Genomic DNA, 458,665 nt, shown 5'->3' with positions numbered 1-458,665 from the left:
CATGGTATAGGCCCCAGGCCTAAATGTCTGAATTGCGTGCTGTTAAAGGGAATGACTTTCTAACAGTTAATTTGACTATAATGTAAATCTGTTATTTTCTGTTTTATCATTAACAGCAATAATTGGAATAAGATTAGTTTTTTTGATTCTGTTCAAGTAAAAACGTTTATAGCCTACATAAGTGCATTTTTGGCACATATATACAGTTAAAGAATCAAACCTCTGGGAATCCCCAGCTGAGTTTTGTCTGGGCATGGCAAATCAGATCATACAAGTCTTTTTTTTTTCTCTTAACTCCTTTTCAGATCAGACTTGCCCTGCTTTTTAACTATCTCATTCAGTATCACATGCCTATAAACTGAAATACACCAAATACCTTTTTAAAAGCAGCACTTTAGTAAGGAACTGTTAAATGAATGAAGTGATTTCTTTTTCAAGGCTTAAAGGAATTTCACTGTTTGTTTCAAACAGGAACAAAGAAAAAATGTCTCAGAACAAAAACTTTGCACTATTTTCGTTTGCTTTCAAACACAATTGCATGTGAACATTTTTGTTTATGATTCAAATGGTAATTAGAAATATTATGATTAACACATGGCTGTTGATTTGTTAGCTTTAATTCTGCTTGACTAAATTCTTTCATATCACCCCAAAATGAACACTTGTCTTATTCATCTGCATTTTTATTTATTTATTTATTTTGCTCCTGCAAGAAAATAGGTATAGGTAAGTCATTAATTTGTGATTTTGAGTCCCTTCAATATGACACTCAATATGACACAGCTCAAAAAAAAAATCTGCTCAAACCTGGGCTTCTACTTTACTTTTTTACTATTACTATTTCACTATTTTACATTCAAAAGGCTGTTCTGCAGATGAAGTATTGCACTCTTCAACTACAGGAGTCTATAGAAACAATGGACTCACAGGCATTCTCGGGCCCAGGTGGTTTTGATTTGGGAGGCGCTTATGTGCCTTTAGGTCATTTATTATTTCAAGGGAAGTGAAATTAACCATGAAGACAATGTTGCATTTTAAGACTGCTGGACACCCAAAGATTGACCACTGGTCCTGCCAAGTTAAGGACAGACATTTCAGCATGTGAGTGATACATTTGAACAGGCAATGTATTTACAGAGTGCTAACCCCTTGATTTTATTTCTGCATTTTGTTAAACCTCTAAATTTAGCATGTTGAAGAAACAATAAGATAAACACAAAGGAATCACCCACTATAAATTCATTCTGTGCATAATATTCCTCGGGTAGCCACTAGATGACTTGTCTTAGTTATGTCAGCATGAGCTTTCCACATCTCAATTCTTCAACACAAATTCACCCCATGTCAAATTAGAAAGTGTTGGCTTGCAGCAATGTTCAGGTCATACCTAAAAATATTCAATTGGATTAATGTCTCAGCTCAGTCAGAACCATTCCAGAACTATACTTTTTTGTGATTTATCGTCGTACTGGAACAGGAATCTTTAATCAAATCCAGAATATGTTGCTGCCACCATCAAGTCTGATTTTTACCAGGTTGTTTTTGGTAAAATCTATTGATCAGACCGTTTTCAGTTTGCAGTTTTCTTAGCAAACTTTTTTTCCCTTCAGGATTTTATGGTTGCATCCTTTCTTGTAACGGTTACCTAGATTTTACCAAGTAAGACATGGTCCTGGATCAACATATTTTGTTGATCCTGGATCAACATTCCTGTCCTAAAATGAAGTCCTTAACCAATGCCTACCCCTAAATCTAACCCTACCCATGACTTCTTCCTAAAATCAGAGGGTAATGATAGGTGAATAACATAGGTGTTTAAGTACTTCACTCTGGTTCTAAGCCTAAAGTTGACATAAACTGTAAAATTGTCCCTCAAATCTGATTGGTTGATTTATTGTAAAGTTGATCCAGGATCAACAAAGATGTTGATCCAGGATTGGAACATGTGGTACTTGGTGAAATCACGTTCACCTTCTAGTAACTTCTACGCATGATTAAAGGTTTGCTGTTCTACACACACTTTAACAAAGATGCCCAAATTTTGAAGTGCTAAAAAAGATATATGGTCATCTTTGCCCATTCTGTCACTTGATATTTAAAAAAAAAAAAACTTCATCACCAAGTTTTTTGTTTGTTTATTTATTCCATTAATGATTGTAAATAATGTTCAGTGTCTTTGTAACAACATGCCGTGCACCCAAAGTGCCCCATTTTAGATTTTTGAAAATGACCTTTCATGTAGTGTGTAACATAGGTCTAAGTGAATGAAAAGATCCTGCAAAGTTTTAAATCTGAAAGTGGACCGTATATAAAGTTATTGTCTTTCAAAAGTGAGTCGACTCTGAGTCAATTAAATGTTTTAAATGAAATGAACTGTTTGTCAATGAACTGTTTTATAAATGAGTCATAAGCCGTTCCGTTGTGATGTCAAGACGAAACATTAGCAAATTGCCCGCCCACGTATTGCGCGTACAGCAGCACTGGCACAATGGTGGGGCATTCGAGGGCCGTGCCCCCCTACCGTTGCTAATATAATAGTTTTGGCAGAAGGCTACGTGAAGTTTCATATCTTTAAGCGCTGAATTTGTATATTTGACTGACTGAATTGTTTCTTGATGTTATTTAAGCTTTACTGTATATATTTTTGTACCTTCTACTTATACTTTTATAATGTACTAATATACTTTTATCCATTATTGATAAAACTGAAATTCAACAAAAAGAGATAGTTTTCTTTTTTTACAAGATCTGTAATGTTGTTTATTGCAACATTTGTTGCGATATGCAATACATTACATATTTCCTGGAATATGTTTATTAAATTTAAACGAAAAGAGGCAGCTGGGTTGTGTTTTAGTTGTTATTTATAACGTTTATGCATGCAGTGAATATAGGCAGCGTTGCCTGAACGTGCTTTAGAATGTTTAAAATGTATTGAAATGAAATCGAAAAGAAGCAAAATGGTGTTTTATAACATATTTCGTTTTATTGTTGCCTGAAATGAACATACAGAGATAACCGGAGTCGCAGAGCCAGAGCGAACTGAGTGCCGCGTTCAAGAACGCGCTGTTCCATTAGCAGAATAGACTCGCGTCCTCGAGATCTTTCTCTTGAGTCGCACTTTGCGTCGGTCGGCTACTTGGTATTGAGAAACGCCTAATGCCAGCGCTTGTTTCTAGTGACAAACATGCGGAGAAGCAAGAACAATATATGCTGTCTGTCATCCGTTGTTGTTTACTATGTCGCTTTCTTCGCGCGAAAATGACGTCGATCGCTTCTTTCCAGCAAACACCACGCCTATCAAGTAAGGGTACTGTTGGCGGTGGAAACGCAAGCCGGATCCTGGTGTACCCGACCCGACCCGTACTGTACCGTACCGTACCGTACCCCTCAGTGGAAACGAGGCATTACTCTCACATGATCCTGAGACCCCGGCCTGGATATGTGCCCAAGGTTCCTACCACTCCCTTCCGGGACCAGGTGATGAACCTGGCTCTTCCCGGAGTGTGGCATCCTCTTGGGCTCTAGTGCATGGTGCCTCACTAATAGACATCTGCAGAGCTGCAAGCTGGGCGACACCCAACACATTCCCCAGATTCTACAATCTCCAAGTGGAGCCAGTGTCCTCCTGTGTACTCGCTTCAACCAGCCGGTACTAGGACCCGCTCAGGTGTCTTCGCTTGTTCTCCATTCCACTCCACGGACTGGATACGTGCGATATTCTCCTCAGGTGAGCCTCACAAGCCCTGAGTTCCTCCAGCACTGCTGACGTCGACGCCAGTATCTATGTGCCTCCAATGTGCATGGTCCCTCCTCTGAGCGACCCCCCAGTTGTGTGTTTCCACCGTAAGGCTCAATTCCAATTCACCCTAAATATTCCCCTACGAAATGGAACAACCATTCATGAACCCGATATGTCATCAGTCTTCGGAGTTTGTACAGCATTTCTCCATGACAACGACTGACAATCAGCGCAGCTGCTCTTAACTTTGAAGAAACATGATGATTATAACATTCCTTCCTCGAAATGTATGTTTTTTCTGATTCGGAAAGGTAATTTACTATATAATTTCTTAATTTAAACGACTATAGTATTATTATAAGAGTAAATAAAGTGCATGGTGGTGTCATCTGGCGCTAAATTGTTTGCGAAGCCATCTCGCCGGTGATTTGCGATGCATTCTGTGAACTTTCTTGTAGCCCTCCGTTTGGAGTGTGCCTCTGAAAAATCTCTGTTTCGAGGGCTATGTAGCCCTACCCCTTCACCCCACCCCTCAATCTCAAAAAGAATTGGGAGCACCCCTAGATGTGAACGCGCAAAAACAGAGGGGTAGGGCCAAGGGGTAGGGGCAAGAGGTGAATTAGGATTGATCCTAAGCCTCTCTGAGCCTGTGTCTTTCCCTTGCCAAGCCACCTTTCCACCCCGGGGGTTGAAATATTCCACCTGCGGCTGGACACCCAAGTGTTTTCCATATGCTTCCTTCGGGTCATACGTGTATTCTCTAAGCCCCCCTTTGGGTTGGCATTAATTGCATACTTCTCTGTCTTGAGATATGCTCCCCAGTGTACCTTGGTATTCCTATGCCAAGTAGGAGTCCTTCGTCCATGCTAGTCTCATGACAGGGATCTCAGATTTATGCAGGGCACTGGAAGACAGCTGTGAAGGTGGCGTGATTAGACTGGTACCCCCATTCGTCGTCATCCGACGGAACTAGGAGTGACAATGAAAGGGAACGTCTCGGTTACGTATATAACCCTTGTTCCGTCTTCCTGCCACTTCCACTGTACCACTGGAACAGTCGAGTTCAGTCTTGGCTCCTCAGCAAAGAAACATATCTGCATGTTGCCGGTGTTCTCCTTTTACACCCATGAGGTGGGGTGGAGTTGCGCCATGCAAATTCAACAGACCCATGGCATTTCTTTGCCATTGGCTAGTTTTGTAATACTCAAAGTCGATAGGCTTTCTAAGCGAAACCCCATTCGTAGTCATCCGACGAAACGTCTCCGTTCCATTCTCAGGGAACGAGGGTTACATACGTAACCGAGGCGGTCTATTAAATATAAAGGAAGGCTTTATAAATCCTACATGAAAAATCATTTTAGCTTAAATAAAGAGAAATATATTTCTTACAAAAATAAATTAACGCAGATCATAAGAAAAAGCAAAAGAAGTCATTACACGAAACTGGTAAAAGTTTCGCAGGGGGACTGCAGGAGGTCATGGAATGTGTTAAATGAAGTTCTCAACAGGAAACATGAATCGACTGCTCTGACATACATTGGGGATGCCAAGCACAGAGTTTTAATAATCATTTCACCTCAGTAGGTATAAATCTGTCTAAAAAAGATAAGCCAACCCCAGGGTGTCACCTTCAACCATTTTCTTTCTGGTAGCTACATTCATTCATTTTTCATGATACCAACAGACAGTACTAAACTCCTCAAGATAATTTTAGACCTGAGGACGAGCTTATGCTTTAACTAATCTGGTGCATCAAAAGCAGCACTTGCCTTTTCACAAAATAAATAACAGATGATGTTTGAGGCACTTTCAAGACCATAGTTTATTTCATTGTAATAAAGTATATACATTGGGGTCCCTTTATAATGAGTCCTAAAGCTACACACATGATCTTAATTGTCTTTTACTCTGAGACACTTTTTAGACAAGTGAAAATCCCGACTCTTCCAAACAATCGGTGGATTTCTCAGACCATCGCTACATACAATTAACTATTGAAAAGCAAGTATTTTGCATCATGAAGAAAACAAAGAACAAAACAAAAGCATGTTGATTTAATTATTGCTATAAAACTAAATAAAAATCAGCATAATGACAAAAAAACAACAACATTAAAATATTGTGATTGAATGAAGGCTTTCTCAAAAGATTTTCATAGCGTAAAAACAAAATTAAGACGTGCTTGTGTTAGCTTTTACATGCCAGTCAAAATAAATGAACATGTTTGATACAGAGTTACGGTAAGCAGCATGATTACATTAGAAACTATATACAGAGTTAACTAGATTGTGACAGAATGCATTGTCAATCAGCAAATGATAAAATACTATCAAAAATATACTGACTCGAGAAAATGGTGGAATCTGCTCTTACATATAAAAGTCACATTATAAAGTCTATATATATGTATGTATATATATATTTTATTCCTATGTTTAGAAGTGTGATTACATGAATGAAACCTTTTGACATTCATAAAACCTTGAGGACTTGCCCTTACCTCTACATAAATCAATAGAAAAATATTTGAAAGAAAATTAAGCTGTATGCCATTCAGATGTGTTTTTATTTGCAGGGAGAACACAGATTACTTTAAAAAAAAAGCTCTTGTGGTCCTCATATTAGTTTCTGGTAGGCATATACAAAAGGTATGAAGACTACTGAGCAACCGAGGAACAAACGCTTTCTGAATCTACCTCCAATTAATGTCACGTCACAAAGAGCAACAGTACATCCTGCATCTTGAGAGCTATGCATCCTGTAACCAATCTCAGGCACATAAAAGTATTTGAAATTAATAAGAAGCACAAGAAAGCTAATGAGTCACAACAATAAATGTGTGAAGAGGTAGAGTATTGAAGCATTGAAGGTTGAAGCATTCATGGGGTGTTTATGGACCATACGGAAGGAATCGCAATGGTTTAGCTGTCATAAAAGATTGCTGATAAACCACCCAGTAAATATACTTGACAGGTCCTCTAACAACCTGAACTTCGTTTCTCCTCTCTAAAAACATTTTTTTCTTCTTTTTTTCGTTTCAGTAGTGTGAAGCTGCTTTGTGGCACACTTGCCACAAACCATTAAAATGTTATCACATCAGGATTTAGTCCTTGATTACCTTTTTGGTTTCTTTTCAGGCCCCATTATTAGTATGAAAACAAATTTTGACAACAAATTAAAATTAAAAATATGATACACAGCAGTGTACTTTATTTTCTTAATGATCTGTTGTGCCTTACCCTACACAGATACTGCTTTGGCGTACACAGCTTGAATCAATTCCAATGAAATGTATGAAACTGATGACAAAACATTGTAAGAAGAACTGTTAGATACCCAACACAGATATCCAGGCAAGAAAACAATGAAAAACAGGCCGTTTTGTGCAGCAATGCAAAATGTAAATGTTCCAACAGTCTATGGTGAGAAAGTACCCAATTGCATTCAAATGAACAAACAATTAAAGGAGGACAAAATACACCGGTCAAACAAAAAAGAAACCCAAGGACGGATCTTGCAGAAAGAGTAGGGAGGAAGGGAGCTATCTACAAGGAGAAAAAACAAGACTCCATTTTGATGCACCAGGTCAACCACTTCTCAAACCTGATTTAACCAGTCCAACCGTTTTATTTTCCATTGCTTCATTTGGTGAAGGCAGCCACCACAGCCCACAGCAGCTCATTGGTGTTGTTCTTCATGCTCTCTCCCTCAGGCTCCAGGTCTAGCAGCTGCCGTACTCTCTTCATGGCCAGATCGTACTGGTCATCCAGAAGCGGGGCAAACGCATTCTCTAGTACATCAGAGGAATGGGCTAGGAATATAAGGGCCAGAATGCGCTTGTCCATTCGATGAGGGTCGTTCACCCACTTGTCCAGCACGGCCTCCTGCACCTTCTTAATAAGGCGCTGCTTAATATTATTATTGGTAAGGGGGTGTGTAGTCATGTCGAACAAAAGGAAGTTTTGTTTCTCCGTTGTCAGGACGCCCTTCTCTACGAGATTCTTGGCCAGGCGCTCTCGGACGTTACGCAACTGATAGTGAAGCTTCAGCGGGTTCCATGTCTCGCCTGCAAAAGACAAGCACTTTCAGCACCAGACATCAACTAACATTCACTTTATTTGACAAGGACAGAGATCGAACCAATCTATCGGATTCAATCTACTGAAATATTGACAATTTGTGACCGGAGTAAAATAGTAGAGGTTTTCTTTTTCAGAATTGAGATGGATGTTGATTTTTTTTTATTATTGCTATGGCTACAGCTTACAATACCAAAAGGTAAACGGAAATAAAAAACTGACAGAAAATGCACTGCGGCAGCCGTTAAAAAGTCTGGCGTATGAGGTACACCTCCCATGAGGCCTGTATATTTAAGCCATTTCACTGTGAAGGACAGAGATGGAACAAATCAGGCCTGTTTGCACCTTGTGCAGTTGCTGCCAATATGTATTACATTTATTATGGGAATTAGGAGTTTTTAGGAATGTATTGAACCAGAAATGTAAATAAAGACTTCATCACTCATTTGACAACAGCAGCACAAAAAAAAATACATATATATTTTTCTATTATGTTTAATGGCACAGCTGTTAGATCCAAGTCTATAGTTAACATTTATTTATTATTATAAATGAAATGTTGCACCATAACTCTAATTCTAGTCAATATCAGTAAGCTGTTATTTATTTTATTAGGGCCAATAACCAATACGGGTTAATATAACAATTCTACATTATGCCTAATTATATAAAATAAACCACTAAGAAAAAAAGTATTTGCAAAAGTAAATGCAAGTGTATTTAGGCATAAAAAAGGATATTCATTTTAGAGAATGATTAAATTTAACAGTGTGTTAGAGTTTGGTGTATTTGGCCGAGCAGTGGTTTGGGTGACTCGCCGTCACCGATATACTACATTACTCCAATACATAAAATAAGTAAGCTTGAGCAGTTTTTGTGGGGAGAACAATTTATTGAAGGTTTGTAGTGTAGCAGTTCTTCAGCAGCGATGTTAGCATATCGCCCTTCAACAATCTTAACCCAAAGTTGTGTCTGTGAGACACAACTGTTTACATGATGGGCTACAAACAATAGAAAACTGTTAGGGCCTCTCCCACAGGAGATAGATCTACCCTGAAATCTACTGTGCAATGTTGTTTCTTTTGTCATTCACACCAATCAGTTTCTGTGGGCCATACACCTTTACAGACACAGATAGATATGATTCCATCTAAAGCATAGTTGATTAAATCTAAGGCAGAGTCACAATGTAAATGAATCTGATGACTGAAAATACAATCCATCAAGTGTCATTAAATTTATTAGTGCTTTTATTGATTAGCTTAACTTTAATTGAGCATTAGATGGCAGCAAAGGTAATCTAAATGTAAAAACAGAAGATATTTTGAAGAATTTTGGTAACCAGACAGTTGATGGTAGCCATAGAATTGAAAAGGAAAAAAAAAGAAAGGAAAAAACTTTGAAATGTTGGGAACAACTTGAGGGTAGGTAAATGACAGAATTTTAAATCTCTAATATCGACCAATGCCTATATAAAAAACTACTACCACTAAAGAAACAAAGGAAAAAAAAAACTTATATATTGTGCATCCCTATTTTAGTTTTCGGGTAAACACTTTTTCAGGAGTATAATCCCATTTATTGATAGCTGCTCCAACAGGCTCATTACATTATTAATAGTTTTAATATGTTTTTGTCTAGATTTGCGTCTAGATTTGGACTTTTCCAAGTTTCAGACAGGAATTTTGAAGACATTGGTCAGCTCCTGTGCTGAAAGCAGACAGCACAGGATCAAAGCAGGCTGTGCTCAAGCATTTGCTAGTCATCAGCCTGCAGTAATTTATAGCTCTGATCTAATTCTGAGCACATTTTTATACACTCTCTAAACGAGAACGTCAGCTCCTTCTCTCAGACGCTTTGATCTCACCCTTTGACCCTTCGGCTCTCCATACCGAGACATTTCCAACTGAGCTCATAGCCACAGTAGGTACCAGAAATCTCTCTCGATCACTGGACCAAAGCAAGTCTGGATCCAGATGTTTTATGCGCACCAGGCAAGCACAGTATATGTAGCAGGTAGCAATGGTTGAAATTGTTCAATTTAATACAATTACACTATTCAAAAGATTTGTAAAACTTTTATTCAGAAAGCATGCATTCAATTATTCTAAGGTGACAGAAAATACTTTTATCATGTTACAAAAGGCATCTTTTGTAAATAAATGCTGTTCTTTTGAACTTTCTATTCATCAACATAATAGAATAAGAAGATAATAATTAGAAATGTTTCTTGATCAGTATATTAGAATGATTTCTGAAGGATCATGGGACACTGACGACTAATAATGGCTGCTGAAAATTCAGCTTTGCCATCACAGGAATAAACTGTATTTTTAGAATATATTTAAATAGCAATTAGTTATTTTAAATTGTAATGGTGGTTCACAATATAACCGTTTTTACTGTATTTTGATCAAACAATTGCAGCCATAGTAAGCTTTAGACTTCTTTCAAAAACATTTTACAAACCCTACAACCCTGAAATATGATGTGATCAATAATAATCAAATAAGAGTTCAAGTTTTTAGAGTGTAAGCATTTACATAGTAATATTTATGCTGTTCTCTAAAGCCAAGGTTTGGTATTACTGAAGTAATTAGGGGAAAAAAAATTCAGATCTCAAATGATCTGTGGTTACTCACCACTGAGCAACTCTACCCAGCTCTGCACGGTTTCGGGCGGTTGAGTGTCTTTTATGTGTTTTAGAGCCTCGTCCAACAGCACGTCCCCAGTTGGAGCGTCAGACTTGCATATAATCTAAGAAAAAGGAGAAGAGAAATGTCACCTTATCCATTAAAACATTATACTGCCATCAAGGCAGAGAAATCATGGGGGTGAAATCATGCGAAGGAGATGAACTACTTCAACTGAAGACCAAAGAGTTTTAATTCAAGAATTACATCTAATGCATTTTCCAGGGATACATCTTCCAACAGCCAACACCAACCGCAAAAAGTGGCCTCCTGACACACAATTAATATCAAACTGCTCCCTCTTGTGGTAGAAAATGTCACGAGCATGCTGAATTCTACAAGCACATAAAGAATATATCATCTGAATTTGTTCAGTCCAGCTGTGTTTGTAGAAACCCGTTCAACTGAACCTGTACCATCAGTATAGCCAAATATAACTGAAATGTTTAAATGATGTTCTGGGAGGATATTTTTAAAAACATGTCTCTGTATTTTCTTTTTAGTCCATATAATGAAAGTCAATAGGATCCAGACATTCTTCAAAATATCTTCTTGTAAAACCAAGTTTGGAACAACATGAGGGTGAAGAAAAGATGACAGCATATTTGTTTTCGGGTGAACTGACCCTTTAAATGTGTGTTAGTAAGTGAACAGAGCTAAAGGAAGCATCCAAAACAGGAAGCCTCTCCCTATCGTATGATCATTTCCAGCATGCTGAACAGTTTGTTTTACCTTCCGGGTAAGCAGGCTTTTCCTCCTCATGCCACAGGCCTCCAGCTGCAGTCTTCCTCGTAAGGCCAGCTCAATGAGCATGCAGCCCCGCAGGCCTGATGAAATGCAGTCATTCCAGAAGGAGGTGTAGCCCTGCACATAAACAAAACCCAAGTCAGTACAAATGCCCCATCAAAGTTCAGAGCTTCAGTGCAGCTATACAACTTCCATCCAAATGGTTTGTGAACAAAGAAAAATATTCTAAACAGTTTACAGATTACTCAAAATGATAAAAACTGCTAATATGGGCTCCAGTTCTTTTGTGTGAAGTACCACAAATACGACACAAATCACAAAAATAAAAAGAATTCTGAAAAAAAGAAAGAACTGCAATTCAAATGTAAATTTAACAAAGAATTGCAGTAAAAACATGCATTCCCATAAGAATTTTATCACACAAAATATGGGGAAGATTGATAAAGTTGTATATTATAACCATTTATTTTTAGGGTGACGTTGTCAAAATGATATTCGTTCACACAGATCAGCGAATACGACTAAAAACACTGTTATGCTGCCAGTAGTTGGCGATGTTACAGCTAATAACTTAAAACTACAGCTAATAATAGACTCGTAATATGCATGCATACACATGTCACAATTTCAAAAATTCACATTTTTTGTAGTTTACACAGGAGAAAATAATAGTATCCTTTTCAAAAGTTTGCATTTCAGGCTCCGTTGTTGACGTATAAATGAATGGCCAAAAAGCATAAACTATTTTACTTTTTTAGTTAAAAGTGGTGTCGTGTAAACAGCTCCTTAGAGTTATCTAAAAATATTTTGTGGTACTGCATGGTAAAACGGAAGAGGTGATAACAATGCCTGTTATTTTAACTTTGTCTAATCAGCTGAAATGAAAATGTATACTACAGACCGTACCAGAAAAGAGTCAAAATGGTAATACCGGTAATATATTTGATCACACAACCTGTTGGAGTAATACATTTGTTTAACTATTGCATTTCTTTGAATTCCAATTCAGTCAATTTCTCCTGCTGTCATAGTTTAACTTTCTGTGGGGTGTGGACAATGAAATTTAAATTTCATTGCTTGAACTAAATTAATGAAATAAAATGGGGAATTTTCCCTAACACTGATGGATAATTATGATGTTAGTTTTCATCTGCCGGAGTGTCATGTTCAGCAGTGGATGAAGTGAGCGATGGATCCTTCCAGCACTAACAAGGCCTGCTTTGTGAAGGTCCAGCCTCTCTATCCCAGAGGCCACAACCGGGAAACAACAGGCCTCTTTTAAGGCACTGGCAACACAGGCAAGTTTGCTCAGCACAAGCTAAACCCCAGAATAATGCACAATGAGTAGGCTAAATAATTAAGTAAATCATTTTGAATACGTCAACAGGAATTATAACGTGAAATGTTAGTTTCCATAGACAATTTGCTTTAAACTGGAAATTAAGGATGCACCGAAAATTATCATCAACTATTTTCTGTCCGAAAGAGAAAAAAGGCTGAAAATATGGCGCCCTGCCCCTCCTCTCCGTGTTCAGCGATCCGGTTGCACTCTCTTTCAGCATGTTTTGTAACTTTGCGAGTGGCTCCGCTTCCAGAGATGCACAGCTTTGAAACAACAACTCAGTGTTCCGCTGTGTGAGTACATGTGGTCTGCTCTCTACGTTCCGTGTGTGCGCTGCGCACTCTGCTCAATGTAGCGCTCAGTGCGTACATGCTCTTAAAGGACCGCTGAAATCTAAATTTAAGTTTGTTAGCTTTTAGTATGACTATGTTAGCCTTGAGGTCAGAGGTGGAAAATAACGAATAACACTCGAGTTTACTCGAGTTACTAAAGTAATTTTTGTGTACTTCTACTCCAAGTAGTTTTTAAAATCTGTAATTTTACTTTTACTTAGGTACGTTTTGATTGAAGTACTGTACTTTGCTACATTTGAAATCATGTCTGTTACGGAGTAAAAATTAATAATACAAGGGAGAAAACAAATCACACTTCGAAAACTACTGTATTGATTGGAGGGTGGGAGAACAGATGCGCAAAAATAGTGACGCAGACCCCAGCTGAAGCTGAAAGTGAAGCGCCCTTGAATTCTTATGAAGTGAATTGCCAGTACGGAAATACTTTGGATGTAGAAAAAAGTGTGGTTGTCCTCGAGATATCCAATTTGCAAAAAAAATGTGGACGCAAAGTGGCTGCAAAAGGAGGATACATAGGACACCATGTGTCAAAATGATGAATGGATGAATACATGGAAAGTAGAACTGTGCAATTAATCCAATCACGACATGGTCTGAATATTTAAGTGCAAAAAACTGCTATGTACATATATGGATATAGTATTGTAGTAATAGTATTGAATGCTAACAGTAGGTGATGGTCTGCTACAATAGCAGCCCCCAAGGGAGGCTGATGAATTACCCCCTTGCATCCACATGTCTCCAATTTTTTGTGATCACTCATACTTCACTAGGCTACAAAAGCACCAATTGCACATGCGCTGGAGAAACAGCATTTACGTTGAATTTGAAGAGAGGATGTGTGAAGAAGTCCGTCGCTACCCACACCTCTACAATCCGTCATTACAACAATATAAAGACAGCCAGATGTTCAATCATTTGTGGAGGGAAATTGTGTAAGTGAACAAGCCGATCTTTTTTGAAACACGCCCACCGAGCGGAGCCCAGCGTACATTTTGCGTAGCAAATACAAGTAGTCTGCATCCAAGCACTCAACTCATACAATCACGATCAAATAACATGTCGACATTACATTTCTCTGGACTTGTTTCTGTTTGCAATAGCCCTCCTGTGCTGTAACATGGTTCACTGATCCATTCCCTGCTGTGCTCAAATGCTCTGATAATAATAGAGCAATATCTTTCTAAGACTTTACTTTATTTTGATAATTGGTCAAAAAATAAAAGTTTTTTTTTAAATTTTTCTCAAAATAGCCCCACACTAACACCGTAACATAATGAGGGTCCCTGCATGCAAAACAAAGCATTGAGAACTTTGTACAGACCGTTTAATAAGAAGATACTTTATAAAGACAGTTCACTTCGTGTATACAGACAGGAGCCATCTTAGAAAATAGTCTCGATTAGTCGATCCCCGAACGCTGTTCATACAGTTCAGAAGTTTGCCAAACTTCATACAGTTCAGCTCACTCAGCACGTCGTTCGTGGTTTGACTAGTCGTGACTGTTTTCCAAAGACGGCGCCGCCTGTATACACGAAGCGAACTGTCTTTATAAAGTATCTTCTTATTAAACGGTCTGTACACTTACAAAGTTCTCAATGCTTCGTTTTGCATGTAGGGATCCTCATTATGTTACTGTGTTAGTGTGCGGCTATTTTGAACCATGTTGGTGCTATAAACTAGCGATTTCTTTTTACTTAGTAAATCCCCCCAGTACTAGCATTATAAACTAAACAGTTTTTAGAGATAAAACTCTTTACATTCGATTATCATGAAAACAAATCTCAGGGAATGGTTGACTAGGTACCAATGTTTTATTAGACCAAAGGTTCATTTTGCACCGGAGTTCTCTTTTAATCAAAGTTGTCTTAAGACAAGAATGGTTATTGTTCAAAATATATGCATAACTTTGATGAAAAGGTTTTGATTATTCCCTTTAAAAGTCTAATAAAAAAAAACTAATTTAAAATAGGACATAATTATTTATTACATAATTATTCGGTTTTCGGCCAAGTGCATCCAAAATTTTCGGTCCAGAATGTTCATTTCAGTGCATCCCTACTGAAATTGTTCAGAACAATAAAAAAAAAGAAAAAAAAGAGGAGAGAGAAAAAAACAAACAAACATGAGATTCAAGCATCTGTGTGTGTAGTGATGACATACTACACACGAACATGGCTTGAATTGCATGTTGTTGTTTTTTTCTAGTGTAACTTAAAAAGAATCATCAAATGTCAAAGCTGCTTTATCATACAACAACAGTGCATGAGGAACAAGTTCAGCAGAAACTGTGCTTGGTTTATTAAAAAAGAGCTCATATTAAGAACAACTTTATACTTTAAAGACCTACTCTACTGTTCAAAGGTTTGGAGACAGTACAATTTTTTTTTAAAGAAATTAATACTTTCATTCAGCAAGGATGCATTAAATAAATGAAGTGACAGTAAAGAAGAATAACATTCAGACTGTCTTTTCTTCCCAATTGTTATGTATATCTGAGGAGTGAAACTAGAACTAGCAAACAACAACATATAGGACAGTACTTGATTTTGTCTATTGGGAATTGATTGGATCATTGTTGTTTGCTTTTGCTGTGGCAGGTTAGACAACATTTCTTCTTTAAACAACACAGCACTCAAACTCAGGAAAAGTTGGTCATGGTTTTCTCGTTGACATTGTGCGCAAGTCCTCTGTCCTGTGATTTGTGCTCTGTCACATCCGATGGATTTCGCAGAAAATCCGAGAAATAGGAATACTGGCCTTCTGAGGTAATAGTAAAACCCGACAAGTGGATCATTTTAATGTATGATTACAACCTCTTCACAAACAAACAGGCAATAAAAAGGATTCATTTTAGAAGAAGCCATGCCAGCTACCCCTGCAGTTAGCTGCACAGCTAACTTCATTTTTTTTAATCATAAGACTAAAATGAAATTTAATAATTCTTACAGAGCTGTGTGATAACGGATTATAAAGTTCTACATAATTTTATGGAGTGTGTCCTTTGCTTTTCAAACAGATCCTCCATGTTGGTGACCTCCAACCCAATGAATGGTTATGATACTAGCTTACAAGTCAACTTGCTAGGCTAAATACTTAACAGTACAGACTGTATATTTGTTTAACTCTGCGAGAGAGGCTAAGTTATTGCTTTAAAACAACGTTTTAACCATAAATATTTTCTCTAATTTAGAGTCCAAACAAATTATTTGATGGGGCTTAAAACAACGGCTATCAAACCATTTTGGATGTTTTCCTTACTGTAGATTTGATTTATGTCAACTCAGTAGTAGTAGAGGTTTCAAGTTTCATATCTGTATCAAAAGGCAAACTTTAGAAATACAAACGTAAAATAAACCTAGGATTTGTCCAAAACAGTTTGGATTTACATGCTTTGTTAGAATGTGTACAACATGTGGGTGACTTAGTAACAATAATTTAAGTGGGTAATAAAGACATTTCGACTATTAATTCGTCCTGCAACTATAAATCTTAACAATAAACAAATGCTTCACATTTTAGTTTCTTAAAGCAGCACTGTATAAAACCATCATGCTGAGCTTCATGTGGATATGACAAGATAATGTCATAGCATCTTAACGTCACAATGGTTATCATTTGCTGTAAGAAACGGTCTAGAATTTAAGTATTAGACAGTTAAAGGCATAACTTGGGATTTTAAACTGTTCTTTACGCAATGTCGATTTGTTTGTCTGATGGTACAACGAGAGAACTTCTAACTTAACTGCAGTTCAAGGCAAGCTAAAAGCTACATTGCACCACAGCAATATTGTTGTTTGCTTTTGATTCAAAACGTCACCATTTTAGAAAAGAAAATGAGTTTTAATAAACCCAGACTGTTTCCAGCAGCATCTTTCTTTAAAGAGCTCAAATGTAACGTAAACTATGAAGCACACGATCGTGGAGAGTGATGATGTGACAACTAAGCTAACGTTACTAAAAAAAAGCAAAACAACAACAACCTCGCGGTCTTTCAAGCCCAGCAGCAGTACTTCCTCCATCAGGGTCAGTCTGGTTTCCTTGGCATCGCTGCTGTCGTCGTCGTCCTGCTCGTCTCCTCGGCGGGGCTCGTAGTCCTCGTCGCCGGATCCGCGCTCTCTGTCTGCGGCTGCAGCGCTACGCGAAGCCTCGGTGCGCCTTTGCACCAGGCCGGAGCTCCGCTGGGTCAAGTTACTCATCTCTCAAACAGACTAAAACAAACCTCCTTCCCAGACTCCTGTCTGAGAACAGACTGGATTATTCAGTCCTATGCATAAATGATCCCCGGGGTGAATACGGGGAATAAAGGTGTGTTTAGGGATTTGTTTTGGAGAGGGGCCCCTCGCGATCCCAGCCGCGGACCGTCGCTGTTTCCGTCAGGTTTAATATGGCGACCTGCCGTGAGTGACGACTAGCTACAACAGTAGATGTGGCATCTCAACACTCAGTTTGTATCTGAGGAGGTAGGCTACACAACGAGACAGCATTTTCAGTGAGGTGACACCACTAGAGTTATTATAGCTAAAGCCATTAAAAACATTTTAGTTACGTAATCCTCTATGGGGCATCGTTTATAACTGATGCGAAGAAAATAGCTTTTTTTTATAATGTAATAATAATAGTCAACAAAAAAATAAAAATACAGTTTAGAAATATATGACATCAAAATATATGAAGAGTGAATTTTTTTGGCAAAAAGAAACTAGAGATAATACACTCTATTATTATTAGGAACTTTATTAGGATTATTAGGAACACATGTTCAATTTCTGATTAATGCAATTATCTAATCAACCAATTACAAGGCAGTTGCTTTAATGCATTTAGAGGTGTGGTCCTAACTCCAAACTGAATGTCAGAAAGGTAAAGTAATGTGATTTAAGCAATTTTGAGCGTGGCAAGGTTGTTGGTGCCAGACGGGCCAGTCTGAGTATTTCACAATCTGCTCAATTACTGGGATTTTCACGCACAACCACAACCATATCTATGGTTTTCAAAGAATGGTCAAAAAACATCCAGTATGCGGCATTCCTGTGGGCGAAAATGCCTTGTTGATGATAGAGGTCAGAGGAGAATGGGCCGACTGATTCAAGCTGATAGAAGAGCAACTTTGACTGAAATAACCAATCGTTCGATTTCTGTTGAGACATTCAGATAGTAGAGTCAAAATTTGGAGAAAACAGAATGAGAACATGGATCCATTATGCCTTATCACTGTGCAGGCTGGTGGTGTAATCGTGTGTGGGGATGTTTTCTCTGCACACTTTACAGTAGCACTTAATGCAGTACATGAGATTCATGGGGAGGAGTCGGATCAAGATCCAAGGGGTGGATCAGGGGGCAGAATTGGGTAGGTTTAGGTGTATATAAGGTGGGAGGAGTTGGATCTGGATCCAACTCCTCCCCGTGGATTTCATGTTCTGCAGTGAGAACCATCACACACTTTAGGCCCCTTATTGCCAATTGGACATCGTTTAAATACCAGATCATAGTTTCTGACCATGTCCATTGCTTTATGGCCACCATGTACCCATCCTCTGATGACTACTTCCAGCAGGATAATGCATGTCACAAAGCTTGAATCATTTCAAATTGGTTTCTTAAACATAACAATGAGTTCACTGTACTAAAATGACCCCCACAATGACCAGATCTCAACCCAATAGAGTATCATTTGGGATGTGGTGGAATGGGAGCTTCGTGCCCTGGAATCTCCATCAACTGCAAGATGCTATCCTATCAATATGGGCCAACATTTCTAAAGAATGCTTTCAGCACCTTGTTGAATCAATGCCACGTAAGACAGTTCTGAAGGTGAAAGAGGGTCAAACACAGTATGGTGTTATATGTATATATATATATATATATATATATATATCATTGCACATCCAATCCAAATGTGTTTTGGTTCTTTTTAATGTACATTTTGTAAGAACAAAAACTCAAAAGACCAAAAAAACAAAATCTGTACTTCATAAATGACAAAGTCCTTTTAGAGGAGACATATTTTCTGTGTAGCAGGCACTATTGTTAAGTACTGGCAGGCAGTATAATATCCTCTCAGCCTGTTAGGTTGATATTAGTACGTTTTATAGAAGACAGAGAGGAAAAGCTGTACCTTTGGCTTTTCCAGAAATAGATGGAAATCAAATAAATAAATAAAAAAACATTTGTCAGAAGCATTTGCATTAAAAGATACTTTTCTAGAAGTACAAGAACTGATAATCATTGATCTAATCTTTTATTTCAATCATATTTTGTGGACAAAAAGAGCAAGTTACATACTCCCATGTGCATATATAAAAGTATTTAATGCTACTTTTACGTGAAAATTATCACTTTTAAGTAAATAGTCCAAAATAAAGCAATCTGACATTTTTCATATATTCCACAGCCAAACTCTTGACAATAAGAACTCTAAAGTTGGTTACAGAAAACTACAAAACAATTATACAGTAATCCATTTCTTATCCAGCACACCATCACATGTCCTAGACGAGAGCAGTGCTGAACTGAAGTGAACAGAATCAGATTAACAGCTGACTGACTGTTCAAGTAACAGTGAATGACTGGCAAAGGAGCAGTAGTGCAAAATAAGGGTGAAAGGGTTGTAGGAAACTGCTTTCTCCACATCTTTGCTAACAAATAATGCTTACATCAGTTTCATTACATTACAATTATTGTGGGGTGGAGGGGAAGGGCAACAGACATCGAACAACACAATTTAGTGCCTGTTGATTTGTGGCAGTAGTTCTGCAGGCACCAGTGAAAAGAAAATAAGAAGAATGTGCACAAATGCAGATACAGTATGAAAATAGCTTATATTCATTATATTTGCACAAGCTTTCAGTCTACTATGAGGACTTACTCTTAAATTTGTCAATTGAATCTTGCTGCGTAAGTGCTGATTAAAACTTTCTTTCACATCCTGTGGTAATGTCTATTTGCATCATGGATTTGCCATCATAAGAAAAAAACAGTTACAAATTAATTATTCAGCTTTGTGTCCTTTAAAAATGTCCCATACTACCAATTACAGCATCTAAGGTTCAATAAAATGAGTCATTCGGTCATCGGACGGATAAGAGTCACACAGTGTATATCAGTGTACTATAAAGCACTGAATCTCTGAGACAGCTGATATCATATATTGTTCTCTACTTCCTGTTTTCTTACAAAACAAAAGCCCCCATGTCCACATTAAACATTTATAAACCCCAAAGGTTGACATGGTATCTGAAAAAAAGAGAAGAAATCACATTGGTCCATATAGCAGTCTAATCTTCAATAGATTTTAAATGCAATAGAAACAATAATATACGTGTAGATGGCTTCACGCTATTGTCACTGCCTATAACCTTTTTAGACACATCACACTCCCATAGATAGCTAGAGTGAATACTGCCCACTTTTAACCCCTGCGGCAGCATGTAGAGACGGACCACTGAGTGCATGGATGTATCAGAAGTTATAATATGTGAGGGGTCAGAGAAGTCAAATGTATTTATAACTCTTATATTTGCGATCATTCGTTCATCCATAGATCATTGGAGTGGAATACTATATGTTACTTGGTAAAGATTTTATGTAACACTGTGCACTGGAAAGGCTGGAAGTTCAAGACTATATCCTGTTCCTGTTTTGTGACGAGCAAGAGGTAAATGCTAGGTGTCGTTCCTTTAAGAACATCAAAAACACTAAAATAAAAGAGCTTTAATCCTGTTTGAAGGCTCACATTATGTTTTCAGTATAATAGGGCACAATTGGTTTGGCAAAGGCGTATTTTCCTTTCCAAAAGGAAACGCTTTAGCACCAAAGGCACTTTTAAGCACAATCATCTGGATTTGAATCTGGATCTGACGAGGTCAATATAATCCCGATTATATTATAATTATAATTTAATAATATATGGACAAATATTTAACATATGGGTGAAAAACAGATTCCCTGTTAAATCAGACTCACAACCTAACTGGCCTCATCCTCCTGACTAGCTAGGTTGTCTGTTACCATAAGGCTTTGCATTAGGCCTGTAGGAATGATGGGCTTGAAAGATCGGTTGCGGCTGTAAGCAAAGGGGAATGAAGATGACAATCGTCCCGAGGAGCCGAACGAGAGCAGCCGGTGCTGAAGGTGTGGGCGATGATCGAATTTAGCAGCTTGTGATGCGTCTCTCTGCTCAAGCACACGCTTCAGATCCTGCACCTGACTTACAAGTTCCATAAGCTTGGTCATGAGGGCCATGGAGCCTCCGCCCTGGATGTGCACCTCAGGTATCCAGCGCACGTAGCGCTGCATCCAGACGCGGACAGCCGGTCCATCTAGACTGGGGAGCAGGATGCCGTGATAATCCAGAGGGCGCTGTTGCCAGGACTCGTAGAACTCACGGGTGGCGGCCACAGGGGAGTCAGGAGAGCCCATCCAGCGACTGATACGCTTCACTCGTAGCATCTTTTTAAGGCTGTCGGTCTCCTCCTTAAAGAAACCTTTCTTGGGTGGGGTTTTGAAGGCTGTACTGGGTAAGGATAACTGTCTTTGGTGCTGTACGTTTTAAAATAAAAATAAAAAAAACTATTTAAATATTAGTCTGCAAACAATTTATGCACAGAACGAACTCAATTTAGATATTATTCAATATGAAGAGCAAAGTCAGACACAAAATAAGCCAAAGACAAATAAGTAGGGCAAAATTGGGTAAGATGCCCACCTCACCTTTCATTTTCCTGTTGACAACGGGTGTCACTAAACTTAATCAGCATTTGTGAGATTTATTTTATCTGACATAAATTTGTATGGTAACAAATAGTTTTCTTATTTTGAAGCAAAAGGTAAAAAAAGTGCAAAAAATGGGGAAATAAAACAAATTGTGAGTTGTCTTCTCAGTTGTATAGAAGAAGTATATCTGAGTGAAATGGAAATAATAATAAAAAATGAAAATGAAGATTGCTTTATCTGTTAACATGCTTTTTCTTTTTTTTATAAATGAAAATATTAATTTCATGGACAAATAATTTATAATAAACATGGCAACAATCCATAAACAATACAAATTGTGATTTTTGATTCAATTGTGACTAATAATTATAATAATTCATTGACAATTAATAACTCAATGGCATCTTTATTATTCATCATAAAGTGTAGGCTAACTCAGTGGCATCACTTAATCGAAATTCATAGTTTCTTGCTATTCTTATCTATCACTTTTAAAGATTTAAAAATATAACACTTAAACATTTTCAGTATTTTAGAATTATGTAAGGACCTGTTTACACCCGGTCAGGTGGCGATCCGATTGTGAAAACACCAGGTGTAAATGCCCTCTAAAACTGATTTAAATCCGAACGCTCAAACCACTTCAGCAGATGATTAGAGATGCATTCCAGATGAAACTGGACAAGTGAAAATGCATCTGGTTGTTGAAACCACATTTGTAAATTTGACTCCTCCCAAAAAGGAAAAAAAATAAACGTGCGAGCACGTTATAGGCTATGACATCTAGCCAGATATGACAGGGCTTCTGCAACACGCATCCTTTCAGCAAGCCGACGTGCATACTGCTGCAAATTAAACTGAAAGCAAGTCGCAGACGTTCAACACACAATCATCTTCATTAAAAGTAGTGAGACTTCTTACCAGTCCTGACGACCCTCTCTCTCCTATTGTGGTCTTTGATCTTGAAATTAGCTGATGATAAATAAAATGCAGCTCATATCTGTTCATTTCGTTGACGTGATTTCAGTTAAATTTGCATATAGCACGGGAGTTTGTAGATCGGATTTATATTCGTTTCGCGGAGACACATTTATGTGGCTAAGCGTAAATGGAACCGTTTCAAAAAATCAGATTTCAATCAACAAAAACACAAGAAGTGACCAGATGTAAACAGGCCCTGAAAGGTCAAGAGATAGTACATCATTTCATCCTCTCACCTTGGGCTTGTGAGGTTTGCGTACAGTCTTCTCATGTTTCACCTTCTCTGAATACAGTGGATTAAAGAAGAAATTCTGGGCCTTGCTGTCAAACTGCACAGACCAGTCCCACACTGTAGGGCAGCTCAATGTGCCGCTTTGTGCAAGTGGTGACTCGGCCTGCCAAGACAATCAAGCACAGGCAGTCAGCAGGAGGCGTGTCGACTGCGTCAGGGAGGCAACGGCCACTAACTTCTGAGAAAACGTAGACTAACGACAGCATTACAGAGGGCTGACTGTTTTCTTTTGAGCCACTGTACTTCTATAGACGCCTCTAATACTGTTCATCTGGCAGAATGGTGAATGCGGTACTCAAAATACAAAATAGTGTAGCGAACTGACTCTAAACAGCAATCACAAAATCAAAATATATATTTTTTAAAACATAAAATACAAAAGTTCTACCTTCATAACACTTTCTCTGTGATAGGCAGAGTTGAACAAAAAGGTGCTGAAGACTGGCACGTGAATACTGTCAGACAACACAGTCAGGTAAGTCTCTGAGAACTGGAAAGCCGGGCTGTGCTGGTGAACAAGCTGCCACACACACTCCAGGAACAGGAGGAAGACTGGAGAATGACACTGCGCATTGAGAAACAAGAATTGAATTAAAAAGACAACGAGGATGAGAAAACATCATCCATCATTTATCATTAAATGAACAATTGATGATCTCTAAATAAATCCTAGTAGGGAGATCAAGATAGTCTCATTCTGAAGGGATTTATCGCAATTCATATTTTTCATTTACGGCACATCCTTATCCACCTTCTTTTGCAACACGGACATGTGCAAATTTCTTGAATGTGTGAGACTTCCAATTCATTAGAGACCATAGGCTAATAACTACAAGAATTACAAAGTGCTGAATGTAAACTGTAAAACTATTTCCGCTATAAACTTATGCGTTTACAATTATGATAATGCAATTAAAACAATATATAAAAGTTATCATACATAACAAGTTATATAAAAGCAATATAAAGCAGTTTAATGGGCTGTTTTTGTGCAGGCAAAATAACTGGAACCGTATGACACCAGAAACAAGATGAAATTAAATAGCTGTGCCCACTCTTACGTAAGAAATAAGGGGGATAGGAATGCCCATCTGGAGGGCAAAACAGGGCTTTCCTCCATTGCACGCTAGTTATTTTTACCAGATTTGTACTAATGTAGTAAGAGAGTGATATTATGATGTATGTCAGGCAAGCAGGTCAAACCAGAATATAAACAATGTGCAGTTTTCTTTAGGTGTTTTCTCAAAAAAAAAAAAACCTTTATAAAGAAAACGCTTAACCATCTTTTTTTTTTTTTTTTTTTGAGAGGTGATCTAAATATTCGTTGCTTGAAACAGATGTAAAATGTACAGGCCTGTGCTGCAGTTTGGATGTTTTTCTCTCAAGGTCTCCTCACTAGTAGCTTGACTGAAAACTATGAGTAGTGACCGGCTGACTGTATATTATGTATATCACATGGTTACTTAGCAAACAGGTAAATAAATGGACACAGATTTTAGGCTATTTATTTTTTTACATGACAAGAAAGTGTCTCAAGTGGAACAAAAAAAAAACATGATACTACTGCAGGAAATCGGTTGAACAGCCAAATGTTAAATGCTAATATTTGAGGATTTGTTTAGTAATTTTCCGATAATTGTCATTAGACATGACATGATTTTACAACCTCATAAAAGACATGTTTGCAGGTGAAAAAGCCTTTAAAATCTAAGAGGTTAAGAATAATACAAATAGGAAAATATACAGTAGAACAGTAACATTTCCACTAAGCCTCTGAAGAAACAACAGGCAAGAACGAACATGCAATAATTACCTCCTTGTCTTTCTGATGGAGGTGATTACATCGATCCAGGAAGGCATGGCAACCAGCCACCCACTCCTTCTGCACCAGACTTTGGAAACCCATCAGTGTTCTGTAATAAGGGTCCAGCATTATCTGAGCCAGCGAGGAGATCACACAGCACAGATCTGTTCCCTCTTCCTCTGCAATCAATCAATAACAACAACAGAAAACATCAGGGGATACAATCTCAAAGTCATAAAGATCGATTCATTGAGGTTTAAAAGTAATTTATTTTTTGAAGGTGAGGAACTGTACTTCTTTCAGACACTTTAACCACCACCACCAAAAAAAAAAAAAAAAAAAAAAGGTGGTCCCATCCCAAACTCCACTATTGGCTCACATGTCAGATTGTTCAAACTATCAAAATAATGTATTGAAATCACAATATAAGCCACATAGTTGTAACATGCTTGACTTACCTGTTACAAGGACATTTGTGTTGTCTTTATCAATACATTCAACCACCTCTACTGCTTTGTGGAGACATTGCCTGTTGAGGACATTACATACAGTCTGTTAAAAGTGTCAAATTCTAATACTAGTAAATCACACAATGAATCTAATATGTTCTCAATGTAAGCTGACCTAATAATGTCTAGCCATCCTGAGCTTTCAAGGGAAGAGAACCATTTCACATCTGACAACCAAAAATCGGTTGAATTATCTAAGAGACAAAAAATAACATTGAGTCATTATAAAGTGACTGCAAACAAAATACCCATCCTTTCATTTTATATTTGAGGATTTGTTCACATTTCCTTATAAAAGAGACTTCAGTGTATTCTGTGACTCACCGATAAGAAAGAATTGTTTGAACTTGTTATATGACTGCTGGATGTCTAGGATCGTAGGAAGGGATTCTGAGAGGTCCTCTGTTTTTACGGAGTAGAGGTAATTATGTGCGACTGCATTTATCATTCTGCAAAAGAAGTAAAAAAGAAAAAAACAGAATTTGTCAATGTGAAGGTACCAGTGACAGTCAAAATAAGACAATACTTAATTTGTATTTTTTTATTTGCTGTGAACACCATGTTACACAACTATTTTATTTGCTGCGGACACAATGTTACATCACCAAAAACACGAAAAGTTTATATTGGTTCATGCTGATGGTGTCTAGAGCACTACTAGATAACATACTGGCATGTTGTTCTTTGATAAAGAACAGTGCCCTTGAGTTTCAGCACCTAAACACACAGAAACTCAGGGCACAAATAACCCATTTCACAGCAGTTTGGCTGATTCCAGAGGATAAATAAATATGAGTCAAAAACTGTAATCCATTACGTGTCCAAGTGCTTTTGGAAATCCCCTTCTTCCTGCGTCATAGGTGGGAAAGATCCTTTGAAGAGAGCACAACCGCTGTGATGAGACCAACACCAGATCTGAAAAGGAAAATAACAGGCAACTGACCTCAGTTGCATTCAGCTATACAAATGACAACTTGTATACAAAGGCCAACATTACAATTATAATAACATTACAAAATTATTTAAAATGTTTATATTCTCTAAAGATAAAATCCTTAACTCACTGGCAATCCCTTTCCTTGATAGCTGAATACATCCTCTAGTGCTAATGGGATGACAAAGTACTTCGGTAACCTAAAGAAAATGTCAGAGCAGTGTCTTTGTTGAATACATTTATTTCACATTAACATTTTCAATGTGTGACACGATCACTAAAAACATTTTTGCTAATTCTTTTATAATTAATATAGATCCATGCATTTTATCCTATATTAATTGAGAGAATACATTGGATTTATTTTGAAAATTCACATTTATTCAATGCAGGACTTTTTAACTGCTAAAAATGGATTAAATAAGTTACATCACCTAAAACTACTGACAGTAGTTTTGAACTACCCAAATATAAACAATGTAGGATTGATAAAAAAAATAATAATCTAGGTCAGTAGCACATAAAGACTATGATAGATTAGAGATTAGAGATGTCGTTACAGAAAATGCACCTTCTAATAAAAACAGTAGCAAGACTTTATCAGACACTTTATAGCCATCAACAACAACAGTAAGTACCTTTGAGAGAGCTCAAAGTTCTCATTTTCTGTCACTAATCTGCATTTCGATTTGGTCCGTTTCATTTCCTGTGTCCAGTCCTCTGGTGACTCAAACATAATTGTCTCCCGTTTCCTTTGCATTTCTGCAAACAGAAATAGCATATTGTGTTGTTCCAAAGTTGACAAATGAGAGTTACGCTATCTAATATATATATATATATATATATATATTTATCCTTCATTCTAAAACTAGTCTGATAGTCAAGGGGGCAAGTGTGAGAGTTTCAAATCAGTTGTTAGAACTCTCAGGGCTCTATCTTGCACCCGGCACAAATGACTTTATACACTGACGCATTTATCATTCCTATTTTGCACCGGCGCAAAGTCAGTCTAAAGTCAGTGGCGCGTTGCGCATACATTCAGATGCTATTTTAAGCACGCATGCTTGGCCATAATACAGAGTGTGAACAACGCGCATACACTGTAGATGATTCTCTCAGCTACACAGACAGATGCATTTTACTTTTTGAAAATGATACATTATTATGAGAAAAAATATATATACATGAGGGAAATCATTGTTGTGTCCATGATGATGGGAAAAATAGGCATAAAACTTACACATTTACCCAACTTATTATATGCATGTTTGTCCCTTCTCTTTCTTTTACGGCCCTGACGAGAACATCGATCTCCTCGGCTGTGAACCAATGCTGAAGTACATCTGGTAAATGTCATTAAAATAGAATTGCGGCATGGAACAAGCGCACCTCGTTCATCACGCTCTTAAAGGGAATGTGATATGACGCTCTTATTGGTTTATTTCCGTTTCGCCCAAACCACACATGAATAGTGAAGCTCGACCAACCCCTTTTAGATTTGCGCCAGGCGCAAGAGGCATTTATCCCGACGGGAAAATAGCAACAGCCCCGGGATCCGCCCACACATTTTTATCTTTAGCTATAACCTCATAAATTTCATAGGTAACACTTTGAAAGTCCCATTTGTTAACAAGGATGTAATCAATAGCTTTAAATATGCAACTTCACCAGCTAATGGATGCATACCAGTGACCAGCCGGATATAAACTAATGGAAATAGATGGTAACAATTGTGACATAAAACATTTGGGTCATGTCTGTGTGTGTTTTTGTCACATTGCTTTAATCGCTTGAGGTAGCCGTTAATGTTATTCCTCTCAGACTCGACAGCAAACACACTGTTTTTATTTCTCTGCTAATGCAGCATCTAGTCAATAAATTAATTACTTTATAATGATATGGCAATATGTACTTTAGTGTTCAATATTCATACCGTTTAACACTTCAAGTGTCAGCGCACTCACTTGTTAAGCCTAATTTAAACTTCTGCGTCGAACTCACACCGTAGCTACGCCGTAGGCTGTGTGTAGCGTGCGTACCCTTCTGTACCTGGACATGCACCTCTACAAAAATGTAACGACGTGTCAATTCTACGCGTACCGCAAGCGCTGTAATTGGTCTGCTAGAACCGCTCCCCAGGTTTCACATGATCCCTCTGTCAATCCCGCCCATCAATGCGGACAACGTAAAGTATAAGGCCCCGTTTACACGAAGGGAAAACGCAGATATTTCCCTGCAGTTTGGCCTCTCATTTACACGAAAACCCAGTTTTTATCACAGAAAACGATTATTTCTAAAAACTCCGGCCAAAAAAGATTTCTGGAAATGCCAGTTATGTGTTGTCGTGTCAACTGGGAGAAACAGGGTTTTAGGTTCTCTCTTGTCGATTCTGAGGATTCTGATTGGCTTGCATCCATCTCCCTACACTGCCGCCCATAGGTTTGGCATAGTTATGATGGCGCTCGACGGCATATTTATGCGGGTGTGTGCACGATGTTATTATTGAAAACAGAGGTGGGTGAAATACCAGTTTCTCTAAATACCTGGCTTTGTGTAAACATGGCCAAAATGAAAACCAATAGCGCGGTCTATAGCGTAGAGGCTCCGCCGTAGGTCCAACGCATAAATATAAACAAGCCTTTAATGTAAACAACTCAGCCAGTGGTAGTTTGTTATTTGTCCTCTAGAGGCCGCTCTCACTCTGTATACTGCCAGCAGTCTTTTCCGAACGCGCTCCAGTGCGGTGCACACTTTTCAGCCGCTCCAGCAATGGACGCAACCCGGAAAAACTATCGGTGTGGATTTTGCCGATAAAGATAGTTCCACCAATCAACTATCAGTACCGATATATCGGCAAAACTGATGAATCGGTCGAAATCTACCCGATACCAGCTGTGCTTTCAAGCACTCACATCTCTCCGACAGCAAGTTAACACACAAACCCGCCTACCCTCACTAACTCGTTTAATTTTCTCCAGTTGGATATTGTTGGTCTTACAGGGCTTGTACTTCAGTGTGGGATTGCACATAATTTTACTAATTCGGGCAGATTTTGTGCTCACACCCTAAGTGCACATGCATAAACCTGCCTCTCAGTACAATAACAAGTTATTGTTCCCTAGCAATTGCGCTTCAACAGTCAAATAGACACAAAATAATGTCAAAATGCCAGTCTTGGTGAGTATTCAAATTCAAATTCAAAAACTATCTATCAACCAGTGATATTAATTTGTCTTTGGTTAAAAAGGCTCACACATATACAGTACAAATCACACACACACACACACACATCACAAAACACAATTAATACAAAGAAAAAAGTAGGACTACCTTATAAATGTGTAAATAAGCCTCACGTAAACACAGTCAGTTGTTGAGAAAGAAAACAAATGTGTAACAGTATAATGGATCTATTGCGTTAGGTGCTCTTTCATCATCTTGTGTTCGAGATCCACCTATGGGAAGGGCATCCGTGCCTGACCTCTGCAGAAGCATCCAATTCTACCAAGTCTGGCTAGACAGACAGAAGCGCAGCCAATGCCAGGTAAGGCCCCGCCCCCTACCTGAGGCCATATAACGCCTGCAAGCGCTGCTATTCTCCAGTTGACATTCGCTTCTCGCGATTTCTGCATGTACGCAGTTCGATTGGATTACACTGTTTACTTGTGTGTCTTCAGGAGGACATATTGACTGATCAGCATCCGCCAGACGTGACAGTCGTTTTTCAACCTATCAGCTGTGTTCTGCATCTGGAGCCGCCCACGCTTTCACCATTCTCCCCACCTCCTCCTCCCTCTTTCTTTGCTGATATATGTCGCTGTCTAAACCTTCCGCTTCTCCATGGAACAGCCTATCACAGGCCTGCCCGGCAACGTGTGGTGCTTTCATTGCCGCTAAGGACCTGCCCTCGTTCTGCGTGGTCAGCTTGGGCCTCAAACACGCTCAAGACACCTTGGAGAACCCGGAGAATTGCAGTCATTGTCTTATGCTGCCCAAGAAGCTTTTACGACGCCGTCTCAAATTTGCCGCGACCCAGTGTGCCGAGCTCTGCCTATCTGACTCGGATGGGGGACACAGTGACGACAGCGCTATCTGGGGACTCCCGGGCACCACCTCACTTATTTGGACTGACCAGCACAATCCTGCTTTCCCCCAAGAGGACAACTTCACTGGCAATCTCACGCTCGTTGACGAACCGGCCAGCTCCGGTGACGAGGATGACACGGCCCTTCTAGGGGTCTCAGAGGACGAGGACGCCATCCTGCCCAGGAGGTTTGTGAGCAAGCGGCTGCTCGCCTGAACACTGAGTGGCCAGCTCAACTGAGCACCACTGACCAGGGGAGAGACATTTACGACGGGAAAGTTCTAGGACCCCTCACGGCCCCTCACTTTCAGCGTGTGTGTAGCACATGAAGAACAACAAGAGCGACCCACTCGACTTCAAACACATTCTCACGGGCCTTGAGGTTAAGGATATGGTGGACCTTGTCATGGGTGACCTTGTACTGGAGAATAGCAGCGCTTGCAGGCGTTATGTGCCCTCAGGTAGGGGGCGGGGCCTTACCTGGCATTGGCTGCGCGCTTCTGTCTGTCTAGCAAGACTTGTTGCTTTTGGATGCTTCTGCAGAGGTCATGCACGGATGCCCTTCTCATAGGTGGATCTCTCCACTCGATGTTTCTGAGAAATGGGGTTACGATAGTAACCTATTGTTTTAAAGTGACAGCACCCTAATATACATACTGCCAACTTATGAGATACGATTAAAAATATCTATATGATTTATAGTTTTCCCCCATAGTATCGATGTCAAAATTGTGGCCAGTAAAAATGCTGAGTGGCTAGTAACTTTGGAAAAAGGCTGGTGGGCACAAAAGTTAATATCAAGCCCTGATCACATACATATGTTTTTCAACAAAGTTTGTAATTAACTTTGCTAGCTAGCTGACAATGAAGACTTGGTAGATTTTAAAAAGCATCAGTTACAAATTAATAATGCCTTGTTATTCTTGGCTACAGAAAAAAATATATTTTCCTGATACATAAAAAGCCTTGTTGAGCCACTAAAATCCAGAAAGATGATCTCGAATATATAATGTCTATAAAGAGACACTGACTGTTGTTCTAGCAACCATCTGTTGAATTCCAGGTCCATAGACTATGATCAGAATTTAGCAGCTGGTGCAAGAAGTCCAGTGCTGGATACATGTCTGCATTTCAGATGTGTGCAAAGTTCATGTTCTGCATTAGTGTGACTTCATGAACTTATCATGGTGATGTTTTCCCTAATATTGCATAAGTGGGTACACATGCTTTAGTGGATTATCAGATAATTGATACTCAGAACCCAGCTGTATTTAACCATTTAACCAACAAGTGAATCTATGGAAAGTAACAATAGAAACAAAATGAAAGCTTCTAACATGAGCTCAAATCTGTACCTTGGGTTGGTGTCCCAGCATAGGAAAAAGCAAAGATGCACTTTAGAGATTTCTCCTCCAAACAATGGTGAGCAATACCCTGAAAGATCTGACAAAAAAAAAAGAAAAAAAATGCACAAGGAAATGTGTAACTCATTTTTTTAAACGTGCATCCATTTCAGTCCTCGTGTTAAACAAATTACCTTTTTGGTATCTTCCTCCTTGGTGAATGTTAGGCAGAACTGAAAGACGCGTAGATCTTTACAGTGAATTATTATTTTGGATGGGTATTTGTTCTTCACAAAGCTTCCCGTTATCAGTTTCCTTTTTTCATCATAAACTTTAAAAGAAATGAAATGTTTTTCAGAACTCAAACATTCAAATAAAAATTTTCCCTTCAAAACATGAACAGCTCTATAATTATTAATGATAAATGTAAAAACGATTATTACCACCATAGATGTGATCCACACACGTTAATGGAATGTCATTTTCTCCATAGAGTTTGTTCTGAAAGGTCTTGGACTGGAACAAAGGAGAGTGACATGACAGCCTCTTATTGAACTTACACAATGCAGACAATACCAAAGTAAATAATGCTTGCAAAAGACAGTGCTTAACTAATGCTCAGTCAGCTGTGAAAGCTGCATTTTTATACAGAACACAGTAACTAACAGGAATGCGGTTGCCTTGTTAAGTGTGCTGCATCAAACTTTCACACAATATTTAATCATTTCCTGCTTAGCCACCTCCAAATAGAAATCTACAGCAGCCAATGAAACCTCTTGATACCAACCAACACTAACATCTGGCCAATAGCTTTCAGCAGCATTGTTTTGCAGCTTTTTTGATTACTGATTAGATTAGTTATGTCTGCATATCGATGTTGGTCAACATGCAAAAAAAAAAAAAAAAAACGAACTGAAAACAAAAATACCTGGCACAACATGAATATCTGACCATTTGAACCTGCTGTAAGGCACTGGTTTCCCACCAGAATTTCACTGCCAGTGAGTCAGACACTCAAGTTCCTGAAATGGCAGCTAAAGTGAGAGCACTCACAGCACAGTTCCTCATGCAAGGTCACCAAGCATGCTCTTAAGACACCCAATGTTTCACACTTTTTCTGTTTACTTGTTTAGCAGCTGCTTTTATCAAAACCTGACTTATAAATGAGGAAAAAGTATTTATCATACAGGTGCCAACAATATAAGCCAGTCCGCAGTGATTATTCTATTTTGGCTATAAAGCTTTTGAAGCAACAGAATCTTCCTGTACACTGAACCTAAATAGTAGATTTGTAGAGAGATTGGGTAAATGACAATCTTTCGGATGCACTTGAAATTGTTTTGGAATAGTATGGTATGGCAGTCAATTTAATTAATTTAGAGTCAATTTAACACAATTATTAAAAAACACTTTTATTAACAGATTTAGCCATGCCTTCTGACCTGTCTGCTACTCCTCACCTAACCTTATCTGCATAGACTTTTCATAAAAATATTGAATTGATAAACACCTCTAAAAAATAGCATCCATTTCATAAAGATTACCATTTTATAAACATCTAGATCACGTGTTCTATTCTCTTCAAACCACACTATGTACAAGAATGCTACAGTACATACAGGAAGTACATGATATTTTTTTTTAAAAGCACTGTGGTTATATGTTCGGTAAGCCTGAATTAGAAATGTAACATTGTTGCTTATGTGATAGCATTTTGCTATTTACTTAGTAGATGTGAATTAGCATTGCATTAGGCCTCTTTTTTTCTAAATATACATGTTGAATATTTTGGTAACACTTTAGAATAAGGGTAATTAGATAACATTAAGGTTAACTAATGTTAAGTACTAACATTTACTAAGAATGAACAATACTTCTACAGCATTTATTAATCTAAGTTAAAGCTGCAGTCCATAGCTTTTTTGAGGTTAAAAATTATCCAAAATACAGTACATATTGTAAAATGCAGAGTGAGACTTCGTTCAGACTTCGGAATGGCTACAGAAAAAAAGAGACTGCATGGGCCCATGCGAAAACAAGGATACATATCGGAAGGATATTACATGTAGTCAAGCAATGCTTACGTTGTTCACATTAACAATTCTGAATGACAGTATCCACACCGGCATGGCGACTGACAGCCTCACACTCTCCTCAAACATTGTGTTCATCTGCGCTGTGCCGTGTCGAGGGTGTTGAAGTACAACTCAAAAAAGTAAAGTTGATAATTCCGCAAATGACTGCAATTGCAGATTTTGAACAGAGATGGCGACAAAAAGGAAAAACGCCGGACTGCAGCTTTAATATTATACCGTCAACATTTACAAATGCATTATTAAAATCAAAGGTTGTATTTGTTAACATTAGTTAATGCACTGTGAGCTAACATGAACAAACAATGAACAGCTGTATATGAATTAACTAATATTAACAAAGATTAATAAATACTGTAACACTTGCATTGATCATTATTAGTTTGTGTTAGTTAATATATTAACTAATGTTAATTAATGAACCTTATTGTAAAGTGTTACCAATGTTTTTATATACTATGAACAGGAAAACTCACGTCAATTCGTAACTATTTTACTTTGTGCTGAATTCACTCATTGATCTCATTCGTATATTTTTAATATGATTTGTTAATAACCCACATAGGGTTATGTTTAAGGGTGGGCATACATGCTTTTTTTTTCTAAAAATCTACAAATAAAATTTTAAATGAAATTGCCATCCGTGAAACAGTAAAACTTTGTCATGAAATCAGGTCTTGTTTTTACAGCCCTGACACGTGTTCTTACCGTCTCTTCCTGTGTCAGTTCATCACTTAAGAACGTAACACGAAAATTGGTGCAAAACAACGTGCCAAAGACGCCACGCTGGGAGAGGTCATCTTGAGTGTATTTGAGAATAGGGTTGGCGCTACAGAACACCACTTCACCTAAGATGCAACAGATCAGCAAAGTCATGTCACATAAGCCCTGTTCAGACTGTCAGTCCAAATCCAATTAATAAATAAATAAATAAATAAATAAATAAAAATCAATATAGATAAAACGTTTTTAAAAAGATACAATTAGTATGGTAAAACAACAACAACAACAGACTGTTTAAAGTGAACAAATATAATTTATAGATGTAAACCATTTAGGAAGTATTTAATAGTAGTAGTAAGTAGTCTTGTGGTACGAGAGTAAATTGTCCTGTATCTCCTACCCGGAGGTAGGTAGTGTGTCTATGCAGGGTGATCGGATCTGACCATTTTTTGAAGTTCTGCTCTGACATCTGGACAAATAAATGTCATTTTGGTCAAATAGTTGCAGAGCCCCTTGTTCCTCTCTTATCCACCTTTTTCTGACTGGACGGTTTTCTACTTCCTGCTGTCCTTTTTTCACTAATTGTATCTTAATTTCAATCAATGTTTCATCAACCAATTTGCCTGGTTTTAATAAATAAGAAGTAGCTATACAGTGGTATGAATAGGTTTTGGCACACATTCTAAAGTTGCCTAAAAAGAGGAATAAAAAATAATCTTTTGGATATTAATTTAATTTTATTGGCATGGGGTACTTTCCATAAGATCATCTTTCAATGCAAATCAAACCAGCTATTAGGCTAACTGAAGTAAAACCATGCCAATCTCTAGGTGTGGTGGAAGGTGTGTGATGATGTGGGGATATTTTAATTCCAAAAGCCAAGGGAACTTTATCAGGATGCATATTATCCTGGATCCATTAAATAACTGGCTTTTAAAAATAAAAATCTGCCTGACTCTATGGGAATTTAACATAGGGGTGCCCAGACTTATGCACCCTGTATTTTAAGGAAAAACATTTATTTATTTATGATACATTATTCATTCACAAAGAAAATTTGTGTCCTTAAAGGTTTGAGTTTTCCTCATTTTTCTAATTAAGGCATTAAGATCAATATCCAAAAGATGATTTTTTTATTCCTCTTTATAGGCAACTTTAGCATGGGTGCCAAAACTTATTCATACCACTGTATAATAAACAGATGATCATAACGGAGGCGACAGCGCGCAAACTGGACTTTGGTCTCATGAATGAAACTCGGCGTAACGTTATTATGCCTAACCTCACAGGCCTGAGTGAGAAATATAGAGTCTATACATCTTTGAAAGTAGAGGTAGCAGGAGTCAAGGGATAACCAGCCTAACATTTTAGAACTGTTATTCTGCAGCAGTAGGGGTGATAGAGACTGTCGGATGTTTGCTGGAGATCGTGCAGTCATTCATCAGCAAAGAAAAACGTTCATTTTGTTTTTATCTGTGATTTAATAAAAAATAACGTGATCAGATCACATTTGATGAATGTTTTTTTTTTCAATTTAGTTTAGCGATGTGGGGATGACACAATCTAAAACACATGGCATAGACCAGACTCGAACCGGAAGTTGACTACCGGCATCGTCGTCATGGCAGCGCACATTGTTTAGAGCAGAAAAAGGTGGATACAACTACCGTACCAAGATGTGATGCAATATGTTAGTACACTCTCCACTGCACATCGATAAAAGTTCAAAAGAAGTTTCTAAGGCAATCTGCTCAGAAAATAAAGATGTTGTTGTGCTTTTCAAATGACAGTGGAGGTGTGTGTAGTCCAAGAAAAATCATCTGTAATGTTGAACCCCAATAATTTAAAACAGGGTACTCTCTCCACAACCACTCCATTTATGAACACAGGACAAGTAGTCCAGCGCTGCAGCTACACATTGTCATATTCTAAATCTAAAACACATAATTGTTGTTTTTAGGCATAGTCCTTCTAAAGCAATCATCATTGTGATGAAAGACACAAATCAGATCTGAACAGTTCCGATGCACAGTGTCGACAGTCAATCATTTAGATCTGATTTTAGTCGTGTACACAAATAGGCCTAGTCGGATTTGGACAGACAGTGTGAATAAACAAGGCTTTAAACACAATAATACATTGTCAGACATAAACACAATGCAAATTATAGTCTTTTTTTGTGGTGTGCAGAGCTTTGAAGAAATGCTTAAAACATTGTTTTAAAACATTACCTATATTTTCTGTATCTGCAAAGCTTACACTAAATGAGATCTCTGGAAGTTACAGTCTGGATTAAAGAACAATTATAAATCTGAAATGAAAATTACACCCAGTGTATCAACTATGTACCAATTTTTCTTTAGATTAACTGACAATAATACAAAGAAAAGCTTGAGATAGCAGAACATTGTGTGAGGGATTACATTTTTTTTTTTTTACCTGGAAGCAAATCAGGATGCTTCTCCTTCTTTGGCAAGTATTTCTCCAATTTTATTTCCTAAAGAAAACAGGAGCAGTACAATTATATAACTGTAAACTTGATTGACTAAACATCTTAATAAATTAAATTTTCACAGGTACCATATTGCAATATGATGCCAAACAAATCAAGTCACATTTCACACAGTGCCAGATGCTAAGTAAGTGAATAAATCGACAGGACATCTGCTCTGTAAAAACTAAAACTGCTGCAAGCATAATATAGTATACGAATATAAGTAGGTATGAGAAACATGCACTGTCATACATTACATTAAATGGATAGTTTACAAAATAAATAAATAAATAAATACATTCTCTCATCATTTGCATGGCCTTTCATTGTTTCAAACCTGTATGTTGAATAATGTTGTAACCAAACTGTTTTGGTGACCACTGACTTCCACTGCATGACAAACTAAATAAATAAATATATAAACACAGTGACATTTCTCAAAATATCTTCTTTTATAAAATTTCCACTGTAACTCATGTTTACATATGAAATGAGGTCTGGCTATATAATGTAATGCAACTAGAGATTTTTCAGGGCTTCAGGGCTTTTGTTGTATCTCAAATCAGCCCATGAATGCAGAGTTGCCGAGACTCAGCGTTCATGTAGTTCATAAAGGATTTTCCTCTTTCTTCTAGAACATTTGATGTTTTTTTTTTAACCTAAAGTACGGACTACTTATATATGCCTGCAGCCAGCTTTAAAATTTAAATGAGGTAAAATCCCTTGGTTAGAAGATATAAAAGTGGCTGAAGATAACTGCAAAATCAAAAAACTAATGCCAGACTGCCAGTGTGCGAATAATAAATTGTACAAGTTCAGTCAAAACAAAAAGGATAAATAAAGGAAAGGAAGCCATCAAACATCCTGCTACCATGAAGCCAGCTGAAAACCTCAATGGGTAAAACTTCACAAACAGTCCCAAGCATCTGGGTCACTCCTTTTCCTAATGACTTCCTCAGGGTGAAAATATTACCCTAAAATTTGCTTTTAAAACCTGAGATGGTAAATACACACGGTCTTTCCATTTCAAATGTTGCATGACAAAAATAGTGGGTCTTCATTAATATCCAGCCAGTATCCAGCCAATAAGTCCCAATTTCTGATCATCAGAAAGAGAATTAGTTGAACCTCACATAGGTCAGGGGGGTCAATAAATCCACTCAGAGCTAAATTTTAAGGGAATCAAAATGGTGTAATTTTAGTCTTATTCCTAAACTTAAGAAAAAATGTGTTTAGAGCAGCGAGGAGAGAGGAGGAGCCAACACACTTTATGAAAAAGATATAATGTATTGAAGTTAGGCTATATTCAGGAAGTTGATAAAACGATACAAGCTTGATAGTCAAGATATTCACTTTGTAACAGACCTAGTAAGAAATTGAAGAACTTCTCAATTCAATGCTCTAACTGCAGAAATCAAAGTATTAATGACATCTTTTGGTAACTGGACAAATGCAGCATTGCACCAGTGATGACTTGGGCTCATCGGTCCACACAGTAAGCAGAAAATAGCACTATTTGTGGCACTAACCATACCAAACATTCAGTAGTGGCCAAAAGTGATGTCTGGAGGGGATATTTCTTTTTAATGACCCTACAAGTTCAATTAATCAATCAAAATGTTAGTAAAAATTTGTTTTTTTTTTATCATTAAGGAAGAACAAAACACTATACTTGGTCAAGGTATTTATCTGACTATGTAAAAAATAAAAAATATAAATGGAATTTAACAGTGGCTGAAACTGTCGTTCTGGCTAAAGCGACAACATTTACATATGGCAGATGCTTTTTATCCAAAGTGACTTCCATTGCCTTCAAGGTACACATTTAATCAGTTCAGGTATTCCCTTACATTTGAACCCATGACCTTGGCGTTGCAAGCACCACACTGTAGTTTGAGCTACACAAAATCTTATCATATTGTGCTCTAAAGAACAGAGAAAGACATACAGGGTCCGGACCACATAAATAAATAATGACTTTAATGAAATAATTAACGAGCTTTTATTTTTGAGTAAACTATCCTAATCCACTAACTTACACCTTTACTGAATTGTTTTATAGTAATGTTTTCATTTACTAATCTCTCTTACAATGGGATGAAAAACATTGATAAACTAAGGGGTTTAGGCTACCTTATTTCTATAAGGAGTACAACAATTCTTACCATCATGCTTTCACTAATGAACAACAAGAACTAAGTTATTGTTCCTCAAGACAAAGCTCATGACATCGGTTATAAAAAGACGTTATGCTCTTTCTCTCTCGAGTGCGCGCACACACACACACACACACACATAACGTTATCATCGCACTGCAATTTTATGAAACCATAACCAAGAAAGGACTTCAAACACAATCACATGTCAAAAAGGCAAGTGAAGACACTCGGGAGTCGTGTCAATAAACATCGTTTATTGCATTACTATCTCTAAACAGACTGAAATGTAAAGTTGAGGACTTTTTTGGTAAACTTTTTAAAAAGTCAACAAAACTCAATTTTAGGCGTCAGTGCGAAGGGAGTCAACTTAGAAATGTAATTTAACTGAATGAAAATTTGTTGTTGATCGTTTAAGTTAATGCATTTCTCCAAATGAACAAAAACGTACACAAAAAATAGATTTCCGTTAGTGTAGCTAAACTAGAACAAGTCAGCATTGTCAATTTCTAGTTTTAGACAAATTCAGTATCTCCGGCTTGTTTTGAAATCAACGTAACGTTAGCCTAAGTGTATTACTACTTTGAAAGCTTACCTCGGGTGTAACATAAGACACAAACGACGGTTTAGAAGACTTCGCACCTCCGCTCCCCAAACTCAACATTGTGCCACAGTATCCCGCTTCCCGAGCAGTCAGGTGGAAATCCGGGAGAATGCGAACACAACTTTCCTCCCTCTCTCTTTGCACAAGCAAGCCGCGGATTTCCTTTGGTTGGAGTGGAAAACAAACCTGCTCTGACAGCTAACCGCGCCCATTCGACGGCATTGGCTCTTTATGGACAAACGGTCCATTTTTTACTCCGGTCAAGAACAAGTCGCTTTTTGCTCATTGGATGAAAAGGCTGTCAATCTTATGGGCTTCCTCGTTGCTGAACAAATACGCAGTCTTATTCAAAATAGCCTACGCCCTGAAGTTAGAGGTTTATGATTCCACATCTTTCATGTTTTTTTTGGCTTCGTGTTTGCATATCTAGTGTTTTTTTTTTCTCATTTTCACTCAATTCATCAGAACACAGACTAAAGTAGTTCCTCATTAGCATAAATAACAGGAGAAGATAACAAAGCACCTGTGAGGCAATCAAGAATACAAAAAAAATCTAGATTTGAATCCTTTAATTTGTGAGTTACACATCGAAGCAAATTAAACTAAGGACATACCAAACTAAAACTTCAGGTTGAAGACGACTCTACATGTATTTTGGTTATATTTAGTTTCAGAAATGTCTTTATTATAAGCATTTAAGTAGTACCTTGACAGTGAATGACAAGCATCAAAGGTTAAGTCTACAACAATCTGCAGTTACAACACAGATATTTCACTTTTGTTCCTCCCATCAAACGCAAACCAGAAATTAAAATTAACAGCAAGCAACTACACATCTATAAACCAATAAAACAAAATTAATAAAAAACAAAAACAACATTCCTGTGCTTTAAAACCATACAGGCTTTTGTTTTGAAGATCTACTGCAAGATTAGATACAGGCTTCTTAAATGATCATATATTAGAGATCATACAGTTATATGATCACATTTACAGATACATTTAGGGTTAACAATATGAACACAACACAGGCAGACCTGGGTCAATTACGAGATCCATAGGAAAACAAACAAAAACAACTTTGACCTTAAAACCACTACAAATGATCAGCGTTTGAATACTTTGAGAATAACTCCTCTGAAATGAGCTTGCAACTCAAGTTTCCTTAAATTTACAGTTGGTAGATACTTCTGGTATTTGGCCCAGGTCTGATTTCAACGGTTGGTGTCTTGAGAAATGTGAGAGCTACACCACAGAGGCACAGCTACCATCAAACCTACAGCCTAACTTTGGGACAAGTGCAGCTTTACATCACTTGCAAGCATATAGAAGGAATGAAGTCCTAGATAGGGTTCAAGGATATTGGTTAGCCAATGACAAATTTACAAATGGTTAAAAGCCAACCCATCCTTCAGAATGCACTAGCAATGGAAAATACATGCTTGTATAAATCCACGTCCAGTCAAAGTTATCACATTCATCACAACAGGACGAACCAGTTGCATAATCAACCATCTTATCTTTGATCTTGCATTTTGAAGAGGAATGTCTCTAAACAAAATAAATTATGAAAACACCTAAACAATTTATTGCAATGCCAAGGAAGCCATTGTCAAAGTTACTTTACATGTGTAACTGGAAGGATAAGATGGACTTTAAAGAATCAGCTCCACAGGGACACAAGTGCGCAGCTCAAACTTCTAGAAATATAGGGGAAAGACTACATCCAATTTGCTAAAATTATCATGAACTTAGGCTCAACTTCTCTAGATTGTACGCATCTCCAATCTTTAAACCAAGACACCAGACTAAACAACAGAGATGGGCTAGAGTCTGTGTAAAGGAAATAAAGGCCAAAATCAGGTCTTTACTAGTTCTTAAAAATATATAATCAGCATGCACAGAGATCAACAGAAATGGCATTTTGTATACCAGGAATAAACTATTTGAAACAGGGGCAGGGTGAACAGGGCTAGTTGTACTGTAGTGCACTTCAGAACCCCTCGTGGTCCTTCTTGTCCTTCTTTCCTTCTGCTTCAAATCCATCAGTGCCATCACTGTTATCGCGACGCCTCTTGCGGTTATTTCGTACGTTGAAGCGCGAGTTCATCTGAGGCAGGGGGTCCATACCCAGAACCTTGTGAATCTGACGGAACGCCAGCAGCCTTAAGGCAAACTGTGGAGAAAGGGCTCGGGTCAATAAATTCAATGTACCTCGATTAATTCGAGACCATAACCGCATGCAAAATTATACAATAATTGTCAAAATACATTTAAATATTTTTAATGGAGTCAATGCATGACAAAAAAAATATATATTCTACAAAGCAGTTACTGTGTACTCCACCTGAGCGCTTGACGTGATGTCCTCTCTCTGCTGCTCTTCCATGCTAGCCAGTGTATCCGTTGGATTTTTCTCACAGGGGTCCATCAATCCTGGAGCACCTACATCACAAGGAAAAGGATAAGATAAAGAGCATGTTAAATTAAGCAACTAATTTCTCAAGTTGAACTTATGCAACAATGACTAAGTTGCCAATAAATTAATGCTTCCAACATTTTCATTTTATGCTCTAGAAAAAAAAAAACTGGTTGCATAATTACTGCAAATTACTTGCATTTTCTGACTTGTCAACAAAAGCTACAGATATTACCAGAGGGCCTTCTTACCAGACAGCAGAATGCCTGAGGAAATACATTCAAAGACTCGTCGCAGAGAATCTCCAGGGCTCATTGGTCCAGAGGCACTGCTGATGGCCTTCTCCACCAGCAACTCCATAGCCTTGGAAAAGTCAACAGTCACTTAATAGAATCCACAATATCAAACACTTTCTCTTAAAAAAAAAAGGCACATTAAGCATCAGTTTACTCAATTTTATTATCCTGCAATCTTCCTCTTACAAGTAGGACTAAAAAAAAAGCAGCATTATGCTTTTACAACCTCTATTAGCAGGGGTGGCGAACATCAGTCCTGGAGAGCCAGTCCCGCAGAGTTTTGCTCCAACCCTGATAAAAGCTCACCTGCCTGTAGTATTCTAGCAACCCTTCAGACCTTGATTAGCTTGTTCAGGTGTGTTTGATTAGGGATGAATCAAACTCAGCAGGACTGTGGCTCTAGAGACCATTTTGCAAGATGTAAACACTTTTCCAGAAACACTTCCTGTTACAGTTTGTAAAAGGTTTCTTTATTTCAAATGTAAAGAAAATATCTTAAAGATGTTCAACTTCTTGATTCAGTTGTACATGTTCTGTTGGTTTTATACCAACGTTTATGTGGTGATAAACTGACATAGGAAGTGCTTCTAGACCAGTGTTTACATCTCGTAAAATGGTCTATAGGAACAGTCTTAGGGATGCTAAATTACGCAACAAAGCTACACCGAGGACAGTATGAAGGAAGGAATGAAATGGGGGAGAAACAAACTTCAGGGTTCTGGGTTGATATTAGAAAAATCCTGAGCCTGTAATTTTTTTTCCTGGGACAGATGCGCAAGGGCCAGTTTATCCTCTGCTAATTTCTGACAAAATGACGAGTGGATGAACGATGGTTCTTCTAGTCTTATATTATTGTCTTATTTTTTTGAGAATGCAAGACACACACACACACAAACACATGAACTGTAAAGCCCGGAACACACCAAGCCGACGCCGACGAACTAGCGCTGATGAAATCCGACTGTGTTGTCGCCTCTCGTCGGGGTAAAAAGCTGCACTTGAACACACCGAGAGAACTGCAGGTGACTGTCAGCTATAATGTGCGTTCTGCGCCTGCACGTAATGAGCCAACTGTCTATTTCTGCACATATATTAGTCTATATTCTTCATTCAAAAAGGAAAACCGACGCTGCCGGCTGCAGATACACATAACGTAAACAAAGCAGCCAGTGCTTACCTTTTTGAATATCAATCCTGCTAAACATTTTCTTTATTCCACTCTGCTCATGTTAATATTGAAATATTCGCCAAGGAACACTCGGGTAAGATGATGTAAGATAAGAACAACCTTCTAACTTTACCGTTTTGACTTCTTTGCTTGCTGTTTTGCTTTTATTATTGTGCACTGACTGTTTCACTAAGCTGAACAGCCAATCAGAGTTCTCGCTTTCCCCGACACCGATTCAACATGTCAAATCGGGCGAAACAAAGCCGACAAGGACCATTTTCAGCCGACGGCACGGAATCGTGCTGTGCGGAACACACCAAAGAAACTTTGTCGGCTGACGCACAAACACCGCCCAACCGTCTGCTAGGGGTGTTCCGGGCTTAATATATTTTTTTCATGATATTCTGAGATCAAAATACGTACAGGTTGGCAGGTCTGCGATTGGCTGAAGTAAAGTAACTGGTGTGGTTTAGTGAAAGTGCCTCTGCGAACGCGAATCTGATTTTTTTTTTCCCGCAGACATGTCTGTAAGCCGGAAACCCAGCATGGCACTGGAGCATGTTGGTTGTAGGAAAGGCCCCATACTACATAAGATACATTAGCTTTTCAGTAATGCATCATGAGTAATGTAGACAGGAACCATCCTTGCATCTTCTCAAGTCAACTGCAGATCTATGCATTGTGTTAATGTCAACAGCAACTTAGTATTGGGATATGCTATGCCAATTACTGGAAAAACTACACAATTTTAAAAGCAGTTTTAAAGTGTGGCCACATTTGATATTAAAAAGGTCTCCTGACATGAATTTTCACTTTCTGAGGTTTAACATTAATAGTTAAGCTCCCCTAGCCTGAACATGGTCCCCCAGTGGCTAGAAATTTAAATTGTAAACCAAGCTTTTGCTATCTTTCTCTGGCATTGAGTAAATGAAAGCTCAGACAGGCTGATCTTGAATCTCTCCTGTATGACATCATACAGAAGAAAGATAAACTCCTCTTTCTCTGCCCAGAGATTTTGGCTCAATCGCCCATGAGAAAATGAGCTAGGAAGTACGAACGCAAGTTTTTCCTCGAGACATCATGGCTTGCAAACGAGCAAAGCATGGCAGTTGATCGGTGCTTGGATGAGGTGAGCGTTCTGGCGCACTATGGCAGCCGTCGCATCATCCAGGTGGATGCTGCACACTGGTGGTGGTTGAGGAGACTCCCCTCTCTATGTAAAGTGCTTTGAGTGCAGAGAAAAGCACTATATAAATGTAATGAGTTATTATTTGTGTCTTTACTCACCCAGCTAGGAAAGGCAGACCAGGTGGGTACTCGCTGACACAGGTCACGCAGTATTCGAATGACAATGACACACGACTGGAGCCCATTAGCCCTAGCCTTCAGTGCAGTGAAGTGAACTTAAGATTAGTTAATGCACAAGAGTAAAGACATACAACATGTCAGAGTTCAGAGAGAGGTGCAACACTACTGTTCACAATGGAAGCTTTTAACTGGTTTAAAAACAGCTGGACCAATTGACTTTTTTTTTTTTAAAGCTTCCATTCCCAGCAGTATTTTACCTCACCATTAGTACAAGAGTTCAAAGTTTGCAAGATTCACTTGGAATGACTCCTTGGTAATCTTGTAAACCTTGACCTCAATTGTCAAATACTTCACAAACATATACTTTCATTTTACAAAAGATCAGTTTGCAAGAGTGGTTGCATAGGAACTGAAGCAGACAAGGAAATCTGCTTTACTTTGCCTGTGTATTTGCGGAGATGGCAACAACACAGTAAACTAATCAGATATTCCTTTTCTCTCAATCCCTATTCCCAAGAAAGAAAAAAAAAGAAAAAAAAAAAGAAAATAAAATGAAATCACAAAAAAACAAAAGCTCTTATCGATGACACTTTATGCAAAGGTATTCTGCAGCCTTATGGAATCATTTCACATGCCAAGTAGTATTTAATATAAGACTAATGAATAAAATGACATGTATGCAAGGATGCAATTTGTTAGGATCAAATCAGCTCATTTACAAAAACAAAAATGGAAAAGATAGTATAATCACCCAATTTTATACTGCATCCTTGCATCACTCCCCCTCCACCCCCCACAAAAATCAGCTTTGAGGTTTAAAATTTAAAAACAAAAGACTAACCAACTTAAATGAACAAATAAAAAAGGAATACATCTCATAAGGCTACAAGAAGAAAGTAAAATGATGTTCCGAACCTGGAACCACTTAGCGTGGCGTAGGGCAGCCAGAGCGTCAAGGCATTTTTGCCTGTCCAAGACGTCCGCTGGGTCTTTCACCATACTCGAGGTTACATCTAAAAATGGATCGAATTGTCAAATGGTGGTGAGGAATGGGTGTTTGACCAGGTCAGAGAGACTGCCAAGAACACATTGCCACACATACCAGTCTGTTCCTGATCACATATTTTTCAAAATGTAAAAACCTGTTTATGTATTACACAGTTCACCCCATATGCAAAATCTTTCAGATCTTTTCAACAACATTATGGATCAGCTACACTTGCCATTGGGTGCACTTCTATTTAGTCTGATGTGGTGCTGAAAGAAACAGGATAGGGACAGATTAATCCTGAATTCACAAGTTGTTGTTTTTTCCTTTTTCACGGGGGGGCACTAGAGAATGTGGCATAGTGATATTGGATTTCACAATTAGAATAGGAAATGCGCTCATGATTTTTTGGTACTTTGCATATAGTGAGCTTGACGCCTATAATTAATGGCAATATAAACATCTCTTGATAAAGACCATATCAGTTATGGCTTGTCAAATCAATGCTCTGCAAACCTCCATTTGAAACTAATGGGAATGACAATGCATGAGTTTCAAATGCTAAAATATAGTGAACTAGTCTAACAGAAGTAATACTGATACAATCTGTAATTGCTAAAAACAGCAGAGTCACGCATAGCATTCGTCTTATGCAATTATACATTAGATCACATAGGTTTACAAACATTAATTTGAAAAACTCTTGAAATTGTGCCATATTGCCAACCAAGTACTATCCTGTTTATTCCTTACAGTAGAAGAATTAAAATTTTACATAAATTTGTTGTTTTTAAAAATCTAAAAAATTGTTGCTCTAGTTTTCTAGTATCAGATAGTGAAGTCAAATTTGAATATATTCAGGAAGTGTACAACTCCCTCATCTCTTGCCATCTTTAACCAGCTGACTTAACAGTTGAGGCAAAAGTTATCTTTTGCTATAGGCAACAAATTGTGGATTCCAATGTCCAAATAAAGTTTGAGGTGTTAAACAGGAAAAATACTTTGCCGATTCCGTTGAAAAACAAAGTCACTGTACTGATCCAGAAACATTGGAAAGATAACGGGCGACAAATGATACCCGATGTGTAAATCATGAGGATGTAAAACAGGGTTATCAAGGGAGATGTCTAATGTTAACAGCTGATGAGTTTTTGTAGCAACCCACTACAGCAACCTGGCAAATGGTAGGTGTGGCAAAGTGTTTGAAGGTATTCAGGAGTAGGACCTTGGTCAAAAATCCTTCCGGAGCTGGTAGACGTAGCCTCAGATGGGAGACAATTTGCTGAAAATGCAAGGAGGCTTTGGGCTGGACTTGAAAAGCTTTGTATACATGAAGGCAGCAATGCGTGCTGGCAAGAATATATGAAGCTCCCAGCAAGAGGATTAGGACATCACTGCATGCATACCAGTCATGATTGGGCTTGGAGAACCCCAATTCTCAATTTATACTGAAGGCTGTAAAACCCCAGGTCCAACCAAAGATTCCTCTAGTCAAAGCCTTCTTCCCAAAAGCTGACTGATACTCCCCTAAGGAGCCAAACAGGAATGGTGGCATGGCCACAAAGCCTGCATTTAAGAATTTCAGTGACTTCTTACCACATTTCCCCAAGTAGTAGAGTAACCAGCACTAACCCGTTTGTCTTTTTATATCCTTACAACGAAGAGTATTGGTGTTTTGTTGTTTAAAAAAATCATACGTTTCCCCATGTAAAGGAGGAATTAAAGTAACAGCTGTTTGAAAGCCAAATTTTGCCATTTATCAAGCTCTATATTGGATTGCTTCTCTCAGGGGAGCACTTTCATTTTGGAACAGGGGACCATACAATGGTGAACAATTTCACCACTAGACGAAAATAAGATTTGTTTCCTGTGGGGACATGGTAGACATTCCATTTCTATTCAGGAACTAAATCAGAAATTAAGTTGTTTGCACAGAATACTACCCCTGAACAAACTATGACCCCCTGAGAAAGAAAAGGATTTTGCATAGGACACAATCCCCTTGAACACAGGAAACAAAAATGAATCTTACCCGGGACTAATTAGACTTACACAATGCAAACACTTATCATGCTTGTTTTGGGTAGAGCTTCAAGAGCACCGGAAAAGGTGTTACAAAGAGAGGAGCCGGAGCACCCACTGCCGGCATCGGAGATGGTTGGGTAGAACCTGGCAGCGTTGAACTCGGCTCTAAAACAACTTGAAGCCACTTGAACGGGCTTCAATCCTGTTATAGCGTGAACATTACATGCTTCAAATGAAATGAAGTATAAATGAGAGAAGAGGCACTTTACCTCAATGGCTTAACTTTTAAAGAAAAACTAGGTCACTTATGTACGGCCAAGCTCAAGCGCATACCAGGTTTAATGTTTACTACTTACAATATATATATTTATATTTTTTTTTTATTTTATTAAATGCTCCCAAGTCCAAAAGGTGCAAACTTAAGTGTGCCAGTATTAACATCTACTTCCATCTCCACAGTGCCAACAGATGGGCTCTTTAGGTTGTCAAAATCAGAATAAAAGTATTAATCTGATAGATAGTCGGTTAATGGGAGCAACGTCTTTTCCAACCTCCATCCCGGGGGTTCTCCTCTCGGATGACGGGTGAGGTGAGGGTGATGGTCACTTGCATCTTGGACTCAGTGCAGGAGGTAAGGATAATGGCAGCCTCTTGAATGGAACCTTTAACCTCATATTTCTCCGGCGTTACGATCTGACAAACACATGGGTTAGCAGTGTTGGGAAAAAAGCTCATAAACATCAATTTAAGATTGGACAAAGCTTGACCCACAGTAACAGGTGGTGTTACTCTACATCCTTAAAGGGTTAGTTATCTTCATCTTAATTTGTGTTCCGAAGATTAACAAATGGCTCGTGGCTTTGGAAAGCCATGAGGATGAGAAATTAAAGTGACAAATTTAATTTTGGGGTGACTTTAAATCATTTAAAAAAAAAAAAAACCAAATTTTGCAGTTTACATTGCATTGAGTCAGTACCGTGAGCTGTTTGGGGAGATGTTCCACAATGCGCGTAAGCAGATTCATGGTTGGCTTCTCAGAACATAGGAGGACTAGATTGACGTGCGTGTCTCCTCGCAGAAGGAGCCCCTTGGCAAGAACACCTACTCGCATCACTCCTTTCAGCACCCTGCAATGCAAAATAGGTCATGTTTAGCTTGGACCTTTTTCCTCCTTTCTGCTTTGAGAAAGATTAGAGCATTCTTCTCCCACCTGTCTTTGGGAGGCTCTTTCTTTTCTTTGTCTTCTTCGTTGCCCTTTACAGTTGTATCTTGGTCAGTAATGATGTCAGAGACAAGCTTAAGTGCTCGCTCTGTGATTGATACAATCTTCTGGATGGCCTGGAGCTCATCCTCAGATGGGTAAATAGCTGCATGTTTGGTCATCACATAACGATCATCCGAAGAATCAGGGCGACGTGGAGGCTGCAAAAAAAAAATATGTTAGAAACCAAATAAGTTGATGACATTTCACTAATAGATATGCAAGCAAAATATGATGATTCGCTCTTAAAAACCTACAAAACTAAATTTCACTTCAAAACTGATATGCTAGTATAAATGAAGCTGTTTAACGCCATTGGGCCATTTGACCATATGGATTGTTTTTAACCAACCATCTGTTGGTAATACTAGTAGACTAGAAATTTTACTCGGGGGCAGCCCTAAACTTGATAAATTTGATGCCTCCATGCTGATTCAAATTTAATTCCGCATCTCAAACACAAGCCACATGTTTTGGCAAATCCAGCATGTTTTATCTCCATAGCAGTGTTCAGGTCTTACCACTGGTCCTTGTGGTAGAGGAATGGGCATCCCAGGTCGCACTCCAAGAAGACCAGGAGGTCCAGGTGGACCCTGTGGATAACCTCCATCAGGCATTCTGCGCCTTTCATCCCAGTGGTGCTCTTCCTCCATACGCCTCCAATACATGTCTTCTTCGTAGCGCCTGAGGACAAACACTATATTTAGGACTAGGGATGCTCATTTTGACCGTTTAACCGTTAGTAAAAATTTTGACCGATTAATACTGTCAGTTAAACGGTTTAAAAGTTTTTTTTTTGTTTTTTTTTTGCTGCATGGTTTAAAAACAAAACTAGGCCTATATAGGTTTTACTATATATTTAAAACTATGCATCAACTCACGGGGCGCATCGACACGCGCAACTACCCACGTGCCTGGCCTGCAGACATTTTTTACCGAGCAAGCAAAATGAAGCGATCGAAAAGAAGCACTGTGTGGGACCATTTCAACAAAAAGGGCGACGACGAGGTTACCTGTAAAATATGCTGCGCTGTTTTAAAATACAGCAGTAGTACAAGTACGATGCAGTACCATTTAAGAAGCAAACATCCGCAAGCATCGTGTGATGAAGGGCAACAAACTCTCCCCGCCATGTTATCAGGGAGAAGATGCGATGCACGGCGATCTGAGGAGATAACGCAGAGAATCTGTTCTATGGTTGTAAAAGACACTTTGCCCATAAGTGTCGTCTGTGGTGAAGGTTTTCGAGAGCTACTGGGCTATATTGAGCCCAATTACGAAATCCCATCAAGATCCACTGTCACCCGTAGAATTGAAGGCCGCTATGAGGAGAGAAAAAAATTGCTTAAATCGCAACTCGAAAGCACAAAGTGCGTGGCCCTTACGACTGACTGCTGGACAGCACTCACAACGGAGAGCTATATAACAATAACGTGTCACTACATCGATGAAGACTGGCAAGTTAATTCAGCTGTCCTTCTAACACAGAGTATGCCTAGCAGACACACAGCTGAGAACCTTGCAGCTAAGCTAATTGATGCGGTGGAGACATGGGGACTTAATGGAAAAGTATCTGCATGTGTTCATGATAATGCACGCAACATCGTGGCTGCAAACTCTCCAGAACGGGTGAACTGGGAGTCGGTTCCCTGTTTTGCTCATACATTACAGCTCGCTGTAAATGATGGATTTAATGTGTTCGTGCATCGGGTCATCGTTGCAGCTGGACGCCTGGTTAGGCATTTTAACCACAGCACCCCTGCCTGCAAGGCACTGGAAGATAAACAATCACAAATGAAACTTCCAAAACACCAGCTCATTCAGTCTTGTAAAACAAGATGGAACTCGGTGTGTGACATGTTCGGAAGACTTCTCGAACAAAGGTGGGCTGTTACAGCCGTTCTGTCTGACCGAACGGTTACAAGGCTGCAAGATGCCAGAACCCTGGAGATCCGAGACGAACACTGGCAAATAATGGAGGAGATTACACCCATGTTGGAAACTTTAAAATGTGCAACCACCATAATGTCATCAGAAAAGAACGTTTCAATTTCCAACATTTACCCCATCACCTTTAGCCTGCTGAACACACACCTGATGAGAGCCGAGGATGACGGCCACAGAGTGACGGAGTTCAAGGCGAAAGTTAGGCAATCCTTAAGTGACCGCATGCAGGTAGTTATTGTTATTAGGCTATTATTTTTATTATTATTATTATTATTGTCGTTGTTTTGCATTAATTAGGGGGTTATATGTTCGTCACAGGTTGACAAGGATGATCTGGTGGCCAAACCTGCGCTGATCGCCTCTGTCCTGGACCCCCGCCATAAACATCTCCCTTTTTTTTCACAAATGGAGAAAGAAGCCGCAAAAGCAAAACTTATTGAAATGTGTGCTGCTTTGGAAATGGCCAATGCGGAAGATGAGGCAGCGGTGTCTGCTACCCAAGCTGGAGATAAAGACCGCAGCCAAAGTAACGCCATGATGATGCTCTTGGGAGATGACTACAGCACCCCTCGTCAAGCCACTGATTATCCAAAAGAGGTTGACATCTACATGAGAGACAATCCTCCATCTCTGGATATTAATCCTCTTGACTGGTGGAAAGCAAATGAAACGCGCTTCCCGAAGCTGGCCACTCTAGCGAGACGTTACCTGTGTATTCCCGGGACATCTGTACCATCGGAGAGGGTGTTTTCTGCCGCGGGTCTAACCGTCAACAGGCTACGCTCCAGACTAACCCCAAATCACGTTGACATGTTGCTTTTTTTAAATAAAAATTAGACACGTTGTGGATTGAGGTATGCCTGCTATTTTCATTTAACGAAAAATCTTAGTCTAACAGAAAATAGACACGTTGTGGATTGAAGTATGCCTGCTATTTTTATTTAACGAAACATCTTAGTCCATCCTTTTAAACGGATTTATTGTTTTCTTTTTGTCATGTTAATTTGTTAATTATCTAAGTTTAAATATATATATTAAGTGTAGGCATATTTCATGGTTTTTTTTTCGATTTTTTTTCCTCTGTTGACACAAAATTTGATCTGAATCCAGGTTCTGTTGTTGATCTGTTCTTTTTGCTGCTGATTGCACTTTACACATTAAAATAAACCCTTTGATAAATAAATAAAATTGTTTTTATTTTTAAAATTTATTTTTAATTTATTTTAATACACAGATACACGTCAATTTTATTTTTCAACGCCAATTCAATATAATCTTAGTTAACGGTTAATAATCGATTAACGAGCGCCGGTTGTCGGTCGGGAAAAATAACCGAAATGAGCATCCCTATTTAGGACCTCTTAAAAATCTCAAATGTAGATAGTGACATATTAGAGGGGGGAAAAGCATCACACCTCATCTCCATCCTCCAGCGCTCCTCTTCTTCACGTCTTCTCCAATACTCTTCCTTTTGCATCTGCTTCCTCATCTTTTCCTCTTGGATCTTCCTGGCTCGGATGCTAGGTTTCACTTCCACCTGGAGATCTGGGTTCACCTTTTTCTAAAAAAAAAAAAAAAAAGCTAAAATGAAATATCAAAACCATTTAGATTTTTCTGCATTAATCAAAAGAATCACTACAAACTAATCCCACTATAAAAATAAAAATAAAAAAATCACTCACTAACCTTGTACTGCAGTCGATGTCTCCTTCCTTTCAAATGCATTTCCTTGGCATTTGGGTCATTAAAACTGCATTCACACAGTTTGCAGTGGAACCGGATAACCTTTCCTTCATCATTCCTCACCTTAAAATTAGATTAAGATTAAAAAAAAAAAAGATTGTTCACACGTGGCTACATGACATAAATTACTTTCAGTAACTTTTCCTTTTAATAATTCTTCTGATACCTCCTCTACATAGTCATGTCCGACGGGCTGAACATCACTCTGCAGGGCTGCAAGTGCTGACTGGGGTGACATAGGGTCAAGTATTTCATTCTTTCCATCCAGTGGTGGTGTAGACTGTGCAGTTTTAGCAGCCTCAATCTTTGATTCATCATTTTTAACAGCAGTGGTCTGTAATTTGTTTCCACCTGTTTTGGTCATGCAAATAAAATAAAATAAATAAAAGTCCCATAGGACCAATCAAAGAACAAATATCATTTGTTTAAGACATACCAACAAAGTTGATCTTGGGCGTGTTGACCTTCTTGACGGAGGTGCTATTGACCGAGACACTGTTGGCCACTGCGCTCTTGCCCTGTGCAGCTGAAGCCATGTTGTTGGCCATGCTGCCAGATTTTAAGTAAGAGGCAGAAACCGAGGAAGCAGAGAGGTTGGACGATGTGCTTGTGGAGCTGTTGCTGTTGGAGCTGGCAGTCTTATTGGGAGCTGCGGTACTGGAGGTAGAGGACTGGGAAACAACACTGGGCTCGGTGGATGGTATTGGCTTTCCTAGTTTGGTATGCAATTTCACAACCTATAGAAACGGAATGCAATTAGATATTAGGTAGATTTAATAAACTATTATGTGCAGACTATTTATGTGATGAAATCAGAAAATGAGTCATGTACCTTCTGGTGTTTGGCTCCTCTGATGTGTGCGGCGTAGGCGTCGGCCCCAGTACAGGACACATCACAGAGCTCACAGCGTAGCTGATTCTGTGTGCCGCGGGCGGAGCTCCCGCCTCCACTGCTGCTACTGCTGCTCTGCGATACCTTCAATGCGGCTTCTTTCTTTTTGTGCTTCTGACCTTCCAGATGCTCCTTATAGGTCTGAAAAAGAAGCAATAAGACAAATACACTAGGAGTAGGTGCCACAATTCATGCAAGTTTATCTGAACGTTTGCTATGAGTGGTGCGGTTTATCTACCTACTACAAACACTACACAAGACAGATTGTTTCAAAGCGCTAAATATAATTAAAGGGGGACATGACTTGATCACATAAAAGATGCTCATTGTGTTTTCAGTGCACTATATGAGGACATGACCACGTGAACATTACCTCCAGATCACCTCGGAGATCACTCCATGAGCATTTCATTTAAAAACTATCGTCATATACACATACTCTTCTGAATAATCTTTACGACAACACTTGAATAATGAGGCTGTTCAGGAATAAATTATTCCTCCATGTTTCCTTTTAAAAGTACATCTCTGTTGTGCAGTTTGAAAAAAAAATTCTAATTATTAAAAGGTGTGCAAGTTAATTGTTAAACGCAATTAATTTAAAAGCCAATGCAATAAACTAGAAAAATTTAATTTTCCGTCATCAACAGCATAAACCGTTTATCAAACCATTTTCAAATTTATGGAAAAACAGAATTTAGGACAAAATAAAACCAATTTAAGGCACTCAAACAGCAATAAATTCATTATAGTAAAATACCTGAGGTCCCGCACAACTGATCTTGCAGACGTCACAGTAGTGTATCTGTGGTGGTTTAGGGGGCTGTTTCGGCTTTAGTGTTTTGTTCTGGAAGGGAGTTTTCTTTGTAAATGTGCTGCCGGTCCATGCGGCAGTGGCAGCTGCAGCGACGGCTGCTTGTTTCTGCTGCTGTTGCTGCTGTTGATAGTAGGAGGAAGCAGCCGAATACACTGCAGCTTCATAGCCAGAGTATGATGTTGCTGAATATACAAAGAGTAACAATTATTGGCCACAGCACAACTGGAGATTGATAGGAATGCAAGTTTTAAATTGTAAATCTAGAAAACTAGATACGGTGGCTGAACTGGTAGCGCATGACCATGTTCATGGGTTTGGGGTTGATGCAGTATTAAAACGTACGGGGTGTGGAGAGGGAAGCCTTGTCAATGATCGCTACTCAAATTCAGGTTGGAAACAAATTTCAGAGTTTAATTGGAGAAATTACTTAATTCAGTTGGATTTTAATAAAGCATTTGGCTAAACCACTCAACCTTTAAAGGGGTCCTATTATGTCATTTTATGAAGTCTTGATTTTGTTTTTGGGGTGTACTAGAATGCTTTCATGCTTGATTGTTAAAAAAAAAAAAATAATAATAATAATATATATATATATAAATATATATATTTTTTTACACATATTTTACAGTAAAGCTCCTCTATCTCCAGTCTGGATGAACGAGTCATTTCGAGCCTTCAAAATACGAAACGTGCTGTGACTGGTTAACTTGCCCAGAGTGATGTGATTGGTAGCGATTAAAGAGTTAGACTGATAATTAAAAAAATAAATAAATAGATCTGCAAGGTAAAGTTTACAAAGCTCAGACACAATAACTAAAGTTGAAAAAGTATAACAGGACTTCTTTAAATGAGTAGGGCTGTCACAATTCCTCAATTTAAAGGGTTAGTTCACCCAAAAATGAAAATTAAGTCATTAATTACTCACCCCCATGCTGTACCAACCCCGTAAGACCTTCGTTCATCTTCGGAACACAAATAAAGATATTTTTGATTGAATCTGAGAGCTAGATCAGTCCTCCATAGACAGCCTGAGGGACTGCCTCTTGACGGCCCAGAAAGTCATTAAAAGAAAAGGTTTAAATATTCCATGTGCCTACAGCGGCTCAACTATAACTTTATCAAGCGACGAGACTACTTTTTGTGCGAAAAAAAAACGTAAATAACGACTTTATTCGACTTTCCATTACTTCCTTATGGGCGCATGCGCGAGAACTGAGACGAGACCGTTCTTCTTCGACTACTTTTTGTTACCGGCTGCTCACCGCTTAGGAGTTTTACCGCCCCCTACCGTATAAGATGACGTACTGATATAGCCGGAGGCGCAAAACGTTCTGTTTACAAGCAGTACGTCATCTTATACGGTAGGGGGCGGTAAAACTCCTAAGCGGTGAGCAGCCGGTAACAAAAAGTAGTCGAAGAAGAACGGTCTCGTCTCAGTTCTCGCGCATGCGCCCATAAGGAAGTAATGGAAAGTCGAATAAAGTCGTTATTTACGTTTTTTTTTCGCACAAAAAGTAGTCTCGTCGCTTGATAAAGTTATAGTCGAGCCACTGTAGGCACATGGAATATTTAAACCTTTTCTTTTAATGACTTTCTGGGCCGTCAAGAGGCAGTCCCTCAGGCTGTCTATGGAAGAGTGATCCAGCCCTCAGATTCAATCAAAAATATCTTTATTTGTGTTCCGAAGATGAACGAAGGTCTTACGGGGTTGGTACAGCATGGGGGTGAGTAATTAATGACTTAATTTTCATTTTTGGGTGAACTAACCCTTTAAGTCGAGTAATCGTTTAAAAAAATAAAATAATTCTTTGATTGCAATTCAGCCTACCTGTGTTGATTATCTGACAAAATATACCGGAAGTTGCGCATTCTATGGACAAGAATCGCATTAGACTGTTTTACAAGGCTGCACTATATATTAAAATGGTGCATAAGTGCTGTATTGTGAACTCCTGGGCTATTGAACCCTATTGAGTCTTAAACGTCAGCGATTGGTCAAGGCAGATCCAGAGTGACTCTGGGCAGATACAATAGTTTTAAACTTCAGAGTACCCGCCTACACAAATTGTTCTTTTCAATCTTTTTTTAAACTTGCCATTGTGTAGTTTTGTTTTTGGATTTGTTAGTGTGTTTTCATTATTGTGATTTGTTTTGCACCTCTCAGCAACTATATAGTGTGGTTTGCAATGCGTACCAAACGGTTCAATACAAATACGTGTATCGTTACACCCCTACCTTATGTGTCTTTTTAATTAAAGGTGGAGTATGTGATTTTATTTGACCATTTTTTTCAAAATCACTTGAAATCCTATTAGGAACCCACTTACTGGCTGTAAATTAGAAGCACTGAAATGAAAATTAAGCAATTTAATCATCTGTGGAATGGGCAGGACTCGAAAAACTCCAGCCAAACATTTTCAAGAAAAAACTAGAATCATTGGACAGAAAACTACCATTCTACTACCAACAGATGCGGCTGTGGCATTTTTTTTTTCTGCTTGACAGGTGAGAAGCCGATTGACCGGTGAGAAGCCGATTGACCAGTAGTATTTACTAGTGCATGAGAATTGTAGCTGTTCTAACGTTATAGCCCAGCCATATGTAGAACTAGCTAGGCCAAACAACCTGCTTGGGGAGAAAGCTGATGTGAGCGATTGTATTGATGCACCTGATTACTCAAAATAATCAACCGATTACTTACGAAAATAGTTGGTGACAATCCTAAATGAGAACTTGGTGTCTCCAGGGCTCAGTGTACATTTCATAATATCAGATAAACAATCTGAGAACCAAGAAAATCCACAAATGCCTTTGAATAGAAGCATGATATTCTTACCAGAGTATGTGACTGCATTGGTGCTGTAGGTGGGACTCTGAGAGTATGATGGGAGTACAGAGGCAGCTGCAGCTGGCTGTACAGCAGAGGACACTGGGTAAATGGAGAAGGTTGAGGTGGCAGGGCTGGGGTTGGCTGGCTTTATGGTTGTAACCTGACGCGTTTGCTGGGTCTGGGTGTAAGGAGTGGCGCCTTGGCTGTATCCAGTTTTAGGTGCTAGAGGGAGGAGTAAAACACAGTTGTAAAGGTTATTTTGCAATACAGATCATTTAAATGGTGACCTGAAGAAGATTGATTTCATTCTGTACCCTCATTGAAAAAATACATTTAATTTATTTTTGCATTATTATTTAAATGTTAAAGCTTTTATGGAACACCAAGGTGTTTCACATTTGCAAATAAACGAATACGTGAGAATTTTAAAAAGAACTAATAAAATATTGCTTTCCATTTAAATGCCAAGATGTGTCCAGCGTACCAGTCTGATAGTAGGATTCGGCCACAGTCTGTTGTGGCTGGGCTGCTGCAGCAGCCACAGCCGGTGTAGCCACAGGTTGCTGGTAGTATTGTTTACTGTCATATGCTACAGCCGAAGCTGTGGAACGCACATATGAATAGGAGTCCTGCAACAGTAAGGGAACATGGACAAGTGTTTTTAAAAAGTTAAGCGCCCCAAGGCTGCATTTATTTGATTAAAAAAAATACAGTAACAATATTACAATTTAAAACAACTTTTCTATTTTAATACATTTTAAATTGTATTTTATTCCCGTTATGACACAGCTGAATTTGCAGCAGCCATTACTCCAGTCTTCAGGGTCAACAGTTGTGCTGCTTCATGTTTTTGTAAACCGTGACACTTTCAAGATTCTTTGATGAATAGAATGTTCAAAAGAACACCTTTTTCAAAAAATAAATCTTTTGTAAAATTGTAAGTGTCTTTACTGTCAATTTCGATCAATTTAATGCATTCTTTCAGGATAAAACCAATAATAGATTTTTTTTTAAATCTTGCTGACAATCTTTTGAACAGAAATGTACAAAAGTAGAACTAAAAGTAAAAATAAAATGTGCTCTTTTACCTGGTAGTTTTGTGAGGTGACTGGAGGTGGTGGTGGGGGTACCTCCTGTTGTCTCTGTGCATACCCGTAATCTGTGGCAGCGTGGGCTGGCTGGTATCCTGCATAAGCAGCAGCAGTAGCCGCAGCTGCTACACCGACTGGTGCAGGCCTAGCAACAGCAACCGTGGCAGCTGTAGGGGCGTATGCTGCCGCTACAGTGTGCGCCGCCACCGGTGCTTGATGCACAGTATAGCTGGCCACTGTAGTGGGGTGGGTGTATGCTACCCCAGCGCCCGGCTGCTGACTGCAGAAGAGAGGACCAGAGTCTTAGATGACAACACTGACAACTTGGGCTACCAATATCTGTGCTGAACTAAAGCATGTGTAATATAAATTTAACACTTGCAATTAATATCTCTCTAAAACATAAGGGTAGCTGACAAAATACGTTCGGGAAGTTGATGAGATCTAAAAATGCAAGGATTAATTATATATGCATGTGAAAAAAGAATTCATAAATTCCACAATATAAACTTTTATAAAATGACACTAAAAACGTTAAAATTCTGCAGATGACATTTTGAGATGTTCATGTTAACATCCAACTCACTCCATGACATTTCCCCCCAGTTTCACAGAAGCCCAAGACTAGTCCTAGAGTAAAAAGCATATCATATGTCTGTGCCATTGTTTTTTCTAAGATGCACACCAGTAATATTTTTTCTAAAACATTTATAAAAGCTACTTAAAGGGGCTAAAAAGGGGGCATGATGATGCACTGGAGCCACTGAGCTCCTGAACTAGGGATGTAAATTTTTTTTTTTTACAAATTCCCATGATCAATCGTCGTTTAAATTAATCAATTATTAATAGTCAGCATTAATGGCAAACAGCATTACAGGTTCTGCAAATGCTGCTCAAAAAGCTATGTTCCTCAACTGGGGCCTCATTTATAAAACTTTGCGTAGGATTTGCGTCAGAAGTGACGGATGAAACACAGGACGTGCGTACGCACAGAAATATTCGCATTTATAAAACCGTGCGCACGCACATCCTACGCATTTTTCCCTTAATAAATCACAATCAATTCTAAATGTAGCACAGCTTTTGCGGCTTCACGTCACGCCCATAGTTGCCCATAAATAGTCCGTGAAATGCCCACAAGTTAATGTTCATCGATTGTGAAATCATGTTAAACACAGAGAGGAAATTAAAAAAAACGTAACTTCACTCAATGTGAAGTAGAAGTTATCGTTGGCAAGGTGGAAAAGAGGAGAAAAATGTTGTTTGGAGGGCACAGTGTGGGCATTACTAATGCCAAAAAGGCACTGGCGTGGCAAAAGGTTGCAGACGGCAGACGCCGTAAATGCTGTAGCCTCACAACCTCGGACTGGGGCCGAAATAAAAAAGAAATGGTCGGACATCAAAGTCGAGGCAAAAAAGTGTCTTGTCATTAATTCAATTAGAGAGGTGGCCAAGGAGTTGGGCGAAATCAAGACTGTCCTAACTGAAATAAACTGCACAATGAGGGAATTCTTGAATAAATAATATATATTTATTCCACACCTTTTGTTGTGAAGATGATGCGTTCACTCCGAATGTTTATAAATGAGGCCCTCAGTGAGTAAGAATGGTTATTAATCTAAATAAGGGTTAGTATGATTGTAAAATGTTTAGATGTGATTGATAAATTAAATGTAATATACAAATATAACAACAAACACAATGCATCATCACCAAAGCCGCCTCAGACGCGTGCTTGTCAGAACGTGAGACTGTTGTGGACGTGCACTGAAAACGTTAACTAGGCTTAACCCAATTAATTCACAACCATTTAATAAAATAGTGTTCTCATGTTATACAATATGACAGTCCCAAATTAACCACTGTTATTATTAGTCGTGCATTCGTCTTGAGCAGCGCGCGCTGAATAAATAACCGTTGACGATGAATAAGGGTCTTATCTAGCGAAACGATTGTCCATTTAAAAATAAATAAAAAAGTTAGTTTTATGAGCTCAAATGCTCATCTTGCTCTGTTCTGTGAGGAGTGTTCACAGACTCTCCTGTTCAAAACGTTCATCAAAATGAACAAATCTTTTTTTCGAGTCGTGACTCGAAGGGTCCTAGATAAGACCCTTATTCATCGTCTGGTATGGTTTAAAGCTGCACTGAAACTGTCATTTGGATCTTGACTTGAACCGTTTGGTTCCCAATGAAGTCCATTATATGGAGAAAATCCTGGAAAGTTTATCAAAAACCGTAATTTCTTTTCGACTGAAGAAGATAGATGTGGACATCTTGGATGACATGGGGGTGAGTAAATTATGAGCAAAAGCTTTTTTTTAAGTGAACTACTCCTTTAATTTTGACTTTAAAATGCCCTACTTGAACTACGGCCTAATCCTGGCTTGGACTAAGCCCCGTCTGTGAAACCGGGCCATTATCTTGGAGATTAATTCATAATAACCTTTTCTGATGGCTGGAATTAATGCAACAAATCCATTGACTTGACAGAAGATTCATGTAGAAAATCAAATCAGTTATGGATTAAATTAGTTAAATCATTTTATTGATAAAAAGGCAGAGAAAATGTCATCCGAATACTAATTCTCTTACTCTAATCGGTCTAAAAGCTGAAATAACATTGAGTTGTAACACACCATTCACCAAAGGCATCTCAAATCTAGAAGAGCTAAATTAATCAATAGTCTGTGGCAGAGTCTAACCACCATCCATGTATAAACTGCAAACATTTTCAACATGTAAAGTCATCAGAAAACTTCAGAAATAAGATCTAGCTTATGATAAATAATCAACATATGGAACAGTGACAAAACACCCAAACAGGAATAGTAGAACTACAAAAAAGGGCCTACTAAACCCTTTAAAAAGTGGATCAGGAGTGACATTCAAAGAGTCCTTGAGGGGCAAGACATCGCCCTTCCAAAGCACAACCACACAATGTATAATTTATTCGGCTAGATTTAACATCTTTGTTCAACGACAATAAAATGTCAACAGTTATAGTAATAGCGTGGCGCGAGCACGTAAATTTGCCTTTTGCGCTTCCGTCTTACACACTTGTTTAAAGAAGAGCGTCGAGCTGGACGCGCATGCGCAGGGCTGCTCTAGTGCAGAGCTGGAGGAGAGATGACTGACAGCTGCAGTCTACTTCATTTTTGGCAGCTCGGACTAAACTCATTTATCCAAACAAGTGAATATCAGAATTATTTCACATCACAATTGAAACGTCGGTCCAAACCAGTCTGAAGTTAATGTTGACAACTTAGTATTTACTAAACCTCGACTCGGCCATTAGTTTCAAAACAAAAATGTTTACATTCATAACTAAAGCGTCCAGATATTAAACCACCTGTTTATTTTTAACTATGATCACAGAATTAAATTGTGCACACTGCGGGTCACTAGTTACACCAAACGTTAATATTAATATAAAAAAACAGCTTTAAATTATATAGCGGTAATATAACCTCCTATTTGTAGTTTGTCCAGTAATTATATTTTTCACGTGATGGTCCCCGGAAAACGCCTCTCGACTCTCCCATATATATATATATATATATATATATATATATATATATAAAAGACAAAGTCACACTATATTTAAACATGTGTATGTAAAATACATGCGAGAATGCATCGTTTTCTCTCCAGCCGTTTATCTCGAGGCATAAAACTATAGCCAATCGCCTCCCTCCACTACCCCCACCCAAATCCAGCAACAAAGGCAGCGGGGCCAAATCCCACCATTACTGTACGTCCACCACCATCAGCGCAATCACCATTAAACATCGCGGCCCTTACCTGTACTGGGCCGCCGCACCGTGGGTAAAACCAAAGTAGTTGCCGGTGGCCATTTTGGCATCTTCACCAAGCCGGCTGGGCACTGAAAAATAGACAGATTCATGGGGGTTAAGCGACTGTGCGAAATGGCAACCATGATGAAGAGCCGTATCATGCGGAGGAAGAAAGCACGTAGGAAGCTACGACGACAGAAAGCCGACGATCCACGCACCACCGTAGCATGATCCCAAAAACATCCTCTCCCTTTTGAAACGCGCACTGATATCTCAATGTGCTTTTAAAAACTCAATTTTACTCACCATAGGTGAAGGAGACTACTGGACATATGGGAATCATTGGTTTCCTATTCTCTAACGAACTCTGACTCGTAACCCTGCCTTTTTATATGAGAAGGTCGTACCAGGATATGGCGCTTACCGCTCATGCGTGATGGGCCTTGCGCGAGATGGGAAGTGTAGTTTTTCTTAAATCCAGTTTCAAGGTCATTGACTACAACTTGTTATTCTTTCTTTCTGCCTTCACATACAATCGGAAGTTTCCTACTTTCCTTTTCTGAAGTCCTGATTACAATTTTTGATTTTAGAGGGCGCAAACTAGTATTTACAATAAATCCGAGTTGCATTAAACAAAACATCTATGATTAGTGATAGGAAGCAAATGAAACAAAATGGGCCATTCTTCAGAATTGGTGCAAACTGCTGTCCCACAACCAAAAACAGATTTAAAACCATTTAAGTATTCAAATTTTAGATGTTTACTAAGATCATTTTATTATCTATTGAATCACAGAATAATATAAGTAAGCTAAATATAGCCTACATACACGGACCATAATGTATTGGTTACAGTGCTGTCCCGAACCTAAACTTGTGAAAATGATACTGAAATGTTTTTTTTTCATTGTTGTTTTTAAAAAAAGCTTTTTGATTTCTGATATTTGATATTTTATTTTTAAATCATAAAACTTTAAGCAAAAAAAAAAAATTTCCCGCATTTTCATGTCACAACTGAAACAGTGTTTGTTTTAGTACATTGGTGGAGACTGGTTTTAACCATAGATATCTATATAAAGGCTAGATATGTCATCCACGCTTCTGGCCAATGGAGGTCGACGTCTGCACCTGTCGGCCATCTTATCACAGGCAGCTCGCTCACTCGTAACATTGTGTTAATGGTACATGTACTATTTAAATGACCATAACTTGCTCAGTTTTCTACCAATTTTCAATTTTTAAACGGTTTGTTTTGTTATAAACGTCATAGATGTAGTTATGACACTACATACTTATGAATAAAAAGTGTATAAATAAATAATCATCCAGAATGATAATTATAACCACGTTAATAACGTTTGTAAGAAACCAAACCGTTTGTAAATCCGTCAAGATTTCAACGAGATAAGAGTATTTGTGTTCGTGCTGACCACTCATCTTACATCAGCTTACCTGTGACAAGATGGCCGCCGGTGATGACGATGGAAACTCCGCCATAACACATCTAGCCTTTATATACATATCTATGGTTTTAACCACAACCCTACATTTTTGATCAGGAAATAGTCTCTCATAGCCTCTCTTTCAATGTAGATAAGTACCATCATTTTGAGGGAAATGTGTTTGAATGTCTGAAAATCTGTGACTGTAACTTACATCATTGTTTATGTTGTTACAGCTGAAAGCGTCTATAAATACAGTCCATTTTGCGTATACTGTCAGGAGCCATCTTTGGAAAAGAGTCTCGACCAGTCGAACCACGAATCGCGTTTGTGAAATCTAATTACATGGAAAAACATGAATTATATTTGTTTAAGTCTGCCCTGTCTGGGGAAAGAAAGGGCAAGAGTTTTTTTTTTTTTTCCGGTCATTCATGCAGATCACTGAGCAAGACTTCAGCTGGCGATGCAAACTAAAATCACGCAATAATTGTTCTAACTTATATATCGAAAAGGCAGTGTCGGATTCTGCAGTCACGCACAGTTGCTCTCCATCGACTGCGCTGATCAGAAGCATGATTGCAGATACAGAGCATTACAGTAACCAAGACACGAAGAAATAATAAGCATAAATTACTTTCTCCAGGTCACTGAATGAATAGATTTAAATTTAGAGATATTTCGCAATTGAAAGAAACTATTCTTCACCACCAAATTGATCTGTCTATCAAATTTCAATTCAAAGATAAAACCCAGATTCTTAACCTGCATGTGTCTTCAGATTGACGTAATATTATTATTAGTACCTGATTACAATTCCTGCTATTTCATGTTAGGCTATGAGTTTGAAATGCGTTAATGACCTGTCTTTTAAATTACATGGTATAGAATAACAGAAGCAATAGGTTGTGAAATCTAAGCATTTCTCATTCTACTGTTTTTTAGTTAGCTTATGTACTAGTCTAGCATGACATAGCTACCCGATTAGCCTGCTAAGCCTATAAGCTTAGCTTATATTGGGTATGGTTTTTTGCTTCCAATTTAGTTCTCAGTATACATTTCAAATTAATGATGTTTGTTTGAAAAAGCATTATAATTGTTGTGTAAAATTACATAGCATGTTGCAACAATCCTTATAATGAAAAAGTAATAATTGTTAGGCATGGTTGTTTTTCAGTTTGTTTTAATGGACATCTCCACACTTAATGGACATCATCCAATAGTTAAAAAGGTAATGACTGTAATGATTAGTCAAGACACAACATGACAACAACTTTTTATCAGGCTTTACCGCTTGGGTCCTTAAGGAAACCCAATTGGGGAGGGGGACCATGAGGGGGACTCGATTTTTAATGAAACGGCTGAAGCATTTTTTTTTTTTTTTTTTTTTACAGTGAACCTGAACCTGAATGCTGAAGGATCAATGCGAACTACATTTCCCACAATGCCATCTAAGACGTTATTAGCCTTTTGGTTGGTTGTCGATTCCTCGACTTCCCGCCGCTAAACGTGACTGACTGTTACCCACTGCACAGCGTAAACGTAAGTCCTATTCAATTAATATAAAAGCGAACAGTAAACCGTCAATTTTAGACATGCACTTGTTAAATGAGCGCACAGACATGAAGAATTATAAAGACCAATCATACAAAAACGGCATGTGTCATTCAGGGCCTATTTGCCCACCTTAGATTTGGGATGAAGAGGCCCTTGATAAGCCCCGCTATTATATTACGTTACTTGCCCGGTGTTTGAACTAACGTTACATCAGCTAGTCTTGGTTGAACAACCAAACCAATTAAGCAATGTAATGTCCGTTCCCATATGTGAAAGCAAATTGCTGAAGCGAAGCCATTATTGATCTGGGAATCCTCAACTCAACCCTTGCTTTATGGATATTTTCGACCAAGATGACAATCCTCTCGTAATTACTCTGCGATCGTTGGAAGGGAAGGGATGCGCAGCTAACTTGGTTCTGATCGTTTTTAAAAATCTATGCAAAATTCAAGTTGGATAGATTAAGAAACGTGTCTTTTTGCAGCATGTTAGAGCTAGGAAATGTGTTTTGCATGTGGTTTTAGAACGTTTACTTTAGTACTTTTTAAGAACCAATGTTGGTCGACTTCAAATAAACCTCATATTGCCATAGTTATAATGGAAACCCTGGGAATATCCGTGAATCTTATAATTGAATTTCAGGTCAGGGAAAGTCTAGCTAGAAATTCATTAAATCTTTAAAAAATGCATTAAATCTTTAAAGTTTTTCTGCCTACCCTCAGATTTAATCCATTACAATATGATTTAATTGTTAGTAGTTGAACCATTAAACCTGTTAATAAGTAAAGCTTTTAAATAATTTGGTGTCTGATAACTTATTAGTTTGTTCTGAGTAATCTGAGTAATTTTTTTTTGCATATAAGCAACGTTGTGTAACACTTGTGCAATGATGACTAAATATATTTACATATATGGCATTTGTTGTTATTTTATTTTGTATTACTAATTAATTAACCTATTTTCTAGCTTTTATTTACTTCAATGAATTAATTTCCACAGAACTTATATTCACAACAGAAATGTCCATAGTTTTTTTTTAGATTATTGTTAGGTTCTTTAAGTGGCCACATGGGGGCAGTGTTGAATAATAGTTTACATAAAAATGATTCTTGTTTGTGTTCAGCAGCATGCCTAAGACTAAAGAAGTGCCATCTTCCTCTTCTGGCAGTGATTCAGACAGTGATACAGAAAAAAAGGTATGAACATGGATTTACACAAATGTATCAAAATGAATGTAGCCTTTGCCATTGGAAACTAAAGTAATTTTTAGTCCTTAAATGTGTGTCCTCATTTTCACCAAAGGCCAAAAGAAAGAAGGCCAGCGCTCCTGACAAGCCTGCAAAAAAGCAAAAAAGCGGAGAGACCTCCAAACCAAGCGGCTCTGCTAAGAGTGACATGAACAGTGATGATAACATGTTCCAGGTTGAGTTTTTTATTATTATTTTTTTATTACCAAACTTTATCTCACTTATTACAAAACTACTTTGCAAGTATGGGAGTGAATCATCACTGGTCTCTTGATTGAATTTGATTATAAGGATCATGTCAATGATTTAATATCACGTTGTGTTGCGATATTTAAGGTTATAATAATGCTCACACCCACACACGCAGACCCTTGCACACACTGACGTCAGAGAAACGTCAGTAGGCTATAACGGCTATAATCGATTATGGTGCTGCTATTATTATGCTATTATTGCATCGATGCAGAATTGGCCTCGTCTGCATTGTAGAAACGATTCATTTCAACACCCCTGTTTAAAAGTAATTAAATACATGGGCATGTAGATCTGATGTGACTTAAATCATCTTACTCCCAGTTAGCAATTAGTGTAATACAAAATAGAATCTGTGTTAGCAAAAATAGAAAAACAATTTATCTATTATTGATCTTTAATGGAGACTTACTTTTTCTATGGACTAGTCAGCTAATTTATTGCTAGCCAGCTAATATATTAACATACAGTTAACTGTAGCATATCGTCTATTTTTAATTTCTTTGTGTCTTTTATCAATTCCTAGTTCCGGTTTATTTAAGGCAGGGGTTCTCAAACTCTCGGTCCTGGAGGGCCACTGTCCTGCAGAGTTCAGCTCCAACCCTGATCAAACACACCTACCTTTGAGTTTCTAGTGATCCTGAAGACCTTGATTAGCTTGCTCAGGTGTGTTTGATCAGGGTTGGAGCTAAACTCTGCAGGACAGTGGCCCTCCAGGACCGAGTTTGAGAACCCCTGATTTAAGGGCAAAAATTCCTACAGAATACACATAAAGGCTGAATAGAGTATGCATAAAGGTTCTGAAGTAATTTTGCATTGGAACCAGCATTTAATACTGTTTTTATGTTCTTTAAATTCTTAAATGCTATTGATAAGTGATAAATATTTACTGTCCTTTAAATTAATTATAATTTGTGGCTCATTCATGTTTTGATATGTGACAGATTGGGAAGCTGAGATACGTCAGCGTTAGGGATTTCAAAGGCAAGGTATTGATTGACGTTCGAGAGTACTGGATGGACCGAGCTGGTGAAATGAAGCCTGGGAAAAAAGGTGACTATGCAGCCATTTTTTCATATATATATATATATATATATACATACACACACACACACACAGTGTTTCCTCTAAGATTTTTTCCTGCTGTGTTTCCTTTGGGCCACGACCCCCTTGCCCCAGGTGTTTAAACTTCCCCTAAAGTATTATAATATGAACAGCTCCAAGAACGGTTTGGCCTAAAAATATCAAAATTGAAAATACTGTGGAAACAAAGACACCTACATCTTGGATGCCCTTGAGGTAAGCTAAAACATGTCAAAAATTAATTTCAAAGTGAACTATACCTTTAACAATAACACAATAGTATGCACAATATGCTGCAGCCGTGGCAGGATGATTTTTGGTGCGGTGGACCACCACGGCAGAATAAATGTAGCGGAAACACTGTTTATATATATAAAGTATATATATATATATATATATAATATATAAATATTATTCCTGTCAAATCGATTAATCGAATATACCATGGTTTGAGTTTTATTTCATTTTAGGTTTTATTAGTTTTAGTCAAGTTCATACTCTTTTTAGTCTAGTCTAGTTTTAGTCGATGAAAACTGAACGACATTTGATTCTAGTTTTAGTCAATGAAAATTGTATTTTAGTATAATTTTAGTAATGTAATTATAATTAACCCAGTCAAAATAGTACAAGTAGCCTACCTAGTTGTAAAGACAACCAAAATTTACTTTTAGCCAAACCCATTTCAAACAATGTTATCTTATTATAGTATTGTTACCTTATAGACTCAAGAATACATCCATTCCAGACACAGAAGATGTTCTGATTTGAATTTACAACATATTTATTTTACCAACCAAATATGTTAGTAGTAGCCTACACACATGATGAAATGAAAGTTTTTCCAAAAGTAATTTCTTCTGTTTCTCCCAAAGACGAATCCCTTTCACTGTGTCAGACTTAACTTGTTTGTTGTCATTTATGCTAATGGCTGTTTCACACATACTCCGTTTGCAGTGCGAATGTAGTGCACATTGTTCCCGCACCCATGTTAATAGGTTATGGTTCGAGCGCTCACACCACACGCGGATGCGGTCCGGCAATGCGCTGCAGGAGTGGTGCGTGCATAACAGCAGAGCAGAGATCTACACAGTACCTCAACAACGCAACATAATGGATGTAGGCTAAAAATATTGATTTGAAATAAAAATATATAATACTGAATAGTAATACTGAATTGTACTGAAAGAATAAATACTGTGATTGGTGTACAGCCGGAGATCTGCGCACTGCAAACGCAGCATTGAAAGCACAATAGAGCGCGCTGCTCCTGCATGCACACCGCAACACGCACCGCATACGCTCTACACATGGAGTAGCCTATGTGTGAAACAGCTGTAACTCGCGCAGCTGCATCTTCTAAATAATGCCGCGAGTGGGGCTCAAGGATGTGAAGTCGCCCGTGTCTGCGCAGTGCGATCTGATGCAGCCCCTGAAGTGATGAGCCCGATCTCATGAAAGTTCGTATCTATAGCACGAATGTCATTTCTCGTGACATTTATACGCCAAAAACAGTTTTTGAATGCGTATAATACCAGTCAATATCAGTACCTCGTCAGTATTTCTTACACCCTTTTATTGATGGACAGTGTTACATTATGTGAGAGATTATTTGCTCCAAGTGAGAATGTTAGTGTGAAACTGAATACAGTATAGGCCAATGTTGTTTTTCAATAAAAAAAAACAATTGCACAAAGCAAGCCGATCCATGTTGATGTTGATGATGTTGATAAGAGCATTAAAAAGAGAAAAAAATAATGTGGCAAAAAGATGAAAATGTGTGATCAATCGCGCATTAAATAATATTAATGCGATTAATCGTGATTCAATATTTTTATCGTTTAACAGCACTAATATATATATATATATATATATATATATATATATATACCGTATAGGGAGACGCAATTTCACAAACAGTCCAAGTGATTCAGCAGTGCTGTGTCTTCTCTCTTGCATCTATCAAAATGCTGCAGGCGTCGATACTACGCTCGCTTTTAGGAGTCGGAACATGACCGAATATTCAATTGCATAATCGGGCCAGCATTGCATCGTGACTAAAGTTTACCATTTGCACGTCTTTTCAATCCTTACCAGATTAAACATTTAAGCAATTTTAAAGGGTTAGTTTGGTATTTTACACTTAAAGCCCTGTTTGACATCGTTTCTGATTAAATAGAACGGTTAAGATTGAAATTTGGACAAATGCTGCTGTCCCGAGAAATTTAGGTTTCTGTGTTTGCATTAGAACCTTTGCATCTGTAATTACATTAAATCTAATGGTACTTTGAACTAATTTCAACAAAGAACAATTTAGTGTGTCGGCGTCCTCGTGAAGGTTAACAGGTTAAGTGCAGGTAAAATATTTCTTTAATTTGATTTACTGTCTTATAGTTGTTTTTGTTCCATCAATTGTATTGAATCACCCTCAGGCATCTCGTTGAATCCTGAGCAGTGGAATCAGCTGAAGGAACAAATGTCGGACATCGATGATGCAATTAAAAAACTGTAAGATCACATGGTTGGTTGGTTCTTTTTAGAGTTCCATACTTTGGTACATGGGGACTTAACTAAATGTTTCCTGTTTCAACTTGTACTATATGTATGCTTTTGTTATGTTATTGTTAATTTCCAACAGTCTGCTGTTAAATTTTGATGTGTGTACATAAGTCTCGACTGGGTGATTGTTATTTTAATAGTCTAATAGCTGCATTCTTCTCTTACTCTGCCTACACAATAAAGGCTTTTTTGGTTTGCAGTTTTCAGTGTTTCATTTTTAGTATGACTTAAATACAGTGTGCTTATTATCTATAGAAATTTAACCCATGTTTTGATGTTTTCTTCCCTAAACCATGTTAAAATTCAGATTTTTAAACTTGTGATCCTGACAATAAACAGAGCACTAATGGATGACCGAAAAATGAAGGCGTTTTGCACTTTATGATACTTCTTGTGTCCAGTCCTAAATGCTTGTGTGTTATTTGCTCGCCTTCGCGTGGGAGCAGGAATTATAATGGTCCATACACCCACTCAAATATAGACCAGACTCCAGAATAAAAACAGCCCTTTCTCTTGACTGTCCAGAAGAGCCATCTTGCATCAATTGCATTTGCTGTCTAAATTAAATCAATCTTAAATAATGGTAGCCACTGTATTGCCAGCATGTATTTGAGACGATATGGTTTATGGTGTTGCGTGCAAAGGAAGCATTATTCAGACGGTGTCTGTAAGAGGAAACCACAGTTTGAGCACATTTTCAGATATTTGTCAGTCCTCTCGGTAAAAAGTGGCCTACATTATTTAAAAAATTTCAAGTCAGTGACAGTTCAAGCCTAATTTGTTTAAAATAATTCTGTATTTTCAGCTTCAGAATCATGAATATTTTTATTCTGGTGTCACCATTGTCCTGTGCATTGGGTTATCAGCACCAAGTCCAAGCCTTTTCATTTACACCCTCAATGTAATATCAAATTTAGCATTATAATCGACTGTACATTTTTTTTAACAGGCTTTTACTTTGTCTTGGGAGTAGCACAATAATATCGTATCATGAGTTCAGTATCTTGATGTATTTTGAAATTGTGACATGAGGGTGTATATATATTTAAACAGCGGGGAGATCAAGTATTTGATACACTGCTGATTTTGCAGGTTTTCCCTCTTACAAAGCATGTTGAAGTCTGTAATTTTAATCATAGGTACTCTTCAACTGTGACTGACAGAATCTAAAACAAAAATCCAGAAAATAACATCGTATGATTTTTAAGTAATTCATTTACATTTTAATGCATGACATTTGTTCAGTAGTATTTGTTCACCTACCAACTGGTACGAATTCCAGCTCTCACAGACCTGTTAGTTTCTATTTAAGAAGCCTACCTGTTCTCCACTCATTACCTGTATTAACTGCACCTGAACACGTTACCTGTATAGACCATTTCACAAGATGTAAACAACACTGGTCCAGAAGCACTTCCTGTTACAGTTTTTTAACATTACATAAAAGCTGGGATAAAATACAACCAACAGAACATTTAAAACTGAATCAAAAAGTTAAACAAACATCTTTAAGATGTTTTCTTTACATCTGAAATAAAGAAAACAGTTACAAACTGAAACAGGAAGTGCTTCTGGACCAGTGTTGTTTACATCTTGTGAAATGGTCTATAAAAGACACCTGTCCACACACTCAATCAAACAGACTCCAGTCTCTCTACAATGGTCAAGACCAGAGAGCTGTGTATGGACATCAGGGATAAAATTGTAGATCTGTTCAAGACTGGGATGGGTTACAGGACAATAGGCAATCAGCTTTGTGAGAAGTTCAAGATGATGGTCAATCTCCCTTGGTCTGGGGCCCATGCAAGATCTCACCTTGTGGGGCATCAATGATCATGAAGAAGATGAGGGATCCGCCCAGAACTACATGGCAGAGCCTTGACCACAGAGAGCTTGGACCACAGTCTCAAAGAAAACCATTAGTAAAACACTATGCTGTCAAGGATTAAAATCCTGCAGCGCACGCAAGGTCCCCCTGCTCAAGCCAGCGCATGTCCAAGTCTGAAGTTTGCCAATGACTATCTTGATGATCCAGAGGAGGAATGGGAGATGGTCATTTGGTCTAATGAGAAAAAATAGAAGTTTTTGGTCTAAACTCCATGCCCCGTGTTTGGAGGAAGACGGATGAGTAACCCCAAGAACCCCATCCCAACCGTGAAGCATGGAGGTGGAAACATCATTCTTTAGGGATGCTTTTCTGCAAAGGGGACAGGACGACTGCACCGTATTGAGGGGAGGATGGATGGGGCCATGTATTGCGAGATTTTGGCCAACAACCTCTTTTCCTCTGTAAGAGCATTGATGATGGGTCGTGGCTGGGCCATCCAGCATGACAATGACCTGAAACACAGAGCCAGGGCAAGTATGGAGGGGCTCCATTAGAAGCATATCAAGGTCCTGGAGTGGCCTAGCCAGTCTCCAGACCTGAACCCAATAGAAAATCTTTGGAGGGAGCTGAAAGTCCGTATTGCAGTCTGTGCAAACCTGGTCAATAACTACAGGAAACGTATGAATTCTTTTTGCAAACAAAGGTTTCTGTACTAAATATTAAGGTCTGCTTTTCTGATGTATCAACTACTTATGTCATGGGATAAAATGAAAATGAATTAGTCATACAATGTGACTTTCTCAATTTTGTTTTAGATTCTGCAGTGTATCAAGTACTTTTTCTCCCCACTGTATATGCACGCACTACGTCATAAGTATCAAATGCATCTTAAGGTTTGACCATCAAGCTTTTTCATTTCATTGCACTTCAGGTGGTGGTTACTATGGAGATCCAACCATGGAGGTTGGTTTTAAGTTCCTGAGAGGTAATCATTTCATGTTTTGATTTGTGATTGCATTTCACTCTTTTACCTTTATTTCTTTGACCAAATGCTGGCACAATGCTAAACTATTAAATATCAAGCTCTATTGCACAGTCAATAATGAACTAATGTTTGTGTGCAAAATTCCCACGATAAAAAGAAACATTTTATTGGTGGACACACTAAGTCTGAGTTTGGCATAGTGTCCAATGATTTGAAAATCGAAACTTCAGTTAATTGCCATATTGCTCAAATGTTCTGTGTTTAATACAAAAATGCCTTAGATTAAAATGAACCCTGCACATTCATGTCAATTTGAAAATGTATAATGTCATACAAAATAAAGACACATCACTAGGTGGCACCAATGCTCTATTGAAATGAAAACTTCTGCTAGTTTTTAGTCACACTAAAACCATACTCAACCTGTCAAAGTTTTGAATAATGTAACAAAGTTTTTTTTTTAATGACTAATAATTGTACAGTACGCATTTCCATTTATAAATTGGAGGTCTTTAGTTCTAGTTCATAATTATCAATATAACAATTCTAATAACAGTGAGTCAGTGTGTTTTTGACTTTCTGATGCAAATTTCTTTCCATCACATGTTAGTTGTTGATAGGAAAGGAATTTGTTTCACAACTCTTGGCAGTGCATCAAACACTGTTAATGCATGAGAATTTCCTTTTCCACCAGTGTGTGATAGATATTTCTTATGAACACATTAAACTGAGCGATGTGGATGTCAAGAGGAGTCACATTCAATTGTTCCATTAGAACGTGTTACAAGTTGTGCTTTGGTCTGCAATTTTTTTAATGAAAGCACAAACACAGCGCAAGATCTCTACCATCTGTCCACTAAACAGGAATCGGTGGAATGTCCCTGATAGCTGGAAGCGGTTTTAATCGCCCATGCAACCTGAATTTTCTTTGATTTCTTGTACTTCATTTTGATGGTTTTATGATGGATTGAGGAATATGAAGAACATCCAAGCCAAGCGGGTGTGTTGCACTAGTTACCAGTGGAGCACTTTAGGTCACTCATGCCTCAAAAGTCCAACATCTGCTTCCATTTGAAGGGTCTGCTGTGAGCCTGCCGATTGAACATTGGTGTCTGTGGTTCTTGGACTGGTTCATGTGTCATTGAGTATTGCATCGCATATTTCAGTGCTCTAGTTTCAGGTTATGATTACATCTGGACATGGGAATATGCTGGGGCGTGTAGCTCATCTTTGGGCTAATATCAAACTGCCGTGGATTTTACAGAAGAGAATAACGCATGAGGAAACCCTTTCAGCCCAGTTTTGATGGATGTCTCAGCCTCTGTTGTTTTACTCCATGGTGGCTAATATAACGGATACTGTTTCATGGAAGGAATTTGTTCTTCCATTGAGATGTGAAATGCATATTGATTACCGGGCGCCTTGAGTTTCCTGTCCGTGACAGGGATGGTATTGGCTGGAACCCTCTCTGGCTGTGAACTACAGTCCGTTATTGCCAATTTGTCTACAGTTGAATTATCTTTACAATGGACAAATTATATTAAGAAGTTTATAGGCCAGAATCCCTCCTCTTGACCCCCTGGTAAGGATAAAATCATTCATCTCAAGTGGGTCAGATGAAAAACAAGTCCACTTAGACTTCACCCTGGCGCATAGTTCTGGCTCTCGTGCATTTCAGCAAAATGTACTGTCATTCTGTGTATAGCACTATTCATACAATTAAAAAGCAGAGAATGTGTTGGTGTTCTGGCTGGATTCATGGAATGTCCAGAGTGTGTCAGTTAGATAATGGCTGCAGTTGACTTTGGCATGGATACGTTCTGCCTACATGTGAGGTCAGTTTTGGTGAAGCTGCCACAGAAACGAAGATGATTCATCAGTATAACCCTAAAGGTGGTCAAGGAATCAACCGAGGGTGAGATGAAATACTGCTTTGCTGACCGTAATGATAAAACAGACATCTAGATGTTCCAGCTGGAATAATCTGTTTGATTTCGCTTTGATCTTCAGCTTTATGGATTCAAATCAAAGAAAAATTGTTATACACAAAGAAGACGGAGACGTTCCGTCGGATGATGACGAATGGGGTTTTCGCTTATGGATGACCATATGACACATAAGGACCCGAATCACTGGGGCGTCCAGCCGCAGGTGGAATATTTCAACCCCAGGGGTGGCAAGGTGGCTTGTCAAGGGAAAGACACATGCTCAGAGAGGCTGAGAAATACACATGTCGGGTCACTCAGGGGAGGGACCATGCACACGGGAGGCACCTAGCCGATGCGCAGACAATAGAAACTGGCGCCAATGTCAGGAGTGCCGGAGGAACTCAGGGCTTACACCTGAGGAGAATATCGCACGTATCCAGTCCGTAGAGTGGAATGGCGAGCAAGCGAAGACACCTGAGCGGGTCCAGTACTAGCTGGTTGAAAGCTAGCCTGCAGCTCTGCAGCCCAGTCTGCAGCTCTGCAGTTGTCTGTTAGTGAGGCGCTATGCACTAGAGCCCAAGAGGACTCCGGGTGGAGTGGGCAGTCACACCAAGGGGGCACGGTCGACCTTGCTGCTGGTATGCCAAAGCAATCGCATCCAATATCTATTGAGACAGCCTTTGCTTGGAGAGAGCCTTTCCCAGCTTCCCACGATAACAGACAAAAAGCTGGTCTTAGGTCCTGAAACATTGTGTTCTGTCTACATGGATGCGGAGAGCACGTACTGGACAGAGCAGTGCCATGGCTGGGTCTGCCTCCTCCAAGGGCAGTTCTTGCAAGTTCACCACCTGGTCCCGGAAGGGAGTGGTAGGAACTTTGGGTACATACACTTCGTGAACAAAGAATGCTTGCAGGTCCCCTACCCTCTTGATGGAGGCCAATGCAATCAGAAGCGCTGTCTTCATTGACAGGAAGTTAAGCTTGACTTATTGAAAAGGCTCAAAGTGTGCAGTCTCCTCGCGCAGGTCCAGGTTCAGTCTCCTCGCTCCTCTCAGGAACCTGACGATCAGGTCGTGCTTCCCTACCGACATACCTTCGATAAGGTTGTGGTGTGTGGCAAGAGCGGCGACATAGACCTTAAGGGCTCCAACCCATCAGGAAGGAAGGAAAGCATGATACTGATCGAACATCTCCGGGGGTCTTCTCGGTGAGAGGAGCACCAGTTGATGTTGGTTCCATTTCAACGCGTAGATGTGTCTCGTGGATGACACTCTAGCGGAAGTGATGGTAGCCACTACCGCTGGTGGTAGGGTACTCAAACCTGCCTCGTCCCGTCCAGGAGCCACATATGGAGGTTCCAAATATCGGGACGAGGGTGCCACAGGGTGCCCCGTCTCTGAGAAAGGAGGTCCTTTCTCAGAGGAATGGGCCAAGGAGGTGCTGTTGCGAGGAGAATGAGTTCGGAAAACCAGGTCCGGGTAGCCAGCTGTGCGCCAGTGCATCCGTGCCGAGCGTGCCCTCGGTCAGGGAATAATACTGGCCGCAATGGGTCAAGTCGTGAGAGGCAAACAGATCTATTGTGCGTCCCTGAACTGGTCCCAAATCAGCTGAACCGACTGGGGATGCTCGTCAGCTGCACATTTCAGGTTGATCGCTGCAAACCAATCCTGGTGCCGCATACATTCGAAAATGTGTTTGGTGATGAGCATCTTGAACGGCAGCCTGTGGAGGGAGCGGTTCAGAACGCACAGGTCCAGGACTGGCCGTAACCCACCGGATTTCTTCAGGACAATGAAGTAGGGTCTGTAGAAGCAGGACCTCATTTTGTCTGGAGGGACAGTCTCGATCGCACCCTTCGCCAGCAGGGTAGCAATCTCCACTCTCATAATAGGGGCGTTGCTACCAACCATAGTGGAGCGGACACCCCTGAAGCTGGGAGGCAACCGCGCAAACAGAATCGCGTAGCCGAGCCTGATCGTCCAAGCAACCCAGCTGAACAGGTTGGGAAGCTCTAGCCAAGCTCCCAACGACTGTGCCAGTGGGGTCATACGAACCACAGACTTCTCATCGGTGGTGCAGCGAGGCGGAATGACTGGCCCAGACCCTGGCCCGGTTGAAGGCTGCGGCTCGGGCCGGGTGGGAGAGGTGGGAGCCCTCGGCGGTGAAGAGTCTGAGGCGCCTGCCCTGCCGACTGGGTGGCAGGAGTAGGTCGAACGGGCAGGATGTGTTCTATGGCTGTTACTGAGCAGTCGAGAACTGTTGGGCGAAGTTCTGGACTGCATCACAGAAGAGGCCGGCTGTGGACATCACCAAACCCAGGGAGCGTGCGGTCAACTTTGTCGCCCGGAAGACAAGGTCGCAGCTCATTAATAAGCCCTGGGTCTGTCCTGCCCTTGTGCATGTCTCTGGGCCTGATAGACCAGCAGAATGGCCAAAGCATGCAGCGAGGCAGCTGCCTGTCCCGCCGCACTGTAAGATTTCAACCGGGGGGAGCCCAGTGTATCCATGGGCAGCGGCTCCCTCGAGGAGAGGAAAGGTGGTTGAAATCAGCAAGTAGTCATGGGAAGACTTGGGAGACTTTCAGGACTTCGAGATCTCATAATGCACGTCCAGGAAGAAAGGAATTTTGGTTGGCTGCGTATGTGAATCGGCAGCCACACCCAAAAACTAATCATCTAGTCACAAGTGCTCGGGACGAGGTGGAGGGGTCCACTCCAACACTCGATGCTCGTGGCCGCCGGGAAAGCATGGCAGTCATCACGGGATCCGACTCGACGAACGACTGCACACCCGAAGGAGGCAGCGCTGTCGAGTCAACACTCGATGGATCCTGCCCACCTTGAGATGCAGCGACAGACATGGTGTCATCATCTGCAGCGCCAAAGGAAACTCGCGGGGCACCCAAAGATGGATCCGCGGGAATCCTCAGGACACTAATGGGCACCGTCACGGGAGGAGTAGGTGCAGGGCACTGACTGGTAGTCAGGGCTATGTTCCACGCCGTCACCCTGGCCACCAGCCGAAGTACTAGCTCTATTTCTTGAGTCAGAAAATCGGGGTGTGGACGAGGGGACTATCAATCTTGCGAGAGATCACTGAGTGTTGATCGTAGTGAAGCGATGGTCATGTTCCCACAGAGAGAACATGAGTCATCCAGGAGCTCAGCTCTAGCGTGATCAAAGCCCAAACACACTAGACAGCACTCGTGCCCATCAGAATCAGACAATATTTTTGTAAAGTATTCATCTGAAAATACTTACAGATCTGTTACTACTCAGACTTTTGAATGGCAAATTCCATCTAAGAAATAAAAAAACACCTGCAGTTAAAGAAAAATAAGCTTATATTAACTAAAATTCAAAAAACAAAAAGTGTCTTTTATTGTGTCCTGCTCAAAGTTCTGTTGGCAGTGTTTTGCTTAGGCTCTGACTGGAGTGGAACACATGCTGAAGTGTATTTCATATTTTCACAAGTTTCATTCTTAGCACAGAGCTTAAATGCAGACATGGCTGCTCATGTTGGCTGGAGAACAGTGAGGAATGTAGTGGGCTCGTTGATAACTTCTATCCTCTCAGCTGGGGCTTATACAGCCCCTCATGGTGGCTGCGGGACCCCACTGAGCAGAACGTCTCTTAGGTTAACTGGAGGTGCCCTCGATCTGACTGTCCACTCCGCCTCGTAAATCTGCCTGTCTTGGATCAACACTTTTTGTTCAGAAGAAAGGTTATTTGCCATGATTAAGTTTCACCCTTAGACAAGTTGTTTGGGTAGTCAGTAGTGTTTAAAAGGGTATTGGAATGTGTCAGCCATTATTTCACAGCTCTCTGGAATACTTGATTCTGATTTGTCAATCCATGGCAACAAAGTGGTGCATGTCCACAGCAGTGAGTGAATTCCACTTAGCGTCGCTCCAAACACTAGAATGCCTCTACTTTACGATGTGTGTGTAGCGATTGTGTTTAAACTATAGTTGTTTTCTGTACATAGCCAGCATAATCATCATGTATATAAACAATTATAGTTGGAATGGTACACAAAAATTCAGCAGAAACTTCAGATTTTCAAACGCCAATGATGTCTATCTACATCTCAGAGCGATTGGCTGCCGCCTCACATTTTTTGGCCTGATATTTACATAAAGTCAGAATGAAATCAAAATGGTCGTAAAATTGTATTATTATAAATTATTTATCCGTGCACATCATTATTATTTTTTTAATTCATGTGCCCTCATAATCTTTAAAGGTGCAGTAAACAATTTCTGAAAAACGCTATTGAAAGTGGATTGGACCAAGCACCACGACACTTGTAGCTAGTCAGCAGTAGGGGTGTCAATTCATGATTGGAGAGGAGAGAGAGGGAGATTTGAAGAAAGACTTTAGAAAAAGAGATGGCTTAGAGACATTGCAGAGAAAAGGTCATAGGAAAAAATTACTGGAAAAGGGAGGGTTATGGTCAGACAAAAGCTTCAGGACCCGCATTAATTTTAGAAAAGCTTTCCAGAGCTGGATAAACGTAAGCAGGAAGGCGTGAAAACGGACACCAAGTTTGCATTTTTTCCTCTCCATACGCAAGTAACGTGGGTTAGTTTTATGTGTGTGCTGCTGGCCACTAACAAAAAGACTTTTGCTTGTACAGTATATACTAATTTACTGTATGTTTATCTTTTTGTTTGTTCATCGTCTTCGCTTTATTTTTCGCAAAGCATTATTTTTCTTCGCTTCTGTTATGATAAAGAGACATCCACTCTTGCATTACGTTTCGTGCATTTTTGGGATGGAGCAAAAGGGAGGTTTGTTTTCATTGATTTCAAATATCAACAGTGTTCAACAATAATTCTCAGAAATGTCCTACTGCATCTTTAATCAATGTAGCTTTCTCTTCCTGTTTAAAAAATAAATTTCTTCTTTTCTTTATGTTAACTGGCGTGAGGGCGGCACAGCCTGTCACTCACATGAGATTGCAAACGACAACGATCCAACCATCCAAACAATTCCCTGATGGACCCGCACCGCATATACAGCACTAAAGGGAAGAAAAGACTATCACTCTGTTTCATCCAACTTTAACTTTATGGTGCGCTTACACTGAAATGGAGCGAGCGAAACGGAGTGGTCTCATTTTTTAACATGTTTGAGCAGTGGCTTGTGGAAGTGGTGGAAGCATTGAGAGCGCCCGAGTTCATCCAAAAGTTTATGCAAACAAGGAGATATTTGCGGTTGTTATATACATGCTAAATAACACAGTGGACATTGTGAATTGTATTATTGTGAAAAGACTAGCTTAAAAAAGATTATTAAATTGACAACGTATCTTTATTTTGGGAATTCAGATACAAAGCTTAAATGTTCAACTGTTGTTGTGTTTATATATGATAATTACTGTATATTGGCCACATGCAGAAAAAAACATACATTAAACACACTAGCTAGTACAGACCCCAAAGAGGAGGCGTTGTGGCAATGTATTGTTCACGTACTGTCAATCCCACAATACCCCTTTGCTTGTATAAGAATTAGTGGATATCTGCTCTACTTGGCTCACTCTGTGCCAGTGGACAGATAGTTTGGTTTTGCTCTGTTTTTCCTGTTCTGTTTATGTTTGTGCTTCTAGGTTAGCTCTCTGGTTTGTTCATTAGTTCTGTTCTCCTCTATTCCCTGCCTGTTTGTTGTCAGTTTGTTCATGGTTGCGTTTTCTCCGTGCCATTCTGTTTTGATTATTGGATTAAAAGACCTTTTTGAGTATCTCATTCGTCCTGCGCTTATTTACAGCCACCGACTAGAGACAGCTGAGAATAGCCAGAGTAAGCCAAGTTTCTGTACCACAGTCCATTATAAACCACATCATGTATAAAGTTTACAAAGCTATAGTCAGTTGAGGATCAAGGGTCTTAATATATAATATAATAATAGTAATCAGCTGATTGTCTCACAAACGTAACCAGCACACTTCTCCTCACACAGCAAACCCATAATACAGCGAGGGAGAAGAACCACATGAAATTATCCAACTACATATTTTTTCTAATATAGTCAAAAGTTTAGCTGGCTAATATGAGTTGTTATGCTCTAGGGCTGTGGCTGAGCTGGTTTAAATTGGTTACAATTTAGGTCACATAATTGGTATGTGGCCTAAGAACGATCTTACATTAAAGGTACATAAAGGTGCTGAGGTCTGACTTTGTGGTGCTCTGAAATTAAGTTATTTTAATGTCTATCGATTACGTTACACTGACACAACTTAAGTTAAAGCTCTGAATTCACAGCTACTTTTTGATCAAGTTAAAATTTCCAGGTCAACCACAAATAATCCCACTACCTTTTAGTATCATCCGATAACTAATTCAATGCCGATTTGTTGCTTTGCCCACTTACCACTTCAAGACCATCTGTAAAACATTGCCAGCTCAACGTGCGAGACGAGTGAGTTGCTTGAACATACACAGCAAAGATTCTAGAGCACTATGAACGTAGCGCTTTAGATTTGATATACACAGACATCATATTAGGAAAAAGGGGCGGGCTGATGCTGACCGATTTATTACACATCCAGAAGAATACATTTGAGTCATTATTGGCTCTGGTAATAATGGAGCATAATATGAATAAAGTTGTGACAAAAAAATATCAGGGAGGAAAAATCTCAGGGTGCACGTGCCCCCTCACTTTGAATGGGCATGACGCATGCCCACCTATTTATTTATTTGGTAATTGTTTTGTATAATAAACAGTACATTATGCCTTACATAAGCCAGATTTCCCTCACCTGCATGCTACACAGCAGGACAGGATGTTACATCGCGGGAGGACTGATTCCGCCTGGGCGCCAATATGCTCCCTCTGTGTGCTGCAGCAAATAGCTGTGTGGCGAAGCATTATGCAATGCCATAACTTGAGCCATAGTTTAATTCCTGTGATTCCCCACGGACACAATTAAGATAGTCATGGTTGTAATTTTGACGCAGCGGCCCAAATGCGCTCACAGGCGGAGAAATTTCTTGCCAAAGGGGGGAAATATAGGGAGTCATGTCTCCTTTATCTAGTGTACACAACACTGTCTCTGTAGCAAATCGTCTTGTTATTTGCCTGGGTGTATCCACAGTGGAATTTCTTATCGAGGATCAATCCAGATTCTGTTATTAATAAACAAACTTTGCAGACTTCAGATAATGAAATCACACATCTCTCACTTAGTTTGCATTAATAGTGGAAAATACAATCAACTGAAAGTCCCAGGTAACACTGAAAAAATTTACTGTGATTAATGGGGGGGGAAAAGTTTTTGGAATTGTGCAGTCATTAAATATTCATGATTGTGCTTCACGTGTTTACACTGGGTTATGTTAAATCACTTCGGGGAGGAGGGTTTTCCACTTGACCTGTTCATATCCTGTTTCCCCCCTTTTTTCCAGCTTAAAGACTCTAAGGACGCTAAAAATTCCATATTACACTAGGTGCCCCCCAGCTGTATTGTTTAATTACGTAGCAGACTATATATATTCACATAGTCTGCTATGTAATTAAACAATTGATTTTTATATTATGCCATGCTTAATTTGATCATGTTATAGTACTGAATCTGTCAGGTATGGGTGTGATGAAAGTAGCGAGGACTACTTTCATCAAAGGTGCAGAGTTGATGGGCTTTTAATGATAATAAAATAAAACAAAACAAAACAGACAACAAAAACTACCCCGAGGGGGATGACATGACTTAGACTTAGACTTAGACCACACAGCAGGGAAACCAGCCCGATCTCATGAAAGTTCGTATCTATGGCACGAATGTCATTTCTCGTGGCATTTATACGCCAAAAACAGTTTTTGCGTGTATATGGCACGCGATTTTCGCGTACATATGATACGCACTTTTTTGCGTATAATACGCACGAACTCCCCACCCCCCTCCCCCCTAAACCTAACCCAGGGTTTTTTAGTGCGTACCATATACACAAAAAAAAAAACACTTTTGGCGTATAAATGCCACGAGAAATGACACTCGTGGTATAGATACGCATCTTCATGAGACTGTGTTGGGGAAACACACGGTGTACAGACGACAACAAACCAGCACAGGATTGAAAACACAAGTAGAATAAATAGGAAGATTAAACAAAGCAGGTAATGAGGGAGAACAGGTGGGGCAAATTAATTAATAATAATCTGGTAACAGATGGGCGGGGCAAGACAAATTGACAGGAGAGCACATGGCACAAGTACAAGCCATGTGCTCACACCAAACATGACAAAAACGCAAGCACATGGCCAGTAAAACAAATCACAAGCCATGTACTAACACAAAACGAGACACGAACACGCAGCCAATAAGCTTATACGCACTCATAAGCCACGTGTTCACACAAAACATGACAACATGAAAGCACACAGCTAGCATGCTGCACAGTACAAGACAAAAAAATGACATGAGGGGGACATAAAACAAGGCACACAGATAAGACAAAACAGGAGGGCACTGTCACAAGAAATAGACTAGATAGAAGTGACAGAACCCTGAGAGAATCAGTACAACTGTGATTCGACTGTAGGCCTGAGGCAGAGACTAGCACTATTGGAAGTATGATATTGCTTTTATATGCAAAAGGTCAATATTGAGTCACAAAAAATTTGACTTATTAGTTTGTGTTTTTCTCAAAAATTGTTCTTTGGCATTTTCCATAATGTCCAATTCCATGCTTATTAATGAGAAACCTGCTTTTGAGGACAGCTGAATGTGGCCTAAATCTATTTTTTTTGGTCAAATCTATTTTTTTATTTTTTTTTGGTGAGGATGTTCACATGGGTTGATGACAAATGCAACAGTCTATTGATTAAAACACACACACACACACACACACACATTTGTGGCAATTCATAAAAAATGTTGAGTATCTTACTTATTTCCACTTTTGAAAGAGCTGAGGGTCAGTTTTTAAAAAAGAAAATTAAATGCGTTTCAGTGGTGTTCAGACCGTTATCCAATTAACAGATCTGTGTCAGATGGGTCTGCAATTCCATTTACAGATATACAACTTAGGACATGAGATACTTATTGATATGTAAATACCACAATTGAGTAAATTACATCAGATTTTTTTTTCAGTTCTTTTTTTTTATCAGACCTCACAATACTCCCTCCACCCACTGTCTCTTTTCTAGCACGGACAGAATGTAGACAGGACCAGACAATGGGAAGCAGTGATACACCATTCAAATAAACAAAGATTTGCAGAAGAGGCAAAAAAAGAACCAGAGAAACTCTTGACGTAAAAGCATACCGCACACGCAGTGTCAACATATAGTGTTTCTCTTCGACCGTGGGACATCAGAGCATACCATTTGGAGGATGTTTAAACAGAGATCTGCTCGTCTCTTTACTCTTTACTCTAGCCTATCTGCTGCTCAGACCACAGGAATTCCAGGACAAGCCCTGCTTGGACCGGTCTCCTCATTATACTGGGAAACCGTAACTCTGAATCCTTGCTTTTGGATGGGTTTATTCTCTAAAGTATCATTAGAAACATGGAATAAGGCTACATATACGTAGTGTTGCATTACTGCTCCAAAATATAGCTGTACAATGAACTCAATGAAATCAAGCCGCAGTTTGCATTGATGGAGAGAAAACAAGCAAAACAACACCCCAACCAACAATTTTATATTCAAAGATGGTAACACGTCAGTTTATTAACTGTAGTTGCTTATTAGCATCCATATTACTCCTACCCAATACCTAAACTTAACAACTACCACCTTACTAACTATTAATAAACAGTAGTTGGGAGTTTTAGGCAAAAGTCATAGTTACTGAGAATTAGACCCTACTCTAAAGTGTGACCATAATCTTTCTATATAGAACATAGGCCTAACTTTGAAAGAATATTCTGGGAAAGTTCCTTGTTAGCTTGGACCAACTTCATGTGAGATTGCCTAATCCACTAACACTAATCACTGACTAATTCAGTTAGCAGTGGGAAGAAATGTAGGCAGTCAGTTACACTCTCATGCCGGGCCATAAAGTCATTCACTGCCCACAGGCAAGCCTCACTACACTTAATTAAGTCACAAGCCCCATTTATAACATTATTCTACACTTCACATTTCCATCTCTTTTAAAAGCTTTAATAAATGGAATATTTTGGATTTCAACAAACCCCTAACGACTTGGAGGGATTTTTAATGTGTCCTCCAGGGGAAAGGAGACTGTGTCTGCTCTTCGGAGGTGAAAGGAAGTGTAGTGGAATGTCTGCAGCACAATTTGAAGTAATGGACTTGAGTTGTGTTATTATTTTGTTCCGAAAATCATTACTTTTACGATGTCACATTCTTTATTTTATTTGGACTCAAGTGGACTTATATTTCTCTTTACTCCTGGTTGGGGCCTATTCGGTTACTGATTTGCACATAGTTGACAGATACAAATGCTGAAGGGAAACAATTTTGTTTGCTTTGTATAAAAATCACCATGTGTTTTACACGTCTATTATGATTGAATTTTATAGTCTCGTTCAGTTGCTTTAAAAACATCTCTTACGCTTACTAGGTGTCCGTATCTTGGGTTTTGTTACTAAAGTCAAATGCCTGTCTGTATGAGCCATAATTGAATGCTGGACTGTGGACAACTTGACTTCCAGACTTGAGGGCACAGTGCCTCTTCTAATCCCTATGAGGACTGTGGGTCATATTAACCTGTCCCTGAGAGTTTGTTTTTACATGCATATGTGTTCACTGCCATGGCCTCTTTTAAAAGGAAACAGGAATTTTGCCAAATGTGTTACCCCACACTGTAGATTGCTCTGAGAGGAAGAGGAACGAAACAACAGGGGGTGTCTGCTCTACAACAAGGCCAAACATCGAGCGCTGTCAGGGGCCGGATTGAAGAATGCACTCTGTATGCATTAAATATTTTCAAAACATGAAACTCAACTCTTTAAAACATTGCTCACGCCATCTCCCGGGTACCTGTCTTTGAATATTTGCATTCCAGGCACATCAGGGAATGAGTGTGAAAGTGAAATGTTGCTACGTATGTGTTCACATATTTTGATGACACTTTGCACCTCTTGTGTGCTGTGCACCAAGTTACATTGCTTGTTATTCTCAGGACCTTAATTCAACATGTAGCTGATGCTGAATTCATTTTTGAAAGTTTACAAATAGACAAATCTGCAATACATTTTTTATGGCAAAAACAACTCTTAGAGAGTTTTTGTTTAAATTGTAAATTTTCATATTGATGGCAGTTGAGGAGAACCCCCCATATGTAAAAGTGCTTTGAGTACCCCCCCCCCCCCCCAAAAAAAAACGCTAAATGTAACGAATTATTATTATTATATTACTCTGTTCAATCCCTGTTTCCGTCCGTAAGGTTTAATATAAAGATTTTATGAAATTGTTTTTTAAAATCTGCTATAAAAAAAACAAAAACATATATCAAAAACGATATATCATGAACTAACTAGGGTCATTCATTCAGCTGGATGTCTCGTGGGCATCAAAGTATTTTAAGGCTCAGTCATAGATAGTAAAGTGGACTTTTATCATTTTCTGACAAAATGTCTTAGAATCAGAATCCCTCACACCAGGAATAAACATCATGTTAAACTTTATAGTCCTTTCAGTTCCTGTTACAGTGGATCTTTAGCTGTGTATGTTATGTGATAAAGGGACGAATTTCCCTCTTAATGTGGCATAAGACATTTGGTTGAACTCAGATAGCACAAGCTAAAAAGAGCAGCGGATCAAATCAGAACAGGTGCCTCTCCCTCTCTTATTCTGCATGTCATGCTGATCTAAAACTCCTAAGTAATTCTGTCACATTCATTTTTTTCTACAGAATCAGGGTACTTTGATAATCACCAAGTGTTTGCTGTTGTCTCAAGCAGTCTGAGCATGCACTTTGAATTATTGAAGCTATATGCGTCCATAACATCATGCAGTGAGACCGAAGCAATCACAGTCTCATAATTTACAAATTCACAGTTACATAAAGTTTTTCTTATATGTCAAGTACAACCCCAAGTACAAGTTGGGACATTTTGTGAAATGCAATAAAATGAAGAATCTGTGATTTGTTCATTCTGAGACAAAAACATCATGGTTGACTGTGTAAAAAAAACTATTGACGTGGAGCTGCGGGTTGATTGAGACATATACAGCCATCAAGATGACATCTTTCCTGGGAAGCAATATAATGCCAGGCTTCATTCTGCATGAGCTACAACAGAGGGGTTTCTAGATACTCTACAGTAGAAACGATGTGCTTGATTGTCCTGCCAGCAGTTCAGATCTGTCTCTTATTGAAAATGTTTGGCCTATCAGGAGAATCAGACAACGACAACCATCGACTGTCTTGTATCAGACGAGATTCAATTTACTGACACTTTTGACCATGCTGCAACATCCAACGCATTAGGCACCCTTTAGCGTCAGTTAGATGACGCTATCCTAGGGCGTCATCTAACTGACGCTTTACCTTTAGTGTCAGTTAGATGACGCGGGTAGGTTTAGATCTGGGGTAGGGTTAGACCACTAGGATAGCGTCATCTAACTGACGCTAAAGGGTGCCTAATGCGTTGGATGTTGAAGCATGGTCAACCTAACAGTAGCCTAAATGTAATAGATTAAGTAGAAAAATACTTTTAGTAAATACGAAAGTGAAGTAAATCTCTTTCTGTATTTGTCAGAGCGTAGAAGAAGAGGTGCAGCACATTTGCTAGGCAGAAGTGTATTTTGCATTTTATACAATTTTGTGTATTAATGAGAAAAAAAATCTAAAATTAATGCCAGTAAATTATAGCCTGGTTAAAACTAGACCATTCTCAGTTGTAACCGAGTTATGGTCAAGGTTATGGTCTGGCAAAGCGTCAAAGACAAATCATTTCCAGAGGGGCGTCACCAACGGACGCTGCGGGTAGACCTAAAACCAATCAGAGCGATGAAGGAGATGACCTATGGAGAGCAGCGGCCAGCGGGGAAACATCTCCGAATGTTCTTTGCTCGTTTTTTTAACTAAAAAGACACGTTCAAATCGCTTAAAACAGATGCAATAGCTGATTAGAACGAATGATGTTTGACGGCGGCATCCATCTTTGTAATGTAGGCTACAAAATCTGCTTCAAAATCCCTGCGCTGTCGTCATCATGTAAAGCCCGCCCCAACGTTTCTGATGGGTTCGTCGATTTCGACGGATTGGAAATGGGCTTGAATGAGCTCTTTGCCAGACTAACTTACTGAGCAAATCTAAATTTGCCGGAAGTTGCCAGGGTTTTCCCAGGCTAAGTAAATTATGGAGTTCGCAAAGGGGCTGTAAATATATATATATATTGAAAATAACAGAGGGCCTAACACAGATCCTTTGCAAACTCCAAAATTTCCAGGCGTTATATATATATATATATATATATATATATATATATATATATATATATATATATATATATATATATTCCTGATAATGTCCGGGGCTCAGATTTACTCTCCCAGTTTAAATGAAGATTAAAGACGCATCCCTTTAGCCTAGCATTCATTAGCATTATTTGCTTCTCTGTTTTATCTTTGGATGCTCATCCTGAGGTAACTAGAGGAGTATGTCAGCTCCATTTTGGATCCAGCCAATTATGAAGACTTCAGATGCCCAACACCTATGAAGAGGCTATGAAATCTACGAAGATTTCAGATGATGCGAACACTGCATCAACATGCACCAATATTTTCTAAATGTCATAATCATTTGTTAACAAACAAGTTTTCATTACTTCAATGAGCTCATTGTTTCTGCATTAAATTATTACATTGTTTAAATTACTATTTTTTTTTTTTAGCTAACTGTGACTTTGTATATATATATACATTTATGAAATACTTAAAGGGATACTTCACCTCTGGAAAGATGAATGTGTATATAAAATGGGTCATTTATGTAGAAGAAATATGAAATTATTTTTTATTAAATTAAAAATATATCAACCGATCACTTGTTTAGCATTTATTTAAACACTACATTCAAATTCACTAATCGGAATGAATTCAGTTAGATTGAAACAAAAGGTGTGTAAACAATGAATGGTGACTGTAAAGCTGAATCCCGGACATCGACGGCCGGACATTTTTTTCCGGGAAAAAGAGGATGGTAACCCCTACTACTCAGCTTTCTCCACAGAACAAGTGCCTGCTAGCTTAGCTTTCAAAAAAAGATGGATGACACTATTGTGTTCATTCTGTGAGTGAGATCCCACCCTCTGTGGGTTGAAAACATGCGGAACAGCCACTACTACTGACCGTAGTCTTTAGCCTCTGCATGGCGGATTTTTTTTTCCAGACAAAAACTGCATAAATCTCTCCTCTCAGGAGAATATGAGGGTGGAAAGCATGGTAATTCGAAAATACTACAGGTTTTCTACTAATACAAAGCCTAATGCTAAATCCTGAAGTATCCCGGGCGTACACCAAAGGATTTTCACAGTCCCAGACTAAAGGCCGGCAGTCTTTAGGAATCTTACTGGAGTCTCGGTGCGCTCCCGTTGTCTAGATCGTTAAATGTGAGGTGATAATCTGCAGTCGGCGACCCGATTTATGCCAGTCTTTCTCTAGTCTTTCATATCAAACATGTTTGACATTATCGCAAGTCCTAGCGTAGTCATAGTGACGTAAAACAATCAACAAACAATAAAATCATTCTCAGAAAACCTGAAACAGGAAGCCAAGGCCTCTGCATAGCATTAGCATAGTTAGCAGTACATGATTGCAATAGGCTATAGCAGTATTTACACAACTCACCTCCAGTTCCCTTCCCCATCCATGCAGCCAAGGCCGTGCCCATATCCTCTGACGCTTTCTTTTCTTCTTTCTTTTACTGCAAATGACTGCAATGGCAAAAGCCACAGTAGCTAACTGTAGCTGCTTCTCCTCCATTTTTGTTAAATCACTGCTGAGCATGATGGGAGGAATTTGGTGGGAATAAAAAGCTAAAATAATCTATTTATAGTCTTGCAAATAGTGTCACTTCAATTGTCAAGATTCAGTGTTTGTAAAATATTTAGTCTAAGACTAAAAACTGTGAACCCAATTCTTTAGATGTGAGCTGATAATCTTATAAAGTCTTTTCTAAATCTTTTCAAAGTCTTTAGGTGTACAGAAAGCATTAGGCAGTTACCTCTGCTAATAGAACACTCTAAATTGTAATATGGACTTGTGCACTTTCTGTAAAGCTGCTTTGAAATGATGTGTATTGTGCGCTATACAAATAAACGTGAATTGAATGTGTCTTCTCTGATTTGTGACCCTTCATGAGGAGTGTAAATGAACCAGAGAAAGCAGCTCCAGTCAACTCAATCCAGCTCAAATAAACTCTAATGATGAGGGCAGTCTGGAAGTGTGGAGTGGGGTTTGTCCAGACACATAAAATACACTTATAAAGATATTTTACAGGGACACTGACACACATTTTGACCAAGAGAACAATCACTGTTACTTTCTGTCCTGAACACCAGCTAAGAAATGTGGTTCAATCCAGTAAAGCACAGATTACTTTGGTACGAGAAATCACAAGTATTCGTTTCCATGGTGTTTTAAATGTAATTTAAGTTCATTTAGGCTAGTACAGGGAGAAAATTAAACATCTTTAAATTATGTGAAAGTGTGGTTCGAAAATGAATGATTTTATGTATATTACTGACCTTTTTTTTGTTTTGTTCTCAGCAAATGTTTCATTGTGCTCGTTCATGACACAATGACTGGGTGTGAAAATGAATAATGCTTCCAAATGATGTTAAATGTCATCATGAACACTTGGCTTCAAGCAAAGATGTCAAGATATCATGGCAACCCATTGTTTGTTTGACCCATATGTGTAAATGATCCTACCAGCTTTGGCTGAAACATTTTTAAGTTGATCCTCATTGCAGTTAACCAAGCAAACAAATCAAATTCTTGTTTCACATGCAATGTCATTTGATCTTACGTTGCCAAAGTATTCAAGATATTAAATGTGAGAGAGGGGTGCTGTTTGCTGTCATGACCTCTGGATTTCCCGTAATTCTGTTGAAACGCACATCTGCACATTATTCTCCATTATTCAAATGAATAAAATAAACCGTAAGCTTCAACAAAATCTTAACAAGCATCACAACAGACTTTTGCTTGAGGTCAGGACTTCAACCAGAACAACTTCAACCAGAACAACTGTAATGGAATTTATGACTTTCAGAAAAGTGGTTGTCTCTCGTTGTGAAAAGGTCCTGCATTTCAAATGAAAGGCACTGAAAGTGTGACACTGGCATTTTCAATAAAAATGCTTGGAAACATCACTGTAGTGGTGGCCTTTCCAGTAACTATTGAGAGGTCTAGCGTTTGTTGACATTTCCCACACTTTCGCTTTGTGGTGAATGTCTGTATACAGTATGTGCTCACCAATGTGTGTCCAACAAAATTCCTGAAAACAAGACAAAACACTTAACCTTCACTACATCTCATCTTATTACAGGCTTACTTGGTTTACTCTTAAATAGCAGAAAAACAAAGGTGTTTTTAATGTGGTAAACTTGAATTTCCAAAATACAAAAAGGGAAATTTATTGCACAGAGCAATACAGCTGAACATCATATTCCCAGATGTATAATTTGGTTCGTTATCAACATAACTCTGGCTCAGAAATGAACAAGGGGCACAAACTAGATGCCATAATCGTGAACAAAGTCACGCTTGAATGATTTGTTAAAGGGGTATTTCACTGCTGGCAAAAGTGTCTTTCAGTAAAACTACCTATATAAAGGCAAAAACAAAAAACAAATTGAAATCTACCTGTCCTGGCTAGAGAAAACAGAGAAAAAAGGCTGGTGTCTTCCCTTTTGACAACTTCAACACCCAAAATGCACTGGGCATGTTGTCTTCCAAGGCCACTCCCACCAGTCTGCTATGGATACACTTCACAAGTGTCAAATGCTTGCTTTGGGAGGAAAAAAATCTTAGCAAACATTTATTTGTAATGGTGTCGACTTGTGTTTTTCCAGCTAAATTTTAAAGAGTAAACATTTAGCGTGAGCGAGTTAATTTTCTTTTCTATTCAGTTGAACTGTATATGGGCACTGTTGAAACGCTTCTCGACCAAGGACTAACAGTTGTATAATGCACAATTTATTTCTTTACTCACATCAAAAAAACATAATATACTGCAGTTATGGTGAGTATTCTTAATAATTATTACATAGGTCCTTCTAATGACATTATTGCCAAAGACAACTCTATCAACCCATCTCAGCAAAACAAATTGGATGATTGTGTTCTGGAGAGGTCAAATTTAAAAAAAAAAAAAAAGACAAACAAACAGAAACAGCAATTAAAGGCTTCTGTGATTTACTATATTCCCAAACTTTCTCAAGGAAAACAAACATACTGAACCCATGGGCAGTGTCTGCTGGAAATGTGTCTGATAAGCGTTCTCTCTCTGTCTCTCACCGACAAACTCAAGGCCCTCAGCCCCTGTGGAGTACCAGCATCCCCCGCACAGAAGAGTCTGAACATGTCGAGTGATTGAAAGCATGTACCTCTATTTAAACAGGCCAGAGAAAAGAGTGGCTTTGGCTTTTAACCCTCAATATCAGCGTGAGTTAGAGACAAATTCTATCAAATCTAAATCTATCAAATCAAAAACTTACTTCAAAATAATATACAGCCTGTATATTCATTTCCAGTAGACTGGAAAAATCAAGCCAACCCAAATCAAAATTAATGTGCTTTTAGTCCTATTATTTCAATGTAATAGAGCTCTTTCTGAAAAGGATGTTGCATCTAATAATGCTTCCCTTGAGAATATGTGTTCATAGTAGCTCATGCCAAGACTGGGACACTACAGCTTTATTGCTTGTATTAAATAGTTCCTTGTTAACAAAGCCACAGAAAAATGTTGATGTGGACTCTTAATATTTATGTAAAAAAAAAAAAAACACACATCACAGACATAATAAAAAAACAAACCGTCATGGAGTATTAATTTGATTGCAAACCAATGCTGCGAATAGCCTCAATCTCAAGAATTTTGCACAGAGCAGATTGTCTTGCTTAGCTTTTAGTGTGAGTGATGCAACCTAGGGCAGCGAACATCTTGCCCTGATTATGAATATTGTTATTATTTCCTCTTAAAGTGCTTTTAATAAAAGTCAGATGCGCCCCTCAAAACAGGTACTGCCATTATTTAGGCATTTTCATTGTATTTCCTTTATTTCCCGTTATGACCTCACAAACTGCTGGCACTCAATAGATGTGCTCAGACTGGCCAAACCATTTAGCACCTGTATTGTTATTCGAATGCCATGCAATGCCAAATGAGTATGGGGTGTAACTGACTAGGCTATTTAGCCCTCTACATGTTGTTAAATACATTGAATTTCCACTACACAGTACCAGCTCGACTCGACTCAGCTCGGCTCGCCTTTGTTTGGTTTTCCCACTGTGTAAAAGTTACACCTGTACCTGCTTTCGGGTACTTTTTTTTGTATCACCTCCAGCAAGTGAGCGAGCTAAGGCGAGCTGAGCCGATACTAAAATGTGATTTGAAAACAATGCTGACTGCTGATTGGTCAGAGAGAATCGTCACCATTCACTGTGTCATCATTGTATGCGCCAGATGGAGTATCCAGAATAACTAATTTTTAAATAGTTTGGCCAGAGATAGTTACTAAACTTACTACTATTATTATGGCAACTCAGAAGAATACGCCATGGTCAAACAAGGAGGTGCAGACTTTCCTTTATTTGGTTTTGGTTATTTGGTTAAGAGAGGATCCAGCGAGAGTTTGATGGGACAATGAGGAACAAAAGGTACTATTTTTGGCAGTACTGTCTGCAATGGAAAACTGCAGCTGGTACTGGTAATGGAAAAGCGCCAAATATTTACTGGGTTCAAATGCAACTTAGACACTTCGTTTTAAATATAAAGATATTATGAATATCACTGCATTTAAAGGTTCATGAAACCCCAAAACACATTTTTTGAACAGATATGTAACAGGCTGCACATCACTGAAAACACTAAGCACTCAACAAGTGGAAATTGGTTATATATATATATATATATATATATATATTATTATTATTTTTTTTGGAGGTATTTTGTTCGTCCGAATTGAAAAGTTGAAGCATCACAGAATCTGATGTAGAAGCGTGCATCAGGAGTGTGTGCTTGGCTGCCAAGGCTGGAGAGCATGATTCTATGATTCGTGCTTCTCTGCATTTATTCATGAGAATTAATTCGTTTAACCGAATCACTCTGCTGTTTTTTATACATGAGATCGCATTACAGTGGAGAACATGTGACAACATCCGGAGACTAACTGGTCTCAAGGTGATTCAATGGTTGTGTGAATTCTGTTTCCCTAAGTGTCCTAACCACAGGTGTAGGTCATAAACTAGGAATATGTTCAACCATGTTTAACAACCTGGGCACCAAAATGCCAAAGCTTTTTGTGAAGCTTGTTTGATATAGGCCTGTATAATATATATACACTCACCCAAAGGATTATTAGGAACACCATACTAATAAAGTGTTTGACCCCCTTTCGCTTTCAGAATTAATTCTACGAGGCATTGATTCAACAAGTTGCTGAAAGCATTCTTTAGAAATGTTGGCACATATTGATTGGACAGCATCTTGCAGTTGATGGAGATTTGTGGGATGCACATCCAGGGCATGAAGCTCCCGTTCCACCACATCCCAAATATGCTCTATTGGGTTGAGATCTACTGACTGTGGGGGCCATTTTAGTACAGTGAACTCATTGTCATGTTCAAGAAACCAATTTGAAATGATTCAAGCTTTGTGACATGGTGGTGCATTATCCTGCTGGAAGAAGCCATCAGAGGTGTCCATAAAGGGATAGACTGGTCAGAAACAATGCTTAGGTAGGCTGTGGCATTTAAACGATGCCCAATTGGCACTAAGGGGCCTAAAGTGTGCCAAGAAAACATCCCCCACACTATTACACCACCACCAGCCTGCACAGTGGTAACAAGGCATGATCCATGTTCTCTTTCTGTTTACACCAAATTCTGACTCTACGATCTGAATGTCTCAACAGAAATCGAGACTCATCAGACCAGGCAACATATTTCCAGTCTTCAACTGTCCAATTTTGGTGAGCTCTTGCAAATTGTAGCCTCTTTTTCCTATTTGTAGTGGAGATGAGTGGTACCCAGTGGGGTCTTCTGCTGTTGTAGCCCATCCGCCTCAAGGTTATGCATGTTGTGGCTTCACAAATGATTTGCTGCATACTTCGGTTGTAATGAGTGGTTATTTCAGTCAAAGTTGCTCTTCTATCAGCTTGAATCAGTCGGCCCATTCTCCTCTAACCTCTAGCATCAACAAGGCATTTTCGCCCACAGGACTGCCGCATACTGGATGTTTTTCTCTTTTCACAACATTCTTTGTAAATCCTAGAAATGGTTGTGCATCCCAGTAAATCCCAGTAACTGAGCAGATTGTGAAATACTCAGAACGGCCCATCTGGCACCAACAACCCTGCCATGCTCAAAATTGCTTAAATCACCCTTCTTTCCCATTCTGACATTCAGTTTGGAGTCCACACTCCTAAATGCATTGAAGCAACTGCCATTTTATTGGTTGATTAGATAATTGCATTAATGAGAAATTGAACAGGTATTTCTAATAATGCTTTAGGTGAGCGTGTATATGTGGGAGAGCGGGGCACAACCTAATGATTTTTGACTTTTTCAGATAGTGTTAATCTACTTAGGGCTCAGAGTATTTTTCCTGCATTGATTTCACACATGTCTTTTACAATTATCTGGCTTTGTCTCATTAATACAGTGTATACTTTTTTCTTGATTTACCCTGAAAGGATGGAAGTGAAATGTCACAACGTGCCTCATAGGTGGGGGCCGGGCATGTTGTAAAATGTGAGGGGCACATTGTAACATGACAGCTTAAAATGCTATCTGATATTATAAAATAAAATAAAACACAAGACAAACTAAAATATTTTCTCAGTAAAATACATTGTATACATTGTGAAAACAAAAATACAAGTTTTACATAAAAAAATATTAATAATTAAAAATAAACAAATCTTTAAAAAAACATATCTACTTCAAAACATAATAATAATAATAATAATAATAATAATAATAATAATAATAATAATAATAATAATTAATGGTTTCACTTTATTTTGATGGTCACTTTTTTATGACTCAACCTCATGATCAGCCCTTAAGACCTCTATTCATCTTCAGAACACATTTTAAGATATTTTAGATTTAGTCCGATAGTTTTCTGTCCCTGCATTGAAAATGTATGTACAATATACTGTCCTTGTCCTGAAAGGAAATAAAGACATCAAAGTAGTTAAAATAAAATGTTACCTAATTAATAATTTCTGAACATTGACTCTCAGTCTTTATTCACCTTCTTCTCATGGTTTCTCAATAAAATTTATAAAAGCCTGGAACAAAATATCTAATCGGGTTAGTAGTTCTAATAGGGGCATTGTAACACATACAACATGCCCCACCTGCACAACTGGGATTTAAACCGTGCTAGAGTTGCAAAGCATTAAATAATTATCTTAACTGTTTGGAGATTAAAATAATATCAGATTTTTCTAATTAAGTAAGAAATTTACTTTTGCTATGGTTAATTAAAGTGATATCTGATTTGGCGCAATTTTTTCTCTATATAGCTTGTTTTCACGTGACGTCACGCCACTGCGTTGCAAAGGTGGTTGCAAATAGAGGGCAGGAAGTGTTTTGTGTTGTTTATCGTTACTTAAAAGGGGGGGGGGGGGTTGACTGCTTTTTTTCTTTGCATGATTGTGTTTATGGGGTGCAATATAACATGTATTCGTGTTTTTTTTTCATAAACTTCACCTTTATAGTCAGCCGCGCTCTCCTTTGTCCTCGAACGAGCGGTCGACTTCCTGAGTCTATGAAAACACTCCCTCAGAAACACGTAGTGGGCTCAGATTGGTTAGTTTGACCCGGTGTGTTGTGATTGGCTAAACCGTCGCTCACGTTGTCCGGAAGGTTAACGCCCATTACCTTTACGGGCGAAATGTTACGTGCATGTCATGAGCTCCGGTCCAGATGTAAGGGGAGCCAGGGGAGCAGCTTGATAAGCCATCAGGGCAAGATAGGGGTCGCTGGATTTCTTGAGAAGACTTTTGATTGTCCTCACAGCATGCTCCGCCTCCCCATTGCTCTGTGGGAAATGGGGACTGGATGTCACATGACTGAAACCCCAATCCTGTGTGTATCCGCAGTGCTCTGCTAGACAGTGCAGCGCTGTGTGAAAGCTGTCAGCTGACTCGCCCATTCCTTGCTGCCTCTGGTTAAACTTTGCCCTCTCGAAGATCACATTTCTGCATGTTACGAAATGAGCATCCAGCTTTCTCTTAACTGTGTCGTACTCACTCACTTGATCCGGCTCTTAGAAAACTCACACTTGTCGTTGAGCGTCACTCCCGCCTCCTGCAGTCGTGACAGTACTCTCCACAATCTCTCATCATGCTCCGTCTGTGTGGCTCCCCAAATGAGTACGTCATCCATCTGACACAGAACACCCACTAGGCCCTCCAAGATGCATGACATGTGCTTTTGGAAATGTTCTGGTGCTGACGAGATCCCAAAGCACAGGCGATTGTAACAATACCACCCAAACGGAGTTATGAAAGTGGTTAACAGAGTTGACTCCTTGGACAGCGGAATCTGCCAAAAGCCTGCATTGGTGTCTAGCTTTGATAACACTTTGGCCCCAGTGAGCTGTCCTAAAGTGTGTTAAACTGAGGGGAGGGGGTGCTTCTCTCTCATAACTGATTTGTTCAGCTGTGTGAGATCGGTGCATATTCTCACCTTGCCCGTGCGTTTCGGCACCACCACCATAGGCGCACAGCCATTCAGTGGGCCCCTCCACCTTTGAGATAACTCCCTGCTGCTCCATACGGTCCAGCTCCTCTCTTACCTTTGGCAGGAGTGGAAGGGAGATGCGCCTGGGAGTTGAGAGGGAGAAAGGCTGAGCGCCTGGTTTCAGTACTGTGTTGTACTCGCCCTCCATTTTACCAAGTCCACAGAAAAGCTTTGGGAACTCCTTTTTACTGTCTTTTGAGTCCAGGCTGACGTTATTTATTCTGGTGACCAACTGCAGTGCCACTGCAGCAAGCCCGCCTAGCAGTGGTGTGCACAGCCCCTCCACAACGTAAATTTCCTCTTTAGTATTTTTACTGTTTTTTCTGAGAGTGTCGGTGAACTTGCCCTTCACATCCAGACGAGTCCCTCTTGGCCCCAGCAGAACCCTTGTTGACTTCTCCAACTTGCTGAACTGGCCCTGGTTATACAGCGTTTCAGATATAGCGGTGACGTCTGCGCCAGTATCAATTTTAAAACGTGCATTGAGATTCTCCACCTGTATGTCTGTCATCCATGAGCTGTCATTTGCTTCTGCTGACAGTGAACCCAGAAATGCAACTTCCTCATCAGTGTCCTCAATCACTGTAGCTACATGCATTTCACACATTCTTTTGGTTTTGCACATTCTGGCGTAATGTCCTTTTTTCTGCAGTATATTACCTCTTTAGCTGGACATTGTTTTTGGCTATGGCATCTTGAATCACCGCATCTGCTGCATTGTGCTTGTCTTTTCTTCTGTTTTGTTTGTATTGTGGCTTGGGTTGTTTTGGTATGGTTTGTTTTGTCGCGCGTGCACGCTGTCAAGCTGAGCGTTAGATATCTCTGTTTTGAAGTTCATTTTTAGCATTTCTTGTTGCTTCTTCACTTGCCCGCTTTGTCTAGCTCTGTTAATTGCTTTCTCTAAAGTCAGTTCGGGGTCGAGTTGAAGCTGTTCTGACAAGCGTTTATCTCTCAGACCCACAACAAGTCTATCCCTCACCATTTCGTCATGCAGAGCCCCGTATCCACAGTGCTCTGCTAGACAGTGCAGCGCTGTGTGAAAGCTGTCAGCTGACTCGCCCATTTCTTGCTGCCTCTGGTTAAACTTTGCCCTCTCGAAGATCACATTTCTGCATGTTACGAAATGAGCATCCAGCTTTCTCTTAACTGTGTCGTATTCACTCGCTTCCTCTGGGCTGAGGTGCAGGGAAACCAGTATATCCTTCGCCTCCTCCCCCATTGTGTATATCAGTGCATTCACTTGATTTTCGTCCGCTTGTGTCTCCAATCCAGATGCGATGCGGAATCTGTCGAAGCGTTTAATCCATTTAGTCCAGTCTTCGGCTTTAAATGTGAACTTCTCTGGTGGGGAAACTGATTCATTTTGCCGTCCGTGAGCTCGCTAGCATTAGCATTAGCCATAAGCTTCCGGTAATCGGCAGAGAGAAAGCAAATAAACAACTATCCTGTGTCCTGTGTTATCTCTTACTTGTTCGACGTCCGTTAATATTACGTTTTTGCTTCTGACACCATGTTATGTGGTTTATATGTACACTATAAGGAGGCTCGACACAAGGATAACAACAGTATCTGAACCCACAGCTTTTTTGTTCCCCCCTTCAACAACCACCTACACAAGGTTCCTACCCCAGTAGTTAACCTGATACTACATTTCCTTCCAGCAACCAGTACAGTCTGTACAATGAACACTGATGACTCTATGCTATATGTGCCACATGTGCCATTACATCTTATCATCTTACTACTGTAGCTGCCAGTTTGCCACGTTTGAAATGATTATTAACAGCAAGCAGTACTCTGCAAAAGCAGCCACCCTTCCAGTGTCCAAATTTCACTCACTCAAGTGAATTATATAGAGGACGAATGTAGGGAAAAGTGAATGAGTGTCTAGGTGGCGATTTTGGTTCACAGCCATTGGCCATGTACCAACCGGCACCCTAAGCACTCGCTGCCTTCCCTACGTGTCCACATTTTCGTGATTTAATGCTACTTTGACTATCAAGGGCGCATTTCGACCGTAAAGGTGGCGCTCACGAACACCCTTTTGAAACCTAAAATGAGACACCCAAGGACTTAACCAACATGCGCACGTGACAGGCATTGTAAGTTCACAAGACCATTATTGCATGTGAAGTGTGCCATTTGGGACAAGGCCATTGTTTGATCCTCAGGTAGCCTGTCTTTGCTTTCACAGTATTAAAAAAACAGCCACAGTCACAGTTAATGATATAACCTGAAAGTCTCTGAGAAAAATTCCCCACTTTACATGTTCACTGGTTTTCAATTAAGGGCATTACAAATGTGAATATTTCTTAAATATTTAGCTATAGATTCACTTTTTAAATGTATGCTATATATAAGATTTAGATGAACCATTTAGATTGATATGGAAAATGTAAATGTAGATTTCATATTTATCTTTTTGTAATGTGACTTTCAAAATCTAGTCTCTCTTGACATTTGTTTAAAATAAATCTGGAAAATTGAGTAGTGATATGCAATACTTTTGCAACTCCATACAACACCCCAAGGAATGTTCAGAATAAAGCAAGCAAGAATGATGTGATTTCATGTCAAGCAGTGTCAACTGGTTTATAGAGTAAGAATATGAGTTGCTCTGGATCCCATTCAAACACATGTGGGCCTGTGCAGTAACTACAGAGCTCAGTGCTGGAACATGATGAAACTAGAACAATCGTCCCTCAAATAAAGTGTATTGTCAACAGAAACATTAGCCTGCACTACCACAACCCATGTTGCTGTAAACACAGGTCGTTTCTAGCTAATCATTGCGGAAACAAATTTATCCCACGTGGAGGTAATCGGTTTAATAAAGAGCATTCGTCTGGAGGCCATTTATAAATGCAAACTGTGCACATCTGGAACTGATCCAGAGTTGAGATAATCCTAGTCTGATGCTTCTCTAGTCCACCTGTAGAGCGGCACGGCAGGTTGTGGACGAACCGTCTATGGATGTGTTTGGATGCAAGCCCTACACGCATTATGTCGCTGACTTCAGTGAGTCCTTTCCAAACTATTTGCCTTTTTCATGACAATAGAGCTCTTTATGACTCCCAATAGATGTTTCGTAGCCCAGCACTGAGTCCCCCTGTGGTTTTATGGAAACAAAGTTTACAAAACAGGGGCATATGTTTCGACTCTAAAGCTGCATTACACATGGGCGAATGCAATTCTGATGATAGACAAGGGGTATAGAAATGCTCCCTTTAGTATTAGTTAAATATTGACTAGATATTCAGCAATAAGAAATGCCTAACTATTGCTTCTTTTGTCTCCTCAGCTAATAAAACACCTTTTAAAATGATTTCTTGAAGGTTTCAAAGTTTTACAAACCTGACAAGTATTGTAAGGTCTTTTAATGAAGAGGAAATATGATACATCTCTTACTGAGACCTTGTCATTCAGGAACACTAGTTTTATGTGGCGGTGCACATACCATATGTCAGGATTATAATGAAATGCTGCCTGGAAACAAGGTTATTGCAGGTGTCAGACAAGACAAACTAATTAAACAAGAACGGGAAGGGAGCTGTTTGATTTGCGATGGCAACATCATGTAGCACATTCTTGCAGTTGAACATTACTGGAACTAAGCAGTGAAAACCTCTCACTGGGTACTTCATGTTAGTTCACAGCTAATTGCCATTCTTGTTGTCTAAGTTACCGGTCAATAACACAGTATGTGTGTTTTAACATAATACACAGTATCCTTAGAAGCAGATTAGAATGAGATCTGAGGAGGATCTGTAAAAAAGCACCAGTGATCGAATGAAACTATTTTAAGCAGTGTTTATTTATAGATATACAGTATATGTTGATGTAGCCCTATGGGAAATTTGGATATTTCCTAAAATCATTATTCTTATTTTTGTTATTTTCTTTAAAATGTACATTTCATGTTGTTAAAAATGTTTAAATAATGCATGTGTGTTGCAAATCAAGTTAGATAAAATTCACTTACCTAGAAGAAAGATCCAATCAGGAGGTGGGGTGAGAGGACGCGAGGAAGGAGGAAGACGAACTTGGGGAGAACAAAGAAAGAAGAGAGAGAGAGAGGGTCATGAGGGACTGCGCTGTACTGTCACATTAAAATTTGGTAAAACACCAAGTTAATGCGTGTGAGGAAAAATTTTCTTGTAGACTGCACGAAGAGTGAGTTACAGACATTTAAATAAGTTTACAGTGTAATGGTTAACTCGGTTAGAGTTTTCCGCAAGGAGAAAGAGTGGACGCCTAGTCAGTACGATTTAGCTACAAGGACTGCAGTAGTAGCCTGCTCGGTTGTCCGTTTGAGTATCATCTGAAAAAACACTTATTTCCAGAGCCATTCCCTGCTTAGCTGTCGGATGACGTCTTCCACCACCAGCATCGCCAGTACCACTTTGCTGCAGCGTGGGCTACACCAACGACCAACACAACTACAACAGTGAGTTGGGTTGTATTTTTGCACCACTGCGCGAAGCAACCTTTGTGCTCAAAGTCTCTCAGATCCCAAGCCACGCTACAGGTCTGCCACCTGTTCTCTTCTGACTTTCTGGGTATTCATTTTATTAATGCAGATGTTCAACTCACTTCCACGACTGTCGGGCACTGCTGGATTCAGGGGCGGAAGGTAATTTCATGGACCATAATTTTGCACGTAAATTTCAAGTCCTCCTCAGTCCTCCTCAGACCTCATTATCCAAATCGCAGTACACAACCTCAGTGGTCAAGAACTCCCCACCATTTCACTGACTACCGAAGACATCACCCTCATCACATCAGGCAATCATACATTTACATTCGGGACACTGCTCTTGCACCCATTGTCCTTGGTCACCCCTGGCTCTCTCGTCACAAACCCACTGGCAGCTCAAATCGGTGTAGGCGTGGAGCGTTTATTGTCATTATTCTTGTCTGGTGTCTGCCTATTCGTCTGTTTCTGTTCCTGTTCCTGTGTTGCAGGAGGAGGCAATGAATTTATCTAACGTGCCCAAGGAGTACCTGGACCTGAAGGATGTGTTCAGTAAGTATCGGCCAGTCATGCACAGTCTGTTCCTTTTTTAGGTTACATCATCTCGGATGAGGGAATGCGGATGGATCCTGAGAAAGTCAAGGCTGTGGTGGATTGGCCAAGTCCAGATTCCCGTGAGACCCTACTGAGGTTTCTGAGGTTCGCCAATTTCTACCTGCGGTTCATTCACAACTTCAGCCAACTAGCTGTGCCTCTGACCGCCTTGACCTCCCCCAGAACGACGTTCAACCAAACTGAAGGTTGCTTCGTTTCAGCCCCCATCCTGATAACCCTTGATTTTTCACATCAGTTCGTCGTGGAGGTCGATGCGTCAGAGGTCAGGAACAAAGTCTGTTAAACAAATTTATATGGGTCGGCGTAAAAATGGCTTTTGGGTACAGGTGAGCGGGTTGTGCAAATGGCTCGTTGGTTGTAGAATACACATCTCCAGTCACCACAGCTGTGGGAGCTGTGAGAGCGACACGTGCTGATTTCAAAGGCGGTCCAGCCGCAGTGGGACTCGACCTTTGCCGTCTTCCTAGAGTCACGAAGATTTTGGTGGCACAGGATCCAGCGTGATCTTGGGCCTGGGTGCCCGAGGAGGGGGCGGCCTGCGATGGCCAGCTAAGCTTGAGCGTCGGGGTTCTCTTGGTTGCTGACGCTGAGAAGCTGGCGGCGGTGGGAAGGTTGTTTTCCGGGAAGGCGGCTTTTTCTTAGAGTGTCCTGGCGCGAAACTCAAGCGTCGAGGGATGAAGAGCTGTATAGCCAGCGACGTGTTCTGGACCTCTGAAAAATGAAAAATAACCGCATTTCTAAATGGATACCTGGATGAGGAGATCTATATGGAGCAACCAGAGGGATACATCAGACCAGGGGAGTAAAATTTGGTGTGCAAGCTGAAGAAGTCAATATATGGACTGAAGCAGTCCCCTCGCTGCTGGAACAAAACTTTCACAGAGTTCATGAAGAACATTGGTTTCAAACAGAGTACATCAGACCCGTGTGTGTTTATGAGATCTCGGGGAAGCCAGCCACATGCTTGTATATGATATCTATTATGCAAGCTTATCAGGCTGATCTGCTTAAGGAAGCTAGATACAGGGCGTAGAGAGATTCGGCTATTGATTTCCCGAGAGACGCTCACCCCCTTTGAGGACCCTGCCGGTGCACCGCTACAGGGCGCTGTGTCTGTCACTCGGGATATTCAACCAGAGGGCCAGCCTCGAGAGGCTGGTTCCCTTAGTAGAGTTTCTGGCGGAGTGAGAAATTCTTCCCAATGTTTCTCAGTGGGTCCTGAATACTATAAAAAACGGGAACACTATTCAGTTCAGAACGCATCCACCTCGGTTCAGAGAGGTTCTGCCCACAGTGGTGGGGCCCGAGCAGGCTCTGGTATTAGAACAGGAGGTAAAAACTCTGCTGCTAAAAGGAACTATAGAGCGGGTTCCTCCCCCCAGCAGGGAGCTAGGATACTACAGCCGGTGCTTCATCGTTCCAAAGAAAGATGGAAGGTTGCATCCCATTTTAGATCTGCATCTCTTAAATCGCACTGTAGCAAAGCTCAAATTCAAGATGCTCACTCTCAAGCAGATCGTGTCACAAATCAGATCCGAGAACTGGTTTGTCACGATAGATCTAAAAGACGTTACATGTATCTATCCTCCCTCAACACAGGAAGTTCCTGAAGTTCGCTTTCAGGGGCAAAGCGTACCAATATCGGGTTCTTCCGTTCGGCCTAGCATTGTCACCCTGAACATTCACAAAGTGTATGGATGCAGCTGTAGCCCCACTAAGGCAGTACAGTGTGGGATTCGACGACGATGCAGGCACAATTGTCACCTGCTCGTATTGCTTCGATTCTCGCAGCAGTAGATCAGATCAAGATAGGCCAGTCATCCACTGTAAAACAGTTCCAGAGACTGTTAGGTCTCATGGCAGCTGCGTCCAACGTACCTTTTGGCCTCTTGCACATGAGACCGTTACAGTGGAGGCTCAGAACCAAGGGATTCTCCTTGATGGGAAAACAACACATCGGTGGTCTCTTATTTCAACCATCGGGGGGTCTGCGTTCTCGCCCACTTTACAAACTGGCACGTCAGATCCTTCAGTGGTCCCAGTGGAAAATTCTTTCTCTGAGAGCTATTTATCTCCTGGGGTATTTAAATCATGGGGCAGACATCCTGTCGAGACAGGGGCAGAGGCCTGGGGAATAGAGTCTTCACCCCGAGGTGGTGGAACTCCTATGGGAACATTTTGGTTGTGCCGACGCATACCTATTTGCTTCCCGAGAAACATCACACTGTCCACTGTGGTTCTCTCTCAGCCATCCAGCCCCACTGGGGCTCACAGTATAAAAGATTGGTACTTACACTTGTCTGAGTTCGCAGATGCTATCGCTGCCAATTACCTACAGTACATCCCCCCCAACCACCACCAAGATGGTACTTATCTTGTTATAAAAACTGTTATAAATCAATTAGGAAATTTTTTCATATTAACAACATTGGACATTACTTTTTCGTGTCTGTAGGTTAACTCTGTAGAGCACTAAAATACATTTGACATACTTCAAAAAATGAGTTTGAGTTTGAAAAAATGAGTCTAACATAGTTAAAGAAAGTTGTATCATCAGGAAAGAGAATGAAAAGAAGTCACTTGACTGGCTGGTCAGCCTGCCTTAGAGTCATCTGAACCAGAGGCCACAGGCCTTCAGGCAGATGGACTGGGTTATTGCATGGTCCAATTGCTTCAACGCCGATGATGTGTGACCACATAATACTCTACAGCTGCCTGAATGTGTTTATATCAAAGATGTCACATTTCTTTGTTGCTGAGTGCTAAGACCATAACTCTGCTGCTTAGAAGAAAACAGTCCCGAGCATCAAACACTGCCATTGTTTTCAGCTAAACAATCTGTCAGCTTTTCAAGTGGGTGACAGGCTCTCATTAAATCATATGCTTTCCTACTTGATGTGTCAGATATTTATTCATGCAGCTAACAAACCACTTAGTGCTAAGAGACTGTATGATTTATCTCCCTCTCATGGATGTTAAGGGGATCTGGCATCATTCATCCTTGCACATGGTCCATCTCTAGATGATTTTCTTTATCATTTTGGAACACACGCTAAAAGCTCCCTATTTACGATTAAGATTTAAATCAGTGTGGCTGTGAGGGAGATGTTGACAGTTACAGAACGTGTATAGTCAAACCTGTGGGCTAAATATGAAGCACGACAGCTGCCTGTGGAAAGATGGTTGTCTAATTTTTGCTTTCCATGTACAAGTATGCATACAAGTTACAACAGCTCTATGTAAAGTATGTTTTATTGTTCGAAATGCATGAAAGGGAATACAGACCACTTTTACCTATTAAATTAAACATGTAATACACAAAAGCTTTTTCCAATAATACACCCACATACAGTACACTTGGCTACAGTCATTTTAGCACTTTAATTAAAAGCAATAGGATGTTCCCTCTGGAGAAACTCTGGGGTTAAGCACCTTGTTGAAAAGCATAATAGCGAGGTGCCCTGTAATTTCAGTACCTCTCCAGGGCTCAGCTCACCCCTAATGTGATTGAACCTGCAATCACAATTTATTTAATTAACAGAATTGATTTACAGAAAGACTTACTATTTAAGAACTATTTTATTTAACACTTTAATTATGTAAAATAAAAAGCATTGATAAATATATTTTATTCTCTCTTTCTAAATTTAAAACTTATAATTAGGGCCTAAGCCTTGAAAAGGTGAAGGCCCTATTGTTTTCGTTAGGATTATTTTTTTCTATTATTATTATTATTATTATTATTATTTTCTTATGAATATTCGGGCACTTTTGGGGCCTTTAACATGCTCAAAAACTCTTGAAACTTTGCACACGGGTCAGAAGCCATGGCCATCAGAGCCGGGCTGAAGATGGTAGCTGGGCGTGGCAGGGGGGCTCAACAGCGCCCCCTTGAATGGGGTCCAAAAACTTGGTCCATAAATCAAACACGCTTGCATGTGAAAACTCGGTACACATGTAGATCTCATCGGTTCATATATACTTTTACTTTTTACCCCAGCCCAACAGGAAGTCGGCTATTTAGGGTTCTTTGTAAAACACACGCAATGGAATTTAAAGTACTCCTCCTAGAGCACTGATCCGGTCAGCGTGAAGTCAAGACATTGAGGATGAAAGCTTGAGTGGGGATTTTTGATATCTCGAACGGTTTGGCCGTGGCGAGAAACATGAAACAGGAAGTGTGTTATAACTTCTTGATACATTAACTGATCTTGATAAAACTTCAGCAGTGTATTCGTTGTAAGAGGCCGATCACATGGATGTGACTATATTGTATAGTCAAAGTTATAGCGCCGCAGGAAGAACTGGCAGCAGGAAGTGTGTCACTTTCAAAATGCTTTGAAATCACCCTCTTATTTTTAACTGATTTGCTTCAAACTTCATCTGTATAATGTATACACGGCAGATGTAGACCTGTGAATGGATTCTTGATATCTTTGATACTGTTGCCGTGGCAACGCATCAAACTTTACCTTTCTTTTAGGATGCTTTTGAGACTCTTAGCATGCTTGAAATTGCATGAAACTCGACAGATACATCACATTTATTAGCCAGTAGACGTGCAACTATGGCAAAAGATTAAAGCAATGTCAAAAAAGTAAATACTAAAAGCCTCATATCTTCTAAAAATGTAATCATACATCATTTGTTTCTAAATGAAATTATACAAATATCATAACTAAACCAATTTTTCTTTTTTTTCCATTTAAGAATTATGTTTACGTTCAAAAACATCCAGAATGGTTGTAAAATTCAGAAAAAAAATACTTAGTGCTATAATAATAGGTCATACATAGTGCTAAACTGCCCTCTTGTGTTCAATATCAGGTAGGCCTATTGTGTATATTCCTACCGGTTAATCAACGTGTGACTCCGCTGGTAGGGAGCTTTAAATCGCTTACTTAGATTCAAAAGTCAAAATGCGGATGTCCGCACAAGACATTAATGGTGTGGAGTAGAGCAAGCATTTTAAATAAATTCCTATTAATTAGGATTGAACTAAACAGAATGAACATTCACTCTGTTCTGCTGGTTCCTCGCTGGTGGATCATAGCATTTTTGTCATAGATTATGACAAAATAATCATAATCTATTATAAACTATATTAGTGGATAATACACATTGCTCTTTATATTGTTGAAAAATGCATTCTTGAAAAACAAGATAACAAAAATCAAAAAGATCACTTATTTTAGATATAGCCATGGCTACTATAAAATTAAGACAACATGTTTTAAATGTATAGCACAGATGTTTAACGAGGCAGCAACATATAATAGATTGGACAGAACAAGAAAGGCAATTAATAATCTGTCATTGCGTCACTGCATTATGATATGAAAGGCTCCAAGACAGTGCGGCACAAATCGCTTATGCGCATCCTGAGTGGAGAATGATGTGCTTGAAGCCACATGGAGTTACAGCATGCAGCGTGTCAAGTCCGCATTGAAAAGTTCAAAGGACAAAGGAAATACATATCAATGGACAGTGTATTATACATTATCTATCTATGCAATAGTTTATTAAACCTTTTCTTTTAATGTTTTTTTTTCAGTTACTGTGCGTGTGAAGAACAATTATAGTGCTCTGACTCTAATGTTGAGATCTAACCGACAGCATCCGACACCCGGTAGAAAGTAACACGATTAAGTTACAGCAATAAAGTTCAGCAAGATAAAGTTTTTTCATTCGAAACCATAGACCTTTAGACCTTTATCTTAAAGATCAAGTATAATAGGATTAACATTGAATCATCTTGAAGATCGTTTCATCATTGACTGTAACCGAATGTGACGCGCTATTCGAACGCTGAATGAAGAATGACTGACAGCCGCAGAGAGGGAAAAGTTTGCGTGTTCTTGAATTTACTGACTTGAATATTAATTTCTATCTCACATAATGGCTTTAGAACACTTATAATGCACACGAAAACTTTATGGTACTTTAGAAAGTTTTTGTGCCTTTTGTGGGGCTTAACCATAACATAGAATAGTATACACAATATAGGATGTGAATCAGCCTCGTCTGATCAATACCCGATCCGGCAAAAATGGCATTATCAGAGCCGATACCGATACCAAAAGCCGGCGGTACTGCCACCCTGGTGCCTTTAGGTAACTAAAGGCACCGAGGTTGCGGTGCCACTATATTTATATATATTTAATTTTCTTTTTCGCAGAATATAGTGTGCATATATTAGAGGTTCACAAACTGTCTTGATGGCTGTAATGATGAGAACAACAAAGGAGTATAGAAACAAAAACGGTCTGGAGAAACAGTAAATACAACCACGTTTAACATAGACAATATTAAACAACACAGGAAACGTCTCAGGTTACGTATGTAACCCTGATTCCCTGAGAGGGAACGAGACGCTGTGTTTGAGGTGCGGTGGGAACGCTCTGCGTGATTACGTAATGAAGCACATGTAAAATCAGTCCAATGGAAGCCCGAAACATCATGGGTGACGTCATAGACCAGGAAACTATAAAGCACCCCTGAATTCAGACCATGCCAGCTTCTGAAAAAACCTGAAGCAAGTCAATCAGGGCATGCAGGAAGTATGGCAGACGAACGCAGCGTCTTGTTCCCTCTCAGAGAACCAGGGTTATATACGTAACCTGAGACATTCCCTTTCAAGAGAACGTTTGAGATGGGGTGGGAACCCCATACCCACTACGCCATAGTGACAAAAGCTTGTGTGAAAGTCCTTGTGCACACTAAGAATCAAGCAACCTCGCCCCTGGAGTGGAGAGGTCAAGGTCATAAAATCTGACAAATGTGAGGAGAGGACCATCCTGCCGCATTACAGATATCAATAAGGGAAGCACCCAAAATTAAGGTCAAAGAGGCCGCCATACTCCTTGTAGAATGAGCCCGTACAGCCATAGGTGAAGGCTGACCCGCCCCTTCATAAGCCAATGATATAGCCTCGACTATCCATTTGGTCATCACCTGTTTAGATGCAGGGCACCCTCTCTTGAGTGACCCAAAGCAGACAAATAACTGCTCAGACTTACGCCACAGGGCAGCTCTGTGAATGTAAGCATCTAATTCCCGAACTGGACATAACAGGTTCAGTCATTCTTGATCTAGGGTATTAAAGGTAGGGTTACACTTTATTTCGATAGTCACTTTAGACATTCTACTAACTATAAGTAACTTTTCAACTACATGTCAACTAAGTGTCATTAGAGTATTAGTAGGCTGTAGTAGACTGTCAGTAGACTGTTAGGTTAGGGTTAAGTGTTAGGGTTCAGGTTAGGAGAACAAGTTGACTTGTAGTTGCTAAGTTACTTACAGTCAGTTGTCTCTCAACATTTACATTTTTCATTTTTATTTTTAGTAGATGTTTTTAAACCAAAACAGCATACAAGCGTGTGCATTAATTATGGTGTTATGTTGGAGGACACACAATTTAAAGCAGAGACAGAAAGAAAGATCCCATTAAATGCTGTTAACATATAGCCTATGTCAGCAATCTTTAACACCTGTACCCCCTGTTTGTACCATCTGTCACCATTTGAATTATTATTATTTTTTTATTTTTTTGCTTTGCTTTACAAAATGTAATTGGGAGGATTCAGAGGGCTGTGACACTTTCTGTAAGCAAGCAAGAGAGGTGAAAGCAGATTTATTAAGCACCCTATGCAATTACCACCTTTTCCTGGAAGAGCTTATGGCTCTAAAGGTTGGAGAGCTCTCAGAGACGCATTAATTCTGGAGGTGAGTTTAGGTTCTTGAGTCTGGCTGTCTGTTTTAAAAGCTGCTAGAGGCGGTAAATTAAACACAAGCGCTGCTAGTCTTGCTTCAGTCAATAAACGCAGGACACAAGAACACTCCTCATGTCCCACGCAATGTCCTATGGCTAAATTACTGCTGAGTTCTTTTGAAATCCTGAAATCTCAGTTGACTGATGACATTTTCAAAGAAATTTTATTGTAAGTTTGCATATTACACCGAGGCAGATACATTTTTTCACTGAAGTCAGGTCCAGTAATTGTTAATCACAATTGTGGATAGACTATTATGCTTTCTATGGTACCATCACAGTTTTACAGAAGTGAATATGGCTTGATAACGTGTGGTCACATCAACCTTTAGGCCTATTCATCAAATTTGTCAAAAAATCTAGTAATCTAAATGGGAATAAATGTGAATAGGAATTTTGTGTGAGGTTTTGCAACTAGTTGGTCACACTTATTCACCACGTTAACTAACAGATTGATGCTTAGCTTGTGACTTCTGTTTGAGCTTCGCCACAGTATTGACAATTGACAATGTTTTTTTTTTGTTTTTGTTTTTTGTGTGCAAATTTTTGCAGAAAAGATGCATTTTTCAACTATGTGACTTTGAGAAGGAAGAGAGTTTGAGATAGAGTTGATGGATTGTTGGCTTGTTAAACAGGAATACAGAGGAAACATGCTGTTTCAGGCCTGCAAGTCCTTGGTGTTTTGGCAGTTTACAGCACTTCCTATTTAAACAGCAACAACCTGATTCTCCAGCAATACACTGATTGGTCCTTTAACCTGTTCTCAGGAAGCAATCGAGATAAGACATTTCCTCGTCCCTACACTTTGCCCCTAAGTGCAAGGAAATGAACAGCCCTGTGCATGTGTTGACATTATAAATGTGAGAACATCATGTGGGAAAATTCCCTGTCCAAATAAACAAATGTCCTAAAACATTACCTTTTTCCAACAAATCAAGGTGACACATGCTGTTAAACTTGAACTTCTTACACATCTGTTTTTTTTTCTTTCTGTTAACTACAATCATTTGCATTTTAGTGGACATTTATGCTTGGTTGCATCACACACACACCATAATGGCTATTTACCCAGAGGAAGAAAAAAGACAAACCCCCGTGTTCACAGAAAATGCTTAAGGCTAGTCTCATACTAAAATGGATGTTTGAGCTGTTTTAAATGAAAGCAACTTGTCTCTTTAAATATGTGTCATTGTTTTGTTTTAAGATGCAAATCATAAATTATTTTTTTAAAGGGGTGATGAACTAAGAAATCAAATTTTCCTTGAGCTTTTGACATCTAAGAGGTCATTATAAAAATATCCTGTAAGTTTCAGAACTGAAAACGTCCTTAGTCCAATAAAAGCTTTTATTGACACCAGCCCCAGCACATAGCTGTCAACATTGAACATTGAAAATAAGGGAGATTTCCCGGAATCCATCGGAAATTTTTTTTTTTTTTTACATTATTAAGAGCATAAGAAACAAATGAAAAAAAAAAATATATTTTATTCCTATGTTATGCTATGACCTCTGTAGTGGACACCAGGACTCGATTGTTTAAAAAAATGACATGAAAATATATATAGGCAAAATAATGGAAATTTTTGACATCTAAACATCGGTTTTTTTTGTATGTTTGTTTTTTGCCATAGACATATACACTCTAAAAAACGATTCGTTGGCTGAACAACCATTACTTATAAAAGTAATTGGATCAAACATAAAAAAATAAGTATTCATAACTTTTCAACGTTTACTTAACATATATAGTGTGTGTAACACAAAAATATAAGTTACTAGGTGCACTTAAATGTATGTATAAATAAAATGAAAAATACATAAGGCATGTTAACTTGCGTCAAAATTAAGTAAATCTAGCATATCATTTTAAGTACTATATGAGCCACGTGATATGCAATTTCCCGTGATGCCTATCCAGACAAAAATTTTAAGCCATTTTATTTCACAGCACATGTGAAGACGTTGAGAAGAGGTAAGCTTATTTTTTGTACTTAGGCCTACACATGATCATTTATTGCATTTTTGGTCAAGAAATTTACTTTTAACTGAATTTCAGAATTGCTACAAATTTTGCATCAACAATTAGAAACGTGTTACTTACGAATGTAAACGTTTGTAGTCTACATGTTAATGAATGAAAGAAGTGTTTTGCACGCGAGTATTTGAAGAGTATATTGTGTTTTTTCAAAAGATATGACCATGATGTTGGCTTATGCATTAATGGTGTGTTCACACAGAATGTGAATTTAATTATTTGCGATAGCAGATTACATTCATAGTCAATGCAAAGACGCGAAGACGCATCATTCGCGCCGGGCGTCGCGAATTGGGTGACTCGTTTGCCGCGAACGTCTTCCTCGGTAGAAGAATTTGAACTTGAGCGGGCTGCGGAAGATTCAAGCATCTAACTAGACGCGACGTGTTTGACGCGTTCGGTTACCAATTCGGACGGCGCTTTCTCCCCCACGGATAGCCATAGGCCTACTTTGTTAGCGAGTTGTTTTTGGATAAAACAAATGTACCTTGCATATTTACAAATTCCCATATTCTCTATCTATGGATCACGGGGAAGGGGGCTTTGGGCGCGGGTTAGCCTACTTTTGGTAACGTTAACATAAATATTACATTCAAAAACACATTGCCTACAGCTCCGTGTGCACAATTTATCATTAAATAATGGCAATCTTGATTCTAGCACAATATTATTCCTAAATGACAGCGACAATTCAGTAAATCAAATTAAAAATTATTATCAAAATAAGTAAATACCCTTTAAATAAAAGTTTAGCTTCAAATAAAGATTGTAGATCTTTACTGTTTTCCAGTAGAAAATGTTTTTGAAGAGATTCGTTCAAAACCTCTGGACAAAAGTCATTAATTAACTTCTATTTTGTTTAAATTAATAGATATTAATAGACTAATTTTTATATTTATAGGCATTTAATAATTGACTAATTTGTTGCATTTAATTGTTTTTTATTGATTTTTGAAAAAAATAAATATATAGGCCTATATATCTTCTGCCCACCAAGCCTTCATTTCTTTGATCCAAGAAAAAACTGTAATATTGTGACTATTATTATTATTTTTTAACAACTATTTTCTATTTTAATATATTTTAAGATGCAATTTAAAAGTTTTGGGTAAAAAATAAATAATAAAGTGAAATGCTTTATTGTGTGTGATTTGCATGTTTAATTTATTTTAAGACATGTAAGCTAAAGATCTAAAATAAGTTAAAATGGTTGGTTCAACTGATTTAATTGTCTTATTTTTATATATAAATGAGCTTAAATGTTAAGTAAACAGAACTAAGATTTGTTTTGATCTCACATGGCCTGCACTGTGTTGGATTTACTTAAAAGATATATGCACCATTTTTGCGTCATACTTTATAAGTAATCCGTAATCATTTAATTAAGTAAATTTTTAACTTGGAATAATTTTACATAAAATAAACTTAAATATTTTAGTTCACGTGACATTCTTTACTTAAAAATATATGTAACGTGATGCATACATTTTTAAGTAAAGAATGTTGCGTGAACTCAAATAATTAAGTACATATAACAAAGATTTTCTTGTTAATTTTAAGTAAAATTATTCCAAGTTGGGATTACTTAAAAAGTATGATGCAAAAATGGTGCATATATATTTTAAGTAAATCCAACACATCATTTTTTAGAGTGTACACTAGACCTCACCTGGGGGTTCTAAGCATGCATCCGCCGCCATCTTGGAACAGGGGTCTTGTCATAAGAAGTAGCTAGGTAACACTGCTATCTCTGCCTTTACTTCGAATTCACTGATGGTGGCGGACTTTTGTGCAGCGTTTGAAGTTCACGGATGAAATCTGATTAGGAAGAATGTTTAAAAAAAAAAAAAAACAATCAATATTTTTTCTTTCTGGAATCAATGATAAATACAAGAACAAGAAAAAAAGCATTCATGATGATTTATGGTGATTTTATTTGCGTTAGACCTGTGTCTACTACATTGACGCTGATGCATTAAAGTGGAGGGGCTCCCCTGTTTCAAGATGGCGGCTCTATTGACGCATTCGTTCCATTGAACTGCCGTATCCAAGGTGAGGTCTAGTGTATATGTCTATGGTTTTTTGCCTGGAAACGCTTTCAACACGCTTGCGTGTCGCGTGAAAAATAGGCATCTCTGGTTCTATTTCTAGCATGCACGCGTTTGCGCGTGTCACGCAGGTAGTGTGCAAGGCAAGCTTTAATCTGTTAACATGGGAGCCGAAATAAAAACCAACGGTCACGCCGTCTATATGGATCTGATAGGAATGGTGCAACACACGGACTCTGAATCGAACATGTATGGGCGAATCATTCCGGTTGCCATTTTATAACATTGGACGTTTTAAAATTTTCCCCACACAAGGTAAGTTGAAAAACTCATTATAATATGCAAAACTGTTATCCACTCACAGCAGTGGGCGTTTACTTCCAAGTCTTCAGTGAGTAACGCCCATAAAACACGTGCGTTTCTGAGCTGGTCTCAAAGCCAGGGTAGAAAATTACTTATTAGTTCTTTATTTTGATGTTTTTGAATGCAAAAACCAAGCAAACGTCATAAGTTCACCTCAGAAAACAATATAATAAAATTTAAAAAGCCAGTTCATGACCCCTTTAATGTTTTAATTAAGGTGTTCATCCATGAAGTCATGAATGAAAAATGTTGAACTTGTGTTAGTTCCTGATGATTCATGAGATATTAATGCATGAATGCATAATTCATGTATGAATTTATACATGAATTCATGATAATTCATGTAGCCTACACTTAAAGTGTTACCGAAAATAACATAGCCATTACCTCATCCTACAACTCAACATGACATCATGACTTTTGCGTAAACATATACGCCACTTTCGAGTCAGGTGGCGTGTTATCTCCACGCATTTTGTGCTATCCGCGTGTATGCGTATATGTCTACGCCATTAACGTCCGCGTCCCACGTGTCCGAACACGCAGTCAAATCTCCAGTCATAAATGCCATTAACCCCAGTGACGGTTAAGTTTAGAGATGGGGTTGAGGTAAGTCATATCTTTTTTTTACCTAGGATGGCAAGGGAACAGTCATAAATGCCATTAACCCCAGTGACGGTTAGGTTTAGGGACGGGGTTGAGGTAAGTCATATATTTAACGTTAAGTCAACAGCGTTCATAAACACGCTGAAAGGCGATTATGCGTCTTGATAGCACGCCAAAAATGGAAATACGAATTGGCGTGTCATACAGACGCTACTTCATGAGATCAGTCTGTACAACTAATAAATTGCCATTGTGAACATTATTGTCACAGTTCTCGTCTGCACCATTCTGTCTTCGTCATCTTCACTACACTTCCCAGCATCCTCTTGTCTCCACACCTGAACTCACTCCCTCAATCATCCACCTGTTCATCGTGATTATCATCTGTGTCACCTGTCTTCACCTCATTAGTGTTCATTTGTTTGTGTAGTTCTCTCTGTTGGTTCAGTCCGTGTCAGTCAATGTTGATTCTACGTAGTTGTGTATCCAGTGTTTCTGTTCATGTTTATATCTGTACCCCTTTGTGAGAATTATTAGTAAAGTGTTTGCATTGGAGCATTTGCATCGTCTACCTTCTTTTGCCAGCATCACACATCCGTGAAAATTATGACCCCCCCACCAGGACAATGTATAGCGAGGCGGTTGATTATGTGTCCAACGCGAAGCAAAGGGGTCTTGAATCAGCTTGAACGGTTTGTATTCACCATAAAAACCACCTTGCTGTACATTATCCCGCTTATTACTTGGCTACTTACCAAATAAAAAAATAATTTGACTCAAAATATTGATTTAAAAACGATTGTATTGCTTCCGCTAAAAATAAATAGTCTGTTCCGTCTCTGTCTCCTTTAGAATCCATGGCAACAGTGTGTTAACAGCGGCCTCCCTTGAGAATGTGCAATGGAAGATGACCGTTGGCTCTCGTTCCAGGGTTAGAACAGTCAAACAAATTAAGCTGGTCAAAACTGTAAATGGAAAGATGTTCTGCATGTGCTTGTTTTTCATTTGACAATTAAGTTGTTCTGAAATAGTTACATTGTCAGAGTCATTCATTGCAAGAGCAATTCTCTATAAATAGGTTTCCTAGCTGCAAAGGCATAAACATTTTTGTCTCATTTACAAAGCAAAGAACAGTATGTTAATTACATGCCAACCTATGGATAGAAACCTTTCTCAGGACATCAAATGGGTAGTGCTTTCAATAACTCTCTAGTTTCTCTTGTTCTTGTTTTTAGGCCCCAGTGCAAGAAATGATGAGGGCCAGGATACCGATGTTTATTTTTTCCTTTCCTTTTGCTTTCACATCTGTACAAATTCCACAGCTGTGGGAGGAATATGTCTGGCCACTACAGGTGCTTTTCAAAGAGATTCAGTGTGTACAGTCTCCTTTGTTTTCCCAGCATGAAAAGTTTCCCGTCACAAAGACGCTTCAGCAGCAGGAACTGCTTGTAAAAGACTCGCTTCTGTTCAGCCTCCTCCGTCAAGATCACTACCTGAAAGATCTTGAAAGATCTCCATGTTACAGTATATTTTGTTCAGTAATACGTACACTATTTCAGATGATCTAGATTTTGTCAGCTTTGACAATAAAGAATAGATATCGATAGATATATAACATCTTTTTCTAGTGCTAAGCCAGAGCGCTTCAACATCTTTATGTAATATGTCAATCAAACAACCCACGCAAATACAATGGAAAAAGACTTAGGCACATTGCATGCAAAAATATACTGAGCTATGTTCACAATGTTCACACAAGAACTTGGTATAGCCTACTGTTTGCAATTGGTTCAGCTAAAACCAGATGTGGAAATGTTTGTTCGAAGATTATTTGTCATCAACTTGGGAACATCTGTGAAGCAATTACATTTGCTGCTTCTGTAGCTTCATTTTTTTAACATTTCAGAGGTCTAAGTCATCTTGATTTGTTATGCTGTGAATGGGACATAGCAGATGGTAATACATCTTGAAGGACTGTTATTAAGAATGTTTTATTGCATTTTCAAGAGATTAATTAGATGTGATGAACAGAATCAGTACACAAAATGAAAGGAACTAAATGCTCAGTTCAAAGTGGTTTAAAGAGGTCCAGAGACCCGTTATGGCTAGAAATCTCCAAAATAAAGTAGGCAAAGCAGACGACAGACCTTCTACCTTCTAGGTGATCTACTTACAGCCCTTCTATACATACATCATACTAGAAAAGGTCATTTGAAAGCACCCAACCATAAGAAATGCATCCCTTCTTTAAACCACAACAAATAGAGGTAAACGAGACAGAGGGATGCTATATGCCACCCATAATTCTTTTCACCTTGCATTAACCCTAAGGAGATACCTGTCTATACAAAAGCGCTTAGCCCTACTTAAATCTACAACTGACTGATCTAGGCAGCAAAAGAGACAATCTACCTACTGATAAATGCCTCTCTGCAGGACGTCCTTAGACATAACATAATAAAGCAGTGCACAAGATTATTAAGCAGCCTTCTTCTTCAATAAAGAAACATGTGACAGTGTTTTTTCTTAATTTTTCAAAAACAATAGCCTGCTCTATCTCCAAGCCTAAATATCACGAGTCAACAAGGCAGTGTAATAAGTTCAACACCTCCCTCAGGAGGGGGCCACGCCCACGAATTGTATCCCCACATTCTATCGATCTGCCCATCCTCATGCCATAACCTCTCAGTCGATATGCTATAGGGGAACTGATTTGAAATGGTAACTTCACCAATCCCTAGACTTGCAGTCAGCTCCTTAATGAAGGGAGTTCCAAACAGACTTGATCATTCTTTAATTCCTTTTTCAGTATTATTTTTACTAGCCAGCTATGATGGAGGAATAATAAACAAAGATTTTTTTTAAAAAATTCACCACGACTGCTCTTCAGCAAAAAGTTTGCCAGGTACCCCCATGAACTGATTCTGAAGTGGGGTTTGTTTCCAATTACGCCCCAAACCACACCTATGAATAATGAAGCTACTTCAGACCAACCCCTTTTAAACTTGTGTCGGGTGCAAGAGTCATTTCTCCCGCAGCTAAAATAGCAACAGTGCCCAAGACCCGTCCACAAAGATACTTGCGCTTCACGATTGATACTTGCATTTCAGATCGTTAAAATAGGGCCCTGAGGTATCTTGTGGTGTACTCCAAGGATCAGTCTTGGGTCCAATTTTATTTTCAATCTATATTAATAACTTAGGTGATACCATTTCACAGGCTCATTTCCATTTTTATGCTGACAATACCGTTATTTAATGTATGGCTGCTTCTTTACACCAAGCTTTTTTATTTACAATCTGCTTTTACAGCTCTATCAGCTTAAACTAATTTTGCATGTTGAGAAAACTAAGATTATGCTTTTTTTCACAATCTAAGAAGTCTTTGGACAGTCTTTGAAGTATTTTTACTATACATGGTGAGCAGATCGAACAAGTTCATTGTACAAATATTTGGGTATATTAATCGATGATCAGCTCACTTTTAAGTTGCTAATTATATTGATAAACTGGTACAGAAGCTCAAATTAAAAATAGGATTTTATTTTAGAAACAAAGCCTGTTTTTCTTGGAAAACCAGGAGGAGATTGGTTGCTGCAACCTTTCTCACTGCAATCGATTACGGTGATTTGCTCTATATAAATGCGCCTGATTGATGTTTGTCTTTGTTGGATACAATCTACCATAATGCATTCAGATTTGTGACTGGATGCAACACATCATTGTACCTTGTACAAAATGACAAACTGGCCCTTCATTGTCAATGAGGAGGCATATACATTGGCTTACTTTTATTTATATGTCTATGCTGGAAATGCTTCCCTCTTACCTTTGCTCCAATATGTCACTGTGGCAAGGGGGGCAGGGTTTAGCGAAATCTGTAGAGAGAGAGAGAGAGAGAGGCGAGAGGTAAGTAAGTAGGTCAAGTGCAGATGACGAAACACCTTTCTCTGATTGCAGTGATTGGCGTGGATAGACCGCATATAAGCCGGCGGGAACGAGAGAGAGTTGACCGGGACCTCATGTGGTTACCTCCATTATTGAACCTCATCACAGTCACGTAACATCAGTTCTCATAAATTACGCTCCGGTATACCTACTGTTTGTACAGAGCTGTAAGAAGCCTTTTAGTTATGCAGCCCCAACCACCTGGAACACATTACAGACTGATCTGCAATTGCGAATTCTGATTTATTTTAGTGAATTTAAACAACACATGAAAATAACTAAATAGTTTAAACCTATGGTAGGTATTTTACTTTTAAGAAGTCTCATGTTGTATGTTTATGTGTCTTGTTCCTTGTTGCGCGTGTGATTGCTGTTCGTATTTGTAACTGTGCACTGTTAATCTGCTGCCTTTTTGGTCAGGTTTCTCTTGAAAAAGAGGTTTTAAATCTCAATTCAGCAACAATGCTGGTGGTGGCTGGTCATTTTTCTGTAATTTTTTTATCATAGGTAGGCTACTCTTCACACTCCCTTGTAGTTCTGGGCTGATCCCTCACCTTCCTCATGATCATTGATGCCCCACAAGAAGAGATCTTGCATGGATCCCCAGACCGAGGGAGATTGACCTTCATCTTGAACTTCTTCTATTTTCTAATGATTGCACCAACTGTTGTTGCCTTCTCACCAAGCTGATTGCCTATTGTCCTGTAGCCCACCCCAGCCTTGTGCAGGTCTACAATTTTATCCCTTACGTCCTTGCACAGCTCTTGACCATTGTAAAGAGGTTGTTGTCTGTTTGATTGAGTGTGTGGACAGGTGCAATTAATAGGTTCTTTTATGCAAGTAACAGGTTCAAACAGGTGCAGTTAATACAGGTAATGAGTGGAGAGCAGGAGGGCTTCTTAAATAGTAACTAAACCCTAAACCAACTTTTTTTAGTTAATGATCTTAAGAATGGGGCTTTTTTTAATGTGGATCATTGATTTGAGTAACTTTTTTGACATTTGTGTATGAAGTGTTTTATTTCTACAATATATAGTGTAAAAATGTCTTAGTGCTGCCCTCTTCAGGTTGAACGGTGGCTACATGCAGTTGAATTTTCCTTTTGGATGTTAGCGGTTCTTCGTGACGTACGCACGTTTCAGCTCACCACGCTCTTGGCACAAGCTACGCCCTTGGCAGCATAAATACCAGCTTGTTTAGTTAAAACCACTGTAGCGAGTCATGAGTTGGAATTGTGAGTATTGAAAACAATCAGGATAGAGTGTTTTAGCATCTATTTCGCCCCCTCTATCTCCGCTGGGGTCTGCCCACTTTTTCAGCATTTTTCAAATATTGCCAGTGGGTGGAGTCAGGCTCTGACCAGGGGTTTAGTTACCCTTTAAAGAGAAACTGTCTGTGAGAGCAGGAATTCTTACTGGTTGGTAGGTGATCAAATACTTATGTCATGCAAAAAAATGCAAATGAATTACCTATAATAAAAATTACAGACCTTACGTACTTTGTAAGTGGGAAAACCTGCAAAATCGGCAGTGTATCAAATACTTGTGCTCACCGTTGTATATAATGTACATAAAATTAAAAAAAAATAAAAAAAACGCTAACAGGGAAACGCTAACAAAAGTTAATATCACATACAGACCATGAACAAAGAACTGTATGAAGAGGATTTTAGTTGCCAGCTGAAGCTCCCCAACACTTGTCCCTCACAATTATGGAACTACTCAATGACAGTACAAAAAAAATATATATATATAAACAACTAAATAAAACTGTGACTTTGAGATGGCAAAATGCCAATTAGTACTTTCCTCTGATGTACATACATTTAAGGTGGACTGTGTCTCACCCTTGGGGGTTTCCTTTATGAGGAATTTGTACAAATATTGAACTAATACTCTGAGGTCAATGTGGTATATAGACAGGCAGACATGTGAGTCTACTTACGCAGTTTGTGGTCACTCTCAGATGGCTGGCAGAAGAAACATTTTTTTCCCTGTCTGGAATTTCTGATCAGCTTTAAGTGGTGCAATTATATCTCATTAATCCATACAATTAATCCCCTTATATTGCTCATTTCCCTGCTCATGGCTTAAATGATTAACTGGATGGAAGATTGTTTATTCAGGTTTTAGCCATGCTTGGCTAAGCACGTCAAGAGAAAAGCGCTTGTAAGGGAGATCAAGTGAGAAACCTGGCTGTGTTTTAGCAGACTTAGACAAACATTTAGAACCTTAGCCAGACTTCTCAATTAACGAAACGCTTGAACTGAACTGAAGTAAACTGCATTGTGATTTATGACAGAAAATAAACAGTCTCTAGATGGTCTTTGACGTTAATATGCGCTGATGGTATTCTTAATTACGCGTTTCCTATACACGGTTGACAAACAATAACATTGAAATGTCGGTTAAAACTCTCAACCTGCTTGGGTGTCCTCAAAACACACCTCATGCTGATAATTTTACAATTAGCGTTCACCATGTTCATTGTTCATATTTCAGAAGTCAAAGGAAGTAGGGACATGTCGTACCCAAGTTTTTATTGATTGCACTAGGCTTGATGGTTTTAAGGGGCACCGAGGGATTGTTTGTTGCAACCGTGCAGCGAGCTAACAACAAATGCTTTGATCCTCTGGTTCTGATTGTGTTAAAGCAGGATGGTTCCCAGGCCAGAGACTCTGGCACCTGTACGCAATCAAAAGGGAATTTGAGGATTGGCATTGTTTAGCTTCAGGGCAGAAAGTAGTGCCTATTTTTGTCAATTGAATAAAGATTTGCATTCCTTCCAATTGAAAGGTCAAATGGAAAAAAAAGCTCACAAGTGTTGTGACAATAACGTTTGGTCAACTAATAGACAATAAAATAATTTATTTTACAATGTTTTAAAATCAAAGTTGTCGAATTTCAAAGAAAAACCTCTGATTTGTTTTATTAAAACGGCAAATAAATGTCTTTCCAAGTAGCCCTTGGAAAAAATACTGCAGTATGCTTTAAAAGTGAAGATTAAAATGCTGTCAAAAGGAAAAACTGAAATCCGAACTGACATATTTGGCCTAAAGGGATCCATGTGCCAGTTAATGGGCGGCTAATATTGGGAACCAATGGACAGACTCTCAGATATCAGGCTGGGTGTCTGAACTCTCATTTTACTACTCTAGAGATCCTTTTCGATATAAGAGGATTTGACTTTTGCGTGCGGACCATGATGGAGAGGCTGGAAAAATCTGGGCCACACATCTCTGTGGAAATAAGATGATAGTCAGATTTGCTTATACAAATACACCTGTTATGGTTTTTCTGGACTTCTCTGTTTGAATTCTCTGACTGAACTGTCTAGCTATACTGAAAATGGAAACATATTGGCCAGCATGTTCTAACGTGCACCTCCATGAACAAATACTTTAGGCTTAAATGTTTTAATTACTATACAACTTCAGCAAATTAAAACGCTAAAAAGATTGCGGTTAAACTTTGAGGAAGCCCTGTCATATTTAGGTGTCTATTCAGCATTGAAGGTTAGAATTAGGCCTCTTCAGAGAGAGAATGAAGATGGTTTAAATTTGTCTTGCAATTTGTGCAAATTAACCTCAAACCTCTGAAAAAAAAAACCAGTATGTAAGATGTGGATTGACATAACATGACACTAAATTGTTGTCTTAAATGGTAAATGGTAAATGGACTGCATTTATATAGCGCTTTCACAGACCCAATGGCCACCAAAGCGCTTTACATTAGCTTCACATTCACCCATTCACACACTCATTCATACACCGACGGCCAAGTCAGCCTTATTTAATATTTAAAACAGTAAATGTCTCATTTAATATTTAACAGCAAATTCCCACTCAGCTTAGACAGATCAACAAACAAACAAACTTGTTTACAGGTTTAGATACCTGTTGGCATTTTTTTTTCTTGTTGAAATGAGATCATGAATAAATGCATCAAAGCATTATTATTATTCAACATAAAACTATTTTGAGTATGGCACAAAGAAGGAAGTATAATCCCGTTTTAACTCATCCGTTTAAATTATATTAAGCCTTCTACATAAGGATCAATGTGGATTGTCACTGCTGTCACAACTAGCTGTTTGTCTGCTGTTAGCCATTATGTCACATCAGCTAGTTCCAGTCACTGAACTTGGCATCTCTGAAAAACAAACAAAAAAACCCCTCTCATTTTCCGAGATTTTTTATACAATTATCAAATGATATGGCTTGCATAATCTTTGAGGTGGACCCCATATACCTGCATTTTATGACTGACAGATAAGAACAGTTTGACCTAAAAATACTGTGGAAACAAAGACACCTACAGTACATCTTGAATGCCCTTGAGGTAAGCTAAAACATATCAAAAATTTATTTCAAAGTGAACTATCCCTTTACAAAGTGGACGGAATGGTTATGTGGGACTAGTCAAGCACATTAGTTGTAAAGTGAAATAGTTCAAGGTAGAAATGTGAGAACCATATTGTTTTGCTTTCATCCACAAAGAACTAGAACAGGTCTGAAGAGGTTGTGTGCAAATCTTTTTAAAGTCCATCTATTGAGATTGCTGATAAAATCAGTCGAGAGAGTCAATACAGGGTTAAACTGTAACATAGTTGATTAAAGGTATTAAAATTACCCACAGTCCTCCGAGAAATTGTTGGACCACATTTGGAAGGGCATGTCTGGCATGCAAAGGCTTTGAATACTGTGTGTGATAAAGGCCATTCTCAGACATGACTAAACCCAGGCTGTGTGAATTAGAACCACATTGCATCTGAAACCATCTTTCAATCGGCTCTTGTGAGTCCAATTCAAATGCTGAAAATGACAGGCGGTCCCTGACTGCAACTTACTTCTGAGCAGTACCAGTTGTCTTAAATTTTGAAACATCCAGGGATCTCACGGAATAGCACCTCCCTTTAGCATTGATATATTTGTGGAAAAACAAGCCTTTTGATAGTTCACACAATAACATTTGTACAAAGGCTCACGCAAGCAGTGACTTATGTGTCTTTTAAAAGCCAGTGAAATGCTTAGAGACTCTCTTCTGTGCTTTGTAAAACACAACTCTGTCTTTATGGCACATCTGCCTGTGATGATGATAATTGGATCTGAGGGGAGAAATTAATCATTTAAGTAAACTAGTCTAAGGAAATATAAAATAAACAATTTCATACAAACTCAAACCTTATAGGACTTCTTGGCATGTGAAATGGATTATAGGCTATATGATTGCAAAATCCAAACAGACTGTTAGTCTGTGCATTAGTTGTGGACTCTTTTTGCACATAAGATTGTTATGCCAGTAGGTTTCAGCAGGTGTCTGTGTTTATAAATGAATCCATAAGACATTTTTCAATTGAAACACAATTTAATCGGTTCTTTCAAAATGCAAATTTTACTGATGGGTTGATCATAAACGATTTGTTCATTTTTAGCAAATCTTTAATATGACTCTGGAACAACAAGTTCTGTCACAGAGTGATTCATTCATTTTCAGTTATCCAAGCATGCATGCGCATTTCGCAACATCCCAAAGATTCGGTACAAGAAATGTCTTGGCTGCTGATGTAACCCTCCTTCCCTGGTGAAGGGAAGGTAGACATTATGTCAACTGACAAATGGGGTCTCAAATGGGAGCCCCAATCCCCTCTGAGTTTTAGAAACACATACACATATGGACTAACAGTGCTACACATGGTAGGTCCTGCCCAGACAGGGATGGAACACCTACAGATACAGAGATGGGGCAGAGCAGAATCTGCCCAGGGAAAGACACAGGTTTATTGACAGGGAAACCGTACGGTGGAAGATTACACATAAATAAACAAGGGGGAATCACAACAAATTGGGCATCTAAAGTGCATCTAAAGTTCGCCTAGTGGGGAACTGACGTGGAGAGCAAAGAAGAAGCTTGTATGCCCACCTTAGAGGGGAATGGTGCAGCAAGCAAGACACAGAGCCAGCCTTGCTACACATTACCAGTTTGTACCCAACATACAGGAAGAAACCGTCTCCACCCGTAGATTGTAAAATCTTGCAAAGGTATTAGGTGTCGCCCAGCCAGCAGCTCTGTAGATGTCTGTCAAAGAGGCTCCATGTAACAGCGCCCAGGAAGAGTCAACATCAGAGTGGAGTGAGCCCTCACTCCAAGTGGGCATGGCTTGACTTTGGACTGGCATCAAACATCTGTTTGGAGACAGCCTTTCCCTTCTGTCGATCTCCAAAGCAGACAAATAGCTGCTCCAAGCTTCTGAAGCTCTGCGTGCAGTCCATGTAAGCAAGTAGGGTGCAAACGGAGTCACAGTAATGCAAGGGCTGGTTCTGCCTCCTCCTGGGGCAGTGCCTGCAAGTTCACCACCTGGTCCCGGAAAGGAGTGGTAGGAACTGGGTATGCATCCGGGCCGTATCCAAACTCAAAGTACGATTCGCTGACCGAAAATGCCTGGAGGTCCCCCAAAATATTCTTGTTTTCTGTGACAATGAAGCTACAGTGAACATTATTAAAAAAGGTCGCTTCTCAGTGCCATCATTAACCATTTTATTAGGCGACTAACCTGGATCTCAATTATGAACAGTTTTACAGTCAAAGCTACTCACATACCTGGGGTGAAAAATAAAATAGCTAACTCTCACAATTCCTTGTTGCGTATAAGACCAATGAAATCTATGTTGTTAGGAATATTCCACATGCAAAGACCAATAGAAAATTTGCCACTGGGAGGAATATTTTTCTTACCCAATCAGAGGAAGGTTACTATGACGTATTCTAGCTAATCAGTGGACTCTGTAGCCGTGCAAGGGGTGGGATTATAGTAAGTGTAGCTGCTGTAACGACAACAATGTCTCGTAAACAATACTGATGTTCTGTCGTTGGATGTAAGAGTGAACATTCAAGTCCTAATTTTCTCCCAAAATCTGAACCACTGAGGATGCAGTGGATTAGTTTTATTTTTGAAGGTAATGTGCCCCAAAATATGCCTAAATTTGAATGTCTGCACAAACCATTTCACTCCAGACTGCTTTGTGAATGAGGGGAAATACAAGGCAGGCTCTGCTAAAAAGTTGTTACTCAAGGATGGATCAGTACCAACTGTTTGTGATCCAGCTTACAGTCTCTGGAGCGATACTGTTCACAACAGTAAGGAGAGCGCACATTACAGTTCAAAGGAGTTTTTTTTAGGGGTATAAAGTTTACCAGTTTATTAAGCACCCCCTGAAAAGGCATAAAGTCTGTATATATTTGTCTACTGTTAGTTGTAACTGGTGGTTTTGTGTAATTCACTGTGTATGTTGATGATAATGAATGATGACGCTCCATCTTTTGTTGTGTGATGTACAATAAACAATACATTTATTTGTAGTTTTGGCCATTGTTCAGATGGGGGTCTACTCTGCTACAACAAGCTTGTAGTGGAAAAGCAAGGTGACAACATAAGTTACAAAACATCTTAGGTTATGTAAGTAACCTTGGTTCCCTGAGAGGGAACGAGACGCTGCATTCACCTGCCATACTTCCTGCATGCCCTGATCGACTATAGCTTTAGGCTTTTTCAAAAGCTGTCGCGGTCTGTTTCTGGGGGTGCTCTTCCATTGGACTGTTTATACTTGTGCTTCGATGCAAACACACAGAACGTTCCCACTTCGTCTCAAACGCAGCTTGAAGTCACAGATCTCTACGCAGCATATATTCTCTGGCTCTGTAGGCATCATTGTCCAACTCTGGTTTGATGTCTGACATCAGAGATTATCCTGTTTTGTTTTTTTGCTGGTATGCCGGAGAATGAGCTCTTGAAGCTCTGGACTGTTCTTGAGAGGAAGCCAGGAGCGGCATTTCATTCCTACTCGACCCGCTCCGAGCGGGCCTCGAACCCGAGTGTCAGGAGTCAGTGTCGGGCACTCTAACAAGTAGGCTAAAGACTGCAGCCGCTAGCGAGAGACCTATTGAGATCAGAGGAGTGAGGTTTACTTGCACAGCAACTACCAGCTGGCCTCCATTACATTTGCATTTAAAGGGACACACAAAAACGGCACACTTTTGGTCACCCACAAAAAGTGTCAATTTTAAATTGATATAAAAATTATCTGTGATGTATTTTGAGATAAAACTTCACATACACACTCTGGGGACATCAGAGACGTAAAAGGTAGCATAATAGGTTCCCTTTAAGGTATATTTAACTTTGTCAAATTTTTAATGAAATTAACATGTTTATGTAACACGTTTATGTCGTGTTGGGACTTTTAGGTTGTGTTCCGGTTTGCTGTGTAAACTTTTTTTGTACTTTTGTAGTTTTTAATGTTAATTAGTTCCCTGATGGTTTAAAGGTGTGTCTTGTTTGCCTTGTTACCCCGTGTATAGCCCTTGTGCTTGTTCCTTTGTCCGTTGTTGTTTTCATGTGGATACCTGTTCTCCGTGCTCCCCATGTTACAATACGTGGTATACCAGGAATCATGAGAAGACCTGGAGGAACAGAAAACTGGATTTTTAATAATGAGGAACTCAGGAACATTAACACACACTTGACATAAATGAGAACGGACAAGGAGTGAGGGAGAACACAGGGTTTAAACAGATTAGGGAAACAAGGCAAATCGGCATTAACTAAACACAGGTGAATGAACTGAACGCTAACAAAAAGCGAGAAAACTGACAGGACCAAACAAAAAACACTAATCAGGGGGAAACACAGGACATACATGTAACACCCCATGATCCTGGTTGGTCTTTTGTTTGTATTTCTAATAAACTTCTTACTCGTATATCCTCATCTTCACCTCCATTACTTGCTCCTTGTGTTACATTTTGGGTACTACAAAATCTAAAATATTACACTCACAATCTCAAATTAAAAACTATACTTGCTACTCTCTGTGTTTGTTTCTAAACTCTTTTATTGCTCTTTTATCATATATGCATATTTAGGTGGCTATTCCTGCAGCTTCCATGTCAAATTATTACATTTTACTCTGAACTTCAGGTTGTGAAAACTCATTTGCTTATGTTTCATGCAATAACAATGTGGCCATTATGATCATTTTAATTTCTCTGGTTATCCTAATCTCCTATTGGCTGATTGTACAGCCACGGACATCACATTCTAGAAGAAACATTTGTTTGTGTCAGTGCAGATTTCTGACACTGTCTGGGTGGACGTATTACTTGCAGCCCAGAAAAATAAACAACATACCTGTTATCACTTCAGTTACATGTTATTCATCAGATAATTTGTATCTAAAGCAATTTACTGTACATTTACTGAAGGGCCAGTTCCCACCAGAGTAAATTAATATTTTCTTTTTAATTCGTTTTAGAATGGAAAGTCAATGTAAAGAGGGCATTGATTTTATACATTTCCCAGTTGTTGTCTCTCCTTTCCTGTGTAGACTGGCTGCTGGGTGATAGTTGTCGACCCAGTGGAGTTGCAAATGTCTTTGTTTACAAATATTATGATTTGTCTGACTGGGGGGTCCCAGATCACAAGTAATTTTTTAAGCAGGCTGTACACATTTTCTGTAGATTTGATGATTTGTTTCTGCAGATTTTATCAGCATATAAACAAAAATGACTCTTGACCTGCTGTTCTAAATATTGCTTATATTAATAGGTTGCTATTTCAGCACCAATCATCTGCTCATTATGAAATTACAACATGTATGTGTGAACAACAGTAGGCCTATGTGAAAACTACAACAAAAAGGTTCAGACAGGATTTTGTATCACATGATAGTTACAGATGTTTCCCCCAATTATTATTATTATGAAAAACATGTAGCAACACAAAAACAGCTTTTATGTTATTAGAATGGACATTGGGGATGGGACAAACCCACCCAAATTAGCTTCGGTTAAACATGCATATAATAATTTGGTTAAAGGGGGGGTTGACTGCGATTTCACTTTTTTCATTTTAAATAGTGTGTAATGTTGCTGGTGGTGCATGAACAGTATCTTCAAAGTTGCAGCGCTGAAAGTTTAGTGTAAGCAGATATCGTCTTTTAAAAATCAGGAAGTATATTGCCTAGAAAAACGACTCGATTGGGACTACAGCTGGGTTTTAGACATCACTAACCCATACATTTGCATCAACCCCTCCCTCCGGAATATGCAAAAAAGGGCATGATCATATTTCTGCGGCTCGTCGAGTGTGTTGTGTTCACCCAGCTGTCAGGTCTTCTGTGTTCGAGCTTCCCACGGACGCTGTACTTCGGCAACAATGGATACAATTTATTTCTGATTATGTTCCTGAAAATGACGATCGTAATCTAGCTCTCTGTACTTCGCATTTTACAGAAGACAGCTTCCAGAATCTCTACGAGTTCAATGCCGGATTCAACTACAAACTGTTACTGAAACATGAAGCAGTTCCAACTTTAAAACCAGAGGCAGCAGTTGTTGGGCCGCAACCTGTAAGTAGGCTAAGACTTCATCATTTTAAATGTATTTGCATGTTTAATTCCAGACGTAGCCTTATGTTTTATTTTTTTTCAAATGGCAGCACTGGGTTTATAGCCACTAGGCTACTAGTTATGCTATTTTTTGTCTACGACAAATGGGTACAAACATGAATTTTGTATAAGTACTAATGTTGTAAATGTATTTTTCATGTATATATGTTTTATGACGTTATTTTCGATTTGATCAAGAACGTAAACTTGCCGATGCTGTTTGTGTTTATTAGTAGCCAGTCAGTTTCTATTGTTGCCAGTCAGATGCTTTTGTGTAAAACAAACGTGTATAAAGTAAAAAAATGTAGCAAATTATCATTCAGAAACGTTTAGTAAGAGCCGTGTGTGGTGAGTTTCTGTGTACTCTCTTCATCGCGGCTTTCTCGGTCTGATTCTGCCTCAAACTGATACTGCAGTTCGACACATATTTAAATCTGGACCGGAGCTCATGACATGCATGTTTCGCCCACAAAGGCAATGGGCGTTAACCTTCCGGACAACGTGAGTGACAGTTTAGCCAATCACAACACACCGTGCCAAACTAACCAATCTGAGCCCACTGCCTGTTTCTGAGGGAGTGGTTTCATAGAATCAGGAAGTCAACCGCTCGTGCGGGGGACAGATGAGAGCGCGGCTGACAATAAAGGTGAAGTTTATGAAAAATAAGACTTTTAAAAAAAGAAAAAACACGAATACATGTTATATTACACCCCATAAATACAATCATGCAAAGAAAATGAGCAGTCAACCCCCCCTTTAAATGTGTAAGCTTTATGCCTATTTTTCCCATCGTTATGGACACAACAATGATTTCCCTCATTTTTATATATTTTTCCTTATAATAATGTATCATTTGCAAAAAGTAAAATGCATCTGTGTAGCTGAGAGAATCATCTACAGTGTATGCGCGTTGTTCACACTCTGTATTATGGCCAAGCATGCGCGCTTAAAATAGCATCTGAATGTACGTGCAACGCGCCACTGACTTTAGACCAGGTTTTTTGTGGTCATTGGCGCAATTTTTTCTGGAACTGCAAAATAGCACCAGGGATTGTTTGCGCCGACACACGCCTCCTTTTTGTGCCAACCCGCCCAGGGAGCGCAAGTTCATTTCCTAGTTTACAGACGTCTGTGGAGGAAAATAGCCTGCTTTGTGCCGGTGCAAAATAGGAATGATAAATGCGTCAGTGTATAAAGTCATTGTGTATAAAGCCATAATTTAATCAGGGGTGGACTGGCCATCTGGAGCACGTGACTTTTCACGGTGGGCCGCTGATATACAAATATATGAATTTTTTCAAATCAAAAATCCTAATATTACATCTCTTTTCTATGCAAATGGTAGAGAGAGTCGAGTATTTTGTGTGCATGTATGTTGCCCTCACTCCCTGTTAATAGTTTGGTCTACTCCATTGCGTGTCTTGAAACAACGCCCCCTTTTACGTCTAATTTACAGAGAGAGAGATTGATCCGTTACAACAATTTCTCTGAGCAGATAATTACAAATAATTGTCCATGGATAAAATAGAGAAGAAAAGGTGGAGCTGAAAAGTTTTTAAAGTTGTTAAAAAAAACAATCCATTATTGTTTTCTTCCAAAAACGAGTTCCTTGTTTTATGTTTTAAAACTTTCATTTAATAATTGCTTAATTTAAGATTTTGATTATCCTCTAATGTTTAAAATTGGATACTTTGCATGTGATAGTGTTTGAGAGAAATTTAAATTAGCAATCAAACACTATCACATGTCTAACCTTTAGATTTTGTAGCGTTCAATGCAGATAGGACCAATTGCACAATTTTTGTCCATGTGACTTTCTGGGCAGGTTTTATGAGTATTAATATTATTTGTCTTTAGCTATTTGCTTTGTACTTTACATTAACAGATATTTATTACAGATAATGCTGAATAATCCCTAATCTGTTGTGTCTCCTTCAAAGGAATCATTCTCTCATCATCTCTTATACACACAAACTCTGTTTCTCATACATACACAAGCTCATTCAAATGTATCGTAACCGCTCGTTTCGTGTCTTAGGCCATCAGTGTGTGCTTACATTCACGAGTCATTAAATCATGTTTAATTTTGACTTCTCTGTGCATGCTCTTTGAGGTGGACCCCCTGAACCTGAATTATATGACTGACAGACAACAACGGTTTGACCAAAAAATGTCAAAATTGAAATTGCTGTGGAAACAAAGACACCTACATCTTGGATGCCCTTGAGGTAAGCTAAAACATATCAACAATTATTTTTAAAGTGAACTATCCCTTTAAAGAGGCCATATTTTTACAAAGTCTTGATTTTGTTTCTGGGATGTACTAGAACGTTTTGAAGCTTTAATGTCTTTGAAAATTAAAAAAACACATTATTTTTCACAAATTTCTGTAATAAATGCTCTGTTTAGTTCCTGTCTCTATGAAGCCCCTCCTTATGAAAAGTGCAATGTGCCCTGACTGGTTGGCTGGACCAGTGTGATTGATCAACTGCTTTGATTTTGGAAATGTCACAAAAAGTTAAAAAAAACAACAACAACCCTGCTTTAGAGCACAAACACAAATACGTTTTGGATAGTTTGACAAATATGTCATGCCACTATATGTGATTATCACTAGTTAGAAGGCATTGTGTTTCTGTATTCTAATTCCTCATTAAAAGTGCGACGTTTTTGAAGATATTCTCAGAGAGGAGTCTGGGAAATTGCATGTAGTCTTAAATGTCGTATAAACAAAGATTTGAGTTAAAGTGCACAGAACTGATCTGAAAAGAAATAAATCAGAAACTTCTAAGCAAGATCATGCCCAAAAGTATCAGTGGCACTTTTTTTCATTACCATGGGATTGTGATTAAGGCTGGGCCAGTGTTGTGCTTCCACCCTACCACTGCTATAAATATTAATAATTGGGGACAAAGAAGGGTATGGATGTAATTTAATTGAAACATCTTGACTACTCCCAGGCGGTTCCCATGCACTTTTAATAAAATCCAAACCACGGCCATCGTGGGAATGTGTCAGGTAAACCTTCCAGAACTTCATTCTACAAAAAAAGAACAGCCTGGCTATAAAACAGGGTGGATCAGACACATTCTTAAAGTCTGAGTACTTTGTGGATTTTCATCCCATAATGCAGTTTTAAAGTCAGATGTTATTTGCTTTAAATGTTAAAGCTTGGTCTTTTCCCCCAGGCTTCACTCTCAAGTATTTTAGGAGACCATGTGAGCACTCCTCAATGAAATTCTCAAATGATCTGAAGCAAATGGAGTTTGACATCGGAGTTGCTGTACCCACGAGATGTCTGATGGTGTGGCGTGCTGGTTGCTCTGAATTAAGATCATGTTTTAAAAGAACATTTCAAAGCTTGAAAACAGCCCCAGCTGAGTACCGAGACACGAATAGCATGACTCTCAATGGAACATTTGTGAATAAATCGAATTACATAGCTATGAATATAATTCCCGTGTTTTCTTTTCCTCGTCTGAAGTCCTTTCCATAAGAAAATAAGCCATCTGAATTTTGGGGTTTTACAAATGAAAACATGCAGTTTGCTGAATGAGTTGTGCCATATTCTTCAGTCTGTCACCTTCAGATCAAGAGCTATTTCTTTATGTGTGTGCTTGAAATGAATAGATATTGTTGATATTGCTTCTTATGTTTAGGCAAACTGAGAGAACCGAGACTGAATGTATGCTGATTTTAAACAGGGCTTATTGGTTTGAGACATAACACAAAAGCCTGTCCAACAGAAACTGATAACACACACAGTACTTCTCAAATTAGTTGCCCTTTGTCTAAATTTGTTGCCCTTTGTCTAAAATTCGTTGCCCAGCAACTGGTCCACAGAACTGAGCTACATTTCCCACCAATGTTTTCTACAATCTTCTCACAATGCTTTTGGGAAACGCAATCCTGTTCATCACCTGAAGATTTGGGCTTAGGTGTTGGTGTAGGTTTATTATGAATATTTCTTATCCACAAATGCCACACGTCCACAACATTAACAGAGGACATGTACGAAGATCAGTAGTTGGAAGTGTTACAAATAAATAATGTCATCAGGACAGGACATGCCACCTGACTCTTAGGGAATCAATATCAGACTGTTGATTTAGCATGTTGATCTCATTATAAATTATAGTTATTCACAATCACAAGTAAAGTTTGATTCTTCTAGTACACAAGCATTTTTGTATAATAGCATTGACATTGAAACAGCTATTAACCTTCTGAGAGCATTATAACTTTATTATGTAGCTAGATGTAGAAATGTTTACGAATTTTGGTCATTACATTTTAAAATTCATGGAATGAATAAGTTCATTTTATTGAGTTTCAGTGCCAATTCAGCACATTTACTTTAACATAACGGTTTCATACATTCTTACAAAATAGGCTATATTAGTAAAATGTAACTTAATCATATACATATATAATAGTAATGATTCATAAAGATTTTAATATTTTTAGGCTATCCACACTTTAGATGCTGTCAATCCATATTCATTGGTGTATGTCACAAGAAATGTAGGCTTAATGTAAAGGTAAAGGACACATTTCACACGAAAATCTACTATATGGACTTAGGATCTTTTTTTTGAGCCTGATGACAATATGCTCCTGTTTCTTGCCCTTAAACTTACAGGGCTAATTCTTAAAACTACAAACACGTCTCGTGTGGCCTGTATTTCTCAAAGTCTATCCAGTTACTGAAATCTGTGCTGGGAGTACCTAAAGGGAATGAAAGACGGAAACACAGCTGAGAACCATCGTGGTTTGACGCGCATCCAGATCTTTTGGAAGCAGGCCAAATTCAAGTAAAAACGTTCCCTTTGCTTGTGTAATAGGAGCTTCAGTTTTTATAATTTCATTCCTTGTCAAGTGAGGTCTAGGCTGGAATTTTTTTAAACAAACTGTGAATTAACCGGTTAATAAAGTAAACTATCACACTGCCATCTGCTCATTTTTACAAAACCATACGTTCAGGCACAGACTGGCGCATTGGTGGCACACTGTTGTCTGTTTCTTATCCTTAAAATAATCTTTTAAGAAACTTTTATGCTGCTGTTCAATAACAAAGAAATAAGTATTAAGTAATTTTCATTTTAGACATCATATTGCAAGTTACTGTTTTTTTTTCTCTGCCAAGGAAAATTGTTTCAAACAAAGCCACAACAGAATCAACCATCTTCGAGAAACACACATTACTATCTGGTGTTATTGAATGGATCAGTGTTTTTTTAACAAATTGTTTGAATGAATGATTTTATGACTTACTCCTAAAACCATGCAGTTACTTGTTTCATTCCTGACTGAATAAATGTTGGTCTACGAATCAGTGTGAAAGTGAATGATTAAATGACCCGCTCTTAAAGAAAGTCACTTGTCACCACGTTTTAGCTTACTTATAACATCATAATGTCAAATTTAAAGTCACCATAAAAATTGAAAATTCTTGTTTCTTAATAGAATTTTCTTATAAATGTAAAACACATTTTTTTAATTCATGTGCCCTCGTAATCTTCAATCTAAATAAATTCCCCTCCCTCTTGCAACATTTCTTCTGTAATGATGTGTTCAATTGTGAGGGCATGAGATCACAGCAATAGCAAACAGTGTTGTGCAAGTTACTTCCAAACTGTAATACATTACATATTACTTGTTACTGTTATTTAAAAGTAATTCATTACCTTACAATACTGTCTCAGAATTGTAATGCGTTACAATACTCATGTATTACTAATGAGCTACTTTCACCAAAAGAACTATACAGAAGTATAGTAGTCTAAGCAATGTCACACGTTTTTTAGGCCAAAACATTAACCAGGCTCCACAAATGGCAACAAAAACAAACTGCAGCAACCCACTCCACGAAACATAATAAACTGTTCCAGCCAATAACTGACAAGAAGACTCTGGGGGTGGGGTTTGGGGGGGTCAGTGCGCAGATGAGGAGGAGGGAGGGTCTATCTAGCCTCCGTTTTGTTTGAAAATACTTTAACAAGAAGTGCCAACAAGAAGTCACGTCACCCGACATCGCTTAGAGCACCTTTAACATTGGGGCTGTAACGATACGATATGAAACCAAAATCCCGAATAGCAACACTCAGATCCATGAACCTGCAGAATCGCGACACACCCCTTCCAACTCCCAGCGTTATTCTCCTTACCGTCCAGGGGTGCGTTTCCTGAAAGCATCGTTAGCCAACTATGGTCGGAAGTTCCATCATTATCAGCATAGTTCAACGAGTCAGTGCTTCCCGAAACAATCATTCCAACTAACATTGGCAAACAGCATCGCAAAATTGTGTGGTTTGAATGACAGCTCTCGACCTGTGGTTAGAGGCATAGTTTCTATATTGCATCACATTTGGATGTAATAGATCCTTATCTTGAGCAAAATAAGCAAGCTGACATTCAGTACAACCGGTGCCTTTTATTTAGAATACATACAAATGTAATTTACATCTTTTAGTTTTTAAAAAGATTTAAAAGTACCGATTTTGAAGAGTGCGCATGTGCGAACGTGCTCTACTATGTAAGAACGAGCCAAATTTTGAGTCTGGTAATAAAACAAAATAACTGAGAACTGAGACATAGTCCTCAGATGACACGTCTGTAATTTATATATAAAAAATCTAGCGTTAATTGGATCTCAAACAGTTTCTTTAAAAGTAGTTATTACTTCACCACGTGCGAAACCAACGTGGTTGAATGATACTTTGCGACAATAGGTTTCGGGAAACAGTCGTGACTAGCTAGTTAATTTCTTGCATCAATGCATTGATTTCTTGAACGATGCATTGTACCACCTTGATGGTTGATTTACGCTACTCTCGCGGTATTGTCTGAACGGACTAGTACGTGTTGAACCTTGAGCAACGTGCGGACACGATGCAGGGAAAGGCGTACTGCCAGCAACTCGAGGCAATGGGCTCTATGCACGGTGGTATTTCCGGTGAAGCATTAGGGATGCTCGATAACTTCCGCCGATCGTAGAGTCCAATGCAATACCGAGAATTTATATTGAATTTTATACTCCATGGCAGTGTTGTAGTACTCGAGACTCGGACTCGTGACCATATTTTAATGGTCTTGGTCTTGTCATGGACTCGTGTCCATTTGGACTCGGAATTGACTCGTACTCGAACATTTTTTTTTTTAGGACTCGGAATTATTCCAGAGTCCACTCGAGTTCAATTAAAAATATTTTTCATGATTATTAATGTATATTAATAAAATATTTCTTGAAATTGATTGACATGCCCAGTGATTGGTGATTTTCTAGTGCGCAACTGCGCATGATAAATTGTAATAAAATTACTTTTAACACCACCTACTATGTGGCCTTTTTACCCTAAACTGATCATATTTTTTAAACTCCAAGTAAATTCAGTAAAAAAAATAATTAAAAAAAAGGATTTCTCTAAGTGAATAAAAGTAAATTAGGTAATCAACCCTCACTGGTCTCGGTCTCGACTCGGACTCGACCGTCTCTGGTCTCGGACTCGACTCGGACTCGACTCTCTATGGACTCGGTCTTGACTCGGACTCGACTCTCTCTGGTCTCGGTGTCGACTCGGACTCGAGTGAGGTGGTCTCGACTACAACACTGCTCCAAGGTTTTACTAACGAAACGTTAGTCACAAAAACAGATAAAACAGACACCCCTCGTTGTGCTAATGCTTCTTTTTAAAATTATATTAAATAAATATAACTATATATAAAATTACATCTAAACGTATGTACGTTTAATTTCAAAGACTGGAGGACAGTAAATTTTGAAGACTCTGCCATAATCCCGTTTTCCTCGGTTTTCCTCCGCTTTAATTTTCACAGCCGGAAATGGACGAGCATCCTTGCGTCAAATGCGGAATTTATGCGTGCATATGACATGCAGGCGATGCTGGGGTCCTGTCCAAGAGCCCGTGGCAGCATGTCCATTGCACATGGCACACCAGCCCGTGGCAGAGGCATCTGTGGAGACAACAACATGCCAGGAAACTCATTCTAGGGGAACTCCGGCCCGTAGAAAGTTGAGGTTCCGCCACGGGGCGAAGATCTGACGGGAGGTCTGAGTCACTGGGACTCTGAGCGTGCCATGATGCCATGCCCACCTCGGGACTCGATCGTGAACCCACAGCTAAAGCGGTGTCATATAAAGCAATCCGAGTGGCATTGCCGCGGATGCCATGTGCTTCAGGAGCCTCTGAAATTATTTCAGTGGGACCGCGCTCTTACCCTCGAACTGTCGAAGACAAGTTAGCAGTGAGTGTACGCGCTCGCTCGTAAGCTGCACGGACATGGCGACCGAGTCGATCTCCATACCGAGAAAAGAGATCCTCTGCACGGGGCAAAGTTTTTTCTTCTCCCAGTTGACCCGAAGGCCCAGACCGGCACAGGTTTCTGTGTTCGCAAACCTCATCCCGAGAGTGAGCTAGTATTAGCCAGTCGTCGAGATAATTCAGGATGCAAACCCCTTTTTCGCATAGGGGAACAAGGATGCAATGAGACAGAGCCAGTCCGAATGGGAGAACCACGTACTGATATGCCTGCCCCTCGAAAGCAAACCGAAGAGACATGAAAGTAGGCGTCTTTCAGTTCTATCACTGCAAACCAATCCTGAGGCCGAACACTTTCGAAAATGTATTTTGCTGTGAGTATCTTGAATGGCAGCCTGTGACGTGCAGGTCCAGGATCGGCCGTAACCCACCGGTTTTCTTGGGGACAATGAAGTAGGGCCTGTAAAATCCTGACTTCATCTCGACTGGAGGGACAGTCTCGATTGCACCCTTCACCAGCAGGGTGGAAATCCCCGCTCTCATGATCGGGGCATTGCCACCGACCATCGTAAAGCGGACTCCCCTGAAGCGGGGAGGAGATTTTGTGAACTGAATCGCATAGCCGAGCCTGATAGTTCGGGTGACGCAGCGGGACAGGTTGGGGAGCTCTAACCAAGCACCCAAAAACTGATCCAGCGGAATCATCCGAACCACAGACGTTCCCCCGGAGGGGCAGCGAAGCGGAGTATCCGGGCCAGGCAAGGATGGCATAGCGGCCCTGTGCGTGTTCGTAGTCATGCTCCGCATCCTGACAGAGGAGACCAGAGAAGGACCAGCGTTCCACAGGGGGGTCTGCTCTGCCAGGGGTCTGGGCGAGAGAGGGTGGCAACCTCCGCTCTCATGATCGGGGCATTGCCACCGACCATCGTAAAGCGGACTCCCCTGAAGCGGGGAGGAGACCATGTGAACTGAATCGCAAAGCTGAGCCTGATATTTCGGTTGACCCAGCGGGACAGGTTGGAGAGCTCTAACCAAGCACCCAAAATCTGATCCAGCGGAATTACGTGAGCTTAGAATTATAAGGTTCTATCTCCACTTTTGGTCGAAATTGAGTTTTTGACATATTCTGATCCATTAGGTGTTTATTAATGCCTGTGTGGTGTTATTTTTGTAAAAAAAAGATTAATAGATAAAGCTATAATAGAAGATTATACTACATAACAGTTTTGCCAGCTGGGATGTAAAAACTTTGATGCTCAATATCTCAGAACTACCCTAAACGGAGATAGAACCTTATAATTCTAAGCTCACGATTATTCGAACCACAGACGGGGCAGCGAAGCGGAGTGACCGGAGAAATGCCGTCGGGGCCTCAGACTGCTTCTGGGCGGCCGAGAACTGCTGGGCAAAGTGCTCAACCGCCAAAGAGGCTGGCCTGGGATCTGGGGGCGTCGAGCAGACGAGTCCACTCATCGTCCTCGCAAACTCTCTGGCTACTGCCGTCACACCAACAGCGGAGAGTTTGCTCGTCTCGAAGTGATGTCACTGAATGAAACTCAGATCTTTTGGCTTGTGGAGTGAAGAGATGCTCTTGGCTCCAAAGCGAAAACATACTGCCTTTGAGTCCGCGGTCTCCTTAAATACCCACACGATGGGGCAGAGATACGCTATGCAAATTCTGCAGACCCACGGCATTTCATTGCCATTGGCTCATTTTATAATACTCAAAGATGATTGGTTCTCTAAGAGAAACCCCATTCTCATCATCCGACGTAACTCGGAGTGACTAGGAAAGGGAACTAACAGATCTCCCCCTATATTAATATTGCGTTAAACACATTAAATAACAGTCAGAAGCAAAGCATGCTGGGAACTGGAAATCTGATGTAACTCATTCCTGTGTGTGATAAAGTATATGTGAGTCAACATACATTCACATTTATATGGGAACATGTATGTGCAATATATGAAGAGTTCAGATGCAAAAGAAATGCCATTTGAAATGTTCTTCTGTAATGATGATTTTTATCAAACTTGTATATTTAAGTTCAGGAATTTCACTTAAATAACAATTAATAGGTAATTATCATTGCCATTTAAGTGAAATCACTGAACTTAAATATACAAGCTTGATAAAAAATATCATTCTAGAAGAAAATTTCAAATGGCACTTAGAGGCTTTTGCATCTGAACTCTTCATATGTACACAATAAAGGATACAACTTTGTAAATACTTCATGTAATGCTATTTTTGTCTTCATTTATAAATATTTTATATTCTTTAATATACTGTATAGGTATACATGGTCAATGCATATATTGCAGTATGTTGAAAAATATAAGCACTAGTTTCCCATATATGAAGATGTATAATGTATTATGTCGTATCATATTTTGCAGTATATTCCCATATATTTTTGTTTCGTAAGGGGTCCTCATATCATCAGAGCTGTTTTTTAGTCACCGTAAGGTTTGAAGTACTGACTCAGTTTTTTTTTTGCACTGAGATTGCATTTCTCTTTTTAACTCCACTCCACTCCATCAACTCATTCTGATAAAAATAAATAAATAAAAAAAAGTCTGAGACAGATTGCTGGACTATTCAAATGTCTCTATTGCTATGGAAACAGGATAGCAAGCAGTATTTTAATGCTTGCATTACATAATACTTCGTGCTTTGCTGCCAAGTGTGACTTATAACCAAATCTAATGTTAAGAAATGTTAATATTTTCCTTTTGATGTTGAACAAAGAGCATATTTAGATTTGCATTGTCATGCATAAAGCCAGATTATTTTGCAGATGATTAATAGATTAACACCGAAGTTTTGATTGCAAACAGTTTTTAACATCAAGTCAAAACATTCAAGAAGACTGTGACCGACCTTAGAAGGTCATTGTGAGAAGCCCCAGTGGCTTGTTCCTCAGCCTGAACATCAACAGGGCTGCACGGCTGAGTAGCAGGAAAGTGAAATTGATCAGAGTTGAACAAGACTGATGAAAAGGAAACCCTGCATCAAGGAGGAAGGAAGACTGAAATTGCTTCAAGACTTAAATGTGTATGAAATTCAAACAGGGGGCTCTGGGACAAAGAATCACAACTGATAAGGAAACTCTGACGTCTCTGTGAGGACATACTAAGGCCACAGAGGTCATAAGCAGTCTGAGAAGACTGGAAGAGCAATGGGCAGTGTTGATACTGAGGCTGTTTCAGAGAGCTGTATTGTTTGTAACAACACAGATGTTAATCTGGCCACTGAGTAAATTTAATGAAAGCATCCTTCACAACATCCCGCCTGGATAATAATATTTATCCAACATCACATGCAATTGTGCAATAAGGGAGAGCATTCCGTTGAGTGCTGAAGTTTGATACTCTGATAAAAAAAATGTTATGTAAATGGTTTTATAAAGCATTTCTTCACAATTAAGCCCCTGCATTGAGGCTTAGTTCAAGACTGTTATGATTTCAAGAATATAACTGATATAGATTTAATTTAATGGAGTTAAAACCCTTAATTACAGAGTTCTTCTTATACCTGTTTGTGGGCATGTTTACCTGCAAATCGTGCATTACAATCTTTATGATGATCAAATATTAAGCTAAAGACAATTGATTGACCACTAATCTGAACTTTGGAGGTGATATCTATGGATGTCGGAGCTCGTAGACAACTTATTTATTTATTAGTTTATTTATTGAATCTGCTTTAAAGATGTTTAAACATCTTTAAGAGGTATGATGCAAAATAACTTTTAAAAAATATTCTAGAATTCAGTATGCAACAACATGTTCTGAAAGAGATTGTTTATATGCATTTTAACTTATAAATGAACCTTTTTCCCTGTTTTTACTTATCAGAACTTAAGAATCTAAAAGGCACTTTAAACACTTTTGTGGTTGTATTTTTCCTGCAAGTTTCTAATGATTTATCTTAGTGTGCATCTTTATAGTTTAAACTAATTAAAATGAATAGGCTTCTTTTTTTTTTTTTTACAGTAAAGGCATTCGAGAAATTTTTAGTTGCATTCATTTATTGACACTTTTGCTCAAGCATCAGTGGTATTTCACAAAGGACTGATAAGATTCCACAAGAGAAAACAACACATTTGAGTATGAGTATCACTTCAGATCATAAACTATTATAACAGCCACTTACAAGTATGTCAGGTTGTACACACTAAAAGTAATAATATATGATTTGTATTTAACTAAAGTCATGTCTTCATATGTCAAAAATAACTAGATTTCTCAGAGGGGTCAAGGTTTGGCTGGTTAGCACAGTCCAGTTAGCCTCTCCTGGCAAATAACTGTAACTACTCCATCTGTCTGCAAAAGGCATCTTTCTCCTTCATTCAAAAGTAGACAAGTTTTGTGACAAAAATATTTAAGTTTTTATTTTAAATATTATTAAAAATATAAAAGTTTACAAGTGGCTAATGTTGTTGCTCAAGTGATTGGATCAAAAAAAAAAAAATCATAAGGAAAAACCAGTACCAATATCCTTTACCAGACAAGCAACGTGAAATTTAGCATTGTGATAAATGGTAATGGTAACAGCTTTTATCTCCCTAGATTTTACAAGATGCCTTTCACAAATCACTACAAATGGTCATTGATCATTTTCCTGCACAGACACACACTGTACTAATATTTAAGAATCACTCCAGCAACTACAACATGTGTTATGGCAGAGGCACTGAATAATGGATTCCTCTTGAAAACACTTGAACACCATGATTACAGGAAACCTTTGCATTTCTGGAAAAAAAAATGCATTCCATCAAAGTGTGCTGGAAATAGATCTGCTTCCCTTGTTAAGACTAAGACAATGTAACAAGATGTGAAGAAAAAGGAAAAAACATTACAATAGCAGTTTGTTAAGATTTTGAGCTGTTGTGTGTTTTCTTCTCTGTTTAAGGGTATTTGCTTAGTCAATAGGTTCAGCCTCGTAGTCTGTGGTCTTCTGATTAAGAAGCATTCAAGGAATTTTTCCATGTGGTTTTCCATTGCCAGATGTGAGGTCAAAGAATGACTTTGTATCAGCTGGGATTTCATGGTTCTTTGAAGTGTGTTTGAACTCATACTGTACTACTCCAATAGACATTAAAGGGTTAGTTCACCCAAAAATGAAAATTAAGTCATTAATTACTCACCCCCATGCTGTACCAACCCCGTAAGACCTTCGTTCGTCTTCGGAACACAAATGAAGATATTTTTGATTAAATTTGAGAGCTGTATAACTACCACATTGGCTCCTAAGGGACTGCCTCTTGACGGCCCAGAAAGTCAATGAAGAAAATGTTTAAATATCCCAAGTGACTACCGTGGCTCAACTATATGTTTATCAAGCGACGCGAATACTTTTTGTGCGAAAAAACAAACAAAAATAACGAGTTTATTCGACTATTTCTTTTCTTCCTTGTAGGCCAGAACGAGACTTCCTTATAGATTTCCACGACGCATGCGCGAGAATTGCAATCTGAAGTAGTGTAAGCTGTTGTACGCAGATCGCAAATCTCGCGCATGCGTCGTGGAAATCTATAATGAAGTCTCGTTCTGGCCTACAAGGAAGAAAAGAAATAGTCGAATAAACTCGTTATTTTTGTTTGTTTTTTCGCACAAAAAGTATTCGCGTCGCTTGATAAACATATAGTTGAGCCACGGTAGTCACTTGGGATATTTAAACATTTTCTTCATTGACTTTCTGGGCCGTCAAGAGGCAGTCCCTTAGGAGCCAATGTGGTAGTTATACAGCTCTCAAATTTAATCAAAAATATCTTCATTTGTGTTCCGAAGACGAACGAAGGTCTTACGGGGTTGGTACAGCATGGGGGTGAGTAATTAATGACTTAATTTTCATTTTTGGGTGAACTAACCCTTTAAGAGTCATGACTTCAGACTACTGGTTCATAATTTTGATGGTAATTTGAAGAGTGTCTGGTGAGATAAACATTTAGGAGAATCTTAAAGGAACAGTTCAGCCAAAAAAGAAATCTATCAATTGTGTTTCACATTCATGACAGAAATCAATACAGGTTCGATTTTTCATTTTTGAGTAAACAATCCCTTAGAATTAAAATTTGTTCTGGAGGAGTTGTATAGATGGACTATCAATGGAAAAATGTTGTGTGTGAGACACCTGTTGTGATGAGCAGCAAAGGAAGTGAGTTGTGTTTGCTTTGGCTACATGACCTTGGTTCACATAGTGTCTCTGCAGTTTGGAATCATTTGCACACACTCTTGGAGATCTATGAGGAATTTCAGACCACAGCTATGATAGTCCATTGGTCCACTGAGTGGACACAAGCTCACGGAAAACATATCCACACTGTTGGTTATGAATTTCAGACACTAAATTACAAGAGCAAAAGACGTGCGGCGACTAAAGTCGGCCTAGTTGTATGAAAGGCACTAGTGGTAAACACAGAGAGACTATTTCATTTCATAAATTTTCTTTTTAATTGGTCAATATGTATCAATCTAAATAAGTTACAATTCTTCTGAGTGTTTTCAAAGCCTTGTAAATATACTTATCAGATAAAATTTGCTCTGACAAGGCAGATATACTGTTTACAAAAATGATTCTGTATATTTCACACAAGACACAATGTTAAAATCAACACTAAGAAAAATGAAACCTCTACAAAAATATCAATAAATAACATCACATCTTATGTTGATACATTTACTTACATCAGTATACAATTGCCAATTGCGGTTTTAAATGTGACATTTCACATTTACATCTCATCCTCATTACTGAATAATCACAAAAGTTAAAAATATTATTTATAATATGCTATTAAACTGATAGATTATTGATAACCACCTCCTGATGAAGACAATCTAAAGACATAAAGTTAAAAAAAAATGTACATGTGCAATAAAAACTGAACATAGCTTTTCAAAATCTTTCTTTGATAGGTAGACCGGCTTCTGTTGTGTATGAAATCATGTTGTGACATATCTACAGTATATACCTATTACATAACTTTCTCACAACCTAATTTTTATCTTTTTAAACCAAACAAATTGCTTGCCTCTGTAGTTCACCTTAACAGATGGAAAAAAGTGCAGGACCATGAAAAATCAGGCATGATTTGAGCAGAATCATCTCTTCTTTGAAACTCTTTCTAGCGTTCAAAAAGTGTGATGTTTAACAACAAAAAGTGGGCTGTAAAAACAACTGACATATAGTAGACTTTTTGCTGCTATTAAAGCATGACAAGTTTCAAAAGCAGAAATTATTCCTATTTTAAACACCTTGACATGGATGGATATAGTTTAGGTTTACAACAGTCAGTTTTTATCAATTTAATCAAACAACATTTGGTTATGAGGCACCCAGCAGCATGTATGAAACTGTACATGGCAGTGTAAATCAAGATATGACAGAGAGTTGAAATTATATTCAATTATTATAATTAGTGGGACTAAAACCTATTGTAGAAAATCAGAATTTATAATCATAAATAAAAACAGTTCAGTGTTTCAGTTTCAGCATGCAGCCAAATTTGATATATCAAAGCTTGCTGAGATAGGTGTTGACAGAGAGGAACAAAAGTTCACATCGGTTTTTTATTAATCAGTGCCTCCTAACCAAGTCTACAAAGAAGAAAGAATGGATGTTTATCAGTGTGTTCTACAGGACATTCTCTAATCGAAGAAAAGGAAGGTCAAGTGATGCCGAGATCACTGGGGAGAATGTTAGGTTTTAAGTAAGCTTAAGTTCTGAGTTTCACACTAACAGTCCTCAATATCTCATAACCGCTTCGCGCCACCGACCCAGCAGCTGACAGGACTCAAGTCAGCCCACTCTTTTCTACAAAACTGACAGGCTTCAACAGGGAAAAAGTTTTTTTTCAGGGAAAAAAGGTCTGTAGCTTAAAAAAAAAAAAAACGACCCTTTTTCTTTACAGAGACAAGAAGCCTTGCGAGCACTTCTCCTCCAAAAATTCAACTTTCCTGAGTTTACGAATTAAAGAGCAAGAACAATTTACAAGGAAAAAAACACTACAGCATGTCTATAAATATTTCTGGGTTCCTGGGATGGTGTTTGTTAAGCCAACAGACCCATTTGAGATGCACCTTCCCAGAATTCGAACAACCCAGCAGTCGACTTACGACTGCAGACTACGCTGCAGAGAAGTTCGATCTGATGGAGTCCTCCCGCAACTGACGGTGTTTTCCAATGTCACACTCTTCTCGAGGTGTTCTCCGTTCAATGGTTATCCTGTAATTCCTCCTGAGGAGCGATGAAGAACAATATCATGAATGTAGATGTCAAGTATCAGCATACTAATAACATTTGGGCACTTAGTTCCCCATTGATACGTATTACTGCACGTACTCACTCGTATTACGTTGCTAGACACTTTGCGGAAAATCATTTTTCTCTGAATACTGAAGCCTTAGTGAATGCATCAGGGAATCTGTGCAAACCTATGGCTCTGCATCCCGGGCGGGGCTACCCATCTATATAAGTGGGAAATTTGATATAGGATCTTAGAATAATTCTCCTTTAGCAACAAACATCTTCTCCTCGCTGGATGCCGAGACAAAAGAAGAAGCCTTCTCACTGTCGAATGAGCCTTGCCGCAGATCAAGCTAACTTGTTGCAAATGCCACGCCACAAATGCTTCTGACAAGCAAAGTGAGAGTGGTGCCTGTTTTTTTTTCTTGGGTACTAGCTGGCGGCATTTTGACTGGCGGCCACAAAACTTGTCTACTTTTGAATGAAGGAGAAAGATGCCTTTTGCAGACAGATGGAGTAGTTACAGCATTTGTCAGCAGAGGCTAATTGGACTGTGCTAACCAGCCAAACCTCTAACACAGAGGATTGGTCAGGCTCAGAGGAATTGAGCGCAGTTTTGAACGCAGTTTTTATAATCGCCGGTGTTCCTTATGTCACAAACTACCTTGTAACCAATCACATCAACGTGTGGGCGGGCTTTAGCATATCATTAAAGGTCCCCTGAGGTCCCCATGGGGTTATTTTATTATTTTATAATGTTTCCTGGGTTACCCTTATAGTGTTAGTATGTTTTTAGATTAAAAATGGTCATAATTTAGTAATAAAAGGCATTTTTCCAAGCCCTGTTTGACGCTCTGTTTGAAGGGGCAAGTCTGCTGTGGGATTCAGTGTAACCACCCACTGCTGTGATTGGCTGACATGCTTGCATATGAAATAGCTACATATTACATGTGAAACTCTCTCGAATACTTTTACTACAGCTATTATACATTTTTACTAATGCAGCTATCAAGATTACCGAATCATGAGAAGTTTTTGAAGTATTTAGATCTATTTCCATTACATAAAATGTTGGCGTGATGAGCACCATAGGTGAAGGCTGCCTGGCCCCTTCATAAGCCAATGAGATAGCCTCAACTATCCAATTGCTCACTACCTGTTTAGATGCAGGGCACCCTCTCTTGAGTGACCCAAAGCGTGACAAATAACTGCTCAGACTTACGCCACAGAGCAGCTCTGTGTGAACGTAGGCATAAAGGAGCAACCCGGCATGCAAATCTCCAATTCTCTTGATAGATGAAATAGCAAGGAGAAATAACGTTTCCAAAATGAGGAATTTTTTCTGAAACCTCTTCAATAGGCTCGAAAGGAGCGAAAGCCAGACCCTCAAGTACAATGGCCAAATCCCAAGCCGGTGCTCTAAATGCAGTGCAGGTCTCAACCTCAATGTACCACGGAGAAAAACGAGTAATTAGAGGATCTCTCCTGATAGAGGTACCCTCCAGAGGGGTGTGGTAGGCCGAAATAGCCACCACGTAAACGTTTAAGATAGAAGGAGATAGGAGATAATCCAGCAGAGAAGCGGTCTTGCAAGAAATCAAGACTACCAACAGGGCAGTTAACAGGATCTCAGTGATGTTAACCACACCAGGTGGAGAATAATTTCCATTTCAATGCATATAGTTTTCTCGTGGAAGGGGCTCTGGATTGGACAATGGTCTCAACAACCTCAGTTGAGAGAGACCGGATTATATGAGCCGGGCCCCCTCAGAGGCCGAGCCCACAGTATCCAAAACTCCACATGAGGGTAAACTCCCGGGAGCAAAGATATCGGGAAATGCGTACCGGTGTGGCTTTAACCACACCTAATACATCACATCCAGTCCAAGCAGAGCTGGATGTGTGAGGGAGAACCAAATAGAGCAATGCATTGTACAAACGATGTGAAAGGTGGACTTGACTTTAGTTTGACCAAAGTTCTCCCTACGAAGCTCCACCACCTCGGGAGGAAGTCTCCATTCCCTGGGCTTCAATACAAAATACAATACAAAAGTGTTTTACAATACAACCTGAACAAAATAAGTACAATGTACTTATTTTTCGATGTAAGTACATAGTACTTAAAGCCACTTAATATAAAGTGGGACCGGGACGTTAAGAAACAGCCTCTGGTGGAACGGCAACGGCATTTTGGCGTTCTAATGTGCGACATGAACTGCTACTTCGCAACGTTCTACTGTAACCGTCTACTACGGGAGAACAGCTGATTTGCTGTAGTCATTACTACGTGACAGATTAAGACAGTTAATGTTATGTTTTAGGTTATGTGGCATTGTAATCGTTTCTGTATATCATTAAGTGCCAAAACCAACCCTTGTATTACTTTTTAAAATCACGTTCTTTTTGTATTTTGTCTGATGATTAAATAGTGATTTTTGCGCTCTTTAGCTACTGCAGTTAACTGTTTACTTCCGGCTGCCGTCGCCGTTCTATCAGCAGCTGTTTCTTAAAGTCCCTATTTTAGGGTTACCCGTTTTAGAACATTTGTTTTCAGAGGAAATTTTTTTAAAGTGTCATTTTGGTGAACAAAGATGAATTTTAAGGTATACAATTATTGACTACAGGGGGACTTTAATACATTGACCTATTTTAGGGGGAAAAATATTTTTGGTGTTTACCTAAAGAAGTAGAATGCCATGAGTAGAGCTGTTCCTAGAATCCCCCCTACTATTAGGCCAGTCACTGCCGATACACCTAGTCCACCTGCTTAGAAAAGAAATTGAAACCATTTATAAGGAAAGCTGCACACATATATTATAATAATAAATATTTGACACATGTGAATATCATGCTGTTACAAAAAAGTGATAGTCTTTAAGAAGTAGAGGTAATTTACATGATTGATCAATGTGTTTTGGGGGTGAAGGCCCTGGTGCTGTTCGCAAGGAGAACCATTCCTTCTTAAAGCCTGGCATGGTTATGAAATTTCCATTGCTGCCAAAGTTCATGATAGTCTAAAGGCATAAGAAGAAGAAGACATCTCTTTTCTTACTTCAGACATAATTCCGACACAAAGTAAACCAAATGCTGAAAATTAGTTTGAAATGACTGAATTTCCCTTACTGTCCTGACTTTTTTGGTCAAATAAAGCAGAAACGATTACATGCGCATACCTCGTGCGTTCCTGCCTCTGGGTCTGTCATCCTAACGACAGAGAAATCCCCATTTCGGTCACCATTGGCATCTAGAGACACCTGGCCAGCAATGCCTGTATAACGGAATGCGAGGAATGAGAAAATTAATTAGTTTGAAAAGTCAAACATTCCAAGGAAAACACCAGCAAGAATCGGCAAATTCCGGGTGGGCAATACAACAGGAAATCTCATCCGCCTCCTGCCATTTTTGTTGGCTTTAACTGCAGAAATGGTAATTTCATCTGTACATCTGTGTTCGTGAATTCTTGAGATGTTTAAAATATTATTTAATTTAACAGGAAAACATGACCCTGTTCCTGATGATTCTGGCAGAGCAAAACATTGTTTTTTCACGTTTAGTTGTCTTGCTGTGGTCATTGAGACAGGTCTGGGCCGCAGACATGTCTGAGCACCTATTTTGTGAGGGAAGTTTAATGAATTACAGTGGTAAGAATACTGGCGAACCCTCTGTTCGCAACTACAATAATGGGAATCAAATGTGGTGAATAATAATAATGGGAATAAAATGGGACTTGGTCAGTGTTCAGATTCCAGTGTTTTTGCACAAAATATGCATTACTGTTTTCTTAATAATAAGCTAAGAGTGTAAAATATAATTTAATCGGATGTTGATTTGTTAAAGGACAAAAGTGTTTCCAACCCACCAACCAATTTATGTGGTTTCTTGAAAATTGCTATATACACACTACCGTTAAAAAATTTGGGTTCGATTTTTTTTTTTTTTTGTAAAAAGTCTCTTATGCTCAGCAAGACTGCATGAATTTGAATTACTATGAAAAACAATCATTTTGTGAAATATGATAACAATTTAAAATAACAGTTTTCTATTTTATTACATTTTGAAATTTAATTTATTACTGTGATGGATGAAGCTGAATTTTCAGCAGCCATTAAGGCCCATTCACACCAAAGATGATAACTACTGTATAACAATAACAAAAAAGATATAGTTCTAAATATCATTATAAATGTAAAAGAATAGCAGACACCACGGCAAAACTATAATGATAATGGTAAATATTAATAATATCGCTAGAATCACTTTCAGAACAGTTTTTTTCACCTAATGAACAATAAAAACATTGACAACCAATCACGCATTAAAGTGGAAGACGACAAAACTGCATTGCTTAGAATAAACAGAACAATATCATGCGTTGGTGTGGACGCCAATTTATAGTTACCATTCTTGGTGTGAACGGTGCTTTACTCCAACTTCATTGTCACATGATCCTTCAGAAATTATTTTTAATATGCTGTTTTGGTGCTTAAAGAAAGAACCATTTCTTTGTGGAAACCATGAAAAATTGTTTTCAGGATTCTTTGATGAACAGAAAGTTTAAAAGAAAAGCATTCACTGTCAATACTGACCAATTTAATGCATCCTTTCTGAATAAAAGTACGGTATTAATTTCTTAAAAAAATAAAAAAATAAAAACTTACTGACTCCAATCTTTTAAATGAAAGTGTATACAGTGTATTGGTGATTGTAAATAGGTTAAAATGGTCAAAATATGTCTATTATGACTATTGATAGAGTACTTATTCAATTAACATAATTTGTATAATTTAAATAAACAAGTAACTGATCATACTACAGACTGAGTGTGGATACTGTTATCATGTTACATTGCTTCAAATCCCTTCCTTGCAAGTAATGTTATATTTTGTGGGTACTCCCAAATTCTCATGTATAAAATTATTGCAATTCATAGAACGTGCTCTATTATGCGTGTAATGTGTAATGTTTATTTTGTCTGCCAAAGTCCAGTATCCATAGAACGCTTGCAGGAAAAAGCACATCATTTCTTCCCCCTAATTACCTTCAAATGTTCTGTTCCACATGCGGTGTGTGATTTCCAGTCCATCCTTTTTCGTCAGACCGTTACTCATCACCTCACGCAAAGCAATTGCATACAGAATCAAAGCATCATGGAACCCCTCCATAAACATATTGACCTGCAATGCAATAAAAGAGCAAGGTGAAAAGGTGAAAGTGAGCAGTTATCTTTTATTAAGGTAAAAGAACACTAGGTGAAGACTATTTCAATTTCTACATCAATTGCTTAATCAAAATGATGTTTGCTTCCGAGAGAGACACCTCTATTCATCAACAAAAAAGGCCAATATCTAGGCTTTAACCCTTCATTAGCATATCAGAAATAGAGCATAAGAAATAGAGAAGTGATAAAACATTTTCTATCCATCCCCAAACCCCTAAGTCCTCTGCAGAGTTGCGGGGATGCAGGGTACCTATCCTAGCGTTACAGGCCACAGGTGGGGGACACCCTGGACGGATGGCCAGTCCATCACGGGGCTCACACATTTACACTCTCTTTGATATGGATTGTATTTTGTATTTTAATATCTTATTATTATTAAGATGTATTTTTGACAAATTGTCTTTATTAAAATAGGGTAGACAGAGAGGGGGACGTGATCAAGAGAGGACAACTCGAGGGTGTTGGAGTGTTGCCCACGAGGCTATTGGCTACAACAATATTAATTAATATTCAAATAGAACATAGTATTTTTCATAAAATAAATGAGTAAATCTAAATCAAAATACATAATAAAAATGTTTTGAAATGGTTTTATAATGGTTTTTATGGTTTTAGTAAGTTAAGATTTGATGATTAAATTTATAAAAAAAATTGAATACATTGCCTCTGTGGATTATTACAGTATAAATGCATTTATTTTTCACATTTCATCAGTCTTTTATTTAATATTCGGCCCTCTATAATCTCTTGCTTTCTGAAGAAACCTTGCCCAAATTTTATTTACATAGAATTATAAGACATTAGTGGACAAATATGTTCAAGCAAAGGTTATCATGAGGGAATCCAAGAGTAACTCATTTATCAATTTCATATTTTAGTAAAACTGCAAAGGAATGAACAACTGCATACAGTGTCTTCTAACATCAAGAGTGAAAAAGATGGAAAGGATCCATAAACAGCACTGTCTTGTTCAATGAAATGTTAACCAATTAAAAAATAATAAGGGCTACCCAGCCGCCATGAATACTGAAAAGCACGTACTAGATGCTCATGTTTTGATATGGATTAATGGTCGGTTCCTGCCACAGAGCCGCATGCTGCATGTGTGCAGCCCAAGGCAAACAATAGTAAAACCTGGGGCTTAGTCAGTCTGCAGCCTGGGGGAGATTCGATATCGGGCTGCCAAGATTACTGTATATTTACATTCACCCTCAACTGCCTAGTAAGAGTGAAACAGCAGGAAAAGCTGATATAGTCATAAGACTGCTTATATACATATTCATTTTTGGAAGCGTGAACGGAGGTGAAATCTCCAAGCATTCAGAGCATAACAAACCCTGCCGTGTTTTCATACAGAGCACAGCTTGTGATTTAGCAACAAAATGTATCGGACAAAACATTCCTCATGCAAAAAATGTCATGTTTTCTCATTGCGAAATAAACCCTGCTGATGTTTAAGATCAGGCACTATTGCTAACAGTTTGTCTAAAACTGATGCCAGTTCAAGAATGTGATATGAAAGAGATATAGAAGAGATTTTGATTAAATTTCTATTATTCTAACTAAGATGTAAAAGGAGAGGTCTCAAGGTCTGTCACCCTTGTTGAGATTTGTGGTTTTCCATCACAGTTTGCAGCATCTTTAAATGATGAAGTGATTTCTTACAAAAAAAAAAAAATTGTTTTATTTATACAAAAATAAATCAACCCACTGTAAGGTTTTTTCTAACCTTTTTACCCCTTTTCTATTGCCTATTTAGCCTGGTTATTTTTGACTTTAAGTTTCACAATAAAACTTTTAAATTGACTAAAATCAGTTCCTTATTTATAAAGCATAAATCAGTTTCTTATTTATAAGTATACATTATTTACAGTATAAACACACACACACATATATATACTGTATATATATATATATATATATACAGTATATAATTTTAATACATAATTGTATGTGTTATATTGCTCCATATTGGGTGAGGAGAGAAAACTCCATAAAGGGACTAATTCATAATTGGCTCTGCATCATTAGAATGAAAGTAACTCATCCTCAGGGCTCACTGGACTCACTGTTTTTACCCATAAGCCTGTTTCTGTTTATTTTGGGCTGATTAACTTCAGGCTCAGCCATGAAAAGGTGCAACCGCATGTCAGTTTCCTCACCCTGGTGAAAAAATGTCCCAGTTAGGTCTCACTGTCCCTACTAGGTGTGCTGATATGACAGAAAGACCAGAACAGATCTTCTAAGACATCATATATGGAGTAACAAATATGAAACACACACACACACACATATATATATATATATATATATATATATATAGTGAGGAAAATAAGTATTTGAACACCATGCTATTTTGCAAGTTCTCCCACTTAGAAATCTGAAATTGTCATTGTAGGTGTATGTCCACTGTGAGAGATATAATCTAAAAATATAGCTGCGAGCAGCGATGGCGGGCCCAAGCCGGTGGCACCGCAACCCCGGTTCCTTTAGTTACCTAAAGGCACCCGGGTAGCGGTGCCGAAGGCTTTGGCCCTTTTATGATTAAATGTTAAAACGGCTTGCCATACTCTGTCATTTCGACTAGTCACAATTATGTTACAGATGTCTTAAATGATAATACAAACTATCCAAAATGTAATTACGAATAGACAGAAAGACGTTGTTGATATCTACAATGTTAATTCCGGACAGGCAAACTTAGCTTTTAAATGTTAAAAGGGCTTGCCATACAGGGACGTAGGCTCAGAGAGAGGCTCACCATATTCAAACCAAAATATCTGACTTCCTCTTGGTCCGAGCTAATGACTATGTATTAGAAAGTTGTCCGGCTTGAGGAGTACAATGTATATACCGATTTTTGTAACTGTAGATAAAACTAACAACCCCACTTTTGTCAAAAGGTGGCGCTATTTAGTCCTTGCACATTGCCCGTTTCTGAAACTTTGCACGTCTACTGGCTAATAAATGTGATGTATCTGTTGAGTTTCAAGCAATTTCAATTTCAATTTGACTGTTGAAAAGAAGTGCGCCGATTAGATACTCAGGATCGGTATCGGCTCTGACACTGCCATCTTTGACGAGGCTGATTCAAATTCTATATTGTGCATATACTATTCTGTTAGGCACAAAGGCACAAAAACTTTCTAAAGTACCATAAAGTTTTTGTGTACTGTATTATTAATGTTCTGAAGCTATTATGTGATATAGAAATTAATATTTAAGTCATTAAATTCAAGAACACAAACTTTTCCCTCTCTGCGCCTGTCAGTCATTCTCCATTCAGCATTCAAACAGCACGTCACATTCGGTTACAGTCAATGATGAAACGATCTTCAATGATTCAATGTTAATCCTATTATACTGGATCTTTAAGATAAAGGTCTAAAGGTCTATATTTTCGAATGAAGAAACTTTTTCTTGCTGGACTTTATTGCTGTAACTTAATCGTGTTACTTTCTACCGGGTGTCGGACGCTGTCGGTTAGATCACAACACTAGAGTCAGAGCACTATAATTGTTCTTCACGCACACAGTAACTGAAATTTAAAACCTTTAAAAGAAAAGGCTCAATAAACTATTGCATAGATAGATAATGTATAATACACTGTTCATAAATATGTATTTCCTTTGTGCTTTGAACTTTTCAATACGGACTCAATGCGCTGTAACTTCATGTGGCTTCAAGCACATCATTCTCCGCTCGGGATGCACATAAGTGCTTTGTGCTGCACCGTATTGGAGCCGTAATATCATAATGCAGTGACGTAATGACAGATTATTAATTGCCTTTCAATTATATGTTGCTTTATAGCAGCCATGGCTATATTTTTTTTTAATGATTTTTGTTATCTTGTTTTTCATGAATGTATTTTTCAAAAATAAGAGCAATGTGTATTATCTATTATTAATATGGTTTATAATAGCATTTTTGTCATAGATTATGACAAAGTAATCATATGATCCACCAGCGAGGAACCAGTAGAACAGAGTGAACATTCTTTCTGTTTAGTTCAATCCTACTTAATAGGAATTTATTTAAAATGCTCGCTCTACTCCACACCATTAATGTCTTGTGCGGACATCCGTATTTTGACTTTCGGTTTTAAGTAAGCGATTTAAAAGCTCCCAAGTCCCAGCGGAGTCACACGTTGATTAACCGGTGGGAATATACACAATAGGCCTACCTGATATTGAACACAAGAGGGCAGTATAGCACTACGTATGACTCAGATTATTATTTTTTTATGAATTTTACAACAATTCTGGCTGTTTTTGAACGTAAACACAATTCTTAAATGAAAAAAAAGGAAAAATTGGGGAAGTTATAATATTTGTATAATTTAATTTAGAAACAAATGATGTATAATTACATTTTTAGAAGATATGAGGCTTTTAGTGTTTACTTTTTTGACATTACTTTAATCTTTTGCCATAGTTGCACATGTCTATTGGCTAATAAATGTGATGTATCTGTTGAGTTTCAAGCAATTTCAAGCAAGCTAAGAGTCCCAAAAGCATCAAAAAATAATGTTAAAGTTTGTTTCGTTGCCACGGCATTTTGAAAGTGACACACTTCCTGCTGCCAGTTGGTGGCGCTATAACTTTGACTCACAATAGTCACATCCATGTGATCGGTCTCTTACAGCGAAAACACTGCTGAAGTTTCATCAAGATCAGTTAATGTATGCTGAAGTTATAACACACATCCTGTTCCATGTTTCTCGCCATAATTTCGTTTCCTCGCCACGGCCAAACCGTTCGAGATATCAAAAATCCCGTGGCACTTTTTCATCCTTAATGTCTTGACTTCACGCTGATCGAGTTTCGTCGAATTTGGTTCAGTGCTCTAGGAGCAATAATTTAAATTACATTGCATGTGTTTTAAACACAACCCTAAATAGCCAACTTCCTGTTGGGCTGGGGTAAAAAGTAAGAGTGTGAAGTATATATGAAACGATGAGATCTATATGTGTACCAAGTTTCATATTATTACATGCAAGTGTGTTTGATTTATGGACCAAATTTTCAGACCAAGTTTATTGACCAAGTTAATCTGATTAATAAACTAATTATATAAAACTATTGTCAATTCACTACAATTAAACTAGTTATATGCCTTTACTTATAAAAAATAAAAATAAAAACTTATTTAAAAAATACCAGGCTTGAGAAATGTATTTTCTTTATGCAGGTCATACACACAGCAGTGAAATGGTTAAGCCCCCTCCCCCTGCACACACACACACACACACACACACACACAGACAGCCAGCCAGCCAGCCAAAGGCTCAGAGTGGCCATATTCAAACAAAAATATCTGAGTTTCTGTGGGTCCTAGCTAATAAGTGTCAATTAGAAAGTTGTCCGGCTCGAGGAGTACAATATACATACCAATTTTTGTAACTCTAGTTAAAACTAACCACCCCACTTTTGTCAAAAGGTGGCGCTACTGAGCCCTCACCACGCCCGTTTCTGCAACTTTGCACATGTCTACTGGCTAATAAATGTGATGTGTCTGTCGAGTTTCATGCAATTTGAAGCATGCTAAGGGTCTCAAAAGCATCCTAAAAGCATCCTAAAAGAAGGGTAAAGTTTGATGCGTCGCCACGGCAACAGTTTCAAAGATATCAAGAATCCATTCACAGGTCTACATCTGCCGTATGTTTACATTATACATATGAAGTTTGAAGCAAATCGGGTAAAAATAAAAGGGTGATATCTAAGCATTTTGAAAGTGACACACTTCCTGCTGCCAGTTGGTGGCGCTATAACTTTGACTCACAATAGTCACATCCATGTGATCGTCCTCTTACAGCGAACACACTGCTGAAGTTTCATCAAGATCAGTTAATGTATGCTGAAGTTATAACACACTTCCTGTTTCACGTTTCTCGCCATGATTTCGTTTCCTCGCCACGGACAAACCGTTCGAGATATAAAAAATCCCCTCGCAAACTTTCATCCTCAATGTCTTGACTTCACGCTGACCGAGTTTCGTCGAATGTGGATCAAAGCTCTAGGAGGAGTATTTGACATTCCATTGCGAGCGTTTTACAAACAAACCTCAATAGCCAAATTCCTGTTGGGCTGGGGTAAAAAGTAAGAGCGCGAGGTATAGATGAAACGATGAGATCAACGTGTGTACCGAGTTTCATATTATTACATACAAGCGTGTTTGAGTTATGGACCAAGTGTTCAGACCCCGTTCCAGGGGGCGCTGACGAGCTGCCCTGCCACGCCCGGGTACCATCTTCAGCCCGGCTCTGATGGCCGCGGGTTCTGACCCGTGTGCAAAGTTTCAAGAGTTTTCGAGCACGTTAAGGGCCCCAAAAGTGCCCAAAAGGTAGTAAAATAATAATTATTATAATAAATATAGCTGCGAGCAGCGATGGCGGGCCCAAGCCGGTGGCACCGCAACCCCGGTTCCTTTAGTTACCTAAAGGCACCCGGGTGGCGGTGCCGAAGGCTTTGGCCCTTTCAAGATTAAATGTTAAAACGGCTTGCCATACTCTGTCATTTCGACTAGTCAAAATTATGTTACAGATATCTTAAATGATAATACAAACTATCCAAAATGTAATTACGACTAGACAGAAAGACGTTGTTGATATCTACAATGTTAATTCCGGATAGGCAAACTTAGCTTTTAAATGTTAAAAGGGCTTGCCATACAGGGACGTAGGCTCAGAGAGAGGCTCACCATATTCAAACCAAAATATCTGACTTCCTCTTGGTCCGAGCTAATGACTATGTAATAGAAAGTTGTCCGGCTTGAGGAGTACAATGTATATACCGATTTTTGTAACTGTAGATAAAACTAACAACCCCACTTTTGTCAAAAGGTGGCTCTATTTAGTCCTTGCACCATGCCCGTTTCTGAAACTTTGCACGTCTACTGGCTAATAAATGTGATGTATCTGTTGAGTTTCAAGCAATTTCAATTTCAATTTGACTGTTGAAAAGAAGTGCGCCGATTAGATACTCAGGATCGGTATCGGCTCTGACACTGCCATCTTTGACGAGGCTGATTCATATTGTGCATATACTATTCTATGTAAGGCACAAAGGCACAAAAACTTTCTAAAGTACCATAAAGTTTTTGTGTACTGTATTATAAGTGTTCTGAAGCTATTATGTGATATAGAAATTAATATTTAAGTCATTAAATTCAAGAACACGTAAACTTTTCCCTCTCTGCGCCTGTCAGTCATTCTCCATTCAGCATTCAAACAGCACGTCGCATTCGGTTACAGTCAATGATGAAACGATCTTCAAGATGATTCAATGTTAATCCTATTATACTGGGTCTTTAAGATAAAGGTCTAAAGGTCTATATTTTCGAATGAAGAAACTTTTTCTTGCTGGACTTTATTGCTGTAACTTAATCGTGTTACTTTCTACCGGGTGTCAGACGCTGTCGGTTAGATCACAACACTAGAGTCAGAGCACTATAATTGTTCTTCACGCACACAGTAACTGAAATTTAAAACCTTTAAAAGAAAAGGCTCAATAAACTATTGCATAGATAGATAATGTATAATACACTGTTCATAAATATGTATTTCCTTTGTGCTTTGAACTTTTCAATACGGACTCAATGCGCTGTAACTTCATGTGGCTTCAAGCACATCATTCTCCGCTCGGGATGCACATAAGTGCTTTGTGCTGCACCGTATTAGAGCCGTAATATCATAATGCAGTGACGTAATGACAGATTATTAATTGCCTTTCAATTATATGTTGCTGCGTCATTAAACATCTGTCCTATGCATTTCAAACATTTATAGCAGCCATGGCTTTATCTTTTTATGATTTTTGTTATCTTGTTTTTCATGAATGTATTTTTTAAAAATAAGAGCAATGTGTATTATCTATTATTAATATAGTTTATAATAGCATTTTTGTCATAGATTATGACAAAGTAATCATATGATCCACCAGCGAGGAACCAGCAGAACAGAGTGAACATTCTTTCTGTTTAGTTCAATCCTACTTAATAGGAATTTATTTAAAATGCTCGCTCTACTCCACACCATTAATGTCTTGTGCGGACATCCGTATTTTGACTTTCGGTTTTAAGTAAGCGATTTAAAAGCTCCCAAGTCCCAGCAGAGTCACACGTTGATTAACCGGTGGGAATATACACAATAGGCCTACCTGATATTGAACACAAGAGGGCAGTATAGCACTACGTATGACTCAGATTATTATTTTTTTCTGAATTTTACAACAATTCTGGCTGTTTTTGAACGTAAACATAATTCTTAAATGAAAAAAAGGAAAAATTGGGGACGTTATAATATTTGTATAATTTAATTTAGAAACAAATGATGTATAATTACATTTTTAGAAGATATGAGGCTTTTAGTGTTTACTTTTTTGACATTACTTTAATCTTTTGCCATAGTTGCACATGTCTACTGGCTAATAAATGTGATGTATCTGTTGAGTTTCAAGCAATTTCAAGCATGCTAAGAGTCCCAAAAGCATCAAAAAAGAATGTTAAAGTTTGTTTCGTTGCCACGGCAACAGTATCAAAGATATCAAAAATTCATTCACAGGTCTACATCTGCCGTGTATTTACATTATACAGATGAAGTTTGAAGCAAATCGGTTAAAAATAAGAGAGTGATTTCAAAGCATTTTGAAAGTGACACACTTCCTGCTGCCAGTTGGTGGCGCTATAACTTTGACTCACAATAGTCACATCCATGTGATCGGTCTCTTACAGCGAAAACACTGCTGAAGTTTCATCAAGATCAGTTAATGTATGCTGAAGTTATAACAGACATCCTGTTTCATGTTTCTCGCCATAATTTCGTTTCCTCGCCACGGCCAAACCGTTCGAGATATCAAAAATCCCGTGGCACTTTTTCATCCTTAATGTCTTGACTTCACGCTGATCGAGTTTCGTCGAATTTGGTTCAGTGCTCTAGGAGCAATAATTTAAATTCCATTGCATGTGTTTTAAACACAACCCTAAATAGCCGTCTTCCTGTTGGGCTGGGGTAAAAAGTAAGAGTGTGAAGTAGGCTATATATGAAACGATGAGATCTATATGTGTACCAAGTTTCATATTATTACATGCAAGTGTGTTTGATTTATGGACCAAATTTTCAGACCAAGTTTATTGACCAAGTTAATCTGATTAATAAACTAATTATATAAAACTATTGTCAATTCACTACAATTAAACTAGTTATATGCCTTTACTTATAAAAAATAAAAATAAAAACTTATTTAAAAAATACCAGGCTTGAGAAATGTATTTTCTTTATGCAGGTCATACACACAGCAGTGAAATGGTTAAGCCCCCTCCCCCTGCACACACACACAGACAGCCAGCCAGCCAGCCAGCCAAAGACACATGTAGGCTCAGAGTGGCCATATTCAAACAAAAATATCTGACTTTCCGTGGGTCCTAGCTAATAAGTGTCAATTAGAAAGTTGTCCGGCTCGAGGAGTACAATATACATACCAATTTTTGTAACTCTAGTTAAAACTAACCACCCCACTTTTGTCAAAAGGTGGCGCTACTGAGCCCTCACCACGCCCGTTTCTGCAACTTTGCACATGTCTACTGGCTAATAAATGTGATGTGTCTGTCGAGTTTCATGCAATTTGAAGCATGCTAAGGGTCTCAAAAGCATCCTAAAAGCATCCTAAAAGAAGGGTAAAGTTTGATGCGTCGCCACGGCAACAGTTTCAAAGATATCAAGAATCCATTCACAGGTCTTCATCTGCCGTATGTTTCCATTATACATATGAAGTTTGAAGCAAATCGGGTAAAAATAAAAGGGTGATATCTAAGCATTTTGAAAGTGACACACTTCCTGCTGCCAGTTGGTGGCGCTATAACTTTGACTCACAATAGTCACATCCATGTGATCGTCCTCTTACAGCGAACACACTGCTGAAGTTTCATCAAGATCAGTTAATGTATGCTGAAGTTATAACACACTTCCTGTTTCACGTTTCTCGCCATGATTTCGTTTCCCCGCCACGGACAAACCGTTCGAGATATAAAAAATCCCCTCGCAAACTTTCATCCTCAATGTCTTGACTTCATGCTGACCGAGTTTCGTCGAATTTGGATCAAAGCTCTAGGAGGAGTATTTGACATTCCATTGCGATCGTTTTACAAACAAACCTCAATAGCCGACTTCCTGTTGGGCTGGGGTAAAAAGTAAGAGCGCGAGGTATAGATGAAACGATGAGATCAACATGTGTACCGAGTTTCATATTATTACATACAAGCGTGTTTGAGTTATGGACCAAGTGTTCGGACCCCGTTCCAGGGGGCGCTGACGAGCCGCCCTGCCACGCCCGGGTACCAGCTTCAGCCCGGCTCTGATGGCCGCTGGTTCTGACCCGTGTGCAAAGTTTCAAGAGTTTTCGAGCACGTTAAGGGCCCCAAAAGTGCCCAAAAGGTAGTAAAATAATAATAATTATAATAATAATAGTAAAGAAAAATAATCCTTAGGAAAACAATAGGGCCTTCGCCCTTTCAGGGCTTGGGCCCTAAAAAATCCAGACATCACAACATATAATTAACTATTTATTTGTATGATACAGCTGCAAATAAGTAACAAATAAACACCTGTCTATCAGCTGGAATTCTGACCCTCAAAGACCTGTTAGTCTGCCTTTAAAATGTCCACCTCCACTCCATTTATTATCCTAAATTAGATGCCCCTGTTTGAGGTCGTTAGCTGCATAAAGACACCTGTCCACCCCATACAACCAGTAAGAATCCAACTACTAACATGGCCAAGACCAAAGAGCTGTCCAAAGACACTAGAGACAAAATTGTACACCTCCACAAGGCTGGAAAGGCTATGGGGAAATTGCCAAGGAGCTTGGTGAAAAAAGGTCCACTGTTGGAGCAATCATTAGAAAATGGAAGAAGTTAAACATGACTGTCAATCTCCCTCGGACTGGGGCTCCATGCAAGATCTTACCTCGTAGGGTCTCAATGATCCTAAGAAAGGTGAGAAATCATCCTAGAACTACACGGGAGGAGCTGGTCAATGACCTGAAAAGAGCTGGGACACCGTTTCCAAGGTTACTGTTGGAAATACACTAAAGACGTCGTCGTTTGAAATCATGCATGGTACGGAAGGTTCCCCTGCTTTTAAACCAGCACAATGTCAAAGTCCGTCTTAAGTTTGCCAATGACCCTTTGGATGATCCAGAGGAGTCATGGGAGAAAGTCATGTGGTCAGATGAGACCAAAATAGAACTTTTTGGTCATAATTCCACTAACCGTGTTTGGAGGAAGAAGAATGATGAGTACCATCCCAAGAACACCATCCCTACTGTGAAGCATGGGGGTGGTAGCATCATGCTTTGGGGGTGTTTTTCTGCACATGGGACAGGGCGACTGCACTGTATTATAGAGAGGATGACCGGGGCCATGTATATTGCGAGATTTTGGGGAACAACCCCGTTCCCTCAGTTAGAGCATTGAAGATGGGTCGAGGCTGGGTCTTTCCAACAATGACCCAAAACACACAGCCAGGATAACCAAGCAGTGGCTCTGTAAGAAGCATATCAAGGTTCTGGCGTGGCCTAGCCAGTCTCCAGACCTAAACCCAATAGAGAATCTTTGGAGGGAGCTCAAACTCCATGTTTCTAAGTGACAGCACAGAAACCTGACTGATCTAGAGAAGATCTGTGTGGAGGAGTGTGCCAAAATCCCTCCTGCAGTGTGTGCAAACCTGGTGAAAAACTACAGGAAACAGTTGACCTCTGTAACTGCAAACAAAGGCTACTGTACCAAATATTAACACTGTTTTTCTCAGGTGTTCAAGTACTTATTTGCAGCTGTATCATACAAATAAATAGTAAAAAAAATATATATATATATATATATTTTAGATTATCTCTCATAGTGGACATGCACCTTACAGTACCCCTCCATGATTTCTAAGTGGGAGAACTTGAAAAATAGCAGGGTGATCAAATACTTATTTTCCTCACTGTATATATATGTTGTGCACACAATATATAGACGTTACTCGTAATACAGGCGATTTACCATAGTATAAGAAATATATGGTTTTCAAAGCTTTTTAACAGTTACAGTGCCACCTATGGTCCGATCTACATAAAAATTGGCATATATATAAAAGGCCAGTGGTAAAGTTTATTATGATATTAATTTAATTTTAGTTTGCTTGATTTAATAATTTCCGCAAATAATCTGTTAAACGTATTAATTCTTTCCATTATTTATATCTATATGTAATATTTGATTTTACTTATTTTTTATATTTTTATTTCTTAATAATGGAATGCAATGAGAGAATGAAAGACAATCAACTGTTCAGACATCATCTATGATGTGACGAGTTTGTAGTCATTTAGAATTCATTCGTTGCAGAATAACTTTTTCTCATTGATTGAAGACCACTTGAAACCTTAAATGATGAAGACTTTCATAAAATTGGTGAAACCTCTTCAAATGATAAGAATCAGAGTCCAATTGCAAGGACTGAGTCGTATAGATTCTGTGATGACCTGTTGTGAAAACCTTCACAGAAATATAAATATCTTATTCTTTATCCATGTACCACAATTAAAATATAATTCACTGCTTAAAGCAACAGGTGAGGCAGCAAAATGTGTTTAGTTCTCTTATTATACTGAAGGAAGAAAATCCAGAAACAATATAAAATATAGCTGCAAGCAGCAATTAACGGGGTTAAAGCATTTAAGGCCTTCATGCCCACTATGCTGTTGGGCTCTAGGTCGAACCGAAAGGTAAGTCTGAAACCATAAAATATCCAACCTGCTTATAATAAGTCTTCCTTTGTTTGTCTCAGTTTAACCAATCGGCCACAGTGTGTTCAGATCCTGTGATGTGGTTTTAGGGACCCTTAATGGTCAGCAGGGTTGTTAAGAAGGAAAGGAAAGAAGCAATCATGGGTGACCTTAAATTCATATGCAGTCGTGTATTGAGTTGGATCATCACTAATGAATGTGCCTAGTTGCTTCACTGATCCTGAGGCAGTTCTACTCAAGTGCAAATGTGAATATACATCTTAGAGTCAGTTGCCAAGCATTAAAACCTCATTACTGGAATTTGACCTTAAATTGCTCAACTTTAACACAAATCACCTGATTTAAGAAGCTGAGGTTGGATTATACACACCAGAGAAGATAGGTATTTTATAAATGCTAAATCTGTGCAAAAAGAATTTCAAGGGATTTGTTGAGCCTCAATGGTTTTGTCATGCTGGAACTTGATAATCTGCAGTGACGCACAACAACGGGCGAGCCGAAATTAGAAGAAAATAAGTAACAGATAAACCTGAGGGCCAACAGATGACAAATATTACTAAGCAAGATCAAATACATGTCAGTCTGACCAAATTCACAGTTTCCTTCTTTTGAAGAGTTTCTCAACTAGAAAAAGTTAATGCTTCTGAAGAATGTTGTCTGTTTTTAAGATCATTTTAAAACCTTTTCTTCTGAAAGTATTTTGCAAGGGGAAAACATGGAAGAAACTTTGGAGAAATCCAATCAAACACATAAAACATAAAATACATTATACTGAACACATAAAACATGTTCCTAATGACTGTGGTAATCCAACACACCCACCTACTGGTCATCAGAGCATAAAATACTTTGCATTTTTCACAGACTAAGTAATTTTAGTCACTAAGAACATATGATTGACACCACCTTTGGATCTATATATATATTTAAAAAGTGCTGTTTTATATATATTTCACAAAAAAGTGCTGAAATATATGTACATATATTGTTTCACAAATCTTTTAAAGGTCTTACTTTGTAGATGGGTTATACAGGCGAGCTTCTAGAATGTTAACAGTGGAAACTGTCACTTGTCCAGAAGATTTACGTTATGCATATGGGGGGCTCTTTTGCAAATGAGTATGGCTGCATTTCCTGGCAGCTAGTATGAATTGCTTAAATCTGTGCAGATGCTCATAAGAACACCACTCACTGTAAGCCAATTCCAAAAAATGTATCACCTTCCTTAATGAATAAAGTGAGCATTCTTCATCCAGCTCATTAATTCAGCATGTCAGAAATATAAAAACTGAGCAGATACAAGCAGTAGCTACAAGCAAAGGGCCAAGTTTGTGAAACATCACATTAGCCTGTGCTTCTGTCAGGTAAGGCTTCTCTGGGAAGTGTACTCATACAGTGAAATAATTGTGCTTGGCACACTGAAGTCTTGACATTCATATTTGGAACGAGAATGGGCTTTGTCTGAATACATTTCTAAAAGGTCATTTTTTGTGGTCCCCCACAAAGGTCTAGCTCAAATCTTTTTTGGCTCCAGTTGATACAGCAATTGAGCCAGTCAGAAGTGTCAGGGCCCCCACTGAGGTTATTAACCTGTCCTTGCCACTTAACCTTATTTCAAAAAGACAGTTTCTACTGTCTTTCTTAGAAGACTCTGATGGCTTTTCAAAGGAAGCTGACATGATGGGGACAAAGAGCCAGACCAAAATATGGTGCCTATATGGATGCCATGTCACTCATTCAAAAGCAGTTAGAGTGTGAATGCACTGTATTCTGACTTTGAACTGTTTGAATAAAATAATCAGCAGCTCTCTGAATATTGCAGGCCACAAAATGGATGGAATTGCAGAAAAGAGAAAAATTACTGACTCGTTTGCCTGTATATTGTTAACAAAAGATGGTGTGTTGTAAAATAGCCAAGAAGATTCAGCATATATAAATTAAATATAGGTAACAATAAAAAGTTACAATAAAAACATGAATAAAATATCCAATATGAACAGATAAAAAAGAAACAAAGATCTTTAGATCTTATATTTGGCTTTTGAACACGAAAATATTCAATATAATTATAACATTATTTTTGTTTCAAAGACTCACGTACAGCACTGCAGTCTTCACAAACAGGGATGCCCGACTGCTGCAGTGACTTTTTCATTTCCATGGAGAAGTCTTCAAACTCTGGCTTAGTGGACCTAAGCAATGTTACAGTGTTGAGAAAGCTATAGGCAGCCTTGGCCTCATTGTCAAATTTGTCTCCTCTCCTCCAGGATCCATCCCCTGTGAAATAATGTTGTGCTTTTATTGTAATAAATTCATGTTCACATGAACATTTTGCAAGATTTGCTATAGAAAAGTATGTCTCTTGGGATAAGGGCATTATACAAGCAGGTTTTGCCTGCGTCTACTGATAAAACCTCATTGACAATGGGTAAAATGCACACCCGGTTACCTTTTCTGCAACAATGGGGCTTTTTAGATATAAACAGGAACATCGATAGAACATCCTGGACCTGCACACCAGACAATATCCAGGCGCTTTTGTGTTGAGCTAAATATCTATTGAATGTAATCTCTGTGAAGCAGAAGACCTGCAGATAGCTTCAATGTGCTACAGGCCAGGGTCATATGACCATCTTGTCTGACTTTGGCTCATCTTGGGAATAGAGATAAGCTCTGTAATCAGTGCACAACAACCATGAATACAGCTTTACCATAGGAAGAGGAGTTGAAGAGCTCAATGTTGAAGAAGATGTGGCTGTCGCTGGTTAATTTTCGTCTATGAAATGCCAGCATGAGTTCTCGTATTTTGTCCGCCTTGGCACACATGATCACCGCTGCAAAACAAAAAGGAACAGAGTGTTATTTGCCATTCAAAACAACAACTTTAAGCTACCATCGACACCTGGGTAATGTGTGTACAGTAATGTCAAAAGGGATTTATGTCTAGGTTGGGGAGTTTATTAAGAAAATAATAAACAAAATAAAGTAACGCGACAATGATTTTTATGGCGTTCGGTTCTCACACGTCTTCCAATGATAACGACGGTACACAGACCAAAAACACTCTAAAAGTGTTCCCTGCCTAATTCAGCATGAAACATTCACAACAAACGACTCTTCTGAGCATGTTCTTTTTGCTAATTATAAAACAGAGCACGACAGATGAAGTCCGATTCCAGAGCAAAAGACTGGTTCTTTTTAATGAATCACAATTTATGACTCAGTTGGAGCTGTTTCTCAATGAATCTGACTCACATACTGAACCACAAGTCATTGATATTGTCATTTACAACTCCAAAAACTGATACAATGTTAAGGCTTGTGAGACCTAAATCAGTTACTGACTGGTTGTTAATATGATAATACTGTATGCACCAGAACTGGAATCATTATTTTCTTTTACCATTTTTATTTATGGCCGAGAAAATAAAGCACTGTGTCCTCATAAGAGTTTTACAGACCATGAATCCGATATGTACTGTATTATCGTCGTGATCCCGAGAACACATTCAGTGTTGTTCATTTAAGATGAATTATGACCTTTTTGCTACTTGCCAGGTTTACAAGAACATGTGAAATTGATTCAATTATGTAAGCACAAGCCTTTAAGTATCATAGAATAGCTTATTTTTGACCTGGTCTTACAGAAACACAGCCTCCTCGGGTATGAAATATATTCCCATGAAGCAAGGAGGTCAAAAATAAATAAACAAACAAGCAAGCAAGCAAACAGAGTTTAAAAAAAAATAATAATAATAATATTCGCAAAGTGTCCCATAAAAAGGAAGATTCAGAGGATTGGAACTTTCCCTACAGCTCAGTCAGTGTAATGCGCTGCTTGAAATATCCTCAGCTGAGTGGGACAAACTTCACCTCAGTATTCCTGCACTATAGCACCCTTTAATTACAGAGCGCACAGCACACTACAGGCCCTGTGTTGGCTTTCCAGCGATTCCATGGGGTACAGCTCCAGCCAGCAATATTTCAAAAATCTGGATTTTTCCCACTGACACTAGTTACAAATGAGCTGAGGAATGCAAAGGGGCAACACATGGCACACTTACCGTTGGTTGTGCCACATTTAATGCACCTGGGGGTCTATATAGACGCATGGAGTGAACATGCACATGGAAATAATATCGCTTTCCAAACTTATGCTATATCGCAACATAGTATAAGGGTTTACTGTCTCGCCCCTCTGTCCAACTTTGGCAGCATGGCACATAATACAAAATCAGCAGGGCTAAAATGACATATGTCTGGCTTAGTAAATTCCCTTCCTGTGGATCACTCAGCCAGTTTGTGCTTCTGTGCTCGAGTCATTCACTGTCAAAACACCGGATTTCATCCTCATTGAAATGTTATCTTCTGACATTTAGCATCGGTGAGGAGATCTGACAAAATATATGTTCATTTATATATATAATTATCTATATAAGAATACTTGCAGCCAGACAAATTTAGTATACTTCAAGTGTGTTAATGATTAGTTAACTAGAAGTGTGCTATTTTGAAACAACCAATTTTGTAAAAGTATATTTTAGTTGTAATTAAAATATACTTTTTTTATTATTGTAATTTTGTGTGCTAAATTGGAACAACTTCAAGTGTACTTTAAGTATATACCTGTGTAGGGGCTAATTATGCTTCATTAGAGATATTAAAGTGGTATTACTTTTATGCCTGTGTATGGACTAATTATGCTTGAATAGTGATATTAAAGTGTACTTTAGTCATTGTAAGGTGGAAGGAATACTTTGAGGATCTCTCAATCCCGCCATCATGTCTTCCATTGAGGAAGCAGAGGCTGAGGGCTCAGAGGTGGACTCGTCCATCGCCCTAACTGAAGTCACAGAAGTAGTCAAGAAACTCATCGGTGTCAAGGCACCGGGGGTGGATGAGATCCGCCCAGAGTACCTCAAGTCTCTGGATGTTGTGGGGCTGTCTTGGCTGACACGTCTCTGCAGCATCGCACATGTGCTTTGTGGATCTGGAAAAGGCATTCGATGAATGTCGTGTCCCTCACAGTGGCCTGTGGAGGGTGCTCCGGGAGTATGGGGTCCAGGGTCATTTGCTAAGGGCTGTCCGGTCCCTGTAAGACCGAAGCAGGAGCTTGGTTTGCATTGCTGGCAGTAAGTCAGACTTCTTCCCGGTGCATGTTGGATTCCGGCAGGGTTGCCCTTTGTCATTGGTAATTTGCCCTTTGTCTGTTAATAATTTTTATGGACATAATTTCTAGCCTAAGCCAGGGGCCGGAGGGTGTCAGGTTTGGGGACCACACGATTTCGTCTCTGCTCTTTGTGGATGATGTTGTCGTGTTGGCCCCTTCAGACCAGGACCTTCAGCGTGCACTGGGACGATTTGCAACCGAGTGTGAAGCGGCTGAGATGAAAATCAGCACCTCAAAATCCGAGGCCGTGGTTCTCAGTCGGAAAAGGGTGGGATCTTGGGATTTTGTTCACGAAAGGAGAACATCCCGGATACAGGCGGCCGAATTGAGCTTTCTCCGCAGGGTGGCTGGACGATCCCTTAAAAATAGGGTAAGAGCTCAGTGTAGAGCGGCTGCTCCTCCACATCGAGAGGGGTCAGCTGAGGTGGCTCAGGTATCTGTTCCCAACATGACATCATGACTTTTGCATAAACATACACGCCACTTTCAAGTCAAATGGCATGTTCTCTATATGCATTTTGAGATATCCGCATGTATGCGTGTGTGTACACGCCGTTAAATGTCCGAGCGAAACGAAGCAAAATGTAGATCTACATCTGGGGAGTGATATTTTTTTCCTAGGATGTAGGGGAAGACTCATAAATGCTATTAACCCCAGCGACGGGTAGGTTTAGGGACGGGGTTGAGGTAGGTCATATATTTATATATACAGTAATGTAACGTTAAGTCAACGGCGTTCATAAACACGCTGAAAACTGATTATGCGTGTTGATAACACGCCAAAAATGGAAATACGAATTGGCGTGTCATATGCCATTTCATGAGATCAGTTTGCTGTTCCAGATGTCTCCTGGACGCCTTCCCGGTACATTGATTATTATCAAAGCTACTAGTTCTCAGTCAAGAGCAGTGAGTGATTTCCTCTGTGTTTTGTTGTTTAGTTAACATTAAATAGATAGTTCTCCCAAAAATTTTAATTGTCATCATTTACTCTCTCAAGTTGTTTTAAACCTGAATAAGTTTCTTTCTTCTGTTTAAGTTATTTGGAAGAATGTGGGTAAACAAACAGTTGATGTACCCCAGTGATTTCCATAGTAAATTTTTCCCTATGGAAGTCAATGGGGACCAGCAACTGTCTGGTTACCCACATTCTTCAAAATATCTTGTTTTTTGTTCAGCACAAGAAATAAATTAATACAGGTTTGGAACAACATTACAGTGAATAAATAATGACAGAATTTTTATTTTGGGGTCAACTATCCCTTTAAGAACAAGCGGCTGCATTTTTATTTTTAGGGCTACTGTCACTTTAAGACCTGTACGCGACATGTCTAATATACACGGAGCATTTGACAAGCAGATTTCTCGCAATTTTCTCGGTTTGCATTGAGTTTAGACATAACCAAATGTTCTTATGTAAACCTTGTGTGTATTTGAGAGTATTAGCGAAATAATACTCGAAAGATAACTTAGTCCAGCAACCAGGCGCTGTTAGACAAGCTTTTAGTTCATCATGTGCGCGTCGGTAGCCTGGTTCTACCAGACTCTCGTACATAAGGAAAATGAAATTGAGCGGAAGTGCGTAGGCGGGCGCAGCCAGGCTAGCGCTTCGGGTGTTCGCGCTCAGAACAGCGTATCAGCAGTGAATGACATGTTTAACCGGCAAGGCTTTTAAAGCACATGCAAATTAACTTTTGTGAACTCGCTGAACTGATGTAGCCGTTCCTCTGTGTTAATATTGCGAGTATTTGTCGCGTTGTACACTAATGCTGTTGAGACGGAGGTGTCAGGACTGCAACTGACTGAATGCACGATATACATATTTCTACAAAAGCAGTCAGCAGCTTGCTTGGAGCAAGGATCATCGCCCAGCCCTGGTGACCTAACTGTGATGATGTTCTTGTCAACTGACAACGATACCAGCGCGAGAGCGACTGAGATACGAAATTGAGCAGGTGAACAAGCTGAACCAATCAGACATTCTCTGGCTGAACGCAAATACGTCCTTGTTGATACTTTGAAAGGAACTTTCTGTACGCACGTCAGCCAGTTATGGGTTATGTCCTCATATTCTCCCCTTTTCACTCCGGCTGCCGACACCCGTCCCCCTCTTTTTTTTTTTTTTTTACAGATCTGCATGATTCACGTAGGTCACATTTTCAGGTCGGAAAATCCGGAATTCCGGATTAATCCGGAAAAATCACATCCCTGATATATTGTTTTATTTTTGCCATTTTGGCCTTTCATTAAGGATAGGACAGGAAGTGAGGTGAGTAAAAAATATATGCTCAGTAATACTTTTGGCTTATTCCTACAAATTGCTCTTTGTCTTCAATAACAAATGTACATGAAGGGGTTAGTTCCCTCAAAAATGAAAATTATGTCATTAAAAACTACGACTTTATTAAACATTGTATTCTCTTCCGGTTCTGTTGTCAATCCGCTTCTGTGACGCTGATGACGTAAGATGCTGCTGACGTGTAATCCGGTGTGTCAGGCTGTGAATGTGAAGACAGTCTTACGGGTTTGGGACGACATGAAGGTGAGTCATTAATGACATTATTTTCATTTTTGGGTGAACTAAATCTTTAATAACAAATAATACTTAGCTATACTTTGTAAAAAATGCTATTGTTGTATACTATAATGTATTTAGAAAGTATACTTTCGATGCATTGTTATAATGATAATTTCCAGCACATAGTTAAAATATGCCTAAAATATATTTTAATAAAGTGCAAATATTGACACTTTTAAAAAACAAACTGAATTTTCACTTCAAGAATATTTTTCTAAAATATATGGTACTTCAAAGTGTCTTAAAAGTTGTATTGTGAAAATAGGTAAAAGTATGATGCTAAAATACTTTAAATATATTTAAAGATAAATGTTAGTATATTTGCAATGCACTATTGAAAAAAGTGAATATATTTCAAATACAATACAGTATTTTTTTATTTTAACTAGGGATACGTTATTTATAATAGGGATTACATCTACTACATCTTTTATATGTTAGAGTCTAGACATTCAACAGCTAGGTGTCGTTTCTGTGTCCAAACACTCTATCAGATCCCAAGAGCAAACCGCAAAATGTGCTAATATAAACTCATGGTGTGCTGTGATAGCACCAAAAAAAAAAAATCATAATCCTAACCTTAATCTCCATACCGAAATCTCATATGGCCAGCGATTCATCTTTATGAATCATTAAAATATTGGTGTTCAGGACACTGTGAGCCCAGAGACTGTATTGTACACCTAGTGTTTTTAAAAGCTTAGCTGAAACCAGTAGAGACTTGGACCCGAAAACTGTATTTCTTATGTCATGACTTAACAAGTCATGACATAAGAATTGTTACCAATGTTGACACAATCTTTCAATTATACCCGATTTGTACCTGATATTGAGCACAAAACACTCCCACTCCACAGTTTAGCACCACAGGTGCTATTTTTTTTTATTTTTATTTTTTAATCAGCGCTCATGTGCAGGCTGGGCCGTATGTGATTAAAGTTATCTGTATTTTATTACATTTGCCTCAGCTGTGCCAACAGACACACCACAACCTCGTGCAACAGGTTCAAAACTGCATATCGAAGACTGACAGCAACAAAAACAAGGGCATTGCAATGGCCAATGAATCAAATCAGGCGTCACTGGCGCTGGATAATATCCCAATGACGCCCTTTAAAGATGACTGCAGGCAAACAAACAAAAATTTTGGCAACATGTACTAGATTGTTATTATGAGAAACTGTGTGAAAGAGTAGATACTGATGAATGCTGTGCCACATAAATCAACTTGCTTACATGCTTGTGTCACTGACCACTGAAGTCTGCATTTTGTCTGCACACAGTTGCAGTCTGCATTTTGAAGTTAAAATGATATTTAACAAAAAGGAAAAGAAAAGCAAGCCATCAGTAGTGACAAGTAGTTAAAATATGTACAAACTCATAATGTAATTTATTATTTTGACACCCAGATCCATTTAAGCATATTTGTCATCTTTGCTGTATCAGTACTTGCTACTACAGTACTTACACCACTGCAGCCTTTCATGAGCAAACAATGAAGCATCTACCATGCCTGGAATACTAATTTCAATGCCAGCAATCAACCTCATGGAACAGGCTGCATCATTTAGCATTCAAATATATGCTAAATTATACAGTGGCTCAGAAATTGATGGTAATATAAACACAAACGTTTATGCTTAAAGGGTTATAGCCAACTATATAAATACATTTTAAAAAAAAATGATGTGATGTTCCCTTCTTGAAACAGACCAATTCTGGTACATTTTATTCTGGAAAATATTTATATATCTTTATATATCCATATCCTGCCATGCTGCTTGTTTAAGGTAAATTTAATGTACAAAATGGCAGCATTTCTCATAAAATACTCGTACTTTTGCAGAGAAACGACACCTTGGAGTGCATTCTGCGACTATATTTTGTGCAGTTCAATTTTATCCTTCAGGAGATACTTGAAACAGATGTCAAATTTTGCCCTGAGTATTTGGGTGGTGGCCTGAAAAATGCATCCCATCACTGAGATTCCACATTGAAATCTCTGCATGGCCTGTGATGGACAGATCAAAGCAAGTATATGTCATTATACGTGGAGCATTCCATAGCTGCTGTGAGGGATTGCAACATGTTGAGGACCTCTGCACTGCAGTGAACTGGTAGAAAAAGGAAAGAATTATAAAAGGCCTCAAGAGCTGTTACCCTGTCCTTGTTAGTGTCAAAACAGCCCCAAGACAGCATTAACCTCTTACCCCGTTTCAGTCATTCCATACTGACATTTTCGGAATTGGTGGAACATTCCTTTAAATACAAGCGTTCGCGCAATATGCAATATTAGTTTAAGAAATGTAAGATGTTCATTTCAACGCACAGGACTGTCTTGGGAAAGAAAGTGAGACAGGGCCCTTGTATTGAGGACGTATATGTGTATATTTTCTAAAATCGACAACATCCTTGCTAGGAATGTGAGAAATGCACTGTTTATGAAACAGGATCAGTAAGGAGGTGCACAGTCAGACTTTCTGTGAAACGCCTCAGAATTGGGGCAGACGGATAGGATGTTTGAAAGAAGGATAACTGCATGCAGTTCATAGTATTCACAGCAGGCATGTCTTTTAGTGCCACAATGTATCCAACACGAATAGTAGCAGAGTGAGCTCTAGGGAGGGTGTATCCTCTCTGGTTATTGAGAAACAGTCAGGCAGACAGCGCATGACGTTACCCGCCATGAGAAAAGCTGTTAAAAAAATGCTTGAGGATGTCTAGGGGAGTGCTAAAGCCTACAATTGCTCCCCAAAATTCCTAGAGCTCTTGCTCAGTGTTGACCGCCTGTCAAAATTCTGATCATTTTTTCCACAGGCTTTCTTATGGACCGCAACTGACCTCTTACCTATCTTTATAGATGGGGAGCTTGAGGAGATCAGGAATGGATCAAAACAGCCCTAGTTAGGAAAATATCTGCATTTGACACGTTTGTATATGTTTCTATATTATTCTATATGTTCTATACTGGTCTGTTGTGACGTGCTCCAGTTTGAGATTGCTGTTGATGTATTATCATTTGGTATTATACAACACTTTCGGAAAAACTATGTTCCAGTTTAAACTAAAAGAGACTTAATATCATATGGAAATGTGTTGACCAAGCTCGATACTTTGCAAATTCACCCTTTTGACCTGTGAATAGAAGTGAGTCACAACTTACTGCAGAGAACAGCCACTGGTGAAAAAAAAAAAATGGCTGCACAGAATTTTCATAATTTTTTTCAAGCTAATATTATCCATGGTATCTAAACATTTTCTAAGTTACGTTTCGTACCTCTGCAGTACAAACCATTTAAGAACCCCTTTAATGTCACCAAATCTGAAATGTCTCCCATTTACATCATACTGAAATTCCTTTATTTGGAAATATGCAGTCTTTTCTAGGCTATTTAGTATCAATGTGGATTATACCACTAGTGGAGTAGTCTGATAGTTAAGATCTAGTCTAGTGATTGAAAGTTGTCTCTGCTGCAAGTCTCTTCTGAGACCTTCACCTGTTTAGAGTAATTAAAAAGTGTCAGGCTCAAAACAAGTTGCCACCCATCCCACTTCTAGCAAGAAACTTCTCCAGGGGATTGTACTTTTAACAAATGTATGTAAGACACTTTTGGCATCTATGGCAAGCCATTTTATTCCTTAAAACTATCAATCAGTAGTACTTTTAAAGGCGGAGTACACTATTGGTAGGCTATAGAAGAAAACAAAACTAGCACTTAATGAATAAAAGAGAAATAGGTAGGAGCACCAATTGTAATAGGCTACATAGTCTGAAGTGAACACTATCACTTAATTTCAGAACCTCATGCAATTCAATGCCAAAAACGTGCAACTTGTTACATGGTTATTGCATAATGAGTAAGTAGGCTAGTGACTAATTAAATAAATACTACTAGTATCAGTAAGCGTTAAGATAAAAAAAAAAAAATACTTGTAGCTAATGAAAAAGTGTAGGCTAGATATTCATTATTCTTGAGGAATAAATGTTAAGACGGCTTGCGTACAGCATTTAGTTAGAAGTGAACGAGTACCTTCGCTCCCGTAGATGGACGTGATGATCCCGTCGGTGTCTACTCTCTCCTCGTCCGAGTTCAACACAGCGAGATCTGTGACAATGTTGTACTCTGAAAGCACTGTAAAAACACCCTCCATCGTAAAGTAACAGTTTCTCTCCTCTTTATCATCTTCGTAAATCAAATGTACCGTTCTCCAAGTGAACTTGTTGGATATCGCCTGAAACGTCTCAGCCATTTTCAGGTAATTTGGTGCGATTCGTGTGAGATGCGAGAACTCCCTGCTTTTCTCCCTGAAGCCGGTAGCCAGAGCACCTGCTGAGATCACCGGGATGTTCCAGTGGCCTGCAACTCTCGTCACCGGCGCGGCGGCGTAGTCGCACACCGGACCGAGGACCAAGTCGGGACGCTCTTCTCTCTGCTTGTCCACGAGCGCGAAGAGAGCCTCCTCCCCGCACCCGGAGTTCTCATAGCGCACATTGAATTTCAAGCCTGCAAACATTTCTGATCTCTCGAGGGTTTTTCTCGCGTACTCAATAGCAGGAGAGACTCTCTGGGTAGAGAACAAGTATGTGTTGTTGCGAGGCAACACGACCATCACGTCGATGTTGTCATTCAGTGCACTTGTCCTGCCAAGCATCATGAGTACTACCCAAATGGACAGACATAGTGATATTAAACATGACATCTTTGACACCAATGAACGAATAACTTTTTTTTTTTTTTTTTTTTTGCAAAGAGCCTACGCTTTTTAAGTTTTTTTTTTTTGCCAAGTAGATTGCTATATAAATTAAGATCTATCCTTAATTGAACTTAAGTATGGCAAAGTCCCACTCTCTCTGTTTATAAGTGAGTTATGTCTCTTCTGCAAGTCTTTCCAGAGCCCCTCTTTCTTCCCCTGTTTGGAGTCTTCTTGGAGTCTCTGTCTAACTCTCCGCTTGCCTGTGTAATTACTCTTGTTAGGATGTGTGAAGTGTGCGGCTCGGCTGGTCACCACACATGCTGCAGTCTAGCAGGAATTTTCAAGCATCCCTTCATTATTATTCCTGCGTCATCGCTGTGCAGCCCGCCCTCTCCGTCTTAAAGCTACAGTGCCGCAATTCATGACAGCCCACAACTTCCGTCTGGATTAAATGATCAAGGTATGCAGTGTTCGTACATTACAATTTCTTTATAGGCCTATATATGAGTTCAGACGCAAAAGCCTCTAAGTGCCATTTGAAATTTTCTTCTAGAATGATAATTTTTATGTGATTTCATAATTTTCAGTGATTTCACTTAAATGGCAATGATAATCAGCTATTAATTGTTATTTAAGTGAAATTACTGAACTTAAATATACAAGTTTGATAAAAATCATCATTAAAGAAGAAAATTTCAAATGGCATTTAGAGGCAATTGCATCTGAACTCTTATATATATATATAATATACATTTATATAAATATATATATATATATATATATATATATATATATATATATATATATATATATATATATTATACATTTATATTATATATAAAGATATGTCAGTGCAAGTTGTTTTCAGTTAAAACTCTTCAATACGGCATTTTATTAGGCTTATACCTGGTCTGTGAAGCAGGGGAATAAGTTTTAATAATAATTGATGGACTCCCCTTTTTAGTCCCAGTTAGAACTCTAACAGTAGCAGTGTGCACCAGTTATAATCAATCAAGTGCTTATTGCGGTAGCCTGCATAAAGTAATCTAGTAATTACTGTTGTATTATAGTGCAATGACATAAATCCAAAATCATACTTCATTAAGGATGCAACATGTCTGAGCTGAAGCGGTAGTCAGCAAACTTCTGACCAAAAGAGATTTACAAACTAATTTAAAGAATTTAAATCATTAAGTCATTAAATAAACATTAAATCCTCAATCAATAATATTCTTATCTCATGTTTTATATGACATGTCAGATTTTTGATAGCCTCTATGTCTGGACTGGTTAAGCACTATTATAGTGACATCTAGTGGTAGAATTAGAGCAACACATCACAAATTTAACTAAATAATACGCAGGTTTTTGAAAATGGATGGGTTAGGAATGAAATATCAGGCTATATATAGCATAATGTATACTTATATTATACTATGTATAATATTTCTCTGTATAACCTTATTTGTTTAATACTTGGTGTAATGCAACAAAAGTATAAATGTAATGGTAATACAGTACTCAGAGAAAGAGCAAACGTATTTCAGAATAAGAAGGCCTTATAGTAGGACAGATTTAGCGGCAGCTTAAACATGACTCAGCCAAACTATCCAGATGAAATAATTCTTATTCACGTCACTGCTAAATTGTGCGCTAAGTCTGTGGCTTCAGTCAACGAGACTGTTCTGAATCCCAGCTCCTATGATTGCCCCCATAGGTATTACATTTTGGCTGAATAGACCAAATGGATATAAAGATAAGAGCAACTAAAAGATCCATTCAGAGAACTGCAGTGAAGTACGTCCCTGTAATTAGCTAATGGCCAAAGTACAACGACAGTCTTGGCAGACCTAGTACTCTTACATAAATAAGACTCCGTTTCCTGAGATGCAATATGCTGAGAGTGTCTTTTATTCTGTGGTCCTGGGTGTAGTTCTCCCATGGGATTGCTATGGTTACTGAATCACAAAATTGTTCCAAAAATGCTCCATAGCCATTAAAACTTTTATGTTTGTTCTATATTTTTGCAATGACATGCTGCTTGTGCAAGTCAGGTTGTCATTCTAAAGTCTTATTTTTATCTCTTTTGTCCCTAAGAAAATGTATTAATTTTTCTGTAATTCTTGGAAAAGACCCATGCTTGTTTTGAGTTTTGATAATCTAATCGGTGAGTTTATGACTCTCTTAAATGTATTAAAGTGCTCACGTAATTGAAGCCATCTGTCAGTGCGAGTAAAAGGACTGTGTTCTGCATTAATCCTGATTATGCTAGATTAATGTGTCCAGCTCAAGGCCAGCAAAGTCATGGTTTCCAACAGCCAACGTATGTCATGCATGAAGTGCCACCTCATTCCTCGCTTTCTAGAGGTAACTGTAAACTTTGAGTGGATAGGTTGCTGTTTTTCTCACACTTCCTTTTAATTTGTTAATGTTTTTGAACCATGTGGCAACAGCAAACTTCATTTGCTTCCTTAATTTGCAGTGGTGTAAAAACTTGTTAGTGACTTGCTTTCTATATAAAGCATCTTATTGAACGTTGAAAGTCTTCAACTGCTAGGCTACTTTATTTTAGACAAAAAGAACCTGAATAAATAAAACATTATTGAAAAGTATTTCAACGTAAAAAAATAATTTACTTTGACTCTCACCATTAGTTAATTTGAAAGCAAACACTCAGAAAGTTCATTATGACACTATCAAAGAAAAAAACAAAACATTTAAAACGTCTAAAGAAAATGTAAAGTCATAACTACAAATCCATAATCAAGATGATAACTAAAGATGTGTTTTTGAGACACCTACTGGCTGTTTCGCTCAAAGGCATCCAAAGAAACATCTCGGTTACGTATGTAACACCTCGTTCCCTGAGTAGGGAACGGAGATGTTATGTCGAAATGATGACGAAATGGGGGTTTCGCTTAGAAGCCAATCACCTTCGAGTGTTAAAAAACGAGCCAATGGCAAAGAAATGCCATGGGTCTATGGAATTTGCATAGTGTACCTCTGCCCAACCCCATATAAGGAAGAACGCTGGCAGAATGCAGACATGTTTCCCTGCTGAGGAGCCAAGACTGAGTTCTAGTGGAACAGCGGAAGTGGCAGGTGGACGGAACGTCTCCGTTCCCTGCTCAGGGAACGAGGGTTACATAACCGAGACATTCCCTTTCGTAGTCAGTTCAAGTTACATCTAAATGACGATGAAATGGGGGTACCAGTCTAAACACGCCACCTCTCGGCTGTCTTCGAGTGGCCTGCATAAGTGAGTCGTGAGACTGGCATGGACGAAGGACTCCCACTTAAAAGAGTGATGAAATGAGAAATCAAATTTTCCTTGAGCTTTTGACATCTAAGAGGTCATCATATTATAAGAATATCCTGTAAGTTTCAGAACTGAAAACGTCCTTGTTAGTCCAATAAAAGCTTTTATTGACACCAGGCTCAGCAAACGACTTGTTTTTCAAAGTGGGGAACTATGACGACAAAGAGGACAAAACACCACCCCCGCAAAAGAAGAAGATCAACGCGGTCAGTTTAGCCTCGCCCACCAATTCGTGCATTCACGCATAGCTAAATAACATAGATCCCTACCTTGTGACGACAAACCGGATCGAGCTACCGAGCAATACAGAATATTGTGCAGTGCCTGGTTGTGGAAGAAGTCAGTCGCTGCATATGCTTCCTCTGGATTCCAATAGACCCTTTTACTGTTTGTACACAATGATGACGTGGCTATGTAGGCGCGCATATTGGCAACGGAAGTATGGCAAGAATCTAGCCTGGATGCCAGCCCGAACTCCGACCACAACATTTTTTGGTCGGGAAGTTCGGTCTGGACTCGATCCATTTAGGAGTAATTATGATCAGACAAGAAACGTTCGGGCCAATCAAATTGCCAGGGCGGGATTTATGATGATGGACAGGTGATCTGCACGGACGTTATCATCACGTTATCATGGGCGCTTAACTGGTTTCCCTGGAGAGATGACTGCAGCTGGAGAATTGAGATGTACAGATTCCGCTGTCGCGTCTGTTGTGAAATAAATCGACAGCGCATTCATTTTAATAGACAAACAGAGAACTGCAATCAAGGCATTTGTCGATCAGAAAGATATTTTTGCCGTCCTTCCCACATGATTTGGCAAAAGTGTAACTTATCAGCTGGCTCTGACGGTCGCTAAGATGGGAGCGTAATGAATTTAATAATTTATCCTTGTCCTTACATTTTATGTTGTTATTGATTGCTGTGTTGATGCACTTTTAAAGTTATATTTGTAATTCTATATGCCTTATTCACGGCAGCGCCATCTTTGATTGTTAATGAGAATGAAAGCGAGGCTGTGAGGGATAGACTTGCATCTCTACAATGGGCTGTACTGTTATTTAATGTGTTTTCGGATTGTTCTGTTCATGAAACACTGGAAAAATATCTTTCCAAGAAATAGTTGACAAAAAACTCCCGACAATGTAAGCTGTGGAAAATTGTAAGTAATCGCCGCTTTATTCAGCTTTTTACAGCGGATGCCATTGGAAACACAATAAGTCTATTCCTCACAACTTCACTTTCATACCTGTCATGGAGCTGCTCTGAATAAGGTCTATAGTACTTTAATAGTAATTACTATGTTGCTTGCATACATTGAAATTAAACTACTAATAACAATTACAAATGAAGTTGAAAAGCACTGTGAATGTAGAAGCGAGCATTTTTTTATTATGTCCTCGCTCCAATCAACACGTTTAATCACCTGCAGACACAGGCGCCGCCGGTTGTTCTGAAACGTCCGTGATCCTGTCGGAATCATCAGCCCATTCTCACTCCCAAGGCGTCACCTAACTGACGCCTTGGGAAGCATTTGGACATGCTTCAATATCTGACGCTTTAGGCGCCCTTTAGCGTCAGTTAGATGACGCCCTAGGATCGCGTGTACCCCACCCCCACCCCACACCTAAACCTAACCGCGTCCTCTAACTGACGCTTTCCTTTAGCGTCAGTTAGATGACGCCGTAGGATCGCGTCATGTAAGTGACGCTAAAGGGCGCCTAAAACGTCAAATATTGAAGCATGGTCAAAGGTGACGCCTTGGGGTGAGAATGCGTTGGAATCCTATAGACCATTTTGCAAGATGTAAACAGTGCTTCTGGACCAGTTTTGTTTACATCTTGCAAAATGGTCTATAACAATATCGATTAGTGCAACCATAAATGCAACAACCAGACATTTTGATGCTGCAACCACTTTGATAAACTTTCAGAGTTGCTAACATGACAGAGCCAGCGGGAAACAATACCACTTCCGTTGCCAAAATGCGCAACTATTTGATCACGTGGGCTGTAAAAGGGTCTATAGGACTGCATGGATACACTTTATTTTTAATGAGGTTTCAGCTGATAAGGTAAAACATTGTCCATCTGTTCGCTTCATTTCACTGTGGATTGTTTTGTAAACAAGACTGGATTTGCAGACCGATTAAGAGTAAAGAACGGTGCTGTGCCGTCTATATTGGATCTGACAGGAATGGTGCAACACACAGACTCTGGGTCGAACATGTATGGGCGAATCATTCCGGTTGCCATTTTAAAACAGTGGACTTTTTCAAAACAATTTCCCCCAAGTGCACTGACGGGTGAGTTGAAACTCATTATAGTCAGCCCATTCTCACTCCCAAGGCGTCACCTAACTGACGCCTTGGGAAGCATTTGGACATGCTTCAATATCTGACGCTTTAGGCTCCCTTTAGCGGCAGTTAGATGACGCCCTAGGATCGCGTGTACCCCACCCCCACCCCACACCTAAACCTAACCGCGTCCTCTAACAGACGCTTTCCTTTAGCGTCAGTTAGATGACGCCCTAGGATCGCGTGTACCCTACCCCCACCCCACACCTAAACCTAACCGCGTCCTCTAACAGACGCTTTCCTTTAGCGTCAGTTAGATGACGCCGTAGGATCGCGTCATGTAAGTGACGCTAAAGGGCGCCTAAAACGTCAAATATTGAAGCATGGTCACAGGTGACGCCTTGGGGTGAGAATGCATTGTTATAGTATACAAAATTGTTATCCACTCACAGCAGTGGGCGTTTACTTCCAAGTCTTCAGTGCGAGACGCCCATAAAAACCTAGCGTTTTTCAGCTAGGCTCAAAACTAGGGTAGAAAATATCCTATTACTTATTCATTTTGATGTTTTTGAATTTTGTTGTTTCATTTGGTTCATTTGCTGCTATAGGAGAGGAAGAATTTTGCAAACTCGTTAATTCATCTAAATCAACAACTTATATGTTAGACCCTATAACGACTAAACTACTGAAAGAGATGCTTCCAGAGGTCATGGATCCTCTTCTTAACATCATTAATTCATCTTTGCCGCAAGGATACGTACTAAAAACCTTTAAGCTAGCTATGATAAAACCGCTTGTTAAAAAACACAACTTGATCCTAGAGAATTAGTTAATTACAGGCCAATCTCGAATCTGCCTTTTCTGTCAAAGATACTGGAAAAAGCAGTATCCTCACAACTGTGTTCCTTTCTTGAAAGAAATGATATCTGCGAGGATTTTCAGTCAGGATTTAGACCACATCATAGTACCGAGACAGCTCTCATTAGAGTCACAAATGATCTGCTCTTATCATCCGATCATGGTTTTATCTCCCTATCTGACCGTTATCAGTTTGGAGCAGTAAATGAAGAGATGTCTTATCGATCACAAGTTCAGTATGGCGTACCACAAGGCTCAGTAGGAGGACCGCTGCTATTCACTCTGCACATGCTACCATTAGGAGATATCATTAGGAAACATGGAATTAGCTTTCACTGTTATGCTGATGATACCCAGCTGTATATTTCTTCAAAACCTATCGAAACTTACCAACTCACAAAATTAACAGAATGCACATAGCTGATATAAAAAATTGGATGACTAGTAATTTCCTACTAAATTCTGAAAAAACAGAGATTCTAATTATTGGGCAAAAAACTTCCACATGTAACAGTCTAGAATATTCTCTAACATTTTGAAAGTCATGTGCCTAGTAGATTTGAAATTTGAAAGTTTTGAAAGATTTCCAGATTAAAGTGGTTCGTGGTTCGACTTGTCGTGACTGTTTTCCCAAGATGGCTCCTGTCTGTACACACAAAGTGCACTGTCTTTATAAAGTATCTTCTTATTAAACTGTCTGTACACTTACAAAGTTCTCAATGCTTCGTTTTGCTTCGTTTTCCCTCATTATGTTACTGTGTTAGTGTGGGGCTATTTTGAGCCTTGTTAGTGGTATAAACTAGGGATTTCTTTTTACTTAGTAAATACCCCCATTACTAGTGTTATACACTAAACAGTTTTTAGAGAGTTGCAGTAAAGTAAAATATTTTAATAAGTTGAAGAAACAATTTATGATTTGTGCCACGTCACGCACATACACACGAACAGACACACAAACCAACGTGAACAGACTCACACTCTCTCTCTCTCTCTCTCTCTCTCTCACACACACACACACACACACACACACACACACACACACTGTCTCTCTCTGTCTCCAAATATAGGCTGTCCCATTATTATAATATAATAATTCTATTATAATTATAATAATTCTATATAAACCACTATATATTAATGCATAATTTAATACCCTTTTCACGTGAGAAAAAGAATGAATAGGCTATGTGTACAGTATGAATGGGATATATTTGGGTCTTTTTCCAAACTTTCCCCTAATGGGATTCTTTGGGGCTTTACTTACTTAGGACATATTGATGATACAAAATCAGTTGAGTTTGCTTCTGTTGCAATTTGTTCAACCTTTTTTCATAAAATGACTATACTAATACCCCCTTTCTCTCTCTCACACACACACACACACACACAGAACCCAGCCACCAAATAAACCGAACGCAGCCACCTGTAAAAACAATTGCAAAGAAGCTTTTCAACGTGTTTGCATCAGTAATTTCCAAAAATTAAATTCAGACAACATTAAGTCTTTACCTTTTTATTGTATGTGGATGTGGGAGGGGGAAAATGTCGAGACTAAAGAAATGTAGCCTACTTAACAGTTATGCTTGATTTTCTTTAACAAAATTAGATTTTCACAAAAGTCAAACCAAGATCAGATAGTGTAGAATTTGTTCAGATAAAAATATGTTGTACCTTTATTATGTTCGTCTTTTGAGAATTTCTGAACCTGCTTTACATTTTTTGACATTTTGAGCCATAGACAAAATGCATGAAAATGATTCCTTTGCATGCACATTCATGACATAACTTGTGAATATATTCATGATTTTGTTGTCATGATGAATGTAATAAGTGATTCAGCTACACTGCTGTAATTTTGCTTCTATTTTTTCCTCTCAATCACACCATTGTGCTGTTAAGCCAGCCAATGTATTAGTGTTATTGAATTCAGTTGCAACAGTATCTTAGAGCTGATGCAAAGCACACACACTTTCATTTTTTCATTAGCTAAAGTGTTTCCGAGGTTGTGAGTGCCATGAAAAATAATCTGACATCAAGTTTTATGCAAGTCATTTTATAGCTGGAATTGGATCATGAAAAATGTCATGATAATAAATAGTATTAATGGCATTGTGGAGCACTACATTCATCCTTTTTTTTAAGTTTAGCATTCGTTTCTTACTAAAGTATAAGGAACTCAGTAATGGCTCTTATAGTAAATGATAGTTTTATTTTGATGTATTTACCGATAATGAACAGCAGATGGCGATGTTAAACAATTTTTTCACAACATTAACGGGCATCATTTATGTTCATTTTATGAATTTTAATCAACTTAGAAGTTTATCTCACATTGTTGGAACAGAGCTTATGTTTACATAAACTTGGTAAACCTCAGTTTGATAGTCTAGGTTTTGCATTAGAGAAAGTTAAGTAAAATTAATTGCATTAGATATTTGGCATGTGTCCCAAATACTGTATCTTCTTTTTATTAGTTATAATAGAAACGTCTCACTTTTGTTCTAAGATATGCACACATTATAATTGATTGATTCTGTAAAGTGTGTGATTTCAATCCTGTCATTAAGAAATTTCTCTGAGCACAGTTCACTGTGTCAAACATATTAACCATCATTCTAGCCTAATCAGTCAGTTCAAGACCTTATTCTTGCATTAACTTGAATGGATTGTAACCGTAAATGATTATCAATTTTGCTCAACATTTCGAGGGCATAAAGCAACACATGATTCTTGCAGTCATCATTGCAGAGTTATTGGGGTCAAAAGATAATAGGATATTTCATCATAATCAGAGAGCAGTGGGGTCATGGGAGAAATTACCTGCTGTTCAGTGCTATCTGGACTTACTCAGACATCAAATGTATGACAGTCAAACATTGTTAATCTCTCTCTCTCTCTCTCTCTCTCTCTCTCTCTCTCTCTCTCTCTCTCTCTCTCTCTCTCTCTCTCTCTCTCTCTCTCTCTTACAGCCATGATTCAGAGGATGCTGCAAAGGCTTTGGTTTCATTACCACAAAATTGTTTAAACCTCAAAAGTGTGGTAATGACTAATGTAGGCCTACTTTTCTGAAATTATATGGAATTCAATTGTAAGTCTGTTTATCGGTTCATATAATTACAAATCTTGGATAATTGCAGGGCGAATGGCAATTATATGTTCTGCAGTCAGAAGGGTGCATTTACAGAAGACTAACACTCGATATTTATCAGCACCATTGAAGTCTGTCTAGATGCTGGTGTAATGCAACCGATTGACTTTTATTCTGTATGATGAATACACTTTGGCTGCATTTTACATTAATGATAAAACAGTTGCATCTAATTCACTGCCTGAAGTGCACATTTTTAAAATCTGGGATTTTAGTATATTCAGTGACCTCTTATGTCATTGCCTTGTTAATAATAGGCTAGATGTAGCATATGTGTGTGTAAAATACGTTTAACAAAGGCAGCTACATATCATACAAATAAACATTTTCAACAAACTTGAAGTGTTTGACCAATTTCCAACAACAGTCTTCCGCTACTCTTGTCCACAAACACATAGCCTAAATAGTAGTGTAGAAATGTATGCGCGCATATGTTTTGAAGAACATCTTGTGAGTGAGATCATGCTATAATTATGCTATACTTTATCGTTTGCGTTTCAAAGCTAAAACCATCTTCGACCTTTGATTAGCTCTTTCTACTTATTCTACACTTTCAGCTCTCGAAGTCGGAGCATTCGTGTTAATTATAAACTGTTATAGCGTTCAATTAGTTGCAAATGAAGTTGAAAGTGTGGTATTTGAAGAGAAGCGCGCGCAGGAAGCTGCTCAGCTGTATTTCAGTTGGCTGAGTGCAGACCCTGCCCTGATTGCCTTATATCCATGTCTATTGACGTGTAGAGAGCAGATGGAGGCATAGGGACTGATCTGATCTCTAGTCCTCAGAGGTCATTCTCGCTACAGTTACAGCCACTTGTTGCCAAATCGCTGAGACCGCGAGCGCGTCGCGAAACCGCTTTCATAGAGAGCCATTTCTTTGCTTTCACGACACGGATCTAGATGTTGAGACGGGAATACAACCACTTCTGACTTTGTTTGGGGGGAAAAGGTCACTTTTGAGCAAATTCGTCGCATTTGACGGGAGAAGCATGGTTGACAACACAAGCATAGCAACTAAATCGGCACTGGTAAGCACGCGCTTTTGCTCATCGGGTAGAATGTAGAGTTGTTTACTCGGTACATTAATTTAAATATTGTATTTCGATCTTTAGTGCCCTTATAAACTGTTTATAGATTACAGCATGTTCTGTTACATTACACAGACCTTCGACCTAAGTTAACGTTACTGTACCGTCAATAGCAATAGGCTATACATTGTCATATTTCTGTCATTGAATAGGTCGAGGTTGTTTTTTTGCACATCGCATCAGAAATGTGACATTGATTCATTAATGCTGGCCGTCTAGTTTTATAGTTGATCTTGTTAGTGGAATATTTCCGTTGGAAACCACGTTTCTTCCCTAACCCAGTACGCAAAATTATTTTATACTGATCTGTTGCACTGATTTGATCGATAATGTCATCTGAACAAAAAAAATAAATAAATAAAAATCCCACGAAATTGAAAAGTTGAATTGCTGCATTAAATTAAGTTAAAGCGGTGCCTAACTGTGAGCATTCAGTTTTTCAACTAGCCTACTTTAATTGCTAATGAAGAAAAACTAGTAAAAAAAAGAATATGGGGACAAGTTAAATGGATGGAAACATGGGACATTGATGATAAGACTTTTACAATGTGTATATATATTTTTTTACATAAAAAATAGACCTACAGCGTTTTGCCTTTTTAGGCTATAGCAGGCTAGTACAGCTGTTTAGTAAATAACTATTTCAACCAGTATTATAGGCCTATGCAAATGACTTTCAACTAAAGTTTCCACATACTTTTAAATCAATTTTGACATATATTTTCTTTACATTGTAAAGAACGTCTGCTAAAACTATAACATGGAAATGTAATTTTCGTGATCATCTGCACATTGTAATTTGGCGCTTCAGGATCTCTAGCTAAACAATTTAAAATACTTTGAGTAAATAAAGTAAAAACAATTTTTTGTAGATTATAGTTTTTGTAACTTTAGTTCTTATATGAAAAACTACAAGAAAATTATACATAATGTTTTTCCATTTTATTTTACCACCTTAAACTGATTGACAGTGTGTGAACTAGCTTACTTAGTTGTTAGGCTATCTGGTCGTTAGGTCTTTTTTGATGATACACGTGAAAATACGTGCTCCAACAAACCTAAAATGTTACTTTTATACTTACTAAAAATGCCAACTAGCCTGCAATTGTATGAAAAATATGTAGCCAACTTAACTCCCCCTCCCCCACCCCCAACAAAATATTTTGGAATCTTTTTGCAGGGGGCTCAAGTCTTAATTAATGGGGGTCTGACTCCACTAAATCCCCACAATTCACGCCACACTTTCAGCTAAATTTTAACATTTGCATTGTATTGCCCACAGCAAGCCGCTTTCTCGTCGGCGAGCACTCTTCCTCTGCTGGTCAGCTCCTCCAGCGCTCACAGTCAGTCGAGTGGCGGCGGCGGCGGGATGAAGCTGGAGGCGGTCATGGAGAACCTGCAGCGACAGCAGGCGGCTCGACTTGCCCTGGAGGAGAAGATCCGCCAAGCCGAAAAAGAAAAAGACATCAGGTCTATGGTGGAGTCGCAGATTCATCAACAAGCTCTGGCTTTCCGCCACTATCAAGCAGCTGTCAGGGGAGCGTTCGCTGCGGGAGCTCCGAACTCGAGCTCTGGCCACCCAAATGAGCGCACAGCCAACTCCGACATCAATGATGATGATGATGAAGATGATGATGATGCTGACCTAGACTTGGACCGCGGCATGGATGACGAAGAGCGCGACTTGGATGAAGATGACAGTATGAACGAGGGTGGAGGGGATGAAGATTTGGAAGGACCCCTAGTTCACTACCCATCGCGCCATGCTGTTTATCCCGGTGCGGGGCAGTCTCCAAAAAGTACTCCGATACATCTATCCAGAATCCAGCCTCCCTATCCAGGTCCAGGACAGGCTGAATCACCGAGTGGTTTGGCACCACAATCACAGCAGCACGAATGGACTTACGAGGAGCAGTTCAAACAGGTATGTCCATTAGTGAGATTCTAGATGCACTTTAATAACCATTGAATGTGCACTCCGGTGAACCGAATGGGGATTACTAACGTGCAAAGTTTAAAAGCATGAAGTGAAATTGGGATTAGTCCTGTGTGAAACCACTTGCTGAAGTCCCAGCATATTTCATAACAGCTAGTCTGCATGCATGTACACACACACACACAAAAAAAAAGATTTTTCCAGAGGAAACGACATGGCAGTTCTTGAACTTTAATGCTTGATCTTGATGCAAACTATACGGCCCAGACTCTTGATCCATGCATTGACATTGACGTGCATTTTGCTTTAGCATAATTACCAGAGACAAAGAGCCTGCACTCTACATTTTTCCCACTTATGAAGATTAATCACTGCATTACATTTTTAAGTAAAATCAAACTTACTGCGGTAATAGGTTTAGTACATTATACTTTTTGGACTACTTTGGATTTGGAAAGATGAATTGCCTAAATACTTGCTTGAAATATTTAAATAATTACCATTTCATAATTTAGGTTTTTGCAGAGTACATAAAAGAACAAATGTGTTATTGTTGTTGTTGTTAGAGTCTTTGCTCTTGATGTGTATGAGTACAAAATACTAGTGTGGCTTCAATTAGTTTTGATTGTTTTAAAACAGATTTTTGAATTGCAGCTGGATGTTTTAGTTATTCAAAGTCAGCTAGAACCACTGTAAATTCAGGATTGTGTGAGAATGTTTGAGTTATGCTGCAGCAGTTTAGTTCCACTGTATTCTCAGGGGATAATTTAGAGTGATACACTGAGAGTGAGGCTCTTAAGCAAACACAGATCTATACGGAACGAGCCTGGATGGACTTGTCATTCCTTATTTATGATAGATCATTCAGAGACCTGGCCAAATGAGACATGCACATTAGCGGCTGCATTAGTGTAAGCACTGGTTTAACGTAGGGGATAGAATGCAGTTTGGATAAAGACATCTGCTTTGATTGACATTGATGAAATTGAGGAAAATTGTCCATCAAAAGTATCTTACACAAATTCAACAGAGGAAATTTAAACTGCAGTTGTCATTATACTGTAAATAGATAGTTTGGTTTTAATTCATATTAATTTATATTATAGTAATTAATTTATCATGTAAGATTAGTACCAACCAACCATAATCTTTTCTTTAAGAAAAGAATCTACTGAGGACAGTGTTACATAACAATTAATGTTGTTTTGCAGAAGTCGCAGAACATGCATTTTGTAATCGCTATTTGGACAAATCAAGTGAAATGCAGAAACAATGAAAGGATGCCGATGGCATTTGGCAGACTGACTGGAGCCAGTGTACTGCCTGTTTTCAACACTTAAAAAAATGTCGAAATGCTATAAATGCCTTCTTGAAATAAGAATGGCTGTTTTGAGGAATGTAAAAATAGACTGAGACATTAAACATGTGTGACCAAATTCCTGGTGTCTGTATTTACGAAAGTAATGCAAACGATAAATATAGACCATGCTTATAGCTCTGAAAGAACTTTCAAAGTCAGCTCAAATTGTTCTGTACAATATTTCTTTGTTAAAACTAAACCCAAAGATCTAAAAAAAACTCAATTATGAAAATTAAATATAAGGTCTTAAAAAAGCTATATGCGTAACATTGTTTGCACTTTGTCATTAATTAATTTCTCTTTCAGTTAACTATAAGATGGATGTGTGTTGCAGTTCTATTTTCACTGATATTAAAAATGAGTCATTCAACAAAGGAACACAGAATAGATGGACCAGACAGGGAAGGATCGGAAGAGACCAAGTTAGACCGGTTGCTATTTTATTGGCCGTTTATTGTCAAAAAACAGTGGGGGAGTGGGGTGGATGGCAAGTAGTTGCATAGAGTTTTGGCAGGAATGCAGGAAACTAGACCTGATGGCATTCCAACCTGGCTCCCTCCCAATAACGCTGGGATATCCCTCTCAGGCTGCGTATGGGTCGGCTTGAAGCCAAGCCATTACGAAATAGGAACAAACTGCATACATCATCACAGTCTAGCCAGACAAACATTTGTGTGTGTGTGTGTCCACAAAGTGAATCACATTCTGTTGTACACGTAAATATTTATTGCATTTAATTTGATTAATTTAGTGTTTGTTAGATGCATGCACATGCATTTTCTTTGCTTTGCACAAATGGTATTACTTTCTGTAGCACTGTGTTTTCTGAAACGGATTTTTTTTAACCTAAAATCGTTAATAATATTCCAAAAATCTTTACTGTCACTTCCTCGCTGCATAAAAGTATTAATTTCTTTGAAAAAACCACACAGCCATCAGACTTCCAAACGATAGTATATGTCTTATCAGACTGGCTCCACTTCAGAGTAAATATGCTTTATCAGCAGGTTCTATATCTCAACCTATTTGAAGCACATATCAAATGCTCACTAAAGGTACAGAGTGTACTTTTTCCCCTCTGCAAATATCACTCTTTTGATTACTCAGTCCGACCTCCACTTTGGTTTCGGGGCGTATGTTTGATCCCCTCTCACCCTACCCCCTGTCTCTCTGCCATGTTTTGCAAACATGAGAAAAACTCACATAATGGCTTTTTCCCATAACAAGGATTTTACAGGACCATAGAGGGGGCTGGGCAGGGCTGAACGGGGTGGAGGAAACCCAGCAGTGGTGTTTGATTTCACTATCTGCTTGTGGAAAAGGAGCTTTCTCTTTCCTTCTTCAGTCTGCTTGAGTTAAATTAGTCTAATGGATTTTTTGTCATATATATATATATTTGACTCAGAGGATATTAGCACTCTCTAGTCTAAACTCTGAAATCTGTTTGTTCTAAGGCTCAGAAGAGACACATCAACTGTAATGGTTTGAAACCTGTGTAAATTCAAAATAATCTGTTAGCATTTTATAATTGCAGTTCCAAGCAGATTATCGAGTATCGCGGCAGCCAGCTGTGACCTAATTTACTCAAACACTCACAATTAAGCAAAACATCTCTTGGAGAAAATAGGAAATGAGGCAATTGTGAAATCATTGAAAGGAAGACAACGTTCCCCCCTAGCCAGGAAGCCGAAATAGTCTTTGTGGTTAAACAAACTTTGTCGGTGGGCAGGGGTTTTAAAGATATGCACCTCTTTGTTTTGCTGGATACTTTTGGGAAGAGGAAAAAAATACTTGCTTGTGGAAGTGAGAGACAGAGGCTATACAGTATGTGCCCAAAACAGCCTTAACCCATGAGTCTCGGTGGATAGTCTGCTGATATATTTAAATGGCCAGTCCTAAAGTCTTCTCAAGTTACACACTTCAATTCAAGCCCATTAATACCATCATAAAAATGTTTGGAGCCCTTCTTTGAAATCGACACATGCACACACACGCACACACATTAACTCCGGTGTCAACACACACAGTAACTACGGTGTCAACACACGACATTCCTTGACTTTACAGGTCTGCTCCACCCCTACGGTATCCCCTTCTGTTTGATTGCTCTGCTTTGCTCATATGTTTTGGGGTCCTGAGAGCCATTAAGTGCCCCAGCATGAAGTCTCAAGCTAAAACACATGCATGGAGCTAATTCTCCATATGGCACAGAGGTTGGGATTTTTACCTAGCAGCACTATCGTTAGCCTTCTGTGGTATGAGCTAACCCAGGCCAATTCCGACAGCTGTGGCAGGTTCGTTTTGGACGTGTGCTGTCAGTGGAAATATTGAATACAATTCCAGTTGTTTCAGTTTTAGATCGCCTTATAAATAAGAGCTTCCTTTAGCTGTGTCCAATTGCTGGGTTATCATAAAATCCCTGTTGACATGTCATCAGCTGCCAGAATTGGCCGGAGCTGATAAGCCTGCTCTGAACATGACCCATTCTGAACATTCAGAACTGGACACAGGCCCGCAGCTAGAGCTATATCATCTTGCTCCAAGTGAGAGCGCTCCACTTTAATGCTGTGTTTGTCACTGTCTCAAGAGGCTGATAAATATGCAAATTGTCTTTTTTAATTTAAAAAAAGTGTAAGATATTGTATTTAGTAGAAATGCACAATATATTAGTATCATACCAGTTATAATATCGAATTTTTAGCTCTGATATAGATGAATTTACTTAACCCAAGCCATTGTAGACCACATGGTTTCATTTAGACATGAATTGTGTATATTTTCTTTTCTTTTTTTTTTTTTTTTTTACATTTAGATTACCCTATGTAATCTTTACTGTATGTAAATGTAATCTTCAGCAAATCTCAAAATAAATACTGTAGAATTAACTTATGGCCTAATGTTTTTATGGCTAAATTCACTTTTAAAACTATTAATTTACTACTAGTATGTTTTAATGTTATTTTAATATAATATATTATATAATTTTTTATTGAATAGAAATCATATGAATGTGAAAATAAAGCGTAACTGGTGCCTGTTGCATTCCCAATTGCACACTAAACTCACAGCACATACAGAGATGGAGTTTACTGCATTCATTCACTGTAAACTGAGCCGTTCGGTGAGTGGTGGTCAAATGATAAGGGTTTTTTGATGGCCGATATATATACATACATATATATATATATATATATATATGTGTATGTATCGTTTACATGGATATATCGTTTACATATATATATATATATATTGATTTATATATTTTTTATTTGATTTAGGGTTGCACGATTAATCGCAATTTCCATGTAAACGCATTTAAATCGAGATGGCTTATTGTGATTTTGAAATCACAAAAGCTGCGATTTTTTTTTTTGTGCAGCTCGTCATTGATATACGGCTCTGTAAATGCTGCTCCATCTTAAAGTTCTGTGAGTTTGAATCACTTATAAAGTGCATTTGAAAAAGTAATGTGCGTCAAACAACTTTCCAAACATGAGAAGCATTCAATATCCTCTTGTCCACCAAAAGACAGCATTTAATAACATACTCCAAACTCACTTCATAACGACCATTAAGCATCCTTCTGTAAGATGATGTGGCTTCGTACACAGAATAAGGCAGTTGTGTGTTTATTGGTCATGTTTAAAAAATTGAAGCATTTCAGTCTCCTGTTTAATCAGCTACAGCCATTGATATCCACAATAAAGGCTAGATATCTCGTCCACGCTGCTGGCCAATGTAGGTCGACATCTGCACCTGGCGGCCATCTTGTCACAGGCAGCTCGCTCACTCGTAACATTGTGTTTTATTGGTGCATGTACTTTATAAATAACCATAACTTGCTAAATTTTCTTCCAATTTTCAAACGGTTTGGTTTGTTATAAACATCAGAGATGTAGTTATGACACTGCATACTTATGAATAGTAAGTTTATAAATAAATAATCATCCAGAATTATAGCCACGTTAATAACGTTTGTAAGAAACCAAACCGTTTGTAAATCTGTCAAGATTTCAACGAGATAAGAGTATTTGTGTTTGTGCTGACCACTCATCTTACATCAGCTTACCTGTGACAAGATGGTCACTGGTGATGACGATAGAAACTCTGCCGTAAGACATCTAGCCTTTATAGTGGATATCTACAGCAATAGGGATTTCCTGGAATGACGGGTGTTATCTGCTTCTGTGGCAGGGCATATTTATCATGTCTGCGTGAGAGCGCTCCCTAGTGTTCTGATGAAGTAGCATTTACTACCGATCAGCCGTGCTGCACTGACAAGCTGCACATAAAGTAATTGCAGCCTTTTCCAAATCGTGTGCGGTTTCAGTGCGAATAATTGTGCAGCCCTAATCTGAATTAATATTTAATAAATTAGAACTAAATTATATGAAAATTAATACAAAATATAAATCTCTAAATTAAAAACTTTTGATGGAAACTCCTTGTCCACGTTCACTTCACACAGACCGTGCATATATTTGTTGAATGTTGACGGTATGAGAAAGTATAATAGTGTTTAACTTTCTGTTACTAATAAAGAAAAGCATATGTTATAATACTTTTTTTTCGTATACTGTTATACGAAATCTATCTAGTAACATATTAGACGGAACTGTTAAACAATGGGAGCGCTGTGTGCTCAGGTGCTGCCATTCTCAGAAGTCCCATTTCCAACACATTGGCCAATCAGAAAAACGCATCGACTGATGCTGATATAAAAAAATGGCAAAAATCGACCGATATTTCGACATTGGCAATATAGCGTTTGACCAATAGTTCTAAGATGTGGAAAACACAGGGTCACAAGCTGAACAAAGTGAGCGCATTGCTTTGAAACATGCAGCACAAACAGACTTGGTTAAGTTGTAGGGTTTTACAATTTGATAAGGGGATTAAGCCATTTTTTGCTTCCAATTTTATATAGTTTGACATACTTCGCCAAAAAAATGCTACAAAACACAGCGTTAAAGACCTTTTATGTAATAAAGATTAGTTTAAATATATTTTTGGATCAATATGAAACTGGCAGGACAGATTAGACTGATGGGCCGCCACAATCTAGTTAATGAATGGTAAAAACAGCATTACATTAAAATTATCAGTTTATCTGTATGTGTATTTGCACAGGGAGATGGGTTTGTTTAACTTGCCTTTTTAATGTACAGTAGGTGTCACTTTTTAATTACAGGAAACTTGGCCTTTTTTGTGTAGCGTGCAAAAGTCTTATAGGGCAATGAACAAACTCAGCGAATACTAATATGGTTAAGTGACACCTTCTCTGAGCAAGTGTATACTCTGTTTTGTGTGGCACTGTAATACATAACATTACCCTAATGGTCTCTCCATAGCTCTTCAACACTAGCTTTTACCCTTAAAGGGTTAGTTCACCCAAAAATGAAAATTCTGTCAGTATTTACTCACCCTCATGTTGTTCCAACCCCGTAAGACCTTCGTTCATCTTCGGAAAACGAATTAAGATATTTAAGATATTAAAATCGCTCCTGCATACAGTCCATAGGCTTCTTGAGGGACTGGCTCTTGCCGTCCCCGAACAGTCATAAAAGACATCGTTAAAATAGTCCAAGTGACTACAGGGGCTCAATCTTAAGTTTATCAAACGACGAGAACACTTTTGTGCGCAAAAAAACAACAAAAATAACGACTTTATTTCAACTATTCGTTTATTTCTCCCTCTGCGCGAGTCAGCTAACTAGTTAAATAGCGTAAGCTTCTGTTATTGTACGTCACACGCATCACACACACATGACCAGCGTCGACCAATAGTGAGCCTACGTGTGACGTAGCTCTACGCAATCACACTACGTTAACGGACTATAGGCTTATGGAGAAGGAAGTGAATAGTTGAAATAAAGTCGTTATTTTTGTTGTTTTTTTGCGCACAAAAGTGTTCTCGTCGTTTGATAAACTAAAGATTGAGCCCCTGTAGTCACTTGGACTATTTTAACGATGTCTTCAATTACTTTTCGAGGACAGCAAGAGCCAGTCCCTCAAGAAGCCTATGGACTGTATGCAGGAGCGATCATAATATCTTAAATATCTTAATTTGTGTTCCGAAGATGAACGAAGGTCTTACGGGGTTGGAACAACATGAGGGTGAGTAAATACTGACAGAATTTTCATTTTTGGGTGAACTAACCCTTTAATCTGAAGAATTAGGTGTGATTTCAAGCAGTTTTAGAACACATGGCATCGTTTGGACACGCAATTTTGAGTGTATGTGCCCTGCGTGGTTTCCTGTATGCTGGAGTCAAGTGATCAAGTAGCCCATGTGAATTGTGAATTTTGCAATGAAATATTCTAGTAATAATTTGTTTTTGGTATCTTTTTTTATCAGTTCTAGATTAGAAAAATACTGATAAGGACACCAAGCTGTTGTCTAAAACATGGGAATATCATTTCTCATTTATTAGTAGTACTGGTGAGTCATTGTGGATTGATTTCGCAATAGACTTTGTGATCATGGTTGCCAGGCATAGTCTATGCAAACATTATGTCCAGGATATAAACAAAACATTATGTTCACTTCAAATACATAATCTATATACAGGACCTGATCCAGTAGAAACAATCACAGATTGTACAGTTTGACATGCTTGAACATGGTGCAGTAATTGAGCAGGGTTTTTCTTTTTCTTTTTTTTTTTTGAGTGCAGCAATGTCATATGATCATTAGACATACATGTGATATATTAAAAGGTCATTTACTGCACACTCTGTGCCAAGGTTCATTATACATTTCTCTTGGTACTTGAAGTAAATGAACTATTAATGGACATACAGAGCCGTTTTACCTTCAGTTCAAGAGTAATGGTCAGTAAAGGAATGGCTAATCTTTTGCAGTGTGTTTAGGCTAAGCTGGAGCTCAGCAGTAAAACACTTTTAGATCATATTGCTTTTGGCTTTGCATTTTTGGTGCTAATTTCGAGTGTTTTAATTTCTCCTTGTGTCAGTATCAGAAAGACACATCCAGTCCAATGAGTATTAGATGGCAGCAGCTGAGGTCTCATGTCATCAGTCTCGGCCCATATGGCCTCACGTGTCAGCGTTCATTAAGGTGAAGAGTTGTAATGAAAGATAGGGAGGAATCAAGCATTGAGTGTCTTAGGCTTACGGTCAGAATCAGATACTCTCTTTACAGGATTAGCTTTTTAGCACATCCCCCCACCCTAATGATCCCTCACAAAACACACACGCACACATTTGTGTGTGCGTGTGTGTTTATATGAGTTTATTACTGCTTGATTGCCTTGGTAAAGCATTTAGACATGTTCATACAGAACACATTGTGTTCTAATTAGGTGTGATGCAACAAGTGTCCAGTGACAAGCAATTTGTCTGACCACACTGTGCACAAAACGGCTGCATGATGTAACATAGTCACATCAAGAAGATGTGTTTAATGCTAGGGATGTGCAAAACGGACTATTTAGTGGCTTGCCTGAAGGTCTATTTGTGTAATCGGGCTTAAGGGAATTCTGTGTAATTTTGCCATCTTCCCATACTTGCTATGAGAAGCCGTTATCCACCTTTTCCTGATGAGCTTATTGTGTTTTGAATTATAGGAGTCCGGAGGCACTAAAGACTGAAACAAATCATTGCAAATAATAAGGTTGCGCTGCAATTAAAGCAACTTTATCAGCCAGTTTGACTGAATGAGGTGTACAATTTCCGTTTTATTTTCAGACATCAGAAGAATAACGTAACGCTTGGTATTTTAATGTGAAGAATATCTGTGGCAAGAGCTCTTAGTCTTTTCAGTCGTTGCATTTTTTTTTCTTTTTTTCCCTTTGTATTTTTCTTTAATAGTATGACAAAAGATAACATATACTGCACATTGGTGGTCTGCTCTTCCGATTTAATTTACGATATATCACATGAATTATTAACTGTAATTTTCTAAGAATCCCTTATTTTTCTCTCCAAATCCTCACGTCTCATTACAGGTTTGTTTTCACACGGATGCTTTAAAAATGTAATTTTCCCTTTTCTCTTCTAATTCCTATTAGCAGTGTTTACTGGAAAGTTTCTAGAGCAGGTAAATATAATATTTGTAATGTCAAAATGATTTATTTGTAATAATGAATTATTATTCAAGTCAATTCTACAGTGAATAAATATTGTTGATCAAGACACTTTACATAATATTGACAAATATTACTAATACGTATTTGTTAATGCTTTTACACAAGTTTCCTTTTAATGTTCAATGGTTGAAGGGTATGTAGAAGAATGTCCCTCATTGTACCCAGTTTTATAAAAAAAAAAGAGCGTATTATATTGCGCTCATAGATCGAACCTTTTGTTTGTTTACAGTTTAAGTTACTCCCATAATGGGGTGTATGAAAAAATTGGAATAACCATATGTAGTCAACAAAAGAAAAGTTTTAAGGGTTCCTGCCAAATAAAAGTTTAGTTTAATGTTTTAAAATGAATAAATTAAGATTAATTATGTTATATATTTTATTTAGTAAGGCAAGGTAAGGCAAGGCAAGGCAAGTTTATTTATATAGCACATTTCATACACAATGGCAATTCAAAGTGCTTTACATAGAAGAAATTAAAATAATCAAAAGAAATCGGAATAATTAAAACAGTTTAGAATAAGAAATAATGAAAAATAAAAATTATGATTAAAATAAAATACAGTAAATTAAAACCATTTAGAATAAAATGAAGTGCAGTAACAGTCGGACGAACAGTGGCACAGTGCTCATTCAGTAAATGCACAGCTAAACAGATGTGTTTTGAGTCTGGATTTGAATGTGACTACTGTAGGAGCACACCTGATCTCTTCTGGAATTTGGTTCCAGCTGCGGCTGGCATAATTGTTAAAAGCAGACTCTCCATGCTTAGAGTGAACCCTTGGTATTTCTAGCTGATGTGATCCTAATGATCTGAGTGATCTGTTGGGTTTATATTCAGTGAGCATATCTGCAATATACTGCAATATACTGTAGTAGTAATAATAATCATTTTATAATCATCATTATTATGATATATAATCACAACATTTTTGGCCAAATTGTGCAGAATTAGTGTTTTCAAAAATATTTATATTTCAATATGTATCGATACTGAAATATCTGAAATGGTTTCAAAACCCCTTTTCAGCCTTATTGATACACTGACACCAGCTGCGTGTTCTCACACTCTTTTTTCTCCGACGGTGAATTAAAACGCCCCTGCCTCCTGTCACTTACTTTCGCGTTCACACCAAAATCACTTGCACCACTGATCTATACAAGTGGCGCTCTTATAAAGCCTCCTCTCATACAGCCAGTGAGTACCAATTTTACTTATTTTCCGTGGCTTATTACGCTTAAACAGTCAAATACTCACAACATGATGTCAGTTTTGGAACGTAAATAGTTGAGAGAAAATTCATGTTGTGTTAAAGTAAATTGGATCTGTGCACAAACTCTTAAAGTCACAGCAGCCTAATATTCCTGCTGCTATCTTACTTTAACACTAGAACGGCCACAACGGTCATTTTGACCGTTTTGAATTTTATATCTACAATAACTTTGTTGAAAAAAATAATAGAATCCTGCTGGTACCTGACTTTTCCTAAAATTGTCTGTATTTTCATTTAAAATGATTTTCATATAAATTAAGTTACGTAAACGTAAGGCAAAACAAAACAAATGAACATATTTACCTATTTCGGCCATATGGTCATATTGACCGCACTGAATTTCGCGATATTTTTTTTTGTTAAATATCCCGCGGTTGATCGTGGTCTCTCTCTCAACTGTCAACAGAAAGGTCCGTCCGGTCACCTCTGTAGTGGTGTTTGCTTTATAATAATTTCTACATTAGTTGTTGATCAGAAATAAGCAAACAAAACCAGACTACAGTTATCAATACTTGCGTTATAGGCTATATATCATCAGAGAGTGATTCAGAGTCAGAGTTCACATCAAGGAAAAAGAGACGGCTGCTATCATCAGACACGGTGGATCCAGATGTTCAATTCATATCGGATGATCCTGGTGAGCTCTGCTGCCCTGTCCTGCGCTGTTTGTTTTGCTGCATGGGCTGTTCACTAGTTCTGCTAGTCCTATTATTATTATTAGCCTATTGACCGCTTCGCATATCATCACTATCTAACATTTTCGTCATAGTTTTTGTCATTCAAACCTAGTTTTTATTTAGTTATCGTCTCGTTTCCGTCTTTGAAAAAATGTGGTTGACGAAAATAATTACGAAAATTATTCGTCAAAGAAATAAACACTGTTTTGAATCTAACGGTCAAAATGACCGTTTGTGGCCGTTCTAGTAGTTTTGGAATTCTGGCACTTCTAGTGTTAATCAAAGAACAAAATGCAAAAAGAAAATCAATCCATGTAACTAATTGTAAGCATTAATCTGTATTTCTTTTTTTACAATAACGAATCTATCTAGTGTAATTTTTACATTTAATTAGTATATTTAATTTCTGTAGTGTTTCTTACCTTGAATACTAGCCTACAGTTACACAAACATGAAAAACTTAAAGCATCGTTTATTTAATTTGTCTCTTTATTCTAATCTCTTTATTTGTTTGCAATTTGTTTATTTGTTCTTATTGTACTTACTGACTGTTTACTTGTCTTTTTTTTTTTTTTTGGTAAATTTAGTTATAAAGCCTCCCTGTGCTGTGTGTAAGCTGTTGTAACAAAATGACCAAAATTATCAAAAACTAAATGAATTCTACTCAACTTTGTTTTTTACTTACTATTCTGCATCACACCTGATTAGGACCTGGTGTCAGATGTTTCGTGTTTAAATTTGCTGGGAACATCATTGAATATTTACAGTTCTAACTGATGATTGTGCTCTCTAAGATGAATAGCATTTTGAAACCAAATTGATCAAGTCTATTTGACATCTTTGTATTAGTTTTGTCTGTTTATACAAACTGTTAGTGTAATGCTAGTAGTAACACCCTTTTCCTCAGCAGTTGAATCATTTATAAGATGGAGGGTAATCTCTGGCCTGACCCATTCAGTCTAATTCAAAGACACACATTAGGGCCAAAGATCACATGTAACATTAGTAAATTAGCTTGTTGCTTAATCCCACAGGAGATTTTTGGATAATGAAGCACAGGCAGCAGGTTTTGGGGCTGAAGAAAAAAATGGAGGAAAAACTTAAAGTGAATAGACGGCGAGAAGTATGTAAGGGTAAAATGGGGGTGGAAAGAAAAATGAAAGGGCTGTTGTCTGAGAATATGATGCAAATATAAAATGTTATGGCTAATCCAACTCACTTGCCTGTTAGTACAATGTCTGGTACTAAAGCAACTAACACCAGAATGTTTTGTGTTGTGACCTTTACTTTGATTAAAACAAATGCCGTCTTTCATTGCTGGCTTCATTAGCATGAGTCAAATGTAGTTCTTTGTACGTCTCAGCCCGTGATTTCAGTTTTGCCCTTGACATGTGTTCAGTCAGGCCAAGGCAGCGGGCCAGGAAGGAAGCTGAAAGATTCGAGTGTTGCTTTCGGTGGCGGTGGCTCTTCTTCTCTGATTCAGGAGGTCAGTAATCACCCCCACCCCTCATTCCTCATCTCTTCATTCAAACTGCACGCACACCCCCTTTTACTGGCCTCAGCCCTCTCTGTTACAAACCCTCCAACCAAATAGTAGTGACAATCTGGAGAACTTGCGTCTGTTTCAATGATAGTGTTAAAGACAAAGACCATTTTTCTGTCTGATGAAACGATAGTGTGGAATCTTTGTACAAACTCTCCCAAGTCATTTAAAGGGACAGTTCACTCGAATAAAAATTATTATATATATTTTTTTATGGGTTTTCACCCCATTGGATTTCATTGTTTGGACCAAAAAAAGCAGACATTTTTCAAGATATCTTTTTTTTAGGTTTCACAGAATAAATAAAGTCATATAGATAAGGAACGCTTTTGGTGAGTAAGGGTGAGTAAATTATTAATGAATGTTCATATTTGGGTGAACTTTCCCTTTAAAGGGGTCATATAATGCTATTTCATACAAGTTAATTTGATTCTTTAGGGTCTAAATGAAAAGTTTGTAATATACTTTTATTTAAAAATTATCGATAGTATTATAAGAAAACACTCATTTTACCTGGTCAAAAACAACTGTTTTCTGAATAAAAAAATGAGCTTGGCTCATCCCGCCCTTCTGTTCTGCGAGCTTTTTGACACAACGCACATGGAGTGTTGCCTTGACAACAGTTGAGGGTATATTTTGGAGAAAGAATGGCAGCATCAGTTTCTAAGGACACATCTGTGCAACCGAATCAATTTGAACCGGAGTCGGACCCGGAACAAGATGACGGCCGCAAAGAGGTTCGCCAATTAAGGCTCAAACAGGATGTTTCTGAATGGTTGGTTGAAGTAAAGTCACTTTGATCTATTTTTGTGGACTGGCAGGGTAGAGTAACTTAGTGAGCTGGACGAACGCTATGTTAACTGATTTATACGTACTTAGTTTGTAATAACACAATAATCATTATAATCGTGGGATTATGAATTATATTGAGAATGTTGTACTTTGAAAACGTGTCGTAATGTACCCTGAGTGTAAACCTTAGCAGCATTCATCGTGAAGCGTGCAAGCGATTTGCAAAGATGAATATAAAGGTTAATACAATTTTTACTCACTTCTTCTGGAGGTGCAGCGGGGACACGAATAGTTGGTACCGATTCTTTTTTTCAGGGGCAGCTTCTTAGCAAAACCAGCTTTATACTGATCCTCGTTTATAAAGCCGTCTGGTGAGAAATGATTTGTGCAAACATGAAAGCATTGACATTGCTCGTGGGGAATATGCCCTTCGAAAAAAAACTCACCCACTTCAGCGGTTTGGATTTAGGAACATCAAAATGACTGATGTGTTCATTATTACACCCAAAAACAGAACACCACAATCGCTTAGACGCCGTTCTGCTCCAGTGTATCAACAATGACGGCTCACTCAGGGCGCGGATGTGTTGAAACGCTTCTGTCAATCAACAATCGTGGGAGGGCCGTCTGATTTAGTGATGTCACAAAATCGAACGGCTCAATTTTCTCCTTATATGTATATAAAACATATAAGGAGATTAAAACAAAAACACTGGACAGATTGTTATTATTATATCATGGTTGTGTACAGGCACTGCCAACACACATTTCGGTACAATCAACTTGAAAAAGTGCATGTACCATTATATGACCCCTTTAAATGTTTTAAGAGGTAGATGTAGATGTAAACCTTTTACTTAAACCCTATGAAACCACTCAATGTATCCTGATTCATTTATTTGATGGAAGAATTAATTCAGCAGCAAAGCATCAACAAGCCACTTGTGAGACAAAGTAATGTCTGTCCTAACTACAAAGTGTGATACTATCAAGGTCCAATTTAATCTAGTGCTGAATTCATGAATAAGTGCTACTCAACTGACCAGCCAGTGCCCTACATAGTTTACAACCCACATGCAGCATAGAAGGCCTGCTTTGTTTTTAATGGCCAGCAATGAATTCAAGGGTCAATTAGAGCCTGAATTCCACAGGCATGTGATACAACATTCCACCTTCATGAAAGAAACCTCAATTACAGCAGACGCTTTAATGCAGAAGACAGCTCTGTTTTAAAGCCGTTGATCATTTCACTCATTTAACAAGAGCCATTTCAGTACTATTGCCATGGATGTCATTGACTTCCAACTGACTTCCACACCTCCGTGCTAAAAGATTTGCAGGCCAGTAAAAGAAACCTCTGCTTGCTGGTGCCATGGCAGTGAAAAAACAGAGAACAATTAATAGTTGAAACAGCATCAGATGCCTCTGGATCCTAGGGATTGTTTGTTTTACAGAATTTGCCCTGCACCCAATTCCTTTCCTGTTGCTGTAAAGATGATTTATCATGCCTGAAGGGAACTATGAAATATTTGAAATGAAAACAAGCTTGTGTTGCGTTTTGCTCATAAGGTTTGTGTTTTTTTTTTCCATCTGGTTCTGTTGTTAAAATGCGTTTACATTTTAAAATAAAAAGTAACAGTAAACACTAACATGTTTGTCACACATTTATTATGTTTTGATGAGGTTTAAGAAGTCCAGTAAATTACATTTTTAATTTTTAGTAGTTTTTGAGATGTACTTGTTATTAGAGGTGTAACGATACCCTCATGTCACGATTCGATTAGATTAAAATACTGATTGGAGCATTCATAGAAATAATGCTAAAAAGAAGGCTTCAAAAAGACTCCATGGTTGTTATCAGTGACCTCTATCAGTCAATACTGCTTCCTGCGATCGGTGATTGTTTACAGTATGTAGGATTTATAAAAAAAAAGAATATGAAGGTATTTTTTTCTTAAAATTTCTTTAGTGTTTGTTAGCTTACACTTTTTTTCTCTCTCTCTATTTGATACACAGGTGAGAATTGTTTTCTTAAAATAGCCAGTCCAGCTAGTATCTAATTGATATACACATGAGCACAATTGGATTGATAGAGCTTAAAGTCATATCCGTGTAATACTCTAGATCATTTCTGGTCCCTTCCTCCCTCAAAGTGGTACGGGGAAGCAATCAGTCAATTCTGATTGAAGTCCTCACTAAATCAATAGAACCCAGATATATCTCATAATGCCATAGATCCACAGATGACCTAGACAGCTGTACATCCTCACTTTGGTTTGTCCGGCCTATCTCTTACCTAATAGCACATTCAATTGGGCAACAGAGCAAGTGTCAAAGCTGTAAAAAAAAAAAAAAAAAAAGCAGTAAAAGCTGTGCTGATGATTTTTTGTATACTAATAAATGTGCAGCCATGCATAATTTTTGTGTATTCATGAAGCTGTTGGGGTCGAAACTTGTCCAGTCGTGATTGGCTGCTTTTTAACAGTGTGGTCAATGTTATCAACCAAGGACATTATCCACTTCTCCGAGGATGAGGCCTAATGAAGTTAAATAGAATTTTGACAAGATAATGGATTTGTTTTCCTTCCTTGATTCCATTCTCCCCCTCAGTGCTCATGATAAACTGTGTAGAAAAGTAAGAGGGAAACGGATTATGCAAGGCTGCTCACAAGGGGGATGAAAGATCAATAACAAACCCTTTTGAGAAAAAAAAAGAAACATCCAGTGAAGACCTCTATAATTTGGGTTTTAGCCACTGGAAGTGAATTCTTCTTAGCTTGTGCACTAGATCTGGCCCGTCCTCAGGAGGTGATCGCTGACCAATAAAAATGTACAGCACAAGCAGAGAGGAAGTAGCTTGTACACATTTACGTGGCGAGGCACACTAGCTTTCAAAAGTTTGGGGCTGGTAAGATTTTTTTAGGATTTTAAAAGAAGTCTCTTATGTTCACCAAGGCTGCATTCATTTGATTTAAAATATAGTAAAAACAGCAATATTGTAAATGATCTATATTGTCAGAGTATGTTTTATTATTAATATCGAGTCAGAATTGCAACACTTCCAAATCAAGAAAAAAAAATGTTACTGTCACTTTAAGATGGCTCCCAGAGAAACATGATCCTCTCTAATCAGCATTTGCCTCTGTGAAATCTAGCATAAGCTTGCTGACTCTTCGTTTCTGTTTAGCATAAGCAGAATCTGATGACCTTTGACCTATTTGTAGACCTCACCCCCCTCTCATCGCCATAAAACTAGGCTTGCTGTGCATAGATTCCTCACTTGGTCATTGATCATTAAGGAGATCAAAGGGTTAGTGAAATCAGCCGTGGCACACACTATCCCGTAAGGCGATTGGTAGAACAATCCTCTCATTCTTAAAACCTGTACGATAGTGTGGCATTTGTCAGTTGAAATGAAATATATGGAGTAAATTGATATGGATTTGCATTTCTTTGGAAGGTGTGATGTCTTTCGTTGGTGTGTTGTGTGTGTAGATGTGTGTATATATAGTGCTCACCTTTCACCCCTCATCACTCACCGCTCAACTGTGTCTCCACATAGCTTCAGTGTGTATTTCTGACAAGCTCATGTTTGTTCCACTTCTTTGTCGATTGCAGGAGAAATGTGCCGGATTCCTCAGAGCTGACCACGACTCATATTCCCTCTCTTCAATAATTCAGAGCTAGTGCCGTAAAGTTGTTACTTAAAGGCCTCTTCTGTCAGTGTCATTTTGTTGGCTTATACGTCGTGGTCCTGCTGTGTATCATCTGCTTAGACAAATGTTTTATGATAAACAGTAAATTTGACAGGCCATTGCTGTTCACCAGATCATTTCCAGATGGTCTTTACAAGGAGAATTGAGCGTGACAAGGTTTCTAAAGACATAGTTAAGATTATAACAAGTAAATGCATAACATTTCAGCTACTATAGTGCTTTAAACTACTACCACTGTATATACGCTAACGTTCAAAAGTTTGAGGTCAGTAGGATTTTTTTGTGTTAACTGTTAATGCATTTATTTAGTAAACATGCATTAAAGTATTTAAAAGGACAAAAAATGCTTTTGTTACAAAATGATTTCTACTTTTTTTATTGTTCTTTTTAACATTCTATTCATCAAAAAAAAAAAAAAATCGTACCGACCCCAAACATTTAAATGGTGTATATGTGATCTAAGCATGATGGGTGCAATGTCTTCAAATAAGAACTATGGTTAATTACACTTCTTCTTTTTGCCTGAATAAGAAATGCTAAAGAAGTTGTCATAATATTGGTTTTAACACTAAATATTTCAGTTAGTCTGTGGTATCATGATTCCACTGATATCAGCAATAAGAGAAATGTTTTTGGTTAGCTTTACATTTTGAACATTCCGACCCATTAGAGGAACAAAACAGATAGGATAGATTTTTTTTTTTTTACCAAAACACTAAACAAGAAAACGTGAGAGTTGTGTTTGAAGGTATAATTTGTGGTGATATCTTCACCATCTGCTTTTGCCATTCCAGTTTGACCCCCTCCTCTGGCAGGAAATGGCATCCCCCACTGATGATGTGGCACTTTGAGTCATAAATTTAATAGGTTGACCCCCCCACTCCCCCACTCCATTCCCCACTCCTGCTTCTCCATCCCTTCATAGTCCCCTTCCTCTCTCTTTCTCTCTCAGGACTGACCTTTTTTCCTTTAATTATTTATCCATCTTAGTTGTGTGGTTTAGGCCCCGCCCCCTCGGCCGTATGCTGTGATGTGACTGTGCGATGCTTCCTTTGTGATCGGTGACAGGTGAAGGGAATTGATGAGATGAAGCTAGTGATTTCCTTCCATTTAAAGACTTGCTCCATATGTCCATTGATTTATGGTGTGCTTCGTGATCATCTGTTATATAAATTGGGTTATTATAATGAAGTTAAACTATTGCAGATGCAGGTTAAGTACAGATTTAGAAACTAGATGGCAATTAGATGAGTTGTGTGCCTTTCTGACAGAGCTTTTAGAATGATGGAATACACCTGAAGGGATAGTTCACCCAAAAATGAAAATCATGTCATCAATGTCATTCTAAACCTGTATGACCTCTTTCTTCTATAGAAAATAAAAGAACATATTTTAAACATGCACAATTTTTTTATTTGTTTGTTTTTTTGTTCACACGCTGGAATTCAGTGGGATCCAATGTTGTTTGTACGACATTCTTTTGAATATCTTCTTTTGTCTTCCACATAAAAAAAGAAATGGTTCAGGTTTGGAATGACATGAGAGTGAATCAATGATGATAGAATTTTCATTTTCAGGTGAACTATCACTTAAAAATCAATAAAGGAAAAAAAAACACTTCACAAAATGAGGATGGAGTATTCATTTTTAGACTAGACATGTAGACACAGTCATGTGCCTCATCGTCTTTTACTCTACTGGCATTGTGTTAACATCAGCATTATTATATGAATTGCAGAGCTTGCGATAAACACACACATATACACACACACACTGCCACCAGTCTGCTAAATCAAACAAGACATGACTGAGGGATATTCACTGTATCCTACATGAAAAATGTGTCTGCCAGAGCTGACAATACAAGCAATAAGGACAGAAATGAAACTCCAAATCCTTTAAACCAAACAAACAGGTTATTAGAAGTTTAGATGGCTCATATTGTAGAACTGGCTTAGGTTTGTTACCTCTCTGTGTAGTATCTACATGTAATGCTAATACCGCTAATGTCAGTGATGTTGGATTGGTTGTTTGGCTAATGTAATGTGGTCTGCTTTAGCTTGTGGTCAATAAAGATGGCTCTGTGTGGTATGGTAGCCATCTTGAGCCTGGCTGTCAAAGACCATAAAAGGTTAGCTCACACAGGAGCTGCAATGTTGATATGACAGAGACCCTTGCCTTCTGTACGCACAAGCTGTGGGAAACACCAGCCCCTTCCTGACACACTCATACATACACCAAACACACACACTTTCTCTCTCCCTCTACTACACACACACACACACACACACACACACACAAACACACCAAATCTTATAACACAGTGCAGTCAACACAAGCTCATCCATCACAGATCTATTCAGGGCTCAGGCTCCCTCTTTGTTCGCTAGTGTTGGCCGCAGCCCAATTTTACTTAGGTTAAAGTGATATGAACTTAGTGCTGGTGGTCTTGGGTAATAAATTCTACAGATGCAGTGATGATACTGCTCGTTGGTACTTGTAAGCACGCAATATCACTGCACTGGCTATCAACATCATTCAGTTTCCCAGAATACGAGGGCAAATGAAAGTTGACGTATGGTTGGCATATGACGTAACCAAAATAAAAGATTGACATAGTCCTGCCCCTCTGTTGTAAATTCAGCTTTGCCATACAGAAATAAATTCGGCCTTGGTGAGCTTCTCACAAAAACATTAGAAAATCTTGACCCCCAAATTTGATTTAAAGGGCACCTATTATGCCCCTTTTTACAAGATGTAATATTGGTCTCGGGTGTCCCCAGAATGTATTCGTAAGGTTTCAGCACAAAATACCCCACAGTTAATTCATTATAACCATTTTAAAATGTAATTTTTGGGGCCCATTTTAAAATGAGCTGTTTTGGTGTGTACGACCTTAAATGCAAATGAGCTGCATATCCCCGCCCTGCCTTTGGATGAGGGCGTCACTTGCATACCTATGGCAGTCGGTAAGCAGAAGGGCTGAGATAGTGAGAGACCCGCTGTTTTCAATGTCATTCAGCCATACATGTTTGAATCGGAATATATAAATAGTCTCTGATCAGACCCAGATGACGAAGAGACTTCGGAAGAATAAACACAAATGAGAATGGACCAGTACGTCTCGGTATGGTTATTTGATACATTTATGTACTTATAGAGTTGTAATCACGTCCCCTTTGAAATTATGGATGTGCAACACACACACACACACACACACACACACACACACACAGACACACACAAACACTAACGTTGGCACAACTTTTTGAAATTACATACTCATACTGTGATAAAATTTGCTACGTACAAGCGAAATTACATTTTATGCCAGGGACCTGTTGCGTCATGTTTACTTGTCATACAGGTGCGTCTGTGGCAAATGTGAGATGGCTAACTTACAGAACAAGAAAATATATGCAGTTTTTAATACATATCTTTAAAAATATATGGTAACACTTTACAATAAGGTTCATTAGTTAACATTAGTTAATGTATTTACTAACATGCACTAACCATGAGCAATACATTTGTTACTGCATTTGTTCATCTTTGTTAATGTTAGTTCATGAAAATACAGCTGTTCATTGTTTGTTTATGTTACTTCACGGTGCATTAACTAATGTTAACAAGATTTTAACCAAGTATTAGTAAATGTTGAAAATAACATTAACAAAGATTAACAAATGCTGTATATGTGCTATTCATTATTAGTTCATATTAACTAATGTAGTTAACTAATGTTAACTAACAAACCTTATTGTAAAGTGTTACCAAATATATATATATTTATAAACGTGTACTTACAGACTATACTTACAGTCTCATCCGTCCTTCGGATGAGACGTTAAACCGAGGTCCTGACTCTCTGTGGTCATAAAAAAATCCCAGGATGTCTTTCGAAAGAGTAGGGGTGTAACCCCGGCATCCTGGCCAAATTTGCCCAGTGGCCTCTGTCCATCATGGCCTCCTAATCATCCCCATATACACCAATTGGCTTCATCACTGTCTCCTCTCCACCAGTAAGCTGGTGTGTGGTGAGCGTTCTGGCGCAATATGGCTGCCGTCGCATCATCCAGGTGGATGCTGCACATTGGTGGTGGTTGAGGAGATCCCCCCCTCTATGTGAAGCGCTTTGAGTTTCCAGAAAAGCGCTATATAAATGTAATGAATTATTACAAACAAGGTTTAAATTATATACACAGACATCCTACGACGATGACGACAACAACTTTTGTTGTTGAACGTTTGTTGTTGAATTGACTGACATCGACTGAAATTACTATTTGCTCAAAAATCATAAAATGCACTTTCTGGAGATGACGTTGGATCACAAACAGTAACGTTAGACAACGATCCACACTTGAGGATTAACTTTGAAGCAAGACCTGCTTTCAATTGACCCTCGTTCACAAAACAGTCAGTCAGAAAATGATTCACTCAAACATAAACTTATTTACGAAGGAAGGGCGCCACTTAAACTTTCAAAATACAATACACCCACTGTGGTTTTTTAAATGGCTCTGATGTCGGAAATAAGTGAAAACTACTATGCATGTCTTATGATTCTAGGAGACATTACCGGCTGTCGTTAAACCAATGGAGGATGTAGTGTACAGATCACCGAGGCCAGGTCGTCTATGCCACAACCATACTGTCAGTCAAACCCCTTGCTCAATTCTACGTCACAAAGAGCCGAATCTTAGAACAGCTCGTTCTGAGACAGTGCTTATGCTTTATTGAGATTGTAAAAAAAAAACACTGGGTGGATTTTTATCATTCTAGGGTGGTTTTGCTCACACACTGCCAACACACATTTATGTTCAAATACCATGTAAAAGTGAATTTTGCATAATAGGTGCCCTTTAAATGGCATAATTTTGAATGTGTAATATACTGTAGATATTGCACTTATTAGTACTTTTCTAATAATAAATTAATACAACTAGTGATATCAACTATTCCTGTCATAAAATAATTACCGTTTTATAGTAAACATAAACATCACATACAGCACAGTTAGTTTTGATAATTAATGTTAGCTGCAATTGATGTCTCATGCAGGGCCATTTTGATCTTTTGAACATGTATCCATGAGTCTGGATTTCTTAGTTTTACTGCTTGATCATATTGTTTTGCATTATTTATTTGTACAGAGAGAACATTTTCCAACTGCCTCACTTTGGTTACCTATGATTTATTCACGTAGCGTTATATTGGTTTAAAGGCGGATATGTGCATTTCCATCTGCAAGGTCTGAGTTATACTACCATTTTGATTAACTGTTCATGGACCCAAGTGTATTAGAGCCATATGGCACCCATGAAGAGCACATTTAATGACTAATCCACTCTGAGTGCTGAATTCTACAAATCAGTTCCTGCTAATAATCTACAGATCTCAGAGAGATATTGTTTCATTAATGGGTTTTAACGACCACAGCGATAAAATATCAAGTATTCATGGGGTTTTTACATTTTTATGAATTAAAATGCCTATTTATGAAGCCCGAAATAAACAAAGTTTATTTTAGATTTTTTATTTATTAAGTTTATTTTAGATTTTTGGATTCCCTGTAATTAACAGTGCTTCCAAAATTTCTACTATCAGAATTTGAATCTTTATTTAGGGGGTTTCTCAGCAAATATGTGTGTGTGTGTTTATATGTGTATATACTGTATATCAGTGGCGTAGCCACGAGGGGGCCTGGGTGGGCCTAGGCCCCCTCATTTACATGTCTGGTCCCCTCAGATTTCTGATTGCTTAAAAAAAAAAAAAAAGTTGTTTTATTAGGATTGATAGATTGACCAATCAAAATGCTGTGTGGTAAAATGCAGCTTATTTTCAGACTTGATTTGTTTATATAACGTGTTGCGCGTAACGTACGCCGTCATCTTCATCTTTGCGTGAGAGTTAATATGCCGTGACAATGGCAGGCGCTCAAACTCAAAGTACAATATTACACTTTTTTAAAAAAGCACGGAAAGATCAACTTGATATACAGTATATTTAAATAATGTTGCCCCCTCATTTAAAGACGGGACCCCCCCAAAAAAAAATTCTGGCTACGCCCCTGCTGTATATATATATATATATATATATATATATATATATATGTGTGTGTGTGTGTGTGTGTGTGTGTATATATATGCCATATATATATATATATATATATATATATATGACATGGACATATCAACTAGTGAACATTTATGTACTCTTGTCCTACACCTCCATATCGATCTCTGGCCTTAAATAGTGCCCAACAGAGTGGTGACATAACTGTAATTCCATGCTCCTGTTTTTTTTTTTTTTCTGGCTGTTATCTCAGTTAGTCCTCTTCAATAGTGTCATGTTTGCTCAGCTTCTCCAAAAGCAGCTGCAGCTGCCGTCGAATCAAGAAGCCATCCGTCATAATGGGGGAAATAAAGCAGGCTCATGTGCCGAGAGTCTCTGTCATCCCCCCTCCCACCCTTCAATCCCCCTCTTTTTCCAAGGTCTGCGTCACACAACACTTTCTCTGACCTCTTTCCATACTGTTTGTTCACACGCGTGGCCTGCTGACTTTTCTGGCAGCGTTTACTTGGCCTGGCTCCAGCTGGCTGACGGTGCTGCAGCAGCATGCAGACAATCTCTTACAGATGTCTGGAGACATGGAGTAGGATTCATGCTTTAAAAACGAAGAACGCAAGAATGGAGAGAAAGCAAACAAAGCACTGTGAGCAAGGCACACCGCTTTGTTCGAGTGGCCAATGAGCAGATTCTCCACTTGATTGTGTGTGTTTTTCCATTCCTCTTATGCACAACTCTATATATAAAGTTATATAATCAGCAAAAAAAAAAAAAAAGAAACATCCTCCCACTTTCAACTGCTTTTTTTTCCAGCTAATTTATTTTTGTGTATAAATATTTGTATTAACATAATAAGATTTGAACAACACTGAGACATAAACTAATCAAGTTTCACCAACATTTGGGGGAGGTGCTATCAAAAGTAGCAGTCGGTGTCTTGTATGTCAAGTGCTACAGTGCATCTCATCCTCATGGACTGAGCCAGATTCCCCCATTAATGTAACTCCATTATTCCACCAAGGCACTTGCTAGTTTAGTTTTCAAACACATCTGAGGGGACACAAGGAAAGTCAGCTGTCCTTCCTGTCTCCCTGTAGCACCGTCTTAGGCGCCTTGCATTACAGACATTGCAGTTTATTGCTCTGTCCAGTGTCCACATCTGCAGTCCTCATGTCACGCTGCAGCAGGACTAGGCCATGTTCACGGAGGTGATCGGGGAGCCTGGGCATCTTTCTTCTGAGTCCGTAGAAAGGTCTCTTGGTGTCCTAATGCCGAGTTCAGACTGCATGATTTTCAAAGTAGTCGGGTCGCTGTTCTTTTCACACTGCATCACTATCTTGGCCAGAATTCAGTCACTGCTGTGTTCACACTGGACGATTGATCGGTGACAGAAGGTTTCACACTGCATGACTTTACAATAGGAAAAATCGCCGACAGACTCTGTTTAACACGCTGCGCGTAAACTACGTTTCACAACAAACACACGTGAAATGTGAAAAGGAAACAACGCGACACCACACGTGCAAGACCGGAGTTCTCACGTGAGACTTTTTTTTCGACCCGGTTGTGGTACAGCTGGTGAAACGTCAAAGAGACACGAGTGCTCCTGCCAAATTTCGACTAATTTTTCTTCCATTTATTGTGTCCAAATAGACCGAGAAGAAGCTTTTTTCTGAAACAATGCCATATCATGTTGATATGTGATCTATAACTCCTCCCCGAACTCCCTGCTGCTCTGTATCTTGCTCTCTCACTGGCTGCCGGTGATCGGCGATGTAGTTTTCAGTCAAAACACTTTTCACACAGCAGGATTTTGAATCGCCGACAGGTCCAGACTCGTCGGTGATTCTCTCAGTTCGCGTCTTTGCTCATTCACACTGCGTGATTGTCACTCGCGTGAACGAGCGCCGATTTGCCTGTGATTTCGGGCATTTGTCGGCGATTTCTCAAAACCTGTCGGCGAGCCAAAATCGTGGCTAAAATCATGCAGTCTGAACTCGCCATTAGTTATTGGAACTGTGACTTTAATTGTCTACCGCCTGTAAACTGTTAGTGTCTTTTAACAGACAGGCTAGACTTTTCCACAGGTGCATGTGCAATATTGTTTATAGTTCATTGAAAAAGCATGGAAGCGATTGTTTAAATCCTTTCCAATAAAGATCTATACAACTTATATGGATTTTACAAAAGTTTCTTTAAAATACAGTATCCTGAAATCGTCTTTGTTCTATTTTTTATATTTAACTTAATATGCATAGACTATTATTCATAACTATAATTCACAATATGCACTGCAAAACAAATATCTACTGCCTGATTTTTTTACATTTTGTTCCAAAGTGGATATGTACTTTATCCGTTTAAATACATTATACTTGTGCATATGGTCAAATATATAGCATATCTCAAATGCTTGATTTCTTGTAATGTCCCAAAATGCAAGCAATATTATTATAGCTCAGCTCTAATCTGCTAAATTCTACTATGAAGAAAAAAATGAAGATATTATAAACATTAACTTTGTGAAAAGAGCTGCTTTTAAATAATGTGTATTGTTAAAAGCACTATACAAATAAATTTGACTTGACTTGCCTTGATATTTGACTGAGTAAACATAGACGAAAAGTCATAGTATGGGGACAAGATTTCTCTTTTCTTATTCAGAACAGTAGTTTGTTTAAGTAGATTATGCTGCAAAGTTACACTAGTGTTCAGATGTTTAGGGTCCGTAAGTTATTTATTTATTGTTTATTCTTTTGAAAGAAATTGATTTCTTGATCAAATTGGACAGTATTTTTTAATGCTACAAAAGATTTTTATTTCAAATAAATGCTGTTGTACTTTCTATTTATAACAAAAATCTTGGTTTTCACAAAAAAATATTTTGTTGAGCACTAAAGGAGATTATCTTTTAATCATGTGGTTAAAACTAATGAGATATGTCTATCTATAAAATGTCTAAGTACCTTAAAAGTGATCCACATGCTCTTTATTCAAATTCTTCTGAATCATTTGATGATAAACAGGCTAAAAGTTGATTCGTTACTGAAAATCTTCCCCTCGACCGCTTCGACAGATTATTGAGTCAATGAGTTCAGTTGGATTTGTGATAGTGAGTCATTCAGGTAACAACATGAGGGTGAATAATGATTTTTGGTGAACTTAAGTTAAACTCTAGTATACACTCTAAAAAATGCTGGGTTGTTTCAACCCAAATTTGGGTCAAATATGGACAAACCCAAATTTTGGGTTAAACATTTATTTCAACTTTCACTTTCAACTGTAATTTTTTTAGTTTCATTTTAACCCAACATTTGGGTTTGTCCATATTTGACCCAAATTTGGGTTGAAACAACCCAGCATTTTTACTTGTACTTTCATTCATTTTCTTTTTCTCCCTCCCTTTTTTCTTTTTCTGCTTGCTTTTTCCATTTCCAGGCTTCTATTTCTATTTCTTACCTCTGCCTTTCTCTGTTCCTGTCCCCGTATTGCTGCTTAGCACGAGAGGGAAGGGTCTGGCTGACAGATTGAAGGGACGAACGGGGTCAGGGGGGTTAAATTGAACAAATCTGCCCATTGACGTCCTGTCTCCTCCACCCTCCACTAATATCATTATTCCCGGGTGTCAGGGGGCGAGCGGACATGTCGCTAAGGCTGACAGCACAGAGGCGAGGGCAGCCACTTACCACAGTAGACCTCCCACTATGGCAGGCTCCTTTTGTCGAAGGACCTGTCAGCAGAGGCAGAAAAAGAAAAACATTGAGTCCTCTGTGTTCATCTGAGTAAATACATGCAGAGACACACGGGCTTGGAGGGTTATGGATTGCTGGTCTTTGTCTTTACTAGAAGCAAGTGAAGAGGGGCGCTATGAAGGCGTGGCTTAGGAATGTTTATCATTTCAAAGTTCAGTTTTTTTGTGTGAAATATTTGGACTTTCCCTCTGCCTTTTTTGGTCTAGTATAGTATTCAATGTAGTTGAAGCATGCAAACAAATCAAAGATCACACAAAGATCCAAATAGATTATAACAAAGCAGCTTTGTGCAACTAAAAAACAACAACCAGTAAGTAAAGTAAAACTAAAAAATCACTAATATCTGATTTAAACATCATTTTAAGAAAAATGTATCAGAAATCAAATTTCAAATGCTACGCTGAATAAAATAAAGTTGTTTTATCACGCAACTTGAACCAACCATTTTGTGTCCTAACAAGTCAAGTTGTTTGTTTTTGGATTTGCTTTTGGTGTTTTGTGATTTGTTTGCATGCCTGTCAGTTTGCATTCCTGCTTCACTGATTTGTTTGTCTGCTTTTGGATTTGGTTGAGTTTTCTGATATGTTTGCATGCATTGAACATCTTAGGTACTATACTAGTAAAAACCGGATCACTGGTCAGGATTACGGCGTAGAAAAGCCCTGCACATTTTCTTAATTACGACTCTGACATTTATTGGCTTTACACACAAATTTTAAGGCCCCAACAGCACAGGTCTTAAAGTCACTCTTGAGGCCCTTAAATGGGATGCCGTTTTATAATCTAATTCTACACAGGACTAGCAGGATTTATTTGGGGGTTTTGCTTCATGTTTTTTGCAACCTATTGAATCGTTATTAAAAATGTTTCTAAAAATACCTGTTACCTCGGATCTCATTTTGATGAACCGATATCGATTCTTTAATCCCAAGAATCAATCTTTAAGCCTATGCTGTTTTGAGTTGATGATTGAACAAAACTATGTAGCATGCCTACAAGTCTAAGCTTTCAAATTCTGTCGATTTTATTATCAAAAACAAGCAATAAATAAATTTAGCTAAATTGACTTAACCTGTTCCTCCATATTTATTGTTTGAATAAAAATTAAAATGTTTATATTTCAAAAACTTCATGTGTTGTTAAAATGTACATCCTATCCAAAGCAGTTCATTTGAACTTTTAATATTATAGTAAACGACATTGTAATAAAACACATTAATACAGTGAACAATCCACTCTCGATCATATTTTGTTTTCTAGCAAAGAGCAGTTGCCTGTGAATTGTGCTCTATCTTTGTACTTCTGAAGAAATGATCTGCACACAATGTTTGGTTGGTGGTAGCAGAAGTTAAGGGCTTATGACACCATCTAAACCACAGGGTAACACAGAAGAAAAGTGGACTTCTTTCTTTAGCCTTTACATTCCAGAAGTTTCAGTGTCAGGCCCTCAATGGGATGCAGTTAAATGACCGTTCAATTTGTTGTTCTTCCCTCGCTTTACTCCAACCTGCATTGCTCTGCCAACTTTTGTGTTACAAATGAGCCGGTAACTCACCTTTTGCCATGGTGGAGCATCAAAGACCAAGACCTAATTATCTGGTCTCCATCTCCAGGGCTTTGAGTGCTCTTTTGGGAGAGGGGAGGCCTCCCATTCCATTCCTGTCTTTTATTGTGTTCTAATAAGGAGCAGTGAGAGCGTGTTCAAACAAGCAGGCTGAAGAGCCAGACAGGGAGGAAGACCTGAGTGCTTCTGTGTTTCGAGTGGAACCTTCCGAGGTGTTTGGGTATCGTTTAAAACTTCAGAAAGCTTTTTACAATGTGAGATGTAACTTTCATTTTTCATAGGGACTATGAATTTTAAAGCCGCCATCTTACAATCTGCCGTCAACATACGTATTGTACAGAGGATAGTTTTACTAGATCCAGACATAGTTTTTGAGGGAGGTGGGTCAGAGTGCCTGACATTTTGCAGCCAACATCATAAGTCTTCATTAAAGAAGGGAATTACAGTAGAGTTTTACCAAACAAGAAAAAGAAAAAAGAGTCCAACCATAAACATCAAAGGCATGAAATAAAAACCACTGGTAGCCATCAGTCTGATTGGATTCCTTCTTCCTCCAAACCAACATACACACACACAGAAACATCCCCCGTTTGCACCTCCAGACTAGACACCTCCATTATCACTGCTAAGTTAAGTATTCACTGAGAAGCAATCAAGCATGTGGGACATGTTTATGGTTGTAGCAGGCAGCATTTGACTCGCCTGTGTGTGTCTGTGGTTCCTGGAGAATTGGGAAAACTGACCAAATCTCTGGTCTGGATTGTTGTTTTGGGCTTTTATAGCAGTGCAATTAGCCACCGTCTCATCCTGTAGCCTCAGTTTACATCCTCCATTTGCGGTTGTTCCCATTCATGTGAATGACGCTTAGATTTCATTTGAGAAATGAAACTCTCTCCAAATCTGCTGAAAGATACACATGAGGGTCGAAGAAAAGTCTGTTGTGCTTTCCTGAACTTAAGTCTTTAATGCAATGGGCATTTCTCACAGATGTATATTAAATATGTATATATTATTACAGTATTTTCTCTTTAGATGGCTGATTGTCTTCTCCATCTGGCTAACTTCCACACTAAACTTCTATATTATGTACACACAGAGCGAGAAGCCCATAAAAGTATGTGTATTGTGATGACATTATTATAGAGGCAAGCACAGTGTGTTGGTGCTTTGGTTTTGGAACTGCGTACTTGCAGCTTTTTGCAATCTAACATAGCCGATGTGGTACTAGACTGAAGTAATTTACTGTTTCTCACATTCCAACGCTGACCAAAGGGTTTCCATCCTCTGCACAGCCACAGAAGACATTATCTAGGCTGCTGATAAGGAATTTGTATGTCCAGTTTTTCCTGTGTAGACATGAATGGTAAATAGTTTAAGAGCACAGAGCGTTGATCATAAAGTTAAAGCATTCCATAGTAATGAATCCAATCCTTTACCAGCTGATTTGTGATTGTGTTGAATGGATTCTTTTTTTCCACAATAAATGCAAAAATAAACTTGAATGCACAAGAAACAAATCATTGTTTGTCAGTTAGCCTCTGTTGAATTGCACCTTGTTTGGAATAAGGTAAACATCTTAGTTGTATGAGTATAGGGCCATGTGAAATCTGATTTCTTCTATTTTATTTTATATTTCCCAAAATTCCATGTTGTCCATTTTCCAAGACAATTTTGATCAAATGTACAGCCCTTCTGATTCATTCATATTTTTTCAATTTAATTAGAGACACATTACTTTTTTGGGGGGGGGGGGGTTAAAGTGGTGTTTTTGGGGTTAAGGGTGAAGGCGTACTTGCAGCTGTTCATTCATTTAAATTCATTTGTAATTTCAGTTTGTTTTTTACTCTGAAATCAGCTCCTGACACAGAAAATGAACATTAATATGTATGTTAAGGTCATGCAGAGTGCCCGTTTGATAAATATGTTCGGTGACAGGCTAGGAAAAAAATACCTGTTTCTTATCAGGGAATGATGTAAGCCTTTCCAGAGAAACAGTATGTATCGTTAGAACCAATTGTGATGAAGTGAGGCATGCTTTATAAGGATGTGATTCGTTATAAAGTCGTTATGAAGCTCAAACCTCTGTCACAGAAATGCACAAAACAACATGGAGCTTTATTGTCTTTGCTGCTCTGCTGCATTTTTCACGTATGAAATGTGCTTTCATTGTGATGGTGTATTGCTGTTCTTATTATTACTAATGGCATTTTGAAGATGGAGATTACTCAATCCATCTGATGCAAGACAATGTTCCGGATATTTTTGGTTATATTTTTGGCCTGATATTTTTGGTTAAAGTGACTTTCTATTTGTTATTCAAAGGCCTGATTCACAAAGCAGGAGGACCTAATTGTTGTGTTAGACCAGTAGTATCAAACGAAAGCCATTCTGCTTGTCTCTGCATACATTTACATGTATTCAGTGCATAATATGATGAAAGTCCACTCATTTATGGTCAGCTAGGTTAATATGTGAGTATAAATTGTTGGTGTTATTAAGTGAAGCAGAGGTCAGTGTGTACTTCAGATAAAGACATACAGTTTTTTTTTTCTTTCTTTTTTTTAGGTTTAATGGTCTGTATGAAGCACAGAAATGAATATTTCATCACAGCACATTAAACCACCCTCTGAATTTAGGAGTTAAACCATTAGACAATTTAAAGCTGCCTGCTAAAGCAATGGCCCCACTCATACTCAATGGGCTTTTGACTTTTATGCTGGGCTGGAGGGGATAAAATAAATTTGTAATGTAAGTGTGTAAACTTTAAAAGCATTGAATTCTATTTTTCTGAAAATGTATTTAAAAATAATAATGCATTTCAAAATAGACGTTATATTCCAATCCGAGTTGCATGATTCCTGACAGGGCTACGCTGCATGTGAACCCTTAAAAAAAGATAAAGGTAAGCGACAGGCTGAATGAATGCTTTAGCTGTGCTGTCATGTTACTGGCCTCAAAAACACATGTATGTACAGAAAGCGGAAGGCTTTGATGTCACTAATAATGCCTAGAGTCACTGGGTTTAAACAGCAGCAAATGATCTTTGAAGGCCTATAGGCTCTCATTAGTAAAAACTTAATTAAAACATTAGTGGAGCAGAACATATTTGCTTTGGGAACATGTTTTAATAGAGTGTGTACAATTCAGAGCGATTCAGTGCTTTACAAGTTGTTTTTGTGATTGTAAATACAATATTGCATATACGGAACAGCTGTATCCAGCAGTATAAATGATGATAGGCATGATACAAAAACAAGAGTGACTGACTATGGAATCAGAGTGTAGGGTTGCCATCACACAATTCGGATATGCACTATTCCAGTTATTCTTTTCGACAAGGGCAATGTTTCTCTTAGACATATTATAGAGGGTATTTTCCTCATTAAACATAGAAACTACACTCCGTAGTTTTGTGAACAGGGGCCCAATGCAGGGATTTGCAGGCCATTGAACATTGGTGCTCTGCCCCACAAGTATTTATATTATATGAAAGGGGCCCAGTGGAAAGTGTTTCAGAGTTAAAACCTCATACGTCTGCATTGCTGGTTGTATCATATAGACATATGACGTGTTGAAGAATGGGTGGTTTTTCAGGCTCCTGGGTTGTATATGGTAAAAACAAGCTCACTGTCATTTTGTTAACCTCTTCATTTTTATTAGAACTGTGGAATTAAGGTGTTTGAATATTATCAACATTTCTAATTGAGTTGAGAGCATAGAAATTTTTAGGATTAAACATGAAAAATAAATAATAAAGTAATGATCTGTTACACAAACTTGTAATTAAATTAAAAGGCAGACATACCAAATACAGAGACACTGGAATTCATGTTCAGTTAAAAAAACACAATATATGTTTTTATGTTTAAAATATAGAGGTATATCAATTATTATATAAATTAAAGTTGTACATGCGGGTCTTTGTACGTTGTGCAAAAGGCACAAAATGTTCCTACAGCTTAAGGACAGAAAGTCAAGTGTTAATGAATAAAACCTGTCATTGATCATGTTATCGTTCATGTGATAACAGCAATCAAAAATTGTCAAGCCGTTAACACCTATTGAAAGAAAAATGCCAATTTGGTCATAACTGCTGCTCCTTTATCAACTGAACCATGTGATGAAGCCATAGCTGCAATGACACTTTCCTACCCACTTCTTCATTTTACAACTGTTATTTATAATTACCGTTATCATGGTTTCACATGACTGTAATGCTCGTCAACATAAATGTTGAAAAAAAAAATATCACAGCGGTTTCTCACTTTATCCTCTCAGTTACTATATACTGTAAGGAGACTGAGTAATCAAACAGGATGACCACACACAGACTAAAGTGTTTCTCTCAACGCATGCATCTTTTTTTTTTTTTTCATTTGCAACGAAAACAATGCAGTTTAACAAAAAACAACTTAATTTGTGTTCCGAAGATGAACGAAAGTCTTACGGGGTGGGAACAACATGAGGGAGAGTAATTACTGAGTAATGAAACTGAATTTTCATTTTGGGGGCGAACTATCCCTTTAAGAAGCGCAGTACCTGCCCAGAAAATACTAAAAGACGAATGATCTTTAATGCGAGGTCAAAAACGTGTTTTAACATCCTAGTGTTCTTGGAAAGCAATTACTACTAACTATGCATTTTCCACACTTGTGCAGACATCACATGCTTTTCATTTAGTGTTAACCTTTTTCTTTTGTCCCAACACATTCATTCAGGACAGGAAGCATTTCGGGGGGAAACAGAATTAGCTGAGGGCATTAAGCACAGCCTGCATTCTTTACAGGCAGCTTAGCGTGAAACAACATCACAATATCAAATGCTTAATTGTTGATTCTCGAACACTTATTAACATTTTAATTTGGTCTGGGTGTTCTTTGTGCCTGCTCAGGTTAGTCATTCAGAGGAACTGGCTATAATTTAGCATGTGGTTTAGGTTCTTGTTTGTCATGTCTTTTGTATGTTTATGAAAAGATATGTTGACATGGTCTCCTTAAAGTCTTATTATAATTGAAAATAATGATGAACGTTCACAAATGTCCCTTTGTTTTAGATTCTTCGGTAAATCTAATGAACTGGAATTGGAGTGAAAGGTAGTCATTTATAATGTTTAACTGCATTGCACTGTCCAAAATTGATGCAGTACAATTGTATTAGTGATTTTTGTGTCACTTTACATTAACGATATTTAATTGTGTGTTCTCATTTTCTATATTAAACATTTAGATTGCTTCAGCTGCTGCCTAACGCTCACTTAGCCCTAAATTAAAATATATGTTTTATATTCTGTGGTTTAATAATTTTAGATAAATTATTATAAAAATGTAGTAAGCCATTTATCAGGCCATACGATGAAAATACGTTTGGCCAAATCGTTTCGATTTATTAATCACTGTATGTTTTAAATTCAGAATGACTTTAATCAAACTGCAATTTTTTGCATCTGGGCCCGTGACAGAGCACAGAACCCATAACCCATACAGTGAAGGGGAAGGGGAGGGGGCTCATTTGAATCAGACCTGACCCCTGTGCATCAGCAAAACTGAAATATGGAGTAGCTTCCATGCAGCCGAGGAACGAAAGCCCTCATTGTTTGGGCCATTGAGTGCTTCTGCTGAGGTTGCATTTGCACTATTCTGTGGATGTGGCCTCGTTCTGCCATTTGTGTTGTATGCAATGATTAAACATTTGCCTGCTTCGTTAGTCCTGCGTTCGGCATGCATTATTGGCATGAGCTAGAAGGTGCTCTCTCCTGCCGTACAGTGAAACTGATTAGCTAGCATGTTAGCATCACAAACTTTCAAAAGTTAGTTAATAAGAAGGGAATTAGAATGGTTTTACTTGACCAACAATAAAGTGTGAAGTGAAATAGGAGAGGATTCGGGGTTTGGTTATAACGATCACACCTGTTTTTTTGCTGCTAGTGGGGCTCTGGGTATTAGCTCTATTTTTAATGACAGTGCTGGACATTCCAGTTTTCATGTGGGGATAATTAGAGACATGGCCTTGGGCTTGGAGGGTAAACATCACACAATTACAACAGGATGGAGGAGGGGCCCCAGTCACTGGACGAAAGAAATGATGAGGGACAGAAAATTTTAATGACGGTATGGTGTGGGAAACGGCCAGAGAGATTCAAGATCCTATGAGCTACCACCACTGCTAACTGCCAAACTCTGAAATGAAAGCTCATGTATATGTCCACTTGTCCAGACAAACAGACACTGTTACTCAGAACAAAACTGAATGTTCTGTTAAGTTCCCTATAGCGGTAGCAATGTTCTTATCAGTTGTGGGATCGGATTCTAAATGCGCTCCGTGGCAAAATTACACGCAGGAATTCTCAACATTGTTTTCTGAGGCTGTCACTAGACTGAGATCAGGGCGTGGCCTGTTCGTGTCAGCCGATCATACTGTGCCTCTTCCCTTCCATTGATTCTCATGTAGGTCATCAAACAAACTTTGTTTTCTTCTCTCTCTTTTTTTGGTTTAGTTGTCGTCAGTATTAATTGTATCATGTAAATGGTGGAAGTCAGTGTTTGAATTACTGGGTCAAGAAGGGTCTGCCCAACTCACATCTCATTATTATTAAAATATATTCCCTCTAGATATGATGAATTATATTCATTTGTCATTTATCCGCTGTATTTATTTTTTTATCAAGAATGTTATGATTATGTTGTATTAATGTACATTGATTTGTTTTGTGTGAACTGGGAGGGGAATCAGTTTAGTAGTCAAGTGGTTTCACAAGTGAAAGGTGGTAACATTAATACTCTTCCATGCTAAAATATGTAATTGTTTTCAATTACAAAGGATAAATTAAAACCAAAAATTACGTTAATTAAAAATTGTAAAATAAATACGTTTAATAAATCGAATGAATCCGAATGTATTTTTCAATATTTTGTGCTTGACTAGACCCATATTTTGGCTTGAAATTTATGTGACATCTTTACTTGCGCAGATTCAGATAGCAGAAAGACTCCTTGCATCCTCATTATTGCATAAATCATGCCTGACCCTTGTCTTTGCTCAAACACAGGTGAAGGCCAGAGATGTAGCTTTTCTTCCTCTCCTGTCATGTCTGCATTAAAGATCACGATGCTCCCCCATCACATGCACACACACACAAACCACTAGCCCTTTATTTCCCATGAAGACCATGATGGCAGGCAGATGACGTTATTATCACTATACAGAGCCCTATCACTTCCCCTCAGCTCCAGAATAAAACAAAGCCCTCATCTCTCACAAGACTGTGCTGAGTCTATTTTTCCATAAATTAATGATTGGGGGAGGCGATCAATGGTACAGTCTTTATGTCAGCAGCCTCTCCTTGTGTTTATGCTGTGTGGGTCATCGCTACAGCATAATGATGCAATTATTGATTAGCATTTAAAGGCAAATCCATATGATATATTTTCTCATGGCCAGTTTTCTTTCTATTTTCCCAACTAGTACTGGACACGTCACATACTATAAATTTAGTTGAAAAATGGTTTGTGTTTCAGCCATTTGGTACATTTATACCACAAAAACTCCTATGACAACTGCTATAATTAGAGATGACTATACATTATTATAACTATAACTATATATATATATATATATATATATATATATATATATATATGAAGAGTTCAGATGCAAAAGCCTCTAAGTGCCATTTGAATTTTTCTTCTAGAATGATCATTTTTATCAAGCTTGTATATTTAAGTTCAGTAATTTAACTTAAATGACAATTAATAGGTCGTCTTCATTGCCATTTAAGTGAAATCACTGAACTTAAATATACAAGCTTGATAAAAATGATCATTCTAAAAGAAATATTATAATTATATTTAGACACCTATAATTATAAACCCATAATGGCATGTTTTAGTGGTCATATTGTTTTAATTATCTGCATTTAATTTTGGTATCTCTGAAATTTTCATTCATGAGTCATCCACTTAATGTTTTTTTTTTTTTGCCAGGTGGTGTAGTTTTGTTTGTCATTGTATTATCTTTCTAGTGTAGTCCCAACCCGTGATTGCTAATTTATCATCAGATTTCCTGATGCGTTATGAGCCATTTCATCTGAAAACATGACTCCTATACACATTTCTTTTTCATGTAAAGAAACTATTTGGGTGTGGGTGCCATCCATCAAACCCACGCCCAACACATTTGTCACATTAATTGTACTCAAAGGGCACTCTTTTGAGCCCATTTATGGGGACACATTGAATATTTGAATTAACCCAGTGTTGGATTAAATGCCTAGAAGCTTGCTTATCTATCAAGATTAGATGTCCCATAGGTAATGGGAGACAGGCGGAATGTTATGTTGTAAAACCTGGTTTTATAAGAGCTTATGATATGTTAGCGTGGGTCGTCATTAATTATGAGGGAGCAGTGAGAAATGACATGAAGAGGTCTGTTTTGTTGTTAATTACATCAATAGATGTAATTATACAGTATGATAAAAGTTTGACAGTGATACTAAGATGATTTGGCCGAATGATTTTGTGTGTGACTAAATCTGTATTATACAGGACCAGAGGGCATGTGGCTTTGAAGAAGCAAAGATGAAGGGAATGCTGGTAATAATAGGGTTGAGTCATTGTATAACAACTGTAGGCGACACTAGAAAAAAAGAACGAATGAGTAGGAGAGGTTGATAGACTTCTCTAACCTTCAACCTTTCCAGACACAGCTCACACACTTGCAAGGTTTTTCCTTCAATAATTTGGCAGCTGCCAAAATGAATCTTTGTCCCGTCAATGGCCGTTCTGCAGTACGAAATAGCTACAGTAATATCAAAGATGGCAGCACCCATAAAACTGAAATGTTTTTACATGGCAAAAGTCCAATTGAGCCGCAAGTTCAAATTTTCATTAACCGAAAGCAACTTTTACATCTGGGTGGGGAGCGTAGCATGAACACAAAACTGACGGGAGCAGCTCTGATGGAGAGCAGTGACTGGATCTGAACCTTCAGATGGCACTCATATCTCTGTTCATAAACCTGTGAAACATGGTGCATGTGTTTGTGCAGTGTAGACCCTCTCTCTCGCACTGTGTGACACGACAGACAGACAACAATTTGTCTAGTCCGGTTCAGTTCACAAAGAGCAAGTTTTCTGAGAAATAGAGAAATTAACTTGAGTGAGTTTGATTATACAGTCGTCACTCCCGTAAATAACTGAACTGTGTATGAATGTAACCGCATGAAGGACTCAAATACAGGACTGACAACCAAATTCTGTTGCTGTGTGAACATGGCCAGAGGCTACGCCTTCTTCTCAAGTCTGTTTCTTTTGTTCTGTCTGTCGAGATCAGACTCGAGTAAAAACATGAACACACTGGGTCTCTCTGTGATGTACTGTATAAAAGCTCAATCTTACTGAACTACATTAGAGAAACATAAAGTCATGATGGGGTGAGCGAGAGGAGAAACAGGGGAAAGGAAGGAGAAACCCCCGAGAAACCATTGACAGATAGCATGATGGGATGAGAAGAGAAGAGAAATCTGGAATGACCTCCTCTCATGTAGCCTTATTCTAATATGCCTGTGTTTCTCTCTGTCTGACACGTGATACATTATATAAATCGGTCCCACTTTATATTAAGTGGCTTTAAAGGACAAGTTCGGTATTTTACAATGAAAGCCCTGTTTTAAGATCGTCCCTGATGAAATTAGGATTAAGTTAAGATTGTTTTTTAGACAGATGCTCCTGTCACAAGAATTCTTGGATTCTGTGTTAGCACCCCCCCCACCTTTATAATGAAAGCATAGGTGCACTCGAACAATCATTCATTAAAACGCATAAAACTTCAGTTTACAAAGACGTGAAACTCACCGAGTCGTCTGGGGTGTTCGCTGATATGCTCACACAAAAATCGCTGCAAAAATATGCTTTTCAACAGGTTTTATCGTAGTTTTTGTCCAAGTCCATTTTCCTCCTGTTTTTGGTCCGACTTCATTTTCTTCCTGTTTTCGAAAATGAAGTCGGACAAAAACTACGATAAAACCTCTTGGAAAGCATATTTTTGCAGCGATTTTTGTGTGAGCATATCAGTGAAAACCCCAGACCACTCGGTGAGTTTCACGTCTTTGTAAACTAAAGTTTTATGCGTTTTTATGAATGATTGTTCGAGTGCACCTATGCTACCATTGTAAAGGTGTGGGGGGTGCTAATACCGAATCCAAAAATTCTTGTGACAGGAGCATCTGTCTAAAAAACAATCTTAACTATTCTATTTCATCAGGGACGATCTTAAAACAGGGCTTTAATTGTAAAATACCGAACTTGTCCTTTAAGTACCATGTACTTACATCGAACAATAAGTACAATGTATTATTGTGTTCCTGTTGTATTGTAAAACACTTTTGCTGCTATTGAGGTGTGATACGGGTATGGTTAGGGACAGGTGTGGTGGTATGGGTAGGATTAAGGTGTAAGGGATGGGTCAGCTGTGTAATTACAGATGTAATTACATAAATTAGTTGCAGCTGTAATTACATGCTGGTATTTTAAAAATATAGGTACAATGTAAAAACATGTATGTACACAATAAATCCAATGTATCAAATTATTAGTTTCAATGAAAGTACATAGTACTTAAAGCCACTTAATATAATGTGGGACCTATAAATCTCTTGGCAAAAGTAACTGGTGTAGCTTCTGTGATTCAACAATAATAGTGGAAGCAGGATTTTTCAAATCTACACAGAGTTTTTTATTGAGAGGAAAGCACACAGCACATATTATCTAAATGTCACTCTCAGCAGCACGGATGGCATTGGTGATATTCGCTAACAGTATATCACTGCAAAGGTATTTCAAATATATAATAGAAATACATTCAAGTAAATATTAAACAAAGAAATAAAAGGGGCTCAGTAGTCCTCAGTTGTTGTTGCTGTTACGTGACGTAGCGGTGTCTGACTAGAGATGACACGTGGGGTGATGACATCATTGCTAAATATATGCAAAATATATGCACTGGCTGTACACACAAAAATGCAAGGGTGTCATTATCAGATTCATCCACTCTGGGACCCGGTTTAAAAAAATAGTGGTTTCATGGTTCCCAAAATGCAGACGAAACGCCAATACGAAAATTTTTTATGTGTACAGCTAAACACGTCAAGACCTAAGAAATACCTCTAACTGACATGTAATCACAGTTCATTTTGTTTTTACTAATAATTGTAAGACGCATTCAATTAATGGTGCGATGCAATTACTGGAAGGTACTGATAGTACTACTGATATTGAGTTAAAGCTTCAGGTTAAGGCATCGTAACACTTGCAAGTTTGCTCTGTCAAACTGCACGTTTAGGTTTTAAGAATGTAGTTTTAGAATGCTTTGTTTCCAATAACTGGTTAATTTTAACACCATTGTGTAAAAGGGGCATGTGCACTCTGATGTAAACAATCCCAGCAAGGAGGCACTTACAGAAAGACATAAATAACACAGTTACCCCTTTAAAGAATAAAGGCTATGTATGCTGTGATAAAAGCTTTAGCAATTTTCGTAATGGGAAAATCTGATAGCGTCACATGCCACAAGTGACAGACACATAGAGCTAATAAGTTGATAAATACTTTCATGTGATAGATAGATAGATAGATAGATAGATAGATAGATAGATAGATAGATAGATAGATAGATAGATAGATAGATAGATAGATAGATAGATAGATGGATGGATGGATGGACGGGCGGACGGGGACGGACGGACGGACGGACGGACGGACGGACGGACGGACGGACGGACGGACGGACGGACGGACGGACGGACGGACGGACAGACAGACAGACAGACAGACAGACAGACAGACAGACAGATAGATAGATAGATAGATAGATAGATAGATAGATCATTTAATTGTACTGTAAAACAACTTGGTTGTGTAAACTTGATGTGTCATCAGAATTTCGAGATGTCTCTTGTCTGATAAACTTTGGCAAATCCAGTGATTAGTTCTTCCTCAGATTATCAGTCCAGTTCCTTGTAAATGCGTCTTGGTTTCCAGAGGAACTGATAAAATATCTTTGTATAAAGACAGTCAATCAGATTAGAGTTTGCCAGATCATGCAAGCTTTCAAGTTTTGTGTGTGATATTCATTAGATGCTCATTGAACTGCCTGCAGCTGAGACTAGTATAGATATGCCTCTCCCGCAACAGCATATCGAAACATATTTATATTTCCCTTATTCGCAACATCAGACAGAGAGCATTTTTTATTGCTTTATATAGTTAATCAGTAATCAAGAATGCAATGTACAGTTTGGGTACATTCAGATTTTATTCTGTATAATAAATCTTTATCAGTTGCTCCTCAGTCATTACTATAGTGTTTATGACTTTCACTTTTTATAGTTTTAAGAAAAAGGCAACAATCACCCCTGTATGATAATGTATGTGTAAGCTGATAAATCCATTATTTAGCGCCTGCTAGTTCAGGCCGTTACGTTCACTATCCTCTCAAAGGTCAGGTTTGAAAATAGAAATGAAGCCACTGTCTGTAATCTAGGACCAGCGTACTGTCATAAGGAAATACAAACCTTTGAAAGATGGCTACATGCTTTTACATTAAATTATTGATGGAAAACACACATACAGAAAATGTCCTGCTCAGATTATGTATAATTCATGGGGCTCTGCTTGAGTGACTATGAAGATTTGCTGTGTTTTTCACTTGTAATTAAAGAGCGAAATGTGAGTGCTGAGCACTTTTCAGCCTAATCCTTTAATTGCACTATGGGGATTTGCCATTAAAGCGTCTTAAAATCTGTCAGACACCCGACATTCTCTTTCTCTTTCTTTTTTTTTTTTTTTTTGTCTTATCCCTACATGAGGTCAATCTCTGAATTCTCTCATTATTGTCAAAGGTAAAAGTATCAGAAGCTGGTGTGAGGAAATAACAGATGCAAAGACTGAAAAGGGGTCTTATTCAGATTCAGATCTTAATCTCTGGAATCTCTGAAGAGTAGCTTCAGACATCTTTTGCAATCTCATGGACAAAGCGTTAGTCGGCAAATCACACAGTAAAACAAAATGGTAAAAGACAGTTAATGGACCGTCCCCACATTCTCTTGATGAAAGCAGAAGTGATGGTTGAGTTCTGAGCCAGGTTTGCATTATATGACGACTATTGACCAATCCAAACATGTGAAAATGTAAACAAAAGAAACTGAATGAATAGGTAACTTTAGATTATTTAAAAATTAGACATATATATATATATATATATATATATATATACAGTATGTATACAGTATATATATATATATATATATATACAGTATGTATACAGTATATATATATATATATATATATATATATAGAGAGAGAGAGAGAGAGAGAGAGAGAGAGAGAGAGAGAGAGAGAGAGAGAGAGAGAGAGAGGGAGAGAGAGAGATAGAGAGGGAGAGGGAGAGAGAGAGAACTGTAAGCCATTTATCAGTCCAAATGGGGGTCTCCAATAATACGGGCAGGGCTATCGCTAGTGGGGTGAAAGGTGGTGACAATTATAGGGGCCCTCCCTGCCCAGGGGGCACCACAAAATACAGCAGTTATACTATATAGGCATCTGTTGTATGAATAATTCTAATATTTACACTAGTTGTATGCCAGAGATTTACATGAAAACCACAAACACATGCAATTTGGTTAAATATTTTTTTTCCAAATATCTGCTTCTCTTATCTATCGATCTAAAGTATTTTTTAATTATTCAGTCAGTGACAAACATCAGATGGACCCAATGAAATTGTAAGTCCCACCCAACCCAGCTCGTGAACAGAACCCATCAGAGTTGATGCGGCGGCTGCCTGAAGTTAACCACGAACTTGGTGGAAGAGCAGGAGACTGACTGACTGAAAAATGTCAGGGAAAAGAAAACATGGATCAGGGTACTAGAAACGCCATGAAAAGAAGGCATGGGAGGCCATGAGAGTTGTTGTTTCCCAGTCGATTAAGACGTTCTTAATTACAGTTTAATGTATTGTTATTTTGCTGGGAATAAGAAAACTACAGTCTACAGCCTCACAGGTACTGTCACGTTTCATTATCGGTGCGCACCACAACCGACAGAATGATTATGTATTTAAAATCCCTGTCTTTTTACACTATTGTAAATAGATTTAAAAAATTGACATGAGTCACGACGCATTGCATTATGCTCCTGATCTGCCAGCTTGATGATGTATTTATTACATCAAGACAACATGGATACAACAGACTGCAGTTGGATGAATACATTTATTAGCTTTATTTAATAATATTGCCAGTTCCCTTTCAGTCGATAACGTCGGACGTCCTCCTTCAGGGTACGGTGGGTTGCATACGCAACCAGGACGTTCCATATCTTTATTAAAAAATAAGACAATAAATTATTTTAGTTTTTAAATTTGACTACATTCTTGTCAATTTCAAATTTTTTGAAATGTGGTGGGTGGTGGGGGGCCCACATCAATATTTTTTCAGGGGGCCCCAAATCCTCTAGCCACGGCCCTGAATATGGGTGAAGGTTTCTGGGCGTTACTGTCTTTCCTTTAATGCAACACAACAAGATTAAATGAAATACATTTTCTCATATGTATTATCTCGTTATTTCATCTGACTCCATAATTGAAAAAGGTTTTAATGATACCTGAGCGTCATTAAGAGAATGTTTGATGTTCGAATGTTGGACTCCCAATTGTATTGCACACAAATATATCCTTGGCAGAAACCATAGACTGTAAGGTAGAAACCCAAAATTCAAAAAAAAAAAACACACATTGGACAGGCAAATCACATGGTCTCGCACATCCAGTCGTTTTGCTTCTGAAATGCTCCTGGTGTGAGTTGGCACCACGTGGAGGATGGAATAAAATCTTGTCAGAGTCGTAATGCGCTGCAGACCTGTGCAGTGTAAAAAAGGGGTAAAGTCGAGAACAGTTCAGACGGTTCTCGTTTCTTGTTATCTTGTTCTTAAGTGTTTAGAAAAACCCCGCACGAATGCTCAGTCACATAATAATCATTCAGATCACCGCTAGGGGGGCTTGAGATCATCATTGACGCCAGGCCTGACTACGCTACTTCCGACATCGTAAGTTGCGTTTTATACACAAGTAGACAGTATATGACCATTTGGCCGGTAGCTAGAATTTTACTTTGTAGCGTGAATATTTTTCTTACACAATCTCATGGCGTTGCTCCAGAAGCCCTTTATTAATCCCCTGGAGCCGTGTGGAGTTCTTTTATAATGGATGAATGCACTTTTTTGAGCTTCAGTCTGATGGTTGCAATGCACTGCCATTATAAAGCTCAGAAGCATCAGGTTATTTATAGGGGATTATCACGCTTCCGGATTTCATGGGCGGGATTTGTCAACTTTGTGCATGTCCACTTCCGAAGGCTATATATGTCACTGCTCTGTTCCATTTTGTAAATCTAACCAACAACGCCAACCCTACTTAAGTTTTCATGGATTCCCGACTGAATTGAGTATAAGGAAGAAGTGGATTAAAACTTTAAAATAAAACAAGGTAGCACGTTTGTTTGCTGCCGGCACTTTAGTGAATCAGACTAATTTACCAGGGATGCCGTATAAATAAACTTAGTGTAGTCCTTCATCAGTTCGCAAGCGAGATCGGTGATTCAACGGAAGTGGCAGTGCACAAAGATCACTGAATCCGGAAGTACTACGTATCAGTGTGATAATCCCCTATTAATATAACTCTCTGATTGTATTCGTCTGAAAGAAGAAAGTAAATCGTGGGCTAATTTTCATTTTAAAATGAACTATTCCTTTAAGAATTTAAAAACATAGTGATTAACAGCATCATTTATACTAAATGACTGTCACTGTTTCACAACTTTGTATATGTAAAATTACATGAACATTATCAAAATGAATTCTGTTCTTTGGCATTTAATCACATGCTTTTTAATTACATCATAATAATAACTATTGTTGTTATTGTAATTACCTATATTTTTATTATAATTATTACATGTTTTAATATATTAATGATATTTTACTATATTTAATATAATAGAATAATAATCTACAGTAATGTTCAGGTAAGGTTTATTTGATATTCATTTTACTCTATGAGGAGCAGTAAGTGACCTGGATAATTAATAGGCGGCCCAAAAAGTAACCACTGTTTCATACAGTGTGACAAAAAAGTGATTTCGCTCTTGCATTCATTGAAACTGTAGCTTGTTACTTGAAAAGCTACACTTTTGAAACTTGTAATGAAATATTGTCATGATACTCAAATGAGTGGTTTTATTTCAGCCAGTAATACAACCTTGTAAAATATTTAATACAGTATGTGATGACATTATACATTTTAAAATCAAGTGTGACATGGCTTTTTGAAATCATTTTCGTACACAATTACACCATGACAATCTGATTTAGTCTGGGCAAAGGTCCATGCTCATCACAGAAGGGCCTTTCTCACACCTCCCACATGGGAGTTAAAGAGGCATCCTCCTCTGGCCCTGTAAAATAACACTTAGCTCTGCCAGTACATGCTCAACTCACTGCCACTTAATCCAGTCCGTCAGCTCAAGTACCCGATCAAATGCCATTAGGAGGAACTCCATCAAGGAAAGACAAAGATCAGCTCTTCATATTAGCTTACACATCTCATTATGTCAGCTGATCGTGTGTGTGTGTGTGTGTGTGTGTGTGCGTGTGTGTGTGCGTGCGTGCATGTGTGCGTGTGTAATGGAATGAAAGCAGCACTGGTAGTCTGGCAGTCGGCCAGTTTGGACCAGTGCCAGCGTGACCAGTTGTGTTCTCTAATTAACTCCTGCTCCCTTGCGCCTGTGATTCTCACACACTCACATTCAAAAACACAGAGCCACATTAAGCCCAGCAGTTTCCCAGGAGCTCCAGCTGCACACGCACACACACATACACGTGTTCACACACACTATCAGTGCCACACACAACGAGGGAGCTTCTTGTGATCGATTCTGTTGTCATGGGATTTTTTTCCCAGTATTGATGCTTTTTAATTAGTGGTTTGTTGTTAGCACAGATGGTGATTGTTGCCTTCAAAATTATATATTCCACTAACTTTTTGTTCTTAATCTCCAGTTATGGACAGTGGTCTGTAATATATAATATAGTATATATATAAATGAATATGAGTGATGAATAATCATATATATTTCAGTGTTGTAGTTGAGACCACCTCACTCGAGTCCGAGTCGACACCGAGACCAGAGAGAGTCGAGTCCGAGTCAAGACCGAGTCCATAGAGAGTCGAGTCCGAGTCGAGTCCGAGACCAGAGACGGTCGAGTCCGAGTCGAGACCGAGACCAGTGAGGGTTGATTACCTAATTTACTTTTATTTACTTAGAGAAATCTTTTTTTTTTTTTTTTTACTGAATTTACTTAGACTTTAAAAAATATGATCAGTTTAGGGTAAAAAGGCCACATAGTAGGTGGTGTTAAAAGTAATTTTATTACAATTTGTCATGCGCAGTTGCGCACTAGAAAATCACCAATCACTGGGCGTGCATGTCAATCAATTTAAAGAAATATTTTATTAACATACATTAATAATCATGAAAAATATTTTTAATTGAACTCGAGTGGACTCGGGAATAATTCAGAGTCCTAAAAAAAAAAAATGTTCGAGTACGAGTCAATTCCGAGTCCAAATGGACACGAGTCCATGACAAGACCAAGACCATTAAAATATGGTCTCGAGACCGAGTCCGAGACGAGTCCGAGTCTCGAGTACTACAACTCTGATATAATTATATATATATGTACTTCTACACTTTTTTAACCTTACATTAGGCATAATGTAAGTCATTACCGCAAAATATACCCTCACAGGGTGATAAGATCATCTTGAAGAAGTGTTTATTTTGCGATAATCGCCAATTAACTGTATGTTATCAAATGTTTTATTAAGCTGTTTACCAAATGAATAAATAAATGAACATGAAATATTGATTTTATTTTGTATTTTAGTGAGGATAAAGAGACTGCAGAGAGCCATGGCTTTGAGAGCCATGTTTTTTTGCCAGCATGTTATTGGTTTTCTGCCAGGGGCCACAAGATGACTCAAAATGATTCAAAATAAAGAGGAAGCAAAGTGTTAAAATAAGCTACAACTGAAAATCAAGATAGTTCTTATTGTAATTCACCCCTCCCCTCAACAAGAATTGTTTTAAAAATTTAATTTCTATAACTGGCAAAGTCATAGAAATTGATCAAATTTTGTAACTATTTAACCATTTTATACATTTTTGGATATACATTTTTAAAGTTATGCCAAGTTTTAAAAATATGTTTAAAAGGGCACTAATATTTACACCGTAAGTTATTTTACTTTGCCTTTATTTTTCCCTCACATCTGCTACCCAAACTTTTGAATGAGCACGCCCATGAGTATAACACCGAGTGTGTATTATTTGCAGTGTCACAGAGGTCACAAGGTATAGAAGTAAAAACATTTCCAAACTTTTAGGTCAACAGTCAGTTTCTCTGTTAAGCTTCCAGGTTTTAGTATGACTTGTAACAGCTCTAGACTGCCTGAAGCTTCATTTTAACTGGGTTCAAAGTCATATCCCAGCTCTGCCTTCATTGCTTTTGTCAAAGTGTGTGTGTGTGTGTGTTTTCAGTCACAAAGAATGTCACCCTGTCACCAGCCCACGTACCTGGTTTGAGGATTGTGAAACATGTCTCTCTTGGACATTAATTGTACAACACAAAAAAAGTGTTTTTTTCTTACATGTTTCTTATGGGAGTCAGTGATTTGCTGGACCCTCAATGTCAGTCGGGGGAGGTCTGGTTTTGTCCTGAAAGCCCTGGTAAAAACCCTGTCTTGGTAGAAACTGAACATTTCAGCTTCAGTGTGTGATAATTTATTGTGTTGTCAAGAGCTCCCTCTACTGAAATCCCGGCGAGATACTTCTGTCAGCATTAACACTTAAAGAGGAGTGACATACTAAGATTAAGATTAATAGCATATTTTACTTTGTATTTCCTGCTTTTGATGAGTTTTGCAAATAAATTAGATTATAAAACACGTACGTATGTCAATGGCATATTTTGTTTGTAATTCATACATTTTTTTTGTTTATATCCACACATGTTGAACCGGTAGTTGCTGAAGGTTGAGTCAGGGTGTGATCAGCAGCCTTGGGGGCTTGACACTATAAGCATCTTGTGTGTCATTCAAAACTATATTGAGACGTTTTATAATGATCACACACTTGCTCAGCAACTGAGTACATCACTAAGGAATGACAGAATGATTGTTAATGACAGACAAGTGACTTGTGAGAGAGGTTTAAATCAATAAGCAGTTGTTTACTCTAGTGAATTAGTTGTTTTTAACATTTTTATAATTTAATACACAGTTTGCATCACACATTATATCATTAGCGCAATAAATGCAAGTGAATATTTTGGATTGTCTCCCTTTGTTCCTTTGCACATGTTTGTTTAAAACCTGTCTATTATATTCTCCAGTATGGTTTGAGAATATCTGTTATTTAAATAGTGACCTAGAGATAGTGGAGAATCTTTAATATTTCTGATTCATTTTATAATTTACTAAATCTCGCTGTCCCTTTTCGGGTTTCAATTCGATTTTGAATCTCAGCTCAGGCAGTGAGTGCAGTCACAGGCTTTTGTACAACACTGAATGTAATTTAATAAAATAGATTATGCCATATAATCAGTGACTTCTAATTCATATAAATCATGTCAGTCAGTCACACCAAGATTTAGATTTAAGTGAGTCTTGAGAGACTACATGCATCAGTGCTCTGCATTCCTGCAGTCATGATGCTGGGAAATAGACCTAATATGACCGTAATGGTCCACTCAAAGGTGAAGCAGTGCTCTAATGTATTTTCCATCTGTTAATATTTAATACAACATAGTAGACGTCATTAATTACCCCTTTACTGGTCACTCTAGCTTAGTGATGGCCTCTGAAAGTGACAGTGGCACAATTACATCATCTGTATGAATCTCTAATTCACTGTTAAAGCTCCTGGCACCTCAAGCGAAGAGGGCAGAGTGGTGAATAGATGAGCAATGTATTTAAGATGTGGAAAAATTCACCTGGTATTGTTTAAAAATGAGAAATTCGCAAATGTTTCTCGGGTTTTGGAATGTATATTTTCCCTCTTGTCTTCCTTGCGGCAACATCTGCATTCAAATACTGTTAGAGAAGCCGAATTCTCACGTTTCTGTTTTGTTAGGCTTTACATTATGTCGCTCTACAACTTGCCACACAGTTGATCTGCACAAACAGATTAAACCCACACATGGACAACCACTTACTTAGCAAGGGTAGATTTATTTAAATGAACAGACTGGTTCAAATGTCAACTTTGTTGCCATACCCTGTACATCTTGAAAATATGAAACACAGATTTTGACACGTCAGGTGCAGGTAACTTGACAGGCTTTACTGCATTTTACTTTGTTTGCTTGTCGTATTTGGAACAGAGCATGTTTTATTCGTGCCGCAGGCTTGGAAATGTCACATATGAGTAAAAGCCCGTTGTGTTGTATTCACACTGTACCTTTTTCCGAGGCATTGATTGCATTGGTCCTTTAATATTGGTGACAGCTAATACACTCCTAAATGATCGGTTATTATCTCCGGGGCCTTGTTCCATGTGCCCCGCTGTTTCCAAAGGTCATCCCTCTGTCTTCCTGTATCGACCTGCCCGCCTGTTAACGTGGCCCAAGACTTATTGAAAGTGAAGGTTGAGGAACATATTTCCATCAGGTTGCAGTCTTCTCCTTCACGAGATGGCTTTTAAAAGGCTCTTTTGAGCATGTCCATTCAGAGAGCGGGGACAGGATGAGAAAACATAATGGATATGCCGATAAATTGAAAAGCGCCTTTAAAATGCATGTGGTTTCCCACTGGTGTAGATGTATTAGCATCCAGCCTTAATATGATGCATTTAACGATAGAAGGGATTTCTTGCGCATTTTATAACTTCATAACTGCAATAACTTAAAGCAAAATGATCTTCTAGTATCTTCTAGTAAAGTATCTTCTTTTTTTTCTTTTCACAGCTATACGAACTGGACGATGATGAGAAAAGGAAGGAGTTTCTTGACGATCTCTTCAGTTTCATGCAAAAAAGAGGTGAGTCTTGTTATGTACAGCTATTCAGATCTCGAAGGGCCGAAGCACACACCCCTTAACACCCACATTGCAAAACCACATGTTGCCTTTAGATGATAAGGCTCACATATGGTAATTATAGGACTTGCTGGTGATCTTTTAGCCACATGTCCAGGTAAAGTTATATTCACTGATCTTCATAGCAAAGCAAATAACAAAGCAAGCTTCTTCTCTCTTTTTTTTTTTTTTGAAATATATATAAAAAAATAAATAAATATAAGGTTTTCAGGATTTTTTAACGAAGTAATATAACAAGGATCTCATTTCATAAGAGCAATTGGAATAAGTTGGTTTGATATAATTGTGTGCCACCTGTGTTTGGAAACAAAGCATCATAAATCTCTAAGCACCCATCTGCAGTCTTGCCAACAATAGAAATGCAGGGTTAATTGTTTTGGTAAAGGCTGAGAATGTGTGGATACTATTGTGATAGGCTTTTTCAGGTTTCCTGCTTGAACCGTCCATTTCTCTGAAGTGTTGCTGCCACTGTGGCGTGTTTCTGCCCCTGATGCTATCTGAAACAACGGCTTCTGCTGTTTGTTTTATAATTACTCTCAGATTATGTGAAAACATCCCTGAGGGGATGACCTTGCCACAGTAGGGAAGGCAGCATCCTGGTATTATGTTAGCCGCCATAGCATAATACATTTTTTTTTTTTTTGCTTTATTGAGGAGGGAGGTACATCATCGGATCGTTTTTTTCCCACAAGGTGCTTTAGCCGACATCAGTCTCCGATATTTTATAGAGGAAATAGAGGAACGTTAATGGCCTTGCATAATATGAGATAGTTTGCAGCCTTTCCAAGACAAGACAGAGCTATTTTAAGTACGCAGGACTGTTTTTTGTTGTAATATGTTACAAAACCTCTGTTTTGGTAATATGGTGTATTTTCACTGTAATTTCGGTTTACGTCCAAGTTTTTCATAAACTTGTTACACTTTTGTATCTATGTGAGCAAACAATGTATTTGATTATTTCCATAATACAATCAAATTTAAAGATGGTATATTTCTAAATAAAATAAAATATGATATAATAATAAAGATATAATTATGCTACTAGTTTTTACTGTATTTGTGATCAGATAAATGCAGCCTGGAGAGCATGAGAGGTTTCTTTCAAAAACAGTAAAAAATAAGTGCCCCAAAAATTTGAATGGTAGTGTATGTAAACAAAGTACATCAGCTTACAAACAGAATAGAATATGTAATATATAATTCTGTTCTTCAGAGGAGTTTTTACTTTGATTTATTGTACATTAAAAGCCAAAGCTGTAATATACAGCCAATATCTCAGCACTTTTGTTTGAAATGTACTGAAAAGTTTTATTATGAACTTGTCAGGCGCAGTGCTCTGCAAGACAAACTTGTTTTCTGAGGAAGAAGAATTGAGCGTGTTTCTTTTCTTTTCCTCTCTTAATCCATGAACAATGACGGATGTGCTTTTCTAACAGTTGTGACTGCCTTCCTTACACATTACACTAAAGGTACTTGGCAGGATCTCAATAAAATCCTTGCAGATTTTCATTAATATAATATATTATAACTGAATAGTTTAAACCATTGTGACAGCTGGCTAATAATTCAGAGCTCACTTCATGCTTTTGTCCATATATACACTACATATTAGTGCTATGATGTTGAGATATTCAGCAGTCTGTGTTTTTGAAAATGTACAGTATTGGATTACTTAAATTTCTTATAATAAACTGGTATATTATATATTTATTAATCATTAAATTAATTAATTTGATGTTGTTTCTCTTTTCAAAAAGATGCCACATTAAAATGAATAGAGGAAAATTGAAAGTAAAGTCATAAAATAATCTTATAATAAGCCTTTTACAAGAACAAGGTTTTGAAAAAGTCAAAATTACAGAACTAATAAAATGGAAATGCAATCGTAGCATTACTAATTATAATCTATTTTGTTGTAATCTGTTACTTATGTGTCTTTTATAATCCGTCAGACATACTGTGTTTGAGAGCAAAAATAATTGTATTGTCTTTAAATATTGCAAATAAAGTCTTCTTAAAGCTGTTTTAATTACAAAAATAAAGTAATTAATATCAAACCTCTTTGCAGTGTGAGACGAGTACATTTGTGTTTGTCTTTGTGCAGTTTTCATCACACACACACACAGAGATTTGCTCTCTGCTCTGCTGTCATTGTCTGTGACTCTAAAACCTTTGCTTACAGGTTGAAATGTTTTAAATGAAAGTGCATTTCAGTGGGTGGTATTTAAGCACCCAGAATGAAAGACCGGTTTCTATTGGTCGCTCTCCCTTGGCATAATAATTTGTTGGCCATTTTGACAATTTTGTGTGTATTTGACTTTTTAAGCGCAGTAAGCCACTCATTTTGACTTGCAAAGGTTTTTGAAAGCCGACTTATGTGGTTGCCACTTATATAGATCAGAGGTGTGAGTGTAAAACCTGTGGGAATTAGTAAAATTGTGCACAATACAAGCACTATTTAACTGGAGTGATTGGGACGAGTAATGGTGTGTGTCCACTGGTGCAGAGTGAGTGGAGCTTCCATATGAATGAACTGAAAACTCTCGCTCTGCTTTGCTCGTTCACACACCGAGAGTGAGAGGAGGTGTGTGTGCATGTCGCCGTCGGAGAGAAGAGAGCGAGAATGCGCGGCTGACGTTATTGCCTGTGCCGCTGGCAAAAATCGGAATCGGAAAGACGTTTTCTTGGCATTGTCTCCTTGATCCATATCTCTTATATAAACATCCTTTATTTTTTTTAATATCTCAAATCACATGAAAAAGACAAAGAAATATATTGTTCTAATTGTCTATTTATTAGCTTAATATTTCATCTTTACAAACGTTTCTATCTGTTAGTTTAATTACGAGGACGGAATGCAGAGATACCAGATTTTCGTCATATATGGTGGGAGTCATGACACGTTATATGAGTGACAGATCGGGCGGATCTCATAATTTACTATATAATTATTTTATAAAATAAAAATAAAGAAAATAAATTCATTACTTTAGAAAGAAATATTAAGGGAATCCATAAATGTTTCCCCAAATGTGCACACTTTTGGACTTAAATCCCTAATGGATGTTTATTTAATATATATTATGATCACAAATAAAAATTTCATTTGAAATACCAATAACTGGTATGGTTTTGCGTGTTTGATGTGTATTTCTGACAGAAATTACTATCACTGTTAACTGTTTTTATCATAAACAGTGGTGAAATATTGAAGCTATAGCCCCAAGTTCTTCTAATGATATATACATTTCAAGCTTAAATAAGACTGTCATTGTAATATACTCCCTGAACTCGGTTACTAAGCATTTAAAGTCCTTTAAATTGTTTAAAATACCTGAGGAATGAACCAAACTGTGTCAATTGTGATAAAACCTCCAGATGTTATGGACATCACCATTTTTGATACTGTCACACAGCGGTTGTGACTTCAGATATGTATTCAGTTTACATTCTGAATGAACGAAACATTTCAAGACTCACTCCTTGCTGTCAATCCCAAACAGCGACTATGAATGCAGCCATCATCGACAAGCATTACAGATAGATGCCTTTTAATTCTTTGCACTTCGTTTTTTTTTATCTTGTTTGTTTTTTGTTTGTTTTTTTTAGAAAATGTTGAAATATTAATGGCAGAAGTTACGGTTATTATTTCTTGTTATGAGAAGTAAAGGATTAATCGACTGATCAAAAATGAATTTGATTAATCTAGTTAGTTAGTTAGTATTATACCCAGTAAATCTTTTCTGAAGCTTTCCATACAGTTACAGTTTCCATACCATTTTTTTTTTTTTTTGGCCATTTTTGACTAGTCAAACTTTGCAACAGATTTTCTTGTTTTAACTCCACCTTGGTGGTTTGGTTTAATGTTTGAGTCAGTTCCAGGTCACAGGATATCTGATGTATTTTTCCTGAGAGGCAACAGATGACAGAGAGTACTGAGTTGTCAGTTAACTCTCATCTGTTTTGTGAATTTGTGATGACAGGAATGCAGACCAGGTTTTATCGCGGTTCATGCTGTTGTTATTGCGCCATGGGCTAATCCATCAGAGACAGCCAACGAGGAGTCACCCAGTCTAGTGATGCCATCACATAAAAATGCCTGAATGCAGCGAAGTGAAGCTCTTCCCGTCAGCTCAGGCATGAGATCAAATATACTGTAATTAAATCTGCCTCTGCTGCCTCTGTTCTTATGCTTGATGGATAAATCTGTATTGATCATATAGAACACCGAATGCACTCATCAAGGGTTTACTTACTTTTATACACATTAGATCAAACATGTAAATGTTTCTACAATTTTGAATGCACCTGGGGTATTTTAAACAAATCCTTCCCTATCTTTTTAGAATAAAGCTTTTTTTAATGTCATCGATCTGCATGAATCTCTCATCTAAATGAATCTCTCAGCACACAATCCAGGTGACCTGCTGTACTTGTTTTACTGTTGTGTTCTCAAACATGTCTCTATGGTGTTAAAAGACCGAGTGGCCTTCATAGCTGTTTTATCACACTGACAGCATGAATAGAATGGGAACTCCCATTTAACACTCTCCATATTAAGTATTGTCACTCATTATGGTGATTTGTGAATGACAGTTGGAGCTGTTTGTTAACTGAGATTAGACCATTGTGACAGAGATTCAAGATACATGTTCACTCAGTAGATGCTAATAGACCGGGGCAGTTCTAGGGTCACTGGTTATCTGAGGCTTATGAGGCTGATGTATAGAAACAGATTGTGCTTCTGCAAGTTCCGTCTAAACATGATGTTGCATGTGGATGAGTGTTATTTTTGGCAATCAAAAAGTCAAAGTATTTTGTCAGTTACTGTGGTTAAATTCCTCCGATCTAATTGTACACATTGTTGTCCATTTTCCTTCGCTCAGGAGCTTCAAATTTCTGTGCGTACTTCTACAGTGACAGGTGATAATTTCATCATCATGAGTGTACTTTTTTGTACCAGATTAAAATCGCTTTCTCCTGTGAAAATGTCAAATATGCGCTGCCCCCACTGCCATGGGTGTTCATAGCAGCACATCGTTAGTGGTTTTTCTGGTTTGAAATTTGGTAGGGATCATATTACAAGCGACATACTGCATATTATAAATGACATTTCAAGGCGTATTTGGAATGAATAAGATTAATGGCATGTTGTAATTTCAGACGAAAACACAAACAGCTAATATCATATTACAGCTCTTATTAAAAGCTGCACTTGCTGATTGTTTTTCTGACTTTCCTGAACTTTATTATCACAGCTCTTTGGCACATGGACAACAGGTTTCCCTGGCAAATACTATCTGTATTACTGACATTCTGTAATCTGGCTGGTTTTGTTCTGATTAAGATTTTGCTTTTTTACTTTAGGTGTTTTTGTTCCAGCTGGGGATTCACAAATCCCTAGGGCTTGGTATTATTATTGCAGGAAGTTGATTAGATGGTGATAGAAATGTTTTCATTTAAAAACATAAATATATACAATATATGTTATATGTAAAAAAATATATATATATAAAAATGGTCACTTATTATTATTTTTACACTTAAACCTTTTTTTTAAATAGTAACATTTGTGGACATATATGTCTAAAATTCATTATATTTAATGATAGATTAGAATAACTAAAATAAATCAGGGGTTTAATGCTTTTGCCAACATTTAGTTATGCATTTTGGCTTCATGACCAATTAATTCAGATATTTGGTCAAATAATGTATGGTAACATTTAAATGTACTTATTATTATTTATTGTAAAAATGCTTTATTAATTTTATTACCTTTTTAAATTTATCACTAAGGGTTTTCTCAACTTGAGTTTTTTTGGGGGTTTCTTTGCCACTTGCTAGATCTTCTTAAGGGAACATCTGCATAGATTTATTTTGTTGTCGTCAGTTCTCTCTTAAATTTACATATTAACTGAATGTCTGGAAAGCGATCAATAGCCTGATTTTTTTGTGTGTGTGTGTTTGACATGAGGAAGATAAATGGCAGGATGCAAACGATCCACCTGCTGTTACTTTGGTAAATTTTAGCAGTACAGTATAATAGAGGAAAGGTCAATGATCATATTTAGATCTTTGACAAGTATTGGTTACTGTGAAATCTGAGCTTGAACCTAGCAAAGATTTCAGAATGCAAGTAGGACAAGCATCTTAAATGTATTTTGATGTGCAGTGTGAATAATATCGTGATATCATATCAAAATGAAAAATCATCATTTACCCTCATGTTGTTGTTTTACTATGGAACAAAGAGATTTTTTTACCAATTATAAAGAAAGGGAAGAATTAGAGCTATCGTGTTTAAGAAAATGTAATTTAAGTAGTTCAAAAAACCCTGAAAAGTAATCCAAATTAGTCCATATTTTTAGGAAAATTAATACGTCTGAAAAAATAAAAATTAATAAGTCTGAAATTAATACTTATATACACCAAGGATGCATTCAATTGATTAAAAGTGATAGGAAAGTTATTTATAATTTTACAAAATGTTTTTATTTTAAATAAATGCTTTTCTTTTTAACTTCAAATTTTTTTTATAAGAATCCTGAAAAAAGTCACAGTTTTCTTCAAAAAAAAAAATTACGCACCACAACATTGATAATAAAAATAAAAAAGACTTCTGAAGAATAATGTGAGATGTAAGATGGCAATAACGACTATACTGAAAATCCAGCTTTGCCATCATAAGTTTAAATTACATTCTGAAATATATTTAAATACAATTGAAATTGTAATAAAACTTCACAATATTACTGTTTTTCCTATTAGAAAGAATTTTGGATAATTGCAAAAGCAAAAGATTTCCCTCCCAGAAAGAAGTTCCACATCAGTTTAGTCACAGGATCAAGTAACAGCTTGACGATAGTAAGAAAATGAAAGCTTTGGTTGAAATCTTCTCAGCTTCACTATGTGTCCGGAACACATTAAAAACCTATACACGAAAGGTTCTCCCCCGCTGTGAGTGAATTCGTGCCAGGACTGTTGTCCCCTGTAGGCCTGGCCTGAGACCAGAGGTCATTGGCCTTCCCAGTGTCCCCCGGACCTTGCGATCATCAATCATAACCTGTCAAATACGAATCGTTTGTCGCCAGCCCCTGTGTGTACTGAGATGGCCGTATCTTTTTTCACATCAAAATGGCTGCCTCTATTTCACAGCTCAACACAAACAGTCCTGTGTTTGCGTCCGCTCATGGAAGAATGTAGATGATATTCCCTGCTCCCCCAGAGAGCTTTATATAGAGAAGAAGTATTTATGACCAGCTGTTTAAGACCTGAATACTGCAAATTATACCTCTGTCAAAATGGAGATATCATGTGATTCCAGAAGTTTTCAGAAACACACTGTTGTTTTATAGTGCTGCTATGAAAACCCTCTTTGTTTGACTCTAGCTCTACTATGGGTGTCTCATTATATGAAGAGAAATGAGATTTAAACAACTGATGTAAATCACTTAATTGTATCCTTTTCTTTTAAGTTGCCTTGATGGCTTCTAAAGAATAAATACATCCATCGTGGAAGAGATGGGCTCATTTACGACCCCTGATCTTTAAGCAATAGGAACAATGCGAGTGTTATTGCCCATTGTAAACTGATAAATTCCCACTTTGATTCATGATTCCCACAGGGAGGCAACAATAAATTAATCACATCTTAGGGCAGCATCAGCAGTTTCTTTTGAATAAATCAATATTTGACACTTTCATAATTACCTGAAATACTAATGAAGAGAATGGAAGGCCATGAGCGGCCTCGAAGAACAAGTCTTTTAGGGCCAATGGTTCTCGGCGCCCCCCTTAGTGTTAGTCTGGTTTTACACTTGACTCAACTTGATTCTATTGAACCCTGGTGCATTTGCGTTCATCTTACGTCATTACAATCATGTACGCCGCATAATAGAAAACAAAACATGGTCAATATATTTTGTTATTAATTTGGTGTTATTATATGCAGCAGAGTAAATGACACTTTATTTTACTGTATGTGCATTGCAAACTGAATCTTACTGCCAGACACCGGATTGCCATTTATTTGCCCTAATTGCCCTCTATATACGCGAATACACTGCAGGCTCACTTTTGCTCATATATCCAAGGTAAATTATCAACACCATCCTCCCTTATACAGTATGTGTTTTATTGAACTAAATACATCGTCATTGACTAAAGGTTGATTTATACTTTTGTGTTGGACCTACACCTGAGCCTCTACGCTGTAGACTACGCGTTGGTTTTAATTTATACTTCTGCGTTGTTGTCCGCGTTGACTGTATTGTTCACTCAACTGCGCATAATAGCAGCGAATGAATAAAAAACACAATGTTGACCCGTGTTCGGTTTTCTATCATGCGTCGTGCACGTTTGCGATGACGTAATTTGCACGCAAACGCACCAGGGTTCGATAGAATCAAGTTGAGTGTGAAAGACCAATGCTGCGCCGCTGGGCCGCAGCAAACGAGCCCAGCGTAAAAGCCCCGTAAAACGCAAGTGCAGGTTACTCGTGCAAACCCGAGTCCATGTTGCTTTCACATTCACGCAAATCGCGGCACAGTTCAAGAGCAACCGAACACAGACCACCTCCTTCAGGTAGCCTCAGGTTCGTTACCCTGGTGCGCACCCGGGTCCGCATGACAGCTTTCACACTTGCAATTTTTCATGCAAACCATGCACACTTAAACTACTAGAATACAGGCAAACCTTTAATTGCCCCCTTAGGCCCCTTTTCCTTTGTAGACAGTGACGGTGACATGACTTGACGTGAAGTATGGTAACTCATACTCATAATTTGTCCTCTGCATTTAACCCATCACACATTAGGAGCAGTGATTAGTGAACCCATACACTGCAAACCTTTGAAGTGTTTCTTAAATGTCACTTTGGAGAAAAGCATCTGCCAAATGAATAAATGTAATGTAAAGCTACCTACTGTTCAGAGAGGACTTACTTAAGCTTGTTGGTCAGTGCAATTTGCCTGTTTTATACAGATGGATAAAGATTTTTTCTAGCATTGTTTACAAATTAGCCCTTCATTTCATGCTTCGGAAGAGCATGCAATCGCAGACACGTTGTCCTTCCATTATCTGGCTGAAGTGAATGATGAAAAAACACAGACTGCTGATGAAGGCAGCCACATAGATGATTGGCCCCAACACTGGCTTATTCCCTTCAGCACATTTTCAATTAAACCTTTTTAGCCAGTGAGCAATTAACAGTAGGCAGCTATGTGAGCTCGGCAAAACGTGTTGCTCTGCACTCCATAATCACTCATTGTCATAATGATGCATGAGCTGATCAAATTGTTAGGGATGACAAAAGCTTGTACTGGCCTTTATTCACTGCATCTTATTCAGGGGACCAGAGGAGCTGAATACATCACCTCGGAAATCGAGCGCTCGTAAATCTTCTTTTAAAGACGCTTATCCAGGTTTAGATTCAGCCCAAAGGTGGCTTTTGTATAGTGAGGTTTTATTTATTGTTCCAGCCTCATTTCGTTTGGCCTTTTGTGCATGGGAATAAATAATTATTTGTGCATTATTGTGTTTTAACTTCAGCCAAAAGTGATGACCGAAAGGGATACTTGTACAATATTTGCCTTTACCCTACTATAGTTCAATTAGACCATCAAAATATAAGGCGTATGTTAAATTGGTATGAAGAACACACTAAACTACAGCTTATCATGAGATCTGGGTTTTACTCTACTATGCAAAAAATGCATACTGTAGAATAAAAATGGGTCATACTTTAGTTTAGCGTCCATTTTTCACTATTAATTACGACTTTTGCCTCAAACTCCTAATTACTGCTTATTAATAGTTATAAAAGATAGTTGTTAAGTTTAGGTATTGGTAGGATTAAGGGATAAAGAATATGGTCATGCAAGATAAGGCATTAATATGTGCTTTGTAAGTACTAATAAACAGACAATATCCTCGTCATATGCAAGCTTAGCTAATAAGCAACTAGTTAATAGTGAGAATTGGGCATTGGACCCTAAATTAAAGGGTTTCAGTGTTTCTTTCATGAAATAAAGCATGTGTGTGTGAACTTGAGATGCACTGCTTTATCGTCTAATAATCAGTATCGGCCGTTAAAGGATCATGAAACCCTGCATAAAAGTATCAGCAGATATCATTGTGAAAATTTGGCTATCAGTATCAGTGGAGAAATTTTCTATTGGCACATCTATAATATATAAATCAGTTGTTAATCTAAGTCCCTTATACGCAAGCTTTTTCCATGTCTACCTACATTCATTCCAAATCCAAGAATCATTCGTCGACTTCGATTCAAGTATAGAAGGAATGCCTTCGCTGCCCACCATTACTGTGTGTGTGTGTGTGGGGGGGGGGGGGGGGGGTTATTGTGTTAAAAATCACATGTTCAATCTCCAAACAGATCCTCCATACTCGCCTTGCAGTTTTTTTCATAATTCTGCATGTTTCATTGTGTTATCCCAAATGAAACAATTGAAAACAGAGAGTGTACATTTTACACCCTTAGCACAACTACACAATAAGCTTAAAATACATTTTAATATGTTTGAATAAAGGCAAATGACATAAATTTTAGCCACTACTGTATATATACATTCGCTCAAAGTGTCACTTGCAACAGATAAAGGGATATAGTGGATATAGATAAAGTGTTATGTGTCAAGAATAATATTATTTCAATGAATTATTATTTTATGTCATATTCTATTAATATCATTTTTTTCTGTACAATAAAAATGTTGGTATTGTGTTGGATCATCATTAGAGGGATACTTCTCTGAACAATTATTTATTAATTCATTTCAAATCGAGACCCTTGATACTTACTTTTACTTCAGTGACTTGTGTGGTCAGTTTGAGGAGAAGTTAGAAACATCAATCGATTGTTTTAGACATTTGTGCTACTTTAGATCTAATGCCAGTATTGTCTCAGAGAGAAAGCAGATAAATCTTTAGTTTTAATAGTGTCTCTTAGTTCACATGCCAGAGAGGCAAAATGAAGCCGTAATTACAAGTCTTAATTGATGTGTTTTTACCTTGATAGACCATAGCTCTGCTCTCCTTGGTCTTTTCAGACTGTGGCTTGGCTTGCTGTTGTTTGCTCTATATTTCTTTGCGTATTGATTGCTATTATGGCAAATCCAATGGGCACAATAGAACTCTATCAGCAAAATACAGGTTAATTATCTGGAGGTCAGGTGGTCTCAGATGCACACAAAGGGCTTATCCTCTTCACACATTACAACCTAACATTAAATCGTGAGCGCAAATTATCACCAAGGTTTTTTTTTTTTTCATTCAGCAAATGAACTGGCAATTGGAAGGAGAGCAGTGTTTAAGCATCGACATCTGAGAGTTTAGATGTTTGGCAACTTTTGTTCTTTTTTTTTAAAGCCATTTGCTCTTTATTGTCAAAATGATTATCTCCAAGGGCTGTAGGGTACTTATTAGATCATGGTAAATGATTTTTCTACTGATTATACGGCGTGAAATCATTTTTACTAATTGAGATTTTACTCTTATTATAAACACACACGTTCTACAAATAAAAAGCCATGGAAGCCAGAATCTTTCTTTTCACTGGTGGTGAAACAGTGCAGACCTTTGACTGAAGGCAAAAAGTGATATTTTTGCTAAGTGGAGGGGGAAGCTGTCGGACGTTTTACTTATGCCTGACTGATTGGCCTTATAAGCGGCCGAGAGGCTCGTCAATGAGCTTGAGTTAATGGCATTGATTGTGGATATTGTGCTTTTTTCCCCGGCTCCTGCAGGGACTCCAGTGAATCGGATTCCTATCATGGCCAAGCAGGTGTTGGATCTCTACACTCTCTACAAGCTTGTCACCGAAAAAGGCGGCTTAGTGGAAGTCATCAATAAGAAAATATGGCGCGAGATTACCAAAGGCCTAAACCTTCCTACCTCCATCACCAGCGCGGCTTTCACCCTCCGAACACAGTGAGTGAGATAACTTCAGACAAGAACAACTTGTTGATAACTGCCAGTTGATTCTTGTCTATCTTATCCAATTTAATTATCTGCTTTTAAAATAGAGAGAGTGAAGTCTGTATTTTACAGTGTTTGGTAAAAGTAAGAAAGAGGTTTTTACAAATATAGACTACATTTGTTCAGCAAAATTGAGATCCATCAAGCAAACTATAATGCTGTGTAAGAATTGCTTTAATACAGACTAGGGCTCGCTATTTCACTTCAAATACGGCATTCATGGTGGAAGAATCTAAAAACACAAAACACTGTGGCCAAAGACATTTTCCATGTTTAAAAATGTGTCATAGTCCGAAGTCAAGAGTGTGTCCTGTGTGAAAAATCCACACCCCTGTGTGAAGAAGACACATTGACACACTTGATTGCAAATGGATTCCTGTAGACAATATATTGACTTCCAAAGTTGCTTTTTGTTTATCCAATGGTTTCCACACAATATATACTAACACAAATGTATTTAAATTATATTCATTTTGGGAGTTTCTTGATATATTGATACACACTACTAAATGTAACTTAAAAATGTAAGATTTATTAATGCTTCTGAAAGAAGCATTTATTTGAATATAGTAAAGTTATTATGCGGCTTAATATTTTTGTAAGAAAACATTACACTTTTTTCTGATTTAAAAAAAGAACAGCATCACACATCCTTGTTAAATAAAAGTAGTCATTTTAGAGAATTCAACTTTTCCCAAAGTTTACATTTGAATTAATTTTACTTTTGACTCAATTTAAGCCCCTTTCACACTATAAGCGACTTTGTCACTGCAGGTCGCCAGTGGCTGCGCTGGTCAGGGCCTTCCCACTACTGGTTGCCTAGTAATGTTTGTGAGTGACATTAACAGATGTTACTCTATGTTAGACAACAAATACGTTTTCTTGCCGCTACAAACAAACATTGTGGAAGGAAAAGTCTAAATATACATGGAATCAGTACATAAAACGCATAATATTAAAGATGAACAAGAAACTTGGATTGCAAATACCGGTCTATCTATGTTCAATACAGTGAATACAGTTGATCATGAGCCTATTTTTAAAGACAAAAGTTGGTAACCCTTTACTTGAAGGGGTGTGCATAAGACTGACATGACCCCTTCATAATCATGACATAACATATGTTATGAATATGAAGGAAGTTTTATGCATATTTGTGACAACTGTCATTAAGTGTAATTCGCTCCGTTAAGACATTTTTAATGCAAATATGACATTGTTTGAGATGTCTTTCTGACACCTTGACAGAAACCAATACATCATAACCTGTCAGTGTCTTTGTCATGACAACTTGACATTACTAAGACAACACAACCTGTCATAAACATGACATAGCAGATTAATTATCAAACTTAAGAACCCACCTAGCTTTATTGGTTAACATTACATTAAACTATCAGGTGGTTGGTTTTGACATTGGCTGTCATGACATTTTAATGACAAATTCAATTAGTACCGTAGGTCACGAAAAATATTCATGACAGTTATAATGGCCTCATGACAGCCAATGTCAAAGCCAACCACAATTTTATGTCAAGTTGTCATGACAAAGATACTGACAGGTTATGATGTTATGGTTTATGTCAAGATGTCATAACAAAGACATCTTCAATAATGTCATATTTGCATTCAAAATGTCATTATTGAGTGAAAGACACTTAATGACAGTTGTCATAAACATGCATAAACCCTGCTTCATATTCAAGACTTATGTCATGTCATGGTTTAGTGTCATATCACTGTCAGTCTTATGCACACCCCTTCAAGTAAAGAGTTACCCAAAAGTTTTCTGTTTCTTCCAGCTGTTAGTGGAACATAACGTTATTGTGATGAACTACATTTTTGGTTACTCTGCTATTACACCTGTGTGTAACACTTACAGATGAACATACAAATAAATGAGGACAGAGTTAAATGAGATTAAATAAATGTTAAAAACACTGTATATTTCACTACTCAGCGGCAGCATAAAAACCTGCATCTTACCTTTTGATACTCAAATGTTGTTTGGTGCTTAGGACTAATGCAGATTAATTATTTAATAAAGACCTCTGTATTAAGTTTTTCAATGATATCTGGGTGAACATGCATACGTGTAAGATGGGTTCTGTTCCATAACTATAACCTTCCAAGACCGATTTTTGCAGATTCCGATTTTCACAGACAGACAGCAGCAGGAATATTAAGCTGCTGTCACTTTTTGTCCGAGTTTTTGCACGGATCCAATTTACCGTTACACAACATGCGTTATCTTTCTCAACTAATTATGTTTCAAAACTGACCGTGTTTAACTGAATACTTCCAAAAATGGGCATTTTGACATCATTTTGTGTGTATTTTTGACCATTAAATCGCAGTAGGCCACTCATTGGTTGTGACTAACAAACTGCTTGAGACTGAGATACTTGTATAGATTAGAGTGCGAAACTTGCAGGTATTTATAAAATTATGCGTAATACATGCACTTTTTAATCGGAGCAAGTGAGTAAGAAGAGGTGTGTGTCTATGTCACTTCGCCGTCGGAGAGAAGAGAGCGAGAATGCGCTGCTGACAAATGCGCTGTTTCGCTGGCAACAAAATGGACCAAAATGACTCAGAATCGTAAAGACGTGAGACTGACTGGCCGGTCACTGGTCCAGGCCAATCGTGGAAAAACGTTTGATTCCAGTCCCTGATCAGAATCTGTGCCATCTGCGGTTAAATTCTCTGAATCGATTAAGAGAAAATCGCAATGCATGGCAGAATACATTTTTTTGTTTCTCCCACCCCTACAGTTTATTAGCTGTAATGTCATTGTGATTAGGTTGTACATCACAGAATGCATTTAATGTTCCGTCTTTTGTTCTCTACAGGTATATGAAGTACCTCTATCCTTATGAATGTGAAAAGCGGGGACTGAGCTCTCCCGGGGAGCTTCAGGCAGCTATCGACAGCAATCGTCGGGAAGGGCGTAGACAGAGTTATGGCTCAACCCTCTTCAATTACTCCCCTGTGGGCACCCCCACATTACTGTCTTCCCCAAAACTCCAGATGCCCCACATCAGCATGCCCAGCATGCCCAATGGCGGGCACATGACTCAGACCTCTGTTATCAAGAATGGTATGTGTTTGTGATAGTATTTCCGTTACTACTTAAAAAAAAATTCTGTTAAAATACTTGAAAAATACTTGAATCGATAAAATTTAATGTAATTTTAACTATACAGCTGAACATACATTATTTTCCTCCTTTACACAATAATTATTTGCTGTGTCAATAAAATAATATAGACCATGCAGAAAGAAATTAAAATACGAGTAAGTAATACAAATTAAAATTACAATATGTATAATCTAACCATTATAAAGCAACTAAAAGTAATAGAATTATATTAATTGTTGATTTTTGAAGAAAAAGTGGTATTCCTCATCAGGAAATTGAATGTTATTGCAGACCATCTAAATTACAACCTAGAGATCCTCCAAAGGAGATGTCATCTCTCTTACACAATAACAGTGCCACTTCTTACTCACACTGTGGCCTGAATGGTCATCAGAGCAGACAGGAAACAGCTTGCAGGACTTCCTCTTGCCAAATCTGCCAGTTTCCTCATCACACCAGCAGGAGCAATGAAACACAAAGAGACATGGGCTACTTCGTGATTCAGTAATGTGCCCATATGGAAAAGGACAAGTCACGCAACTCTTTAGAGATCAAAGACCTTTACAAATCTGATATTTATAGTGTTTACAAAGCAGCTTTAAATAGATCTCAGTGCTTATTGCATGACTTGAGTCATACTCATACTTCCCTATATACTTCCCTAATTATTATAGAATCAGTTTTAAAGTATTAGGTTTATAGTATCAAAATGAATGTCAGATTTAAGCTATAAAATAGGTCCTTTTCATCGTGTGGTGAGTTTGAAAATATAATTTGAATAGACAAAAAAACAAAAAAAACAATGCATATTTAATTTACTGATTTTTATTTATAAAATCACAAACAAAAGAAACTAACACTTTAAAGTTGAAAAATGAACTATAATACATATATACAAGTCTTTTTGTGACATACATATGCACACGCCACATGCTAAGATGCGTGAAAGAGGAACGGCCATCTGCCTCCCAAGTTTCATCTAAAATCATCCCAATCACCTCTTCTGCTGTCTACCACTTCATTCACCATGTTTTTGTTCATTTCTTTTATTATTTTATGCAATCCACAACACTCTAACCTACCGCGCTTCGTATCTCTCTGTTCAAATCCTTCCTTCCCGCTCTGCCAGAAAGCTGCTGTCATTTGCGCTGAAAAACACGTTATCTACTGTCAGGGGCAATTTGAATTGTTTTGATAGGGCAAACAGTTTAAGAGTTATGGTAAAATGAACACAGCTTGCTGGTATGTGTCGGCAACGACAAAGCCAGTTTAAAAGGGTTAAAAAAAATTAAAAATAATAAAACACTCTACCATACAAAATAAAAAAGTCAGTAAGATTCGGGAGTGTAGTGGGGGAAATAATTATTTGATCCCCTGCTGAATTTTTAAGTTCGCCCACTTTCAAAAAAAAAAAAAAAAAAAATTAAGGATAACATATCAACCAAAAAGAAATCCAGAAAAACACATTATATAAAGGTTGTAAATTGATTAGCATTTGATCGAGTGAAATAAGTATTTGATCCCCAAGCAAAACATACCTTAGTACTTGGTGGAAAAACCTTTGTTGGCAAGCACAGAGGTAAGATGTTTCTTATAATTGGTCACCAGGTTTGCACAGATCTCAGGAGGGATTTTGGTCCACTCCTCTTTACAGATACTCTCAAAATCCTTCAGGTTTCTTGGTTGCTTGGCAACTCAATGTTTCAGCTCCCTCCACAGATTTCCTATAGGATTACAGTCTGGAGACTGGTTAGGCCACTCCAAGACCTTAATGTGCTTCTTCTTGAGCCACTCCTTTGTTGCCTTGGCGGTATGTTGTGGGTCATTGTTGAAAGACCCATCCACGACCATCTTCAGTGTTCTGGCTGAAGGAAGGAGGTTCTCGTCCAAGATTTGATGGTAAATTGGCCCGTCCATCTGCCCCTCAATACAGTAAAGTTGTCCTATACCCTTAGCAGAGAAACAGCCCCTGAACATAATGTTTCCACCTCGGTGCTTGACTGATGGTTTTCTTGGGGTCATTGGTAGCATTTATCTTCCTCTAATCAAATGAGTTGATGCCAAAGAGCGCAACTTTTGTCTCATCTGACCACAGCACTTCCTTCCAAGCCTTCTCTGAATCATTAGATGTTTATTGGCAAACTTCATACGGGCTTCTACATGTGCCTTCTGGAGCAGGAGGACCTTGCGAGTGCTGCAGGATTTCAATCCATTGCGGTATAGTGTGTTACCAATGATTTGCTTGGTGACTGTGGTCGCAACTGCCTTGAGATCATTAACAAGCTCCTCCTGTGTAGTTGTGTGCTGATCCCTCACCTTTCTCATGATCATCTTAACCCCACGATGCACGATCTTGCATGGAGCTACAAACTGAGGGCGATTGCCTTTTCATTGGTATCTCTTCTTTTTCTGAATAATCACACCAACAAAAGTCTCCTTCTCACCGAGTTTCTTGCTGATGGTCTTGTAGCCCATTACAGCCTTGTGCAGGTCTACAATCTGGTCCCTGACATTTGACAGCTCTTTGATATTGCCATTGGTGGTGGAGAGGTTGGAATGGAAGATACAGATTCTGTGGACAGGTGACCACTGAGATTAGGACATCAGGAGTATTTTCCTAAATTGACAGGACTAATTTGTGTTCCACATGGGCATATAACCAATCTGTGGGAGGTAGAATTCTCTCTGGTTGGTAGGGGATCAAGTACTTATTTCACTCGATCAAATGCTAATCAATTTACAACCTTTATATAATGTGTTTTTCTGGATTTTTTGTTTGATATTCTGTCTATTCTCGCATTGATCAGTACTTCTTACAAAGTCAGTCAAGTCAGTCGAATGAAATCCAGGACGCAATCCACAGCTCGTAGGATATCAGCACCCCTTTCATAGAGGAGAGGAGGGTTTGTACACTTAGTGATGAACATATTGATACTTTTGAACCCGGTCAGACTAACCAGCATAAGAGAGAAAAGAACCTCAACAGGCATAGGCCTGGAGTTAGATGGCCAAGAGCTTGTGAGAAAACAGCATGGGACTGAGTAAACACCGATCGATGCTTTGCATTGGAAAGATTAACTGGTACAGTTGAAAAGAACCTGGATAAATTTGGGGACATCATTTACGCATATGCAAGTGAGAAGTTTGGTGTAATGTCTAGATGGCAGCAGAAAATTGAAGGGTTAGTTTCATAATTTTAAAAGCATCTGGGGTTGAGTTAAAGAGATTTGGAGGAAACGCATACAGATGCAAAGAGGCATGAGCCTAAATCAAATCCATCAGACATCCGACCTATCAATCCACCAGAATACCAAATGGAGGTCTGTGCACCTAAGTGGAAAGAGGCAGAGCAGGCTGTGAGAAAGGCAAGGGCTTTATCATCTCCAGGGCCTACTGGAGTTCCATACAGTGTGTACAGGACAGGACAGGTTGTACCAAGAGCATGGCACAGAGCTGGTGGAGTCTTTGTACCTAAAGAAAAAGATGCTACAAGCATCAGTTTTCAGTTTCATATAAGGTGGCTCTTAGCCAAGGCCAGTTTACTTGGCGCCATGACCAATTACTGCGATGTTTGGCTTAAGCATTGAAAGGCAAGCATAACCTGACCAATAAGTTGCCACCTGTTCTAGCAAAAAATTACACACAGAAGACAATATTCCTCCGCCCAGGCAACCACCAAGAAAAGCTCTTAAAACCAATTCTCGCCCAGGACAACTGGAAGCTGCTAGGGACTGGAAAGACTGGCTGATCTTGATCAAAGGCTGTTTTTTCCACCTGAGATTTTGATAAACTTGAAGAGTCTGTTGGTTTATTTGTATAGTTTGCATAGTAATTACAGTTATTACATTCATGTGTATATTGCGTGAATGAGGGTTGGTGTTTGGGCAGATATTGTGTTTTGCGTAGGTAGTATGCCATACTGAACCGTTGCCACTGAACCTACTTTCATAGGTTCAGTAGGTTTGAGAGTTCACGAGATTTACACGACGCATGCGCGAGAATTCTTGTTCAGTTCTCGCACATGTGTCGTGGAAATCTCTTGAACTCTGGCCCCAGAAGGAAGAAAAGGAATAGTCGAATAAAGTCGTTATTTTTGTTTTATTTCCGCACAAAAAGTATTCTCACCGCTTGATAAACTTACTGTATAGTTGAGCCATAGTCACATGGAATATTTAAAAATTTTCTTCAATGACTTTCTGGGCCGTCAAGTTTCAATCCCCTAGGAGCCTATGTAGCAGTGATCTACCTCTCAGATTTAATAAAAATATCTTCATTTGTTTTCCGAAGATGAATGAAGGTCTTACGGGGTTGGTACAGCATGGGGGTGAGTAATTAATGACTTAATTTTAATTTTTGGGTGAACTATCCCTTTAACGAAGACAGTGGGGCTCTACAGCCTTAGTCAAACGGGTTGCCGCGTATGGTTGGGTTGTGGAGATATTGTGGTTTGGTCACATATGAACTACGAGGAAGGAGCAACCTCAGCAGCAGGAGTGATGTAGAGGTCAGTAAGCTGGGCTGAGTTGAGTGGGTGACGGAGGGGAGTGACTCTGGGACGCCTGTCGAGCCCTCTTGAGGTGTCGTGTGCTTGTCGACGAAACACTGAGGACAGAAGGTGCCCACTTGAAGACCCTAGAGATGTCCCCTACTCGGTGTAAATGGATAGAGAAGCATAGGAAAGCCGAGTACAAATCAGCATGAAGTTTTAACATCTACTCTCGTGTAATGGTAATGAATCTCTATTCATTAAAATACACCTACCATAAAAATAATAGACCCTTAATTTCTTTGTAAGTGGGCAAACTTACACAAACAGCAGGGGATCAAATACTTATTTCCCCCACTGGGTGGTCCACTATTTTTGGTTTACTGTTAAAGTGTTCTGCCACCTGAAAATATTTTAGAAGTATATATTCTTATAGTCACATATACAATCACTTCATTATGCTATCTTGCTCCACAGAGGACTCAATGCTGTCGAGCTGCCTGACTAACAGGGTGGGCATCCCTGTGTCTTTGGCCAGCCACCACAGTGCGGCCCAGGCTGCAGCGGCTCAGGCTGCAGCTGCAGCAGCTGTACAGGCGGCCACGTTGGAGCAGCTACGGGAGAAGCTGGAGTCCGGAGAGCCACCGGAGAAGAAAGTGATGCTCATGGCAGAGGAGCAGCAGAGGATAATGCAGCATGCTTTGCAGCAAAATCTGTTCGCCATGGCAACCCAGCTACCCATGAACATCAAACTGAACAACAGAGGTGGGGGCAAGGAATGCAAAAATGGTTCTCACATATTTTTGCCCTGTATGTGTTTTTACAAAAAATCTCTTTATTTTTATTTAGCGTCAAAAAAAAGTAATACTCAAACTTGTGTGCAAATATAATATAAATGGCAGTAAGCTGAAGTATTTTCCTAGAGTGACCCATAAAATACTGTGGACTGAGTCAATAGTGAGACGAGAGAGAACATTGTGGGTCAAATAATGTAGATTAGGGCAGAGGAGTTTATTTACTCTAGGCTGAGTAAGGATCACAAATAACCTGCACAAAACATTAACCTTCCAATTTTCCCTCACCAAACTGAAGTAATTAATGAATAACACTTTATATAATAATAATGACACATTTTTATTTGATTTTTTTGAGACGTTCTCAAAACAATACTGAAGGAATTTATGAAAAACATTTTATTCATGAATAACTGTTTATGAATGACTCATTTTATTTTGTTTTATGACACTATGATAAGGTGTCCCCCCCTGTCAAAAAGAATGATAAGAGTTTGAGACATTCTCAAAAAATAAACATCTATTTAATTAGGTGTGAATAAATGGTGAACTTTTACTGATGAAGAAAAGTGATTTCTGTCGGGCCTTTTGTCTGATGTTAATGTATTCAGTGCACCTTCATCACTTAATGACAGTGTGTCATGATTGCAGGCTGGTCATGAGTAATGTTGTGTTGTCTTCTACGTGACTGTTACTCTTATACCACCCACAAAATCAAAAGCCTCGTTTTATGGTGGGACAATGTAGCACAGTTCAGTTCTGCTGAGCAGGACTTTCATACAGAATTACTCTGCAATTTAAAGATTATATTAAATGTTATTTTGTGTAACCTTCACACAAGTATTCAAAGTAATGACAGAGTAAAAACTGAAAGTCCTGACAGATGCTAACTTTTTGGAAATAGGAATGTGATTTAACCCCTTTTTTTACTCCAAAAATGTATCTAATGGTCTTCTACTTTAAGGGGATGGTTAACATGAACATGAAAATTCTGTCATTTGCTCAACCTCATGTTGTTTCAAACCCATAAGACTTTTGTTCATCATCAGGACACAGATGAAGATATTTTTCTGTCTCTCCATTGATAGTCTATTTACTTAAAACTCTTATGCTTCAAAACGTTTGTAAAGAGATTGTAAAATCAATCATAGAGCATTAAAATTTGCTAAACTGAAGCTCAATGATTCTTGCTTGATGTGCAAGAACCAATGAGGGTTCATTGTCATGTTACGCAGCACGTTTGAGCTTCTGCAAGAACCATCGAGGTTCATTCTCGTGTGTCAAACAAGTAAGGTTTAGCTTCTGTTTATGTTTGCTGATCAATCTTTTTATGTGAATAAAATAATAAATTAAATCTATTCATCATGTAAAATGTTCATGTCTCTTCAGAAGACTTGGAAGAAACCACTTGATTCAAATGGATCTCTTTATGAATGTTTGAAGCAGAGTTTTAGGTGAATAGACTTTCGATGGAGGGATGGAAATCTCAGATTTCATTAAATATCTTCATTTGTGTTTTGATGGTGAACAAAAGTCTTGTGAGTTGGGAACGAGGGTGAGAAAATGTTGAGAAGAACGTTCATTTTAGGGAGAATTATCCTTTTAATTTATTTCTTTTGAATACTTTGTGTAATGTTTGATCGCAGTGAAGAAATGTTCATGGCTCAGACATTTTGTGCAGTTCCCTATCTAGAGAAGTGAAAGCCTCACCTTTTTGACAGTTATCACCTCCCTCCCCTCCTTAAACTCTTTTAATAAACCCCTCCTTATCCTGTCACTCATGAGTTATCACCGATAGTTGGTGGCACGCTTCTCTTGCTTCTTGTGTTCCTTTTATAAATGCTCATATTGAGTTTTTCTCTTCCTCGCTCTCTGGCTCCTCTCTTGACAGATGATAGACAAGAGACTGCATTGAACCTGTCTACCAACGGCATTAGCAGCATCAACATGTCAATAGAAATAAATGGGGTTGTCTACACAGGTAAATAGAGCGCCGTTTGCTGATGTAATTGCAGGCAGGAAATTCAATAAGTTATAGCAGCACCCCCTCGCTCAGTCCTCCACACAATTTGATGTCTTTGCTATAAAATCCATCGTAATGAAGTGGCAAGTCCAATAGAGTTAAAAAAGTTAAATATCTTAAAATTGGGCCTGGGCGCCAGGAGGTCGATGGAGCTTATTGTCTTTCGTGCCCGAGAGAAAGGCCCTCCGCCTTAGCTAGATACAGTGCTTGTGCCTGATGTGTGAGAGACAGTAATTACCACAAGATGGCTCATAAGCTTGCAGGGAACAGTTCGGGAGATCAAGTTGAAGTGGCGTCCGTTTTTTTACTGAAGGTTTGTTCTCTGTAATGATGTACAGCGCTTGAACATACAGCTAAAAGATTTTTCTAGGGCTAAAAATGTAACCAATTTACAAGTAAAAATTATATTATATATTTTTTTTAAATCTTGCTGTCGTGGTGCATAACACTGAACAAAGATGTGACGTTTACATAGGCCTGTGTTAACAGAACGGTAGTTTACTTCTGACAGATTGACAAACTCAGTTAAAAACGCGGAATGCCAGTGACAAGTTTATGTTCAGAGGCATAAAATTAAAATATTAAAGCCGCTTTTTGTAATGTCTATTCCATAATTTACTTGCCTGCCATAATAATATCTGAAATTATCTTAGTTTGGGCACATATTCTCAGAACATGTTGATTTATGCAATTAAGTGATTAATTCAGATAGCATCAATTCATGTACCATGTCATGTAATTAAATAAAATGTTAAATTAATTGTCCTCATCTCTTTTCAATATCTTATCTTTTCTTTAGTGAGCATCTGTAGATTTTTTCATATAGATTTAAGCCAAAAATGAGATACTTCAATGTACATAGATAATATAGAAACAGATTGAGCAAGGGGGTGTTGTCGTTGTTGTTGTTTTTTTGTTTTTTTTGTAAGAATGATGGACCACATACAAATCAAATGTTTTAAATGAACGTTTTTTGACTTATACATGTAGTTTCTATTATTGCATGAAAATATTAGTAATAAAAAAATTATATATATATATATATATATATATATATATGATGCATTTTAAAAACAACAACACGTTGCTCCAGTAAGTGAACTTCTGTACAAGTGTTATGATGTGTTATGTGATGTGTTGTGTTATGTTATGTAAGGGTGGTGTTGGTGTTTATATTCCTTGACTCTAACTTGAACTAAATATTTGTCTGCTGACTCCAGGGGTCTTGTTTGCCCGTAAGCCAGCCATTGGTTTCATGCCAGGCAGCCAGCGAGTCCATCACCAACACAGCTCTCAGGGAAAGAGCAGCAGCCCAGGGCTCAGCACCCAGATGCAGCCGTCCTCCTCCTCGTCCTCCACCGCCTCCTCACACGGACCAGCCACCTCCCCTTGAGCCCACAACACCTCTCTCGCTCAACTCTCCCCCGACATCAGATAAGGCAGGGTCTTTAGGTCATACTGTTGGACCAGTTTTTTTGTCTCCTTCAATGTACAATGTACACTTTTTACTGTTTTTCTAACCCTCCCCCTGCAATCAGGACAAGGAGTGTCCATCACCGAAAAAACTTCCATTCAAATCAAAGGCTGAGCACCTATAGCTGATAGCCGCACATTTGAAATGTGTTACATTTACATATGCAGCAAGTTGCAGCTTGTAATTTTATTCTTCTGAGGACGTGTTATTCATTGTGGAGTGACTAAAACGTATTGCGTGACAATGCCATGAACACAAGGAGCGGTGTGACGCTCGAGGGGATGGGATGTTCCTCAGACTGAGCGCTGGCCTGCTTGAATGTTGCATCAAAGCAAGATTCTTCCCTCTTCTACACAGATCCTTCATTTTTGGCACAGGAGTCCTTCCTCTTCATCTTTACTCATCGCAGTCTTGAATTAAACAGCAAGAGCTATTATCAGCTATTACCAAAGAGAATAAGAGCAACCTATTAGATGAATGCCGTTTTATCACAACCATCACACATATCAAATGCCATTGCAAACTATCAGAAAAAAGCAATGGAAAGTCACCATAATGATTTTAAGCTAAGCACATCCCATTTAACTTGAATAGAAATTGTCAGGGAGAAAAGTTATTTACTGTATCAATGCTTAAGTTTATGTTAGGAAAGAAAAAACAATCTTTAAATGGCCGTATGTGGAAGATCAGCCATGTATAGCTTGATATTGAAGAAAGCCGACAGGATTAAGTCTACTTTATTCTCTCATGACTGGTTTTGGCCTGTGGCCGTGGCGAAATATATTCTATTGATCAGTGAGTTATTTGGGGAACACTTGTCGACAATGTTTAATGATTTTCCACCACCTCAGCTTGGGTTTTATAGCAAAGTGTTTTAAGTGTTTATTAAATGGTTTAGTAGATGGAAAAACGGGTCACACTGGTTAAATGCAGGTTTTAGGCATGTGACTATGAGCTGAACGTTGATCATAAAAAAATGTTTGAGTACTTAAACCAGAAAACAGAGGCTCTTTAGAAGCAGATTATGTGCCGTGAACAGGCTGGATGTTGCTCATCTTAGGCATCAGTTGAGGTGGGATCTCTGTTGTGAATAGAATCCAATTTTCATCAAGTTTTCAACAATGCACTTGCATTTGAGAGTTCACCTCTCGTCCTTTATTCCGTTCTCCTTTTGTTTTTTGCTCACTTTTTTATTTCTTTTTCTTCTCTTTTCTGTTGATAAGGAAATGGGAGGATTTTATTGTGTCATTTTATTTAGAATTCAGTAGAAAACTTCGAGTTGTATTTATTACTTCCTTTCATGTTTCATCTTGGGCTGTTTCAGTGCTTTTGGCAACATGACATTTATTTAAAGAAAAAAAAAGTCATATTACAGCCTAATACCTCACAAATCCTGCAAACCTGTACACAGATAATAGATTATGAAAACAAGATATACCTCATTTATTTCATTTCTATTATTTTTATTGTGAAGCCACTTGAAAATTGATGGGGTTTTTTTCTCTCAACAAATCACTGGATTCTTTTTTTTTTCTATTTTGTATTGTTTTACCAAAGAAGGGAAATATATAATGAACACACATCTACCTCATTTGTTATAGACTGTGCCAACAACATATTCACAGCAGCCAGTTTTTACTCATAGCCTTTCTGGTCCAAATTCGCTTTTGCCTGTGTGGATTGTGCTGCAAAACCAGAGGCTGGACCACACTGGGCTCAACACAGCGTCATTTGCTTTGCTTGTTCGTTCATGTCAGTGGCATTTTTTATGCACGGAGGGAAATAAAAAAAAAAAACAGAAGGATTCTATTTTATGTACAACTGCTCAAATCAATTCAAACATTGATCTGACCGAGGTTCTTCTTTATAGTATGAATTTGAATAAGCTGCAACCTTTAGCATTTAACTAAGTGTTTTAGTTCACGGTTTGCAGCATTTCCATTGATGCCAGTGTTTTTGTCATCATTTCTGTTCACAACATAATGTGGCTTTCAAAAAATATATAACCTAATCTAAACCAAAACTAACTAAAAAAAAAAAAAAAATCCATTATTTTCTTTCACACTCTCTTTATTTGAATGTGGAGACATGCTTAAAACATGACTTATTTTTACAAAATACCAAAGATGTGACAATGTTGTTGGGTTGACAATTTTCAACCAATACTGTCATTCCCAACTTTGAATCTCAAACAGCAGAAAATGGTTTCATTTGATCCTGCTGTAGCAAAACTTGATTTTATCCTCTTGGATCAAAATGTTCTCAAACAAAAAAACAAAAAAGCCAAGCTGTATATTCAATTAGTCTCAGTGCACAAATGGCAATCTAAGAATGTAATAGCAGTTTCCAGAGTTTAGCACAACTATCGATTAATGAAAACACCTGACCATCATTTTGTTGTTGGATAGGTGCAAAGGATTAATGGAAATATATAGTTTATATTTATGTGGAATTACAGAGGGCACAATCAATGCACAATTGTCTGATTCCTGTTGTTCAATGTAATTTACCTCTTGATCAGCATATGAAGAGACTGCTCTTATTTCTAGAGCAAATCCTGGACGAACTCTGGAGTGCTTGCTGACTGTGATGCAAAAACATGAATCAGAGTGATTCCATAACCAAAGCTTTTACGAAACCACGCTCACGGGCTTACTGATGACGAACATTTCTTCATAAAAAGACTATCATTTTAATAAAGGTTAAGAAAAAATGATTCACTCATGTGCTTAAAGAATAACATGTTGTTTACCTTGTTTAGCTATGTCAACGATGCTATGCTGGTAGATTTTAGATCCTATTATACGCTGTGTATGAAGCTTATTTTCCTTTTATTCACTTTGGATAAATCCAGTGCATTATGGGAAAGCTGGATTGTGGTGCTCAGGGGTTAAAAAAAGAAGAAAAAAAACTGGTGAAAGATTTTTTTTGTTTTGTTTGTTTGTTTTGCCATTGACTTGTAGCATAATTAGAAATAAAGTACTGCTTTCCACTTGAATGTCCTGTTGAGTTTTTCTTATAATTGCTGTAATTATTAGTCTTGTTGGAAAAAAAAAAGTCTAATACTGGTTTAAAATTTAATATTGGTCTTAATTTTTGTAGAGGGAAACAAAGCTGAACAAAAAAAAACGGAGGTGCCTATTTACACTTTGGGGTCAGAAAATCTTGTCTTTTTAAATCTCTTATGTTCATGAAGGCTGCATTTATTTTATCAAAAATACAGTAAAATCAGTAATATTGGGAAATATTATAATTAAAATTTCAAAATAATGGCGGTTTGAAATATTTGTGTAACATTATGAATGTCTTTACTGAATGTCTTTTGAATTTAATCTGTCCTCGCTGAATAAAAATATTAATTTTGGTGTCACTTTATTTGGTAACATTTTATTTTACAGTGTCATTGTTTCACGTTACAAGTACTTACCATAGTAATAACAGTAAATTTTGCATAATTACATGCAACTAACTTTAAACCAAATCCTAATCCTACCCTAACCCTATAGTAAAAACATGTAGTTAATTATTATTACTCAGTACTTAAATATATAATTACACTGTAATGACACCTTAAAATAAAGGTGTCTGTTACAGTGTAGTAGTAACATTAAGCAACTACATGTATTTACTATAGGGTTAGGGTGGGATTAGGATTTGGTTGAGGGTTAGTTGCATGTAATTATGCAAAATGTACTGTTATTACTATGGTAAGTACATGTAACATATGTAACAAGGACACTAAAATAAAGTGTGTGTGACCCCAAACTTTTGAACAGTACTGCATATGTTGGCAGAAGCTTTTATCTAAAGCTTTAAACATGAATGATTTCAACATGAACTTGACAAAATCCACACTTTATTTATTTTAGCTTGGCCTACTAACGATAGCATATTGTTGATCAGCCCATGTTTACTGACAAATGATTGTGTTAAAAAGTTGTCCACTCAAAAGACGAAATGAGCAACAAGTGTTCATTAATCGACGAGATGTTTAAAGCGCAAGACGGCCTTCAATCTCATTATGTTCATATTAAAACATAATGAGATTGAGTGGAAACAGCAGATGGTCCTGAATTTAAAAGAACAGCTGGTCTGCATTATAGAGCGAATATCAGCAATTCGTTTCCACAGTAACCACAAAGACCAAATGGAAAAAGACCGGGGCAGAAAAAAGTTGACTCGGCTGGACAAAGGTCAAAATCCCGCACTGCAAACGCAGGCAATTAAACTAATGATGCCAGGGGTGTGTGCAGCATTAAGCAGCTAAAATGGAGTAAAGATCGCTTCATTAAGACCCAAGAACCTGATGTAATTAGGAGTCGGGCCAAGATTAGTGTCTGTCAATGGTTTTTCCTGGGATTTGCAGGTAATAGAGTTATCATTGAGGCTCAAGGAGTGTTACATTACACTTCGGAATAAACAAAAACAAATTAGCAGCGTCGTCCAATAATGGGTTATCTTGTCAGGGCCTGACAGAAATCCATGCCCTATAACACAGTGTTAATTTTATGCATCACTGACAAGCACCTTCACAATCAATGTAGGTACTATAAAGTCAGGGAGACCATCAATTCAAGTTCAGGACAGGTAGACAAAGAGTTTTGTGAGGCCAATGTGTAATGGAGCCAAAAGTATTGTTTGTTAAATTCCATTTTTTACTTTAAAAACAATCAAATGCATTAAAGTCTCAATCCATATAACAATTACAGCAGTTCCATTGTAATATATGTCAGTGTTTCTAAGGCACGTTGATGTTTAATTTTACTTTTACTTTTTCCTGAAAGGACTTTTCCTGCCATAATCTACGTCCTGTCTGTGAAACCAGGCCATGTAATTTCTCTTGTTAAACTTTAAGTTGCACTACTGTAAAAAGTGATTGGTTGATTTAAAGGAGTTCACTTTAAAAAAAACTTTTGCTGATAATTTACCAACCCAGTGTTGAATTTACTCACCCCCATGCCATCCAAGATGTCCACGTCTTTCTTTCTTCAGTCGAAAAGAAATTAAGGTTTTTGATGAAAACATTCCAGGATTTTTCCCCATATATACTGGTAACCAAATGGTTCAAGGTCCAAAAGACACTTTCAGTTCAAACTGTTCAAAGGGCTTTAAACGATTCCAGATGATGAATAAGGGTCTTATCAAGCAAAACGATTGCTCATTTAAAAAAAAAATAAAACAGTTTAAGTTTTATAAGCTCAAATGGGAAAAAGATTCGTTCATTTTGATCAACGAGTTTGAACAGGAGAGTCACGAACGCTTATCACAGAGCATAGTGACCATTTGAGCTTATAAAAAGTGCATTATATGGAGAAAATCCTGGAATGTTTTCATCAAAAACCTTATTTTCTTTTCGACTAAAGAAAGAATGAAATGGATATCTTGGATGACATTGGGGGTGAGTAAATTATCAGCAAGAGTTTTTAAAAAAGGTGAAGAAACCCATTGCCTTAAAATTGTTAAGTAAATAAACGTCATGCGTAATTGAAAAAAAAAATTATTTTGAATTGTCAAGTTCACATAACTTCATTTTGTCAATTACACATGAGGTTTATTACTTAATAATTTTAAGGCAACTGATTTCCTCACTATTAAGTCAACTGATCACTTTCTACTCTGTAGGAAAATTCCACTTAAAAGCAGTAGAGACGGATCGATATGATATTTATCCTTTATTTTTTAAAAGGCCAGTCATGTCTTAGACTGTTTGCAGAGTTTATGTTTGCATAAATTTAGAACAGTATTACTGACAGGCATTAAACTGGTCATGTGTCCAAGAGGTTAGCTTACCCTGCTCATCTGAGAACATCTAATCCGACTGCAGTTGTCTAATTTCATTTCAGTGCCTGAACTTCTGTTCCAGCAAGAGAATAATGTCAATCAATAAGATTAATTATGAATATGCAGCCCATTCTCACCCCAAGGCGTCACTTAACTGACGCCTTGGGAAGCATTTGGACATGCTTCAATATCTGACGCTTTAGGCGCCCTTTAGCGTCAGTAAGATGACGCCCTAGGATCGCGTGTACCCTACCCCCACCCCACACCTAAACCTAACCGCGTCCTCTAACAGACGCTTTTCTTTAGCGTCAGTTAGATGACGCCGTAGGATCGCGTCATGTAACTGACGCTTAAGGGTGCCTAAAACGTCAAATATTGAAGCATGGTCAAAGGTGACGCCTTGGGGTGAGAATGCGTTGGAATATGATGATTTGTCATTCATGGACAGCACAGCGCTGTTTATAATCAGCTGTAATTCATCACTCTCTTCTTCGAGGCTTCCTGATTAAGGAAAGGGAAAACTCACCACCTAAATCAAATGAAGCCACATCATTATGTTGTGGGTTATTTTCACTCATCTTACACACTGATGAGCCATAGATAAGAGAAACAACAACAAAGATGCTGTTTTTATCCACTGCTGTGCTGGTGACCATTGATTCAGCGGTGAACTTTGACCTCAGGAGCAGGATTCCTCACAGAATCACCTCATGGCTGTCAGAGATGATTAGCTCAGCTGATCTAAGAGCACAGGCTTTGGGCTGCCAATACCAATTAGCAACCACAGCATATACCAGCGATGGTATCATGTTCTGAATGCTGATTAATTAGCTTTCAAACTTTATTCACAACTTTCTTTCTTTGAGGGAAGACTCGGACAATAGTGACTACATATCTGTCATCATTCGTTATTATGAGAGGTATAATTGGCTTCTGTATTTTTATCTGCATGTTTGAACCAACCCGGTCTCATCCCAAGATGTCATATAACTGACGTTTTGGGACGTCTTTTGACCATACGTCAATATTCGCCTTTTTAGGGCCCCCTTAAACGTCGGTAGATGAGGTTATGGGATCCTAACTCTACCCCATACCTGAACCTAACCCTAAACCTAACCCGTCACCTAACTGACGTTAAAGGTAAAGCGTCAGTTGTATGAAGGCTTGGGATCGTCATCTACCGACGTTTAAGGGGGCCCTAAAAAGGCGTATATTGACGTATGGTCAAAATATGTCCCAAAACGTCAGTTATATGACTTTTTGGGATGAGACTGTGTTATTTGAACGGGTAATAGTAAATATGAATTACTTGTATATCATTAGAAACATTGACCAATGATCTTGATTCTCGACATTTGAAAGATTTGTTTTGAAAGTTCATTAAGTTACAGTATGAGATCATGTCTACTTCCATAAAGAACATTTAACATCAATGGAAACTTTCCATTGCACAAAAGGTTCTATATGGTGGAAAAGTGGTTCTTTAGATTATTATAATATTCTTCACACTAAGGAGAAATTGTTCTTTAAAAACTGTTCAGTCAGTTATTTGGGGAACCATCTTAAAGGGATCATTCATACTAAAATGAAAATTAATAAGTCACCATTCACTCACCCTGTTGTTGTTCTAATTCTATATACCCTTCTTTCTATTATAGACCACAGAAGGAGATTTAAAAAAAAAAAATGTTATGTCCTGCTCGCACTCGTTCATACAATGGAAGTGAATGGTGAGCAGGGTCAAGCTTTTTCAAAAAGTATGCATTTAACAGAAATCCTGACATTGGTTTTTCGTTTTCATTGCACGGCTTTGTAAAGTGCCCGTTCGTGTAACATTAGCCATACACTAACGACCAATGACCAAGGTCACTCGGGATATTCGTTAAATACTACAGGTACATTAAATTTCATATAATATACCCCCAGAAAACTTGGAATATACAACATGTGTCAAATGGGATCATTCTGTCATACTTTTCCATCTTTTTTAAAAAGCTTGATGCTGGTTGCCCTTCACTGCCATTATATGGATGAGTGTGAGCAGGACTTTTTTTTTTTTTGGTACATAAAAGAAGAAAGGACATACACAAAAAAGCCATTAGAACAACACCAGGGTGAGTAATTTATGACTTAATTTTCTTTTTAGGTGATCCCATCAAGAGTGTAAAACGGGATTGTTGTCCTTTATGTGCACCAGACCAGTTTTATCATGGATTTCTGAGAATCGTATTCATTTCTTTTTACATATCAATGGCATTGTACCTTAAAGACAAAAACTTTCAGGCAAAGTGAGATTTTGTATCACTATTTTTGCTGATCCTGGATCAGATGACTTGTATCTTTTGTCAGGTTTTCCTAAGGGTGTGGTGAGATGAAAGATGTAGATGAAATTTATTGGGCTACTCAAAGGCTCATAGGGAGTGTCACTTCAAAAGCAACCTGAGAGGAACTATTCATTATGTGTGATATACTAAAAACCTGAGAGGTGGGATGGAAATTAGCATATTAATATAACTTATTTATAAATACACATCTAAAATGAATTAAAAATAAATAAATAAAAATATCACCTATTTGTCCATTTTACAATTAACTTCCAGTTCCATTTCTGTAGTGTTAGGTTTTTAATCTCTTTGTAAAACAGCCCAGTTTGCATTTGATGATTTCTTTTTAAAGTGGAAATTGTAAATGGTGAACAACAAACATCAGATTTCACATTAGACTTGCTATTTCCATGTGCGTAAAACATTCAGATGATTTTCCACATCCGATTTTTAAACTAGGAAGAACATATTGGATGTACATCTCTTTGTTCATTGACATGGTGAGAATGAAAGATAATGGGGGACTTGTCAGACACTCGCATTGTGATGGGATTATTTTCCTCAGTTATCTAGGTCACGGTCCATGACCTGCCTTATAAAATTGACCATGTGATGGTCAGGGAGGTACTTAAAAAGCCATCAGAAATATTCTCATATGAAAGGAAATGGTAGTTTTGCCACAAAACCACTAGTTGCCATAGGGATAAAAGCTATGGAAACTGGATATGTAGTCAATACACAAATCATCTATTGATTACCATAGTGCCACTGACAATAGTCTATAGTGGATTTTACTAACCAAACATCAGTAACCAAATGCTTTCTGACAGTAAAAATTCGCCAGGTTTATTTTTCTGTATCAAATGATATATGACAATTTCCTTGTTCTGCATTTTCTGGTTTATTTATGTGCATAGGTGTGAATGGTGAGCAGTGTCAAGCTTTTTCCAAAAAGTATGCATTTAACAAAAATCCTGACATTGGATGTTGGTTTTCATTGCACGGCTTTGCAATGTGCCCGTTCGCGTGACATTAGCCATACACTAAAGACCAATGACCAAGGTCACTCGGGATATTCGAAAATCCACTATAGACATAGGTACAAAAAAAAATAAAAAATAAATAAGCAGTGTAAAATGGCAGCACTGATATTTTCAGTTAATCATTGGCATGTTTGGCACAATTTATCAGGGCACAGATCAAGCAAAATCAGCAAAATAATAAAAGACTTGTCATGGCTTATTGAGAAAGTCAGTGGCTGTTTAGAGTAGCCCAAACATTATCTTGAAACAAAGAGAAAAATCTGTTGATGTTGTCAATGTGGATATTTGTATGTATTGTTCTGCTTTCCATTTTGTGTCATCAGGATTGTCACGCTTCACATCAGAAGCCAATGACTATCACGCTGTTTCTGGATGCCAAATCAACAGAGATAAATCACTGAATAGCCTTCTAGGTAACGTCTTTTTTTGTATGTCTGCTTGTTGTAAAACTAGGTGTTCGAATCCTACCAAGCCAGCACTGCACCTGCCTTTGTGAAGATAATATGAAACATTTAGAATGCAAATTCACCAAAACACACAAAGCAGAGCTAAAGCTATGTCGCACAATGATGAATGTGCTGCCACTAACATGCTGACATCCCAACAAACACAGCTGGCCCACGCTAGTAGCTACTTCGCTTATTTTTCTGTTTTGCCTTACAAATGCAGTGTGCTGTGCAATATTACTACCCCATTACTGTATAACAAAAGAGCCATTTTAGTGGTTCTTAAAATGGTTTTATTAGACACCAGTGACAGAATACTAATCATGCACACCTGTACTTCGTCTGCACTATCAAGCCAGCCATAAATGCACACACCTTATCTCAGCCGATTGTCTGGTCTCGTTTCAATGAAGTGGACTACTTACCTGATCTCCTCCAGCAATATTCTCCTTTGGTAATCTCCAATAATTTTCCAGCATCTTCCTCTCCCTTGAGTCTTCTGTGTACACCTGCAAGTCACCACACCAGCAAACTGACCCATCCAGTCGAGGTGTGTGTGTTCCATCAGTTACCAGTTTTCCAAGTTTATTTGAAAAATTGAACAAAACAAGACTATTGTTGACTATTTTAGTTATAGCCTATTATGGGTTGTTGTTTAGGTCTGTATCAGATCATTAAAAAAAGTGTCCAACTCATGTCAACAGATGATGTAAATTAATTTAAGAGTGCTCTGTCTGATCAGTGTACAATTAGATCAACTTAAGTTTTTCTTAAGTTTTTTATAATTAACATGTGATGATTCCACACTGTCCAAGATTATGGGGCAAACATACAAATGGTGTTATGTCTGAACTTGAGTCTAAATTACAATTTACTGTTAACCATTGCCCACAGCATGGTGTGTACTTGACAGAATGACCAGAGCAACATGGGCTGTTCGATTTTCCGTTTGAATAACAATGCTCTGAGAGACAGGTATTTGAAACGGAGAGTCCCAATGGACGAGCACTAAGCGGACTAACAAGCCACTTCAGCACTCTGAACCTCCACACGCTTCCACCGCAGTCCTAACGGTAGCAACTTTGATTTCAACAGTAATTGGGGTCTTGTCTCTGTCTAGTACTGCCAATAACATGAGCTAAGGTTAATAAAGGCTAAGGTGTTTGTGTGCCTCTGTGCTTTTTTCTATGGCAGGTCTTTATGTGTCTGTATGTGTGAGTGTTTTCTCATGGCAGGTTGTTCAAGTGGGAAAGGCTGGGTAATTAGACGCCATGGGCGCTTTACCTAGGTCATGGACTTCAACACACTTCAACCTCTTCAATCACAAATATAGGCTAACCTTGTATTGTGAAACAACACAAACCAGAGTCATACACAGTTTTCATAAATCGCAAATTAGATATTAAATATTTACTTCTATTGTATTCGAATTGCATTAGAGTGTCTCAAAACAATTTCTCTGGGAAACTGTCCCGACGTACAGTTTTTAATGATGTGGCAGTTGTAGTTGTGTGCAGTTATACTGAGGTTAGCCCACTGGAACTGTTGAAAGTTAAAACTCTGAAGCCACCATACTAATCTAAGCATTCTGAAAAATAATTTTGAAACTGTTAAAGTCATTCCAAATTAAAAACCCATTTTAGGCATGCAGTTTTACCTATATCCTCTTTAATACCTATACCTTTACCTTTCTGTCAGAAAATTGACAAAGAGAAAGTACTACTCGGTTACTATCGTAACCTCGGTTCACTGAGAGAGGGAACGAGCATTGCGTAGCTATACGCAGTGGGGAAACTCCTTTTCCTAGATTTACTGAAGCTTATATGTTAAACGCATTTGAAGCTGTACAGCTAGCACATTTAGCATCCGACTCGCTTAGGCTGTGCTGTGGCAACTGCACATCCAATGGTAAGGGCGCCTCTGACGTGCAACCAATGAGCTAGCTTTACGTCAACATGCGTCAGAGCCTGTCAAGTGCGCATGGTCTTAGCCTATATTATTCTCCCGAATTTGCCATTATACCAGGTTTCAACGACTTAAGCGACAACTCGCCAAGTTACTATAGTGCAGCGGGCTGCACAATACTTGTTCCCTCTCTCAGGGAACTGAGTAGTTCCTTTTCCTTTTCGAACGGTCACTTTAAAGTGATGATGTTATGCAAAACACTGCACCCAAAGTAACTGACAACAAACCCCTGAGCTCATAGAACAAGCCAGAAACCCAAGTATATACGGACACCGTCTGGTCTAGAACAATATCTGTTAGTAGCAAAACCAACATAATAAAACCAGACACGGTTGGGATTATTAGTAAAGGAATTATAAACAACCAAAGCGGGTTTTATATAATATATATGTGCACAGTAACATACACTCACCGGCCACTTTATTAGGTACCCCATGCTAGTAACGGGTTGGACCCCCTTTTGCCTTCAGAACTGCCTCAATTCTTCGTGGCATAGATTCAACAAGGTGCTGGAAGCATTCCTCAGGGAGTTTGGTCCATATTGACATGATGGCATCACACAGTTGCCGCAGATTTGTCGGCTGCACATCCATGATGCGAATCTCCCGTTCCACCACATCCCAAAGATGCTCTATTGGATTGAGATCTGGTGACTGTGGAGGCCATTTGATTTCAGCGAACTCATTGTCATGTTCAAGAAACCAGTCTGAGATGATTCCAGCTTTATGACATGGCGCATTATCCTGCTGAAAGTAGCCATCAGAAGTTGGGTACATTGTGGTCATAAAGGGATGGACATGGTAAGCAACAATACTCAGGTAGGCTGTGGCGTTGCAACGATGCTCAATTGGTACCAAGGGGTCCAAAGTGTGCCAAGAAAATATTCCCCACACCATGACACCACCACCACCAGCCTGAACCGTTGATACAAGGCAGGATGGATCCATGCTTTCATGTTGTAGACGCCAAATTCTGACCCTACCATCCGAATGTCGCAGCAGAAATCGAGACTCATCAGACCAGGCAACGTTTTTCCAATCTTCTATTGTCCAATTTCGATGAGCTTGTGCAAATTGTAGCCTCAGTTTCCTGTTCTTAGCTGAAAGGAGTGGCACCCGGTGTGGTCTTCTGCTGCTGTAGCCCATCTGCCTCAAAGTTCGACGTACTGTGCGTTCAGAGATGCTCTTCTGCCCACCTTGGTTGTAACGGGTGGTTATTTGAGTCACTGTTGCCCTTCTATCAGCTCGAACCAGTCTGGCCATTCTCCTCTGACCTCTGGCATCAACAAGGCATTTCCGCCCACAGAACTGCCGCTCACTGGATGTTTTTTCTTTTTCGGACCATTCTCTGTAAACCCTAGAGATGGTTGTGCGTGAAAATCCCAGTAGATTAGCAGTTTCTGAAATACTCAGACCAGCCCTTCTGGCACCAACAATCATGCCACGTTCAAAGTCACTCAAATCACCTTTCTTCCCCATACTGATGCTCGGTTTGAACTGCAGGAGATTGTCTTGACCATGTCTACATGCCTAAATGCACTGAGTTGCCGCCATGTGATTGGCTGCTTAGAAATTAAGTGTTAACGAGCAGTTGGACAGGTATACCTAATAAAGTGGCCGGTGAGTGTATTTAGACATGACCAGACACCGTCGGGCCTTGTCATACAGAAAGTACCTTCGCCAGCAGGGAAGGCACCTCCATCTTATAAAACTTCATAAATGTGGAAGGAGAGGACCAGCCGGCCGCATCACAAATATCCTGGATGGGATAACCAGATGATCATGACCATGCCCATGACGAAGCCATGCCCCTGGTCAAATGGGCTTTGACACCCATGGGGCAAACCTGACCCACCGAGGAATAAGCCTTCGAAATGGTATCCACTATCTTCCACAGTCTTTGCTTAGTGACTGGATCACCCTTTGATCGGCCACCGAAACAGACAAAAAGCTGTTCTGATTGTCTAAAAGATGCAGAAAGCTCCAGATAGATCATCAGTGTTTTGACAGGGCAGAGAAGGTTAACCTCCCCATCCTCTGCAGAAGGGGTAAAGGCTAATAACATAATAATCTGTGCTCTGAGCGACGTTGAGAGCACTTAGGGTATATAACCCTGATCGCTTGATAGATGCCAGTGCCAACAGGAGAGTCTTTAGTGAGAGAGGTTTAAGATCAACCAACTTGAGCGGCTCAAAAGGCGGAGCCCTTAGAGCCCCAAGGACCGTGGAGAGGTCACAAATAGATACAGAACCTACTCCCCAACCCAGGTTGGATGCATCTGTGAACCAGTTTCCTCCTGGTAACTACTCCCATGGTCACACCCTCGTGGTACGATCCCTAAGCCTGCCAGGGAATCAGGGTTCTTAAACAAACTTGATTTACCCTGATGCACAGACTACCTGACTGCCATGCATGGGCATGTCCAGCGAGGGCTGAAATGTTTCGGCATGGCTTGTTGGGGCGTGCAGCTCTAACTCGCTAGCTAGCACCTGTGGTCGGGCAGAGAAGAGTGGCCGCAGCCTCTTCGAGGGGTGGGAACTATACTCACAGCCCTTTTCCGCCGCACCGTCGCGGAGGAGAGCGTTGTGGAAATTTTGGTCCCACATGAGCTGAATAAGGAGCACGCCAAGCCTTGGTCAGCTCCTCGTGCACCTCAGGCAGAAAAGGTTCAGGCCTGTGACAAGGAGCCTGCTGGCGACCCGCCAGAAAACAGCTATCCAGCCGACTTTGCGTAGGCTCTGCGGGGGAGGCTCACTAAAGCTCGAGGTCCGAGACAGCCTTCGTCAGGATCCGAAGCATCTCCGTTTCAGAGTTAGTCCTAACTGCTAAAACGCTGGCGGCATGCTGGGAAGCGATGGTGGGGTCGAGAGAGGCCGGCCATCGCCAGATGCGACGATGAAGAGGCCGTCGTCGTGTCCCTTGATGGATCCGCCGAAGGAGACAAGGCCCGCCATGTGAGTGGGGAGGTGCTGATCTCCTGCGAACAATACCGGACAGGGCGTTTGAAGGGGGGGGGGAACGAGGCACATGGGGATGTGGCCGCCATGCGCTCGCTAACCTCCATACTCTCGGGAGAGAGCTAGACGCATTCGCAACACAGACATGGGCATGCTCTCGCAGACCATGCAGCCACTGGAAGCGAGTGCAGTCTCCACTTGGACGATCCCTAGGCATGAGATGCATCTTGTGTGCTCGTTGCCCTCATGCAGGCACAAGTGGCACAAGTATCTGTAAAATGAAATGAAAGCATATAGGGTCGTCGCTGGTTAGCAACAGTTAAGATGGAGTCGGGAGAAACTGGCTGATGAAGGCATAGTGTGCTGAGATGAGGCACGCTCAGGCTGAAGGGCTTGTTCTATGGCGAAAGCTCAGTAAAAAGTTAGAGACGCGAAGTTGTCACTTAAAGAGTAAAATCTGCTATAATGGGCATAATTTGGGACTAATAGAGGGCCTAAGTCCCCCCCTTCAGGTCGACCACCATGAGACCTTATTTTTGAAAAATATTGTGTTGGCGAGAGACAACATTTTGGTCTCGTTTGAATTGTGCCCTGAATTACACACTCGTCCTTTGAGCACCCTCATATGGAAACAGAGTAGAACTGCAACCAGTGCAATCAGTCTCTGATATAAGCTTCAGTAAATCGAGGAAGGGAGTTGTGTAGCTACGCAATACGGAGTAACCGTTCGAAAGGGAGGAGGTTTTCAAATGGGTTCTTATAAATCTAATCATGAACAGAATATGGAACATTGATCAAAATAAATTTAGGTTATTACACTTAATTTTAAGGAGTCCTTGTTATAGTATACAATTAAATACTGAGTAATATTAATATCATCTACTTACTATGTACTAATATGTAGGCTACTTATAGGGTTGCATGCAATTATGCGTTAGTTACTATAATAAGTACATGTAATTTGCCAAACATTGTAAAAAATAAAGTGTTACCAAAAAATTACAGTGGTTCAGGCATAACCAAGTGGATTACAACAATTATGATTTAAAAGTATTAAAGGACATGAATACAAACTAACTCATATCATAAATATCACCAGTATCATGTCATACATTTCACAATTCAGCCTACAACATCTCTCACTTTAAAGGCAAGCTTTCTGCAGCGCACTAACGCGCATTAGCTTACTCGAGGATTAAGGTAGGCTACATTCTTATGCTGGTCCAGGACCAGCTCTAACACAAGAATCCTGGTTTAAGCATTAGAAATAAAACTGACCAGGAACGAAAACATAAATAAACAGAACTTGGTAGATTTGCTCTGAGCCCCATCTGCTGGACAACAGGCTGCAACTGTCATCCAGAAAATAGTTCGATCAGTAACTACAGATGTGAAATACAGATCCTTTACCATTCATTACCTTTAAATAGCCTACTAGTTATACATAATGGTACGGTATAAATGTGTTCTCACATTTCTGAACAAGATGGTTGGGGAAAAAAAACTTCAGCCAATTGTGAAAATTGAATTGTATCAGAATCTTTTAATTTAAATAATTGTTATAATCATTTGCTTTCTTTTGTGTTCATTGGTCTTTAAGCCTATTATTATATCCTATATATAAAAATGTCCAATGTTGAAAAATTGTAACACTGACATCTATAAGATGAAATAAACCAAACTGTACATGTTCAAGAATGTGTGTCCCTTTTTAGTTAGGATACTGTTCTTTGTCTTTTAAGATTTTGATGGAGAATAGCAATGAAGCTTGTTAGAAAACACTTCTAATTTAGACTGTATAAGACAGAGTTGTTGTAAGACCAATTTTGTAAATGATAAAATACACAAATTACTGTCCACAACATTATTCGAAAGTCCCATCATTTTTCCTGTTGTTTGTGATTTAGTGAATAGGGCTTAAGGATTTAAAAAAAAAATGACAATAAGATACCTTGTTTTGTTTTTGTTGTTTTTATTTTAATTTCTTGCTTTGTCTTATTTAAAAACATTTTAAGTCATCGTGAGCCCCCCTTAGAAATGCTGAGGCCCTGAGTGAGCATGGACCCCTGGTTGAGAACCACTGGCATAAACTACTGCTGCTAATGCGCAGCCTTTACACTTAATTTTTGTTTGCCTTGTTTCTAAAATGCTTCTTGACAAGTAAACAGCACGCTCGAAATCAATGAAAGTCACATGAACTTCTTCCCAGGAGAACTTAAAAACATAGCAGCCCAAATAAAAGGTCAAAGAGAGAGAGGGAATTGGTCAAAATTTATCGAAGAAAAAAGTTAAGATTATAACTAACATTATAGGTGGACTAATATAATAAACCCACTTATTTAAAAAAAAAATGTGAATGACCCCTCTAACCCACACTGTGTCACGTGACTCGAAATTCTCCGGTCCAGCCAGGATCCTTATGGCCAGGATGAGCGAAGCCAGAAAATGGCGGATTTTGAGGAGTTACGGGTAGGCGAAAGTGCAATGATAGCTGGCTACTTTGCGTTTTTCATATTCTGAAGATATTTTGCAGTTACCGTTTTGATACGCTATCGAATCGGTCGGTTTGCTGCCCATAGGTTAGTTTCTTTAATAGAGAGACGTCACATCATTCTGTTAGCTGCTACGGATTGTGTTTAGCTGCTAGCTTGTTAGCCACCAACCAGCTAACGTACTATCTTAGCTCTCGAGATGGTACACAAAAATTGAAGAACAGCCTCAAAATGTCACTGCTTTCATTGCCATCTTTCACTGCATGAACACGCTTTATTATAATGCCTAACTGAACTTGACGACTGTTCGCTGCAGGTAAAAAGTTTTTTACGTTACAATTTCTCGAATTGTTTTGGTTGGTCTTTTGTTAGCTAGCTTCCGAGCAATTGAAAATGTCTACATGTAAGTTACTCACAGGTGTAGTTTGATGTATAACCTGTATTTGCTTGGGTAAATGATGTGTAGACCAGTGTGTCCTAATATGTGTGTGTGTGTGTGTGTGTGTGTAAATGTAATTGGACGCACATTTTACATTAAATTGTGTAACGTTAGTATAAACATTAAAGAGGGACACATTGACAATGTTGTTTACAAGCCTGAAGCAAAACTTGATTTTTATCACTGTGACCGTTTCATCACCATATTTGTCTCAAGATAATTATTTTTTACTGGCATTGTACCTAAACCATCATTCTAAAGTTTCATTTATGCGTTGTACTTCAGCATGAGCACCAACACAACCCTTAGACTGTGTGTTGGATACAGGAAAGTTAAGACACCTACTTCTGTGTACTAATTATATTGCTATTATTTGATTGATTCATGTTGTTTTGTAATTAGTTCAGAAACATCCCATATAACTTTAAACACAGCTTTTTTTTCAGCAGTTCAGTTAATTTCTTTCTGGATCAAAGTGAACATCTGTTTTGTCCTTTGTTATGCTTTTGGTGTTCATCTAATGGGTCTTGGAATTATTCTCAACATTTTAGATGCATTTCGGTCATTTGTTAAGGATTTTTAAAGAAAAAAGGATTAACACATAAGAACAATCAAGCATGGACCGTGTAATGAAGGGTCAGTTGAGATTTTCTTATTTCTCTGGGGTTTCTGGAATGGGTGTATTTGGGTGGGTTGCCACCTCACTTTACATATAATTCTGATATTAATTAATCTGCTGTACAAATTACATATTTTGGCTCATTAATATTTTATATTATTATTATAAATGAAAAACATGGCAAACTTGTGGCACAGATGGTGTTTTTTCTTACTAACTTGTGCGGCAAAAAAGAATTAGCTTGATCATGCTTTTCCATGTTTGCTATCTCAAAGTCTTTTATTTCTTGTCTGGATTTGTTTTGCAGAATATGGTATCAAGTTTCCGTGTCTCAGAGCTCCAGGTACTGTTAGGTTTTGCTGGAAGGAATAAGAGCGGTCGCAAGCATGAACTATTGCTGAGGGCTTTGCATCTACTAAGGAGTGGTTGTGGACCTGCCGTGCAGATCAAAATAAAGGAACTGTATTGTCGGAGATACCCAAGGACTTTTGATGGTCTGCAAGATTTGGCGGCTCTAAAGTCAAGCATTAAATCCTACTTTCACATAGACAGTGGCGCCACAATTGTGAGCTCAGACCTTCCTCCGCAAACCGGCCATTTGGACCTCCTGCAGCAGCAGCAGATGAGCTGTGATTCACCTGTTTTACATGAATTAAAGCCCATGATGAATATGCAGCAGCCCACGTCGCTTATGGCTCCTGTCCACCCGGACGTGCAGATGAAGGCCCTACCGTTTTACGATGTGCTGGATGTCTTGATCAAACCATCAAGTTTAGGTAATTTTATACAAAATGGGTTTTACCAAGCGTGGATAAAGTAAATAAATAAACTTTTGATTAGAGTGTGGAAATGCATTGCACATTTAATATATTTATAGCCTTAAACTTAAAAATAGTGTTATAGTTTGTGTAATTGTGTGTGTAATGTTTTTGTTGTTGTTGTTTTTTAGTAATTATCTTAATTAGCAAGAATGCATTCAATTGATCAAAAGTGACCGTAAAGACATTTAGCCTGCTACAAAGAATTTTTATTTTAAATAAGAGAACTTTCTATTCATCAAAGAATCCTGAAAAATGTATCACAGTTTCCATAGAAATATTAAGCTGTTTTCAACATTGATAATTATAAGCAATGTTTCTTGAGAAGCAAATTAGCATATTATTTATGATTGATCATGTGACACTGAAGACTGGAGGAATGATGCTGAAAATTCAGCTTTGTCATCGCAGGAATAAATTGCATTTGAAATATATATAAAATGGTGTAATATTTGACAAAATTGCTGTTTTACTGTATTTTTGATCAGCAGAAAATACCTCTTCAAAAACATTGAATCTTACCGAACCCTACCTTTTGAACGGTAGTGTATTTTGAACGGTAATTGCTATCCCATCAGCTGGGTTGTGCATGATTTCCTCATTGCCTGTGTCTTAGGTTTAAAACTATACCCCCTATGACTTGTGTTTTAAAGGGACCCATGCCGTTCAGAGGTTTCATCATGAGAAGTACTTCATATTTGCATTGACTCCACAACAAGTGAGAGAAGTTTGCATTTCTCGGTAAGAACTAAATGACTTAAATGCGACTTAATGTGACTTTTGTTTTACTCCTTTTCTGAAATTTATTGGTTCTTTTTTGTTCTTAAACTTTTGCATAGGGACTTTCTTCCAGGTGGAAGAAGGGACTACATGGTTCAAATTCAGCTGAGGTAAGAACAAACTTAATATGCTTTTCCTATTACCTGTCATTTGTATATCATATTCTGGAGCATATACAAAGATGTTTGTCACCATAATCTCAATTAGGGATGCACGTTATTTTCGGCTCGGCATCGGCCAATATGAATTAAGTATGCCAATATGTCCTGCCAGTGTGATTCTTGAAGTGAACTTTTGCATGTATGGTGATTTATAAAACTCACTGTTTTCGATTGCTGCCTTGATTTTGTGAATACAAAAACAGAAGGACGCGATACTCAACAGATGCATGTGCAGAAGCCTCCCCTGGTAGAATGTTATATTTATTTAGTAGGGGTCCTGTTGTTATACTAATAAAGTGAAAAGTAGAATACACAAATAAATTACTTCTGTTTTTGGATAAATAAAGAAGTAAATGATGTCATAAATCACAAGCATGACACTTGTAAATTAAATCATAACGTTATAACATTTATCTTTAACAAGTAACATTTTGGTAAGGAGACCTCAGTACTCAAAAAAACAGAATTAAAAATGAAAAAATAATCGCATTGCATATCGTATCGGCTATCATCCAAAATCCAATTTTTTCATCCCAAATCTCAATTTTAAACACCTGATGTTCTGTTTTGATTCTAGGTTTTGTCTAGCAGAGACCAGTTGTCCACAAGAGGACAATTATCCAAACAGCCTGTGCATCAAAGTCAATGGAAAGCTCTTTCCCCTCCCTGTATGTAGACCTGTTTAATGTGTTTTCCAAAACCAGTTCCTAAAAATGTATGTGAATTATAGTCACTGTGAAATCAAAAAGGACAAATCTTATTTTGGTATGAAATATTGCAGTGTTTATTATGATTTATCCATGCACATAATTTTTTTATGTTCCCTTGTAATCTTTAATCAAAATAACTTAGCAAACCACAACCATTCAATCAATTCCTTATAGACAAAATCAAGTCCTGCCATACATTTTTTCTTTTTCGAGGAGCTGTTTCACTTTGATATGCATCATATTAGAGAAGAAAAGACTATCTGAACTTCTGTTTTGTGCCAACTTTAAGTTAATGAAATAACTAGGTTAATGCAAGCTTAATCCAAGAACGTGGTGCAATTTAATGTGGTAACTGAGATATTTAACAAATAAAATATTGAAAACAATTGTCGTAGTCCACCACCAAAAACAAAAAAATAGAAATTAGCTGATGCAATGCATAATTTGTTATTTAAACAGGAACATTGCTCATAGAAAATTTAAAAGATGACCGTAATACTGTACATCTTATTTAAACAATGTTTTAATGGCTGTTTAAGTGACATGACCTTAAGGCCAAGTATGTTAACCCATACTCAGAATTTGTCCTCTGCATATAACCCATCCAAGTTACTGTACACATATTAGGAACAGTGGGTTGTGAACACGCACACACTCTGCAAACATTCAATGGACACACCCAGAGCAGCCATTTTGCTGTCTGTGCGTTACATAAACTAAAAGAACTTTTACATATAATATTTTCTGGCTAGATTACTTGACTTTTTATTTCATATAATACACAACTTTTTCCCAAACTGAATAATTAAAAACAAGTTTTTACTGGGTAGCCTAAATCTTCTATAAAAATTTGATTCTTTTTTTTTTTTTTTTTTTTTTCCTTTTCCAGTTCTTGTTAAAACTCACTAGTATTTTGGGCACTATTTGTGTGAAATAGTTATTGCTATCTATGGTGAAAACGGATGCGCTGCTTAATATTTTTCGAAAACCATGATTTTTTTTTTCTTTGAATAATAGAAAGGGTTTTTTGCATTGTAAAAATCTTTTGTAAGAATTTCTTACTTCTTATTTCTTACTGTCATCCTTACTGAATAAGTGTTTATTTCTTTTTCTTTTTTTTTTTAATCTTGCTGGACTCATACTGTACATTATTATTATTGCTGATATTATGTGGTTATCACACAGGGATATGCACCACCTCCTAAGAATGGTGTAGAGCAGAAAAGACCCGGCAGACCGCTGAACATCACATCGCTGGTCAGGTTGTCATCTGCTGTACCCAATCAGATAGTAGTCACATGGGCACCTGAAATAGGGAAGGTATGTAAAGTGCCAGTGTACATTGCCACAGCACTGCTTTAGCCATTAATTTATTCTAAGCGTTGTATGTACTTCCATCTTGTTTTCTGCAGACATACTCCATGTCTGTTTATTTGGTGCGGCAGCTGACCTCCCCACTGTTACTACAGAGATTAAGAATGAAGGGGATCAGAAACCCTGACCACTCCAGAGCATTAAGTAAGGCAACATTTCCCTCTTTGAGAAAAAAGATACCCATGTAATCTATATTATAAATATTATCACACTTGCCAAATTTGTGTTCATTGTCTTTCTTTGTCAATCCTTATATATAATTCATTGACTAAATTATTGAAATCATGTACTAATCCACCTTCTTTACTCTTGTAACAGTTAAAGAAAAACTCACTGCAGACCCTGACAGTGAAATCGCCACAACTAGTTTACGAGTCTCACTCATGTGCCCAGTAAGTTACTGCATCTACAAGATCTTAAAGGAAACCCTTTTTTAACATTAATATGAGTTCCCCTAGCCTGTTTATGGTCCCCCAGTGGCTAGAAATTTCAATCGGTGTAAACCAAGCTTTGGCTATCTTTCTCTGCCTTTGGTTAAATGAAAGTTTAGACAGGCTGATCTTGAATCTCCCGTATGACGTCATATGGGGGAAAGGTATCATTCAATCATCAGTATTGAAAATCATTAAACTGTTTATGCATAAGTCAAGCGAGTTACTAAAATATCAACTTCACATTGTTTCTTTTAGTAGGATAAAAATAATTTTATTTAAATTGTTAACAAATTATACAGAAAGCCATAAAAGACCAATCTTTCCCCACACGTCAATTTATCTGGACAACTCGTTATGAAATCAATGATGCATGTTACACTGCACAACGAAGCTCTCACTGTATGTACATCATCGTGTCTGGATTGGTGAAAGCATTGGAGAGTGCAGAAACTGCGTTGCAATAACATCTTCATTCTCACGAACAACAGGCTGTCATCTGCTTGTTCAATGCTCATCACGGCAACATTTTAAGTGATGGTAATAGATCTAAATACTTTAAAAACTTCTCACGACTCGTTAATCTCGATAGCTGTAATTGTAAAAAAAACGTATACTAGCTGTAGTAAAAGTATTCAAGAGAGTTTCACATGTAATATGTAGCTATTTCATATGCAAGCATGTCAGCCAATCACAGCAGTGGGTGGGTTACACTAAATCCCACTGCAGACACGCCCCTTTAAACAGAGCGTTCAATTTAGAGGCTAAAATCAAGCTAGGAAAAGTGCCTTTTATTTCTAAATTATGACTATTTTTGATCTAAAACAGGGTTTCTCAAACTCAGTCCTGGAGGGCCACTGTCCTGCAGAGTTTAGCTCCAATACTGATCAAACACACCGGAGCAAGCTAATCAAAGTCTTTAGGATCACTAGAAACTCACAGGTATGTGTGTTTGATCAGGGTTGGAGCTGAACTCTGCAGGACAGTGGCCCTCCAGGACCGAGTTTGAGAAACACTGATCTGAAAAAACATGCATTATAACAGCAACCCAGGAAACATTATAAAATAATAAAATAACCCCATGTCAGGGGACCTTTAACTGACTTTTGTATGTCATTTTAAGCAACAGGTTTAAGCTCTTGTTTGGTCTTTGATTTAGTTTGGCAAAAAAAAAAAATTGTCTGACCAAATAAGTTGTCTTTTTATACAGCTTGGCAAGATGCGCCTTACGGTACCCTGTCGAGCTGTCACCTGTTCCCACCTGCAGTGCTTTGATGCTGCTCTATACCTGCAAATGAATGAGAAGAAGCCCACCTGGATCTGTCCCGTTTGTGACAAAAAAGCCACATATGAGAGTCTGATTATAGATGGGTGAGATTACATTCACTGTAGCTGAGGTGCCATTTTAAACCACAATCCCTGAATATTTTTGCCTTTATTGAGATAGTAAATATGCATGGTGTAAACTGGGCACTCTCTACTTGTCAGGCTCTTCATGGAAATACTCAATGACTGCACAGATGTTGATGAAATCAAGTTTCAGGAGGATGGGACTTGGTGTCCAATGAGACCAAAGAAGGAGACATTAAAAGTGTCATCTCCGTGTATCCCAAAAATTGATTGTAAGGTTCTACCGTTAATAAGTGTGTGAGCTTTATCTTTGTGTGCCAGATTTCACTTAATTGTAAATGTGATTTCCTTTTTTTTATGCATTTTGAATGTATTTCATGGCCCCTTAGGTGCTGTCACAGTGAGACAAAGTGCAGTGGTGCCACCTCCAGAAAACAGCAGTACAAAAAAGGCAGACGTAATTGACCTTACGCTAGAAAGCTCGTCTGATGATGAGGATGATGATGATGATGAGGACAGCGATCCTCCTCTGAAAAAGCGCTGTGTTTACATGTCAAAGGCAGAGGATATGCACAGCAAAGGGTTTGTGTTCATTCATTTAATTAAACCAGGCATTTTCTAGACCTGGGTACATGTAAGTTGATAATCTTAAAAAAAAAGAATGGAAAGTTATTTTATTTTATTTATTTTGCACTCAAAAATGTTTATTAGCCAGAAATTGTATTAATATTATTATGGTAACACTTTACAATAAGGTCTTATTTGTTAACATTAGTGTATTAACTATTATGAACTAACAATGAGCAATACATTTGTTACTGTATTTATTAATCTGTGTTAATGTTAGTTAATAGAAATCCTGTTAGTTCACAGTGCATTAAATAACATTAACAAATACTAACGTTTCTCAATGATAATGTTGCTTTGTGTTTATTGGTTTTCATATGAACCTATTTTCATGCGTTAGGGTCTTGACTTATCAGCCTTCAACTGTCCGGGTGCCAAATGTCCAGGCTCTGGACACCTCATACCTGACCTCCTCAATAGCAGACTACTCGGTTCCATTCCACCATTCAACCTTATCCACTATTCCCACAGATATGCAAAGTATGCACTTATCCAGTCTGCCATCCAATCAAATATGCTTTAATTTATGCTCAAGCTTTTACAGGAATACTAACATGTCAAACTACACACATCTTTCCCATAGGTCTTGATTTATTTTCTCTGATTCAAGGGGATCCCCAGGTATGGAAACATTCTTACAAAGACATATTAAGATTGCACGCATGCATACATATGTGTATAGTCTGCAGTGCTGTTTACCTCTAGTTTCCTTTATTGTTCTTTCAGCAACATTACAGAGGCCCCATATTTTTAGACAATCTCTCCAGCAGCCTTCAGAGTGCCACCACCAGCGCCAGCCTGGTCTCCTCTTCTTCGCAGTACGAGACTGCAACCCATGGCAGCAGCTCAAGTCATGAGACGGGTGTGATCACGGGAGGATCTTCAAGCCTATCAGACATTATCTCTCTAGACTGACTCCCAGTGCATCTTTATTGGCCAGTCACCAAAACAACTACACTCAAGTCAGTAAAAACTATTTTGACATTTGACTAAGGACCTCAAGAATCTTGTTCGACAAGGACCCAGAAGGACTGCTATGAAAGTGGGTCAACAACAATACCGTTTTAAAATGCAAACCTGAAAAGCCGTTTTCCCTGGAATTGGGGAAACTATTGGTTGCACAATGACTCTTTCATTAGCTATTTAATTGAAGGAGCAGAGCAAAACAAACTGCGTAAATGAGTGGACTGGAAAGCTCAGACACTTCCAATAACTGCACTCTTGTCTCCATTTTGTGTTGCTTCAGCAGTTCTGCAGTTGAAACGAAAGCAGGTTTTCAGCGGCAGCTCACTTTTTATGTCTCTTCTATTTCAGCAGTGTAATTATGTTTTGTTACAAGATTTCAGTTGCAGCAATAAAAAAACGGTTTGTTCGTTGTATATTTCGACATTTAGTGGTCTTATATCAAGGTAGAATGAGTCAACAGGGTTTATTAAAAATTATTATTTAAATTTGTGGTTATTTGCTCAAGGGCCGTCAGATTCCCTGTTGCTGATGCAGTGTAAACCTATTTTTGATCTGTAATTTTATATTGAAGTATTTTTTCTTATGTTAACACATCTAACATATTCACCTCAGAAACTATAATATGATTGTTGATAACTAAGGGAGTAATTTGTCTAATTGCATGGTTCTTGGTCATTATAATACCAGCAACTGCATGAAATGAAAAAGAGGCCATTCATTGTTCTCAAGATTATGGATCAAAGTTTTGATATAATACAATAACAATCATGAAATACAAAAATTGGTCTTTTAGAAATTGGCATTTATAAAGCTTACTTAATGGATGAGCAGTTTTCAGTCATTTTATATGGGCTGACTTATGATTATGAGACATACAACATGCATTCATTTTGACAAAGTCTGAAGGTGTTTTTTGTTTGTTTTTGTTTTATAGAAGGTCCTCTGTGTTACTTGTGTACTATTTTGATTCGAAAATGCCTTTATATTTTGATGTAAAAAACAAACAAACAAACAAAAAAACAGTGATGCGTTGATGATCGTAAATGTTGATGGAGTGCTTTTATTGTCCCTCTCGATCAGGGCTGAGGTTTTTAATCGACATAGCTCTCCATTGATGATGGCAAAAGTAAAGCTGTTGAGAATCTTTAATTCTTAGCACAAAGGGGGGTACAGTTTAAGATGATACATATACATCCTAAGACATGTAATTCAATACACAGTGATTAAAGCAATATTTCATGTTTCATCTGAAAAAATATATTTTTCAAGTCGAAATATTATGTCCAGATTGCTGTTGTATTTGCTGTCATTCATGTATGGACGCATCCACACAAGTTTAACTTGCTCAGATTTTATTTTCTGCAAGATTGAGCAGCTTTGAATATTTAAATTAAGCTCTTTAGATTTTATTTCAATTAAAGTCTATTTATTTGTGTAAACATTATGCCATACACTTCAGAGTCATCACATTAATATGGTAAGGTTAATAGCTTTAATCACTATATAGAATCCAGAGGTGTTTATAGTTTGTCCAGGAAGTTGTCCAGCGGTGGGATGCCCTCCTTCAGACCTTTCCGCTTACGGGTCTCCGCCACAACTTGGCAAGGCTTGCTGTTTACGTCATAGGGGTCACCTGGCAAAATCTGCCAGTGGTCAAACACACATTGAGGGAAGGCCTGTCCACCAGTGTTAGACCTCAGGTCTGCTGTAAAACCTGTTCAGAAAAAAATGCAAGCGAATTATAGGCACTAAGGTACTGAGTGAAGACTTGTGTTAATGGCCGCAATATAATAATTCAGAAATGTATACCATTTGGCAGTTGGCACCATTCAAAACTGTTTAACTGCTATAAATCATGTGTTTATTGTTGAATATAAAAAAATGCATCAATGTCCTAATGCTGTCATTTTGAACAAGCTGTCAAATCTGAAGTGTTAACTCACCAAATGATTCATTTACAGGTAGGTATGCCTTCACCACAAAAATAGGTGTCCCAGCCACTTGGGACTCCTCAAATACATGGCCTCTTTTTCTGTTCAGCACACCATAGATGCCACCAACAACCTGTTCTGGGCACTGGAGGGGAAAAGAAAATACAATTAATGGCATCAAGATTGCACTCTCGTTTTTCTGTTCCAGGAATCCACCATGTATACCTGAATCTCGACCAGGTAAATGGGCTCCATGAGTCTCGGCTGTGCAGTAAGCACGGAGGCATACAGAACTCTTCGGGCTGTGGGAATGATCTGACCGCCACCTCTATGGATGGCATCAGCGTGAAGAGTGACGTCATGAATGTCAAACCGGACTGCCCGCATGTTCTCTTCACAGAGTGCACCCTGGTAAGGTAACACAAAATTGTTTCTGTTGAAGTATCTCATTATGATAATGTAAACGGTATGAATGTCCAAGCATGAACTCACTTCTTTTGTTGCCCACTGGAAACCAGCCACTACACTATCCTTTATCTCATTTAGATACTGAACTCCCTTTGTGACATCCACAAGGACGTTGGGCCCTGTGCCATCTGGTCCAAAGCACCAAATCTTACGGGCCTCGCCCACTTCCCACTCATATTTCTCAGACAGGTAGCGAGCTCTCTGTTTGAGCTCCTGCCGAGAGGTCACGTCACCCTTATCGATGTCCTCGGCCAAGCCATCTGGGAAGGGCTTGGATTTCATGTACAGACGATTGTGCTTGTTGGGAGACTTGGACAAGCAAACTTGGTCTGATTCTTCACTGACTGTTTCACGATAAGACACAACTGGATCTGATTTCTGCAACAAAAATTACTAGTGGATTAGAATAGAAAGTATTAGAGGAGAAGAATAGAATAAAACATATCTGTTGTATACTCTTTAGTATTCTCATCCAAGCGCTACCTTCAGAGGGATGCCGGCATGATCTTCCTCAAGATCTTTTAGACAAATCTCCAGATGAAGCTCTCCAGCACCTGCCACGATGTGCTCACCAGACTCTTCAATGATACACTAGCAAAAGGTGGAACACAACTTGTATTTATTATTGGAACGACTGAACTACCCCACCGTTTATCACTTATTACGTTCAGATATTCACCTGAACCATGGGATCAGACTTGGCGAGACGTTTGAGACCTTCCACCAACTTTGGCAGATCTGCTGGGTTCTTGGCCTCCACAGCAACTCTCACCACAGGACTAACGCTGAACTTCATAACACGCATGTTGTGGGCATGTTCAAAAGTGCTAATGGTGCCAGTTTTGACCAGGAACTGATCAACCCCAACCAAACCAGCAATGTTCCCGCATGGCACATCTTCAATGGGCTCTACATAGCGGCCCATCATTAGGATAGTTCTGGGGAGACCATTGAGTAATGATCATGAAATCAAATCAAGTAAAGATGAATTATACTGTAAATGCAGTTGACAGCAGCAAACCTTTGGATTGGCTTTATGTACAAGTCCTCCTTCTTTCCTGGTGTGAAGTTCGGGCCCATGATGCGCACCTTCTGCCCTGTAGAAACAACACCAGAGAAGACCCGACCAAAGGCATAGAATCTACCCTTGTCAGTGGTTGGCACCATCTTGGAGATGTACATCATGAGAGGAGCTTTAGGATCGCAGTTCTTCACACCTTGAAAGTCAAAGGAGGAAAATGTAAAAGTTGTAGAAAAAAAGCACATCTCTCTAGCCTGGGAAAACCCAGACAACTTACGGCAAATGTAGATTTGCAAAGAGCCCATTTCTAAATTGCGGCACTAATCCGAAACGTTGGGGCGGGCTTTACACGATGACAACAGCACAGCGATGGTGAAGCAGATTTTTTACATTTACAAAAATGGATGCCGCCGTGGAACTAGGGGTGTGATGGTATGTCATTAGAACTCTATCACCGCCAAAACCATGTTATAAAAACTATTTATTTTTATCATAGAGAATGTTTAAATACTAATATCAGGTTACGAGGGAAACGGAGGCGGAGTTTGTGGTGCTTCGGAGGCTGCTACAGCTAGAGATGATTGAGGAGAGGTCTGTGACCGCAAGACCGGCAAGACCCCATTTCACTTGGCTGTGTGCACGGCTTTTTTGTAACAGCGTGCGTCACGTCCGAGGATGAACGACTTAAGCTAAATCTGCCCAAGCATGTACGTCTCACCGCACCGGCACCCAATTTACACGTCTAAATTGCTAAGTTTTTTTTTTGTTAAGGTTTTATTTGCTGTGTGTGATTTATTTAATGGAAAGCACATTCACTTCTAGTTGTCTTGCTGTTAATTTTAAATAAATGTTTAGCAAGTAGCGTTAGCTAATCAGCATCTGCTCTATAACAGACCAACGTCATTCTGCATGTGTCATTTCCTTCATCGCTCTGATTGGTTTTAGGTCTATCCAATTGCGCACAGAGGCATTTGAGCTACGTCCGTTGGTGACGCCCCTTTCGAAATGATTTGTCTATGAAGCTTTGCTAGACCATAACACCGTGTCCTAACTACACGCGACGCGATCAAATTCCAGCGACAGCAAGTGTGTCTGTCCACACTAGACGCGATTGTGAGACGCCACACATTATTAATCAAAAATCACAGCCATTCAGAACAGCGTGTGGGCGTAGTCTCTCTGTGAAAGCACACTGCTGGCCCACACTCGCATTGGAAATGGGTAAGGACATAATCAAATCAAGAAATAACATAATTAAAAATCAAAACCCTAACAAAATATACTCATTGACTAATTTTGTTATGAAGTACAGTTGTATGTTTGCATAGAATTCATTTTCAACGCTATATTACATGCTTTCAAAATCTGAGGTAAATGATCCGTTATCGCTTGTGGCACAGTGACCTATTTTTAACTAAAAATAAATAATATGTACTCATAACCAGTGTAATTTCTTCATTCTGTCAGCCGCGACGTCGCAGAAATAGGAACCATTTCTAAATTAGAAACTTTGTGTCGCCGTCGCGTCTGGTTAGGACAAAAACTATGATTAACATGGAAAAGATGCCTTTTATCGCGTGTCGTGGCGTCGCGTGTAGTTAGGACACGGTGTAACTCAGAACTCACCACTGAGAATGGTCTGGTTTTAACCAGGTTAACATCTCTCTTAAGTGTAGAACACCTTGTAATGTGGTGACTTACCCATAGCGGCCTCGTCATCTCCAGGACCCTCGTAAAGCAGTTCACAGCGGTACTTCTGGGCAGTGACCGGAGAAGGAAGATGAATGGTAATCATCTGGAGCAAAGCATCACCTGCAGGCAACCAGCGGCGCATCACAGCCTGGAAGCATTCGAAAAACCATCTCAACACCAATACCAGTTTAATTAGGGTGCAGGTTTTTAAAAGTCATTATTTCTAGTTGTACCTTAAGTAGAGGTTTCCCTTCTTTTTCTTTGTCCTCTGCATCAAGCTTTACTTCAAGTTTCTCAACCAGTTTCTGGGTCTCTTCTTTGTTGAAATTCATAATGGCATCAAATACCTGTGGAAAGAGTTCAAATCAGAGTGGTAGTAGCAAGAGACGAGTGTCAAGAAGAACTGATTCAAACCAACCTTAAAGATGGGATCCAAGACCAGTTGGCAGAAAGTACGTGGAAGCTTCTTGCCATCTGCATTGGTTGCCGATTTGCTAAATTTTCCACAAGCGGGATCAAAATACCTGGAAAGGATGGCTTTGAATTAAAGAGATTTCGTATATATTTACATTGTACTTGTAACTTTGTGGTCAAATGTCGTCTTTATAACACAAGACACTTACTTATCTCCCCAAAGCTTTTTCATCATCTCTTCCACTTTCTTAGCTCGTTCTGCTGGAGAGAGGTCTGTTTTTTTCTTATCTCCTTTGGCAGCAAACTTGGCCACGTACATTTCAGCAAACTGCTTTAGAGTAAAAGCCCAGCCATGGAGACCTGACCCAAATCCCACAGTCCCAACCACAGGATCCACCTAAGGTACCCCAGAAACCAAGTTAAGTCGCCTTCATTTATATTATATAGAGCTTTTAACAATATAGATGGTTTCAAAGCAGCTTTACATTGATTATAAGAAATTAAAGTAACAGTGATTGTTTTGGCTTTACAGCAGCTCTAGAATAAAGTTATCGTCCAGCTAAAGTTAGTTTTGATTGATTCACTTCCGTTGCAAAGATCATTAGTTATTAACTTAGGGGCCGCTAACACGACACCGTTCTAACAGAAAACCCTCAACAACAGTGCCTGGTGGCTCGAGAACTCAAAACTTGAAAAAGGTTCCAAGGTGCAAGCCTTAAAACGTTCTAGGGGGAAAAAGTGATCTCCGCGCAAACTTCAAAAATGTGAACCTATGAGAACTCTGACGGCATGCACATTGCGTATTACGTGTTTAGTCTATTGGTATGCGGATTTGAATATATATGTGCGCAGTAGGAAACAGATTAATAAAAGCAAATAATTTACTCAAAGTTGACTTTTCAGTCTAAACTGTTACCATAATGTTTCCCATTGGTCCACTCTCTCCTTCACCATAGGTTGAGATGATGACATTAACGTTCTCCACAATCCGCTGGAAGGTTAGGAAAAGATCATTGGGTTCCAGCTGCAACTCCAGGAGGGCACGGTCCATCTTGTTCATCATCAACACAGGCTTGATGCGTTCTGCTATGGCTTGTCTCAAGACTGTTTCAGTCTGCACACACACACCTGTGGAACAAGTCCGCTTTTACCTTTTTTTACATCACTTTTTGGTCCGGGTCATCCGGCACATAAATCGTGTTCCTCAAGGTTTCATGATGAAACTATTTATTGTTAAATGTTCTTGTTAACATTTAGGGGATTGCATTTATAAAACTCATTTATAAAACTGTGCATTGGATCCTTACTAAAAGTGTACAAGCACCTGAAAGCCAAAAATGGTGTACGCCAAAAAATATTTAGATTTATAAAACCGTTCGTACGCCAGAACCCACGCAGAATTCACTTTATAAATCCCAGTCAGCCGAAGATTGAGAGCATGCGCGTCTCCTCCCCGAAATAACCATATATGGAGCTTACAACGCTTGTTTAAATATGCATATCCTCATCTGCATATCATTTGCATATGATTATTCATCCACGTGATACCATGTTAAGGTACAAGACGTTAGGAAAATATGAAATACAGATGTGCCGTGTCACAATAATTATTTTTTTTTTTTAGTACCCAATATCCTTGCCTTGTTTTTGAATGAATAAATCAAATAGTGTAAAATACATTTCAGAGAAAGATTTTCTCAATCTTTTCCACTGGCCAAATAGTATCTTTAATTAATTTATATTTTTAATGGAAACAGATAGACGTGGTTGTGCATTATTTGCATGGAACTATTTTCTTAGACAATCTGCAATTATCATGATTAGCAATTATCTCTAGTTAAAACATTGAACCACTGCATGCCAGAGGGAAAGTGTTCAAAAGCATTGCATCCACAACAAATATATATTTCTATTTATTGAATATACTGTAGTTTTTTTGTAACTTCTCAGTAATGATTTCATGTAGTTTAAGTGTTTAACTCCATTAATGAAAATTGCATATTTAATCTAAATGTTAGTATCAGAAGTAAAACAGTTGAAATCATTCTATTAGAACTCATGAAGATTTACGGTTTTACTTCGTCTGCCGTTAGATTATAGGCTATGTGCGTCGGTACAACGTGCCCAACACGCTTGCTGACGCGGACATTTAAAAAGGGATGGATACTGGCTTCAAGTAATAGGCTTGGTGGGTGAAATTATATTTGTACTATATTATCATTCTGTAGCCTATAGACTGTAATTTTGTTTAGATTTTCGGTCTAAAAGTGATCAAAAAGACATTTAACTCCAGTTCACCATCAGTGTCGCCAATTCCCCCTCAAAGTATGCTTAAAGATACGCACATTCTCCCGTCAAGTTTGTTTTTTATAGATTGTGGAAACTGGCGTATGTATGTTTCCAGCCCTGTTTTGTGCGTACACAAGCTTTATAAATGAGACCCCTGATGCATGTCTGTGAAACTATACTGCCTTATTTATAGAACAGAAGTGTGAATTTGATATCCTGAAATTAGTTTGCCTTACCTGATACACAGTCTACCACTACAAGGGCACCATCTGTAACCCTAAGAGCTGCCGTCACCTCAGACGAGAAGTCAACATGTCCTGGTGAGTCGATCAGGTTGATGAGGAAGCCAGAACCATCCTTACACTGCTTAATGAAAGCGGAGTCATACTCGTTCAGCTCATAATACAGAGAGATAGCCCTGTAAGGGAAACATACATGTAAAGGGTTTCAGTGATAGTGAAAAGTCATTTTGGTGTTTCATTTGATGCATAGCTTCCAAGAGACATATCTTTATAAAGACTTTTACATTGTTAAAATAAACTTCCTATTCATTAAAAATCCTGAAAAAATTGCTATATTACTGTTTTCACAAAAAAATTAACACGCACAACAAAATGAAAACAGCACAACTGTTTTCAACACTGGTAATAATACATTTTATTAATATTTTTTGAGCAGCAAATCATCACATTATAATGATTTCAGAAGGATCATGTGACATTGAAGACTGGACTACTCGATGCTGAAAAATCAGCTTTGCAATCACAGGAATAAAATACATTTTAAAATATATTTAAGTGTAATAATATTTGTAAAATGCAGACTTGTTTTTAAACTTTAAAAAAAAATCGTACTGAGTCAAAATTTTGAATGGTGGAGCAATTTTAGTGGTCAAAAGTGGTGAAAAAGATCTCATCCATGTAATATTAAAATTCATCCTACTGACAAATACTTTCTGTAGAATGGCTCTTGTGACATCAATATGATTAATAATAAAAATAGTCACTTTTAAATAGGAATACCTACGTTGACTTTATGGTGATACATCTCTCTTGTTCATCTTTTCTGGTGTCAGTAAATCTGGTCTCTCCTGCGCGTGCATTAGCAATAATACCAGCTTTGCACACCAAGGAATCTGTGAGAGTAGATTTGCCATGGTCCACATGGGCGATCACAGACATGTTCCTGATGTTGGACTTTTTGTCCATAATCCCCCGAATCTGGTCTACTGTAAAGTTCACCTGAGGAACAGAGACAAGTTTTTCAAGTGTTGATTGTGGAGTAAATACAAGTGTTTGTGGGTGAGGGACAATATGTGATGTCAAAACAAATGAATGCCTCTGGCTCATTAGAGGATGGCAATCTACAAAAAGGAAACGTGACAGTGTAACTAAGCTCATGCATTTAATTTATTAATAAAGGCTAAATAAATGTCTGTTTGTTTGTTTATTTAGATTCAATTTACAGTAAAAAATAAATTCTGTAAATTGAATCTAAATTGAAAAAAAAAAACTGCATATGCCATTGAATTATGGGTCAGTGACATGATGTGCAGATTTTTATTTTTGAGTCCAAGTGCATTATCTCCTTTCAAATTTAAGTTGATAAATCCATGATTATACCACTTTATTCTATTAACTATTTAGTTTGAATTCATTTGTAGTACATTTTAATAAGACATGTTATTTTGTTTTATCTTTAACCCCAAAAAAATGGTAGGTGGAGCAACTGTCCGAACAAATTAGAGATTAAGGTTTTTGATTAAAACATTCCAGCATTTTTCTCCATATAATGCACTTCAGTGAGAACCAAACGGTTCAAGGTCCAATAGACACTTTCAGTGCAAACTGTTCAAAGGGCTTTAAACAATTCCGATTAATAAGGGTCTTATCAAGCAAAACGATCACTCATTTAAAAAAAAATAATAATAAAGTTTTTTGCTCAAATGCTCGCCTTGCTCTGTTCTGTGATGCGCATTCGTGACTCTCCTGTTCGAACTTGTTCATCAAAATTAACAAATCTTTTTCTGAGTCATTTGGTTCATTCAACAAACGGACTGACTCGGAAAAAGATTTGTTCATTTTGATGAACGAGTTAGAACAGGAGAGTCACGAACGTGCGTCACAGAACTGAGCAAGGCGAGCATTTGAGCTTATAAAACTTAAACATTGTTATTTATTTATTAAATGAGCGATCGTTTCGCTTGATAAGACCCTTTGTCTGGAATCATTTAAAGCCCTTTGAACAGTTTGCAGTTTGTACTGAAAGTGTCTTTTGGACCTTGAACTGTTTGGTTCCCATTGAAGTCCATTATATGGAGAAAAATGCTGGAATGTTTTCATCAAAAACCTTAATTTCTTTTCGACTGCAGAAAGAAAGACATGGACATCTTGGATGACATGGGGGTGAGTAAATTATCAGCAAAAGTTTTTTTGAAAAGTGAACTACTCCTTTAATAAGAAAAGTGAAAAATACTATGGCATCATTTTAGGTTTACCTTTCATTTTTCTTTTTAAATATCAATAGTTTTAAAGCTGTTGAGATAATTGAAAACCTTTTGTATATTCTAAAAAAATAATTTTAACAGCAAAATTGACGTGACTAAAATAATGCTGCTAACATGCATAACAATGCCATGTAAAATACAATGAATTAAAATATGAAAAATAATTAACATTTACACAATAATATTACAATTGAACAAAAATTCTAATGTGATGGTGATGTGATGATATTTGAATATCACAGTCTTATAGCCTAAGCTAATATAGCCCGTTCCAATAGAAACCTAGCCTCTTATAAATGCCAATTTTTACCTGTATATGCTAAAGTGACTTGAAATGTCTAATATTTACTAGTATTTATATGTATTATGCTTTTAACCCTAATTAAGGATACAATTAGCCTACCGTAATTATTTCAATAACGCTTTTTAAATGTATCATAATTCACAAGAGTGCAGGGAAGCACAGCATGCACCATGAGTGCGCAGTTTCTGGGTGTCCTCTCTGTTGTGCTGCTGCTGTCTCCGAAGCGCTGTCAGACTACGTTTTCCAGTCAAAGTTGCGAATTTAACTTGTGCGCAAAATTGAAATAGCCAATCGTATAAACATTTGCGAATACAGCACCGTTTCCAACCAGTGAGTCGAAGATAACAAAATCGTTACTTCCTGATAAACTGTCTGGCTCTAAATAAAAGTGGGAGATAATGTACAAGTTACTTGCGTCTAGGAGCGCGCAGACGCTTTCTGGTGAGGATGTTGGTGTTTTGGGAACGCAGTCATGTAAGAAAGTTCATCTGGAAGGTAATTAGGCCTGTAACGAACCACTTTAACGACACTCAGGCATTCATAACCACCAAAACACCTTTTCAGATGCTGAGCAAAAAGACCGTTCCGCTGGTTATTCCAGTTATGTCGTACTTACCATCGCGCAAAGTCACGTCTTTTTTGATGCGCATCTAGGACTTTATTCGGTAGATGTGTTTCCATTGTAGAATACGCATGTCTCGATAAAAAATGTATCCGATCCATGCGTGCGCATACGGTTTTTATGCACATTTTTAGAATTTATGCGCATCTTGGCGCCTCCATCCAGCAGTTTTTGATGATAGGATATCCCAAAATGCGCATTAAAAATGGGTGGGTGGAAATATAGCAAGCTGTTTAGATACGAATGTTGGGTTGTTGGGTTTTTCGCCCCTCAAAAACAACAACATAGCGGCCCCGTCACTATAATAATACGATTTCCACTCAGCGGCCCTAGCTCCTTGCTCGGTCTCTGCGCATGAAACTTTAATACACGCATTGAAAAGAACAGTGGGGGCGTGAACGCGCTATTTATATCGCGGTAACGTTATTCTAGTGCGCGCGCGTGCACTGTGTTGGGCCATATTCCAAAAGTACAAGGCTTAACTTTCAGTTAAAAACAAAGATCCAACAAACCGCATGCGGTTGTGATTTACAATTATGCGAAGTATAACTGTTACATGACGAACCTTATGATCTCCCGTCGAATACCAATATGTACATTTCAATGCGTCATTCTATTTCCTGACTATTTTAAAATAAAGACATCAATTAAATGTTCCGCTTATAATTCATGTTCAAGGTTGCTATAAACGCTAGAATCTTATAGCAGGTTGTCATTACGTCATTGACATTTGAATAAAAAAAGACTGCATAGCCTAAATGACCGAATAAATCCGTCCTAAATGTACAAAAATGTTTTAATATAGAGCTAACGTTAGTCATATTTCATTATGCTCTGGTGAGTGACGGGGTGAAATATCATACCATTTTTGCGAATGGCTCCCAAATCTAGGACGGCCTCTCGCTGCGATCGCTGCTCCTCTCCGCTTGAGGACCTGGGGGAAAGAGAGAAAATGTGACGTAGAATCTTAGTTTATGCTGCGACACATAAGGTGTGCTCGACTTCAGTTGCGAAGGGATGTAACCGATCAGGGAGACTTGCCGCTTGCAGACGGACTCAGGGAGGAGCTGAAAACGGAGTTGGGCACTTTTTGCTTCCCGTAGTGACGCCCGTGCAGTGTCAGCTGAATTAAATGCAATATTTGTCAAATACACCGACGATTCAGAGACGTTTTCGTCAAATACTTTATGTAGACTACTGCTTAATACAGCGTCAGTTTGTACAATATTAAAGTTGAACATAAGCCATTCTAGTGGGGTCTATGTTTTATTTTTTATTTTTTATTTTTTTTTATTATAAGAATGACACAATATAACATTGCGACTACATGAAAAGAGCTTTGTGAGAATTAGTGGAACTGAAGGTGTCAGAATGAACACAAAACACACGTGATCGTTATCACTGGTGAATCCGGCCAATCGTAGAACAGCTGTGTCGTCATCTCAGCTCGCTCAGCCACTCTGGAGAAAGTAAACTGCGACACACGTTATCGTCAAAGTTCATCATCATATACAACACGGATGCTAAAATGTTATTAATATTTTATGATGATATGTAATTCTTTGGAGCATTATATGTGAAAAAGTTGTGTTTTTGAAAATGTTACATGTACATTTTTGGAAGAAACGTAAAAAATAGGGGAAAAAATAACTGCGCCACACCGGTGTTGTGAAATATTATCGGGGTCTAGGTGCGTCTCAATCAGATTCAGCTCCCTACTAGTTCAGTAGTCAGCACTGATCAGGGAGTCAGCCATTAGGTGACTGACCGGCGCGAAAAGTTTCCTGTACTGTGTCACTGTTAAAACGACTGAAAATATTAACTCGCGCTCCTCGGTTAGCGTTTGCTAGATGTTAGGATACGCTTAACAAGCCAATATACCCTAGCTTTTAAGTAGCTTCTTTTTGTTATGTTTCTATTTTACCTAACGTTAGAGAGTCAGTAAAGCTTATCGTTTTTAAAAATTACTGAAAAGTATGGTATCATAATATTATTATACACTCCTAAAATTCAATAAATACATGTTTTTTTTTTTAAAAAAATTATAAACTCCTGTGGTGAAGGCAGCAGTACTTTCCTAGTTTATAGAATCACTTCTATTCTTGAATTTCTTGTGTCATATGTTAAATATTTACAAAATTGCAATATGTGTGTTTAAATGAAAGTGTCATATGTCATGACTTCTCATTTGTGAATGGAACTTTAACACAGAATCAATAGGGCATTTCAGAATGTTTGTAAACAATAGGCACCGCGATACTTCCGGGTGGCAGAACGCGAGCGGCTTCCATTGACTAACTGAAGAGATCCAGCCGGCAACTGAACAGTTACACAGTTAAAATCATTGTTGTTGATCAAAGTTGAATCTATGGCGAAAATATGTTGTGTTTGGGGTTGCGCCACCAGATATACAGCAAAAGGTGTAGGTTTTTTTTTTATCGATTTCCTTCAGAAAAAAGTAAATCTATCCAGCAGAACCTGTGGGTGAGGAGGTTAAAGCGAGTGGACGTCGTCAAAAGTGCATGTCGTCTTCTAATTATGAGCCTGAGCCCGATTTAAATCCAACCATTTTAATACGTGGGTCGTTATATAACTGACGTTCTCAACTAACTTAGTTATTTCTATTACTTTCCATGTTATTTTCTTTTGAGCGGTGAGTAAATGCTTCTTCATCGTAAATGCTTCTGATTGGCCAATGCGTTCAATAAATCAACACATATGTCTGTAATTGGCTACATCGCTCATCGCTGCAGTCACGTTATAAAATTAAACTCTGCCATGTAACTGTTAAGTCATTTCTATTTTGTTTTAGTTCTTGTTGCTTTTCTGCAACAGATGAATACAAATGTATTAGTTTTTATTTGTTTTATTCATAGATATTTCTAGTTTGCGGGAGTCCCGCGAATCGTTTTATTCTCCTGCAATCCGCACACACAGAGTGCATTACCGCCCGCACTCGGCCATCAGATCTAGTCCCGCGACGCGGTCTAGTGCGTTGGGAGTGCACGTCGCTAGATCAAAAAAATCTAAGCTTTAATGATCATGTTAACTATGTCTGAATTTCCACCACGTCTGTTCTTGAATCAACTGTTGAAATGTAGATTAGGCTTCTGCCGGCGGTGTGTCTCCCTCCATGCAATTTACTAGTGTTGCCATAGGGACGCTTCGGCTTTTGCCACCCGGAAGAACGTCTTTTATTGTTGTGACGTCATGGTGAATTGTCGTATATTTTGAAGAGCACCCATTATAGTAAGACCTGCTTAAAGTAAGAGAGGGCTAAATTTGGTTTGTGAAAGATTTCTAATAAATATCTATCAGTAGTCTTTAAGTAGTCTTACTTTTTGACTATTTCTACTTCTTGTGCTTCATAAGCTACACTTAGCCTATATATTAATTGATGCTCTTCAAAATATGTGAATAGCGCAGAACTCAGCAATATTTCAGTCCCCCAAACCTTTTAAAGTGGTGGTTCACTAAAATGAAATGTTAGGGTATGAAATGTTTTAGGGTCAATTTCTGAGAAGGTATTGGGGATACCTAGTGTGCCTACAGTTCATGATTAAAGCCTTGAAGGTTTGTTTTTTATGGGGGAAAGAAGGTGTTTCTTTTATTTTTATTATTAAATAACTGCGATTTCTTTTACAGTTTTGTGCATCCCAAACAGCAGGTAGCGCTGTATCACTAATCATTTGTTCAGACCAGTCTATGCTTTGTTTTAGGGGGAGGAGGGAAAGTTCGAATCATGAGGAAGGGGATTATTCCGAATCCGAAATATGCATGAGCTTTCTTTGATTTAATAAAGTACACATGAAACGTTAGGCAGTCTGTTGACTGCCTATATTTCGAGTCTTTGACATGTCTACTATTCCCTGTTTAGTTGATATATGGAGTGAGGAGAATAACAACACAATATTGACTTGGAAGGTAACGTTACTGTAGCAAAATAACTTTTTTTATCGTTTACAGTAAATTTAACGTTAACTGTTGCCTTGCGGATAAATACACGTACCGTTTACCGTTTCAGCAAAACGAAGTAAACCTTGAGCCAAATCAAGATGTTCGGAAGCGATGCTGTTCAGAAAGCCTTAAACTGCTTCAGAAAATTCAAGGTAACTTACTGTCATGTGTTACTTTTGTTTGCTTACACAGCATGTTTATATTGACAGAAGTTCATAACCATATTGTGTTTACACAGGAATACCAGCAGCTACTGAACGACTCAAACTTGAAATGACAGTTTCATATAATACGTTTTTATTCTCGTTGGGTTTCTCCAACCCCAGTGAGGTTGAGGAGAGTCTCATCCACACATTATTAAGAGGTAATTGAAGCGTTGTTTTTTTGTATTATTAATGATTTAAATGCTGTATGTTTTATGTTCCCAGTTCCCTCCATCTTTCTGTTTTTTTCTGTAGCTTTAGAGGCTGCAGGATCTCAGGTGTCCAGAACTGATCCAGTGAAGTTGTGGGAGGCTGTTCTTCAGACTTTTGGCATCTCAGGCATCGTGCCGCATGTCTACAAGCTTCTGCTGATTCAGTGGATGCTGTGGCTCATGCACTGTCAGTTAGAGAGAATTCTTACTCTTCTGACACAGACTAACCACAAGGTATTGTTTTTATAAATATAATGCTAAGACCCTTGGAAGTTTAGTGAAGTGTGAGGTTGAGAACCACAGTTTTGCAATACTAATAGTAAGATGACACTAAAAAAACATGTAAAAAGAATAATAAGATGAAAACTATTCATTAAGATTGTATATTTGACTGCTATACTGCTGTTATTCTCATCTCCTCAGAGAGAGCATTCAGCGCCTTTGAATCTACTGACAGAAACACGAAACCTTGCTTTGAGCTTGGAAGAAGACTCCTCACTAATGGTTGCCATGCCAGCAAAGGACCTCAAGGATCTTTTGCACATCTGCACTGTGATATGTCAAGGTATGAAACGTCTGAACTTATTATCATGTAGGTCATTATATTAATGTCAGAAGAAATATACAGTACTTGTAAGTGCTGTTTTATGATAAAAGATTGTATATTGGTTAGACACAATGTTGATATAATTGTAAATTTCTTTGCAATTTAAAATAATAAATAATAGTACTGCCATTAGTCCTAAAATGCGTTTTTTGGTTTAGGGGTGGAACAGATGAAGATGGAGAAATATTCAGAGGCTCTTGAGGCTTTTCAGGAGGCTAAAGGCCTCCCAAGTCCCAGAAGTCTCTTGGCACAGATCCACACTCTTACAGGCCAGTGTTTTACTAAGCTGGTAAGAAGCTCTGTTCTACAATCCTCCATCCAGTGAACTCTGGCCTGGAACTTAATGAACCTAAATAGACCGAATCTTGAACCATCAGTTCCTGTTTATATTTGATTTACTGATTCATTTGTGGTAGGTCATAATTAGTCTCTTGAGGCTCTGTTTCTTATGTCCATGCAGGGTCAGCCCCATTGTGCTCTCCACTTTTATCGGAAGGCTGTGGAGGTGGATTATGCTTGCCATAGTGCACTTTATCAAAGTGCTCTGGTGTTCAGGCATCTTGGTAATTCAAAGGCAGAAATTGAGGCCCGGCATCTTCTTTACTCAGTAAGTCATTCTGCAAATAACTTTCTTGGCTTATTATTTTTAATATATTATTTACAATATTTTGTATTAATTTATGCAATGTACCTTGTGCTTTATATCATGTATGAGAGGTGCATTTACACAAAATCATTAACAGGTTGTGATATCAGTGATAAAAAAATATTAATTGATGTCCTTACTTTACACTGACATATAACAACTCACTACTAATACTATATTAAAAATAATAAATAAGTACTAGCCTTCTAGCGTCAACAAAGTAGACCTAAAATAAATACATTTAAGTAGCAACAAGGTTCAGCTGACATTTGCTGCTTTCGCTTCAAACAGTAAAGGATGTTTCAGATTGTTTCATAATAATCCAATGAATGTATTTCCTGCATGTTATGTAGTGCCATTTTAAAATGTGTTTGTTGAATAATACTTTTCTCTTTCTTTGTTTACAGGCAGTCCAGCTGCAGGCTGATAAAAGTTCATCTAGTGCTTCACTGGTCTCTCCAGATACACTGCTTGGTGGTGAACAGATGACCTTCATTTGCAGAGTCCCTTCCTCCTCTCTGATTCTGCACACTTTGGCTCACACATGTGTGCTCAATGGCAGGCAAGTGATCCCTCAAAAAGGACCAATGCTTGACTAGATTATCAAATATCAATATTTCAATCAGATTTAGAAAAACTTTTACAGAACACTGAACCTTTAAACAAAATATATATATATATATTTTTTGTCAATCAGTATTTCAGATGGTGTTGATCACTATCTTGATCTGTTGGCGTCACTGCAGTCTGATGGCAAAGATCTTGTAAGGACGTTACTTTTTCAGGCATAGGATTCAGAAATAATGCATACAAAGCAATGTGATTGATTAAGTGAAGTCACCTTTATTTATATAGTGCTTTTGTGCAATACATATTGTTTCAAAGCAACTCCACAGTAATAAAGAGGAAAACAACTTTATCCGATACGAGACAACCACCTGTCTGTGTTTCAGCTATCCACAGGGGATGGCACTTCTTTTCCCAGAATCCCAGTGGTCTACCTTGAAGCAGGATTTGCTTTGTTGAAAGCTCAAAGGTATAGTGATGCTCTTGTGGTATGCGAGGAGGTCATCACTAGCACTTCAGACTTCATTCCCAAGAGGCTGCTACTTAATGCTGTTGAAAAACAAAAATCTGATTCCGATGTCGTACTTGGAAATGTGGACTTTGTGTTATGGGCTGGTGCGGCCCATCTCCTTCAAGCACGAGCCCACTGGAAACTGAAGGACACCAAAGAGGCTATTACAAACTTCACAAGGTACGATGTGATGAGAGTTTCATTCAGTATGTAGCTTTGTTGGAAAATCATGTTTTATGCAAATGCTCTCTTGTTCTTTCCTTTCAGAGCAATTAATCAGCTGGTGAAAGTGTTTATTAAACAGACTGGTAAGTAATTTCTTTCTTTCTAGATTGGGGAATCATATTAAGCTTTGTCTGTCTTTGTTTGTGAAGTATCATCCAGGTTGAAAATGCAGACTTACAGATATAATTAACTATACACAAATATTTGTATCCTAAGGTTCTCATCGGGTATCTATTTATAACAGATCTGCATTCAAGAGATGAAGCTGCTTTCCCATCTTACTGAAGCCACATTTAATGTGTGAAATTGTTTTATTGTCTTCTTTCATGTCATTACTTGCATGCTTTCATCCAACTTTTAGACTGGAAACAAAAATGTCTTGGAAACACTGAAGCAATGGTTGAAAGAATGGCGACTTTGGAAGCAGCAAAAGGACAAGCACTAGCTGGTCGAGGGTGCTGCTTTTTGGAAAGGGGTCAATTGAAGGAGGCCCTGAGAGATCTTCATCTCAGTCTCCAGATGACACCAGGTTTTCAGCTGATATGTTGTCATTATAGTGAATTGAGCTTAGTCTGATACATTGCCCTGTCCTTCTCAAATTTACATGTGGAATTGAATTTCACTAGGTTGTAAGAATACTAAAATGTGGCTAACCGAGGTCTTGTGGAGGCTTGATCGTAGAGAGGAAGCATCAGCTAACTGGAGAGAAGCCCAGACGACTTCAGATACAACTAAGTCAATGTAAGCTATTGGACAAGTTATACTGTATGTCAGACTATGACTTTTACACAGGAAAGTCACACATCATTGCAATCTATAATTTCTATAACTGGTGTGATGATTGTTCAGTCATTTTCTGATTTGTTTTACAGAAACCTACCGCTGTATTTGCAGGCGTGGCCAGAGGACACGGCTTTTGACTTCACTGACTTGAAGAAGAAAATGGGCGAATACCTTCATGCCAAAAATGTAATGACATAAGACGAGGATGCTCTCTATTATAAATTGCACCATGCCATCTTTTTTTGGTGCATAACTACATGCAAAAAAGACTGTTTTAATTGTGTTGTCTAATTTACTGTTGTCAGATGTAACCATATAGCATTATAATACTACTGTACTGTACTACTGTAGTTGAAGTTAACAAAATTAAAGAGCTGTGCTAATCAGAGGGCAGGATTTCATGCTACAATCAATGTCTCTGTTGACATTTTGTTCAACCATTGCCAATAAGGTTGCATTCCACTTGTCAGAAGAATGAAAAGAGAAAGCATCCAGCCTGGAATCAAGTTTTTTTTGTGTATTTTATACATACTAAACAAAATAAGGCTAAAGTAGTGGGGATTTTCTGATATAACTAATCGTTATATCATGCTCCTTATTTCAACCCGCACAGTCGCATGTAACTTACATTATGTAAGTATATTATAGGTGCATTCATGTTTTTGTGCATGGACAGTGTGTATTTAATTCGTAAAGTAAAATATATCAGGCCCTGTATTAATTTCGATGAGTACGGCTTACAGCTCATAATATTAAAAATCCAGTATCTCCAAATATTAGAATATTTCCTAAGATCAATCAAAAAAGCATTTACAATACAGAGATGTTCAAGTTCTGACAAGTACAATGTTCATTTATGGACTCAATACTTGGCCAGGGCTCCTTTAGCACGAATTACTGCATCAATGCAGTGTGTCATGGAGGTGATCAGCTTGTGACACTACTGAGCGTTATTGAAGCCAAGCATGCTTTGATAGTGGCCTTCTGCTTGTCTCTTATCTTTCTTTTGACAATACAGGTCAGGTGTGTTGACCGGCCAATCAAGCACAGTAATATCATCGCCAGCAAACCAGTTGGTAGTAGTTTTGGCACTATGGGCAGGTGACATCCTGCTGGAAAAGGAAATCAGCATCTCCAAAAACCTTGTCAGAAAATGGAAGCATGGAACCGTGGTAATCTCCTGGTAGATGGCTGACTTTGGACTTGATAAAACACAGTGGACCACCACCAGCAGATGGCATGGCATCTCAAATCATCACCGACTGGAAACTTCACACTGTACTTCAAGAAACTTGGATTCTGTGTCTCTCCACTTTTCCTCCAAACTCTGGGACCTTGATTTTCGAATGGGATGAAAAATGTACTTTCATCTGAAAAGAGGACTTTGGACCACTGAGTATCAGTCCAGTTCTTTTTCTCCTTTGCCCAGGTAAGATGCTTCTGATGCTTCTGTTATCTCTGGCTCAGGAGTGGCTTGGTACAAGGAACGAGACAGTTGTAGCCCATTTCCCGAAGACATCAGTGCGTAGTGTCTCTGGTGACTCCAGCTTCAGTCCACTGCTTGTGAAGCTCTCCCAAGTTCTTAGGCTTTGCTTGACAATATTCTCAAGGCTGCGGTTATTCTGCCAAACTTTTCCCTTCTAGTCAACTTCAAAATGCTTCGATACAGCGTTCTTTGAACAGCCAGACATTTTAGCAATGACCTTCTGTTGCTTACTTCCCTTGTTGGAGGGTGTTGATGATCGTCTTCTCCTGGACAACTGGCAAGTCAGCAGTCTTCCTCATGATTGTGGTTGTGTGTATTGAACTAGACAGATATCTGGTATTTATACTGTATTAATAGTAATTTAATCAAATTCATAAAAAGGACAAAACAACATACTTGTGGTAAGGGGAACTTTAATAGTTTCTAAAAAAAAAATCTGTCTGTTGTATTGTATAGCCTGTCGAAATGAGATATTCTAATATTTTGAGTTTTTTATAGGCCGTAATTATCTTCATTAAAAAAATTCTTGTAACATTTTAGTTTACGTGTTATGAGTGTAAAATTTATTAATATATTCACCTGATGAAAAATATACTTTTCCACAATATTCGATTTTTCTTATGACGTATGACAAATATTTTCTACATTCACCATATTGCTCTGCATTCCATCTCATCTCAGTATTATTATTAAAAACATTATTTACTTATATTATCTGAGACATATTGACGTTTGGATTACCTAACCTGTTGGGTAACATTGCCTATTTGGCAATAAAAGTTGTTGACATTTTGACACTTCGGCTCAGAAGAGTAACCGCTTAATCAGACTCTTCCGAACCAATCCAAAAGAGACAATTCACAACCCATAAGAAAATAAACCAATCGCAATGAATCGTGAAAAACACCAATGATGCTTAGCCTTTCCACTGTCGGTCTAAGATTGGCCAATCGGTCAACGCAAGAAATCGCGACGTGTGCTCTGATTGGCTAAAATTTCAAAATGGGCGAGGAAACTTTTCTCCGCAGAGTTGATGTTAGCAGGCTAATCCAGTGCAGAGGTAAAAAGCTAGTGTGAAGGTTGGAATCGGTCACTGAAAAGAGCTACTCATTTCCATCAACTATTTGTATCTTTTTGCGGGAGAAGCAATATGGCTTCGGGTGGAGAGTAAGTACGATTTTAGTGATGAGTCATTTAGTCTTTTGATAGTTGTTTTTTCTTTTGAGGGCCAGTTAGCCGTAAAGCTAAAAGACGAACGCATCATGAATGGTGATCAATGAAAAGAGCGAGTTACACGCTCTAGATTTCTCATCCGGGTTTGCATGTGAATTGATATAATCTCTTTAATTTAATCCTTAGGTATTTACGTTCTCTTTACTCATTTTAAACTTCTGCGGGAGTTTTAAGGAGACTATGATCAGCTGTGGTTAGCATGTAAGCTAACCAGACTGAGTCATCTCCCATGATCGAGGCTTTCGGCCCACCGGCATCACCTGAGACTGCTCGGAACAAAAACACGTACAACCCCGTTAAACGGCCCGCATGTCGCTACATAGAATACATCAGTAATAATTCTCTATTGCAGTAAAACCGCGATTAAGCTTCAGTTAACCGTTTATGAACAAATAAGTTAACATTAGCATCAGCTGGCGATGATGATGACAAATCCCGTGATCTAGAGATTTTAGCCATCAAATCAAAAACCGCGGACAATATGTCATTTAAACCGTTAAATAATAAGTGTATCAAACCCTAGAGCTTTTATAAGCACTTAGATAGTACTCTTTCAGCGGTTTGGGCTTCACATGTCACACAGGAGCATTTGCTGTGTCATTGGCAACTGGAGCTGGCTAAGTTAACTGCTGCTAGCTCGCTCATCGTCATCACACACTATGAGAGGAATACAAATCATACTTCTATAACCTGAAGATTATATGGTTGGGCTGTGTACACGACTAACTCTTGCGGAATTAACTCCGAGGAAGTTAACTGTATAACGTTAGTTCAGTAGTATATAAGTTAAAGTTAATGTTTGCTGTCTGTTAGCTACGAGGATGTACATTATTCGCTTATTTACAAACGCGCTGTTGGCCTCTGCCTCTTGACTTGTCTGAGAACCGTTTTGGTTTAGTTAATTTTATTTTCCTTTAAAAAAAAAACTTTAAACTGTGTACAGTTTAAATTGTTGTATTCGGTGGCATCAGCTACTGGCCTTGCTTACGACTGCTTCCCGGCCTAAATCTAGCGGATCACTACGTCTTTCAGTCCGGTGTTTTGTGGAAAGCTCTAGAGTAACTTGAGCTTGACAAACGTACATGTGAGCAGACGTGCACTTGTACATAGACTCTATCGTGTTATTCTCTCGGAACAGACAGGTTAATACCATAAATTCTCTCTACATGAAAGGGCTACGTAATATGAAATGTAATTATCTTTCACTTCCGCCTCAAGTGATACCGAAAGAAAATAGCTACTTTTGGTCTCGGATAACCACCTGTAAAGTGCCAAGAATTGTTAAAGGGACAGATCACCCTAAAATCGGTCTTTTCTTGCACCCATTTTGTTCCAAACGTTTTTTTTTGTTTGTTTGTTTTTTGCTTCAGCCTTAGTTACCATTATGTTTACAGGGAAAAAAATGGATGCAGTGAAACCAATGCTGAACGTCTTTTCCCAATATCAGGTTTTTCAATACTGTGTGTTTTTATAAGAACATGCATCATAATCCCATATCGCAAAGTTTATGACATTATCGAATTTATTATCAACACTCCCAGTGTTTGAAAACAAGCAGTATTGTCAAACAGCAATATGGAGGGCCTTCGAATGTTGGAAAATGGGGGTTTCTGAGGGGAAAAAAGGGTTGAGAAACACTGCATTAAAATGTTCATCTTCCACACAGATCCAAAAATGATGATCTTTCCACTGCCATTCTGAAGCAGAAGAACAGGCCAAATAGGTTGATTGTTGATGAATCAATCAATGAAGACAACAGTGTTGTGTCTCTCTCTCAGGTAAAATCTTCAGTCGGTTTATAAATGTATAAACATGTCCATTTGCATGTGCTTATCACGTTTTCTTTACTTTTCAGGCAAAGATGGATGAGCTCCAGCTCTTTAGGGGGGACACAGTGCTGTTGAAGGGCAAGAAACGAAGGGAGACTGTTTGCATCGTCCTGTCTGATGACACCTGCTCTGACGAAAAGGTTCGCATGAACAGGGTGGTCCGCAACAACCTCAGGGTGCGCCTTGGTGATGTTATCAGGTTAGACTGTTTTCTGTTTAAACTTTCATTGCATATACTAGCTGAATGATCCTGGTAATGTTACAAGACTTTTAGGGTGGTATTCTGATTGTCAGGACTTAAATACTAGTTATTCGAAATTGTTCAGATTCAGTGCAGGATGGATCATTCATTTGTTCACCTTTCTGGTTTTCAGTATTCAGCCATGTCCAGATGTGAAGTATGGAAAGCGCATTCACGTTCTGCCAATCGATGACACAGTAGAAGGCATCACGGGCAATCTGTTTGAGGTCTATCTCAAGCCGTACTTCCTGGAGGCTTATCGGCCAATCCGTAAAGGTAACTGTTCACTTTTGGATTAATTGAGATGTAAATTTGTTAAATCTTTTAGCTGCTATCCAAAAGTTTGGGGTCAGTAATTGGTTTATTTTTAAATAAATTAACAGGGACTCATTAAATTGATCAAAAGTGACATTTACATTGTTACAAATAATTTGTATTAAAATAAATACTGTACCAGGCACAACACGCTCAATGTTCATGATGCTCAATAGAAAACTAGGAAGAAAAATATAAATATTAATTGCTGTTGGGGTTTATATGAATGTATCTCTGAAAGGAACTGACTGTCCTATTTTCCTCTATACCTTTATTTTCCTCTTGCCTCTGTATAAAGTAGTTTATACATGCACTTGAGTGATTTAGTCAATGTTCTGAAGAGATTTGGATAACTTTATATGATTAACAGATTATTAAAGGTGGGGTATGTTAACTTTTATCATAGGTGGTGTATGTGATTTTTCTTTTTTGACCTTTTTTTTTTTTTCAAAATCACTTAATCCTATTCCTAACCCACTTACAGCCACTGAGTTAGAAGCACTAAAATAAAAATTATTCAATCAAACGGTCATACTGTACATGATTGGTCATACCCTGATTGTGCTCCAGCGCCACGCTGGATTTCTGGCGTACAAACGCGTCTGCGAAAAAAAAAAAGAAATCAGGTGCACGTTCAAGTTCAAAACGGTGCGCAACGTTTTGCTACGGTTTCCTAGTTGAACGTCATGTTTCCAGGAAACGGTGTGCATCGGGTGTTTGAGATACGTTTTCTCTCGTTTGGTGGGTGTGTCAGAACTCCAATCCAATCAGCAGCAACATGTATATAAAGCACGCGGTATTAAAGTAAACTCGCACAATGGGTTAAGGGAAATAATTTACAAATGTGTTCAATGCAGATCGATATATGCAACAACTGAGGATATTAGAAGATATGTATTGTAAAAATATAGGATATCAACATGTAGTTTATTATATTTTTTAGCTTCATTGCAAGTGTATGACATTTGGTATAGAAATAAAAAATGGTAAGTACTTTTCCTAAAAATGAGAAATAAATAGGTTTTTAAAACATTATGAAATACAAATAAAGTTAGTGTGTTAGGATAAACAGAATGTGTTTTAGTCTGAATTAGGTAAGATGTGTGCTTTCAGTTTCCACAAATCCCTTCACTTGAATGGGATGTTCTCTTGTGTTCTGGGCGGCAAGTGCTGTTACTGTAACAATGGGATATATTTTGTAATATTAAACACATACTTATACTGACTTCATCAGGCTCAGAAAATTCTTCACAAAGAACACAGAGAATGGCCTTATCGGGCTCCATAGTTGCAACTCTTGCGTCATCAGAACGGGGTGTTCAACGCATCACGTTTCTGTTTAATAAAAGTTGTGCAACGTTTTGTCCGGGCTGAACACAGCCCTGGTGATTCCTCTGTGCACTGCTTACGCAGTCCTCAGATCAAGCAACACCAAAAGAAGTGGAGTTTGATCAAAGAAGTGGAGTTTGGAATTTAATCATAGTGCTGGGCTCATTCACTAAATAGCAAGCGGGATGATTGACAGATCCATAAGGCCTGTCATTAAAAAGAAACTGAAAATTGACAGCAATAAAGAATCCCGCTTGATCTCCCTTCCACTCCCGCGACCGGCTGTGGATTAGTTTACTGATAAGCGCGAGTCTGCAAACAGGCTTTTATTCATTCTCAGTTTTGAGAAACGTAGCCTGCATGTGTTGCGTTACAGTTTTATAATAACTAAAGTATTTTAGTCTACTTTTTTTTTCTTTTTTCCCTAGTGGTTTCTTAATTTCTTAATTACACTAGTTGACCAGCACACATTGTTTTGCAATGCAATATTAATCATGAAAAAATATATATTGTAGTGCAAGAGAGATTTAGGATTTGGGTTGAATTCATAATTCTAGTTTTTACTTCTAAAGTTTTTTTTAAAGATAGGCATGTGTTTTTGTGTGTCTTGCATTCTCAAAAAATAATGACAAAAATAAGACGACAATATAAGAATAGAAGAACAATCGCTCATCCACTCGTCACTTTGTGTCAGAAAATTAGCGGAGGATAAACTGGCCCTTGCGCATCTGTCCCTGGGAAAAAAAGTTCGGGCTCAGGATTTTTTTTCTATCACCCCTGTAACTGATGTGTGCGTTGAATGTTCATATGTGAATAAAATCCTAAATTAAGTATTTTCTCAAAGTGATCGAGTCTCTGCAAAAAATTTGGACTTATCCGTTCAATTCATGTGGATTAGTTTTACGATCTCTTTATAAACTTTTTGAAGTGTCCAAGTGGTATTTGCGAAGCTGCCAATAGACAGACCAAAATCTCTCAAGTTTAATCAAAAGATTTTCATTTGTGTTTCCGAAGTTGAACTAAGGTTTTACGGGTTTGAAACTAAATGAAGGCAATTAATGACACAATTTTCATTTTTGGGTGAACTAAACCTTTAACCCTTTATGACCTGCCATAGAACAATTCCACCAGAGTATATCTTTCTATTTTTACATGCTGTGCTGTCATTCTTTTGAGCATTTTCATATACCATACATCAAAATAATCCTTACTCTCCCAATTTGTAGGCTATATTTGTAATTAATTAATACTAACTAGATAAATATCTCAACAGTGCAATAAACAAAAAGAACACATTTTTTAAAATTCTACATAATTTATTCAATACAAAAAAATGATTAATGTCAACCTCAAACTTTTCAATGTGAAAAATGTGCATAAAATGATTTAAAACTATACAGAAATTTGAACTGTGTACATAAGTTTGTTTTGAAGATACACTCATTTAAAAAAAGGGGGTAAAAATGCCATGTAAAATATTCAATTGCATTTGTGGTCAAACAGATAACATTTTGAATATTGATTGAACATTGAATTGGTTAGAATATAAAATAAATAGACCCTGTCAGAACAATTAATAATAAAATAAATAATAAATAAATAAAGCCGATGAGCAGACAGAGTTCAGTGCGTCCGCATACTTTTGTTTTGACATAACGTTGCATGTGTGTCAATGTGCTTGTATTTGCGAGTGTATAAACGAGAGAGAAATGATAGAATGAAGCAATGGTAAAAAGACAATAATGATAAGAAGGAACATATAGCAGATGGGAGTCAAATGCACGGTCCAATGACGCAGCTTTTGACGTCACAACATGCGACACGTTAGGGTCATAGTGCACAGAACGTGATCCGTCAATGAGCCATCGCCGGTGCTCCAGTCCATTTTAGGGGGTTAAGGACCAGAAAGTTTGTGGTTTGTCTAAAGCAGCATGTGTGAATCATACATTTTATATTAACATAATTTTCTTTTCTAATGACATTGGTTTGGCTTGATTTCCATAGGGGATATTTTCCTGGTCAGAGGAGGCATGCGTGCTGTGGAGTTCAAAGTGGTGGAGACTGACCCCAGCCCGTACTGTATTGTGGCCCCAGACACAGTGATCCACTGTGAGGGGGAACCTATCAAGAGAGAGGCAAGTAGATGTTTCAAGTTTTGTCATGATTTAAAATGGGTTTTGTGAAAGAACAGTGTGTATAAATGCGTCTGCACTCGTGTTTGCAGGATGAGGAAGAGTCTTTGAATGAGGTGGGTTATGATGACATTGGAGGGGTCAGGAAACAGCTTGCCCAAATCAAAGAAATGGTAGAGCTGCCGCTCAGACACCCAGCTCTCTTCAAGGCTATAGGAGTGAAGGTAATTATCTGCACTATGAGGCTCAAATACATTAGTGTTGTGAATTTGCAGTCCGAGGTACAAATCTTTTTTTTTTCTTTTTTTTTTTATAACAGCCTCCCCGTGGCATTCTGCTATATGGACCCCCTGGAACTGGAAAAACACTCATAGCTCGTGCTGTGGCAAATGAAACTGGAGCATTCTTCTTCCTCATCAATGGTGGGGATTCAAGAACACAATTTAAATTAATTTTAATGGCTTCTTATGATTTGTTTTATGCTTGAATGTCGGCATCTCAGTTTATGATCCTGAGGAAAACTGAAGTAAATTATTTTAATTGTCCCAGGCCCTGAGATCATGAGTAAACTGGCTGGTGAATCTGAGAGCAATTTGCGCAAAGCTTTCGAGGAAGCAGAGAAGAATGCACCTGCCATCATCTTTATTGATGAACTTGATGCTATCGCTCCCAAAAGAGAGAAGGTAAGACTGCTTTTGTAATGGATCAAAGATTATCACGCTCAATCACATCATCTGCTTTGCACAAATAATTATTACTTTGACTGACTGGGTTTCATTCATCAGTAAAATATTTAAAGCTGTAACACATTGATATTCTAATAACTTCTGTGGTAAGAGCTTTCAGTCTAATCATGGATACAAATTCTTGCCTTTATCTTTCTGTTCTTGCAATGTGAGAGGCAAATTAAATAAATATGTAATAAAACATAAATAAAAACATTGCATTAAAAAATAAGAAAATATTACAATGAAATGTTGTCTTGGAAACATAACGATTTAATGCATTTTGTATGCGTTATTCTAAAGGACATTTCTCTCCCCAATATAATGATATTAATATTGCTGTTATGGCCGATACCGATATTAATCAATGTCGATATTGCGATATAAAAACAGTTTCACCAAATGACTTGAAGAGCTCTATTTGGAAGGAAGGAATGAATCATTCTAGAATGACTGGGGTGGTTTTGCCATGGAGTGAATCTGCATAGAAACTAATATTAATAGAATGCTAACTAATGTAGTTAAATAGACTTTAATAAATCTAACCTTATTGTAAAGTGTTTCCAATTTGTCTCTTGAGTTCAGTGTTGGACAAATGTTGTTTTAACCATTCATTAACGTGAATCGGTTCAAAGGAGTCAGTTCGCGAATTGGACATTTCATTAACGGACCACGTGTCCGAATCACGTGTACGATCGTATCATGACAATCGTATGCGAATGTCGTGTGTAGTGGAAAGGTGGTTTAAGATTGTCTAAGGGATGTTTCTCTAAATGGTTTTCCATCTGTTTTTCCAGACTCATGGTGAGGTGGAGAGGCGCATTGTGTCTCAGCTGCTCACTTTGATGGATGGACTGAAACAAAGGGCTCATGTCATAGTCATGGCAGCCACTAACAGACCAAACAGCATTGACCCAGCTCTCAGGCGATTTGGTGAGATCACTCTGTAGATGTCTCTTTACAAAGCAACACTTGAGCAAATGTTTCCAGTTGATTTTCAGGCTCTTTGGCTACATGCACTGAACATCTTGTGCTCATGACCTCCTGACTCTTGATTTCAGGACGTTTTGACAGAGAGGTGGACATCGGCATTCCAGACGCTACTGGAAGACTTGAGATACTTCAGATTCACACCAAGAACATGAAGCTTGCTGATGATGTTGATCTGGAGCAGGTGTGTTTCAGAGAATGTTTGAACATTCAGTGCTCAGAGATTTATTTGTTTAAGCTGGGTCTCCTTAATGCGCATGACTCTTCTGCCATTGCCTGCTTAAGTCTGCTCCATCAGAATTTTAAGCCAAGTGGATTTTAAATGGAAAAAAGGAAGACCTTTTCAGAATGTCTTTTTCTCTTTCATGACATTTATGTTTTGTTTTATTTAGGGCACCAAGTAATTGCATTTTCACACAATTTCGTTTTTTTTGTTTGTTTCTCCAATTGGCTTCAGGTGGCGAATGAAACCCATGGCCATGTGGGTGCTGATCTGGCCGCCCTTTGCTCCGAGGCTGCTCTGCAAGCCATCCGTAAGAAAATGGACCTCATCGATCTGGAGGATGAGACCATCGACGCAGAGGTTATGAACTCCTTGGCTGTTACAATGGATGACTTCAGGGTGAGGATCTTCTATCTAAGTAACTCTTAAGTGTGAGACTTGCATTCAGAAACAAAAGACATAATTGCTTTGCTCTTTTACCTAACAGTGGGCTCTTAGCCAGAGCAACCCCTCTGCCCTGAGAGAGACCGTAGTGGAGGTGCCCAACATCACCTGGGAGGATATTGGTGGCCTTGACGATGTCAAGAGAGAGCTGCAGGAGCTGGTGCAGGTAATGAGCAGTCTTAATCAGATTTTGTTGACTACAAAATGGTCACAGCTTAATTTTGAAATGCTTTCTACATTTTCTATCCTATTTAGTACCCAGTGGAACATCCAGACAAATTCCTTAAGTTTGGCATGACCCCATCCAAGGGTGTGCTGTTTTATGGACCACCAGGTTGTGGTAAAACCCTACTGGCCAAGGCCATTGCCAATGAGTGCCAGGCCAACTTCATCTCAATCAAGGGCCCAGAACTGCTCACTATGTGGTTTGGAGAATCAGAGGCTAATGTCCGTGAAATCTTTGATAAGGTATGTGATCTTATAATTTCAACAATGTGGTTTCTAACTCAATCCTGTTTATTTGATTTTGAATGTGAAGAAAAACCAGGCTTTTCAGTTGTTGACATGTAAATTAAGGATGCATTTTAAAATGGATTTGGTCTCTGTCCTCCAGGCTCGTCAAGCTGCTCCTTGTGTACTCTTCTTTGATGAATTGGACTCTATTGCTAAAGCTCGTGGTGGAAACGTTGGTGATGGTGGTGGAGCAGCTGACAGAGTCATTAACCAGATCCTTACAGAAATGGATGGTATGTCCAGCAAGAAGAACGTCTTCATCATTGGGGCCACCAACAGACCAGACATCATTGATCCTGCCATCCTCAGGCCTGGCCGACTGGACCAGCTTATCTACATCCCACTGCCTGATGAGAAGTCTCGCATTTCCATTCTCAAAGCGAATCTCAGGAAGTCGCCAATCTCAAAGGTGAGGTTGGATGGTATATTTATTTATTTTTGTTCTTTGGATTTAATTGGTATTAAAACGTTGTCTTTGCGTAGGACGTGGACGTGGACTTCTTGGCCAAGATGACCAATGGCTTTTCAGGTGCTGATTTGACCGAGATCTGTCAGAGGGCCTGTAAACTGGCCATCCGTGAGTCCATTGAAAATGAGATCAGACGGGAACGCGAGAGGCAGACCAACCCTTCTGCAATGGTGAGATTTAAGTTTGTCTAATGTAGTGTTTCTCGGCCCATTCAAGTAATACTTAATTTCTATTTCTTTTTTTTTTTTACATCCTAGTTGGGCAATTTTTCAAAATTGGGCAAATTCAAATAGATAATGGCATAATGTTGTGTTGATTAATGTTCCTGCATTTTAAATTGGAATGGCCGTTTTGATTTTCCAACATGTTGGTGGTTTTGATCTTGTATATTCAGGAAGTGGAGGAGGATGACCCTGTGCCTGAGATTAGGAAGGACCATTTTGAGGAGGCCATGCGCTTTGCCCGCCGCTCTGTCAGTGATAACGACATCCGCAAATATGAGATGTTCGCACAGACCCTGCAGCAAAGCAGAGGCTTTGGCAGTTTCAGGTGGGTTCTTAAATTATGGTGTTGGTGTGGCCGCTTTTGTGATATTAAAGTGGTTGTTTGCCTAAAAATGAGAATTGTCATTTACTCAAGTTGTTCCAAACTTGTGTTGTGTTGCATAAGAATTCAATTCTTACACAATTTTTGAAGAATATGGGTAATCAGTTGATAGACCCCAAAGACATAATAATTATTATTATTATTATTATTAATTAATTAATTTTATTTTTTAACATGGACATTAAAGGGGTCCATCTTTCATTAAGATTTTAAATGTTTGTTTTACTTTATTTAAGATTCCCATCCAGTAACCAAGGTGGAAGTGGACCAAGTCAGAGCTCCTCTGGAGGTGGCGGAGGCACAGTCTTCAATGAGGACAACGATGATGATCTTTATGGATAAATGTGACCACGTGGCTGACCCTCACAGGCCACTCTTCGTACAGGCCTCTGTGTACAAAAGACGAAAAATAAAAATTCCAAGTTTTTAGGACTGTGCTTTTTGTTTCTGATTTTCCGCTTCTCCTTTCAAGTCCACTGCCCTTGTTTTTTATTCGCCTCGTTCCCCTTCTGTCCACCCCCGTCTGTTAATAGAGAAAAGCATGTAGCTGCTTGTGTTTTGCTCTGGTTTGTGAAAGGATGATTTCTGAGAACTTTGATCTTAACATTCTGTGGGTGGGGGTGAATTTCAGTAAAAAACCATACACAATAGGGATTTCATTAACTTCACAAGCTATACGAACAGCTTTAGTGGTGGGGTTTAATGCTAGGCTGTTGGAAGGATGATAAAAAATAAAATAAAATTTAAAAAAAATTGCTAATGACTTCATTTTTTTTTATGAATGTAGCATATAATGTATTACAAGTTTGAAAAATGTTAAATAAAATTCACGAAATGGACCTGATTTTGTGGTGATTAATTTTTAGAAGTTTGGGATCTGTGCACATGTACAGACAATGTCTGCTGTCCTTGCAATGGTTGTATATGCTAAATACTTGGTTTCATTAAAAAAGCCATGTGTATTACACCTTTGGTGGGCTCTACATCAATTCAAAAGAAACAATTATTTAAATGAAGCTCTTTATTTAAATTCGTTTTATTAAACATGTCACCTTTAGATCTTGTAGGTTTAAAAAAATTCCAGTTTTGTCAATATGGATCACTGAAGGGAAAATGTGGATGTCCTGCATCTCTCCAAACATTTTGTCCATCTTTCTGTGAAGCGACATTCATTTTTTTCAGTTACAATAGACATTTCAATGCAGTAACGTTTTTTTTTTTTTTTGATTTGCAATTAAGTATTCGTAGTTACCATTATAGTTGGAACAACAAGCCTTTTGTTCCTGTTAAAGGATTCGATGAGCCTCATGTCGTCTTCCAATAGTTTAAAATCAAACAGCTGTGTGCAGAAGTGAACAATGGTTACATACTGCAGCTCTCAAATCTCATTCAAGCGTATGCTCAGAAAATCTGCCACACCGGGTTTGACAGATCTACAGTGGAAAGAAAGAAATATTAAAGACCCCATTAATTTCTTTGAAACAACAGCATTTCAACTCTTATCCCATTAACTCTCTCGTTACAGATCTTGTCCTCCAGGTGTCTCTGTATGCCCTCTCTTCTGTTGACATTCTGAACAACAATGATGATGACTGACCTAGCTTAAAGGTGCCAAATGGGATTTAAAATCAAATCATACAACATGTTCCATACCAGATGGGGGCAGTATACCTCCAGAAATACCTCCACGGCCACGCGCTCTCTCATGTCTTCAAACAATATGGGCGAGTGCTGTGTTGCTGTGTCTCCCTCGTGCATATTCATCAAATCAATTGATGCGATAGTAAAAGGTTGGAAGACCGCAGTTTCACGTGGAGCATTTGGAGATTTTCAGAGATTAGAGACTTAATGAACAACATCTCAATACTAAATTATAAGGGCCGTCTCATAGACAAGTCGGTGCATTTCGACGATATGGGAAAATTAAAGCCCAGGCTATTATTTCTAGTTTTATGATATTCGATTTGTTCATATTACATTTTTATCATTAGTTTGAATTAATTTGACAGACAGCAATTCCCTGATGTGGACCAAGCTAGCGTCTTTCAGAGCTGCCAACTCTCACAACACTTTTCACACACTTTCACGCCACACATTTTTGTCATGCACAGAAAAGGACACTGAGACCGATGTCAGCTCTCAGATTCTGTTCATTTTATTACGCAATTCAAACAATAAATACAGTATTGGCGCTTTACACGACAGATCCCTAGCACACGTGAACCGATCATCTCTACTAGCTAATGGTAAAAGAACACGAACACTGTTGAAAGATACAGTATGCTACAACTTACCAAAATGTATTCCTCATGCATAATATCGACCAATCATTTTTTTTTAACTCTTCCCTGAACTGAAATGTAGTAGTGGGCTGTATTTTCCACACGACTGACGTCAGGTTCAAGTACACACAAGCTGGCGCGAGCGCGACTTACTCGTGTACTGCAGTTTGGCTGGTGGTAACGTTGCCCGCCCGCATACCGCCTCCCATGGTCGAAACTGGTATTACGACACCTGCCGGGCCGGGGCTAGTAATTTAGCATGCTAATTCAGGTTAATATCTCGGCAGCACTATTACTTGTCAGTTTTTTAATGACATCATCAACCTTATTTCTTCTCAATCTTTTGATGCGTGTTGCTCATTTTTGGGATATTTTAACCTCAATTTTTACAGATGGCACCTTTAAACCCTCCAGGCATTATTTTAGTAATTTGGTTATTAGTAATTTGCACATTGCACAAAAATAGTTACCATTTAATTATTTTCAAACAGGTTTCCTGAACAATCACCCATCATCCATTGGGTGGACAAAAGCATAGCCCCTCCCCAAACCCATTGGTTGAGTCAAGTGTTGCTGTGATTCGTTGATATGGATGCCAACAAAGAAAGCAATCCTTTTCATGGACTGCTAATATTTTAATTTTTTGTTTGTTTTATCTTCATGTATAACAATATATTTAGTATAACATTACCTTTGCATCAAATGACAAAAGACTTGTTAACGCTGCTGTGTATGAAGGTAAATGAGCAGCTAAACTCGAGAGCACGTAGATGTGAATTTGAGAACTTGTACAATAAATATTCGTACGTGAACGCAAACATTTACACTCACAGCTCCGATGTGAAAACCTGTAAAATAAAAATCTGAACTTGCTGAGATTTGCACACAGACAACATTATTAGTCCCATTTCATTGGCTAGGCGCCAACCAATAACACGGCTCGTTTGAACACCCCGCTCCCCGCTTCCGTCCATAGACTATGACTTCCGTCGTGATACCCGACGTGAAATAATCACGTTGGTCCACTTTGGAAAACGTGTAGATGTCACGGTTTAACCCCCTCAAACGTGAAACTTACACGTTTGACCTATTCTACACGCAATCGCCTCTGCCAACCCGGTATCACGACAAGACGTGAAATAATCACGTTGGTCCACTTTGGAAAACGTGTAGATGTCACGGTTTAACCCCTTCAAACGTGGAACTTACACGTTTGCGTTAACACATTCCAGTGGAGAGATACCCGGATGTTAACCTATTTTAAAAGTATAACATTACAAATGCAGCGAACACACTAATGTCTCCTAATCTGTAAGCACTAGGTGCTAACGGCACTGAAGTTACCTATAGTATCCAGCTGCAGACCCGCAGCACCACCAGTTTCAGAACCCCAGTTTCAGAACCCCAGCGCCAGAACCGGAAGTGAGGGGCGGCGTTAGATTCTAACCAACACCAGCGCCAGGAACGTAATTGAGGGGCGGAGCTTAGATTTGAAACCTAATGACGCCACCTAACGTAATTTGGAGGGTATTTTACACATGAAACGAAGCTTTTATTGAACAAGAAACGTCCTACTCTCTATGTTATGATGCTATACATTACTGTACAATAAGCATTTTAAAACATTTATTTTGTGTAAAATAATTGTATACAGTTTCAGTTATTCGTTTCATTGTATTACGAGTTACTTCCTGATCATGATGGTGAAAAAAATAATACTTGAAACTTATGGGCATTTTAATGTAGCCTGGTTCAACCAGACTCTATTTTAATGTATAACAGTTTAATAATTTTAGCTAAGCAGTTTATACATACGTGTAGATTTAGGAAGATAAGACCTTTGTTTTTTGGTTTTTATGAAGAGTTAACTTTGTATAATAAAGCTTTGAAAGATATAAAACAAGACAATCATTGGAGGTTTTCAAAATTATGCACAATCTGATAAATTAGACCTCTGTGATATTTTATGTTCTATTTATTTATTTATTTATTTATTTATTGTGTTTACAAAAATCTTAAATTGTTTTGATATTGAAGATTTATTTGTAAGATGATTTTGATTGTTTAATAAAAAATAAATAAAAAAGCATGGGTATTTTTTGTAAAATATACTTTATTTCACAAGAACATGTGCAGCATGCATTTTTCGTGTAAAATAATGTCAAAATCTAAAAAAAGAGAAAATTTGGCATTATTTTGTTAAAAATCTATATAAAAAAGGAAGTCTCATGGCCCTCTATCAGAATCCAAAGTTTTGAGAAGATTAAGGATACTTAATTTTTCGCCCCAAAAAAAAAAACGTAAGGGGTAACACTGTCGTTTTTTTTTCGGGTCGAAATTTTGATTTTCGATATCTCAGCTCTGGAAGGGTCTAGAGCCTCCATTGTTGCACTCAGGTCATGGCCCTCTATCAGAATCCAGAGTTTTGAGAAGATTAGGGATACTTAATTTTTCGCCCCCCCCCCCAAAAAAACGTAAGGGGTAAAACTGTCGTTTTTTTTACGGGTCAGAATTTTGATTTTCGATATCTCAGCTCTGGAAGGGTCTAGAGCCTCCATTGTTGCACTCAGGTCTAAGTCTCATGGCCCTCTATCAGAATCCAGAGTTTTGAGAAGATTGGGGATACTTAATTTTTCGCCCCCAAAAAAAACGTAAGGGGTAACACTGTCGTTTTTTTTACGGGTCGAAATTTTGATTTTCGATATCTCAGCTCTGGAAGGGTTTAGAGCCTCCATTGTTGCACTCAGGTCTAAGTCTCATGGCCCTCTATCAGAATCCAGAGTTTTGAGAATATTTGGGAATACTTAATTTTTCGCCCAAAAAAAAAAAACGTAAGGGGTAACACTGTAGGTTTTTTTTCAGGTCGAAATTTTGAGTTTCGATATCTCAGCACTGGAAGGGTCTAGAGCCTCCATTGTTGCACTCAGGTCTATGTCTCATGGCCCTCTATCAGAATCCAGAGTTTTGAGAAGATTGGGGATACTAAATTTTTCGCCCAAAAAAAAAAAAACGTAAGGGGTAACACTGTCGTTTTTTTTTTCTGGTTGAAATTTTGAATTTCGATATCTCAGCTCTGGAAGGGTCTAGAGCCTCCATTGTTGCACTCAGGTCTATGTCTCATGGCCCTCTATCAGAATCCAGAGTTTTGAGAAGATTGGGGATACTTAATTTTTCGCCCCCCCAAAAAAAAAACGTAAGGGGTAACACTGTCGTTTTTTTACGGGTTGAAATTTTGATTTTCGATATCTCAGCTCTGGAAGGGTCTAGAGCGTCCATTGTTGCACTCAGGTCTAAGTCTCACGGCCCTCTATCAGAATCCAGAGTTTTGAGAAGATTGGGGATACTTAATTTTTCGCCCAAAAAAAACGTAAGGGGTAACACTGTCGTTTTTTTTTCGGGTCGAAATTTTGATTTTCGATATCTCAGCTCTGGAAGGGTCTAGAGCCTCCATTGTTGCACTCAGGTCTAAGTCTCATGGCCCTCTATCAGAATCCAGAGTGTTGAGAAGATTGGGGATACTTAATTTTTCGCCCCCCCCCAAAAAAACGTAAGGGGTAACACTGTCGTTTTTTTTTCTGGTCGAAATTTTGATTTTCGATATCTCAGCTCTGGAAGGGTCTAGAGCCTCAATTTTTGCACTCAGGTTTAAGTCTCATGGCCCTCTATCAGAATCCAGAGATTTGAGAAGATTGGAGAAACTTCATTTTTCGCCCGAAAAAAAAACGAAAGGGGTACCACTGTCGTTTTTTTTTTTCGGGTCGAAATTTTGAGTTTCGATATCTCAGCTCTGGAAGGGTCTAGAGCCTCCATTGTTGCACTCAGGTCTAAGTCTCATGGCCCTCTATCAGAATCCAGAGTTTTGAGAAGATTAGGGATGCTAAATTTTTCGCCCAAAAAAAAACGTAAGGGGTAACACTGTTGTTTTTTTTTCTGGTCAAAATTTTGAATTTCGATATCTCAGCTCTGGAAGGGTCTAGAGCCTCCATTGTTGCACTCAGGTCTAAGTCTCATGGCCCTCTATCAGAATCCAGAGTTTTGAGAAGATTGGGGATACTTAATTTTTCGCCCAAAAAAAAAACCGTAAGGGGTAACACTGTCGTTTTTTTTCTGGTCGAAATTTTGATTTTCGATGTCTCAGCTCTAGAAGGGTCTAGAGCCTCCATTTTTGCACTCAGGTTTAAGTCTCATGGCCCTCTATCAGAATCCAGAGTTTTGAGAAGATTGGAGAAACTTCATTTTTCACCTGAAAAAAAAACGAAAGGGGTACCAGGGGTACCAAGGGGTTGTTTTTTTTTCGGGTCGAAATTTTGAGTTTCGATATCTCAGCTCTGGAAGGGTCTAGAGCCTCCATTTTTGCACTCAAGTCTAAGTCTCATGGCCCTCTATCAGAATCCAGAGTTTTGAGAAGATTGGGGATACTAAATTTTTCGCCCAAAAAAAAAATTTAAGGGGTAACACTGTCGTTTTTTTTTTCTGGTCAAAATTTTGAATTTCGATATCTCAGCTCTGGAAGGGTCTAGAGCCTCCATTGTTGCACTCAGGTCTAAGGCTCACGGCCCTCTATCAGAATCCAGAGTTTTGAGAAGATTGGGGATACTTAATTTTTCACCCAAAAAAAACGTAAGGGGTAACACTGTCGTTTTTTTTCGGGTCGAAATTTTGATTTTCGATATCTCAGCTCTGGAAGGGTCTAGAGCCTCCATTGTTGCACTCAGGTCTAAGTCTCATGGCCCTCTATCAGAATCCAGAGTTTTGAGAAGATTGGGGATACTTAATTTTTCGCCCAATAAAAAAAACGTAAGGGGTAACACTGTCGTTTTTTTTTTCGGGTCGAAATTTTGAGTTTAGATATCTCAGCTCTGGAAGGGTCTAGAGCCTCCATTTTTGCACTCAGGTCTAAGGCTCACGGCCCTCTATCAGAATCCGGAGTTTTGAGAAGATTGGGGATACTTAATTTTTCGCCCAAAAAAAAAAACGTAAGGGGTAACACTGTCATTTTTTTTACGGGTCGAAATTTTGATTTTCGATATCTCAGCTCTGGAAGGGTTTAGAGCCTCCATTGTTGCACTCAGGTCTAAGTCTCATGGCCCTCTATCAGAATCCAGAGTTTTGAGAAGATTGGGGATACTTAATTTTTCGCCCAAAAAAAAAAACGTAAGGGGTAACACTGTCGTTTTTTTTTTCTGGTCGAAATTTTGAATTTCGATATCTCAGCTCTGGAAGGGTCTAGAGCCTCCATTTTTGCACTCAGGTCTAAGGCTCACGGCCCTCTATCAGAATCCAGAGTTTTGAGAAGTTTGGGGATACTTAATTTTTCGCCCAAAAAAAAAAACCATAAGGGGTAACACTGTCGTTTTTTTTTTTCGGGTCAAATTTTGATTTTCGAAATCTCAGCTCTGGAATGGTCTAGAGCCTCCATTGTTGCACTCAGGTCTATGTCTCATGGCCCTCTATCAGAATCCAGAGTTTTGAGAAGATTGGGGATACTTAATTTTTCGCCCCCCCAAAAAAAACGTAAGGGGTAACACTGTCGTTTTTTTTTCTGGTCGAAATTTTCATTTTCGATATCTCAGCTCTGGAAGGGTCTAGAGCCTCCATTTTTGCACTCAGGTTTAAGTCTCATGGCCCTCTATCAGAATCCAGAGTTTTGAGAAGATTGGAAAAACTTCATTTTTCGCCCGAAAAAAAAAAAACGAAAGGGGTACCACTGTCGTTTTTTTTTTTCGGGTTGAAATTTTGAGTTTCGATATCTCAGCTCTGGAAGGGTCTAGAGCCTCCATTGTTGCACTCAGGTCTAAGTCTCATGGCCCTCTATCAGAATCCAGAGTTTTGAGAAGATTGGGGATACTTAATTTTTCGCCCCCCCCCAAAAAAAAACGTAAGGGGTAACACTGTCGTTTTTTTACGGGTTGAAATTTTGATTTTCGATATCTCAGCTCTGGAAGGGTCTAGAGCCTCCATTGTTGCACTCAGGTCTAAGTCTCATGGCCCTCTATCAGAATCCAGAGTTTTGAGAAGATTGGGGATACTTAATTTTTCGCCCAAAAAAAAAAACCGTAAGGGGTAACACTGTCGGTTTTTTTTTCAGGTCGAAATTTTGAGTTTCGATATCTCAGCACTGGAAGGGTCTAGAGCCTCCATTGTTGCACTCAGGTCTATGTCTCATGGCCCTCTATCAGAATCCAGAGTTTTGAGAAGATTGGGGATACTTAATTTTTCGCCCCCCCCCAAAAAAAAACGTAAGGGGTAACACTGTCGTTTTTTTTACGGGTCGAAATTTTGATTTTCGATATCTCAGCTCTGGAAGGGTTTAGAGCCTCCATTGTTGCACTCAGGTCTAAGTCTCATGGCCCTCTATCAGAATCCAGAGTTTGAGAAGATTGGGGATACTTAATTTTTCGCCCAAAAAAAAAAAAACGTAAGGGGTAACACTGTCGTTTTTTTTACGGGTCGAAATTTTGATTTTCGATATCTCAGCACTGGAAGGGTCTAGAGCCTCCATTGTTGCACTCAGGTCTATGTCTCATGGCCCTCTATCAGAATCCAGAGTTTTGAAAAGATTGGGGATACAAAATTTTTCGCCCAAAAAAAAAACGTAAGAGGTAACGCTGTCGTTTTTTTTTTCTGGTCGAAATTTTGAATTTCTATATCTCAGCTCTGGAAGGGTCTAGAGCCTCCATTGTTGCACTCAGGTCTATGTCTCATGGCCCTCTATCAGAATCCAGAGTTTTGAGAAGATTGGGGATACTTAATTTTTAGCCCAAAAAAAAAAAAACGTAAGGGGTAACACTGTCATTTTTTTTACGGGTCGAAATTTTGATTTTCGATATCTCAGCTCTGGAAGGGTTTAGAGCCTCCATTGTTGCACTCAGGTCTAAGTCTCATGGCCCTCTATCAGAATCCAGAGGTTTGAGAAGATTGGGGATACTTAATTTTTCGCCCAAAAAAAAAAAACGTAAGGGGTAACACTGTCGTTTTTTTTACGGGTCGAAATTTTGAGTTTCGATATCTCAGCACTGGAAGGGTCTAGAGCCTCCATTGTTGCACTCAGGTCTATTTCTCATGGCCCTCTATCAGAATCCAGAGTTTTGAGAAGATTGGGGATACTTAATTTTTCGCCCCCCCCCCCCCCAAAAAAAAATGTAAGGGGTAACACTGTCGTTTTTTTACGGGTTGAAATTTTGATTTTCGATATCTCAGCTCTGGAAGGGTCTAGAGCCTCCATTGTTGCACTCAGGTCTAAGTCTCATGGCCCTCTATCAGAATCCAGAGTTTTGAGAAGATTGGGGATACTTAATTTTTCGCCCAAAAAAAAAAAACGTAAGGGGTAACACTGTCGTTTTTTTTACGGGTCGAAATTTTGATTTTCGATATCTCAGCTCTGGAAGGGTTTAGAGCCTCCATTGTTGCACTCAGGTCTAAGGCTCACGGCCCTCTATCAGAATCCGGAGTTTTGAGAAGATTGGGGATACTTAATTTTTCGCCCAAAAAAAAAAACGTAAGGGGTAACACTGTCATTTTTTTTACGGGTCGAAATTTTGATTTTCGATATCTCAGCTCTGGAAGGGTTTAGAGCCTCCATTGTTGCACTCAGGTCTAAGTCTCATGGCCCTCTATCAGAATCCAGAGTTTTGAGAAGATTGGGGATACTTAATTTTTTGCCCAAAAAAAAAAACGTAAGGGGTAACACTGTCGTTTTTTTTCTGGTCGAAATTTTGACTTTCGATATCTCAGCTCTGGAAGGGTCTAGAGCCTCCATTTTTGCACTCAGGTCTAAGGCTCACGGCCCTCTATCAGAATCCAGAGTTTTGAGAAGTTTGGGGATACTTAATTTTTCGCCCAAAAAAAAAACCATAAGGGGTAACACTGTCGTTTTTTTTTTTCGGGTCGAAATTTTGATTTTCGATATCTCAGCTCTGGAAGGGTCTAGAGCCTCCATTGTTGCACTCAGGTCTATGTCACATGGCCCTCTATCAGAATCCAGAGTTTTGAGAAGATTGGGGATACTTAATTTTTCGCCCCCCCAAAAAAAACGTAAGGGGTAACACTGTCGTTTTTTTTCTGGTCGAAATTTTGATTTTCGATATCTCAGCTCTGGAAGGGTCTAGAGCCTCCATTTTTGCACTCAGGTTTAAGTCTCATGGCCCTCTATCAGAATCCAGAGTTTTGAGAAGATTGGAAAAACTTCATTTTTCGCCCGAAAAAAAAAACGAAAGGGGTACCACTGTCGTTTTTTTTTTCGGGTTGAAATTTTGAGTTTCGATATCTCAGCTCTGGAAGGGTCTAGAGCCTCTATTGTTGCACTCAGGTCTAAGTCTCATGGCCCTCTATCAGAATCCAGAGTTTTGAGAAGATTAGGGATACTAAATTTTTCGCCCAAAAAAAACCGTAAGGGGTAACACTGTCGTTTTTTTTTTCTGGTCAAAATTTTGAATTTCGATATCTCAGCTCTGGAAGGGTCTAGAGCCTCCATTGTTGCACTCAGGTCTATGTCTCATGGCCCTCTATCAGAATCCAGAGTTTGAGAAGATTGGGGATACTTAATTTTTCGCCCAAAAAAAAAAACGTAAGGGGTAACACTGTCGTTTTTTTTTCAGGTCGAAATTTTGAGTTTCGATATCTCAGCACTGGAAGGGTCTAGAGCCTCCATTGTTGCACTCAGGTCTATGTCTCATGGCCCTCTATCAGAATCCAGAGTTTTGAAAAGATTGGGGATACAAAATTTTTCGCCCAAAAAAAAAAAACGTAAGAGGTAACACTGTCGTTTTTTTTTTCTGGTCGAAATTTTGAATTTCTATATCTCAGCTCTGGAAGGGTCTAGAGCCTCCATTGTTGCACTCAGGTCTATGTCTCATGGCCCTCTATCAGAATCCAGAGTTTTGAGAAGATTGGGGATACTTAATTTTTCGCCCAAAAAAAAAAAAACGTAAGGGGTAACACTGTCATTTTTTTTACGGGTCGAAATTTTGATTTTCGATATCTCAGCTCTGGAAGGGTTTAGAGCCTCCATTGTTGCACTCAGGTCTAAGTCTCATGGCCCTCTATCAGAATCCAGAGGTTTGAGAAGATTGGGGATACTTAATTTTTCGCCCAAAAAAAAAAACGTAAGGGGTAACGCTGTCGTTTTTTTTACGGGTCGAAATTTTGAGTTTCGATATCTCAGCACTGGAAGGGTCTAGAGCCTCCATTGTTGCACTCAGGTCTATGTCTCATGGCCCTCTATCAGAATCCAGAGTTTTGAGAAGATTGGGGATACTTAATTTTTCGCCCCCCCCCCCAAAAAAAAATGTAAGGGGTAACACTGTCGTTTTTTTTACGGGTTGAAATTTTGATTTTCGATATCTCAGCTCTGGAAGGGTCTAGAGCCTCCATTGTTGCACTCAGGTCTAAGTCTCATGGCCCTCTATCAGAATCCAGAGTTTTGAGAAGATTGGGGATACTTGATTTTTCGCCCAAAAAAAACAAAAACGTAAGGGGTAACACTGTCGTTTTTTTTACGGGTCGAAATTTTGATTTTCGATATCTCAGCTCTGGAAGGGTTTAGAGCCTCCATTGTTGCACTCAGGTCTAAGGCTCACGGCCCTCTATCAGAATCCGGAGTTTTGAGAAGATTGGGGATACTTAATTTTTCGCCCAAAAAAAAAAACGTAAGGGGTAACACTGTCATTTTTTTTACGGGTCGAAATTTTGATTTTCGATATCTCAGCTCTGGAAGGGTTTAGAGCCTCCATTGTTGCACTCAGGTCTAAGTCTCATGGCCCTCTATCAGAATCCAGAGTTTTGAGAAGATTGGGGATACTTAATTTTTCGCCCAAAAAAAAAAACGTAAGGGGTAACACTGTCGTTTTTTTTTTCTGGTCGAAATTTTGACTTTCGATATCTCAGCTCTGGAAGGGTCTAGAGCCTCCATTTTTGCACTCAGGTCTAAGGCTCACGGCCCTCTATCAGAATCCAGAGTTTTGAGAAGTTTGGGGATACTTAATTTTTCGCCCAAAAAAAAAACCATAAGGGGTAACACTGTCGTTTTTTTTTTTCGGGTCGAAATTTTGATTTTCGATATCTCAGCTCTGGAAGGGTCTAGAGCCTCCATTGTTGCACTCAGGTCTATGTCTTATGGCCCTCTATCAGAATCCAGAGTTTTGAGAAGATTGGGGATACTTAATTTTTCGCCCCCCCAAAAAAAACGTAAGGGGTAACACTGACGTTTTTTTTCTGGTCGAAATTTTGATTTTCGATATCTCATGCTCTGGAAGGGTCTAGAGCCTCCATTTTTGCACTCAGGTTTAAGTCTCATGGCCCTCTATCAGAATCCAGAGTTTTGAGAAGATTGGAAAAACTTCATTTTTCGCCCGAAAAAAAAACCGAAAGGGGTACCACTGTCGTTTTTTTTTTCGGGTTGAAATTTTGAGTTTCGATATCTCAGCTCTGGAAGGGTCTAGAGCCTCCATTGTTGCACTCAGGTCTAAGTCTCATGGCCCTCTATCAGAATCCAGAGTTTTGAGAAGATTAGGGATACTAAATTTTTCGCCCAAAAAAAAACGTAAGGGGTAACACTGTCGTTTTTTTTTCTGGTCAAAATTTTGAATTTCGATATCTCAGCTCTGGAAGGGTCTAGAGCCTCCATTGTTGCACTCAGGTCTATGTCTCATGGCCCTCTATCAGAATCCAGAGTTTGAGAAGATTGGGGATACTTAATTTTTCGCCCAAAAAAAAAAAAACGTAAGGGGTAACACTGTCGTTTTTTTTTCAGGTCGAAATTTTGAGTTTCGATATCTCAGCACTGGAAGGGTCTAGAGCCTCCATTGTTGCACTCAGGTCTATGTCTCATGGCCCTCTATCAGAATCCAGAGTTTTGAGAAGATTGGGGATACTTGATTTTTCGCCCAAAAAAAAAAAACGTAAGGGGTAACACTGTCGTTTTTTTTACGGGTCGAAATTTTGATTTTCGATATCTCAGCTCTGGAAGGGTTTAGAGCCTCCATTGTTGCACTCAGGTCTAAGGCTCACGGCCCTCTATCAGAATCCGGAGTTTTGAGAAGATTGGGGATACTTAATTTTTCGCCCAAAAAAAAAAACGTAAGGGGTAACACTGTCATTTTTTTTACGGGTCGAAATTTTGATTTTCGATATCTCAGCTCTGGAAGGGTTTAGAGCCTCCATTGTTGCACTCAGGTCTAAGTCTCATGGCCCTCTATCAGAATCCAGAGTTTTGAGAAGATTGGGGATACTTAATTTTTCGCCCAAAAAAAAAAACGTAAGGGGTAACACTGTCGTTTTTTTTTTCTGGTCGAAATTTTGACTTTCGATATCTCAGCTCTGGAAGTGTCTAGAGCCTCCATTTTTGCACTCAGGTCTAAGGCTCACGGCCCTCTATCAGAATCCAGAGTTTTGAGAAGTTTGGGGATACTTAATTTTTCGCCCAAAAAAAAAACCATAAGGGGTAACACTGTCGTTTTTTTTTTTTCGGGTCGAAATTTTGATTTTCGATATCTCAGCTCTGGAAGGGTCTAGAGCCTCCATTGTTGCACTCAGGTCTATGTCTTATGGCCCTCTATCAGAATCCAGAGTTTTGAGAAGATTGGGGATACTTAATTTTTCGCCCCCCCCAAAAAAACGTAAGGGGTAACACTGACGTTTTTTTTCTGGTCGAAATTTTGATTTTCGATATCTCATGCTCTGGAAGGGTCTAGAGCCTCCATTTTTGCACTCAGGTTTAAGTCTCATGGCCCTCTATCAGAATCCAGAGTTTTGAGAAGATTGGAAAAACTTCATTTTTCGCCCGAAAAAAAAAAACGAAAGGGGTACCACTGTCGTTTTTTTTTTCGGGTTGAAATTTTGAGTTTCGATATCTCAGCTCTGGAAGGGTCTAGAGCCTCCATTGTTGCACTCAGGTCTAAGTCTCATGGCCCTCTATCAGAATCCAGAGTTTTGAGAAGATTAGGGATACTAAATTTTTCGCCCAAAAAAAAACGTAAGGGGTAACACTGTCGTTTTTTTTTCTGGTCAAAATTTTGAATTTCGATATCTCAGCTCTGGAAGGGTCTAGAGCCTCCATTGTTGCACTCAGGTCTATGTCTCATGGCCCTCTATCAGAATCCAGAGTTTGAGAAGATTGGGGATACTTAATTTTTCGCCCAAAAAAAAAAAACGTAAGGGGTAACACTGTCGTTTTTTTTTCAGGTCGAAATTTTGAGTTTCGATATCTCAGCACTGGAAGGGTCTAGAGCCTCCATTGTTGCACTCAGGTCTATGTCTCATGGCCCTCTATCAGAATCCAGAGTTTTGAAAAGATTGGGGATACAAAATTTTTCGCCCAAAAAAAAAAACGTAAGAGGTAACACTGTCGTTTTTTTTTTCTGGTCAAAATTTTGAATTTCTATATCTCAGTTCTGGAAGGGTCTAGAGCCTCTATTGTTGCACTCAGGTCTATGTCTCATGGCCCTCTATCAGAATCCAGAGTTTTGAGAAGATTGGGGATACTTAATTTTTCGCCCAAAAAAAAAAAAACGTAAGGGGTAACACTGTCATTTTTTTTACGGGTCGAAATTTTGATTTTCGATATCTCAGCACTGGAAGGGTTTAGAGCCTCCATTGTTGCACTCAGGTCTAAGTCTCATGGCCCTCTATCAGAATCCAGAGGTTTGAGAAGATTGGGGATACTTAATTTTTCGCCCAAAAAAAAAAAACGTAAGGGGTAACACTGTCGTTTTTTTTACGGGTCGAAATTTTGAGTTTCGATATCTCAGCACTGGAAGGGTCTAGAGCCTCCATTGTTGCACTCAGGTCTATGTCTCATGGCCCTCTATCAGAATCCAGAGTTTTGAGAAGATTGGGGATACTTAATTTTTCGCCCCCCCCCCCCCAAAAAAAAATGTAAGGGGTAACACTGTCGTTTTTTTACGGGTTGAAATTTTGATTTTCGATATCTCAGCTCTGGAAGGGTCTAGAGCCTCCATTGTTGCACTCAGGTCTAAGTCTCATGGCCCTCTATCAGAATCCAGAGTTTTGAGAAGATTGGGGATACTTAATTTTTCGCCCAAAAAAAAAAAAACGTAAGGGGTAACACTGTCGTTTTTTTTTTTCTGGTCGAAATTTTGACTTTCGATATCTCAGCTCTGGAAGGGTCTAGAGCCTCAATTTTTGCACTCAGGTCTAAGGCTCACGGCCCTCTATCAGAATCCAGAGTTTTGAGAAGTTTGGGGATACTTAATTTTTCGCCCAAAAAAAAAAACCATAAGGGGTAACACTGTCGTTTTTTTTTTTCGGGTCGAAATTTTGATTTTCGATATCTCAGCTCTGGAAGGGTCTAGAGCCTCCATTGTTGCACTCAGGTCTATGTCTCATGGCCCTCTATCAGAATCCAGAGTTTTGAGAAGTTTGGGGATACTTAATTTTTCGCCCAAAAAAAAAACCATAAGGGGTAACACTGTCGTTTTTTTTTTTCGGGTCGAAATTTTGATTTTCGATATCTCAGCTCTGGAAGGGTCTAGAGCCTCCATTGTTGCACTCAGGTCTATGTCTCATGGCCCTCTATCAGAATCCAGAGTTTTGAGAAGATTGGGGATACTTAATTTTTCGCCCCCCCAAAAAAAACGTAAGGGGTAACACTGTCGTTTTTTTTCTGGTCGAAATTTTGATTTTCGATATATCAGCTCTGGAAGGGTCTAGAGCCTCCATTTTTGCACTCAGGTTTAAGTCTCATGGCCCTCTATCAGAATCCAGAGTTTTGAGAAGATTGGAAAAACTTCATTTTTCGCCCGAAAAAAAAAACGAAAGGGGTACCACTGTCGTTTTTTTTTTTCGGGTTGAAATTTTGAGTTTCGATATCTCAGCTCTGGAAGGGTCTAGAGCCTCCATTGTTGCACTCAGGTCTAAGTCTCATGGCCCTCTATCAGAATCCAGAGTTTTGAGAAGATTAGGGATACTAAATTTTTCGCCCAAAAAAAAACGTAAGGGGTAACACTGTCGTTTTTTTTTCTGGTCAAAATTTTGAATTTCGATATCTCAGCTCTGGAAGGGTCTAGAGCCTCCATTGTTGCACTCAGGTCTATGTCTCATGGCCCTCTATCAGAATCCAGAGTTTTGAGAAGATTGGGGATACTTAATTTTTCGCCCCCCCAAAAAAAAACGTAAGGGGTAACACTGTCGTTTTTCTACGGGTTGAAATTTTGATTTTCGATATCTCAGCTCTGGAAGGGTCTAGAGCCTCCATTGTTGCACTCAGGTCTAAGTCTCATGGCCCTCTATCAGAATCCAGAGTGTTGAGAAGATTGGGGATACTTAATTTTTCGCCCCAAAAAAAAAAACGTAAGGGGTAACACTGTCGTTTTTTTTACGGGTCGAAATTTTGATTTTCGATATCTCAGCTCTGGAAGGGTTTAGAGCCTCCATTGTTGCACTCAAGTCTAAGTCTCATGGCCCTCTATCAGAATCCAGAGTTTTGAGAAGATTGGGGATACTTAATTTTTCGCCCAAAAAAAAAAAACGTAAGGGGTAACACTGTCGTTTTTTTTTTCAGGTCGAAATTTTGAGTTTCGATATCTCAGCACTGGAAGGGTCTAGAGCCTCCATTGTTGCACTCAGGTCTATGTCTCATGGCCCTCTATCAGAATCCAGAGTTTTGAAAAGATTGGGGATACAAAATTTTTCGCCCAATAAAAAAAACGTAAGGGGTAACACTGTCGTTTTTTTTTTCTGGTCGAAATTTGGAATTTCTATATCTCATCTCTGGAAGGGTCTAGAGCCTCCATTGTTGCACTCAGGTCTATGTCTCATGGCCCTCTATCAGAATCCAGAGTTTTGAGAATATTGGGGATACTTAATTTTTCGCCCAAAAAAAAAAAACGTAAGTGGTAACACTGTCATTTTTTTTACAGGTCGAAATTTTGATTTTCGATATCTCAGCTCTGGAAGGGTTTAGAGCCTCCATTGTTGCACTCAGGTCTAAGTCTCATGGCCCTCTATCAGAATCCAGAGTTTTGAAAAGATTGGGGATACTTAATTTTTCGCCCAAAAAAAAAAAACGTAAGGGGTAACACTGTCGTTTTTTTTCAGGTCGAAATTTTGAGTTTCGATATCTCAGCACTGGAAGGGTCTAGAGCCTCCATTGTTGCACTCAGGTCTATGTCTCATGGCCCTCTATCAGAATCCAGAGTTGTGAAAAGATTGGGGATACAAAATTTTTCGCCCAAAAAAAAAACGTAAGGGGTAACACTGTCGTTTTTTTTTTCTGGTCGAAATTTTGAATTTCGATATCTCAGCTCTGGAAGGGTCTAGAGCCTCCATTGTTGCACTCAGGTCTATGTCTCATGGCCCTCTATCAGAATCCAGAGTTTTGAGAAGATTGGGGATACTTAATTTTTCGCCCCCCCCCAAAAAAACGTAAGGGGTAACACTGTCGTTTTTTTTTTCTGGTCGAAATTTTGAATTTCTATATCTCATCTCTGGAAGGGTCTAGAGCCTCCATTGTTGCACTCAGGTCTATGTCTCATGGCCCTCTATCAGAATCCAGAGTTTTGAGAAGATTGGGGATACTTAATTTTTCGCCCAAAAAAAAAAAACATAAGGGGTAACACTGTCATTTTTTTTATGGGTCGAAATTTTGATTTTCGATATCTCAGCTCTGGAAGGGTTTAGAGCCTCCATTGTTGCACTCAGGTCTAAGTCTCATGGCCCTCTATCAGAATCCAGAGTTTTGAAAAGATTGGGGATACTTAATTTTTCGCCCAAAAAAAAAAACGTACGGGGTAACACTGTCGTTTTTTTTTCAGGTCGAAATTTTGAGTTTCGATATCTCAGCACTGGAAGGGTCTAGAGCCTCCATTGTTGCACTCAGGTCTATGTCTCATGGCCCTCTATCAGAATCCAGAGTTTTGAAAAGATTGGGGATACAAAATTTTTCGCCCAAAAAAAAAAACGTAAGGGGTAACACTGTCGTTTTTTTTTTCTGGTCGAAATTTTGAATTTCGATATATCAGCTCTGGAAGGGTCTAGAGCCTCCATTGTTGCACTCAGGTCTATGTCTCATGGCCCTCTATCAGAATCCAGAGTTTTGAGAAGATTGGGGATACTTAATTTTTCGCCCCCCCAAAAAAAACGTAAGGGGTAACACTGTCGTTTTTTTTTCTGGTCGAAATTTTGATTTTCGATATCTCAGCTCTGGAAGGGTCTAGAGCCTCCATTTTTGCACTCAGGTTTAAGTCTCATGGCCCTCTATCAGAATCCAGAGTTTTGAGAAGATTGGAGAAACTTCATTTTTCGCCCGAAAAAAAAAACGAAAGGGGTACCACTGTCGTTTTTTTTTTTTCGGGTCGAAATTTTGAGTTTCGATATCTCAGCTCTGGAAGGGTCTAGAGCCTCCATTGTTGCACTCAGGTCTAAGTCTCATGGCCCTCTATCAGAATCCAGAGTTTTGAGAAGATTAGGGATACTAAATTTTTCGCCCAAAAAAAAACGTAAGGGGTAACACTGTCGTTTTTTTTTCTGGTCAAAATTTTGAATTTCGATATCTCAGCTCTGGAAGGGTCTAGAGCCTCCATTGTTGCACTCAGGTCTATGTCTCATGGCCCTCTATCAGAATCCAGAGTTTTGAGAAGATTGGGGATACTTAATTTTTCGCCCAAAAAAAAAAACATAAGGGGTAACACTGTCGTTTTTTTTTCAGGTCGAAATTTTGAGTTTCGATATCTCAGCACTGGAAGGGTCTAGAGCCTCCATTGTTGCACTCAGGTCTATGTATCATGGCCCTCTATCAGAATCCAGAGTTTTGAAAAGATTGGGGATACAAAATTTTTCGCCCAAAAAAAAAAAACGTAAGGGGTAACACTGTCGTTTTTTTTTCTGGTCGAAATTTTGAATTTCGATATCTCAGCTCTGGAAGGGTCTAGAGCCTCCATTGTTGCACTCAGGTCTATGTCTCATGGCCCTCTATCAGAATCCAGAGTTTTGTGAAGATTGGGGATACTTAATTTTTCGCCCAAAAAAAAAAAAACGTAAGGGGTAACACTGTCGTTTTTTTTTCAGGTCGAAATTTTGAGTTTCGATATCTCAGCACTGGAAGGGTCTAGAGCCTCCATTGTTGCACTCAGGTCTATGTCTCATGGCCCTCTATCAGAATCCAGAGTTTTGAAAAGATTGGGGATACAAAATTTTTCGCCCAAAAAAAAAAAACGTAAGGGGTAACACTGTCGTTTTTTTTTTCTGGTCGAAATTTTGAATTTCGATATCTCAGCTCTGGAAGGGTCTAGAGCCTCCATTGTTGCACTCAGGTCTATGTCTCATGGCCCTCTATCAGAATCCAGAGTTTTGAGAAGATTGGGGATACTTAATTTTTCGCCCAAAAAAAAAAAACGTAAGGGGTAACACTGTCGGTTTTTTTTTCTGGTCGAAATTTTGAATTTCGACATCTCAGCTCTGGAAGGGTCTAGAATCTCCATTTTTGCACTCACGTCTAAGGCTCACGGCCCTCTATTAGAATCCAGAGTTTTGAGAAGTTTGGGGATACTTAATTTTTCGCCCAAAAAAAAAACCATGAGGGGTAACACTGTCGTGTTTTTTTTTCGGGTCGAAATTTTGATTTTCGATATCTCAGCTCTGGAAGGGTCTAGAGCCTCCATTGTTGCACTCAGGTCTATGTCTCATGGCCCTCTATCAGAATCCAGAGTTTTGAGAATATTGGGGATACTTAATTTTTCGCCCCCCCAAAAAAAACGTAAGGGGTAACACTGTCGTTTTTTTTTCTGGTCGAAATTTTGATTTTCGATATCTCAGCTCTGGAAGGGTCTAGAGCCTCCATTTTTGCACTCAGGTTTAAGTCTCATGGCCCTCTATCAGAATCCAGAGTTTTGAGAAGATTGGAAAAACTTCATTTTTCGCCCGAAAAAAAAAAACGAAAGGGGTACCACTGTCGTTTTTTTTTTCGGGTTGAAATTTTGAGTTTCGATATCTCAGCTCTGGAAGGGTCTAGAGCCTCCATTGTTGCACTCAGGTCTAAGTCTCATGGTCCTCTATCAGAATCCAGAGTTTTGAGAAGATTAGGGATACTAAATTTTTCGCCCAAAAAAAAACGTAAGGGGTAACACTGTCGTTTTTTTTCTGGTCAAAATTTTGAATTTCGATATCTCAGCTCTGGAAGGGTCTAGAGCCTCCATTGTTGCACTCAGGTCTATGTCTCATGGCCCTCTATCAGAATCCAGAGTTTTGAGAAGATTGGGGATACTTAATTTTTCGCCCCCCCAAAAAAAAAAACGTAAGGGGTAACACTGTCGTTTTTTTACGGGTTGAAATTTTGATTTTCGATATCTCAGCTCTGGAAGGGTCTAGAGCCTCCATTGTTGCACTCAGGTCTAAGTCTCATGGCCCTCTATCAGAATCCAGAGTGTTGAGAAGATTGGGGATACTTAATTTTTCGCCCAAAAAAAAAAACGTAAGGGGTAACACTGTCGTGTTTTTTTACGGGTCGAAATTTTGATTTTCGATATCTCAGCTCTGGAAGGGTTTAGAGCCTCCATTGTTGCACTCAGGTCTAAGTCTCATGGCCCTCTATCAGAATCCAGAGCTTTGAGAAGATTGGAGAAACTTCATTTTTCGCCCAAAAAAAAAAAACGTAAGGGGTAACACTGTCGTTTTTTTTTCAGGTCGAAATTTTGAGTTTCGATATCTCAGCTCTGGAAGGGTCTAGAGCCTCCATTTTTGCACTCAGGTTTAAGTCTCATGGCCCTCTATCAGAATCCAGAGTTTTGAGAAGATTGGAAAAACTTCATTTTTCGCCCGAAAAAAAAAAACGAAAGGGGTACCACTGTCGTTTTTTTTTTCGGGTTGAAATTTTGAGTTTCGATATCTCAGCTCTGGAAGGGTCTAGAGCCTCCATTGTTGCACTCAGGTCTAAGTCTCATGGCCCTCTATCAGAATCCAGAGTTTTGAGAAGATTAGGGATACTAAATTTTTCGCCCAAAAAAAAAACGTAAGGGTTAACACTGTCGTTTTTTTTTCTGGTCAAAATTTTGAATTTCGATATCTCAGCTCTGGAAGGGTCTAGAGCCTCCATTGTTGCACTCAGGTCTATGTCTCATGGCCCTCTATCAGAATCCAGAGTTTTGAGAAGATTGGGGATACTTAATTTTTCGCCCCCCCAAAAAAAAAACGTAAGGGGTAACACTGTCGTTTTTTTACGGGTTGAAATTTTGATTTTCGATATCTCAGCTCTGGAAGGGTCTAGAGCCTCCATTGTTGCACTCAGGTCTAAGTCTCATGGCCCTCTATCAGAATCCAGAGTGTTGAGAAGATTGGGGATACTTAATTTTTCGCCCAAAAAAAAAAACGTAAGGGGTAACACTGTCGTTTTTTTTACGGGTCGAAATTTTGAGTTTCGATATCTCAGCACTGGAAGGGTCTAGAGCCTCCATTGTTGCACTCAGGTCTATGTCTCATGGCCCTCTATCAGAATCCAGAGTTTTGAAAAGATTGGGGATACAAAATTTTTCGCCCAAAAAAAAAAACGTAAGGGGTAACACTGTCGTTTTTTTTTTCTGGTCGAAATTTTGATTTTCGATATCTCAGCTCTGGAAGGGTCTAGAGCCTCCATTGTTGCACTCAGGTCTAAGTCTCATGGCCCCGTTATCAGAATCCAGAGTTTTGAAAAGATTGGGGATACTTAATTTTTCGCCCAAAAAAAAAAAACGTAAGGGTCGTCACTGTCGTTTTTTTTTTCAGGTCGAAATTTTGAGTTTCGATATCTCAGCACTGGAAGGGTCTAGAGCCTCCATTTTTGCACTCAGGTCTAAGGCTCACGGCCCTCTATCAGAATCCAGAGTTTTGAGAAGTTTGGGGATACTTAATTTTTCGCCCAAAAAAAAAACCATAAGGGGTAACACTGTCGTTTTTTTTTTTTCGGGTCAAATTTTGATTTTCGATATCTCAGCTCTGGAAGGGTCTAGAGCCTCCATTGTTGCACTCAGGTCTATGTCTCATGGCCCTCTATCAGAATCCAGAGTTTTGAGAAGATTGGGGATACTTAATTTTTCGCCCCCCCAAAAAAAACGTAAGGGGTAACACTGTCTTTTTTTTTCTGGTCGAAATTTTGATTTTCGATATCTCAGCTCTGGAAGGGTCTAGAGCCTCCATTTTTGCACTCAGGTTTAAGTCTCATGGCCCTCTATCAGAATCCAGAGTTTTGAGAAGATTGGAAAAACTTCATTTTTCGCCCGAAAAAAAAAACGAAAGGGGTACCACTGTCGTTTTTTTTTTCGGGTTGAAATTTTGAGTTTCGATATCTCAGCTCTGGAAGGGTCTAGAGCCTCCATTGTTGCACTCAGGTCTAAGTCTCATGGCCCTCTATCAGAATCCAGAGTTTTGAGAAGATTAGGGATACTAAATTTTTCGCCCAAAAAAAAACGTAAGGGGTAACACTGTCGTTTTTTTTTCTGGTCAAAATTTTGAATTTCGATATCTCAGCTCTGGAAGGGTCTAGAGCCTCCATTGTTGCACTCAGGTCTATGTCTCATGGCCCTCTATCAGAATCCAGAGTTTTGAGAAGATTGGGGATACTTAATTTTTCGCCCAAAAAAAAAAAACGTAAGGGGTAACACTGTCATTTTTTTTACGGGTCGAAATTTTGATTTTCGATATCTCAGCTCTGGAAGGGTTTAGAGCCTCCATTGTTGCACTCAGGTCTAAGTCTCATGGCCCTCTATCAGAATCCAGAGGTTTGAAAAGATTGGGGATACTTAATTTTTCGCCCAAAAAAAAAAACGTAAGGGGTAACACTGTCGTTTTTTTTACGGGTCGAAATTTTGAGTTTCGATATCTCAGCACTGGAAGGGTCTAGAGCCTCCATTGTTGCACTCAGGTCTATGTCTCATGGCCCTCTATCAGAATCCAGAGTTTTGAGAAGATTGGGGATACTTAATTTTTCGCCCCCCCCCCCAAAAAAAAATGTAAGGGGTAACACTGTCGTTTTTTTACGGGTTGAAATTTTGATTTTCGATATCTCAGCTCTGGAAGGGTCTAGAGCCTCCATTGTTGCACTCAGGTCTAAGGCTCACGGCCCTCTATCAGAATCCGGAGTTTTGAGAAGATTGGGGATACTTAATTTTTCGCCCAAAAAAAAAACGTAAGGGGTAACACTGTCATTTTTTTTACGGGTCGAAATTTTGATTTTCGATATCTCAGCTCTGGAAGGGTTTAGAGCCTCCATTGTTGCACTCAGGTCTAAGTCTCATGGCCCTCTATTAGAATCCAGAGTTTTGAGAAGATTGGGGATACTTAATTTTTTGCCCAAAAAAAAAAACGTAAGGGGTAACACTGTCGTTTTTTTTTTCTGGTCGAAATTTTGACTTTCGATATCTCAGCTCTGGAAGGGTCTAGAGCCTCCATTTTTGCAATCAGGTCTAAGGCTCACGGCCCTCTATCAGAATCCAGAGTTTTGAGAAGTTTGGGGATACTTAATTTTTCGCCCAAAAAAAAACCCATAAGGGGTAACACTGTCGTTTTTTTTTCGGGTCGAAATTTTGATTTTCGATATCTCAGCTCTGGAAGGGTCTAGAGCCTCCATTGTTGCACTCAGGTCTATGTCTCATGGCCCTCTATCAGAATCCAGAGTTTTGAGAAGATTGGGGATACTTAATTTTTCGCCCCCCCAAAAAAAACGTAAGGGGTAACACTGTCGTTTTTTTTCTGGTCGAAATTTTGATTTTCGATATCTCAGCTCTGGAAGGGTCTAGAGCCTCCATTTTTGCACTCAGGTTTAAGTCTCATGGCCCTCTATCAGAATCCAGAGTTTTGAGAAGATTGGAAAAACTTCATTTTTCGCCCGAAAAAAAAAACGAAAGGGGTACCACTGTCGTTTTTTTTTTCGGGTTGAAATTTTGAGTTTCGATATCTCAGCTCTGGAAGGGTCTAGAGCCTCCTTTGTTGCACTCAGGTCTAAGTCTCATGGCCCTCTATCAGAATCCAGAGTTTTGAGAAGATTAGGGATACTAAATTTTTCGCCCAAAAAAAAACATAAGGGGTAACACTGTCGTTTTTTTTTTCTGGTCAAAATTTTGAATTTCGATATCTCAGCTCTGGAAGGGTCTAGAGCCTCCATTGTTGCACTCAGGTCTATGTCTCATGGCCCTCTATCAGAATCCAGAGTTTTGAGAAGATTGGGGATACTTAATTTTTCGCCCCCCCCCCAAAAAAACGTAAGGGGTAACACTGTCGTTTTTTTACGGGTTGAAATTTTGATTTTCGATATCTCAGCTCTGGAACGGTCTAGAGCCTCCATTGTTGCACTCAGGTCTAAGTCTCATGGCCCTCTATCAGAATCCATAGTTTTGAGAAGATTGGGGATACTTAATTTTTCGCCCAAAAAAAAAAAACGTAAGGGGTAACACTGTCGGTTTTTTTTCAGGTCGAAATTTTGAGTTTCGATATCTCAGCACTGGAAGGGTCTAGAGCCTCCATTGTTGCACTCAGGTCTATGTCTCACGGCCCTCTATCAGAATCCAGAGTTTTGAAAAGATTGGGGATACAAAATTTTTCGCCCAAAAAAAAAACGTAAGGGGTAACACTGTCGTTTTTTTTTTCTGGTCGAAATTTTGATTTTCGATATCTCAGCTCTGGAAGGGTCTAGAGCCTCCATTTTTGCACTCAGGTTTAAGTCTCATGGCCCTCTATCAGAATCCAGAGTTTTGAGAAGATTGGAAAAACTTCATTTTTCGCCCGAAAAAAAAAAACGAAAGGGGTACCACTGTCGTTTTTTTTTTCGGGTTGAAATTTTGAGTTTCGATATCTCAGCTCTGGAAGGGTCTAGAGCCTCCATTGTTGCACTCAGGTCTAAGTCTCATGGCCCTCTATCAGAATCCAGAGTTTTGAGAAGATTAGGGATACTAAATTTTTCGCCCAAAAAAAAACGTAAGGGGTAACACTGTCGTTTTTTTTTTCTGGTCAAAATTTTGAATTTCGATATCTCAGCTCTGGAAGGGTCTAGAGCCTCCATTGTTGCACTCAGGTCTATGTCTCATGGCCCTCTATCAGAATCCAGAGTGTTGAGAAGATTGGGGATACTTAATTTTTCGCCCAAAAAAAAAAACGTAAGGGGTAACACTGTCGTTTTTTTTACGGGTCGAAATTTTGATTTTCGATATCTCAGCTCTGGAAGGGTTTAGAGCCTCCATTGTTGCACTCAGGTCTAAGTCTCATGGCCCTCTATCAGAATCCAGAGCTTTGAGAAGATTGGAGAAACTTCATTTTTCGCCCAAAAAAAAAAAAACGTAAGGGGTAACACTGTCGTTTTTTTTCAGGTCGAAATTTTGAGTTTCGATACCTCAGCTCTGGAAGGGTCTAGAGCCTCCATTTTTGCACTCAGGTTTAAGTCTCATGGCCCTCTATAAGAATCCAGAGTTTTGAGAAGATTGGAAAAACTTCATTTTTCGCCCGAAAAAAAAAAACGAAAGGGGTACCACTGTTGTTTTTTTTTTCGGGTTGAAATTTTGAGTTTCAATATCTCAGCTCTGGAAGGGTCTAGAGCCTCCATTGTTGCACTCAGGTCTAAGTCTCATGGCCCTCTATCAGAATCCAGAGTTTTGAGAAGATTAGGGATACTAAATTTTTCGCCCAAAAAAAAAAAAACGTAAGGGTTAACACTGTCGTTTTTTTTTCTGGTCAAAATTTTGAATTTCGATATCTCAGCTCTGGAAGGGTCTAGAGCCTCCATTGTTGCACTCAGGTCTATGTCTCATGGCCCTCTATCAGAATCCAGAGTTTTGAGAAGATTGGGGATACTTAATTTTTCGCCCCCCCAAAAAAAAAACGTAAGGGGTAACACTGTCGTTTTTTTACGGGTTGAAATTTTGATTTTCGATATCTTAGCTCTGGAAGGGTCTAGAGCCTCCATTGTTGCACTCAGGTCTAAGTCTCATGGCCCTCTATCAGAATCCAGAGTGTTGAGAAGATTGGGGATACTTAATTTTTCGCCCAAAAAAAAAAAACGTAAGGGGTAACACTGTCGTTTTTTTTACGGGTCGAAATTTTGATTTTCGATATCTCAGCTCTGGAAGGGTTTAGAGCCTCCATTGTTGCACTCAAGTCTAAGTCTCATGGCCCTCTATCAGAATCCAGAGTTTTGAGAAGATTGGGGATACTTAATTTTTCGCCCAAAAAAAAAAAACGTAAGGGGTAACACTGTCGTTTTTTTTTCAGGTCGAAATTTTGAGTTTCGATATCTCAGCTCTGGAAGGGTCTAGAGCCTCCATTGTTGCACTCAGGTCTATGTCTCATGGCCCTCTATCAGAATCCAGAGTTTTGAAAAGATTGGGGATACAAAATTTTTCGCCCAATAAAAAAAACGTAAGGGGTAACACTGTCGTTTTTTTTTTTCTGGTCGAAATTTTGAATTTCTATATCTCATCTCTGGAAGGGTCTAGAGCCTCCATTGTTGCACTCAGGTCTATGTCTCATGGCCCTCTATCAGAATCCAGAGTTTTGAGAAGATTGGGGATACTTAATTTTTCGCCCAAAAAAAAAAACGTAAGGGGTAACACTGTCATTTTTTTTACGGGTTGAAATTTTGATTTTCGATATCTCAGCTCTGGAAGGGTTTAGAGCCTCCATTGTTGCACTCAGGTCTAAGTCTCATGGCCCTCTATCAGAATCCAGAGTTTTGAAAAGATTGGGGATACTTAATTTTTCGCCCAAAAAAAAAAAAACGTAAGGGGTAACACTGTCGTTTTTTTTTCAGGTCGAAATTTTGAGTTTCGATATCTCAGCACTGGAAGGGTCTAGAGCCTCCATTGTTGCACTCAGGTCTATGTCTCATGGCCCTCTATCAGAATCCAGAGTTTTGAAAAGATTGGGGATACAAAATTTTTCGCCCAAAAAAAAAAAACGTAAGGGGTAACACTGTCGTTTTTTTTTTTCTGGTCGAAATTTTGAATTTCGATATCTCAGCTCTGGAAGGGTCTAGAGCCTCCATTGTTGCACTCAGGTTTATGTCTCATGGCCCTCTATCAGAATCCAGAGTTTTGAGAAGATTGGGGATACTTAATTTTTCGCCCCCCCCAAAAAAACGTAAGGGGTAACACTGTCGTTTTTTTTTCTGGTCGAAATTTTGATTTTCGATATCTCAGCTCTGGAAGGGTCTAGAGCCTCCATTTTTGCACTCAGGTTTAAGTCTCATGGCCCTCTATCAGAATCCAGAGTTTTGAGAAGATTGGAGAAACTTCATTTTTCGCCCGAAAAAAAAAACGAAAGGGGTACCACTGTCGTTTTTTTTTTCGGGTCGAAATTTTGAGTTTCGATATCTCAGCTCTGGAAGGGTCTAGAGCCTCCATTGTTGCACTCAGGTCTAAGTCTCATGGCCCTCTATCAGAATCCAGAGTTTTGAGAAGATTAGGGATACTAAATTTTTCGCCCAAAAAAAAACGTAAGGGGTAACACTGTCGTTTTTTTTTCTGGTCAAAATTTTGAATTTCGATATCTCAGCTCTGGAAGGGTCTAGAGCCTCCATTGTTGCACTCAGGTCTAAGTCTCATGGCCCTCTATCAGAATCCAGAGTTTTGAGAAGATTGGGGATACTTAATTTTTCGCCCAAAAAAAAAAAACGTAAGGGGTAACACTGTCGTTTTTTTTTTCAGGTCGAAATTTTGATTTTCGATATCTCAGCTCTGGAAGGGTCTAGAGCCTCCATTGTTGCACTCAGGTCTAAGTCTCATGGCCCTCTATCAGAATCAAAAGTTTTGAGAAGATTGGGGATACTTAATTTTTCGCCCAAAAAAAAAAACGTAAGGGGTAACACTGTCGTTTTTTTTTCAGGTCGAAATTTTGAGTTTCGATATCTCAGCACTGGAAGGGTCTAGAGCCTCCATTGTTGCACTCAGGTCTATGTCTCATGGCCCTCTATCAGAATCCAGAGTTTTGAAAAGATTGGGGATACAAAATTTTTCGCCCAAAAAAAAAAAACGTAAGGGGTAACACTGTCGTTTTTTTTTTCTGGTCGAAATTTTGACTTTCGATATCTCAGCTCTGGAAGGGTCTAGAGCCTCCATTGTTGCACTCAGGTCTAAGTCTCATGGCCCTCTATCAGAATCCAGAGTTTTGAGAAGATTGGGGATACTTAATTTTTCGCCCAAAAAAAAAAACGTAAGGGGTAACACTGTCGTTTTTTTTTCAGGTCGAAATTTTGATTTTCGATATCTCAGCTCTGGAAGGGTCTAGAGCCTCCATTGTTGCACTCAGGTCTAAGTCTCATGGCCCTCTATCAGAATCCAGAGTTTTGAGAAGATTGGGGATACTTAATTTTTCGCCCAAAAAAAAAAAACGTAAGGGGTAACACTGTCGTTTTTTTTTCAGGTCGAAATTTTGAGTTTCGATATCTCAGCACTGGAAGGGTCTAGAGCCTCCATTGTTGCACTCAGGTCTATGTCTCATGGCCCTCTATCAGAATCCAGAGTTTTGAAAAGATTGGGGATACAAAATTATTCGCCCAAAAAAAAAAACGTAAGGGGTAACACTGTCGTTTTTTTTTTCTGGTCGAAATTTTGAATTTCGATATCTCAGCTCTGGAAGGGTCTAGAGCCTCCATTGTTGCACTCAGGTCTATGTCTCATGGCCCTCTATCAGAATCCAGAGTTTTGAGAAGATTGGGGATACTAAATTTTTCGCCCAAAAAAAAAAAAACGTAAGGGGTAACACTGTCGTTTTTTTTTCAGGTCGAAATTTTGAGTTTCGATATCTCAGCTCTGGAAGGGTCTAGAGCCTCCATTGTTGCACTCAGGTCTATGTCTCATGGCCCTCTATCAGAATCCAGAGTTTTGAGAAGATTGGGGATACTTAATTTTTCGCCCCCCCCAAAAAAAACGTAAGGGGTAACACTGTCGTTTTTTTTTTCTGGTCAAAATTTTGAATTTCGATATCTCAGCTCTGGAAGGGTCTAGAGCCTCCATTGTTGCACTCAGGTCTATGTCTCATGGCCCTCTATCAGAATCCAGAGTGTTGAGAAGATTGGGGATACTTAATTTTTCGCCCAAAAAAAAAAACGTAAGGGGTAACACTGTCGTTTTTTTTACGGGTCGAAATTTTGATTTTCGATATCTCAGCTCTGGAAGGGTTTAGAGCCTCCATTGTTGCACTCAGGTCTAAGTCTCATGGCCCTCTATCAGAATCCAGAGCTTTGAGAAGATTGGAGAAACTTCATTTTTCGCCCAAAAAAAAAAAACGTAAGGGGTAACACTGTCGTTTTTTTTTCAGGTCGAAATTTTGAGTTTCGATATCTCAGCTCTGGAAGGGTCTAGAGCCTCCATTTTTGCACTCAGGTTTAAGTCTCATGGCCCTCTATCAGAATCCAGAGTTTTGAGAAGATTGGAAAAACTTCATTTTTCGCCCGAAAAAAAAAACGAAAGGGGTACCACTGTTGTTGTTTTTTTCGGGTTGAAATTTTGAGTTTCGATATCTCAGCTCTGGAAGGGTCTAGAGCCTCCATTGTTGCACTCAGGTCTAAGTCTCATGGCCCTCTATCAGAATCCAGAGTTTTGAGAAGATTAGGGATACTAAATTTTTCGCCCAAAAAAAAAACGTAAGGGTTAACACTGTCGTTTTTTTTTCTGGTCAAAATTTTGAATTTCGATATCTCAGCTCTGGAAGGGTCTAGAGCCTCCATTGTTGCACTCAGGTCTATGTCTCATGGCCCTCTATCAGAATCCAGAGTTTTGAGAAGATTGGGGATACTTAATTTTTCGCCCCCCCCAAAAAAAAACGTAAGGGGTAACACTGTCGTTTTTTTACGGGTTGAAATTTTGATTTTCGATATCTCAGCTCTGGAAGGGTCTAGAGCCTCCATTGTTGCACTCAGGTCTAAGTCTCATGGCCCTCTATCAGAATCCAGAGTGTTGAGAAGATTGGGGATACTTAATTTTTTGCCCAAAAAAAAAAAAACGTAAGGGGTAACACTGTCGTTTTTTTTACGGGTCGAAATTTTGATTTTTCGATATCTCAGCTCTGGAAGGGTTTAGAGCCTCCATTGTTGCACTCAGGTCTAAGTCTCATGGCCCTCTATCAGAATCCAGAGTTTTGAGAAGATTGGGGATACTTAATTTTTCGCCCAAAAAAAAAAAACGTAAGGGGTAACACTGTCGTTTTTTTTTCAGGTCGAAATTTTGAGTTTCGATATCTCAGCACTGGAAGGGTCTAGAGCCTCCATTGTTGCACTCAGGTCTATGTCTCATGGCCCTCTATCAGAATCCAGAGTTTTGAAAAGATTGGGGATACAAAATTTTTCGCCCCAAAAAAAAAAAACGTAAGGGGTAACACTGTCGTTTTTTTTTTTCTGGTCGAAATTTTGAATTTCTATATCTCATCTCTGGAAGGGTCTAGAGCCTCCATTGTTGCACTCAGGTCTATGTCTCATGGCCCTCTATCAGAATCCAGAGTTTTGAGAAGATTGGGGATACTTAATTTTTCACCCAAAAAAAAAAACGTAAGGGGTAACACTGTCATTTTTTTTACGGGTCGAAATTTTGATTTTCGATATCTCAGCTCTGGAAGGGTTTAGAGCCTCCATTGTTGCACTCAGGTCTAAGTCTCATGGCCCTCTATCAGAATCCAGAGTTTTGAAAAGATTGGGGATACTTAATTTTTCCCCCCCCCAAAAAAAACGTAAGGGGTAACACTGTCGTTTTTTTTTTCAGGTCGAAATTTTGAGTTTCGATATCTCAGCACTGGAAGGGTCTAGAGCCTCCATTGTTGCACTCAGGTCTATGTCTCATGGCCCTCTATCAGAATCCAGAGTTTTGAAAAGATTGGGGATACAAAATTTTTCGCCCAAAAAAAAAACGTAAGGGGTAACACTGTCGTTTTTTTTTCTGGTCGAAATTTTGAATTTCGATATCTCAGCTCTGGAAGGGTCTAGAGCCTCCATTGTTGCACTCAGGTTTAAGTCTCATGGCCCTCTATCAGAATCCAGAGTTTTGAGAAGATTGGAGAAACTTCATTTTTCGCCCGAAAAAAAAAACGAAAGGGGTACCACTGTCGTTTTTTTTTTCGGGTCGAAATTTTGAGTTTCGATATCTCAGCTCTGGAAGGGTCTAGAGCCTCCATTGTTGCACTCAGGTCTAAGTCTCATGGCCCTCTATCAGAATCCAGAGTTTTGAGAAGATTGGGGATACTTAATTTTTCGCCCCCCCAAAAAAAACGTAAGGGGTAACACTGTCGTTTTTTTTTGTGGTCGAAATTTTGATTTTCGATATCTCAGCTCTGGAAGGGTCTAGAGCCTCCATTTTTGCACTCAGGTTTAAGTCTCATGGCCCTCTATCAGAATTCAGAGTTTTGAGAAGATTGGAGAAACTTCATTTTTCGCCCGAAAAAAAAAACGAAAGGGGTACCACTGTCGTTTTTTTTTTCGGGTCGAAATTTTGAGTTTCGATATCTCAGCTCTGGAAGGGTCTAGAGCCTCCATTGTTGCACTCAGGTCTAAGTCTCATGGCCCTCTATCAGAATCCAGAGTTTTGAGAAGATTGGGGATACTTAATTTTTCGCCCCCCCAAAAAAAACGTAAGGGGTAACACTGTCGTTTTTTTTTGTGGTCGAAATTTTGATTTTCGATATCTCAGCTCTGGAAGGGTCTAGAGCCTCCATTTTTGCACTCAGGTTTAAGTCTCATGGCCCTCTATCAGAATTCAGAGTTTTGAGAAGATTGGAGAAACTTCATTTTTCGCCCGAAAAAAAAAACGAAAGGGGTACCACTGTCGTTTTTTTTTTCGGGTCGAAATTTTGAGTTTCGATATCTCAGCTCTGGAAGGGTCTAGAGCCTCCATTGTTGCACTCAGGTCTAAGTCTCATGGCCCTCTATCAGAATCCAGAGTTTTGAGAAGATTAGGGATACTAAATTTTTCGCCCAAAAAAAAACGTAAGGGGTAACACTGTCGTTTTTTTTTCTGGTCAAAATTTTGAATTTCAATATCTCAGCTCTGGAAGGGTCTAGAGCCTCCATTGTTGCACTCAGGTCTAAGTCTCATGGCCCTCTATCAGAATCCAGAGTTTTGAGAAGATTGGGGATACTTAATTTTTCGCCCAAAAAAAAAAACGTAAGGGGTAACACTGTCGTTTTTTTTTCAGGTCGAAATTTTGATTTTCGATATCTCAGCTCTGGAAGGGTCTAGAGCCTCCATTGTTGCACTCAGGTCTAAGTCTCATGGCCCTCTATCAGAATCCAGAGTTTTGAGAAGATTGGGGATACTTAATTTTTCGCCCAAAAAAAAAAACGTAAGGGGTAACACTGTCGTTTTTTTTTTCAGGTCGAAATTTTGAGTTTCGATATCTCAGCACTGGAAGGGTCTAGAGCCTCCATTGTTGCACTCAGGTCTATGTCTCATGGCCCTCTATCAGAATCCAGAGTTTTGAGAAGATTGGGGATACTTAATTTTTCGCCCCCCCAAAAAAAACGTAAGGGGTAACACTGTCGTTTTTTTTTCTGGTCAAAATTTTGATTTTCGATATCTCAGCTCTGGAAGGGTCTAGAGCCTCCATTGTTGCACTCAGGTCTAAGTCTCATGGCCCTCTATCAGAATCCAGAGTTTTGAAAAGATTGGGGATACTTAATTTTTCGCCCCCCCAAAAAAAACGTAAGGGGTAACACTGTCGTTTTTTTTTCTGGTCAAAATTTTGAATTTCGATATCTCAGCTCTGGAAGGGTATAGAGCCTCCATTGTTGCACTCAGGTCTAAGGCTCACGGCCCTCTATCAGAATCCAGAGTTTTGAGAAGATTGGGGATACTTAATTTTTCGCCCAAAAAAAAAAAACGTAAGGGGTAACACTGTCGTTTTTTTTTCGGGTCGAAATTTTGATTTTCGATATCTCAGCTCTGGAAGGGTCTAGAGCCTCAATTGTTGCACTCAGGTCTAAGTCTCATGGCCCTCTATCAGAATCCAGAGTTTTGAGAAGATTGGGGATACTTAATTTTTCGCCCAAAAAAAAAAAACGTAAGGGGTAACACTGTCGTTTTTTTTTTCGGGTCGAAATTTTGAGTTTAGATATCTCAGCACTGGAAGGGTCTAGAGCCTCCATTGTTGCACTCAGGTCTATGTCTCATGGCCCTCTATCAGAATCCAGAGTTTTGAGAAGATTGGGGATACTTAATTTTTCACCCCCCCAAAAAAAACGTAAGGGGTAACACTGTCGTTTTTTTTTCTGGTCAAAATTTTGATTTTCGATATCTCAGCTCTGGAAGGGTCTAGAGCCTCCATTTTTGCACTCAGGTTTAAGTCTCATGGCCCTCTATCAGAATCCAGAGTTTTGAGAAGATTACGGATACTAAATTTTTCGCCCAAAAAAAAAACGTAAGGGGTAACACTGTCGTTTTTTTTTCTGGTCAAAATTTTGAATTTCTATATCTCATCTCTGGAAGGGTCTAGAGCCTCCATTGTTGCACTCAGGTCTATGTCTCATGGCCCTCTATCAGAATCCAGAGTGTTGAGAAGATTGGGGATACTTAATTTTTCGCCCAAAAAAAAAAACGTAAGGGGTAACACTGTCGTTTTTTTTACGGGTCGAAATTTTGATTTTCGATATCTCAGCTCTGGAAGGGTTTAGAGCCTCCATTGTTGCACTCAAGTCTAAGTCTCATGGCCCTCTATCAGAATCCAGAGTTTTGAGAAGATTGGGGATACTTAATTTTTCGCCCAAAAAAAAAAAAACGTAAGGGGTAACACTGTCGTTTTTTTTTTCAGGTCGAAATTTTGACTTTCGATATCTCAGCACTGGAAGGGTCTAGAGCCTCCATTGTTGCACTCAGGTCTATGTCTCATGGCCCTCTATCAGAATCCAGAGTTTTGAAAAGATTGGGGATACAAAATTTTTCGCCCAAAAAAAAAAACGTAAGGGGTAACACTGTCGTTTTTTTTTCTGGTCGAAATTTTGAATTTCGATATCTCAGCTCTGGAAGGGTCTAGAGCCTCCATTGTTGCACTCAGGTCTATGTCTCATGGCCCTCTATCAGAATCCAGAGTTTTGAGAAGATTGGGGATACTTAATTTTTCGCCCCCCCCAAAAAAACGTAAGGGGTAACACTGTCGTTTTTTTTTCTGGTCGAAATTTTGATTTTCGATATCTCAGCTCCTGAAGGGTCTAGAGCCTCCATTTTTGCACTCAGGTTTAAGTCTCATGGCCCTCTATCAGAATCCAGAGTTTTGAGAAGATTGGAGAAACTTCATTTTTCGCCCGAAAAAAAAAACGAAAGGGGTACCACTGTCGTTTTTTTTTTCGGGTTGAAATTTTGAGTTTCGATATCTCAGCTCTGGAAGGGTCTAGAGCCTCCATTGTTGCACTCAGGTCTAAGTCTCATGGCCCTCTATCAGAATCCAGAGTTTTGAGAAGATTAGGGATACTAAATTTTTCGCCCAAAAAAAAACGTAAGGGGTAACACTGTCGTTTTTTTTTCTGGTCAAAAGTTTGAATTTCGATATCTCAGCTCTGGAAGGGTCTAGAGCCTCCATTGTTGCACTCAGGTCTAAGTCTCATGGCCCTCTATCAGAATCCAGAGTTTTGAGAAGATTGGGGATACTTAATTTTTCGCCCAAAAAAAAAAACGTAAGGGGTAACACTGTCGTTTTTTTTTCAGGTCGAAATTTTGATTTTCGATATCTCAGCTCTGGAAGGGTCTAGAGCCTCCATTGTTGCACTCAGGTCTAAGTCTCATGGCCCTCTATCAGAATCCAGAGTTTTGAGAAGATTGGGGATACTTAATTTTTCGCCCAAAAAAAAAACGTAAGGGGTAACACTGTCGTTTTTTTTTCAGGTCGAAATTTTGAGTTTCGATATCTCAGCACTGGAAGGGTCTAGAGCCTCCATTGTTGCACTCAGGTCTATGTCTCATGGCCCTCTATCAGAATCCAGAGTTTTGAAAAGATTGGGGATACAAAATTTTTCGCCCAAAAAAAAAAACGTAAGGGGTAACACTGTCGTTTTTTTTTCTGGTCGAAATTTTGAATTTCGATATCTCAGCTCTGGAAGGGTCTAGAGCCTCCATTGTTGCACTCAGGTCTAAGTCTCATGGCCCTCTATCGGAATCCAGAGTTTTGAGAAGATTGGGGATACTTAATTTTTCGCCCAAAAAAAAAAACGTAAGGGGTAACACTGTCGTTTTTTTTTCAGGTCGAAATTTTGATTTTCGATATCTCAGCTCTGGAAGGGTCTAGAGCCTCCATTGTTGCACTCAGGTCTAAGTCTCATGGCCCTCTATCAGAATCCAGAGTTTTGAGAAGATTGGGGATACTTAATTTTTCGCCCAAAAAAAAAAAACGTAAGGGGTAACACTGTCGTTTTTTTTTTCAGGTCGAAATTTTGAGTTTCGATATCTCAGCACTGGAAGGGTCTAGAGCCTCCATTGTTGCACTCAGGTCTATGTCTCATGGCCCTCTATCAGAATCCAGAGTTTTGAAAAGATTGGGGATACAAAATTTTTCGCCCAAAAAAAAAAACGTAAGGGGTAACACTGTCGTTTTTTTTTTCTGGTCGAAATTTTGAATTTCGATATCTCAGCTCTGGAAGGGTCTAGAGCCTCCATTGTTGCACTCAGGTCTAAGTCTCATGGCCCTCTATCAGAATCCAGAGTGTTGAGAAGATTGGGGATACTTAATTTTTCGCCCAAAAAAAAAAAACGTAAGGGGTAACACTGTCGTTTTTTTTACGGGTCGAAATTTTGATTTTCGATATCTCAGCTCTGGAAGGGTTTAGAGCCTCCATTGTTGCACTCAGGTCTAAGTCTCATGGCCCTCTATCAGAATCCAGAGCTTTGAGAAGATTGGAGAAACTTCATTTTTCGCCCAAAAAAAAAAAACGTAAGGGGTAACACTGTCGTTTTTTTTTCAGGTCGAAATTTTGAGTTTCGATACCTCAGCTCTGGAAGGGTCTAGAGCCTCCATTTTTGCACTCAGGTTTAAGTCTCATGGCCCTCTATCAGAATCCAGAGTTTTGAGAAGATTGGAAAAACTTCATTTTTCGCCCGAAAAAAAAAAACGAAAGGGGTACCACTGTTGTTTTTTTTTTCGGGTTGAAATTTTGAGTTTCGATATCTCAGCTCTGGAAGGGTCTAGAGCCTCCATTGTTGCACTCATGTCTAAGTCTCATGGCCCTCTATCAGAATCCAGAGTTTTGAGAAGATTAGGGATACTAAATTTTTCGCCCAAAAAAAAAAACGTAAGGGTTAACACTGTCGTTTTTTTTTCTGGTCAAAATTTTGAATTTCGATATCTCAGCTCTGGAAGGGTCTAGAGCCTCCATTGTTGCACTCAGGTCTATGTCTCATGGCCCTCTATCAGAATCCAGAGTTTTGAGAAGATTGGGGATACTTAATTTTTCGCCCCCCCAAAAAAAAAACGTAAGGGGTAACACTGTCGTTTTTTTACGGGTTGAAATTTTGATTTTCGATATCTCAGCTCTGGAAGGGTCTAGAGCCTCCATTGTTGCACTCAGGTCTAAGTCTCATGGCCCTCTATCAGAATCCAGAGTGTTGAGAAGATTGGGGATACTTAATTTTTTGCCCAAAAAAAAAAACGTAAGGGGTAACACTGTCGTTTTTTTTACGGGTCGAAATTTTGATTTTCGATATCTCAGCTCTGGAAGGGTTTAGAGCCTCCATTGTTGCACTCAGGTCTAAGTCTCATGGCCCTCTATCAGAATCCAGAGTTTTGAGAAGATTGGGGATACTTAATTTTTCGCCCAAAAAAAAAAAACGTAAGGGGTAACACTGTCGTTTTTTTTTCAGGTCGAAATTTTGAGTTTCGATATCTCAGCACTGGAAGGGTCTAGAGCCTCCATTGTTGCACTCAGGTCTATGTCTCATGGCCCTCTATCAGAATCCAGAGTTTTGAAAAGATTGGGGATACAAAATTTTTCGCCCCAAAAAAAAAAAACGTAAGGGGTAACACTGTCGTTTTTTTTTTCTGGTCGAAATTTTGAATTTCTATATCTCATCTCTGGAAGGGTCTAGAGCCTCCATTGTTGCACTCAGGTCTATGTCTCATGGCCCTCTATCAGAATCCAGAGTTTTGAGAAGATTGGGGATACTTAATTTTTCGCCCAAAAAAAAAAAACGTAAGGGGTAACACTGTCATTTTTTTTACGGGTCGAAATTTTGATTTTCGATATCTCAGCTCTGGAAGGGTTTAGAGCCTCCATTGTTGCACTCAGGTCTATGTCTCATGGCCCTCTATCAGAATCCAGAGTTTTGAAAAGATTGGGGATACAAAATTTTTCGCCCAAAAAAAAAAACGTAAGGGGTAACACTGTCGTTTTTTTTTCTGGTCGAAATTTTGATTTTCGATATCTCAGCTCTGGAAGGGTCTAGAGCCTCCATTTTTGCACTCAGGTTTAAGTCTCATGGCCCTCTATCAGAATCCAGAGTTTTGAGAAGATTGGAGAAACTTCATTTTTCGCCCGAAAAAAAAAAACGAAAGGGGTACCACTGTCGTTTTTTTTTTCGGGTCGAAATTTTGAGTTTCGATATCTCAGCTCTGGAAGGGTCTAGAGCCTCCATTGTTGCACTCAGGTCTAAGTCTCATGGCCCTCTATCAGAATCCAGAGTTTTGAGAAGATTAGGGATACTAAATTTTTCGCCCAAAAAAAAACGTAAGGGGTAACACTGTCGTTTTTTTTTCTGGTCAAAATTTTGAATTTCAATATCTCAGCTCTGGAAGGGTCTAGAGCCTCCATTGTTGCACTCAGGTCTAAGTCTCATGGCCCTCTATCAGAATCCAGAGTTTTGAGAAGATTGGGGATACTTAATTTTTCGCCCAAAAAAAAAAAACGTAAGGGGTAACACTGTCGTTTTTTTTTCAGGTCGAAATTTTGATTTTCGATATCTCAGCTCTGGAAGGGTCTAGAGCCTCCATTGTTGCACTCAGGTCTAAGTCTCATGGCCCTCTATCAGAATCCAGAGTTTTGAGAAGGTTGGGGATACTTAATTTTTCGCCCAAAAAAAAACAACGTAAGGGGTAACACTGTCGTTTTTTTTTCAGGTCGAAATTTTGAGTTTCGATATCTCAGCACTGGAAGGGTCTAGAGCCTCCATTGTTGCACTCAGGTCTATGTCTCATGGCCCTCTATCAGAATCCAGAGTTTTGAGAAGATTGGGGATACTTAATTTTTCGCCCCCCCAAAAAAAACGTAAGGGGTAACACTGTCGTTTTTTTTTCTGGTCGAAATTTTGATTTTCGATATCTCAGCTCTGGAAGGGTCTAGAGCCTCCATTTTTGCACTCAGGTTTAAGTCTCATGGCCCTCTATCAGAATCCAGAGTTTTGAGAAGATTACGGATACTAAATTTTTCGCCCAAAAAAAAAACGTAAGGGGTAACACTGTCGTTTTTTTTTTCTGGTCAAAATTTTGAATTTCTATATCTCATCTCTGGAAGGGTCTAGAGCCTCCATTGTTGCACTCAGGTCTATGTCTCATGGCCCTCTATCAGAATCCAGAGTGTTGAGAAGATTGGGGATACTTAATTTTTCGCCCAAAAAAAAAAAACGTAAGGGGTAACACTGTCGTTTTTTTTACGGGTCGAAATTTTGATTTTCGATATCTCAGCTCTGGAAGGGTTTAGAGCCTCCATTGTTGCACTCAAGTCTAAGTCTCATGGCCCTCTATCAGAATCCAGAGTTTTGAGAAGATTGGGGATACTTAATTTTTCGCCCAAAAAAAAAAAACGTAAGGGGTAACACTGTCGTTTTTTTTTCAGGTCGAAATTTTGAGTTTCGATATCTCAGCACTGGAAGGGTCTAGAGCCTCCATTGTTGCACTCAGGTCTATGTCTCATGGCCCTCTATCAGAATCCAGAGTTTTGAAAAGATTGGGGATACAAAATTTTTCGCCCAATAAAAAAAACGTAAGGGGTAACACTGTCGTTTTTTTTTTCTGGTCGAAATTTTGAATTTCTATATCTCATCTCTGGAAGGGTCTAGAGCCTCCATTGTTGCACTCAGGTCTATGTCTCATGGCCCTCTATCAGAATCCAGAGTTTTGAGAAGATTGGGGATACTTAATTTTTCGCCCAAAAAAAAAAACGTAAGGGGTAACACTGTCATTTTTTTTACGGGTCGAAATTTTGATTTTCGATATCTCAGCTCTGGAAGGGTTTAGAGCCTCCATTGTTGCACTCAGGTCTAAGTCTCATGGCCCTCTATCAGAATCCAGAGTTTTGAAAAGATTGGGGATACTTAATTTTTCGCCCAAAAAAAAAAAACGTAAGGGGTAACACTGTCGTTTTTTTTTCAGGTCGAAATTTTGAGTTTCGATATCTCAGCACTGGAAGGGTCTAGAGCCTCCATTGTTGCACTCAGGTCTATGTCTCATGGCCCTCTATCAGAATCCAGAGTTTTGAAAAGATTGGGGATACAAAATTTTTCGCCCAAAAAAAAAACGTAAGGGGTAACACTGTCGTTTTTTTTTCTGGTCGAAATTTTGAATTTCGATATCTCAGCTCTGGAAGGGTCTAGAGCCTCCATTGTTGCACTCAGGTTTAAGTCTCATGGCCCTCTATCAGAATCCAGAGTTTTGAGAAGATTGGAGAAACTTCATTTTTCGCCCGAAAAAAAAAACGAAAGGGGTACCACTGTCGTTTTTTTTTTCGGGTCGAAATTTTGAGTTTCGATATCTCAGCTCTGGAAGGGTCTAGAGCCTCCATTGTTGCACTCAGGTCTAAGTCTCATGGCCCTCTATCAGAATCCAGAGTTTTGAGAAGATTGGGGATACTTAATTTTTCGCCCCCCCAAAAAAAACGTAAGGGGTAACACTGTCGTTTTTTTTTGTGGTCGAAATTTTGATTTTCGATATCTCAGCTCTGGAAGGGTCTAGAGCCTCCATTTTTGCACTCAGGTTTAAGTCTCATGGCCCTCTATCAGAATCCAGAGTTTTGAGAAGATTGGAGAAACTTCATTTTTCGCCCGAAAAAAAAAACGAAAGGGGTACCACTGTCGTTTTTTTTTTCGGGTCGAAATTTTGAGTTTCGATATCTCAGCTCTGGAAGGGTCTAGAGCCTCCATTGTTGCACTCAGGTCTAAGTCTCATGGCCCTCTATCAGAATCCAGAGTTTTGAGAAGATTAGGGATACTAAATTTTTCGCCCAAAAAAAAACGTAAGGGGTAACACTGTCGTTTTTTTTTCTGGTCAAAATTTTGAATTTCAATATCTCAGCTCTGGAAGGGTCTAGAGCCTCCATTGTTGCACTCAGGTCTAAGTCTCATGGCCCTCTATCAGAATCCAGAGTTTTGAGAAGATTGGGGATACTTAATTTTTCGCCCAAAAAAAAAAACGTAAGGGGTAACACTGTCGTTTTTTTTTCAGGTCGAAATTTTGATTTTCGATATCTCAGCTCTGGAAGGGTCTAGAGCCTCCATTGTTGCACTCAGGTCTAAGTCTCATGGCCCTCTATCAGAATCCAGAGTTTTGAGAAGATTGGGGATACTTAATTTTTCGCCCAAAAAAAAAAACGTAAGGGGTAACACTGTCGTTTTTTTTTTCAGGTCGAAATTTTGAGTTTCGATATCTCAGCACTGGAAGGGTCTAGAGCCTCCATTGTTGCACTCAGGTCTATGTCTCATGGCCCTCTATCAGAATCCAGAGTTTTGAAAAGATTGGGGATACTTAATTTTTCGCCCCCCCAAAAAAAACGTAAGGGGTAACACTGTCGTTTTTTTTTCTGGTCAAAATTTTGAATTTCGATATCTCAGCTCTGGAAGGGTATAGAGCCTCCATTGTTGCACTCAGGTCTAAGGCTCACGGCCCTCTATCAGAATCCAGAGTTTTGAGAAGATTGGGGATACTTAATTTTTCGCCCAAAAAAAAAAAACGTAAGGGGTAACACTGTCGTTTTTTTTTCGGGTCGAAATTTTGATTTTCGATATCTCAGCTCTGGAAGGGTCTAGAGCCTCAATTGTTGCACTCAGGTCTAAGTCTCATGGCCCTCTATCAGAATCCAGAGTTTTGAGAAGATTGGGGATACTTAATTTTTCGCCCAAAAAAAAAAAACGTAAGGGGTAACACTGTCGTTTTTTTTTTCGGGTCGAAATTTTGAGTTTAGATATCTCAGCACTGGAAGGGTCTAGAGCCTCCATTGTTGCACTCAGGTCTATGTCTCATGGCCCTCTATCAGAATCCAGAGTTTTGAGAAGATTGGGGATACTTAATTTTTCGCCCCCCCAAAAAAAACGTAAGGGGTAACACTGTCGTTTTTTTTTTCTGGTCAAAATTTTGATTTTCGATATCTCAGCTCTGGAAGGGTCTAGAGCCTCCATTTTTGCACTCAGGTTTAAGTCTCATGGCCCTCTATCAGAATCCAGAGTTTTGAGAAGATTACGGATACTAAATTTTTCGCCCAAAAAAAAAACGTAAGGGGTAACACTGTCGTTTTTTTTTCTGGTCAAAATTTTGAATTTCTATATCTCATCTCTGGAAGGGTCTAGAGCCTCCATTGTTGCACTCAGGTCTATGTCTCATGGCCCTCTATCAGAATCCAGAGTGTTGAGAAGATTGGGGATACTTAATTTTTCGCCCAAAAAAAAAAAACGTAAGGGGTAACACTGTCGTTTTTTTTACGGGTCGAAATTTTGATTTTCGATATCTCAGCTCTGGAAGGGTTTAGAGCCTCCATTGTTGCACTCAAGTCTAAGTCTCATGGCCCTCTATCAGAATCCAGAGTTTTGAGAAGATTGGGGATACTTAATTTTTCGCCCAAAAAAAAAAAAACGTAAGGGGTAACACTGTCGTTTTTTTTTTCAGGTCGAAATTTTGACTTTCGATATCTCAGCACTGGAAGGGTCTAGAGCCTCCATTGTTGCACTCAGGTCTAAGTCTCATGGCCCTCTATCAGAATCCAGAGTTTTGAGAAGATTGGAGAAACTTCATTTTTCGCCCGAAAAAAAAAACGAAAGGGGTACCACTGTCGTTTTTTTTTTCGGGTTGAAATTTTGAGTTTCGATATCTCAGCTCTGGAAGGGTCTAGAGCCTCCATTGTTGCACTCAGGTCTAAGTCTCATGGCCCTCTATCAGAATCCAGAGTTTTGAGAAGATTAGGGATACTAAATTTTTCGCCCAAAAAAAAACGTAAGGGGTAACACTGTCGTTTTTTTTTCTGGTCAAAAGTTAGAATTTCGATATCTCAGCTCTGGAAGGGTCTAGAGCCTCCATTGTTGCACTCAGGTCTAAGTCTCATGGCCCTCTATCAGAATCCAGAGTTTTGAGAAGATTGGGGATACTTAATTTTTCGCCCAAAAAAAAACGTAAGGGGTAACACTGTCGTTTTTTTTTCAGGTCGAAATTTTGATTTTCGATATCTCAGCTCTGGAAGGGTCTAGAGCCTCCATTGTTGCACTCAGGTCTAAGTCTCATGGCCCTCTATCAGAATCCAGAGTTTTGAGAAGATTGGGGATACTTAATTTTTCGCCCAAAAAAAAAACGTAAGGGGTAACACTGTCGTTTTTTTTTCAGGTCGAAATTTTGAGTTTCGATATCTCAGCACTGGAAGGGTCTAGAGCCTCCATTGTTGCACTCAGGTCTATGTCTCATGGCCCTCTATCAGAATCCAGAGTTTTGAAAAGATTGGGGATACAAAATTTTTCGCCCAAAAAAAAAAACGTAAGGGGTAACACTGTCGTTTTTTTTTTCTGGTCGAAATTTTGAATTTCGATATCTCAGCTCTGGAAGGGTCTAGAGCCTCCATTGTTGCACTCAGGTCTAAGTCTCATGGCCCTCTATCAGAATCCAGAGTTTTGAGAAGATTGGGGATACTTAATTTTTCGCCCAAAAAAAAAAACGTAAGGGGTAACACTGTCGTTTTTTTTTCAGGTCGAAATTTTGATTTTCGATATCTCAGCTCTGGAAGGGTCTAGAGCCTCCATTGTTGCACTCAGGTCTAAGTCTCATGGCCCTCTATCAGAATCCAGAGTTTTGAGAAGATTGGGGATACTTAATTTTTCGCCCAAAAAAAAAAAAACGTAAGGGGTAACACTGTCGTTTTTTTTTCAGGTCGAAATTTTGAGTTTCGATATCTCAGCACTGGAAGGGTCTAGAGCCTCCATTGTTGCACTCAGGTCTATGTCTCATGGCCCTCTATCAGAATCCAGAGTTTTGAAAAGATTGGGGATACAAAATTTTTCGCCCAAAAAAAAAACGTAAGGGGTAACACTGTCGTTTTTTTTTTCTGGTCGAAATTTTGAATTTCGATATCTCAGCTCTGGAAGGGTCTAGAGCCTCCATTGTTGCACTCAGGTCTATGTCTCATGGCCCTCTATCAGAATCCAGAGTTTTGAGAAGATTGGGGATACTTAATTTTTCGCCAGAAAAAAAAAACCTAAGGGGTAACACTGTCGTTTTTTTTTCAGGTCGAAATTTTGAGTTTCGATATCTCAGCACTGGAAGGGTCTAGAGCCTCCATTGTTGCACTCAGGTCTATGTCTCATGGCCCTCTATCAGAATCCAGAGTTTTGAAAAGATTGGGGATACAAAATTTTTCGCCCAAAAAAAAAAACGTAAGGGGTAACACTGTCGTTTTTTTTTTCTGGTCGAAATTTTGAATTTCGATATCTCAGCTCTGGAAGGGTCTAGAGCCTCCATTGTTGCACTCAGGTCTATGTCTCATGGCCCTCTATCAGAATCCAGAGTTTTGAGAAGATTGGGGATACTTAATTTTTCGCCCAAAAAAAAAAAACGTAAGGGGTAACACTGTCGTTTTTTTTTTCTGGTCGAAATTTTGAATTGCGATATCTCAGCTCTGGAAGGGTCTAGAGCCTCCATTTTTGCACTCAGGTCTAAGGCTCACGGCCCTCTATCAGAATCCAGAGTTTTGAGAAGTTTGGGGATACTTAATTTTTCGCCCAAAAAAAAAAACCATGAGGGGTAACACTGTCGTTTTTTTTTTTCGGGTCGAAAATTTGATTTTCGATATCTCAGCTCTGGAAGGGTCTAGAGCCTCCATTGTTGCACTCAGGTCTAAGTCTCATGGCCCTCTATCAGAATCCAGAGTTTTGAGAAGATTGGGGATACTTAATTTTTCGCCCCCCCAAAAAAAACGTAAGGGGTAACACTGTCGTTTTTTTTTCTGGTCGAAATTTTGATTTTCGATATCTCAGCTCTGGAAGGGTCTAGAGCCTCCATTTTTGCACTCAGGTTTAAGTCTCATGGCCCTCTATCAGAATCCAGAGTTTTGAGAAGATTGGAAAAACTTCATTTTTCGCCCGAAAAAAAAAAACGAAAGGGGTACCACTGTCGTTTTTTTTTTCGGGTTGAAATTTTGAGTTTCGATATCTCAGCTCTGGAAGGGTCTAGAGCCTCCATTGTTGCACTCAGGTCTAAGTCTCATGGCCCTCTATCAGAATCCAGAGTTTTGAGAAGATTAGGGATACTAAATTTTTCGCCCAAAAAAAAACGTAAGGGGTAACACTGTCGTTTTTTTTTTCTGGTCAAAATTTTGAATTTCGATATCTCAGCTCTGGAAGGGTCTAGAGCCTCCATTGTTGCACTCAGGTCTATGTCTCATGGCCCTCTATCAGAATCCAGAGTTTTGAGAAGATTGGGGATACTTAATTTTTCGCCCCCCCAAAAAAAAACGTAAGGGGTAACACTGTCGTTTTTTTACGGGTTGAAATTTTGATTTTCGATATCTCAGCTCTGGAAGGGTCTAGAGCCTCCATTGTTGCACTCAGGTCTAAGTCTCATGGCCCTCTATCAGAATCCAGAGTGTTGAGAAGATTGGGGATACTTAATTTTTCGCCCAAAAAAAAAAAACGTAAGGGGTAACACTGTCGTTTTTTTTACGGGTCGAAATTTTGATTTTCGATATCTCAGCTCTGGAAGGGTTTAGAGCCTCCATTGTTGCACTCAGGTCTAAGTCTCATGGCCCTCTATCAGAATCCAGAGCTTTGAGAAGATTGGAGAAACTTCATTTTTCGCCCAAAAAAAATAAAACGTAAGGGGTAACACTGTCGTTTTTTTTTCAGGTCGAAATTTTGAGTTTCGATACCTCAGCTCTGGAAGGGTCTAGAGCCTCCATTTTTGCACTCAGGTTTAAGTCTCATGGCCCTCTATCAGAATCCAGAGTTTTGAGAAGATTGGAAAAACTTCATTTTTCGCCCGAAAAAAAAAAACGAAAGGGGTACCACTGTTGTTTTTTTTTTCGGGTTGAAATTTTGAGTTTCGATATCTCAGCTCTGGAAGGGTCTAGAGCCTCCATTGTTGCACTCATGTCTAAGTCTCATGGCCCTGTATCAGAATCCAGAGTTTTGAGAAGATTAGGGATACTAAATTTTTCGCCCAAAAAAAAAAACGTAAGGGTTAACACTGTCGTTTTTTTTTCTGGTCAAAATTTTGAATTTCGATATCTCAGCTCTGGAAGGGTCTAGAGCCTCCATTGTTGCACTCAGGTCTATGTCTCATGGCCCTCTATCAGAATCCAGAGTTTTGAGAAGATTGGGGATACTTAATTTTTCGCCCCCCCAAAAAAAAAACGTAAGGGGTAACACTGTCGTTTTTTTACGGGTTGAAATTTTGATTTTCGATATCTCAGCTCTGGAAGGGTCTAGAGCCTCCATTGTTGCACTCAGGTCTAAGTCTCATGGCCCTCTATCAGAATCCAGAGTGTTGAGAAGATTGGGGATACTTAATTTTTTGCCCAAAAAAAAAAAACGTAAGGGGTAACACTGTCGTTTTTTTTACGGGTCGAAATTTTGATTTTCGATATCTCAGCTCTGGAAGGGTTTAGAGCCTCCATTGTTGCACTCAGGTCTAAGTCTCATGGCCCTCTATCAGAATCCAGAGTTTTGAGAAGATTGGGGATACTTAATTTTTCGCCCAAAAAAAAAAAACGTAAGGGGTAACACTGTCGTTTTTTTTTCAGGTCGAAATTTTGAGTTTCGATATCTCAGCACTGGAAGGGTCTAGAGCCTCCATTGTTGCACTCAGGTCTATGTCTCATGGCCCTCTATCAGAATCCAGAGTTTTGAAAAGATTGGGGATACAAAATTTTTCGCCCCCAAAAAAAAAAACGTAAGGGGTAACACTGTCGTTTTTTTTTTCTGGTCGAAATTTTGAATTTCTATATCTCATCTCTGGAAGGGTCTAGAGCCTCCATTGTTGCACTCAGGTCTATGTCTCATGGCCCTCTATCAGAATCCAGAGTTTTGAGAAGATTGGGGATATTAATTTTTCGCCCAAAAAAAAAAAACGTAAGGGGTAACACTGTCATTTTTTTTACGGGTCGAAATTTTGATTTTCGATATCTCAGCTCTGGAAGGGTTTAGAGCCTCCATTGTTGCACTCAGGTCTATGTCTCATGGCCCTCTATCAGAATCCAGAGTTTTGAAAAGATTGGGGATACAAAATTTTTCGCCCAAAAAAAAAAACGTAAGGGGTAACACTGTCGTTTTTTTTTCTGGTCGAAATTTTGATTTTCGATATCTCAGCTCTGGAAGGGTCTAGAGCCTCCATTTTTGCACTCAGGTTTAAGTCTCATGGCCCTCTATCAGAATCCAGAGTTTTGAGAAGATTGGAGAAACTTCATTTTTCGCCCGAAAAAAAAAACGAAAGGGGTACCACTGTCGTTTTTTTTTTCGGGTCGAAATTTTGAGTTTCGATATCTCAGCTCTGGAAGGGTCTAGAGCCTCCATTGTTGCACTCAGGTCTAAGTCTCATGGCCCTCTATCAGAATCCAGAGTTTTGAGAAGATTAGGGATACTAATTTTTTCGCCCAAAAAAAAACGTAAGGGGTAACACTGTCGTTTTTTTTTCTGGTCAAAATTTTGAATTTCAATATCTCAGCTCTGGAAGGGTCTAGAGCCTCCATTGTTGCACTCAGGTCTAAGTCTCATGGCCCTCTATCAGAATCCAGAGTTTTGAGAAGATTGGGGATACTTAATTTTTCGCCCAAAAAAAAAAAACGTAAGGGGTAACACTGTCGTTTTTTTTTCAGGTCGAAATTTTGATTTTCGATATCTCAGCTCTGGAAGGGTCTAGAGCCTCCATTGTTGCACTCAGGTCTAAGTCTCATGGCCCTCTATCAGAATCCAGAGTTTTGAGAAGATTGGGGATACTTAATTTTTCGCCCAAAAAAAAACAACGTAAGGGGTAACACTGTCGTTTTTTTTTCAGGTCGAAATTTTGAGTTTCGATATCTCAGCACTGGAAGGGTCTAGAGCCTCCATTGTTGCACTCAGGTCTATGTCTCATGGCCCTCTATCAGAATCCAGAGTTTTGAGAAGATTGGGGATACTTAATTTTTCGCCCCCCCAAAAAAAACGTAAGGGGTAACACTGTCGTTTTTTTTTCTGGTCGAAATTTTGATTTTCGATATCTCAGCTCTGGAAGGGTCTAGAGCCTCCATTTTTGCACTCAGGTTTAAGTCTCATGGCCCTCTATCAGAATCCAGAGTTTTGAGAAGATTACGGATACTAAATTTTTCGCCCAAAAAAAAAACGTAAGGGGTAACACTGTCGTTTTTTTTTCTGGTCAAAATTTTGAATTTCTATATCTCATCTCTGGAAGGGTCTAGAGCCTCCATTGTTGCACTCAGGTCTATGTCTCATGGCCCTCTATCAGAATCCAGAGTGTTGAGAAGATTGGGGATACTTAATTTTTCGCCCAAAAAAAAAAACGTAAGGGGTAACACTGTCGTTTTTTTTACGGGTCGAAATTTTGATTTTCGATATCTCAGCTCTGGAAGGGTTTAGAGCCTCCATTGTTGCACTCAAGTCTAAGTCTCATGGCCCTCTATCAGAATCCAGAGTTTTGAGAAGATTGGGGATACTTAATTTTTCGCCCAAAAAAAAAAAAACGTAAGGGGTAACACTGTCGTTTTTTTTTCAGGTCGAAATTTTGAGTTTCGATATCTCAGCACTGGAAGGGTCTAGAGCCTCCATTGTTGCACTCAGGTCTATGTCTCATGGCCCTCTATCAGAATCCAGAGTTTTGAAAAGATTGGGGATACAAAATTTTTCGCCCAATAAAAAAAACGTAAGGGGTAACACTGTCGTTTTTTTTTTCTGGTCGAAATTTTGAATTTCTATATCTCATCTCTGGAAGGGTCTAGAGCCTCCATTGTTGCACTCAGGTCTATGTCTCATGGCCCTCTATCAGAATCCAGAGTTTTGAGAAGATTGGGGATACTTAATTTTTCGCCCAAAAAAAAAAACGTAAGGGGTAACACTGTCGTTTTTTTTTCAGGTCGAAATTTTGATTTTCGATATCTCAGCTCTGGAAGGGTCTAGAGCCTCCATTGTTGCACTCAGGTCTAAGTCTCATGGCCCTCTATCAGAATCCAGAGTTTTGAGAAGATTGGGGATACTTAATTTTTCGCCCAAAAAAAAACAACGTAAGGGGTAACACTGTCGTTTTTTTTTCAGGTCGAAATTTTGAGTTTCGATATCTCAGCACTGGAAGGGTCTAGAGCCTCCATTGTTGCACTCAGGTCTATGTCTCATGGCCCTCTATCAGAATCCAGAGTTTTGAGAAGATTGGGGATACTTAATTTTTCGCCCCCCCAAAAAAAACGTAAGGGGTAACACTGTCGTTTTTTTTTCAGGTCGAAATTTTGAGTTTCGATATCTCAGCACTGGAAGGGTCTAGAGCCTCCATTGTTGCACTCAGGTCTATGTCTCATGGCCCTCTATCAGAATCCAGAGTTTTGAAAAGATTGGGGATACAAAATTTTTCGCCCAAAAAAAAAACGTAAGGGGTAACACTGTCGTTTTTTTTTCTGGTCGAAATTTTGAATTTCGATATCTCAGCTCTGGAAGGGTCTAGAGCCTCCATTGTTGCACTCAGGTTTAAGTCTCATGGCCCTCTATCAGAATCCAGAGTTTTGAGAAGATTGGAGAAACTTCATTTTTCGCCCGAAAAAAAAAACGAAAGGGGTACCACTGTCGTTTTTTTTTCGGGTCGAAATTTTGAGTTTCGATATCTCAGCTCTGGAAGGGTCTAGAGCCTCCATTGTTGCACTCAGGTCTAAGTCTCATGGCCCTCTATCAGAATCCAGAGTTTTGAGAAGATTGGGGATACTTAATTTTTCGCCCCCCCAAAAAAAACGTAAGGGGTAACACTGTCGTTTTTTTTTGTGGTCGAAATTTTGATTTTCGATATCTCAGCTCTGGAAGGGTCTAGAGCCTCCATTTTTGCACTCAGGTTTAAGTCTCATGGCCCTCTATCAGAATCCAGAGTTTTGAGAAGATTGGAGAAACTTCATTTTTCGCCCGAAAAAAAAAACGAAAGGGGTACCACTGTCGTTTTTTTTTTCGGGTCGAAATTTTGAGTTTCGATATCTCAGCTCTGGAAGGGTCTAGAGCCTCCATTGTTGCACTCAGGTCTAAGTCTCATGGCCCTCTATCAGAATCCAGAGTTTTGAGAAGATTAGGGATACTAAATTTTTCGCCCAAAAAAAAACGTAAGGGGTAACACTGTCGTTTTTTTTTCTGGTCAAAATTTTGAATTTCAATATCTCAGCTCTGGAAGGGTCTAGAGCCTCCATTGTTGCACTCAGGTCTAAGTCTCATGGCCCTCTATCAGAATCCAGAGTTTTGAGAAGATTGGGGATACTTAATTTTTCGCCCAAAAAAAAAAACGTAAGGGGTAACACTGTCGTTTTTTTTTCAGGTCGAAATTTTGATTTTCGATATCTCAGCTCTGGAAGGGTCTAGAGCCTCCATTGTTGCACTCAGGTCTAAGTCTCATGGCCCTCTATCAGAATCCAGAGTTTTGAGAAGATTGGGGATACTTAATTTTTCGCCCAAAAAAAAAAACGTAAGGGGTAACACTGTCGTTTTTTTTTTCAGGTCGAAATTTTGAGTTTCGATATCTCAGCACTGGAAGGGTCTAGAGCCTCCATTGTTGCACTCAGGTCTATGTCTCATGGCCCTCTATCAGAATCCAGAGTTTTGAAAAGATTGGGGATACTTAATTTTTCGCCCCCCCAAAAAAAACGTAAGGGGTAACACTGTCGTTTTTTTTTCTGGTCAAAATTTTGAATTTCGATATCTCAGCTCTGGAAGGGTATAGAGCCTCCATTGTTGCACTCAGGTCTAAGGCTCACGGCCCTCTATCAGAATCCAGAGTTTTGAGAAGATTGGGGATACTTAATTTTTCGCCCAAAAAAAAAAAACGTAAGGGGTAACACTGTCGTTTTTTTTTCGGGTCGAAATTTTGATTTTCGATATCTCAGCTCTGGAAGGGTCTAGAGCCTCAATTGTTGCACTCAGGTCTAAGTCTCATGGCCCTCTATCAGAATCCAGAGTTTTGAGAAGATTGGGGATACTTAATTTTTCGCCCAAAAAAAAAAAACGTAAGGGGTAACACTGTCGTTTTTTTTTTCGGGTCGAAATTTTGAGTTTAGATATCTCAGCACTGGAAGGGTCTAGAGCCTCCATTGTTGCACTCAGGTCTATGTCTCATGGCCCTCTATCAGAATCCAGAGTTTTGAGAAGATTGGGGATACTTAATTTTTCGCCCCCCCAAAAAAAACGTAAGGGGTAACACTGTCGTTTTTTTTTTCTGGTCAAAATTTTGATTTTCGATATCTCAGCTCTGGAAGGGTCTAGAGCCTCCATTTTTGCACTCAGGTTTAAGTCTCATGGCCCTCTATCAGAATCCAGAGTTTTGAGAAGATTACGGATACTAAATTTTTCGCCCAAAAAAAAAACGTAAGGGGTAACACTGTCGTTTTTTTTTCTGGTCAAAATTTTGAATTTCTATATCTCATCTCTGGAAGGGTCTAGAGCCTCCATTGTTGCACTCAGGTCTATGTCTCATGGCCCTCTATCAGAATCCAGAGTGTTGAGAAGATTGGGGATACTTAATTTTTCGCCCAAAAAAAAAAAACGTAAGGGGTAACACTGTCGTTTTTTTTACGGGTCGAAATTTTGATTTTCGATATCTCAGCTCTGGAAGGGTTTAGAGCCTCCATTGTTGCACTCAAGTCTAAGTCTCATGGCCCTCTATCAGAATCCAGAGTTTTGAGAAGATTGGGGATACTTAATTTTTCGCCCAAAAAAAAAAAAACGTAAGGGGTAACACTGTCGTTTTTTTTTTCAGGTCGAAATTTTGACTTTCGATATCTCAGCACTGGAAGGGTCTAGAGCCTCCATTGTTGCACTCAGGTCTAAGTCTCATGGCCCTCTATCAGAATCCAGAGTTTTGAGAAGATTGGAGAAACTTCATTTTTCGCCCGAAAAAAAAAACGAAAGGGGTACCACTGTCGTTTTTTTTTTCGGGTTGAAATTTTGAGTTTCGATATCTCAGCTCTGGAAGGGTCTAGAGCCTCCATTGTTGCACTCAGGTCTAAGTCTCATGGCCCTCTATCAGAATCCAGAGTTTTGAGAAGATTGGGGATACTTAATTTTTCGCCCAAAAAAAAAACGTAAGGGGTAACACTGTCGTTTTTTTTTCAGGTCGAAATTTTGATTTTCGATATCTCAGCTCTGGAAGGGTCTAGAGCCTCCATTGTTGCACTCAGGTCTAAGTCTCATGGCCCTCTATCAGAATCCAGAGTTTTGAGAAGATTGGGGATACTTAATTTTTCGCCCAAAAAAAAAACGTAAGGGGTAACACTGTCGTTTTTTTTTCAGGTCGAAATTTTGAGTTTCGATATCTCAGCACTGGAAGGGTCTAGAGCCTCCATTGTTGCACTCAGGTCTATGTCTCATGGCCCTCTATCAGAATCCAGAGTTTTGAAAAGATTGGGGATACAAAATTTTTCGCCCAAAAAAAAAAACGTAAGGGGTAACACTGTCGTTTTTTTTTTCTGGTCGAAATTTTGAATTTCGATATCTCAGCTCTGGAAGGGTCTAGAGCCTCCATTGTTGCACTCAGGTCTAAGTCTCATGGCCCTCTATCAGAATCCAGAGTTTTGAGAAGATTGGGGATACTTAATTTTTCGCCCAAAAAAAAAAACGTAAGGGGTAACACTGTCGTTTTTTTTTCAGGTCGAAATTTTGATTTTCGATATCTCAGCTCTGGAAGGGTCTAGAGCCTCCATTGTTGCACTCAGGTCTAAGTCTCATGGCCCTCTATCAGAATCCAGAGTTTTGAGAAGATTGGGGATACTTAATTTTTCGCCCAAAAAAAAAAAACGTAAGGGGTAACACTGTCGTTTTTTTTTCAGGTCGAAATTTTGAGTTTCGATATCTCAGCACTGGAAGGGTCTAGAGCCTCCATTGTTGCACTCAGGTCTATGTCTCATGGCCCTCTATCAGAATCCAGAGTTTTGAAAAGATTGGGGATACAAAATTTTTCGCCCAAAAAAAAAACGTAAGGGGTAACACTGTCGTTTTTTTTTTCTGGTCGAAATTTTGAATTTCGATATCTCAGCTCTGGAAGGGTCTAGAGCCTCCATTGTTGCACTCAGGTCTATGTCTCATGGCCCTCTATCAGAATCCAGAGTTTTGAGAAGATTGGGGATACTTAATTTTTCGCCAGAAAAAAAAAACCTAAGGGGTAACACTGTCGTTTTTTTTTCAGGTCGAAATTTTGAGTTTCGATATCTCAGCACTGGAAGGGTCTAGAGCCTCCATTGTTGCACTCAGGTCTATGTCTCATGGCCCTCTATCAGAATCCAGAGTTTTGAAAAGATTGGGGATACAAAATTTTTCGCCCAAAAAAAAAAACGTAAGGGGTAACACTGTCGTTTTTTTTTTCTGGTCGAAATTTTGAATTTCGATATCTCAGCTCTGGAAGGGTCTAGAGCCTCCATTGTTGCACTCAGGTCTATGTCTCATGGCCCTCTATCAGAATCCAGAGTTTTGAGAAGATTGGGGATACTTAATTTTTCGCCCAAAAAAAAAAAACGTAAGGGGTAACACTGTCGTTTTTTTTTTCTGGTCGAAATTTTGAATTGCGATATCTCAGCTCTGGAAGGGTCTAGAGCCTCCATTTTTGCACTCAGGTCTAAGGCTCACGGCCCTCTATCAGAATCCAGAGTTTTGAGAAGTTTGGGGATACTTAATTTTTCGCCCAAAAAAAAAAACCATGAGGGGTAACACTGTCGTTTTTTTTTTTCGGGTCGAAAATTTGATTTTCGATATCTCAGCTCTGGAAGGGTCTAGAGCCTCCATTGTTGCACTCAGGTCTAAGTCTCATGGCCCTCTATCAGAATCCAGAGTTTTGAGAAGATTGGGGATACTTAATTTTTCGCCCCCCCAAAAAAAACGTAAGGGGTAACACTGTCGTTTTTTTTTCTGGTCGAAATTTTGATTTTCGATATCTCAGCTCTGGAAGGGTCTAGAGCCTCCATTTTTGCACTCAGGTTTAAGTCTCATGGCCCTCTATCAGAATCCAGAGTTTTGAGAAGATTGGAAAAACTTCATTTTTCGCCCGAAAAAAAAAAACGAAAGGGGTACCACTGTCGTTTTTTTTTTCGGGTTGAAATTTTGAGTTTCGATATCTCAGCTCTGGAAGGGTCTAGAGCCTCCATTGTTGCACTCAGGTCTAAGTCTCATGGCCCTCTATCAGAATCCAGAGTTTTGAGAAGATTAGGGATACTAAATTTTTCGCCCAAAAAAAAACGTAAGGGGTAACACTGTCGTTTTTTTTTTCTGGTCAAAATTTTGAATTTCGATATCTCAGCTCTGGAAGGGTCTAGAGCCTCCATTGTTGCACTCAGGTCTATGTCTCATGGCCCTCTATCAGAATCCAGAGTTTTGAGAAGATTGGGGATACTTAATTTTTCGCCCCCCCAAAAAAAAACGTAAGGGGTAACACTGTCGTTTTTTTACGGGTTGAAATTTTGATTTTCGATATCTCAGCTCTGGAAGGGTCTAGAGCCTCCATTGTTGCACTCAGGTCTAAGTCTCATGGCCCTCTATCAGAATCCAGAGTGTTGAGAAGATTGGGGATACTTAATTTTTCGCCCAAAAAAAAAAAACGTAAGGGGTAACACTGTCGTTTTTTTTACGGGTCGAAATTTTGATTTTCGATATCTCAGCTCTGGAAGGGTTTAGAGCCTCCATTGTTGCACTCAGGTCTAAGTCTCATGGCCCTCTATCAGAATCCAGAGCTTTGAGAAGATTGGAGAAACTTCATTTTTCGCCCAAAAAAAAAAAACGTAAGGGGTAACACTGTCGTTTTTTTTTCAGGTCGAAATTTTGAGTTTCGATACCTCAGCTCTGGAAGGGTCTAGAGCCTCCATTTTTGCACTCAGGTTTAAGTCTCATGGCCCTCTATCAGAATCCAGAGTTTTGAGAAGATTGGAAAAACTTCATTTTTCGCCCGAAAAAAAAAAACGAAAGGGGTACCACTGTTGTTTTTTTTTTCGGGTTGAAATTTTGAGTTTCGATATCTCAGCTCTGGAAGGGTCTAGAGCCTCCATTGTTGCACTCATGTCTAAGTCTCATGGCCCTCTATCAGAATCCAGAGTTTTGAGAAGATTAGGGATACTAAATTTTTCGCCCAAAAAAAAAAACGTAAGGGTTAACACTGTCGTTTTTTTTTCTGGTCAAAATTTTGAATTTCGATATCTCAGCTCTGGAAGGGTCTAGAGCCTCCATTGTTGCACTCAGGTCTATGTCTCATGGCCCTCTATCAGAATCCAGAGTTTTGAGAAGATTGGGGATACTTAATTTTTCGCCCCCCCAAAAAAAAAACGTAAGGGGTAACACTGTCGTTTTTTTACGGGTTGAAATTTTGATTTTCGATATCTCAGCTCTGGAAGGGTCTAGAGCCTCCATTGTTGCACTCAGGTCTAAGTCTCATGGCCCTCTATCAGAATCCAGAGTGTTGAGAAGATTGGGGATACTTAATTTTTTGCCCAAAAAAAAAAAACGTAAGGGGTAACACTGTCGTTTTTTTTTACGGGTCGAAATTTTGATTTTCGATATCTCAGCTCTGGAAGGGTTTAGAGCCTCCATTGTTGCACTCAGGTCTAAGTCTCATGGCCCTCTATCAGAATCCAGAGTTTTGAGAAGATTGGGGATACTTAATTTTTCGCCCAAAAAAAAAAAACGTAAGGGGTAACACTGTCGTTTTTTTTTCAGGTCGAAATTTTGAGTTTCGATATCTCAGCACTGGAAGGGTCTAGAGCCTCCATTGTTGCACTCAGGTCTATGTCTCATGGCCCTCTATCAGAATCCAGAGTTTTGAAAAGATTGGGGATACAAAATTTTTCGCCCCAAAAAAAAAAAACGTAAGGGGTAACACTGTCGTTTTTTTTTTCTGGTCGAAATTTTGAATTTCTATATCTCATCTCTGGAAGGGTCTAGAGCCTCCATTGTTGCACTCAGGTCTATGTCTCATGGCCCTCTATCAGAATCCAGAGTTTTGAGAAGATTGGGGATACTTAATTTTTCGCCCAAAAAAAAAAAACGTAAGGGGTAACACTGTCATTTTTTTTACGGGTCGAAATTTTGATTTTCGATATCTCAGCTCTGGAAGGGTTTAGAGCCTCCATTGTTGCACTCAGGTCTATGTCTCATGGCCCTCTATCAGAATCCAGAGTTTTGAAAAGATTGGGGATACAAAATTTTTCGCCCAAAAAAAAAAACGTAAGGGGTAACACTGTCGTTTTTTTTTCTGGTCGAAATTTTGATTTTCGATATCTCAGCTCTGGAAGGGTCTAGAGCCTCCATTTTTGCACTCAGGTTTAAGTCTCATGGCCCTCTATCAGAATCCAGAGTTTTGAGAAGATTGGAGAAACTTCATTTTTCGCCCGAAAAAAAAAACGAAAGGGGTACCACTGTCGTTTTTTTTTTCGGGTCGAAATTTTGAGTTTCGATATCTCAGCTCTGGAAGGGTCTAGAGCCTCCATTGTTGCACTCAGGTCTAAGTCTCATGGCCCTCTATCAGAATCCAGAGTTTTGAGAAGATTAGGGATACTAATTTTTTCGCCCAAAAAAAAACGTAAGGGGTAACACTGTCGTTTTTTTTTCTGGTCAAAATTTTGAATTTCAATATCTCAGCTCTGGAAGGGTCTAGAGCCTCCATTGTTGCACTCAGGTCTAAGTCTCATGGCCCTCTATCAGAATCCAGAGTTTTGAGAAGATTGGGGATACTTAATTTTTCGCCCAAAAAAAAAAAACGTAAGGGGTAACACTGTCGTTTTTTTTTCAGGTCGAAATTTTGATTTTCGATATCTCAGCTCTGGAAGGGTCTAGAGCCTCCATTGTTGCACTCAGGTCTAAGTCTCATGGCCCTCTATCAGAATCCAGAGTTTTGAGAAGATTGGGGATACTTAATTTTTCGCCCAAAAAAAAACAACGTAAGGGGTAACACTGTCGTTTTTTTTTCAGGTCGAAATTTTGAGTTTCGATATCTCAGCACTGGAAGGGTCTAGAGCCTCCATTGTTGCACTCAGGTCTATGTCTCATGGCCCTCTATCAGAATCCAGAGTTTTGAGAAGATTGGGGATACTTAATTTTTCGCCCCCCCAAAAAAAACGTAAGGGGTAACACTGTCGTTTTTTTTTCTGGTCGAAATTTTGATTTTCGATATCTCAGCTCTGGAAGGGTCTAGAGCCTCCATTTTTGCACTCAGGTTTAAGTCTCATGGCCCTCTATCAGAATCCAGAGTTTTGAGAAGATTACGGATACTAAATTTTTCGCCCAAAAAAAAAACGTAAGGGGTAACACTGTCGTTTTTTTTTCTGGTCAAAATTTTGAATTTCTATATCTCATCTCTGGAAGGGTCTAGAGCCTCCATTGTTGCACTCAGGTCTATGTCTCATGGCCCTCTATCAGAATCCAGAGTGTTGAGAAGATTGGGGATACTTAATTTTTCGCCCAAAAAAAAAAACGTAAGGGGTAACACTGTCGTTTTTTTTACGGGTCGAAATTTTGATTTTCGATATCTCAGCTCTGGAAGGGTTTAGAGCCTCCATTGTTGCACTCAAGTCTAAGTCTCATGGCCCTCTATCAGAATCCAGAGTTTTGAGAAGATTGGGGATACTTAATTTTTCGCCCAAAAAAAAAAAACGTAAGGGGTAACACTGTCGTTTTTTTTTCAGGTCGAAATTTTGAGTTTCGATATCTCAGCACTGGAAGGGTCTAGAGCCTCCATTGTTGCACTCAGGTCTATGTCTCATGGCCCTCTATCAGAATCCAGAGTTTTGAAAAGATTGGGGATACAAAATTTTTCGCCCAATAAAAAAAACGTAAGGGGTAACACTGTCGTTTTTTTTTTCTGGTCGAAATTTTGAATTTCTATATCTCATCTCTGGAAGGGTCTAGAGCCTCCATTGTTGCACTCAGGTCTATGTCTCATGGCCCTCTATCAGAATCCAGAGTTTTGAGAAGATTGGGGATACTTAATTTTTCGCCCAAAAAAAAAAACGTAAGGGGTAACACTGTCATTTTTTTTACGGGTCGAAATTTTGATTTTCGATATCTCAGCTCTGGAAGGGTTTAGAGCCTCCATTGTTGCACTCAGGTCTAAGTGTCATGGCCCTCTATCAGAATCCAGAGTTTTGAAAAGATTGGGGATACTTAATTTTTCGCCCAAAAAAAAAAAACGTAAGGGGTAACACTGTCGTTTTTTTTTCAGGTCGAAATTTTGAGTTTCGATATCTCAGCACTGGAAGGGTCTAGAGCCTCCATTGTTGCACTCAGGTCTATGTCTCATGGCCCTCTATCAGAATCCAGAGTTTTGAAAAGATTGGGGATACTTAATTTTTCGCCCAAAAAAAAAAAACGTAAGGGGTAACACTGTCGTTTTTTTTTCAGGTCGAAATTTTGAGTTTCGATATCTCAGCACTGGAAGGGTCTAGAGCCTCCATTGTTGCACTCAGGTCTATGTCTCATGGCCCTCTATCAGAATCCAGAGTTTTGAGAAGATTAGGGATACTAAATTTTTCGCCCAAAAAAAACGTAAGGGGTAACACTGTCGTTTTTTTTTCTGGTCAAAATTTTGAATTTCGATATCTCAGCTCTGGAAGGGTCTAGAGCCTCCATTGTTGCACTCAGGTCTAAGTCTCATGGCCCTCTATCAGAATCCAGAGTTTTGAGAAGATTGGGGATACTTAATTTTTCGCCCAAAAAAAAAAACGTAAGGGGTAACACTGTCATTTTTTTTTCAGGTCGAAATTTTGATTTTCGATATCTCAGCTCTGGAAGGGTCTAGAGCCTCCATTGTTGCACTCAGGTCTAAGTCTCATGGTCCTCTATCAGAATCCAGAGTTTTGAGAAGATTGGGGATACTTAATTTTTCGCCCAAAAAAAAAAACGTAAGGGGTAACACTGTCGTTTTTTTTTCAGGTCGAAATTTTGAGTTTCGATATCTCAGCACTGGAAGGGTCTAGAGCCTCCATTGTTGCACTCAGGTCTATGTCTCATGGCCCTCTATCAGAATCCAGAGTTTTGAAAAGATTGGGGATACAAAATTTTTCGCCCAAAAAAAAAAACGTAAGGGGTAACACTGTCGTTTTTTTTTTCTGGTCGAAATTTTGAATTTCGATATCTCAGCTCTGGAAGGGTCTAGAGCCTCCATTGTTGCACTCAGGTCTAAGTCTCATGGCCCTCTATCAGAATCCATAGTTTTGAGAAGATTGGGGATACTTAATTTTTCGCCCAAAAAAAAAAACGTAAGGGGTAACACTGTCGTTTTTTTTTCAGGTCGAAATTTTGATTTTCGATATCTCAGCTCTGGAAGGGTCTAGAGCCTCCATTGTTGCACTCAGGTCAAAGTCTCATGGCCCTCTATCAGAATCCAGAGTTTTGAGAAGATTGGGGATACTTAATTTTTCGCCCAAAAAAAAAAACGTAAGGGGTAACACTGTCGTTTTTTTTTCAGGTCGAAATTTTGAGTTTCGATATCTCAGCACTGGAAGGGTCTAGAGCCTCCATTGTTGCACTCAGGTCTATGTCTCATGGCCCTCTATCAGAATCCAGAGTTTTGAAAAGATTGGGGATACAAAATTTTTCGCCCAAAAAAAAAAACGTAAGGGGTAACACTGTCGTTTTTTTTTTCTGGTCGAAATTTTGAATTTCGATATCTCAGCTCTGGAAGGGTCTAGAGCCTCCATTGTTGCACTCAGGTCTATGTCTCATGGCCCTCTATCAGAATCCAGAGTTTTGAGAAGATTGGGGATACTTAATTTTTCGCCCAAAAAAAAAAAACGTAAGGGGTAACACTGTCGTTTTTTTTTTCAGGTCGAAATTTTGAGTTTCGATATCTCAGCACTGGAAGGGTCTAGAGCCTCCATTGTTGCACTCAGGTCTATGTCTCATGGCCCTCTATCAGAATCCAGAGTTTTGAAAAGATTGGGGATACTTAATTTTTCGCCCCCCCAAAAAAAACGTAAGGGGTAACACTGTCGTTTTTTTTTCTGGTCGAAATTTTGATTTTCGATATCTCAGCTCTGGAAGGGTCTAGAGCCTCCATTTTTGCACTCAGGTTTAAGTCTCATGGCCCTCTATCAGAATCCAGAGTTTTGAGAAGATTGGAAAAACTTCATTTTTCGCCCGAAAAAAAAAACGAAAGGGTACCACTGTCGTTTTTTTTTTCGGGTTGAAATTTTGAGTTTCAATATCTCAGCTCTGGAAGGGTCTAGAGCCTCCATTGTTGCACTCAGGTCTAAGTCTCATGGCCCTCTATCAGAATCCAGAGTTTTGAGAAGATTAGGGATACTAAATTTTTCGCCCAAAAAAAAACGTAAGGGGTAACACTGTCGTTTTTTTTTTCTGGTCAAAATTTTGAATTTCGATATCTCAGCTCTGGAAGGGTCTAGAGCCTCCATTGTTGCACTCAGGTCTATGTCTCATGGCCCTCTATCAGAATCCAGAGTGTTGAGAAGATTGGGGATACTTAATTTTTCGCCCAAAAAAAAAAACGTAAGGGGTAACACTGTCGTTTTTTTTACGGGTCGAAATTTTGATTTTCGATATCTCAGCTCTGGAAGGGTTTAGAGCCTCCATTGTTGCACTCAAGTCTAAGTCTCATGGCCCTCTATCAGAATCCAGAGTTTTGAGAAGATTGGGGATACTTAATTTTTCGCCCAAAAAAAAAAAAACGTAAGGGGTAACACTGTCGTTTTTTTTTCAGGTCGAAATTTTGAATTTCGATATCTCAGCACTGGAAGGGTCTAGAGCCTCCATTGTTGCACTCAGGTCTATGTCTCATGGCCCTCTATCAGAATCCAGAGTTTTGAGAAGATTGGGGATACTTAATTTTTCGCCCAAAAAAAAAAACGTAAGGGGTAACACTGTCATTTTTTTTACGGGTCGAAATTTTGAGTTTCGATATCTCAGCACTGGAAGGGTCTAGAGCCTCCATTGTTGCACTCAGGTCTATGTCTCATGGCCCTCTATCAGAATCCAGAGTTTTGAAAAGATTGGGGATACAAAATTTTTCGCCCAAAAAAAAAAACGTAAGGGGTAACACTGTCGTTTTTTTTTTCTGGTCGAAATTTTGAATTTCGATATCTCAGCTCTGGAAGGGTCTAGAGCCTCCATTGTTGCACTCAGGTCTATGTCTCATGGCCCTCTATCAGAATCCAGAGTTTTGAGAAGATTGGGGATACTTAATTTTTCGCCCCCCCAAAAAAAACGTAAGGGGTAACACTGTCGTTTTTTTTTCTGGTCGAAATTTTGATTTTCGATATCTCAGCTCTGGAAGGGTCTAGAGCCTCCATTTTTGCACTCATGTTTAAGTCTCATGGCCCTCTATCAGAATCCAGAGTTTTGAGAAGATTGGAGAAACTTCATTTTTCGCCCGAAAAAAAAAACGAAAGGGGTACCACTGTCGTTTTTTTTTTCGGGTCGAAATTTTGAGTTTCGATATCTCAGCTCTGGAAGGGTCTAGAGCCTCCATTGTTGCACTCAGGTCTAAGTCTCATGGCCCTCTATCAGAATCCAGAGTATTGAGAAGATTAGGGATACTAAATTTTTCGCCCAAAAAAAACGTAAGGGGTAACACTGTCGCTTTTTTTTCTGGTCAAAATTTTGAATTTCGATATCTCAGCTCTGGAAGGGTCTAGAGCCTCCATTGTTGCACTCAGGTCTAAGTCTCATGGCCCTCTATCAGAATCCAGAGTTTTGAGAAGATTGGGGATACTTAATTTTTCGCCCAAAAAAAAAACGTAAGGGGTAACACTGTCATTTTTTTTTCAGGTCAAAATTTTGATTTTCGATATCTCAGCTCTGGAAGGGTCTAGAGCCTCCATTGTTGCACTCAGGTCTAAGTCTCATGGCCCTCTATCAGAATCCAGAGTTTTGAGAAGATTGGGGATACTTAATTTTTCGCCCAAAAAAAAAAACGTAAGGGGTAACACTGTCGTTTTTTTTTCAGGTCGAAATTTTGAGTTTCGATATCTCAGCACTGGAAGGGTCTAGAGCCTCCATTGTTGCACTCAGGTCTATGTCTCATGGCCCTCTATCAGAATCCAGAGTTTTGAGAAGATTGGGGATACTTAATTTTTCGCCCAAAAAAAAAAAACGTAAGGGGTAACACTGTCGTTTTTTTTTCAGGTCGAAATTTTGAGTTTCGATATCTCAGCACTGGAAGGGTCTAGAGCCTCCATTGTTGCACTCAGGTCTATGTCTCATGGCCCTCTATCAGAATCCAGAGTTTTGAAAAGATTGGGGATACAAAATTTTTCGCCCCCAAAAAAAAAAACGTAAGGGGTAACACTGTCGTTTTTTTTTTCTGGTCGAAATTTTGAATTTCTATATCTCATCTCTGGAAGGGTCTAGAGCCTCCATTGTTGCACTCAGGTCTATGTCTCATGGCCCTCTATCAGAATCCAGAGTTTTGAGAAGATTGGGGATACTTAATTTTTCGCCCAAAAAAAAAAAACGTAAGGGGTAACACTGTCATTTTTTTTACGGGTCGAAATTTTGATTTTCGATATCTCAGCTCTGGAAGGGTTTAGAGCCTCCATTGTTGCACTCAGGTCTAAGTCTCATGGCCCTCTATCAGAATCCAGAGTTTTGAAAAGATTGGGGATACTTAATTTTTCGCCCAAAAAAAAAACGTAAGGGGTAACACTGTCGTTTTTTTTTTCAGGTCGAAATTTTGAGTTTCGATATCTCAGCACTGGAAGGGTCTAGAGCCTCCATTGTTGCACTCAGGTCTATGTCTCATGGCCCTCTATCAGAATCCAGAGTTTTGAAAAGATTGGGGATACAAAATTTTTCGCCCAAAAAAAAAAACGTAAGGGGTAACACTGTCGTTTTTTTTTCTGGTCGAAATTTTGATTTTCGATATCTCAGCTCTGGAAGGGTCTAGAGCCTCCATTTTTGCACTCAGGTTTAAGTCTCATGGCCCTCTATCAGAATCCAGAGTTTTGAGAAGATTGGAGAAACTTCATTTTTCGCCCGAAAAAAAAAAACGAAAGGGGTACCACTGTCGTTTTTTTTTTCGGGTCGAAATTTTGAATTTCTATATCTCATCTCTGGAAGGGTCTAGAGCCTCCATTGTTGCACTCAGGTCTATGTCTCATGGCCCTCTATCAGAATCCAGAGTTTTGAGAAGATTAGGGATACTAAATTTTTCGCCCAAAAAAAAACGTAAGGGGTAACACTGTCGTTTTTTTTTCTGGTCAAAATTTTGAATTTCAATATCTCAGCTCTGGAAGGGTCTAGAGCCTCCATTGTTGCACTCAGGTCTAAGTCTCATGGCCCTCTATCAGAATCCAGAGTTTTGAGAAGATTGGGGATACTTAATTTTTCGCCCAAAAAAAAAAAACGTAAGGGGTAACACTGTCGTTTTTTTTTCAGGTCGAAATTTTGATTTTCGATATCTCAGCTCTGGAAGGGTCTAGAGCCTCCATTGTTGCACTCAGGTCTAAGTCTCATGGCCCTCTATCAGAATCCAGAGTTTTGAGAAGATTGGGGATACTTAATTTTTCGCCCCAAAAAAAAACGTAAGGGGTAACACTGTCGTTTTTTTTTCAGGTCGAAATTTTGAGTTTCGATATCTCAGCACTGGAAGGGTCTAGAGCCTCCATTGTTGCACTCAGGTCTATGTCTCATGGCCCTCTATCAGAATCCAGAGTTTTGAAAAGATTGGGGATACTTAATTTTTCGCCCCCCCAAAAAAAACGTAAGGGGTAACACTGTCGTTTTTTTTTCTGGTCAAAATTTTGAATTTCGATATCTCAGCTCTGGAAGGGTATAGAGCCTCCATTGTTGCACTCAGGTCTATGTCTCATGGCCCTCTATCAGAATCCAGAGTTTTGAGAAGATTGGGGATACTTAATTTTTCGCCCCCCCAAAAAAAAAGTAAGGGGTAACACTGTCGTTTTTTTTTCTGGTCGAAATTTTGATTTTCGATATCTCAGCTCTGGAAGGGTCTAGAGCCTCCATTTTTGCACTCATGTTTAAGTCTCATGGCCCTCTATCAGAATCCAGAGTTTTGAGAAGATTGGAGAAACTTCATTTTTCGCCCGAAAAAAAAAACGAAAGGGGTACCACTGTCGTTTTTTTTTTCGGGTCGAAATTTTGAGTTTCGATATCTCAGCTCTGGAAGGGTCTAGAGCCTCCATTGTTGCACTCAGGTCTAAGTCTCATGGCCCTCTATCAGAATCCAGAGTATTGAGAAGATTAGGGATACTAAATTTTTCGCCCAAAAAAAACGTAAGGGGTAACACTGTCGCTTTTTTTTCTGGTCAAAATTTTGAATTTCGATATCTCAGCTCTGGAAGGGTCTAGAGCCTCCATTGTTGCACTCAGGTCTAAGTCTCATGGCCCTCTATCAGAATCCAGAGTTTTGAGAAGATTGGGGATACTTAATTTTTCGCCCAAAAAAAAAAACGTAAGGGGTAACACTGTCATTTTTTTTTCAGGTCGAAATTTTGATTTTCGATATCTCAGCTCTGGAAGGGTCTAGAGCCTCCATTGTTGCACTCAGGTCTAAGTCTCATGGCCCTCTATCAGAATCCAGAGTTTTGAGAAGATTGGGGATACTTAATTTTTCGCCCAAAAAAAAAAACGTAAGGGGTAACACTGTCGTTTTTTTTTCAGGTCGAAATTTTGAGTTTCGATATCTCAGCACTGGAAGGGTCTAGAGCCTCCATTGTTGCACTCAGGTCTATGTCTCATGGCCCTCTATCAGAATCCAGAGTTTTGAGAAGATTGGGGATACTTAATTTTTCGCCCAAAAAAAAAAAACGTAAGGGGTAACACTGTCGTTTTTTTTTTCAGGTCGAAATTTTGAGTTTCGATATCTCAGCACTGGAAGGGTCTAGAGCCTCCATTGTTGCACTCAGGTCTATGTCTCATGGCCCTCTATCAGAATCCAGAGTTTTGAAAAGATTGGGGATACAAAATTTTTCGCCCCAAAAAAAAAAAACGTAAGGGGTAACACTGTCGTTTTTTTTTTCTGGTCGAAATTTTGAATTTCTATATCTCATCTCTGGAAGGGTCTAGAGCCTCCATTGTTGCACTCAGGTCTATGTCTCATGGCCCTCTATCAGAATCCAGAGTTTTGAGAAGATTGGGGATACTTAATTTTTCGCCCAAAAAAAAAAAACGTAAGGGGTAACACTGTCATTTTTTTTACGGGTCGAAATTTTGATTTTCGATATCTCAGCTCTGGAAGGGTTTAGAGCCTCCATTGTTGCACTCAGGTCTAAGTCTCATGGCCCTCTATCAGAATCCAGAGTTTTGAAGAGATTGGGGATACTTAATTTTTCGCCCAAAAAAAAAACGTAAGGGGTAACACTGTCGTTTTTTTTTTCAGGTCGAAATTTTGAGTTTCGATATCTCAGCACTGGAAGGGTCTAGAGCCTCCATTGTTGCACTCAGGTCTATGTCTCATGGCCCTCTATCAGAATCCAGAGTTTTGAAAAGATTGGGGATACAAAATTTTTCGCCCAAAAAAAAAAACGTAAGGGGTAACACTGTCGTTTTTTTTTCTGGTCGAAATTTTGATTTTCGATATCTCAGCTCTGGAAGGGTCTAGAGCCTCCATTTTTGCACTCAGGTTTAAGTCTCATGGCCCTCTATCAGAATCCAGAGTTTTGAGAAGATTGGAGAAACTTCATTTTTCGCCCGAAAAAAAAAAACGAAAGGGGTACCACTGTCGTTTTTTTTTTCGGGTCGAAATTTTGAGTTTCGATATCTCAGCTCTGGAAGGGTCTAGAGCCTCCATTGTTGCACTCAGGTCTAAGTCTCATGGCCCTCTATCAGAATCCAGAGTTTTGAGAAGATTAGGGATACTAAATTTTTCGCCCAAAAAAAAACGTAAGGGGTAACACTGTCGTTTTTTTTTCTGGTCAAAATTTTGAATTTCAATATCTCAGCTCTGGAAGGGTCTAGAGCCTCCATTGTTGCACTCAGGTCTAAGTCTCATGGCCCTCTATCAGAATCCAGAGTTTTGAGAAGATTGGGGATACTTAATTTTTCGCCCAAAAAAAAAAAACGTAAGGGGTAACACTGTCGTTTTTTTTTTCAGGTCGAAATTTTGATTTTCGATATCTCAGCTCTGGAAGGGTCTAGAGCCTCCATTGTTGCACTCAGGTCTAAGTCTCATGGCCCTCTATCAGAATCCAGAGTTTTGAGAAGATTGGGGATACTTAATTTTTCGCCCCAAAAAAAAAAACGTAAGGGGTAACACTCGTTTTTTTTTCAGGTCGAAATTTTGAGTTTCGATATCTCAGCACTGGAAGGGTCTAGAGCCTCCATTGTTGCACTCAGGTCTATGTCTCATGGCCCTCTATCAGAATCCAGAGTTTTGAAAAGATTGGGGATACTTAATTTTTCGCCCCCCCAAAAAAAACGTAAGGGGTAACACTGTCGTTTTTTTTTCTGGTCAAAATTTTGAATTTCGATATCTCAGCTCTGGAAGGGTATAGAGCCTCCATTGTTGCACTCAGGTCTAAGGCTCACGGTCCTCTATCAGAATCCAGAGTTTTGAGAAGATTGGGGATACTTAATTTTTCGCCAAGAAAAAAAAAAACGTAAGGGGTAACACTGTCGCTTTTTTTTTCGGGTCGAAATTTTGATTTTCGATATCTCAGCTCTGGAAGGGTCTAGAGCCTCCATTGTTGCACTCAGGTCTAAGTCTCATGGCCCTCTATCAGAATCCAGAGTTTTGAGAAGATTGGGGATACTTAATTTTTCGCCCAAAAAAAAACAACGTAAGGGGTAACACTGTCGTTTTTTTTTCGGGTCGAAATTTTGAGTTTAGATATCTCAGCACTGGAAGGGTCTAGAGCCTCCATTGTTGCACTCAGGTCTATGTCTCATGGCCCTCTATCAGAATCCAGAGTTTTGAGAAGATTGGGGATACTTAATTTTTCGCCCCCCCAAAAAAAACGTAAGGGGTAACACTGTCGTTTTTTTTTCTGGTCGAAATTTTGATTTTCGATATCTCAGCTCTGGAAGGGTCTAGAGCCTCCATTTTTGCACTCAGGTTTAAGTCTCATGGCCCTCTATCAGAATCCAGAGTTTTGAGAAGATTACGGATACTAAATTTTTCGCCCAAAAAAAAACGTAAGGGGTAACACTGTCGTTTTTTTTTCTGGTCAAAATTTTGAATTTCTATATCTCATCTCTGGAAGGGTCTAGAGCCTCCATTGTTGCACTCAGGTCTATGTCTCATGGCCCTCTATCAGAATCCAGAGTGTTGAGAAGATTGGGGATACTTAATTTTTCGCCCAAAAAAAAAAACGTAAGGGGTAACACTGTCGTTTTTTTTACGGGTCGAAATTTTGATTTTCGATATCTCAGCTCTGGAAGGGTTTAGAGCCTCCATTGTTGCACTCAAGTCTAAGTCTCATGGCCCTCTATCAGAATCCAGAGTTTTGAGAAGATTGGGGATACTTAATTTTTCGCCCAAAAAAAAAAAACGTAAGGGGTAACACTGTCGTTTTTTTTTCAGGTCGAAATTTTGAGTTTCGATATCTCAGCACTGGAAGGGTCTAGAGCCTCCATTGTTGCACTCAGGTCTATGTCTCATGGCCCTCTATCAGAATCCAGAGTTTTGAAAAGATTGGGGATACAAAATTTTTCGCCCAATAAAAAAAACGTAAGGGGTAACACTGTCGTTTTTTTTTTCTGGTCGAAATTTTGAATTTCTATATCTCATCTCTGGAAGGGTCTAGAGCCTCCATTGTTGCACTCAGGTCTATGTCTCATGGCCCTCTATCAGAATCCAGAGTTTTGAGAAGATTGGGGATACTTAATTTTTCGCCCAAAAAAAAAAACCGTAAGGGGTAACACTGTCATTTTTTTTACGGGTCGAAATTTTGATTTTCGATATCTCAGCTCTGGAAGGGTTTAGAGCCTCCATTGTTGCACTCAGGTCTAAGTCTCATGGCCCTCTATCAGAATCCAGAGTTTTGAAAAGATTGGGGATACTTAATTTTTCGCCCAAAAAAAAAAACGTAAGGGGTAACACTGTCGTTTTTTTTTCAGGTCGAAATTTTGAGTTTCGATATCTCAGCACTGGAAGGGTCTAGAGCCTCCATTGTTGCACTCAGGTCTATGTCTCATGGCCCTCTATCAGAATCCAGAGTTTTGAAAAGATTGGGGATACTTAATTTTTCGCCCAAAAAAAAAAAACGTAAGGGGTAGTAACACTGTCGGTTTTTTTTCAGGTCGAAATTTTGAGTTTCGATATCTCAGCACTGGAAGGGTCTAGAGCCTCCATTGTTGCACTCAGGTCTATGTCTCATGGCCCTCTATCAGAATCCAGAGTTTTGAGAAGATTAGGGATACTAAATTTTTCGCCCAAAAAAAACGTAAGGGGTAACACTGTCTTTTTTTTTCTGGTCAAAATTTTGAATTTCGATATCTCAGCTCTGGAAGGGTCTAGAGCCTCCATTGTTGCACTCAGGTCTAAGTCTCATGGCCCTCTATCAGAATCCAGAGTTTTGAGAAGATTGGGGATACTTAATTTTTCGCCCAAAAAAAAAACGTAAGGGGTAACACTGTCATTTTTTTTTCAGGTCGAAATTTTGATTTTCGATATCTCAGCTCTGGAAGGGTCTAGAGCCTCCATTGTTGCACTCAGGTCTAAGTCTCATGGTCCTCTATCAGAATCCAGAGTTTTGAGAAGATTGGGGATACTTAATTTTTCGCCCAAAAAAAAAAACGTAAGGGGTAACACTGTCGTTTTTTTTTCAGGTCGAAATTTTGAGTTTCGATATCTCAGCACTGGAAGGGTCTAGAGCCTCCATTGTTGCACTCAGGTCTATGTCTCATGGCCCTCTATCAGAATCCAGAGTTTTGAAAAGATTGGGGATACAAAATTTTTCGCCCAAAAAAAAAACCGTAAGGGGTAACACTGTCGTTTTTTTTTTCAGGTCGAAATTTTGAGTTTCGATATCTCAGCACTGGAAGGGTCTAGAGCCTCCATTGTTGCACTCAGGTCTATGTCTCATGGCCCTCTATCAGAATCCAGAGTTTTGAAAAGATTGGGGATACAAAATTTTTCGCCCAAAAAAAAAAACGTAAGGGGTAACACTGTCGTTTTTTTTTTCTGGTCGAAATTTTGAATTTCGATATCTCAGCTCTGGAAGGGTCTAGAGCCTCCATTGTTGCACTCAGGTCTATGTCTCATGGCCCTCTATCAGAATCCAGAGTTTTGAGAAGATTGGGGATACTTAATTTTTCGCCCAAAAAAAAAAAAACGTAAGGGGTAACACTGTCGTTTTTTTTTTCTGGTCGAAATTTTGAATTTCGATATCTCAGCTCTGGAAGGGTCTAGAGCCTCCATTGTTGCACTCAGGTCTAAGGCTCACGGCCCTCTATCAGAATCCAGAGTTTTGAGAAGTTTGGGGATACTTAATTTTTCGCCCAAAAAAAAAACCATGAGGGGTAACACTGTCGTTTTTTTTTTTCGGGTCGAAATTTTGATTTTCGATATCTCAGCTCTGGAAGGGTCTAGAGCCTCCATTGTTGCACTCAGGTCTATGTCTCATGGCCCTCTATCAGAATCCAGAGTTTTGAGAAGATTGGGGATACTTAATTTTTCGCCCCCCCAAAAAAAACGTAAGGGGTAACACTGTCGTTTTTTTTTCTGGTCGAAATTTTGATTTTCGATATCTCAGCTCTGGAAGGGTCTAGAGCCTCCATTTTTGCACTCAGGTTTAAGTCTCATGGCCCTCTATCAGAATCCAGAGTTTTGAGAAGATTGGAAAAACTTCATTTTTCGCCCGAAAAAAAAAACGAAAGGGGTACCACTGTCGTTTTTTTTTTCGGGTTGAAATTTTGAGTTTCGATATCTCAGCTCTGGAAGGGTCTAGAGCCTCCATTGTTGCACTCAGGTCTAAGTCTCATGGCCCTCTATCAGAATCCAGAGTTTTGAGAAGATTAGGGATACTAAATTTTTCGCCCAAAAAAAAACGTAAGGGGTAACACTGTCGTTTTTTTTTTCTGGTCAAAATTTTGAATTTCGATATCTCAGCTCTGGAAGGGTCTAGAGCCTCCATTGTTGCACTCAGGTCTATGTCTCATGGCCCTCTATCAGAATCCAGAGTGTTGAGAAGATTGGGGATACTTAATTTTTCGCCCAAAAAAAAAAAACGTAAGGGGTAACACTGTCGTTTTTTTTACGGGTCGAAATTTTGATTTTCGATATCTCAGCTCTGGAAGGGTTTAGAGCCTCCATTGTTGCACTCAAGTCTAAGTCTCATGGCCCTCTATCAGAATCCAGAGTTTTGAGAAGATTGGGGATACTTAATTTTTCGCCCAAAAAAAAAAAAACGTAAGGGGTAACACTGTCGTTTTTTTTTCAGGTCGAAATTTTGAGTTTCGATATCTCAGCACTGGAAGGGTCTAGAGCCTCCATTGTTGCACTCAGGTCTATGTCTCATGGCCCTCTATCAGAATCCAGAGTTTTGAAAAGATTGGGGATACAAAATTTTTCGCCCAATAAAAAAAACGTAAGGGGTAACACTGTCGTTTTTTTTTTCTGGTCGAAATTTTGAATTTCTATATCTCATCTCTGGAAGGGTCTAGAGCCTCCATTGTTGCACTCAGGTCTATGTCTCATGGCCCTCTATCAGAATCCAGAGTTTTGAGAAGATTGGGGATACTTAATTTTTCGCCCAAAAAAAAAAACGTAAGGGGTAACACTGTCATTTTTTTTACGGGTCGAAATTTTGATTTTCGATATCTCAGCTCTGGAAGGGTTTAGAGCCTCCATTGTTGCACTCAGGTCTAAGTCTCATGGCCCTCTATCAGAATCCAGAGTTTTGAAAAGATTGGGGATACTTAATTTTTCGCCCAAAAAAAAAAAACGTAAGGGGTAACACTGTCGTTTTTTTTTCAGGTCGAAATTTTGAGTTTCGATATCTCAGCACTGGAAGGGTCTAGAGCCTCCATTGTTGCACTCAGGTCTATGTCTCATGGCCCTCTATCAGAATCCAGAGTTTTGAAAAGATTGGGGATACAAAATTTTTCGCCCAAAAAAAAAACGTAAGGGGTAACACTGTCGTTTTTTTTTTCTGGTCGAAATTTTGAATTTCGATATCTCAGCTCTGGAAGGGTCTAGAGCCTCCATTGTTGCACTCAGGTCTATGTCTCATGGCCCTCTATCAGAATCCAGAGTTTTGAGAAGATTGGGGATACTTAATTTTTCGCCCCCCCAAAAAAAACGTAAGGGGTAACACTGTCATTTTTTTTTCTGGTCGAAATTTTGATTTTCGATATCTCAGCTCTGGAAGGGTCTAGAGCCTCCATTTTTGCACTCATGTTTAAGTCTCATGGCCCTCTATCAGAATCCAGAGTTTTGAGAAGATTGGAGAAACTTCATTTTTCGCCCGAAAAAAAAAACCAAAGGGGTACCACTGTCGTTTTTTTTTTCGGGTCGAAATTTTGAGTTTCGATATCTCAGCTCTGGAAGGGTCTAGAGCCTCCATTGTTGCACTCAGGTCTAAGTCTCATGGCCCTCTATCAGAATCCAGAGTTTTGAGAAGATTGGGGATACTTAATTTTTCGCCCAAAAAAAAAAACGTAAGGGGTAACACTGTCATTTTTTTTACGGGTCGAAATTTTGATTTTCGATATCTCAGCTCTGGAAGGGTTTAGAGCCTCCATTGTTGCACTCAGGTCTAAGTCTCATGGCCCTCTATCAGAATCCAGAGTTTTGAAAAGATTGGGGATACTTAATTTTTCGCCCAAAAAAAAAAAAACGTAAGGGGTAACACTGTCGTTTTTTTTTCAGGTCGAAATTTTGAGTTTCGATATCTCAGCACTGGAAGGGTCTAGAGCCTCCATTGTTGCACTCAGGTCTATGTCTCATGGCCCTCTATCAGAATCCAGAGTTTTGAAAAGATTGGGTATACAAAATTTTTCGCCCAAAAAAAAAACGTAAGGGGTAACACTGTCGTTTTTTTTTTCTGGTCGAAATTTTGAATTTCGATATCTCAGCTCTGGAAGGGTCTTGAGCCTCCATTGTTGCACTCAGGTCTATGTCTCATGGCCCTCTATCAGAATCCAGAGTTTTGAGAAGATTGGGGATACTTAATTTTTCGCCCCCCCAAAAAAAACGTAAGGGGTAACACTGTCATTTTTTTTTCTGGTCGAAATTTTGATTTTCGATATCTCAGCTCTGGAAGGGTCTAGAGCCTCCATTTTTGCACTCATGTTTAAGTCTCATGGCCCTCTATCAGAATCCAGAGTTTTGAGAAGATTGGAGAAACTTCATTTTTCGCCCGAAAAAAAAAACCAAAGGGGTACCACTGTCGTTTTTTTTTTCGGGTCGAAATTTTGAGTTTCGATATCTCAGCTCTGGAAGGGTCTAGAGCCTCCATTGTTGCACTCAGGTCTAAGTCTCATGGCCCTCTATCAGAATCCAGAGTATTGAGAAGATTAGGGATACTAAATTTTTCGCCCAAAAAAAACGTAAGGGGTAACACTGTCGTTTTTTTTTCTGGTCAAAATTTTGAATTTCGATATCTCAGCTCTGGAAGGGTCTAGAGCCTCCATTGTTGCACTCAGGTCTAAGTCTCATGGCCCTCTATCAGAATCCAGAGTTTTGAGAAGATTGGGGATACTTAATTTTTCGCCCAAAAAAAAAAACGTAAGGGGTAACACTGTCATTTTTTTTCAGGTCGAAATTTTGATTTTCGATATCTCAGCTCTGGAAGGGTCTAGAGCCTCCATTGTTGCACTCAGGTCTAAGTCTCATGGCCCTCTATCAGAATCCAGAGTTTTGAGAAGATTGGGGATACTTAATTTTTCGCCCAAAAAAAAAAACGTAAGGGGTAACACTGTCGTTTTTTTTTCAGGTCGAAATTTTGAGTTTCGATATCTCAGCACTGGAAGGGTCTAGAGCCTCCATTGTTGCACTCAGGTCTATGTCTCATGGCCCTCTATCAGAATCCAGAGTTTTGAAAAGATTGGGGATACAAAATTTTTCGCCCAAAAAAAAAAACGTAAGGGGTAACACTGTCGTTTTTTTTTTCTGGTCGAAATTTTGAATTTCGATATCTCAGCTCTGGAAGGGTCTAGAGCCTCCATTGTTGCACTCAGGTCTAAGTCTCGTGGCCCTCTATCAGAATCCAGAGTTTTGAGAAGATTGGGGATACTTAATTTTTCGCCCAAAAAAAAAAACGTAAGGGGTAACACTGTCGTTTTTTTTTCAGGTCGAAATTTTGATTTTCGATATCTCAGCTCTGGAAGGGTCTAGAGCCTCCATTGTTGCACTCAGGTCTAAGTCTCATGGCCCTCTATCAGAATCCAGAGTTTTGAGAAGATTGGGGATACTTAATTTTTCGCCCAAAAAAAAAAAACGTAAGGGGTAACACTGTCGTTTTTTTTTCAGGTCGAAATTTTGAGTTTCGATATCTCAGCACTGGAAGGGTCTAGAGCCTCCATTGTTGCACTCAGGTCTATGTCTCATGGCCCTCTATCAGAATCCAGAGTTTTGAAAAGATTGGGGATACAAAATTTTTCGCCCAAAAAAAAAAACGTAAGGGGTAACACTGTCGTTTTTTTTTTCTGGTCGAAATTTTGAATTTCGATATCTCAGCTCTGGAAGGGTCTAGAGCCTCCATTGTTGCACTCAGGTCTATGTCTCATGGCCCTCTATCAGAATCCAGAGTTTTGAGAAGATTGGGGATACTTAATTTTTCGCCCAAAAAAAAAAAACGTAAGGGGTAACACTGTCGTTTTTTTTTTCAGGTCGAAATTTTGAGTTTCGATATCTCAGCACTGGAAGGGTCTAGAGCCTCCATTGTTGCACTCAGGTCTATGTCTCATGGCCCTCTATCAGAATCCAGAGTTTTGAAAAGATTGGGGATACAAAATTTTTCGCCCAAAAAAAAAAACGTAAGGGGTAACACTGTCGTTTTTTTTTTCTGGTCGAAATTTTGAATTTCGATATCTCAGCTCTGGAAGGGTCTAGAGCCTCCATTGTTGCACTCAGGTCTATGTCTCATGGCCCTCTATCAGAATCCAGAGTTTTGAGAAGATTGGGGATACTTAATTTTTCGCCCAAAAAAAAAAACGTAAGGGGTAACACTGTCGTTTTTTTTTTCTGGTCGAAATTTTGAATTTCGATATCTCAGCTCTGGAAGGGTCTAGAGCCTCCATTTTTGCACTCAGGTCTAAGGCTCACGGCCCTCTATCAGAATCCAGAGTTTTGAGAAGTTTGGGGATACTTAATTTTTCGCCCAAAAAAAAAACCATGAGGGGTAACACTGTCGTTTTTTTTTTCGGGTCGAAATTTTGATTTTCGATATCTCAGCTCTGGAAGGGTCTAGAGCCTCCATTGTTGCACTCAGGTCTATGTCTCATGGCCCTCTATCAGAATCCAGAGTTTTGAGAAGATTGGGGATACTTAATTTTTCGCCCCCCCAAAAAAAACGTAAGGGGTAACACTGTCGTTTTTTTTTCTGGTCGAAATTTTGATTTTCGATATCTCAGCTCTGGAAGGGTCTAGAGCCTCCATTTTTGCACTCAGGTTTAAGTCTCATGGCCCTCTATCAGAATCCAGAGTTTTGAGAAGATTGGAAAAACTTCATTTTTCGCCCGAAAAAAAAAAACGAAAGGGGTACCACTGTCGTTTTTTTTTTCGGGTTGAAATTTTGAGTTTCGATATCTCAGCTCTGGAAGGGTCTAGAGCCTCCATTGTTGCACTCAGGTCTAAGTCTCATGGCCCTCTATCAGAATCCAGAGTTTTGAGAAGATTAGGGATACTAAATTTTTCGCCCAAAAAAAAACGTAAGGGGTAACACTGTCGTTTTTTTTTTCTGGTCAAAATTTTGAATTTCGATATCTCAGCTCTGGAAGGGTCTAGAGCCTCCATTGTTGCACTCAGTTCTATGTCTCATGGCCCTCTATCAGAATCCAGAGTTTTGAGAAGATTGGGGATACTTAATTTTTCGCCCCCCCAAAAAAAAACGTAAGGGGTAACACTGTCGTTTTTTTACGGGTTGAAATTTTGATTTTCGATATCTCAGCTCTGGAAGGGTCTAGAGCCTCCATTGTTGCACTCAGGTCTAAGTCTCATGGCCCTCTATCAGAATCCAGAGTGTTGAGAAGATTGGGGATACTTAATTTTTCGCCCAAAAAAAAAAAACGTAAGGGGTAACACTGTCGTTTTTTTTACGGGTCGAAATTTTGATTTTCGATATCTCAGCTCTGGAAGGGTTTAGAGCCTCCATTGTTGCATTTAGGTCTAAGTCTCATGCCCCTCTATCAGAATCCAGAGCTTTGAGAAGATTGGAGAAACTTCATTTTTCGCCCCAAAAAAAAAAACGTAAGGGGTAACACTGTCGTTTTTTTTTCAGGTCGAAATTTTGAGTTTCGATATCTCAGCTCTGGAAGGGTCTAGAGCCTCCATTGTTGCACTCAGGTCTATGTCTCATGGCCCTCTATCAGAATCCAGAGTTTTGAGAAGATTGGGGATACTTAATTTTTCGCCCCCCCAAAAAAAAAACGTAAGGGGTAACACTGTCGTTTTTTTACGGGTTGAAATTTTGATTTTCGATATCTCAGCTCTGGAAGGGTCTAGAGCCTCCATTGTTGCACTCAGGTCTAAGTCTCATGGCCCTCTATCAGAATCCAGAGTGTTGAGAAGATTGGGGATACTTAATTTTTTGCCCAAAAAAAAAAAACATAAGGGGTAACACTGTCGTTTTTTTTACGGGTCGAAATTTTGATTTTCGATATCTCAGCTCTGGAAGGGTTTAGAGCCTCCATTGTTGCACTCAGGTCTAAGTCTCATGGCCCTCTATCAGAATCCAGAGTTTTGAGAAGATTGGGGATACTTAATTTTTCGCCCAAAAAAAAAAAACGTAAGGGGTAACACTGTCGTTTTTTTTTCAGGTCGAAATTTTGAGTTTCGATATCTCAGCACTGGAAGGGTCTAGAGCCTCCATTGTTGCACTCAGGTCTATGTCTCATGGCCCTCTATCAGAATCCAGAGTTTTGAAAAGATTGGGGATACAAAATTTTTCGCCCCAAAAAAAAAAACGTAAGGGGTAACACTGTCGTTTTTTTTTTCTGGTCGAAATTTTGAATTTCTATATCTCATCTCTGGAAGGGTCTAGAGCCTCCATTGTTGCACTCAGGTCTATGTCTCATGGCCCTCTATCAGAATCCAGAGTTTTGAGAAGATTGGGGATACTTAATTTTTCGCCCAAAAAAAAAAACGTAAGGGGTAACACTGTCATTTTTTTTACGGGTCGAAATTTTGATTTTCGATATCTCAGCTCTGGAAGGGTTTAGAGCCTCCATTGTTGCACTCAGGTCTAAGTCTCATGGCCCTCTATCAGAATCCAGAGTTTTGAAAAGATTGGGGATACTTAATTTTTCGCCCAAAAAAAAAACGTAAGGGGTAACACTGTCGTTTTTTTTTTCAGGTCGAAATTTTGAGTTTCGATATCTCATCACTGGAAGGGTCTAGAGCCTCCATTGTTGCACTCAGGTCTATGTCTCATGGCCCTCTATCAGAATCCAGAGTTTTGAAAAGATTGGGGATACAAAATTTTTCGCCCAAAAAAAAAAAACGTAAGGGGTAACACTGTCGTTTTTTTTTTCTGGTCGAAATTTTGAATTTCGATATCTCAGCTCTGGAAGGGTCTAGAGCCTCCATTGTTGCACTCAGGTTTAAGTCTCATGGCCCTCTATCAGAATCCAGAGTTTTGAGAAGATTGGAGAAACTTCATTTTTCGCCCGAAAAAAAAAACGAAAGGGGTACCACTGTCGTTTTTTTTTCGGGTCGAAATTTTGAGTTTCGATATCTCAGCTCTGGAAGGGTCTAGAGCCTCCATTGTTGCACTCAGGTCTAAGTCTCATGGCCCTCTATCAGAATCCAGAGTTTTGAGAAGATTGGGGATACTTAATTTTTCGCCCCCCCAAAAAAAACGTAAGGGGTAACACTGTCGTTTTTTTTTCTTGTCAAAATTTTGAATTTCGATATCTCAGCTCTGGAAGGGTATAGAGCCTCCATTGTTGCACTCAGGTCTAAGGCTCACGGCCCTCTATCAGAATCCAGAGTTTTGAGAAGATTGGGGATACTTAATTTTTCGCCCAAAAAAAAAAAACGTAAGGGGTAACACTGTCGTTTTTTTTTCGGGTCGAAATTTTGATTTTCGATATCTCAGCTCTGGAAGGGTCTAGAGCCTCCATTGTTGCACTCAGGTCTAAGTCTCATGGCCCTCTATCAGAATCCAGAGTTTTGAGAAGATTGGGGATACTTAATTTTTCGCCCAAAAAAAAAAAAACGTAAGGGGTAACACTGTCGTTTTTTTTTTCGGGTCGAAATTTTGAGTTTAGATATCTCAGCACTGGAAGGGTCTAGAGCCTCCATTGTTGCACTCAGGTCTATGTCTCATGGCCCTCTATCAGAATCCAGAGTTTTGAGAAGATTTGGGATACTTAATTTTTCGCCCCCCCAAAAAAAACGTAAGGGGTAACACTGTCGTTTTTTTTTCTGGTCGAAATTTTGATTTTCGATATCTCAGCTCTGGAAGGGTCTAGAGCCTCCATTTTTGCACTCAGGTTTAAGTCTCATGGCCCTCTATCAGAATCCAGAGTTTTGAGAAGATTACGGATACTAAATTTTTCGCCCAAAAAAAAAACGTAAGGGGTAACACTGTCGTTTTTTTTTCTGGTCAAAATTTTGAATTTCTATATCTCATCTCTGGAAGGGTCTAGAGCCTCCATTGTTGCACTCAGGTCTATGTCTCATGGCCCTCTATCAGAATCCAGAGTGTTGAGAAGATTGGGGATACTTAATTTTTCGCCCAAAAAAAAAAAACGTAAGGGGTAACACTGTCGTTTTTTTTTTTCAGGTCGAAATTTTGAGTTTCGATATCTCAGCACTGGAAGGGTCTAGAGCCTCCATTGTTGCACTCAGGTCTATGTCTCATGGCCCTCTATCAGAATCCAGAGTTTTGAAAAGATTGGGGATACAAAATTTTTCGCCCAATAAAAAAAACGTAAGGGGTAACACTGTCGTTTTTTTTTTCTGGTCGAAATTTTGAATTTCTATATCTCATCTCTGGAAGGGTCTAGAGCCTCCATTGTTGCACTCAGGTCTATGTCTCATGGCCCTCTATCAGAATCCAGAGTTTTGAGAAGATTGGGGATACTTAATTTTTCGCCCAAAAAAAAAAACATAAGGGGTAACACTGTCATTTTTTTTACGGGTCGAAATTTTGATTTTCGATATCTCAGCTCTGGAAGGGTTTAGAGCCTCCATTGTTGCACTCAGGTCTAAGTCTCATGGCCCTCTATCAGAATCCAGAGTTTTGAAAAGATTGGGGATACTTAATTTTTCGCCCAAAAAAAAAAAAACGTAAGGGGTAACACTGTCGTTTTTTTTTCAGGTCGAAATTTTGAGTTTCGATATCTCAGCACTGGAAGGGTCTAGAGCCTCCATTGTTGCACTCAGGTCTATGTCTCATGGCCCTCTATCAGAATCCAGAGTTTTGAAAAGATTGGGGATACAAAATTTTTCGCCCAAAAAAAAAACGTAAGGGGTAACACTGTCGTTTTTTTTTTCTGGTCGAAATTTTGAATTTCGATATCTCAGCTCTGGAAGGGTCTAGAGCCTCCATTGTTGCACTCAGGTCTATGTCTCATGGCCCTCTATCAGAATCCAGAGTTTTGAGAAGATTGGGGATACTTAATTTTTCGCCCCCCCAAAAAAAACGTAAGGGGTAACACTGTCGTTTTTTTTTCTGGTCGAAATTTTGATTTTCGATATCTCAGCTCTGGAAGGGTCTAGAGCCTCCATTTTTGCACTCAGGTCTAAGGCTCACGGCCCTCTATCAGAATCCAGAGTTTTGAGAAGTTTGGGGATACTTAATTTTTCGCCCAAAAAAAAAAACGTAAGGGGTAACACTGTCGTTTTTTTTTTCGGGTCGAAATTTTGAATTTCGATATCTCAGCTCTGGAAGGGTGTAGAGCCTCCATTTTTGCACTCAGGTCTAAGGCTCACGGCCCTCTATCAGAATCCAGAGTTTTGAGAAGATTGGTGATACTTAATTTTTCGCCCCCCCAAAAAAAACGTAAGGGGTAACACTGTCGTTTTTTTTTTGGGTCGAAATTTTGATTTTCGATATCTCAGCTCTGGAAGAGTCTAGAGCCTCCATTGTTGCACTCAGGTCTAAGTCTCATGGCCCTCTATCAGAATCCAGAGTTTTGAGAAGATTGGGGATACTTAATTTTTCGCCCAAAAAAAAAAAACGTAAGGGGTAACACTGTCATTTTTTTTTCAGGTCGAAATTTTGATTTTCGATATCTCAGCACTGGAAGGGTCTAGAGCCTCCATTGTTGCACTCAGGTCTATGTCTCATGGCCCTCTATCAGAATCCAGAGTTTTGAGAAGATTGGGGATACTAAATTTTTCGCCCAAAAAAAAAACGTAAGGGGTAACACTGTCGTTTTTTTTTTTCTGGTCGAAATTTTGAATTTCGATATCTCAGCTCTGGAAGGGTCTAGAGCCTCCATTGTTGCACTCAGGTCTATGTCTCATGGCCCTCTATCAGAATCCAGAGTTTTGAGAAGATTAGGGATACTTAATTTTTCGCCCCCCAAAAAAAACGTAAGGGGTAACACTGTCGTTTTTTTTACGGGTCGAAATTTTAATTTTCGATATCTCAGCTCTGGAAGGGTCTAGAGCCTCCATTGTTGCACTCAGGTCTAAGTCTCATGGCCCTCTATCAGAATCCAGAGTTTTGAGAAGATTGGGGATACTTAATTTTTCGCCCAAAAAAAAAAACGTAAGGGGTAACACTGTCGTTTTTTTTTCTGGTCGAAATTTTGAATTTCGATATCTCAGCTCTGGAAGGGTCTAGAGCCTCCATTGTTGCACTCAGGTCTATGTCTCATGGCCCTCTATCAGAATCCAGAGTTTTGAGAAGATTAGGGATACTTAATTTTTCGCCCCCCAAAAAAAACGTAAGGGGTAACACTGTCGTTTTTTTTACGGGTCGAAATTTTGATTTTCGATATCTCAGCTCTGGAAGGGTCTAGAGCCTCCATTGTTGCACTCAGGTCTAAGTCTCATGGCCCTCTATCAGAATCCAGAATTTTGAGAAGATTGGGGATACTTAATTTTTCGCCCAAAAAAAAAAAACATAAGGGGTAACACTGTCGTTTTTTTTTTCTGGTCGAAATTTTGAGTTTAGATATCTCAGCACTGGAAGGGTCTAGAGCCTCCATTGTTGCACTCAGGTCTATGTCTCATGGCCCTCTATCAGAATCCAGAGTTTTGAGAAGATTGGGGATACTTAATTTTTTGCCCCCCCAAAAAAAACGTAAGGGGTAACACTGTCGTTTTTTTTTTCTGGTCAAAATTTTGAATTTCGATATCTCAGCTCTGGAAGGGTCTAGAGCCTCCATTGTTGCACTCAGGTCTAAGGCTCACGGCCCTCTATCAGAATCCAGAGTTTTGAGAAGATTGGGGATACTTAATTTTTCGCCCAAAAAAAAAAACGTAAGGGGTAACACTGTCATTTTTTTTACGGGTCGAAATTTTGATTTTCGATATCTCAGCTCTGGAAGGGTTTAGAGCCTCCATTGTTGCACTCAGGTCTAAGTCTCATGGCCCTCTATCAGAATCCAGAGTTTTGAAAAGATCGGGGATACTTAATTTTTCGCCCAAAAAAAAAAAACGTAAGGGGTAACACTGTCGTTTTTTTTTTCAGGTCGAAATTTTGAGTTTCGATATCTCAGCACTGGAAGGGTCTAGAGCCTCCATTGTTGCACTCAGGTCTATGTCTCATGGCCCTCTATCAGAATCCAGAGTTTTGAAAAGATTGGGGATACAAAATTTTTCGCCCAAAAAAAAAACCTAAGGGGTAACACTGTCGTTTTTTTTTTCTGGTCGAAATTTTGAATTTCGATATCTCAGCTCTGGAAGGGTCTAGAGCCTCCATTGTTGCACTCAGGTCTATGTCTCATGGCCCTCTATCAGAATCCAGAGTTTTGAGAAGATTGGGGATACTTAATTTTTCGCCCCCCCAAAAAAAACGTAAGGGGTAACACTGTCGTTTTTTTTTCTGGTCGAAATTTTGATTTTCGATATCTCAGCTCTGGAAGGGTCTAGAGCCTCCATTTTTGTACTCAGGTTTAAGTCTCATGGCCCTCTATCAGAATCCAGAGTTTTGAGAGGATTGGAGAAACTTCATTTTTCGCCCGAAAAAAAAAAAGAAAGGGGTACCACTGTCGTTTTTTTTTTCGGGTCGAAATTTTGAGTTTCGATATCTCAGCTCTGGAAGGGTCTAGAGCCTCCATTGTTGCACTCAGGTCTAAGTCTCATGGCCCTCTATCAGAATCCAGAGTTTTGAGAAGATTAGGGATACTAAATTTTTCGCCCAAAAAAAAACGTAAGGGGTAACACTGTCGTTTTTTTTTCTGGTCAAAATTTTGAATTTCGATATCTCAGCTCTGGAAGGGTCTAGAGCCTCCATTGTTGCACTCAGGTCTAAGTCTCATGGCCCTCTATCAGAATCCAGAGTTTTGAGAAGATTGGGGATACTTAATTTTTCGCCCAAAAAAAAAAACGTAAGGGGTAACACTGTCGTTTTTTTTTTCAGGTCGAAATTTTGATTTTCGATATCTCAGCTCTGGAAGGGTCTAGAGCCTCCATTGTTGCACTCAGGTCTAAGTCTCATGGCCCTCTATCAGAATCCAGAGTTTTGAGAAGATTGGGGATACTTAATTTTTCGCCCAAAAAAAAAAACGTAAGGGGTAACACTGTCGTTTTTTTTTTCAGGTCGAAATTTTGAGTTTCGATATCTCAGCACTGGAAGGGTCTAGAGCCTCCATTGTTGCACTCAGGTCTATGTCTCATGGCCCTCTATCAGAATCCAGAGTTTTGAAAAGATTGGGGATACAAAATTTTTCGCCCAAAAAAAAAAAACGTAAGGGGTAACACTGTCGTTTTTTTTTCAGGTCGAAATTTTGAGTTTCGATATCTCAGCACTGGAAGGGTCTAGAGCCTCCATTGTTGCACTCAGGTCTATGTCTCATGACCCTCTATCAGAATCCAGAGTTTTGAAAAGATTGGGGATACAGAATTTTTCGCCCTAAAAAAAAAACGTAAGGGGTAACACTGTCGTTTTTTTTTCTGGTCGAAATTTTGAATTTCGATATCTCAGCTCTGGAAGGGTCTAGAGCCTCCATTTTTGCACTCAAGTCTAAGGCTCACGGCCCTCTATCAGAATCCAGAGTTTTGAGAAGTTTGGGGATACTTAATTTTTCGCCCAAAAAAAAAACCATAAGGGGTAACACTGTCGTTTTTTTTTTTCGGGTCGAAATTTTGATTTTCGATATCTCAGCTCTGGAAGGGTCTAGAGCCTCCATTGTTGCACTCAGGTCTAAGTCTCATGGCCCTCTATCAGAATCCAGAGTTTTGAGAAGATTGGGGATACTTAATTTTTCGCCCAAAAAAAAAAACGTAAGGGGTAACACTGTCGTTTTTTTTTTTCAGGTCGAAATTTTGATTTTCGATATCTCAGCTCTGGAAGGGTCTAGAGCCTCCATTGTTGCACTCAGGTCTAAGTCTCATGGCCCTCTATCAGAATCCAGAGTTTTGAGAAGATTGGGGATACTTAATTTTTCGCCCAAAAAAAAAAACGTAAGGGGTAACACTGTCGTTTTTTTTTTCAGGTCGAAATTTTGAGTTTCGATATCTCAGCACTGGAAGGGTCTAGAGCCTCCATTGTTGCACTCAGGTCTATGTCTCATGGCCCTCTATCAGAGTCCAGAGTTTTGAAAAGATTGGGGATACAAAATTTTTCGCCCAAAAAAAAAAACGTAAGGGGTAACACTGTCGTTTTTTTTTTCTGGTCGAAATTTTGAATTTCGATATCTCAGCTCTGGAAGGGCCTAGAGCCTCCATTGTTGCACTCAGGTCTATGTCTCATGGCCCTCTATCAGAATCCAGAGTTTTGAGAAGATTGGGGATACTTAATTTTTCGCCCAAAAAAAAAAAACGTAAGGGGTAACACTGTCGTTTTTTTTCAGGTCGAAATTTTGAGTTTCGATATCTCAGCACTGGAAGGGTCTAGAGCCTCCGATGTTGCACTCAGGTCTATGTCTCATGGCCCTCTATCAGAATCCAGAGTTTTGAAAAGATTGGGGATACAAAATTTTTCGCCCAAAAAAAAAAACGTAAGGGGTAACACTGTCGTTTTTTTTTCTGGTCGAAATTTTGAATTTCGATATCTCAGCTCTGGAAGGGTCTAGAGCCTCCATTTTTGCACTCAAGTCTAAGGCTCACGGCCCTCTATCAGAATCCAGAGTTTTGAGAAGTTTGGGGATACTTAATTTTTCGCCCAAAAAAAAAACCATAAGGGGTAACACTGTCGTTTTTTTTTTTTCGGGTCGAAATTTTGATTTTCGATATCTCAGCTCTGGAAGGGTCTAGAGCCTCCATTGTTGCACTCAGGTCTATGTCTCATGGCCCTCTATCAGAATCCAGAGTTTTGAGAAGATTGGGGATACTTAATTTTTCGCCCCCCCAAAAAAAACGTAAGGGGTAACACTGTCGTTTTTTTTTCTGGTCGAAATTTTGATTTTCGATATCTCAGCTCTGGAAGGGTCTAGAGCCTCCATTTTTGCACTCAGGTTTAAGTCTCATGGCCCTCTATCAGAATCCAGAGTTTTGAGAAGATTGGAAAAACTTCATTTTTCGCCCGAAAAAAAAAAAACGAAAGGGGTACCACTGTCGTTTTTTTTTCGGGTTGAAATTTTGAGTTTCAAAATCTCAGCTCTGGAAGGGTCTAGAGCCTCCATTGTTGCACTCAGGTCTAAGTCTCATGGCCCTCTATCAGAATCCAGAGCTTTGAGAAGATTGGAGAAACTTCATTTTTCGCCCAAAAAAAAAAAACGTAAGGGGTAACACTGTCGTTTTTTTTTTCAGGTCGAAATTTTGAGTTTCGATATCTCAGCTCTGGAAGGGTCTAGAGCCTCCATTTTTGCACTCAGGTTTAAGTCTCATGGCCCTCTATCAGAATCCAGAGTTTTGAGAAGATTGGAAAAACTTCATTTTTCGCCCGAAAAAAAAAACGAAAGGGGTACCACTGTCGTTTTTTTTTTCGGGTTGAAATTTTGAGTTTCGATATCTCAGCTCTGGAAGGGTCTAGAGCCTCCATTGTTGCACTCAGGTCTAAGTCTCATGGCCCTCTATCAGAATCCAGAGTTTTGAGAAGATTGGGGATACTTAATTTTTCGCCCAAAAAAAAAAACATAAGGGGTAACACTGTCGTTTTTTTTTTCTGGTCGAAATTTTGAGTTTAGATATCTCAGCACTGGAAGGGTCTAGAGCCTCCATTGTTGCACTCAGGTCTATGTCTCATGGCCCTCTATCAGAATCCAGAGTTTTGAGAAGATTGGGGATACTTAATTTTTTGCCCCCCCAAAAAAACCGTAAGGGGTAACACTGTCGTTTTTTTTTCTGGTCAAAATTTTGAATTTCGATATCTCAGCTCTGGAAGGGTCTAGAGCCTCCATTGTTGCACGCAGGTCTAAGGCTCACGGCCCTCTATCAGAATCCAGAGTTTTGAGAAGATTGGGGATACTTAATTTTTCGCCCAAAAAAAAACGTAAGGGGTAACACTGTCATTTTTTTTACGGGTCGAAATTTTGATTTTCGATATCTCAGCTCTGGAAGGGTTTAGAGCCTCCATTGTTGCACTCAGGTCTAAGTCTCATGGCCCTCTATCAGAATCCAGAGTTTTGAAAAGATTGGGGATACTTAATTTTTCGCCCAAAAAAAAAAAACGTAAGGGGTAACACTGTCGTTTTTTTTTTCAGGTCGAAATTTTGAGTTTCGATATCTCAGCACTGGAAGGGTCTAGAGCCTCCATTGTTGCACTCAGGTCTATGTCTCATGGCCCTCTATCAGAATCCAGAGTTTTGAAAAGATTGGGGATACAAAATTTTTCGCCCAAAAAAAAAAACGTAAGGGGTAACACTGTCGTTTTTTTTTTCTGGTCGAAATTTTGAATTTCGATATCTCAGCTCTGGAAGGGTCTAGAGCCTCCATTGTTGCACTCAGGTCTATGTCTCATGGCCCTCTATCAGAATCCAGAGTTTTGAGAAGATTGGGGATACTTAATTTTTCGCCCCCCCAAAAAAAACGTAAGGGGTAACACTGTCGTTTTTTTTTCTGGTCGAAATTTTGATTTTCGATATCTCAGCTCTGGAAGGGTCTAGAGCCTCCATTTTTGTACTCAGGTTTAAGTCTCATGGCCCTCTATCAGAATCCAGAGTTTTGAGAGGATTGGAGAAACTTCATTTTTCGCCCGAAAAAAAAAAGAAAGGGGTACCACTGTCGTTTTTTTTTTCGGGTCGAAATTTTGAGTTTCGATATCTCAGCTCTGGAAGGGTCTAGAGCCTCCATTGTTGCACTCAGGTCTAAGTCTCATGGCCCTCTATCAGAATCCAGAGTTTTGAGAAGATTAGGGATACTAAATTTTTCGCCCAAAAAAAACGTAAGGGGTAACACTGTCGTTTTTTTTTCTGGTCAAAATTTTGAATTTCGATATCTCAGCTCTGGAAGGGTCTAGAGCCTCCATTGTTGCACTCAGGTCTAAGTCTCATGGCCCTCTATCAGAATCCAGAGTTTTGAGAAGATTGGGGATACTTAATTTTTCGCCCAAAAAAAAAAACGTAAGGGGTAACACTGTCGTTTTTTTTTTCAGGTCGAAATTTTGATTTTCGATATCTCAGCTCTGGAAGGGTCTAGAGCCTCCATTGTTGCACTCAGGTCTAAGTCTCATGGCCCTCTATCAGAATCCAGAGTTTTGAGAAGATTGGGGATACTTAATTTTTCGCCCAAAAAAAAAAACGTAAGGGGTAACACTGTCGTTTTTTTTTTTCAGGTCGAAATTTTGAGTTTCGATATCTCAGCACTGGAAGGGTCTAGAGCCTCCATTGTTGCACTCAGGTCTATGTCTCATGGCCCTCTATCAGAATCCAGAGTTTTGAAAAGATTGGGGATACAAAATTTTTCGCCCAAAAAAAAAAACGTAAGGGGTAACACTGTCGTTTTTTTTTTCTGGTCGAAATTTTGAATTTCGATATCTCAGCTCTGGAAGGGTCTAGAGCCTCCATTGTTGCACTCAGGTCTATGTCTCATGGCCCTCTATCAGAATCCAGAGTTTTGAGAAGATTGGGGATACTTAATTTTTCGCCCAAAAAAAAAAAACGTAAGGGGTAACACTGTCGTTTTTTTTTCAGGTCGAAATTTTGAGTTTCGATATCTCAGCACTGGAAGGGTCTAGAGCCTCCATTGTTGCACTCAGGTCTATGTCTCATGGCCCTCTATCAGAATCCAGAGTTTTGAAAAGATTGGGGATACAGAATTTTTCGCCCTAAAAAAAAAACGTAAGGGGTAACACTGTCGTTTTTTTTTCTGGTCGAAATTTTGAATTTCGATATCTCAGCTCTGGAAGGGTCTAGAGCCTCCATTGTTGCACTCAGGTCTAAGTCTCATGGCCCTCTATCAGAATCCAGAGTTTTGAGAAGATTGGGGATACTTAATTTTTCGCCCAAAAAAAAAAACGTAAGGGGTAACACTGTCGTTTTTTTTTTCAGGTCGAAATTTTGATTTTCGATATCTCAGCTCTGGAAGGGTCTAGAGCCTCCATTGTTGCACTCAGGTCTAAGTCTCATGGCCCTCTATCAGAATCCAGAGTTTTGAGAAGATTGGGGATACTTAATTTTTCGCCCAAAAAAAAAAACGTAAGGGGTAACACTGTCGTTTTTTTTTTTTCAGGTCGAAATTTTGAGTTTCGATATCTCAGCACTGGAAGGGTCTAGAGCCTCCATTGTTGCACTCAGGTCTATGTCTCATGGCCCTCTATCAGAATCCAGAGTTTTGAAAAGATTGGGGATACAAAATTTTTCGCCCAAAAAAAAAAACGTAAGGGGTAACACTGTCGTTTTTTTTTTCTGGTCGAAATTTTGAATTTCGATATCTCAGCTCTGGGAGGGTCTAGAGCCTCCATTGTTGCACTCAGGTCTATGTCTCATGGCCCTCTATCAGAATCCAGAGTTTTGAGAAGATTGGGGATACTTAATTTTTCGCCCAAAAAAAAAAAACGTAAGGGGTAACACTGTCGTTTTTTTTTCAGGTCGAAATTTTGAGTTTCGATATCTCAGCACTGGAAGGGTCTAGAGCCTCCATTGTTGCACTCAGGTCTATGTCTCATGGCCCTCTATCAGAATCCAGAGTTTTGAAAAGATTGGGGATACAGAATTTTTCGCCCTAAAAAAAAAACGTAAGGGGTAACACTGTCGTTTTTTTTTCTGGTCGAAATTTTGAATTTCGATATCTCAGCTCTGGAAGGGTCTAGAGCCTCCATTTTTGCACTCAAGTCTAAGGCTCACGGCCCTCTATCAGAATCCAGAGTTTTGAGAAGTTTGGGGATACTTAATTTTTCGCCCAAAAAAAAAACCATAAGGGGTAACACTGTCGTTTTTTTTTTTCGGGTCGAAATTTTGATTTTCGATATCTCAGCTCTGGAAGGGTCTAGAGCCTCCATTGTTGCACTCAGGTCTAAGTCTCATGGCCCTCTATCAGAATCCAGAGTTTTGAGAAGATTGGGGATACTTAATTTTTCGCCCAAAAAAAAAAACGTAAGGGGTAACACTGTCGTTTTTTTTTTCAGGTCGAAATTTTGATTTTCGATATCTCAGCTCTGGAAGGGTCTAGAGCCTCCATTGTTGCACTCAGGTCTAAGTCTCATGGCCCTCTATCAGAATCCAGAGTTTTGAGAAGATTGGGGATACTTAATTTTTCGCCCAAAAAAAAAACGTAAGGGGTAACACTGTCGTTTTTTTTTTCAGGTCGAAATTTTGAGTTTCGATATCTCAGCACTGGAAGGGTCTAGAGCCTCCATTGTTGCACTCAGGTCTATGTCTCATGGCCCTCTATCAGAATCCAGAGTTTTGAAAAGATTGGGGATACAAAATTTTTCGCCCAAAAAAAAAAACTTAAGGGGTAACACTGTCGTTTTTTTTTTTCTGGTCGAAATTTTGAATTTCGATATCTCAGCTCTGGAAGGGTCTAGAGCCTCCATTGTTGCACTCAGGTCTATGTCTCATGGCCCTCTATCAGAATCCAGAGTTTTGAGAAGATTGGGGATACTTAATTTTTCGCCCAAAAAAAAAAAACGTAAGGGGTAACACTGTCGTTTTTTTTTCAGGTCGAAATTTTGAGTTTCGATATCTCAGCACTGGAAGGGTCTAGAGCCTCCGATGTTGCACTCAGGTCTATGTCTCATGGCCCTCTATCAGAATCCAGAGTTTTGAAAAGATTGGGGATACAAAATTTTTCGCCCAAAAAAAAAACGTAAGGGGTAACACTGTCGTTTTTTTTTTCTGGTCGAAATTTTGAATTTCGATATCTCAGCTCTGGAAGGGTCTAGAGCCTCCATTTTTGCACTCAGGTCTAAGGCTCACGGCCCTCTATCAGAATCCAGAGTTTTGAGAAGTTTGGGGATACTTAATTTTTCTCCCAAAAAAAAAACCATAAGGGGTAACACTGTCGTTTTTTTTTTTTCGGGTCGAAATTTTGATTTTCGATATCTCAGCTCTGGAAGGGTCTAGAGCCTCCATTGTTGCACTCAGGTCTATGTCTCATGGCCCTCTATCAGAATCCAGAGTTTTGAGAAGATTGGGGATACTTAATTTTTCGCCCCCCCAAAAAAAACGTAAGGGGTAACACTGTCGTTTTTTTTTCTGGTCGAAATTTTGATTTTCGATATCTCAGCTCTGGAAGGGTCTAGAGCCTCCATTTTTGCACTCAGGTTTAAGTCTCATGGCCCTCTATCAGAATCCAGAGTTTTGAGAAGATTGGAAAAACTTCATTTTTCGCCCGAAAAAAAAAAAACTAAAGGGGTACCACTGTCGTTTTTTTTTTCGGGTTGAAATTTTGAGTTTCAAAATCTCAGCTCTGGAAGGGTCTAGAGCCTCCATTGTTGCACTCAGGTCTAAGTCTCATGGCCCTCTATCAGAATCCAGAGCTTTGAGAAGATTGGAGAAACTTCATTTTTCGCCCAAAAAAAAAAAACGTAAGGGGTAACACTGTCGTTTTTTTTTTCAGGTCGAAATTTTGAGTTTCGATATCTCAGCTCTGGAAGGGTCTAGAGCCTCCATTTTTGCACTCAGGTTTAAGTCTCATGGCCCTCTATCAGAATCCAGAGTTTTGAGAAGATTGGAAAAACTTCATTTTTCGCCCGAAAAAAAAAAACGAAAGGGGTACCACTGTCGTTTTTTTTTTCGGGTTGAAATTTTGAGTTTCGATATCTCAGCTCTGGAAGGGTCTAGAGCCTCCATTGTTGCACTCAGGTCTAAGTCTCATGGCCCTCTATCAGAATCCAGAGTTTTCAGAAGATTAGGGATACTAAATTTTTCGCCCAAAAAAAAAACCGTAAGGGGTAACACTGTCGTTTTTTTTTCTGGTCAAAATTTTGAATTTCGATATCTCAGCTCTGGAAGGGTCTAGAGCCTCCATTGTTGCACTCAGGTCTATGTCTCATGGCCCTCTATCAGAATCCAGAGTTTTGAGAAGATTGGGGATACTTAATTTTTCGCCCCCCCAAAAAAAAACGTAAGGGGTAACACTGTCGTTTTTTTACGGGTTGAAATTTTGATTTTCGATATCTCAGCTCTGGAAGGGTCTAGAGCCTCCATTGTTGCACTCAGGTCTAAGTCTCATGGCCCTCTATCAGAATCCAGAGTGTTGAGAAGATTGGGGATACTTAATTTTTCGCCCAAAAAAAAAAACGTAAGGGGTAACACTGTCGTTTTTTTTACGGGTCGAAATTTTGATTTTCGATATCTCAGCTCTGGAAGGGTTTAGAGGCTCCATTGTTGCACTCAGGTCTAAGTCTCATGGCCCTCTATCAGAATCCAGAGTTTTGAGAAGATTGGGGATACTTAATTTTTCGCCCAAAAAAAAAAAACGTAAGGGGTAACACTGTCGTTTTTTTTTCAGGTCGAAATTTTGAGTTTCGATATCTCAGCACTGGAAGGGTCTAGAGCCTCCATTGTTGCACTCAGGTCTATGTCTCATGGCCCTCTATCAGAATCCAGAGTTTTGAAAAGATTGGGGATACAAAATTTTTCGCCCAAAAAAAAAACGTAAGGGGTAACACTGTCGTTTTTTTTTTCTGGTCGAAATTTTGAATTTCTATATCTCATCTCTGGAAGGTTCTAGAGCCTCCATTGTTGCACTCAGGTCTATGTCTCATGGCCCTCTATCAGAATCCAGAGTTTTGAGAAGATTGGGGATACTTAGTTTTTCGCCCAAAAAAAAAACGTAAGGGGTAACACTGTCATTTTTTTTACGGGTCGAAATTTTGATTTTCGATATCTCAGCTCTGGAAGGGTTTAGAGCCTCCATTGTTGCACTCAGGTCTAAGTCTCATGGCCCTCTATCAGAATCCAGAGTTTTGAAAAGATTGGGGATACTTAATTTTTCGCCCAAAAAAAAAAAACGTAAGGGGTAACACTGTCGTTTTTTTTTTCAGGTCGAAATTTTGAGTTTCGATATCTCAGCACTGGAAGGGTCTAGAGCCTCCATTGTTGCACTCAGGTCTATGTCTCATGGCCCTCTATCAGAATCCAGAGTTTTGAAAAGATTGGGGATACAAAATTTTTCGCCCAAAAAAAAAAACGTAAGGGGTAACACTGTCGTTTTTTTTTTCTGGTCGAAATTTTGAATTTCGATATCTCAGCTCTGGAAGGGTCTAGAGCCTCCATTGTTGCACTCAGGTCTATGTCTCATGGGCCTCTATCAGAATCCAGAGTTTTGAGAAGATTGGGGATACTTAATTTTTCGCCCCCCCAAAAAAAACGTAAGGGGTAACACTGTCGTTTTTTTTCTGGTCGAAATTTTGATTTTCGATATCTCAGCTCTGGAAGGGTCTAGAGCCTCCATTTTTGCACTCAGGTTTAAGTCTCATGGCCCTCTATCAGAATCCAGAGTTTTGAGAAGATTGGAGACACTTCATTTTTCGCCCGAAAAAAAAAACGAAAGGGGTACCACTGTCGTTTTTTTTTTTCGGGTCGAAATTTTGAGTTTCGATATCTCAGCTCTGGAAGGGTCTAGAGCCTCCATTGTTGCACTCAGGTCTAAGTCTCATGGCCCTCTATCAGAATCCAGAGTTTTGAGAAGATTAGGGATACTAAATTTTTCGCCCAAAAAAAAACGTAAGGGGTAACACTGTCGTTTTTTTTTTCTGGTCAAAATTTTGATTTTCGATATCTCAGCTCTGGAAGGGTCTAGAGCCTCCATTGTTGCACTCAGGTCTAAGTCTCATGGCCCTCTATCAGAATCCAGAGTTTTGAGAAGATTGGGGATACTTAATTTTTCGCCCAAAAAAAAAAAAACGTAAGGGGTAACACTGTCGTTTTTTTTTTTCTGGTCGAAATTTTGAGTTTAGATATCTCAGCACTGGAAGGGTCTAGAGCCTCCATTGTTGCACTCAGGTCTATGTCTCATGGCCCTCTATCAGAATCCAGAGTTTTGAGAAGATTGGGGATACTTAATTTTTCGCCCAAAAAAAAAACGTAAGGGGTAACACTGTCGTTTTTTTTTCTGGTCGAAATTTTGATTTTCGATATCTCAGCTCTGGAAGGGTCTAGAGCCTCCATTTTTGCACTCAGGTTTAAGTCTCATGGCCCTCTATCAGAATCCAGAGTTTTGAGAAGATTACGGATACTAAATTTTTCGCCCAAAAAAAAACGTAAGGGGTAACACTGTCGTTTTTTTTTCTGGTCAAAATTTTGAATTTCGATATCTCAGCTCTGGAAGGGTCTAGAGCCTCCATTGTTGCACTCAGGTCTAAGTCTCATGGCCCTCTATCAGAATCCAGAGTTTTGAGAAGATTAGGGATACTTAATTTTTCGCCCCCCAAAAAAAACGTAAGGGGTAACACTGTCGTTTTTTTTACGGGTCGAAATTTTGATTTTCGATATCTCAGCTCTAGACGGGTCTAGAGCCTCCATTTTTGCACTCAGGTCTAAGCCTCACGGCCCTCTATCAGAATCCAGAGTTTTGAGAAGTTTGGGGATACTTAATTTTTCGCCCAAAAAAAAAACCGTAAGGGGTAACACTGTGGTTTTTTTTTTCGGGTCGAAATTTTGAATTTCGATATCTCAGCTCTGGAAGGGTGTAGAGCCTCCATTTTTGCACTCAGGTCTAAGGCTCACGGCCCTCTATCAGAATCCAGAGTTTTGAGAAGATTGGGGATACTTAATTTTTCGCCCCCCCAAAAAAAACGTAAGGGGTAACACTGTCGTTTTTTTTTTGGGTCGAAATTTTGATTTTCGATATCTCAGCTCTGGAAGAGTCTAGAGCCTCCATTGTTGCACTCAGGTCTAAGTCTCATGGCCCTCTATCAGAATCCAGAGTTTTGAGAAGATTAGGGATACTTAATTTTTCGCCCCCCAAAAAAAACGTAAGGGGTAACACTGTCGTTTTTTTTACGGGTCGAAATTTTGATTTTCGATATCTCAGCTCTGGAAGGGTCTAGAGCCTCCATTGTTGCACTCAGGTCTAAGTCTCATGGCCCTCTAACAGAATCCAGAGTTTTGAGAAGATTGGGGATACTTAATTTTTCGCCCAAAAAAAAAAACGTAAGGGGTAACAATGTCGGGTTTTTTTCTGGTCGAAATTTTGATTTTCGATATCTCAGCTCTAGATGGGTCTAGAGCCTCCATTTTTGCACTCAGGTTTAAGTCTCATGGCCCTCTATCAGAATCCAGAGTTTCGAGAAGATTGGGGATACTTAATTTTTCGCCCAAAAAAAAAAACGTAAGGGGTAACACTGTCATTTTTTTTACGGGTCGAAATTTTGATTTTCGATATCTCAGCTCTGGAAGGGTTTAGAGCCTCCATTGTTGCACTCAGGTCTAAGTCTCATGGCCCTCTATCAGAATCCAGAGTTTTGAAAAGATTGGGGATACTTAATTTTTCGCCCAAAAAAAAAAAACGTAAGGGGTAACACTGTCGTTTTTTTTTTTCAGGTCGAAATTTTGAGTTTCGATATCTCAGCACTGGAAGGGTCTAGAGCCTCCATTGTTGCACTCAGGTCTATGTCTCATGGCCCTCTATCAGAATCCAGAGTTTTGAAAAGATTGGGGATACAAAATTTTTCGCCCAAAAAAAAAAACGTAAGGGGTAACACTGTCGTTTTTTTTTTCTGGTCGAAATTTTGAATTTCGATATCTCAGCTCTGGAAGGGTCTAGAGCCTCCATTGTTGCACTCAGGTCTATGTCTCATGGCCCTCTATCAGAATCCAGAGTTTTGAGAAGATTGGGGATACTTAATTTTTCGCCCCCCCAAAAAAAACGTAAGGGGTAACACTGTCGTTTTTTTTTCTGGTCGAAATTTTGATTTTCGATATCTCAGCTCTGGAAGGGTCTAGAGCCTCCATTTTTGCACTCAGGTTTAAGTCTCATGGCCCTCTATCAGAATCCAGAGTTTTGAGAAGATTGGAGAAACTTCATTTTTCGCCCGAAAAAAAAAACGAAAGGGGTACCACTGTCGTTTTTTTTTTTCGGGTCGAAATTTTGAGTTTCGATATCTCAGCTCTGGAAGGGTCTAGAGCCTCCATTGTTGCACTCAGGTCTAAGTCTCATGGCCCTCTATCAGAATCCAGAGTTTTGAGAACATTAGGGATACTAAATTTTTCGCCCAAAAAAAAACGTAAGGGGTAACACTGTCGTTTTTTTTTCTGGTCAAAATTTTGAATCTCGATATCTCAGCTCTGGAAGGGTCTAGAGCCTCCATTGTTGCACTCAGGTCTAAGTCTCATGGCCCTCTATCAGAATCCAGAGTTTTGAGAAGATTGGGGATACTTAATTTTTCGCCCAAAAAAAAAAACGTAAGGGGTAACACTGTCGTTTTTTTTTCAGGTCGAAATTTTGATTTTCGATATCTCAGCTCTGGAAGGGTCTAGAGCCTCCATTGTTGCACTCAGGTCTAAGTCTCATGGCCCTCTATCAGAATCCAGAGTTTTGAGAAGATTGGGGATACTTAATTTTTCGCCCAAAAAAAAAAAACGTAAGGGGTAACACTGTCGTTTTTTTTTCAGGTCGAAATTTTGAGTTTCGATATCTCAGCACTGGAAGGGTCTAGAGCCTCCATTGTTGCACTCAGGTCTATGTCTCATGGCCCTCTATCAGAATCCAGAGTTTTGAAAAGATTGGGGATACTTAATTTTTCGCCCCCCCAAAAAAAACGTAAGGGGTAACACTGTCGTTTTTTTTTCTGGTCAAAATTTTGAATTTCGATATCTCAGCTCTGGAAGGGTATAGAGCCTCCATCGTTGCACTCAGGTCTAAGGCTCACGGCCCTCTATCAGAATCCAGAGTTTTGAGAAGATTGGGGATACTTAATTTTTCGCCCAAAAAAAAAAAAACGTAAGGGGTAACACTGTCGTTTTTTTTTTCGGGTCGAAATTCTGATTTTCGATATCTCAGCTCTGGAAGGGTCTAGAGCCTCCATTGTTGCACTCAGGTCTAAGTCTCATGGCCCTCTATCAGAATCCAGAGTTTTGAGAAGATTGGGGATACTTAATTTTTCGCCCAAAAAAAAAAAACGTAAGGGGTAACACTGTCGTTTTTTTTTTCGGGTCGAAATTCTGATTTTCGATATCTCAGCTCTGGAAGGGTCTAGAGCCTCCATTGTTGCACTCAGGTCTAAGTCTCATGGCCCTCTATCAGAATCCAGAGTTTTGAGAAGATTGGGGATACTTAATTTTTCGCCCAAAAAAAAAAAACGTAAGGGGTAACACTGTCGTTTTTTTTTTCGGGTCGAAATTTTGAGTTTAGATATCTCAGCACTGGAAGGGTCTAGAGCCTCCATTGTTGCACTCAGGTCTATGTCTCATGGCCCTCTATCAGAATCCAGAGTTTTGAGAAGATTGGGGATACTTAATTTTTCGCCCCCCCAAAAAAAACGTAAGGGGTAACACTGTCGTTTTTTTTTCTGGTCGAAATTTTGATTTTCGATATCTCAGCTCTGGAAGGGTCTAGAGCCTCCATTTTTGCACTCAGGTTTAAGTCTCATGGCCCTCTATCAGAATCCAGAGTTTTGAGAAGATTACGGATACTAAATTTTTCGCCCAAAAAAAAAACGTAAGGGGTAACACTGTCGTTTTTTTTTCTGGTCAAAATTTTGAATTTCGATATCTCAGCTCTGGAAGGGTCTAGAGCCTCCATTGTTGCACTCAGGTCTAAGTCTCATGGCCCTCTATCAGAATCCAGAGTTTTGAGAAGATTAGGGATACTTAATTTTTCGCCCCCCCAAAAAAACGTAAGGGGTAACACTGTCGTTTTTTTTACGGGTCGAAATTTTGATTTTCGATATCTCAGCTCTAGACGGGTCTAGAGCCTCCATTTTTGCACTCAGGTCTAAGGCTCACGGCCCTCTATCAGAATCCAGAGTTTTGAGAAGTTTGGGGATACTTAATTTTTCGCCCAAAAAAAAACCCGTAAGGGGTAACACTGTCGTTTTTTTTTTCGGGTCGAAATTTTGAATTTCGATATCTCAGCTCTGGAAGGGTGTAGAGCCTCCATTTTTGCACTCAGGTCTAAGGCTCACGGCCCTCTATCAGAATCCAGAGTTTTGAGAAGATTGGGGATACTTAATTTTTCGCCCCCCCAAAAAAAACGTAAGGGGTAACACTGTCGTTTTTTTTTCGGGTCGAAATTTTGATTTTCGATATCTCAGCTCTGGAAGAGTCTAGAGCCTCCATTGTTGCACTCAGGTCTAAGTCTCATGGCCCTCTATCAGAATCCAGAGTTTTGAGAAGATTAGGGATACTTAATTTTTCGCCCCCCAAAAAAAACGTAAGGGGTAACACTGTCGTTTTTTTTTGGGTCGAAATTTTGATTTTCGATATCTCAGCTCTGGAAGAGTCTAGAGCCTCCATTGTTGCACTCAGGTCTAAGTCTCATGGCCCTCTATCAGAATCCAGAGTTTTGAGAAGATTAGGGATACTTAATTTTTCGCCCCCCAAAAAAAACGTAAGGGGTAACACTGTCGTTTTTTTTACGGGTCGAAATTTTGATTTTCGATATCTCAGCTCTGGAAGGGTCTAGAGCCTCCATTGTTGCACTCAGGTCTAAGTCTCATGGCCCTCTAACAGAATCCAGAGTTTTGAGAAGAATGGGGATACTTAATTTTTCGCCCAAAAAAAAAAAACGTAAGGGGTAACACTGTCGTTTTTTTTTTCTGGTCGAAATTTTGATTTTCGATATCTCAGCTCTGGAAGGGTCTAGAGCCTCCATTTTTGCACTCAGGTTTAAGTCTCATGGCCCTCTATCAGAATCCAGAGTTTTGAGAAGATTGGAGAAACTTCATTTTTCGCCCGAAAAAAAAAAAACGAAAGGGGTACCACTGTCGTTTTTTTTTTTTCGTGTCGAAATTTTGAGTTTCGATATCTCAGCTCTGGAAGGGTCTAGAGCCTCCATTTTTGCACTCAGGTCTAAGTCTCATGGCCCTCTATCAGAATCCAGAGTTTTGAGAAGATTAGGGAAACTTAAATTTTCGCCCCCCAAAAAAAACGTAAGGGGTAACACTGTCGTTTTTTTTACGGGTCGAAATTTTGATTTTCGATATCTCAGCTCTGGAAGGGTCTAGAGCCTCCATTGTTGCACTCAGGTCTAAGTCTCATGGCCCTCTATCAGAATCCAGAGTTTTGAGAAGATTGGGGATACTTAATTTTTCGCCCAAAAAAAAAAAAACGTAAGGGGTAACACTGTCGTTTTTTTTTCGGGTCGAAATTTTGAGTTTAGATATCTCAGCTCTGGAAGGGTCTAGAGCCTCCATTGTTGCACTCAGGTCTAAGTCTCATGGCCCTCTATCAGAATCCAGAGTTTTGAGAAGATTAGGGATACTTAATTTTTCGCCCCCCAAAAAAAACGTAAGGGGTAACACTGTCTTTTTTTTTACGGGTCGAAATTTTGATTTTCGATATCTCAGCTCTAGAAGGGTCTAGAGCCTCCATTTTTGCACTCAGGTCTAAGGCTCACGGCCCTCTATCAGAATCCAGAGTTTTGAGAAGTTTGGGGATACTTAATTTTTTGCCCAAAAAAAAAAACGTACGGGGTAACACTGTCGTTTTTTTTTTCGGGTCGAAATTTTGAATTTCGATATCTCAGCTCTGGAAGGGTGTAGAGCCTCCATTTTTGCACTCAGGTCTAAGGCTCACGGCCCTCTATCAGAATCCAGAGTTTTGAGAAGATTGGGGATACTTAATTTTTCGCCCCCCCAAAAAAAACGTAAGGGGTAACACTGTCGTTTTTTTTTTTGGGTCGAAATTTTGATTTTCGATATCTCAGCTCTGGAAGAGTCTAGAGCCTCCATTGTTGCACTCAGGTCTAAGTCTCATGGCCCTCTATCAGAATCCAGAGTTTTGAGAAGATTGGGGATACTTAATTTTTCGCCCAAAAAAAAAAAACGTAAGGGGTAACACTGTCATTTTTTTTTCAGGTCGAAATTTTGATTTTCGATATCTCAGCACTGGAAGGGTCTAGAGCCTCCATTGTTGCACTCAGGTCTATGTCTCATGGCCCTCTATCAGAATCCAGAGTTTTGAGAAGATTGGGGATACTAAATTTTTCGCCCAAAAAAAAAACGTAAGGGGTAACACTGTCGTTTTTTTTTCTGGTCGAAATTTTGAATTTCGATATCTCAGCTCTGGAAGGGTCTAGAGCCTCCATTGTTGCACTCAGGTCTATGTCTCATGGCCCTCTATCAGAATCCAGAGTTTTGAGAAGATTAGGGATACTTAATTTTTCGCCCCCCAAAAAAAACGTAAGGGGTAACACTGTCGTTTTTTTTACAGGTCGAAATTTTAATTTTTGATATCTCAGCTCTGGAAGGGTCTAGAGCCTCCATTGTTGCACTCAGGTCTAAGTCTCATGGCCCTCTATCAGAATCCAGAGTTTTGAGAAGATTGGGGATACTTAATTTTTCGCCCAAAAAAAAAAACGTAAGGGGTAACACTGTCGTTTTTTTTTTCGGGTCGAAATTCTGATTTTCGATATCTCAGCTCTGGAAGGGTCTAGAGCCTCCATTGTTGCACTCAGGTCTAAGTCTCATGGCCCTCTATCAGAATCCAGAGTTTTGAGAAGATTGGGGATACTTAATTTTTCGCCCAAAAAAAAAAAACGTAAGGGGTAACACTGTCGTTTTTTTTTTCGGGTCGAAATTTTGAGTTTAGATATCTCAGCACTGGAAGGGTCTAGAGCCTCCATTGTTGCACTCAGGTCTATGTCTCATGGCCCTCTATCAGAATCCAGAGTTTTGAGAAGATTGGGGATACTTAATTTTTCGCCCCCCCAAAAAAAACGTAAGGGGTAACACTGTCGTTTTTTTTTCTGGTCGAAATTTTGATTTTCGATATCTCAGCTCTGGAAGGGTCTAGAGCCTCCATTTTTGCACTCAGGTTTAAGTCTCATGGCCCTCTATCAGAATCCAGAGTTTTGAGAAGATTACGGATACTAAATTTTTCGCCCAAAAAAAAAACGTAAGGGGTAACACTGTCGTTTTTTTTTCTGGTCAAAATTTTGAATTTCGATATCTCAGCTCTGGAAGGGTCTAGAGCCTCCATTGTTGCACTCAGGTCTAAGTCTCATGGCCCTCTATCAGAATCCAGAGTTTTGAGAAGATTAGGGATACTTAATTTTTCGCCCCCCCAAAAAAACGTAAGGGGTAACACTGTCGTTTTTTTTACGGGTCGAAATTTTGATTTTCGATATCTCAGCTCTAGACGGGTCTAGAGCCTCCATTTTTGCACTCAGGTCTAAGGCTCACGGCCCTCTATCAGAATCCAGAGTTTTGAGAAGTTTGGGGATACTTAATTTTTCGCCCAAAAAAAAAAACCGTAAGGGGTAACACTGTCGTTTTTTTTTTCGGGTCGAAATTTTGAATTTCGATATCTCAGCTCTGGAAGGGTGTAGAGCCTCCATTTTTGCACTCAGGTCTAAGGCTCACGGCCCTCTATCAGAATCCAGAGTTTTGAGAAGATTGGGGATACTTAATTTTTCGCCCCCCCAAAAAAAACGTAAGGGGTAACACTGTCGTTTTTTTTTCGGGTCGAAATTTTGATTTTCGATATCTCAGCTCTGGAAGAGTCTAGAGCCTCCATTGTTGCACTCAGGTCTAAGTCTCATGGCCCTCTATCAGAATCCAGAGTTTTGAGAAGATTAGGGATACTTAATTTTTCGCCCCCCAAAAAAAACGTAAGGGGTAACACTGTCGTTTTTTTTTGGGTCGAAATTTTGATTTTCGATATCTCAGCTCTGGAAGAGTCTAGAGCCTCCATTGTTGCACTCAGGTCTAAGTCTCATGGCCCTCTATCAGAATCCAGAGTTTTGAGAAGATTAGGGATACTTAATTTTTCGCCCCCCAAAAAAAACGTAAGGGGTAACACTGTCGTTTTTTTTACGGGTCGAAATTTTGATTTTCGATATCTCAGCTCTGGAAGGGTCTAGAGCCTCCATTGTTGCACTCAGGTCTAAGTCTCATGGCCCTCTAACAGAATCCAGAGTTTTGAGAAGAATGGGGATACTTAATTTTTCGCCCAAAAAAAAAAAACGTAAGGGGTAACACTGTCGTTTTTTTTTTCTGGTCGAAATTTTGATTTTCGATATCTCAGCTCTGGAAGGGTCTAGAGCCTCCATTTTTGCACTCAGGTTTAAGTCTCATGGCCCTCTATCAGAATCCAGAGTTTTGAGAAGATTGGAGAAACTTCATTTTTCGCCCGAAAAAAAAAAAACGAAAGGGGTACCACTGTCGTTTTTTTTTTTTCGTGTCGAAATTTTGAGTTTCGATATCTCAGCTCTGGAAGGGTCTAGAGCCTCCATTTTTGCACTCAGGTCTAAGTCTCATGGCCCTCTATCAGAATCCAGAGTTTTGAGAAGATTAGGGAAACTTAAATTTTCGCCCCCCCAAAAAAACGTAAGGGGTAACACTGTCGTTTTTTTTACGGGTCGAAATTTTGATTTTCGATATCTCAGCTCTGGAAGGGTCTAGAGCCTCCATTGTTGCACTCAGGTCTAAGTCTCATGGCCCTCTATCAGAATCCAGAGTTTTGAGAAGATTGGGGATACTTAATTTTTCGCCCAAAAAAAAAAAAACGTAAGGGGTAACACTGTCGTTTTTTTTTCGGGTCGAAATTTTGAGTTTAGATATCTCAGCTCTGGAAGGGTCTAGAGCCTCCATTGTTGCACTCAGGTCTAAGTCTCATGGCCCTCTATCAGAATCCAGAGTTTTGAGAAGATTAGGGATACTTAATTTTTCGCCCCCCAAAAAAAACGTAAGGGGTAACACTGTCTTTTTTTTTACGGGTCGAAATTTTGATTTTCGATATCTCAGCTCTAGAAGGGTCTAGAGCCTCAATTTTTGCACTCAGGTCTAAGGCTCACGGCCCTCTATCAGAATCCAGAGTTTTGAGAAGTTTGGGGATACTTAATTTTTTGCCCAAAAAAAAAAACGTACGGGGTAACACTGTCGTTTTTTTTTTCGGGTCGAAATTTTGAATTTCGATATCTCAGCTCTGGAAGGGTGTAGAGCCTCCATTTTTGCACTCAGGTCTAAGGCTCACGGCCCTCTATCAGAATCCAGAGTTTTGAGAAGATTGGGGATACTTAATTTTTCGCCCCCCCAAAAAAAACGTAAGGGGTAACACTGTCGTTTTTTTTTTTGGGTCGAAATTTTGATTTTCGATATCTCAGCTCTGGAAGAGTCTAGAGCCTCCATTGTTGCACTCAGGTCTAAGTCTCATGGCCCTCTATCAGAATCCAGAGTTTTGAGAAGATTGGGGATACTTAATTTTTCGCCCAAAAAAAAAAAACGTAAGGGGTAACACTGTCATTTTTTTTTCAGGTCGAAATTTTGATTTTCGATATCTCAGCACTGGAAGGGTCTAGAGCCTCCATTGTTGCACTCAGGTCTATGTCTCATGGCCCTCTATCAGAATCCAGAGTTTTGAGAAGATTGGGGATACTAAATTTTTCGCCCAAAAAAAAAACGTAAGGGGTAACACTGTCGTTTTTTTTTCTGGTCGAAATTTTGAATTTCGATATCTCAGCTCTGGAAGGGTCTAGAGCCTCCATTGTTGCACTCAGGTCTATGTCTCATGGCCCTCTATCAGAATCCAGAGTTTTGAGAAGATTAGGGATACTTAATTTTTCGCCCCCCAAAAAAAACGTAAGGGGTAACACTGTCGTTTTTTTTACAGGTCGAAATTTTAATTTTTGATATCTCAGCTCTGGAAGGGTCTAGAGCCTCCATTGTTGCACTCAGGTCTAAGTCTCATGGCCCTCTATCAGAATCCAGAGTTTTGAGAAGATTGGGGATACTTAATTTTTCGCCCAAAAAAAAAAAACGTAAGGGGTAACACTGTCGTTTTTTTTTCTGGTCGAAATTTTGAATTTCGATATCTCAGCTCTGGAAGGGTCTTGAGCCTCCATTGTTGCACTCAGGTCTATGTCTCATGGCCCTCTATCAGAATCCAGAGTTTTGAGAAGATTAGGGATACTTAATTTTTCGCCCCCCAAAAAAAACGTAAGGGGTAACACTGTCGTTTTTTTTACGGGTCGAAATTTTGATTTTCGATATCTCAGCTCTGGAAGGGTCTAGAGCCTCCATTGTTGCACTCAGGTCTAAGTCTCATGGCCCTCTATCAGAATCCAGAGTTTTGAGAAGATTGGGGATACTTAATTTTTCGCCCAAAAAAAAAAACGTAAGGGGTAACACTGTCGTTTTTTTTTTCGGGTCGAAATTTTGATTTTCGATATCTCAGCTCTGGAAGGGTCTAGAGCCTCCATTGTTGCACTCAGGTCTAAGTCTCATGGCCCTCTATCAGAATCCAGAGTTTTGAGAAGATTGGGGATACTTAATTTTTTGCCCAAAAAAAAAAAAACGTAAGGGGTAACACTGTCGTTTTTTTTTTTTTCGGGTCGAAATTTTGAGTTTAGATATCTCAGCACTGGAAGGGTCTAGAGCCTCCATTGTTGCACTCAGGTCTATGTCTCATGGCCCTCTATCAGAATCCAGAGTTTTGAGAAGATTGGGGATACTTAATTTTTCGCCCCCCCCAAAAAAACGTAAGGGGTAACACTGTCGTTTTTTTTTTCTGGTCGAAATTTTGAATTTCGATATCTCAGCTCTAGAAGGGTCTAGAGCCTCCATTTTTGCACTCAGGTTTAAGTCTCATGGCCCTCTATCAGAATCCAGAGTTTTGAGAAGATTGGAGAAACTTCATTTTTCGCCCGAAAAAAAAAAACCGTAAGGGGTAACACTGTCGTTTTTTTTTTTCGGGTCGAAATTTTGAGTTTAGATATCTCAGCTCTGGAAGGGTCTAGAGCCTCCATTGTTGCACTCAGGTCTAAGTCTCATGGCCCTCTATCAGAATCCAGAGTTTTGAGAAGATTAGGGAAACTTAAATTTTCGCCCCCCAAAAAAAACGTAAGGGGTAACACTGTCGTTTTTTTTTTCTGGTCGAAATTTTGAATTTCGATATCTCAGCTCTGGAAGGGTCTAGAGCCTCCATTGTTGCACTCAGGTCTATGTCTCATGGCCCTCTATCAGAATCCAGAGTTTTGAGAAGATTAGGGATACTAAATTTTTCGCCCAAAAAAAAAACGTAAGGGGTAACACTGTCGTTTTTTTTTCTGGTCAAAATTTTGAATTTCGATATCTCAGCTCTGGAAGGGTCTAGAGCCTCCATTGTTGCACTCAGGTCTAAGTCTCATGGCCCTCTATCAGAATCCAGAGTTTTGAGAAGATTGGGGATACTTAATTTTTCGCCCAAAAAAAAAAACGTAAGGGGTAACACTGTCGTTTTTTTTTCAGGTCGAAATTTTGAGTTTCGATATCTCAGCACTGGAAGGGTCTAGAGCCTCCATTGTTGCACTCAGGTCTATGTCTCATGGCCCTCTATCAGAATCCAGAGTTTTGAAAAGATTGGGGATACTTAATTTTTCGCCCCCCCCCAAAAAAACGTAAGGGGTAACACTGTCGTTTTTTTTTCTGGTCAAAATTTTGAATTTCGATATCTCAGCTCTGGAAGGGTATAGAGCCTCCATCGTTGCACTCAGGTCTAAGGCTCACGGCCCTCTATCAGAATCCAGAGTTTTGAGAACATTGGGGATACTTAATTTTTCGCCCAAAAAAAAAACATAAGGGGTAACACTGTCGTTTTTTTTTTCGGGTCGAAATTTTGATTTTCGATATCTCAGCTCTGGAAGGGTCTAGAGCCTCCATTGTTGCACTCAGGTCTAAGTCTCATGGCCCTCTATCAGAATCCAGAGTTTTGAGAAGATTGGGGATACTTAATTTTTCGCCCAAAAAAAAAAAACGTAAGGGGTAACACTGTCGTTTTTTTTTTTCGGGTCGAAATTTTGAGTTTAGATATCTCAGCACTGGAAGGGTCTAGAGCCTCCATTGTTGCACTCAGGTCTATGTCTCATGGCCCTCTATCAGAATCCAGAGTTTTGAGAAGATTGGAGAAACTTCATTTTTCGCCCGAAAAAAAAAAAACGAAAGGGGTACCACTGTCGTTTTTTTTTTTCGTGTCGAAATTTTGAGTTTCGATATCTCAGCTCTGGAAGGGTCTAGAGCCTCCATTGTTGCACTCAGGTCTAAGTCTCATGGCCCTCTATCAGAATCCAGAGTTTTGAGAAGATTAGGGAAACTTAAATTTTCGCCCCCCAAAAAAAACGTAAGGGGTAACACTGTCGTTTTTTTTACGGGTCGAAATTTTGAATTTCGATATCTCAGCTCTGGAAGGGTCTAGAGCCTCCATTGTTGCACTCAGGTCTAAGTCTCATGGCCCTCTATCAGAATCCAGAGTTTTGAGAAGATTGGGGATACTTAATTTTTCGCCCAAAAAAAAAAAACGTAAGGGGTAACACTGTCGTTTTTTTTTCGGGTCGAAATTTTGAGTTTAGATATCTCAGCTCTGGAAGGGTCTAGAGCCTCCATTGTTGCACTCAGGTCTAAGTCTCATGGCCCTCTATCAGAATCCAGAGTTTTGAGAAGATTAGGGATACTTAATTTTTCGCCCCCCAAAAAAAACGTAAGGGGTAACACTGTCTTTTTTTTTACGGGTCGAAATTTTGATTTTCGATATCTCAGCTCTAGAAGGGTCTAGAGCCTCCAATTTTGCACTCAGGTCTAAGGCTCACGGCCCTCTATCAGAATCCAGAGTTTTGAGAAGTTTGGGGATACTTAATTTTTCGCCCAAAAAAAAAAACGTAAGGGGTAACACTGTTGTTTTTTTTTTCGGGTCGAAATTTTGAATTTCGATATCTCAGCTCTGGAAGGGTGTAGAGCCTCCATTTTTGCACTCAGGTCTAAGGCTCACGGCCCTCTATCAGAATCCAGAGTTTTGAGAAGATTGGGGATACTTAATTTTTCGCCCCCCCAAAAAAAACGTAAGGGGTAACACTGTCGTTTTTTTTTTGGGTCGAAATTTTGATTTTCGATATCTCAGCTCTGGAAGAGTCTAGAGCCTCCATTGTTGCACTCAGGTCTAAGTCTCATGGCCCTCTATCAGAATCCAGAGTTTTGAGAAGATTAGGGAAACTTAAATTTTCGCCCCCCAAAAAAAACGTAAGGGGTAACACTGTCGTTTTTTTTACGGGTCGAAATTTTGATTTTCGATATATCAGCTCTGGAAGGGTCTAGAGCCTCCATTGTTGCACTCAGGTCTAAGGCTCACGGCCCTCTATCAGAATCCAGAGTTTTGAGAAGATTGGGGATACTTAATTTTTCGCCCCAAAAAAAAAACCGTAAGGGGTAACACTGTCGTTTTTTTTTTTCGGGTCGAAATTTTGAGTTTAGATATCTCAGCTCTGGAAGGGTCTAGAGCCTCCATTGTTGCACTCAGGTCTAAGTCTCATGGCCCTCTATCAGAATCCAGAGTTTTGAGAAGATTAGGGAAACTTAAATTTTCGCCCCCCAAAAAAAACGTAAGGGGTAACACTGTCGTTTTTTTTACGGGTCGAAATTTTGATTTTCGATATATCAGCTCTGGAAGGGTCTAGAGCCTCCATTGTTGCACTCAGGTCTAAGGCTCACGGCCCTCTATCAGAATCCAGAGTTTTGAGAAGATTGGGGATACTTAATTTTTCGCCCAAAAAAAAAACGTAAGGGGTACCACTGTCGTTTTTTTTTTTCGGGTCCAAATTTTGAGTTTCGATATCTCAGCTCTGGAAGGGTCTAGAGGCTCCATTGTTGCACTCAGGTCTAAGTCTCATGGCCCTCTATCAGAATCCAGAGTTTTGAGAAGATTAGGGAAACTTAAATTTTCGCCCCCCAATAAAAACGTAAGGGGTAACACTGTCGTTTTTTTTACGGGTCGAAATTTTGATTTTTGATATCTCAGCTCTGGAAGGGTCTAGAGCCTCCATTGTTGCACTCAGGTCTAAGTCTCATGGCCCTCTATCAGAATCCAGAGTTTTGAGAAGATTGGGAATACTTAATTTTTCGCCCAAAAAAAAAAAACGTAAGGGGTAACACTGTCGTTTTTTTTTCGGGTCGAAATTTTGAGTTTCGATATCTCAGCACTGGAAGGGTCTAGAGCCTCCATTGTTGCACTCAGGTCTATGTCTCATGGCCCTCTATCAGAATCCAGAGTTTTGAAATGATTGGGGATACTTAATTTTTTGCCCCCCCCCAAAAAACGTAAGGGGTAACACTGTCATTTTTTTTCTGGTCGAAATTTTGATTTTCGATATCTCAGCTCTGAAAGGGTCTAGAGCCTCCATTTTTGCACTCAGGTTTAAGTCTCATGGCCCTCTATCAGAATCCAGAGTTTTGAGAAGATTGGAGAAACTTCATTTTTCGCCCGAAAAAAAAAAACGAAAGGGGTACCACTGTCGTGTTTTTTTCACGGGTCGAAATTTTGATTTTCGATATCTCAGCTCTAGAAGGGTCTAGAGCCTCCATTTTTGCACTCAGGTCTAAGGCTCACGGCCCTCTATCAGAATCCAGAGTTTTGAGAAGATTGGGGATACTTAATTTTTCGCCCCCCCCCCAAAAAAACGTAAGGGGTAACACTGTCGTTTTTTTTTTGGGTCGAAATTTTGATTTTCGATATCTCAGCTCTGGAAGAGTCTAGAGCCTCCATTGTTGCACTCAGGTCTAAGTCTCATGGCCCTCTATCAGAATCCAGAGTTTTGAAAAGATTGGGGATACTTAATTTTTCGCCCAAAAAAAAAAACGTAAGGGGTAACACTGTCGTTTTTTTTTTCTGGTCGAAATTTTGAATTTCGATATCTCAGCTCTGGAAGGGTCTAGAGCCTCCATTGTTGCACTCAGGTCTATGTCTCATGGCCCTCTATCAGAATCCAGAGTTTTGAGAAGATTAGGGATACTTAATTTTTCGCCCCCCAAAAAAAACGTAAGGGGTAACACTGTCGTTTTTTTTACGGGTCGAAATTTTGATTTTCGATATCTCAGCTCTGGAAGGGTCTAGAGCCTCCATTGTTGCACTCAGGTCTAAGTCTCATGGCCCTCTATCAGAATCCAGAGTTTTGAGAAGATTGGGGATACTTAATTTTTCGCCCAAAAAAAAAAAACGTAAGGGGTAACACTGTCGTTTTTTTTTCTGGTCGAAATTTTGAATTTCGATATCTCAGCTCTGGAAGGGTCTAGAGCCTCCATTGTTGCACTCAGGTCTATGTCTCATGGCCCTCTATCAGAATCCAGAGTTTTGAGAAGATTAGGGATACTTAATTTTTCGCCCCCCAAAAAAAACGTAAGGGGTAACACTGTCGTTTTTTTACGGGTCGAAATTTTGATTTTCGATATCTCAGCTCTGGAAGGGTCTAGAGCCTCCATTGTTGCACTCAGGTCTAAGTCTCATGGCCCTCTATCAGAATCCAGAGTTTTGAGAAGATTGGGGATACTTAATTTTTCGCCCAAAAAAAAAAAACGTAAGGGGTAACACTGTCGTTTTTTTTCGGGTCGAAATTTTGAGTTTATATATCTCAGCACTGGAAGGGTCTAGAGCCTCCATTGTTGCACTCAGGTCTATGTCTCATGGCCCTCTATCAGAATCCAGAGTTTTGAGAAGATTGGGGATACTTAATTTTTCGCCCCCCCAAAAAAAACGTAAGGGGTAACACTGTCGTTTTTTTTTCTGGTCAAAATTTTGAATTTCGATATCTCAGCTCTGGAAGGGTCTAGAGCCTCCATTGTTGCACTCAGGTCTAAGGCTCACGGCCCTCTATCAGAATCCAGAGTTTTGAGAAGATTGGGGATACTTAATTTTTCGCCCAAAAAAAAAAAACGTAAGGGGTAACACTGTCGTTTTTTTTTTCGGGTCGAAATTTTGATTTTCGATATCTCAGCTCTGGAAGGGTCTAGAGCCTCCATTGTTGCACTCAGGTCTAAGTCTCATGGCCCTCTATCAGAATCCAGAGTTTTGAGAAGATTGGGGATACTTAATTTTTCGCCCAAAAAAAAAAACGTAAGGGGTAACACTGTCGTTTTTTTTTTCGGGTCGAAATTTTGAGTTTAGATATCTCAGCTCTGGAAGGGTCTAGAGCCTCCATTGTTGCACTCAGGTCTAAGGCTCACGGCCCTCTATCAGAATCCAGAGTTTTGAGAAGATTGGGGATACTTAATTTTTCGCCCAAAAAAAAAAAACGTAAGGGGTAACACTGTCGTTTTTTTTTTCAGGTCGAAATTTTGATTTTCGATATCTCAGCTCTGGAAGGGTCTAGAGCCTCCATTGTTGCACTCAGGTCTAAGTCTCATGGCCCTCTATCAGAATCCAGAGTTTGGAGAAGATTGGGGATACTTAATTTTTCGCCCAAAAAAAAAAACGTAAGGGGTAACACTGTCGTTTTTTTTTTTTCGGGTCGAAATTTTGAGTTTAGATATCTCGGCTCTGGAAGGGTCTAGAGCCTCCATTGTTGCACTCAGGTCTATGTCTCATGGCCCTCTATCAGAATCCAGAGTTTTGAGAAGATTGGGGATACTTAATTTTTCGCCCCCCCAAAAAAAACGTAAGGGGTAACACTGTCGTTTTTTTTTTCTGGTCGAAATTTTGATTTTCGATATCTCAGCTCTGGAAGGGTCTAGAGCCTCAATTTTTGCACTCAGGTTTAAGTCTCATGGCCCTCTATCAGAATCCAGAGTTTTGAGAATATTGGAGAAACTTAATTTTTCGCCCAAAAAAAAAACCGTAAGGGGTAACACTGTCGTTTTTTTTTTCGGGTCGAAATTTTGAGGTTCGATATCTCAGCTCTGGAAGGGTCTAGAGCCTCCATTGTTGCACTCAGGTCTAAGTCTCATGGCCCTCTATCAGAATCCAGAGTTTTGAGAAGATTAGGGAAACTTAAATTTTCGCCCTCCAAAAAAAACGTAAGGGGTAACACTGTCGTTTTTTTTACGGGTCGAAATTTTGATTTTCGATATCTCAGCTCTGGAAGGGTCTAGAGCCTCCATTGTTGCACTCAGGTCTAAGTCTCATGGCCCTCTATCAGAATCCAGAGTTTTGAGAAGATTGGGGATACTAAATTTTTCGCCCAAAAAAAAAACGTAAGGGGTAACACTGTCGTTTTTTTTTTCTGGTCAAAATTTTGAATTTCGATATCTCAGCTCTGGAAGGGTCTAGAGCCTCCATTGTTGCACTCATGTCTAAGGCTCACGGCCCTCTATCAGAATCCAGAGTTTTGAGAAGATTGGGGATACTTAATTTTTCGCCCAAAAAAAAACGTAAGGGGTAACACTGTCGTTTTTTTTTCGGGTCGAAATTTTGATTTTCGATATCTCAGCTCTGGAAGGGTCTAGAGCCTCCATTGTTGCACTCAGGTCTAAGTCTCATTGCCCTCTATCAGAATCCAGAGTTTTGAGAAGATTGGGGATACTTAATTTTTCGCCCAAAAAAAAAAAACGTAAGGGGTAACACTGTCGTTTTTTTTTCGGGTCGAAATTTTGAGTTTAGATTTCTCAGCACTGGAAGGGTCTAGAGCCTCCATTGTTGCACTCAGGTTTTGTCTCATGGCCCTCTATCAGAATCCAGAGTTTTGAGAAGATTGGGGATACTTAATTTTTCGCCCCCCCAAAAAAAACGTAAGGGGTAACACTGTCGTTTTTTTTTCTGGTCGAAATTTTGATTTTCGATATCTCAGCTCTGGAAGGGTCTAGAGCCTCCATTTTTGCACTCAGGTTTAAGTCTCATGGCCCTCTATCAGAATCCAGAGTTTTGAGAAGATTGGAGAAACTTCATTTTTCGCCCAAAAAAAAAAACGAAAAGGGGTACCGCTGTCGTTTTTTTTTTCGGGTCGAAATTTTGAGTTTCGATATCTCAGCTCTGGAAGGGTCTAGAGCCTCCATTGTTGCACTCAGGTCTATGTCTCATGGCCCTCTATCAGAATCCAGAGTTTTGAGAAGATTGGGGATACTAAATTTTTCGCCCAAAAAAAAAACGTAAGGGGTAACACTGTCGTTTTTTTTTCTGGTCGAAATTTTGAATTTCGATATCTCAGCTCTGGAAGGGTCTAGAGCCTCCATTGTTGCACTCAGGTCTATGTCTCATGGCCCTCTATCAGAATCCAGAGTTTTGAGAAGATTAGGGATACTTAATTTTTCGCCCCCCAAAAAAAACGTAAGGGGTAACACTGTCGTTTTTTTTACGGGTCGAAATTTTGATTTTCGATATCTCAGCTCTGGAAGGGTCTAGAGCCTCCATTGTTGCACTCAGGTCTATGTCTCATGGCCCTCTATCAGAATCCAGAGTTTTGAGAAGATTGGGGATACTTAATTTTTCGCCCAAAAAAAAAAACGTAAGGGGTAACACTGTCGTTTTTTTTTTCGGGTCGAAATTTTGAGTTTAGATATCTCAGCACTGGAAGGGTCTAGAGCCTCCATTGTTGCACTCAGGTCTATGTCTCATGGCCCTCTATCAGAATCCAGAGTTTTGAGAAGATTGGGGATACTTAATTTTTCGCCCCCCCCCAAAAAAACGTAAGGGGTAACACTGTCGTTTTTTTTTCTGGTCAAAATTTTGAATTTCGATATCTCAGCTCTGGAAGGGTCTAGAGCCTCCATTGTTGCACTCAGGTCTAAGGCTCACGGCCCTCTATCAGAATCCAGAGTTTTGAGAAGATTGGGGATACTTAATTTTTTGCCCAAAAAAAAAAACGTAAGGGGTAACACTGTCGTTTTTTTACGGGTTGAAATTTTGATTTTCGATATCTCAGCTCTGGAAGGGTCTAGAGCCTCCATTTTTGCACTCAGGTCTAAGTCTCATGGCCCTCTATCAGAATCCAGAGTTTTGAGAAGATTGGGGATACTTAATTTTTCGCCCAAAAAAAAAAACGTAAGGGGTAACACTGTCTTTTTTTTTTTTTCGGGTCGAAATTTTGAGTTTAGATATCTCAGCACTGGAAGGGTCTAGAGCCTCCATTGTTGCACTCAGGTCTATGTCTCATGGCCCTCTATCAGAAATAGTAGAGAACCTTAGGCCTTCAGGCTCCTCTGATGATGTTATTCCTCCCTTTTTCCTTAAACAAGTATTTGAGGATGTTCATTCTCTTCTTTTGGTCATGCTAAATCGCTGTTTAGAAACTGGTATCATACCTGAACCGCTAAAACATGCATCAGTTTATCCTCTATTAAAAAAACAGAACTTGGACCCCACAGTGATGGCCAACTTTAGACCGATCTCCAATCTTTCATTTATGTCTAAAATTCTAGAGAAAATTGTCCTGCAACAACTACAAAGCTTCCTCACTGATAATATGCTTTTCGAAACTCTCCAATCTGGGTTTAGAAAACATCATTCGACAGAGACTACACTGCTGAAGGTTTTTAATGATGTCCTCATAACCTGTGACTCTGGCGATTATGTGGCTCTTGTACTTTTAGATTTAACGGCTGCATTCGATACAGTAGATCACTCTGTACTTATTGCCCGACTGGAACACTGCGCAGGCATTACTGGCAGTGCATTAGACTGGTTTAGATCCTATTTTTCTAACAGAAGCTTCTCAGTGAAGATTGGAGAATCTTCCTCCAGTAAGGCTGTGTTATCATGTGGGGTTCCTCAAGGGTCTATTTTGGCCCCCATTCTTTTTTCTTTATACATGCTTCCATTAGGTTCTATTATCAGAAAATACGGGTTGTCATTCCATTTCTATGCAGATGACACTCAAATTTATCTGCCTTTCAAACGCTCATCAGATAGCCTGGAAACTCTTATGGCCTGTTTGACCGAAGTAAAGACCTGGTTGTCCTCTAATTTTCTGCATTTTAATGAGAGCAAAACAGAAATGATTTTAATTAGACCCTCAGACTATTCCACCACACCTAAAGTTCCTTTTGATGGTTTGTCTTCTTATGTGAGGCCTTGGGTGAGAAATTTGGGTGTGGTATTTGATGAATCCTTGAAATTTGAGAGGCAAATAAATTCAGTAGTGAAATCTTGCTTCTTTCAGTTAAGATTACTATCAAAAGTAAAAACATTCCTCGAAAAAGTATTACATGCTTTTATTTTTTCTAGACTAGATTACTGCAACTCTCTTTATGCTGGGACTAGCACTCAGCAATGTCTCGTCTCCAATTAGTACAAAATGCGGCAGCTAGACTTCTGACAGGTGCTAAAAAACGGAATCATATCACTCCTATTTTACGATCCCTACACTGGTTGCCAGTGCATTATAGAGTGGAGTATAAACTTTTAATTTTTGTGTATAAATCCATGAATAGTCTGGCTCCACCATATCTGTCTGCTCTATTGACTGAGCATCATCCGTCCAGATCACTACGGTCATCAAATCAGAGACTCCTATCTATCCCTAAGTCAAAACTAAAGTCCAGGGGGGGGGACCGTGCCTTCTCTATAGTTGGCCCCAGACTATGGAATGACTTGCCCACTTCCATTAGAATGGCCTCTTCGCTTTCTGTCTTTAAATCCAAGCTAAAAACACTCTTATTGGACAAGGCATTTAACACATGAGAAAACATTATTACACTGTATCTCTTTTTTAAACTGGTGAAGCACTTATCTTGCAGTAGTCTATTTAAATGTAATCCTGAACTTTTGTTGCTGTTTTGCTGTCAGTCTTTTATGATATTTATTAATATTGTAAAGCACATTGGACAATGTAAATTGTATTTAATTGTGCTATATAAATAAACTACCTACCTACCTACCTTTTGCAGGCCTCCTCGACATCATCTGGATGGTGTTTGGTGTTCCACAACTTGGAGGTCACAAAAATGTCTTCTCGTCTCAGGGACTATATGGTAGTCATAAATAGTACAAATTTCATTAGTGGAACGTGATGATGGTGAGCTTATTGATTGTCTGCAGGTAGGCTACTTTTCCTGGTCCAAGTAGTTCAGACAGGGCCTCTCCGACCTCCCGCTCATTGCCGTAAGCCGCTGCACAGTCAATGTGCCTGTAGCCACAGTCTAACGCTGCTAGAACAGCCTGCTTCAACTGTACGACACAATCCAATCTAGTTCTGATACCATCAATACATAATAAAGAAGCTAACAAACACAAGAAAATGCTACCATAACATACTGCACAGAAGTCACATTTTGGGCTGTTTTGGACATTTTTATCAGCTAATGTCTGTTTTGTCTGACATATGATGAGGTGGGAAAGGGTTTACACACCTGTCCTGGGGCACTTTTCCATGTTCCTAGGCCCACCGATGGCATCTGCTGACCCGTGGAGAGAGTGATTGTTTCTGTCATGCTTAAATTAGACCACGTATAACAAAAATGAGACATTTTCAGAATAGCAAAACTAATTACAGACTTGAATATCATTTTTGTTTGGCTAATTATAAAATAAAAAAACATAGTTATTCTGATAAATACATAGTATTAATGGTTCAATGTTGTCATTTAATGTGTTTAGATAAGCAGTATCTGAACACAAAACTAACTTAACATAAAAATTAACTTTTTGTTTTTCTAGTTTGCACATACAAAATTAAATAGTTGAAAATATTTAAAACATTTGACATAGCAGAATGAAAGATTTAGTACATATCTTACCTTTCCAGTATGCAGACTTAGACTGACACAGTTAGAGTTGTATACTTTAAGGTTAAAGTCTTTGTTTACTCGTTTCCTAAAAGGCTTGAACAACAACCAAAAGCCATGCGCACAGCTACAGCTATCTGATGAACATTCGGACCTACATTCAGACAATCTGTTTTAATCTTGCTGAACAGCATTGGTGTCATTGTTTGTCAGTGTGGCTTTGGGGGGAATGGAGTTAATGAAATGACTTGAGTCAGGAAACGGCATCTGTTTATTCTGGATGTTTTCACAATGGAGCCGTAGCCTATATCAAAACATTTTAGAGTCAGTGACATTCTGGCATGCTCAGGTTTAGTGCTCTCAGCTGTCACGGCCCTCCCGCTGGACAAATATAGAGCCAACGAATTATTACTGTCTGTCTGCCTCATGACTGCTCCAAGTGTTGTGACCTGGCAGCCCGCTCGACTCAAGGCCCACTCCACTTCCCTTATGTGGTCAGGCAGAAGAAATGTCTTAGTCACCTTACAGAAGGGGAAACCCCTGAAGAATATTATTGATTGTGGACTCACTCACTGGTAGTCTAATAGCACCAATGGCTCATTTTAAAGTGAGGGTACTCTCTGAACGGTTGTAATACATATAATATGTGGGTAGTGTGTGTTGTAGGCCTACACCTCATTGTGGCAATGGGAGGTGCATTTTAATTAGAAAAAAAAAATCTGAAACTATTATTGATGATTAGTGATTATTAATTATAATGTAAAAGCTGTGATTAAAGTTCAATGAAATAAAATTTTGACAAAACATTCTTATGAAGCATTTACACAGAACATGCTTATATTTTAACTCTTTTCCCGCCAAGTAACCCGAGAGTGCAGTCTGGACGATTGGGGCGGGGCCACATATTAAGGCGGGGCAACACGTGTTACTCCGCCCACACCCGATTTCATTGGTTTATAATACAGCAATCTTATTGACGTCGTAGACGCTTGAGGCATGGCACGAGTTTATGAATGATCTAGTACGCTGTTTGGCCATAGGACATATTAAGTGATAATCATGGCGACATCAGTAAAGATCAGTTGGATAATGTTTTGATTAATTTACATGAATCAAGTTAGATGAAGTTACTGTCAAAATCATTTCACGTCATTTCAAAGCAGCTTTACAAAAAGTAATATTGTAAGCTTTAATATTGAGAAGTTTTAGGGCTGGGCGAGATCATGAAATATGTTGCTGATATAATTGCGCTCCGTAATTTTACATCAGTCATTTATGTTTCTTAATTTTTCAATTAGGGTAAGTTAATAAACACGAACTCTGGATTTTACACAAATGATGATAATTCACTGTATTTCAGTAAGACATCGGATAAATCTGAAAGTGTGTTTTATTTTATTTTAAAGCTAAAAACACAAGGAACTGCCGCACACTATCAATAAATAAGTATCAAAATATTATGTTTCGGTCTCACGAAATTCATCAGACATATAGTACAACTATTCAAGCTCAATCCCATTTAAATGATAACACCATTCACCGTAACGATCCATTTGTAATCAATTAAGCTCAATGAGAATGAATACATAATTAATTTAACACCACATCATCATAAACAGCTACAAACACAACATTCCATCCATCCATCTTCTTCCGCTCATCCGGGGCCGGGTCGCGGGGGCAGCAGTCTAAGCAGAGATGCCCAGACTTCCCTCTCCCTAGACACTTCCTCCAGCTCTTCTGGGGGGATACCGAGGCTTTCCCAGGCCAGCCGGGAGACATAGTCTCTCCAGCGTGTCCTAGGTCTTCCCCGGGGCCTCCGCCCAGTGGGACGTGCCCGGAACACCTCCCCAGGAAGGCGTCCAGGAGGCATCCGGAACAGATGCCTGAGCCACCTCAGCTGACCCCTCTCGATGTGGAGGAGCAGCGGCTCTACTCTGAGCTCCTCCCGAGTGACCGAGCTTCTCACCCTATCTCTAAGGGATCGCCCAGCCACCCTGCGGAGAAAGCTCATTTCAGCCGCCTGTATCCGGGATCTTGTCCTTTCGGTCATGACCCAAAGCTCATGACCATAGGTGAGAGTAGGAACGTAGATTGACTGGTAAATCGAGAGCTTTGCCTTACGGCTCAGCTCCTTCTTCACCACAACAGACCGGTACACCGACCGCATTACTGCAGAAGCTGCACCGATCCGTCTGTCAATCTCCCATTCCATCCTTCCCTCACTCGTGAACAAAACCCCAAGATACTTAAACTCCTCCACTTGCGGAAGGATTTCACCACCAACCTGAAGTGAGCAAGCCACCCTTTTCCGGCTGAGGACCATGGCCTCGGATTTGGAGGTGCTTATTTTCATCCCAGCCGCTTCACACTCGGCTGCAAACCTCCCCAGTGCATGCTGAAGGTCAAGGTGTGAAGGGGCCAACACGACATCATAATTCGCAAAAAGCAGAGACGAAATCGTGCGGTCCCCAAACCTGACACCCTCCGGCCCCTGGCTGCGCCTAGAAATTCTGTCCATAAAAATTATGAACAGAACCGGCGACAAAGGGCAGCCCTGCCGGAGTCCAACATGCACTAGGAAGAAGTCTGACTTACTACCGGCAATGCGAACCAAGCTCCTGCTTCGGTCATACAGGGACCGGACAGCCCTTAGCAAAGGACCCCGGACCCCATATTCCCGGAGCACCCTCCACAGGCCGCCTCGGGGGACACAGTCGAATGCCTTCTCCAAATCCACAAAACACATGTGGACTGGTTGGGCAAACTCCCATGAATCCTCCAGCACCCTGTAGAGAGTATAGAGCTGGTCCAGTGTTCCACGGCCCGGACGAAAACCACACTGTTCCTCCTGAATCCGAGGTTCCACTATCGGCCGTATTCTCCTCTCCAGTACCCTGGCATAGACTTTCCCAGGGAGGCTGAGAAGTGGCCGAAACACAATATTCAAAATTGATAATATGATGATGTGGTGTTAATTATGGATTCAGTCTCATTGAGCTTAGAAATTATAGGACAGAAACGTTGCTAATAAAATTTTGATAGCCTGCAAGTATATTGTTGTTTTTACTTCGATTTTTGACCTGACCTAACAGTTACCGTTTAGTCTTTTTTCCCACGCATCACCTGCAGGTGATTGATTGTCATCTGTTGTCTCTCTCCATTTTTTTAAGTTGTGAAAACACTATTACAGTGTTTTTCTTTTGCTGTTTGAGTAAACGAAAACACAAAATATAAATTCAATGTCATCTCTCATTCACCGCTATAGAAGTTTAACCAACTATGACTTCCGCTTCTGAGAAACTCGGAAATGTGAAAAGGGTCATTTTTATAAAATAGGGTCTAGCTGTTGCTTCAAATCAAATGTCATAATACTGTTATTAGTAAACGCATCAATAGAGTCCGCACACTCTACCAAAGAAGACGTCATCAAATGCGAGATAAAAACAATATTTTACTGAAAAAAGGGGCAATAATGTTGTGATTCGCGTGATTGGTTTTTTAACTCATTAACAAAAACTCTATTTTTTTTTCAAATCCCCAAGGAAAACCTTGAGAAAAAAGCTTAAAAATGCTTTCAGGCCACTGAAATAGTGGACAGGAACTGTTGAATTATTTTGTGCTTGTAGTTATCCCAAAATGTCTTAGGGAGGCTACTACCCATTTACATGCACTGTAGGAACTCCAGAAAACTGAACATCAATGCTGATTTCTCAGCTCAAACAGTAGAGGAATGCAGTGCAGTTAATAGAGCTCATGTCTGTGAAACAGATAATCAGACCCATCGAGACATGCACCATCAGATGTTTAGTTATGCTTAATGATCACAGAGATTTTACTCTGTCAGCATCAACGGGACTTTGAATCAGACATCGACTTTATGAAGAAATAACTGAATTAACACCTATTACCTTAACACCATTAACAGTCCAATGACTGAGAATGGTCTGATTCACGGGGTAATTTCAGAGGGATGAGGATCATTCATTTCTGAGTCAAGCGATGTGGCATGAGCCCTTTTTTTTTCAGACATATCCACATAGTGAAAGCATTCTCTATTCATATCACTTAGACTTAATGTATTTAAAATAGATAAAGGTAAACGTTTTGTCCCAACCATGATACAAATTCAAAACTGTAGTCCAGCATTTATCTGTGGAGTTGAAACCTTTGCTAGTTGTTAGAGTATAACGGCATCTGTATAAACGTTATAAATACGTTAAAATGTGGATTTGTTGTCAACATTCTGATTTTGCATTGAGATTTGTTTCCCTAGTGTGCCCAACATCGTCATGTCACTTGGAAAGCTGTCAGTCTGTCTACAATTCATTCAGTCAGAAACGGTGATCATTATTATTTTCCTTTTCTGTCAGTATGTTTGGTTTATTACTTGTTCTTGTAAATCATTCATAAAGCACCAAAATGTAAACCACTGCTATTGAAAATGAAAGAGTTCAACATCAACAGCATGGCAGGCACGGACACACACACACACACCCTTACAGGCCCGATTTTCTCTGAATCATGGGAATTTAACATATTGATGTATCTTCCCAATGGATACAGGGAGCAGGATTTATACAAGAGGACAGAAGTCATAAACATGAGACATTTCAAATCTGACATTCAAATTCAAAACAATGAATGGATGTCCAAAAGTCCTGTGAGTACATAATGAAACTATTTTACACCAGTCTTTAAAAAGCTTGTGATCTTCCATACTTTCAATGTAACACAAATACAGTAATGGCTGTATAAGAGATATCCTAGATGGATCCCTGGAGAAATGAAAATTGTTGCTTATATCAAAATACTGTTACTCAAATCCTGTTGTTACTGTAGAAAGATGGTACATCACAAATCCATTGAAAGGAGGCTCTGTGCTTTAAATTTAAACTAAAATATAGACAACTATTGCAGTTTATTTCACATTGCACACATTTAAAAGTGTAAAATACTGAAACCTTTGTAGTAAAAAGCTGTTTGAAAGCAAATCCATCCCTAATAACTTCATTAAAAAAGTTTGCAATAATTGTAGCTGTGGTTACTGAACAATGAAGATCTGTATTTATCACAGTTCTCAGTTTCACACTGACCAATCTTCAAACGCTAATCAACATTAGGTAACATAGCTTTTCATTCAATGCAAATTATATTTTCATCTTAATATGCTGAGACTATCATGCTGCACTTTGGAGTATGCTTGTGTTTCTTGTACGAGATGGTGTGTATAATAAAATAAACAAGTGAGCATTTTTAATAGCTATTTGCTTCAATGATTATTCAATAATTATCTTGTCCAAATATTTTTTTCCCATGACACAAAATGAGTTATTTAGCAGAATGACCCAGCTGTTCTTTTCTATACAATGAAAGCGAGTTTTGACAGTCAAATTCTAAAAGAAAACATCCTCACATGAGGAACAGACCAGAATTTGCTTTTCACTCTAACTTCCCTGCTCTCAGTTAATAAAACAATGAAGAACTGTTTATATTTAATAAAAAATAAAAAATAAAAGAATTGTCAGACCAAATCATAAAATGGTAAGGACATTTGACCAAGACAGTCTAGGTCAGGGGTCTCAAACTCAACTGAACTGGGGGCCGCTGGAGGTAGAGTCTGGGTCAGGCTGGGCCGCATTAAGTACTCCACAAAAAAAAAAAAAAAAATAGTATTCCAAAGAAGGAGCACAACTGATCCAATCGTCTCAAACTTTACTTATATTTGCTCATGTCCTTTTTATTTTCTTTATACAACACATTGATATTATATTGAATGTTTTTTGGAAGGCACATTTCCTTTTATTATACTTAGAAAAATAATAATTGCTTTTGAAATACAAATATTTGCAGCCATGTCTTTCTGTCATGTTTTTTCTACATATATATAGTGTCTTACAAAAATGACTGACTGACTGATACGTGTGTGATGTGCCAAATCATTGAATAATATAACTTGGATTGACGAATATGACTGAATACACATATGATATATAAGATATTGCCTATGATGATTATATTTTTTGTTACTTTTTTTCTCTTTTGCACCTTTAAAAGCAAGTTTAACTTTCTCATCTCATTTCTAGTCATTCTTTTACAATCAGAGCTGGTGATTCTACAACACACAATTTCTTGACCGCTAGAGGCAAGGTACACAGCAGCACATGTAATAGTTAAGTTTTGTCTGTTTCAATTATGACACAAAGCTATACAACTTGGAAGGTGTAAGAGATAGCTTGACAGCCACAGTCACCATCATCTGGAAAAACAGCCAGGACATTCTGCTAGCTAACTCGCGTGTTCCACGGAAACAATGACGTTATGAGTTGCATGACAACGACTACATCACCGATTGATCGTTTTGGCGTAAACTATCCCTTTAATGATTTTACTGCAATACATTATTTTTGGTTACTGAAATGGCAAAATAGTCTGATTACAGTATTTGTTTCGATAATACCCTATTGTCTATGCTAATGAAAATAAAACAGCTGGCTCGCCTCAGTAAGGCACTCAAAATTTCTGTGACCTAAAAAATCCCTTGATCACATCACTAAATGATTACCAGAAATGCCAGTACCTGGTACTTCAAAAACTAGCAGAAAGCACCTGTAGATATGGGTCAGAGAGTGGAAATATATCACATCCTTACCAAATGGCTCTGCTGGTGCTCAAAAATCCAAAAGTCTCCAACACTTAAGTTGTCTTACATAATCAACATTCAAAACAAGCTTATCGATTATTACAATGGAAAAGAGTTTCATCTGCTACAAAATAACACAGATTCAATTTCGGAATAACCGGTTGTTTTTGGATTGTCCTCATCTCCATCAGTGCACCAAAAATATTAACCTTCCATCCAAAAAAAAAAAATCGGTCATTTTGTTTTCCTCTATAACTGTTTGCCTTCAATATCTTGATACAGAGAATAAAAACTGTTGAGGGGAAATAATAAAACATTACTTTTAAAAAAGTCCTGGGCGTTCCACATGTTCAGTGAAAGTCAATTAAAACTGTAACAAAATATCAAATGAGCCTCTGGTCCTCTTTGATTCAGTGTCTGTATTTCTAAGGAAAACGTGTGTTTGAAAACCGTAAGCATAAAGGGAATCCACTGAACTTCCTCTAGGACTGTGGTAGGTGCTGTTTGATGATCTCTCTGGACTGGGGTGGTATTCTGTCTGGGAAGCGCACCTGAAACTCCACTATCAAATCGCCGCGTTGGGATGGATTTTTCGGGAAAGGTAGGCCTTCTCCACGCAGTCTCTTGATTGTGCCTGGTTTGATGATATCGTTGCAGGGCAATGTGATGGCTCGGTTTTCAATGGTGGGAATGTTCACTGTGCAGCCACACAAAGCCTATCAAAAAGCAAAAAAGCAAAGTTAAGTCAGTGCAGACAAGAGATGGTACGCTGATGGTAATACACTGATGGTATTTCAACACTTAAGCACAAACTCTACATGGCGACATAGAGACCTAGTGTAAGATGCCTCTGTGATGTTACAGGCACAGAGAGCACATGTACAGGATAGATATAGTTTATACATATAGTGTATAGTGGACTGTAAAAAGAAATCTGAAATTTACAGTAAAAACCGGCAGCTGGGGTTGCAAGAACTTTACCATAAGAAAATATGCACCCAACATTTTAAGTTTTCAACTTATATAAAAAATATTTATTTTGCAACATTATAATGTATTTACTGTCACTATAAAAAACAGATATTAGCATAATTTTCTGAATATTCATTAGAGTTAAAATGAAAATGAGATAAAATGGTCATTGTTTTCATTTATTTTTTTCAAAATACACATATTTTATCAACAATTATCTACACAATAACTTCATTTACATTTAATTAAAAACTTTTTGCAGGAGTTGTAAAGTTTCTTACTTGGATTGTGTCAAAGTGGGCGAGTGTGCGTGTGTGTGTGTGTGTGAGAGAGAGAGTGTGATGCTGCAGATGTGGTAGCTGAGTGCACAGAAAGCTAATTCTGGCCACTGCTCTCATTTCACACAGCTAATGAAGCAACTGAAAAATCAGCTGAGGACACAAATTGTGATTCCCAAATCAGAAGTTGCTATGGATAAAAAAAAAAAAGAGAGACTGAAGCAGGATTCCATAGGCACAGATGAAACACTTTCAAATTGTTAAAGAGGGAGAATTTTCAAAAATAAAAAATCAATACCGGTAATTAAAATTTAATGAATGAAGATTTTTAAAATCGAATCTAAAGTCAAATCTACTTAACCAAGTTATGAAAAATTAACAAAGAGGATAAATACATTTAACTGGGCCAGTTAAGAGTTTGTGGAGTAATTTCCACTTAATCATTTTAAGTACAATCATCGTGCAATACAATAATTGTAAGTACATTTTGCTCACTTACTGACTACATTTTACTCAAACAATTTCACACTGAATTAAGCCATGATTTAAAATTGAATGATTTACTTAGAAACATGAAATTAGATTAAATTACTATGCAATATCTACACAATATAAATAATGTAGTTGTCACACTGGTTGGACTTTTCAGTTAGCACCTTGAGTTCGTTTGTTGTCATGGTTGTTGATTGAATTGTCATTCTGTTCAGCTGTACGCACCTCGTTATCATCAGGATTTTAAGTTCATGTCTTTGACTGTTTTGTCGGGTATTGCCAGTTAAGTGTATAGCTCTCTTCGTTTTGGATGCTTTTGGATTAATTAAAGACTGACATTTCTCGTCATCATCTTGTTTGTGTTGATCATCTACACAGCGCTGTGACAGTACTATCCGAACCTACTTGGAACACAATGGTGACATTAGATGGATCATTTATAATTTTGAGTAGAAAATGAACTCCAGATGTCACAAAACAGCAAGTTACTGAACTTAACAATGATAAAACAGTGTAAATACAGCTGGAAAGCAGCTAGAAAAAAGGTGATATTAATTGTGCATGCCCCAGTGCATGATGGGAACACCAATATCAGAAAGTTGAGTAGGTTTTACTTAATTTTATAACGTTGATACTTCTACAAAATTGAATTGAGTACTAATATAGAATTAACTTTGTTTCTTTAAATTATTTTAACTAAATTAATGAAGAAATTACATTTGTTTTGTTTTTTTGTAGCATTTACTTCACAGGATTATTTTTTATCAGGGTACACAGAAACAATAATATATTTACATTTACATATAGCTGACGTTTTTATCCAAAGCGACTTACAAATGCTATGTCAGAGGTCGCACGCCTCTGGAGCAACTACAGGTTAAGTGTCTTGCTCAGGGAAACATTGGTGTCTCACAGTGGATTCGAATCCGGGTGACGGTCTCTCACACTAAAGGCACGTGTCTTATCCACTGTGCCATCACCACCCCGTAATATCACAATAATGTCATCATTCGTACATTGCTTTGGATAAAAGTATCTGTTGAACGAATAAATGTAAAAAAAAATAATCAAATATATCCCCACATCATCACACACCTTCCACCACACCTAGAGATTGGCATGGTTTTACTTCAGTTAGCCTAATAGCTGGTTTGATTTGCATTGAAAGATGATCTTATGGAAAGTACCCCATGCCAATCTCTAGGTGTGGTGGAAGGTGTGTGATGATGTGGGGATATTTTAATTCCAAAGGCCAAGGGAACTTTATCAGGATGCATATTATCCTGGATCCATGAAATAACTGGCTTTTAAAAATAAAAATCTGCCTGACTCTATGGGAATTTAACATAGGGGTGCCCAGACTTATGCACCCTGTATTTTAAGGAAAAACATTTATTTATTTATGATACATTATTGATTCACAAAGAAAATTGGTGTCCTTAAAGGTTGGAGTTTTCCTCATTTTTCTAATTAAGGCATTAAGATCAGTATCCTAAAGATGATTTTTTATTCCTCTTTTTAGGCAACTTTAGCATGGGTGCCAAAACTTATTCACACCACTGTATGTCTACGCCATTAACGTCCGCGTCATTCCGCGTGTCTGTACACGCAGTCAAATCTCCAGTCATAAATGCCATTAACCCCAGTGACGGTTAAGTTTAGGGACGGGGTTGAGGTAAGTCATATATTTATATAACGTTAAGTCAACGGCGTTCATAAACACGCTGAAAGGGGATTATGCGTCTTGATAGCACGCCAAAAATGGAAATACGAATTGGCGTGTCATACACGCGCTACTTCATGAGATCAGTCTGAGTTTTGTGTTGCTGGCATTTCATGGTACTTGAATGCATTGCATTCATGATGTTAGTGAGATGTTGGTGGCATACTCTAAGCTCTTTCGGAAAGTTATTGCCCGTGTGTGTGTGTGTGTGTGTGTGTGTGTTTGTGTGTGTGTGTGTGTATATATATATATATACACACACACACACACACACACACACACACACACACACACACACACAGTATAGCTGCTAAGACAGTTTACAAATGTAATTGATAGGATTATATGAACAAGATCCTTCTGTCTAGTTTATATATTTATGTCAGATTTAGTTCATTTTCATCTTCCAACAGAGCTGAAGTTCCTCACTGTTAAATAAATATCAGGATATTAAAAATGAGATGGATAATGATTAAAGCTTAAATGTATACAGTGAAAATCCTGCGGTTATTGCATGTGAGCTTATGCTGGAAGAACATTTCATGAACTTTCTGTGAATACAAAGCACAAACATTGCCAGACAGCTCTGCTTAGCAGCTGCCTCAAGGGATGAGAAAATGTGTTCGCAATGACATCAGCTCCTTCCTACAGACAGCAGTGGTGTGGTGGGCTGGGTGGGCTGGGGGATTCAAGGAAAGAAGGGAGTAGCTGGATACTCTTACAAAACAGTTGAACGTGACAAGGTGCCAGGCATCTCCTCGACTCTGGCTAATGATGATGTTTCCCAAACATAGTCTTGTTAAGGAGATCGAAAATGAAACAAGTTATTTTATGGTCTACAGCTCGGTGTGACAAAGAGGTTTGTCACTGATCTGGACATTTGCACCAGTGCGAAGTTTGTAGGACATTACCACTAGTGAAAATTATAGGCTACATCTACATTAGCAAACCCACTAAGCATGTCTATAAGTATGTCAACGATGACACAGGCAATAAAGTTAGTCAAATGCAACTATTCTCAAAATTCGATTGCAAGCCCTGACAATGTAGTGGGCACTCTCCTTTTAATACCCTAAATGTTTATGAACAGAACTGTGCTTATTTAGACCTCCAAATGACAGACGACTGTATTGTGCACAGACATACCGGTTCGGCACGCTGTAAAGGTGAGTTCGGTAGTTTAGCAATTTGTAGACTGCACTGTACTCATAAAAGTTTTCTATGAAAAGTGTTTAAATTATGTATGGTGCATGTCACCCCCTAAATGTATTTCGCTATGTTGAAATGACATGACCTGCAGTTTTACTAAACATCAGAGAATCCTCACACTCATTGGCTTGGCTTCCACATCAGTAGATACGCTAGCGTAGTGATGGGAAGAAAAACACTTAGACTCAGTAGTGGCAAGGAGAGAATCAGTTCATGTATGGCTGAAGAAGCACAAAGCTCCGAAGCCAAACAACAAGCTTAAACATTGATATGGCATACACAAGGTGGAAAGAATTGACGACGAATGAGTCGCATTGAACACTCTTAAACTCACTAGTATCAGAGTTAAGAACGTCTGAATTCAAGACACAATGCTCACATTAACAAATTAACTTGATGCAAGATCACATTTAGAGCTGTCTTGAGTAATCCAGCATCATCATACAGATATCATCACGTGGCCTTGCGTTTCCTCAGCATCGCTGCTAACTGGGCTCTTTAGCACTGTTGATGAGTAATTACTAGGTGAATTGGGTATGGAAATTACCAGCAGACAAGGACCTTATAGCTGTCTTGCTCTTGTGCAAACCCATGGTCTTTACCAGAAGGCAATTAAAGAAGCTCAGAGCTCTAATTAAAGCAGTGCCTTGGGGTTTCACTAAGAGCATCTCTAAATGAAGACAATGGCCCTCATTTATCATTCATGCGTAGAAACAGTTGGCGTAAGAATATGCTTACACTCCTCTCACCGCCTGATTTATGAAGCTGTGTGTACTTTTTGAATCCAGGTTTACGCAATACCTGCCATTGATAAATGCCGCGGCTGAAAACTATCGTCATTTGAATAACACGCCCCTATGAATTCAAGTCTCCGCTTCCCCCACGCCCTCATTTTACGCCACGGAAGACGACAAAGAAGAGAAACTTCTCCGACGTGGAGACGAAATGACCTATCACAATGCATTATTTTACAGCACGTCTTTTGAAACAATCAGCATTTAATTTCGTATCACGTCACATGTATTGGGGTGTACAATAGTGATGATGATGTGATGTGGAGTATTAATACAATAATTGCAACTGAAGGCTCGCAACTGAAGGAATACATATGCCTACAAATCAAATGCTTTGGTAAATTCACACAAATGAAACATTGAAGTCTATTGAAGCTGAATACATTGAAGTTTTTTAATTACTATGTTGTTGTTTTTTACAGTGGGTCATAATATATCATATCTTTTAGTTTGTCAACTATTTGATTTTTAATTTGTCAACTAACTATTTTGTGGTGTTAGGAATTGTTTTTCTGCGCATTTCTGCATTAACTCAAAATGTGCGTACATGTACTGTACCTGAGCTGGCGGATTTGAGAGTGCCGCACGCCAACGTCCATTTTGATACATCTCAAAGTCACCGTGGTTTTGGGTGTACGTTGGAAATTTGGAGTACGCACTTTGATAAATGAGGGCCAATGTGCCTATGAGAACAGTCTATATCCATGCAAAATTTGTCCCATGAATGCATCAACAATAAACAGGCAGATGAAAAATTGTGTGGCCAGTTGCCATCAGTTTGCATGAGATGGTACCAGATGGCAAAACGGTTTGGGATGTTCACTGGCTCTTATCAAGTTTCATTCTGGGCATCTAATGAGCAAGACCTTTAAAAGTAAATCAGTGCTCTGAAAACATATCAGAAAATAGAACGGTTCTTATTTAAGACAGACATTGTAAATCTTTCCAGATATTCAAATCTGTGGTTGACACAGCCTATAACAAAAGCCAAAATGCAGTTTTAGACAAAGGCTGGAAATCTAACGGACACATTATTATTTGAAACAGCTGACAAGCCTTGACTGAGCTGTTAAGGTAAAAGTAGTCAAAAGTTAAGTTAACAGAAAGACAAGAAAATATTTACCATTAATAACAGTAGTGCTCTGAAACGCTTCACGACTGACATTAAGGCTATTTCTGCGGATGTCACTATAAAGTATTAACTGACCATGGATTTCTAGGTCACTAGACTAATAAATATATGTAGACTGTGGTTATTATCCTCAGTGGGTCAGCCCATGAAAATCACATTACATCTAGGCAACGTCAATCGAATTTAATCATTAACTTAAATTATTGCTCTGATTAAAAAAAGCATAATGTTCCAGCATTTAATTACTTGGGGCAGAATTTTCTGAGGTTCTTATTGGATCCCCTCAGGCTAGCACTGCATCAGTGACTCTATGAGCTGTCATAAACTACTGAACTTTTATGATGAAAACACAAACAGTATGGCACGATACAACAGAAATAAAAGTCACAAAAAAATAACTGTTCAATTCCAGTTATGTATGTTTTTTTTTTATCTGCTTTTGTTTTTATTGTGAACAAACTGTATTATCCGCAATAATTTTCTGGTTCCAGGCGTGAAAATTAAATGTTCCATGTGCAACCCAAGAAACCATGCTTGGCTCGGTCACATGGCAATTTTATATGTGCGGTTCAACTCTTCAAGGCGAGTTCAACTCGCTTTTTCAAAGTTAGGACTCTGCTTTGGCGTATGACACTGCACCATGACATTCCTGTGCTCTCACACTGAAGTGGGAGAGAGTAAATCAGCAATGACTTTGAGCCATGGAGAGACTCTTAAGTCACCAAGCATGATTTTGTTCTATTGAGTCCTACAGCTATGGTAGATCAACACTGGGCACGCTCAGGTACATTTACCCATATACACAGTATAATGTTATACAATAATAGTAATATGTTTCATAATGAAATGGAAGGTAACAGATATATAGTAGGCTGAACTATATTGGGGAAAAAAACAATAAAATGTTTTTCTGCTTTAAATATTGCAATATGAAAACAATTGCACCAGATGACTTCAATAAATTGGGAAAGAACGAATACTTGTAGAATGCAGCGCTGCCAACTCTCATGCATTCAGAGACTCACGCAGCTGACACTAGCTGCCTTCCAAAACTATTGTGAAATGACGGTGTTTCCATTAACCGATGTTATGCGACTAAAACGTCATTCCAAAAATCATGGCGATGGATGTTGGTAGGTTTATGTATATCCCAGCCACCGCACTAGCCATTGTTTTTAAGGGAAGGAGAAGTAGGCCTGTTATCCAAGCATTAATGGCAAGGAAAGACCCTTTTACTTGGGAGTGGCATATATGAGGTGTTTCTCCCTCTCATCTGCTTCAAGGTCTTGATAAATTGTGGCATTTCTTTGTTGTTAAGAATCCAGTGTTCCCTGGTTATTAATTATTAGAGTTATTAATGTAGAACTCTGTCTCATCTCCTGTCCAAACATACCACGTCATCTACATCAGGCGACCTGTAAATGAGCAAAAACTAATTTTCAGTTTCCATTGCAGTTTTGAAAAATATTCCTTTTTCGAATTGCCTGAAAAACCACCTCATGTGAGAGTAAAAACTTGCGAAACTGATGCGTTTCCATTCGGGCGTATTTTTAATGTCGTAATTTCAATTTGCGCAATTTGAATGGTAATGGAATCTGTGTGCTTTGTGGGAGCACACAGAAAACAGCGCCCAAGTGCCAAATTGAGTCTTCTTTTGCGTCTTCTTGCACTTGAATGCTTTAAACTCATTTGCATGTTTAAACTGACGGGACTTAAAACACAGGCAAATAATAAACTTTCACTCTATGATGGTTAAACTTTGCTATTAATCCAGGATTCACATGCGTTCTGAATTGTGGGGCCTGGTCCATATGAATCACAGATCAACTATGTTTCCTACTTATACGACATCCATCCATCCATCCCTTCCTCCCTCCCTCCCTCCATCCATTCATCCATCTATCTATCGCAGATGCACACATGTTGATGCTGAAACAATATTGTGCAGCCCTAGTCACAGACATTGCAGGAAAATAAAACTACCAATGGTTTGTGTTGGGAGAATAAAACAGCCAAATTTAGCAGCTGTGCAGGTTAACAAGGTCAGTACTTATTTTGGAGAGGGGTTTGATACCAAATGAAGCCCATTAATTTACCCTTTAAGTCCATGTTAATGAGGGCACAAAGGCCAAAGGGTGGTCCATTGTGGAGACTGTCGTAAACCTGTCTAATCTAAGTCTGGGTCTGTCTATTCTTGGGCTACAGAAGCCAACTGATAAAACAACCCAGTCTGCTTTGACGGCCAGTAAGGGAATGTCAAGGAATAGTGGGAAAAAGCCCACAGGTTAAAAAAAACAGACTGTCAATTAGGGGTTCACAATAAGGAATTTCTGTCCAATAACCAATTTATCAGTAGCTTTCAATCCACCTATTTTATGCATTTTGGAATATCACTTAAAAAAAACACTAGATGGAAATGCCAATGGAAATAAGTTCTAAGAATAAGCATAAAATACATGTGCACTCAATTGAGGCGGATCATTTTTGATCCAATGAGAATACATGCTCATAAACTACAGTGAAAACTCATTACCGAATAAATCCCTCTATGCGCAACAAAAAAAAAAGTCAACAGTGAATGTGACTGGATAACTGGTCTCACCAGCGGACCAATTTCATTATACAGCATCCCAAATATTGCTGTGATCTGAAATGCCTGAGCCAAAGACTGTCACTAGAATCATTTGGTATAATGACCTCCCAGAAAAGTGTCTCTCATGTTTGCACTCTCAAACACCAGGTATCTAAATGCATGATGACGTCATTGACATGACAGCATTTATTGTTTTGTCTGTGGCCGAGATAAAAGTAATTTACGATGTAGGAATAAAGTGCCACAGTGGCTTCCCTGATAATAGCAACTTCCATTTTTATTACAGATATTTTGCACCAATGGTATTTTGTTAACTTTGAAGGGAAACATAGCTAGTGTTATCCAACCCTGCTCCTTGAGGCACACCAACACTACACATTTTCGAACAATTCCTAATCAAACACACTTGATTCAACTCATCAGCTCATTAGAAGAGACTCCCAGACCTGAAATGAATAGGTAAAATAAGGAAGACTTCCAAAATGTGTACTGTTGGTTTTCCTCCAGTAACAGGGTTGGGAAACACTGCAATATATTGTGGATAAAAATACATGGTGGAAATCATATTGACTGAAAACTGATTGTCAAAACAGTGAAGATTTAAGAGCACATACCTCCTTAAGACCAATCTTGGCTGTGTAAATGATATTGGAGCCATCCCTTTTGAAGAGTGGATGCCCTTTGTCCTTGAGCACAAATGCAATATCAGCAGGAATGTTCTCAGGTGTCTCATCACCCTCTCTGGGGAAGGTGATCTTGGTCCCTTCCTTCCAGCCTCTCTTGATGACAATGTTAAGGATTTTGTCCTCTGTCCTCATTGTCCTTCCATCTGGGTTCAGTCGTCTGCGAGTGATTCGCATCCGCTTGGTACATCCGTGGAAGATCTCTTCTAGAGACACTCTAAGCTCATGTACTACAGGAGGGTCCTGTACTTTCCTCCGGCCACCATGAAGGGGCTCATTGCGATGTCTTCGACCTCCACCATGGTGAAAACCGTTGACACCATTGAAACCAAAGTGGCTGAAGGAACTGAAGGGATCATCATCTCCATCCATTTCAATGTCCTTGTCATGGTCACCATGGTCTGCAAAGCCATTAGTGGTTCCTCGCTGGCGTCCAGAGCCAAAGAATATATCGAAGGGGTTGGAGCCTCCAAAGAAAGAAGCAAAGGTGGCATGTGGATCACCATGGAAGGTGTAGTGATATGTAGTCCCTTGTCCACTAGATGAGCCTGTGCCACCTGTTTTCAAACCTGAAAGGAAATACACAGGGGGCACAATGTATTAGGGTTTTCTGCATTAAAGTTCTGCCCACAGAACTTCTGCCCTTTTGTGACCGTTTCAAGGTTAAGAAGCTTTCTGAATCTTTTTTTTAATGCCTACTGCATATTAAAGAATGCAAGGTTGTATTTAGATTCCTCAATGTAAAGAGTATTTTTCTCAAACGAGAAAAGAGTAATTTTTCTCTTTTTTCTTTCTCTCTTTTTTCCACCCCCTCTCAAATGGGCTGAAAAGAACTAGTAGCACAAATCCTGGGGAACTAATGTTCCTGTATGAGTGGAAGGCCATGGCAATGGCTTGGTGAATGTTCTCTAAGCTCAGGTGTCTGAACTGTGTTCTGAGTTTGACTGTAAAACAGTGCTCTGCACAAAAACAATTACGGTCAAACAATAAACTTTTTTGACTGTTCAGTTCTGTTAAAAAAAAAACATTAACATCCATGTGTTATGGTGGATGATTAATGGCTTGTAACAAATGCACTCCTAACCACCAGTACACAAGCTGACTCATCTTGCTTGACATTCACATCTTCAACAACTCTATACTTAATGCGGACATCTTATAAAACATGTTTCCATTTCATTCTTTGCAATTTCAACGAATTCCTCAGGCCAAAACAATCAATGAGGGGATGGTTATTAAAGTGGGTCAATTGGGAATAACAAATTCACATCTTAAAACACAGATTTAAAAACATAGTTTTTCAACGTGTTAATATATAGGCAAATAAGCTCTCTGCTGCAGCCACAGCCTTTTGGGGGAACCCACTGGCTCTTTATTTACAAGCAATATGGAACCATGCCATGGTGCACAGGAAGTATTTATGCAAAGACTCTAAAAACATAAAGGGAGTCCTTGCTAAATTCAGGAGTACTTTCAGTGAAGGAGGAATTGGCAAAGGTGTACAACTAGCCTGGCATCTAGCCTGGAGTTGGCATTTGAACATTTGAAATCCTTCTTTGTTTCCTCATACATTTTTATTATTTTGGAACAGTGCCATGTTTATAGACCTTGCATTAGTCAGAGAACTTTTCTGTATGATCTGTATCATCCTGCAGTGTATAAAAAACAGTGGTCTATCCACGTGAGCCACGACAAGATCCTTTTAAGGTTTGTCCTATCTGGCATAAACACACAGAACTGCGCCTGGGTACATGAAGTCTTCTTGTAGCATCTGTAATGTTTTCTCAAACCCCTTTTCCACCAAAGCATTTTGAGAACCGGTTCGGAGCCGGTGCCTACTAGCGAACCAGTTCTTTGTGTTTCGACAGCCAAAGAACCGGTTCTCGGCCGGGAAAACTGGTTCCAAAGCGGCACCAACTCTTTGTTGGACTAGAACCGTTCTTTTACCACGTTATGCTTACGTCGGGGGCTGGGACGGGTTTAGATGTGTTCTAAACATCTTTTCTGACCATCGCAAAGCCAGGAGAAACATTTGCAGAAACACGATGGAGTCCACCTTTGTAATTGTTATGCTTGAAGTTGGCGCAAGCGTTTTTATTTTGTAATTTTTTATTTGAAACATAAGCAAAGAAGAAAACAGTCACATTATAGAACAAATAAATGAAAAGAAAAAAAGACACAAGACAGGGGTACATAACTTATCAGAAAAGATTACATATCAAACGAAAAGATTAAAAGACTGACATATTTCAATTGTTTTTAAAGCCTTCTTGGTACACGTGTTAGAGATAATCCCAAAGCAATGTACTTGCAAGCGTTTCTAGCGACGTACACAGTGATGTAACAACGTCGTTCCCTGGGCGCTCTAGTCAGTGGAAAAACAAGTTGAACCAACTCCGAACCAACTTTGAACAGCACCAGTTCTTTTTGGGTGGAAAAGGGGTATTAGAAAAGATATGTTTGAGTACAATGCACTATTTTCAACCAATAATAAGGAACTTTTCACATTGGTAATTAACACAGAGGAGGGGGAGTTGCTTTTTACTTTAGCGATCACATGTACTTCGTGTAAAGGGTGATAATTTGCGGGCATCAGGTAGCCGCTATGAATAAGCTGGGTACTGAAATCATTTGAAATTAAATTCACAAACACACACACTCAATGTATAGGGAGTGTAATACCATTAACACCAACTACCACAGCAAGCATAAAGGCCCTGATATACTTCAAGCAAAATCGTAGATCGGAACAAATTCAGGTCAAATCTAAGTTCGTTTAGAGTTCAGAACAGGTTGCCAAAGCGTACTACCATTGCTACTTCTTTCAAGTGAAAATCTATTCTGGTTAAATTTTCCCTGTGCAGTCAGTCAAGGTCAGAAGTCCTTGAATGAAAACATCGTCCTTGATTTTATGCAATAAAGTGTATAAAGAGTGCTGTAGAGGAGCTTGTGCAAACATAACCACGTTGCTATAATCAGATGCGTTTCTAATGCTTTATTAGAAATAGTGGTTAATGTAGGTTGTCTACAAACCGGAAGGTAGGTGGTTCAATCCCCGGTTCCACCTGACCAAGTCGAGGTGTCCATGAGCAAGACACCTAACCCCAGCTGCCCCCGACGAGCTGGATGGCGCCTTGACACCGCCGTCGTTGTATGAATGAGTGAGTGAACGGGTGAATGTGAGGCAAAATGTAAAGCGCTTTGGTGGTCTGTGAAAGCGCTATATAAATGCAGTCCAACCATTTACCATTAAAGTGATTGCTGTTTTCTCAATTTTGTTATTGTGTATTTTATTGAAAGCACAGCATATGTTTACATATTCATCTAACCGTCGCTCTCTGCAATGTGAGCGGCATCAGATAAGAGTATACAGTTAATAAAGTATTTCGAACTTTATTTTACACCGAAACGAATTTTAAATTGCACTGAATAATAACCAACACCAATGTGCAGCATCCGTGTAGATGATGCAACGGCAGCAATATTGTGCCAGAACGCCCACCACACACCAACTTATTGGTGGAGAGGTGAGAGTGATAAAGCCAATCAGTATGGGGATGATTAGAAGAGGCCATAATGGACAGAGGCCAATAGGCAAATTAGGCCAGGATGCCAGGGTGACACCCCTTTTATTTTTCAAAGCACATCCAGGGAATTTTTTTTTAACACAGAGAGTCTGGACCTTGGTTTAATGTCTCATTCGAAAGACATAGCTTTTTTTCCTGCAAAAACTAGGTCCTAAATGATCTTGTTTCACGAGTTTGTAATCATGCTCCAAAGCAGGGTTTCATAACCTTGGTAAAAAGTGGTGTTAGCACTTCTAAATTACAAATGTGAAACTTTCAACTTAAAGCTGCCTATATGATGGTTATCAAATTTTAAATAAAAGATAACTATTGTTTCCAGAAAACTGATAATGCCCCAATAATGAGTCAAAGAATCTGATGAGGTACTGAGATGTTTGGCTGTAGTACTTTTGTATATGAAACCAAACACACTCACCATCCTCGCCATACTGGTCATAGATCACTCTCTTCTTTGGGTCACTCAGAACTTCATAAGCCTCTGCTATCTCCTTAAACTTCTCTTCAGCATTAGGATCCTTGTTTTTGTCTGGATGAAACTTTAGGGCCATCTTCCTGTAGGCTTTTTTGATTTCATCCTCATTAGAGCCTGCAGGTATGCCAAGGGTCTTATAGTAATCCTTCCCCATGGCTTTAATTTACAGATAAGAGTTCTTCCAGAACCACCCCAAGCTCTCTACAAAACAAAGATGCAAATAAACAAGGTAACCAATAAAGAAATACAAATGCATTCAGGTTTGTTACTCTGATAGATTGATCAATGCAGTGCAGTAAAATCCAACATTTTCAAACTTATTGGTTTGATGAATGTGTTGTGCATAGCCTATACTGTCATTTTCTTTGTGCGAGAGAGTTGATTAGCATGCGGTGACACGGTGGGTGCACAAAGTTCATCATTACGCTTTTCAAGAAATCACGGAAAGATGAGCGAGAAGTAGAAAAAACACAATCTACATCTGTGCCTACTTCACCTTTCCACGAGAAGACAGCGAATGAAGAAGCATCTGAGGCTTCACAATTAAGTAACTAATGTAGTGAGACTTCTACAATACAAATCTCCACAATGGCAAATAATTGTTTCTCATTATAACAGCGGAAACAACTTAAAATGCTCTGTCATCTATGGTCACATATCACTTGAAACTGTAAAGGGTCTATTTTTATTATTTTTATTTTTTTACACACAAAAACTGTGCTTTTGTGAAATAAAGAAAACAAACAGAATGCTGCTTTTTGCCATTTCGGTTTCCTTTTCATGAAGTTGAGTGTGTGCGTCACAAAAATGTATGGAAACTGTGGATAAGCAACTTGTCGCACAGCTTTTTCTTTATTTTTGTTCATCTGTAGGTCTATTTAAGTGAGATTAGTATTTTAAGTGTGTGAATCCTCATGTTCGGTTCTGTTGTTTATGCAGCTATTTGCATAAAACAGAACAAAAACAAATTTAGGTATTTTTAATGGGTCACAGACACTTATCCGTTCAAATTTAATTCTATAAACATAATTTTATCGGTTGACGAGCATCGGTTATATCAAATAGGCTATTTACATTTAAAACACAAATTGGCCAATTAACTATACAGTGGAGAGAACAAGTATTTGATACACCGCTGATTTTGCAAATCGTCTAGAAGTCTGTAATTTTTATCATAGGTACTCTTCAACTTTGAGTGATGGAATCTACAACAAAAATCCAGAAAATCACATTGTATGATTTTTAAGTTATTCCTTTGCATTTTATTGCATGACATAAGTATTTGATCACCTACCAACCGGTATGAATTCCAGCTCTCACAGACCTGTTAGTTTAAGAAGCTTCTTTAAGAAGCCCTCCTGTTCTCCACTCATTACCTGTATTAACTGCCCCTGTTTGAACATGATACCTGTATAAAAGACACCTGTCCACACACTCAATCAAACAGACACCAACCTCTCCACAATGGCCAAGATCAGAGAGCTGTGTAAGGACATCAGATAAAATTGTAGACCTACACAAGCCTAGGATGGGCTACAGGACAATAGGCAAGCAGCTTGGTGAGAAGTTCAAGATGATGGTCAATCTCCCTCGGTCTGGGGCCCATGCAAGATCTCACCTTGTGGGGCATCAATGATCATGAAGAAGATGAGGGATCCGCCCAGAACTACATGGCAGAGCCTTGACCACAGAGAGCTTGGACCACAGTCTCAAAGAAAACCATTAGTAACACACTATGCTCTCAAGTCAGCACATGTCCAGGCCCGCCTGAAGTTTGCCAATGACCATCTGGATGATCCAGAGGAGGAATGGGATAAGGTCATAAGGTCTGATGACACAAAAATAGAGCTTTTACATCTAAACTCCATTCGCCGTGTTTGGAGGAAGAAGGATGAGTACAACCCCAAGAACCCCATCCCAACCGTGAAGCAAACATCATTTTTTGGGTATGCTTTTCTGCAAAGAGGGGACAGGACGACTGCACCGTAATAAGGGGAGGATAGATGGGGCCATGTATCTTGGTCAACAACCTCCTTCCATCAGTAAGAGCATTGAAGATGGGTCGTGGCTGGGTCAAGGTCCTGGAGTGACCTAGCCAGTCTCCATACCTGAACCCAATAGAAAATCTTTGGAGGGAGCTGAAAGTCCATATTGCCCAGCGACAGTCCCGAAACCTGAGGATCTGGAGGAGTGGGTCAAAATCCCTGCTGCAGTGTGTGCAAACCTGGTCAAGAACTACAGGAAACCAATGAACTCTGTAATTGCAAACAAAGGTTTCTGTACCAAATATTAAGGTCTGCTTTTCTGATGTATCAAATACTTGTCATGCAATAAATTAACTAGCCTACTTAAAAAAAATTATGCAATCCGTTTTTTCTGGATTTGTGTTTTAGATTCCGTCACTCACTGTTGAAGTTAAATAGTATCTATGATTAAAAATTACAGACTTCTACATACACAACTTAGTAAGTGGGAAAACCTGCAAATATATTTGTGTAAATATATACACCTGAGTGTGTGAGTGTGTATGGCCCCCTCATTTTAAGATGAGGAAAATAACATTTAAATGGGAATAAACGAAAATTAAATTCTGAAATATATTAGCCATTGTGTGTTTTAAATGTAAAGTATTTGAAATTGATAAGTTTTAAATTTACTGTTAAGTAATATCAAACACACAGTCTCCTACGGCATTTCAGTCGTGCTAATGTAAAGAACAGCGGCACAATTCAGCTCGTTGGATATTATATTATCGCCTACTTATGCAGAGATCTTTTGCTGCAATCAGTCACTGTCCACGATATTCATAAAAACACAAGCAGTAAATATCGTACAACAATATTCTACAATCATTTATTTCATATAGTGGACAAGAGTGTTACACAGTGACAGCATGCAATAACACAGACGTAGGCTTTTTGAAAATAAACTCTATCGCGTTAAGAGAAGCCCTTGGACATTTGAACGTATCGTTTTGTTTGGGCGGCACTGCAGAAAGCAACACAGCTCGAGAAACATTAACAAAGACTTAATGTTCAGCATATTATACATAGCAGTTTCGATTTACACACATAAAAACGCATGTGTTTAAAAAGTGTTGCATTTAGGCTGACGTTATTTGCTTGTTTGGTCTATTGTCCGTTTAACAGAGAGGAAAATAACGGTTCTAAAATACACACATCCCTAGCCTTTATACCTATATCCTTCGACAGATCACGAAAGATTTCATTAAAGCTCACCAGTTACAATATCTGCAGATTATGATGCCGGTTTGCCGCATCCGACAGGAAATCCTCATCGCTAAATCAAACCTCTGAGCTGAGGTCTCCCGGTATTCCTCTCCGGTATTTACTGATGTCAGGCTGACCACCAATGAAAAAATAACGGGACGACTGGTGACTGAGTGATATCTCACTGACGTCAGTAAGACAAGCCAGACCTCTTTATGTATTTTTGGCATAAAAATAGATGTTGGATTATCCGCGTCTGTACCATCATACAGTCATATAGGCTGTGCAGAGTGTACACACCAGGGTTCCGATTAGACATCATTCTTAAATTAGACGCAAGAAAAGATGAAATCAATACTGGCTGTCTTAAATCGTTCATAGCTTTCTACACAGCAGGCGGCGAGGTTTTGAAACACACGCACTTTCATAAAAGTAAAGACCATACAAAAATAAAAGCCTGGAGCTGATAACAGTCTGTAATTAAGACGTATTTACAGTTATTGTATCAGTATTAGCCTAATCATTACTTTTCGTTGAGCTACTGAAGATGTCAAATTCTCTCCGGCAAGACTAAAGTTTTTTTTAAAACAGACTAGCTTTCAAAAACTCTCTGTGAAATCTTACAGGAAATGATCATTTATGCTGTCAATCACATTTTTGATATGTGTTTCACTTGTATTTGTGAAGGCATACAGAAATTAAAAACAGAGCTTACCGTGTGAAAATATCCTTTAGCTGTCTGCCGGTTAGACTTACAGCAGCATGACATTCTACTCCATTCATTTGACCACGCCCACAATCTGCATAGGCCCCGCCCCGCACACGCAGCACAAATAGGCATCTTCAAGAATCATCTGCCAGTGTAGACATCTGAGAAAGTGTGCTCACAAAGAAGGGAAATTAATGTGACACAATTTTGTATTGACTATTAGTAGACACTCATAGCTATTTTCACCAAATAAATTTCTTTTAAATATTACTACATTTTTCTAATATTTATTCTAAATATTTGTTTTTCTTCTATTTGTATGTACAGTAATATGTGTGTACTTTTAACCTAGAGTAACATTTTCTATTTGACAAATGAGAATTTGATTTTGAGGAAGGTGTAAAAGAGCTGCATCAAGTAGTGAGATGATGCAGTATCCAGTGTTTTCTGCTGCGTTTATGCCCCTCTCCACCTCCAAGCATGCGCTCCTTACCGCCTTACATAAACTGCTAGTCATCAAATCGTTATATATATATATATATATATATATATATATATATATGTTCATTACTTTTTTAAGTCAGTTACATAAAAACGTATATTGGTTAATACTGAAAATTAAGACTGACAGGCCCATGACTAAATAATGGGTCATACTTGATCTTAAGATGCACCTGGCCCCTGCAGTCAATAAGAGTGCTCTGTCTGGCCCCAGATCAGGCTTTACATTAACACAGCAGGGGACGAGACTCTCCACTGATGTCTGGAATCGTACTCATCTAAGGTCACTCCACAGTCTAAAGTGTTTCTACAT

General features: G+C 38.9%; 12 protein-coding genes across 24 annotated transcripts; 5 read left to right on the top strand and 7 right to left on the bottom strand.

Annotated features, from left to right (window-relative positions):
- Window positions 1-5,539: 5,539 nt before the first annotated feature.
- On the bottom strand, window positions 5,540-17,582 carry golph3a (golgi phosphoprotein 3a). The gene is made up of 4 exons (XM_039650047.2): window positions 16,940-17,582; window positions 11,247-11,378; window positions 10,464-10,578; window positions 5,540-7,808 (listed from the first exon to the last, which is right to left on the bottom strand). Exons 1-4 carry the CDS (start codon window positions 17,153-17,155, stop codon window positions 7,384-7,386), a joined length of 888 nt encoding a protein of 295 aa, XP_039505981.1. The 5' UTR covers window positions 17,156-17,582; the 3' UTR covers window positions 5,540-7,383.
- A 1,598-nt stretch (window positions 17,583-19,180) lies between these two features.
- Window positions 19,181-39,899, bottom strand: mtmr12 (myotubularin related protein 12). Of its 2 annotated transcripts, XM_039650043.2 has the most exons (17): window positions 39,680-39,899; window positions 36,874-36,931; window positions 34,420-34,559; window positions 32,062-32,134; window positions 31,813-31,949; window positions 31,631-31,718; window positions 26,830-26,953; window positions 26,322-26,391; window positions 26,075-26,172; window positions 25,582-25,706; window positions 25,373-25,451; window positions 25,207-25,277; window positions 24,758-24,927; window positions 23,333-23,509; window positions 22,889-23,047; window positions 22,593-22,643; window positions 19,181-21,497 (listed from the first exon to the last, which is right to left on the bottom strand). In XM_039650043.2, exons 1-17 carry the CDS (start codon window positions 39,746-39,748, stop codon window positions 20,925-20,927), a joined length of 2,262 nt encoding a protein of 753 aa, XP_039505977.1. In that variant the 5' UTR covers window positions 39,749-39,899; the 3' UTR covers window positions 19,181-20,924. The 2 variants fall into 2 exon arrangements, with proteins under 2 accessions (XP_039505977.1, XP_039505978.1); XM_039650044.2 differs by lacking the exon at window positions 22,593-22,643 and having other exon boundaries at window positions 39,680-39,896.
- Window positions 39,900-41,526: 1,627 nt separating this feature from the next.
- zfr (zinc finger RNA binding protein) lies at window positions 41,527-62,728 on the bottom strand. Of its 2 annotated transcripts, XM_039650056.2 has the most exons (20): window positions 62,576-62,727; window positions 62,277-62,358; window positions 58,471-58,753; window positions 57,867-58,011; window positions 57,389-57,604; window positions 54,496-54,734; window positions 53,676-53,876; window positions 53,280-53,580; window positions 53,010-53,194; window positions 52,787-52,906; window positions 52,516-52,661; window positions 49,675-49,837; window positions 49,103-49,314; window positions 48,869-49,019; window positions 48,444-48,585; window positions 45,795-45,892; window positions 44,859-44,954; window positions 42,359-42,470; window positions 42,036-42,133; window positions 41,527-41,864 (listed from the first exon to the last, which is right to left on the bottom strand). In XM_039650056.2, exons 1-20 carry the CDS (start codon window positions 62,610-62,612, stop codon window positions 41,682-41,684), a joined length of 3,210 nt encoding a protein of 1,069 aa, XP_039505990.2. In that variant the 5' UTR covers window positions 62,613-62,727; the 3' UTR covers window positions 41,527-41,681. The 2 variants fall into 2 exon arrangements, 1 of the variants encoding a protein (XP_039505990.2); XR_016168323.1 differs by lacking the exons at window positions 41,527-41,864; window positions 42,036-42,133; window positions 45,795-45,892 and having other exon boundaries at window positions 42,406-42,470; window positions 62,576-62,728.
- A 2,385-nt stretch (window positions 62,729-65,113) lies between these two features.
- sub1b (SUB1 regulator of transcription b) lies at window positions 65,114-70,602 on the top strand. Of its 2 annotated transcripts, none has more exons than XM_039650158.2 (5): window positions 65,114-65,250; window positions 66,392-66,461; window positions 66,568-66,687; window positions 67,709-67,817; window positions 70,277-70,602. In XM_039650158.2, the coding sequence occupies exons 2-5, from the start codon at window positions 66,393-66,395 to the stop codon at window positions 70,354-70,356; spliced, it is 378 nt and encodes a 125-aa protein (XP_039506092.2). In that variant the 5' UTR covers window positions 65,114-65,250; window position 66,392; the 3' UTR covers window positions 70,357-70,602. The 2 variants fall into 2 exon arrangements, with proteins under 2 accessions (XP_039506092.2, XP_039506093.2); XM_039650159.2 differs by having other exon boundaries at window positions 65,154-65,250; window positions 66,389-66,461.
- A 74,476-nt stretch (window positions 70,603-145,078) lies between these two features.
- On the bottom strand, window positions 145,079-177,669 carry npr3 (natriuretic peptide receptor 3). 2 transcript variants are annotated; one of them, XM_039650125.2, is made up of 8 exons: window positions 176,679-177,669; window positions 167,611-167,733; window positions 167,001-167,176; window positions 151,932-152,067; window positions 150,067-150,161; window positions 149,790-149,907; window positions 149,572-149,659; window positions 145,079-146,884 (listed from the first exon to the last, which is right to left on the bottom strand). In XM_039650125.2, the coding sequence occupies exons 1-8, from the start codon at window positions 177,346-177,348 to the stop codon at window positions 146,773-146,775; spliced, it is 1,518 nt and encodes a 505-aa protein (XP_039506059.2). In that variant the 5' UTR covers window positions 177,349-177,669; the 3' UTR covers window positions 145,079-146,772. The 2 variants fall into 2 exon arrangements, with proteins under 2 accessions (XP_039506059.2, XP_039506060.2); XM_039650126.2 differs by having other exon boundaries at window positions 149,572-149,656.
- Window positions 177,670-187,682: 10,013 nt separating this feature from the next.
- On the top strand, window positions 187,683-266,955 carry arid3c (AT rich interactive domain 3C (BRIGHT-like)). 2 transcript variants are annotated; one of them, XM_039650052.2, is made up of 9 exons: window positions 187,683-187,988; window positions 189,331-189,972; window positions 202,800-202,886; window positions 239,910-239,982; window positions 251,807-251,990; window positions 254,891-255,138; window positions 260,144-260,431; window positions 262,352-262,441; window positions 263,704-266,955. In XM_039650052.2, the coding sequence occupies exons 1-9, from the start codon at window positions 187,950-187,952 to the stop codon at window positions 263,874-263,876; spliced, it is 1,824 nt and encodes a 607-aa protein (XP_039505986.2). In that variant the 5' UTR covers window positions 187,683-187,949; the 3' UTR covers window positions 263,877-266,955. The 2 variants fall into 2 exon arrangements, with proteins under 2 accessions (XP_039505986.2, XP_039505987.2); XM_039650053.2 differs by lacking the exon at window positions 202,800-202,886 and having other exon boundaries at window positions 187,684-187,988.
- Window positions 266,956-280,861: 13,906 nt separating this feature from the next.
- pias2 (protein inhibitor of activated STAT, 2) lies at window positions 280,862-289,652 on the top strand. 5 transcript variants are annotated; one of them, XM_039650104.2, is made up of 15 exons: window positions 280,887-280,941; window positions 281,955-282,039; window positions 282,330-282,798; window positions 283,494-283,581; window positions 283,680-283,730; window positions 284,359-284,449; window positions 285,677-285,811; window positions 285,904-286,009; window positions 286,184-286,257; window positions 287,507-287,667; window positions 287,785-287,918; window positions 288,036-288,228; window positions 288,614-288,753; window positions 288,857-288,894; window positions 289,000-289,652. In XM_039650104.2, exons 3-15 carry the CDS (start codon window positions 282,333-282,335, stop codon window positions 289,186-289,188), a joined length of 1,866 nt encoding a protein of 621 aa, XP_039506038.2. In that variant the 5' UTR covers window positions 280,887-280,941; window positions 281,955-282,039; window positions 282,330-282,332; the 3' UTR covers window positions 289,189-289,652. The 5 variants fall into 5 exon arrangements, with proteins under 5 accessions (XP_039506036.2, XP_039506038.2, XP_039506039.2 ...); XM_039650103.2 differs by having other exon boundaries at window positions 280,925-281,280; XM_039650102.2 differs by lacking the exon at window positions 281,955-282,039 and having other exon boundaries at window positions 280,862-280,941.
- Window positions 289,653-290,279: 627 nt separating this feature from the next.
- On the bottom strand, window positions 290,280-301,603 carry eef2l2 (eukaryotic translation elongation factor 2, like 2). 2 transcript variants are annotated; one of them, XM_039650099.2, is made up of 16 exons: window positions 301,528-301,603; window positions 301,350-301,420; window positions 298,081-298,295; window positions 297,291-297,472; window positions 295,682-295,893; window positions 294,975-295,162; window positions 294,770-294,875; window positions 294,585-294,698; window positions 294,361-294,499; window positions 292,660-292,855; window positions 292,318-292,576; window positions 292,122-292,229; window positions 291,663-292,016; window positions 291,396-291,578; window positions 291,183-291,315; window positions 290,280-290,953 (listed from the first exon to the last, which is right to left on the bottom strand). In XM_039650099.2, exons 2-16 carry the CDS (start codon window positions 301,350-301,352, stop codon window positions 290,760-290,762), a joined length of 2,586 nt encoding a protein of 861 aa, XP_039506033.1. In that variant the 5' UTR covers window positions 301,353-301,420; window positions 301,528-301,603; the 3' UTR covers window positions 290,280-290,759. The 2 variants fall into 2 exon arrangements, with proteins under 2 accessions (XP_039506033.1, XP_039506032.1); XM_039650098.2 differs by lacking the exon at window positions 301,528-301,603 and having other exon boundaries at window positions 301,350-301,488.
- A 2,590-nt stretch (window positions 301,604-304,193) lies between these two features.
- Window positions 304,194-309,322, top strand: fancg (FA complementation group G). Of its 2 annotated transcripts, XM_039650100.2 has the most exons (15): window positions 304,194-304,410; window positions 304,511-304,595; window positions 304,682-304,807; window positions 304,902-305,092; window positions 305,282-305,423; window positions 305,624-305,754; window positions 305,926-306,072; window positions 306,519-306,673; window positions 306,809-306,875; window positions 307,065-307,369; window positions 307,457-307,497; window positions 307,776-307,943; window positions 308,041-308,155; window positions 308,287-308,383; window positions 309,216-309,322. In XM_039650100.2, exons 1-15 carry the CDS (start codon window positions 304,342-304,344, stop codon window positions 309,300-309,302), a joined length of 1,926 nt encoding a protein of 641 aa, XP_039506034.2. In that variant the 5' UTR covers window positions 304,194-304,341; the 3' UTR covers window positions 309,303-309,322. The 2 variants fall into 2 exon arrangements, with proteins under 2 accessions (XP_039506034.2, XP_039506035.2); XM_039650101.2 differs by lacking the exon at window positions 309,216-309,322 and having other exon boundaries at window positions 304,195-304,410; window positions 308,287-308,585.
- A 1,375-nt stretch (window positions 309,323-310,697) lies between these two features.
- Window positions 310,698-321,571, top strand: vcp (valosin containing protein). Its single transcript, XM_039649996.2, has 17 exons — window positions 310,698-310,850; window positions 312,583-312,694; window positions 312,772-312,944; window positions 313,120-313,262; window positions 316,635-316,765; window positions 316,855-316,986; window positions 317,082-317,184; window positions 317,312-317,445; window positions 318,285-318,420; window positions 318,549-318,661; window positions 318,935-319,099; window positions 319,188-319,310; window positions 319,400-319,612; window positions 319,758-320,066; window positions 320,141-320,296; window positions 320,521-320,675; window positions 320,969-321,571. Exons 1-17 carry the CDS (start codon window positions 310,834-310,836, stop codon window positions 321,072-321,074), a joined length of 2,421 nt encoding a protein of 806 aa, XP_039505930.1. The 5' UTR covers window positions 310,698-310,833; the 3' UTR covers window positions 321,075-321,571.
- A 164-nt stretch (window positions 321,572-321,735) lies between these two features.
- akr1a1a (aldo-keto reductase family 1, member A1a (aldehyde reductase)) lies at window positions 321,736-433,437 on the bottom strand. The gene is made up of 6 exons (XM_089130194.1): window positions 433,347-433,437; window positions 432,960-433,041; window positions 432,658-432,777; window positions 432,489-432,574; window positions 321,985-322,071; window positions 321,736-321,887 (listed from the first exon to the last, which is right to left on the bottom strand). The coding sequence occupies exons 2-5, from the start codon at window positions 433,038-433,040 to the stop codon at window positions 322,038-322,040; spliced, it is 321 nt and encodes a 106-aa protein (XP_088986320.1). The 5' UTR covers window position 433,041; window positions 433,347-433,437; the 3' UTR covers window positions 321,736-321,887; window positions 321,985-322,037.
- A 4,244-nt stretch (window positions 433,438-437,681) lies between these two features.
- On the bottom strand, window positions 437,682-458,126 carry dnajb5 (DnaJ heat shock protein family (Hsp40) member B5). 2 transcript variants are annotated; one of them, XM_039685639.2, is made up of 4 exons: window positions 457,858-458,126; window positions 453,856-454,113; window positions 449,785-450,422; window positions 437,682-440,693 (listed from the first exon to the last, which is right to left on the bottom strand). In XM_039685639.2, the coding sequence occupies exons 2-4, from the start codon at window positions 454,064-454,066 to the stop codon at window positions 440,460-440,462; spliced, it is 1,083 nt and encodes a 360-aa protein (XP_039541573.1). In that variant the 5' UTR covers window positions 454,067-454,113; window positions 457,858-458,126; the 3' UTR covers window positions 437,682-440,459. The 2 variants fall into 2 exon arrangements, with proteins under 2 accessions (XP_039541573.1, XP_039541572.1); XM_039685638.2 differs by lacking the exon at window positions 457,858-458,126 and adding an exon at window positions 457,152-457,376.
- Between the last annotated feature and the right edge of the window lie 539 nt (window positions 458,127-458,665).

Source organism: Pimephales promelas, chromosome 4 (genome assembly GCF_988280905.1).
Source record: "Pimephales promelas chromosome 4, fPimPro1.hap1.1, whole genome shotgun sequence".
In the NCBI taxonomy this organism is placed as follows: domain Eukaryota; kingdom Metazoa; phylum Chordata; class Actinopteri; order Cypriniformes; family Leuciscidae; genus Pimephales; species Pimephales promelas.
Note: the sequence above shows the minus strand (reverse complement) of the source record. Positions and strands in the feature narration are given on the sequence as shown.

What these genes read in the sequence shown, in the direction of transcription:
- golph3a (XM_039650047.2), bottom strand. Translation starts at nt 17,155, where the DNA reads ATGAGTAACTTGACCCAGCGGAGCTCCGGCCTGGTGCAAAGGCGCACC. An exon ending in AAAGCCTGCTTACCCGGAAG is followed by an intron (nt 10,579 to 11,246) that starts GTAAAACAAACT and finishes CCTTTTTCTTAG; the next exon opens with ATTATATGCAAGTCTGACGC. An exon ending in CTGGGTAGAGTTGCTCAGTG is followed by an intron (nt 7,809 to 10,463) that starts GTGAGTAACCAC and finishes TGTCTTTTGCAG; the next exon opens with GCGAGACATGGAACCCGCTG.
- mtmr12 (XM_039650043.2), bottom strand. Translation starts at nt 39,748, where the DNA reads ATGTTGAGTTTGGGGAGCGGAGGTGCGAAGTCTTCTAAACCGTCGTTT. An exon ending in AACTTTGAGCTCTCTCAAAG is followed by an intron (nt 26,392 to 26,829) that starts GTACTTACTGTT and finishes CATTTTCTTTAG; the next exon opens with GTTACCGAAGTACTTTGTCA. An exon ending in AGAGAGGGTCGTCAGGACTG is followed by an intron (nt 21,498 to 22,592) that starts GTAAGAAGTCTC and finishes TAAAACGTACAG; the next exon opens with CACCAAAGACAGTTATCCTT.
- zfr (XM_039650056.2), bottom strand. Translation starts at nt 62,612, where the DNA reads ATGATTCCCATATGTCCAGTAGTCTCCTTCACCTATG. An exon ending in GCCCAAGATCAACTTTGTTG is followed by an intron (nt 53,195 to 53,279) that starts GTATGTCTTAAA and finishes TGACCAAAACAG; the next exon opens with GTGGAAACAAATTACAGACC. An exon ending in GACATCGACTGCAGTACAAG is followed by an intron (nt 52,662 to 52,786) that starts GTTAGTGAGTGA and finishes TTTTTTTTTTAG; the next exon opens with AAAAAGGTGAACCCAGATCT.
- sub1b (XM_039650158.2), top strand. Translation starts at nt 66,393, where the DNA reads ATGCCTAAGACTAAAGAAGTGCCATCTTCCTCTTCTGGCAGTGATTCA. An exon ending in GTGATGATAACATGTTCCAG is followed by an intron (nt 66,688 to 67,708) that starts GTTGAGTTTTTT and finishes GATATGTGACAG; the next exon opens with ATTGGGAAGCTGAGATACGT. An exon ending in AATGAAGCCTGGGAAAAAAG is followed by an intron (nt 67,818 to 70,276) that starts GTGACTATGCAG and finishes AATCACCCTCAG; the next exon opens with GCATCTCGTTGAATCCTGAG.
- npr3 (XM_039650125.2), bottom strand. Translation starts at nt 177,348, where the DNA reads ATGTCATGTTTAATATCACTATGTCTGTCCATTTGGGTAGTACTCATG. An exon ending in GTCCATCTACGGGAGCGAAG is followed by an intron (nt 167,734 to 176,678) that starts GTACTCGTTCAC and finishes TTTGTTTTGCAG; the next exon opens with CGGTGATCATGTGTGCCAAG. An exon ending in AAAACACATTGATCAATCAT is followed by an intron (nt 149,660 to 149,789) that starts GTAAATTACCTC and finishes TTCTTTTCTAAG; the next exon opens with CAGGTGGACTAGGTGTATCG.
- arid3c (XM_039650052.2), top strand. Translation starts at nt 187,950, where the DNA reads ATGGTTGACAACACAAGCATAGCAACTAAATCGGCACTG. An exon ending in GCTTTCACCCTCCGAACACA is followed by an intron (nt 251,991 to 254,890) that starts GTGAGTGAGATA and finishes TGTTCTCTACAG; the next exon opens with GTATATGAAGTACCTCTATC. An exon ending in CATCAAACTGAACAACAGAG is followed by an intron (nt 260,432 to 262,351) that starts GTGGGGGCAAGG and finishes CTCTCTTGACAG; the next exon opens with ATGATAGACAAGAGACTGCA.
- pias2 (XM_039650102.2), top strand. Translation starts at nt 280,918, where the DNA reads ATGGCGGATTTTGAGGAGTTACGG. An exon ending in AGAGAAGTTTGCATTTCTCG is followed by an intron (nt 283,582 to 283,679) that starts GTAAGAACTAAA and finishes ACTTTTGCATAG; the next exon opens with GGACTTTCTTCCAGGTGGAA. An exon ending in GAGGATATGCACAGCAAAGG is followed by an intron (nt 288,229 to 288,613) that starts GTTTGTGTTCAT and finishes TTCATGCGTTAG; the next exon opens with GGTCTTGACTTATCAGCCTT.
- eef2l2 (XM_039650099.2), bottom strand. An exon ending in TCTTGGATCCCATCTTTAAG is followed by an intron (nt 294,699 to 294,769) that starts GTTGGTTTGAAT and finishes CTCTTTCCACAG; the next exon opens with GTATTTGATGCCATTATGAA. An exon ending in TACATAAAGCCAATCCAAAG is followed by an intron (nt 292,577 to 292,659) that starts GTTTGCTGCTGT and finishes TGGTCTCCCCAG; the next exon opens with AACTATCCTAATGATGGGCC.
- fancg (XM_039650100.2), top strand. Translation starts at nt 304,342, where the DNA reads ATGTCTACTATTCCCTGTTTAGTTGATATATGGAGTGAGGAGAATAAC. An exon ending in CATCCACACATTATTAAGAG is followed by an intron (nt 304,808 to 304,901) that starts GTAATTGAAGCG and finishes TTTTTTCTGTAG; the next exon opens with CTTTAGAGGCTGCAGGATCT. An exon ending in CAGTCTCCAGATGACACCAG is followed by an intron (nt 307,944 to 308,040) that starts GTTTTCAGCTGA and finishes GAATTTCACTAG; the next exon opens with GTTGTAAGAATACTAAAATG.
- vcp (XM_039649996.2), top strand. An exon ending in GGGAACCTATCAAGAGAGAG is followed by an intron (nt 316,766 to 316,854) that starts GCAAGTAGATGT and finishes TCGTGTTTGCAG; the next exon opens with GATGAGGAAGAGTCTTTGAA. An exon ending in TCAAGGCTATAGGAGTGAAG is followed by an intron (nt 316,987 to 317,081) that starts GTAATTATCTGC and finishes TTTTTATAACAG; the next exon opens with CCTCCCCGTGGCATTCTGCT.
- akr1a1a (XM_089130194.1), bottom strand. Translation starts at nt 433,040, where the DNA reads ATGACAGAAACAATCACTCTCTCCACGGGTCAGCAGATGCCATCGGTG. An exon ending in GGAAAAGTGCCCCAGGACAG is followed by an intron (nt 432,778 to 432,959) that starts GTGTGTAAACCC and finishes TGTGTCGTACAG; the next exon opens with TTGAAGCAGGCTGTTCTAGC. An exon ending in AACTACTTGGACCAGGAAAA is followed by an intron (nt 432,575 to 432,657) that starts GTAGCCTACCTG and finishes ACTACCATATAG; the next exon opens with TCCCTGAGACGAGAAGACAT.
- dnajb5 (XM_039685639.2), bottom strand. Translation starts at nt 454,066, where the DNA reads ATGGGGAAGGATTACTATAAGACCCTTGGCATACCTGCAGGCTCTAAT. An exon ending in TGACCAGTATGGCGAGGATG is followed by an intron (nt 450,423 to 453,855) that starts GTGAGTGTGTTT and finishes ATTTCCTTTCAG; the next exon opens with GTTTGAAAACAGGTGGCACA. An exon ending in CCAAGATTGGTCTTAAGGAG is followed by an intron (nt 440,694 to 449,784) that starts GTATGTGCTCTT and finishes GCTTTTTGATAG; the next exon opens with GCTTTGTGTGGCTGCACAGT.